This window comes from Lathamus discolor, chromosome 8 (genome assembly GCF_037157495.1).
Source record: "Lathamus discolor isolate bLatDis1 chromosome 8, bLatDis1.hap1, whole genome shotgun sequence".
NCBI lineage: Eukaryota > Metazoa > Chordata > Aves > Psittaciformes > Psittacidae > Lathamus > Lathamus discolor.
The window spans coordinates 16,289,858-16,754,308 of NC_088891.1; the positions used below are offsets into that span (position 1 = coordinate 16,289,858).

The 464,451-nt window shown below is 38.9% G+C and overlaps 7 protein-coding genes and 4 long non-coding RNA genes across 33 annotated transcripts in view; 5 read left to right on the top strand and 6 right to left on the bottom strand.

Annotated features, from left to right (window-relative positions):
* Positions 1–1,337, bottom strand: part of LOC136019168 (uncharacterized) — a 10,649-nt gene extending 9,312 nt beyond the window's left edge. For both annotated transcript variants that reach the window (XR_010614763.1, XR_010614764.1), the window contains exon 1: positions 648–1,337. This is a non-coding gene — a long non-coding RNA (uncharacterized LOC136019168). The remainder of the gene's footprint in view (positions 1–647) is intronic.
* Positions 955–12,925, top strand: LOC136019169 (uncharacterized). Its single transcript, XR_010614765.1, has 3 exons — positions 955–1,237; positions 2,006–2,067; positions 12,820–12,925. It is a non-coding gene; the product is annotated as an uncharacterized LOC136019169 (long non-coding RNA).
* Positions 12,926–88,057: 75,132 nt separating this feature from the next.
* On the bottom strand, positions 88,058–89,943 carry LOC136019167 (uncharacterized). Its single transcript, XR_010614762.1, has 2 exons — positions 89,479–89,943; positions 88,058–89,096 (listed from the first exon to the last, which is right to left on the bottom strand). It is a non-coding gene; the product is annotated as an uncharacterized LOC136019167 (long non-coding RNA).
* Positions 88,707–162,847, top strand: TJP1 (tight junction protein 1). 6 transcript variants are annotated; one of them, XM_065689090.1, is made up of 28 exons: positions 88,707–89,158; positions 119,068–119,124; positions 124,888–125,012; positions 125,234–125,336; positions 126,711–126,990; positions 127,548–127,651; positions 128,251–128,419; positions 128,771–128,915; positions 134,510–134,646; positions 136,926–137,031; positions 137,850–138,000; positions 138,540–138,648; positions 139,340–139,559; positions 139,972–140,156; positions 140,289–140,384; positions 140,815–140,897; positions 141,238–141,448; positions 141,892–141,992; positions 143,165–143,515; positions 143,919–144,167; positions 144,957–145,856; positions 146,232–146,326; positions 146,858–147,082; positions 154,679–154,854; positions 155,644–156,085; positions 156,354–156,571; positions 157,851–157,955; positions 161,272–162,847. In XM_065689090.1, exons 1-28 carry the CDS (start codon positions 89,126–89,128, stop codon positions 161,364–161,366), a joined length of 5,271 nt encoding a protein of 1,756 aa, XP_065545162.1. In that variant the 5' UTR covers positions 88,707–89,125; the 3' UTR covers positions 161,367–162,847. The 6 variants fall into 6 exon arrangements, with proteins under 6 accessions (XP_065545162.1, XP_065545164.1, XP_065545166.1 ...); XM_065689092.1 differs by having other exon boundaries at positions 157,851–157,934; XM_065689089.1 differs by having other exon boundaries at positions 88,708–89,158; positions 157,851–157,994.
* Positions 162,848–173,684: 10,837 nt separating this feature from the next.
* ENTREP2 (endosomal transmembrane epsin interactor 2) lies at positions 173,685–282,936 on the top strand. 3 transcript variants are annotated; one of them, XM_065688198.1, is made up of 12 exons: positions 173,685–174,009; positions 216,111–216,167; positions 238,799–238,909; positions 249,903–250,034; positions 258,711–258,818; positions 268,569–268,717; positions 269,367–269,502; positions 274,190–274,265; positions 275,315–275,884; positions 279,324–279,398; positions 280,082–280,410; positions 282,349–282,936. In XM_065688198.1, the coding sequence occupies exons 1-12, from the start codon at positions 173,767–173,769 to the stop codon at positions 282,532–282,534; spliced, it is 2,172 nt and encodes a 723-aa protein (XP_065544270.1). In that variant the 5' UTR covers positions 173,685–173,766; the 3' UTR covers positions 282,535–282,936. The 3 variants fall into 3 exon arrangements, with proteins under 3 accessions (XP_065544270.1, XP_065544269.1, XP_065544271.1); XM_065688197.1 differs by having other exon boundaries at positions 173,686–174,009; positions 268,557–268,717; XM_065688199.1 differs by lacking the exon at positions 173,685–174,009 and adding an exon at positions 174,483–174,501 and having other exon boundaries at positions 268,557–268,717.
* A 550-nt stretch (positions 282,937–283,486) lies between these two features.
* On the bottom strand, positions 283,487–373,441 carry APBA2 (amyloid beta precursor protein binding family A member 2). 6 transcript variants are annotated; one of them, XR_010614541.1, is made up of 13 exons: positions 373,344–373,441; positions 321,174–322,180; positions 311,334–311,414; positions 310,148–310,184; positions 305,607–305,752; positions 302,190–302,276; positions 296,187–296,372; positions 295,260–295,439; positions 292,941–293,153; positions 292,032–292,151; positions 286,071–286,211; positions 285,159–285,350; positions 283,487–283,744 (listed from the first exon to the last, which is right to left on the bottom strand). XR_010614541.1 is itself a non-coding variant. In XM_065688192.1 (13 exons), the coding sequence occupies exons 3-13, from the start codon at positions 322,140–322,142 to the stop codon at positions 285,279–285,281; spliced, it is 2,232 nt and encodes a 743-aa protein (XP_065544264.1). In that variant the 5' UTR covers positions 322,143–322,180; positions 325,071–325,144; positions 373,344–373,441; the 3' UTR covers positions 284,610–285,278. The 6 variants fall into 6 exon arrangements, 5 of the variants coding, with proteins under 5 accessions (XP_065544264.1, XP_065544263.1, XP_065544265.1 ...); XM_065688192.1 differs by lacking the exon at positions 283,487–283,744 and adding an exon at positions 325,071–325,144 and having other exon boundaries at positions 284,610–285,350; XM_065688191.1 differs by lacking the exon at positions 283,487–283,744 and having other exon boundaries at positions 284,610–285,350.
* A 6,400-nt stretch (positions 373,442–379,841) lies between these two features.
* Positions 379,842–388,781, bottom strand: MCEE (methylmalonyl-CoA epimerase). Of its 5 annotated transcripts, none has more exons than XM_065688900.1 (5): positions 388,701–388,781; positions 383,846–384,024; positions 383,684–383,754; positions 382,982–383,048; positions 379,842–380,423 (listed from the first exon to the last, which is right to left on the bottom strand). In XM_065688900.1, the coding sequence occupies exons 1-5, from the start codon at positions 388,729–388,731 to the stop codon at positions 380,271–380,273; spliced, it is 501 nt and encodes a 166-aa protein (XP_065544972.1). In that variant the 5' UTR covers positions 388,732–388,781; the 3' UTR covers positions 379,842–380,270. The 5 variants fall into 5 exon arrangements, 3 of the variants coding, with proteins under 3 accessions (XP_065544972.1, XP_065544971.1, XP_065544974.1); XR_010614737.1 differs by lacking the exon at positions 382,982–383,048 and adding exons at positions 382,659–382,764; positions 383,149–383,286 and having other exon boundaries at positions 380,337–380,423; positions 383,684–384,024; XR_010614738.1 differs by lacking the exon at positions 382,982–383,048 and adding an exon at positions 383,149–383,286 and having other exon boundaries at positions 380,337–380,423; positions 383,684–384,024.
* LOC136019090 (uncharacterized) lies at positions 387,476–388,694 on the bottom strand. The gene is made up of 2 exons (XR_010614740.1): positions 388,433–388,694; positions 387,476–388,203 (listed from the first exon to the last, which is right to left on the bottom strand). It is a non-coding gene; the product is annotated as an uncharacterized LOC136019090 (long non-coding RNA).
* Positions 388,782–390,294: 1,513 nt separating the features above from the next.
* MPHOSPH10 (M-phase phosphoprotein 10) lies at positions 390,295–397,448 on the top strand. Its single transcript, XM_065688898.1, has 11 exons — positions 390,295–390,447; positions 391,151–391,793; positions 392,604–392,746; positions 393,152–393,326; positions 393,582–393,723; positions 394,144–394,211; positions 394,898–395,035; positions 395,215–395,325; positions 395,559–395,666; positions 396,278–396,508; positions 397,245–397,448. Exons 1-11 carry the CDS (start codon positions 390,371–390,373, stop codon positions 397,392–397,394), a joined length of 1,986 nt encoding a protein of 661 aa, XP_065544970.1. The 5' UTR covers positions 390,295–390,370; the 3' UTR covers positions 397,395–397,448.
* A 265-nt stretch (positions 397,449–397,713) lies between these two features.
* On the top strand, positions 397,714–418,599 carry FAN1 (FANCD2 and FANCI associated nuclease 1). 6 transcript variants are annotated; one of them, XM_065688895.1, is made up of 14 exons: positions 397,714–397,814; positions 398,645–400,037; positions 404,617–404,757; positions 405,673–405,868; positions 407,514–407,747; positions 408,253–408,384; positions 409,532–409,640; positions 410,080–410,199; positions 411,122–411,286; positions 412,246–412,414; positions 415,925–416,028; positions 416,856–417,050; positions 417,401–417,529; positions 418,358–418,599. In XM_065688895.1, exons 2-14 carry the CDS (start codon positions 398,756–398,758, stop codon positions 418,493–418,495), a joined length of 3,114 nt encoding a protein of 1,037 aa, XP_065544967.1. In that variant the 5' UTR covers positions 397,714–397,814; positions 398,645–398,755; the 3' UTR covers positions 418,496–418,599. The 6 variants fall into 6 exon arrangements, 5 of the variants coding, with proteins under 5 accessions (XP_065544967.1, XP_065544964.1, XP_065544965.1 ...); XR_010614736.1 differs by lacking the exon at positions 397,714–397,814 and adding an exon at positions 398,143–398,380 and having other exon boundaries at positions 417,401–418,064; positions 418,358–418,445; XM_065688892.1 differs by lacking the exon at positions 397,714–397,814 and adding an exon at positions 398,143–398,380.
* A 970-nt stretch (positions 418,600–419,569) lies between these two features.
* Positions 419,570–459,471, bottom strand: MTMR10 (myotubularin related protein 10). Its single transcript, XM_065688897.1, has 16 exons — positions 459,033–459,471; positions 457,600–457,660; positions 443,484–443,620; positions 442,249–442,321; positions 440,208–440,350; positions 432,966–433,056; positions 430,398–430,557; positions 429,884–429,971; positions 429,627–429,715; positions 428,083–428,213; positions 427,888–427,957; positions 427,620–427,690; positions 426,701–426,870; positions 425,308–425,478; positions 424,274–424,456; positions 419,570–423,759 (listed from the first exon to the last, which is right to left on the bottom strand). The coding sequence occupies exons 1-16, from the start codon at positions 459,090–459,092 to the stop codon at positions 423,160–423,162; spliced, it is 2,298 nt and encodes a 765-aa protein (XP_065544969.1). The 5' UTR covers positions 459,093–459,471; the 3' UTR covers positions 419,570–423,159.
* Between the last annotated feature and the right edge of the window lie 4,980 nt (positions 459,472–464,451).

Genomic DNA, 464,451 nt, shown 5'->3' on the forward strand with positions numbered 1-464,451 from the left:
CTAATACAACTATTATGTTTCTAATTAAAATCTGTTGTGCTTATAAGCAATATATTTATCTTCTCTGCTTCCTGCATAATGAACAGGCCTAAGTAGACTGCAGCCTAGTACAGTCTTGAGGTATATATTACACACACACACAAAATAGACAATCACTGAAATGCTCGTCTCCGAGCCATAAAGCGTCAATGTCGTTCACAGCATTTTTCGTACCTGACAGTGCCACCTTAGGACCTTAACTCTGGGCAAATATTCGATATTATTTACATTACGGCATCTTGATGAAAAATTGTCACTTCAGCATAGCTTCATTCATATCAGACATCTCCAGCCAAAGTATTTCCCACCACTATCGACCAATGTGTCTGCTAAGTGCTACCCTTTACTTGAGAAATGTTTGCCCTGAGGATGTCTCTGATTATATTGTACCGTAGTATTCAATTAATTCCAAAAGCACTTGTCCAACACCATGGTGTTGAATGTGAAACTTCAGAAGGAAAGCATAAACCAGATTAAAGTTGTAATAGTAACTGAGTCACACCTAAGGCCACTGCAGTTACATGTCCAGCTATTTTTGCTCAAGCATCCAGACGGTGGGTACCTTTTTAAAAACATGTAATGCTTATTTAAATATATGTAATACTTACTTAGCTTGACTTAATCACCATCTGATTTTCAAACGAACTGTAGTTGCTTTCCTTACATTAAAATAATACGGGGAAAAGGTTGTTTCCTCTTCCCCGTGGCCTCGCTGGGCTTTTCGGAGGCTTTCCTCCGCATGCCCGCGGCTCGGGGAGGCGCAGGGCACCGCGCGGCGGGAGCCGCCTCATACTGCTCCTCACCTGAAGGGGGCTCGGCGGGAGTCGCGGGCCCGCCTGCCCCGCCCCGCCCTGCACGGAGCCTAACCTCACGCCCGCCTTTGTTCTGTTCTCACCTCTCCCTCAGCCTCCTGCCTCCGTGGCCCACACTGCCTCCACACGGCCGCCCCGGCAGGTGGTGAGGCGTTTGCCTCCAAAGCTCAGTTACCGCTAGCCCACAAAGGTCATTTTTAGCCGGGCAGGGGGAAGATAATTAAAATGGGGCTATTCTAGGCGCTAATGGGATTAGAGGCGAAGGCAGCGAAGCGGCGGGGAGAGGGCACTGCAGCGCGAGAGCAGTGCCCTCGGCATGGCGCCCCTCTGATGGCGGGAGGGCAGAGCAGCAGCTGCGCCACATGGGCGGGAGCGGGATACCCCAGGTAACTGGGGAGGGGAGCGGGACGGGAACACCCCTGGAACCGGGAGGGGGCAGAGCCGGCAGGAAAGGCCTGCTTGCCTATGGGGAAAGGGGGGGAACGGCCCCCCCGGCTGCCCGGCCTGTGGGGCGAGGGTGTAGAGGGGGAGGCCAAGGCCCCTCCGAAGGCCTAGTGAGGGGAGAAGGATGGTGCCGGGCGACAGCCCAGGTGAGGAGGAACGAAACGGGGTGTGGTGGGGCGGCGAGCGGCCTGTTCCGGGGCAGGTGCAGGGAGCATGAGAGCGTGCAGGGGAGGGGGAGCGCCGCAAGGCGGAGGCGCGGCAATAAATGGGGGGGAAGAGCGCGAGGTGAGGGGGGGGGGGGATTGAGAAAAGGAGTGCGACAGCGGGAGGAGGAGAGGAGCGCGGGCCCGGGGGAGGGCAAAGCACGGCGGGAGGCGGAGGAGAGCGTCAGCTGGAGCAGGGATAGCGGGAGCGCGGCGGGAGGCGGAGGAGGAGAGCGTCAGCTGGGGGCAGAGATAGAGGGAGTGCGGCAGGAGGAGGAGGAGAGCGTGAGCCAGGGAAGGGGGGGGGGGGAGGCAGAGAGAGAGGGAGCGAGGCAGGAGGAGGAGGGGAAGAAGCGCGACGCAGGGACGGCAGATGCCTGGAAATAAAAATTTGATGATTGCATGCAGCGGCTGGAGAGACTCTGTCGGTGGCGGCGGCGGGGACGAGGCAGGGACAGGGGGGGCGACGGCAAAATGAAGTATCAGAAATACCTGACTGTCTTACAGATGGCCATAGGGGTGACCGCCTCCAACAGGGGCAGTCTGATGCCCTTAAAGAGGAAGCTGTGGTGAGTAGGCACAAAAGGGGCTAGCGGCACTGCGGGCAGGGCCGGGCCGGGCGGGGAGCGCGGCGGGACGGCCGGGCCGGGCGTCGCGTCGCGTCGCGGGGGGTTCCCTCAGGCATGACGGCCGCGTGAGGGGTGCCGGGCGAGAGCGGGCCTGCGGCTCCGGGCGGGCATCTCCGGGGCAGAAAGTGCCCGGTGAATTCGCCGCCCGTCTTGTGGAAAACGCCGGGAGGCGGCGGTGGTGCCGGTGGAGCTGTCCGCGCCTCGCTTCGCTTCGCTCCCGGGCCCGTCGGAGCACACCCGCTGCTTTGCGCGGCTGGAAGCACGGTTCTCCTGCGGAATGACTCCTTCACGGGGGTCACCGTACCCGTCCAGGGAGCTTGCGGTCCGGCGACTGTCGGAGCAGAGCTAAGGCAGCCTCGGCTGCGGGGCGCGGGAGCGGGGTCTGCTGCCCGCCTGGCGTCCAGAGTGTCGGCTCCCGCCCCGGGCCGCGCTCGCAGCCCAGCCCCGGCTTTTGCTGGCCTTAAAAAACGGGAAGAGGGAGATCCAAGGCTAGTAGGGTAGCGAGTGACACAGAGGCAGTACCGTTCATACATGATAATTTTTATTAAAAAAATTCCACGACTTGTTTCTACTGCTTTCGTGCTCGCTGATTGTGTGCTGAACTGATTTTTCTGGATGAATCAACAATATACTATGGAAAATGTGTTAAAATATAATGGTGTGATGTGGGTGAGTAGGGCACCGACAAGCATATGGCACTGCAAAACCCAGTCACTCATGGACTTGTAAGAGCCCGCTGTTAGCTTGATGGAAGCAATGGGATGTGTGTGTCATCATCAGGACAATTGTAAGGAGGAAATATGTGAAATTGTGAAGTCAGATTTTCTGGGAGGAGAACACTAAGAACTAATTTGTGCACTGAGAATTTCGTATCTATGAGTGATGTTTAGGTGGCAATGGTCAAGCATGTTTTCTTTCAATATACTTTCATGTTCCTAGTGAAGGAAAGTAAAGTATCATAGAAGACATGATAGGTAATTTTATTTACAAATAGGTAGTTCATAACCAGAAATATTATGTCAGCAGTTGTAACAAGAAAAGGCCTTACATGAATTGTAGAATATAGAGTTTTTACACACCCCCATCATTGTCAGCTAGCATAAACAATGCCAAGGAAATACATCACTTGAAGAAACATAATGTAAAACTAATAAGCTTTTTGTCTTAATTTCCCAAACACACTATTCCTCGTAGATGAGAACAAAATTTGGCAAATTTGTGCCTACCTGTAATGTACAAGATCAAATGTCTAAGACAAAAATATGTTGCCATACAGATAAGTTATATTTAATCAGACATTGTTACAGTTTATTTGGTGGTTTGATATTGATTATGTAAGTTACATAGTGTGCCATACCTATTTTATTCTTCCCAAGTGCCACTCCTGTCTGTGTGCAGCAATGTATGTATTGCTGTGTTAGTACTTTTAAGAAGTTAGATTTTGGGTAATATAATGGTAACGATTGCTCTATTTCATATTTCTTGTGTCTACTTGGAAATGATTTCTTTGCTGGAGTGTTTAAGTGAAGCTATCTATATTTGCATATTTTAAAAGTAAGTCTGAAAGAACGCAATTTAACTCATACTTAATGTCTTCAATTGAAGTTAGATCAGCTCTGTTTTGCCTAGTTTCATGGTGAGAGACTGTACTTTTTTGAGGTACAGCAAAACAATATAGTGGATCGTCACTAATACTATAAGCATTGCATTTCATAACATTTGTAACTTGACATCATGTTGCTGCAGTGCAAAGTGTTAAGGAAAAATAAGGTTAAATACATTTTTTAATTTTAGGGAGACCTATGACTTGAGCATTTGAAAGCATGTCTGTAGGATCTTCTTATGATGATATGATGTTATGTATTCACATTTCCTTTGAGAATTTTAATACTGTTAGGCATAATCTGTAAGGATAGAATTTATGCTTATGGATGAAATACTATTTTCTAATGAATCTGGAGAAATGCTTAAGGGTACGTGTTAGTTTTTTCTTGTTTGTGCGTAGTCTGCATCAAATAATGCATTAAGAAATCCTGAGTATTGGAAGAGAATGTTGCTGTTATCAAAATCACTGTGATATTAGTGCATATTTCTGAAAAGTAAAACGAAAGAGTGTTCCAATACTCCATCCTTGGAATCTCAAAAAAACTTAATGTATAAATCAAGTCAGTCTATAATCAGAGGATGCTTTAAATCTCATTTTATTTGTGTTTAAAAATGTGCAACATTGTTTAACCTATCAGATTAATAAACTCTTTAATTCGTTAATACATATTGTAAGTGGAAGCAAAGACATAATTTAATGAAAAAGGGTTAAAATACTCATCATCTTGTTGGTGGAGATAATCCACCTGAATCCTACTGAAAGAAAATGAAAAAGGTAACAGCAATATTTTATTTCTTTATAGAGCATCTGTCACTCCTAATTTTCTCCATCTTCTCCCCAAAAATGTAAGTTTGTTCTGTGATGCATGAAAGCAGAGCTACAAATGAAAAAAAAAAAACCGAAACAGAGGACACAGATATACAATGATGGGTTAAGAGCAACTTGTTACAAACTAGCTGAGAATTAAGTAGACAGTTGAACAAACAGAAGGAAGCTATGCCACAGGCTTGCAGTGGGAAATGGTGGGGCCAGAAACTGATTTGTGTTTAATGTGGAGCTAGATCACTTTACGATGAGGTTTGCTTGGGGCAGTAGAGTTTTGGCCTTAGTGACAGAGGAAGTTGCTGGAGTCCCAGACTGCTGATTCAAACCCTTTCCCACGTTTGTGCAGCACTGTAATAGAATATGTAGGAACCTAAATGAGATGAGTAGGATGTTTTTAATTGTCTTGCTGGGGGACAGTATTTGAATAAAAACCCCACTATCATTATGCTGCTAGGTAGAGCGCAGCACAGACTAACATTTGCTAAGGTGCTCAAGAAAAACTAATTACTGACCTGGGAGCACCTTAAAACAGTAAATGGACATAAATATTTACTGAAATCCCAATATGTGCAACCTGAGTGCTTTTACAACAGGGGAATGCTATATCATTATTAAGGGGGACTACACAAGTAGACCATAATTTCTTGTCACACTGAATATTATACTTCTCTGCTGCAAGGAGAAAGAGCAGGCGGTCAAATCAAAAAAAGGAAGAGGATATCCTAGCAACCCTAGTAATTTCCTTCAGTAATATTTCTTCCCATTTCTTACAGCATTTGTCTCTACTCTGAAAGGCTTTCTCTGCTTTGGCTTACTCCCCCTATACTCCCCTTGGTGCAAGGTTGTGCGGAGTTACGAAATAAGACAAAAAGTTTGGTCAGTGCTAAGTTTTCATTGTAAAGAATATTATGGAAATAGCTGAGACTGTTCTATATTTAAATTTTCTGCATCTTTTAAAAATGGTTGTTATTTGTCTGAGGCAATCTAGGTTACGGAAAAGAATGCAAGGCATTGCACTACAGAATTCGACTTTTGACAGGATCCAATTCCCATGTTTGGTACTGTTGTTAAAAGACAGAAGTCTAAATGTTAAATGATAGCTGCTTCTTGTAAGATACCGTACAGGCACTTTTATTTCCAAGCATAAGAGTAAACTTATTTGAAATCAGTGAGGAGTAACCAGCATGGCTGGAATTAAGCACTCATCTAAAAGCTTTGTTGACTCAGTGGGTTTGTATTCAGGCTGAGGCTTGGATGTAAAGGTCCAAGCTTGTAGTGAAGGATTTCTCTTTAATCGTTAGAACATCCCTAGAGAAAAGAGTGCCATTGTTTATTTGTTTTATTTATTTATGTCCTAAGCAGAGTCATATATAGAATAATTAAATAATGGAAAATGTCACTTTAATATAGGAAAAAGAAATCATCAAAGATTGAACCTCTTGGGTGTCTCTACAGAGCTACATGGAAAAATACAGATCACCAGAATGGATGTTTTCAATTTTTGATTACTGGTTCTGGTTGATATTTCATTGAAGTTGGGTAACAGTTTAGTTTATTATAAGGATTTATTCATAGAATGATAGAATAGTTGGGGTTGGAAAGGATACCTCACACTAAACCATGCCACCCAAGGCTTTGTCGAACCTGGCCTTGAACACCAGGGATGGAGAATTCACAACCTCCCCGGGCAAACCATTCCAGTGCCTCACCACCCTTACAGTAAAGAATGTCTTCCTTATATCCAATCTAAACTTCCCCTGTTTTAAGTTTTAACTTGTTACCCTTCATGTTGTAAATTAATTCCTTTATTTATTTTCTTCTGATGGAGGTAGGATACTGTGCTTACAACTGAAGATAACTTGCAGAGGTGCACAAGAATTTATCATAGCAGCTGACTGCTCAGGGTTACTAGCCATTGTTTTAAATTTGCCCCCCCCCCCCCTTTTTTTTTTCCAAACGTTAATTTTAAGCAACTGTAGCTGTTAGGTTTTCAGTCTGATCAGTGGGATTAAGTTTCAGGTTTTCCACTCTTTTGTTTTAGCCAGGAGGTGTACTGATCACATTCAGCTGAGTCCAGCTGATGTGCTTTCTGTAGTGTTGAGGAAGTCTTGTCTTCTGATGGGAAGGCATAATTATGGAAGTTTTGTACATGTATTGACTGAGATCTGTCTGCCAGAGGTAGAAGTTTCTGAGAAGTTTGGATTATATGTTGTGAAACCATTCTAATAATGTGCTAGAGGTATCTGAATGCTTTTTTATGAGATAGGCAGGCAACTTGCAGTATATGAAAAGCATAATAGTTATGTCAGCACTGGAAGTCTTGTTGAGGCTAAACAGTTCCTTGTCAACACCTTGTCCTCTCTGCATTAACTCTGGCATTAATACTACACTTGGGAAATTAATACAGAAAATGTGTCATTTTAATAGTTGAGTTTTGACTATTCTGATGTCTTTTTATAAAAAAATTCAAAACTCTTAATTGCTAAAGAAGAGAATTTTTTAGGTTCTTTAAGGATGTTCAATCTAACTGGTCTGTCTAGAAAACAACATTACATTAGTTGTTTCAGACAAAGTGTAACTACAAAAACATGCTAGGTGACATTGAAAGTTGTTATAAATAGTAATTATGTGAAAGGTGAATATAAATGGTTTTTATTAATGAAAAGTTGTTACATACATTCTACCTAAATGTGTTATGATGTATATGAAGTTGTTAGCCCTTGATGTGATGCTGTACCTTGAAGACACTGTTGTGTAGGGTTTTGTTAGGCTAGCATATTCATCAGTGGAATACAGATACTGGAAATGTTAGGTTTTTTTCCTTATTTTACAAGCTAGAGAAATAATTTAGAGTCATGGTTATGTAATGTGATATATGATCAGGAACCAGTCAAGGTCAATGAAACTGTTTTAAGAATTGGGGATAATAAATAAGGGCTTCAGGCTCCAGGTAGGATTTACAAAATGGTTCAATTTTACTTGTGTAAAACTTCCAAAACCTAATGAGTTGGGGTGCCTTAATTTAGGATTCCTGTGATGAGCTCCATTAGAAAGGTGGTGTGTTTCCCGAATATTAAATGTATTCTTTGAATAGAAATGACACATTTCAAACAAGGCATCTAAAATTGTTCACTCCTTCAAAGACCTTGGTGCTATATTCCAGTTTTTAAAGCTCTAGATTGCCTTGAATATGTAATTCCTAGGCTTTTATTCAAGAGTACTTGTCTTGAAGTAGTTTATAAACTGCAGATATTTTTAAACGGCCTTTACAAATCTTTCTGCTTTAGTCTGTGATAATTCCTCTATACCTCTGGTGCATGTACTATAGCCAGTGACTTAGCAATTCATTTATTACTTTTCTATTATTAAGCTATACAAATAAAAGGTGGAAGGAGATGATCAGATATAGTAAACTTAATTAATAATTAATTTTTTAAACCTAAGGTTCAGATGCTAGTACCATAGAAAATTGCATTATAGTTTCAGTTTTCATTAAAGGATATTAAACTCTGTTTCTCAATTACAGTGAACGCTTTGAGAAGACAAAGCAAGATTCAAAAGTGAGAAGGATTTTCAAAAGCTATTCTTTAGATTTTTGCGTAATGTAGTTTCAAGTCAAACTCAGACACTTTGGGCCTTGTCTCATGTATTTGAACTCAGTAAGGCATACGATTGTGTTTATCTTGCAACTTTATAGTCTTAACTTTTGAGTTGTATTCCTTGTGGAAATTTCTGGTACTTGAAAGAATTCCTGCTGTAGTGCTGCACAATTGTTACTGGAAGTGTATTACTGAGAGTTTCATTGCTGCATCCAGCATTCTGAGAAGTCGGGTTGGAATAGATCCAAGCCTGTCTCAGGTTTGTTATTGCTTCTCTTTGCTAAAACTGTAGGAGCAGCAGATGCACTGGAGAAGCTGATGTTTAATTTCTTTACACTTGTCGCAAAGTTTCCTCATTAATCATAGAATCAAACCCCTATGATTCTCTAAATTTGAATGTATCGCCTCATATCCTTCCTTTGGTGCAAAATACGGTGCAGAGCTTCTCGATTCCCTGTAATGATACTGATTGGACTTTTCTTTGGTTGGTTGAATAATACTTTGTTTTCTTGTAAAGACATTAATATAGAAATTAATTATTTTTATAAAGAAATGAAGGGAATCTTTCAGTTGTGATATTACTTCCCATAAAATTATATTTTGGAAGTTAAATGTGATTTTAAAAGCATTTCTGAATCTCAGAAACTAGCAAGTAATAGCCATAATTTATTCTTCTGCAGAAATTAAATGATGGGTGGATTCTGAGGCAGAGAGCTCATCTTTTCAAGTAGCTTTAAAGAGTGGAGCTCCCAAGTGGAAGGGCCTTCAAAACATATCATTAGTTTAGGTCCTTGTTTAAACTACTCAACTTTGATTAGCCTGTTATTTTAATTTGATTTTCTTTCACATGGGGTTTTTCTTATTTGATGTTTTTGTAAAGGCTTCTCAGTATCAGAAAACATTGCACATACCAGAAGACTTGCCCTTAAATGCATGGTTATAGGTAAGGCACTGGAATAAGTGGTTTGAGATATAGTTCTAATTGAGAAAAGCACAATGTAGCTTACAGCTGTTTAATAAATTTCCTATTAAGTGTAAGGAAGAAGTCTAATATACCAAGTATTTAATTTGCAAGAGGTACATGTGAAGATTTATTGACCCAAGTGATAAGTAATGAAATAGGCAGCGATCAGAGATTTTCTGGAAAGAGAATAAGCATAGACCTCTAACTGTACGGAAACAGAGGATCTCTCTGTGGGCTCCAACAACTGCATTTGACATGGACTCAGAATATGTACAGTTACCTATATTTAGATTAACTTTATCAGAGATATTTGGAGAGCTCAGTCACAGAAGATACAGTCATACAACTGTAATGTACTGTCACTGTAAATGTCACACTCTGTGGGACAAGAGTTCAGACTGAGCAATTGTCTGTCTTTGGAAATTAGTCCTTAATGATTCTTTAAGATGTTTTAGCAGGGAATCCCTGGCATTTTTGTAGTTTCTGTTCTGTGAACAAGTGTGTTACTCTACTAGCCAGTCATGTTTCTCAGAATTTAACTCAGAATTTAATGGATCCAGAAGGAGCTGGCGAATGAAGTTGCTAAGCCACTGGCCATCGTATTTGAAAAATCATGGCAGTCAGGTGAAGTTCCCCACGACTGGAAAAAGGGAAATATAACCCCCATTTTCAAGAAGGGGAAAATGGAAGACCCGGGGAATTACAGACCAGTCAGTCTCACCTCTGTGCCTGGCAAAATCTTGGAGCACATTCTCCTGGAAGGCATGCTAAGGCACATGGAAAACAACAAGGTGCTTGGTGACAGCCAGCATGGCTTCACTAAGGGGAAATCCTGCCTGACCTATTTTGTGGCCTTCTATGATGGGGCTACGGAACTGATGGACAGGGGTAAAGCAGTTGATGTCATCTACCTGGACTTGTGCAAAGCGTTTGAAACTGTCCCACGCGACATCCTTGTCTCTAAATTGGAGAGATACCAGTTTGATGGATGGACCACTCGGTGGATAAAGAACTGGCTGGATGGCCGCACACACAGAGTTGTGGTCAATGGCTCAATGTCCAGCTGGAGACCAGTAACGAGTGGTGTCCGTCAGGGATTGGTGTTGGGACCGGTCTTGTTCAACATCCTTGTCGGTGACATGGACAGTGGGATTAAGTGCGCCCTCAGCAAGTTTGCCGATGACACCAAGCTGTGTGGTTTGGTTTATATGCTGGAGGGAAGGGATGTCATCCAGAGGGACCTTGACACGCTTGTAAGGTGGGCAGATGCCAACCTTATGAAGTTTAACTGTGCCAAGTGCAAGGTCCTACACCTGGGTCGGAGCAATCCCAGGCACAGCTACAGGTTGGGCAGAGAAGAGATTCAGAGCGGCCCTGCGGAGAAGGACTTGGGGTGGTGGTTGATGTGAGAATGAACATGAGCTGGCTTCAGTGTGCGCTTGCAGCCCAGAAAGCTGACTGTATCCTGGGCTGCATCAAAAGGACTGTGACCAGCAGGTCGAAGGAGGTGATCCTGCCCCTCTACTCTGCTCTCATGAGACCTTACTTGGAGTACTGTGTGCAGTTCTGGTGTCCTCAACATAAAAAGGACATGGAACTGTTGGAACAAGTCCAGAGGAGGGCCACAAGGATGATCAGGGGACTGGAGCACCTCCCGTATGAAGATAGGCTGAGAAAGTTGGGGCTGTTCAGCCTGGAGAAGAGAAGGCTGCGTGGAGACCTCATAGCAGCCTTCCAGTATATGAAGGGGGGGCTGTAGGGATGCTGGGGCTGGACTATTCATTAGGGACTGTAGTGACAGGATAAGGGGTAACGGGTTAAAACTTAAACAGGGGAAGATGAGATTGGATATAAGGAAGAAATTCTTTATTGTGAGGGTGATGAGGCACTGGAATGGGTTACCCAGAGAAGTTGTGAATGCTCCATCCCTGGTGGCATTGAAGGCCAGGTTGGGCAGAGCCTTGGGTGGCATGGTTTAGTGTGAGGTGTCCCTGCCCATGGCGGGGGTGTTGAAACTAAGTGATTTTAAGGTCCTTTCCAACCCTAACTATTCTATGATTCTATCAAAATACCTGATGCAGTTTTATCAGGATGTTTATAATGTAGCTAAAATGAATATTACAGTTAATCTTCAGTTAGAAATTTTTATTTGTCTTTGTGGTTAAAAGTTGGCAGTAAATTTACCCAAAGGAAAAAAAACCATCTAAAACAAATTACTGTATTATCAAGAGAGCTTGCATCAAGCTGCTGATGTGTGTGTCTGTGCGCATGTGAAAAAAAAAAAAAAAGAAAAAGAAAAAAGCCACCCCAAGACCTCAGGCATATGAAAACAAAGTATGGATTTGGTAATTACAGTAATTCAACAAAAAATGAAAGGCTTTATCTTTTTTAATCTCTTATTCTATTTATAAACATCTGTTTGTTAAGTGTGTTTATTGCAACTTCTCCCTAGCCTTCTGTGAAGATGGCATTTATGCCTTCTATCCTTACGATGAAGCTGTGTAGACCTAGGAGTCTCACTGATCAAACAAGTATCTTCAGCCTGTGGTTACTGTATTTTGCACCTTGAATTTTGTATTTTGAGTGCTAACGTGGTCTACTGGGCAATGTCCTTTTGGTGATGCGTATCTATAAGACATCATCATCTTTCTTCCTTTTTTGTAAAAACATTTATATGTGTACCAAAGCTGTTAATGCTAAGTAAAAGGACCTGGAATACTTTTTTTTTGGGGGGGGAGAGGAAACATAATGTTATAGAGAAAACCACTGAACTACTGTCCAAAGTCTTAGGAAATGCAAGTGATGTGTATTATTTCTCCTTTAAACTATTTTTTGAACTCTCTTACGGCTGTAGTTGAGAAATAAGCGTAAATCTGTACATTAAGAATTTTATGGTTTTGAGTGATTCTTGGTGAGCTTACTTGCTGTAATGCTGTTTTCCTTCTTCTAATGTGGTATCAGACTGACTAGAGACTATTTTGCATTTAAAATATTGATCTCAAAAACCTTAATATATTTGGTTAATTGTTAACCCCACTTACTCAGTAACTTCCACCAAACTCCTTGAAATAGTGATTGCTTGCTCGCAGTATTTTAGTTAATGGACTTGTCTGTATATGGACTGTGTGTAGACTACAGTATGATGAAAGGCCTTACAAAGTGTAGTTCCTTAATATATTGCCTCTATTACTTTAACAGGTCTTACTAATTTCGTTACTGTTCATCATTATTCATTGCTAGAATAGGTGAAGTACCGTTAGCACTCGAACTGGAAAAGGTCAAAAGCAGATACTGCCAGGCTCTTTCTGATTTAACTGACAGCCATCAACATGTATCACAGGACTCAGTTTTTCACTGAGTTAATAGAGAAAAATGCTCTCCTTATTTTTTCAGAAATTAAATACGTTTTCTCCAGTCGGTCTTTTTTTTCCCGATACTTTTCTCTTTTGTACAAAAATGATGAATATGATACGGTTTTGACTACATCTGCAAGCAGTGGTGGACTTGGTGGGAGCTTGATTTCTGCATAGTTTTGTGGTCTTATTTTGGCACTTGATTGAAAATGAAGCTTGGAATGGCATTCCTTCTTTGTATAGCATGGCAAAGTTTATTTACTTTGTAAATTTTCTACTTTAAGCAAATGCATTCAGTAAAAGCATATATTCTTTGTCTAATATGTGGCTGTTTTTGTTTGGCAGGGTAACTCCATCTTCTGAAAATCCCAATGGTGCTACCTGTAGTGTAAGTCAGGGAAAGCCCTCTTTAAGAAGAATAAAAGGGAGAATACACAGAAGCAAAAGTCTTGATAGCATTGATTTCTGTGAATTCACTGTAAGTACCATATCTTTTACATTTATCCTATATGAAGTTACGGGAATCTCACTAATAAAGCAGTTTTCCTTATTGCGTTGGGTTTATCTCTGTCAAAATTAGAAAAGGTACTTAATGATGTAATAGCAGTTTGACACTGCCAGATGTTAAGAACGGTGATGTCACTTGTATAACTGGTTATGCATGACTGGTTTTGTTCTTCAGGAGGTACAGAATCGTAGAATGGTTTGGGTTGGAAGCGACTTTAAAGATCATCTAGTTCCAACCCCCCTGCCATGGGCAGGGACACCTTCCAGTAGAGTAGGTTGCTCAAAGCCCCGTCTAACCTAGCCTTGAACACTGCCAGAGATGGGGCAGCCACAGCTTCCCCGGGCAACCTGTGCCAGCGCCTCAGCACCCTTCACAGGGAAGAATTTTTTCCTGATGTTTAATCTCAGTCTGCCCACTTTCAGTTTAAAGCCATTTCCTACATGTCCTTGTAAAAAGTCCCTACCCAGACTTATCGTAGCCCCCCATTAAGCAGTGGAAGCTGCTGTAAGATCTCCCTGGAGCCTTCTCTACTCCAGGTTGAACAGGCCCAACTCTCTCAGCCTGTATCCATAGAAGCGGTGCTTCAGTTCTCTGACCATGTTCATGGCCCACCTCTGGACTTGCTCTGGAAAGTCCGTCTTGTGTTGAAAGCCATTTACAAATTTCAATGTTAGATTTTAATATTGTCATCTGCATAAAATGAAGAAATTAACTGGAAATGGAGTAATTATGAAAAATGAATTATATATTTTCAAATTCAGTTTTTATATTTTGATTTTGGAAATTGCAATTAAAATAGATACTATTTTAGAAAACTTACAAAATTATTATAGTTTTATATGGCTATAATAGCGTACCAGAAAAAGAAATATTCCTAAAAAGATGGATGTGCTTGTAGCACTTTAAAGCTAGTATCACAGCTGGTATCTTACTACAGTTAAGAAGTAACTATACATAACTGGTATGTACATATTTTTTTCTCTTTGTTATGGTCCAGATATATTTGTCTTGAAGTTTCAGAAAATTCAATGTGATCGTGGTTTCAGAGAATTTGTGTATAGGTGATGTTTCAGAGATTTTGCTGAACTGAGAGAGAAAACTTGAACAGTTTTTTACACAATTTAATTCAGGAGCAGTTATTTACATTCAAATAATGGAAGGAAAGAAATTCTTACTTTGAAAGACTATGGGGTATGGGGGTGCATTTCCTTCTATTTATATTGTTCAAAAAATGCTAAAATTAGTCCAAAACATGTCCTAAATATGTTTTCAAACATTCGTTACTCAAAAAACATTGAAAGCTACACCTACCAACCTAACTGAGGGGAATTTGGCCCAAAACAAATGATATTCTGGTAAATTAATATAATGTAGTTCTGAAATACTAAAATAATGATGAAGAGTATGTTACATTATAAACCGGTTATTAAATAGAAGGATGAAAAAGGTAGACAGGAAATATGTGCTGTCTTTAAAATGTACAAATCAATAGTGATGTGGAGATACTGTCTGGCATTACATGGTAATATAAACAATATAACTAAAATTTTCAGATGTGATTTTGGGAAACATCTTTATCCAAAGTAAAACAATGATTTGGGCACGTTTCATCATTCAGTGTGATGTTTTTCACAGATGATAACAGTAGCAGAATTGGTACTTTTTTCTCAGGTCTCTTTCTTTTGTTTCCAATTATAAAATCTTATAGTGCTATCTTTGGGATAAAGAGCTTGTTGTTTGCTATTTAAGGATGTAATTAGTAGTAGGAATTAGTGATTTAGTGTATTGTATGGTGTTCAGGTACTTGTGGAATTGCGGATACTGCGAAGTCAGGTTGCATAGCTGGGGAAACGTGCGGTGAGCTCATAGTCAGTTCTTTGGTGTCAGTAGCTCGCACTGCATAACTTGAAGCTGGTTTTGATGTGTCTATGCAAACTGTTGTCACAGTAGTCATATCAATGTAATCATTACCTTACTAAATGTTAAGAATTTCCTTAGGGAACAAGATTACTGAAACAATAATTTTAGCTTGTGCTACATGAGTCTTCATCTGTGTGGTCCTATTAAGGAGTTTTATCTAAATTTATCTTTACTCTTGGGGCTTTCAAAGAAAAAGAGATTATAGCCAATGGTAAAAAGAATTTCTTGCATGCCATAGAACCTTTGCAAAGAGATTTGAGACAGATAATAACAGGTGATGCCTGTAGCATACAAATATGTAGCATATGTATAAATTCATGTATTCATGCTAAGCATTGATAATTAGGATCAGGAAAGGAAGCTTACTTTTTATTCCGAGGTCTTATGTTAAAGGATGATACAAATTTAAATAGCTAAGCACAGAAATCAGAGTTATAAATATGGATTTTCTTGCTACCACATAATTTAGAATCATACATTATATTTCTTGGTATTGTATAATGGTACTTTTATGGGTTTAAAATTGTGATTAAAAATAGATCTAAAAAAATAATTGAGGAAATTAGGGCATATGCCTAAATCTTTCCAGTGTGCTCAAAGAATGGAATGTTTTTCATGTTAACCATCTTTTCCCAGTAAGAAGGGTCACGAACTCGCAGATAGAATTAAATTGAAAAGAAAAGATTTATTAGAAGTGATAAATTCTTTTACACAATGAAGGGAAAGAGCTTTTTAGAACTTTTTATTTTTGATATGCTGTAGAATATCTGTTTTATGCACCGCAAAGATTAAAAGTTTCATATTTAAATATGTGGATAACTTAAACGCTGACAAACTTGAAGTAATTTGAGCATCCAGCCAACTGCTGGTTTTACTAATCATATAATGAGATTAAGATCCATTAATAATTTTGAATGTTACTGGATTTCACTTTAAAATAAGTAATACATGTGTGCTTCCCAAACTGATCTTTTCTGTAAACCTGTTGTTCCTTATCACAAAGCAAATTCTTACTGAGGACAAATCCGAACAGCAGGAAGACATAAAAATTAAGTTATATTTTCTTTTCTCCAAGTGTGAGGAAACGTGTCCCCAGTTAGAAGGTTCTGGATTTCCATGCAATATTCATGTAGAAAAAATCAAGATATGAAAATACTGCATTTATACTTCACTGTGACTTCAGCTGTGGGACTCACAAGATGGGAGGCTCATTAAAAAAGAAGAAAAAGGGGGCTACTCTTTGCAAGGGTGGGGATAACCAGCGTTATTGCTGTGTAAAATTCTAGTTGAGGCCAAAGAGTGACTGCTGTGTGTGCCTTCAGAGGGTTGTTTGAGACAAGGTGATGCTGCCAAGTTTCTTGTTTACCACAGTTAATAAAACCTGAAGTCTGTGATATTAATGGCTTTTAGTTATACCTGTGGCTCTTATTATGGATGATATACCTAAGAATGCTAGAGAGTTCTTTTCCTATAAAACTCGCTTATTGCAAGCCTCAGGTATTTGTGAGAGTGTCCAAGTGCATGACTCCTGGTTGGTGCTTTGCATACTTGTGTTGTCTTTCCATAGCTGGCTCACACTGTAGTATCCTTAACGTCCTTTTATGAGGTATAAATTCTCTGTGATAGCAAGTGGTGGGAGTCTGCTGCCGAAATGTGGGTTTATTTCTTAGTAATGCCTCTGCTTTCTGAAGTGTATGATACTGGTGTTTGTAATAGTGATGTCTCTTGTTGCCATTTTGCTAGGACAGCAGGTGAGAAGGTAAAGTGGTGAAACATGTTTAGCCACAGTGTGATGGTACCACAGCTCCCTTAAATCATGCATCTGTCTTCAACTTCTTGCATCTTTTTTCTTTTGTTTATCCTCTTCAGGTGTTAGTGCTACCACTTAGTCAGAATAGTTCTTTTTTCCACGAACTAAGTGAAAGCTGTTTTATGCCCTTCAGTTTTTCTTTAAGGAGTATCATCATGCTGTGTTTCCCCAGATATTACCCCTTGAAATACTCAGCTTTAGTGGTATCTGTTAAAAAACCATAGAACAAACAAAGAAAACCCCCAAAGCCGCCCTGTATTTTTTGTTGTGTTTTGGTAGAGGGTTGTCTGCAACCTAGAAACATTGCTGAACTCATACTTCACATTGCGGAAAGCTAGGGAGAAAAGAAAAAGAATAGGAGTGTCAGCTTTTGGAGGAAGATGTGGAATACATACTACCTTGTAGAATGAACTTGTCACACTACTGTTAATTACACCTATATTGTAATGTTTATTACACTGAAACTCTGGCTTTGCATATACTACTGTGTTTAGCAATGGCACTTCTGAGTCCAATTCATCGACAGGGATTTTGTTGTAGTAGGCACTGTGCAAACACAAAGTGTTTACTCTCAAGAACCTTAAAATCTATTTATAACAATAGGTAAGATGTGACTAACCTTTGATTCTTTAGCTGCATATGGCTTTCAAGCTGTTCAAGTGCTGCACTGGTGCTAGGGCTTCTGAAGGTCACATTGGGATGCAGGTGGATTTTGGAACTGCCCTGTGTGATAGGCTGCTGTGGAATTGTTATTCTCATTTGTGTGTGTGAATGGATCTTGTAGTTGCTGACTATATGACAGATTTTGTATGTGACTCATAGCATTACAAACATTGACCACCCCTACAGGGTGTAAATGCAGCGAAATTGTTCCCTTTTTTTCCAGTGAAACAGTGATGATGTTTTGTGGGGATGACAGAAAGATTTTGCAAGCATTTGTGTAAGGAGCTCATCTCATGAACTTTAATGGAGATGTAATGTCTACGATATCTTAATTTTTGTTACTGTAACTCTTTGATTGGACTTGAGAAATAACTAAAATCACCATCTTGAAAACTGTATATTTAAATGAATGTGGACATAACTCTTTCATGCTAAAAGCAGGAGTTGTGGACGAAGGACCTTTCCTTGGAAATCGGAGCACTGCAGTTATTTATATTATGAACAAGTCCACTTCTGCACATTTTCTGGAGGCAGCTGGTGCTAGCATGCTTTCAGTAAACATGCACACATCTTCCTCCCCCTCACTCACTGGCTTTTCCATTCTTTTCAGTCTTACCTTTTTCAGATGCATTGTTCTGTCTCTTCTTGCCATGTACTGACAATGACGTGAATTTGGGTTAAATTGCTATGTATTACTGCTTTAGAGCTCTGTGGATGTCAACATACAAAGTACAAAAGTAACATAGTAGGGTAGGAGATTACCCAAAAGTGGAGAAGATAGACAACTAAGTACAAAGGGCAGTCTGAACAAAGCACTGTGGAATGCGTGACAAAACTGAAGAGTCAACAAAGGAGGAGATACCTGGAAAGTGAGAATTAGGTAATGCGTGATTGCTTTTTTTAGATAGGGGATACACATGTTCACCTATAACATTAATTTTTAGTTCACTGTAGTATTATGCCATTCAGTGGGTGTGATGTTTTATATACTTACTTGCAGATGAGATGTAGAAACTCTATCTCTGTGCTAGCCTGCTCTCATTAGCAGGATTCAGTGATTGACCTCACATGCTCTCTGTGGGGGGATACGTGTGTGCCTACCGTGCTCTGTGTACAAGGAGGTGCACGGGCACCAGAGTGCTCTGAGAGCAGCTGTGAGTGAGTGTACATCATTTTGCTGTGGCTGTTGTTATTAGGAGTTTCACATGCTTTATAATTTCTAATGATATTTCAAGGCTGTTTAGAGGCTTTAGTGATTAACTTCATGGATGCTTGTGATGTCATCCTTATTTCACTTCTGCAGCCTCTTTGGTAGATATTTAAAGTATACGGCAAGCTAAAGAAACAGTTTGTTGTTTGAAATGTCCTTACGAGTATTTTGGGTAACTTGCAGTGATTAGCCCCACTCTCCCTAGTGAAAAAATTCTGGTGATGGAAACAGGATACTGTACTACACTGTCTCATTAGTTCGTAGAGTGTATTGCTGAGCAAGGCAATCTAGTTTGTACTGAAGAGCATGAGTTTATTGCAGTTTTTATAATTCAAACTCAAACTCATCTTCCCTTTGAATCATCTTATAAATGGCTTCTGAGGTCATAGATACGATCCTGTAGTTTGATTAATGTTTGTTTTTAATAAAATTGCACTGGTTTTATGCTTTCATCAGTCTTGATTTTTCCTGCTGAGTATTTTAATGTGAGTACGTGTCTGTAAAACCAGTACAATGAGAAGTTAATAATAACCCAAATGATATGTGCTGCAGTTTTTTTTAGGATGGAGACATAAGAACACTGACATTCTTTAAAAAGTCCTGCAGGTATTTTCATCGTCTGTAGATGTGGAAGGAAGAATTCATTAGCACATCTGGAGTCTTGTGGATGCCCTTAATTTATTACTGTTCAGAGAAGCGTGGTGGTTATGCAGCTGTTTCCTAAGAATTAAATCCTCCGTAGTAGCTTAGACTTGCTTCACAATATTGTTGTAGTACTGTGACTCATTTCTAATAATAATAATTTAATCTATTGATGGATATATGAACACAGCACTGACATTATACTGTAGATCCAGTTTTGGCCAGTTTGCTTTACCTAAGACAGTTAAATTGTTAAAAAAACCCCAACCAACAAATATTTGTTTTATTTAACCAGTTAACAAGTTTTAAAGTTAAAGAAATTAAAGCACTTTACATCATTTGTTGGTATTTTATTGGTCATGTACATAGAAACAATGCAGAAAAATAAATATTCCTGCCTTCAACATATGTAGTTAATAGTTTTAAATACACAGAAAAAGAAATACTTTTTTCTTGTTTTAATTGAAACAACCTTTGAATTTACTGGCAGAAATAGAAAAAACTGCAGGCTTTTGATCAAAATTACAACTCCTCTGAGAAAGAAGAGTATATTTTCAGCATTGTTTAGTCTATCATCTTGCTTTAGATCAAGCAACTTTTTAAATCTAAAGTTTTATGTAAGAGGCATTCTAAATGTCAAGGTAAATTACTAAGTCTCAAGTGTAATACTATGTGAAGCTTATGCAGTCTTGAGATTTATTTAACCTAAGGATGTTAAGATAAATGTAAGTAATTACTATTAACAAGTAATTTAATTTGTTATCCTCTGGATTGTGATTGACCTTGATTTCTGTTTCTGAATTGGTTTGGACTGATTGATCCATGTTCTTGAATAAATTCAGCACTCCAGTTTAAATCTACCAAGGATATTAACTCTGTAATAGTCATTATACTAGTGACTGAGTTTGCATTTAATTTTCATTAGAAATGTTTTTGAGTGAGTACATTTTTGGGATTATTTTTATTTCTTTTCAGAATGACATTATGAATTGAGGCAGGTAGGGCTGTACCAAAATACTTTTTGGCATTTGTTAGAGTAATGACCTGGTTGATTAGTTCAACACCATCATACCTGGCTTATGATTGTGACTTGTGAGGTCTCTCATTTCTTAAAATGTTGGAAGATATGTAGGCCATAATGTAGTTTGCCTTTAAATTATATAATATCAGATCCCATTTGTGTGGGTGTATAGGCTGCCAGCATAACGTATTCAGTTTCAATATTACAGTGCACATGCAGTTACCTTCCAGTGGACTGAAGCCTGAAGCAGGATGAAGGTTCAATTGTTTGTCCTTCAAATAGCCTAGGGATCAAGGGAAGCAGAGAGGTGACTGGAAATGACCGCTACCTCTGTTTTTGTGATGCCTTTGTGAGCTCCCTTGAATATCTTAATTTCTGAGCTGGATTCTGTATGCATCCACATGATGGATCAGCGTTGTATTAAAAAAAAATTGATGGGATGACTCAGGGAAAAGAATAACATTTATATAAGCTTCTTTAGGTAAATGCTAAACTGTATTTTTTTTCTTCTGAAAATCAAGGTTTCTTGCAATAGATTAAATACTTAAACGTTTTGTTATGTTACATATTTATGTAGTAAATAATTGTTTCTGTCTAGAAAAATTTTATGTGAGTGAATTGAAAGTGGGTTTGAGTCTTAAGTGCATTTATCTTTCATGCCAGAAATTCTTCACTGTTTTATTTCTAAAGTAGAAGTTAAGATCATATTGCTCAATCTATTTTCCTGTTATTGATATATTTCATTTGTTTGACCTTTCTCCACTGCTGTGCTCAAAGAAAGGCAGACTGGTTATATATGAGGAAACAAAGAGTGCAAAAATTTCTGTTGCAGGCTCTCAGCCTTGTGCTTAAAAATAGCAAATAACTGGAGTGTCAGTATGAATGGCTTTTCAAATACATCACTAGACTGTATATGCTGAGAATTCTAGTAGCATGTCTGTTTTAATATTTTTATTAGGTTGTTGGGGTTTTTTTGAGGGGAGTCTTGTTTGTTGTATTTCTTTTTTTGTTGGTCAGGTTTTTTTTGCTTTTGCTACTTTTCTTGCCTCACCAGTACTGTTCCCCTTTGGAAACTAGGATTTGTGAATGATTAATTCTAAAGGTCTTTAAAATGTGACTTTTATTATAAAAAAAAATAGTTTTTTGTTCACTGCTTTGAATTTTCTGTCATGAAATACATGGCTAAATATCGGCACCATTGGCAACTCTGCAAAGCTATAATAATTTCATGGAAATAGTAATGATCCTATAATGCAAGTTAAGTCAGCCTCAGCCTGCAATCTTTGTGGAGGCAGGGATTATCCTTGCTACTTCTTCCATTGGAAAAGTTGAAATGTCTCCTGTGACCTTCAGGCACCTACCTTCAGTTACTGTCTCAGAAACAGGATCCCTTGGTCTGTGCCTGGCAATATTGCAGGAATCCTTCTGGCTAAGAACAAGAATACTGGTATTCCCCACACACTTAAAAAACTTGTTCATGCACTGAAATGAAGAGAAGAATGTGTTCTTCCTGAAATAAGGGAACTGATCTACATGGAAAATCAGTGCATCTTCATAACGTATGCACAAAAATAATAGCTCTTCAAGAGTTTTTAGGCAATGAGCCTTTTGGTAAGTGGGATTCTCTTAAAGTGCCCATCTGTTGGTATTCTCGCCAAGCAGCATTTTAGTCTGACAGACCAGCTTGGTGTGGAGGTACTTCTGGAGTTTTCCAGGAGGAATAGGTACAGATTTGTTTGTAAATGATGCAGACAGAATGTCTGCAAATGTTGCAGTCATAGTCAGTTTTGTTTTAATAAGCCCAATGATGCACTTAGGCAAATATGAAAGGAGAAACCGAAAGGCAAGTGAGGCAAGATCCTGAAATGTGTTTGGCCTCATTGGAAGGTCTTTTGAATTTTTATTTTTTTATTTTTTTATTTTTTTTAAGTTACTATAGAAGAAACTGTGACTTAGTCGAGTTGCTACGAAAACACTCACAAAGTGGTATTTCACAGCACTGGGTTATATTTCTTTCTTTATACTTTAAGGAAAGTATAGATTAGAAGATAGTGTGAATTTTGAAACAGCTGCAGAATATCTCTTTCAGCTCAGCCATGTTCAAGGTTATTCACCACTGTGCAGATGCTGTCGTGCCTATTTATATAAATTATATAAAAATATACATGTATTTTACATATATACACACATGCATGCACTTTGCATTTAGTATATAAAGTTTTACTGGTTCACGTCACTTTTTGTCAGTATGTTCTCTACATACATCTTAGTTTTGTTGACTAGACTCTGCCTCTCAAATTGTCTCTGTCAGTAGCAAGCATCTCCAGGAGCAAGGCCTGACCCTAAACAGGCAGACCTTCAACAAGAGTTGTAAAATGGCATCATCACAGGTCTGCATTTAGCAACTTTTTTTCTTTGATCTCTTGAAGCTCCAGCAGGTGTGCCGGAACATGTAATTTATCACTGAAGTAAAATACTGCTTTTCTTGAAAGATAATTCACCATTCCAAATAATGCTTCATCTAGTCCTTTCGCCATCTTTGTCATCTGACTGGCTGAGGAGTGTGCCCAGGCAGGGGACAAACGAATTTGCCTATAGCAGATGGCTTATTATAAGAGGATGCGCCAGTACTAATGTAGAAGAATTGACAGGATACTCTCAGCAGTCTAAGTTTTTTTGAAATATGGGCTGTAGCACAGGGTTTTGCTGCAGCCACTGGAAAAATATTAAAAGAAAGAAAATGTTGTTAAAATAATGGAAATATAATTCTACACACTGAAAATTCAAAATGAAGTACATTCCACCCAACATTTAGTCTTCAACCTCAATGTAGAATAAAATAAAAAAGATTGATTGTAAGTACCTTGGAATTCAGACCGCATGAATTTGCAAAAATGCTGTAACAAACATCTAGGAGAATGTTGGTGGTTTGGGGTTTCTTTTTTTTCCTTTTTGGTTTTTTTTTTCTTTTTTAGTAAATTTTCTTTTTGTTTGTTTGTTTTGATGTCTGGGGCTGTGAATGGAACACAAATTTTTTATAGTGGTGCTTAGACTGAAAAAAAGAGTTAGACTGCGTTAGTGGAATAGGGCAGCTAGCATGGGCTGGCTCATCGTTCTTGCAGCAACAAGACACTTTTAGTTTGCAGAGATTCTGGTTTCTTTTGGCACAGATGTCCTTTTTGTCCTCTGGCACAGTTTTCCTTGAGTTTTCAAAGAAATATTGGATGTTTGTTGCCTGTCTATATCTAAGAAGAGCAGCTTGCTTCTCCCACTGGTATAATATGCCTTTGCTTATTGCTCTGCAGTGTTCTGTGAGGGAGCATTCAGGACTGAATAACCTCTAAAGAGCAGCTGCCTTTGGATATTTGGCACTGTTATTAGCAATATACTATTGGGATCACAGGCTCCTGTAATAAATTTAGCAATCTTGGCTGCACTATGGTTATACTTATCTTGCACCCCTCAGAGCTAAAGAATTTGAAAAGTACATATTCTGTTCTCACTGTGGTGAATGCCACTGCATGAATATAAAGCAAATAAGTGTATTTTTATGAAGATTTGACATTTAACTTTTGATATCTACTGACTTCCTCCAGCTGTATACTGTATTGCCTTTTGCTGCTCTTGAGGACACCCCAAGGGAAGGGGGCTGAAAGGTTGTTAAAGAAGGGGAAAAATCAGCAGATCTGTTGCTGTGCATTCTGTGAGGGGAAACCTGGGGCTTTAAGATGAGTGCATGAATTAAAATACAATTTTGGAAGGAAAACAGACCATTTTTTAGAACAAGTTCAAAACCAGGAAGATAATGGATGAGTCAGGAGGATTTGTTGGGCTTTATCCCAAACACCTAAAATTTCCTGACAGGAGCTTCATTTTTTCTTCTACCACAGCAAACTTTTCCATTTAAGATAGTACTTAGAATGGTGCCTGCATTCTGTGGAGTGCTCACAAAAGTGGTAACGCACAATTTGCAGTGTAATACATCTTCTGCTGATACATACTGTCTTGTGAAGATATACTGGTATGGACAGCAATTGCAACTCTGAAGTTATCATCAAAGCATTATATGTAACTCATTGCCAGCAGAATTCTTTCTTATAAACTTTCTGATTCTGCAGATAATCCGGGATTTTCAATGTGCAGGTTGTGTTCTTTTCAGACCATGCCTTAAAAAGATTCTTTGATAAACTGATGGGACTAACACACTGCTCAGGTTTGGGATGAGCCATTAGGTGTCCTTGAGTAGATCATGCTTCAAGACTTCCAAGAAGACCACCTGAAGATTTGCAGTTATATTTTGTACCTTGGTAATTTTCCTTACTCAGGTATTGCAGTGGCTTTAAGTTAACATTTACATACCCTGTCTTCTGTTTCTTTTTGCATCTTCAGCTTTTGTGGCTTGTAATATTTATGTTACAATAGTACTCAGAACATGCTGTTAGCTTTGGAGTCCCACTGTTTCAGATGTTCTACAAACACAGAGGATTCAGTTCTCTAAGCACCAAATATAGTAAACTGTGTTAAAAAACCACTATTGCAGTTATATAAATTAAAATTAATAATGTACAGATGGCTTATCATCATAGTGATAGTTTGGGTTTCCCTAATTTTATCTGAAGCAGGGCACTTCATACAGCTCTTTCTTTGCTCTTCAGTCTCTTCACTTTCATGCAAACATCCTAAAATATTAAGTCTTCAGCAATATTAAATATTCATAACTTTTTGTCAGGGCCACTGACGTGGACACTTTTCTGTGGTTGCTGTAATTACAAGTGGAAGTGGGTGCTCAGCACCCCATCAATGGGGAAAGCTGCATAAGGATGTTAGAATGGAGCTTATTGAAATGAGGGATTGCTGGCAGAGCAGGATGAGCAGGGTAAATGTGGGACTGAACGAAACAACCGTGTTGCTGGGGAGAGCATGGGAGGAAACTCAACCAGTGTGTTTTTACCCAAAGGACATAGTCTGGAGTGTTTCTTCAAAAGCCATATATTCTTAGTGGAAGTATCGTCAAGGAAACACCTAGAGTGAAATAAAGTACATTTGAGAGGAAGAGGAATAAGACTAACAGCTCCTTTAAAAAAATATTTGCTTTTTGACAAACGAGGAGAATTCTGAGAATGTTAGTTGCCATTGTTTTGTTTATGGCTTATAACATGTTAGAGGAGAGAGCATTCTGTTTTAAAATTATTGAGAATTTCATAAGCCTCAGACATTTTGTTCACTTATAATAGTGTAGAGAAAGCAAACTAATTTCAGAACATCTGAGAACAGAAGTGACTGCTCTTTAATGCAACTGTTCCTGTTTTCTGCAGTGACAAGAAATGTTTTCAGACAGTTTCTTGCTAGTCAGGAACAAGATGACAAAGAGAAGAATGAGACCTATTAATTCATAATTTTATGCTTCCTGACTAACTCATGAGCCTGATCTTGGTATTGTATATAACTAAAGATGGTAAATGCATCTAAACATTACCTGTGGCAATGCTCAAGAGTTGTCATCTTAGCATATACTTACCTAATATTTGGTGTACTTACCTAATATGTGGATGTAGTAGAATGTATTAGAGCTGGAGGACTGGGAATCATTCTTGTACCAAGAAAGTTTATGGGGCCTTTCTTTTTAAAGAGATGATAAAAAGCATAGAGAATATTACCAACATGTGTGTTGGAATTCTACCGAAGTTTAGCTGGCTTTGAGAGATATGTGCTGTGTAAACTGTCTTGTAGGCACAAGTCAGAAGTGGACAGTAATTGTCTCAGCGGTTTGAGTAGAAGCCTGAAGTGCAAAAATTCCATAGCGTTCAGTCTAGTCAAGATTTTTGTGTGCCACCTTTCCTGCAGATGGATTAGACTAATTGTACTGAGAAGGAAGAAGAATCTTTGCCTATAGAATATAAAAATTGATAAAATGAGTGCAGGTATGTACACCTAATTGAAGGGGCTTTTAACCAAATGGACTGGAATCTAAAATCTAGCAAAATCTTCCTCTTTGTTACACAATGCATTTTCATAGTAATTTTGGAAAAACACCAGTAGGGTGCATACTTGGGCTGTGCAGTGGTATGGAGTTGCCGTTTACTGTAGTTTTAGCTCAACCTTCTTGATGTGTGTAATGTGGGGTTTTTTAAGTTGTTCTTCCTGGGGAAGATTTTCATTGTTCCCCTCCCTCATAAGTATGGGAACAGCTTTGGAACTTACGGTATATACCAAAAACTCAAATAAGAATGGACAAAAAAAAGGATTGTCAGACATGAAAAAATGTGTGGGAAACCCAGACTCTGTGCCTTTGAAGTCACTCATGACTCACAGTTTCGACTGACTGAATGTGGCATTTTGGGTATATTTGTGGAAGCCCACAATAGTGGGTTTTGTTATCCTTTGTATTCAATAATTCAACATGTTTCAGTCTTTTTGAATCATGGAAGTCCTTTTGAGGTCTTTTTGGGAGTGAGAGTTAGCTTTCAGTTACTTGAAAAGCATGATTAAATAGATTATGTAAAGGAAGTGTGATCTGCTGTACAGATTTTCTATACTTTAATCAGGGGCCGAAAACCTGGGAGCAGGGCCAGAGTAAGGAATTGGCAGGGATTGTGCCTCCTATAGAAGAGGGAAGGGAATTTGGAGTCTAAACCTGAGCAGACAAGGGGATGGAGGAGAATGAGCCAAAAACGGGGTGTGCAGCTTTGAAGAGAACGAGCAGAAGCAGTAGGAAGTAAGGCTTACTGACAGCAGCTGTTTGACCAAACCAGATTGTACCATCTCTTTCACAGCTGGAGTCAACCTGCATGTGGTCTCAAAGTTGCAGTCAGCTGCCCTTGTCCTGTCCTTAGGGACAGAATTCTGCAGAGCTGTGTCCCCATGTCATTATCTTGCTTCTGCCCCCTCAATAGCAGGCCCCTTGGGACAGGGTTGTGGGCACGCAGCCCTATAGCTGTCACCCTTGGTGCTGGAAAGAGCATGTCAGAAGCCTCTGACAGACCCTCTGCACTACCCTGAGCCCTTCATGTAACAGAGAAAGCTGGAAGAAATTGAGGATTTCAGCCTTGTTTTGAGGGAAGAAGAATCATCTAATCTAGCTCCTAGGGCGAGTCACCAGAATAACTAAGTATGTGCAAGATTCTAGGTGTTTGGTATGCAAGTGAATCAACAGCCAAGCTTGGGAGATTCCGAGTACCTGAGCCACAGTAAACTGTGTTTTTATTAAATTTGAGTGTCAGAAATTATTCTGACACTCAATGGACAACCATCTAAGCCTCCTTTCTACTCTTTGATTAAACAAATTTGAATGCACTAGAATGTAAGGTAAATTAATCTCTACAGAAGACACTAAAGTATTATACAGTAATATTGTTGTATGTCAAAGGTGCTTTCTGAAATTAGATTATGTCAAATAAAAAACTCCACAAACAGTCATTTTACAGAGTATCAGAACCCAGATGGTTCTGGAAATTTCATATTTAAAGAGCAGTTTTGAAAGGATATCAAAGATACTGTAGTATTAAACTCTTGTAGACTGGTTCTCAGAGTTATGTAGGTTTTTTTCTGAAAACTAGTCACAGAAATTTAGTTAAAGGTAAAGCTGTTTGAATATTGGCACAACAGTACAAGAAGTGATACAGCTGCAGTCATTTCAAGTGCAGAACTTATCTCTCCTTGGCCAGTCTCTTGATATGACAGCGAAGACTTGAAATACAATGCACAATTTTCTCCTTTTGATTAATTTTTTTCTCTATTTAGTCTGTAAATATGCTAGATGAATTTTCAGTAAACATGACCCCTAGGGACAGTTTCTGTGACTTGCGTACTCGTACTTTGCTTGGCTATGATTTTCAGTTTATACAGTTAGTCAAACTAATGAAATGACAAAGCAAATAAAGAATGTTATGTTGTAATTAAGTCCCTTTTGGGGGTTTGAGTATTTTTTTCTTCTAAAGGCATGTAAGAAAATCCCGTAGCTACTTTTGGAGAGCCATCCCAAGCTTATTGGTGGCTGAGAACCACCAATATCACTGTCTGTGATCATGTCAAGTAGGTTATAGGACATATCACACCCACTGAAGGTAGTTGAGACATGGCCTGTGATACTACGGTAGCAGTGCGTAGTGGTTTATACACTAGACTACAGTTTCTTGTTCCTTTTTTCCCTCCTTTTTTTTTTTTTTTTTTAACCATTCTGCATTTCCAGACTAATCTTGTTACACTTTTAGTGACAAGAGAAACTTTAAAACTTTTGACAACTCCTTTGCTATGTGGCTTTAACAACTGGAATTAATTGTCTGATTTAGGATAGCTATCTTTCCACAGTTCTACATAGGCTAAATTTAAATGTGATGTGAATGAGGCTACTATGTCAGTTTGAATGCAAGGAAGAAATGAAGTTTTAGGCAGGAAAAGCAGTTAGAAGAATCGATGAGGCAAACTATTTTAACATACCACCTGTAACTTTGCAGACTTTTGTGCCTGATTAGGACATTAAATAAGGTATGCAGACCTCGTAAATACAGCTTCATGCTGAGCCCTAAAAATAAGCTCTTTAAGGGAATGATTTTACCACAAATTAATGCCTATAAACATGATAGGAAATTTCTTATATCACAAATAATCTACTCACGGAAAAGTAGGATCTGGTAAATTAGTAGAGTTACTTAGTATATGGTCAAAATTTTTATTTAAAAAATCAGAAATGTTTCCATGGGGAAGCCTATTGGAGTTTTCTTAGTAATGGCCACATGCTTTTCTTCTTTCATATTGCTGCATTTTCTTCCATTTTCCAAATCTTGTGCTAATTAGCCTCCTACCTGCTTTTTCCCAATGCCAATTCTCACTGTCTCACACCATGATGAGTGCTTGAATCCCCTTCCTTCTGTCTTGTGCTGGCTGAAATCCATCTCTCTGCATGCTAAATATGTTAATTAATTTTCTCCTACACTGGACTGATATATAAACTTGTTTTACCTAATCACACATATTGGTCATATTGTTTCATACAGAATACGTGTACTTCCATGTATGTTCTGGAATAAAATGGGAAAATTAACTTAAGAGGCCATATTTCCAAATATATACTTCTCCATCATCCCTGGAAACTGAAAGCATTGGTCAACCAGAAATCCATCATGAAGCAGTTCATTTCTGGTAGCATTTCTGCTTTCCCTGTCCATTTTCAATGCACTCATGATTTTCTCTGTGAAAAGGTGCAGGAAAGGGAAAGCTATAATGGTAGTGAGCAATAAGATAATATTCTAAGTTAGAACTGTTCTACTATGAGGTACGTTGCAGTGCAGAACAGTAGAAAGAATTTGGACAGAATACTACACTGCGTTTGGGATTACAGTTGTCTGTGTAAGGGATCGTTAGTAAATGACCATTTTGTCCTGATGGATAGGTACAACCTCTGCTATTATTAAATACACCATTTACATAGTCTTACTATAAAAAGGTAACAAATGCTAATAAATGTACTGATTACACTAGTACAGCTTCCCATCTATGAGAACAGCTGGAGCCAGATGCTGGAGATGTTTCAGATACAGGTATAAAGTCTTTCCCTAGGTGACTCCATGTTGCTTTTATTTCAAAAGAAATCAGCTTAGGCCTTAAGCCAAAGTTTTAATATCCTTTTCAAAACTGTTGATGCTGTTTGTTCATTCTGGAGATACAAATATCTAATCTTTGGTGTATAAACAGATGAGACAAAGTTTCTGTCCTGAAAACATCCTCTGACAATGAGTTCCAGTGTTTAACAAGAATTTTAAAATGTTGTTAAATGTGCTTTGTAGTTGTTTTTGTTAACATGTGATTTTTGGGAAGTTCAGATTTTAATTTATTAATTTATTAGATTTTCTTTCTGGTAATCTGAGAGGAAAATCTAGTCTCACCCATTGTGAGAACATACCAGTTTATCCAGTTACAGTCTTTTTCTTTGTCAAAGAGATTCTTCTATGCAATCTTGTATCTTTTCTCTGGGTCTGCAGCCCTCTTTTTAGAGGGAATGAGATGTAAACATGGAATTTTGGTGAGGATTTAGTATTGATTCCTTCAGGAAATTATACTGTTTTTCAGTGCAATTCTCCATCCTGTTCCCTGTGTGCCTCAGCATTCTGTTACTTTTCTTTCCCACAATGATCAAATATTTCTGCTGAGCTTTCTACAGTTAAATTAATGGTCACAAAATGTGTTTGGTTTGATACAGCTAATTTAGAATGCTTTTAAATTTATTTTATTTTATTTTTAGTTTCCATTACTTGGTATTTTTGAGCATGAAGTTTTACTTGTCTACACGTTATCTGTTCATTTTGATTGTTTTGAAATTCTGAAACTTACCATGGCATTGTTAGTTTTGATGTGTCAGGTTTTTTTTATGTCATCTCTATATTTTATTTACTACTCATTACTGTTTCTAGGAGATTTAGTCAGAAGTATGGAGCAATTCATTGCCATAGTGACTGTGAGAATGTGCTGTAGTGACACTGTCAATGTGCTTTACAAACGTGGGTGCATCCAGAACCAATGTCAGGCATCTTGCTCAATAAGGACTTTTTGCTGTCTCATGGTTTTATTTCAGCTACTCTACCACATACCTCCTTGCTTCAACAGTGAGGAAACTCCGTAAAAGCAGAGTGAAATGAATAAAAAAAGCCCACAACCACATTAATTGAATGGAAATCCTGGGTGAATTTTGTTAATGCCTACTTCTAATCTTTGCTGGTTTTGTCTTTTCATTGCCATGTAGCGTTACACCTTGTTAGTGCTATCTTACTTTGTTTTTAATAGCTTTTATTTAAATCTGCTAATATTCTAAATGGGGTTAGTTTTTCTGATGTCCAAGACTCAGAAGGGAATCCTCAGAAGTGGATTGCTACAATTTAAAAATCAGTTTATTGCTCCCACTAACCCAAAATCTGAATTACTGGTAATCATACCTCCTTCACAGATGTGAACAGAGTTGTGTCTGTTGAAAAAATCTGGCATTGAAGTTAGAGAGCAGAGAATTAGTTTTTACACGTCCTCCCTTTTTCATCCTTGTCCTTTGGAATGTGGTTTTATGGAGTTGTGTTCTCAGACATTTGCAAAACAGAATGCAGTAGGGTAACTTTTTATGGGTTACTAGATTTTCACAGATTTTGGGGTATACCACATGTGCAGGTACCACCCAGAACTTAAGGGGCGGAGCGCTACTATTTGGTCTGGTGGGAGGAATGTGGTATAGCCACAGTGAAGGTTCTGTTATCCTGAGTAGGTTTAGAAGTTTGCTGGTGCTTTCAAGTAGATCTAGCTTGAAGCCTCTATTTATTCGGAACATATCTTTGATAGAATCATAAAAGTAATAACAAGATCATTGTCAGTTACTGTTTTAAACAGTCATGTTACAGGAAATCCTTGAAAGCACCCTTCATTCTTAAAGATGTGTGTTTTAATTGGGCCTGTTGGCTTTATTTTACCAACTTTTTACAAGCAGCAGATAGAAGGACTGAGAAAGACCAGCGAATTTAGAAACACTAAGATGCTGACTTGCAGTATCTGTTAACTATCAGGAAGGGGTTTATCTCATCACTTTTCCCTTGAGGTCTAAGTATAGCCCACACACGTAACAGGGATATCTAAGTATGTGTAGAAACTACTTTCAAACCTTTTCGAATCAAGTTTTCTCTCACCTCATCTGGCTTAATTTCTGTTTTGGCCTCTGTTGGGTTCCCGTGTTGAACCTGCTATTCTTTCATTAGTGCTTCTTTAAGGAAAACTAGAAAAACTGCTGACACAAAGAATTTTGCCAGTTGCATGAGTAAATCTTTAAATGTCAGATTAAGTTCGAGGTGCATCATTCTTAGTATCACTTAAAGGCTTAAGTTCACATTCTGTGGAGGAAAACATGTATAGCATGAATCATGAAGAAACCTGCGGACTGTCTTTGAAAAAAATATTTATAGCATGTCTCTTATTCTGAACTGTAGAAGGGTGAAATGTCTAGAACAGTTAAGGAAAGAAAACCAGGGATGTAGAACTAGAATATAAGAGTAATTCCTGTGACAAATAAGTCGGAGGAACTTTTGAATATTCTCTGGAAGCTTTTGTAACCTTTCTGTTTTATCTCCATAAAATCTAAGAATCCTGAAAACACCAGTGATGTCAGCAAATATATGTACTCATCTCAGCTTTTGAGCCAAATCCTCTGTCTCTAGATGAAAGTTGCAAAGCTGACTGATGAAATTAATTTTAGTAATTATTTCTTGTAAAGAATGGAAGGTGTGATAACAATTTGGTTTGGAAGGGAAGTATGCTCAGATTAAGCACGTAGGTCACTCATTGAAGGTACCATTGCAGATAAATACCATCTTCTTTGGAATCTTCTGTTTCAGAAAACAAAGTGTTTTCTTTCCTCACATTGAATTCTGTTTGATGTGTAGGAGTGTCAAAATCTCTTTTGTAGGGAAGAAAGAAGGTGTAACATCATCTAGTGGTGGACAGAATGTGTAACATCATCTAGTGGTGGGAATATAATACTTACATAATGAATCTTTCTACAGTGATACATATTACTGAATTTGTAAACATTAAGGTACAGATATGTGGGCTTGTTATTCCTGTTTATACAACACTCTTGACACTGCAGGGATACCTTCTTGGTAAATTTAGAGAACAGATAGGAAGGGCAGCTTTAAAAATAGTGTGTGGGAGCACAGCTGGCTTGGATGGTGATCAAGCATCTCAGAAGCCTTTTAGTGACCACTGTCACAGCTGTCTCGGTACTCCAGTTTCCGAGCAGCTGCTCTCCAGGGCAGCCACACTGTTGACCCTGTGATGTATCAGAGCTGACTTGAGCTGCTTCAGAACTATGTGTAGCTCAAGAGCCACATGTTGGTCCCCTGGCACAGATTGTTCAATTTTGTTACATCTTGCGGTTGTTGGGTATGCTGTATGGTTTGTTATCCCACTACGTTACGTAGGTATTACAAGGTAAGAAGCATGTCCCTTGTGATAGTCCTTGTGACAGAATACATGCAAGTATGGAATACAGATACTTAACATCTTTCTGAAAGGCTCTTCCTTTGTAACTTCAGTTCTACAATAAAACTTATTTTCTGAAGCTCAACTTCAGTCCTTTACAGGCATTGAGCTTTTAGTAATGAATACTGATTAAGATGACTGACTTTCTGTGCAATTAGTTTCTGACCAATTTTTTATATTGTAGTTTATCTTTCGTGCCTCCACTATGTGTAAGGTATTAGACCTTTACTGTTTTTGTATCATATTACACCTTTCTTCTTTCACTGTAACAAAAAACCAGTGTGAAAGTATGAATCTCATATTCCCTGTTTCTCCATTTAGTGCTTTGATTACATCATAGATTTTGGCTTGTACAGAAGACACAAGCACTGAATACTTTTCTGCCTCTGAAATGTCTCTTTGCCTACTGCCATCAGAACTGCCTCGTGTACTTTTTGAGCTGATGCTGATTCTTACTGACCTTAATCCTTCTTCTGAAGAGAAATGCCTGTCGAACCTTGTAATACTGTCAAAAATCATGAAGTTCAGAGAATAAACTACTGATGGAAAAGTCCTGTTAGGTCATCCAGTCCATCTCTTGCCAGCACAAGTTTCTCCACAGAGGTACTCTAATGCTCTGCCTACTTGAGAACAGTCTGTAGTTCTTCAGCTGGAAACCTACGGAGAGATCCACTGTATGTATAGAGGTCCCATTGCAACATTTATGCTATGTATTTGCTTAAACCTTGACCCGGAGACCATTCAGGTAATAACTGATTGTCAGTCCGGGGCGTCTGTGTGTAGCTGTGGTGTATCACGTTCAAAAAACATGAATGAATACTGGCAAAATAACAGAATGTCTAAAGGGACTCATGACTGAGCAGACTTAGTATCCTTTTTCTGCTCTTTCCAGCAGCTCTTGCCAAGAAGGTGAGTACCAGTGGCTATGTTTTTTAGTTAAATAGAATGGCAGCTGTCTTCTCAAGCACCTCAGTATTATATTGGAAGAAATTTTGAGCTAAGCAAAGCTGCATATTTCTTTCAGGTTACCTTACTTATAGAGTAGTATGTAAAGCTGTACATATTACAATCAAAAGTAATTTGTGATACTAGAGAGGATCTTAAGTAAGTTTTTATAGCCTGATATTACTGAAAATCTTCTTGTCACTAGTCTCAGGTGAATTCCCACCTGGAGTACTGCATCCAGCTCTGGAGTACAGGAAAGATACGGACCTGCTGGAGAGGGTCCAGAGGAGGGCCACAAAAATGATGAGAGGGATGGAGCGCCTTTCCTATGAGGAACGGCTGAGAGTTGAGGTTGTTGAGCCTGGAGAAGACTCTGGGGAACATTATTGCAGCCTTTCAGTCCTTAAAAGGCGCCTATGAGAAGGTTGGGGAGAAACTTTTTAGCAGGGCCTGTTGTGATAGGATGAGGGGTGATGCTTTCTAACTAAAAGAGACTCAGGCTGGATGTAAGGAAAAAAATTTTTACAGTGAGGGTGGTAAAACATTGGAATAGGCTGTCCAGAGAGGTGGTGGATGCGCCATCCCTGCAGATACTCAAGTCCAGGCTGGATGTGATTCTGGGCAACCTGATGTAGTTGAAGATGTCCCTACTCATTGCAGGGGGATTGGACTAGATGACCTTTGAAAGTCCCTTCCAACTCAAACTGTTCTATGATTCTGTGCATCTCAGAGTGTGTTTATTTAAAGTGTATTATATGCCTATTAAAAGTTGAGATATTCTTAAGGAGGAATCCTGCTTCTTTCACATGATCCTACGGCATGAGGCTTCTTATCTGCTGCAGAGCATGTTGAGCAAAGGCTGGGGTTTGTAGCTTTTAATTTTGGAGGCTTTTATATGTGTATTTGTAATGGTCTTACTCGGACTCAGAAAATGTCTCTCAACGAATAGCCTGTAACTCTGAATCAGGATTTGGAGTTCAGTATATTCTTTGGGTCTGTATGGAACAACTACCAGATCTCTCTGGCAGGTTTCTAAGCTGCACAGCCACTAGTTGTAAATCTAGTTTGTAATATGTTGTAGTATATACTAGTCACTCACATTGCAAACTTTTGATGAGAATTACCTTACTGGCTCCTTCAGGACTGAATTCTTTGAGTTACTGAGCACTGATCAACATAGGTCATTAACAGATTGTAAAAAGGTGATTCATACTGAAGTTAAATTTTAAACTCTTTGTAAGGAAATGCTGGAGTAGAGACAACAATTTAAATATCTCTTTTCTTAGATACATGGTAAAATATATATATGTGGCCTTCTTGTGCATTTCTGGGTGCAGTGCTCTATATGAAGTATCAATTCTATGAATATATGATGGAATCAAAATCTCTAACAAAATGGGTATTTTAAATTGAAATATAAAATTCTGCATGGGGAAAAGTACTGTGACATGCGGGGACGGGAGCAGAATCAAGGCTAAGAGGTGGTCTTGCAAATGTGAACTGGTGTATATCATAAGAAGTATGGAAATCTATGTGTATGCAGAAAACTAGGTCTTCTTAAAGTATTAGCTTTATCTGTAGCATTCTCAGCAGAAGAAGAAAAAGAAAGATTAACTGGAAAATTGTGTTTGAGTTTGAGCAGTCATTGTTGTTACAGAAAATTTTCTTCTTTCTCCCAGCTAGGATTTGAATTTACTGTCCATGTGAAAACTGGTAAAAATGGGTAGGGTTTTGAAAACTGAAGTCCTTAATTGTTTATGTACTTGTAAAACTTGGAGAGCAATGTAGTTATTTGAAACAAAAATATAATTTATGAAGTTAATGGAAGATAAAACTTTAGACATTCCTTAAATTTTAATCTCTCTAGTGCATGTGATTTCATGTGATCTCTCACTCTCTGAGAAACTGCTTCATTATCTTGCATAACAGTTTGGCAGATCTCCATCTTTGCTCTGCTGAATAAAGGAATAGTGTTTCTGCAGAAACAAGTTTGAGAATTTGCAAGATGGAGAAGGATCTCTAGGTTTAAAATCCAGTTCTTAAATAACTGCTTCTTGGAAGCCAAGCTTTTTCACTGTAAGTCATGTTGCTCTTGTTCTTATAATAGAGTTACTTTTGTAGGAGCTGAATTTTACAAAAATTTTTTGCAAAATATTTAGAAGCTGTTTTAATTCCTGAAATAACACGCTGGTACTATTTTCTTCTGTCTTTAGAATCAACAGTTTAAATGTTGATTTAATTATCTTTTGTAGTTCTCAATTGTTAATTTCATTCTGGTCTCTTTTCTAAGCTTGTGCAAGTATAAACAGGACCAAAAGCAGCTAGCTGTTATCATGACTATTTTGTTATATTGTAGAGTTAAAGGTTTTTGGTTTTTTTACCTAAAGAAGATACTATTAATATTTTATTATCTAACCTATGTAAAAAAAAAAAAAAAATCTGTATTTTTTTTTTCCCTCAATACACACAGAAAATCTGGACCTGTAAATTTCAGTTCAAAATTTCTTTCACATACAAAGAATTCCCAGAGTGTGGCTGAGCATTTGTAGGGGAGAAAAGGCTGCATGAACTGATTCTGTGTGTCTCTTTACTACATGAGTGATGTGAACTCAGTGTCCAGGGTGAAAAGAAGCTACACAGATCAATTGCGTGCAGATCACGTGTATAAGGTCGCACTGGGCTGTTGTTGGAGTGAGAGGTCTGGCAGCATGTGTTGTAACAATTCTGCACAAGGGCCTGAAGCTTCCCATAGCACTGGGGATTTAAGAAGACCCTGTGAAAAAACTCACAAGAAAAGCAACAATTTCTATTCAGTTACTACTGGGATATGCAGATAGTGCTCTATGCTTAGCTTATTGTTAATGTATTTTTTTTTTCCATGGGGACAGATTAGCCAAATACAGTTCTGAAGTTCAGATAATGTCCCGCTATTGGTAATTGTAGTTCTTAAATGCCAGTTTTTAAAGGAAGCGTGGCTAGCCTATGCAGCAACTCCAGACCTGTGCTGTGACTTCTGTTACTGGTAATCCAATCATAACACTGGTAAAAAGGAGCTGCATGTTCTTTAGGTCTGAAAAAACATGGCACTTGACTAAAGATTGTTGTGTGTGTGCATGCATCTGTTTGTGTGTGTGCATGTGTGCGTGGACACTAAAGGTCATGCTGGCTCAAAATGCCAATTTGACAATATTTATTTGACTAGTAAACACATCAGTAGCAATCTCTAGAGGTTTCATTAGATTAATAATTTACAGTCGTATAATGTGATTGATTTAGCTATTGTGGATGCACTTGAAATCTGTTGAGATGCACTTACATAATTTTAATTTAATGAATTAATGGATGAAGCTAATTCCTCAGAGTGTTGTTGAAATTGATTTAAGTGTGTCTACACTAAGTTGGATACTAAAGTAGTTTAATTAATTTAGAGCACTACAGCAAAATAATTCACATGCACTGCTATAGCTGATACTTCTTTGTACACTGCCTTTGAAGTGGTATAGCGTCTTCTCCAGTTACAGAACTTTTTCAGACTTAGTGCGTGACCAAAGGAGCAGTCAGCTTATTTCGTTCCACAGGCATTCTACACAAAACATTATCAAAGAGTTTAAAAAAATAATCAGACATTCCTACCCTGATTCGCTGTGTTCTGCTATAGAGTTCTGCCCAAGATGTGAGTGCTGCACTGATGACAGCAGTCATTCACTAAGGAGTCAATCTGTTAATCTGAAATAACTCTGTATACTAATGATTAAGTAAGTTTAGCCACCTTCATAGGCCTTTTGTGATCTATGAAGTAATCAACACAAAAAATGTTCTTCTGTTACTGCCGCATTAGCTGCTGAGCTGGAAACTTCATCTGTGTCTTGGGCATGGAAATTTAAATCTTGAGAGAAATGAGGGAATTTGTACTCCTAATTGAACACTTGATTCCTTTGTTCTGCTAGATTACTACAGTAAGTGAGTAGTTCCTACTATGAAATGGAGTAGAAAGAAAAGCTATTGAACTTTAACACAAGAAGGTAGGGAGAAGGTTTGTCTCTGTCATAGCAAATAGAGGAACAATCTCTGTTAATATTCTCATGAATGGTGTATGTCTTTGCTACAGAAAAAGGGTGAGCATCCTTACAGTCCGTTGTTGAACTGCCAGTGTCCTTAGGGATAGCAAGGAAGTTTCTGTTAAGTAACAGTATCTAAACTTGCCAACATACAAGTGAAGTACGGGTAGTAAGACTGGTCCTTTAAACCAAAATAACTTGCCATTGGCTAAAAATAAAGTTCATAGATATGACAGAAAGAGCCCTGGTGGAAAAACATGCCATTGGGACCCATGGAGACTGTAAACTTCTTATGATATATGCCAGCTCCATTTAGATTTTCCTTTTTGAAAAAAGAGGGGATGAATGGATGCAGTAGACATAATATTTGATTTACACTTTAGGTAAAGTAAGAGATTTTCTGATGGACATGTTTAAGGATTTATACTGCTCACTTTAAACAAATAGTTCTGACTACAGTCATATTTAAGAGGAAAGCCAGATTTGTCCTTGGAGGAAAGGTACATGGCTCTGAACAGTGAAACTGAACTTCAGCTTATGCATGCGTTGCATAAGCTATACTACAGCTTACACTACAACTACAGAACCAATGAATTAAAATTTTAAAAAGTTTCAAAATTTTTGTGTTTCTTTTATTTTGTGTCTGCTGAGTCCAAATATACCCCATGGAAAGAATTTCTTTACATTTGTGGAGGCAGTTGGACTAGTGCTTAGTGAGCTTTTCTACTTCTATTTCTACTTTTGATCTACTTTTAATTGGCCCACTTAGATTTATCACTAATGTACACAGACTGAAAAATTAATGTTCTTGCCAAAAGGCAACAAGCGATCCCTAAAACTTTCTTCTGTTGGATCTGTCAGTTGATAACTGAGTAATTCATGATTTATTTCTAGGTCATTTGAGCATATGAGGCAAAGATCTTGCTGATGGTGCAGCTGGTATCCTTTATCCTATGACATTTTATCAGCTAAAATATTTTCTTCTTAATTTGACTGAGGTTGAGTAAAATGTTCAGGAAGTACCAGACATGAGATGTGTATATGGCATGTTGAGGAAAAAGATTTTTCTAAAAGCAAGAAGATAATCAAGGGCTAAGAATTTTTTTTTTCTTTAAATGAGACAGTATGGACAAACAAACTCTAAAATTAATAAAATAATAAAATATTATTAAAGGTAATACAATAATGCATACAACAATAATACTGAAACATTGAGAAGTGATTAAATGGACTGAAAACCTGAAAGACCCACTTTTCAAAAAGCAGCCCTGATCATAAATAATTGCATGGAGAAAAGACATGGACTAACTTAAATGAAAGCTCAGGAGAAAAAAAGGTGATCTTTCTCTACTGTGCATTTGACTTTAGGTGAGCAGTGCAGAGTGTCCCATGAAAACATGCTAGCAAGTACTTCTTTGCAGCAAAACTTTATCTACTTTAAATACGCAAAAATGATGGAAATGCAGTTTGAAAACAACTATATAGAAAGCTGTCCTTAAGTAGAACCGCTGTGCAAACCAAGAAATACCACAGATTCCTGGCATTCTCATTCTGTTAGTACTACACTTGCTCACTCCAAGCTTTGTTAAGGAGCAGAGGATCTGGGCAGGGCTGTGTTTCAGTCTGTGATGTACCCTCAAGACTCCCCATATCAAGAAAGCCTCAAGCTGCATCCGAAAATGTTTCTTGACCAGGAAATGCTCTTAGGACGGTGAAATTGTTGTTACCAGCCTGCCAAAACCAATCTTGGTAAGGAAAAGTAAACAAATCCAGTGAAAGTAGAAAGGTGACTTTTTTGCTTTCCTTTTAGTATTCCCATGGGGAAGGGTGGAGTCACAGGGAATAATAATACATGTTTCCTTTAACATTTAGACTCAAATTGATTCCACTAGCAGAATAAATATCCTGTGTTCCATTAATGTCTTGGACTTTGTATTTTGGAGTGATTTCAGAAGTGGAAACTGTGCACTGAATCTTAAGTCATAGCACGTCTCTTTATGGTCTTAGATTCTGATTAAGTTTTAAATATTTTTTTTGAGTTTCAAGCAAATTCTGAAAGTGATGTTGTGGCTTTTTTCAATGACAGTTATCATCTCTGGACACCTCTGTAGATAAATAAGGCTTTGTAAATAAATACGGCTAACCTTTGAAATATAAAGGACCTGTTGTCTTAATTATCCAGCTGATGCCTAAGACCAGCTTCCAGGATTAGCAGTTTCACACAGTGCTGCCCGTTTTGTATTTTGGGTTTCAGTGTAGTTAGCTGTAGGTAGTTTAATACCACCATGCCAAATTCCTGCCTGTCAGTGAGATTCTGTGGGTATCATGGATCCAGATACATGAATCTTTCATGTAAAAATCAGTTTTAAAGATCTGAAAATGCAAAGGGCCGAACTAAATTTACCTAAATTTTGGCAGAATTCGAGGTGTCTTACAAAGGAGTTCAGTATCTGTAAGAATGACCTGGTGATAGTCACAGTTCCTCTCGCAAGTGGGAAAAATGTGCTAATAATGGTAATTTTCTTTCAGTCTGCTTGAAATACTTCTGTAAGTTAAAGGAGGTCAAGCAAAATGTTTTACTGGTGTCTGCTTTTATCCCTCTCCTCTTCATTATTTTCATCTCTTGAGTTGAAGCCCTGTTCAGTTTGCAGACAACTTCCCACTGGTCTGTATTCACACAAAAGAACAGAGGTTTTTAGAGATGTATTTGCTACTCTCACAAAGATGGTCTAGTGTGAAGAGTTACACTTTCTGATGTTGTATAGAAAATATAATGTACGTTTGTGTCTTACAAAACGTGGCTGGTTAGATATGTTAGGTAAACATTTTGAACATTTTCTAAAATTATATGCCTCTTTTTCAGCGTGCTTACTTTTAAATGTAAAATGTATGAGACAGGGCTTCTGTGCTCCTTGTTTGATTTTTGCGTTGTATGAATATTTCAGAGGAGAATTCAAAGCACCATGTCAGAACATTCCTACCTTTCACTGCAGTTAGCTGAAAGAAGAATTAGCTAGTACCTGCAGCATTCTTTCAGAGCATTTTTCCTATGATTTATCTTGTCATTGATGGCGCCTCTTGTGGAATTATTCTGTTGTTTTTGTTGAGAAAGAATAAGAAATAATATCACTTTGTTCAAATAGTAGCTCATTTGCTTAACAGTCATAACATGTGGAGCCTTGACAGTTGGTTTGCCACTAGAAGAAGTTGTGATCTAGACTGTAGCATACTTTCTGAAAGTGACTATCTGCCAATCAGTTATCTTTATCTTGGAAATAAGATATCTACAGATGGTGAGTGTATTATCTTCTTCAGCCCAGGTGTTAATAGCTGAAGTAAAACTACATAAAATCTATGTTAGATGTAGAAATTGAGAAAGCAAGCTCTCTCACGATTTGTACGAAACTGATTTGTTGTGACAATAGTAAAGTCTTTCTTCAGAGACTGAAAATTATGGTAAGGAAGACACTGCTGAAACCAAGAGGCACAGTGTCATCCAGCAATTTCCTGTCTGGTGGTGTTTACTGTTACTTGCAGTGGTAGCACTGAGAGACCTTAGCTGGTGACAGCATCTTATTGTGCTGAGTTCTAACTCTATATATGTATATAGCAAGAGACAATTCTTGTACTTAAGAGTTAAATATAAAAGATGGACAAAGCAAAGGAAGAAAACACAAATTTGTCCACCAGGGCAGTGAGAGAAGTAGCAATGGCGTCTATCCAGGATGCCACTGGACATCCAGGCCAGTAAACTTGGTTTTTTTGTTCTGAGAGGATCAATACACAGAAATAGATTTTGTGGGGTTTTTTGGTTTTTTTTTTTTTTTTTTTTGTTTTCCTAGCTATTTCTTTTAGACACCTTGAAATAGAATGTCTCTGGCCTTCCAAATGCACCCCTTAGGTCTAATTCCTGATGATTCATGTGTATCCTGTGGAATATATAGTAATATATATTAAAAAAAAGCATTGTCCAGAGTGAATATTGTTTGAATTGAGCTTTTCTGAAACATTGGAAGAATCCTCCAGATGGCAGAATAACTGTTTCAGTGTATATACAGCAGATGGAGATGTAGTTTTATACCTCACTACAAAACATCGCTGTTTTCAAATAGCTCTTTCAAATATGGTATCTGATAAAGTAACTGACTTTTTGAAAGCATTGTTTATCAGAGCCTGTGGGCTTGTTATGTTCAGGGTGCTATCTTACTTTTGTTATATTCTTACGTAACTAAAAGTTAGAATCAAACTTAGGCAACTGTGGAGTGGCTTAACAGATTTTATTAGCTGTGCAAAGAAGGTGGGTATACTAGGAGCATGTTGGATGTTTCAAGTCATGTTGTGCATTCCATTTATTACTGCCCAGCACAGCAGTGGTGATAAGAAAGCTTTGAAATTCAACAGAAAGTGAAGCAAATTCTGGTTTGACACTTAAGTTTTAGTGTACTGTAATTGCAAAAGAAAATAAACTTTCCCTTCAGAAATCTCTCTTGCTTAATGCGTCTTTGATGAAGTTGTATAGAATAATAATTTTTATACAGAATTTGTCACATATGCTATCTTCATATTTTTTGGCTCTTCTTCTTGTGCCTAGCGTCTGTATTGGCTTCTTTGACATCTCTCGAGAATGCACAGTCTCTTTACGTTTTCAGAATTTCTCATTCATTATACAGTAATACAGACAATTTCAATAAGAAAATCATACCATGAAACTATTAAGTATATTTCAGATTTCTTCTAATGCAATTTTTCTGCTGGAAGCATCAGGAGAAAAAAAAAAAAAAGATAATTCTGAACTATCCAAGTCCTTACAGATTGAGATATATACTGTAGGTAGGTGATAGTTCATCTGCCACAGAGTGAGGGACGCTATGCCGTCTTGGCATCTTCATTTTGGCTGCTTTATTTGAGGAGAGGCATCAGACAGATGCATGCATCCCTTCACTATTGCTTTGGAGTCCTTGCATGATGGTGAATGATTTCTAAACCAGCACTTTGGTAAATAAAACATGAAACACTCTTGAAAGATGCTTGTCCAGATCTCTCCCTTGCTGAAGTACTGGGTTTGCTTTGAGAGACATTTTGACACATGTGGATGCGCAGCCTGTTAGCTGAAGGCAAACAGACATTGCAGTGGTAAGGGACAGCTGGGTCCTGCTGGCTCAGCACACTGGAGGCTTGCAGTATAAATGCTGACACTGCATCATGACCGCGGTTCCTAGGTGATCACTTCATTGCCTGTGACATTAGAAATCAGCAGAAAGTTGGCTGAGAAGTGATTCATGCAAACTCAAAGAATGAGAAAGCAGAAGAGAAACCACAGCTGACTCTGAAGGAGAGGCAAATGGGCAAGTTTCTCCATTACAGAAGTTTTTGCTGGTTCATTCCATTCCTCAAATTTAGAGCTATGTTCAGAGTCAGGTGAATATGTTTTGTCAGTGGTTACACCCTGACATCAATAAATACAGAAAAAATACACAGTAAATTTTATTTAAATTAACATAACCTGTATAAATGCATAGGACCTTTGTCATATTAGCTCTCATTCTCTCTATGTTTATGTATTTGCTGATTCCAGGGGGATCAGCAGAAGGAGAGGAAAGAACAAATAAACACACGTGGCTTATTTATCATTCAGTTTGTAAAACCACCTTTTGTTGGTTTTTTTTTTTCTTCATTGATAGGAAACTTGGAACACCTGAGTGACTCAAGTCTTTTTTTTTTTTTTTTCCCACTTACTATGGGCCTTATTGTTTGGCAAGTGAAAATTGAAATAAGTGCAGAAAGGAAGAAATGTTCTTAAATATTTTTTAGGTTAATGGTGTATTACATTTTAGTTAGAGCACTTAAAACAATTCCAGGGGCTTTTTATTTGTTCAGAATTTTAAGCATAGAGGTAGGCCCTGGGACTTTGTGCTTGTAAATAGTTTGCAAGCCAACAGTAAATAGGATTGAAAAGCATTAATTCCTGCATTACTTTCAAAAAGCCATGTATGGTTGCTGGAAATACCAAAAAAAAAGTTGTTAAGATGAGAAATCTTGTTCTGAGACAAACACTTTTCCTCTGTTATATATCTTGTTCAAAGTAGGCAATGTGTGTACAAATTGAAGTTTGCCCTTAGCATTTTTTATGTTTAATCTAAATTAGACGCCTTGACTGCCAAAGAACTTCTTTAACAATTCAAAAAGAAAAGCTGTAAAGTGCAGTTCTCTCTTGAAAAAACAACAGTTTGCCAAAGGAAGGCTGTTAATCTGTGCTGCTTGCTAGAGAGGTGCTGTAATGGGGGCAGGGGGAATTACTATATCCACTGATTTGGCAAAACAGGGGGGTTTTGTGATTAGTTTGTAGAAATGGCATTGAATGGTGGGCATGCTGTATTATTATTAAGTATATGATATTTCAGTATGTAAATGAGATAATTTAATCATGGACGTCTCCATACCTGTCATTATTTAGAAGTTATAAAAAGACATAATTGTGAAGAAAAACCTTTTGAACTATTTTGAAATGTATTTGCTTAGAAAAATTGTTGTAGATGCGGAACAGGAGAGTTAATTACTCTGCTTGGAATTGTTGAGTATTTATTTTAGGCTGAAATATAAAATGTAAAAAGCAGGCATTTCAGTTGTATGGATTTTAACTTGGCTTTAGTCATCATCACAAGCACAAGCAGAGAGAGCTGGAATGTTTTAGCAAAGGATAAAAGGCAGTTCAAAACAGGAGGGGAATGAGTTAAACTGTGTTTAGATAAGTTGGATGTATTCACATTGGCAGTTTGTGATGGAATTCATCCTAGATTATTTTTTAAGTAGCTGAAGCAGTCTCTGAAGCATTAGCAATTATCTTAGGTAACCCGTGGTTAGCAATTATCTTTGATTATCATGGTTATCAGTTATCTTTAGTAACCCATGAGGAGAGGTCCCAGTGGTCTGGAGATGCACATAATATGTACAGTATCTCTCTTTAAACAGGAGGAAAAAAGAGCTAAGGAGTTATAGACAAAGAAGCTTCACTAGTATGAGCAAGATGCTAGACCAAATTGATTAACAACCATTTTATAGCATCTTGAGGTTTGTAAGGCAGTAAAAACATTCAATGTACCTTTGTGATGTACAGATTATATCAAGTCAAGTTCCTTACTTTTTTCAGTAGTTAAGTAGCCTGGTGGGTAAGAAAAACTCAGAGTGGTGTTACACATCTGACTTTAGCAGTGCTTTGAACACAACTCCATATAACATTCTGATTATGAATCTAATGAGGTAAAAATAGAAATCCACTGTAAGCCTTTTCAAAATAACATGCTCAGTGTATTACTATTGGTGGTTTGCTATCAGAAAGGGTAGCTGGTTCAGATGGTGTTCATCCTTCCATTGCTATAAGGACAGTTTTCATGCATAGTTTGTGTGAGGGAGCAGAGTAGGCTTACAAACCTTCTGAATGTTAACAACCTGAAACTGCTTCTAAGTCCTTTGAGGGAGAGGTTGCAATTTGGAATGATCTTGGTTAATCGAAGAAATGGTTTGAGATCAATAAGACATAATTCAGTAAACTCAAAAGCAGGCGAAGAAGAAATCAGATGCAGAGCAAAATGAAGAATTAACTGGTTGGCAGCAATAATGCAAAGGATGAATGGGGAATTGTGGAAGGCTGCAAACTGAGTATGTCACCACTCTGATGCTGGTTAAAAAAAAAAAGCAAACAAATGTTAGTCTGAAATGCATTCACAGGATTGTCAATATCAGATGCCAGTGAGACCTGTGAGTTACTTACTTGCTTTTTGGTTTTGCTCTTAGGAAGAAAACAGATAATTTAATGTACAGAAGACAGCAGCAAATACATATGTTTAGAAAAATTTGCCTAGTGGGGTTTGCTAAGCCTAGGAAAGGGAAGGAAAGAATGACCATCAGTTTCCAAACTGGTAAAAAGTTGTTGAAACACAAACAGCAACCATTGTTCCCCAGGACCACTACCTGTAGGATGAGAGATACAAAGTGCTTTGTCTGCAGCAAAAGTGATAAATGCAGGTGAATGCAAAATCCATCGATACATAATTTTGCCTTCAGTCCTCTTCCTATTGCATTTAAGCAGAGTCATGAACTGTGGTTTGTGCTGAGGTACACATGTACAGACTGTGTTTTGGAGATTTAGTTTTTGACTCAGTGGGAAGGAGTGGGCTAAATAATACATGACATTTTAATAAAGGCTAGATCTTGCTCCTACAGCTTTACCTGATTTTAAATGTACAGTCTTGACAGATCATTTGCTGTAATCTGTTAAGGGATGTGTTGCCCCAGCAAAGATGATGATGGGGAGGGCAGCACCACCAGAACAATTCTTGTGACTCATAGCTTGCTCCTACTTACTCCTTGGGAAAAAGGAATGGACTTTGGCCTGGATGAATTGTCCTTCAGGCTGTCAGTCAAGCCCTACTGGGCTAGATGATCTCTTGACATCTCTTGCAGCCTCTAATTCTGTGATTCTGTAATTATTTAAATGTCATTTTCTGTGGTCAGGCTAAAGCAGCAAGTTCTGTTTAGATGTTTCACTTTATGGTTCATTGACTTAAAAAACTGTTCTGGTCTGTTGATTTACTGTGGGTGATAAATGTGCAGGCAGTCAGTACTTGGTAAGGAAAAAGAATATTTCTCCAGCAGTCAGGTTAAAATAATTGTCCATTTGTGTGTTCATACGTTTCCTTAAAACAGAAAATATATTTTTAAACTTGGAGAAGTTTAGAATATTAATAAAATTATGTTAAAATATTGATACAGTTGGTGAGATAAATGTATGTGAAATATGAATCTACATGGTGAGCTAATTAAATCTCTTATATACAAATGTTTTCCACATTACTAAAACAGCGCAAGTGTTACATCTTAAGGCATATTGTGATCATATCCAATAACTTTGTTGATTGACTTAAAATAATATCTAAAATCGGTGTTTTGCTAAAAACATTTAACAGGCTGTTACATACAGAAAGGTGTCACTTAGGAGCTAGACTCTGTATAAATGTTCAGTTTCTCTGTTCTGTTACTTTTGGTAACAACTAAACACATTTTAATTCCTCAGGACCAATCTGCATGGTCCTGCTGCTTTCCTGTATGTTCATAGTCCAAGCAGATGTATAGATAAGATATATACGACTAGCTTATCTGTTGCTGCTGTTTTTCTGAGTATATTGGACTGGAATATGTGAGGAGAAGTCCCTCATGTGAATGATGCTTGTATTGTGAATTCCCTGTCTAGTTACATTATAGAAATATTCCTTGTTACTGTAGCAGCAAGCAGGCATTTTAAAGAGTAGAAATCTTTTTCTAAAAGTGACATTAAAGCATTTTTTTTATCACCTACTATTCTGCGCTAATCAAGATGATAGGAGGTTTATATTCAAACTTCCAGCCTAGAGTTTTTTGAGGAGAGGGAGAGCATCATTAGAGGTCACAGGTTGAGAAGCTGTGTGATGCTCTTAGTGAATGACTGCATTAGAGTACATGGAAATACTGTGTCTCTGTGGGATAGTGTGCTTTCCTTAGTCATGTACTATTTAAAGTAAAAGGGCTTTTAGTTTAGTGTAGGCAGAGCAATTAGGATTACCTTAGGGAGAAGCGTATCATTATTTTGGAAAATAAGAAGCACCATCAAGAAGTATCTTAACATTCCCAGCTAATTGTCGCAGTACTGAGGGAATTTTCCAGGTTTTGTTTGTATTCTTTAATACCAGTTATTTCTGGTTCCTATCTCAAGTCATCTTCTAAGGGGCCAAAAATCCCACAGAAAGGGAGATGTCTTACAAGATAATATTAAAAGTATTGATAGTAGTAGCAAAGAAGCTATGTAGCTAATAGAATGTAATAATAGAAATATATTAATTTATGCATATGGGGATGTGGGAAAGCTCTTTCCCTTTCACTGATTATCTTAATGTTTGGTTCAAAGTTGAATTCCAGAAGTGGAAGAATTTTTGGTTTAGGAAATTGTTAAGGTGTTTATTTTATTATTGGCGAAAACAAGATTGTGATAAGCAAAAACACTTCCTAGAAAAAGGTGGAATATACACCAAAAAAAAAAAAATCAGTGGACTTTCTCTCTCTAATAATGTACTTGAAGTGCTGGTGTACAAGCTAGTTGCCTGATGCTTGGATCTTTCTGGAGCATTACATAATTCTCTATTTAAATAGTTATATGCAGTGTGCAATACACGAGATCCCAAAGCTGAAATTAAGTCTCATTCTCAGGCCAGCATGAGGGTTGATGTATACTTTCATGATGATCCAGCCCATTGGCAAGGAGAGTACCTAGGAGTTCCTCCTCGTGTCTGACTCCTGCTTGATGACCTGGCTGTCTCTGCAGGGTGTTCCACTGCCTTCTCTGCTGTGGGTTAGTAAGAAGCAGGCTGGATCCATAGTATGGCAGGTTGGTGGTCTGTCCATTTGTCCTGACATGGTTTTGGCAGCTACGTGAGCGAGCCCTACTGTGACTTCTGGCAGCACTTTGAAATACAGGCTTTATGGTGTGTTTCTGTGCCAGAGAACAGAGCAATTTTGTGCAAATTCTTGAGCAAATCCTATGGAGCTAGTAAACCGTAACCACAGTCTGCATTGCTCTAGAAACCAGATCAGTAGTTTGTGTTATTGTCTGTGGTTACAAATGGAGCTGCCACATCAGCTGAGGAAGCGACTGCTTCTGGTCTAGAGCCTGTTGATCCTCATATGCATGTAATACTGTGCCACTGCTGATGAATGTATTAGTACTTCTGAACTATAAACAAACATGAACATGAATGTCCTAGAGGAAGGAAAGAAGATGTGTTTGTGATTTCCTACTGCATTTGCAGAGCCAGAAAGTGGTTTGCAGTAATAAGGCACAAGCTGTGAAAGAGACTAAAATGATACATGTGTGTTGTTAATAAAATGTCCACGGCTACTTGTGTTGATTCCACTGAGAAGTCTCGGAGATAGCTCATCTCAGCAGCACGATATTGCTGTGGTAAGGACTATAAATCTACCTAATTCTGTTTCATTTCACCTGGGCACATGTGTCCGATTACTCTGTCACATGCTATGCATTCCTTTATGTCTTTGTACTTGCTTTCTGTTGAGACAGCAGATGGGCTCATCTTTGCCTATGTTAGCAGCAGATTTGGAATCCATCCTTTTACAAAAATCAATTAAGTCAGCTCCTGTTCTGTACAGTGGTTGTGTAACTGGAGCTACTGCGTTACCTACTAGACAGGAATAGCTGGGAGGGGGCTCGTTTTGCATAGGTGAGTCCCAGTAACTTAAAGGAGGGCACTAATGGCCGAGCTGGGAAATAATATGACCCGCTAGAAATGAGGAGGAAGGTTATTTTCTGTAGCAGGCATTTGGAAGATGACAGAGCCAAATGTCTGGAATGCTGAAGTGGAGAGAAAATCAAGTAGACACCTTTCTGGTGACCACAAGCCCACAGCTGTCAGAAGCATACTGCATACTCCTCCATTGCTTCCCCGTGGTGACAGATGTCCTACTTTTGCAATTCAAAACTCTGGTCATGCTAGCTTATGAATTATACAAGGGAAAAAACCCACAGAAATCACTTCACCCACCACTGAAAAGAAGCTACCTCTAGGCTGCAACATTGTCCCTGTTTAACAGTGCAGGACAACTGGAGAGAGCACTTAAGATTTTAGGAAATGTTAAGCATAAGATGGCTATTCATTTTTCGAAAATGGCCAGGTTGCTAACACTTTAAGGTTGCATGTGTGGAAACACAGACACGTATGCACTTTTTCATGGCAGTGCATTTTCAACACACTTTTATCTGACTGAAAACAGTACCTTAGCGCCCTATTCTTTGTTGACCTGGGGGAAAAACTGACTTATTAGATCACTGCTATGAGCATTTCTAATAATTTCTAATCTGCACCTTCTCCCTGCTGACCTTTTATGCAAATAGATAGCCAAACTAATCTTGGTTAAAGGAAGCAGTGAACTAGTTTTCCAACAGCTCTGACCAAAATTTATGAAAGTTTAAAATCTTCTGGGCATGGGGGATCAAACTTCATGCATTCTTAGTAGCATTTTTTTTTTGCATTATTTATGTTTTCAACTGCAAACAATAGCAACAGTATTTATACTCAGGAAATGACCCGAGTTAATTGTCTGCAGAATAAACTTTCCCTACTCTAAACGAGGTAAAAATACAGTAACAGAAGAAGTTTTGAGAAAATATTTGAACAGAGAAAAGTACATAGGAGTGGCAGACCAATCCTGGAAAATAGTGCAGTATTATTCTCTGGCGATACACCAAAAAAACTGGCAAACATTCAGGTATTGTGGATTGAACTTGGGTGGGAATGGTATTTTAATATAACTTGCCTTTTCCATTTACAGAGAAAGTAGGAAATACTCAATGTTATGAAATGAAGAGATGGCTCTAACCCTCCCAGTTCATTAAACAGAGGGAAAAACATTTACTCATTTTCATTCGGGATAGCAAGGATCAATTCACATGTTTGGATATAATCTTTTTTTTTTTTTTTTTCTGTCATGTGCAAACATTTTTATTGTTAATTTAAGCATCCCAGTACAGAAGTAGTAGAAAGTTTAGATGGGCTCCTCTCCTCCTCCTCTCCTTCTCTTTCTGGCATAATCCCGCATTTACATCCTCACATCCCACACAGTTCAGCAGACATATGTGGCTTTCCGGACTATAAATATGTGAAGGCTGTGGTGCCTTTGCTGTTGGCCAACATTTTTTTAAATGCTCCATTCCTATACTCACTTTCTATTTTCTTGTAAGTACTATAAGATTACTGCTTTGCCCTATCCTCCAAATTCTCTTGAGGTTAAATGCCATATGGGTTTTCCTGCAATTCTAGTAGTTATTTCTTTGCAGAGTGTCTGGTGGGAGAAAAAACAGTTTGCAGATGACATTTACAGGAGGAGATGACCGCACATGCTTAGGACTAAATGGAATTGTCAGACACTAATCGAGTCTCATGTCAGCCTTACATGCTACACATGTAAGGTGGATATGGAGAACTAGAGCTTGCAGCTTGTCTAGCACAAAGTGTGTTTCCAGTGTCAGAATAGTCTCTGTAATTGTCTCTGCATTGCACATACTGTAATAGACTAAGAGATCAGCAAAATACTTTTTTCTAAGAGGTTTAAGTTTTGCTATGTGTTTGAAGATGGATAGTCTTAGTTGTTGCTTCTGTCAAAATAAAAGTCTGTATATGATAAGTGCTGTCATTGCAAACTGTCTTTTGGAATTTCTGGTAAAGGTTTGATTGATTAGGGCAGCCAGAGTTGAGATTCCTTTCTGTGTAGATACTGTGCTTGAATGACCTTAGAGGAGGATAGAAAAAAGTGTTTTGAAATGTTCTAAATGTATGAACAGGAAATCCATACTTTTCACTCTAATTCCTTCAATGAAGTTAATATAAAAATAACCTGCAATTACTGTAAGGTTAATGGTGCAGATAATTTTTGGTGGAGTTGCGCTGTCTTTGACAGTTAGCTTTCATCCTCTGTCTTCTAGGCCACGTGGTGTTTCTCATAGCAGAGTGAGCTCAGGCTGTGTTTAGAAATGCAAAGCTTCGTGGATGCACATCTGCATGTGAAAGCAAGAATGTTTACTTTCTGAGTAATTGAAATTCATGAGAGAATAAATGTGTGGCTTTTAGTATACATTTTATCTGCTATACCAAGTTGATCCTGAGTACCCAAATAACAAACATGCTGTTTGGGAAAACAAGCAGTATAACTATCCTACACATCTTGAGCCACTGAGTTTGTTCAAAACCATATTTGACTGTCCCTCAAAGCTTTCTTCATAGTGCTCCCAACTGCTTTGGTATTGCTGCAGTGCCACACAATAACTGAGAAATCACCCAGAAGCTGTGCAAAACACCTTCAGAAAGGCTTCAAATCCAGCTGCTTGTCTATACTGCAGTCAGTAAACTAAAAAGAAAATTAAAAGATCAGATTTATGTATCTACAAAATGCTCTGACAGTGCTTTGGCATGTATGTCGTGAAGAAAGATGAGCTGTTGCACTTTTTCTTTCCTGAACATTTCTTTATGTATACTTCTACTATAGGATTACAAGCTGGCAGAATAATGCCTGACAGGAATTGATAAAGAATTGCAACATGAATCCCTGCAGGGCACATTGGGGCAAGTTTGTTATAGGAACAGTCTTCCTCTGTTTACATGAACAAAAGCTGGGTTTGACAGTTTCACTGATCAGCAGCTTTGGGAGTGTGTGAACTCACTGTTATTCTGTGTGGCTTTTTCTACAGTTTTCTCTATGGTAGCAACAATCTCTCTTTTTAAACTGTTCTCTTTCGAAGTTTTCTCACCCTGAGTCTCACTGCTACGCAGTAATTTCCGATGCAAAGCTTATAGAGAGAGTGTCATTGATCACATTAAATGCAATTTACCTTGAATGTAGATTTATAAATGAGAGCAAATGAGGAACATGAATATTGGGGGGGGGGGGGGTAGTGACTGGTTTGTAGTTTGGTTTTCATGTTCTTTACACTGAGATCTATTTCTATAATTATTAGGTAACAATCCGTTCAAAATGAAGATGTGCTCTGACTGAAAGCAAGGTTGCACTGATGTCAGTGCAGATATAGAATCATAGAATGATTTGGCTTGGAAAGGACCTTAAGATCATCTAGTTCCAACCCACCTGCCATGGGCAGGGATGCCTCACACTAGACCATGTCGCCCAAGGTTCTCTCCAGCCCGGCTTTAAACACTGTCAGGGATGGAGCATTTTCCACTTCTTTGGGCAACCCATTCCAGTGCCTCACCACCATCACAGTAAAGAACTTTTTGTTTATATCCAATCTAAACTTCCTCTGTTTAAATTTAAACCTATTACCCTTTGTCCTATCACTATAGTCCCTGATGGAGAGTCCTTCTCTGGTACCCTTATAAGCCCCCTTCAGATACTGGAAGGCTGCTCTGATGTCTCCACACAGCCTTCTCTTCTCCAGGCTGAACAGCCCCAACTTCCTCAGCCTATCTTCATACGGGAGGTGCTCCAGTCCCCTGATCATCCTGATGGCCCTCCTCTGGACTTGTTCCAACAGTTCCATGTCCTTTTACGTTGAGGACACCAGAACTGCACACAGTACTCCAAGTAGGGTCTCATGAGAGCAGAGCAGAGGGGCAGCATCACCTCCTTCGACCTGCTGGTCATGCTCCTTTTGATGCAGCCCAGGATACGGTTGGCTTTCTGGGCTGCGAGTGCACGCTGCCAGCTCATGTTCATTTTCTCATCAAGCAACACCCTCAAGCTGTTCTCCATAGAGCTGCTCTGAATCTCTTCTCTGCCCAACCTGTAGCTGTGCCTGGGATTGCTCTGACCCAGGTGTAGGACCTTGAACTTGGCATGGTTGTATTTGGTGAGGATGGCATTGGCCCACCTTACAAGCATGCCAAGGGCCCTCTGGATGACATCCATTCCCTCCAGTGTGTCAACTGAACCAAGTTTGTCATCAGCAGACTTCCTGAGGGTGCATCAGTCACACTGTCCATGTTGCCGACAAAAGATTTTGAGCAGGATCAGTCCCAGCACCAGCTCCTGAGGGGGTACCACTTGTTACTGGTCTCCAGTTGAACATTGAGCCGTTGACAGCAACTCTGTGTGTGTGGCCATTCAGCCAATTCTTCATCTACCCGGTGATCCATCCATCAAATTTATGTCTCTTCAGTTTAGAGACAAGGATGTTATGTAGGAAATGTATTACTGGACTTAAAGAAATATAATGGTAATTGTAGGTAATTTTTCTTCACTTTCTTTTTTTCCCCTTTTCCTTTCTGTTCGTTTGTATTCTTTTCCTCTCAGTTTAGGGTGTGACTGCATAGAAAATTATCCTCTCTGGCAGATGGAAAATAGAATTCCATCGCAACAAAAAATTGCAAGGCTGCTGTAGCTATCCCTGATTTGTATTCTAAAAATAGTAATTTTCCTAACCATATGCTGGGAAAATTTGCATCAAAATTAATGGGAAGTGCAACAGCATTTTCCACTTTAGTATGGTCAAACTTTTAAGTTCAAATTAAAAAGGACTTTAATCTATCATTCAGCTTCTTGTTATTTGCTTTTCCTGCTACACCCACTTCCGCCACTTGGAATTATGATTAAACAAAGAAGTAGCAGAATCAGTTGTGGCCAGAGATTCTGTGTGCCCCTTCTTTTGCCTTGACTTCCTCTAATTTTTTGCTGCAGTCTCTGTGAGAACAGTTGTAATAAGTAATAAGGTAGCTTCAGGTTACCGTTTCTTTGAAAAATTTCTGCTGTAAAACTCTTTTATCACAAGAGCAAGATACGTAAAGTAAGTCCAGATTCTGTTCTGCAAGGGCTGTGAATTTTAACAGATTGATTGTCCTGAGGGGGAGAAAGAGGTGCAGCCAGGGAACTGCCAGTTCAGTTCACAGGATTCAGTTCACAAGCTTCATCTCCAAAGGTAGATGACAAGTGGGTCCAAGTGGATGTTTAGATTCCATTGCTGTACAACATTTCTTTTCATGTCCATAATAGTCATTTATAACATGCACATCATCTTTCATAATAAAGCTATAAATTCACGTCCCAAACAGGTCTTCGTGGAAGAAGAGCTTCATTCTTTTCCTAGTACCTATTGTAAAGGTAGTTTGAATAGGTAGTACAGTCACAAATGGTATTGTAATATCCAGGTAACTTCACAGGGCTGTGAAATACGTGTGATATAGCCCTTCCATCTATGTAGTCCAGTCTCATTTCGCATCTCAGACTGCAGAACTGGCGAGAGAGATAAAAGAGACAACAAAGGACTGTTAACATTCACTGACTGTTGTCTTGCCTCTGGATCTGCAGGCACATTACAACCCAAAGTATTTTTCATACTCACAAGCAGTTTCTTACACAGGACAGGAAACAGCACACATCAGGAAGGCTCTGTGCTTAAAAGAAAGAAATGCACTTTGTAAAATGGTAGAGGGTGCAAACAGTATTTATTAAGAAACAGTAGTCTCTAGACGAACTTTTCATTAACAAGCATGAGTTAATGTCTTCTGAAGGTTCACGTAACTTCAGTGGGCAAAAAATAACTTTGGTCTTTATTGAAAAGCTATTTAAATATAGGATGATAGCATCATCACTCCAAGGACAAAATGGCAAGAAGGGTAAAAACCAGAACCTTAATTCATGGTGGTTCTGAGGCTGATACGCATTCATTACATCATCAGGTGAACGATTACTTCAGTGTGGAATTAGAATTTTGTATACAGAAACAGATGTATTTGCAAATACTTATTTAGGAGGCCATCCTGAAAATGAGATTTAAAGGCGAAGAGGAAATCGTAGCCCTTTATGAAAAGTCTGCTTCGACAGTTTCATATCTCTAAAGCCTTTCTTCTTTTCTGCTGAGCTAATTAGAATTTCATATAACCTAGTGTCATCATTTAACTTATAGGATATTCATTCTCTTTAGAGAATTATGCTACCGAAGCATCTTCTAATCAGCCAGTATTAGTCCTATTGTGTTGAGTATTAGCAGTAGAATGTGTGTGGGGTTTGGGGTCTGTGAAAAGGAGTTGACTCTAAATGCCAGACCAGACCAAGAGTTATTCTTCTGGTACACAGAACCAGGGATTTGTCAATGCTGCTGGGTTGCTTTTTGTTTTGTTTTTTTTTCAGATTCTGTGTATGACTCTTAACTAGAAACAGAAAATACATTCAAAGACCGGTGTAACCTTACTGTGTTTTCAATACATACTTAAATTATCTGGCACTTGCTTAGGAACGTCAAATACCTCATTATATCTGAAAAGAAAATGAGTGAATAGTTCTGGAAGTTGCACGAATTATACAATTTAGTTCAAAATCAGGTTTTAAGATACTTATAAATCACAACTTCTGACAAGTCTCATGAAAAAATACTGCAGGGACATAGTTTTTAAAAAGCTCTGACAATATTCATTATATCTTAAAAAAATTGCTAATATATACCTCATTTAGCATTGCGTAGGTGCAGATAAAAGTGTTATGTGTGTAGGTTTCTGTGGACCTCATTAAAGCTCAAGTTTATATTCCTTTCAAGTTTACATTACTTTCAAAGCCTATTCATTTGGGCTGAAATACTCCATTCATTTTGTTACCTAAAATGTATGTTTTGGAAAGGCTAAGCAAGAGTTTGGGGATGTGTTTATTTTTTTGGCTTGAGGAGCATTCTTTTGTTTGAACAATACTTAAACTAAATCGTAAACTGAAAATATCACCTGTAAATAATCATTTCCAGATGAGAGTGCATATGATTTTGGCTTTGACCTGCCTGATCTGTGTGCACTTGGACTCTTGATTGCCGAGTGTTTCCATCAGAGGTATTTTCTTTATTTTGCTGAGCTCATTATTGTGCACCTAGGAAAGGATCTCTTTTATATGCATATATCCTAATTACATTTGTAGCGAGCTGGCTGGCCAGCCAAGGTCACAATTAAGATGGGTGGCTCTTACAGTTGTGTACGGTCATTCATCCAGACTCCTGAGCAAAGAGAAGAGAGAATCCTTTCCTGCAGCCTGGCTGTATTCCTAACACATAAAGTTAGTTAACACATGCAGTTAATAATGGTATTTTTACAGCAAGATACTGCAGTGAAATCCCTGATAATACAGCAGAATTGGAAGAGAGATTATACTTTAAATACCTGCAAGAGGAAGTAGGTTTTAGATCATGCTGTTATTTAGACAGGTGTTATTACTGTGCAGATTACTCCACAGATGATTTCTGCTCAGAGATCCTACAACTTCAGTGAAAAACAAGAGGCAAGTGATGATACAAAAGTGGCAGCATGGGGAAAAAAAGGTCACAGCAATGGTCAGTATGAGAAGAATGTGCTCAGCACACCTCTGTCTGTCTGATGTCTGCCAAGTTCCTGTAGACAAATGAGAAATTAAGAAGAGTTCTGTTGCAGAGAGCTCTTTTCAAGAGTGAAGGGGGTACAAAAATGAAAACTTAACGAGCCTTAATAAAGACTGACATTTTTGCCAAATTGGAGAGGAGAGCTGCTGTTTCAGTATTTAAGCAGATGTGACTGATAAGTAGATTGAGGAGGTCTTCATGTAAGGGAAGGACATGAAGACTGAGGCTATAAAGGCAAACTTTTTACCATTCCTTTACTTAGAGTGTATCCCATATTTTTCATAAAATTCTATAACAGTCTCTATATGTCAGTTATCTATAAAGTTTTTCTTGTCTGACATATATGCTTAAATACATAGGAAAAATAAAAATACTATTTTGTCTTTTATGAAAATACTTCATAGTACTTTTAATTGAACAGTAAAAAAGCTCCGTAACTAGAAACAAAAATGCTGTCAGTTCAGGATTCATTTAAACCTGGTATTTATAAAGTACCCTTACTTACAAAGACTACTTTGAGTAGCTTGTAATAGCAGAGCCACTTGGATCATAGCATAGATGAAAGAGGTTATTCCACTGGGAGTATTAAATTTAAACTAGTCACCTCTGGTTTTGCTTTTGAATTATGACAGGAGAATCAATGACTGCTGCTGTTAGAAGTCTGAGGAAGCCTTTGGCTTGCTAGCAGTCTAGATATTAACAATTTTGAAGTCTCTTCATACCAAGGGCCTGTTAAGATGAAACAGTAGCTTTAAATTAAGTACCATCATTCCCTCCATTTATTTTAAAGGAGAGAGTTAATTAGGCTTATTTATCTGAGAGGAATGAAAGATTAAATTACAGGGAATGCCCCTAAACTGACCCTGTGACTAAGCTGAGTTTGCCAGAGACTTCATCTTTTTCAGCATTTTAGCTCCCATTCTTTTCAACCATGTTCCCTCTTGATGTTTAAACTATAAAAATGACAAACCATGAATTAAATTTGTGTATTTTCCTGTTAGCAAAGTCAATGATCCCATGCTTCAGAAATCATACATCCTCTTTTTCTTCTACAAAGGTTGGAACAGTACTGTAGCAAAAATTTTGAACTGTAAGTTCAAATACAGAATAAAGGCAGAAGCCTTTTTTTATTTTTGTTAGTAGTGTAATACTCCTCTGACTCTTTAGTTTCAGCTCCATCCTTTCTCTTTTTCTGCTTACTCCAGGTGGAAGTACAACACTTTCCATGAAACTGCAAAAATGAGGATTTCAGGGCTGTAATGAACTAAATTCCCAAATAGTACTGTTGTCAGTATAGCTGTCTTTTTAGTGCATTGCAGCCTTTTACCATGCCATAGGTGATGGACTGAAATGAAGAATTTTGATTGCATTGTAGGTAGGCCTTGCTAGCACCTTTGGACAAACTTTAGGATCTGTATCAGCTCCTAGCAGAATGATTCAGGGGCAGCTTTACTGCAGTTAGTGCTAATGAGCAATCACCAATGAAGAGGAAAGCAGAAGAAATTTTAAGGCCTTGGAAGTCATTAATATTGAAAAAATCTTGTAAAATGATTTTTTTTAAAAAGAGTGTGTCTGATTTCTCTACTGGCCTGTTAAGTTTACTAAGTAACTAATTTCATTGATCTTAAGAGTAAAATTCACAAAGCAATTTAAAGAAACTGCTATGATAGCTTTTCCACTTTTCCCTGCTGAGTATTTCACAGTTTAATTAGATTTCTTCTGCTTCTATTTTTAGTTAGGGCATGCAACTCATTCCATGTTTAAAGACCATTCAGAAGCATAGCTTCAAGCTAAAGAGTGGCCCTGTTTGAGATGAAATAGCTTTGTTGAAAGCCAGCTCTGTCTTTACTGTGTGATACCAGGCTTTAAAGGAAGATCATCTATATGTGAGGAAATGTGACCTAGGTGAAGGTGTTAAGAGTAAAAAACCCAAATTTTTTATTCCTGATTTTGTCACCCTCTCTGCAACTTGTCCAAGTGGTTAGATCTCTCTTTAATTTTTTTGTTTTCCATTGTATTGAGATGGTAAGATGTTTGAGCCAAGCTTGATTCTTACTACACCATTAGATGTTTCAATAGTATAAATGCAAATAGCTTTAGATGGTAACTGTAAAATGTCTTGTGCTTTACATGCTATAGGCAGTAATTTACACGTGTGCATGGGGACAAAATGGACTTGCCTTCTCATTTATATGAGGAAAAGCAAGAGGGAGGAGGATCTGGATATCGGTCTGTAGAAGGGAAAATGCTGTTTCACTTAGATGTTAGTCTTGCATGTCCAGCTTCCTCTGCAGAGCATCTCTCTCACCCGTTACCCAGACAGCCCCTGAAGACTGGCACTCCCCTTTTCTGACTGAAAGGGTTTTATGTTTCCCTCTTTATTTATGCTTCCCAGCTGGCAAAATAAGACAGATTGCAGGATCCTCCAAGGTAATACAGCCTTTTGGATATGTACAAAATATTCCTATCTGAGGGCACTGGTATGGATTCTGGCTTATTCTTCCAGCAATTCACCTTAAATGGTCTTCATATAGAATTAATGCCTGGCTATCCTGGTTAAGTTAAGCAAACTTCACTTTGATTATTTTTCCATATTCTGACATTATTATATAGTCACATCTTGCCCATCCCAGTTGTCTTACATTACTGATGGGTTAATTAGTCTCATATACTGAACAGGTTTCTTTGTAGCACTGCAGAGACTTTAAGGAATTGTGGCTTTATGCAACTTCTTTGTAAATTCTTGTATTCTTTCAAATGGAACTGTGGGGCTGCTGGAAGTCAAGAATAACATTGAATGCTGTACCTGGGCCAGTGTAACCTTCTGAAGCCTGCTGAAGTCACATCTGCAGTGACTCCTCAGGCATCTGTATATAGATACATATGTAGCTATTTCAGTATTTTCATGGAAAATGCTAATAGTCAGTGAGAATTCAGTCCAACCCCATGGGATTAAGCAAGTGTTTGATTACTACAGAGAAAGTTCCAACTTATGTAAATTTACATTATGCAGCGTGACTGCAAGTCTCACACATTTATTTTTTGTTAAATTCTGACATTTGGAATTAAACTGTCCAAGAGAGAGAGAATATTTCCAGCATATAAGGAACTGTTGTCTTAGTGTGTTTCAGACTCTTCCATTTAATGTGCTTTTCAGTTTCTTCAGAGGATTTTGTCATTGACTTTTATTGATATATTTTCACAAACATTGTAATTTGACATCATAATTAGTATTTCAAGTACTTGGAAAATCTCACCTGTTGTATCAGTTTAAAATTATTACTAAGGGCAATAAAATAATCATTATATGATGATTAGTATTTATTGTAGAATTGTCCTCTTGCTTGAAAACAATTGATTGAATGTAGAGGGAAAATAACATGGAACTGAAAAGAGCTGAAGAGCTCCAGTCCTAACCAGAAGAAAGGCTTTGCAGGCAGTGCTGAAGGTAATTTTTGAAGTTTATGTAATCATACCCAAAACTGTCACTCACCTGCAGTCCCTGGAGACCTTCTCTGAGGCCAACCTTTGTAACCATATTAGCAGCCTGCGTGTCTCACAGAAGTTTCTGAGATTCACAGTAAAAAGTAATGCTGACTTCCATGACTACTGATACTAAAAATATGTTTAGCCTAGAGACATGAAGTGGAAATTGGGGATGCTAAAAACTAGGTACAGCTTCACATCAGACATAGTTTGAGCTAAAACTGTAACATAGCATCTGTACAGGAAGATACTGTAGTAGACTATTTGGAACTGGCTTATAGAGTCTTCGATTGAGATCCTTCAAACATTTCTCATATTTAGTACTCAGTAACAGAAGTCACAGATTTAGTTTTAGCATAAGTACATGTAAAAAGGACTGTCTGTCCTTAGAATGAGATGCTTACTATGCATAGAAAACCTTGGAAAGAGCAGGCTTTTGGGGAAAGGGAGGTGAAACCAGGTGTTAAGAAGTGCTGAGGAAGTGTTTGATGTATGTTTGATATCAGCAGACCACAGTTCCCCTTAGCAGGTATTCTCATGAAAAATGCATACCCCTTTTCTGTTCCTGCGGCATAGCAGATAAACATAGAACGGTTTGAAAAGTAGTCGTCTTTGGAAAGCTTTCTAGTTTGTTGAAGGAAGTGACTGTGCAGAAGAGTTAACTGTTTCTTAACCACCTCTTTATTCTGGTGACATTGCCTGTTATTTTTTAGCAGGAAAAGCAGCTAAACCACAGTCCTAGAAAGTAGAGAGCTTTGTTTATATATTTGAAAGTCATTTTGTGTTGTCTTGAGACTTTGTTATCAATAAGACAGAGTTATATTATGACCACAGAACAATTTTTATTCACAAATAGTGTGAAAAACACTGAACTCCAGAGAAAGAGTGAAAATTACAGACTAGATCTTACTTGTGCATCAGTAGCGAAGGAGAGTCATATATGGTGCCAGAACATGTATTGCATCCTGTGGCTGCTGCTTTCTATATTTGCTAAGCCATGGTGTGGTGGCATGAAGCCAAATATGTCAGGTTTTCACCACCTTAGTGTTTCTCAGTCAGTAGGGAATCCCCACTTCACTTACTAAGAAAGATCTCACCTTCTTTTTAATTAATGCCAAAGGGGTGGAGTTGGAGCTGAACAGACTGTGACGTTCTCTAACATTGCATGTCCTCAAGGCTATCAGTGTATACATACATGTTAACTGATTTAATGGTTCTGTAATTTTTACCTAAATGAATGTTTCATTTTTTTGCAGTAATTACATAATGATATAAAAATCCATCATTTAAACCCTAAACTGTCAACTCCATAATTCTCATACAAATTCAGAAGTTAGTTTATGTGTCATACAGAGTTTTGTTTTAGACACAGTATGTCCTCTTAGCTGGAGAGGGTGGTCTGCCAAGAAATGGAGAAGGTACATGTGGTGCTGAGGAGGTGAGTAGGAGTCCTATCAAAAGTGTAACTTTATTACGCTTTAACATTTTTTAACACAATCAAAATAACTTTTCACTTTCTGTGTAAGGCAAGAACCTACAAGAGTGCATAAAAATGAAATATTCTCCAAAATCTGTCAGCTGAAAAAAAGCTTCTCCTTGAGCATCAGAAATACTGATCTGTGATTTCCTATGAGCTAATGCTGGAATGCTCTGCACTTTTTACTGCCACATCTTTCCCCATAAAGATAGCTCCTAAATTGTTCAATATTCACAGCTGTCTTCTCTTTACTCTTCAGAGATAGCAGGTAGACAAGATGATAATCCAAGTGTTTTTCCTAGGAAACCTAGAAACAGGATGAGCAGACACTTTCTTACTTTGAACAAGACAACTCATTAATATAATCAGGATTGTCAATCCCAATTGGCACTAGCTATTGTTTAAATATTGTCAGCAAAGCATATTGCAAGCGAGCTTGTAAGAGGAAGCAATATAGTCATGTTGTCATCATTTCACTGCAGGCTCTTAGTAGTCAGGGGATACATTTACCAGATCTTTTACTTCATCTGGAAAGATCAGTTTGGCATGATAATCAATTAACATTGCATATTTCCAGTGCCCTTCCAGGTTGCAGTTCTGTTCTTTTTGCCATTAAAACGTGTGAATGACTTTCTTGTTTAAATTATAAACATTTGCGTGCAGACTTCCCTTAGAAACAGAGTTGGCAGTGGCAGTCAAAAATTGAGTCTTAATTTTCAGATTAAATAGTAAAAAGATTTACTTTGACAAAAGAAGCAACCCTTTTTAGTAGTTCACCTTTCTGGATTTCCATTAATTTTTCTTCCTACAACTTGCTGCTACAAAGCACAAAATCATTTTAAGATTAAAAATAGATTTTTTAGATGAATGTAAAGGACATGATGTGAACTGTTAATGGATTTGAGGAGTTATGAAAGCAAAATTCTCTTTCAGCTGTTTATCACCATGTTTAGATATGTTTGTGGTACTGTTGATATTGGGAATTTATTTTGTTCAAGCTAAAAACCCCTCAAAAACAGTGTAAGCTTTTTGCTACGGGTTATTTCTTAAGTATTACTGTTACGACAGATAATGCAAGTTGACAGGATCTATAGTTGAGGGGTAATTCATATGGAGTCTGCATTCAAGGGTTGTATTTTGGCAGGCAGAGGACATTGCATATTTGGAAACTCTTTAGCAGAATGATAGTTACACTGCTTTTTAGATACAGGTTCATGCCAGGCATGTGAACAAACCATCGATCTAGCCCAACTAAGTGTCTTTGAAATACAGTGTCATCACAAAGGCAAACAGTATTTGAAATGGCATCAGATATTAGACAAATGCTTCTCCAGCATGTGTCTGTGCATGAATGGAGGAAAATTCTACATTGCAAAGGTGACTGATGGCAGTGTTTATTTTCAAGACCATACACAAATGTTATTTCTAGGCTCTGTGAACTGTTCTTGAAGTCTGGTAGAGAAGAATAATGTTCATACATGGTTTAACTACATTTCCAGTCTGGCAAATCTGTGTTAGAATTTGTTTGTTGGTCTGCATCAGAACGTTGTCTGCAGCTGGTTTTGAACTGTTGCATGGGTGGGACACTGTACTGTAGCCAAAGACACCTGGTTTTCCCTTTTTAATCATGGAGTCAACTTTAGTGTAAGGAATTGAAAACTGTAGCCTCCAGTGAAGTTGGGAGCCTGTCGGGGAAGGTTTGTTGGGAAGATTTGTTGGAAAGGTTTGTGCATTACGTTGCCAACTTAGGCTAGAAGCTCTTTGTGGCTTTGCTCTGTTGAAAGCAGGGATTTGGTCTGCAGTTACTGCATAATTGCTGTTCAGAGCAGCGTGAGCAAGATGCCACCATCTATCAAATGCCCTTGTCCAGGCTAAGTTATTTAGATGCATATGAACTGAACTTTCTGTTCGTGCCTTTCCTAAACTAGCTCAGGCCTTCTCCACCCTGAACTCTTCGGAGTCCAGTTCATTGCTTAGATTTACCCTTTATTTTGCTTAAGAGATCTTAGAGACAACTGCAATGCAATGAGGCAAGCTGAGTCCTGAGATTAGTTGAAGGTAGCCAGGTAGAGAACTTCAGAATGGGAGGGCATAACACAAGAAGGTGACTATCAAGTATGATAAGGACTATCAAGTATAATAAGGAATGGAAAAGAAACGGGAAAACAATTAAGAATATGTTGATGTAAGGGCAAAAGTGGGAAGAAGAAAGCTAAAACTCATGGTGGAGCATCCTGCCAAATTTTTCCTGCTCAGGAAGCTAGCTCCCAGTCAACATGGAGCCAGGAATTATTCAACTGCTAAATGGAGGGCAAAGTCCCTTTTTAGAAAGTTGAAGGAGAGAGTGCTCTACCTCAAAAAATGATTTGGAAGCAATGCTTCAAGCAGTGTACTTGTGATTACAAAATGCGTCATGGAGCGCAATACCAACACACCTAGAAACGAGATTTCAGTTAGGATGGAACACAAGTGGATTTCTTCGCTAATTTACACAAGTGAAAAATACCCCAATGTGTAACACTGGCATCAGCAGTTTTCAAGTAGTATTATGGTTTCCTACTCTTCATATATGTGACAGACCCATTAGGAGAGGTTGTAAATGCAAGCGCAGATTTGTGAACTGGAATTTCTTGGAGTACACTGTAGTGGTGGTACTGACAGTACAGGTTTTTAAAACTGGTATTTTCTTGAGTGAGGAAATCCTATATTTGTAGAGTTTCTTGCGTCTGACTAATTTTAAGAACTGCAGTAGACAGTGCCTTATGCCTGTGCTTAATTAAAACATCAGCTAAAACTTTGCACACTCATATTAAGGGAGAGGTTGAAGAAAGATTGCTGATTATTCTTTAATATCCTAATAAAACCTTTTGGCATAACTGTGGCTTCTAGTTTCACTCAATTAAGTGAACAAGTCCTGAGCATGCAGAAAGACTTGCAGGTAGACCTGAGGAGAGATTAAAAGTAATGAAATGAGACTTAGTTACTGCCAACAAGGAATTAAAACTGAAATATAATAAACCCCACAACCTGTCAGACTTTTTCTTAAATCAGGCAATTTAAATGGAGTAGTATCTGGTCCTTTCATTTTAATTTTCCTCCTGCATCTTCTTGCAGTATTTTGGCACAGTATTTGCTATGAATCATGTGCCAGGCACTTAGGTGCCTTCTGCACTTGCTCAGATTCTCCATCTCCCAGGGAACAGGGAACAATGTCGGTCCTGAATGACTACAGGTGGTGGTGGTGGTGAGGAGCAGGCAGGGCTGGCAGCATTTCTTGGGGAGGAAGAAACCCTTCCTTCACGTACCTGTCTGCTGGTAGAGGGCCTGGCTTGGTGGATGCTCACACAGGGGACAGCAGATTGCCCCTAAGAATTACAGGTTTCTGTGCAGCTGCTGACCCATCGTCACAGGTGCCTGCTGGGACTTGTCAGTACTATCACTGTTAATGCTTATCTGTAGAAATTCCATTCAGTTTTCCATTGTTTCAAGAGCATAAAGTCTCACAGCTCCTGTCTTCCCACACCTGTAGTAGCTCTTGGAATCCGGTGCCCTACTTTTGCATTTCTTCAGTTAATGTTACAGATCGCTCACTTCTGTTTTTCTCTGCAGCAAAGGGGTTATGCTTACACCTGGGCACAGTGGGTGTTGAAGTGCCTGCGGAGAAAAGAGTTATCCATTAATGAGATCTGGAGAAAATGGAGACAGTGAATTTCTGTCATGTCAGTTCTGTACCTCGGTCTTTGCAAGGTTTCTAGTTTCTGATGTGCAGTCTCTCCCATCAGTGAATTTATCTGTGTTAAGAGTAGCAGGTGGCAAACAGAAAGTTTAAAGCTGAGAACACCTGGGCAAGTTTTCTTTATTATTAAAATTTAATAATTGTATATGGTTGTGGAGTTTTACATAGCCCTGGCCTAGTGAGGTTCCTAGCAGAGCAAGGTGGTTCCTAACAGACTGTATGTTACCATCTTGGGTTTCATGATTGTTTCTAGGTTAAAGAGCACGTAGGAGGCTATTTTACTGCTCCTGATAAATGAGATGCTATTCTGTGTTCAGAAGGCAGTTTCTTTAGCCTTTCCAAAGGAAATGTTTAGTACTGCGATGGCAGTAAAGTAAACAGCAGAAACAGTGATGTTCAGGAACAGTGTTTCCATTACCATTTTAGCTAATCAGCTGTCTAAAATTCCAGTTGTATAACTGAATTCCAAGCATTAAGTTTACAGAGAGACTTGGGAAAGTATGGGGAGGCCCAGAGAAATACCGATAAAAGAATGAGTGCTTGTTTGACTGCTAACTGCAAAGTGACTCTTCAATAGCAAGGAGTTCAGTCCTCCAAGAAGAACAAAAATGGTTTGGTAGGAATTTTGTCATTGCAGTTGCCTGGATGAATTTTATGTGCTGAAGGGGAGCTTAGCACAGCAGCCTACAGATCCTTAAGACATTCCCAGGGAAAAGGATTAACAAGGGTAACACTGACATCTGATAGCTTTTGACTGTTGTATGTTGATATATGTTAATCACTAAAGAAGCTTCCCTGAAAAATCAAAGTTTTACTTTTATATAAAACTTACAAGATGCAAATATATAAATATAGTAATTTTATAGGTTGTGTAATTATTATTAAGATAGAATATAGCATAATAATATATAATTCATAAAGCATGTAACACAATGAATCCTAAAGGGTCTGTTATACTGTGCATTTTCGATTGTCTCGTGCAGATATTTTCCCTCTTAGGAAAACTGAAAAGCATAACATTGGAAGCAGAGGAGGTGCGGAGAGTACTCTGTAAAAGGGAGAAGGCTGCTGAACAAATCCTTTTCTTACAGACAATACCGCGTTGCCACTATTTCTTAAATGCCAAGGTGCAGGGGAACCAGGATTCTTTCTAGCTGTGAACTCAGCCATCTAACAGGACATTGCTGTCTCTTTCAGCTAAAACTTGCATCAGCAATTACAAATGTAACAGAAAGTGCTCATTAGTTTCTAGCACTATGTCCTGTTTTTATTTGATTTTTGTAGTGAGGAGAGGGAGCACAGGGCATCCCATCCATCTGGTGCTGAACAAGTCTTCAGAATATTTTCCCTGAATGTTCAGACAAATAATTTGTTGCTCAGGGTTTGCTTGGGACAGAAACAACACTGTCACAGTCACATCAAAGGAACTTACCCAAGAATCTTTTGCTTCTGTAAAAAAGGCTTCTGGTGAAGAGCATCACTGGCGAAACTGGCTTCAGTGCTCAGAGCAAACAACTCATCATGCAAAGGCATGGAGCCTTGTGGTAGCGTTGCTTCATCTCTGATACACTCCTCTGCTACAACTCAGTGAAGTATAGATACAGTAAACAAGCTCACCTTAGTTGGTGCTGTAATAATTCCCCTGCTGCCATGGTCAGAATTATAGTGTCTGAAAAATTCTTTCCAGATACTCATCAAAATGTTAGTTTGTTCTTGCCACCAGCAGCAAATCTGAGTCACACCCCCAGTGTGGCTGAGAAAGAGTTAGTCAGCAGTCTGAAGCCAGAAAGCACATGCTAAGGTCTTGAGCAGTGTGAGAAAAAGGTTGAACAATAGGCAGGAGGATATGAAGTGCCATTCAGTCTCTTGGTGGAACTGGGTAGGACGTGGCTTATAAGACAGAGGAATAGGAAGCTGTGGGATTGCCCCTGGATTGTCTGAGCCTGATGCTCTTCATTCACAGCTATGTGGCAGCCACAATGGCGTATCAGTGTGGAGAGCTGAGCGGCAGCTGCAGTGAATACAGACTAAGACCTGGTGAACTGACGCTGTATTTGCTTTGTGAGATGATGTATGGATAGCAAAGAAAAAGGGGAAGAAGTGAGGAAGCCTGTGGAAGCCTGGCATAGTCAACATGTCTTCATACTGAAAGCACTACAGGGTGGGAACTTATTCATAAATCCATTAAGACTAACTTACATGTAAGTGCCACAGACCCTTGGTACTGTGATTTGATAGAAGAAAAACCTTTCCAGGATTTCTTTTTCTTTTCTAGGCAAAATGTTTTGCAAGTCCTTCTTCAGCGCACCTACTATACTGCCATCCTTGTGTGTCCAGTCTAGTGTGACTCAGTCTCTTCCCCACTTCTCTTACCTATTTTTGCAGTTATTGAGATTTCAGTTGATTAATAAGGCCCATTTGTGGAGAAAATGTGAACAATGTCTTGATCTTGAACTGCTCACATATCTATACTAGTAAGTCATGGAAATAGATGTTGAGTGCTTCAATTAGGCATTCTTCCCTTTCCTACCACCTTCTGCTTCTCTTAAGGTTTTAATCTCTGTGTGTCAGAAAATGCCAGCAGACTGTGGGGATTGCCAGAAACTAATAATAATTAAAATTCCGTGCTATAAAAAGCAGTGCGCAGTGTTTGAGCTGAAAGCATTAGAATACTTTCCAAGAATTCCAGTATATTAAATTCTGCTGTGACATTTGACTTACAGCTTGGTTATTTTTTTTTGCTTCAGCACAGTGTAATGACAGCAAGTCTCAGTCTTGTAAATACGCTCCCACACAAATTCTTCATGACATCACATGTGGGAGTTCACATAATAAGAAAGGAATGTTCCTCTCTCCATGTTTCTTTACAAACCTGTCTTCATCATTTAAACCAATGTCAAATTTTCTTTAAAGACAGAATATCTACCTGTCTGAGCTACTAGATCTGGGCTTGGTTATTTATATTAATGTTCAGAAGTGCTGTATTCTTAATTGACTTTATTGATAAGCAGATTAAAAAGAAGAGAAAACCTTTTGTAATAGTCAACACCACTTACTGTACTTGATTGGGCTGGCTGATTTGGGGTGGTTTAGTGGCAACTGCAGCCTCAGAACTGGCTTAACTAGTTACATAGGGATTCCCCAGCTGGCATGTTGACATAGAAGCAACACAGCTACCTTCACCATCAGGCTCTGGCTGAGGTTCAGATTACAGAGGTGGAAAGCAGAAAGCAAGACATGAGCTCAGGTCTGTGTCTGTACTTTGTCAGATCCTGTGAAACTCTGTTGAGGTCTTTACCAATTTAGTTAGTTTAAGTTGTACTGATCTGTTTCTGAATGATGCTGGAGACTAAATTTCAGGGGCAAAATGGATAAATTAAATCCACTTTCCACACGATCACAGATGTGTTGACACTAAACCTATACTGTAGCTACAAATTTATATGCCCACGGGTCTACAAGCAAAATCTACATCACTGGACCAAAGTAAGAACAGCTCCTTTTATGTTATCATTCATGTACAGGACAAGTAATTACTCCTTTTTAGTGATCCGTGTTTGGTTAATGAACACTTATATTCATAAAAAAGTGTTGATACTTTGATATTAGCTTCACAAAAGGAGAGCTGTGTTGAAATGAAAACATTCCAGGTGGTTAGTGGTTCCCTTGCGATGCTGTAGCTTCATCAGAGATTGCATTCCCCTCTGAAACTGCCCGCCTTGTTCACAGAACCCAAGCTCCGGCCAAACTGGAACTGTTTGGAACTAACACACGAGCATGTTTCTAGAACAAGATCAAATATTCTGATGTCTGACTGTTCCTCTTGCGCTAAGGCATAATGGAGCTGTGTCAGATTTATTAAAGAGAAAATATTACCAATTTGTATTTTAATTATAATTTGGTTATTATTTAGCGTCTTAGTGGTGTAAGACACATTCAGTTTCTGTGTTGCAGTTGTTCTGTCTGTTCCACCTGCACTCTGAAGCAGTTTTGTTATGGTTGCTCAGAAAAATGTTTTAATAAGTTTCTTCTGATAGAAGTACAGTTGCTGCTTCCGAGACTGATCTGGGATACTCACTCAGCTGTAGCTGGGAGGAGTGGGGGCCACTGCTGTTGCCTTTGTGTGCCTAGGATACCTACACCTGAAACATTAGCACCTGAATTTCCTTGTTAAAAATAAAACGAAACTTTGCATTGAAATTAAGGATGTTTGTAAGCAAGCAGAGAATGTATAAAGAAAATAGATATTCATGTTTGCAGAATGCTTAGTTGTGGTTGGAATGAGATTTTTTTTTTTTTCCTTTTTTGTAATTTTTTTTGTGGAGAATTCTGTACAACATATTGAATACTTTGAGGTTAAAAGCTGGTGGGATCTAATTCTTTGCCCTATATTCTTTTAGCATCAAAAGTCATACAGTTTTGTTTTCCTTTATATTTTTCAGCCCACGTCTCCTAATACTGCTGTCTTTAAAAAAAGTTACTTTAGTCTTCTCATAAAACAAAAATAAATTGTATATCTGATCAGCCCAATGGAAGGAGAATGAGAATGGAAAGCAAAGACAGAAGGGTCATTCTCAGCAATTAGACACCTCTTTCTCCAGTAACAAAGTAATCACCAATTATACAAGTGAATTCAGATCAATGATAACAATATTTTCAGAGCCGTGACCACGCAACAAAACAACCTTTTATTTTCTGTGGACATGTCCTTTGTAAATCTGTTGTATTTAAATAATCATATTAAATGGAAGCTCTGACATTTTTGTGTGCTGGCTAGCATCAGTATTTGTTCTGCTTTTCTGCTTTTTCTGGATGCATATATGCTCTCTATAAAATTAAGAAGATACACTAATGTTTTCTTTTTTTGTATTGTCTGTTCAGCTTTGAATACTTCACACCACGCTATAAGGTGCTGTGACATATCAGTTACTTATAAATGACTTATGTGGTTCTGGTATTACAGTAGGAGTCACGTGGAAAATGCCATGAGCATCTGCAGAGTGGAAATCTGGAAACACTGTATTACTATATACAGCATCCATTCATTCTGCATGGCACGGAAATAATTCTGAAGAATAACACTGTTTGGCTATAAAATGATAGAGGCTGATGATACAAACAGGTTTTAAGAGTGCCTGAAAGTATCTGTACAGTACCATATTAATATTTTATATAAGCTATTTGAGATGTAGAATACTAAAAATATTAGTCGTATTCTAAGGAAAATAACAGGGTAGTCACAGACAAAGCAGAAGTTACAATGGACTGGGCAGTAGCTGAATTTTTTCTAAGACCACAGCATCACCACAAGTAGCAGATGTGCAGGAGGATGTGGAAGCCTGGCATTTACAGTACAGTGCCCTGTTGCCACCCTGGTCCTCCAGCGCTTTTCCAGTGTCTTGGCTTCAGTGCAGGTTTAGCTTAAGAATTTTGTTTTTCAGGTTAGGAGTGTTATTTTCATAGCTTTTTTGCTTCTGACAGTCAAAGAAATATACTGTCATACTGAGGGATAAGGGTTGATTCTATTTTTCACTTAACTGGGTGTCTAGTTTCCTCTCATCTTTCTTTGTGCTGCAGTGACATGGAGAATTTCGGAGTACTTGCGAGACTCCAAGAGAGAATTCCCATGATACGCTTGGTGCCGTGTTTTTCCCACTCCAGCTCCCATGGTAGGAGGTCCACTGAGGACATGATGAAGTATGCTTGTAGCATTGTGCTAATTTACACAAGGAACTGTTGTAACCCTAGGCATGGACAGTGTTCAGGCAATATAGATATGACTTACAGTAATTTTTGCCTTCCTCTGGGCTGCACCTTCCAGAAGAAATGAAGTACAGTATCTGCCCAAGGAAATAAGGACAGATAAAAACTTAATTTTAGTTACTCAGGGTCACCTGGTGAGCAGGGGTCTGAAATGAAAGGTCAGCTTTGAGATTCTTTGATTGTACTCCTGCATTTGGTGACTACACTTGATCGATTCTTCCACAGAGCTACTGTAATGCTCTTCCTTGTTATTACACTGCATAAATACTCAGCTGCTAACTTCTTTAAAAGACAACTGAAAATGACGTACATAGCATCCTGATAATTTTTTCCTTTGAGATAATTGCTGTGGTTGCTGTACTTCTACAAGCCAGGAAGAGAGACACTGGCACAGACAGAAGGCCTCACACAGATCAATGTGAGGGAAGATATACCGATACAGGGCAGTGTTGTAACTCCATGACTCTTAACTTGGTTTGATGAGGATCTTACTGTGTGTAAGGTGCTAGTAGCAGTGTGTAAGGAATAACAGAAACCATTCCTCTGGAAAAGCACAGGGCCCCCTGATTTAGAATAGAATTTATTTTTAAATGGGGGCTTTTCCAAAATATCTTTGTTTTGCTCTGGGATTATTGCCAAAAATATGTTTTTGTAACATTCTGTAATTGTTATATGCATCCTTAGATAACATTATTTTTGTTGTTGCTCAAAACTGTTAGAATAAGAAGCAGAAAGAAGGAGGTATAAACTTTTATCAAAAGTGCAGGCAGTTACCCAGCAAGACAAAAGGAAAATGAGAGAGAGAGTGAAAGAAAAGCTGGATTTGAAATGCAGCAAAAATTACTATCTTGCAAAATTATTCCAGTGTGTGAGTTTGCTACAGTGAAGAAATGTGACTGAAATGCTTATCATCATGTTCAGGTGAAGGGAAGTTTACAGGCACCACATAAAGTTAGGAAGTGATTCAGTAGGTTAAAGTCAGTCAAGAGTTTGAGATTGCTGAAGCAGCACAAATGAGACAGCAACTCCTGTCTGGAGATCAGGATAAACGTCAGAGAGAACACAGCTGAAAATAGACAAGTTTTTTAAAGTTGGAAAGTAAAGGATGTCAATGAAGTATTGTCAAAACATTCCAAATTCTGTTTGAAGATAAATAAGAAGATTGTGAATGTAGCAAGGAAATGTTTACTATAATAAATACCATTTATATATTCATCATAAGATCTTGAACTGGTTTACAAAGGCACGTATTTTATATTTACTTTGTAGGTGATTGAGCTGAGCAAATTAAGTGACACAGAATGTCAGTAGCACAGCCAAGCTCTACTGATCAAGAGCCACTACATCCAGCAGTCTAAATGTAAAGATGCTACAATATGCTGTTTCATGTAGGTAGCTGTCATTTCTGTATAATGAGACCACAAAAAGGCTAGACTGCTGTATTATGATTCCCGTGTTAGCTGAGTTCAGAGCATCGCAAAACTATTGCTAAGCATCAGAAACCGATGACAAATGTTTTATCAAGATAGCTTGAAATTTCTCTTTGCATTTTGTCTGCATTTCACAGCATATTTTAAGTGGCATGTCAGAAAAAAAGTAGATTCAGTCTTGCCAGCAACAGAAAGCAAAGAAGGAAGCAGCGGTACTTGGCTCCCAGCAATGTTCTCTTGGGAACAAGTCTGAACTGAGGCAGCTTTAGGGCTGTTTAGTTAAATTAGAGTTTTCCTTCAGTGCTCTGCATGATGGGGTTGTTCTTTTAAGGGCACCACCATTTTGCAAACATCTGAAAAAATGATGGAAATAGGCATCTTACTGCATTGCCTAGGTTATAATAGGTACCTGTCCACAATGCACGAAGAAAATATCTATTGGTACCATATGAAAAGAGAGCAGAAACATTCCATAAAACACTAGAGGAAAACTGTCTTTGGCTGATAAGGGTTTTTTGGTTTTTTTTTTTTTAAGGCACAAAAGTCTTGGGGATGTAACAAAGAGCCACAGATGACTTACAAGGAACAAAAGACAGTTGTGGCTGTCCCCATTACTGGGGTTCCGAGGCAGAGCTGGAATGTAGCTCTGCGTGTCAGTCCTCTCTGTTGCTCGCTATTTCTAGCAATACAGGGGTCTGAGTAATTTGGAGATTGTTTACATGATTATTTCAGTTGTTTCAGGCTTTGTCCAGAAAACTCATCTTGTTCCTCTTATTTTGTTGTTACTTGCCAATTTTAATACTGTACGGTGTTCAGTTTGATCTGTGGATTAAGTTTACCTAGATGAAAGAAAGACATGGGTACATTCCAGGCCCCAAAACAACTGTTTCCTTCCTTCATTTTATCATTGCCTTAATCACTAGGGAATACAGGCTCTCCTATATTCCCTAGTAATTATGTGTCTGAGATGTGCAGCGGCTTCTCTGTAGTCATTATCATGACACTGAAACGGTTTAATAGCACTTCCTCCACGTGACTTGTCACAACTGGAAATGGTGGTGATAGTCCTGGATGAACTGGATAAGAGGATGAAGGATGAACAGATAATCATAGAAATTTTTAAGTTTGGCACTGTTTGTTGCCTTCCAGTAGCACTCAGTTCCACAGTCCTTGGTACTACAATCTTAACCATGGTGTACAGATCTCAGAGCAAGAGGATGTGGACTGACTTGAAAGGCTCCAGTATGGAGTGGCCACAGCAAAAGGAAGAAAAGTGGTTTAATCATAGGATAACCATGCTATGGTGACTCACTGATCATATGTGGATTGCTGCTTTTGCATATCCAGAATCCACCAGGAGCTTTAAGTGTGGACAGGCGTTGGCAAGAAACTGAAAAGCCTGCAAATGTTTCTGCAAACAGAGAGTCCTTTTTTCTGCAACTTATCAAAAGCGTTGTCTCCTTGGCTGCCTGATCATGAGGATGGCAGTACTCTGACTGTTTTGCTCAAAGCTGTAAGCAACCTTCAATAATGTGGATAGTTGGAAAATATGCCAGAATTATGTAGTGGCCCTTAAGGAAGATTACTCACTGGAGCAATTTATACCAGCTTATATTTGCAAAGGGATGAGGGGTAGGGGGAAGGTATTTTGGTCTAGCATTATGGATCTTAAATCCATAAAAGTAAAAATACTGAAGCTGTTTATTTTTGCATATTGAACGGTGCTTAAAGGAGATAAAATACCAACAATTTGCGGAAAAACCTAAGTATAGATAAGGTGGAAGCTTAGTTGGTAATTTTCTCTTTCGGTTCCTGACTCCAGCAGTCAGTAAGTTTTGTATGCAAATTATTTTACTTTCATATTTAGCTTTTAAAGACAGGAGAAATTCTCTTACAGGTGCATGCCAAGCTGACCTACATTTTATAACTCCTACACTATATCTATGAGAAAGGAATAAGGGGGGGGGGGGGGAATAAAAGCACACTTTTTGCCAAATGGCAGTAATGTTTCCTGTCAGACAGTAGAAATGGGGAAAAAGGTATAATAAAGCTTACTGCTATTACTTAAGAAGCTTGTAAAAGTGACTTCCACTGGTGGTGGAAAACACTTAAAAAAGCTGGTTAGGGAGGCTGAAAATGTAAAATTAATATTCTGTTGTAAAAACAAACCAATACAGAGGTGAAAACCCTGAGAAATTCTAATTTGCACTGAGAAGAAGCAGTAATCAGAGGACTGTGGAATAATTCACATTAGAGGGGACCTAAAGAGGCCTTCAGTCTCCTCTCAAAGTAGGGTTAGCTATGATGCTAGACCAGGTTGCCCAGGGCTGTAGCCAGTTTGATCTTGAAAACCTTCCAGGGTAGAGATTACCCAACTGTAATGCTGAAGGAGAAATTGAGCTCGTAATATTCAAATAGTATTTCATAATGTGGAAAATTAAAACTCAGTTTATACTTTGCAGTGTAATGTAGCTTTCAAAAAAGCCCAGACTGTGCATCTGCAGAAACTTCATACTGTGAAAGAAAGTTGCAACAGGTGGCCTTTTTGTTAAGAACAATCTGTCAAATTCCCATACTTTGCCAGTACTTAATAAGCTATAATAAGCTACCTTGCTGAAGTGACAAACACCTTAAGACTCTAAGTCAGGAGAGAAAAAATGAAATTAAAGTATTAGCAAGTAAGTGAATGTGCAATTTGCATGAGGTTTTAATTTTGACTTTAAAATTTTAAATGTTGAATTTTAACTTTAAAAATTAAGAGGCTTAATTTTGTCTTTCTCAATTACCGTTTTACAGCAGTACCATGTATTTACCAACAGTTAATTTCTAAAGCACTTAATAAAAATCTTTGGATTATTTGGCCACATAGACCCCAGTGATGTTTGTCTGTTGTAGAGAGACATGATTAACCCAAGATCGCTGAGCTGGGTAGTAAAACCTGGGTGTCAGTGCTGTTTGCGTCTCAAGGGTTCTCCTCCACAAGCAAGAGGTGACAACAGTAAGGTCATACAAGAGAATTCTCTGTGAACAATCAATACTGTCTTCTAAAGGTCCCACAAAATTCTTGAAAAAAGGATGTTGAGAAGCAGTATGCTTCATGCTGTGTATTTATACTTTTCTTTTTCTTCAGATACATAGTACAGAAAAAATTAAGAGCCTAGTAAATTATCTTCATATGAAGAAACCCAAAAAGTAGAAAGGAAAATGAAAAAGACTGGATTTGAGGGCATTTAGAGCTGGAGGGATGTGAGTCTGGTGCAGTCCAGAATTTAACATCTGTGTCCTGCTGCTGCTAAAATACAGGTGTAGTCACAGTTGTTTGCCCTTTCGTTGAGAAGTGGAGGTTAATAAACATCCCTGATAATAGAAGCAGGTATGATTTAATCACAGCTGCTATCACAGACAGGACTATGCCAGTTATGTTTGTATTGCATTTATATTTACAGGAACAAGTTTGTTCAGAAGAAAATTATCTGTCTGTGAATCTGTGCTTACATCAAAGTATGTTCTTCCACACAGCAGAGAATGGGAATGGAAAGATAACATCACAAATTACATATTCATTTAAATATTGAAATAAATGTTAAAAATAGAAAAACAAATGGTCAGTTTCTGGAGCATCTTATTGTTAAATACATTTCATAATCAGTACTGACTTCCTCAGAGAGGATAAAGGGCAGAGGACTGTTTCCATGATAACTCTCAGATTGCTTATGAAGGTTACTACAATATTTGTCTTGCCCATTCCATGCTTTGCTGTGCAGTCAGAAGCAGATTTCTGTTTTTTCAAGAGCTCTTCAAGCATAATTAGGGGCTCAAAACCATATGAAGTCTCAGCTGGTGGCCTAGCAATTTGTTTTCATGCTGCAAGTCATTTCAGATTTTTATATGCATAACTTTTTGATGGAGTAAAGGGATATTCTCAATCCAAATACTCTGTTATACCTCAATTTTTATGCAAGATATAATGCACTCGGTATCCAGCTATGTGCCATCTTCTGCCCCTTAACGTGGCAGAAACCTAGTAGCTGCTGTGCTGTCTGAGGCAAAGACTGCAATATAATTGTAATAATGTTATATAATGGTGCATTTGTTTAATTTGTAATATATTGCAGCAACAGGGTCATTTCTAAAAATATTAGCATTGCAGGGAGTCAGGCTCCTCTAGAGTCTGAAGGAGGTTTCCATGACAGAGGCTCTGCCCGAGGGGAGAGGGCTGTGGCATGCAGATGGAGCATTGAGAAGTGAGCAGAGCAGGTCAGAGCGGGTGCGTGGGGAAGGTGCCTCCAGAGGAAGTGCACTGACTCATTGCGTCCTTTCACCAGCTCTTTCAGGAGGGTTTTGGTGGAGTCCTCTAGGAGAGGTGGAAGCTGCCTTTTCCCTCATCAATGCTGGCTGTGGGTGAGCACCAGAACTGCCACCTTCCTGTCTTTCAGATGACTCCCCCACCGATGCAGGGGGACTGTTTGTCTAATGGGTTGCAGCCCACAGCTGATTGCACACACTGAATAAGTGAAGAAGTTACTTCCAAACAACTTCAGATGCATGACTTCTTGAAACTTCCCTGCTTCTTATTTTTAAAGAGACTTTTAATAAAGGAGTGCATATGTTGGCTGAACCAATTTCAGTTTCAAATACAAGAACTGTCTCTTCAAAAACAGAGAATGTGCTGGTGCTGTAGAATACTGGTTTTCGTGCTGTCTATTATACTATATTATTATGAATACGGGTAAAATAGATTGTACCCAAGTGTATTCCTCATTGAGATGGTTCCTTTCTCTGTCCCTGACTGCCACTCATTAGTGTACAGGTGAATCACTGGCCATCTTCACTGTTGACAGATACCACATTTTTTGGAAGGGGAGTTGGAGTGTCATGTAAACTCTGTACTTGCCTTTTCAGTGCAGGCAGGAAGACAGAAAATCATGGTTTTAGTTAAAAATCAAGAAGCTTATCTGCGTATATAACACATACATTTGGGAGACTGCAATCAACTTGTCCTTGAGACCCCTGGAATTATTTTTGCAGTGGCATGAAAGAGGATATGATGTAGATATCCTTTAGTTACACAAGGTAATCTGTTCACTTAGAAACAAAATACTAATTTCTAAATGAAATACAATACATAATGAAATTTTAATTTAAAAAGTTTTAATTCAAATAATATTCATCTGCTCACCATCCAGCTCCAGTCATGACATTAAATCACGTTTTGATAAGATCTCATTACTTGTACTGTAACATTGCAAAGTACTAACACAATGACATGTTCTGAACACATATTCACCTTATTGCTCTTCTGGCTTTTGCTAGCAGGTTGTACAGGATGAGGCTTGCACTGCTGGAGGGAAGCATCACTGTTCACACCCTTGTCTCTGGGCCTTTCATGACCATGCAAGGGTAAAGCTGACCCAGCATACATATGAGCAAAGATTTTGCAAAGCTCAGAATTCATTTGTTGTTTTTAATATGATGGCAGCAACAACTACTATATTATCCCTGTCTTTGCAGATATAATAAACATCATACGTGATTTGTAATGCTTGTTGAATACGCTTATGTAGGTAGAGATTATTTCACTGGTTTTCCCAAATGATCTAAGCATTCAGTGATTACGCCTCTAATTTATTTCTGTGCCAAGAATAATGAGTGGGTTAACTGCTCATGATGCAGCTCTAGCTGTGGAACAGAGGAAGGAGGTTTTGTGTTACAGCAAATAGTCCAGTGTTCATGGGGGCAAAAGGCCTCCACCTCCCCTTCTCCCCTCCTCTGTCAAGCCCCGTTGCTGCCTCCAGATTACAGGCTTTTAAAGAGAAACAATTAATTATCTTAATAATTTGCCAGGGCCATTAAGACCTGTTAGTGCCGCCAGCACCCTGACACGGTTATAGAAAGAGAAAGAAGTAGACTGGGAAGAAAAGTGTACTGGAAGACAAGTGTATAAACAAGGTTTTCCTTCTAGTAAAATGTTTTTGTATGCTTTCTGTGGTGATTCAGGCTTACTTTGTTTTTTGCATGGTCTTGGCAGACATGTATTTGATATTCTGAGAAATGTCAGTGTGACACATAGCCAGGAAATAGTCATAGGGCTTATTTCAACCTCCATGTTTATTATTGGGTCTTCAGGAGACAAAGAAAGGGAAAAAAGTCTCTTTTGAGGGCCGTGCCTTCTAACGAGAAGCTTTCGGAAGGTATGGGAAAATAAGTATAAATAAAGTATTGTGGAAGGCTTTCTTCAAAACACTTGATACATTTATCATAAGAAGCTGTGTAAATCACTTCAGCATCAAGCATTTTGTTGTCAATTACAGTATTTACTCATCCTAAAACAATACAAGAAGTAAGAGAATTATGTGTCTCATGGAAGTTTTCACACTTGGCAAAATTGGCTTCTCCAGTTTTGAAAATGCCTTCAGAAGGGCTTGCTAGTTAAGGAGCACGATTTATGGGGATGTATCTTTTATTAGAGCGAAGCGTAGCATTGGAAAGAATGGACAGGGTTTCAGGCAAATGGATTGAGGAACTGGAAACAGACACACTGACTGGGCTTTGCAGGGAAGCTTGCTTTAATGCTTGCTTTTGCTTTACCTGCTCTGAAAACAAGAAGCATTTCAGTCCCTAGGCTCTTGCTTTAGCACTTTTCACAAGTATTAAAATCTCACACATTTAAAAAAAGATATGGCAGTTACAGTTTTTTGGCTTTCATGCTGGATTGAACTGACAGATGTGTAAAGAAAGGATTTAGCTAATGAAACTGATTTAATGTGCACTTTCCTGTGAAGGCCGTGCTACCTAAAAATGTAGAAATGTAAGACATGACACCACATCCAAGTGTGGTGAATATAGCGTCTGCCCTGTTAGCTTTACACTGTAAATACTTTTGCTTTGAATTTTTCTGTACTGTCTGTATATGTTTAGTTAGATTAAAGCACCGTTCTGATTAGAGCCTGTTGGCATCACTATAATGTAAGTTGTGGCACGTGGTTCTGTACAACAGGGAAGGTACTCTGGTAATGCAGCAGTCAGGAAAATTTCTGACTGTGTATTTCTCAGATTGAGAGTTGGAGTTTAAGTACAGAACCCCCTTAGTCATGTACATTTATCTTCTCAAATGCTAACATTTTCTGAATGAGCAAATGTACAATCAGTTTTAACCAGCAGCACTCAGCTGAAGTCAGAATTGAGCCCCCCCTTCCTGGAGACATATGCCACCCTTGAGTTTCTCTGAAGAGCTTCTGGGTTGGCAAATGTAAATCCGTTTACAGATCTGTTTGCAGTATAAAAGTTTAGGAAGCTGGACGGAATTTAGACAACTGAGAGAAATTAAATAAGTGAAATTTAGATTCTATAAGAAGTATGATGACTCGTGAAAAACATAGCCCGTATTACCCTGTGATTGAATTTGATTTTGTGACTCGAGCTAAAATTGTGTTTAGTTATTTCTAAGAAGTATCTTATTGAAAATGTATTACAGGTTGCCGTTAATGGAACCAAGTGTAAAAAATATGCTTTTGAGTGATTCAGTGACAGCTGGCTTCACTCAGTCTGTATACAGCCAATACTATATAAATCTCCAAATCAAGGAAATGTGCCTCAAAGGATTGCTTGCATATTCATGATGGCATACCTTACCGGATCACTTGAAAAATATAATGCAGTTATCCAGGGAGTGAAGCAAGCAGTCTTAGCTTAGATGAGGTATGAGTGCCTTGCCCCTGTAAGGCAGGGGCTGCCTTTTGTCCACAAGTTTGGAAATCTGCAACTGAGGATATATATGTGCTTGAAATGTAGTAAATGCTATGTGAATGTAGATGCATAATCATTTTACCTTTGCCAGTAAACCCAACTTAAAAAGAACCCATTGGCCACTTATTCCTGCCTCTGTGCTACAAGGATATTTTTTTAACCAGTATCACTTTAGTTATCCGCATACAGAGTTAGCTTGATGCTGCTGTGGTGGTGGCAAGAAACAAGTTACCAAGTAACATAACTAGAATGCAGAGCTTCCACCACATTAGTATATACTACTCAACTGATTTAATGTGCTGTGACATACTAGAGTCCAAAAGCCAACCTGTGACATGGTTTTTCTTTCCTGGCCACAACAGGTCAGGAAATAATGCAATATCCTCCCACACTGAGCACTTTGTATTCTGTTATTCTCTCTTGCCTGTTACCACTTGAAACTGTTACATAAAATGAAAACTTTCTAACTTATTTTACAAACTTGTCATGAGTTTTATTTGTGTAATTAAAGAGATTAATATTAAGCACTCTATAACATCTACATACTAAATATTTTACCAGGGCACACTGCAAAACCACATGTTGTCTGTGGGAGCTCAGTTTTGCTAATGACTGCAGACACAGCTGAAATACAATATGTAATATAGAATCATAGAATAGGTAGGGTTGGAAAGGACCTTAAGATCATCTAGTTCTAACCCCCCTGCCATCACAGATAACCAGTTGCTCCAGACAAAGTGGCTGAAAAGCACTTTTACTTTAAGATGGAAAATATGTGACACTCAATAAATTTGTCTTAAGAAAAACCTGTTGAGGGTGGAGGCTGAATTATTGAAACAGAGAGTTAAAACTCATAAAAGGATGTTCTGCTGTAGCATTTGACACATTCATGTCTCAGGCTTAATTAATTTTGAAAGATGGTTTTGAAAGGGAGCCCCAACAAAACCATTGCAGACCAGTGGTGACAGCACTGTGCAATATAATATATGGTTAAGAAAGCTGCAGGGGATACAAATAAGATAGCCTGAGTTTTTTCCACTGACACAAACAGTGATATTTTTAAAGTGATTTTCTTTTAACTGTTTGTAATATCTAGAGGTAGAAACAAAAGCAAATGCTAAGGTGGAAAGGTTTATAACCCTGTGGGTGTGACCATCAGGAGCTTAATTCCTTTACATATCTCCTAAACCTTACTGAAATCACTTAGGAGGTGCTACTAGGGCAGAGCTACCAACTAAGGTAAAGATTACACTGGAATTACTGGTGTAATCTGGTGTTCCTACTTTTAAGTACACTTTGAGTCCCTTGACTTACTGGACTTGTGCATGTGAATTTTAAAAGAACAGAGTCATGAACCAGCTGTAAAAAGAAAAGCTAGAGTATAAAAATAAATGTTGAGGTTCTAAAACAAGCTGAGTGGCAGGAAAAAATTAAGTATAATTTATAAGCTTCAGTAATTTCAGTTTCTGCATTTTTGCAATTGCACAATAAAGTCTTTCTTACCTGAAGAATTAAGCAAATGAGCTCACACTTCTGTGGTGTTACCTATAAACTTCGTTAGTAGTTTAACAATTTTCAGTATCTGTTTTTGTGTTGAATATAACAATTTTCAGTATATATGTTCATGTTCTATATGCATGTCATTAACAGAAATGAGATAATTTCCTGTGGTACTGGTTGCAACCATGATATTTGTGCTCAAGAAACTGGAGAAGTAGTCTCATGTTTCAAAACTATCTGGGTTGGAAAACTACACCTGCCAACCCCTTTCTTCCCCAGCTTCATTCTTCCTTATACATGGGGATTTCTTTTTGAGTTTCAAGCAGTTTTGTCACTTTTTATCTTGTGCAAGCATTCCTGGAAAATTTCTGGGTTTGGATAGAGTTGTTCCCTATCAAGGTAATTAAATCAATCAATTTTATTAAGCTGTCCCTGGGCTGCATTTGCAAAATATGTACAGTTTGTAAGTAACACAGATGTTCATCCTCATATACATTTGTTCTTTGCTTTTATTTATCAAAATTATCTGTGGTACCTTTCCTTGGTACCTGTTGCTTGTTGTCTGGGCAAGCATTTTAAAGAGTGAACTGCTAGTCCAGCTCTCTGAAAACAAAATACGAAAAACAAGAATTCTAGATTGGTGGAGGGTGTGTGGTTCTTGTCTGCGGTGTGACTGTTCATTGGGCTGGAACCATAGCAGCAGTGAATGTATGCCTGCTTAAGTTTCACAGCTGTCCTTGATAATTTTTACTGTCCCCTCTCTACCGAATAAAATGTGGAGAAAGTAGAACAATTAGGCATATCTGACATTTGACATCCAGTGGCTACTTATAAGTGAAGTATTTCATAAAACCTGCCTTGATCAGTTGCAGTGCATTTAAATATACAGTTCCAGTCACAAAACATCTGAGCTGGAAAGTAGGATAGTTTTATGTAACATTTCTGTAATATGTTAGCCCTGCTGTCATGAACTAAGATTAACCTCACGGGTAGCGTTTTCTTCCATGGTGATCCCAGAGTTTTGTCAGTACACATAATTATACAAAGATTTTCTAAGACGTGGTCCAAAACCAAGGAGACAGGAGCTTCTTTTTGTAAAGATATCCCAAAATAATAACTGAAGAGACTACTGTTAAGCTTTACAGTGAACAATTCTTCAAGTATTTTAAGGCTGAAAATAATCTTGCTTTGCCACTGCAACCTACTTTTAATTCTATTTGTACACTTGCCATTTGCTTAAAAAATGATGTGATATTCTGACTGAACAGAAAAACCTTGCACTGTGTTAAACATAATACTTTTTTTTTAAGGTGTTAAGAAATAACAATCAGTTTAGGACAGCAGGAATTTAAGACAGGCTGACTAGCAAAGCAGGTTGAGTTTATTCCCATTCAGGGCATATCCAGCCTCTGGTGTCTACTTGAGGTGTATGCTTTAACCTACTCATGGGAAGTAAAGTACAGATGTTTGTGATTTTGTCTTTGTCTAACCGTTCCAATATGTGAGAGGAAATGAGTTACTGGAAGACTTCACTGTATATTGAGCAGTTATCTTCAGTGTTTTTAGAAGAGGGATCTGGAAGGGTACACAGCCTTTTAAAGAAGAAGTAGGAAGCAGCCTTTAACTGTGTGGAAGTGGGAAGAAGATAAGAATCATTACTAGACATCATTACTACATTAATTTTTTCCATAGGGATTTCATTTAGCAGGACTCTGAAATTCTGTGTAATTTTAAGGGCATGAATGTCCCACACCTTTCTTTAAACCTGCTTTCTTATTTCTTGAGGTAGAAATAGATACTTCTTTTGCGATGTGCATGGTGAAGTCTAATTTTCTCTTCCTCTTTTTCTTCACTCCTGAAATGCTGAAATCAAGTGGCAGTTACAAATACAGAACATGCAATATCAACTGAACTGCTTGACATCATTGACAATATACAGGCATATTTATAGCTAAGTATCCCAAGATTGCTTCATAGTGCAGCAAAACCATCTGATATCTCTGAAAGATCTTACACGAATTGTTCTCTTTTTGAGCCACACACACACCACAAAACCCACAGGAAGTTGTCTCTGTAGTGGCTGCGGTTCCACAGTTTCCTTCTTCTCAGTCTTTAAGTGGTCGAAACATCTCATAAAAAGTGCAGTCAACACAAAGCAGAGGATAGACTTCCTGTTCTTGCAGTGTAACAGATACACATGCCTTCAGTTAGAAAGAAGGATTCACACATCTGACTGTCCTCTTGTGTCCTTCGAATCAATTTAGGGTTATGGTTTATACTATACGGATTAAACAGTAGTTTTATTTTTAGTTTTCCTACCAAGAAAATATAAAAGTACTTTTTTTAGACACCTCCCAGTAGCAGTTATTTAAAGGATGACTAAAGCACTTGCTTTTCTTCAGCTGTTGACTTTTAAGACAATTTTCTCTCTAAAGATGAGGAAGCCATCCTGTTTTCAGGACTAAAAAGGGCAGTATCAGGAACTTAATATTTTGATCCTTCAGCTAACAGATGGACTTGGTATGTATCTGTACCTGATTACCTGGTAGGGCATATATATGCATAAACACTCTCACTATATATCTCTCACTGTACATTGATGTGTGTGTGTGTGTATATATATATATGTAGGCATTTGCTGTTTCCTTAAAGCCTTTTTAAAGGGAATAAATGAATATACTGGAATTCCAACAGTCTTAAAAAGAAAAAAAAAAAAAAACCAACCAACCAACCAAAACCAACTTACTCCAGAGATTAATTTTGTAATACTTTATTAAGAATTGAACCCCCCCCCAAAAAAAAAAAAAAAACCAACAGAAGTATAATTCAAGGTTTCTTTCACTTAATGTAGTCATTTTATGTTGATTTGACCAACATTTGACAGGCTAAGAAAATTTGGGCTGTTCAGCCTGGAGAACAGAAGCTGCATAGAGACCTCATAGCAGCCTTCCAGTATGTGAAGGGGGCCTATAAGGATACCGGAGAGGGACTCTTTATCAGGGACTGTAGTGACAGGACAAGGGGTGATGGGTTCAAGCTTAAACAGGGGAAATTTAGATCAGATATAAGAAAGAAATTCTTTACTGTGAGGGTGCTGAGGCCCTGGAATAGGCTGCCCAAGGAAGTTGTGAATGTTCCATCCCTGGCAGTGTTGAAGGCCAGGTTGGGCTGGGCCTGCCTGTGGCAGGGGGTTGGAACTGGATGAGCTTTAAGGTCCCTTCCACCCCAAACCATTCTATGATTCTAACATGTGATTTCACATTTTCAATATTGATGATGTAGCTTTGCTTGTGAGCAGTCAATTAATGAAGACATGAAGAAGTTTTCTTGAAGGAAGTTTTCCTGAAGTCTTCCTGAAGGAAGAATTTCAAAGAACAAGGACATGGTTGTGCTATTGCTTTGTTTAAAAACAAGTAAAAACATTTGTATCTACAAACAAATTATGCATTTACCAGCGCTAACAGAAAAAAATGGCATTTCTAGCTCTTCTGATTCATATCAAGAGTAGAGATGGAGTTTTAAACAACTGTTGGAAGGAAGGAGAAAGGAAATGGGGAAGGAAGGATGGAAAAAGGAAGGAAGGAAAGGAAGGAAGGACAGAGGGAAGAAAAGGAAAGGGAAATGAAAGGAAAAAAAGGGAAAAGGAGGGAAAGGAAGGGAAGCGAAAGGGAAGACATTAGTCTCTGTGTCCAATAGAGTTATGTATGTCCTCTCCCAGACTGGCAGCAGATCATCTGTAATCATTTTCTATCCACTGCCAGATGTTTCAAACCATTAGATAAAAGTCCTTCCTTGTTAAAACAGTTTCCTTCCTTGTCAAATTCAGTGTATGGATTGCTGGCATTTTCTCATCCACTGTAAGATGATACAAAAATGGCATCACCATCTTTGCTGGAACTTTCTTTGCTTAAAAATTTTCTTTCACCTGTTTCCAATACCTGAATAACTACTTGCCTTTCTATAGTTCTTTCCCCTTATTTTAGGGATCCATCTCCACATCTCTGTGTTTTCATGCCTGAAGTCCTCTTTCATTCCCCTGCCATATGCCTCATCTTGGTTTATGGTCTTTAATCTTTGTTTTCAGCCTATCTCCCTCAACCTGCAGGCTTTGCCCACCCTCCCCAGAACTAGTCTTACTTAAGGTGGGGCAGATGAAAGGGATGGGTTATTTTACCCTGCTCTTTACCAGGTCACCCTCCCCTGAGTTTCATTTCATGCACCTCCATACCTTGAAATCTTCCCCCTCCTTCCTGTTGTGATCTTAGCCTTTTCCTTCCTGTTTCCTCTGGTGAATACTCAATAGACTCTGGCAGTGAAGCACGTGGGCATAAAAAAATGTCACATTCTGCCCTCTGCATGTATAAATTAAAAAAAATAATCTGAGCCTTAGTTACATGTAGGAATTAACAATTAAAAAATCTGCAGTAGTGTTTTTGTGGCAAGGGCCAGCAGAGAAGCTTTCGCAGAAGGCTCTGCTGTAACATAGGAGAATGCCTGTGGGAACGTGGCCCTCCTGAGCTCAGCACAGCTGCTGTGCCTCGGGGGGAAAAGGGGAGTGCATCCTTTGTATGCAGGTACTCCGGGAGCAGTCGTGTGCCAGAAAGTTGGGGATGGTGATGATGAAAACTAGAGGTTACTGGCAGTTTGAGGCTGTCCTTGTGTGTGCCAGGGAGAAGGCTGGCACTGTTTGCTCTGAGGGAGAAGGTCCCAGTGGGCTTACTCTGCCCTGCAGTGCCGCACTTTCCACGCCATGGCAAGCAGTTGGCCCTTCCCCCTGGTTTCGGACTGCTGCCTTGGGAATTTGCTTCAGCTATTTCCTGGAATACGAATTTGTTTATTTTCAAAGGAGAACAAACGTAAAACTCATACAGTAGCTTTGGATAGGGCATTTCTTTGTAGAGAAGTGATTTCGATCACTGAATTATGGCCCCTTTTTAAGAATTTAAGTATTTCCAAAGATTGCACGGAGCATGAAATCATCTGGTAGCATATAAAAAGTACAACTACAAGAAAGTTGTGTGCCTGATATCATGCCTTTTAGTCATCTGTGCTTCATGAAATGTTTGCAAAGCGAGTGCAAAACGTAATCATAGGATCATGGAATGGTTTGCATTGGAAGGAAGCTGAAAGATCATCTAGTTCCAACCCATCTGCCATGGGCAGGGATTATACACTCCAATTTTAGTTTGGGATTTTTTCTCACGTACTCTATTCACTGGAAGCTGATATATCTGATTAGTCATTGAACTTCTGCTCACCTCTAAAGACTAAATTATTCAACATAATAAACTAATGATGATAGTGCTGTGGCTAATACACTGAGGTTGGAAGCACTTTAGTGGGTGATTCATTTGGAAGTGTTTTGATTAACTTACAACTTGTTCCTTCAAAACTTGGGAGTATGCATTCAGCTTTCTGTGACACGAGCTGTCCCTCTGCAGTGAAGTGAGAGTGTGCTTGAGTCCCAGCTCCAGTGGTTTTCAGATAGAGCTTCATCCCACATGGTTTAGTCACCCACCTCCGAGAAGTAAGACCACATCTTTAAAAAGTGTTTTCCTAAATGAAAAAACCCCACAAATATCGAAAGTTTGCAGTGCTTCTCTTAGTGTTTTAATACTTACTTTGTAAAAGACACCAATAACCTTTCACCTAAAATACTTGAAAAAGTTTATTTTTTAAAGCCTCAGGCGGCAGTTCACGGTGCTATAGGAAATGCTGAGGCTATGTAGTCATCACCTTAAACCAAATCAAATCTCCCAAGCTGTTTTCTTCTTGTGTCTTTATTGCTTTTATCTCAAGAACAGAACGTACAATTAGGAACTTGAAAACTAATGTCCCGCCCCTTCAAACAATAGACAAACACAAAAGCAGGTTTGAGCCCTCGCTGATTGACATCCCAGTTCTGCAGCAGGTTCTCTGTGTAACTGATTCGCTTCAAGAGTTGGCAGGACCGAGCGCAGAGGAGAGCGCAAATATTAGCTCAGCCCTTCGTGCTGAGCTGCCCCGGCGCCTACAGAGGAACGGCGGCCCGGCCGTACACGCGTTCCCCGCGCCAGCCGCCTCCGGTGCGGGCCCCCCCTGCGCGCTCCTCGGCCTGCTGCGCTCCTTGCGTTTCAAACCGGCCCCCGCTTGCCCACGGGCTGCGGGGGGCCGGCAGTCGCTCGGACCCCGACCGGTGCCCTCCGCCCCAACCATCGCGCGGGGGAGCCCGGCGGCGGGAGAGGCCTGCGGGCCCCTCCGCGCCGTGCGGCGGCCGGCTGGGGTGGCAAGGCCCGTGACTGCCGCTCCACCGCCGTTCGGAGAACCCGGGCCCGGCGGAGGGACGGAGGGCTGGGGGGGCGGCGGCGGGGCGGGGAGCTTCCTGCTACCCACACCCCCCCCCCGCCGCGGGCGCGATGGGCCGTGCCGGCAGTCAGACATGTCAGTGGCTGTGCCGGGGAGCAGGCACGCGGCGGCCGGCCCGAGGGGAGGCGCGTCGCGGGATCTCTGAAGGGACGGGAGAGCCGGAGAGCAGCGGGGCCGCTCCCGGCCCCTGTACCCCGGGCGGGCGCGGCGGGACCCGGGGTGCCAGGCGCCGGTGGCCGCCGGAGAGAGACCGCACTTTTACTGAACTTGAGCCTCCGCTCCCCTCTCTTCTTTCTTTCTCACTCCTCCCCCGTGCCCGCCCCTTCCCCGCCGACCTCCTCTTCCTCCTCCCTCCGCGCCCTGGGATGTTTATTCGGGCAGCTGCGTGAGGCGCGGGTGGTGGTGGGGAGATTCTTTCCCCCTCCGTCTGAGCAGTTGTAGGCGCTCACATATTCACTGTGCTCCAGGGGAGAAAAGGAAACAAAATGTCTGCCAGGGCCGCGGCAGCCTCTGCCAAGGTAAGTCTCGGCTCCGGGATGGCGACGCTCCTGCCCCGCTCCGATCCCCGGCGCGGTTTTGGCGGTGCCGCCCTTCGGTCGCTTGTGGCGCCGGGAAGCTCGCGCCCCGCCGAGCCCGCGCCCGGCGGCAGCGGCTTCCCCAGCCCACCCCGGCTGCGCGGGCAGCCGCGGAGCGGCTCGGCCTGAAGGGGGTGGGTGAGGCGGGCGGGGGCCTCCCGGCCACCTTCCCTGGGCGTCCGGCGGGGCTCCGCGTGTTGGCGGTGCCGAGGGAGCGCGCCGGTGGCCGGCAGCCCCCAGGCGCGGGGCTCCTGCCTGCCTACCTGTTGGACGTGCGGCGGCGCCCGGCTGGCTGGCTGGGGAGCGCCGCGGTCGCAGGGCCTCGGCGGGGGGACGGGTCCGCGCCGACCCTGGGCGCGTTTCTTACGAGCCGGGCCTTGCTTGGGCGGGGGCTCCCCGGCCCCCGGGAGAAGCGCCGGGTGGCGGCCGGAGCGTGCCCTCGCCGGCTGAGGGGCAGAGGCGTTCGGGCGGGCGCCGCCCGCGCGCTGGGGCAGGCCGTGCCCTTTTGTTCCAGGCTGGAGTCGGATAGTAATTAGGAAAGGTTCAACCGGGAGAGGCCAGTACTGCAGGATTTTTCTGTAGCCGCTGAATCAGTTGGGGATGGTTGTTGCTGACACACGGCAAACAGACTTCAGGCGGCAGTAATCCTTCAGAAACTTGCACTGGTCCTCCACCTGATCTGTAGGTGTTTATGGTGCAGGTGCACGTTGCGGGGTGTGTACTCTGACCTCCCCTAGCACTGCCACGGCGGTGAGTAATGCCGAACGTCCCCGAGGGAAAGAGGTGGAGCTAGGAATGCTCAACAGGTTATTTCTCCTTCGTGTAAAATTAAAGGTTTGCTTTGAAACTAGTTTGACTTCAGATTTCCAACTAGTTTCCAGCAGTGACTCCTAAATAGGTGTCCTGGTTTCAGTGTGACAAGTTCCCATCGTGTGTTAGTTGGTGCGTTGCTGGAGCTCAGGCTTTGTGGTGTTTGCTCTCGAGTGAAACTATGTGGTTTCGATCTGATGTCACTTTCTGGTATGCACTTACTGAGAAATGATGTTCTGCAGGCTGAAGCAAAATACACACCTTACTGCATTACTACTCAAAAGTTTACTGAACAGCTTAGCACTTCCTGAAATGCTAAGTTACTGGTAAACTTATTGGTTGTAAGATGCTGTTGTTGGCTGTGGTTATTTTATCAACTCCGAAGTCTTAATTTTACTTTCAGGGTGTATTCAGGGCAACTTTGTCTTCCAGAGTGAGACTTAAAAACTTAAATGCCACTGTTGCCGTACTGAGTTGCATGTCCTTTTCAAAGTGTGCTTTCAGAGATTATTTTAACATATGTGCACACATTCAACAATGAACATGCCCAGTTGGAGAAGTAACTTATTTTGGGTAATATTTCAAACTGGCAGTATTACCTAGCTCTAGAGGCAGATAAAGCATATGTTCCTCCCCTGCTCAAATGCCTTTATATTTATAGGACTTAAAGATAAATGTTCTTTTTTGCTTCTGAATAGTGCTGTGTTAGAATTCTGCTACATGAGGAATTGTGATAAATTGCATCAGCTTAAGCTTTGCCAATTTTTATATTGTATAAAATTGGGGTGCAAGGTTCTCCCTTCCAGTTTAGCATGCTTTAAAAATACAGCTATTCTGTGAGGCTGTGGAAAAATACTGCCTTCCACATGTGCATGCACTGTCTTAAAAGTGTTTTTTTTTTTTAATACAGAATAATTATCTATTTTGACTGTGAACTGGTGTACAGACTGGCGTAAAATTGAAAGTTGAATCTTACCACAGCAGTTATTTGAAACTACTTCCTGACAGTGTTCATGTTGCATTGGCCCTTTGAGCATGTATACCGTATCAGCCAAGCTAATTATACTGAAAGGTATGTTAATTTAAGGATGTTGCAGAATAGTCTCCCTTGTATTTAACTCTTCACTGGTATAATTTCAGATTTTATAAAAATCAGGTATCTGAGTAGCATCTCTTAAAGGAGGAAAAATAATGTGTAAGTTCTGTTTGAATTCTTACAGTCTCTAATAGCTTTTTACCTAAGTTGTTTCTTAGATTTTTGATCTTGATCACAGGAATGTCTTCAGAAACTAGGATCTCATGCATACAGTTCACATGAATTTCCTTGTCAAAACAGAAATGCTTTCAGTTGCTGGGTAGCATTATTTCCTGGGCTTCTGTTCATGTAGTTTTAATAGTTGTAGAGGGGGGGATTGTAAGTATTTTAGAAATACTAGAATATTTGAACACGTCTGTGTTCATATTTCAGATCTTGTTTCATTCGGTCACCCTTTCTGAACATGGTATCTGGTTTCTCATTTTTGGGATTATAAAGCATTACAAAAACCTCTGTGAATGTTTTTCTCTTAATATCTACTTAACATACTTTTTAGCCTTGTGGGCCTTATGTCCATGGCCACATTTATCTTGGCACGCTTGACCAGAAGAGAATTAAAAGTTAAATTCTTGATTAGCTGAGTAATTTGTATTTGTACATGTGGGATTCCTGGGGGGTATGATTGATTGTATTATGCTGTATTATCAACAATCTTTATGCTGACTTCCACTGCCCTTCAGTTTTGGTTACTTTTTCCCTGTTATGCTGTAAAAGAATATGTTTTTGGGTTTTGGGTTTTTTTTAAAGCTTTTAAATGGCTGCTGTTGGTAGTATGCAGTTGATAATGGGATGAGAAATCTTGCTTGCAGTTGAACCTAGTGGTGGCAGAGGTTGCAAAATGTAAGGGGCCTAATTTCTTCTGATGTGTTTTTGAACACTACTAATGAATACTGTGGGAATGATTATGTCAGGATATTAGTAATGAGATGTAAAGGTTTCCACCTTTAAGCTGAGGGTTCAAACGCAGTCTACATTCGTTAAAGAAAACAAAAAAACCCAAACCCAAACAACCCCGAAATCCAAATAGATGCTTTAAGTGCTAAATGTGGGGACAAGACTTAATAAATCCTTTAGCCTTTTTGAATGCTCAATCTGAATCCTTCAGACTTCCTTCTAGTTTTCAGTAAGTGTGTAAAGAATGCTTCCGGGTCTTTCACCTCAGTCCTGTAATTAATTGGATATTGGGTTTTTGTAACCATCTTCGTAGCTTCAGGCAGTATCTATTGTCTACCACTTTAATCTGGAGTTGAGAATTTGATCATGTTAACAATTCGAGACTTCCTGACTCCAAGTACTTCTTGGTTTCCTCTACTAGAGGGATTGACATGTAGTTTTCATAATAAGGGTTACAGTTCTACCCCAAATCCTGCTTAGTGTATTTGTTTCTTGCAGAGGACATGCACAAGCTTTTAAAGTGTTTTTAAATGTGTTGTAATCTCAGCTAAATTTGAAACAGTATTTTGGCTTTCCCATTTAAATCTATATGAATTTAATAGACCACAGGCTGTTGGTGAGATTATTCAACTATAACAACAAGGAAGAAGTGCATACATAGAAAGTGCATTTGGGGAGGTAACGCCAAGTATGGAAATAAGCTGAGGATTTGTTTTAACATCAGAACCTTCATTCTACTTAAAAAAAAAAAATCCTGTGAAATGACTGCATTTAATTTTGATAATGTTCCAGTAAGCTGTATTTGGACCTTAGGAAATACTTCTTGTAATGTTTTGTTTTCAAAGAAGAAATTATCTGTGTGACTTAAATTTGGGGTTTGGATTTTCTTAAATTCTTCAACTGTTGCAGTTATGACTATAGATAACTTCAGCTATCAAATGGTAGCTTAAGTGCGTTTTTCAGTACAAATTATGTTGTAATGTGAGAAGAGCCATGAGCCCTGCACACTCTGTAGTCATTATGAAATGCATTCTGGAGCTTGCTTCTGGTTCAGCATCCAGCACAAAGATTACTGTAATGTAAACAGAGCTTGAAATCTGACTGTGCCTGGGAGCTGGTTCCACCTATGGAGTGGAAAATCAGTAAGGCCTTATCAGTGACCAGGTAGCTGATCTTTGTTTCAGGGAAGAAGTCTAGAAATGGGTTATTGTATGTCAGGTATTTTAATGTGCACATTTTACTACTACTTATGTAATAATAAGAGTAGAAGTTCACCTTCTGCTTATGGAAAAAAAAGTCTCAAAGCGTTGTACTTTGAATTGGTGCTTGAAGTCAAGAGTGGTCATTAAGCTTGAGTATATGTCCATGTTTACGTTACAGTGTACCGTTGCAGTCAAAACTTCGGGGTATGAAGACTTGTGAAAATACTTGTGATGAGGTCCTCAGCATAAGATGTTAAGTAGAAAATAGAACCATAACTAGTGAACTATTCAAGCCATAGATTATGCTCAATACTTGGGGTTTATTATTTGAAATGTTCTGCAAAATTATTGTTTATCTCTGGTCAAAGCACGCATCCAAAAACTTTGTATCAATGTTGAAGTTCTGTGCAAGGAGCCAACTGTTCACCTGTTCTGTCACTGGCTGTGCCAATAAGCTTGTAGTATGGCGTAGGACCCTTTTTCCTCTTTGTTCTCCCATACTCTGTAACTAGAGGAAAGGGAATGCCTTGTGTGTCTCAGGGAGGTGGTGGTGGGGGTGGAAGGTGGAGTACAGTCACAGCATACAGTGGAGAGCATAGAGCCATATGTGTGTATGTCAAAATTAATAGTCCCAATGTTTGGTTTACTAGCACACTGTCAAATTTTAAGTCTTTGATTTAAGAGGGGGTAGTATTTGAAGCAAATGCTTATTGTTAAATTTATAGGATGTCTGAAGTGATGAAGTCTGTATAGCAAACAACCTTCTAGTCAAGAAAGGCATCAGTCATTTATACTGCCCAAATTTTTCTGGTTACCATAGTAAAATGCAACAAAAATCATTATCAAACTGTGCTTGGTGTTTTCTCAGGCAAATATATTGCTAATGACTTCTTCACTGAATGTACTGATTAAGCAAACAGCCACAGGCAAGTCTTAAAATGAATTCTGTGATTCTGTGCAGTGTATTTATGCTGAGTGCAAGAAGTCCTGAAATGAAAACATTGTCTTGTCTTATAATTATGCTATTTTAGGGACAGATTATTCAAATATGCACTCTACACTCATAAATAGTAGGGGTGCCCTTGTTTCAGAGGGCTGTGACTTACTGCAGTGAAGGATCTAAGAAAATGGAGGATGAAATTCATCTTAATGCTCTAAGTTCTAGGATGTGTCCTTTGGATCCTGCAGAGTAGCAACCCTTGCTGAGGCCACAGGTGTGGTGACTTATCCAGGGGCAGTGGTGTCTGCTTGGTTACTCATGGGTTTTCCTACTGCCGTAGATCCGCAGATAAGCCGCAAGCCCTGTGGGCTGTTTGAATTAGATGAGCTAGTGCAGGGTTGGAGAAACTGCCTCAGTGTGAGCAGGATTAGGCACTTTTTTGCGCTTGCTATTCTGAACTTCATAGGATTTTCAGGAGCTCTTAAGAGTTGTTTCTTGCCTTTGCATATCAGGATATCTTTAGACACTTGGAAAAATCAAGTATTGTAGGTGGTAAAAAATGAAATATTGGCTTTATGTTAAGATAGTATTTATTTTCTCAGGTGAGAATTGGTAGTATCTACTGGGATTCTTGTTTTCTAATTCGTTACAGGCAGATGTTCTACCCTCTTGGGTAGAGTGGTGGGGGAGGGCAGCATAAATTCAGTAAGGAATACCGTGTTGGAGAAGTTCATGTTCTTATGAGAAGTGGGCAAGCATACAGTGACTGGTTTTGGACTGCATAACTCTTCATAAGGTGTTTCGTTAGCTCTCTGTAGCAGAGGAAGCAATAACAGAACTTGGTACTGCTCTGGTAGTCTTTTTGTCTCCCTCTCCAATTGTGTACAAAGTACTGATATGCTAAAAATAGAAATTGAGCAGAAGTAGGCAGTTTCCTTGACCTGTATTTCCATGCCTTGACCTGTATTTCCATGCCTTTTTCTGTTAAATACTACCCTGAAGAGCAGTCTTCTGAATTCCTCACCACTGCTTTTTACATCCCGTTTTTTTCCTGGGAACTTGATTATAAAATGTGCCCCTCCTAACCAGACAGTAATTAGATTCCAGCTCATCCTTTGGGATTGTATAGGCTGTTCCTTGCCCAATAACAGCATGTTTACCTCTGCTCCACTGGTTAAGCAATCATTTTAACAGTTGGCCCCCATTTTTGTCTACAGCTTTAAGTTTTTCTTTTAAGTGTTAGATGGCTCTACTTCAGCTATTTGCATTCTAGGCTGGTGTCTTGTTTCTTATGATGGGTGTAGAATAAACAAGATGCATAGGGAAAGAGGTAGTGTCTTTGAAACTTAATATGCTTTAGAGCATATGGCCAAGCTTTTGGACATAGCTCTTTTGGAAGAATTGGTGTGGCTGAAAGAATGTCCATTGCTCTTTCCTAAGAACCTTTTCTCTCTGCACCACAGCTGCTATAACAGTGTTGTTGTTGCTACAGTATTAATGACTTGGTTATATTCATTATGAGGTCGGATGATACAAAAATTATGAAGCGGTAACTTTTGGCTGATGAGACACTGCTCAATTTTCCAAGTAGAGTTTAATAAAAGGAATTAGTAATCTTCAATTACAACTAGGGGCAGTAACATAATGAAACAGGACAGATTGTTGAATTCGAACAATGATGTTGGGTTTTGTATGACTTAAATTACCAGCAGTGGTGACATGTGTAAAAGGACTGACCTGGCGTGTGTTGCTGTTAAATGATTAAAAGAATCCCTAAATTTTAAAGTCTTAATAAATAAATAAAAGCAAAGAGGGGGATATTTACACAGTTGCTTTCAGCTTTATTTACAATTAAATAGGCTTAAACTATGTCACCTAAAGATTGGGTATTTCTAATAGAAAGTAACAATTTGAATTACTGTAACTGTAAAACTCTGGAAGTAACTTTAAAAGGTGCTACTTGACAATGTGGTATCATAATTAGTCATTTGTAACTAATATGGGATCAGGATAGTACCTGAGGCTAAGTATGCCAAGTATTGTTTATCTGAACAAATTCCAAGACTTATAATGAATTTGTTATTCATGTTCATTTTAGATGCCTGGCTTCACCAGAATTAAACCTGGGAGAAGGCCAGATCATGTTAACCCTCTCAGCACAGGGTAGTTGTTTAAAAACAGGCTTTTCCTGTCACTCCCCGAAATCATATTTCCAGTGGGTATTAAGATGTTGAAGCCAAGCTTGAAGGCATGGCTTGTGGACAAAAGAGCTTGTGTTTCTTTCAGAATTGAAATTAAGGCCATCGCATACAGGATAAACCCCTCTGTTAATATCCCAGCTGTGCAGGAATGGAAATTCCTGAAGGGTAATTCCGTATGAGAGAACTAAACTGACTTGCATTTTGTTTGGGATTTGCCCCCCTATGGATTATGTAGACTGGATTAATCTTCTGAAACAGGGAGCCTTTTGCTAGGGAATACAATAAAGGTCTGCAGGTTTATAAAAAGTATATTAATGACTTGAAATAAGAATGTGTTTCTTCTGAATTAGATGCGGTGCTGTAGAAGCCTCTGTAGTATGCCAACTTACTTTTTCCAATTTTGCTCATGCAGTTTATTGTAGTTTGCTTATTGTTGGTAATTAGATGGTAAATGCCCCCTAGAGCTACTCAGGAAACTACTGAGGTTTGAATCAGGTGATCTGTGAGTAAAATTGTTTGAATACCCTGTCATTATGCAGCTCTAAATATTTAGTCTGTTCATCTTGCAGCTGCTGACTCCTGTATTTTGCATTTCTTATAGGCAGTAGTGCTGTTTAGACTGAAGAGTAAGTACCACAGGTAAGGTGATAAGCGGGCTGTGAAATGTCATCGTCTTGGGGGAAGTTAGGAAGCTTCTTGACCATATACCACCAGGTTTATTAGAATTTTTTCTTTATGTTGCAGTCAGGAGCAGATCTTCGAGCCTTATGTGAAGATAGTATAAACCTATGCACTGTTATTTTCTGAAGTAAATGGCAGAGGCACTATATCACTGCAAAGTTGTCATTGTCTGTCCCATCCTCCCCAGTTCTTCTGATATTGCGTGTCTTGGCAAAATACGGTCTTTGCCACTCAGTATTTCTTAAACATCTTTGAAACTGAAAATGTTTACATCAGTGTATTCGCCCTCATGGATGTACCAAGAGTGTATCAGGTGAAGTTAGTCTTCACAAGCAGTGAAGATTCAGAAATAAATAAGCAGCCATGTTTTAAATTGCTGCAATAGAGTAATGTCTCTTAAGAATTAAGAAGGGGAAGCTGGAATAGCTAGGTCTGTGCAGTGCTTAAGTTTTTTTGAGTACCAGAATCTTGGGAATGAAAGGTTGTCATCTGCTTCTCAAATAGCCTTATTTCGTTACCTGAAGAGGCCCCATTCCTGGAAACGTTCAAGGCCAGATCAGAGGGGGCTTTGTAGAACCTGGTCTAGTAGGTGTCCCTGCCTGTAGCAGGGGTTGGAACTAGACGATATTAAAGGTCCCTTCCAACCCAAAACATTCTATGATTCATTGGGAGGGAAGATGTGTGTTTGGTTTGTTTTAGTTGTATTTGCCTACTTTTCCTGGGGTTTTGTACAGACTTCTGCCAGCTAAGCCAAAAGTGAGGACTATGATGGGAAAAGAAACAGGGATGAAAATGCAAGATGGTACTTGAAGGAGAACAGAAAAAAAGGAAAGAGAGTGCCAGAGGCAGCCAGATAGTTTTAAATTCCGGATCAGCTACTCATTGCCTCTCTTCTTTCTTCCCTCTGCCATCCTGAGGAAAGAAACAAGAGCTGAGGTGTCTGGACTCTCCAAATAATTTTTGTGAAACCTTGTGTTGTATGACTAAGCCTTACTTACAGAATTGGCTCCTGAAGACTAACTGCATAGTTGTATTTAAAAACTGCTATTAAGAATAGTGAAGATTATGGTATTGAACCTGACCTCTGAAGGAACCATAATAAAAAGTACAGATGTTTTACTCAAGTTGCAGAAGTATTTTTTTCTTGTAGCTGTCATGCCACCACATTTGCTTATTTTTGTTTTCTGTAAGAGAGCTGAGGGCAGTGGGGAGAGGAGAAGAAAATCATAGGAAACCTCTTTTAAGTGCTAAAGCAAATGAAGGACAGTGTGAAGGACACTGGGTTTTTATATAGAAATTCTAGATAGTAAGAACTTCCATAGCAAGATAGAAGTATTTCAAAACCTATAGGAGTGGAAACTTCAGATGAGAAATAATCAGAAGTTGTAAACAAACATGCTGAAACGCACCTGCTGCTTATCCTCTTTTGTGCTGCATTTGGGAATAATGGAAATCATCACATGCACTAATTTGGGGTTTCTGCTTCATTTATAGGGTTTATCTGAACATATTCCCAGATAACTGGGAAAGGGCAGAATCTTGACTATTAGGATAATTTGGCAAGCTCTATCCTTTTAAATGCATATCTGTACTTTCTCGAAGTCTTGTGTAGATAGCCAACAAAACAAGCATCATCAGAAAGGCTTTGTTCTTACTGGCTTAACTGTTCATATAGGTAGGACCTGAAATACAGGTTAAGTAAAACGAAGAGCTCACCTTTCTGAGAATTTTCAGGGAGAGGAGGCACTGACCTAAATGTTCTCAGTTGTATGAGGAGTGGTAATTTGAATTAGTTCAAAAGACGGTAACAATTCCTGTGAAACGAAAACATTTCTTATAAATGACATGTTATGGCTTAGGGTGAGTCCTCCTCTTTTCCAGCTAAACAGACTACTTAAGAAAGGGAGGTAGTTCAGAATTACTTGCTTTCACAGTATGCCTTTCTCTTTCTGGGGAGAGGGAACACCACTCAGTGGTCTAATGGTGCAACCCTTCCCACCCCCTGAATGCTCTGTGAATGCTGGCAGGCAGTATTTTTAATGTTAATAATAGGATTTTTCTGTGTGTCCATATTTGTCAGCTTCCTCAAATGTCCTGAGGTTCCCGCTTTCTGATACTGGGGAGGAGCTGGGGTGGGCGCTGTTGCATGCTGAGAAGAGCTGCAAGTAGGATTGATAACTAGTGTCAGTGACCCTTACTCCAAGAAGAATAAAAAAGAAAATGGCTGTCTAGCCGATAGAAACTGCAGCCCCCTTTGGGAGAAGGGAGTCAGTGTTCCAAAAAACATCTCCACTAATGCAGTAGTCCCAGTTTCTCTGCTGATGCACTAGTAGCTATTACCAGGAACCCATCTTGATCAAGTGGGTTTCTGTCTGAAGTATGAGGTTATGTAATTTTTTTTCCCTTTTCTTCCAACATTACAAGGATACTTTTAAGGCAGTTGGATATTGATAATGCTAGGACTGTCTTTTTGGCTGTAAACTTAGTTTGGCTGACAGCAACGTGAAATTCTTATCTTGTACTTTGAATTGAGCTGGTATAGTAATTTAAGATGCAAACAGGCATGAGATGGCTTTTAAACTTGATTGTGGTAGATTTAGATAACGCATTTTGGTAGCCTGAACTTCAGATTACGTTGACTGTCTCCCTAAAAAAAAAAAAAAAAAATAAATAATCAAACATGCCTTAAGTTGTTCCTGATAATAAAAATACTTCAAACAAAAGCAAGTTGGAGAAATGTTGTATGGGAGTTTTCACTTCTTCTCTGAGTGAAGTAAAATTGAGAATTTTCATGATGTACTTCATGTTTGTCTTCAGTTTTATTCCCTTATGTGTGAATGACAAATGCTTGAAGTCACCTAGGGTGAAGTAGTAGAAACAGATTTACTAGTGTATAGTGGTAGAGTAAGCAGACTGTGGTCTTCTGTGCAGCAGAAGGGCTACGTGGGACAGGGAGAAGTAAACTATGCTGTAAGGTGCAAATGCAGGTAGCCTTTTCTATGAGCCTTGTGATCAGGTTGGTGTGCTATGTGCTGTAGTGCATGACAGGAGAGAGGCACTTGAAATCAAATAGCAGTGTATGCTGGTAGCCCAGAAAGCAGCTGTGTGCTGTGCATCAAAAGAAATATGTTCAGCAGGTCGAGGGAAGGGATTCTTGTCTCTCGTGAGACCCCACCTGGAGTACTGTGTTAAGCTCCAATATTAATCAACACAAGAAGGACTTGGACCTGCTTAAGTTATTCCAGAGGAGGCCTCAGGGATGGTCAGAGGCTGGAGCACTTCTATCATCAAGACAAGCTGAGAGAGTTGGAGCTACTCAGCCTGGAGAAGGCTACGAGTGTAAACCTTGGAGCAGCCTTCTAATACCTAAAGGGACCTACCAAGAAATCTGGAGAGGGACTTTTTACAAGGGTGCATGTAGTGACAGGACAGAGGGCAATGGCTTTGAAGTGAAAGAGAAGAGTTTCAGAGTAGTTATTAGGAAAAAAATCTCTGAGGGTGGTGAGACACTGGCACAGGTTTCCCAAAGAAGCTGTAGCTGCCCCATCCCTGGCAGTGTTCAAGGCTGGGTTGTAGGATCTTGAGCAAAAGTGAAAGGTGTCCCTGACTATGGCAGGGGGTTGGAACTGGATGAGCTTTAAGGTCCTTTCCAACCCAAGCCATTGATGTTTCTATGAAATAGTGGGTTTAAAATAGTTCGAATATTACTACAATCCTGAATAGTCTGTTGGCAAACGTATAATATGTAGTTAAGTAATATATGTATAATACTGAGTTTTTAATCTTGTTAGGTAGGTAAACTGAGGTATCCAATTTTTCTTTTCTAATTCCAGAAAAAATTGAGTAAAGTCAATGACTGGCCTTGCTTTGCTATGAGTCAATTGCTTGGGATGTTTATAGCTGGCACTAATAAATTCTCTTTCCTGTTATAGAAAATACCATTTTTCAAATGCAGCTGAATGCTTCAGTATGAAACTGGATTTTGCTTTCTCTAGCTTTTAACTTCCAGTACAGGACCTTTTGATCTACTCAGTGGTTTCAGTCTTTCTGTGTTTAAAAATTAGTTTTATAGAAACTTAACTTTAAACACTTTAGAACGTTTGCTAGAGAAAAAAAAGTCCTCAAAGGTATTTAGACCTGATAAAATACTATAGACAGAGTTACAAAACTTAAGAATTTTTTTTCTTATCAGAAAAAAGCATGTTTTAATGTTGCATTATTTTTTTATTTGTATTGTTAGTCAGTATTTCCTGGATATACTTGCAGTGTAGAGGTTAGTATGTAGCTGACCAAAACATAATACCTAAAATCTGTCTTTACTGCCCTAGCCTTTCAAGCAGTGTAATTATGTTGCTTCCAAGTGATAAGCCAAGGCAATTTACAGATTACTGGAATGCTTGAAAACACTGACCTTTCAGGTCACTGTGAGCACTCCTATTATGCAGAGATTGCTGTGGCACTGTTGTAATGCGCTGGCCTGTCACATGCTGACTAACTTGCAGAAAGCTTTGATGCAGCTGTTTTAAAAATGCTTTTGCTGACTGATAGGCACTTAGACTACTGACTGTGAACAAAGCTGGCTCTCATTCCATGCTTTTAGCCCCCATTTTCTATAACAACACTTCTCCCCTGCTGACTACACACACAGTTCTTATCTGGGCCCAATTGTCGACTTGTCTCCATTTAAATTGTATTTCTGTTAATTTTCACTTCAAAAAATAGTTGTGCATGTGAGAGGTTTGGTTTATGCAGAGCTGCTGCAAACAATCAGCCTTGAAAAGTTGATGTGGCTTTAAAGAGTGGGTGGATTAGGGGGAGAAAAGAGTGTGTGTGACTGGGCAAAGCAGGGGAGGGAAGGGATTAAAAAACAGTGGTCCTTTATTGATGTTGACCAGTACAGTCGAAGAGTAATTTTCTGAAATGCAGCATATATGAAGTAGGAGTTTGAAGTCTAAAGCATTTTCTTGAATTGGTGCAAAGATTAGGAAGAAGCCAGTATTTCTTTTATGTGATGCTTTATGGGCATCATACTTGGTAACAATAATGCCAGTACCTTCTTCAGTGTTAAAAGCAGGACTAGAATGTGAACAAAAATGAAACTGACTTGATTTTCCTTTTTTTTCTTTTTCTATTTAGTCTCTTTAATTTTGTTGTGATCTCTTTGATTTTATCAGTAGCTGCTAGATCAGGTAGTGCCTGAGTTGCAGGGATCATGGGAAGAGGCAAAAATCAGTCCAAAAGTATAAAATGTTTAATTCCAGTAGTCTGACTAGAAGGTTACAAGGCTAAACTGGTTTTTCCTTGCCAGGGATGCTTAAAGAAAATCTGTATTCTCACTGCAAATGAGGTACTGGATGTTTGTGGGAAGTGGGCGTCTAATTCAGCTATGTCTGTACAGTAAGTGGCATAATAGACCATTACTCACGAAGGGCAAAGCTTACCAATTCACAACTTAACCTTTGACTCCAGGGAATGTATTTATATTTAATATAATCTATTGGTTACTTGTATCTTGGATTCGAAGCCGGTGTGAGTTGAGTGTGTTAGGATAAAAATACTTCATGTTTCTGTTCTGTTCTGCTGAGGCATGGGAAATGATTGAAATTGTATGTATTTATCATGTATGATATTTTCTACAATTCCAAGACTGAGCTGCTCTTGTGCAGCATGGCATCGTTATGCCTTTGTGTGGGGGGAGTGTAACTACAGGTACTCGTGTTTACTGCATTTCTGGTAACTGCAAAATATATACACCCTGTGCTTAAACTCTCTTGAAGCAATCTCTTGAATTGCTTTTGTTATTTGGCTAAATAGTATCTAGTAACAGCGGAGTGAAACACTTGAAGTTTTCTAGAAGAATGTAGAGTATTTTTCCTGCTATAGCAATGCAGTGAAGACCTCACAATGAGTGAGGAATTTATAGCAGGAAACTAACTGAACAGTGTGATTCTATAGTGAATATTTTCTTACTATTTTGGATAAAAATGTCTGTACTCTTTGCAGTGATTGGTAGGGCAAGAAAGTTTGTTGTGTACAGTCAATATTTTTGTAGTTGCGCCTTAGCTTCCATAGAGGAAAAAAGTTTTTCTGTGGCTCAGCTCAACATTGGTTAACCTACACCAATTTACATGGCACAGTGAGGCACTTGTTGATAACATTGGAGTGTCTTTTAGAGGGTTAAATGTCAAAATGAATGACTTTGGAAGACGAACCTACAAAAATTAGTTGAGAAGATGCAACTCAATCAATACATGGATACAAGAAGTATAAATGTAGATGTTGTCACTGCACTTAATTTTCTCTTAGAATTTGTGAGAACATAGCATGACTATGAAGGCACGAATATTAAATCAGTCAAGCTTTGAAAGCACTCTTACAGTAAGTTTTCTCTTGCTGCTCCAGTCTGGTTTTAATGTAAAAAGGCTGTACTACAACTGTCTTTGCTGGAAATACTGTTTTATGTCTCATTTCTTCTTTCTGACTAACTTTTACACTCTGTTTTTTATCCTCACCTATTTAGTCTTCAGGATTTTTTTCCAAAGAATACTTTGGATTGAATGGTTTCTCTGCAAACCATGGCCTTCTGATAATATTTTCCACTGAACTAACTCATCGATCGTATTTGTTGCATGTACTGAAGCTAAACTCTTTATGTTTCCTACTCTTGTAGGAAAATGTTCCAAAAAAAAAAAAAAAAGAAAAGGAAACAACCCCCCCCCCCCCAAAAAACCAAACAAACAACAAAACCAACACCCCCCCAAAAAAAAAAAACCAAAAACCCAAAACCCAAACCAACCCAAAAAGATCCCCAGAAAACTATCTAATTTTGCATTTTGCACATCTGTAGGTGATTCAGTTGCTTCTTTCTTTCCCCATTATCTGGTTCTTGTTGACATTTAACTTGATATTTTTTGGGGGCAACAGTTGAATGAACTGTAGCTGTAACCTAGAATAAACAGGTCATTGGCCAAAATTATACAGGCATTTCAGCTGTTAACCAAGAGCTTATCCAGTTACTTCTTCAGCTGGTTGGATAAAGAGCTAGAATTTCATTCATGCTTTTTCACTGCAAAAAATGTGCTGAGTAAATGAAAAAGACATCTGCCCATTAAGCACAGATGGGAAATACTTGCTAAGAGGTGGGTTTGATGGGTAGCATGTCTAGTAGTTATGTATAGAATTCTATTTTTAGTCTTTTTGTTTTCAGAGCTTTCTGAAATATTCAGTGTGCTTGTTATTTTCACCATAGCTTGGCTAGCAATAATAAAAATGATGGTTATCAAGGGAGAAAGCAACTTCTCATAAGTCTAAGCCTGTAGCCTCCCTGTTTGTTTTAGTTGTTGCATAGTTGATTATTATTTCAGAGTTGCACTGAAGCCGTGACATCCACTGCTAATTTATAGACATGTCTTCATGTAGTGATTAGTTTTGGATTCTTCACTGTATCAGTCTTACCTGTGCAAATCAGAACAACATACTGGAACATAAGTCATTCTTTGTGTGTTTCTAAAAGGTATCAAATTGACTGCTACAGAAGATAATTTTCGTGATGTGTGTTTGTATGAGCTACTTAAATTGATAGCTTCATAGGCTGAAAATGAAGGTAGCTCCTTAGGCCTGTGCAGATAGGGAGACCATCAGTAGTTTATCTGTAATGGCAGTTTTCCTGAAAATGTAGCAATGTTCTGCTGTTCAGTGTGCCAAAAGAAAGCTTCTAGTACTGGTTACAGTGCTGCTATATCTAGATTTTCCTTGTCAGATGTTCTCAGTGGGTGTCAAACTGCTGCCTGTATTCACTGGGTTTTATTGTAGCTTTAATACCTCAGTAATTTCTCTTACACATCCTTGCCTGCTCCCCAGCCTTCTGAGTTCTTTTGAGGTGTGCAAACCTACTTCCTCAGTTTTGAGGACAGGTCCATGAAGGTAACTAAAGCTTATTTAATTATGAGCATTACTTTTGGCCATGTTGGATACTTTTTCTTGGACTGATACAAAAGCCTTATGCTAAGTATTATTTTAACTTGTGCTGGAGTAGGCAAATTTTTTTGGTGCAGGAAGAGTCCCTTAAATGTGTTATGGAAAAACAGCAAAGTGCGACCACTGAAGAGCAAAAATGCTTTGCATTTCAGTCAGCTGTAACTTTTTATCAGGCTTGTTTAGGCTGACTTCCAAGTGCAAACTTCAGATACTACAATTGTGAGTGTTTCAGTGCTTATCACTTGCTTACATGAGAAGCTCAGATTTCATCTTGGAAAAAGTGTGTACCCAGTCCTTGTAACAGCAGAAAAAAATCTGTCTTGAAAATGTGGTTGTATTGTATTATAAACATAAAGAAAATGTAAGTAAATCTAAAATACTGCTTTTGAAAACTATTTCAAAGTAAGACTAATGTTTGCATATAATTATACTCATGCGATGTTGTGTACTATGTGGGTATGTGGGACTGTAGATTATTTGAAATAATGATACTAAGATGTCATGCATATAATGTTCTTCAACAGCCTTCCTTCCAGTTTGGAGGAAGAAGTTAAACCTGGCAGAAACTTTGCACCTGCCTGAAGTGTTGCGGTGCTGTTGGTCTCAGTATTGAAGTAAATTAAATATGCTCATCAATGATCTGCATTATTGATATGGCATTGTATGTGTTGTCTTTAGTCTTTTGAGAGTAAATATGGCTTGGGAGCACTGACTCTTAAGAGAAGGCTGTGGGGAGACCGTATAGCAGCCTTCCAGTATCTGAAGGGGGCCTACAGGGGTACCAGAGAAGGACTCTTCATCAGGGACTGTAGCAATAGGACAAGGGGTAATGGGTTCAAGCTTAAACAGGGGAGATTTAGATTGGTTATAAGGAAGGTCTTTACTGTGAGAGTGGTGAGGGACTGGAGCAGGTTGCCCAAAGAAGTGGTAAATGCTTCATCCCTGGCAGTGTTGAAGGCCAGGTTGGACAGAGCTTTGGGCAATGTGGTCTAGTATGAGGCATCCCTGCCCATGTCAGGGGGGTTGAAGCTAGATGATCTTCTAACCCTAACTGCTGTATGGTTCTGTGACAGTGTACTGTCAAGGAAAAATTACACTGGTATGATCATGTGTATACACAAGCTGATAGGTGGCACATGCTAATGGAATCGTAGAACTGTAGAGTGTGGTACAGAACCCAAGGAAGATAAGAAGTTTTGCTTTTGAAAGAACTCAAGTTTAGCTGTGAAATTCAATTGCAACATTTTAATGTGCACCTTCCCCTTCAGGAGTTGTCTCAGGTAGGGTGAGGGTGTGGGGTGTGGGAGCACTTCTGTTGATCGCTGCTTTTTTTTTTTTTTTTTTTTTTTTTCATTTTTTTTAATATTGGAATTATATGCAGAGGGGAAGAACACAGCTAAGTGGGATTTCTGTTGTCTTTCTTCTTGCTTCTTTTTGAACTTTCGTCACTCTTCAAGTCAGTGTCCTCTCTTCTGTCAGTTAAAGCCTTAACTTGCTTTGGAATGTGAAGCTTGAAGAGGCAAGATAAACAGATAAAGGTGTCAAAATTTACACTAAATACTGCCACTGGTTTATAACCTTTTCTTATTTTCTTAGACTACATTATGTTAAGAATGTAGAAGTTCAATGGAGCTGCTTTCTGTACCAAAAAGAGTGCTGGAGTAATAAAGGGATGAGGTTAAAGTTTTGTTAACAACTGGATATTCAGTTTGCAAACTTAAATGTCAGGTTGACTCTTGCAGATTTTTAAGTCTAAGTTCAATGGGAACAGCTTTCAAAAAGGGAAAGTTTGCACTTGTGAGCTTTGGGTTTGCAAAGAATCTGTTTTTAAATATAGTTTCAGGTAGTTAGAAGATGCAGTTCTGGTAGAAGCATCGTGCATATTTTAAAATAGACCAGATAATTTCTGCCTACATAGTTTTCTCACCTATTTGAGAATGTGGATTCTAGAATGGTGATGAATGGACATGATGCAGTTTTGGTTAAGAATATAATCCTGTGTTCTTGATATGCTTGAAACTGTGGGAAGAGAAATTAGTGTCATGTGGCTAAAGCTGCTGGTGAGGCAGTTTGTTCCACTTAAAAGGGTTTATTTTTAATTGCTGATGTAAATACAGACGTAGCTTTGTGACCCTTTTTAAGGTTAACCTTCGGCTTTTTGGGTGTGGTGCTTTTTTCCTTTGGAACTGTGCTTTTAGTTTTACTTTGTCTTTATCACCCTGAATGTTCTACTGGGGAAGCAGGTAAAGTTTAAACTGCAGAAGAAAGGCCTTCAAGCTATTAGATCTGGAAGATGTTCATTTTTGGCAATTCTTTACAAAGGTTTCTAAATTTGATAATTTTTACGTAAAAATTCAGTTCTGTTTCACCTATAGTGGTCAGATAATTTTAAGTCTGCTAAATGGCTCTTCATGAGAGGAGCGTGTTTTACCGGTTTTAAAGTGCCCTGTTGTGCTTTGTATGCATAAATGTAACATGCTGCTAAGGGAGTTCTGATGTGGTTAACAGTTCATGCGCTTCTGCATCTCTGTTAATTCCCTTTCCCTTCCACTTCCCCTGCTTTGATGTTGCAAACAGGAAAGGAAAAATCCTAACTGTATCTCTGTTGCACGGGAAAAGGCATGATGGTTATGTACATCTGGATACCTACAGAGTTTAATTTGAAGTCTGTCTAAAACTTCTTATCCAGTAATTACTCTGTCATTTTGTTCTAGTGACCGGAGCCAGTGTCTCTTCTACCCTGGCTTCAGAAGGGGAGGGAAGGAGAGTGTTGTCTCCTAGCTCAGTGAGAAATGGCCAGAGTACTTCTTCAGCCTAGGATTCATAGGAGTTCATAGTTACTTGTTGTGGGGGAAGGGATGCAGTTTACAAAAGAGAAACCCCCCAAACCCCAGGATGCACTGTTTTTAAAAAAGGCCTGCTTTTTTTTTTTTTTTTTTTTTTTTTTTTTGGCTTAAATTTAATATATGGTGATTTGCATTCAAGTTCTTTTAAGATGTCTGCAAATTGACAAAAGTTGTGAACCCCTGGTATAGAGAAAGGCAGTGGTGGGATTGTTGCCAATAGGACATCAGAGGATTGTAATCAGGGCAGCTTTTGGTGCTTGTGGTATCTCAGGCGTGCTTTACAATGGTAGTAAAAAGATGTTTCTGGCTTATTTTGGGTGGCAGGGGCATTCCTGTTGATGCTGTGCGTCCTTTTAAGGGAAGAGAAAGAAGTGTGGAAATGTCTTACTGGTTCTTCCTTGCTTGCCGATTCTTCTGGAGCTGATGTTGTTGGCCATGGGTCCTGAAGAGAAGGAAACAGATTACTTAAAGGGAAAGGTTAATAAATTAGACGGTAGAGAAACATGCATATCTTCCATAAAACATGTTTGTCAAGTTTTGCTTGGATAGCAGTGAATCTTCTTTTGCTTTCTGAAAAGAAACGTCCGTATCCTTCAGGTATCTTATAGCCAGGATTAAGCTTAAATAAAAGAAGTCCTACTCTATAACTGGATGCGGATACGCAATTGTTTGTTACACACTATAAAGCAGCTAGGGCTATGAGAGTAATTGCATGTGTGGTGTTATATGTGCTTCTACATTCATAGTCAGTGCAACCCACCAGAAATGACTTACATTTGTTAGCTGCTTTTCTTGCCTGTTCCTTTTCTACCTCAAAAAAGCCAGCACCAATGCCAGGCTGAATTTTTGATTCAGTTCAGGGCAGCTTTGCAAGTAAGAGACACTCTGCCCTGAGGATAAGAGTAGCCTCAAGCTTAGGCTTTGGGTGCTGCTTAACCCTTTGTATATTTAAGCAGCAGCCTGAAGGCTGCTGTTTCTTGAAAAAAAGCTGTTTTATGGCTTACACTCATTCTGTCAGAGTTTGCTTAGAGTTCTCTTGCTGCTATGTCTTGACTGTGCGTCACTGTTGGTCACCTGCCTAGTTGGTTCACACAACTTAGTGAAACAGCCCATCTTTTTTTCTTGGATGCCATTCACCCCTTTCCAGCACTCCTTTGAAACGGAACTTTAACAATCACTTCACTTTTTCTTATTTTAGTGGATAATTTTAATCAATTTATATTATGTAGATGCAAAACAAAAGGGTGCAGAGGACTGATGAAAATGAAACAGTTAAATGAGCTGTAGGAATATGCTCCTTGGGATTTGGGAGTTCATCTGTAGGTCTGTGAACTACTGAACGCTGTGTAATGGCTTGGTATAAAACAGGAAAGGATTCATCTCCTCTCCTCTCCTGTACTGTGTTGTTCAGAATTTAAATACTGGTAGTATTGACTAATATTTTTCTATATGTAGGTTTTGGTTTTCTTTTATTCTGCAGCTTAAAGTTAAAATATTGAGTGGTTTGAGTTAGTGCTGTATTATTCAGTTTTGTAACTGGATTCAAGGGCGGTTGTAGCATGCTAGTTGTTTTTTCTTCATCACTTAGTTAATGTGTTAGCATTAGAAAGGAAGTTTTTCAGGAAGAAAATCCTGGAGCAGTCTCATGTTGTGCATATAAATAGGGAGACTAATTATTTTGAAGTGAAATGTCAAAGCATGCTAAATTGTGCCTTCTTAAACAGATGCCTTTTTCCTTTCTTCAAGGTGTTTTGGAAAGTGTGGTAAAGTACTTCATTTCATGGTCAAGTAATAGAAAGCTAGGCATTCTTAATAGGATGGGGATTGTCTTTTTTTTGCTGAGGAAAAATGTTTTCTCCACTTCCCAGGGTAAAAAAGGTCAGAAATGTTTTCCTTGCTGGTAGCTGAATAATCCTTTCAGACACACTAACATTAATCACTTACTGTAGTGTTTGTTACCTTGTCCTCCTGTCCAAATCTGACCTCGCCTCTGACCGGGAGGGTATTGCAATGCTGCTATAATTCTCATTTCCTCAATTGTTTGCATTACTTTTTTTCCTCCTCTCAACTTACTAACACTACATTTAAAAAAAAAAAAACAACAAAGACCTTGTGTTCTGTTATACACTTTTTACACCAAACTCTCTGTTGCTATTGACTCCTTACTCCAAAGTTATTAATACCTAACCAAAGTCACTCTTCGAAAAGAGCTGTGACATCTAACATCTCCTCCTCTTTAAACACCCTCATTTTTGTATCCTTTTAACTTATTTCCTTTGAATGTGTCCAGTTGATGTGAGCTTAAGAGTTGTGAGGCGCTCTGCAGGTGTGCTAGCGGCTGTGTGACTGCTAAAATTGAATCTTCTTAACTGATAGTTACACAAATTGAGAGTGGGGAGAAATGCCACCTCTGTATGGGTGGTTGTTCAGGATAGGGAAATAAATACAAAAATTCTTACTAAAAGTGGTTGGTTGAGATCCAGAGGAAGAAATTTTGTACCTGTAAAAAGAAAAAAATAAATCTTACTACACCAAGGGACGTATTTATTCATACTGAGATTCGGGGGGGGGGGGGGGGGGGGGTTTGTAGGTATTGGGGGAAAAAGCCCTGTGGAATTGTGCAACTGCACAAGTACTTGTCATCTGCCCTGACCAGGCAAAAGGCACCATTTACTGAGTTGGAGTACCTGCATTTAAAATCTTAATGTTGGGATTTGGTAAATTAACCATAAAATGTATTGTTGTGGCTGTATAGGCTTTAAAAAACAGCAACAAAAAAAAGACAACACTTCCCCACCCCTGAACAAAGCCCACTTTCCAGTGCTCCCCCCCCCAAAAAAAAATAATTCTGAAATGAAACAACTTGCAAAATCAACCAAACAAAAAAAACCCGAAACCCTAACACACCGAACATTTTAAGGAGTCATTAACCTATGTGTGTTGTTTTCTTGTCAAGCTGGAAGATGGCAAGGCCATAACTCTGCATCTGTACTTCGCTGTCATACAAGGCTCTTAAAAGCTTATTTGGTCTGATTGATACTTAAAAGCTTTGAGTATCATCTTGGGGAAAATCAATCCTGCTCTGTCCTAGTGGGATGGTATTTGCATATCCTGGGGCTCTTGTTTGACAGAGCTTTAGCATATAATGATCTAAAAGTGATACGGTGCAGTGCTTGGTAACTAGGTTATGATTTTCTCAATTAGAAACGACGTAAGAGACATTCTGACTTAGTGAGGTGCTTGGAAGCTTTGGTTGCTGCTCTTCATGTTGGTTATTTTTTTGGTGGCCTTTTCTTACACTTGTGGGCGTTTTGGCTTTAAAAAGCAATGGTCACGTACATTAGGTTTCTTATATAAAATTAATACAGTATGATTATGCTTCATGTGGGTACTGATGCTGTGCTGCTCTTATCCACCAAGGGGAAAAAAAAAACATACTTGCAGAATTCAACTAATGTTCTTAACTAAGCAATAAACACCAAGCTGCATCTACGAGCAGGGATGGAGACTGTGGCTGCAGTTGGATGATTGGGTTTGGCTTCAGGAATGTGCTGGAAATGACCTGCATAGAATCACAGATTTAAAGTTGGGACTCCAGAGATCAGCTAGCCCAGCCCTCTGGTCAAAGCAGTTCTCATTACAGCTGTTTTATAGAATAGGTGCAGAACAGCAAGGTCAGGAGGGAGCTCTGGAGATCATCTACTCCAGCCCCATGCTCAAAGTAGGTTCAGCAACAGCAGGTTGCTTGGATTATTGTCTGGTTGAGGCTTGGACACCTCCAAGGATGGAAATTCCACAGCTTCCCTGGCCAGCCTGCCCCTGTGGTTTTAAAACAAAGCAACCAGGCAGGTAATGCATAATTGGAATTTGGCATTCCGAGTTGTCAGTTGCTGTGAAACTGATCACAGCTGTGTATGCTTAATGAACTCCACTTGTATGCTTCACTATAGCCTATTTTACTCTGGTACAAGGCTGGAGTTTGAGCTTTTACATTAACAGGGCTGGGTTACAAGCTGTGCCACTAGCAGCAGCTGTCAGTGGGGTTAAGATGAACTGATGGGGAACATATACCTGTAGAAAGGACCACATACACAAGTGTAACATTGCACAAGCATAATACGGGGGAGAAGGGTATTTTTGGGGGTGGAAACTAGTAAGAAGGCAACATGTGCTGCTTAAGCCGTTAAGCTAAAATAAGTGCTTTTCAAGTTGCACCCTGACATACAAAGAATTAAAATATTACATTTAGTTTCTTAAAGTTTTTTTTTTGTTTGTTTGTTTTTTTGGTTTTTTTTGAATCATGAAAAAAATCTGAGCTAAAGTTTATTTTTAAATAAAGAGAAGGTAAATACTTTCAATTACATATTAAAACCTAAACTCTTAAGTTTGGAATCTCTAAATCCTAATAATACTGACCTGGGACAGCGTGGTAAAGGCTTAAACCGAAGTAAAACAAAAAGCAAACTGCAAGCTACCTGTGCTTCCTTTTGGCAACTTCACTGGGAGGTGGGGTGGGCGGATGGGATGATGATGAACATGGGCACACGGAGTTTACCACTTTGCTTTTTAGCCTTTCTGTTCTGTTGTGACTTACGTTCTGTTTTGCTAGCATACTGGCCTGGAGTCGTGATCTGTGAAGTGCTGCTTGCCAGCACTTGGTTTGTGATCCTGCATGATTTCATTGCCAGCTGGAAAGCAAAATGGAAAGAAGCAAAACAGACGAGGATCCCAAATTCTAAAACACAGTTTTCCCACGCCATAGAGATCGTGACACTCCTAAGCTTTGCTTAGCTGCTGGCTGATACTGTTACCATAGTGTGAATGGTACTCTTCATCTGAAGTAACTTGACCTAAGATCATTTGAGATGTATATGTGTTTTGGTCTTAAATTCTGGTTTGTTTTGCCATCTTACTCTCAAGCATCAGCCTTCTGCTGTTCAGGGATATGATATTCACTACTGTATCATAAACACTTCTAAAAATACTCAGATTTAACTGGATCTATAATTCAACATTAAATTATTTCACTAAAATGTAATATCCCCCCAAATTTCCGCATTCTGTTCTTGATCAGGGCTTTTTTGGAAGGAAGGTCTACTGGTTTTTGTATTGAGCAGTAGCAAAACCAACAAAGAGGTCTCATGATGCCAGGAGATCAGAGAGCTGTCTGTGATATGTGAGGCTTGGACTTGAGAGAGCATTATGGAAAAGTAAGTCTTCCTAAAAAAAGAAGTTGGCTGTTCCTTTTTTTAGTTTAGAGAGAATATTGCCCAAAATCAGAGTGAGAGTGTCTGAGCAAAAATGTCTTGCACAAAAATTCTTCAGGAAAACTAGCAGAAGGGACATATATATACATGTGTGTGTGTGCGGTATTTTTTCTTGAAAATATAGTAAGTAATCTTGGGAATCTTGGAGCAGGAAGCAGTGGGAATTGTATTTAGTAAGCTAGTATTTCATAGTTTTTCATGTGGTTCTGGAAGCATAGGGAGAATTGAGGAGAATGGTGAAAGAACCTAACCATTACTGAAAATATGCATATATATAAACTTAGTCCTAGTTTTTCTTCTCAAGGTTGTTATTCATGATGTAAAGATGACTTCTGTTGTCCAAGCAGTAGGTATGTGCTATTCCAGTAGAGACTTTCTGCCTTTACATTGATCTAAGTAAGTGTTGAGAAGTCTGTATGTATTTTGTTGGTTTTCATTGGTTTTGGTGGTGGTGGCAGCTTGTTGGTTTTTTTTTTTTTTTTTTTTTGTTTTTTTTTTTTTTTAAACTTGCGTTGCATGTTGTCATCTGAAGACTTGCTTTAATAATGGTGTCGTTCTTAACACCAGCTTTTCATGAGGTAACCTGTTGAATGTAGACAAGTGTTGGAGAGGACTGGAATTCTCGACTAGAGCTTGGGGCCTGTGCAGTATGAGAAACAGAAAAAAAGGAGTGATGCACACTGCATAACTTCAAGGTGTTTAGTACATCTGTTCGAGAGAATAAGGTTAGCATTTTTGTATCCAAAATAGATGGTTGATGTTGCTTCCATGGATCTGCATTTAGACAGAAGGTGAAATTGATGACTGGTTTCTCAGTTTCAGTAATGAACGAGTTTTGGGGGGGGGGGGGTTGTTGGTATGCGGTTTTTTGTTGTTCTTGTTGTTTATTTGTTTGGTGGGGTTTTTGTTTGTTTGGTTTTTTTTTGGTTGGTTTTGTTTTGCTTTGCTTATATAATAAAGGTCTCCCAAGAAGATGCTTTAGTGGATGTTTCTGCTTCATTTAGCATTGGTGTGTAAAAGAGATAATCAAATAGCATCTAGTGCATGTTGTTTGTCTCTGCAGCAGTCCCTGAGCTGTTCTGTCCGATCTCTTAGTCTGTCTTTCCTCAAAAATACATTTAGGGTAACAGTCTTTCCTGCTTGCACAGAGGGATGATTATGTAAAAGTCAAGGATATAGGCTGCTTGCAGGGTCTAGTACAGAGATACCCTAGTTCTGAATTCAAACACCCAGTTTTTGCAGTGTGCTTATTGCTGTGTTTTTCCTGCCTTGGAGTACCCTCCTTTTTGGCTACACTTACTGTAGTAGTTGGCTTCCAGTATTTGAAATAGCTCAAATATCTCTAAGGTGCTCTGTAGAGTAAATGTGATGCATTGCATATGTTGTATAAAAACTGTGTAAGATAAAGCTCTCAGTTGCTAAAATCAATCTTACAGTAGGATTCTGTCTTCATTGTACTAATTGCAGGGGAACAGCTGTTAAAAAATTGGGGTTTTTTTTCTTGGGGGGGGTGTAAAAATTTTTTTCTGTGAGCTTGAAGGCTTTTGTTACAAGAGAGTTGGAGGGAAGCCGCTGGAATTTTAAGGTGTCTGTAGTTTAATTAGGCAATGAAAAAGGGGAGTATCTGTAGGAAGTCGTCTTGGTTGGCGTTGCAAGCAACACAGTGCTCCAGCTGAGTGCTAAAAGATGCTGTGTATGGGGGAATTGCCTCTTCATTCCCTGCTCTGGGCTGGCTGAGGAAGATTGTTTTCTTTTCTGAACTTCCTCAGGAAGCTGTTTGGTTTGGGTATTGACTTTGATTTTTTTTTTTTTTTTTTTTTAATGAATGTTAGGTACCATCCTCAAGATACCCAACAAACCTGCAGAAATTCTTGTGACTGTTGCAAATGCTAGTTTTTGCATTAAGCGCTTTTAATTCTTGTTCCCGAAAGTGCTATCAAAGTGTAATGATTTTGCATTTAAAACTTTGAGGTTCAGTAGCATCCCACTGCTGGTGTGGGCTTCCAGAGAATAATTGAGAATTAATTGTAGAAGCCAAATAGAAATACAGCAAGATAGATAAGGCATATGAATGTCTGCTGTGTCTTTCTGAAGAGACCAACACTAAATCTAAACTTAGTTTCTTCTTTTGATACAGCCTCTTACCAGTTCTGTTTTCTTTTTTTCATAACTTGAATAAGAAAGCTGTTTCTCAAAGTTGTTGTGATTTTTATCCAGACAAATGGGAATGTTTTTAGACATTGGTATTTTATTGGAAATAAGGAGAGCGCAAAAGCTGCAACATGAGGCTTCACACTTGGGAGCAAAGGAAGTGTTCTTTATGTAGTTAAGTTTGTAATCTGGTGGTTCAGGTTTTTGTAGTTTGCTTGTTGTGATTGAAAGGTTAGAGCAGGGACTTGGATCTGTCACAGATAGATAGCTTTCCTCTCTATTGTGTTTTGTGGAGAATAGAAACAATATGCTCCCTGAGGTAGCAGAAGTAGTTGCTTCATTTTATTGTCTGCAGTACAGCTGTCAATGCTGATCTGCAAAATCAGGTTTGTAAAGATTACGAAAAGTACTTTATCACTTTCTATGGTACATTACTCTTGCATTGGCCAGAGGAAGACCTGAAAATCTGCGTGTTCTAAGTTAGATACCTAAATATGATTTTCTCTGAGAATGTATTAATGTCACTGTCCTTAGTGAGAAAACAGAACCAAGAAACAGTCTGCAAACACATCCATTTGCCATATACAGAGCTGGGAATGCTACAAAGTATATGTATAATGGTGTTTAACATGAGCTTAAGAAAACTCTTGAAGCAGAAGCATAAAATATTTTTTTTCCAACACTGAAGTCACGATGCCATTATTCTCTTTCTGTTATCTTTATATGTGCAAGAACCATACATAATAGTATCTGGAGTTTGTAAAATTCCAAATGCTGTCAGTTCTTCACTTCCATTTCAAAGGTACTTAATGGTCTCTGTTCAGTTACTCTAACCCTGAACTCTAGCATCTTAGTATTCTCACACATTCCTAGTTTCTGAGGTATTAGGCTGTATGTATTTCTCAGTTCCTGCTGAGTCATCTTGATTTCCCCTAAATCAGTGGTGAGTGACCTTATTTGGGATCGCAATCTTGGCACCAGCAATCAGCGGGGCTCTGGCACTAACACTGCAGACGTACTCTGTCCATACCCCTTAATTACAAGCAGTGTCTGCACTTCCAGAGACTTTGGAATTAAGTCCTCACAAGATTCCTGAAATTCAAAGGTTGCATGAAAAGCAGAGCACTTCGTGAGCATGGTCTAAGAGCAGCACCACAGCAGGGACCTCGGCTGATGGTAGTGCAAACTAGCTCCTCTGCCTCAGTTGTTAATACTTAGTAGGGTCAATACCTTCACATGTCTTCATCAAACTTTCAGTCTTGTGAGTGATGCAGTTCTTTACAGATGAGAATCTAATGTAAGCAGTTTGTGTCAAAGCCAACAACTTACCTCAGGCTGCCTTTGAACTGTTTTCACTGTTTTTGATTGGTGTTTGGGCATGCGGAAAGAATGAAAATAACATACCACTTGGTTGTCTGTTTAGCTAATGGATATTTGAAATGTCCAAGTCTTGTGAATTTGGAATGAATGTATTAGTAAAAATCTAGGGGAGGTAATAGCAATAGATGAGTGGAGGAGATAGTATGAACAAGAAAATGGAGAAGAACAAGCAAAGAAAATGGAAAGACTTGAGTTTCTGCAGAAAGGGAAAAGCCATTAAAAGTGGCAGGCAGGGTCAGTCAATTGAGGAGTGAACACCCTGGTCAGTTTTAGGGAGAGATTATGTGAGTGGTTTTGGGGCATTTGTCTTGGTGTTTTGTGAGGTAGTAAGTCTTCTCACAGTTCTTAAAGGCATGTTATGTAGATAACTTCCTTTTTCTTAGTCATTGGTTAGCTGTTTTTGTTATCTTATCCTACTCCAACTCTGAGATCACAAGCTCTCTCAGATCGAGTGGGAGGAGTGCTTACCTGGTTAAACTGTGTTTTATCAGGCTTTGCCATACCCAGGACCAGTTGGTGTGTTTGCACCATGCCTTGTGTACCGAGTCAACAGTGAGGCACAAGAACTTGGAACCACTGAAATCTGGTACTTGGTTAGCCAAGTAGCTCAAAACTGTGCTGTGCAAAAGCGCCTTTGACTGCTGATGGAGTATTGTACCTGGGTGGCATTGCCAGGACAAATGCAGTAAGTGAGCCAGTTGGGTTAACTTGTTTATAATATCAAATAGAAATGAGACAACGTATTTCAATAAAAATGTGAACTGCAATTTTTGCAGTCTTTTAGATTGGTGTTTTTTTTTTTTTTTTAATAGGAGCTACTTAGAGTTCTTTCTTTCAGAAGTTCACTTGCAGAGATAATTCTTTACTTGTTGACGAGATGTTCAGCCTGAGAAGTTCTTGCCAAAAATAAGACAGAATGAGAGCATCAGAAATAGGGAAGAAAATCAGTATTCATTAACTGTTTTTAGCAAGCTAAACATTTGTTTGTTTCAGAGATGGCTCTGTGTAAATCATTACTGTTTTAATATATATCTGGTCTACTTCTAAAAAGCTGGAGAGAAATAATCTAATTCTGGGGTGGAGTTGAATCAATTTGTAATAAAAAGGAGTCACATTTGGTATTGAATGGGGGGGAATAAAAGCTGCTTGAATGAAGTATAACCCAATTAAGTTGCATCAACACTTCCAGCAGAAGCGAATCCTGAAAAAGAAATTAGCAGTAATGTAGCACATTGGGGTCACAAGAAGAACTCGCTGTTTAAACCTGGTTGCAAATTCTGATGTTACAAAATTGGATCAAGATTTCGGAGCTATTGATTGTGAGAGTAACACTCCAGCTGCTGTTCCCTATTACAGTACAGGACTGGATTAAAAGTTAGGAGTACTTTTTGTTGTAGTGGCTGAGTTACAGTAACTGAAACAAGGGTAGACTTAAAAGAAACAAAACACTCTCACATTGTTTCTGTTGAGATCGGGATGTTTGTGTTCTGATTCTGTTCATTAGTGGATTGCTTGCTTATGAGAGGGGAGAGTAAGCAAAACACTGGGAACTCCCTCTGGAAAGGTAGAAAATGTACAGTACTAGAGTGGGAGACTTCGTGCTGTTTGCTTTGTATTTTCTGCTGCCTTTCTGACCGTTTTCAAGCCTTTGGCTCTGCTAGTTTTCCTTCCTCAAGCCATCTTGTCCTTTCCAATGTTTGCTTGTGGTGGCACATTAAGTAGTGCAAATGTCTGCTCTTTGAAGCAGAAATGTAGGTATGTAAATATTGTCATAATGTTACTGTTTAGTTTAGTTCCCTTCAAGAGGACCATGTTTATTTCTGCAGTGCTATTGTGCACCAAAGAAATTAGCCTGTTCTAAAGTGTGGAGTCTGTTAAATGTGACCTGTGTGCATAATACAGTGGCACAGGTACTGCAAACTATAGCTGGGTGTCCATGAATTAGTGGTATTCTTTGTACAGCTAGAACACGCAAAACGAGTATGTTCACAAAAGTATGAAGTATGTAAGTTAGAATATAAATACAGCTGATCACAGTGGAAAACAGAAAGTGGGCTTTGGACCAACTTAATTCACTTACTGAGCAAGCAAGAGAGCCTACATCACAAATTGTTCTTGTAGTCCTTCCCTTTAAGCTTCTTTATAACTTCAAGTTCTGAAATACATAATGGTTAGAAATCTATTTTGCTTATTATTACCCTTGCCCCACTTCCCTGGGAGCACGGGAAGTTCAGATGTGACATACAAAGACAGGAAATGTGTAACGAGTGAGCTAGCCCTACTTCTCTGTAGCTATTCAACATGAATATTAATGCTACTTTTGAGTGTAAATTTCTGTGGTATTATACAGTCTTCTAGTATAGCGATTAACAGTGAGTCTAATCTTTGGGCTCTTTTCTCTCCTTAGAGCACAACAATGGAAGAAACAGCTATATGGGAACAACACACAGTGACTCTTCACAGGGTAAGTTCATACAATTGGTTGTGTTTGCCTAACGCAGGATACTGGTAGCTTTTGAAAACAATAGGAAAAAGCCAGGTGTCAGGAAGTAAAAGAAAAGGAAACTGTCATATTTGTTTAAATTTAGAAGTGTTGTAAAAGCTCCACGTGATAGTACTCTATTTCTTTGTTGGATTTCAGAGCTAAGTCTGCCAGCAAATAACTATGCCAGAAACAAAGCTTTAGATTACTTCTGTATGTAAGTGAAAGTAGTTAGAAATCTAAGTGTTCATTAATGATTGTGCTGTAATTTATACTTAAATGTTGTAAAACTTCATTTGCAGGGACATAAAACAATGTAGCTAAGTATAAATAAATGTGTTAAAAATTGCCTTATTTTCTTGCCCCTTTCTTAAAGTGACTGAAAATAGCGTGTTTGGGTGGCCAGAATGTGCACCTTTGACAAAGGAATGTGTACGGGGAGTCAGTGGGTAGGAAGACAGCTTTTACATTTCGGTTGACTCTTCCCTTACTTGAGTTACTCTTATCAAATTGATTTCTGATGTAGCTATTGTGAGGCTGTACAGGAGACACAGTAAGGAGTGAGTTGCTTAAGGAAAGTCTTTCTGTTGATTCTTTTGAGTTTAGTGTTGTTGATTAAAAATAATCATTGAGAGCTTGCCCTCTTAAGAGAGTGGTTACACTCAGCTTGACCAAAAGGCTTTCTGACAAAGTACCGTGTCTTTAACTGCAACCACATGTAGAAGGAAAAGTATGGGTAAAACCAAAAATGTGTAGTCATAGTTATCTAGGCTACTTTTCAAGCTTCCAGTGATTTTTAGGTCAACAAGTTCTTGCACAAGAAGTATTATTTCTGTATGTAATTGCCTTTCACGTTTTCTTCTTGAAGCTGTCCAGTCATCCCTGGAGCCTGTGTAAACTTAAAACTTTTTTGATCGTATTACTTACTAAATCAGTACTGCCTTACACTCAAAAAAGGTTACTTCAGTTAAACTTGAAAATGACGTGTTCAGTCAGTCAAAAAAAAGGAATAATGAGATGCTGCAGTATGGTGTTACCACAAGCAAATTGTGAAATAATAGATAGGAACTAGAAATCACGTCTTTATATATAGTCAGATGTCCTTATATAGTAAATCAGTGAGAAGTGTGGTTTGATTATGGTTTCAGTTTTGATACTTCATGTGCCAAACTTCTGCCAAGTGTACTGGTTTAACTGTTTCGTTATTTCAGTAGGTATCTTTCATTTGGATGTTGAAAGCTGATGGCATGTACTGTTAATAATTTGGTAGCATTAATTTAGCCAATTAAAACCAAACAATGAATGTTTTTCATCTGCCAGATAACAAAACCAAAACTCTTATACTACTGTGAAGCAAACTGGTCCTTAGAATTTATCCTTAGTACTGGGAAGAGGATTTAAGAGAGCAACTGTAGATTTATTTGTGGGTTTTTTGATTTTCTTTATTATTTGTGACATTCTTGTAGTGTTAGGTTATCGAGTAAATGAGATGACTCCATTTTAGTTGGAAGGAGCAGAATGCATCCAGATCTTAGTTATCATCAAAGATATCTAGAAGCTACAGAATTGGAATAGACTTGAAATGCCACTCTGAGTGATTGTGGAATATTTTTTGTGTGAGCTTATCTGTTTGACTTGGCTGAGCTACAGAACTGCTGTAGAACTTTCACTGTCAGCCACACAAAGAACATTCTGAAGAATGGAACTCACTTTCTAGTGAGGCACACTAAAATGTCCCTCTGATTTTGGCTTAGCTGAGGGCAGTAAGAGGGCTGTGTATGATGGAATAAAGATACTTAACATGTGCAGAATTTCTGTGGGATAGATGCAAGTCAGGCTTCCCATTATGGGCTTCCTGTTTTATTGATATGCCTGCAAAGCTCTTTCACCAAACCTTTTTGTGCCTTTTTGTCAGTATTTGCGTTCAGAAATGAAGTTAGGCAAGTAATTGGAAAATTGAGGTCCAGTATAAATTTGTATAAACCTGCAGTAAGTCCCCCTGGGAAAGGCAGACAAGTCCAGAGCTGGTGTCAGTCTTGATCAGTTCATGTCTCTTCATAATGGCAAGCAGATCTGTTGTCCCTACAAGTGTTCCAAAGAAACTATGTAGGAACCAGGGTATCTTCCATGGTATTTGATCAAAACTACTTAATGAGTAAGGACCACTAACAGCTATTGGAATGAACAGCCTTAAAAATAGAGGGGGAATGCAAGTAGTTTGTTGGGTGCTCTGTGTGTGTTAGCAAAGTTTCATAGAATATTCTGAACTATATTTATTCCTGTTTTGAGACTTATCTCTATCCTGTAGTAATTCCAGCACTGACATTTTTACTTTGTTTTAGGCCTGTACTGTTCCCTGCTATATAACTCCATTGCTTCTGTCTGTGGCAGAGTAGGATTCCTTTAACTCTTCGTGGGCTCCATAAAGGTAGCCAAAACTGTAAAAACAGAAAGCAGTTTAGGTAGTACTCATCAGATTTTAGAAAACCAGTTATCATTTGTATGCAATTTCTTCCTGAAAGAAAAACAAAAAAGCCACAGGAGCAGATACTGTTAAGGTATTCTGTATGTATAATCTACTGATAAGCTTTTTTTTTTTTTTTTTTCATCCAAATATAAGATACCTTGAAGATACATGTGTTGGGGTTTTTTGAACATGTTTGGATCCTGTAATGACCCTTTAAAAAGGGGTTAGTATGTTATATAAACTTCGGAAGATGAGCCTCGCAGAAGGGAAGGGAGTGCTTTACATAGGGACTTCTTGTTGAAAAACACAGCCTTACTCACTTCTTCTGAAGGGTTTCTGTCTATGACCTTTTGTTACCAGAGATGTCATGCAAATTTGGGACATAGCATATTTAATCCCAGTAGTTGCAGTATATATATACGTTAGCCAAGGCACTTTGATAGTTCAAACATCAGGGGTTTTTTAATCCATCTGTTTCGTGTTTCTGAGAGAGTCTGGAACAGGGCACAGAAGCAGTCTGTGTTGTGATTTAATGCAGTAGTTGGTGAGTTCCAGCATGATTATGCAAAAGTCTTAATAGAAACTTTTTTTAGAGGAGAAGAGGCTTGAACTTCTAACCAAGAGTTTTGTTGCCTTTCTTTACTATCTTTCCAACTTCTTACACTGCTGCTTAGCTTGTAAGAGATTGAGCCAGTGTCAAGTTCAGCTAAAGCTTATCAGGCAGCTACAGTTCATGTTTTATTGAGAGAGCTTCTGCTTTTGTATGCTTAACTGTAAAAGACTTAAGGAGGATCCATGCACTTCATAGATTATATGGATTTCTTCATACTTGGAACTAAAGCTCTGTGTGTTTGTGTTAGATGTGTCTCCTTCTCCTGAAGAACCTTTCTGCTCCTCCCATGCTGCTGTACTGTGGGAGAGCAGAATAGTACATTTTAGGGTTGTTTTTTTTTTTTGTGTGGTGAGTGTTCGTTGGGTTTTGGGGGGGGGGGGGGGCGGGGGGGTGTTTTGCTTTGTGTTGTCACTACAATATCTAACAGGTGAATTTGTGATGTGGCGATTTAAACAAAAAAATAAATACATGATTTTAGTTAAGATACATGTTTATATCTTGTATAATCTGTAGTGATCATCTTGCTATTTCCAGACATGGCTAGGAGCTAAGTTCCATTTTGAGAGTAGTTCATTTTATTGTTTTATCTCTTAAGCTGAAGATAAGGCAGCATGATAAAAGGAAAAGTAGTAGGCTGAGGTTCACTGGCAGATTATTTTAAGTCTTAAATTTTTAAAAAGATTCAGGATTTCGTTTATACTTTATAATGTCGAGTATTTCTTCAGACTTCGATTTATGTTATTAGAAAGCATTTGACTAATCATGGGACTGATGTATGCATATGAGATTAGTGTTTCAGGCCTTCTTGAAAAGGAATAGCATGGAAAATGTGGAACTAGTTGTCTTAATAGCGGTGATCTGGTTTGCAAATCTGCTCAAAAAATAGAATGGCAAGCACCAAGACAGGATTCGTAGTGAGTTTCTGCATCTCTGCTGGCCTAATGATTTTATTTCTTGTCATGAGTGAAGAGCTACAAGAATTTTTTTTGTTTATGGTGTAAGGAAAGGTAGTGAACATTTAATGAAGTTTGACACAGATGTGTTTGTCTTCTCCTTTTCCTTCCCCACCCAAGTATATGGGTGTAATGGAATATTCAAAGAAGCAGCAGTGCTATGAAAAAGGGGAAATATTACTGTTTTGAAAGAGGTTTTTGTTACATATTTTCATAGCCTATTATATATTCTCTTGGTTTACTATTTAGAAAATAAAACTGAACCAAAACCTCAGCTCTCGTTATAAGTAGGCAGTTATGATCCTTTAGACTGTCCTGCATGGCACAGGGTTTCACTTAGTAATTAATTTCATTCATTTCATTTCATTTAGTAATTCATTTCTTGAATCCCAGCCGTGATTTCGGTTGATCAGGATGGGCTGCATCTTGAAAAGATGTCCAGTTTTCCTTTAATGACTTAAAATAAATGTAGAAGCAGTAAGGTGTATTCCACCCCACTCCCCTCCTACTTGTTAGACCAACTTAATGTTCTTCATACGTGGCAACAGTATTTGCTAACTATTGAAATTGATTTCTGAACAGTGAATCTCCAGACTTTTGTTTTAATATTGTATAGTCCTATTTATTTATTGCTTACAGGCTAAATCTGGACCAACTTTTTATGACCTTTATTCTGGGGGAAATGGGAATGAATATCATGTGTCTTGCAGTCAGGTGCAGACTGCCATGTAACTTCTGCCATCACTTTATGAAACTTGTTCCTAAAGCTGAGTCACGGTTTTCAAAGTCTCAAGAAGAAAGGAATAAGTCTGCCAGCATGGAGTGTATGCTGTGTGAAACAGGAGGAATTGACTGAAACCTCATCTTTCCCATTCACTGACTGTCATGCATAGTTGAAAACTTCAAAGTAAATTCTTGAGCAAAATACAGCATTTAAGTGGTAATATCCTTCTGACTGTTCTCTGGGCAATGACAGAGAAACTAGATAGTTTGTAAGTCAGTTAACATTTATAAAGTTTATTTCCCACCCCCACTGCTTCCAGGCAGAAATGTAAGCATCGTTCTTGATCCTGAAGTAACTAACAAGAATAACTTTTCAGAGGCATTGACCTTGCTGTAGTGGCAGGTCACCCTAGAGGGAAAAGATTGAAGCAAATTACTTTTGTTAAGATGTAGATGATTTGCAAGTGCTGACAAGGTTTTGATGTATTTAATGGTACAAGTGATCTTGGTATTCCTGAGAACTGAGCCTGCAGTCGTACTACTGTGTGCTGTGATCCTGTTGGTTCCTGAGCTAAGTGAGGTCAAGCTGGGTAAACGCCATATTGTGAAACCTCAAAGAAAGTGTTGCAGTATGTGATAACGGGTTTGAATCAGTATCTTGATACTGTGGTGCATGGTATGCTGTGCTTTCTGAAGACTGAGGTCTTGCTAATGACCACCCGAGGACCAGGCCATAAAAAAACTAAATCTAATCTCTTTCTCTTGAGAGAAATTGGATAGTTAGGCTAAGACTCTATGACTTCTAAAAGTGTTTATATTTATTTTTAATCACTCTCCTGTTCTTGAATCTCACGGCATGGTTCATTGATACTTCTTTCTTACAAAAAGTTTTGTACTTCCCATAGGACCTTTCTGTGTTTGATAGAGGAATGTGAATTTTGACCATGTAAATATAAGGAAGTAAAAATATTCCTTCTATTATGTTATAGGCCCCAGGATTTGGTTTTGGTATTGCAATATCTGGAGGAAGAGATAATCCTCACTTTCAAAGTGGTGAGACATCAATAGTTATTTCTGATGTGCTGAAAGGAGGCCCAGCAGAAGGACTGCTGCAGTAAGTGCCAAACTCTACCTGTATTCGAATCTGGGGGGGGGGCATTTATATTTGTCAGTGGTAGGTAAGCCTCACAATTGTTTTGCTCTCAAGATGCTTATCTGTAATTGTTTCTATAGTAGGTTTATAATACAGTTAGTCTGGTCAATGACACACATTCCCCCTTATTTTCCCCTTATCATAAAGTATTTATGTTGTGCATTGTGATGTTTTTCATTTAGAGAAAATGACCGTGTTGCAATGGTTAATGGAGTTTCAATGGATAATGTCGAGCATGCATTTGCTGTTCAGCAGCTGAGGAAAAGTGGGAAGAATGCCAAAATCGTAAGTGAATGTCTTAAAGATTTAAGCTTACTTAAGTTTTGTAGTTACAGAGCAAGAGTGAAATGGTGTACTGTCTTCTATGAAATGCAAGCATGATGCAAGGTACTAGAATAATACCTGTGTGGTGCTGCATGTAGTGAGTGACGATCAATATGCATTTATCATGTGGGTCACTCAAAGTTTTTTTTTTTAATGGAAATGGTGATATTTAGGTAGTGTAGCACTGGATATTTTGGACTCCTTTTCTTCACTGTGTAAAGTTCTCAGTTTGCCAAAAGCACTCTTACCAAGATTTTCAAAGGCTTGTGTATGCTGAAGGACTTTACCCACAGTTCAGGCACTAACACAATTCTTTTTATGTTCAGTAAACAGTTTGCCAAAATAAAGTATAATTACCTTAATTCCTATAATTCTGTAGGCTTATTCAAAGCAGTTTGCTTTTGAACTTTGGAAAATGTACAGGTCATCACTTAAGGGTAGTAATCTGGTGTTCTGTAGAAGTTTGAGATTTTTACAAAAACTTAAACAGAAATGTACAATGTCTAACAACTAGTTCAGGAAAACAGCCTCTAGGGCTTGTAGAAAAGCTTTCATGCTGACAGGTTTCTAGTGCTCTTCTGCTTTTAATATACTTACAAAAAGTGTGTCATATTTTGTATTTGTAGATTTAGCAATTTCTTAAAGCTGCACAAACCAAAATGTGAGCTGTGCAGGGCTTTCAGCATCTTGCATATTTGGTGTATAGATTAATGTAATGAAAAGCAGTTAATGAAAACTTGATGCTATAACTTGGTTCAGTTCTGGAATATGTAGCAAATAAACCTCTAAACAGGCTTGAAGCTTTTTCTGGAAACAGCTGACTACGCTAGTGTAAACCAACTTTGAACTTACAGTGAAAATGTTCCTCTTCCTCTGTGGCTTGCCTAAATATTGCTTTGGGAGGCTTCAAAGTTGAAGAGAATTTCTGTCAGTAACACACTGAGTGTATAGTAGGTTATGGTAGGAAAAGGAAGTTTTTTAGCAGTGCCGGTAACTGATCTGTAGGTTTAAGCAAGAGAGAGAACATTCAAATGTGCAGCTCTGAAGACAGAATATTGTGTTATGTATTATTGTAATATGTTATCATTTTGCCACTTTTGGGGAACCAAAAAGGACTAAAACAACTGTCAAAACAAACATACCACTCAAAAAAAAAATGTTTCTAGTAATCTGTATTGATTGCATAGAATTTTTATAGTGAGGATGCGAGAAGTCAGGGCATTCATAAATACATACGTGTTTTCTTGTGAGTTTTGGGCTTGTCTTGTTTTCTGACCTTCAGTAACACCATTAGCATTACACAGCTAGAGGCTGATATCTAGTATTTGGTTGTAGACTATCCGAAGGATGAAAAAAATTCAGATTCCAGTGGCTCGACCAGAACCTGAACCAGTGTCTGAAAATGAGGATGATAGCTATGATGAAGAGATACGTGATCCAAGAAGCAGCCGTAGTGGTCTAAGTGCTAACAGAAGGCATGAAAAGAGCTGGGTAAGAGATCGGAGTGCTAGCAGAGAGAGGAGCTTATCACCAAGATCAGACAGAAGGTCAGTTACATCAAGTCAGCCTGCAAAACCCACCAAAGTAACACTGGTGAAATCAAGGAAGAATGAAGGTAACTTGTATGTAATTCTCTTGCTAAGACTTTTGCTGTTTTTTAAAGGCCAACTGCTTCATTCAGTGTTAAGTGCTTCATTGTATGAGCAGTGCTTTTAACAGTTTTTTGGCCCATTTTACCAGTAGCTAGCTGAAAATTTAAAAATCGCTACTGTGTTTCTGGTGGTATTTTTCATATTCCAAAATACGTGGGCTTAATTAAAGTATCATATAATGTAAACAAACCCCAACTGTGCACCTGACATTTGGTGTTCAGTGGCTACGTACTTTACATATGCTTTAGCTGAGTCTTCAGTGCCTGTCTTGTTTGGAAAAGGACAAAATGTATGTAGTGTCTAAATTAAGCTATTGAATAACAGCAATGATAACAGGCAGAGTTAGAAAAGAGATTGATATAATGGTAAATCCATAGTGTAATTCCACTACAGCCCTTCATGTGCCAAGTTCACTGTCCTCTTTCTGTTTCCAGTGTAAATGTAAATCTTCACATACCTCCTTACTTTTTTTACTGCTGTTTCATCAGTTCTCTTCTTCTTTTATTGCTGATGTATAAAGAGTATGGTCTACGGTTGGCAAGTCACATATTTGTGAAGGAAATATCACAGGATAGCCTGGCAGCACGAGATGGCAATATTCAGGAAGGAGATGTTGTACTGAAGGTACAGTAAACAGTGGGGATGTTGGCTCAAAAGGAAGTGTTGTGCAAATGTTCTTAGAATTAGCTGTCTCTTACTAGCATAATTATTGTTGGTAGAAGATGTATAATTTACTAAATAATTTCAGACATCAGTTAATTTAAGTATAAATCAGTATTTCTCAGATGTTGTGCCATTGAGCAGTACTGGAACATGTCTTCAGTTTAAATGTTGATTTTATTTTTTTTAATTATTTTTTTGTACAAATCAATGTATCCAGGGATTTTTAATTCATACTAGCACTTTTTATTTGAAGATACTGATGTGAATGTGTTGGTGCAGAAAAATATGCCATTCCTAACTCTGCTGAATATAGCAGTGCTATTTCAAAAAGCGCAACTAATACTTTAAAAGTTTTGTATTGGTGTTAGAGGCTTTGTCTTTGAAAGGTGAAAATAATTTTCTCTATTATGTTATATAAGGATTAGCCTAATAGTCTTCCATTGTATGTTGGTAATTGGGTAAATATCTTGGATGTTTCTAAATATAATCTGTGGATATGTATATCTGGAGAGTCACTGTTTTTTTTACAGTAACTTCATATATGCTTTTTTCTCTTCTAGATAAATGGCACAGTGACAGAAAATATGTCCTTAGCAGATGCAAAAACACTAATAGAAAGGTCAAAAGGCAAGTTGAAGATGGTCGTTCAGCGAGATGAAAGAGCTACACTGTTGAATGTCCCTGATCTTTCTGACAGTATTCATTCTGCTAATGCGTCAGAAAGAGATGGTGAGTATGAATAAACTTAATTTCCAAAGGGAGAGAGGAATTCCCTGTGTTGTAAAGACGTGAAGTAAATAAGTGGGATGGGTGGAGGGGGGAGAAGAGTTAGGAGTGAGGTTGTCATGTGGGTAAATTCTTGTTTGATGTGATTGAAATCTACACCTTCAAAAACGGGAGAAAACTATAGAGTTCTAATTCTCATAATTGTTCTGTCAGGAATATTAGATGTTTCCAAATAATAAATAGAGATTCAACATCTTCATGAAAGTTCTCTGCAAAAGCTTATTTCCATTTGAGCAGGTCATGCCACCATTTTAATTACAGTCATTTCATGAAAAAACAACTTTTATTTAACAGACATTTCAGAAATTCAGTCGCTGGCATCAGATCATTCCAACCGATCCCATGACAGGCCCCGCCGCAGTCGTTCACGATCTCCTGACCAGAGGTCAGAGCCTTCAGACCATTCCAGACATTCTCCACAACAGCCCAGCAACGGCAGGTGATGGCAGCATTATATTATTCTATTTTTTTTTTTTAAATCAACTATTTAATGTGTTGTAATAGTACTTTGATTTAAAATGTGAGTAATGTGGTGCAGAGCTATGATAGCAGTAATATGGCATTCTTTGTCTTGAGAGATGCAGCTGATAATGATCCAAATTTTGTTAGACTTCAGGAGAAATTGAATGTTTAACTTCAATGCTATCCCTTTTTTAAACATAACCTTAGAGCATGGTTGTATTAATGCAGTGTAAGTTTGATAGCGATATGTTACTGAAGCATATGCAGTTACATTTTGCTTTTTAGAAAGTAGTTAACTGCAAGGATATTCGAGCAGACTAGCAGCACAGTTCCTGTGGAATGTCCAACCTGGGTAAACATATTGAAATTTTGCTTTATTTAGGCACAGGCTTTTATTTTTCTCACTAGCTGCCTTTAAAGTTATCTTCTGTTTCTGCACATTTTGTTTCTGAATACATTTAACGTCTATCAGATAACGTGTATTGCATAGCAGATTTAGCTTTTGGAATGTAGTTTTTAATATTTGAACTTGATAGTAGGACTTCCATGATAATTCTGAAGTAGACAAGTTTTATATGAATTTAGAGAGAAGTCATCTTTTGTATGGTTTGATACGTCTTCTTCTGTCATGTGAGACTTCAGTCTTGAATAATATAAGTATGTCCTGTTTTGTATTTCCAGTCTGTTGGAAATTGACATTTTAATTTATTGATATAGAATGTCAGTGTTGGATTTTAGGTTCTATTAAATATTTGTAAGAGAAAAGTTTACCTTCTGGATGATCACAGATGATGGAGTAGAAGTTAAACTTATCTATTGCAAATTCCAAATTCAGAGCCTGTATTTGAAGTTTTACAGATACAGTCAAAAATACAGATACTGCCAAAACCCAATTGCAGCTGGCTGTTCCATAAAACAAAGATAAGCCTGACTAGTTACTAATAATGTTTTGTTTGCCTAAGGGGAAAATAACGCTTGCACCTTTTAAGGTTTGTAGTGTCTTCTAATGGCTTATAAAACTGCAAGGCAGATCTTACGTGCACGCACACCTGGTTGGGTCATGGTTTACAAACATCCCTGTTTCTCTTCCATCTATGTTGTTTGGAGGGACCACAAAGCATGAAAGTTTGTTCTCAAATAGGAGCCCTGTATTAATGGGAAAATCTTAAAAGCAGCATCCGAGATGCTGGGATTTGATTCTGAAGGTTGAGGTACCTCTGTTGGTTTTTAAAGCCTTTCTTTCTGGGCCCTGCATTTCTAATGTAATGCAAAAAGGGCTTGTGGAGGGAGGAACAAAAAAACCCACAAAGCCGTCAAAACTGAAACTGTGACTGACTTACCCTAGTGTTAGTGCTTTCCTGTCCTGTTACAGTGGTTTAGGTACATGGTCACTTCCTCCCTGTGGACTACACTGTCAGAAGAATTAAGTCCTTCCTGAGAAGGATCTTTGAAGTTATCTCAACTCTGAATGCATCCGCTCTATCTACTTTATGAACAAGAACTACCTTGGCATGGATTGACTTCCTGTTGGACATGTTCTTTTCAAGATCAGAAAATCTGGGCCCTGAGCCATGTAAAGAAAAATATGTTAAAAGCAACTTCTCTTCGTAGTGATTATTTGTACAAGTTCAGATCTGTTGTAAGATAAAATTAGCTGCAGCTGCTTTATAATTTAAAATTTGGTAGACACACTAGAAGAAAAAAAGGTTTGCGAATCACAATTGAGACATCTGTCCACTTTCAAAACAAGTTGAGAAACTGGAATACAGGACAAGCATCAGCTCTGTTTTGAAAGATCTTAGGAAGATGCTTCTTGGCTGTCTTTTCATGCTAAACTTTTTGATATGTGCTAAAAACACTTTTTGAAGGAGCCTGCATGTTCAAAACTTGGTGTGCAAACAAACATTCCAACTGTGTATTGCAGAGAGTCTCATTCAGTTCTGAAGTAATAGTCGCAGCTAATGGCAGTTATGTATAGCTGATGTCATTTTGTGACTGAAAGTCACGTGCTTGTTACATACACTTTTAAAAAGAAAGGGGTGGAAAGTGAGGTAAAGGGGGCCCTGACGCAGCACAGATGTTAAACAATAGTGTCACAGTGCACACAGTGAACAATACATAGTGTCTTGGGAAGTGCAGCTGTCAGGTTTTTAACAAGTTTCTGTCACCCAGAACCCAGTGACAGCATCAGTCAAGAGTTTCCTTGTATCATCTTGTAATGTGAAATACTCGGTGATTACCAGGCAATTCGAGTGAATCAAGAAAAATATACTACTCTCCTGCTGTTCTGATTTTCTTCCTTTTTATCACCATTTGTACTTCCGTCAGCTTTTTCCCATTCAAGCTTTGTTGTCTTAGATGGAGTAAAACTGACGTTTGCAGGCATTGAAGTTGTCAGAGTTTGTCTACATGCATAGCAGTAGCCCAAGTCTAGAAGGTTATTGCTTCAGATACTTACCCACCACTATTTTGTGCTGTGCTCTCAATATCTCTATTTTAGTTACTGTTCTTGGGATCTGTTTTCTTCCATAATTATGCTCCTTTTTCTATATGCAAGTATAAAATCAGCACAAAATTCCACTAGTTTTGGACTATGTGGAGAAGAAACATAAAATGAACTTTCTCGTTTAGTAACTGCAGTATTTTTAAAGCAAAACAGGGATACTACTACTTTGGAATAGTGCTTCTCTGCAGTGTTAAGAGATGTGTGGAAACAGGGAGGGCTCATGGGGAAATCTACTGTAGTATCTTGTTAACAGGTGCTCATTACCCAAAAATCTGTGGACAGGGAGGGGAATTAGTTATAGCTTACACTGCTACAGGACTTTTTTCCAAGACACTTAATCTGCATTTAAACTGCTAAATGTATGTGTGTCTGTTTTTAATGAGCCAGGAAGTATTTTCAGGGGAATGACGAGTCCAGTTATACTTTAGTCTGGTGTTGGAGGTGAAAAATAGAAGCTTTTAGCTTATGTACGTAATTTTACATGCAAATTTAAAATATGCTGGAAATCAGAAAGAGAAGTAGTAAGATTTTCACAGGTGAACTTGGGGAGCAAAGTAGAAAGATCGAGGCTAACTTCTAATTATTTTGGATGTAGTAGTTTCAGCATAATTTTAATCAACTCTGGAAGCTCCCCCAAAGGGGTTTATCTGAATAAATAAGACACAAATAAGTATTTTAAAAATTAGGCTGCTGTACTTGTTTTTACCAGTGACTTGCAACAAGATGGTTGTTATAATGTAAGGGTGCCAGTGTCTTCCCAGATGGTTGTGATGGCAGTATTTCCGGTGCTTTTCTGTATTCTTAGTGTGTGTGTGTATGTTTCTGTTTGGTGGTGGCTTTTTTTTTTCTTTTCAGTTGTCTTCAGGCACGCAGTATTAGAACTGGCAGAAGAAAGTGCTGAAAAGTCTTTAGTGTGTCTTGGCTGAATAGCGAAGCTTTGTTTCTGGGGTTTAAGATCTCACATTGCTTCAGGAAAGCACGTTCTTGTATTTAGATGTTTACTATTTATTCTTTTTTGCACATCTTGGATGAATAGATTTGTTGGGATCTGTTGCCTGAGTGATACTTCTAACTCTTGGAAGTATTGGTTTTGTTTGAAAATAGTATTTACTCTGTAAAATGAATTATTTTATTTTATTTTTGATGCGTTTGAACTTTAAGGGACTTGATACTCATTATTGCCTCATAGCACCATCTAGCCGTTGGTAGTGGAAGACTTGACAGATACCTGCTCTAAGAGAGGAGATGGGCTTGCACCTACTGACCAGCCCATTGTTCTCTTTGAGGAAGTATTTTTCCCCTCCTGGGCAACTGAGTCTCTTAATACATAAAAAGCTGTGATTTGCTTGTGTCTCTTGTCTCTGATACTTTTTATATCCTTGTTCATTTGACAACTTTCAGCAATTGAGTAGGTGCTTTGAGCATCTCTTCACATTTTTCTTTCTTTTTTTCCTTTTTTTTAATGTACATGGTTTTGAATTAAGACTCCCTCTTTAGTATATTGACCTACTTTTGTTTTTACAGGTGATTATTAATGCTCTGAGCCTATTAAATGATTAAAGTTTCAAAAGATAGCAGTGTAACAGCATTTTGACATACAATGTGTACTGTTCATTTCTACTATGGTACAGCTGGTAGCTATACCTTTATATAACAATATAAGAATCATAGAATAGTTAGGGTTGGAAAGGACCTCAAGATCATCTAGTTCCAACCCCCCTGCCATGGGCAGGGATATCTCACACTAAACCATATGACCCAGGGCTTTATCCAACCTGGCCTTGAACACCGCCAGGGATGGAGCATTCGCAACCTCCCTGGGCAACCCATTCCAGTGTCTCACCACCCTAACAGTAAAGAATTTCTTCCTTATATCCAATCTAATCTTCCCCTGTTTAAGTTTTAACCCATTACCCCTTGTCCTGTCACTACAGTTCCTAATGAACAGTCCCTCCCCAGCATCCCTACAGGCCCCCTTCAGATACTGGAAGGCTGCTATGAGGTGTCCACGCAGCCTTCTCTTCTCCAGGCTGAACAGCCCCAACTTCCTCAGCCTGTCTTCATACGGGAGATGCTCCAGTCCCCTGATCATCCTCGTGGCCCTCCTCTGGACTTGTTCCAGCAGTTCCATGTCCTTTTTATGTTGAGGACACCAGAACTGCACACAATACTCCAGGTGAGGTCTCAGGAGAGCAGAGTAGAGGGGCAGGATCACCTCCTTCGACCTGCTGGTCACGCTCCTTTTGATGCAGCCCACGATACGGTTGGCTTTCTGGGCTGCGAGCGCACACTGCCGGCTCATGTTCATTTTCTCATAGACCAGCACCCCCATGTCCTTCTTTATTCTTTCCTTTCTAAAGTTTTCCTAAAAGTCTTTGTTTTACACATTTGTAAGAAATGCATAAGAAGCAGTGAGTTGTTGTATTACTGAAGTACATGGATGACTGAGTGTATGGGAAGCACTCCTCTCCTGTAATAGCTTGGATTGAAGGCCTTACAGTCTTCTGAAGACTAAGATATCAGGGGCATGTTTGTGTTCTGCCTTCTATCTCTGCAAATCCCTACCAAGAGCTGCATTGGCAACACTTTTGTTCCAGAGCACATGGCATACAAAGGGCCAGATATATTAGCCTGATCACAGCAAAGCTGAAGAATTAAGTCTAAAAATCCATGATTTCTGTAGGGAGGTGTGTGAAGACAGCCGTCATAACTGCTCTTCTTGGTTTCTTCCCTTTACTTCTCAATTTCTTTGAAAGCTTTCAGTATGCAAGCATGACTTCTGTGCTTGAAGTGGAGAGCAGTGTGTTTCACAGTGTCCCTCCTCTTTCTAAATAGCCATATCTAGAGAATAATATAAAGTTAGGGAAAAAATGCCTGGATTAAGAAATGGTAAAAATTATTAATAAGGTGATAGTCTAAGAACAAAGCCTTGTTAAATAATGATTGGTAATTCCTTACCCACTAGACATGAACTTCATGAATGAAAGGATTTATTCTTTAGTCTTCATAGACGAAAGTCATAGAAACAATTCCATATGTAGAATGAAATCTTTTTTCTGATACAGTCTTCGAAGCAAAGAAGATGAAAGAGTAACTAAACCAGGAGCGGTCTCTACACCTGTAAAGAATGCAGATGATGTTTCTAAAACTATGGAAGAGGTAGCAGTTGAAAGAGCTGAAAAACAAACTCCACCACTTCCAGGTAAAAACATAAAAATATAGTAATTGTGTATGATGCTGAGAATGGATGACCAGTGAAGACTTCATGCCATTGTGTATTTGTGGAATGATTACTAAGGTCTTAAAACAGACCAAGTCCTAAGTATTATTCTGAATATTAACAGTCTTTGTAATCCTACCCCTGTTTATATCTTGGAGTTTTGGTCCTGGAAACCTAAGCTGTGGGGTCTGCCCGTTTATACAGGGGTCAGGCTTCAGGGTTTAGAGCTGTATTTGTAGGTGATGGTCATAAAGAGTTTTGTCCTGATTCTCAAGCAAGGCTAAGATCTGCTGTTTCTCTTCTGAGAGGCAATTAGTAGACTGTTTTTTAGGGATTACTGTAGCAGACTATATTTAAACAAGGATGTAGGCAAGCATGTTTAGAACTACTGCTCCCGAGACAATTCAGAACACTCTGAAATGCTCTGTTAGTGTAGCACTTGCTAATTACAGTCATGGACCAAGAAGGCATTTTAACAAGTGCAGTACATCTAACAAAACCTCATTCATGTTTTTCCAAAAGGGAAGGATAAGCTAAATGGCAGTAGATAAATACCAGTTGGTGTAAAAGAGACAAAAAGTGTTATCAGTGACAAGACATTGTTCTGGGCAGGCTGATTTGTAATGTTTTTGTTCACAGAATTGAGGTACTTTCGGTGAAATTTTGAGGAAGAGGAGCTGTGCAGGTGGTTTAGAGGTGGCTCTTGAAAGGCTGGGCCGAATGAGGAAAAAGCACATTCAAACTTGAAAATATGTGCAGTCTTAGGGAATGAGCGGTTACACTCCCGTATATAGTATTTAGTAGCTCAGTGAAGAATTGGAGGAGTTATGGTGTTGATAGTAAGTTTGTATTTGCCAAAATAGAAAAAAGATATGGTAGTGAGATTGCATGAATTCTGTCTTTTTATAAAATTTTAAAGATTAATAACTGGCAAAATTCAAAGCCGGACAGGATAGGAGATGCTTGAGATGGTTCGTAATCCAAAATCATGTACTAATGATTAGTTTGAAGGACTGGCAAGCAAGTAATAAGTACTGTGAGGATTTTGTTGGTTAGTGGGGAAGAAGGAATTATTCGTTACTGAGTGAATGAGAAGATGCATGTGGAAATACTTAGTTTAGATGGGAGGAGATGTAGGCTAATATTTGAAGATAATATTTAAATTTGTGTCTGCAGATAAAATGAACTTGCTATAATATATAGTCTGAGAGAAAAAAGTGCAATAAAGGATATAATCCTTTAACAGCTTCACAGAAAGTGCTAGGGAAATTAGGATATTTCAAAGACTGTAATGAAAATGTGGCTAGAAAAGTAGTTGGTAGATTCTGTGGCAGCTTGCTGCTTAGACTGAGGGCAAGAAAACTCATGGTTGTTTGTGTCAAAGGAGGGTGGAAGGAAAGTATTTGTTCAGAGGGATTCATCAGAGGTTGAAATTACCAATTTCAAACTAGTCCATTCAGTAATTTGAAAAGAATACAGAGTTCTTGTTTGAAGCCAGCCTCGTTTGAAATCAACTTTTTTCAACTGTGCAGAGATATGCCTTAAATAGAACTTCTTTTAAAATAACCAACCAAGTAGCAGAGAAGAGCCCCTGTTAATGTTCGTTACCCTGCTCTTGCAGGGGGGTTGGACTAGATGATCTTTTTAGGTCCCTTCCAACCCTTGGGATTCTGTGATTCTGTGATTCTGTGATTACCAAGGGAAGACAGCAGTGGCAGTTTCCTCTTAGTGACTTGAGAGAATCTATGCAGCAAAGCCATAGTATGGGCTTACCTTTAAGAACCGCCAACTGGACCAAAGTAAGCATCAAAATCTGCCAGCCTCAAGGCATGCAGCAGTAGTTCGAGTGTAGTGTTTTCATTTCAGGAATTGAATTCCTGATGGAAGAGAGCCCATGGAAAATGTAAAAGTTATATCAGTTAAATCAAGGTGAGAGACGGCGGGGTTGAAAGTGGTCTTGGGATCACACAGCCTTCTAGTTCTCGTAGTTCTACAGTGTTCGGAGTACTTAATGAAGTACAAAGGAAGTTTGGGATTTTTACTGAGGTAATACTTAAGCCAGTAATCATGCTGATTGATTTGAATAGCACAGTGAGAGTGTCTTCTGTTGTTCTAAGTTTCTAATATTTCGCTGCCAAATGTGTTGAAGTAGGCTAGAGGTGGGTTACTGAATAAGTCATTAATTTTTAATAAAGCTAAGCTTTACTTTATCATCTTTAAATCACCAAATGGATATTTGAAGTCTTTTGCTATTTTAATAGAACCAAAGCCCGTGTATGCACAAGGAGGTCAGCCAGATGTCGATTTACCAGTCAGTCCGTCTGATGGCCCTTTACCCAATTCAACCCATGAAGATGGAATGCTTCGGTAATGTAACTCTGAATTCTATTCAAATATGCCTGGTTCTTGAGCAAACCAAGCTTTTATCTGAAGTGATGGATAACCGGTGTAAATGATCTAATATCAAGTCCAATATGCTGTGCTGATACTTCTGTTCAGAAATATCAGGATATAGACTTAAAGTTTATTCCTGAGGCCTGCTGGCGTTTGTATTGTTTAATATACCATTTTAAAGTCTAGTACATGGAAATGAGCAGTTAGAATGATCAACTAGTGAAAAGAATCTGCAGTGTTTCTTTCTTTCTGGGCACCCTGCCCCTCCTGACCTGTCCCCATCTCCAGAGAGAGGAGAGATACTGTAGCATATTCTTTTGCTTTTATGAAATAATCGGAGGGCAGTGACTAAAGGTCACTACAGCAATGTGCGAAGTTGCAACATGGAAGTGAGTCTGCTTCAACTGGGATCTCCTCTATTGACATTAGTGTACATAAGAGTAGATTCTAGTTTGGTTTTGTCTTCAGAGCCAAAATAAGTGTATATGCCAGGACAATTGTTTACAAGGAGGAACATTTCTGGAAGAGTGTCCAAGTGTCTCACTTAAATCACTGTATGAGTGTAAGACAAACCAACCCCAGTAAACAAGTGAATACTGGTGGGTTTTTTGAAGTGCTGCTAATGAGTGTGTTGTAATGCTGCAGTTGATAAGCAGTTAATGATATGGATAGCAAAACATTCTCTGATTTAAATGTTAAGGAGGTTAGTTCTTTGCATATGCTCAGTCTCAAATTTACCAGCATGTTTTATGCTATTACATCTCTAAGTGAAATATTTTCTAAATCTCTAGGCCAAGCATGAAACTGGTAAAATTCAGAAAAGGAGATAGTGTTGGCTTGCGACTAGCAGGTGGCAATGATGTTGGCATATTTGTAGCTGGTGTTCTGGAAGACAGCCCTGCAGCAAAAGAAGGATTAGAGGAAGGGGACCAGATTCTCAGGGTATGTCAAAACCAATAACAGTACAAATGTTTTCCTGTACCAAAGTAGGTTTCCTTTCTGTAGCATTGAATATATTACCTTTGTAGTTCTTAGAGGGGTTTTCTTTTGTATGTGCTTACTCCATGAATTAATAGCAGCAAAAACTCCTGTTTACTATATTGTTGTTAGGAAAACGATTAAGTTTTACATCCGATTTCTGAGATTGATTCAGTTGATAAAGTTGTTTGAGTTTGATAACAGTTGTGTCACTAAGTTGTGAGGACTCTTACTGGTGGTTTTAAATGTTCTGTAATATTGATCTAAGGAACAGCTAATGAATAGCTACCTATAATTCTGGAAGCTATGGTTTGTCGAGAGATAGTGTGGCACTACTCAGAGATACAAGAGAGACCTTGAGACAGATGCACTTGGTGCATGTATGAAACTGAATTCAGAAAAAAAATCATAGTAATAAGCCGATACGGGTTTCCCATTGTATAGTTAAATCTGTTACAATAATGCCATATGCTAAATCAAACCAATTACTTCATTGATACCAGGTAAATAACGTAGACTTCACAAATATCATCAGAGAAGAAGCTGTCCTTTTTTTGCTTGATCTTCCTAAAGGTGAAGAAGTGACCATTTTAGCACAGAAGAAAAAAGACGGTAAATATTTGTATATTGGGAGCAATGTAGTAGACTGCTTGGAACAACATAAGAAGTATAGTGAATGATGACTAACTTCTGGCTTTCAAGAAGTTGTTGCCTTATGAAGACTGTCAAGTTTTGGGTTTTATTTGGCTTTGGGATAGGTTATTACTACAAATGGACTAGAGATTGAAATTGTAACAGTACCCCACGAAACCCAAAGGAACAAACAAAACCCCCTAACAAAACAACCCCACAAAAACCCTACTGAAAGTAACTCCTGGCATCTGATAGAAGTATGGGGTGAAACCTGGGGGCAGCAGGAAAGTCTGTTGCAGTCATACCATTGTATCCTGGGTTCAGCTGTAACTGTTACAGCTGAACCCAGGACACATTGAAAGTGAGTGATTATACTGTGTTGCACACACAAACTTCTTTCCCAGTAAGATTAATTCCTTCCAAGTGAACTGAATTGAACTTGCATTGGCAGAGAATTTCTTGCCTTGAAAGCTGAGTTTATATTGGTAGATTAAGTTGGTATTAATAGTTATGCTGTTTGAAATGGAGCAGCTTTGAGACATTACAGCTTCTTGAAGTATTAATATATATTGAAAACAAACAGAAGGTTGTTTTGCTCTTGTGAGCATTAGGACATCACTTGAATTAACATAACGCATTCTACTTCTGGTTTTCTTTTTCCTTTTTTCAGTCTACCGTCGCATTGTTGAGTCTGATGTAGGGGATTCTTTCTATATTAGAACTCATTTTGAATATGAAAAGGAATCTCCTTATGGACTAAGTTTCAACAAAGGTGAAGTGTTCCGTGTGGTGGACACTCTGTACAATGGCAAACTGGGTTCATGGCTGGCAATTCGAATTGGCAAGAATCATAAGGAAGTCGAAAGAGGTATCATACCTAACAAAAACAGGTACGATATTAAATTCATAAATTGCTGGTTTAAAGTTATGATTATAATTATGCATCTGTAGAATGAATGGCTGCACTTGGCTGCAGGACACAGGTTTATAGAACTGGTTTAGTCAGAAAAAGTAACAGTGTTAAGTTGAAGTTAAATATCTAACCTATGTATTTGCTTTTAACTCTTGTACAGTCCACAAAAACACTAAAAGCTTTCTCTTCTATACAAGAGACAAGGCTATGTAATGCTTTAGAAATGTGATATCAGCCTCAGTAGTTCAATCTTGTTCTTTCGAATACAGAAACAACAAAAGTTTGATTCAGCAGGTAGTAGTGGGTTTTGGAAGTATAAGCTTGCTAGTCAAGCATTACTTCAGAAGCTGACTTCTGTGATAACTGGTTGGGATTTGTTGTCTTCTTAGAGCTGAGCAACTAGCTAGTGTACAGTACACACTTCCAAAGACAGCAGGAGGAGATCGAGCGGACTTTTGGAGATTCCGAGGTTTGCGTAGTTCAAAAAGAAATCTACGAAAAAGCAGAGAAGATCTTTCTGCACAACCTGTTCAGACAAAGTTTCCTGCCTATGAAAGAGTTGTTCTTCGGGAAGGTATGGCTGTATCCTTACTGTTGCAGAATAACAGATCTATGTAATTTGCTTTGTTGTAGCCTACATATAGAAGAGTGTCTTGCATTTGTTTTAAGCAGTCAATGCATTTTGACTTTTTGCTTTCAATTCTAGCTGGGTTTCTCAGACCTGTAACCATTTTCGGTCCAATAGCTGATGTGGCACGTGAGAAACTTGCTAGAGAAGAACCGGATATCTTTCAAATTGCAAGTAAGTGTGGAATAATATTTTGTGCAGTTATAAAATAGTCAACTTCCTTTTAGCTAGACAGTTTCTACATTACTTCAGCTGTTACCTTATTTAACAAGATGTTGATAGTGTAAAGGAACAGACAAAATGTAAGCTCTTTCACTGGTTGCTTAGAATTCTCTGAGGGTAAAAGTAATATTGGTTCTATTTATAGCCTTCTCAAATTTAATTTTAATTTGGTACTTTACCCTGTTTCTAAGTGCTTTTGTAAAGATACAGTGATTTTTCGTGGTCAAATCAGTGGGCTGATTTAAATGTATTATTTTGAGGCAGGGGAAGTGTCTTCAATCAGAATTAACAGTTTGACTCATTAAGATAAAACCACTCCATAGCTCAATGTAGAATATTTTGTAAACTTGCAACAGATTTTTTACTGTGTCCTTTTCACCAGAAAGTGAACCAAGAGATGCTGGTACTGACCAGCGTAGTTCGGGCATTATTCGTCTTCACACTATAAAACAGATAATCGATAGGGTAAGTCTTTTACTGTCACTGTACTTTTTAACATGAAAAGAGTAAAACTGATATCATGAAGTAAAGTGTTAGGTGTTCCAAATTTAAAAGACTTAAGTAATGAGTGTGTTTAAAAATAATTTGCTCATGTTCAAAATGTATATGCCTGTGTAGCCTGCTATTGGAATTTGTTTGGTTTCCAGTATTCAAATAGGAAAAGAATTTGAATCAATACTTTGAGACAATGAACCCTATAAAAGTCGCAGCAAGTAAATTTCTGGAGGATGTTAAAGGGAAAAAGAAATAATAAAAAAATCTTAAGTGAATCACTTCTGTGCTTCTGTCCTTTTTACCACAACAGGACAAACATGCTTTATTAGATGTCACTCCTAATGCAGTGGACCGTCTGAATTATGCCCAGTGGTATCCTATTGTAGTGTTCCTAAATCCTGATTCTAAGCAAGGTGTAAAAACTATGCGAATGAGGTTGTGCCCAGAATCACGAAAAAGTGCCAGAAAGCTGTATGAAAGAGCTCACAAGCTACGCAAAAATAATCACCATCTCTTCACAAGTAAGTAATTACATATACTAATTTTAGTATATCTGAGAGGGAGGGGGAAGTGTTCAGTAACCAACAGCTCATTGATGCATGCATTGTTTGCACGTAACTGCATAAATGTAAAGTAATATGAAATGTCAAAATGACGTTTCTAATAATAGATCTGGTGGCTTTGCAGGTTTGTCAGCCAAAATCAAACATGTGCGTAAATAGGAAGATGATGGCTAAACTCAAGTGTTTCTTTATTCCAAATTACTGCTAACTCAGTATTTCCCATGGGAAAAAATGTCCCAAACTATATCAGGTTTTAACTTTGCTTTGAATGCTAATGTTTGTAGTGCTATTTAAATATCATAGCTTTAACTTACCAGTTTATATTGCTTTTATTACTGGAGGTACACATCCTTCTTGTAGTTGCAGAAATCATAAGTCAGACTAACCTCCTGTACTTCTAGCTACCATTAACTTGAATTCAATGAATGAAGGATGGTATGGAGCTCTGAAAGAAGCAATTCAGCAACAACAGAACCAACTAGTGTGGGTTTCAGAAGGAAAGGTAAGAAATAATATTTGGGGAGGAATGACAAAACTACCTATGAGAAGTTACTTGTTCTTTTGTTGTAACTATTACAGATGTGGGCAGATAACTTGTGGAATTAAGTTTGCTTTCCTTTTTAATTACTCATTTTAACCATCCTTTGAAGATCTAAAGCAGTAATGCCTCATGGCTGTGTGAACTGCTCATTACTGATTTGTCACTACGTGAGGTCAGTTGTTCTGTTCATGAGGGCTGTACGGTTGTCCTTGTGAGGGAGAGTGTAGTCAGTGAGAGCTTTTGCCCAATGCCACTGTTAACTGGAGGATATGCTCTTGCTTTGAAGGCTTTGTCAGGATTGGGTGCTTTTTCATAAAAGCTTTTGGGTGTTTTGCTGCATTGGTACTATGGGCTGGGATTGCCTGATGACGATTTTTTCACTAATATAAAAGCAAGTGGCATATTCATGTTCTTTCTGACCTTTCTGTGACCAGTGTTCTCTTAGTTGTGAGAACACAGTTAAAAAAATCAGAAGTTGGTATTCTGTGTTCACCACTAAAACACCACTTGCCTTCTCAAGCTGTATGTTAACACTATGCACATTAGATCCATCCTCTTGAACTAATATCAAGCAAAGTGCCAACTGTAAGTAAGCAAATGATTAATCAGCTATTGCTACGTAATTCTTAATTAGATATATCCTTATTAGATTTTATTTCCGTTATATATATATATTAACCTTAAGTTAATGATTCCAGTATCATATCACTTTGAAGTGTAGCTTTGTATCTTTTGAAACACTGATTTTATGTGAACACTATACACTATCCCGTTTCTTACACTGACAGTCATCTGACCCCTTAGTAAAATGATTAAAAGAGCTAGACTGCAGAAAAGGCTTTTAGGTGTAAGCTTAACATCTTCAATAATTAAAACCTGGTTTCACCTCCTTTGTGATACTCTTCGAGTTGTTGAAATCTCATATTCTTGCTGTGCTGCTTGATTTGGAATATAACTAACTTCTTTAACTATGAGACCTTCTGTTGTGGTTCAGAACAAAATGGATGCCTTCCATTTGTTCAGGTTTAATTATTCGCACACACTCAAAAAAATCCTAGCTTTACAATGCAAGAAAAAGGGCATTCTTGAAAAGGTATTTCAAAAAGCATGTACTCTAATTTTGTTTGACACAGGCAGATGGTGCTACAAGTGAGGACCTTGATTTACACGATGACCGTCTTTCTTACCTCTCGGCTCCTGGTAGTGAATATTCTATGTATAGCACAGACAGTAGACACACATCTGATTATGAAGACACAGATACAGAAGGGGGTGCTTATACTGATCAAGAACTGGATGAAACTCTGAATGACGAGGTTGGGACACCTCCTGAATCTGCTATTACGCGTTCTTCTGAACCTGTTAGAGAGGATTCTTCTGGAATGCATCATGATACTCAAACTTACTCTACTTATGCATCTCAGGCTCAGCCACAGCCAAATCTCAGAGTTGATTCTTCAGGATTTAAAACCACTACTCAGCCGGTAAGAAAGTAATTCTATACACTGACAACTGTACATTTACTTCAGGTTCTGAGTTGTCTTGAACAAGAAATCTGTGTTTATGGTCTGCTTACCAGTATTGTGAGTGCATACAGGAATCTGTCAATGGCAACAGCAGTATGTTACAGTGAGTCAGAGAATCAGCTTGACCTATCTGTTTCAGTGGCTCATTCTGACAGCAGGGGGATTGAAGTACCATTCTACTTTTAAATGTTTTGCTTTAATGTTCAGCATAATTTCTGGAAGTGCTAGTGCATGATACATTCAGTACATTTCATTCTACATCTAGCTACATTGATCAAAGCATCATTTATATTAATATAAATCAAAAAGTCATACAGTGATTCAATAGCAGTATATTTAAAATATTTTAAACACTTCACAGAAAGCAGAAGCCTCACCTGCAGTCCCTTACCTTTCCCCGTCGCCTGAATCAAACCCTGCAACCTCATCAGCCTCTGCAGTAAATGCTAATGTAAACCTAACTAATGTCAGACTGGAGGAGCCTACTGCTGCTCCTTACAACTCTTACCAACCACAGACGGGCCCCTTAAGAACATCAAGTACTGAGGGAGCTCATATAGTCCTAAGAGAACAAGAGTCATCCTTATCGCCGCATATAGATCCAGCAAAGGTACCTGTGCCACATTGTTGCGCTGATTTCCTGCTATACATCAAGCTAGCACATGATCTTTTTGTTTTGCCCTAATTTGGAAAATTCCTTCTAATTTTTTTTGCTGTAAGAGATCATGCAGGTTACAAAAAACAGTGCATCTGAATTGCTAAGCATCAGCTAATGTTTTGTGTGCATGGCTTCAAACTATATGCCTTTCACTTCTCAAAAAGATGATACATTATTAAAAAAGGCTGCATTCTATATTTTGATTTTACTTTGTGTGACTTTTTAGCTTGTCAGTGTTCTGTTGCTTATTAATGAGGCCTTGGGGAAAATCTGTTAGATCCCTAAAATGACACTAGATCTTGTGTACTTTAAATCTTGCCAAATCCTTGATCATGAAGGTGAATCCAATTTGTTGAGTGACTGTATACTTCCTTAGCAGTGCTAGAGCTAACTTAAATACGTAAGTCAATTTGCTTCTGCTCTTCTCATGCCCTGCAAAAAAGTATGTGTGGTCTCTGTCACCCCTGCGCTCCCTCCCCTCCGACACCAGACCCGAAAGGTGAGAGACTGTTAACTTTGTCTTTCCCTTTTAATATACTTAATTGTTTTTGCTTAAAAATAGGGTTGGAATGCATCTCTTGAATCACCTGTGATTGCAAAGAAAACCCTCCATCAAATTATTCTGCTTTTAAACAAAATCAGAGCCAATATTTAGAAATTAGACTTGCTTAAAATACTACATTTCGAATGCACCTGCAGTTACTCTGCGTTTTCACTGAGAACTGTGCCTCTCTTTAACAGATATACCGAAAGGATCCATATGTTAATGAAGAAGCATCCAGACAAAGCTATGTCTTGAAACAGCCAGCAATTAATCACCCAGTACAGAGACAGGAAAGAGACCCAAATCTGATCTATGAATCCCAGGCTCAGTATGCAGAAAAACAACCGAGTAGGGACTATGAACAGTCAACATACAGATATGATTCTGCAAACTATGTAGATCAATTTCCTCGTGGTTATGACCCTCGCCTACATTATGATGAGCGTGTGCCTCCCTATGAGGAGCACTGGGCATATTACGATGAAAAACCGCCCTACAACCAAACAAGAACAGGTTATGAAAACCAGCCTCCTAGGGATCTTGATTCCAGACAAAATATAGATGAGAGCACAGAACGCAGCTATTATCCAGCACAACCTCGTTTTGAGGAACCCCCTACAATGAGCTATGATGGCAGACCTCGCTATGAGCATGCACCCAAAAACTTTAGCTTACCACAAGTGAGATATGAAGATCAACATACTGTTGGATATGACACACATGGTAGATACAAACAAGAAGCTCAGCCATACCAGTCAGCCATTTCTCGATCTCCCGAACCGAAGCAGTACTTTGATCCACATGTAAGGGCCTATGAACAAGGTCCTCCTCAAGCCTACAGTGCTAAAGCTGGACAGTATGAGCCTTCTCATAGCACTTCAGGTGTTTCTCTTCCTCCTCCCCCTTCATCACAAACAAAACCAGAAGTTTTGCCTTCTAACAGTAAACCACTGCCTACACCACCATCTCTAGCAGAGGAAGATGATGATCCAGCCATGAAACCACAGTCTGTGCGAAGTCGGGTTAAGATATTTGAAAGAAGAAGATCGCCATCTTTGGAAAAAATGAAGGACCCAAGTGATACATCAGCTGTCAAGGTAAATCATTTGATATTTCTGAGGGGTTTTTATTGGTTGGCTGGTTGGCTTTTTTTTCCTCAATTGCCTGCTGCTTGTTAATGAGACTAGATTGCAAGAGGTAAAATACTGTCTTGGAAAGAAAGCTTTACTGCGTGTGGAATAGCCTCTTAGCAACCTAATTGCAGTATGTTTTAAAAGCAGAAGCTGAAAACATTGTGAAAACAGTGAAAGGGATCTTGCCATGCCAAAACGACTCCAGTTCATCTTTCACTAGTATTTCCTTCTGGTTTTTGTTTCGGGTGAGAGGAGGCAGTCTTAGTTTTCTTATTCTTAAACTGCTATATCTTTCTAAATGTTAGAATCTGAGAGAATATGCTGTGCTTTTCTTTACAGCTTCCTGAGCTAGCACCTAAGCCTACACTCACAACTGCAAGTGGTCCAAAATCAACTTCTCAAAGCCATTATGAACACGACAAAACAACTTACAGGTAGATGCCCAGTTGATCAATTAAATTTAGTTCTTGACATGAGATTAGAATATTCAGAAAACTTACTTTAGGGAGGGTTCAAATGGGAAACTCGAGTGGGGAGTTGGAGTGTGTCATTACGACTTCTGTGTATAGTAAGGCAGGGCATAAAGTCAGTTCTCATGCATATGATTTCTGGGAAGTAGGGGAGGGATGCAGTGTGTATTTCCAGCATTTTTGAGGAGGGTCTATCTCAAAAAAATTTAATTTTTTTTATTATTTTTTTATTTTTTTATTAAATTTTGAGATAATTGGAAAGTAAAAGTAAATGGAATAGGTAAGGTAAAAGGGAAATAAGGATTTTCTTTCTTCATGCTTTTTCACAACTATCTTAATTTCCATGTGGTTTAGGTTAAAAAGTCAAGCTGTGTAATTGTAAGAATTAAATGTTGGTTGCCTTATTACTAACTAGGTTATAAAAGTTGAATTCCAATTCAGGTATTTATGCTTGTTGACTGTGTAAGGCAACTGTGTATTATTATTCTTGGTTAGGGCTCCAGAACCACAGAGACCTCAAGTGAAGCCACCTGAAGATATTGTGCGTTCAAATCATTATGATCCTGAAGAAGATGAAGAATATTACCGAAAGCAGCTCTCGTACTTTGATCGCAGGAGTTTTGAAAATAAGCCATCTGCGCAGGTCCCTGCCAGCCATCATTCTGAGCCCACTAAACCAATACATTCACAAAATCAGCTGAATTTCACCAATTATTCTAAGTAAGTTTGGGAGATTTTTTTTCTTTTCCTTTTGAAAAAGGAATGAGGCATATAGTACTAAACCACAAGTTCTGCCTCTGTCAATGGAATTCCAGGGGTTCAGGTATCTGATTTCTTATTCACTATATCTATTTCTCTGCATAGATGTAGCTTTAGATTGAAAACACATAACTTTATAACTTTTCATTTTGGTAAATGAGTAACTTTTGTAGGTTTCAGGACCTTCAACATGTTACGTTTTTTTCTTACCACTTACTAACCTAAAATTCTAGAATTGTTTAGGCTGGAAAAGAGCTTTAACGTTGAGTCTGACCATTAACCCAGCACTGCCAAGTCCACCACTAAACCATGTCCTAAGTACCACATCTACATGTCTTTCAAATATCTCCAGGGATGGTGTCTCCAACCCTTCCCTAGGCAAGCCTGTTCCAGAGAAGTGCTTGCTAACCCTTTCAGTGGAGTATTTCCTAATGCCTGATCTAAACCTCCCCTGATGCAACTTGAGGCCTTTTACTGTTGTCTTATCATTTGTTTCCTGGGACAAGAGGCTGACACCCACATCACTGCAAGCTCTTTTAAGGTAGCTGTGGAGAGCAGTAACATCTCCCCTGAGTGTCCTTTTCTCCAGACTAAACAGCCCCAGTTTTGTCAGGCGCTTCTCATGGGACTTGTGCTTCAGACAGTTCACCAGCTTTGTTGCCCTTCTCTGAACACACTCCAGCACCTTGTAGTGAGTGGCCCAAAACTGAGTACAGTATTTGAACTGCAGCCTCACCAGTGCATAGTACAGGGGGATGATAATTTTCCTGGTCCTGCTGGCCCCACTTTTCTTATACAACCAGGATGCTGTTGGCAGCCTTGGTCAACCAGGCAAGAGCTGGCTTCTATTCAGCTGTCTTGTCAACCAACACCCAGAAGTCCTTTTCCACCAACCAGCTTTCTAGCCACTCTTCCCCAAGCTTGTAGCATTATGTAGGGTTGTTGTGGCCCAGGTGCAGGACCCAGCTGTTTGCCTTTTTGAGAAGCGCAGTTTGCTATAGCCCATTGAACAGACCTTTCCGAATTCCTCTGTAGAGCCTTCCTGTCCTCCAGCAGATCAACACTTCTGCTTAACTTGGTGTCATTTGCAAACTTAGTGAGGATGCACTTGATCCCCTCATCCAGATCAATTATTATGTTCTGTTTATAGTGATAGATGGAACATCACAAAGTATTCAGTCTAGCTATAATAGTGAGTGCTTAAATATCTTCAAAGCCAAGGTTTTGGTTTATTCCTATTCTGCATGCACTTACTCTGCAGACAGGTTTGTACACATTAGCAGTATTTGACATTAGGAAACTGAGCCTTCAGGGAATATTGCTGAGGCAAGAATTTAATCTTTTGATGGAAACATCTGTTTCCTGTGTTGCTCTGCTTCCTTTATTTGGAACATTTTGATAAAGAAATTGTGTAAGAGTTCATACACAGATTTAGCTCAGGTAAAGAAATGGCCATCTTGAAAGGTAGTTATACAAACTTTGTGAATACTCTCCACAGTTACCTAATTTGTTTTGCTTCAAACTATAACAATTTGTTTGTAACTGTTACTGTGAAAATCTGTCATGGCTTGCTGCATGTGGGCTGAAAATGGAGCATTTTTGAAGGCTTTGCTTGTATTCCTGCTTGAAATCTAGACCACCCAGCTGAAAATCTGGAAACCTGTCCTGGGTTCACTTGTGAGAGTTATTTTTCTACTTCTTGGTGCAATGCTCGGTTTTTGACTTTAGTCTGAGAGCAACGCTGATAACACACCAGTGTTTTTAGTTCTTGTTAAGCAGTGCTTACCTCAATCAAGGACTTTTCAGTCTTATGCTCTGCCAGTGAGGAGGGGTAAGGGAAGCCAGGAGGAAGCAGAGATGGGACACCTGACCCAAACTAGCTGGAGGGGTATTCCGTACCACAGCACATCATGCCTAGTATATAAACTGGGGGGAGTCAGCTGGAAGGCCCAGATCACTGCTCTGGTTGGGCTGGGTATTGGTCAGTGGGTGGTGAGCAATTGTACTGTGCATCACTTGTGTTTGTTATTTTCTTTTCCTTTTCCCATTTTAGTTTTATATTCTCTCCCCTTGTTATTTCCCTTATTATTAGTGGTAGTATTGTACTGTACCTTAGTTACTGAACTGTTCTTATCTCAACCTATGGGATTTATGTTCTTTTGATTCTTCACACCATCCCTCCAGGAGCTGCAGCAGGGAGGAAAAAAGGGATGGAGTGAGCCAGCAGCTGCGTGGCTCTGAATTGCCAGCTGAGCGTAAACCATGACACAACCTTAATGTAAATGACAACTTTAGAGGAAAATAATAAACTAGCTCGCTAAAGTTTCACAGCGTTACGTGTATGTACATGTCTTTCATGTACTTGATTAGCTGTGTTCCTGTCTTAAATGATTTGACCTAGGTCTCTGAAATCTTGTTCTTTATTTGTATTGTATCATCTGTCATCTCCAGTGTCTTCCTTTGTGGACTGAGACTATTGCAATCTATCTGAAAGCTTGATCAGTTTTAAGGGATTCACTTTTCTGATCAAAAAGTCTACATATGTTAATTATTTCTTATTTTAGTTTTTTAGATGTCAAGGGAGAAATGTGTATAGTGTTGTATAACCAGTTCTGATTCTGATTCAAGGATTTTTTTTTTTATCTTTCCTCTTCACTTGCCCAGTGTCTTCTGATGGAAAGATGGGAGCATGTTTTTCCTACTCTCTGGGCATTATAGAAGGACACCTAAAAAAGGTCTTAGCAGGCCTCAGTGCCTTACAGTAGCTTTCAGAATTATGTTTCCATGCACAAAAAACAATGTTACCCATAGATTGTCTATTTTGTTCTGTAGGCATGGGTTGTGTTGTCATTGTAAATGCAAGTAATGCTTTGGGAGCTATGTTGTAAGCTTTTATCAAGTAATTGTGAAGATTGTAAAATTCTTCAGATGTAGTGTTGTAAGCTTTTGATGTACTTCTGTTATCCTCTGTAGTGTTGTAACACAGCAAAAAACGTGAGAGACGCACACAACTACTGATTTTTGCTGCAGAACAGCTAGTAGCTGAGGGACATTGTTCTGTAGTTCTACCTGCTATTTCTGTCTGCCGTGACACTTCCATTCTTTGGCTGCTCAGTTCTTCTCTTGTTTTCTTTGTGACTTAGGGTATAACTTCAGGGCTTGTATTTTTGGGAAGGTGACGTCTTACTGCCGCAGACGAATGAGGTTAATCCTGGTTTTAAGGCTGATAGTTTCAAATGTCAGGGGACAAAAATGTGTTGTTTTTTCTTTATGAAAGAATGTAACCCTTAGCAGGAAGGGACAGATGTGGGAAAGAAAATTTACCCCGTACAAATAGACATAGAATAAAATATTAATGGAAGAAAGTGGAAAGAGATGAACAAGAAGACAAGTCAATTGGACAGTACTGTCTCTAGAAGCATACTGCAGTGTCCATGTGTGGAAACAGAACAATTGCTGTATCGAGAAAGCATTCATATTTAGTACTCTCCTTCTGACAGCTTCCAGTTTATACCCTGCTACTTGTTTGTTACTCATTTATTTTTCCAGTCAATTTATATGGTAATGGCTGTTCTGGGAATAAACTCTTCTAAAAATAAACAGGACTAAATTTGGGTGATACAGGAACTGTCGATGATGCAATTGCTAGTTCCTGCATAATCTGTGTAATGTGTGCTGGGTACAGAGGACCAATTTTATTTATTCATGAGGAAATAGCTACAGCTTTTTCAGTTTTATGAATTAATGTTAAACATTAAATTATGCAAAGTTCTTTGTCACTAAGTAGTGTGAAAGTATGTATTTTTCCCATTACATATGTACAATTTTTTTTACTCTTAATTTGTTTTAGTGTGAGGTGTCCCTGCCCATGGCAGAGGAGTTGGAACTAGATGATCTTGAGGTCCCTTCCAACCCTAACTATTCTGATTCTATGATTCTATGTTAAGGTTTTATTAGCATCATTTAGGAAATTATGCATTAGTAAAGCTGCTTTGTATGGGCAATTCCATATGTGCATGCTAGAGTTGTCAGAACTGTGGAATAAGGGATAGTTTGTCTTGATGTGAGAAAATAGTAGAACTTGTAAATGGATGTTTCAGTGGATGTAGCTGGAGCAATTTATGAAGCTACCCCAGTGGTTGAAAGTAGTGGATTTGTTCGTGCTTGGTTCAGTGTAGATAGATGCAGTAGCTTGACGTGCTGCAAAATGAGGTAGTTTATCTAAGTTGTGTATTGAGTAGGGTTAAGAGTACTCACATAATCAGTTACGGCCCCATCTGAGGAGCCAGGAAGGAACAGCGTCCTATATTAAACTTTTAAACTGCTCTAGCTGAACTCTTTAAATGCCTGTCACAGAGCTAGAGTTTTTGAATGGGAACTGAAGGTCAGCAGTGCAGTTTGGTAAGTGTTCTACTGTGCACTGAAGCTTATAACCTGCTGCTCACTGGTTCCTTTCAGCTTCCTTTCAAAGTAAAGTAATGTTTTTTTTAAATAAGAAAGTGAAGTGGGAAACAGCTTAGAAAACAGCACATCAAGAATTATAGGAACTTCTCTTACACACTTAGAAGTTGTAAGCAGTCATTTTGTTGTGGGCTACTTGCACTGCATACAGATTCTGGATTATGTGGTTGAGATTGTGGCTGACCCTTAGGAGTTTACAACAGAAGAATGTGCTGTAAGGTGGGCTGATGCCAACCTTATGAAGTTTAACCATGCCACGTGCAAGGTCCTACACCTGCGTCAGAGCAATCCCAGGCACAGCTACAGGTTGGGCAGGAAAGAGATTCAGAGCAGCCCTGCAGAGAAGGACCTTGGGGGTGTTGGCTGATGAGAAAATGAACATGGGCCGGCTTCAGTGTGCGCTCACAGCCCAGAAAGCCAACCGTACCCTGGGCTGCATCAAAAGGAGCGTGACCAGCAGGTCGAAGGAGGTGATCCTGCCCCTCTACTCTGCTCTTGTGAGACCTCACCTGGAGTATTGTGTGCAGTTCTGGTGTCCTCAACATAAAAAGGACATGGAACTGCTGGAACAAGTCCAGAGGAGGGCCACGAGGATGATCAGGGGACTGGAGCATCTCCCGTATGAAGACAGGCTGAGGAAGTTGGGGCTGTTCAGCCTGGAGAAGAGAAGGCTGCGTGGAGACCTCATAGCAGCCTTCCAGTACCTGAAGGGGGCCTATAGGGATGCTGGGGAGGGACTCTTCGTCAAGGACTGTAGTGACAGGACAAGGGGTAATGGGTTAAAACTTAAACAGGGGAAGTTTAAATTGGATATAAGGAAGAAATTCTTTCCTGTAAGGGTGATGAGGCACTGGAATGGGTTGCCCAGGGAGGTTGTGAATGCTCCATCCCTCGTGGTGTTCGAGGGCAGGCTGGACAGAGCCTTGGGTGAGATGGTTTAGTATGAGGTGTCCCTGCCCATGGCAGGGGGTTGGAACTAGATGATCTTAAGGTCCTTTCCAACCATGTGATTCTGTGATTCTATATTAAGCACAACTTGGTGCTGGTGTGTTGTCACAGCTGTCTTCTGCTCCCTCCATTAAAATGAACAACCTTCCGTATTTCTCAGCTCGCAGAGAATTCTGATGAGGTGTGGAGTGTGTTGGTTTGGGTTTTTTTCTGTGGTCTTCTGCAGTGCTGTGCTCCCCTGTTTAATATTCCCCTCTGGGGGGTAGTGAATTCAGGTGGGCTGTTTCCTGAGAAGGCAGCAACTACCTGCCTGGAATAAAGGCACTAGTGAGTAAGCATACAATAATATCTTCTGTTGTTGGGTGAATGGCTTTATATAAATCAGTGGGAACAGAAGCTTATACAGCAGATCTGAAATGATCTTTTTTTTGAAACACTGATTGTAGAGCTGTTCGTAAGGATGCTGTTTAGCTCACTGAGCATGACATTCATATGGTCATCAAGCAGACTTTCAAAAGTTGATCATCCCTTTTCTTCATTGTGTAACATACTTAACTGTAAGCCTGATGGTGTCTAAAATTGCCTGTTACATTTTTTAAGAGTGTACAGAAAGTGAAGCAATGAGGGAAAGCAGTCCTAATGTAAAACGTATTTTCTTGCAACATGTAAGCAAGATAACTGTTAAAAATCAGGGGAAAGTGATCAATATACTTGCAGTTTTGTGTCTCTTCTTGTATTCATAAACAGTTGTTCTAAGATATCCTTCTAGGAATTGCTGAACACAGAAATATTTTTATGTTGTAGGCTTTGCTATTGGATGAACTCAGAATGCTTCAGAAACATTTGCTATAAATGTACCCACAGTACATGATCTGCAGTACAAAGCTATAATCATTCTGTGTATGTTAAGACTGATAAAATCAAAGCAGATTGGACCATGAGAGGTTGTTAGAACATGGGACTTAGATTTTGCTCACTTTTCTCAATAGATTGAATAACTTTGGTACAGATTGTAACACATGGCTTAGTGTAATCTTGTTTGTTCTTTCTCAATATCTGTTCATTTGAGATCTTGACCATTTCTTAATTCACTGACAAAATCTCATTAAATTCAGTAGGTGTTCCTTGTATATATGTATATGGTAAAGATATCAGAAACATCACCGTTAAAAGTAGTGTGACTTTGTTTCAACAACCTTGTCATATGAAAGCTGCTAGGACTAGCATAAGAAGTATGGAGAAATAATATGCTCAAAATAGAATGACTATTTTCTTTCATTCTTCTATTGCTGTTTGCTTTGCCATCACCTAGATTTCTTGGCTCTTACACTAGCTATGACTACTTGAAAAGGAACATCAAGTGGTAAGACTGTTGTTGATGTGAGGATGTTTTCAGGTGTCCTCTTCACTGTTACTTTTCATCACAGGCATTATGTGCACTTAAAACTTTCAACATGCAAATTTTGAAAGTGCAATCTGTGTCCAAAATTCAAGGCCTTTCAGCATTTATAATTTCCTGACCTAAAAAAATTTCTGAACAAATATTTCGAGTATAAGAAGAATTGTTTTGAAAATAACTTTTAATCATTATCTACGCTATGCACATAAAGCTAGTGAAGCTTAAGCTGATTACATCTCTAATTAAGATGGCATTGTTCAAATACTAGGTGTATTTAGGAAAGTTGAACTAGAATCCATTTTCTTATTGGCTAATTACGCTTTTCATTAAAGTCCACCCCCCCTCAACCCTCCAAAAAACCCAAAAAGTGGGTTTACATTTTCGTTTTGAAGATCTGCTAAATTAGAGAACACGTTTTCATTTAAATTACCCCAAATGAAATTGAAAAATTAAGATCTTTTAAGAAATTATGCAAATACACCTGAAATGTCATCTGCCTTTTGTTTGCCATGGTTTGTGTTACTAATCTTCTTCTAAAGATTGAATGTTGTCTTAATCTCTTGTGCTTATCAGTAAATGTTTTTATACTTGGACAGGATATAAAGAAAATCCTATTTTAGTATTTATAGGAAGAAATGGAAATCGGGTGATCATAGAAGAAAAAAGAAATTACAGTGGATGCAGGAGCTGAGAGACTCCTGATGAAACTAAACAGTCAATTGTGGGTTGTTTTTTTCTTATTTCAACAGGGGGAAAACAACCGATAGTGAATCAACAGAAAGGTCTGTTGGTGAAAAACGCTATGAGCCAATCCCTCAAGTTACAACTCCTCCTCCTGCTTCTGCAGTCCAGTATACGCAGCCTCAGTCAATTAATAGTCCTGTCCTGTCTCTCCCAGCACATCATAAGCCTGCACTTTCTGAAGGTGAGCACTTGGAAAGCTAACTTGTCTCATGTGGTAACACTTGTCAGATGCTTATGTGGTTGCTTCAGCATGTCTGAATGGGTAATTGTGGTGTTCTTTAACTGAAATGTGGAATAATTATTGGTGAAAATAGCTTTTATTATAGTGAGATTGAGTGAAATAATTGTGAAATAATTGGTGATCCTATCCGAAACTAACTTCCAGGTGTTAAACAGTTTCTGTAACTGTCTTTTCCATATGTAGATGTCTCAGCAAAGATAAAGTAAAATTTCTAATACTTGGAGAATCTACATCTCTCTAGTGCACTGGACCAGAATTCTTTAGGCATGAGTAATAACTGTAGGTGTCTGAAAATAGGAGAAAAAATTGGGTTTGTTTTCACATTGTGAGAACTGTCCGGTCCAGCTGAGTTTTCCCATTTGTGTGAGTGTATGATAGCATTGCAGTACTGGTTTTTGGCTTTCTGTTTGTTTTCAGTTATGTTTTTGTTTTGTTTCAGGGGTTTTGGGTGGTGGGTTTTTTTTTTTTTGTCATGGTAAATCAGTCTAACCTTTTTATTGAAAGGTCATACCATTGTATGCAATTTACCTATTTAATGAAACTTCAGATAACTTGCCTGAACATGCAAAATGTAATAAGAGGATAAATGATCTAAGAGAGCTAAACTGAACCTATATGTATTATATAAAATAGATTAACAATCGACTAAAATGTATTCATAGTGTATGTGACTATACATACATTCCTGATGGGCACTGACAAGTTTCGGTATTTTTATTTGCATTGCAGTTAACTCTGTGTCTGACCCTCCTCCACCTCAGAATAAGCCAGCAGTTTTCAGATCCTCTAGAGAGGACACTGTGCAGTCCACGTTTTACCCTCAGAAAAGCTTCCCTGACAAAGGCCCCATTAATGGAACTGAACAGATACAGAAAACAGTCACTCCTTCTTACAATCGCTTTACAACAAAACCTTACACTAGTGCTGCAAGACCCTTTGAGCGCAAGTTTGAAAGTCCTAAATTCAACCATAATCTCTTGCCAAATGAAGCTCAGCATAAACCAGAGTTGCCATCAAAATCTCCAAATTCTCCTCAACCAATTTTGAAAGCACACAGCTCATCACAGCCTCCTGAGTTTGATAGTGGATTGGATACCTATGCTGTACAGGTCGACAAGCCTAAATATCAACCAAATAATGTTAATGCTGTGCCTAAAGCCATTCCTGTAAGGTAAGCTGCTGCTTTTTTCTTTCCACTAGCACATCTATAGCAGTTTATCTGTGAAACTTGTGAGAAATGCAGATTTGCTTCTGTACTTTCTGTGCTTCCAATTTCTGTTGATACTATAGTTGAAAGATTATTACTATAATTCTAATTCTAAAAATCAGCGCTAGTCTCCTCTAGGCTGTGCTCTTCTAAAATGCTAGAGGCAAGTATGCCATTGACTTTCAGGAGGAAAATACTGATAAAACTGCTAGGCTTTCTGTCTTGCATTCAGCCCTTCAGCACTTGAGGATGAGGAGGAAGAAGATGGACACACTGTTGTAGCCACGGCAAGAGGTGTATTTAACAGCAATGGTGGTGTATTGAGCTCTATAGAGACTGGAGTTAGTATTATTATACCACAAGGAGCCATTCCAGAGGGAATAGAGCAAGAAATATATTTCAAAGTCTGCAGAGACAACAGTATACTTCCACCTTTGGACAAAGAGAAAGGTAAGAGCTGGCTCTTGATTATTTAACTATTATTATGTTATTTAATACAATTAAAGAGTAAACAGTAAAATAGTAAACAGTATTATGTTATTTATTACAGTTCTTCTCTAACGGCAAAATTAAATAATAAAAATACTGTAATACACTTCAATATATAACATTTCTGTATGAAGATATAGTGTACATTTTGCAAGAAGTGTAAGGGAAGCAATAATTGCTCAATATTGAAAGTTGCAAGATGGAGGCCCTGAATTATAACTTGTGAATATTGAATTTGTAGACTTAAGTACTGATTTAAAACTTAGCTAGTGCACTAAAGAAGGTTCTAAATTAATTTTAAGTATCTTTGAAAATGTAGCTTCCCTCACAGTGCAGGGATTTATTCTGGGCTTTCTTATTAGAAATACTTCATCTCCCAGTTAGAACCAAAAGCACTAAGCAGGAACTAATTTGAGTTTAATATCTAGAATTTACTTCAATACTTGAAAATACTTCGCATTTTAATTTTTTTTCATGGTTTTGAAAAGTGTTCTTTTATATAAATATTTTCCTGACAGTCTTATTCATAAAGGTTGAACAGTGTCTTTAGTTAAGCAACTTTTTCATAGTAAGTCTGTCTTTCATACCACTAGTCCAGTGTACATGTATTTTTCTCACCTGTCAGATTCTGAATTTTCAAGAAGCTAAATGGGTTTATTTAATAAATCCGCAGTTAAAGCATTGGTTGCAATCTGCAGTTACTTTGAATCTTTATGAACTAAACATAGGGGTATTCATTAACTGAATAATCTTACATTAATGTTTGGATTTTTAAACTGAGAATAGACCTATATATTTGTATGCTTATATTTTGACTGTTAGAACAAGGGTCATAGGCTCTATTCAGCCCAGTGTGCCATAAATCAATACAGGCAGAACATTGCAGCTATACTGCAGAGAGAAATATGAACAAACTCCTTACAGATTTGGGGATTTGTTTGTTTTGATGCACATGCTCAGAAATGAGTGGCCAAAAAAAGCCCAGACCCAACATGATTTAATTATCACACTTGTTTATCTTTTTTAATTCAGAAATTATGATACATTCCATTGAAAAGCCAATTGAATACTCTCAAAGAGACAATGAGCAAGTCTTGCTAGGTGCTGTTCTTTCCTGACAGGTCAAAAGGCTCATATTTTTCTCTATAAATTGCTGAGTAGCTGTGCAATGTAATTATGTAATACTTTGAATCTGTTTCATGAAGAATCATTAACAGGTTCTTCTTTCTCTTAAATACAGGTGAAACACTTCTTAGCCCCTTGGTAATGTGTGGGCCTCATGGACTAAAATTCCTGAAGCCAGTGGAGCTGCGCCTGCCACACTGTGCGTCTATGACCCCTGATGGTTGGTCTTTTGCTCTAAAATCCTCTGACTCCTCGTCGGGTATGCTGTCCTCCCTCTGTCCTTTTGGGGCTTTTGGGTGCTATCGTATAATTTAAGTTAATTTGGCTAAAGGTGATGCTGTGTAATACAAAGAACTCAATCATTGTATTTGTGTCAAGATTCTCCCATTTCACTTCCATTACAAATGTCTTTCTTACATTTACTCATGGTGCCAGTTCATAGCTAAAACCATGATAGCAGAAAAAGAATAATATCTCTAGTCTATTAAATATAATTGTATTTTTCTATTCTGTCTTCTTTCTTGAGGACTGCTACAGCTGAACACACTTGAAATGATAGTCGCACTAAAACTGAGAGGAAATTATATGTACCTCTGATTGGCCTTTGTAACATAACTGTTGTTTGTCTGTTGCTTAATTAACCATATAGGACTCTGCAAATCTTAACAACCTGCATGCTCATAAATCATGATTTAACGCTTGTTAACTGTTTCCACGTGTGCAAGTTGATGCTAACAATTGGGTCATTTAAGAAAACTACAGTGTTCAGTAAAAGCATTTGCAATTCATTCTAATGTAGCTGGATTTTCCACAAGACTTTTCTTGGTTGCTTCTGCCTATTTCTCCTCTACTGCCTTTTACCCAGAATTTTCTGGTTGATAGTAAAAGTTGCAACTAGGTTGTAATTTAATTTACCTGTTCCTTTTTACCTCACTCTGGCTTTCTGGGATGAGGGGAGAATGTATTGGCTGAAATTTTCAGTGAGGAGCCTAATTGAGAATTCTGGGCACGTTTCAAGCAATTTCATGAAATGGCTGTGAGGTTACAGAGATTTTAAAAAGGAATATTTGCACATCTGGGGAAAAAGTCTTAAGGTTTTATTCAGCTACTTTCAAAATTTATGGTGGAAGTTTCAAACCATTACTGTGTATGTATGATCTAAGTAATGACTGAATGATGTAATTCTGTATAGAGCATTTAAGCCACCATGTATGCATATCTTCTGTCACTAATGTATCTATCACTGTCAACACCAAAGCACTGATGCTTTGAAAGATTAAAGCATCAATCCCCTTGATGGGATTCAGTAACCTAGAAGTTTAATGGCAATAATTTTCAGTTGTTTTTTACAAGCTATTATATGCACGTGTTGCATGCATCTATTTAACAATGTGAGTATACAATGGCAGTGTTAAAACCCAAACTTATAAATTATAGGGTCCCAAAAGATATGACAACTGTGTACAAAAATGACACGACCTTCCTTTGTAACTAATAGCACCTGTTCATGAACTTACTTGAAGTGAAGGGAGAGAACTAAAATGATCTGAACAATAACCGAAGCTACTGAGACATTTTTCTCCCTTTGCAAAGTGGGATGTGTGTGTGCACGCGCGCATGTGTGGGTGAGAGCAAGAGCGTGTATATTTAAGCCCTAACACTTTCTGTACTGTAAATTTAACACCACATTCTGTTAATCTGAAATGGGATGTATATCATAACATTGCTTTTTTTGAGACAAACGTCAAAATTAGGCAATTCTGTCTTATGATATGTAAGTAGACCATACTGTGTCTTAAATAAATAATTGTTTTCTCTCTTTCTAAATTAGTTGCTTATGGGACTCTGATTTTTGAGGTGGCTTTATAAAAACAGCTTATAGAATTCTGGGTTTTTTCTCTCTTCAGTTGTCTGCTCTACCTCATCTTTTCTCAATGTATCCATGTTCTGTCCTAAAAGTGACATTCATTTGCACTTACTAACATCTTCCTGCTGCATTTAAGCCTCGTATATTGATACGTTAAACCCCTTCAAAAGCTTGAATGATGCTGGTATTAAAACTGACTTGGGAAAAAGAGTTGCCTTTTATGGCCACATTTATTAGAATGTATCGGTAAAAAAATCTGGAGGATTGTATTTTTTATTTTTTATTTTTCCAAAGCAGTTCTATGTAAGTATGGTAAGAACTTCCTCAACAGGTAGAGGATGCACTGGCTACAGTCTAATCCTTACTGTGTATTTAGGAGGAAGGATTGGAAGATTGGCTGCTATTTGTTTCATGGGCAAGACTAGGACCTTGTTGTCCTATAGTCCTGTTTTACCCTTCTCCCAAATATATTTGTTCATGTGAAGTTCTGAATGGCTTTCCCTACATCTGTAAAATGAAAACTTCTCCAGCATTATTGAGCTTCTTGACTGAAACAAGTAGTCTTAGCTGTTCGCACTCTCTGTTTGCACTCTCTTAACTGTACAAAGGCCACTTCTATTCTTCGTCCCCGCATCAGATGTTGACATCACTCCACACCAGTGCATTGTGTACTTCATTATGTTTTCATGAGTTCTTCAAGAAAATTGTGGAATTTACATCAGTCTTAATTAATAGAGAGGTCTCATGTGTTTGCAGTCTGTGTGACTGGGTTCTGTAGCTCGTTGCACGTTTCTCAAGGCAGATCTGTTTCGGCCAAGCTATTTCTTGTCAGTTATCTGGAAGGCTTAAGAGAACTGAGTGCATATTTCACTGTTCTACCACAGTGCAATGATAATACCTTGTATGCAGTGGCAGCATTTAGTAGTGGTTTTAAGTTTAGATACTCGAAAAACAATTGGCTGTGCAGATGGAGTATAACCTTTGTTTGGTGAGATGGCAACTGATGACTTTGCCTTGTAACAGAATGTTACGCAGAACCTTTGACCATGAGTGGGTAAGATCTGTTGTAAAGATGAAGTACATACCAGTTAACTAGAATTCTTTTTAGAATGTCAGTATTTCAAACTTCTAAATGAGTATACTGGATGTAGCTGTAAAATAACTACAGTCTTGTCTACTATAGTTTTCATAATAGAAAACTACCAGTGTGTCATAACTTGTGATTTGACTTACCTGTGTTCAGAACTGTTTGAAGAAATTTCAAATGCATCCTGCCCAGATTAGCTTTGAAAATGTCTTACTTTTCTTGGCAGTTTTGGAAAGAGCCAGTGAATACCCGATACACTGTTAACACTTCTCAAATGGAAAGCACTACCTTGGTGCTGTAGAATGACTTGTATTTAACAATTCCCAAGTGCCACAGCATCTGTTTTGAATAACTGATCTTTCCAATGTTACATGGAAGTAAAGGGTTATTGTTTCATTAATAACATAAACTGCAGGGTTTAAAAAAACCAAACCAAAACAACAGCCCCCAAGCAAACAAACATAAAACCCAGACCAGTGTTGATTCAAAACTTAGACACTCCTGTCCAAAAGCTCGGTTGTTCAAGATGTACACTGTTTGACAGCAGATACTAAACACCAGCATTGTGTTTTCCTCCCACAGGTGAGCCCAAAACCTGGCAGAACAAGTCTCTTCCCGGGGATCCAAACTATCTTGTTGGAGCAAACTGTGTCTCAGTCCTAATTGACCACTTCTAAATACTAAGTTAGCTGATTGAGTAAATAATGTGAAACTGAGATGGACCTTATATATAAACTGAACCACTCTATCAAGTATTAACTGTTCTCTAAGTGATAATGGATCTTAGTGTTTAAGCATCTTGCTTTAACTAACAATGGTTTAGCAAGTACACTCTTTGAGCCATGGTCACAATACATGCCACAAGCAGGGAGGAGGGTACAGTGGGAACAAGGTGGGGGTTTTGCAGGATCTGTATGCTTTGTTTGGTTGTTCTTTCGTGGGTATTTTATTTTTATTTTTATTTTTTTAAAGGGCACTACTAGTGTTTTATTGTTTAAAATCTGAAAGAACCAATGGAACTATATGAATTTGATTCATACTCACTGGTTAAAACACAGAATTTGGCCTGCATTTTTATGGCTGTGTGTTTGTAACTCACAAGACTACATTTTGGTCTCTGGTTTTTAAACGATTTCTGGTGTACGTGTCCAGTGGAATGGCAATCAACTTGGGGTAGCACAGTTCAGATCCTTTCCTCTGCTGAGAGGCTACTGTAAACATATCTACTTACTGTATATGGAAACATTGTCATGAGAACAGGGGGGAGGGGGAAAAGCATGAGGGATGACTATGGTTCAGTTGCCTCTGTGGATTTGTAAATTTAACCACGTTATTTCAGACCTATTAACCAGCAGGGATGCCTTACCCTCATGTTTTTAATAGTCTTAGCTCTCTTAGTTCTCTGTATTGAGTTCGTACGGCTTTTGTGCTTACCTAGCATGAGGTCTCTCATTAGAGACTGGGGAAAGAGGGGGGGGAAACCACAGAACAACAACTTGTGAGTTTGGTTTAGAGAATGAGTATTGTTTGTGTTTATCAGCCAGAAGAGAACCAGAAGAAAATGATGGTATGTTTTCTGCTATGCATTTGAAAATTTATAGATGTGTTAGACTGCTTGTATATAATGCGTGCATACTACTTTTGTTCCTGGTTTGTAAATTAACTTTTATAAGCTTTACCTTTTTATATATATATAAATATATATAAAAACAAAGTTTCTTAAGGATATCTTTGTATTCTCATACCTTTTGAGCCTTGAACTTTGACATCTGCAGCAATAAAGCAGCATTTCTACAATATATGAACAAGGACATTTTTAAAAAAATGCACAAAGTTGTTACCTTTTAAAGTGCTGCATTTAAAGAATATAACTCGGAATTCTCTACTTTGATTAAATTCTTGAAAAGTATCCCTACTGTAATTTGTCATAAGGATGCTGTACTATGTGCCCTGAAATGTATTTTTTTACTAATAGACGATTTATTACGGCACAATGGCACTACTACTGTTTAGATAATATACCACTGCATTCTGTTAATGAGTTATTAGCTATTCAGGTGTGGCTGATTTTTTTTTTTCTCTGCAGTTATTAAAATTACACGTTTCTAAATATACAGAATAAAACCGTTTTTAAAATAATAAAGGAGATTGTAGTACATTATTGTTTCTGAACTGCATTTATGTGAACATGACAACTTTCATTTGTGCCTGTGTAAGGAGACAGCTGGAGTCTGCCTAATGTTTGTACACAAAGCAGAGCTCTTTTGTGGATTGAGTTGGAGTTGTCTACAGCAGGGCTTCTGAAATGAGTGTGGATCCATGGGAAATACACAGTACAAGTAGGAGTGGTAGACTTGTCCCTTGAATCACTCATCACTCTGGTGCTAGTGTATTTGTTATACCTACTCTTTCAAATAACTTTGGTAGTGTTGTAGCATGTAGATTTACACATAGTCTAGTGCAGTTTTAAAGATATTCCTACAGAATCCTATTATCAGGCCTGTTTGGAGTACTGAGTGGCTAGTTAGAATGTATTTTAAAATAAGACCATGGAAACGGTATATAACCTCATGTGTCCATTCTGTACTTCTACTGACCAGTTCGTTTCTGAGGCATACCTCACCCTAGAAGATGCTTTCACTGCTATGGCTACTAGGGCAGGTGGGAAATCTGACTAGCAAAAAACCTGTTTGTATCAGGATGCTGTTTTTCATTTGTCTTAGCGCTGAGATGTTGGTGGTATTTTTTGAATCAGCAGAAAGAAAGGGTTCAAAATGGCATGCAAAGCATCTTGGGGAAAATTCTAATCTTAAAATTTCTGGACTGTTTACAGTGGTGTCATTTGTGTCCCGGACATCCTGGGTCTAGTGTGCTGTAAGGTGTCACTGTCCTGAGTTGCTTTTACTCTACTGATCCAGATAATCTTTCTGCTCCTCTTTTGAAGAGTTCAGGGTCATGTCTTCGTATCAAAATGAAGAAGAAAAGGACAGCTTTTGCTGGTGCTGTCATTTCATAAATGAAATGACAAAGTTGATAGTGTTCAAAACTGTGGCAATCCTCTCCTGCTATGCAGCTTGTCAATGGAGTTGTCTTTTGCTGTCTACATTTTGCTGTGGGAGCATTTATCTAAGTGGCTAATTGAAACCACACGTATATTTTACTTGTTAAATCCCAGTGCTTTTGAATTAAGCCATGGCCGTGGAGAATAACTGCGCTAAAGTAACACGTGTTCTTATTTTAAAATAGCAGTGGTTTTGAAGTCTTTTTCTCTGCAAACGGTTACCTTCCTTACCTTTATGCAGGTTAGGCTCTACAGGAGGTAAGTTCACGTGTAATACTTCAATTTACTCTAGTTCTCTATTCACTATTTATTGTGAATTTAAAAACCAGCCTCTCCCGATTATTGCTGTCTGTCTCAGTGAAGTGTGCAGCATTAGCACGGCAAATTTGATAATGCAAAATAATGTAAACTAATGCATATTTAATAATGTAAATCTTACGTCTTACACTTTATAATGACTTCAGGGGTGGAAACACTCAGTGGGTACAGGATTGCTGTTCATCATCTCTGACCTCAGTTCTTGGTTAAAATGGTTTTGTGGGGTTTTTTTGTCTTTTGGGTTGTTCTTTTTTTATGATTATTTTTATTTGTGGGGTTTTTGTGTGTGTGGTTTCGGTTGGGGGGGTGTTTTGGGGGGGTTCCTTTGTGCGGGGGGGTTTGGTGTTGTGGGTTTTTATTTTTTTGTTGTTGTGGGGTTTTTTTCTGAAGCAGTAACTGGCGTATTTAACTACAGGACACAAATGTTACAGCTGTAAAAAAGTGGGGCTCCTCCAGTGCTTGCCAAGAGCAGGTGAGGCCCAGCATGAACTGTGGCAGGTTTGGTTGGTGAGAGCAGTGTCTGGATGTATTCACTTTTGGGCCTGGGCTCTTCCGAGCTTGAAGAGAGCATCACAGGTCTAGAGAGCAGTATGTGCCAAAACAAGCAGGCTGCAGCTGGTGGTGGGGCCGCTCTGCTGCTTGCTGTGGGAGGATTAGGGCCACACCAGCTTTTCTGTCCTGGCACCTCTGGTGTGTGTTCAGCAGCTGGATGTTTTCACTTCTGGAGCTGGGCTCTGCAGAGCCTGAGGTAGCTAGCCTCAGACGGCAGTGTAGGTGGAGAGCGTTACGTACCTAGGCAAGTGCAGATCCGTGTTGGTGGGGCTGTTAGCTTTGCTAAGGGAAGGTGAGGCCCAGCAGCAGGCACCTTTGGTGTTGGAGCAGTGGCTGGTGTTTTCACTTTGTGGGCTGGGCTTTCAGGACCTCAAGAGTGCTATGCAGAGAGGCATTAACACAGTGCGTGGTGCTTGGAACCCAGCAGGCGTGTAAGTATGATGTGACGGGAAGGAGAATAAAAGAATGTAAAACCCAGGGCTTGAGACCAGTGTCGTAACTGAAGTACAACACAGCGCTAGCACCACTGCTGCCACCGCTAATACAGTGATAAGGGAAATAACCAAGAGGAGGGAATATATAACTGCGGGGGGGCGGCGGGGACAGGAGGTGGGCAAGCAACCTCCGGTTGCCGAGAGCAGGAGCCTGCCCCCGCAGGGCGCCGTGGTCCTCCCGCGCACTGCACATGCCCCTGACACGTACGGCGCGCCGGGGGGCCCGCAGCGGCCATGGGGACCCGTTCCCGCGAACGGGCCGCGGTGGTGGCGTTTCCTCGGACGAGGGGCAGCAGCGACGCCGAACAGTGGCCCTCGGACACCGCATGGCGGCGTCGCTGCTGCCGTGGAGCATGGATGGAGTGCGGGCTGCCTGCAGTACTGAATTCTGGCCACGCGATGGCGGCAGGCAGCGGCGCCCAGCGACAAACCGCCCCCCTCTGCAGTACCGACTTCTGGCCATGCGATGGCAGCAGAGAGCGGAGCGCCGCGACATACAGCCCCGATTCTGCAGTACCGAATTCTGGCCACGCGGCGGCAGCAGAGCAGACCGCACCGACAAACCGTCCCCTCTGCAGTACCGAATCCTGGCCACGCGATGGCAGCAGAGAGCGGCGCCCAGCGACGAACCGTCCCCTCTGCAGTACCATTTTCTGGCCATGCGATGGCATCACAGAGCGGCGCGCAGTGACACACCGCCGCCCTCTGCAGTACCGAATCCTGGCCACGCGATGGCAGCAGAGAGCGGCGCTCAGCGACTCCCCCCTCACCTGCAGTACCGACTTCTGGCCACGCGATGGCAGCACAGAGCGGCGCTCAGTGACACCCCGCGAGCTGCAGTACCGAACACTGGCCACCCTACGGCAGCAGAGATCGGCTCTCAGCGGCTGACCCCCGCTCCCCCGCCGCCTTGCAGTACCGAATTCTGGCCACATGGCGGCAGCACTCAGTTATTCCGTAGCTGAAGAGGCTGCGGGGTGAGCAACGGGCACTCGTCAGCCCAGTTGGCATTTTCAGGGGCATCAGCTACTTTACTGGGCGGACGGTACCTCTAAAATGGAACAAAACGAAACAAACATTTCACTTCTCTGCAGAAAAAACCTGGGTCCGAACCCTCCACGGCAGCAATGGGAACATGTGCAGCACAACTGTATTTACTATTTTTGTCCTTCTGGAGACATTTAGTTGCTTTGATTCGTGAGAATTAACGCCATTAATGCCTTAAAATCCTCTGCTCAGTTCAGCTGGTGCTGTGACTGTCCCTTACACCTTCCTTCCAGCTTCAAGGAAGAAAGTTAAGGTCATGCATGTGACTGGTTAATTTGCATAAATTGCTAATTATTCTTTTCTTTTGCTAACCTGTTAATTATCCCCTGTATTGTCTGTGTTGGTTGAATAGATTGCTGTAACTGGAAAGACAAATCACATTAACGAACGTTATAAGACTAGCGGTATGTCAGAAGGTTAGAGAAAGGCAGAGAATCATGCGGGCTAGGCAAGCAAAAAGGAAAGGAAGGTGAAAATGTAAATGTCAGCGGCGATACATCTGTGCTGCTGGAAAATGCCAGACTGGAGAAGAGGGAATGAATTAAAATATTATACAAGTATCTGCAGGCTTCTGCTTCCAATGTAGTCCTGCTGACTCTGGAGCCAGAGGACAAAGTGGCAGGGACTTGGGTGTCATGAGAAGATTGCTTTTACTCTAAGTCTTTTAATCTCCAAAGGTGGAGGAGTTTAAGACAGATACATTTCAAAACTGCGAGTACATGGCAGCTGCGTTAGATTTGGGTAGGTGGATAATTCTGTAAAGCAAGTTGGTCTGTCTTAGAAATCACAGTTGAAGCCCTGTGTTAAGGAGGAAGGCTTGTGGCAAACAGATTTGTGATAGTATTTAAGAAAGTCTGCATTACAGTCTAACTCTTAGATTATTGCCAAGGTGAATGAGTGATTTGCCAGTAATTATCAGCTGGAGAAGTTCAAGGTTGTCTGAGGGCTGTTTCTTCTTCAGGCATTGGTCTGGGGGTTTGGTTTTCTGTTTGGTTTTGGTTTTGCGTGTTAGCAAAGGGTTTAACCTTTTTACACCTGGCAAAACTGCTGTAGTGTTTGTGTCTAATCATGTGTGGTCAGTTATTACATAAAGTACTAAACTGACTTCTGATGAATGTGAATGTTTCAGATATATACAGGTGGATGTAAACCAGGTGTCCCATATGAATTATCATTTCATCTAAGAACCACAGTTATTTTAATAATCCGTAACTCCAGCTCACCTGTGTTTCTGTGCTGAACACTCTCTGATTACTTCAACTATCCAAATTAGAGAAAGCTGTGTTCATTGAGTGTGGGCTTTAACTAAACTGGCATGAGGAGCTTGCCTGGCCTTTAACTTAATTAGGTTATCCACCCTGTGCCGCTGAATAAAACTGGAATGTCTCAGGCACCAGACATTAATTCCTGCTTCTCCAAGAATGATCCTTTTGCCCTGCATTTAAAGCTTCTACTTATCTACAGATAACAAGTGGAAAGACTGTGGTGTATTTAATAAGCTACTTTGTAGGAAGTGTATCTACCCAGGTAAATAAGGGCGTATTTCTTGTCTTTAAATTTTTGTACTATACCTCTGGGTTAATTTGGAAATTAAGCACCAGAGTTATCACTGCTTTATTTTTTGCCAGGTCCCCTTACCAAATAGTTCTGATGACTCTTAACAGAAAAGCTTTTATAAAAGGGGAAAACAATAAAGACCAGCCCTGGAAAGTGTTCCCTAATGTTTTTATGGTTTTTACCTTGTAGCAATTGGAAATGTGTTATTTCCCTTTCTCCCCTTTATCTTTTCAGTAATGTGTACATGTACAAGAATAGGTAAATACCCACCAGAGGATAAATTTCTGCTTCTGTGTCCTTTACAAGAAAATCCACAATCTCAGCAAGATACTTCGGGGATTCTACAATTTAAATCACTTACCAGTTAATAAAAAAAAGTGTCTTGACAGTTTTATTTTTTAAATCATAATAAGAATTTCTGAGCTGTTTTTCTTGGCCAACTAAGTCTTTGACTTCTGTTACATAAAAAGAATTAATTTTTTCGGTGAAGGATAAAAGCCTATTTGCAGACGCTTAAAATAATTCTTTAGCTAAGCCACTAAAATGGAGATGTAATTTTTAATGAAATACTGACATTGTGCCCTTTTGAAAGTGGTCACTTTATTTGGGACTTAATTTCTTACCGTAGAAAATAATCCAATAGACTCCAGCACTGTGAAATCCAATCATTTCAAAAGACGGTATGAAGCAGAGACTTCTGCCATGTGTTTTACTCTTGGCAACGGGATGAGGTAAGCAACCTGATCACTACTACCAGTTCTATATATACCGAGGTGCTGCACATTTTGAGATTTTATAGAAGAAAAGTGGTATGGTTTAATGCACCAAACTTCTGTCCAAAGTTTCATGTATGATATTGGATATATATTTTTCCATGGTTAATTTCGTAGACCAAATTCCCAATTGAAAAATAGTTTTGCCAGCTTCTACTAATGCTTGAAAAGAAAATACCAGGTGGTACTTAATGTTATGTGATTTCTTTTTATTTTTGCAAAACAATTACATTTTTCTGCCAGGCCAGGGATGGGGACCTGGAAATTAAATCTCTCTCACTTAAGAAGGTAAATAGATCTAACTTCTTGGTTGCCTTTTGTGAAAGCATCAGGGCAATCTGCTTTTCAGATTCAGGACACGTACGCAATTTCAACTTTTAAGCAGTAGTAAAATGCAGGGCAATTATCTTGATTTCAGTGCTGTCTTTAGCACTCCAGGACATTCATCAGGGCAGCCAATCACACAGAGGAAGTAATTCCAAGGTACGTATTTCTGAAGAAGAGACCCAGACTATTTTCAGCTTAAGGCTTGGAAATAGCGGTTTCTTTCATTTTTATCTGCAAAGCTGTCCAGTTTAAAACCCCTTTGTCTTACATATGGAAATAAATCCTATGGTTTTATATATGCTCAAATTATGTTGCTAAAGGATGCTATTTTTGTAAAACCAACTTTGATAATCCTCTGTATAAAGCCATGAGAAAACAGACCAATAACAATGGGTATAAAGTAGTGGCAGTTACTTCCCTTTATTGTCTCCTTACGGTCTTCTACTGCCTGGTTAGGGTAACAGACCAATACATCGGTAGAAGATAGTGCGTTCAGGAATCCACATGTAATGCCAAGTCCCTAAACAGACAAGTGAGAAAACTGTTCCTCTGCTGCACGATCTCCCCAACAAAGGCAGCGTTCTGCAGCCTACAAATGCAGATGTGAAAGTTCTCTTTATTTCTGTTACCTCTTGGAAACACTTTGGGCATTGGTTTATTACAGGGCTCTTGATGACTGTGAGGTAGATGCTCTTGATTTTAATACATCCTTAGAAAAACTTTTGGAAATAGGCACTTGTGTTTCAAGCACAGACAGGGCTTAGTCAACTTCTTGTATTTTTTTTATATTTTATATTATTTTACTATTTTTATTCATAACATTTTTGTACACAGAATCAGGGTGGTTTGTGAATTCCTCAATCATTCACTTCCACAAAAAATACTGCAAAAGATGGAAATGGCACTAACACTGTACATGTGATTTGCAAAGTGAAAATTTGTCTGTAAAAATGCAGTGGATGCTTTTATTAGTACAAGGGGTGGGGGGGATTATTTACTTTGTAAAATATTCTTAGCTACAGGTCTATCAGAGATAGTTGTCCTGTTTTGAAGAGAAATGTTGAGTCATTAGAAAGCAACACTGACAACAGTAGTGCCACTATAAGGGTTAAACAAGTTTACAGGCTTAACCCTACAATCCTTGCTTATTCTGGTGGGCAGTGGCATGTGTTGTTTTGTCTTTGACACATTTTAGTACCTGCTAGCAGGATTATTTTTTTTTTTCCTTATTTTTAAATTATAAAGCTGGTAAAGCAGGGTACTTCCTGCAAGATGTGATTACAACTGAATGTTGAAGGTAGGTAAAGCAGTGATTATTTGCTGTCTTGCACTCTTTTCTCTGCCTGCACAACTTTTCAGAAGATTAATTTAAGGAAGATTGACTGCTGAGGAGAAAGAAATGCAAACTTAATTGTTAATTCACTGGAATGCCAGCTTCTGTTGCATATGAAATAGATTGTTGTTATATGGTGAATGTTATATGAATTTTTATATACTGCATGTTGTTGAATATTGTTCTAAGTCTGATGAGGAACAGCTGTGGAAACTAGGGTTGTTTAGTCTGGAGAAGAGAAGGCTGGGGCGGGGAGGGTACTTTACCATTCTCTACAAATATCTGACAGGAGGATGGAGCCAGGAGGTGGCTGGTCTCTTCTCCGAAAGAACAAGTGATAGCACAAGAGAGAACCGCCTCAAGCTGCCACCACCAGAGGTTTAGACTGGGTATTAGGAAAAATTTCTTCCCTGAAAGGGTGATCAGGCATTGGAACAGGCTGCCCAGGGCAGTGGTGGAATCACCATCGCTGCAGGTGTTCAAAAACCATGTGAGGCCCCTAGTAACATGGTTTAGTGGTAGACCTGGCAGTTCCGAGGCAACAGTTGGACTTTTGATGATCATAAAGGACTTTTCCAGCCAAGTTGGTTCTATGATTCTATGCTTAAAAGTTAGTGAGAATTTGTTGCTCTTCTGTTCTGCCAGTGATACAGACTTCTTATTTAGATGTTTGTACCCATAAACCACTTTCATTACTTCTGTAAAAATGGTGTAGGTTGTGTAAATTGTAGTGCCTAACAAGCTATTTTCAGTATGTGGACAAAGATGTATGAAATTCACTAAGTTTGAAAGTGCGGTAGAATAATCTACCAGTCCAGTTTCTAGTATGAAGCATGAAGCAGCTTTCTGAACTGGTTGGGAGCTAGTGAAGACTGACAGTAATGAGGCAATTACCATAGAAGTGGGATCATTATCATGTTGGCTTCTGAGTTTAGATGTTTTTTAATAGGCTAATAGTAAGGTCCTATATTTAGTGCTCTTCTGGCTGTCCTTAGGAAATGATCAAATTATTTGTTAAAAATTAGTATATTATAGTGCTCAAATATAAACATGGGCACTACAAAGCTTTCATTAGTACAGTTCCAGCAGAAATTTCAGTACTGCGTCCCACTTTAAAGTACACTCAATGATACAGCATTGAGAAATACCAATGAAAGTATTTCTAAAAATCTATTCAGCAAAATAATTTCATTTAAAGTTAGGGACAGTAATACTCCCCAAACTGCTCTCGGTTCATTCTCAACCAAATCCAGCAACCCAGAGACTACAGAGCGAGCTAAGTGTATCCAGAACTAATTCAGATCCTAAGCAACATCAATTTACATCTGGATGATCTGGACAATTGGAGTAAAAGAGATGTGATCTCAACTCTTGCGGATTCCTACTGGAAGCCAAAATATTTTTTTAATTTTTTTTTCTGTTAGCCTTATTTTGTTGTATTGGGAGCAGTGTACGCGTTGATTACCTGGCAGCTTACCCATGTCAGGTTGACAGCCACCTAATGAGCGTGTGGATCTGCAGTGCCAGATTCTCCTCTGGACTGCCTGCAAATATGGGTTTTATGTGCCAGTTAGAAAGTCCTTGGGAATGAAAGTAAATTGCTGTATACTTAATGCATATAATAGTATCAGCAAAGGGAGTTAGTGGGGTGTAAATTCACACCCTAGCATAATATGTCCTAACTTCTCCAAGCCTTAGGATCATTTTACTCCTGAATGAGAACACCTAGCTAGAAACTTTATGAAGAATAAACACATTTAAACCTCTAATTGTCCTGCTGTTGAATAACCTTAAGCATTTCTGTCTGGCTGGGGAATAAGATGCTTAATCATGAGGACTGTAGAGGTTCAGTTTGGTTCTGGGTTTTGTTTCCTTTTGCTATCTCCCTTCACTCTGTTTGGCAGAGTATTGCAACACAGACTCTTCCTTGACTCCAAAAGGTATCTTTTGACTTAGTGTTTCTAAAGTTGGATAGCAAACAGCAATTATTTAAAAAACAGAAAAACCCCACAAAACATGGAAGTTGTGTGAACTGGTACAAACAAAAATTCAGTGTGATCTATTGCCATACATCCCCACCTGCCTTCCTCTAGGTGTTCCACCTGGGCTTTCAGATGGGATGCACCAGCAATGGATTCAGGAGTATCAGCTGAGGCGGAGTAGTGGGCCAGGGGTGTGTGTGGTGGTGGTTTTTGACTGACTCCCATTCTGTTCATGCCTAGTCTAAGGAACTAAGACATTGTAAACTGACTCTCCTTTTGACTACATGTAGTATTAATTTAGTACTATTCTGAATTAAGACTAAAGACTTACAGTAAAACAGCTGTCTCCTCAGTGTAGAGTTTTGTCACATGCTTTTTGAATCTATTACTTGCACATGTGCTGGAGCAGTATTTTAGCCATGCTGGGGTGACAGCACTATTGTCTGCTATTCTAACCTCTTTTGCAGAACAGCCAGCTATCCAAGTTAAAAATGGCAAGCTGCCTTTGTTTGTTTGGGGGCTTTTTGACACTTTCCTGTCAAGGCACAGTTCCTCACTACCACCTCCCTAGGAAACAAACTATTTTAGGCAAAAAAGGAGTTCTTGAAAGAAAGAAGACAGGGCCTCATGAATGAAGATTTAAGCCTGGTTTACAAGTGGTGCTGGGATTTATCTTTTGTGAGAATACTGCACTATTACAAGTATGTAGACTACACCTAGCAATTCCTGTATAAAAAAAAAATGCATTGCTATAGCCAAGCATGGTACTACACACACATTAACCCCCTGAATGGTTTCACTGATGAAACTATACTGTGAGACAATGTTCTTGGTTTAGGATTCTCCCTATTATATGTAGGCCCAGGTGTCTGCAGGCCATAGGTTACCCCTGTGATTTCCGCTCTGCAGAGAACTGGCTTTGAAACGTGCTTCACAGGTGTTGAGGGTTACCTTGCTGTGCTGGACACTGTTACCATGAGCAGCAGCAGCGGGGCAGCGGCTTATTCAGGTAGCTTTGAGCCTTCTGCTAAGGCTTGGCTGTGGGGAAGGAGGGAGGGAAGGAAGTTACGGCGCCGCTCAGAACTGTGCCGTTTGCGCAGCCCCACAGCACGCACCGGCCGTGCCCGCCGCACGAAGCCCCGGGGCGGGCAGACGCGGCCCGCCGCTTTCTCCCGCCCAGCACGCGTGGCCCCGGGCGCTGCCGGGCCGCTCCCCTCACAGGGCCGGCGGCCGCTGCTCCTCCCGCCGCCGCTCCCGCCCGCCATTGGCCGTAAACGACCCTTCCCCTTCCCGCCTCTCTGCCAGCCCCGCTCGGCAGAGCCCGGAGCCGCGGCGGCGCGGAGCGCGGGGCTCCGGCTCCCCCCTGCGTGCGCCCAGCGGCCGGCGCCGGCTGAGGGGGAACCGCGCCCGCGCGCTGCAGCCCTGCAGCCTCACCCCCCCCCCCCCCTCCCTTGCCCGCAGCGGTGAGAGGCGACGTTGGCGGCTGCCCTTCTCCCGCCCCGGGCGGCAGGGCAGGGCAGGGCGTCCTCCATGCGCCGCGGCTGCCCGCCGCCCTGCAGCGCCCTCCCCGCCGGGCGCGGGGGGCAGGAGGAGGCGGTGCCGCCCGGCCGCGCCGTGAGGGGCCCGGCGGAGGATGCCGGTGGGCGGCGGCGGGGCGGTGCGGCCCCCCGGCGGGGCGCGCTCCCTCAGCCCCACCGCGCTGTCCCGCGGCTTGTCTCGCTTGCGCGAGCACCGCGCCCGCTCGCGGGCCATGCTGGCCTTGGGGGTCACGCAGATGGTGCTGGGCTGCCTCATCGTGGCTGTCAGCTTCGCCGCCCTGGCGCTCACCACCTCGGCCCGCGTCCGCCACTCCTGCCCGTTCTGGGCCGGCTTCTCGGTGAGTCGGGGGGGGGCGGGGGACGGAGGGCAGCCGCGACGCGGAGCTGCCGGCAGCGCCTCAGGGCTGCGGTCCGCGCCCGCGGGGGGCACGCGGGCAGCAGCGCTTTCGGGCCTCGTCACCTGCGCGGTCTCGAGGCGCGGGGCCGGAGAGCGAGGCGGCTCCCCCGCTCCTCGGCGTGCGGGCGCGGGGCCAGCCGGCTGCAAGGCCGTCAGGTGAGAGGTGCGCGTTGAGATGTGCGTGTGCGCTACGAGTCCTCCGCGCCCGGCCGGTCTGTGAGCCCGGCGGCCGTGTGACCGCGCTGCGTTGCCTCTGGAAGCATTAGCCAGAGCGATCTGGTATTTTATCGACAGCGTCGGATCAAAGTTGGGATAACAAATAACGTTTGGCGTTGACTCGGTGGTTGCTACCAGTCTCACTGGTTGCTGCTGTTGTCCCTGGCATTCTGTGTATCGGTTCAGGTTTGGATGCTGCCTGAGACTTCACCCTAAGGTACGGCAGTTTGTCAGGATCTTAGTGTGAGAGCGTACTTGGATGGGAATTCAGATATGAGGTATGTCGTGCTGAGGGGGTAATAAAGTAACATGAGCACGGCAGGAACAGGTTTTAAGGTGCACAACATGGAAGACTTCTCTGCTGAGGAGGGAAGTGTGAGTGCACCAGGAGGGCTGAAAAGGCCTGTGGCTTTGGGGTACCTAAAAGGCCTGCCATGAGAGAGGCTGGGATGGGCCCCTTGGGAGAGGCTGTTGGTCGCATAGGACTGGGTATCTGAGGGAAGAGCTTGTTTGTTCTGAACGAAAATGCCCAAATCTGGGTGCTCCTCACTCCTTTGTGTTTTTCTTGTTGACTTTCCATTGTTTCCTGTTAGCATAATTAAAAAAAAAAAGAAGTTACTCTTTACTCAGGTGGCCTCACTCGATGCTGGTTATTGGTTTTTGCATGTGTGTATGGGTACGCATATGGATGCGTTAGTGCAAGGCTGGCTCATCAACGTTTTTCTGATAAGCAGTGAACTGGGACTTCACAGTGACAAACAATTAGACATTTCTGAAGGCAGTAGTAGCAAACTGCATTATTGGTGAAGATTTGCTCCATTTAATTTAATGTATTATTGGTTTCAAGTATGTCTTTTCAGGTCCTTTAGTGGAATGGAGAATTTTCAGTTTTAAAAGTGCTTGTTAGAAACCGGAACTATCAGATAAATTAATTGGGCTATTCAGTCCTGGTCATGTGGCAAAAATGGTATCATTTGAAAAAATAACTTTAATATGGTCTTACTTTTTTTTTTCTTTTACTTTTTTTTTTTTTTAGTTATTTGCAGTGCAAGAGTAATTCGGGCCAGTTATTTAGGCATTTTTCTTGATTTCATGAAGATTTTTTTTTTGTAATCTAAGAGACTTCAGTTTCTGCTATCAGCCTTGGTATTGTAATAGCTATTCTTTTGGGTTTGAACTTCTGCAAGCTAATATGTAACTATTCATTGGGATGAGGTGTGAATTTTAAATTAAGAATCTGGCTGATTACATATTAATGTGCTACTAAACACAGATTCAGCACACTCGGTTTCTTATCTTGACAGACCAAGCAGGAATGTACACAACTGAGTGTGTATTCCAGTGAGTGCAATTTTTTCAATAATTCTTTTTTTCCCCAGCTCCTGTAATCTTCGTAAAATGTGATTTTTGGGAGCATGTTGCCAGCATGCTCTAAGATACACTGTTTTCATCAGTGTGGATGCCTTCTCTGCAATATACCCTATAAAAGAGTATGTTTTCCAATTAGATTTCATGAATGTTACTTGCTCATTTTAAAGAAGAAAGCCATGATTCCAGCCTGTGGTGTGACTTGGTAGAAGGCACAGGGAGAGTATTACAAGACTGTTGGCTAGAAGGCCTTCTTATCCCATGTTAACAGCATGAAGCAGGTATATGTTGCTTCCTAATTAAGAGTTTACTTTTTGAAAAAAAATCTACCCTGTACATGACCTATTGGACATAACAATAACCATTCTTTCCTCCTAATCTCCTTAGGTCTGAGTCTCAAGAAATAAGGTGAAAATAAAGCAGTGTTCAAGTATGGTGAGCCCTAAAGAACTATTTGAGGCCAAGTTAGTTGCTTGCACGGCCTTTTCTAAAAGCCTTTTGAGGTATTTGGTGAATTAAAGAAAAAAACCTAGCTATATCCATTGCTGACAGCTGAAGAATGTTTCTGTGGAAGAGTGAACACTTTTAACTTGCTTCTGAAAGGTACAATTAAATAAATAACTAAAGGCAAGTTAAGTGACATGAGAGAAAAATAATGGAAGTATCATTTCTCTCTTAGTGTCAAAATCAGGCATCAATATTGACTTCAGACTACTTTTAACTGAGTTGATTTATGGTCAGGTAGCAATTCTGAACCTTTTTGTTTGTGCGTGTGTGAGTGATACACTGTAATTTTACTCATTAGAAATGCACTTCCTAAAAAAGAGTGATCTTGCCATTGGCATTTTTTAGCTTTTTTTTTTTTTTTTTTTTTACACCAACCGCCCTGTCAACGTACATGAAGGCTGCAAAAATTTGCTAAGTGTCATTTAAATGTTTCTGAAAATAATTTCCCAACACTTGTAACATTCTAGCTGATTAAAAAAAAACCCCAAGAAACAAGCCAGGCTGCATATTGCACTCCTCACAGAAAATTCTCTAATCAAATGCAAGGAAAGGCTCTGATTTCTTGTTTTCTTTTTGGAGTCAAATCAATTGGCTGTACCAGTGAGAGCTTATTTAGAGAACAAAGCAGCATAATTTCCATAAAACTTTAAAGAATTCAAAGCTTATTTAAGTATTATCCCATAAATGAAAGCATTTTGCTTTATCTTTTTATAGCATTGTATTAGGAAGAGAAAAAAATACTTTCACATATTCATGGAGCATTCTCAGAGCCCACAAACTTGATTCATGGGGGATAAAATGAAATTAAAAGATGTGCTTTAAGAGCATGGTAAATTAAATCTGACTGCTAGCAGGTATTAAGGGACCAGATCAGAACCCATCTCAAGTAGTCACCCGTCGAATATGTATATAGTGTGAATGCCCTCTAAAGAATCAGTTCTTTTGCCCACAGATTTGCTCCTGTTCCATTTACTCTTTGCTAATTCAGAAACTGTAAGGCCAGTCTGAAAGCTCCTGTAATGTGCAGAGAATGTGAACTCCTTAGAGATTAGGGGGAGAACAGCCCAATGTATGGGTGACTGACTTGCTTTAGAATTATATATATATAAGCTTTATAGCACTGTCTATTTTAGGAGGTGAGGAGAAAATCTCCTGCTATGAGACGCTCTTTGCTCATCACCCTCTAAAAGATTTTTTGGTTTGTATTTTAGGACTGTTGGGCAGCTCCACTGCAGACAGACTAACATTTTGCAAGTAGTCCTTTTCACTAGGCAGAATTTTACCCCATACTGGTTACTGCATTGACGTAAGTAATTTGATGCAGGTCAGGAGAGTGAAATAGCCAATTCTGAGTACCAAATGTCAGTGCTCTGTGTGTGTTACTTTTGAGTAGCTGAAGTATTTTGAGTACTTTCAAGCTGAGTTGCAGTAAATGAGAAATACTCTGAATTACTGCTGCATCACTTGAGACTTTTTTTTTTTAGATAGATTGTGATAAAAAGGGAATCATTTACAGTATTCTAATAAGCATAGGCTTGCTTTTTACTGCTATGGTATCCAGATAAAAATGAGAAAATGTAAGCACTATGAAAAATAAGTATTTTTTGCTTGGAGGAGATAAACTGAATGTAACTTTTGTATTTCTGATGTTTGCAACAGCTTGATTTAAACATGGATTGTTGAAATAGCATTATAAGTTGAAATCTTTGTATCTAATTTATGAAGTAGGAGCTGCTAACTTTGCAAGCTTGCTTTTCATTTTGAATATGAACTTTCTTCTTTGCTAGATGCCATCATCATAATTTATGTTCTGCGGAACAAGCAAATAATGTCCTCATTGGTAACTATACAGTTTTGTTACTCTTGTCACATACAAAGGGTCCATCTCAGCAGAACTATTTTCATGTGATGGGTATAATATACTTAGGAGATTGTTTTTGCTGCTGCTTGTAGCAGAAAAGAGCATGGCTTAATATGAAGATTTTAGATAAGCCTTCAGTGCCAGGAGAGATAAAAAGAGATGTTTTTAAACTGAACACATTCAGTCCAGAGGCACTGAGAAATAATAAACATGTAGCTTTAACGCCACTTACATTCAATTTTCAGAGAGGAAACTTGTTTTCATCTAGGTGGAACTTGTGAATGCAGCTATTAAGATTCGTGGAAGATTTTTGGCATGCTACAGAAAGTAAGACTACTCTTTTTAGCAAAAAAAAACAACAACAAAAACACAAAAGCTAATGGAAAGTTTCAGAGTAAGGAGCCAGTGGACAATTTAATTTGTTAATCATAAGCACAAGTAATTATCTCACTACTATGTATTCTAGTGATTGTAGTTCTAGTAGAAAAGTTAAACCAAATAGCATTCTTTTGTTATAGCATTTGTTGATCAATGGTGCCAAAAAGGGAGGGTTTCAATTTCTGACTCTGTAAAGAATCATCAAGAACTTTCTAAGGCACACTCCTTAAAATAGCGCTGTGAACATGTGGCTAGCATGCTGACTGGAATGCTACTTTGAAAATAATATTGGTAGAAGGTGGGTTTGTGTTGTATATTGAAAGTAGCTGTGGTTCAAACAAATTTTATCTTTCCAGAGACTAAATCCAAAACCTTTTGAAGTGTGGTGAAAAATCAGACTAAAAAAAAGAAATGCTGCAGCATTTTTGTACAGCTAGAAGTGTAGTGTTCATGGGTCATGAGGGGTAAAGGAGGCAAAGGCTTGAGTCCTGTGTTTGTTTTGGTGTGAAAGGAGCTCAGTCTGTTTTACATGTCCCAGGTGATCCAGACTATTAAGCTACTGTCTTGACTCTTTACATTTTACCCCGTAAATGGAAATTTTCCTGGGTGGGAAGAGACCACTTACGCATTCAGTTTTGTTGTTCACAATCTTAAAGTAAAAAATATATTTGGAAAACTCCTAATAAAAGCATGGGATCTCCAGATGAAGAGTAGTTCTCTTGCCAAAGCAGACTTCGGCCACTTCAGGAGCCTGCTTAGTAAGGTTCCATGGGATATAGCCCTGCAGGGCAGGGGGGCCCAAGACTCTTGGTTGATATTCAAGTATCACCTGCTACAAGCTCAGGAGTGCTGCATCCCACCTAGAAGGAAGTGCGGCAGGAGGGCCAGGAGACCTCCTTGGATGGGTAAGGAGCTGCCGAGGAAAATTCAGATGAAAAAGGAGGCTTATAAAAAGTGGAAGCAAGGACAGGCAGCCTGGGAAGGGTACAGGGATGTTGTCTGGGAAGCTAGGGACCAGGTTAGGAAGGCTAAGGCCCGGTTAGAATTAAACCTAGTCAGGGATGTTAAGGATAACAGGAAGGGATTCTACAGGTACGTAGCAAACAAAAAACAGACTAGGGACAACATAGGCCCCCTGAGGAAGCTTTCGGGAGAGCTGGCTACACAGGATTTGGAGAAGGCTGAGGTTCTGAATGACTTCTTTGCCTCGGTCTTGGCTGGCAAAGGCTCTGACCACACCACCCAAGTCCTGGAAGGGAGAGGCAGGGACTGAGAATGAAGACCTTGGGCCCACTGTAGGAGAGGATCTGGTTCAAGACCATCTTAAAAATCCGAACGTGCACAAGTCCCTGGGACCCGATGAAATCCATCCGTGGGTCCTGAAGGAGCTGGCGAATGAAGTTGCTAAGCCACTGGCCATCATATTTGAAAAATCATGGCAGTCAGGTGAAGTTCCCAATGACTGGAAAAAGGGAAATATAACCCCCATTTTCAAGAAGGGGAAAATGGAAGACCTGGGGAATTACAGACCAGTCAGTGTCACCTCTGTGCCTGGCAAAATCTTGGAGCACATTCTCCTAGAAGGCATGCTAAGGCACATGGAAAACAACAAGGTGCTTGGTGACAGCCAGCATGGCTTCACTAAGGGGAAATCCTGCCTGACCAGTTTGGTGGCCTTCTATGATGGGGCTGCAGAACTGATGGACAAGGGTAGAGCAGTTATCATCTACTTGGACTTGTGCAAAGTGGCACTGTCCCACACAACATCCTTCTCTCTAAATAGGAGAGACATCAGTTTGATAGGTGGACCACTCGGTGGATGAAGAACTGGCTGGGTGGCTGCATGCAAAGAGTTGTGGTCAATGGCTCAATGTCCAGCTGGAGACCAGTAAGGAATGGTGTCCCTCAGGGATCAGTGTTGGGACCGATCTTGTTTAACATCTTCATTGCTGACATGGACAGTGGGATTGAGTGCGCCCTCAGCAAGTTTGCCGATGACACCAAGCTGTGTGGTCCGGTTGATACGCTGGAGGGAAGGGATGCCATCCAGAGGGACCTTGACACGCTTGTGAGGTGGGCTAATGCCAACCTTATGAAGTTCAACCATGACAAGTGCAAGGTCCTACACCTGGGTCGGAGCAATCCCAGGCACAGCTACAGGTTGGGCAGAGAAGAGATTCAGAGCAGCCCTGAGGAGAAGGACTTGGAGGTGCTGGTCAATGAGAAAATGAACATGAGCCGGCTTCAGTGTGCGCTCGCAGCCTAGAAAGCCAACCATATCCTGGGCTGCATCAAAAGGAGCGTGACCAGCAGGTCGAAGGAGGTGATCCTGCCCCTCTACTCTGCTCTTGTGAGACCTCACCTGGAGTATTGTGTGCAGTTCTGGTGTCCTCAACATAAAAAGGACATGGAACTGTTGGAACAAGTCCAGAGGAGGGCCACGAGGATGATCAGGGGACTGGAGCACCTCCCCTATGAAGATAGGCTGAGGATGTTGGGGCTGTTCAGCCTGGAGAAGAGAAGGCTGCGTGGAGACCTCATAGCAGCCTTCTAGTATCTGAAGGATGCTGGGGAGGTTCTCTTCATCAGGGACTGTAGTGACAGGACAAGGGTAATGGGTTAAAACTTAAACAGGGGAAGATTAGATTGGATATAAGGAAGAAATTCTTTACTGTTAGGGTGATGAGGCACTGGAATGGGTTGCCCAGGGAGGTTGTGAGTGCTCCATCCCTGGCAGTGTTCAAGGCCAGGTTGGACAAAGCCTTGTGTGGGATGGTTTAGTGTGAGGTGTCCCTACCCATGGTAGGGGGGTTGGAACTAGATGATCTTGAGGTCCTTTCCAACCCTAACTATTCTATGATGGCTTAACATACTCATGTTTGCAGCTGAAAAGTGCATGTTTTTGTGTTGAAAATTTATTGTATCTATTGCAAATAGTAATGATCAAGAAGTGTATTGATTGACCTCTCTCTTGTGCCAAATGGATGCCTTTGCACTACTTTCTGCCGTTACAGTTGCTTTCTGAAATGTTAATATAAGTTGTATAAGATTTGAATATTTGTTTTTGCGGTAGTTTTAAACAGAATAAAATGTCATGTGAAATACATTTTCATTACAACTGAAGAGCAAAAGGGGCCATCAGAAGAGTTTTTTTCAGAGTCTGGGTTATAAGAGATACTTGAAAAAAGTCAACTAAAGGAATGGAGGTTTATTTAAACCTGAGTTATACCTGAGTGGTATAAATTATTTTCATGCTTAAGGTAACATACTAAAGCCAGAACAAAGCAAGGCACAAATAAAAGGGGTGGGAGGGGGGAAGGAAGAAAGTAAAAAAACAAACCATGTAAAATAACAAGCTCATGCCCTTGAGTCTGTATTATCACCTGTAGGAATCTCTTACAGCTGAATCACATGATACTTCTGATGCATTTACCACAAAACTGGTTGCAGGGTGCAGAGAGAGAATAGTGAGGTCAAGACTGGAAGACAGGAGAGATGGGGTGGCAGGTGTGCTTTTTTCCTGGGAAATATTGTACAGAATAGGCAAAATGGTAACAATTCTTCCATGTTGTGTTTTATGCATGAAAGTAGGAATTATATCAGCAACGGCTGTCCTTTCAGAAGGACATTAGTAATGTTGCAATGGTAGGTAGGAGTCAGATTCCTCACTCATGAAATCAGATCATAGATTTGAAATAAAGCTTCAGCATCAGACTGTACTTTTTCCTGAGCCTGTGAAATATCATTTCACAGTAAAACAGTTAAAACATTTTACAGTAAAACATTAGTATCTGCTTCTGAAGTTCATGTTTATTCAGTAAATGTCTTCTTACCTAGCAAAGTACTAAAAGTAGTCAATGCAGCTTTTCCTTTGAGCTTTTAAAAAACTTGCAGTTTGATTTGACAGACTAATGTCTGTTGGTACATAACATTTGCCCTTTGAGTGGAAGTGAACCATTATTGTAAAAGCAATAATGATAGTACAGACAATAAAAGGTTCTTACACATAAAAAGTATAACAAACATCAGAATGGCATTTTGCTGTCCGCCAGAGACCATGTAGTCATCTTCTTTAATACAGACCATGTGCTTATCTTCCTTAACCTAACTTACTGTGAATCAAATGTCAGAAAGCCTGAATATCAAACCAGCTATTAGGAAAAGTTACCACAGTAACAATACTTGTCAGTTCTGGATGAGGAATGTCTGAAATGTTCAATTGTATCCTTCATTGGTTTGTGAATATGAAGTGATTAGAAGAAAGGTAGAAGGAGGCAAAACCATTTTCTGTTTCTGACTTTGAACCTTTCTCTGAAGCTGTACACTTTTTTTGTAGAACTATAATTCATCACTAGTCAAACTGTAGATGTCCTTCTGCTTGTCAGTTCCTTCTTGTGTCCTGACAGTTTAAAACTTGTGTTACAGGACAGACTATTTGGGGTTAACTTGAGGTTTTGTCTGGGTCAGCTGTTTTGGTTCCAAAACTATACAAGTAATTTTCTTGCATTGTCTGGTTAATATTTTGAAAAAACAGAGAAGACAAGAATGGGCAGAAAAGGAGTCAGTTTGAGTCACAGTTACTTTTCAATCTTGAATGTTGCTGGAACGATTTTTAAATTTTTTGGTATTCTGAAAATTCTTCCCTTCATCCATGACAAATAGAATGCTGTTGTAAAATGTAGTAACGAGCTGTAGCCAAAATGCGTGGAAACAAGCTCATTTATAAATTAGAGCAAGATTTTAAGCAAGATTTCCTTGATACAGAAAGGTCTAAGAATACTTCCGGCGTTTTTCAGTACGTTAAATGTATGGCATCAAAGATGTTAAACCAGTAAATTTTTACTTCCTTTGCATGCAGTATAAGTGCTTCAAGATCAAGTATTTCAGGCAGATAATTTAGGCAGTTATTGATGTAATTCTTATGTAGAGTTTAAGACAGTAAACTGGGACAACAGTAAGAGTATATTTTTGCAAAAATAGTTTGGGTAAAACATCATAGGGTACAGCACTGAAACCGCGTCCTGTTTCAATCATTTGGCCAGTAAGTTAAATCTTTATGCAAGCAGTCATCTGATGAAAGCAGGCAAAAATACAAGTAACATTTAGCAAGTCACCTGTTGCTGCAGAAGCGAGTCTTGCAGTCTTACCCGTTAGACAGTAGATGTTCAACCATGCATCTGTTTCCCTCATTATTATTTAGGAGCAAACAGAGATAGGTTCTGTGTTTGAGTTATATTAAGGCCTACTTTATAGGCAGGAGGAAACAAAGCAGATGGATGTGAAGTTCTGACTAAAAGCATAGAGCATTGGAAATGCTAAAGGTAAATAGGATGTAAAAAGCTTATACTTAAAAATAATATAATGCTTTGTGAAGTGTTCTGTTTTGTGAAAGCAGAAAATTCAACAGTCTCTGTAATTACGTTTGTTATTTGCCCACAAGGAGCCTGCAGGTTAACAATAATGCATAGTGATTTTATTAATCAGTAGGCTCTTGTGGAAGTGAGAGGCTTGATGGTATAAACACATACAATGATACTTTGGATGAAGTAAAAATTCGTTTTTGAAGAGATCAGTCTGAAGAAGATACATGATTTTATAATTTTACAAACACAGATTTGCAAAAAAGGATTCCATTCTTTACCAATTAAATTACCAAGGAATGGGCTGAAAGGGTAGGCTTATATATTAGAAAAGGTGGGGGCTCTAACATGAAAAATACACCTCATGTAGGTATTTTAGAAGGTAAAGTTATAGTTGGATGAAGTGTGGTTTACCGGATTTCTCAGAAGCAGGCACTAACTTTTTGTCAGCTTCAGCGTAAGGCAATAAAATGTATTTTTAGTATAAAATTAGTGGGTTTGTATGTTAAAGAATGCTTTTATCCTTATCTTGGAGAAATGCTCCCATTTGAAATGCCTGTGGAGTGGGAAGATGAGGATAAGCAAATAATGTGTTCTCAGACAGGATTCACACCTCTTCAATCCCAAAAGTACTTTCTTAAGAAATGTGCTATCTGTTCCTGCTGTATTTCAACATCTGACAAGTGATATGTTATTTTAGTAAGCTATAAATAACGCTGTACCATTGGATAACAAGGTTGTATAAACATGCTGAGAGAATTGTGATAATCATAGTAGTGATGAGTTCTTGCCCTTCTTTGCCTGAGGAATTAAAACCTGCCCGTATCTTTAAAAAAAACCCTGTAACATATTGCAGAGACAGTGAGCATAGCTGTTTCACTAACCCTGAGATATGTAGCAAGGCTTTAGGGAATGTATTAATAGATAATGGAAGGAATATTATTATTGAAATTTAGGATTATAATAATAGCATTAGTAGATGTATAGCTTCAGGGTTTATAATACCATGCAATTGCAAACATATAGAATTAATCCTCCTAAATTAAAAAAGGAATTTATGCACAATTCTTCACTGTGGGTTTTTTGTTTGTCGGTTTGCTTGTGGTTGTATTGGGTCAGTTTTGGCTTGGTTTTGTTTTGGGTTTTTTGTTATGCTGGATTGTTTTTTTCTGTGGGTTTTTTTTTTTTTGCTTGTTTGTTTTTTTTCATTGGGTTGTTTTTGGTTGATTGATTTTTTTATAGTGGGGGTTTCTAGAACGTGATGTTGAAACAAACCAGAACAAGGTAAGCTGACAGCTAATCTTTCAAGAGTGGACTGCTCATGGTAATTTTAATTATTTTTTTTTCCTTACAAATTGAAGGTTAGTTGTTCAGAAAAAAAACGAAGTGATAGCCAGAAAATGCTTACTCTTGACAAGATAAGAGTATCAGAGTTTTGACAATAACTTTTCTGTCTATGCAAGTAATGGTCTCCAATTCCTGTGTTGAGAAGCTACAAGCTGTACATGGATGCTTTTGTCAGGTTGCCCAGGCTCCCAGCTCACAGTAACCTCCTGTATGCTTTAAGGCAGCCACCAAGTGTCCCTTCTATCAATAAATTAAATACTTGCAGCCTTTCTGTCACATCCTGTAGGCCTATGATATTTTCCATCACTCTTTTTCATCATTTAGCTCCTTAATTGAAAATGCTGTTCAGAGAGAAGTCTGGAGAGTCCTGTGTGATAATTCTTGACTGTTTGGTAGTAAAAAATGATTAAATATATTTCGCATATAGTTTTTTCAACTGGTGGTGCATTCACCATACGTAGAAAAAACAAAACAAACCAAGAAAGCATTTAACTTGTAATTGATCTTAATTGTATCCTAATTTAATTATATGAGGAAGGCAACAAACATCACAGTCTTAAAGTTTATGCTTACAGTGTATGATGAAAAGGATGCAAGGGTTATTCAGAGGTCAAAATTGTCTTCTGCCAATAGAATTACCTCCTTCTGCACCAAGAGAGATAAAAGGTTGACTTTCAAATGACACAGACTTGCTAAGGGCATAAAAATAATGTCATAAATAAAACTGAAATCAAGGCAGAGAAAAAGCACTGGTCAGATTGATTGTGGTTAGCAAGATATTTGGCAGTCTTCAAGTTTTTAAGTACACTTACTTTATTAAATAGTGTGATGGTGGTACCCAGGCTAGCAGCGTTGCTATTTATAAAGAGAAAATTCAGGTCTGGATTTGGAAGCTGCAAATCGCAAGTGTGATCAGTGGTGAAAGAATCAGGAAAAGGCTGTTAGTATAATCTCATAGAAACTGCCAAAAACACAAAAGATTTTTTTTTTTTAACAATGACGTACTAAATAACATTATTTACATAGGCTCTAATCTAACTTGCTGATAGATACCCCTGCTGATGGCGGGGGGGTTGCTACTAGATGATCTTAAAGGTCCCTTCCAGCCCAAACCATTCTATGATTCTATGATTGGATAGCCCCCTATGATTTGATAGCCTCTGTTCGGTCAAAGAAGCAGAACCTCTTATTTTTTTTTATCAAGACATTTATATGGCAAAACCAAAAATTCCCACAAAAGTGGAAAGAAAAAAGGCAGATAATATTAAAAATCCTGTCTACATGATAGTTACATTATGGCAAAGCCAAACCAAAGTAAATTAACAGGGCAAGTAAAGATAATGTGGACTTTAAAGTAACACCAAAAGCTAACTGTTTTTCTCTGATCGTGGACACAAGCTTCATGGACATGGCACTTCACAGAGTCATATGGTAAGATTTTTGAGATTTACTGAAACAAAAATGCATTTTGAGTGTTTGTTTGTTTCTTCTTCCTTTTTCCTTCAGACTACTGGCCTGCTTGAATTAAATACCTAATGGTATATAACTGTCTGGGCAGCCACGGTAGCTTAGCAACACCAGCTAGTGCTGATGCCAAAATACAGTGTTGGCTTTCATCATTTTAAAATGCCAGCTGGCCCTTTAATAGTCTTTCTATATTTAGAGATTAATTGATAATTGTGTTTTAAATTGTAGGCCTGGTTTGGATTTCACTATGGAATTATTTGATAAAGAATCTTGGAAGCTCAGAAGTCTTTGACTGTAGGCATTGATATAAAATTCAGGAAGGACATGGTAATAACTATAAATCCCAAAGTGAATACTGGTGATACTTCAAGATTAAGAGTACAGAGAAAGCTTCCTTGCTTCTTACTTGCTATGAGTGCACAAGCAAAGCTGCTTAAATGTACTAAAGGAGTGTTAAAACTGCATTCTCTGGGGATGATGTTTCCTTGATAAATAATGCCTGATAAATACATGCTCTTGAAATACATAATTTGGGAAATAAATGCATTACAAATATAGACAAACATATTTCTCTGTGTAGAATACATCAAAAATGTATTTTTGTGACAAAGCATAAAATTACAGAATTGTGTACCCGGAATGTGTCTCAACAGCTCATCAACTCTGTTTTCACTGTGAGATCCATCCATAAACAACAGTATCTCTAGTTGAGTGTTTGTTCTGATATTCCTAAATTTGTGTAATAAAGGAAACTTTAATAGAATCATAGAATAGTTAGGGTTGGAAAGGACCTCAAGATCATCTAGTTCCAACCCCCCTGCCATGGGCAGGGATATCTCACACTAAACCATATGACCCAGGGCTTTATCCAACCTGGCCTTGAACACTGCCAGGGATGGAGCATTCGCAACCTCCCTGGGCAACCCATTCCAGTGTCTCACCACCCTAACAGTAAAGAATTTCTTCCTTATATCCAATCTAATCTTCCCCTGTTTAAGTTTTAACCCATTACCCTTGTCCTGTCACTACAGTCCCTGATGAAGAGAACCTCCCCAGCATCCTTCAGATACTAGAAGGCTGCTATGAGGTCTCCACGCAGCCTTCTCTTCTCCAGGCTGAACAGCCCCAACTTTCTCAGCCTATCTTCATACAGGAGGTGCTCCAGTCCCCTGATCATCCTCGTGGCCTCCTCTGGACTTGTTCTGACAGTTCCATGTCCTTTTTATGTTGAGGACACCAGAACTGCACACAATACTCCAGGTGAGGTCTCACAAGAGCAGAGTAGAGGGGCAGGATCACCTCCTTTGACCTGCTGGTCACGCTCCTTTTGATACAGCCCAGGATACGGTTGGCTTTCTAGGCTGCGAGCGCACACTGCCAGCTCACGTTCATTTTCTCGTTGACCAACACCCCCAAGTCCTTCTCCTCAGGGCTGCTCTGAATCTCTTCTTTGCCCAACCTGTAGCTGTGCCTGGCATTGCTCCGACCCAGGTGTAGGACCTTGCACTTGTTGTGGTTGAACTTCATAAGGCTGGCATCAGCCCACCTCACAAGCGTGTCAAGGTCCCTCTGGATGGCATCCCTTCCCTCCAACATACCAACCGAACCACACAGCTTGGTGTCATCAGCAAACTTGCTGAGGGGGCACTCAATCCCACTGTCCATGTCAGCAATGAAGATATTAAACAAGACCAGTACCTACACCGATCCCTGAGGGACAGCACTCGTTACTGGTCTCCAGCCGGACATTGAGCCATTGACCACAACTCTTTGTGTGCAGCCACCCAGCCAGTTCTTTATCCACCGAGTGGTCCACCTGTCAAACTGATGTCTCTCCAATTTAGAGACAAGAATGTTGTGTGGGACAGTGTCACTTTGCACAAGTCCAAGTAGATGATAACTGCTCTACCCCTGTCCATCAGTTCTGTAGCCCCATCATAGAAGGCCACCAAATTGGTCAGGCAGGATTTCCCCTTAGTGAAGCCTTGCTGGCTGTCATCAAGCACCTGTTCGTTATCTCTTTCAGCATTTAACTATTTCTGTACTAGTATGAATCTCTTATATTAACTGTAGATATCATAATATGTAGTGTACATATGCAAACTATGTGTCTTTTGGGGTTTTTTCTTCTATTCAGTGGGCACAAAGGCAATTTTTTGTTGTTGCTGTTGTTTACTTGTTGAGGGTTTTTAAACTCACAAGAAAACTTCCACTGGTAAACAAAACCAGGTCTTCCTAACTTCACTTACAAGGAATTTTCTATATCTGGCAACTTTACTTCTGACCTTTGTTCTCTGCCGTAGCTGGGCATATTTAATGAGATGTGCTCAAGATTGGCAAAGTATTCTTGCTGAGAATCTTTACCAGTGCTTACCTCAGCGCAGTGCACACTGTTCACTTTGTAAGCACAATACTCCTGCTAACTGGTTCCCATGTGCAGTCTGTCTTTTTATGTTTCACTGTCACTTTTTGTGTTTCGATTCCGGGTTAAACTAATCCTCAGGTCCTTCTCTGCAGTTTTCCCATTATTCTGCCAGTTAGGGCCCCTTACATACTGAGGCATTCATTTCTTTTTCTTGATTCTGTTACTTTTCAAAAGTGTTAGAACTTAACTCATTTGCAGACGTCTTTTTATTTCCTTTTTGAAATACTTGCTTTTAATTTCTCAAGGTTCTTGGACTATTCTACAAGTGTGTCTTCCAACTTCAGGTCATGCCTGAATGGTTATTTCCGTGCCCCCACAAGCAATGTGTTGGTTTGGATGTGCACTTCTGAAATTAATTATGCAATTGTTTCCACACTGTGCTTTGGATCCTCTTGTAGAACTCTGAACATGCAAACTGGACTCCATTTGGAAAACGCTGAACTGGAAAGTGTGCTCCAGCACCATGTATAATGCTGTCTAGCTGCCCCAGCAAACAACCAAAAGCCCTCACAATACGAATGAACCCCTCCAACAGCAACAAACCCCACACCCCACCACGAAAAAACCCAGGACACCACCAAACCTCACCAAACAAACAGTGCTTCCCTGAAATGTGGATGGTGTGAATGTTAGCTTCTCAACAGCAGCTGTTCATTCTACAGCTCTGTTCCTGTTGGCCTAGGATACTTTCTAGTGTTGACACTGTTATGAATGTGGTGTTTGGTAAGCTGTTCATACTCCCTACACCAATCTTGCATAACAGTTTTTTTTGATTGGAATAGACTCTCAGGTGGTAGCTAGTGATTCAGATGTCATTTTGCCACTTTCTGTGAGCTGTGCTTAGTTGAAGAACTCAAATTCATCCCGGTATTTTTTCTGTATGTTGGTTTGCATTCCTACTCTGGAATTATTAATAGTGTTAATTATCTGGTCATAACTGTAATTTTTCAAAGAAGCAAAAAAATGTATTTTTATATAAAAGGTCAGAGAGCTTTTCATGAACGACACTTTTCTACTAGCTAATGGACTCGTATTTTAACTATGTGTTGCTAGAACAAGCTTTATATGTCCCTTTTTAGTTTTAGCCACTTTTGTCTGGCTTGTAGTTTGGTCCCTACATGATTCTGTAGCTACCCTTTAATAATTTGACTGTCTCTAGTTCATTAGAGCTGCCTTTGGTAGTAGGTGTAACAGCTGTCATTGAATTGACTTCTGTAACAAGCATGTGGGATGTTTCATGCTTGTAAATGTGCCAGTTACTAATACTTGCATGTATTTTCTGGTTCTCTCTTCTCTCTTATTGTTCCTCTGAGGAATTACTGTACAGATACATGGAGAAAAATACTCCTGTATTTATATAACACTATTAAACATCTTTATAAATTGGAACCTGTCACTGTGGAACTCAAGAACTCTACAACAAAAAATTATTTTTAATATTTAATAATTTTTCAGTCAAAACACTTGATTTTCATGAAGTTATTTGATGTGCAGTAGAGAACAAATTACAGCCATTTGCTGAAGGGTAAGCAGTATTACTTATTCATATATGTATATAGTTTGTCATTTTCAAGAGACAGTAAAATTAAGTTTGGGATTTTCAGAGTAGTTTAGAAGTATTAATTATATGATTTCCTTTCAATGTTGAATCTTACTTTCTTCACCTGCTTTGAAAATCACAGGCCAGGAGTATATTCTAACTAATAACGTGACATGATAAGTCAGTGATTCCCCCGCCACCGTAAAATGTGAAGATGGATTTTATGGCTTAAAAATGACAGGCCATAACAGCATACAGAAAGACAGTTTACTTGTCTCCCTGAAGGATGACTAAATGCATGGTAAAAAAAATATGGTTTTAGTTTCCAAATATTGACAATGAGTTTCAGGAAAGCACTAAGTGTGGTGTCTTGTGCAGACTGACACATTAAAATGCTCAGTATGAAGGCTTAGCTAGAGCTCAGGCTTTCTTTACTATTAAAAGTACTTCTGGCAGACTGCATAGATGTAAGGAAGGGTGAGCATTCAGGGGGTAAACAAAAATCATTGAGGTGGTGTATATTTTGATTTGGAGAAATCTTCAGGAATTCTCCAACAAAGTTGACAATCAGGTATTATTTATTGCGGTGCTGGGAGACACGGGGGGATAGCTCCTGCTAGTGTGTCCCTCTCAAAGTGCTGCATAAGCCATGCTTATATAGTCACTAAGCATACATATTGATTACATATATACATGTTCATGATGTTACTTATGTATTACATTATTTTTCTAGACAGTTTCTCCTTCATGTGCACAAAAATGTGGTAGTGGTCTTTGGGGGGTTGTTTGCTTCTTCAGCAGTCTTCATCACTTGGCTGTTCCTTGAATTTTTGTCCTGGCCATCTGAAGCATGTACAGTAGATAAATGCTTACTCCAGCTTAATTAGTTTGGTAACACTGCTGACATAAGTGAATGATTTCTTCCCATCCTTCTACTTATTTACAGGACATCCTGAAGATCTGCTAGTTTCAAATACTCTTTATCTATACATCCTGTTTTGCTTACAGTAAATATTGCACAATCATAACGTTCTAACTGGTTTTCTTAAACGTTAACTGAAAAGCATTCTTCGTTATCATTGTTACAGTGTCCACCTGGGATCCAGGCTTCTTAGTTACAAGCAAAATGTTTATTCAATCTGTAATGAGCTGTCCTTCATTTTAGAGAAGAGATTCAAAGCAGCCCTGGGGTGAAGGACTTGGGGGTGTTGGTCAATGAGAAAATGAATATGAGCGAGCAGTGTGCACTTGCAGCCTAGAAAGCCAACCGTATCCTGGGCTGCATCAAAAGGAGCGTGACCAGCAGGTCGAAGGAGGTAATCCTGCCCCTCTACTCTGCTCTTGTGAGGCCTCACTTAGAGTATTGTGTGCAGTTCTGGTGTCCTCAACATAAAAAGGACATGGAACAAGTCCAGAGGAGGGCCACGAGGGTGATCAGGGGACTGGAGCACCTCCCGCATGAAGACAGGCTGAGAAATTTGTGGCTGTTCAGCCTGGAGAAGAGAAGGCTGCGTGGAGACCTCATAGCAGCCTTCCAGTATCTGAAGGGGGCCTGTAGGGATGCTGTGGAGGGACTGTTCATTAGGAACTGTAGTGCTAGGACAAGGGGTAATGGGTCAAAACTTAAACAGGGGAAGTTTAGATTGGATATAAGGAAGAAATTCTTTACTGTTAGGGTGGTGAGACACTGGAATGGGTTGCCCAGGGAGGTTGTGACCCAGGGAGGTTGTGAATGCTCCGTCGCTGGCAGTGTTCAAGGCCAGGTTGGACAGAGCCTTGGGTGAGATCATTTAGTGTGAAGTGTCCCTACGCATGGCAGGGGGGTTGAAACTAGATGATCTTGAGGTCCTTTCCAACCCTAACTATTCTATGTTTCTATGATTTTGTCAAGAGTTCTTACTAGATCTTAATTTGGGGAACGTAAAATCATGCAAGTGACTTTGTTGCTGTGTAGGGAAAAGCTGCAAGTATCAGGGTGACAGTGATACAGAAAGATCCAAATTCTGAAATGTTTTTCGTTATTATTTGTACTATTAATGGTTTCCATTTAGGTCTTAAGAGATCTGTATGAAAACTGATTTTGCTAATTAAATGCACAAAAAAACACAATGCTGTTAACTTTGTAAGCCATCTGTAAGAGATGTTTGGTAAAAGAGAGTTCTTCCTGTAGAGTTGTAGCAGTGTGGTTCTACAATTTTTTTAAATATGTGCTTTTTAAATGTATGATTTGAGAACACTTCTTTTGCTGACCACCTCTCTTAATAGAAAAAGACTGTGTTTCTTTGGCTTACTGAAGTTGTAAACCAATTTAAGTGAACTATTCAGACCAGATTCAAGTAATTTAATTCTAAATTGTTACTCTAACATAATTGGTTGATAGATCACAGTACATAATAATATGGAAGCTTGCTTTTCCTTTGAGTATTTCTAAACCAGGATGGTTAAATTTTGTCTCCCTGGCTAATAATTGCTAAATAGGAAGTTTACTATCAATTCAAAAATCTTACATCTATCAAAACAGTGCAGCAGGTTGTAGGGTTTAGAAGCTGCAGAATGGGTGTGATTTTTATTTATTTATTTTTAAGTATTCATAGCCCTTCTGTCAGCAAGGGAGGCAGTAGCTTCAGTGAAGATGAGAATAGCTTTGATATGTGGACATGAGATTAAGTGGGGGTGGATTTCTGTTGCTGGCTTTCAACTCTTTAATTTCAGAAAGGCATTTTTAACAAATTAAAGACTTTTTGTGTGAGTTTGCTGTCAGTGGGATAGCAAGAAATCGTGGATTTTGGAACCAATGTGTAACTCATACTGAAACATGTGGGCCTGATTTGGCACCATGAACATTCAGAATAATCTTTTTGGCAGAAGGTGTCACTTTTAAAAACACATCTCTGTTCGGTGCCTATGCCCTAATGAAACTCGTACAGCACCTTGTGAGTGGGCTTAGTGTTTTTTTAACAGATGGAGCTGAATGTTGTCATGCCAGTGAATAGCTTGCAACTCCATCCTAGGGGTAGCAGATCACAGAAATGAAAGATTTGGAAGTTTCAGTTCCTTTCTTCAGCTATAGTATTTTGTTACCTTCACTCTGGGATCTTTTTTTGTACTATCATTATTGTTACATTCTGAGTTTTATGAAATGCTTTACAAACTCTCTGTTTCATCTTGTGTCAGTGTAATGACTTTTGGACAGAATTTAGCAGCCATTTATGATCTCTTTGAAATACTGCATAAAGCAATTGAAATCAGGAGGTAAAATACCATATTTATTTAAAAAGAACAGACTGCATTGATGACAGGTCTCAAAATAATTACCTGTTAAGAGGTAAGTTAAAAGACATCAGAAGATGTTCTCCTTAGCTGTTGTCAACATTGTTGTATTTGGCACCATGTCTTTGGAAGTTTAGATGTAGCAAAATGCCCAGGAAGGCTGGCAGGAGTGAGAATGTTTGCTGTGTCTAACTTCAGGGATTTAATTTAGATACACATTTTCTAATCCATGGTCTCTGCAGTTAGTGGAACTCAAAAACATCCTGAAGAAAAAAATTAAGGCTTGTTACATTTGAATACACAGTGGTACAGCATTTTGACATGTGAATTAAAGTTTTGGAATGCTCTTTATTACATTTAGTAATGTGATTAGTAATAACCTGACTAACAAATGGCTGTAAATTTTATTGTAGCTTGAGATGTAGTGAGAGTTTATTTCTGTGTTTTAAGATCTATGTAGTGATCTGCGTAAGTGTAGAACAGTGACGAGAAAGTTTTGCTGTCTGCATCGCTTGCTTGATATGAACAAATTGCTCTTCTGTGAATTGTGCATTCTGTCATGCAGTGTCTCTGCTGCTTCTCCTTAGGTTCACTGATCATTCAGACATTCTTTCTGAAGTTTTCAGAATATGTCTGCAGAAGACATAGCTTAGCTTTCATGTCAGGTTTCCAGCTTTAAAGGAGATAAATTTTCAGTTACACAACAGAATATTTTAAATTATTATTTTTTTATATCTGAAGAATTTTTTTTTTTGATCACTAGAGAACTTTGATGCATTTGGCTGCACTTATATTAATAGTTACAACATTGCTTTTCATTTTAATGATGGTTTTAAATTGGATCATAGTGTTTCTGAACATTTTTCTGACAGAAGTTTTATGACTTCACTGCACTCACCCTCGGCTTTTTGTATCCCATTTCTCCAGTTTCTGTCTACTGCAGATCTCCCTGTTTAAGCACTTATCTGCTTTTCCTTTATTTGTGTTTAAGAAACAAACAAAAAGCTACCAAAACCAAACTCCGTTGTTGATTGACGGTGCTCCCGTCTTGGTAGTTCCCCTGGTTTTGCTCTAGTGGGTCAGAGGAAAGAAACAAGTTACTGTCTTTTTTAATTCTTGTTATGAACAGAAGTAGCAATTTTTCTGCCTCTCCTGAAGTTCTGCTGTGCTCTGGACACAGCTCATCTGCAAAATGATCAGTGACATTCAGCAGTACTGTTTCCTATAAAGCCATCTTGGAATTTCTAGAACAAGTTGGTTTTGAGGTCCTGCTGTAAAACAAAGACTGAAAAATGACATGTTTCCCTGTGCTTCTCGTATGTTTAGCTTTGTTTATTAGTGTATGGCTAAAGAAGTTTTCTGTTCTCCACAGGAATTATTAGGATTGTAGTGGGTGAGGGTACATCTATCACCACCAGTTTTTTGTGGCACTCCATAGGAGGGATGTCAGGAGAGATTAGGAATGGTTTTAGATAACTACAGCTGGGATGAGTTATTAACCTATAAAAGTGTCTTTCCTGAAATGATTTTAAAATAAGTCCAGTAGAACTTTTGCCCAGGGAGGTTGTGAGTGCTCCATCCCTGGCGGTGTTCAAGGCCAGGTTGGATGAAGCCTTGTGTGGGATGGTTTAGTGTGAGGTGTCCCTGCCCATGGCAGGGGGGTTGGAACTGGATGATCTTGAGGTCCTTTCCAGCCCTAACTGTTCTATGATTCTATGGTTCTAACTTATTTATTCCGACATATTAAAAGTGGAATCTGACATATAAGGTGCTCAAGAACATAAAAAATCTCTTCAAGTTCATTAAATTTTGCAGCAATAGAGTGAATTAGCAAAGAGCTGTCTTAATTTGCGGAGGGCCAGAAGCATGGGAAGGTGAGATGTCCTACTTAAGTGACAGAGCTTTTTTCAGAATTGGGAAATGTACTATTTGCAAAATACCCCCCAGGCTTTTTCCTTTGTATTTTCTCATTTCCTCTTTTTGATTCTGTCGCTTCCCCTCCTCCCCCCCCCCCCCATCATTACACCTTCCACTAGCTTAAGTGATGCTTTTAATGGTTAATCGTGTGACTGCTCATAACCCTATAAAGAAAAGTACATGGTAGCATGGTATAGAATCACAGAATAGTTAGGGTTGGAAAGGACCTTAAGATCATCTAGTTCCAATCCCCCTGCCATGGGCAGGGACACCTCACACTAAACCATGCCACCCAAGGCTCCATCCAGCCTGCCCTTGAACACTGCCAGGGATGGAGCACTCACAGCTTCCCTGGGCAGCCCGTTCCAGTGCCTCAGCACCCTCACAATAAAGAATTTCTTCCTTATATCCAATTTAAACTTCCCCTGTTTAAGTTTTAACCCGTTATCCCTTGTCCTGTCACTACAGTCCCTGGTGAATAGTCCATCCCCAGCATCCCTATAGCTTCCTTCAGATACTGAGGTCTCCATGCAGCCTTCTCTTCTCCAGGCTGAACAGCCCCAACTTTCTCAGCCTATCTTCATATGGGAGGTGCTCCAGCCCCCTGATCATCCTTGTGGCCCTCCGCTGGACTTGGACTTGCGATACTATTTTTGCCAGTGCAAGGTTAAACCAAGGTTTTATGGTATCTGTTATTATGGAGAATCTGCACTGTCTGGGAACGCTTTCACAGTGAGTAGGAAGAAAATTCTGATGTGGAATGAGAGGATGTAAAGTTCCCTTATACAATGAAATGCAAAATTGGCTGAGAATATATTGTTTTGGGGTTCTTTCTACCTCAGGAAATGAAAGTAGTGTTATTTTAAGAGTAATTGAATTTTTTCACTAGAATCATTTATTGAGAGAATTGCTCAAATGAAAAAGATTCCTGATCCACATTAATACTGACTTGAATGCTGGATGTCATTGTCTTTTGTTCCTGATAGCCCTAATCATTCTTTAATACAGTTTCTTTCTTCCTCCTTCTATAAGCAGTATTTCATGAAGTGGAGGCTGAGATTAACTTATTATGTCCATGCCATTTTAGAGATCAAATTGAATTTCTGTTATAATTCCCTGTTTCTGTGTATCCCAGATATGTCTTCTAGATCCCTCTGACTTCAGAATCAGCAAAAGTATATTTTGTTTGATCTTTGATATTCTAATCTTGCTGTCTGGGCTAATCTTGCGTCTAGTCCTGCCACTGAGAAATGCTGAGGTTGCTAGACTGGCTTAGGATAACAAAGCACCAAAGCCATGTCTATACTGTCAGTCCCTGATTTTTGCTTCTCAACAGGGACTCAAGTGGCTGCAACTAATTTGGGTTGCTGTGGAATGTACTGGGTCTTTTAAAGTCACTGTGCACTGTTGAGACATTTTAAATTTCTTAATGTTCCATGAGTGCTCTGTCAGGGTGTTTCATCAAGACTGATATATTCCTGGTCTAGAGCTTTGGTGCAGTCTCACTCACTCACGTTTTGGTTATTTGTTCCTGTAAGGTGAGTGACTTGATATTCAGGACTGTCTTATATTCAGGTAAATTAAGCTCTTGTCAGCTCTGCAAAATGTATTTAGCAAAAAACTCAATACAAATGCCAAATTATGCATGCGCTCCCGTGTACTCTATTGAGACCAATTTACTGGAGTTGTCTGTAGGTCTCATTTTCTACTCTTTCTGGAGGAATTTTTTTACAAGTTGATTTACAGATTGCATTACGGTTGTTATGTTTCATTCTGTCTTCACCAAGATAATTTTCCTGTGAGCTGGTCACTGTGCTATAAATACAGATGAGTTTTAGAGGTAAAATCTCTCAGAGTAATATACTGGACAAATTACTTGTTTTCTGGCTCTTGGATGTTGCTGAGTTCCTGTTTGTTAGGGTCTTCACTCTCCTTTCTATAGATTCTGCAGTTTTCTTTTGAAGCAGAAAGGAATATAGAAGTAGTTGTATATAGCTTGGCATAAATGCAGCCGAAAATTTTGGTAAGATGACAGACTTCATTTTACTGACCTGAGCTCACAAATTCCTCTCTTCTAAATTTTTTCTAGTTTTTTAGATTTGGTAAGGTTTTTTTTCTTTTGGTGTAGAAATACTTCCCTAGAAGTATTAGTTAGGTTAGATGGACTACTAAATTACCCTAAAATCAGTCAAACAAAGGATTGTTTTTTCCTTTGTTAAAGCTTACATAAAATAAATAAAAACATTATTTTCTTGGTGTCAAAACTGGAATGATTTTTTTTGCAGGCATTCATAAGATGATTTTCAGCAGCTGTGATTTACAAATAGTGATCTTTCTTGGCTGCATTGATGGTTTGCGAATTTTTGTTTTATTTCCTTGTAAAATTAAATAGGAATGACAAACAGCTGGAGGACTGTCTGTAGCTGGGTAGTCTATTAGAATTAATGAATTTCTAAATAAAATTATATTGCTACTTCTTACTGAAAATCAGAAAGAAATATTGAGGCTTGGGGATTTGGATAGTCTTGTGATAGTCGATACAGATTTGAGGATTTCTAGGGAAAAAAAATTAATTAGTTAATTTGTCTGCTAAAAGGATCCCCTTTTTAAAAAGAAGTCTCCTCTAAATCTCAAACAAATATTGATGAATACACATTATAGACTCAAAAGAGAATTATGTTAAAATATTCTATGATTTAATGTTACTTGAATTGTATTTTGAGGCTGAAACAAGAAAAGGGGATCTTCTTCTCTAGTTAGAATAATATTTTTATGACCGTATCTGTTATCTCCTTTGTTTTTCCTGCGTTAGGGTTCATTCAGGTTTAAGTATTCTACTTTTCCTTTTGAAATGTGATTCAAAGGAAATAATCTAAAAGAAATAATTCTTTAATGAATCATTATTCCTCATCTCTTTATGAGAGAACATTCTGATAGTTATATTAATATTGAAGATGTCACTGAAATTGCCATTCTCTGTGCTTGAAGAGATAAAGGCACTGACAGGAGAAGCCTCACTTGGTTTCATATTTGTGTAGAGGTTTTTTTGCAACTTCAAATCAAATCATTTGCTTGGTTTAAGGGAGAAATATTTCTGCTTTTGTTCCTCAACAGCATGAGAAAGAAGAAAGTTGAGAAATGATTGCAAAGAAAAATGGAGGTGCATGTTCTGTACACCCTGTGCAGTCTTTGTTTTATTCTATCCTTAATGGAATTGCAGAAAAGTCTCTTCAAATTGAAAGCCATACTAAAGGCGAATAGAGCAAAGCAGTTCATACTAGAAGCTGTCACTGAAGTAAATCAGATGAACAGAATACAATTTTTTGTTTTGGTCTTGGGAAAATTTGAGAGGAGTTTCCATAAAGAGAAGAAAATACAGCAAAAAACAACACAACAACCCCCAGAAAAATCCCAAAACAAAGTGGAAAACAAGTCATGTCCCCCCAAAAAAACCCCAACAAAACCCACAGCCACAAAAAAAAAAAAACCAAAACACAGCCACAACAGCAACAAACAAACAAACAAAAAACCCCCAACCAAAACAACACACACACACACAAAAAAGAGAGGGGTGGGGGGAAAAAGGGAAGAAAAAAAAAACAAGCATAAAAAACCATCCCAAACCAACCAACAACCCAACAAACCACCAAATCATAAACAGCAGTTCTTAGTTCTGAGGCGTCCCTTTCCCTCAGCAGGGATGCGATATGACTTATTAGAGAACTGTTGATAATCAAGGTTCCTGGTAAGTAATCTCAAAGAAAACCAGACTTTCTTCTTTTGTAATTGCAGCAGAAAGACTAAACCAGGCAAATCTGATGGTCTAGGGTTTTTCTATAGTTCTCTTGCAGCTGATGCTTCGTATCTGGTTGTCTTGTATTCTTCTGTCTTGTAGAAAGATTTTTATATTGCTGTTCTATCAGTTTAGTAGTTCTGTATGGTAATATTGAATGTTACTTGTGATTATTTCCCAAATGCCTTTTTTGGTTTGCCTGCTTGCCTACTTAAAATATGGCTGCCACATTCAGAACTGTTGGGCCGACTATTGAAGTGAGGACCTGTAGTATAAACCTGACACCATGATAAGCAGGGAGACAAAGAAGACAGATGCTTTAAACCAGTCTTCTAAATCCTGCTTTACTACTGCAAGCACCAGACAATTTGAGTAACAAGTGACTTCTAACAAGTGTGGAGTGAAAAAACAATACCTCTGCAGTTACTTGTGGAATGATCAAAGAATCATCTTCATTTCTGTAGCATGAAGGGTGGAGAAAAGTTGCTGTTTTAGAACGTGCTATAGAGGAAAAAATATAAGAAATGTTTTTGTCTCCTAGTAATGGTTGAAAATCTCTCATATGAACTAGTGAAAACATTTGAATTTTGATGTATTATTCTGGCAAACTCTCTCAATTAATTTTCTGTGAATTTGCATAGAATGTTAAAACCTTTCACAGCAATTTCACCACTGTCTCTTATACCCCCAAATGCAGTATTATATATTATTACTATATAATTATATAATATTATATAATAACTGCAGACAAGTAAGTGAGATAGTGCTGTCCCTTATTTCACTGTCCTCTGCATAAAGATAACGCTTCAACTGCAGTCTCACCTTTAAGCCTCTGTTGTAGCTCAAACTATTAGACAATCTAAACCAGGGTTTTAGGTAGCTGTTTTCAAAAGGAAAACAGATAAATTTTCTTTCTTGAGAACAGCAGAAAAGATGGTAAAGGCTTAATCTTAAGTTTTACTGAAGTTCCTTTGTACTCAGGTTAGTGGTTTTAAAGTCTAACCCTTTTTACCGTGCTGTGAGAAAATACTGTGAATTCAAAGGTGTCAGAAGTGTGTATCTAAGTCAGAAAAGCATTCTTAGCAGTTCTGTGTTATGTGATTCGTGGGCAAAGAAAGGGACACAGAAAAGCTGAAGTAAGAAATCTCTTTCAGTTTTGTAAAAGCAAGTTCCTTTGAGGATCTGTTATTCCGCTATTTATAATAAAATGTTTTAATATAATTATGAAATTGAAGAAACTGATATACAGAGTGAAATGTTGCAATTATTTCTAACCCAAGTAAATAATCTTTCTTTTGCATTTGCAAGCTGAGCAAGGCTTTTCTTAATACTATATTATTGCCATTCCTGGCTAAATATAAATTGCCAATATTCAAATGTAATTATAAATATGATTCCAAGAAAATGTAGTGAAAATTATAAATAGTAAAGAAGATACGTCGAATTGCAGAATGTATTAGATGTTAGAAGTAACAGTTACTGTGATATTAATAATGTCCTCTGCTTTTTTTATATGTATAGTGATAAAAAAGTCCATTTTCAGCTGTTTTCCTAATTACAGCTTTGCCATATGTGTTTTGTAATAGCGCATGCAGCTTTGAAGTAACAAATAAGCAAAACTAAGGTTTGTGACTAGTTTTCTGCTGTTCTATGATCCTGTTTCACAACTGTAACAAACTGTTCAGATGGATAGATTGAATTAAATAGTTTATTACACACACTTTTAAGTTTCAGTGGTTCTGTAGGCTCAGAAAAGTATCTCTGTTTTGAAAATTTACAGGTTCATTGCTAACAGCTATACAAGTATTAAGAATAAACTGTAAACTTAACGGATTTCTTAAGAGTACTTGGATCACGTTTAGTAAAAGGAACTTTATTATCTTACTGGATGCTAAATTATTTTGTTGTTTGTACTCTGAAAAAACTTGGAAGGTTCCAGAAATTCTTCGATTGTATACCTGTATTTGATTAAAAACGGGGAGTACAAGTGTATATTGTATCTGCCACAGTTCCCTATAGGAGTTGTCTCTAGGGGTTGAGACGGTAGTGTGGCCTTTGCTAACAGCTGAATTGCCAAGTTTGGTAGTTATCTTTACTTTTAGGTTTGGATGTTTATTATTCTTTAAAAGTGCATCAAAGTCTCACAAAAGCCAGCTCATAAAATACAATTGATAAAGTAATTTTAAAAGCTCCTCAATGTTATGGTGGGCATCATCTGCGTTACCTAGAATTTTTAGTGTACCTGCAGTTCCTGTACTCTTCCTGAGAAATAATTTTGTTATTTGTTTTGTTCTTCTCATAGGTTTACATTTCCCTTGCAGACCCTTATGATGACTCTAAATGCTGAGCTTTTCCTGCTCTTTTTTTATTGTTGTTGTTGTTTTCCTGTACATGCTGTTGAAATACCCATAGCTAGGATACAAATGAGGAACTTTGTGTAATTTCCTCCTGAAGTGTTGTGGCCGTGTCTCTCAAAAATGTTTTCTGCTAGGTCATGGGATAACAATACCCTTGTTATTTGATGTACTGTGCAAAGAGAAGCTGGTGAAAAGGTATTTACACTTGTGGCAGGTACCCCTGCCCTGGCAAAAGCTTCTGGACATGGACCAAAGCCTGGGAGAGCTCCCACTTGTGCAGCTCTTGTCCCACCCCGTGGTGGCACTCTGCAGGTGCATGGGCAGTAAATTGGGTCCTGAGCCAGTGGGAGGCTGCATGACCCCATATTTGGTCACAGCTCAGATTCAACCAGGGTATAAAAAGAGCCCCTTGGGCAGGCATTTTGAGATGCTGCTGCTCAGGGCAGCAGGTCTGCAGTCAGGGACTCTCCCCTTGGGTTGGGATGCTGTCTAAGGGAATTCCACAAGGTTGAGAGAACTCCTTTTTTAGGTGAGTGATTCCGCACTTTGGATCATTTGCCATAAAGTTTAAGAATCAACAGTGTAGTGATGCTTCCTGCAACATCCCAAATCTGTAGTTAGTGTTGGCAGAGCTTTAATTGAGTTTGAACAATAAATTTCATTTTGTCTCAATTTATTGGTGCTGTGACAACACTGCCCAGCTTAGCGAAGTTAAGAGGCTAATTTACTTAGGCTTCAGGTGCAGTCAGTGGCTAGCAGTAGGTGCCTTCTATGCTCCTAGGTCACTTCCTAATACAGCTGCATCCTTTAGAGGAACCTATCACTTGTGACAGTGTGGGAGATGGAGAAATTTAGTGATGTGCTTTGGGTAGACTTCCCACATTGTTCTACTTTTTTGCTGTTTTCAATGACAGCTGAATGCTATTCTGTGGCAGGACTGTGCTGCTTTGTATCTGCAGCCATGCAGTGTGACAGAAAGTATATGCTTCTTCGGGTTATACCAAGAAAATGGCAAACCCCAGGGAAATCCAAACTTGATCACTGCCCTGAATCTGGTGGCTATGTATAGCTACATAGAAATAATATTAGAACTGCTTTGGTTGGGTTTAGAAAACTGATTGCTGTAAAACCAGTTCTTAAATTTGGAGAACCAGGATTTTACTACCGATAAAAAACCCAAACCACGATCTGCCAGTTTTGTAGTTGATTGCCACAGTTTTGTTGTCTTTGATTTTTGCCATGTTGCATTTTCTGTGATAAAAGATAGGGTATAAATTTGTGTTAGAAATGATCCTGTAGAGAATCTTTTATAAGTAAAGACACCAGTATCTAATACACCCCCTAACCAAAGACTCTTTGAAATGCCACACACAGGTTGTCATGTTCCTACAAATCAACAGCAATAACTTGAGAGAATCTTCCTTGATGGCATTGGAGTGCTGAGGCTGATTTTCTTCACATCAGCTGCCAGCTAGGAGTTTGAGATTAGCTCAACTCATGAATTTCACTTATTAGTTAATCAGCAATCTTCAGTGTGGTCCTGTCTGTTTGATATTGCTAGAAAGCCAATTTTCTCTGTTTAGTGCTTTTGATATTTGAAGGCTTTTTGTCAGGACAACCATCACTGTCATTGCTTTCCTGTTAACTTCGTCAGTGTGTACAAAGAAAAGCTGCGGGCCAGAGCAGCATTTGAAGAGGTCCATCTCTCTCAGCATTCTGCAGCTTAAAATGAAATTTTTTGCTTCTTGGATGGTAACTCTTGCCAGTTAACATGGGAAGATAATTCCAGAAACAGATATTACATGCAAAGTTACCAGTCCATTCTTTTACAAAATTAAACTTAGTAAAATGAAGCACAGTTTTTGAAAAGAAAGATGACACTTATCTCATGGAATACCATCTATTCTGTTTTGGGTTTTGAGAGCTAATTTTCAAAAACATCTGTTTTAGATGGAGATTAAATGCTGAGGTCACTTTGAGGTATGACTTGAACTTCTCAGAGTTGCACTGAAAATCCAGGAATATTACAGTCCTGTATTGATTGATTCTTTTTTTAGGTTGTGTATCAGTGTGTGTGAAATAGTCCAAATCACTTGTGAGTGTTAGTCTGCCTGTCTTATTTTCAGTTTATCCTGTCTTAATGAATAAAGTATGTCTAAACAACTAAAGTAGGAACATAGCTTTTTTTGTGAAAGTCATTATGTTACTCTTGTTGAGTCTGTGGTCAGCCAGGCTGCAGTAATGCAAACATTGAGAGTTTGGGAATCTTACTGGGATGCTAATTTCAGTGCTCTTGTGAATTTTTTGCAGGCAGAGACAAGTAGAACAAACCAAGGAAGCCCTGACACTGTTTGAAATGTAATTGAGTTTGATGTACTGTGTAGTCAGTTTTCTTGCCACTGACCCTACAAAATTTCTTAAAATGAAGGCATATGACTGTGCGATAAGTTTGGAAAATGGTCACATTTCAGCTTAATCCATTTAATATTTCATGAAGGTATTGTAATTTTTTAGGTGATGCTTAAGAAGATGATTTAAGGTTTCTTCCACTGACTTCTCAAGAAAATTCAGTAAGTCACATTATTAGGACAGGGAATTGGGTGAGCAGGGGGAGAGGTGAGAAGGAAGTGAAGATATTTTAATCGACCGCTAAGCTAAATCAATTCTGTTCCCAGTTTCTCTGCAGATAGTATTATGGTGATACAAATATTGTTTCATCAAGGCAGAAAGAACAAAGTATTTATATAAGGGGTGGGGAAGTGACAAAATTGTTGATGCCCTTTAGATTTCATGGTGATTATGTCATGTACTCTTAAGAAATGTTTTTTGCCTGGAAGAATACATTTCCCTTGTAAAGACGATGATTTGTCAGTAAGATGCACAAGACTTCATTTGTACAGCTTAACAAAAGTGTGGGTTTATTACAGTGAGAATGCAATGCTGGTCAGCCTAATGCCCATATGCGAGTGGCTGTACTGTGTAAAACTCATTTAAACTGTAATTTTTGGTCACACTGGTGGATCTACCACTAAATGTCATACATAATGCTAGCTAATCTGGAATCCTTGTTAAGCAAGCATGTTTAATGTTGCCATGTGGATTACTTTTACTGGATTTTTGGTTCCTCCATGTGTGTCAATGCAGATATATCTTGTATAATGTAGCTTTTATTTGCCCATCAATGATGCAGTAAAGAACTGCAGTTTCTGCAGGTCTGAGTTTCTTCTGATGTAGAACAGTTTTTAGAATAAAGTGTTTGAATATAGAGGTAACATAAAAATGCTCTTAAGGCTACAAGATATTTTCACTCTTAATTTTGACACATAATGCCCATTATGCCTAACAGGGTCCTGCCCTTAGACTCAGATTGGACTCCTAGGACCTAATTTTTCACTGGCGAAGGGGTTTCTGTAGATTAAGTGGCTGAATGGCCAGTAGCAGCATTAAACTGAGTGGCTGCAAGTATGCTAGGGCGTCAGAAACAGCTTGGGAGCAGTGCAAACCTGAGAAAATTTAAGGAAAGGCTAAGCAGTCTTGGCGTTTGCATCTATATTTGAGTCAGTTTATACTTTTTTTTTTTTCCTTGTCTTTTTGGTTTGCCCCAGCAGTGCACTTGAGATCCTTCTCATTCAGACTTTGGGAAGTATAAAGTAACAGACCTTATAGAAGATTAAATAATACTAAAAGGCAGACCACAAGATTTAGCAAACGAGTCTCTGTGAGGTGAGGTCTCATGGAGATTGGTGTTTTATTCTTGCTTTATTTACAAAATCAAGATGTGAAAAGTTTGAATTTGATGAACTAGCTTGGCTTCATAACCTGTGTTGCACCAGTGGCTGCATTGTAGAACGCGATGAGTGGTTTGTGTTGTTGGAGTGATACACAGTTTTCTACTTATCCAAGTCCTTTGCTGTTCTTTTCCAAACCAATTGGAAACAGACTTTTTTAAGTGTCAGGCTTAATGGTTGTCACACAGCAGACATCTTATGCCTTGTATGCAGCATGTCTAAAACGTATTTTAAATCTTCAGTAATCATTAATGAGAATTATTATAATTAAGACTACAGCTAATGCTCTAAGTTATTTTAAATGCATTACATTCTTTATTCAGTCTATTTTGTCTGTGTATCAACATTATTTTATTCATACAATTTGAAGCTGACAGCCTTTGTGTCAGGAGTTCAAGCATCTGACTGTTACGAGCAGGGACCTGGCTGGAATTTAATACAGTTGATACTGGCTGCTGATGGCACCTGGATTTCCATTCTGTGGCATCCAGACTGGAAAGGACTAGGTGCAGGTATTTCCTGATCTTGTCTCAGCAGAAAACTGGTTGAAATATAAATTGCTTTTTCAAGTAAGTGTTGAGAAACATTTTCTAGTCATAGTATAGACATACCCAATCAAACCCAGTCCATGATCACTTAGAACCATAGAATAGTTTGGGTTGGAAGAGACCTAGTCAGCTAGTACAACCCACCCCCCCAACCCCCCACAATGAGCAGGGACATCTTGAACTAGATCAGATTGCCCAGAAGTTTGCTGTGTACTAGTGGTATGCAGAAGCACTGCATTTTATCTGCATTTGGGATCTCCTCTGAGTTTGAGGCAAATACTGTTATTCTTAATGTTTAGATCACTTTACAGTACACCTCAGCTTTCATCTGTTGAGAAATTGTGTCAGTAATTGAAAGAGCCATCCTCTCATTTCACTTATCAAAAACAATCTCAGTCTTCATTCTTATAATTGTTGGAAGAGCCCAGCAGCAAAAATCTGATTAGTGATTTCCTAATGCTACTGGAAAACAACATTTCTAGAATAATATTCCGTACTGAGTCAATGATACAGATCAAGATTGCTGTGAAAACTGATTAGGAAGTGTCTAAAAAAATTACCACAATGTTTTTCTTTGTCACAGCAACATGATGGATGTCTTTTTTTTTTTTTTTTTCTTTTTTTTTAACAACTGAAACATAAAATGAAAATTCTGGAAGTGAAGTCATCAAAGCTGAGTAGTATCTCTGCCTTCGTTATGGAAAAAACATGGCATCTTTTGTTACTGGAGTTAAGGTAAAGTTAAGTTGTAGCTATAATGAAATTACGAAGAATATAAAATGTACGCGTATTTTTGGAAAGAAATTAAGTTCTTGGAGTTTCTTCCCCATGTAGAAATCACTGTTGTAGCATATATGAACTGCAAATAAAGGCAAAGAAAATAAATACTCAGATGAGACAACATAAACACTTAAGTGTATATACTACTGTATATAGTTCTGTCATACTGGCCAAACTGCTTCTACTGCCACTGACTTCTTTGGTTCACCACTGCTTCAGTAAAACCTTCCTGCTCCAAAGGATTGATAAACTATGCAGAGCTGATCTGAGCTGTTGCAGGGATGTTGAATAACATGTAAAGGTGGAAAATTTCTTTAGTCAGTTATTTTAAAAGAATTACTTTTTTAGCTTTCAGTTTGCACTTTAGGGAACATTTAGCGAGTGGGTATGCAATAGTGTTGCTGGTGGAGTTACTGAAAACTAATAGTGGTCTTTCGGTTCATTCGTAGGTCATTATAGAGGAAGGAATTTGCTCAAATTCTGTGGGGAGCATCATTTTAATTTTAGAGAATTGCCCCGAAAGCTTTTTATGTGATCTCTTGCAGTATCTCAATAGATCTTGTATTTAGCTACAGCTCTTCCCCTGTGAAACAGCATGTATTAAGCTGTCCTAAGTAATTTGTTTATTTCAAGTTTATTCATAAAATGATCTAATGAATTTGTAAGCATGGAGGATTGGTTGGCAACTGCTTGGTTTCCTTTCTATTATTATTAGCCTTATTCTAATGGCTTGGTGCCTTATTTGTGCTTATGGATTACATTATGGGACTTATAAAATAATGTAATAGTGTGTTCTGCGAATGTGTTTAATAAAAAACAGATTAGAATTAAGACTGTATTGAGAGTCACTGACGTATCAGCTCTGTACCTAATATCTTACCTAAATCCCTGTCCATTGTTTTTACTACAGTTTGCCTGTTTTAGTGAAGTTAAGCGTAACAGACCTGAACCACTTGGAAGAATAACAAATACAGAACATAATGGTTTCTGTTCATAATTGGAAAGTATGTTGTTCCGATGTATGTGTGCTCCATGTGCTTGTTTTTCTCTGTATGCTGAAGGAAAAAGTAACTTTTTTGATTATTACTTTTTCTACAACATTTTTTAGAGTGTGTACTGTGATTTTTACAATAATGGCTGGTTACTTCCAGGAAAAACTGCAAATGTGAAACAAGGAGATTTCTGATGGGCATGGAGCATATTTCATAGGAAAACAATAAAAGCTCATCCTAAAGCTTAAGATGAGATCAAAACTGCATACTGGTAGTACATTCTGGTAGCTGTGTCAGTGTATTTGGTAATTTTACTGTCCTCATCTTGTGGAGCACCAAGGGATTTTGTTTCTCTGCTCCTGTTTCCATGGCAATTAGAATTAGATTAGGTTTAGGTTCACAGTGGTTAATGAGAGAGACTAAGTGATGATGCAGTGTTTCTGTGTCTGGAATATAATGAGTCTTTTTAGAAAATATCTCAAAACTATGCTTAACTTGTTGCTTTTTTGATTGCTCTTGGATCGCTTATATTTATCTTGTGGTGTACAGATCTTGCAGTTAGCCAGTCTGTTGGTACTTGTGCTGTTTGTGTTCATAGTGATGTACTCTTTAAATAAGAGAGCAGCCACTGGATTCTAGTAATAGCTACACATTGAAGAGTCAGTTTGCCTATCAGGCAAACAAATAGCTCTGTTAACTGTTTTAAAAGTTCGTTAGCCTATGACTGTTTTTTGCGGTATTTTAAATGTGATGGGATGGTATGATTTCTGTCAGCACCCAACCATTTAGGGTGACTTCTTGGAAGACCATGGCAAAATCATGCCACTGTTACATATTTGTCTATGCAGTTTTCGCACATGTGTGTATGTATATAGAAATATATATACCTCCCCCCCCTTTTTTTTCTTCTGATACTTGTTAATATATTCTCACCACCCTCACCCCGAAAGATTTTCATCCTCACTGTTTTTCCAGGAATTGGTATGGAGACTAATATTACTGTTAGATTTATTCTAGTCCCCTTTTAGCTAATCCTCATGTGTTATAGTTCTTTTTCCCATAGCTTGTATTTCCCTTACCATCATTTTGCACTAATGGATTGCAGATGCTGCAGGCACTATCATTATAAGGAGATTATGAGCTCTAGTACTCATAGGTCACACTTTTGTAGTCTCTGAGTATCTGATATTTGTGACATTACTTCCACAATATTTAATACTTGAATTTTGTTAAATAATTACCTGTTAAAAGGGCTACTGTAGATTTCACAGAAACATCATCCTTGAAGATATTTCGGCTGTTGATTTAGTCTGACTGTGTAAGGTACACCTATATCCAAAGATAGTTGGGGATAAAAGTACTTTTTAGTTGTTCAGGTACAGTTGAACTTCACCTGTCCAGGAACATTTGAATTGGCAAAATTAAACCTTGCAGCAGGCTGTACTCCTGTAGAGGGAGAGGGCAACCTTGGGAGAAGTCAGTGGTTTTAGGCGCTTCTGAAGAGAAACAGTTGCTGTAGCACTTTGCTGACAGAAAGCACTAGATGATACTGGTATTTAGATACATAGGCATAGTAAATAAGGCAGCCTGCTTACTGTTCTGCCTTCTCCATTCAGTTGCCTTGCAGATCTTCCTTTCTGTGTTGTACCTGGGTCTTCCTGGTCCACCCCAACAGATGTTTTTCCAGTGTGATGTTAACAAATTCTGGCAATGGGAATTCCATAACGTACCCATTCCACATACGTGAATGTCTTGAGTGTTAGAAAGTTTTTCTTGGTGTCCAACCCAAATCTCCATTAGTGCGTATGTAAATCAGTTGTTTCTTGTTCAGCCCTTAGTGTACTTCAAAATACAATTGGTCAACCTTTTCTGTGTAACATTCTTGTGGTTTTTTGAACCTGCTGTTTATTTATTCTTGTTTATTTTTGAAACGGCAGTCTTCTTTCCTATAAAATCACATTGCTTCAACCTCTCCTCATAGGCAAATTCTTTAAGAAGACATATTCAAATAGGAAGTGTGTGGAGAATGACAACAAAATAAGTATTTGAAGTGGAGATCTTTCTTTTGCATGAGACATCCCTGTCAAAACTTTATTTTAACCTTAAGACCTCCTAAGCAAGGCTTCTCATTTTCCAGAGCAAATAAACAGGAAAAGTGTTATAAAATTATACAGAAACACCAACATACAAGGTTTTTGTTTATTCCACTTTGAGTACAGCAGATAAAATACAATATCAAAATGTAAACATACCCTTGGACTTGACGAAGAATTATGGTACTGGCAGTTGAGCTCCTTAATGTCTTAGGAGAAAAGGAGAAAATGAAATCTGAGTTCCAGGAAGCTCCTGGAATTGTGAAGGGGAGTGATTTATGATTTCTTAACTGCATCTCAGCTCCTGTTATCGAGAATAATTAAAGGTGACTGACAGCTCTATACATTTTTCCTAGTTTGCCAAAGTATTCCTTTCTCTGACGCTGGTTTTGTTACTGTCTTACTATTCTGCATACCAGCTTGACAAATCTGCTGTTACAAAATAGCAAGGTCTTTCTTAAGAAAGCATGACAATATTTTTGCAGCCTACTTGAAAATCTAGATTAAGATGAAAATTGAAGGTGGGGTTTTTTTTTGTAATTGTGCCAATATAATGTTCTTAATACCAGGCTCTTTACGGCAGCACATTGAGAGGCAGGAGGCAATGGGTGTAAATTGAAACCTTGTTTCAGACTAAGTCTAAGGGAGGAAAAACACATTCCCCATGGGGACAGTGACGATGTCGGTAGGTCCTGGAATACATGTGCTGATAGGCTGTTTGATTTCTAGGGTATCTAGATACATTAATAATGTACATGTTTGAAAGCATATACGTACACAGCTGTGAATGCCTAAATTTACCTCTTATGGCCATACAAATTTTGCTGATACTTCTGTGATCATATGTCTATTAGCAATTGTAGTCATACAGTCACCAAAGTTCTTTTATATAATCATGGTAAATTTTCATATCACATTTCTTAGAATAGTTTTCTGACCTTTCATTTTGAGATTCACTAAATCTGCTTACAAAATTATGTATGATTATTTATACTGTTAGAAACATAATTAGATAGTGCCATAATGTATTAATTCCCAATGCAATACCACACACAATTTTGGCTTAATGTTAAAAAAAAAAAAAAATTTGATAAAGGGTTTTTTTGGGATTTTTTGGTTTGTTTGTGGGTTGGTTTTGGGGTTTTTTGTGTGTTTTTGTTTTTTGGGGTTGTTGTTAGTTTTGGTTTTTTTTTTTTTTAGTGAGCACTTTGAACTGAAATCACACCGAAAATACAGTGTTGCTGGATAGTGTGGGAAATAGAGTCCAGGGGAAACCTTTAGTCTGTAACTCTGGAAGATTTAATCAAAGTGCTCATGTCTATTAGATTTAGTTGGGATGAAGTCAAATAGAGAGTTGTAATACTTCTCTTGGATGCACTTTGCTGTTATAAGTTGATTTGTTATGATTGTTTGCCATCCTTCTCTTTTCAGAAAACAGGTGTCCAACGCAAGGGAGTTTGTGGCTGTCTTCTAGGCACTAACTTTCACTTATGTGGGGTGTAGATAGTTTGAAATACCACCGGTATATGACACATAGATTCAAAAATAATGAAGTATCATCATGAAATAACATATTGGAAGTCTTCAGAAATTGTAATTCAAGGGCATAAAAAGAAACAAACGAAACCCCAACAAAACACACCAAAACCCCAGCCCTGCCCACCCAGGAAAACAAACCAAAAAACCGAAACAAACTACAAACTGCACTCTAATTTAAGATAAAATCAGGTGTCAGAATCATAATGCTTTCCAAAACCTGGAATTTCAAAAGAAACGTGGTATATCTTTTAGCTGAGCCACACAGGTGGCATCTGGAACCCTCACACATCTTTGGTCATCCTTAGACCTTCTGTTATAGTTCTGTTTGTTTAACAATTAAATAAAACTGGTAAGACCTGAGTAACGAGAAGGATGCATCTTCTCTGACTTGTTTCTGATTTTGTACACAGCAAGTGGTGCCATGTAACTTAACCTACAGGTAGAGGTAAAGCGCTTGAAATTTACTTTTACTGAAACTGATCACACTCCATGAAGCTCTTACAACTCATTTAAGCCCTGCTTATGTAGTTGTGCCTTTATTTACTTCAGTGTATTTCTACCTTGTTTTTTCTAAGGTACTTAGAATAACTTGCATTTGCTAGTGGTACGAGGTCAACTGTTACACTGCAAGGTAAAAGGATTGATGTGGCTTTGTCAGTTTATACCTGACCTGCTAACGTATTACAGGTGATTTAAAGAGACAAGAGTCCATTTTATTTTTAATTGCAGTTATTACTAGAGCGCATTTATATACCACCACCTTCCCAGAATACTCTGTTCATTTAGTGCGACAGTTAAGGTCTCTAAATTATATATTGTAGTATTTCTCCTTTTTTCTAAAGTTAATTTGAATGTGTTTGAATTGGCATGTCATATGCATATCGCCATATGTTTTGATTGGAAGGAAATGCAGATAGATTGGATGTGCTATGCTATGAATTCTGTTTATTCGGATAACATAGGAACTAAGGATAACCTTTGTTTGCATTATTTTCTACGTTACAAGAAGGCTAAGATGGAATTTCAGCAATTAATATGAACAACTTGTATGCTTAATTTAATATTAACTGAATCCATTGACTAGAGAATGTGTCTCGTGTTTACAAGCTGAAAAAAAGAACCCAAAAATTTGCAGAAAAGTAGCAGGTGGCTTGATACATGGTGAATCAGCCTGAACACGAAAGCTGGAATAAGAACAGACAATAAAACGTGGAGTTTCCTGCAACTCATATATTCTATATTAGATAGAAAAGCATTGCAAGATCCCAAGTTGTACTGAGAAAAAAGATAATTTATTATATTAAACAAATTAATACTTAAAACATCAGTGATTTTATGTTTCTATAGATGCCTTTTCCTGCTGTTTCACTGTGTTCAATGTGGTTTTGGTTAAATTAATATTTATATAAATGTTTTGTGTAGTTCAGAAAAGAAGTTGAAAGAAGTATACTAGAGAGTGTATTATGTACAATAACCGTTTTGGAGTTGAAGACTTGGAAAGGTTAAGATACGCGAGAGACTGCATCATCTGATTTGTCCCCAGAATCTGAGCCCTCTAAATTTATAGAAAGTTACCTGAGTGTGAAGGGTTTAAAATGCTGGAAAAGACACCATCCAGGGCTTTAAAAAAAAAAACCACCCAAAAAAACCCAACTTTGTTTGCAGTCCATGTACTGGAAATTAATTTTTACCTTCTGTTTTTGTCCTGCCTCAGTATGTGACTATTGAGGTTAATGCCTCTTTTTCATGCATGAGCACAGCTTGCATTAATGATAATGGAGTTTTCATATGCATGTTGAAAGGTGTTCATAGCTAATGTTCCTGCGTTTCTAATGCTGCAGAAGTCAACACTAATGTATTCTATTTATTCTTTTCTCTGTGAATTAGCTCTGTTATAGTCAGCAAGTACATATATCTGTAGCTATTCTGTGTAAGGAAGCTGGCAAATCTACATTTTTGAACATGTTTTTAGTAGCTTTGATTTATTTTGATTATTATATGGGGCGGGGTGTCACTGCAATTCAGCAGATAGAAGTTAGGCCCGATATGTTAGATAAATGTGCTATGCAGGGTCTGAAATCAAACTATGCTGCCAACAAAAAACGCATGTAACTCTGATCTCGCAAGGCCTCTGTAAATGTCAAACACTGTTGTATGTCAGCTGAACAAAAAGGGTCACCACTCTCCTTGCATCTTCAGGGGTGCACAATGCTGCGGATATATCAGGCAGGAGGAAGAGGGGTTTAACTCATGGGAATAGCCACAGTAAATGAAAGTAAGGATTTGCTACTCTTAGGTGTTAGAGTAGCTTGCCTCTGCACGTATGACTTGGTGACTGAGAAGTACTGGCTTATGTATGAGTATTTTATGTATCAATACAGGCTCTGTTTTGGGAGGCAATTGCTTATTTTTCCTGAAGGGTTTTCTTTAATAACCTCACAATTTCAGCCATCCCATTTATTTAATTGAGAAGATGTTGCTATATAGCCTGCAGATAAACTAGCTAACCCTGTCGTTTTTATCTTCTTGAGTGCAGTTTTCACATTACAGGATTATCAGCCCAGAGACAAGTTCTCAAACAGCAATAATAAGCTAACAGAGCCATGTGAGCAAATTTAATTAACTGCAAAAATGGATTTCTCAGCTTTTCGCTGGCTTGGCCAACATGCAGAAGTATGTAGCTTTTATGCTGTAGGAAATGCTGTAGAATACAAACTATGCACATTTATATGTAGAGATTATCTGTGTAGTCTTTGGTGTCCATATCCTGATTTTGATTCACTTTTTACTGTGTGTTTATGCCTTCTCATCTTTTGCATTTATACTTGGCTTAAAAACTAAAATTAAGATTTTACTATAAAAAATCTGCTGAGTTTTGGTTGGGTTTTTTTTTTTTTTTAATGGTATAGCTGATAAAATATCAGAATGTGCATTTTCTGACATGCTGTCTTCCTGAATAATGTTTTCAACAACTGCAGCAGCTGTCAATATTACGAAGTTGAAACATGCTCACAGTATGAATGTCCACAGACTAGACATACTAAAAACTTAAACTGGATACTCCACAATCCAACTTCTCCATATAACCAACAGCTCTTTCTCCCCGGTTCACACCAGCCGTTAGCAGACACACAGTTTCCATCCTGGTTCCCAGTACAGTGTACGCTGCATCTGTAGTGGCTAAGTACACATGTGGTTTTAATTATTATGCTCTATTGTACCTGAAAGATTGTTAGTAAAGCATGACATGGTGCGAATGGTGACTAGCAAAGTACATGAGTTAGACAAATTCCTTTACACATTTGAGGTGAAAAAATGACACTCAGACCCCTGAAATAAATATATCATGCATTCTTTTCTCTGCTTTTTATTTCCATTCTAGTTTCATAGAATCATAGAATGGTTAGGGTTGGAAAGGACCATCTAGTTCCAACCCCCCTGCCGTAGGCAGGGAGACCTCACACTAGACAGTGTTGCCCAAGGCCTTGTCCAACCTGATCTTGAACACTGCCAGGGATGGAGCATTTACCACTTCTTTGGGCAACCTGTTCCAGTGCCTCACCACCCTCACAGTAAAGAACTTCTTCCTTATATCTGGCCTGAACTTACTTCTGTTTAAACCCTTTATCCCTTGTCCTGTCACTACTGTTCCTGATGAAGAGGCCCTCTGGCATCTTTGAAGGCCCCTTTCATATATTGGAAGACTGCTTTGAGGTTTAGAACATTTAATTAAAAATAATCAGTAATGAAGAGTTTCCTTTCCACCTTTCTTGTCCACCCCAGGGTCAATATCCCTCAGTCCTTTGCTCCAATTTCTCTATTTACCCCTCTCTTTAACAGTTTGTGATGCTTATGGTGTCTCAACTGTAACTTGCATGTTATTTTCAAAGTACCTAAGATCAGCTTTAGGTGTATCAGTGTTTGAATCCTGCTTGCTTTTGGCTTGAAGTGGAGGGGGTAATGTATCTGTATGTTAAATACAGGTTTTAAATGTTTGTATGTGTGCTTTTTCAAACATAAGATCAAGTAGTGTGATTGGGTAGGTGGAACAAAATACAGAAGCCCTTCTGCTCATTTAGCTGGATACCCTGGCTGATTCTGTGATTGTCCTATTTTTACTCCCCTTTTCATGAGCTAATTTTTGGTGATGCTAAGAGACCTCAAGATTTACCCCAAGCATTTATTCTCCTTCAGTGTTGCTAATATTTGGGACTGGGAGAGAAGGTGTTTGAAGACTTATTGTGATCTGATCATAACTAATGGGATCTGGCAGCTGAATTGAGATTTTGTTTTAAAAACAGCTTAGTAGTACTTGTGCTTATTTCTTACTGAGAATAAAATTAAAACAGTGTCTTTTTAGCAGTTGGTTTCCAGCACTCTGGAGATACGCATCAGGGCTGGGTATTCATTCAGCTTCATCTTAGTACTTCCTTTTTTTTTTTAATGACACTGGTATAAACCTCTTGTCTTTGGTGACCCTGCTCTCCTTATTACAGGTGCTGTTGTCAGGATTGATTGGTGTTGTTTCATGGAAGAGGCCCCTTTCACTTGTGGTGAGTGGCAATGTGGCTTTAATAGTGTTATGCAGACTCTAGGTAAGTTATCTCCCAGTGATTTCGTGTTTATGTACAAGCCTAATAGTTTCTGGGGATATTTTCTAGTGCTGTTACGTATCCTAACATTTATAAACACTTAGGACAAAAATTCTGGAACTTTGAGGTTGTATTATATAAGTTCTATATTACATAAACTATTTATGTAATAAACTAGATTATATATCATAAGTATTATGATAATATTTTTCTTCTATCTGTACTTGTCTTTGGAGAGCTGTAATATTAATTATGTGTTGAAGAGTGCAGATACCTACTGCCACTTCCTTGGTATTGTTACAGTTCTAGCTCTCTTTTAAAATATAACATATGGTTTGATAATTGAGATGTAAGAACTGGTATTATAAACATTTTGGTAAATCTGTATGTTTAAAGAAAGGCAACAGTTGTAGCTGATGGTCTGGAATTAAAATGACTGAAAATAGTGAGAATTGTTGCTTTGTAGATATGCAGTGTGGCTTGTATTAACACGTTATAAATTTCAATAATTTGTTAATGTATTTTTTAAATTAATACTGAACTCAAAAAAGTGCTTAGTCTGTCACTGTTGTCCTAGGCAAACAGACTGTTTGTCTGCATTTATCTTTGCATTTAATTTAATTTAACTTGCCCAAGATTGCACCTCAAAGAAATGTTTTTTAACAAAATATCTGGATGGCAAGAAAGATATTCCAAGTCAGTAGCTGTTCTTTGTCTGCAGAACATTTTTCAGCTACATTCTTTATATTCTGTTGTGAGATTAGTGTAGTAACATAGTAATGAAAAGTAATTTATGCTTTGTATATGCATGTTAATAGTTTCAATTAACCTATTAAGCAATATTAGATTCGAATCAGTCTCATTAAAGAGGTGAGATGACTGTATCAGTGAGGATGTATTAGCAGGTACATACTGCATTTGAAAAAGTGTGCATGTGGTAATATAGTAACACCTGTAACATTTGTACCATAGTTAATACTAAAGATAGTCCCAAGAGAAAAGAATGTAGCAGAAAGTATTAAATGGAAAGACTCATATTAGTAAGAGTAAGCCTAACTAGAAGTTCAGGTATATCTTTTAATATTATTAACTAAAGCAGTAGTGTTAGAGCTTCTGATGTATATTTTTCTTTTTTTCCCTTTCCATAATTCACTTTTCATAAAGGAAGGCCAGAGATGGAGTTTGTATTGATTTACTGGTTAATGTGTTTACCAACAGATGAACTCTGTATAAAAACTAAAATAATTCCTGTGAATTGAGTGCTTGTACAGCTGTGAAATCTAGCTAAAACTAATACTTTTCAGAATAGTTGCTTGTAAGCAACTCTAATTGCTGTTTATTACATCATTAGAATAAACAGTATTCATGCTTCAGAAATATTATTCATGTCTATTAAGACCTGGCTTTGATTCCTGAACACTCACATATTGTAGCTTCAGCCAGTCTTTCAGATATCAATTCATCCAGTGAAATGTGAATAGGCAGTTGTGGTCAGTATCATTCAAGGAAATGTGCTAATGAGTCATATTTCTTGTGATCTGCTTATACAATATATATGCAAAACACATGGTCAAGAACTAACTTTTAACCAAGTTTATAGTATTATAAATATATAATCAATTACAATATATATGTCTTTTTGTTGCAGTGTTACAAAACCTGGCATTGCAGGCAATGATAACAAAAAGAAAGATATCTTTATAATTTGAAGCCATGAATAATGTTTTCAAAAATTAAACTGTACACCATCTGAGACATTCTGAAAACCGGTAAAACTCTAGTAATATTCATAAGGTGCTAGCTTCCTGCATATTTTGGATTTGTGACTAAAACAGGGTTGATAACACCAGTGTTTTCACTATTGCTGAGCAGTATGTACACAGTGTCAGTGCTTTCTCTTTTTCCCACTATGCATCACTTGCTTTGTTCTTTGGGATTTTTCATTCCTCTTTGCTTGTTATAAACTACATCCCACAAGTCGTTTCACTTTTGCTCTTCTAATTCCCTTCCTGTCCTGCTGGAGGCAGGAGTGAGGAAGCGGCTGTGTGGTTCTTAGCTGGCACCAGGATCAGACCCCTCCTACTGCTGATTCTGGTTTCCTCAATGCTGTGTTCATGCAGCTTTTTTTCACAGGTGCAGTGTCTTTTCTTTGTGAATGTATTATTTTCTGCAGGCATAAAGAGGCAGTTGAAGAAATAAATAATAGTTCATCAACTATTAACTTCTGACTGTATCTTACCAGAAATGTATTATGTAGTATTGCTATAGCAATGAGTGGGTGGTTACATGCATCTTGGGACCAAAGTCAAAATGGAATAGTCATGTATTTAAAAGACAATAGCATGAGTGGTGTTTCGTAATACACATTCAATAAAAGATTTACAAATGTGTATGTACTAAGAAAATTCTAATGTGCAGGAAAAAAAATGTGCAGAAAATTCTAATACGCAGAAATTTAATTACACATAGAAGCCCCCATGCTAAAGTGTCTTTGCATAGCTTAATTGTCGGAAGGCTTCACCAGATTTTGTTAATTTATCTGATTTTTATTGGTCACCACTTAGTCATCAGTTGCTTATGTTGCCAAAATCCTTTATATATACAAGGAATTCAGTGTCATCAAACCTGTTTCTAAATTTATCAGAGACACGGGCAAAGGAGATCTTTAAATTGCTTATGCATTAATTTTGAACAGTATTTTCCTTATATTTGGGATATTTCCTCATTAAGCTTTCTCTATTTTTAATTACAAGCTCTCAGAGAATTTGTAGCGTTTTAGGGAAATCTTTCAAGGGTCGCTTGCTGGAAACTGGCTGTGTCAGTACCACTGCTTAAAGCTAAAATAGGAATTTCTTCCTTGTAGTTTATGGAAGTGTCTGAAAACTGAGGTTGAACTGCCTTGTGCAAACTTTAAACCGCAGTGAGATTATTTTTCTGTTATGGTCTATAGGAATTGCTAACCTGTTTGTACTAAGGAGATTAATTCAGCCTCTGAACTGAGTAGAAAGCGTCTCTGTTGCCATCTGGCATTTGAGTGACAAATATTTTAACAATTCTAACTGAAGCTTTTACAAAAGCCTGATAGATTTTTTATTTTTTTTTTTTTTCAAGGAATAGAAGTCTGTGAATACCAGTGAACACAACACAGTTTTTCTTATAGATAAGTGATCTTGATTAGTCTGCTACTTAAAAGCATTTCCTATGTAAATCTGAATTCCAGGTACAGTTCCATGCATCAATGAACATGCAAACCTGTGCTTACACCTTTAGTTACTAACCTGGTTATAAAGGCTCAAAAATCTGGTCTGTACATTTGGCTTTCGGGATGCATTCTATTTTCTTTCTTTTGGCTTAAATGGAAGTGGACACTGTTTCAATCCTTCATCCCTTCAGCGAACCATTTCTTCATTACTTCATGCCTTTAGTTTTTGGTGTTGTTTTTTTTGGGGGGGAGGGGTGTTTGGGTTTTGTTGTTTTTTTTTTTTTTATAGGCAGATAGGATTAGGAAAAATAAAATTGGACTGATCCTTAATAGCAGCACTTCAACCTGCACGTCTGGCACAAGGTTGAACTTGAACTGCTGTGCAAGGTTTCAGACTGCACCTGTGGTAAGAATCAGTCAAATACTGAACTGACTTAGTAGAAAACACTCGTCTTGGATCAGCTTGGTAGTTTGTTGCAAAATGAGATATTTTCTTTGTAGAAGTCCTGTGAAAAACTTAAGCTATTTGAATACCAGACTTCAATCAGTTTCTTCAGTAAAAGTCTGTCCATCTCCTTCGTTGTCTGTCCCTGTCCTTGCAGAGAATTGGTTTTGGTAGCTAGAATAAATAGAATCAATGCAGTGGAGAGATAATCTTAGCATATATTGGTAAAGACTGTAAGAGAAAAGTTTAAAAATGCACACCTTGGGAGAATGGCAGAGACTAAAGGCATCCATCACCTTGTACATATTGGAGTTTTGCAAAGTTTCTGATAAACTGGGATATGATTAAATACTGAGAATTTCTTGCTTTCAAAAAGATTCTTGGAAAGTTGTAATCACTTGTGCTTTTGAAACAAATCCCAAACTGGTTCATAAAGTAGCTCTTCTAATAAAAAGCTTCAAATTTTGCTCAGAGCTGGTTTGTACTGGAGTGTGAACCCAGGCTTTGAAATTGAGAGCAGAATGTTTTTCTTTAACCTCTTTTCTAGGAGCATGGAAGGAAAACACTCAAATTCAGAGGAGCTGAATGATAAATTAAGGGGAAGAGAAAGACATAGGACTAGGACATGAAGGAAGAATTAAAATGTGAGCTGGGCAACATGAGGGAGTCTGAGATCTAATGCTCTTGAGAAGAACAGGACCTAGATGAGCAGAGAGAAGTGAACCAAAAGTATGTCAGTAAGAAATCACACAATTGAATCTCAGATGTTTTTCATTGTGATTTTTAAATATAGTGCCATAAGCACTATAACTAATTAATCCTGACTTAAAATTGGCTTTTAGGTTTGTGTGACTTCAGCGAAGAAAGTGAGAGATGTAAAAAAATTTTTTCCCTATAACCGAGACATAGTTAAGTTTCCTTTGTCTCTTCATTTCCTCTTCTCCCCTTCACTGAGGCATAGTTGTAAAAAGCACTGACATGGCTATATTGCTCTGATAACCAAACTAGATCAACTCTGTCTGCATACCGCTGCAGTGTAACTATAATTGTACCAAAGTCTGTGAAACAGTACTAAAAATGAGGCTAATGTACTTATTGCTAACTGTATTCCAGGTTACATCAATTTGAAAGCAGATTTGAAATACATTTCTGTGTCTCTCTGTAGCGGTGTGCTCCTCCTCCCCCCGCAGCATGACCTTTATTTCCCATAACTCTGCTCAAGAGATAACCACCAGTGGTGATGGTAATGGATGCATTTGCTTGTGATGGCTGCATCCATCTCAAAGGGGATTTGGGGGAGACAGATAACAACACAACAGCTAAGGACTAATCTGAGCAGTATGTGCCCCTGTAATCATAGTGCTGGTGAAGGTCCAACTCAATCTGAGTTTGGAAAAAACCCTAACTTCTGTAGTCAATATGCAGATGTGACTGACTCAGTTATCCTGCTCCATAGTTGAGCTCTCCTGCGCAGCAGTGGGCTGCATGCCAGGATCTCCGCTTGAGTAGGGACATGTCTCAGGGTTACTTCTTGAGGTTGGCAGATTCCTTGTCACAACATATTATTGGTAAGCAATTAATAGCATGCTGTAAACTTTGAACTCTTAGCAAAGTGATATAAAGGAATGATTGTGTTTTGACATAAACCCTTGACCAAGTCTGAGACTAAGTCTGGATCTGGCCACACCAAGACCCCTCTCTGAGAAGGAGTTTAGAATGTAGGAGGTCCTATCTGAACCTCATGATTCAACAGGAGGGTCCTCTGGCAGTTTTGTCTGACCCTGCCCCTGTGCAGTAAATACTCAAGTGTACTTTACCATTTAATCTGATTAAACCACTGTTGTTTACTATCAAACTTTGCTAAATCACTTTTTGTATATCAATAGACATACAGCTATTTCTCTCTTAAAAGTGAAATGTGTCACTCCATTTGCAACACTGTCAAAGCTGCTTTGGTTTGTTGTTTATTCCAAGCAGACTCTCAGAGTAGTCAAACCTGAATGATTTTTTTTTTTTTTTTTTTTTTTTTGTCTGTTTTGGTAGTAAATTCTCTTTAAATTTCCTCCTTTAAAAAAACAACAAGAAAAATTTTTGACCAAACCAAACTAGTGAATATCAGATCTGGGGCCCTTTTCAGTCAGCCAGTAACTGTCATTTATTCATTCCTTCCATGTGTGCTTCCAAGGATGTATGTACCTTTCCTGTCCTGGTTCTAGTAACTGTGCCAGTGGTTTGTGGGAGACTTCTTGATAGAAATATGAGTACTTGCCATTTATTTGTCTATATTCCAGCACCCATGGCAAAAGCTGTGGATCTCTTTATGTCTTCTAATGTGCAGTTTGTGTCAGTAGGTGTTTACATGCTCCAAGGAGGGAAATTTACTGAATGCTGTTCTTGGACTGGAGACTTTAGTGAAAAGAACAGCTGAAGAGGAATAGGAGAGAACGAACAGAACTGAACAGGCCTGCTTTAGTCTTCCTTAGCTGCATCCTGATTGATCCATTCCCACAAAAGTTGGTTGTAGGTCATTCATGTTTTTTGCTTCAGCTTCTGGAAACAGTTAAAGTTTTAGTAGTAACAGGACAACCACAATGTTTATTTTTTCCTTTTCACTGGGGTATTCTTATGTTCTATGTGCATAAATTTTAACATTTCCAGATATTTGAAGATATAACCAACCGTATAAGAAACAAATAGGAATTTCTTAGTGTTTTGTTACCTCAGTTACCTTGATGAATAACATAACCAGGTAAAAATATTTTATATAGATATGCTATATGTAGTGACTAGTTTTGGCTGGAGTTGTGCTGGAGTTTGTGTTTTGTTTTTCTGTGGATTCAAGTGATCAGATTTTCCTGGAGCATTTCTCAGAAAGTACATTTCAAAGGTATTTGTAAAAGATGCTTGTAATTTTTGATGTGCATATACAGAAATATGCCCTATTAATCTTTTGTGCTGTTATCAGAAAACAGATATTATCATCCACACTTGAGCAGTCCAGCTTGAATTTCGATATTTATGATCAGTCTAGAAGTTAATTGCGTACAGTATTTTATTTACTATGCATTAACACTATGATAAATGATGTTTTCTCTGAAACTGTAGTAGTGTAGTTAAGCTTAATTTTTATTCTTAGGCTAAAGCACTACAATGTCTGGATGTCATCTCAGGCTTTTTTCTGATGTCCTTCTGAAGCCTTTTCTGATGTTATGCATGCATCACAAATAGAGTTTTTCCTAGAGAGGGAGTAACTTTGGGAGGCTAGAAAGTAGTCTGTCAAATGTGATGAGCTTTTCTATTGGAATCCTCTTGATAAATGTTTGTGCCTTAAATCTGAGGGGTTTGTTTTATTTTTCTTTCTGTAATGGGCCTTTTCTGAATCTTTATTAGTTTGGGACACTGTTACTGACTTGTTTTCTCCTATTTAAGCTTTTGGTCTTGCGTTTCTCCAGTCTTCCCCCAGAAGTGTGTTAAGTGTTGCACTTCAGTGAAACTGCTGGTTGCCGGAAAATTGGGCATGCCGTTTTATTGCAGTACACCTGACAGAAGAGGAAGAAGGAAAAAAAAAATGGAGAATGACCCAGTAGAGCTGTGAATTGGGAGAGAAAGAACCAACACTTGAGATGAAAACAGCAAGTGAACCAAAGAAATCTGTATAAAGGGGGAGAAAAGGTGTCACAGAGTGAAGCATCCATTTAGAATGAACATTCTGTGACCCCTTGTACAGCTTAACACTTCGTACAGCTTTTTCTTGTCTTGGTTTGTCTGTCTGCATCTCTCTGTTGCCTTGTCTACAAAGGCTGCCTGTTCCTGAGCCCAGCTGCCACCAGCTGTCACCCAAGTCAGAATCTAGACTCCTTTGTTGAGCATCAATCTGCTAATTATTATCCCCAGTGGCAAAAGTTTAAAAGACCACAAGCAGCTTTTTCTGAAGAGCAGACAAAACCTGCTGGGGCATAACACTTTGCCTCTTCCTAAACAAGCACATCTTAATTACCCTTAAACAGACCTTTCTACTTCCCATCTGCTCCCATTGCATTGTGTTGCCATGGCAGCAGCTATTGCTAGCACAGTACCATGCAGTAGGAAACTCTCACAGTTCCAGTATTGTTGCTGCTGCTTATAATTAAGAGTATGGCATGGGTGCTACATTTGTCTCTCTTCAGTCCACCAGTAATTCTCCTGTTCTCACATGCTTTCTAAATATATCTGCTAATGGTTCTTCCATCTCATTTGCTCCTTCCCTTAGAAATGCAGGCTGCATCCCATCTGGTCCTGGAGTTTTTGGCAGCCTTTGCATGGTCTAATTTCTTCAAATCTTCCTTGGTGTGAGTGGTTTCCTTCAGTATTTCTTCTCCTTGGTAAATTAATCTTGGTTTCTGACATCTGCCTCCCTTCCTTTGTAAGCACTGGGGAAAAGAAATTATTTCTAATAAGGGTGTCTCTGTCTTTCAGTAAAATAATTCATTCTTTAGAAGTGTGCAGTCATCTTTATTGTTAGCTTTTTGTTTATATGTTGGAAGTGTCATGTTATTTACCTTTGTTTCCATAAGTAACTCTCCTTTCAGTCTTGATTAATTTTTTAACGTTCTGGATATTTAAGTCCCTTTCCTGTTCTTCATCTTACCACATGTAGCTTCTGACCATAAAGCCATTACGAATGAAAAGATTAGCTACCCTTAAGCCATAAGAGTTGGTTATAAATTTACATTTTAGGCACAGCTATGGCTAAATGCATTTTACAAGATAAATAGGGGGAGTTTCTTAACCATATCAGCTCAAGAAAATTTGGGGCATTTTGAAGACTGCGTAGAGTTTGAAGGCTAAAAAATAAATCACTCATTTTACAAAGTTATGCCTTCATAAAAAAGGACAGATGTAATTGTTAATTTGTATTTGTAAAGTGTTTGAGATGTGAAACAAGAATACACTGTTTACTTTCTTGAGTGATATTTTGTGAGCATGTAGGCAGACACGTCAAGTGGAGAAAACTGCTGAGGTAAAGTAAGCCCCTAATTCTTAAAGTACAGTGAACATTAAACGTAAGATACCTTAAAATTATTATTGCTTTTGGTATTATGGAAGTAAACCCCTGTACTTAGGGTTTTTTTCCATATGAATGATAATGATATAAAAGATTTTACCAGAACAAACCTGTTTACACCAAGGAGAAAAGGAGTTGGTGGCAGTAGAAAATGTAAAATGTTTGAGGGACTCTGAAGGAGAATTAATGGAGATTAATGTTGGGGTTTTTTTTGTGGTTTTGTGGTGTTTTTTTGTTTGAGGTTTGTTTTATCAATTGTTGTTTGTTTTATTTTTAACAAATAAGATTAATAATTTGATGCTGAACATGCAAAAATGAAATTGTTTCTATTTCAGCAGTTTCATTAACAGCTGTAGAGATTTCTAAAAATAGTAAAAAGGTAGTAAGACAGTTCATTGCATTTGATCAGAAATTCTGTGGAGATGATAGATAAATGATGATAGCTTTAGTTTTCAGATTACAATAATTAAATATCAGTTCTTTGGTCCCTGATATTTGGTGTAGTCTTGAGAATTTTGGAAGCATTGAAGGGTTTCCAAAGTGAAAAGAAGCCACGTATGAGCTTTGAGAGTAAAATCAATGTGTTCTAAAATGGTAAGTACATATATTGAACAAAACATAAGCAAAACATGCAGCAAACATATGTAGCAAATAAAAAACAAACTAGGGACAATGTAGGCCCCCTGAGGAAGCTTTCGGGAGAACTGGCTGCACAGGATTTGAAGAAGGCTGAGGCTCTGAATGACTTCTTTGCCTCGGTCTTCACTGGCAAAGGCTCTGACTGCACCACCCAAGTATTGGAAAGCAGACACAGGGACTGAGAATGAAGACCTTGGGCCCACTGTAGTAGAGGATCTGGTTCGAGACCATCTTAAAAATCTGAACGTGCACAAGTCCATGGGACCCGATGAAATCCATCCGCGGGTCCTGAAGGAGCTGGCGAATGAAGTTGCTAAGCCACTGGCCATCGTATTTGAAAAATCATGGCAGCCAGGTGAAGTTCCCGATGACTGGAAAAAGGGAAATATAACCCCCATTTTCAAGAAGGGGAAAATGGAAGACCCGGGGAATTACAGACCAGTCAGTCTCACCTCTGTGCCTGGCAAAATCTTGGAGCACATTCTCCTGGAAGGCATGCTAAGGCACATGAAAAACAACAAGGTGCTTGGTGACAGCCAGCATGGCTTCACTAAGGGGAAATCCTGCCTGACCAATTTGGTGGCCTTCTATGATGGGGCTACAGAACTGATGGACAAGGGTAGAGCAGTTATCATCTACTTGGACTTGTGCAAAGTGACACTGTCCCACACAACATCCTTGTCTCTAAATTGGAGAGACATCGGTCTGATAGGTGGACCACTCGGTGGATGAAGAACTGGCTGGATGGCTGCACTCAAAGTTGTGGTCAATGGCTGGATGTCCGGCTGGAGACCAGTAACGAGTGGTGTCCCTCAGGGATCAGTGTTGGGACCAGTCTTGTTTAACATCTTTGTCGCTGACATGGACAGTGGGATTGAGTGCTCCCTCAGCAAGTTTGCTGATGACACCAGGCTGTGTGGTTTGATTGATACGCTGGAGAGAAGGGATGCCATCCAGAGGGACCTGGATACTCTTGTGAGGTGGGCTGATGCCAACCTTACAAAGTTCAACCATGACAAGTGCAAGGTCCTACACCTGGGTCGAAGCAATCCCAGGCACAGCTACAGGTTGGGCAAAGAAGAGATTCAGAGCGGCCCTGAGGAGAAGGACTTGGGGGTGCTGGTTGATGAGAAAATGAACGTGAGCCGGCTTCAGTGTGCACTCGCAGCCCAGAAAGCCGACTGTATCCTGGGCTGCATCAAAAGGAGCGTGACCAGCAGGTCGAAGGAGGTGATCCTGCCCCTCTACTCTGCTCTCCTGAGACCTCACCTGGAGTATTGTGTGCAGTTCTGGTGTCCTCAACATAAAAAGGACATGGAACTGCTGGAACAAGTCCAGAGGAGGGCCACGAGGATGATCAGGGGACTGGAGCACCTCCTGTGTGAAGACAGGCTGAGGAAGTTGGGGCTGTTCAGCCTGGAGAAGAGAAGGCTGCGTGGAGACCTCATAGCAGCCTTCCAGTATCTGAAGGGGGCCTATAGGGATGCTGGGGAGGGACTCTTCATCAGGGACTGTAGTGACAGGACAAGGAGTAATGGGTTAAAACTTAAACAGGGGAAGTTTAGATTGGATATAAGGAGGAAATTCTTTCCTGTTAGGGTGGTGAGGCACTGGAATTGGTTGCCCAGGGAGGTTGTGAGTGCTCCATCCCTGGCAGTGTTCAAGGCCAGGTTGGACAGAGCCTTGAGTGTCTTGGTTTAGTGTGAGGTGTCCCTGCCTATGGCAGGGGGGTTGGAACTAGATGATCTTAAGGTCCTTTCCAGCACCAGCTATTCTATGGTTCTGATTTTTTTTTTTTTTTTTTTTTTTTTTTCACATTTCTACTGGTTTGGGCATCTCTGCCTTGTGGAGTACCAATGCAAAAGTGATTACTCACAGTGTAATATAGAAGCAAATTGATAACAGAAACAAAATCTATTTTTGATTTGCAATTCATTTCCTACTGAATCCCTGCAGCTACTAGTTTCAGACTTCCACTGAACTCTGTTGTTCCGTATTTATGTACAGTTGGTAAGGAATAATCTGAAAAATATCCACTGCAGAACATTTTTAACTGATGACTTAAAATGACTTTGTGGACTTACCTAGATCCCAGGTTGTTCATGGTTCAACTTTTATTTGCTTATATATTGCAATATGTAGTTGCTTAGTGTTGCATAGGAAAGCTGTACAAATCTGTATTAATGCCAACAGAAACAGAACTCACTGAGTTGGATGCTATGCTTTCTATTTCTATACCATAAAATAATATGGTTTTGGAGGTGTAACTATAGTTTGCTAGTCTCTACATACGTAGTTAAACGGTGTTCAGAACAGTATGAAGTTTTTCTGCGTTTTGTCATATTTCATATTAGGATTTAAATTCAAAAGGATCTGTTCAGTCTCATTGTCATAATACTTTCATATTAAGAAAAAGACTGATATTTATAACTAATACAGGTGTCTCTAAAAGTAGAAGCACAAAAGCATTTTAACACTTTTAAAAATATGTGATCTAATGTAGTGTTAGAATGAGGCAGTGGCTGTTTTTCTGCTAGACACTAGATTTTATATAGCCATGAGCAGCAGTAATAATTTATGTATGTCTTTGTTGTAAGGTGCTTAATTCTAAAATGTATGTATTTTGTGCTGAGGAAAAGAGACATCTTAACATCCAAAGAAATATAGTAAACAACAATTTTTTCAATTTGGCTTTTCCTAAATGTGTTTCTCGTAAAACATTTTATGGTTGCACAGAAATTTTTTACTCAGTGTGAGACCTTTACTTGCCAGAAGTAAAAAATCCTATCTCTTTTAAGGGTGAGGAGGGATAAACTAAACAGACTCTCCAAAGTCCTCTCTCCCAAAAAATTACCATATTCTGAACTGGCTAGGTTTTAAGCTTGATACAGTCATAGTCCTCAAGGCAGTGCTGTAAGTGATCAGAGCCACCTTCAAAAGGGGAGGAGGGAGGGAGAAAGGATGTCTTTCCTGTTCAAAGACAGTAAGCAATGAAAAATGCCTTCTGTGAATGTTCCAGAGCCTTGAGCTCCCTGCACACTGCATGTGCAGTTTTTCTTTAACCAGCCAAACTATAATGAGGTTACATTAAAATTGAACTGGAGAAAATGACTGTCTGCATTGAAGCCTTACCTCACAAACTGATACTGAAAGTCCTCATGTACTGTTGGCATAATTTAGCAGTCATGGCTTGCTAACCTTGCTTAGCTGACAGAAGCCTTCTTCCCTAATGATGAAAGTATTCTGGTGTTACAGCTTTCAGAGAAACCACATAATTGATCATTAATAAGAGTAATTGCACGTAAGTAGTTAACTGCTATTACTATTTTGAGAGAGATGCAAAATACCTGTGTATCTTTACAGCCTTTACAGCCTGCTTCTCTAATTGTGCTACTGCCAGGAGGGGCTGCTTGCATAGCCTTCTGATGCCCGTCCTTGTCAGCAGGAAAACATGAGCTTTTATTTCCTCAGGGTGTTCTGCTGCAGATGTTGTGGAAGGTTAATTTATATGGAATAACTTTCCACCAACACTTCCATGGAGGTGAACCCTTCCAGCAATGTGACACTTGTAAAAAGTAAATATTGCATATATGGATGACACTATTAATGCAGTTGCTATGGAAGTCTAAATTCAGTCTTTATGTAGATTTGTTTTAAAGTTATGAAGTTACTTGTCCTTTTTTTTTTTTTAATCAGTATGTTTCTGTTTTACTTATTTAGCTGGCTGTTTTGTTTAAATATGTATTTTTTATATACAAAACTGGTATAGAAAAATGTCTTCTTTCCTAATCTAACCATGTTCTGCTATTGTCGTGGAACATTTTTGAGAAATAGTATTTTATTAGGTAATTTTTATGTCCTCACAGAATATGTTGGAAGGAAAATTAAACTGATACGGCCGAGGTAGTTACAAGTTTTAAATCTGGCTCATGTGTTCAAAGAGAATGGAATACTGTTAGGGCATGAAAAGGTTTGAAACAGGATGAAAAGTTTATTTTAGGTATGAAAATTAATTACTGCAGATCTAGATCTAGAAGTTTAGAATGGCAGGGAGACAATATAACCAGCAAAGCAAATAATAAAAGTATCTGTTTGGACTCAGCTTTTCATTTTCAAGTAGGACTGAAAGCTACCCAGCGCTTCATTCTCAAATTACAGCTCAAGGACTTTTCAGGGGAAAAATCCTTTGGTTACCAAGCTTCTTAAAATTACTTTGTTAAAATTCCTTTTAACACACTTCAGCAAGGTGTGTCTGACTGTTAACTAGCATCAAGATAGCAGAATTGATGCTGAAGTATCTAGTTTTGAGAATTTCTACTTAATATTTCTGAGCTGGGAGCATGAGGGCTTTCTTACTAAATCAGGCTCCCTGTTATAGTTCCCTAAAAATATTAAAATAAATGGTAAGCTGACACTGCTGTAATATAGCATTACAGAAATAACAAAAACATATGACAGTGCTAAACTCGCTGTTGTGTTGCAGTTCTTTACTGTGATCACACGAGGGTATAATCTGTATGGCCGTCAGTTCCACCTTTTTGGCAAGTGTTGAGAAGTAATTTTGAAAGAGATATAACTGTATCATGAAGCAAAAGAATCGCCGTTGTGAGGCAAATAATGGGAAGTTGAATTTTGTTGTTTCTCATGCACTTGCAAACCATTAACAGTATTGGTTTGATTGCCATTTCTGTGTAGTAAGTTTTTTAAATGGTTTCATTTTAAAATTATGTGAGTTAGGTATTCTATAATCTGTTATTAAATGAAGTTTGAGTTCTATCTTCCAATATTTTTACACTGTATACTTTATAGCTGAGTAAAATAGAAGAGCAGAAAGGATCAATAAAATCATGTACTGTGTCCTCTTAAAACAACAGCCCAAGCAACCTTGATTGTGAACCTGCAAAATTTCCTTTGGGGTTGCGACATATAGTCGAAAACATGCTTACAAATATTGAAGAAGTGTTCCCTGTTGTTGTCTTTGTGGTGAGCACTCCTTCATGCTCATAGATACATTATTCCAATCATTAATAAATCTTAATGAAATTCCATATCTTAGTCTAAATTTGTCTAGTTTATGCTTATTTTTAACTTAGTTGAAGAGCTGGTTTTTGTTCATGGTAGGACCTACCATTGGCCAAGGATTTGCGATAGAGCTGTCCAGGCATTCTACTATAGTGAACGGGTATGCTTTTAAAGCCAGTTTTTCTTGCAACATAAACTGTAACAGTTACCTTTGTAATGGAACTAAGGAAGAAAAGATGCTAATTTTTAAAAGGTTGGGTTTTTTTTTATTTTATATTAATCATATTTTTCTTGGGTGACACGGTTTAGTGTGAGGTGTCACTTTGAAAGTGCACACTAACTGTTTTATATCTACCTGAAAGAATTAGAGGTGATCCTCACTTTGTCGGCATCAGTTAATTTTGTAGTATGTCAAGTCCTGCTACGAGCCCACTGTGTGTGCAGTGTGCAGTGTTAACTGTGCTGGGTCGTAGTGTGTAGCAGGATTTTTACTGGCTTCATCCTTAATACCAAAAGAAAATTGTCATTTGAAATGCCGTTCAGGTTTTTATCTAGCACAGTCTCTACAGAGAGTTGTGGGGGTTAGGCTTCTGTTGGTGGAATTGTTCTGTGATTGATTTCACTTGGAGGGCTCTGTTGATCATCTCATGGTAATTTCTGGTAAAAGGAGGATAGTATTTAGAACTATCCAGATAGAGAATATTAATAACATGGAGAAGAAACCAGAGTTACTTAACAGTAGTTCAGACTTCAGGAAGAGTTCTATGTATGTATTCACCTTCTGCCTCCATTCTTTTGTAGTCTGGACTTTCTTGATTTCTTGCTTGAAAGAATGAACATAGTATAGTCTTTGTGCAAATATGGAATAAAAAGAAAGGCCAGTTAATGCACAATTATTCACATATATTCATAGTATTCATTAAATACACATGCATTCTTGGACTTGTATCCTCTTAAGAAGGTTGGGGATGTTGCAGAAAGTGGTGACTAGAAAGTGATGATTTCAAAAGCTCTTTCCTTATTTTTAGTATAGTTCAGTGAATATGTTTTCCAAATTACACTTTAAATATTTTTAATCAGTTGTCAAAAATAACATTGTGTCAGAAATGTGAAAAAGGAGTAGCAGTGGTCAGAATTGGAGAAATAAGCGATAACTGTACTGTATTTTCAAATGTTTTCAGTATATGCAGGCCTCTTTCCTGGTACTGTTTATTTTTAGAGGCACGTTTACAAATTTTACTAAAGATAGGGTTATAAATAACCTTCTTTATAGGAGAAAGATACTGTAACCTTAGGTTAGGGCTTAAATAATATTTTTTTTCTTTTGATATGGAAGGACCTTTCTTACAGCTGTCCCTTGTGAAGGCATGGTGAGAGCTGACTTCATTCTGTGCATCTGTCTGTGGTGAGGTCTCTTCTTAAATGTGCATGTTGGGGTTCAATGATAAAAACTCAGTCTTGATATGCTCTGCATGTTTGTTATTAAACTGTTTTCAGAAGTATGTAATTCAGTTAAAACCAATCTCTGAAATATTTAAGTGGGATAATTCATAGTATCATAGAATCCCTTGCCAAATTTCAGTTTGCTTTCTTTTGTTAACACCCATCCTGCAGTTATACTTTGCATCAGGTTGATATGGTAGAAATAACTGGCATTTATCAGAGCATTCATTATAATTAACCATTTTTCTTTTGATTGGGATAGTCCTTTCTAGTAATCATTATTTGCCGGAGAGGTCATGACAAAAGAGAATTTACAGAGGAGTGCATAATGTTCGCTACAGTTGTATTGAGAGCATTAGGCCAGAGTCTGATAATTGCCTCCTTGTTAGAGTCCCAGAATGTAGTATTTCTGTAGTATCTCATGGGAGGTGCTCTTTTTTGGTATCATTCAAATAATGCAGAAGCAGAGGTTATCCTGAATACCCCGTGTGTGGTTCCCTTTTCCTAAGGGCACAGAAATGACTTAAAGACAAGTATCCCCTAGTTTTTGTTTCAAAACTAATTCAACTTTAAGACACGTTCATTCTGCTGAAGAACACATAAAAAAGTCTTCCACAATCCTGCATGTCTTTTGTTTATGCTTTGTTAGATGGCTTGATCAGTCAGAATGAAGACCTGTACAGATACTTGACCTAGCAAAGAAGTCTCTAGACATCACCCATGTATGAAATAACCCAATATGCTTAATTTCTTTATCTCAAAAGGCAACATACCTACCTCAGACATGAAACTTTCTTTAGAGAGTAAGCTTTAATTTTGCCTATGAACAAACCACAATGGAATCACTTCAAAGCATTTGCAATACTTCAGAAAAATATAAGCATAAGAGCATAAATCTGTGGAATATGTATATAGGTATATTATTCAAAGAAATGTGAGTAGGTTGATGATATTTTTTTTTTTCTTTCACTGAAGTAATCTTAATGATTTATGATCCTTTTTATACTTACAAGTTAACACAAAAGGGGAGGATATCAAGCAGCTGTTAAGTATGGACATATTGTGGGCAGAGTGAAGAGCAGGACTGTGTATGATCTGGCATCTTTTCTGTCTTCTTTACTGTTGCTGCTGGGGGAATGAAATAAGCCAGTGCATTTGTTTTACTTGGTGGAAAGATAGTCTTCATAAATATTGGTGACTGGCAATCTGATTAGATTTTGAAGGCATATTATTCAACTTTTGCTTGATCGATACGAAAATTCTTGTTTTGCTATTCAACACCAGCATAAGCTGCATTATGGTGGATAATTTCCTGTGTTCTGTGCCTCAAAACAGTTGTTTCTCCACTTTGTAAAAGGAGGAAATTTTCAAAAGATATTTGGCTCTCTTATTTTTGTTTTGGACTGTATTATTTCAGTAAAAGCTCTTACTACTAAAATTCGTATCTGAAGAAAAAAACCAGCAACAGAAGAATCTTGCAGTTGGTTATTATTCTTTTGAAGGATGATGTTCAGTGCTGTTGCTCCGAGCATCATTTCTGCTTTAAGCTAGCACCATTCTATTTGAAAATTTCAGTAATGCAAATTAAACTAGATTTTTCTTGCCTGTGAGGGAGTGTAAAGGGGACCTTCATGTGGCTCTGCCCCAGATCTTCTGCCATAGCACAGAGCTAGTGCAGCCTTTTTTTACACTGCTGCATTCTGCCAGCTTTTTGAAGGAATAAAAGCTAATAGGGTGAGAAATTTGCTGAATTGTATATTTGACTCTTCTCCAAAGTTTTGGGAAGTATGACTCTTCCTGCGCAGCAGGGAAAGATACCTGCATCAAATGTGTAAGTATAATCATAAGACTGAACAAAATCGTAGTGAATTTCCCAGGGTATTGTTGAAACTAAGTAACATCGTAGTTTAGCTAAAGACAAAATCACAACTAATTCTTGGTCAGTAAGTTTACTTTTAATTATTCAGTCTCATATATGCATGATTTTTGCTTATTACTTATAAGGACAAATAGGAACTCTAAATGTTTGGTAAGAAAACAATAGCATAAATCTGGTTTCCTCTTACTGAGCAAAATACAAATGGTAAACATAACATATACCTTTTTGAAGAGGATTTTTCATCAAATTTCAAACCACTGAAAAAAAGAGGGTTTGTGTTCACATTCTCATTTTTTACTGATAGTCCAGATGTATGTGTAAAGCCATAATTAAATAAATCCAGAAACTGTAACTGGGAAAGAGTCTGACAGAACCTGGAGAATCTGTTAGTGTGACCTGGTCCTTAAACTTTCACCGAGGCTTTGGTTCCTGAATAGGCAGAGTAAAAGGAAAGATAGGGTTGTTCCTTATCTTTTCCACTACAGGTGGTTATGGTGCTGTGGTAGGTGTCTTAAAGTCCAGCTCTAGCTGTATTAAACTCAACTATAGAAATTCAAATTCCATTATGTAGATTTAAAATTCGCCAATTTTCTTTTAATAAATTGGGTAGAGGATGCTGGTTTTGAAATTTGTAGTCTTAGCTCAAACTTTTTAACTTTTTACGGTGATGATCAAGTAGCATAGTGTTTTATTTCAGGTGAAATCTGAGAGATTCACAGAATCATATGATCATAGAAGTTGAGGCTTCTGCAAAGAAACAATATAATAGTTTATTAAATAGAAACTGGTAGGGTTGCGTGCTGTTGCAATCTATCCCTACAATCAAATGTTCTTCTTCCCTGTCTTTCAGGAGTACTCAAAAGATTATCTGCTAGGCTCTGGTCTCAGCCTCCCCTTGCATTGGAGAACTTTTTCTGGTGGAGACCTGCTGTGAAGGCTTGCTCTTTAAATGGTTTTATTCTTAAAAGACAGAAGTTAGGAGAAGGTCAGGAGAAACTTCTTAATGTAACCTGAACCTCAAAATTGCTTAAAAAATGAAATGAAAGAAGCAGACTAAGGTCATGAAGAGGATTAAGTGATTATGAATTTATTATTTCAGATGCAAGATGACATCTCCAACTGTGAGTTATATCATTTTAAATCATTGCCTCAGAGCAGAGCTAATTAATTTTGTAGAATTATTTTAGGAGTATGGTAACAATTAAAGTAGGAAGTCTCACTATTTTTTTGTGCAGAAGATCAGCTTTGACTTCTCCAATTAATTAATGCTAACTCCATGTAGTAATAAATCGATTGGCTTCACATTTGTTTATATACTCATTCTTGGTGGATCTAAAGCTTTTGGAGCTTAGTGATATTAATGCATAGTCCTTAATTCTGGGAATATTTTATCTTGTTTGTGTGTCATAGCTAGAGAGGTAAAGAATGTAAGACTGTAGCTTTAAAGCGGGATTAAGGTGTCATAGCCCTTCAGTGTCTGACACTTATTTTGTGCATTCTTCAGTGTAAGCTCCTGCCCTTAACATTTGCTTAACCGCATTTTACACTTTTTACTAATAGTTTCATGCTGCTCCTGCAGGTGTATCTCACTGAGCTCTTGGAGCAAATATCAGTAGCTCACTTTTAGAAGAAAAGTTTAATGTGGAAATTAGATAGACTTCATTTCATGGATAATGTGTATCTAACTTCATCTACAGTGTTTCATAATGTGGTGTTGGATCTCCATTATAATCCACAATGACAGAGGGCTGCAGATGTTTATTTTTACTACTGTACCTGTGCCAATCTTAGAAAAGACCAACTGTGATAAAAACATTAAGTCACTGAACCAATTTTTTTTATGCCTGTGTTTGGTAATTGATATTTTTATGCCTCCTTTTCTCTATTGTGGCTTCCGGTATGGTCATGAACTCAAAAACTGCGAGAACACTGTAACTGGTATGTCCTATTCAATCAGTGAAAAGTGGTTTTGGTATTTAGCTGAGAAGCATTAAGGAAAGATACTGAAGTTATTAAATTACTTTTATGAGGCTTTTTGTGCTCTGCAAGAGCCAATGTAGTTGCAAAAGGCTTGCATAGGACCTGAGTTTTCCCTTCTAACTGCATGTCTGGTTGAGGTAATGTCTTGCCTGGAACACTGAGGAGTGAGGCCTAAAATAGCAAAACAAGGAATACAAGTGTGAAAGAGAGCTTCAGTGTTTGATACTTGACCATGTCACTGGTGGCTGTCACTTTTAAATGCAGTTTCTATACAGAATGTGAGACTTAGACTCAAAGAGAAGAGCAGAAATTGTAAGAGCATGTTAGATGATTTTGACAGAGTGCTGGATTCTTCTCTCTTGTGTTTGCATGTGACAAGAGGAAGATGTTATTTTGGAAATACCAATAAAGGTTTCATCATTAATGAGTGCTGATATGGTGAAAGTACTGTAAAGACAGATAAACCTAGCATAGGTTGTAAATCATGTCAGCTGTGATGCTTGGAAGAATCTGAAGCTGGCAACTAATATTTGTAACACAACTTCTGTCCTTTGGTGAATAATGTAGAGATTACAGCGGGTGTGCAGTAGGGTGGTGTTTGTTCAGTTTTCCAAAAAAGTGCTTGTCATGGCTTCCAAATCTGTTTGGGATCTGTCTTTTCCTTAAGGTGTGTCACTAAAGAAAGGCATTTGGAGTAAACTCGATACAGTAGGTGTTCCTTCAGCATAGGGGACTGTATTTTCTATGAGCTTTCAGAACTTTGTAGAACTTCATGAGCTGAGGAAGGATCTTTGAGCAACAAGTGCTGCATTGGTTCTACCAGGATTAATGAGGGGACAACTTAACAAATGTTTTAACCATGAAGAATTAACTACTATTCAGTGTTGTAGCAGAACTATAAAGGGGATTTGTTGTTGAGATTATACACAATTCTGATTAGTTCTGATTACATGTCAGCAAAGGACTGGATTTCATCAGCCTTAGCATTGCAGCATGTATTTTTCGTTTCCTGTGAGCCTACCCAAGTCAGTAAACATCAAGTTAGAGGATGTTTGCCTTTTGTTACTTCGGTGGGTTTTGAAATGCTGAAGTTTCATATGAAAACTGTACTTGTCAAAGAAATGGTGTCTGATGTTTGCCTTTTTTTGAATCAAACAGATTTTCACGTCTGTTTGCACACCTGGCTACTCCTTTCTGTAAGGCAATCAGGACTTCTTTAAAAATGTGAATTTTTATGTCTATGGTTCATATAAGGAATATGATACAACCAATAACATGAATTTATTTCAGGAAAATTTGCAAGAGAAGGTGACCAATTGAAATTCTGGCAATATAAAAAATAAGTAGCAAAACAAGTAAATAAAAAGAACTCAATTTCCTCTTTTGGTGAAAGTTCCATTAACTGTTTAAATGAATTTGCAGTTAAAGGGCTGGAACAAGTATGTAAAAAACATGTTTCATATGTTAGAAATCTGTGTTTTAACAACTGTCACTCTACCAAGTATATTAATTTTTGCCTGTATTGGCAAAAATAAGTGCATAAAGCTCATGGGTTACAATGTTTAAAAATACAAAAGAAATAATAATGAGGGGTTATATAAATATTGGTTCTGCAAGGTATCAATTAGTGCAGATTTTATACTACTTAGATTATCCCTGTTTCTCTGCATATGTGACAGGATACAGACAGAGATATTATCTAGTTGTCCATTATTATATGGTAGCAGTATGCCTTTTTTTTTTCCCGGAAGCTTTGACTTAGACACAGATTTGTCATGAGTTCTTTTTCATACGAACAATATAGGGGTGTTATATTGTAAAAATAGTTGAAATATTGTTTTCTTTCAAAGTATGCACTGGAGATAAAATTTAACCCTTACATGTATCAGTCATGAATTATTCAGTCAAGTTGGTGAAGAGGGAACTATTCAAGTTCTCGGTTTTCATTTGAAAAACACTAAAAAAAATACAACCATTGCCAAAATTAGTCATGACACAAGCATTGACAAAAGATAACAAGAGAAGAGTGAAAGATTATAAACTTTGGGCATTCATATAGAAAAAAAGATGCAAAAGGATTTCTTATGAATTTCAGATCACTCAATAGGAGTTGTTATGACTGTTATGGGAACATGAACAATAAATATTTAAGGTGGCCGGATATTAAGCACATGTTTATTCTTGGTCTCTGAACTGCTATTGCCTTTCTATTTCCCTATATACTGAGTTCCCTACATACTGAGCTTTCTGTCTGCCCCCACTGGGTTGGGTTTTTTACAGTTAAAGCAGTAAAATGGTATTTAAGCTGATGCAGTCAAGTTAATGACTGTTTTAACATAATTTGAAAAGAGGCCAAACGAGTAATTAACACAATAGGTAGTTGATATAGAGGATGCTGTTAAAATTGTAATTGTTGTTCAAAAACTAGGTAGTTATATATATCCAGAATTTTCTTCACCCTTTTTCCCAACTTGTACAAATTCACAGTATGTGATACTCACAAATACTTTTCTGGTTAAGATACTGAAATCCTCATCAGAAGGGTTTTAAATTTTTAAGATTACTTTTGATTATAAAAATACTTTTTTCAAGTCTTACTACTTAATAATCCTCATTCATAAAAACCATTAAATTTTAAGAGTGTGCCACAGAAGCGTGAGATAAATGGATGATTTTAAAATGGCTGGAGGGAAATAGATGATAGTAAAGTCTAGTTTTGATTTAGCTTTCTCTTACAGTGTGAGATTGTGGGTGTTGTCAGATTAAATACTCCTTCTTCTTTAAAAAGTGTAAAATTTCACCATCCATGTACGTCCAGCCTGTCATTATATGACAGGTTGAAAGTTCTTATATGTCTAAATTACAGCTTTTCTTGTTTGCCTCTTGCAGTGAATAATAATAGGCTGTTTGGTTTTTTGTTGGGTTTTTCTTTTTCCAGATAACCTTTTTCATGCTGCTGTCTGCAGTGTGTGTAATGCTGAACTTGGCTGGTTCCATTCTCTCTTGTCAAAATGCTCAGCTGGTGAAGTCCCTGGAAGGATGTCAGTTGGTGAGTAATGGAAAACTAGTCTCTTATAAAGGTCACTGGATTTTTATTTTTCATTTGTTTAGGTTTTTCACACATATTCCTTTAATTTTCAAAACAGTATGTGTTTAGTACAGCCATCTATAGACATTACAGCATGAAAAATCATGTTGGGAAAAGTTTGAGATTTAAAGTGCTAATGTATTCACAGTGTTTTGTCACTTTAAAAAGTAAGTTTTAATATTAGAATACCTTGCTGCTTAGTGTCGTGGTACAAATGACACTTCAACCAAATAGGCAGAATACAGGCTACATCAAAGCAATGCAGTGATTACCACTTGATGTCAGCAGTATCAGGATTTCATCAAATAGCGCCTTAGCCAATATGTTTCAAAGATGTACTGAAAATAATATTTTGGTATGTGGATGTTAATATTTTATTTGCCAACCTAAATTAGTTCTTTTTTTATTTTAACTTCCAAAGCAAATGTATGTTACTTATGTTAAATAAAATACAAAATGCTAAAAATTATCATTCAGCATGCTCTAAATTATTAAGAGGTACAGTATACTTCAAGTCTTTGTTAGTATATCAGGAAAAAAGAACATGTTCTTAACACTTGAGAACATGTTTCCTTAAGAATATGTTTCAGACACTGAAACCTGTGGAGATGTCTACAAAACTAAATTCTGTGTCTGAAATTTCTCCTACAAAGTATATAACAAAACAGTTGTCTCTCCCCACCCAATAAAATCCTTCAGGCTTCTGCTTGTACACCATATATTTAATAAAACCAAGTTAAAATGTTTTGGTAAATATTTTGAAGGGCACATGAAAAACACAGAACAGGAAACCATTTGGGCCTGACTTGTCGTATGGCTTCATATGTTTAGTCAGCTTTTAAGCCTGTGTTTAGTTTTCCTATAACTCATCCGGTTTCAGAAGGGTGTATCTGCAGCTCCATCAGTTAGGTAGTGTGGAAAAGCTTAGGTAGTCTGCTAAGCTTTCTACAGTGCTTGTGATTTTGAGGTGTGATTGGGTAATGGCTTTATAGAATCAGATAGATGGAGTCAGATAGTGGAATACCAGCAGTGACTCAGAGAGAGGAAGGGAGGGTTTTCCCTATAAAGTATTTCATCTGGGAAAGTTTTTGGCTCTCATTTTGATGGGGAGTAGGCATTGTGTTGCAGAGCTGGAAAAATCAACTCGTGTATCCTGGAGCTGTTATAAGATGCATCATGCTATACTTTGGAGTGCTATGGGAAAGTAGTTATTTTTTATTGGGGGGTTTGTTGGGGGTTTTTTGGTGGTGGTTTGGGTTTTTTTCCACACAAAGAAGTATCATAGGTATTTTTTGTGGAAGATCTTTGAAGTGAGTCTTACTAATTTGAGATCCTTGCTTTGACTGTAGTGACAGGACAAGGGGTAACGGGTTAAAACTTAAACAGGGGAAGATTAGATTGGATATAAGGAGGAAATTCTTTCATGTTAGGGTGGTGAGACACTGGAATCGGTTGCCCAGGAAGGTTGTGAGTGCTCCGTCCCTGGCGGTGTTCAAGGCCAGGTTGGATGAAGCCTTGTGTGGAATGGTTTAGTGTGAGTTGTCCCTGCCCATGGCAGGGGGGTTGGAACTAGATGATCTTGAGGTCCTTTCCAACCCTAACTGTTCTATGATTCTATGATTCTATGTTAGGGCTACTTAGAAGTTACTTTGAGGGGCTGTGTTTATATCAGAACTTCCATGAAGATGTACAAAAATGTCTTTGCAAACAGCAGTTTAGTTTAAATGTGATTGGAGGTTGGACTTAATGACCTTTAAAGGTCCCTTCCAAGCCAAACTATTCTGTGAATCTGTGAATCTGTCTGCATGAAAGAAAGAATAGTCTTTCAGAATGAATTTCCTAACTTTACAGTGCAACTGTGTAACTTACATGCAACAAACTTTCCTAACTATACAATGAAACTACATAACTATATTCTGTGACCTATCTGCTATAATTTTCAAACACTGCATAGTATTTTGACCTGCAGTGTCATTTTAATGAATATCTTAGGCTTATATCTAGACATCAGGCTTCGCTGGTTGATGCATCATGTTCCGTATTGTCAAGTAATACCAACTTGCCACATCTCTCATGTAGGATAGTATCAAAACCCTATAGAAAAGTAAAGGAAGGAACACTGGAGTTTCGGAAATGTGAATTTACCTCTTCCTTGCTCAATGGCTCGTTGGTTGATTAGTTGACAAAATTCCCTAGAATTTCTATATTGTATGACACAATTTTTTTCAGAACCAGCATGTTCTTAACTATTTATTGGTTTTGACATTTAATTAACTATAGTAAGAAATGGGAAAAAAAAAATTGTGTATATGTGTATATATGTCTGAGGGGATCCATTTGTACTTCTGTGTTCAGTCTTTCACCCCTCACTCAGTAGTAACCATTGTCAGTACTGACACAGTTTTGACAGATGTCCAGTAGGCCAGGTGAATAGAATTTAAACAGCAAATTCTGTCCCAGATGGAGAAGAATGCTTGTAGTAAGAACAGTGCCATTGGTGCTGTTGCAGCTTAGTGCATGCATGGGTGTTGCTCTGTGTGTTCGTCTGCTTTTCTGGTTGCTTTTAGACAGCCATTAGAAAACAGGACTACTCAACAAAGCCTACTGAAAAATCCCTAAGCCTAAAAATCTGAGTTGCTTACTCAGACTACTGATAACTGTAATTATGTATGTGCTTTTCGGAGTCTATGTTTAAACATGTTGACAGCATTTATCATTTAATAACACCACCTACCTGTATGTGATCCCTGTTCTGGGATGTATTGTGATAATGTATCTGTTGGGATTCCGCATGCGCCTTTGCACCAAGCAGAAAGACTCAGACTAATCAAAGGGAGCATTTTCTCCTAATACAAGCTATAATAGAGCTGTAGGACAAAAGGAAGAAAATCAAGTTAATGAGAATCAGTGAAGTGGCATTGTGGGTGTCATGGTTTAAGCCCAGCCGGTAACTCAGAACTACACAGCCGCTCGCTCGCTCCTCCCTCTTCTTCTCCCACACCACACCACACCCCCACCCAGAGGCATGGGAAGGAGAATGGAAAGAATGTAAATCCCATGTGTTGAGATAAGAACAGTCCAGTAACTAAGGTATAACACAGACCCACTACTGCTACCACCAATAGTAATAATAAGCATTACTTAGCAACAACTAAAAACATCAGTGTTATCAGCACTGTTCTCAGGCTGAAGTTGAAAACACAGAACTGCACCAACTACTAAGAAGGAGAAAAATCTGTTACAGCTGAACCCGGGGACAAAAAGTTGATATAAGCAAAATTCTGCTTAATTAGCACATTCATAGACAAAAGACAGCACTGGCTATAGCCAGTGGTTAGGTGTTCACTACCAAGAAAAAGACCCAAGTCAACCAGAAGTCTTTTTGGTCTTTTAAATGTTATCTTCAGTGATCTCTCTTTTGGTTATGTACCCCATGTCTCTTAAATTTTAGTTGGACTCACCACCTCTAATAAGAAAAGTACTGCTGCAGAAGTAGGCAGTGACAGAGCTGTGAAGTTAAATTCTCAGACCACTGATGAAAAGTAAAAGGAATAAATTCATTTTGGATAAGGTGACATTTAGAAAACGAAAAAAAAAAGCGCTGATTCAGGAAGGATTGCTCTCCCCCCCCGCCCCCATTAGCTTCTTGAAGAAGTTGTGTTTCAGTTTTTTGGGGTGTTTTCTGCTTGGAAGTTTATGTTGTTCCAGAATCTCCTAACTTCAGTGATTTTGACGGGACCTCATTTGATCTGAACTTCAAAATAGCCTTGGGTTCTTTAACTGTGTATTTGCCCCCCTTCTTCCTTCCATGATTTTGCTTTCTCTAGTCTTGTTCTAGTCAGCAGTGAAGGAAGGGAATTGTATCACGGGAATGCTTTCAGTGGCCAGGCAGAGGATTCACAGGTAGAAGTAGGCTTTGCAATTGGGGTAGGCATTTCGGGATTAAGAGGTTTGGTGGGTGGGCACATAGGAACTTCCTGAGGAGGTACTTTCCCCATTTGTTTTCTTGTGGCAGAATTCAAAGGATACCTTTGCTTTTTTCTCCAGTACCTTCCCTTCAGGTACTGGAAGGCTGCTCTGAGGTCTCCATGCAGCCTTCTCTTCTCCAGGCTGAACAGCCCCAACTTCCTCAGCCTATCTTCATACGGGAGGTGCTCCAGTCCCCTGATCATCCTCGTGGCCCTCCTCTGGAATTGTTCCAACAGTTCCATGTCCTTTTTATGTTGAGGACACCAGAACTGCACACAGTACTCCAGGTGAGGTCTCACAAGAGCAGAGTGGAGGGGCAGGATCACCTCCTTTAACCTGCTGGTCATGCTCCTTTTGATGCACCCCAGGATATGGTTGGCTTTCTGGGCTGCGAGCACACACTGCCAGTACAAGGACAGGCCGCCTGTCCTTGCTTCCACCTTTTATAAGCCTCTTTTTTCCTTTGAATTTTCCTCAGCAGCTCCTTACCCATCCAAGGAGGTCTCCTGGCCCTTCTGCCGCACTTCCTTCTAGATGGGATGCAGCACTCCTGAGCTTGTAGCAGGTGATCCTTGAATATCAACCAACAGTCTTGGGCCCCCCTGCCCTCCAGGGCTATATCCCATGGAACCTTACTAAGCAGGCTCCTGAAGAGGCCAAAGTCTGCTCTTTTGAAGTGCAGGGCAGTGAGCTTGCTGCACGCTCTCCTCACTGTCCTGGGGATCTCAAATTCGACCATCTCGTGATTGCTGCATCCAAGGCTGCCCTGGAGCACCACATTCTCAACAAACCCTTCCCTGTTGGTGAGCACAGCGTCAAGCATGGCACCTCTCCTTGTCGGCTCCTCTATTACTTGCAGAAGGAAGGTTAATGAAGATTGTCACTTAAGCAAGAATCTTGCAAATGGTGTTTTCCATTTTTCCTTCAAAGCCAGTGTACTTGGATAGTAAATTAAAAGGCAACAGTTATATTTCATTTGTACTTCCCTGGGCTTTTTTTTTGTTTCTGCTGCAGATGGAATGTGCAAATTTTCCTCTGGACTAATGAAATGCTGAACTGGCAAAAGAAGATAAAATACGTTTTCAAACTGCTAGTTTTAATTTTCAGACCATGATGTAGTTTCATGAAGGAACTAAGTAGCCTTGCCACAGTGTGATTTTTCTAGCTGAGGGCAGTTCAATTCCATTGTGGCTCTCTGCCAGACCATAATTAAAAAACCCTCAAACAAAAACCAAACAACCAAACAAAGAAAAAAACCCAACAAAACAACAGTTTCTTTTGCCCAGACCTTAAGTTTTAGATTTTGCTTATTCAAAATCACACTTCAGTCAGGCCTAGGGGCTTGCACTTGAATGTGTTACATTGCCATGTTGAAGTGCTCATGTATATGAAATTCTAGAGTTCTGTTCCTGTAGAAGAACAGGGAGAGATGTACTGTAGTGAACAACACTATGTTTAAGCACAGGATTTGACAGAATTTCATATCATGTTGAATGTATTTTGTTATTTTATTACTGTTTTTCACTCAGGGAAAATGCCAGTTTCTAAACTTACATTTCATTTTAATGCCTTAGATGGCTCTCTTCAGTGTTGTAGATCTGTGCACTATGGGACTGGGTGTACAGAGAGCTCTAAATCCTTTGGTTGTCTTTCTGGGTTACAGATTTACTTTACAACCATGTAGGTCTAGGAGTCAAAATCCAGCTTTTGTTGACAGGCAGTTTGAGATGTAGTTAACTTCCTACATAAGAGTACCAGACAAAAATATACTAGTAAATTTCCAAGCACAGTACAGTACAAAAGTCAAATTCAGAATAAATTGTTTTACTTGTAGTATTTCTGCCAAACTCATTCATGCTGTATGTACGGCTTTAAAGTGATAACAGTATCTACTGTATTGTGGAGTTTAAATTCAGAAGCTCTCCACATGTAGAGTGGTTCTTTGAAGAAAGAGACACAAAGGTCTTATTTTCCTTTAAACACTGGGGATTTATTGTAGCTTCTATAATATATATTTGTGTTAATATGTGCTCACGATATGTTAGCATTTTGAATGTGTAATTTGTGAATTTAATATTTGTGCTCTTTCTCCTGCAGTTTAGCGATATACAACACTGAGGAACAAAAAAACATCACTAATGTTAATGGCTGGTTATGAAAATCTAGTTGGACTTTTTTTCCCCGTGGTTAGCTGTAGATCAGCTGCCAAAACTGCCAGGCACTGCTTTCAGTCCATGAGAGTAGGATGTGTACAGAGCAGTTACACACTCAAGCTGTTCATGAATGTGGTATGAAGAACAATGCTCCAACCTTACAAATGTCTGTCTGAAAAAGTTAAAAAATTAATCTCTAAAGCTTTTGCTTAACGTGTGGATAGAGCAATTTGTATAGTTTATATTCTGTACACAAGACAGGATTTTGTTAGTGATGTCTTATTTCTTAGTCTTTATTTGTCTCTACTAGGTGTACCGTGTCTTATTGTATGGCACTTATTAATTTAAAAATAAATGTTCTAGTTTTAGTCAATTTTACAGCTGCTTATTCAGAAAAGTAGTCTATTACATAGAGATGAATGGCATAGCCCTGTTCCAGAACTGAGGTTTCTTTTGTATTCCATTTTATGCTGCAGCTGCGTTCAGTTCTGTGCATATTGAAAAACAATTTTTAAAATTCCAGGAAAATATGTATCCTTTTTTAAATTCTTATTCACCTGACAGTTTTTTCTCTTGCTATTTCCCTACCACTCAACTTTATTCCTTACCGGATCCTCCTGCTCTTTCTCTTTGTGTAAGCTGCTATAATTGACTGAAGTTCCTTCCCATAAATGTATCAGTGTGATTTTCTTGTACTTCAGTGCCTTGTTTTGAATTGCTCAGTAGTAATTTCTTCTTTGCTAAGATACCTTTAATACTTAGACAATCTGGTGAATTGAAACAAGTGAAAAAAGTCTGGTCTGTGCACATTTTTGTTACTTTATTGTAACAGGGGCCTCTCTGTGTGTGTGCATGTATGTATTTTTACTAAGTTTGAAAGTCTCTTTTTGCTTTGTTGGAGGATCCTTTTTTGATCCTTTGCTACATAAAGGCAGATGTTAATGGTTTTTATCACTTTTGAAGTAACAGTACTGATTTTTGGCAAGCCAAAATAAACTCTAAAGACAGTTTATGTATATAGGCAATTCAGACGGTTGTTTGAAATCAGGATGATGGAAGTACTGTGCAACTGTGATAAATACAAAAGTTCACAAACTATACTGTGATTACTGACTGTTCTTACTAGTATAAGTAAGAATCACAAAGTGGAAAGCAAATACATACATATAGGATGATGGGGAGTATGTGCAGGGGATGAAATGAGTGATGCTTTACTCTTGAGCTCTGCCAACCAAAAAGATGTAAACACAGGAGAAAGAGGAGAAAGAACAGTTTTGGAGGCACTGCTAAATGAATTGTATCTGAGGCTGATAAATATTAGCTCTGCAGCTAAAAGGAGGAATCCCAGCTCCTTTCCTGGTGCTAGTGTAGCTCTATTGTTTCTTCTCCTCTCTGCATTTATGAAGCCACACAGTGAATGACATTTGAGGTCTGATGTAGACTAAAAATAAACTACTCACAAAAAAAAAAAAAAAAAACAAAAAAAGAAGAAAAGGTAGTTTTGTCACTGTTTAGGTCACAGGGTAGCTGTATGAGTTCTTTACCCTATCTGCATGAGTGTGAGGCAGCAGTAAGGCAGGAATGAGCATTCTAGAGCATGAGGGCTCAAAACTGCTTTCCTGCTCTGTTGTTGAATATGCTGTGGCTGTTAAGATGTACTTATGTTCTGCAGGAACTTTCATGTAAACAATTCTCTCTTAGCTATTTTTAAGAATTGAATGAAAGAGAGAGTCATTGAGCAGAACAAAGTTATGGATCATCTTTCAGAATTACTCGAGGATCTCTCATAGATGGGGAATCTTGACCAGGCCTTTTCAGCCTTATTTCTGTGACACCTGTTCATTACATGAGATAAAAGTAGACTCAGGATCTGTATTTCATATTAGAAATGCCATCATGAGTCAGTGTCTATCTTTCACTGAACTGGGGCAGCATAAATCAGAGGAATAAATGATCTTGCAGTAGAAATCTGAAGTCTGTCAGTATAAAAACATTTTAGCAGCTGAAGACTACATTGATTTACTGTATGCCTGGTGCTAGTATAGCAGGTGTGCTGTAGCATTTGGCCACTGAATTTAACACAGCTCTAAATTCAAAGTGTAAGTTTTGAACTTTGTCTGTAGCATTTATTGAACAGCTGAAACCATTTCCAGAGAGGGTCAGGAGCAAGACTTCCCCAGTGGCATTTAGTGGCTTGTATTTTCCATTGATTTGACAAACTGAGGCTATCTGATCATAAAACGTGTAGTTGGGTTTAGTCTGATCTTTCACTTTTTAAAAGAGAGTATTAAAAGATTACAGGAATTTAAAAAAAAACCCATTGTCTGAAATTGTTACACCAGCCTTGTGAACTAAGTTGTATGCTAATTAAAAATAAATAATGCAACTATTATAAAGGTGTTGGAACTGTTACTTTTTTAATGTCTTTTACAGTGTCTATGGCTTAGGGTATGACCAGTCTCTGTGGGTTGCTGTAGACAATTATCTCCAGTGCTGCCTTTGACTATATGGGAAATGGTGTAATTGACAGACCCAGATTTTTTTTTAAGTCTTCTACAAATTGTGCTGGCTACAGGGCAGTCTGAAGTCTCAAGAATTGAAGCCTACTGAGACAGCATCCTGCCCTGAGCATGCCTTCATTATGGCAAGCATTCATTCCTCTGTATCTCATCTGGTGAAGTTTATTATGTTTTTTTAATGGAGTCTTATTTCTGCTCTTCCAGGCACTGTTCTGGACACCAGCATGTAAGCAGAGAGTACTAGATAAGCCCAATATGGATGACACTAAAAATTATGTGTATTGAGATACGTAGGTGTTAAGATTATCTGAACAATTTAAACATTCTTCAAGGTCTTAAGCAGTAAGAAAATAATCTGTTGAAATTATTCTACATAAAAGGCTATACAAGGTAATTCTACAGGGAGTGCTGCAATCTATTTTTGTTCAGGAAATTGGCAAGATCCGAGGAAAGAAGTAGCATTTTTGTGGATTTGTGCCTGGAATTTTTTTTAATGTAAAAGAGTGAGTAACATGGAGATTCAGAGCTCTTGCGATCAAGCCGCTCTGTTTCTGTCTTTACTTTGAGTATACCTGAATGGTACATTGAACCTCTTATAATTCACGTGGAAAGCCAGGGAAGTTTCTCATGAATGTCATTCCTAATACTGATTATTGGCATGCAGAAACCTGCCATTCAGCAAGACCTGGATAGGCTGGAGAGTTGGGAGGGGAGAAATATGATGAAATTCAACAAGGGCAAGTGTAGAGTCTTGCATCTGGGGAAGAACAACCCCATGTACCAGTACAGGTTGGGGGCTGACCTGCTGGAAAGTAGTGAAGGGGAAAGGGACCTGGGGGTCCTGGTGGATAGGAGGATGACCATGAGCCAGCAATGTGCCCTTGTGGCCAAAAAGGCCAATGGCATCCTAGGGTGTCTTCTACAAATTGTAAAAATGTAAAGGGTGAGTGTCAGGATGATGGAGCTAGGCTTTTTTCAGTGATATCCAGTGATAGGGCAAGGGGCAATGGGTGTAAACTGGAGCATAGGAGGCTCCATGTGAACATCAGGAAAAACTTTTTTACTGTGAGAGTGACAGAGCACTGGAACAGGTTGCCCAGGGGGGTTGTGGAGTCTCCTACACTGGAGATATTCAAGGCCCGCCTGGACAAGTTCCTGTGTGATGTACTGTAGGTTACCCTGCCCTTGCAGGGGGGTTGGACTAGATGATCTTTTGAGGTCCCTTCCAACCCTTGGGATTCTGTGATTCTGTGATCTGGTACTTTTAAACTTGTAGTTCAAGGAACTCGCATTTGTCTGTGATACCAATTACTTTTCTAATGCTAACCAAGATTGGATTGTTGTATCCCATTGTTAGCCCTTTAAATAACCTGCAAAAATGGGAATGGAAAACACACAGAAATGCCTTACTGAGAAAATTTAAAGCAATGACAGTTCACATTAACAAGCTAGGTAAAAACATGTATAGGGTTAATATTTTGCTTAAAAAAGAAGTCTTTATTGTAAGTAAGTGGAAAAAAACCATTTCTGTGGGTATAGAAGGGTTGGTTTGTTGGGGGTTTTAAATGAGGAAGTCAGAATCAGTTTAATGAGTGTTTTGAGCTGAATGGGATTATTTTAGAATCACACATAGATACTTTTAATTTACTTTTTGAGAATGATCAGAGTTCGGTATTCTTAGCAAGACGTGCTTTAATGCAAGTCTTTGAAGTAGGCAATATATAATGCTTTTTGCAGTGTAAAAACATTGAATGCTTACTGTATTCAAGACAAACTGAACATAGGAAAAGAGAGCAAAACTTTACCAAAGTAAAAAAATATATGAGATGAAATGTACCTCTTACTTCCTGCACTTTTTATTCATGCTGTGTTTTCTTTTCTCAGATACTTGCCGTGTTTTTTTCATATTTATTTTTCCATGTATTTGTAAGCATAAATTACATTTGGGATCATGACTGCTTCATGTATTTTCTGCCTTTTTTCTATTATTTTTTGTCTTTCCCCATTGGGTATGATTTGATGTTTATTCAGTTGAGTTACCCTGGTTTCATCTGCCTCTGGAAAATAATTTTTTTTCAGAAAGATGTATAAAAGGTAACACTCTTCGGTATTATATCATCTTTCTGCATTTTACCTGGTTTTGTAGCTTGTATTAGTCAATGGCAGACATTCTGCTTCAGGGGATTCTGCATGGAGATTTTAATTTTACATTTAGTAGTCACTATTGTCTCAACTGTAAATATAATTTTTGGGAAGAGTCTTAAGTGTATTTCTGGTGATTTATACTTTCTCTGGCTTTTTTTTCTTCCACAGATTAAATTTGACAGTGATGGCGTCTGTGTTTGTTGTGAAATGCAGCATCAAACATCAGGCTGCAGTAACCTGGGAGAAACGCTGAAACTGAACCCTCTGCAGGAGTGTAATGTTGTGAGGCTGACCCTAAAGGTGCGTTACGAGAATTAATAGTTTATTTTGGTTCTAAGTAGTGACCTCTTAGCCAGACAGAAGTGTGTGATGAGAGGAGGAGTAGCTAGTGTTCTTGGTGTTCGTGCACTCTTACGTGAAAAAAACTCTTCATTCAACAGAATTTAGTGCTTTTGTGCTTGAAAATGGTTGTATCTTACACACGCAACATATTTATTTATATAGGTAACTATTTTGTTAGCAGTTATTTAAGTAACAGAGTTACATTTGGTTATGAGTATACATTTGGGCTGTATCAAAAGAAGTGTGACCAGCAGGTCGAAGGACGTGATCCTGCCCTTCTGCTCTGCTCTCGTGAGACCCCACTTGAAGTACTGTGCACAGTTCTGGTGTCCTCAGGATAAGAAAGACATGGAACTGTTGGAGGAAGCCCAGAGGGGGTCCATGAAGATGATCGTGGGTGGAGCACCTCCCGTATAGGTAGGCTGAGAAAACTGGGGCCTGGAAAAGACAAGCTGCATGACCTCATAGCAGCCTTCCAGTATCTGAAGGGACCTACAAGGATGCTGGAGAGGCACTCCTCATCAGGGACTGTAGTGGTAGGACAAGGGGGAATGGGTTCAAAGGGAGATTCAGGTTAGATATAAGGAAGAAATCTTTTACTGTGAGAGTGGTGAGGCACTGGAACAGGCTGTCCAAGGAAGTTGTGGATGTTCTGTCCCTGGCAGTGTTGAAGGCCAGGCTGGGCAGAACCTTGAGCAACCTGGTCTAGTAGGATGTGTCCCTGCCCATGGCAGGGCGGTTGGAACTATATGATCTTAAATTCCAGCCCTAACCATTCTATGATTCAATGGCTGGTGCTGGAGGATATAAGAACAGATGTCTTTGATGTTGCTGTTCAAGAAAGCTAGAATCAAAGGTGTGGTGGCTGACATTGTTTAGTGATGTTATGGTAGACTGCATAGAAACATGAAGTATTAGCAGAATCATGAAGTGTTTTATGATGTACTGTTAACATGAAGTATTAGCAGTATTTCAGAGGGAACTTACTTTGGAAGAGAATAGTAAGTGTTCTTTTGGCATAATTTTGGGGACATTCTTACAGAATGCCGTGCAATATTGTAAGATATTTCAATCTTGTAGCATTTTGTTAGAAGTACCTAGATAAAAAATTGAGAGCAAATACTAAGAATATTGTATGAGCGAATTATATCGAAGTTAAAATTGTCCACATCATTGTTTCACTTCATTGTTACCAAACTAGCAAGACATGGTGTTAGATTGGTTTGGAAAATGGTAAGGAATCCATGAAAGAAAAGAACCTTAGGTTGAGAGAGAGATAAGTGATTCATTTTAGGTTTAATTTAATGATCAACAGAACTAACTCTGTATCTGTGGCTTTCAGTTTCAAAGAATGTATTTTAATAAGGTTAACAGAATATAATAGTGAAATTTAATGTGAGAAGGATGTTAGGGATTTAGACTGTAGTTTGAGGCCTGAAAATGCTGTTATATTGATATTTGAAACTGCATTTTAAAGTTCAGAACAGTTAGAAATCCTGGAAAAAATACGTAATACGTAAAAGTTCTTCAGCTTTGTTAAGGAAAAAAAAAAAAAGGAAGAACAACAAGGTAATAAGGATCAGGTAGAAATTAAGAACAATTTAATATGGCCCTCAAATTAAGTAAGACCTCTGTCTCAGGTTTTAATGAGTATGATAAAGAGGACTGGGAGCAAAAGCTTACTGGGTAGCAGGAATTTAATAAGTGAAAAGGAAGCATAGCTTGACATTGCTCATCAAAAATAGTAATAAACTGCTACTTGGAATGCTAAAGTCAGGACTTTAAAGTGGTGCAGTTTGTGAAATGTGTTACAAGAAGGTAGCGAATGAAAATAATTTCTCAGACATTCTTAAATTTACGACAGATGCAAAAATATGAACCTGTTTTATAGAAAAATATGAGTTGAGGATCCTGTGAAAGTAAAGATGGAGGGAGCATATGGTTACTTGCTGTTAAAATGTTAGTAATGTAAACTTTAATGTGAGAGAAAAGAACTGTTCATCTTTGATGACAGTGTCAGCATATGAAGCAAGTAGAAGTAACATATGCTGGTAATTAGGGTAAGGGTTCATCAATTGGAGCAGAAGGCAAACTATTTCCTTTAAAACGAAACTCAGTTGTTTATAAAAGAAATTGATGACATATCTGCTTGTACTGGCAGAGGACTGATATAAGTCCTGGAGTTCCTATGAATAGGAGTGCAGCTTTAATTAAGCTTGTTTAGAGTTTTTTTATTCAAGAGAAGGTAGTTAAGAAAATAGCTTTTTCAGAAAGTTTCTTAAATCTTTTTCAGTTTTAATTCTACACTTGCTTTCTCTTTGTCTTTGAGAGCTCTGTATTCCTGGCTGTAAATTTAAGAACAGCATTCTACTAAGCCCATAAGAAAAAAAGATCACAGCTCATTAGGTAAAAAACTGACAGTGATAAGACTCACCTTTTTTAATTGTAATTAACAACTACAGTGTGATTTTAAGAGATCAGATGTTGTAATACCAAAAGCTCAATTGTGCTTATTGTTTTGGGAGCCAAAGGGAGAGAAAGCGTAGGGTATCAGAGTTAAGATTATACACCTTTATGTATAACATTTTGTAGGTTACACAAGGAAATCTGCCTCAGGATATTCCTTTTAATATGTAATGATTTTAGAAAAAAATATTTTTATGGGATGATTATATTAGAAGATATTTGTCCTCTGCTACTTAAGTCTTATACAGACTTTGGTCTTACAAAATTAATTGAAGAGGAAGAGAGAACATTATTCTCACAGTAAAAAGATAACTTTTATGTACAATAAAATTCCTAGAAGACAAATATGAACTGAAGCTGTGAAGCTATGGCAAAAAAAAAGGTAAACTTTATTTGATATCTAGAATGCCTTACCTTAAACTTAATAGAATCTTACAGAACCTGACATTTTAAAATCTTAAAAGGTCAAACATATGAAATCTCTTGGGTAAAATATAAAAGGCTTCTTATTTAATTATCTGAGAAACAGTTACTTAAGATAAATTGTTTGCCAGAACCATTAGATCTTGTGCAAATAACACTTTGTAACATTATGTTACCTTGTGCTTGGAAGCAATTGAGTATTTTTTCACTTTCTGAGAGTCTTCAGTTGAACTCATTTTGCTCTTCTTACCTTCTGTCCAAACAAGAGAGGAGTGATTCTAATGCATAAAGGAGAAGTTTATGGCCAAAGATGTCAGGGTTTGTAGACTACTAACTGGACCGTGAAACAGGACAGGAGCACAAACTTGTTATGAGTAGGTTTGAATTAACTAAAGAGCTGAAGCACCACTGGAGAAGTTTAAAAGCAGTATATTGCGTAAAGCAGCCAGTCAGTTTAGTTAACTACTTCGACTGAATCTCACTCGTCTCCTATTGCTGTGCAAGCTGGCTTTTATTCAGGTAAAACCAGAAAAAATGCAAGAGGGTAAGTCCTTTTCACACATACACACAAGTATGTGAACAAACAGAAAATCAAATAATCTCTGGGTTATGCTGCTGGTTATACTTCAGGCAACGTAAGAGGTCTTTTCCAATATGAGAACAGTACAAATGAAATGCCTTTTTTTAACAGTGTTACCTCTGAATGAGCAAAAATGCTGGCATAGTGTGTGACCTGAATGTGCTGGTTTGTAGATGAAATTTTAAGGAACTGAGTTCTTGGAAACGTTAATTAAAGTACAAGGACTGAATTTTCCTCACAGTTTTCATCTGCAAAAAATTATTACTTCTTTCTAAACTCAGAATATCCTGAATTTATGAAAGAGATACATGCAACAAAGCTTGTTGCTTGAGATTGTATTTTGAGAAGATGAAGCTAGGTATTTAGTTTGAATTAATTTGTAATGTTTTATTACTGTCTAATATTTGCATGTAAGAGGAGAACGTTATGCTGCTTTGGTTTAGTAATGATCCAGTAGGGTATTTTTAATAACTTCAACAGCTAACACAGCCCAGAATACCTGTGGTCATGTATGCTAATTTATGAATTTCCTATTTAAATAATTGTTTCCTACTTTACCTGAAGTGCTTCTGTAGAATGTTTTTGTGACTGTACTGGCTGGGAAAAAAATTATTTCCCCCTCTATTTTCAGCATAAATATTTGTTTTGGAGCTGCTAGAATACAGAGTAAATAGTAGATGTCTTTTTCAGGTTACTGATTCCATTCATTAGTTTGTAAGCTAGGCATCATTATTAGAGATTTATGTAACTTGGGGTTCTTGCAGTCTTCTTCTGTGAATCTTTCCGCTCCTTTGAATCCAAATTTATTGCTGCTGAGTTTCCTGATGACCAAATCTACGCATGTTTTAATTTATACTTTTTCCATTCAGAAGAACATGCTTTGACTTGCAAAACAGAGGAGGATGACTCCTAACATGTTCTTTAGAGTTATGAGAACAGGCTTTCCTCAGATTTTATATATGATCAAATACAAACTACTTAATTTTGCTGAATGGCTTACCTGAAAGACTTTATAATCTGCTTGGATATTGGATAAAGCTCAGTATAGAATAAATTATTTCCTATGAGAATTTTTAGATGTTGAAGTCATTTGAGGTAACTGAAAATATCCTCTTTGCTCAGGAAGTATTCACCATACTAGATACCATGAAAAATAGAGCTTTTTTTGTGTGGGCTTTGTAGTCTGAATAATTGAGCTACAGGTGTTCAAAAGTTCTAGATAACAGTGGTATAACAGGCATGTTATACCATATATGCTCATGCTTTTCCTTCTTCATGAATGTTTTCTGTTCCTAGCTTATGCAATGAATGAACATGGTTGTGAACTCCTCACATGGCTGAAAATCTGCCTGTTTGAATGACTGGAATCTGTTCATTACGTACTTGGCCAGTTATTTTATGGAACCTGAGTCTTTCAGAAGTCTCTAACTAATATTATCTCCAGTACTAAATTTAATATAGACACCTGAGTTGATGAGAAGTACACAAACTCACTTCCAAGCAGGGAAGACCTTTTTGAATTTGTTTTTTATAAGTAGCAGCTGTGCACTGCTTCCTTAAAATTACAGTAAATATTTAGATACATGTAAAATAGTGTACTGTATTGTACTTCCATAACTTACATCTATTTTATGAAGCACTGACCATTTCTCCATTAACAGCTCAATGTGCACTTGAGACCTGTACATTTCAGGATTGGCTCTTTGTAAGCAAAGAAAAAGCAGAAAGTATTGGAGCAGCTATTTTTTCTAGTGTTTTTCAGACATATCCAGTTAGAACAACTGAAATTATAATTAGAGTTAAAAGGGTTGTCCTTGAATTCACGAATAAAAGAGGTACACAGACAGTAATTTCATGGGTGAAAAAGCAGTAAAGCTCACTATCTCTTTTCAGGTTGCAGTAGTATAGGAAAATAAGCATCATAATTGGAGTCAATCAAGGAGAAAAAAGTCGTCTTCACAGAATTGCAGAACTGAAGCTAGTTTTAGCCCTTGATCAGCGTAGACGTTTAGATCCATGGCCTCAAAGTTACAGATTAGAGTGTTCTTTTCACACATCAGCAAGCTTATTTTACTCCTTTTATTGTATATTGACTAAGCTTTCAAAAGTGCAAAGGACTTAAGAGCCTCAAAGACTATGAACCTCTTACTTCCACAGGAAAACAAGTTATTGAGCCAGCCAAATGTGAATGTGTTGTAAAGAGAGTTACCAGTTCAATCATGTTGCACAAGTTAGAACTCTTTAGTACTGGGTTTGTGCTGTGTAGCTTACTTATTTGGTAATATGGACATAAGTTACACATTTCACAAAAAAAAAAATGAATTTCTGTTTTGTAAATAGATGTGGAGACAGAAGTGGGGACAAGAAGCATTGATCTGTACTTCATTTCTTTTTAGAGCAAAATAGGTTTAAATACAGTTTCTCAATTATGTGTAAGCAGCACAGCTGGATAATTTTCTACATAATATTTGACGCAAAGAATGAATATTGTGCACACTGAAGCCGGCTCACGTTCATTTTCTCATCGACCAGCACCCCCAAGTCCTTCTCCTCAGGGCTGCTCTGAATCTCTTCTCTGCCCAACCTGTAGCTGTGCCTGGGATTGCTCCGACCCAGGTGTAGGACCTTGCACTTGTCATGGTTGAACTTTGTAAGGTTGGCATCAGCCCACCTCACAAGCGTGTCAAGGTCCCTCTGGATGGCATCCCTTCCCTCCAGCGTATCAACCGGACCACACAGCTTGGTGTCATCGGCAAACTTGCTGAGGGCACACTCAATCCCACTGTCCATGTCAGCGATGAAGATGTTAAACAAGATCGGTCCCAACACTGATCCCTGAGGGACACCACTCGTTACCGGTCTCCAGCCGGACATTGAGCCATTGACCACAACTCTTTATGTGTGGCCACCCAGCCAGTTCTTTATCCACCGAGTGGTCCATCCATCAAACTGATGTCTCTCCAATTTAGAGACAAGGATGTCGTGTGGGACAGTGTTGAACACTTTGCACAAGTCCAGGTAGATGTAGTTGGCTGCTCTACCCCAGTCCTTCAGTTCCTTAGCCCCACCAAATTGGTCAGGCAGGATTTCCCCTTAGTGAAGCCATGCTGGCTGTCACCAAGCACCTTGTTGTTTTTCATGTGCCTTAGCATGCCTTCCAGGAGAATGTGCTCCAAGATTTTGCCAGGCACAGAGGTGAGACTGACTGGTCTGTAATTCCCCGGGTCTTCCATTTTCCCCTTCTTGAAAATGGGGGTTATATTTCCCTTTTTCCAGTCATCGGGGACTTCACCTGGCTGCCATGATTTTTCAAATACGATGGCCAGTGGCTTAGCAACTTCATTTGCCAGCTCCTTCAGGCCTCGTGGATGGATTTCATCAGGTCCCATTGACTCGTGTATATTCAGCTTCTTAAGATGGTCTCGAACCAGATCCTCTTCTACAGTGGGCCAAGGTCTTCATTCTCACAGTCCCTGCGTCTGTCTTCCAAGACTTGGGTGTTGTAGATTTTATAATTTATTATAAATGGTATGAAGTTGTGCATTAAGATTAGCTAAATCTTTTTATTGTAAAGGGCTGTAGTTAGCAATAAATGGAGTTTCCTATTCCTAGGAAATAATTGTATTTCTACCCGAGGTCTTGTCTCTGCCTTGGTATTCTTTACCTACGTTTCCTATGGAAACCAGAACATGCAGGATTTAATCTCTTTATGTGCCACTGTAACTAATTGCATCTCTAGGGATTTACTTGCCTGTTTACCTCTGTTTGAATGATTTAAGTGGGTCTGTATGACTTTGTATTTGAGCGAGTTCTCTGTATTACCTTCTGTATGTGAGTTAGAGATTGGCCCTTCTGGTATTTTGCTGTTGATGCTGTGGATTCATTATTTCCCTGGCTGATGGGCTGGCCAAGAAGACAGAAAACCACTGACAAGATCAGCAAGAGCAGATCTGACTCAGTGTAAGCTACTAAATGACTAGAATTTGTTGACCTGTTTAATGTCTGCCATGTTCCCATGTCTGCAAATGAAGGTCACTTGAGGTGCATGCAATTACAGTGGCAGGAATAAATCTGCACCTTTCTATAATTTTTGTGAATACTGTTGGCAAGAGGAAAGCAAGCAATGTACTGGCAGTGACTGAGATACTCTTTTAAACTTTGATCCTACAGAATATTCTTTATCCACTGAGTGCTTCTATTCATGGTATATTAACAGATTTTACTTTGGTTTTCATCTGTTCTCTGTGATGCTTTTTCTCAAATACTTCTGCTGCTGTTCAGAACACTGACTGAGCCACGTAATTGTCAAACGTACATCAGCTGTGTAATTGCTATACAAGGACTGTAGTAGTTTTGAAATGTAGCCTGCATGCTAAATCAGTGTTCCTTTGCAGTGGCTGTTGGGAAAGAAAATAAAAAACCTGTGAAGAGATGGATGTTTTTTTTCTAATTATACCTTTGCTATAAAAATGTTTCAGTTTAAATTCAAGTATTTATTTTATTCTACTTAGTAAACATAAATTTACATTCTATCTTAAAAGTTTTGGTTTCTTGAAAAGAACAACGTAGCCATATTCACTTATTTCACGAACACAAGGTGAAATGCGTGATGTAGTCACTGCTTTTCTCATGTATCTAAACATATTTCGGATGCATAGAGTATGTAAGAGAGGATAAAGTTATCTATTTAATACTAGAATCTCCATTGAGTTTTTTAATGCACAACCCTAAGTTGTAGAGTTCGACTACCAAAACAACAAAATTTCAGTATGTTTTGGGGGAGATGTTGGCTTTTGGTTTGTTTTTCATCAGAAATCAGTTTTGTAGTATCTTTCTTGTGAAAACTGTAGCTTGGAGTCAGTTGTGAAAGCAGTAATTTATCTTTTCTTTCAGAGAACTGGAAAACTTGAGGTATCAGTACTTCTGAGGAAATACCTAATAACCAATGAACTGTAAGGAGTGGGGAGGGGAAGATGTTTGTTTCTGCAATTACTTTCTTTGCAGAGTGGTTTAAAAAAATTAGTATGATCTGAGCAAGTTCCAAACAGTTAATTGAGACCATATCAATTGAGAGCAGTTGATAGTGTTTATTATGAAATTGCTATAAATATATCCCGTCCTTTGTGTCCCTAAGAGATGATATTCTGATGCATGTGTTTCCACAGGACCTGTTGTTCAGTGTGTGCGCTCTCAATATCATCTCCACCATTGTCTGTGCTTTGGCAACAGCAATGTGTTGCATGCAGATGGTTTCTTCTGATCTTCTGCAAATGGTGAGTATGTTTCAGTGACAACACAGGCTATTGTCCAACATGACATATTGTCCGTATCTGTTTATACTCATTTATACCTGCTGTTTGCTTATAAACGTTAGCCTATTTGTGTGTCTTTGTGTAGTGTTAGAACACGTGTGTACATGGGTGTATTTTTTATTTGCATGCATTTGTGTAAATGTAGCACACAGATGTATGCAGTGTGAATAGCTGCTGTGTTTAAAATGTTTACATATAATATTAGGGATTTGTAATCAGGATTTTGCAATTGGGAGTATGTTATTTTTGTTAACAAAGTTACCAACAAGGTGGATCTATATTCATGTTAAGTTTTCCATCCTTACATGTTTATTATCCTCAGTTTCCACACTATCCAGAGCAATTACTTAGCTTTGAGATACTATTTTTTGCTTCTTTTCTGGTATGAGAACTATGAGTTCAGAATTGAGATTTCCACAGCCCTGTGCCAATAGCAGTGTTGCATAAGGAAAACATGTTCAGGCTTCAGAGTAGCAATTATGTTTAAAACCAAAGAGAAAAGGATCATTAGTCTTCTGCATAGCCAGCTGCATTACAGGGTGCTGTCTTGTTTTGGTTGGACAAGGATAGGTTTTCTATCCCCAAAAAAACGCTGTGATTCTTCAGATTTCAATGTAATGTTGAAACAAAAAAGAAAAAAAATCCTTGTATTTTGCAGGCCAGGTATATTGTTTCTGACCCAGCTCTATTATTGCCTAATGTAGGAAATTATTCTTTGCTTTATAAGAGAGGGTAAGCACACAGACCTAGTGCCAGTCATTTGTAAGTTGCCTGTATTTTAAAAGTTTGCATAGATAGAATATTGGCCCAAGAAGTTAGCTGCAAATTGTTTACACAACAAAGTGTGTCATTTCTAGATGAGTGTTCCAGGCACTGTGTTACAAACTGTAAGAATATCTTCATCTGTGATATTTTGTTTCCTTCACATAGTAGAGGATATAATAAATTAGGTACGTATGTCTGCATAATGCCTACAAATGGTACATAAATGCATTTTGTTGCATAGCACTCCGTGTATTCACATTGTGCGTGCTTGTAGAGACTTGTAAAGAGTGCTCCTTAAATAACTTTGGTTTGGATGTCAAGCAGAATTGACAAAAATAATCTCGGCTGATGACAAATTGTACTTTAAACATTAAAGGATTTTTATCACATTAAGGATATTCTTTCCATACGCTCTCGCCCCATGATGTTTACTGCTAGAATGCTTATTGAAGACATTTTTCACCTTGCAGTGACCGTAGGGAGATGAAGTGAGCATCACACCTGGAAAGATTTGTCTAGTGTAACAGTGGTCCAGAAATGTAACCATATATACTCCAGGAATCTTAACCTGCACCTAATTTTATGGTATTTATCAGTGTAAGAGGAATAAATGTGTAGATGACAGTGAACCAAGAATGATACTAAAGTGCTTCTGATGGGTATGTGCAAGACGCAGTCATTTCAATAGGAATTCAAATACCCTAAAAGCATGTAGTTTTTCTCTTCCTACTTCATTTTTCTCTTTTCCCCTAAATTCTTTCCTTACCCCCTGGTGATGCTGCCATTATGTCAGTTTGGTTTTGCTTCCTATGCTTTGTGCTTCTAGCTTTATGTCTTCTTGCTTAGTTGCCCGTTCTCCTACCCCTTCAGCTCCATTGACAAGAATTTTCTTCCCTCTCCCCAGAAGAAGGGAATTGCATCTTTCTGCTCAATTCCAGTCTTTACTTTTTATTCCTAAGTTTTTCTCTTTCTTTTTTCAGGTTGCCAGATTCCTCCTACCAGGCCTAAGTGAGCGTAACTTCCCTGGGGCTACGCTGACTTAGACCAGCTGAAGATTTCTTTTTCTTCCAACTATTTTCAGTCTATTGTCCTTTAATCTCTATTGTCCCATGATCTGCAGTTCCTTTCTGCTTTGCTGCACCCAGAAATCTGTTTTGCTTTCTTTATTCTTGCTTGTTAATGCTTGATTTGTGCTTTTTCCTTCTGTTTTTCACTGAAGTATGTATGCATCTTCTCTTAGCAGGGTTGTACCATGCTGAAAGTTTAAAACTGCAAATGAAAATTATTGTGCTGATTCTTTTCCTCTGCTGTTGCGGTATTCAAAAGCTGCATAGGCTCTCCTATAGGAAGAGGAGACATAAAAATGTAATTCCTAGCCAGCAAAAGTATAGTGCAATAGGGAGATCCTCCTGGGACATCATTTGTCATCAGTTTTGTGATTCATGTGCTGTATTATATGTTCTTGTCTCAGAGATTAATCAGTTAGTGATTTTTTTTTTTATGTTTTATTTTCAAATTTCAAATAGGTTCAAGTTTTCTTCTGCCATGAAGCTGTTCTTTGTGATTCAGCTTTTATTGCCTAGCAACACAGAGCTGGCGTATAATACGGTCTCAAGAAAATGTGCAACAATGGTTTATTAGTATCTGCTTTCTTGCTAACTCTTGCATACAGTGGGTATCTGATTCCTACAAGCAAATTGACAGTATTTTATTGGAAACTGCTACCTTCTGATGTACCAGTCTTTTAATAAGAATGTGCTGGAAAATATAAACACAAGCTGTTCACTAGTAAGCACAGATTAAGTTTTCCATTGAATTTGAAGGGATCTTTTTGGTTAAAAATCATCTCACCAGCCAAACATTTGGTTTCAAGGATTAAGGAAAAAATGCTGCAAAATAATAAAAATTATTTTTGTGTTCTGTTTTAGTTTCCTTCAGTTTTTACTTTTGTACTGTCACATGGAACGCAAAAACATTTTCCTAGGTTGGTCCTCCTTTGACTGCTTTAGAAAGTACCCCAGTTTTTCACCTCATTTTAACCTTTCTCATGCTGTTAAGTGTTCACTGATGCTCAGGGAAAAAAAAGGTGGGAGAGGAAAGAAAAAGGAAAAAAAAAACCCTACCAATTGTACCAAAGCTGCAAGAGAGGTAAAGACTGAAAGAGCAGTTGTTATATGTTTTACTAGTTTAGACAGTTTAAGGCTGCAGTCCATTACAGGGCTTCCAAGGATTGTTCTTTCTGTGTACACACCCCTCCAGCAGATGTATGTGAATCAAATCAGATCGTATCAAGGTTCTGTAATGTGAAGAAACATCTCTTAATAACCAAGCTGTCATTTCCATGATCTTTTATTTGTTGCCTAAGGCAGTTTCAGTTTGCATTTTGTCTGGTGAATGGCTACTGCAAAAATTCACCATTTTCTTCAAAAGGTAGAAATTATGCCCGCTGTGGCCAAGCTTAAGCATTAAGTATACCTATTCCAGTCCTTCTTCCACTCCATATGTTTATACAGTTCTTATCCTAGAAGTACTGGCACTGATACCATTCAGTGTATTCTGTTTTTGTCACCATTGCTGTTAGAAAGTGTTCTTAATCTGATTTGATATCTAAACCAATCTGTTATTTTGTAAAGGAAATAAGGTAATAATGATGCATACAAGCTGTAACATTTAATTATTGTTTTCATCACCCGTAATGATAATTCAGCATGTCATTAACTTAATATGCTGTAGTTAATATTTCTACTCAAATATTTTAAATAAAAAACAAAGATAGTATCCTCTGCATGAGGATAGTATCTTGCTGGCATTGTTTAACCTCTTATCTAGGTGAAATAGTAATAAAAACCCCCTGTAGGATGCAACTTCACATTAACTGAGAATTCATCTTAAGTTATTACATATTTTTTTCATTCTTTAACATATTTATATAAAAACCTAAATGTTAAATTTTTTGGCACGAAGCTCACTTAAAGGTACTGTAAAGCCCAGGTGATAATTCTTTTAGAGAAATGCATTGCGAATGATGTACATCCATAGAAACATCCTAAAGTTGCCTTTATGATTGTTACTTTATATGATTGGATACTTTAGTTTGTTTACCTTAGATTGTTACCTTATATGGTTGGATGAATATTCCCCTCACAACTGTTCCACCATAAAAATAAGGTAAAATAGAAACCCTTGCCGAAGGAAAGCTTTTGCTATTTTTTTAGAAAATGTACCATTTTCCATTTTATTGGTAGAATAAGAGTATTTGATAATTAATACTATTTAAAATACAGTCAGTACTTCAAGAAAGATATGTTGTGTCACAGACCAGTCCTTCTGAAACTACAGAGCTAATGGCTTGTGATGGTCATAGAAACAACAGCTGGAAACAGTGAAGGAGAAAAACTGAGACTGTTTGCCTTACCAAAATATCTTCTGTGTTGCAAGCTAAAATAACTGGGGCTGTTCAGCCTGGAGGAGAGAAGGCTGCATGGAGACCTCTGAGCAGCCTTCCAGTATCTGAAGGGGGCCTACAAGGATGCTGGAGAGGCACTCCTCATTAGGGACAAGGGGTAATGGGTTCAAACTTGAACAGTGGAGATTTAGGTTGGTTATAAGGAAGTTCTTTACTGTGAGAGTGGTGAGGCACTGGAACAGGCTGTCCAAAGAAGCTGTGAATGCTCCATCCCTGGCAGCGTTGAAGGCCAGGCTGGGCAGGGCCTTGAGAAACCTAGTTTAGTAGGAGGTGTCCCTGCCCATGGCAGGGGGGTTGGAACTAGATGATCTTAAGGCCCTCTCCAACACAGACTGTTCTATGCTTCTAATTTCCACTTAAGATCAGGGACAAATTAGAAGAGTCAGCCATGATCCTTCTGTTCATGTAGACAATTAGTATTTACATTTCCCTCCAGGAGATACTGATAGAAGTGTTTCAGAAAAGGGAAAAAGCAACCAGTCCAGGAGGAGGACAGTTAATTGAAGACAGAATTATAGACCAAAGTATATTGAAGAGATTTTACTATAAGGTGACATGCCAGTTATTTAACTGTATGCAATTGAAAGTTTTTATTTCCCATTCCCAAGAATTAGCAGCGCTTTATAAATGACTTATAGATACTAGGAAGAAGGACTTACCACTTTGTATTATATTGGGTAGCTGTTTCATTAGGGAGTTATAATTCTTATTTGCTGTTTCTTCAGTTCCTTGAGACTTCTCTGTCAGCTTTTATTTGAATATACTTAAAATACTCAGAACATAAATAGTAAACTGTAATCATTCCGGTCACTTCAGTGAACGACTTTTAGATGGCCTCTCAGTGAAGACCTGGAAATTTAGCCTGAGCGATTTTTTATTTTCTTTTTTTAGTGAGTTTTACTGTCTCATTCGTATCTATCTAATGGTGTTTATTTCACCTTGAAGAGCTAAAAACTGAGAGCTCTGTTATTCTACAAAGCACTGCCTTCTTCACTGGGACGTGAGAGCCTATGTGTCTTGCTGCAGGTTCTAAGCTTGCTGAGCAGGTCACTGGCATCCAGTCCTACACCACTGACTGTGTGGAGTTCTCGGTCTACGGCACACAGACCCTTGAGCATAATAACTGCATGTTCAGAAAAGTTTCACCTCTTCTGCTCCTGCTGGAAGGGGTGTGCTTCTCACATTTGGGTTTGTAACTTTCTGCTTGCTAACAATTTGTTTGTGATGCCATGGCTAACTTCTGTATTAATTTCAGGTCCAAGAAGTAGGTGCAAAACTGCAGCATTTTACAGCTTTCTTGTTCACCATGCTGCAACCAGATAGCATGTTTTATTCTTCCCCCATAACTGCAAACCAAGTAACAAATTAAGTAGTCCTCAGTATGAAATAAAGATGAGGGCTGTTTCAATGAGGCTGTTAAATGCTGTCAAGTTAGGCGTGCCTAATTAAGACATACAACATTTTGTGTGCAATGTGTGCTCTATCTAGCAGCCCATTTATCACATGCAGTCATCTATGTGTAATGCCTATGAGGTACAGGACACATTCCACAGATGACAATAAGGCCATCTTTAGTCCAAGGATGAGAAAAAACCTTCATGTTTGAATGCCAAGCTTCAACATAAAGTTGACTATTTCCTAGAAGAAGAGCATGAATTCTAGATCTGTCTTTCATAGCCTGTTAGATTCGTGACAGCTCCAATCATCCAACAGCTCCAAGTGGTCAACTGAAACATTTGAGTATTTGGGATTTCCAGAGCCAGGGGATATCTATTTATGTTTTGTAAATATGTTCAAAATATCTGTTGATAGCTATAAAGGTATGCAGACTTTCAACGCTGTTGGCTATTTACAGTGTTTACCAGTGGTGCTTTTTGCTGTTTATCCTCATCTGCAGCCATTTTCTATCAAAGCAGGAGACCTGCTTTGTGAGTTGCTTCATAATGACATTGAATACAACTTGATCTTGTTTATACTTGAAACCAAACAGGCCACCTCCATTTTCAGTTCAGCAGTTATTGTTGTTACCTATCCTATTTGCCATCAGCTTTTTGAAATTGATTATTTAGTAACAACTGCCTTCAAGTACCAAAAATGTATGTTTCCTTGTGAAAGTGTATGTCAGTGTTCCTCCACCTAGTCCAGGTTTGTGAGCCGTTTGCTTTTTCCTACCTATGGCCTTTGTATTAAGTCTTTGCTGAGCCCATGCCAGCTTTCACCATTTGGGACTACCCCTTAAAGATTATTAAAATATGTTTTACTGCAGGAAGAATTAACTTTTGCAGCCTAGTAGAGATTAGTAGATAGGGTAGTGTGGAATAAGCTGTGGTTTAATTCCCACTTAGTAGCATTCCGACTGTTTTATCAAGGATGTCTGTTCTTTGTGATAATCCCTTATATTTGCTATTGTTTCATTTCCTGCTAGTCTTCCTCTTACAGCCTTTTCACTTTAATTTCTGTGCCTTCCAGCAGGATGATATCACACAGGTAAACATGTTGTTTATAAACATGTACATGTCTCATGTCTGTTTTGCCACTCATTTTCAGCATTGGTCACACAGAGTTCGTTGCCATTATTTGTATTCATAGTTAAGGCTCTTAGAAGGGATATAAGTAATACTGCTGTTAAACTGAAATGCATCTAAATATCAGGTCTTTTCCCTCTTGACCCTCAGTGTATTCTACCCTGTGTAAAACCTTTTCCTTCTGTTACACCCCACAAAATGTACACTGATAGTTCACTCACTGTAAAAGTGTTATGGGTTTAATTGCTGCCTTCTGAGGAGTGTTGAGTGTTGCTTCCTGTATATGGCTGAATGAAACAAGCTCCAGAAAACTCAAGAACTGGAGAGATGGAGGCGCATGTTCTCTGGGGCAAACCAAAGCTTGCCTTGTGTGTCAGTACATGGTTATAGTCTGGGAGAAGGTAAAGAAAGTTGTAGAAGAAAATGGTTTCATTTCCAGACAGTAAAAATGACCAAAATTATCAATTCTACTAGGAAATGAGTGTAATCTTGAGTTTGCTGGAATCAAGTAGGGTACAAAACGTGAGCTAGAGCATACAGCTATTTGTCTTCATTATGATAATTTTTTAGACGGTTTCTAGGTCACTATAAAGTTGAAGTTTGTCTTTCTTCCTTTTTTCCTAAAAGATTCTTCAATGTATTTGCGATGGTAGCAGGCTGATGGTTGTATTGCTTAGAGTAGAAGTTTGGTGTTCGCCAGTTAATGTAATGTTACAGTTTGGGAAATGGTTGTTGAAAGATGAGCTGAGTTTAGAAAAAATGACTGCAAAAACGTAGTTTTATTCTATAAGACAAACCTATAGAAATGTCTGATAGTACTCAGGTTAACAGCATCATATCTCACATGAAAGAGTGTCCTTAACAGCATCAGACATTTTATGTAACAAAATGTAAATCGTGTATGTATCATGTCTTTTATACCTGTGCCATCAGTAAATTACAGTGGCTCATTGATTGTCTGTAAGATACAACGATATCGCATATTATCATAGAATGGTTTGGATTGGAAGGGACCTTAAAGCTCCTTCAGTTCCAATCCCCTGCCATGAACAAGGGACCCTTTCTACTAGACCAGGCTGCTCACAGCCCTGTCCAACCTGGCCTTGAACACTGCCAGGGATGGGGCAGCCACAGCTTCTCTGGGCAACCTGTGCCAGCGCCTCAGCACCCTCATAATAAAGATTTTTTTTCCTGATGTGTAATCTAAATCTACCCTCGTTCAGTTTAAAACCATTCCCCCTTGTCCTAGCACTACATGCCCTTGTAAAAAGTCCCTCTCCAGATTCCTTGTAGGCCCCTTTAGGTATTGGAAGACTGTTACAAGATCTTCCCTGAGCCTTCTCCAGGCTGAACAAGCCCAACTCTGCAGATTTATGCAGAAGGGGTTCTTTATTTAATAGTTACTTGTGAAAGTATCTCTAGAGAGCCATTTTCACAAACAATTGAGATTGGTCCTCCTTACCTTCTGTTGTGTTGCATTATTACGGTTTTGATCTTTGAAACAACATACATAGAATGAGTTTTGTAGAATTAAGATGTAACTCAACGTTTTAAATACCTAAGACCAGTATAATTTCTGTGGCAATGTAAATTCAGCATAACTGCACCAAATTAAATTTGAAAAAGTGAAAAATATTAAAGTGTCATAATGAAAATAAAGGTCATTTACTTTATAGCTGCTGGATCTGCTAAGCATGAGCATTTTCCCTTTCACTGCTTCTTGAATCTTTATCATGGATTTGACCAAACAATAATGTAATGAGACAACAGTACAAAGACATATATTCTCTTTTTCAAGTTTAAAAGAACAAATGTGCCTTCAGCAGGTTTTCTTAGCACATTTGTTTTAAAAGGCAGAAGCTAAACCCAAGTCATCTCCCGATCCAAGAAAAGCGATATGACACCAGAAGCTTGCCTAGAGAAGAAATAGTTCTTCTGTGGTTTTAGGTTTTTTATCCTTTTTTATCCATGGGAACTATGTAAAGCCAGGTCAAAGTGGTGGGGTTCCGTGTGTTCTGCAGAATGGTCCATCTTGAAGTAGTTTAAGCCTTTGCTAGAAAACTTGTTAATTTGCAGTGTTTCTGATATTGAAGTGTAAGAATGACTTTTTGATATCACTGCTATGCTAGAAGCTGTGATAGGTTAGGTTCCTGTCACAAGTGTTGACAGCAGTTCTCAGTATTGCTTTTGTTATTCAGCGTAATTATTTTCTTTTTTTATTTGGGACGTTTGTATGGAGTAAATTGCTTTCTTAGTTTCACACCTGTATTTAAAACCTTTATATCTCATTTAAGTGTGCAATGTCCATATCACCAAACCACAAATGGCTCTTTTATGTTACCATAATAATAAAGAATAGTTATAAATGGCCTCTTGTTTGGAAGTGAAAAATAGGTGGGATATCTGTAGTTGTCTTATTCAAACTTTAGTGACTATGCAGTAGCTTGTTTCTACTTTTGTTTATTTGGGGGTTTTTGAGGGGGCTTTTTTCTTTTTTTTCTCTATAAGCACAAGACATCTCAGGTTGGAAACAAAGGCATGTGAATAGTTGCTTTAGTTGTATCTTTTGTTTACCAGTTATTCGGTTATTAAAATGTAGCTGATTAGTGCTATAATAAAATTACATTATAAGGTAGAAGAAGTATTTCTTGAAAAGCTATTTAATTTTAAACGGCTACGCTCTGCATCCTGAGAGTGACTGACTTTGAGGCACAAGCCTCTCTGTATCTTTAGTAAAACCTTGTTATATTTTGGCAATTTGACTCACGCTTATCACTTATCTCAAGTATTCTTACGCTTCCAGAAGTGCTTGTTTCATTTCAGTATGGATATTAATGATCCTGGATATTGGTCAGGGTTGCTAATACTGACCTTTTATTAACGTTTTTATTATTGGTGTTGATGTTTCTACTATCTGAAGGAACTCGACCTGTTCATTTTCAGTTTCTGCCACAGAGGCCACATTCTACCAATCCTGACTGTATGACTCCACATGGAACTATCTTACATCAAACCTTGGATTTTGATGAGTTCATACCACCAATTCCACCTCCACCCTACTACCCACCAGAATATACCTGCACACCAGTGATAGAGGCACAGAGGTGATTGTTTTTCCCTGTAGTTACAGTCATTGCATAGTTCCAAGATGCAGAATATGAAGCTCTTTCAAAGAACATGAAGCCAAGTAATATCCTTCATTTAGACTAAGTGCTTCTTTTCCAGAGAGATTACATACATTTTTTACGTACATGTTTTTGAAACTTACTATGATGTACCTGGAAATATTTGTGTTAAGGCACCACTGTAATAGAGAAGGGAGTGAACTTAGCAAAGACAAAGATAACGATATCTGAACTTAAAGCAGAGATCAGCTTTGATCAGAGATCCTGTCACAGCTGTTAATGTTACACACCTGAAGTTGAATATGTGATTCAATTTTCTAAGGAAATCATTGGTGTTAATGTGTTTTAATGTGGAGTAGTGAAGGACTTGAATGACTGCAAAATGGGCTGGTAGAAACAGCTGGTATCCAAAATGAAATAGAATTTTTAAGACTACAGATTTTTGAATGAAGCCCTGTGAATGAGGGCTTCATTTTGATTATCTGTTAAATTTCTTCAGTATTATTATTTGTGGTATATTGGCTTTGAATTCAGAGATCACTACATCACTGCTGTAGGTAGTAGTTCACCAAATAAATCCAGTGCCATTTCTTAATTACTAAGTTTGCTTGTTTCTGTTTTTAAACAGAGGTCTCCATTTGGATTTCCCTCATTCCCCATTCAGTGCTTTATATGCAGTAACCATTAACAGCCCAGGAATGATGTATCCAACTGAACTGCCCCCCCCTTATGAGGCAGTGATTGGAGAGACACCTGCCAGTCAGGTAAGGAGAGCCAAAGGAAATTCTTTACATAGTCTTCAAATTTTCATGATCTGAAACAATTTTAGATAAATTTGATGGTCTGAGATAATGCAGGAGTTAATTGTACTTTGGGAGAACAAGCATTAGAAAATAGTTATGTTCTTTAAGCACATTTTTCACACTATTCTTTTTAAAAGGGTTTAATTAACAAATTTTACTTTATGTGTATTCTCCTTATGGTCTTGTGCATGTTTGGGCAAATCTTAATCGATAGTAATATTTCAGCTGAATCTGTTTAAGAAGTTGTGTGATACTGAACAGTCAGTAACAGAAACTTAGAAGAATGGATTGGCACCACTGAAACACAGTGGTTTTCCTTACTTGGAAAGGAAAATTGTATTTTAAAATGAGATTACACTTCTAAAGTTCTACAGGGAATAAGAAATCTTGATTAGGAAGCAGGTTTATTTTCTTAAAAAAACCTCCAATTGTAAAATATTTTTTATTTCAACTGCTGATGGCAGTGGATTTGCCTAAATTTAATATACTACGTACTTCTGGGTGGAGCCCAGTACAGCAGTATAGGTTTGATACAGGAAAAAAACAACTGTGTGTCTTGTGACATGCAGTGCTAACAATTTCTGTATGTTTGGGTATGCGTGTATATAGCATAGAGCTCACGGGACATTTGGTTTTGCTCTGCATGTGATCTGAGCCAAGACAATGACAAATTCCTGTTTTAAATGCTGTGTATAGATAGGACATGTGCTTGAAAGTTCTGAACAAAAGTCTCTAAATAATCTCAGATTAACAAAGTTAAAAATACGCATTTGCAGTGTCCCATTTATGTCAGCTTTCAGATCCTGTTCTGGAAGAGTACTGGGAGCATCTGATAATAGTTTCGGTTCTTATTAATGATATGCTCAAGTCTTGACAGGATGCTGTGAACTCGGTACCAAATGTATGCTTTAGTATTTGTAAGATACAGCCTCCGTAAGGAAGCTCCTGTTCAGGCACCAAAGTGCTGGAAACCGATTCCTGCTTCAGCATTAAATTCCCTGATAAGAAAACATACACGGTGAAGGTTTGAATGATAAAAGCACAGAGACATGTTCTTCTTATGAAATAGCAACTAGTAATTCTGTATCTATTGCTTATACTTTTGCCTCTTACAATTCTTAATAGCTTCTGCTGTTCTGTGGCTGAAACAGTTACTCCTGAGAGCTTGTAACACCTTGATTCTGAACTTTGAGAAAGGACTCAGGATACTTCAAGTATTTATATTACACTTTTTTGTCTTATTTTTTACTATGGTGTCAACTGAACTGAAACTAGAATTACAACTCAGCCACATGTTCAGCTAAAGCTAATTTGAGCAAAGTTTTGCGTGACTTGGGATAATTGAATCAGCTGTCACTAATAGCAAAATACTTAAAATCGCTTTTAGAAACTGTAATTTCTCACAGGCATCAATAAAACCTCAAGGAGTCAAAAGTTCTAGATAATGCTTATCAGTTGGTAATAGAGCACTGTGGAAGTGTGTGTTCAGGTTGCCGAATTGCACCCAAATTACAGACAAGAGTACTTTGTATTTCTCCAAAATATAAAATTGAGATGCCTGCTAGTGATTTTGTTCGCACCGGGGGAAACCGAAACAGAAAAAAGAAATTCTATGGTTTTTACTATTATACTCAATGATGTTATTCAGATAATTAAGACAAGTGTCTGAGAAAAAAAAAGAATGTTGAGGTGCACAGTCCCTGACAAAAATGCAATTAAAGACCTCCAAGATATGCCCAACTTTGTGGCTTCTGTGACTGACAAGTCCTTGCCTTGTATCATACCCTCCACTGACCACCACAATAAACAGGCCAAACATCGCAATACCTTTGATTTACTTGGCTGTAATACAGTTAATTGATATAAACTCCTTGTGAGTGAAATTCTTTTCTGAACAGCAAAATTGGAGTTGTCAAGGCCGTCTCTTTCCTAAAAACTTTTTTATACAAGTTTCATCCTTCTTCCTTTGCAGTAGCTCAGAGGAACCTGCAAGCCCTGAAGGAGCCAAGTTCTTTCAGTGATTAAAAGAAAAAAATTGGCAAAAGTGATACGGATTATACCTTGTTTGGGGGGAACTGAAGGATCATATCTGTGATAAGAATTTATTTGTGGTACGAAGTCAGGTTTAGAAAAGTGTCTATGTTTAAGCAGAAAAATCACTTTGAGCGCTCTTGTATTTGGGAGGAACCTCTGATTGAGGTAGAGCTTGTGAAGGGATGTGATGGGTGGTGGCTGAGCTTGTGCATCCCTCTAAATTCCACAGGATGTGAAAGACTGATACAGATCTCATTGCATGGAGGAGAGTGCTGAGAACAGTTCCTCTCTGTAATTTCCCTAAGACATGTGTCTTTACCCTAGGGGAGCTGAAGGACTATCAGTATTAACACCTAACTGCAAGGTAAAATAGTTTGTCTCCCACCCATGCTGGAATACACCTTAGGTCCAGTGTGCTCTGTGCTAGCTCTGTTCCAAAAAGATGTACTGATAGTTGCTCAGTGCTTGTGTCACATGAGCTTAGTTGTCTTATTCCCAGGTCAAAAAGAAATCCGTCCGTGCTGTAACTGTTCCCTTTTGTCAAACTGTGCAGCGTGGGGCGGGGGGGAGGAAGCCATGAAGATTGAACTGTTGTAATCTAGAAGTGTTTGTGTAATAGGGAGCTAAGGCATGTAAGTACAATGTGTGTATTTCTTCTGCCTGTAAAATAGAGTGGGGGTTTTGAGAGAGATAAAATATTTTGATTTCAGGAGTTGCTAAGCCAGCTTTTTTCACAAGCCTTAAGTTTCCTTTATATGCTGTGCAATAATGTTGTTTTAAATTTCCTAGATCAAAGCTACAGATGGTTCTTTTTTACTAGTACAGTTTTGCCAAACTCAGCCTTGCATGTAACGCATTTCATAGGTAGTAGGCCTTTTTACAGTTACCAGACAATGTCACTACAGCTGCCAGATGACTGGGAGAATGTAGGTAGTCAATAAATGTTTCAGCACAAATATTCAGCAAATACTTTCCTGTCAATGATTAAGAATTTCTGAAACCACATAGATTTAAAAAGAAATCCTTGATTCTTAAAACGAAACAAGCACCCTCAAAACATGTAATTTCTTCCACAGTCTGATAAGATTTTTTCCAGCAATAAAGAACATTTGAGAACATTTCTTACTTTTCCAGTTAGCTCGCAGCAGTTCCACGGTTAGTTCCCAGGAATGGTCTGCAACTTGAATGACACCGCTTTTTTTCTTTAACCACGGATGTGATATTCTGCTTCCATAAAGAAAGATCCTGTAAGAAATTTCCAATTTCCAAGCAAATTGTTTAAAAAACTGAGTGATTTTGCTTTTGCTTCCCAGGCCTCTTATCAAACTTTTGCTGCGTTAAAGTGTGCCTGGTACTCTTCTTTGTTTAGAGTTGTATTCATTGACCCTTACACTGCACTTCTAAAAAATAAATTTGTAGCAGAAGTTCCCTGATCACAGTAAGCTATGGGTAGGTAGATGTAGAAAAACATTGATTAGCACAATAAGCTCTGAATATATGTATGTGTACATATGTGCATTAATCTACACTGCCGTGTGCACTGGAAGCTCTTCCTTAATAGCTTCAGAGTAATAGTGTCACGTTCAGTTTTTTAGACAGCCAGTTACAGATTAAGCTCTTAGTTTTTCACAGAGGTGACTGGTGGTTATTTCTAGGTCGTTGTCACCAGCCATAATAAGCTTTCAGTAGGTAATTGTGGCCCTAGAGACGGAAGCAGATAAGATGTTTTCTGCTAAAGATGGTATCAGTCTCATTCCTTTTGACTTATATTTTTCTCATGTATTGTTACCAGCTATTTATTGGAACCATTTTTTAAACAATCATGATCCCAAAGAATTGCTGAAAATCTAATGAGATTGGCAATAAGGTGAAATCTAAAGTCTGCTAAAATCAATGGAAAGATTTCCTAAATTTCAGGTGTTTATGGATCAAGTCTTTCCAGTAGGACTGATTCTCTGCTGTGTTCACATGATTCTCAAAAGTGAAGGGAAGTTACCCACTTAAATCCAACCTTTCTGAAAAAAAAGGTGAGTCCTAGTATTATCTCCCTTCAGCAATCCGATGGGCTGGAGAGTATCCTGCATTGGCCACCTTTGGTGGCAGTGGTGATGTGTGGCCTAAAAATACATTAGGTGTTAACATCTCAGCAAATAACTGAGGAAAATACTGCTCTTGTGCTTGGTTTTATAATTTCTGCTTTTCTCTATCCTATTTGAGGATGATAAAGTGCGGTGGGAAAACTGTGTAATATGGAAAATGCAGACTGTGAAAAAGAGATTGTTTGTAATAAAACCATTAGTTTTAAACATTGCAGCTGTTAAGCTTTGTAATGTGGGCCTGCAGCCCCAGCTGCCTATGAACTCACAATGAATTTAGCTTGTGGATTCTGGAAAGATTAAGAATTGCTTTAAGCATGTTTCTTTGCCCTGCATTTGTTCCTGACACAAAGACATTGTAAAATACTGTATTTTTAAATAGCATTCAGTCTGAATAGCAGCTTTAGGTAGTAGTTATTTCACATTATCAGATGTGTTCTTAAGATTGTCAGCACTATATACTTGGTTGTGGTAAATTGCAGATTAATGTGCTGTTTCAATGACCAATTTTCATTTAGGTCACTGGTACTGATCAGCAAATATCAGAGTCAAGCTTGGGTGAGAGGAATATGACCGTGGACTTCAGTGCACAAGGTGATCATAGCATTGTCTTTGTCTACTTGAGAAAGATGTAGTAGGGGTTTTGATTGGACTTTTCCTTCTTTTCTGCCATTCCCCATGGGTAAAGAAGGATTTGCTTTCAGATTGTTCACAGTCATCAACTGATGTGGCTGGAAATGCAGGGGAGAGTTCTGCTCAACAGAGCATACTTTTGTGAAGCCCTTTGAGGCAGATGTGGCAACTGTTGCTTCTCTTTGAAGAGTAACACACATAACTGGCAGTTTGCTTCTCATGGTTAGCAATCATGTGTGCCTTCCTGATAGTCCATGTGCCTTTTCCGTGTAGTAATCTCCTGCACAGTTTCCAGCAAACTGAATAAGAAGCTTGCTGACTAAAGTGTAGATGTTGTGAATGCAAGTAGATGAGTAGCAGCACAGAACCTGTTTGTTTAAAGTTTAAGTTACTAGAATGGGCCTCCTTACCATGTCTGCTGCTATGGAGGGCTTTTGAAACATGACAGCCTCACATCATGAGATGTTAAGCAGTTTGTATGAAATAAGTATTTTAGTAAAACTTCCATTAAATACTTTTCCCATATCACATTCATGTTGTATTGATGAATAGTCTGGGAGATGTTCTCAGTTAGTGCGCTTATGGGCAGAGAGGTGGTGACAGAGTGGTCCAAGAAACAGAAACGGTCCTCTCTCACCTATAGCATCCAGAATGAGACTGATAGCCTAACGGATTAGTGAGGAGCTTTTCTTCCTACACACACAGGGAATCTGTTCTGTGAAGTAGGATTTTAGTTTCCAGAGCCACCAGTGGCCACCTTTAACTCCTGCTAAACAGTAATTTATATTTTTAAAAAGCCTTGCTTGGAGTGTGACACTGAAGGTGACTAGTTTTTAAGTGCTGCTGTTAACAATTGCTGCTGTGTCTCTACAGAAGCTAGTTCCTTAAAATCATACATAGATGTGGATCTCACATCCACATATGTAAGTCTAAATTTTAAGTGGGGGAAGAGAAGGGGGGAGGAGAGAGGAGAGGCAAGAAGTCTTTATTTTTCTCTGCTTGTTTTGCAGTTTCTGTCGAGAGCACCTCTTGTATGGTCTCTGAGACTGTTGATGTCCCAGACCGTAGCTACTCCTCTGAAGATCTTTGTTCACTGGAAGTTCAGGGCTCTCTCTGTTCTGCAGATCTTTCTCCCTGCTCTACAGCCCCCAAAGGGCTTATGGACCAGAGCTGCAGCACGCACTGCAGGTTCCACAGAACTCACTCAGAGGGTTTTCCTGACGAGGATGACAGTTCCCACAGCCAAGCCTCTACTGACAGGTCTCAAGGACTGGAAAAGAACTGTGCCTATGTTAGGTCCTTGGACTGTTCCTCAGAGAATTTCAGCCTGTCAGAACTGCAGAACTCTGCTCAAGGGAGCAGTGCCACACCACCTTTGAAGCAAAAGCAAATCTGCTGTGCAGACATTAGCCAGCCTCCTGTCCCTTCCCAGACTTCTCCCTGTTTTGGGCCCACAAATACTTCATCATACGCGAGTGGCAATGAGAGTACGGTCCAGCAGCATCATGTTACAAATTGCCGAAGTTCAAACATAGTCCGATCAACTAGTGACCCTGTATCATGTTCATCTTGTACAGAAGGTAGGTGTAGTACCTCAAGGCTGGTGGAGCATGAAACAAATGAATGGTGTGTGATTTATGTAGCAATTGGTGCTCCTGGAAATTACACAAAGTGTTCCAGTGAGGGTTGGCTTATGTGTGATGGCTTTAGTTCCATGCGTCTTCTGAAAATCTTCTGTTAGTGTTATGTTGAGAAAGTAAAATAAGAAGTTGCATAGTAACTGGGATCTGTTTAGGAACTGATTGCCTGAGCTATCATGCTAATAGTACAGCAGGTTGTGCTTCCTGAAGGTGACAGTACCACTGATGGTATTGGCACAAGTCAGAGGCAGGCAGAGTGTGACTGCGTAGTGGCGAGTTGGAGTGTACCACAAAACTTTTCATTACAAAGAAATGAAAGATGAAGCCCATGACAAAATGATAAATGAGAATGAAAGCTTTTGGCTGTTGTGGACAGGCATCTTTTGCTATGAATCTCCTTTTAGGCAAGTAGAGAAGACAAGAGGGAACACTATTAGCTGAACAATGTTACCTTTGTAAAGATCTGCTTGTTAGTGGAGAAGACAAGTTTGATGTAGTAGAGGATGGCTCAATCAGAGAGACATAGAACTGTCTAAACCATTTGAAAGGTGCAGGTGTTACAAAAGGATGTAAGCTGTTATGAGAGATTCACATTGGTAACCTGGAAAAGTGGCTTTAAAAAAACAGATTACAGACTTTGTAAGATGTCATAGACTCTGTCATTCCAGGTGCATTCACTAGGCTTTCTAAGGGTGTTAGAGGAAGAATCACATGACTAGCTCTAAAGTAGACAAAATGCTGATTTCATTTAGGAGGAGGATGTGTTGGTTCTAGTACACTTTTTGCACCATTATTCTGTTTCTGTAAATTTCAGAGATCTCATACTTAGCTTAATAATTGCATGACTTTTATCCTTAGAAATCTGGCACATCCTGTCCAGGAAAAGCGAGTCTTTAATCTAGAAGTCTGCATTTATTTTAGGAAATTTACTCTGCTGGGGTAGACGTGCTATGAAGCTGTCATGCAGACACTAAGTAGGAATTTCTGAATCCTTTCTGTTGTGCCAGAGATAAGAACAGCCCTCTCTCGTCTGGATCCCAATCTGCAGGTTTTTGGTGTTGTATTCCGTATGCTCTGAGTAGTGTTTGAGAGATTGCTGTAGGCAGCCATATCTATGTGTTAAGCTGACTGCTGGGACACCTGGCAGAACAGATGCTCTGCCTTCATTTTTAACCTGTCCTAAATACATCCATCATCTTTTCTTCAGAAGTGGCATTGTGGGAATTATTTTGGTTACTTTCCAAGTTCTTAGCCCTACATAGAATCACAGACTAGTTAGGGTTGGAAAGGACCTTAAGATCATCTAGTTCCAACCCCCCTGCCATGGGCAGGGACACCTCAAGAGGGATGCAGTTTGAACATTACCAAGATGCAACTGGTCTTAGCAAAGATTTTAATAAAGGAGTAGGGATGGTTCTAGAGTTACTGATCTACACAAAGCAGAAGGGGAGCAGAGGAGTAACTTGGGGGGAATGTGTTTGTGCTTACCTAGTTTGCCATTCTTTTGTTCCCCACAGAAGACTGTAAAATGAAATCCTTAGCAGAAGCAGTTGAGTCTAGAGGTGTGTGTTGTTTTCATTTGCATGTTTGTTAACTACAGCTTGTAAAATTTTACTTGGTGAAGGTTTTCACAACTTCACCTCACTTCCTCTACTTTTTGTTGCGCTTTATTTGGGTGTCGTGCATTGGTGAGAAGCAGCACAATTCTGATAACATGTAGCAGCCCTGAAGCTGTGATGCACAGCTGAAGTTTTTTGCAGCCCTTGTAATTTTAAAAAAGGCATTTGATCTGGATTTCTCAAAACTGGCTATTGGTGTTCACTGCAGAATTTTAAAATACATCCACAGGGTTGAGCAGTAGGCAAAGATTAAGGGAACTGACTGAGCTCCATCAACACAGAAGAAAAAGCCTTTGGAGTATGTTGGCGTTCTTTCGTTTGGTTGGTGTTTTGGGGGGGTTGGGGTTTTTGGGTTGTTTTGGGTTTGGTTTGGTTTCTTTTTAGTAACGTGTAACATACACTTTACTTTTTAAAGTCAGCTTGGAGTAGAACAACTGGTCAAATAGACTGACCATATGAAAGATAGAGCTGTAACTATGTGTCATTAACACTGATAACTCAGGTAAGAGACGTACTGTAGATTTGCATGTTTTCCTGTCTTTTCCCTGTAACGTTTACCTTGGCAAAGGAGGACAAAATGCACTTCTAGCACTGATGCTTGTGACAATAAACTTAATTTGCAATCAAATATGATAGGCTGTTTGGCTATATCAGTTAAGTGCCTGAGCAATTACTGTAGTGTCATGTGTTCCAGATAATTTGAGATAATGTCTGGTAGTACAGTGGTATAGTTTTGACTGTGCCAGCAGTACATTAAGCAGTATAATAAATGGGTGGGAAGACAGACTCTCTGAAGTGTCTCCTCATAGTAAGCATGCCACAATTCATGTGTTGCAATACTTCAGCATAATAAAGCAAATTAAAGACAGAATAGAAGCTGTCTCCCTTAATTTCTTGCAGATTTTCTATGTTTGTGGCACCTTACATTTCTTTACCTTCATTTAATTATCCACTCTACCAGAGAGGATTATACCAGCTTTTCATTATGAACTTTCCCTGAAGATACAGAAGAAAATCTCATCTAATCTACCTAGACTTTCAAAACAGTTTGAAAACAGTTCGGGAAACAGATGTCAACAGCCTTTGCATAAATGTGAAGGTTTATTCCATCTTGACTGTCACAAGCTTGAAATCCAAGAGACTGCAGCGGTAATTATAGTGATCTCATCATCAGTGAGCCTTGTGCTGGCATTGCAGAAGGCAACTGTGTCCAGAGCTATTTGTAGGTGCTCTGTAACCACTTGCTATTGATTGGATCATTGGTAACCACAGTGGTCACCTGACCATTAATTTAGTCTGTGTTGTGTATAGCATTTGTCCTGCTAGGAATGAGTATCTATGAAAGAAAGGAGGTAGAACTACTGAATAAAATGCTGGTTGTGTAGAGAGATTCATTCTTCTTGTTTTTCTGATTTTCTGATATAAACTGCCAAGGAAATACAGGAAAGTCCGAAGTCTGCCTCTTGCACAAAGCCTTCCACAGCTTCAGACTTTAGCTGTGTGAGAGAGGGGAAATCATCAAGCAGAAATGATATCTTTGTATTCATTTAACAGCTTACAGGACTTTTCTGTGTAGACAAACATCTCCTTATGAATGGACATCTTGGAAGTAGTATTTCTTCAGAGTAGTTTCATTCTGTAAAGGAGATACTGAAAGATTCCAATGTTGGGGTTGGGTTTTTTGTCTTGGGCAGAGGATAGCAGGGCCTGACTGTGCGCTCTCTCTTTTGCTCTCTCTCTCTTTCTTTCTCTGCTTAAAGGTGATAATTGTGCCTGGACTCCTATATGTAGCCAGTGTCAAGATGCAGGATTATCTCCAGCTACATTAGAAACAGGTGAGGATCAGTTTTGTACAGCAGGATTATACGGTTTCCTTCTTTTATTTTGAAAATAATGAAAAGCTTCTGATAAAGAAGCTCTGGAAAATCTGGAGCAGAAAAATGACTTACTAACAGCATGTCTATTATTTACAGTGCCAATGGAACCAGCCTTTGAGTGAAAATAAATGCTGCAAGTGAAGCCCTCCGGTTTAGTTTAGAATTTTTACGCTGTCTGTATTTTCTACTAATCTCTCTTGTATTATTCGCTGCTTACAATTTTTGAGGCCTAGAAATAAGGAGAACGTTGGGGTGATGAGGGGGTGGGGTTTGTGTGCTAAAACATTAGAAGTTACAGATGTTAACACTGGGTAGCTGGCATTTCCCTTACCATTAATGTCAGCCGATGTCCCTGAAAGCAGAGGTAACAAAAAATGGCTGTGGTTCATGAAGTACTTTAATTACCCAGCCACTGCATTTAGATGCAGTCCTTCTTGCCCATGGGAAAGCATTACTCTTGACCGCTGGCTAAAATGACACATTTTGCAATGTTTCCTTAATTGCATAGATTGTTATTCTCCAGACAAAAAGACATTTTATGACAAAGCAAAAACTTCTGTGACAGTGTGTGTTTTGCCTTTTTTTTCTTTTTTCTTTTTTTTAACTATTATTTTAAAGATATTCTTCCCCCCCTTTTTTAGTTCCTGTTTCTGGTTCTCATATGGCTGCCTCTGCTTGTCAGCATTCTTTGAGCAGTTTCCTACCAACTGGAAAACAAAGGGATGCAAGGAAGCTTGATCTACACCTGAAGCCAAAGGCTTTGCACAAAGTTTCAAAAGAGCGACCATACTCTTTAGTGGACCTTAAGACTTACAAAGACACAAAAATTTTAGTGGCAAAATTTTTGGAACATTCAAACTGTAATCTGCCTCCAGAAGTACGTCATGTAGTGAATAGCATACGATCAGTGATAAAATCTGATGAAAGACACATGGAAGAAGCCATCTTCAGTGCCAATATCATAGACCAGGTAGGCCATGTATGTTTAAGGATTTGTTCAACTGTACTAGCCAAATACTGTATTTAAATGTTTTTACAGTTTTAAATAGTTCAGACAATTCCTTCTTTTAAGGAATTGTTTACATTTCTTGGGCGGCAGTGCATTTTACGCTGAAGTGCTCATAAATGCATTTTAAATCCTTCAGCTGGACCCAGCAATATCCTAGGAGATCTGTAGGGAATGATTTACACATTGATAATCATTCCCTCTTATTGCCAACATCTTTCTACACCTGTGATTGTTCCATACATGAACTGGTACACAGAAAGATACACAGAACTGACTTGGCTCTGTTATTTTTTCAGGCAAATGTATTTGCACAGCATAAGCTATTAGCTGAAAAGAATGGGTAGAGATACAGAACAGTGCAGTTACCTTTACTCCTGGATAGAAGAATGCAAATGACTCTTGCTAGTCTTAAGAAAAAATTGAGAAATTTTGCTGTTCCAAATGGAGGAATAATGCATCTTCTCACCTTGAATGAGAATAAAACAGACACAAGGCCTGGAAGAAATCCTATAAAACAAGGGAATTAGTAGTTGTGCAGGAACTTGTATTGTCTAATGCATGTTTAGTAATACATCTTTTTTGCAGGTTTTGATGAATCACCTCGTGCTAGTCTCATTACCAGAATGATAGCTATAGAAAGGGTATTCCTTTTTTCTGTTGGCAGATATGAAAAGCAGAATGCTCTTAGCACTAACCACGTTCAGTGTACCTGTAGAGTTTTCAGAGCTGTACAGACAATTAAGGATAAGTGCCTGGGGGCAGTTCCCCCTCTTCTGAGATAGCGTCGTATCTATGGTATTAGGCTGCTGATCCCCAAATGAGCAAAACTGGCCAAGTATTAAAATGGGATGTAATAACAATTAAACAGCATGTGAGATAGTTTGATCTGTAGCAGGAACCATATAGCATTCAGTAAAGCTTGCTGAAAGATGGGGTTTTGCTACCTGTGACATAGAACAAAGAAGTACCACCGTATCTGTAACCTCTGTAGTCACATGGGTAGAAGAGCAGCACTATCATGACATACTTAATAGTGTTAGTATGGAATTAAATTTTAAGTTTTATTGCTTAACAAAATGTGTAGGTCATTAAATCAGCAAGGTTAGAAAGCTGAAAACTGTTTTCTTCAAATGAAAAAAACACTTTCTCACAAAACAAAACAATGTAAAAAATGTGTTTATATAGATCATAAAACCAGAAACCAATGGCCCAGGTTTTATCTTGTGTGGATTTCTTAGGTCCAGGGAGACATACCGTTCTGTCGCATTAAAGAAATTATTTTAGTAGGTTGTGGGGGTTTTTTGATACAATACCCATTATTAACTAGTGAAAGTCCAGGGCATCCCAGCAATCTACTTAAGAAGCCACAGAATTTTTGGTAAAATACTTGTATAATCCAGATTTGTGAAGTAGGTTGACAGTACTATGAGCACCAGAATGTTTGTTTACCAAGCTTGCATGTTTTAGTCACCTTCCACCCTTGGCAAAGCTAGCATCTCTTCAAAGAAAGAGATGAATTTAATTTGCACCAAACTTGTATTTGTCAGTTAGAAGGCAGAGCTGCCACCTTTTCCACAGGTTTCCTTTATGTGCAGAGAGAAGAAAGTACTTGTTTGTACCATTGTTGATTCAATACTCAGACATAGCTATGGTGACTGGTGCCTTTCAAGCCTGACTGTGCTTCTGGTAGCCAGTACTCAGCCCTAACTGACTGTGAGGGAGTTCTATCTCATACTGAGAGTGAGAGGCTCTCCAGATGGCTGCGTGAACTCCTCTGCGGATGTTCTATTATTAGATAACTCAAGTGAACTAATACTTAGGGACTGAACCTTTTAAATGAAAACATTTCTTACCCTGTTTCCCCATTTTTAACTTCTCCATTCCTCTCCTTTTAAACAGGTAATCGCAAGTTCCCAGCAGAATGTGAATACCTCTAGAAACAGACTTCAAGAAGAGATTTATCTTCAGAGCTGTGGTGCTCTGAGCTCCCCAGTTGCATTCTCACGTAGGTCCCATATCACTCGCCATTTGCAGCGGGACAGGCCTCACAGTTTAATTGGAGTTTGCCGGGAGACCATTCTTTGATAATATTCACAGGTATGTGATTCCAGCAAAGAGAATTATGGAAGAAACCAGGACTGGGAGAAATACAAGTAGTGGATGACTTAAAAAGGAAAAAGTGTCTTCTTTTGGAATTCCACTTTTTTTCACGCAGCAGGAGGAGAACGCCTGTTTTTCTGAATGTAAATTTCGGTTCTCATTTTTGCAAATTTTAACTGATTTGGTAGTCAGATCTCAACAAACGTTCCCAGCCAGAAACGTTTATTTCACTGTACTTACAGAAATGCTACTAATGCTGCCTAGCATTTCTTGAAAATCATTGCGAAAGTGCCAGAGACGGGCTGTACAACTTAAAAGTTGTATTTATTTAATGTACCTCAAAGTGTTTTACCTATGATCAGTGTTTTAATAAAAAGTGTTTCCGGACTTTGTTTTCTCAACAACTGATTTGGATAGAAACATGAAGGTGATGCACGCACACATACAGTGCTGCTTCTAACCCATTTTCCCAGTGTCTTTCATGCCAGGCTAACTGGTCTGTCCTATTAAACTCCCCCTCCTGACACTCCCTCCCCTGCCCCCCCCCCCCCCCCCATTGCCTTTTTAAATTGCAGTGGTGGCTGCAGTGTGATTTATTTTACTCTGTTTTGATTGCTCATGAGTTCATTAAAGGAGTAGTGTATGCTATTGAAAACTGACACTGAAGTCAGCTCTGCAAATTGTGACCAAACGATGCATTAGGGAAGAAGTCTCTGAACTTCTGCATTTCCAAAAAGCCTATTTCACAGACTTCTTACGAATGCTGATCGGAAGTGAGATGATTTTTTATCTAGCAGAGCCTTGAACACTAGTTCAAAAAGAACTGACTCCAGTCTCCAAGTAGCAGTCTTGACAATTGTGTTACTAAAACATGTCCTTGTGGTTCTGCTGCCTTTATGATTTATTTAACATTTATCTTAAAAAATAACCCATAAGTAATTATCATTGATGCTAATTTGATTACCAGCACAAACACAGGTCTGCCAAAAATGTCTTCCAGTGCAAGCTTCATCCTGGCTCTCTCAGAGGAAATTGGAAAGGCCTTAAATAAAGGTTCTTTAAAGAACCTACCACAGGTTGACGTTTCAAGGGTTTATTTTTTTTTTGCAGCAGTGCTTGTCAGTAGCGTTAGTTTCCATTTGAGGTTAAATCATACACTGGTTTCATTTGTGTCACTCTGAGCTGGGCAGACATCCTGTGAAAAGGTCACAAAGGAATGTAGCTGAGGATGGGTAGTTTAAGTTTTACAGAATCATCCATTTTAATGTATTTTAATTATAGCATGCTTCTGTATTGATGTGAAGTTACAGTGACATCCAGTGGCAACAAGGTATGCTAATTGAAAGCATCTACTCAAGATACTAATGACACACAAATTCCTAATCGGAGAGATTAATTCCTTAAAAAAAAAAAAAAAAAAAATTCCTTTTTTTAAAAAATGACCTTTGCAACTGCACTTAGATGAAGAATTAAATGGTCTTTTACTTGGATTTTTTTCATTACGTAAACTTACACAACAAACAAAATAAGCAAGCTTCCTTTATTATTTCAGATTTATTAGTGATAGTAGGTTAATTCTTTCCTAAGGTCAGTTGCATGCAACACACTACTCCTTGAAGTACAGTCATCTAAAGTTCTTTAGTTACTGCATGGTAAGGCTTCTTAAGTCACAGTGTATTTTCTTCAAGGCCTTGGCCAAGAAAAAAAACCTAGATGAAAAGTTACACCAATTAACATTTATGTGAGAAGGAATACAACTTTACTACTAGTTTTTTTTTATCTATACACATTCTAATACTGCTGATGGTGCTAGGTTATTTGTCAAAACAATTTACATTCAGAACACATTGCCTTAGGAATACGAATGCTGTATAAAAGACAGGAACAGGTAAGCATGGCTTTCCCATTTTGAGCTAATAGAGTCAAGAAGGTAATATGCAAAACTTAAAGAAAAGAAAGCCCAGCCCAGCACATACATTACACAACCTGTGCAATAAGTTATCCATGAAATAACTCTGTTAAACCATAAAAATCACAAGCATTAAAAATAAATATGTATCTAAATAAATATTTTGATTTTAATCTTGTGGCAATTATTCTTTATTTAGCATATGAAACACTTGTTACATGTTTATGTTCACACCTTGCCAAACAGGTTACACTTGTCATAACAATACCAAGTACTACAGTGGTTTTCTTTACATTAGAGTCTAAAAGTTTCAACTGCAGACATTCCTCCCCACTGAAATACCATCTATTCAGCACCAGCTTTAAAATTCTGCAAAGCTATCACTTTCTGGGACTGGGATTTTTAGTTACTTGAGGCAGCCATCACTCTCTCTAATTGCTTCTCTTTACCGTTTCCTGCGGTCTCATTCATCAAGTAGTCACATTCACCGTGTTATCAAACAAGACAGACATACATACGTACATCACTCCACATAAAGGTTACAAATAAATATGTTTTTTATGAGAAAAATGTTTAGAAGATGTTGCAAAATACTTAAATGCTTTACAAAGGTTTCTGTCAGTGATTACTGTCCTGGACCATCCTTCTCATCACTTTTTGGCAAAGAAATAAAAAGGAAGGAGAGAAAAGGCAGAGACACCTGTCTGGTCCTTGTTCCGGAGTCCTCAGGTCAGCTTCAAAGCCTTTCGTTCATACAAAATACAAAATTCTCTTCAGCTTTGATGGAATCATTTAGTTACTTTGCTGCAAGAGTCCCATGCTAGATGTACAGGGGTGTCTCTTGCCCAGTTAGAAGCCTGAACATGGCAGCTGGCATAGTCTTCATGTGAATCTGTCAATTGAGTTACACAGACATTAACAGAATTGTTACTAGTTCAAAATAATCCATAAAGGCAAGTCTTACTGTCCCTGGGTATAAGTACATTTATTGTCCTGGTTCCTATAGCTGTGAATGTTACCAACATTTCTAGTTCAAAGTTTTCTGGTTCTAACAAGTTGATTTGCTGTCTTTGCTTTCTATTGTTATACCTTACTCTGGTTACAGCCCTTCAGTAGGGATTTATATAAACTGCAGGATCTTGTTCACTCACTGCTGATTTCTCTAAAAACACTGGAGAGCGATGTCTTATTCCCAAGGTAAGTTGGAGATATTCAATGGAAATTAAATGACTAAGTGATATACAAATTTGAATCTTGAATCTCTCAGCCCTTTGAATATTGATTTATTTCTATGGCATGTTATAATGATAAGCCAAGAGACATTTTCATAGCTAACATGAAATAGCTAACATTGTTGAATGATTTCTTCCCTTGATTGGTTTAATTCAAAGAGCTGATTGAAGGGTCAGAATCATGCCAGGAACTCTTGAAAATGAGTGGAAAAATTGTAGTGAGTATGCATCTAATTGTTCAAAAAATGTTAACTGTTTGTTGTTAGTGCTCAACTCCAATTTACTGAGGTGGTGGTTTTAATACTATGTTAGACACTTTTCAAATTAAATATATATTCTTTCAACAGTTAATTCCTTGATGTATTTGATTGTTTTCTTACCTCTCCCACTGAATTAGACAGTGCTTGTACTATCTTCTCATGAGCTGTAGCAACAACACTTTGTCCATTGATCTCAATAATACGATGTCCTACTCTGACCCCTCCCCTCTCAGCTATTCCACCTCGCATCAAGCTGCAAATCTGCCAAAAGAAAGCAAAGTTTATTAAACTTTAAATAACAGAGCAGTTATTAGCATTTAATATATCATAATGAGTGCTGACACTCAAAGGACTCCAGAGGATACTTGTGAAAAGTACTAAGCAATACTTACATGTTTTTAAATGTTGGTTTGGTTGAGTTTTGGTTTGGGTTTGTTTGGGTTTTTGGGTGGTGAGGCCGTGGCACACAGTGCTGAGGGAAGCTGTGGCTGCCCCATCCCTGGTCGTGTTCAAGGCCAGGTTGGACAGGGTTTGGAGCAACATGCTGTAGTGGAAGGTGTCCTGCCCATGGCGGGGGTTGGAACTGGATGAGCTTTAAGGTCCCTTCCAACCCAAAGCACTCTATGATTCTATGAAATGCGCATATTCTGATTCTTTTTATAGGCTGTGTTCAGCACAGTTGCCTTTGCCCCTGCAGGTTCAGAAAAGGCATTCTGCTTTCCAGAGCCATTGATTTGCTCGGTGTTTTACAGTGCTGCTGGCCATAAGGAGCTCAAGAGGAAGAAGGCAAGTCAAGCCACTGTTTCAACTGATGGCTGCAGGTACCAGTAAGGAGCTAGGCACAAGTTCACCCGGCACAGTCCCTGCAGACACTGCTACTGAAAATTATTCTGCTGTTGCAACACACATAATGCACAGGCAGAAAGAAAAATCTCAATCCAGAACGGAGAATTTTGAATAATGGTTCCTTCTCCGTGACAGCATCTGTGCTGCAACAAGGCCCTCCCTGACAGATTAGACAGCTGTATGGTAGATAGAAATTGTTGGTAAATTACTTCAGATGACTAAGCTCGTGCAGCTCATGAAGGAGATAATGTCTGGTTTAAATCTCTGGAACTGAGCAGAGCTTAGTAGTGATGAGATTCACCTTTTGTTTACTGAGGAAAATCTGGTCTTGGAGGAAAAGAAAGCATCCAGTGATGGCTGTTTCTGCAGTTACTGTCAATAGTTAGAATTTTATGCCAAGAATTCTTGCATGCTGAGATCTGGTAGTTTGCTTAGAGCTAAATACAGATATGATAAGCTGTGGCTTGTGTCCCTAGTGAATTTGTAATTTAATTCAAAAACACAGTACATGGGGAGATGGCTGAGGTGGAATATATTGAAGCTGAAACTTTTGTCTGTGGTTGACCAGAATCTTTCTGTATGGCGCTAGCAGTTTCCTTTAAATTCCTCTTCACAAATAACAATGCTATAAAGAAAAAATGAAGTCCCTTCTTACTCAAGTTATCTGATACAAAAATATATACTTTTATATATATCTTAATAATTTAAATCTATTTTAATAAATCAAATATTTATTAAATATATAGGAGCAAAAATACATAGTTTTTTTTTTATAAGACCCATCTCAACCTTCAAAGGAAAAAAAAACCCAAAAAAACAAAAAACCCCAAAACAAACCCGAAAAAAATCTTTCTCCTGCGGTGAGATTTATCTTCTACCATGCTATCATTAGTGGCTGAGTTTTACCCATTGCGGTTCATGAAGTATTTCTGATGGACTTTTATGGATAGAGGCACCATGAGGACCCTTCACAAAACTGACTTTTACTTGAACTTCAGTCACGTATAATATATTGGTTTGCAGCTTGTCAGCTTTAATCATATACCTGGCAAGATACGCTGTACTACACACATCTTCTCTTTACAGAAAGCTTTTCAGTTCTACTCGCTGTTAGAATAAGAGTTTGTTCCTTGCTGTTGAAGATTGTTATGCAGCAATTGGAAACCAGAATGTGCCAAAAGAAACCCTGTGTATATATTTTTCAGGGTATAAAAGAAAATAGACAGTACAGCCAGCTGAAATAAAAGCTTTCAGAGCAAATAGAAATGTGACCTCTTGCTCCCATGGTGTAAAGGAAAAGATAATGGCTTGCCTATCTATCTAGAGCACCTTTCATTGTGTGCTCTCAAAGCACTTTTAATACCATCAGTGAAATTCTTTTTTCTAACAGCCTCAGACATAAGAAGTGGTCTCTTCCTTCAAGAATCTGATCCCCTTGCAGGGAAGGGAGTAGGCTTTCTTTTTGTGAGCATTAAAACTCCTTTAATGAGATAGACACAGAGCGCAAGTTGCCCTCTAGCCTCACTGGTCCTGTTAAGCTGGAGACAGTGCAGGTGTAATACACTGTACTTAAAGCATACATTTACATGGCTCCTGTCTCACTCAAAGGAGCATTAAGGCTTTTGTCTCCAGCCAGCAGGCTGGCAAGTTTAAGCTGAGCAGTACCACTAAGCAGGCTTCTATTCAGCCAGGATTGTTTAGCCTGCTGTACTCATGAACACAATGACAGCTGCATTATTATTAAATAAAGCATGACGGATCTCAATCTTGCAGGCAAAAGCCTGCACTCTATTTACTGCGTAAACTTGAGAAAGAAATGAAAAAAAAAAAAAAGGAAAAAAGGTATCAACTGTACTGGTTCAATCCATTCAGCTGTTACAGATTCTGCAATGTCTTAACACAAGCTGCAACGCCTCAGATGTGAAACTTAAGAAGCTTCACCATCAGTTTAACTGCAACTGTCCATTGTGTAGGAAAGTACTGATAGAGCAGTGCAAGGCAAACTAACTACTCATTCTGTGTAAATGCCATAAATATAACCTATTAAACCAGGTTTAAAACATTTAAAATGTTTAAAATCCTTATCTCACACCCTTTTAATACTCTGTTCAAACCTTGTATCTTATTTCCCTGGACAGTTTAAATAAATAGAAGCAAAGGCAAGGAGGAAAGAATAAATGGTCCATTCTCTTAAGTTTTACCGTGTTTTCAGATAGAGTTGTCCAAAGTGAGGAATGGGGTAAGTATCTGAGATATCTAGACAGAATGGGATAGATGACTGAGAAATGCTGCATTAATTAGCAGTAAAAATACAACTGGTAATCCATACATTTTGCATAATCTAAGGAACAAGATGATGACGTGATATGAGAGGACCACTTCTATTTAAATACCCTAATTTTAAAAGAAGTGTAACATAATAATTTTCAGAAAGTGGCTGACAGATCACCTTATGTTTACCTTCCCATCACAAGACATTCATATTTTTTTCGTATGTATGCACAGTATTTCTTTTGCTCTTACTGTTTTACAGTTCAAATTTTAGATACATTTTATAAACATGCAATAAAGATGTGTCAGTAGCTTTCAAGACCCAGGAAGAATATTTGGATCATAACTGCAAGAGGAATTTTGACAGATTAACACTCTGATTTATGCTATTGTGCTGTTCCCTAACTAAAACTTCCAAAGCTGGCACTCCTAGTGCTCTGTGAAGCACACTGCAGGCTTTACATTAATTAAACTGTACAGAATACACATAGGAAACAGTCACCTGCAGCAGTCCAGGCTTTGCATCTTCCTCATACCCTATGCAAGCAAGACCCAGTTCAGGCAGTATTTCTGTATGTCCAGGTTGTTTATGGGCTATTCACTAATGTACAGCTGTACACACGAGAGGAGGTGGGGAAAGGGACCACTGCAAAACTGCTGTCAGGAGAGCACAGAAACAAGTACCAGCTGCATGCATATTGAGGTGAGGGCATAGTTGTAACAGAGGTGATTACACCTCTTCTGGCAAGCCATTTATTTCTTCACTGTGCTAATGCTGAGCTGACAAGTAAGGATATTATTTCTAAATCCTGCCATAATTTGGAACAATTGCTGGCAATTACAAAACTGCTCTTGAAAAGTTTGCTGTCAAAATACCAGGGAGATGTACTTGTAGAGTCATATTTTCAAATGTTTACTGAGGTGAGAGTTAGTCTGAGGAAGTACTTAGAGGCCCAGAAGCTTGTCTGTAGCAGTTTAACAAAAGACGTTACTCTCTCCTTATTCATTGGCTTTTGTTTTCAAACAGAGACTCTTCATAAATTAAATGTCTGAAAAGGCTTTATTTTTGGTTACCTGAGAACGATTTTTATGCTGAATTTGGTAAAGTTTATATTGGATGTTATCTAAATGTTACTCATTTACTGGAATGGATTATGACCATCCAGTGTTGTGATTCTGACAAGTGACCAGTAGATGGAGTGAGCATGCTATGCCAAGAAAACAGCCACAGTGCAGATTCCACTAAGCCAAGGCTCCAACTGTGTACGAGATCATAGCTGGGACAATGCTGTCACTACCTCTGTCCGAGGACACGATATGCTTCTGATCTTCCTCAGCGTGATTCTTTTCCCCTGCCCTAACCCAACACCACCAATGCTGAGGCAGGCCTCCTAAAAGACTTGATAAACACACTGTAGTATTGCTCATTGTTCCTTATTTTTGTCTTTCTATGATAGCACCATCTGAGCATACTAGATGGAAGAAGGATAGCCATTAGGACATAATGCCTCATAAGTGTTACATGCTGTTCTTGGCACCCTCTGTGAGATCTCATAAAACCAGATCCCATCCCTTTCATTCTTTTTGAGCCAAGACTTGGATTTCCTAACACAGAGTGAGCTACCAGCAATAACCATACCCATTTGACATGCACATACCCATAGGTGAAAGGGGATTAAGCACAGAGGAGGACAGAAATATGCCACACACCTAATGTTTCTCTATTTTTTTATGGAACTCTCTCAAGTGTCAGAGCATTAATCCCAAACATGACAAATACTTTAAACCTCTGCTTCTAAAGGATGTCATCCTGGGGTAGGTATCATTCAGAGTGCTTCCAGCTGGATTTGTAGCAGTGTTCTTTATACCAATCTCTGCTGTGACCACATCATGATATGTGATCTTAGGTAGGAACACTTCAAATGTAGGTACAGTAATAACTTAAAGATGTCTAGCAGAGATAAAAATCTACTCATGAGCCTTCTGTTTGCTAAAGCACAGGAAGACCCATAAACTATATCCTATAGAGTTACCTGCTACTCTTCCAAGGGTGGCAACAGAAATCTGGCAACTTCTGTCGATGAGTTTCACAGAACAGGGGACCAGAGCCCACAGTCCTTTGTGATGTGGTTTTCTGTGTGCCCTGATTATTTTTTTTCCTAGACTGAAGGAAGAGGAGATGGTGATGGTCCTGCACTACAGACACTTCCTAATGCTAGTTTCAGCCCCAGAAAGGCCAGGCGGCTACCTGAGCTAGTTGTGTTGGGAGTTTGCTTTGGAAAAGTACGGGAGAATGGTTTGGGAAGGAAGAACCAGAAGAGGAGGACCCTGAGCTGCACTGGGTAAGTGTTACCTACCACATTGATTCTCTGTTGCTGCTGTTACCGTAGGGAAACTGCAGCATCCAAAGGAGAGATATCTGGGCCACAACCTATACCATTACTTGTAATGAGAGGTGTTTAGTTTTAAGAGGAGGAGGTCACAATTACATTCCCATGCTCACTGCCACATGATACAAATAAATTATGCACACCAGAAGAAAAATTAAAAATTTTGGTATTTGCTGAAAGTTAAAAAAAGAGAACCAGGATCAGAGCTAAGATTAGAATGCTGTAATTGTGAAAACCTGTTTCAGCATAACTCTTCTCCTTGCAACTCTGGCACTGTAATGATAGTTATACATGTATTAGGTGATCCAGATACTACATCAAACAATCAGAACTATAAATATTGTGGCTGTATTATGTGGGAAAGTCTCTCAAGAATGGCAGTAACTGTTCTCCTGGTGTTGTCCATTTGCATTGTATTACCCAGAGATGTGATTATAAAGTTTTGATAAACTAAGGGATCACAGTACAAAAAGGGTCATGTGCAAAGATTTTTCAGTATTTCAGTGTGTTTCTTTAAAGAAAAAAACAAAAACCAAACCCAAAACCAAACCAGTTACCAAACACAGAAACTTACAATTCCATTCTGTACACTGAAGCCCAGCTGGTATTTTAGGTCTGGCCGTTTTATAAGGACAGTTGTAACAGGAGGGCAGCTGACAATGTTCAGTTTGACTTGTGTCTGATTCTTGAGACCCTGTAAGATATTCCAAAGTTAATAATTCTAAAATGGATCTTAATTTGGTCTTTCATTAGTGGTTTCCTAATTGCAAGAGTGTAAAGCACCTGATCTAAGAAAGAACATCTGGTGTTAATAGAAATCTGTTGTTAACTTACTTATCTTGCAAGCTGTTTGGCCCAACAAAACATATCAAAACTTTGCTTTCAGTTACTATAGAAGCTTCAAGCAGGTTTTCAAGAGAAACCAAAACTGACTGCATCTTGCCTTTTTCCACTGGCTGGCTAATTAATCTCCTGCTGCTGCTCTTGGTAAATCTGCAAACATTAGATGTAGTCTCAGAGATTCCATTGTGTCTGGGGAATCTTCATATATTCACTTGATCTGTCTTGTAGTCTACCAGTCTCATCCGTTTCCTCTACATGGCGCTCAGAGAAGAAAAGTAGATTTTCATCCTGATTTGAATTTGGAAGCTGCGGGGAATCCTGAAACTTTGAAGATAGCTAAGTAACTTCATTTAGGCAACTTTTTCAGGCCTGGACCCATTTGTTAATAGTCCAGCAACAAAGCTGCAGTCCAGTTCTCCAGTCCTAGATTTCTGTACGTTATCACCCCTGAATCTCTGTTTCCAAATCTACTTTTTGCTAATGACAAGACTACTTTTTGTGGTGGGTTTTTTTCAGTGATACGAAAAATCATATCTGCTGGAGATCTTCAGGATCACCAGACTCAAATTCCAGGATCTGACAGAGTATTACATCTATGGTGGCTTAAAATTTAGAGCATATAGTTGTAAGTTTGGGGTACCTTTATGATCCCTTGGCATGTTGCAAGAGGTAGACCAACTAAACTGGTCCCATTAATGGACATAATTTGGTCTCCAATGCTTAGTTTTCCTGAACGGGCTGCAGGGCCTCCATTCATCATGTTAGCCAGGATAACGGTGGGTAGAATGGATCCCCATCCAGATTCCACAATCACTACCCCAAGAATTTCTCCCTTCTGTTTTTCTAGCTGGAGCTGCAATTAAAAAGAAACAAACAGCACACATTTTTTGCTTGGCTTCATCTAAATTTGAGCACTAGCATCTCAGTTGTTCCTGAATAACACCTACAAATTACAGTAATTCTATTCTTTGCCATCAGGTAGTAGCATGACTGCAAAAATACTGTTAAAACTGTGTAATACGTACCTATTTCTTTCCAGGGATATCGTCCACTTGTTTGTTGAAGGTCATGTAAATCTTATAGTAAGCAAGAAACTAACAGCGGTGAACTCTGTAGAAGTGGTGGAACCGAATAATGAATGAGTAAATGAATGCCAAGGAAGTTTTATCCATCCTGCAACCTGTCAACCTGTAACATTTTGTGCCTACGGCATTGCCTGGAAGTTCAGCTCCACTTCTGCCATCAGCTCAGGTCGTCTCTTGATTTCAGAGTTTATCTGTCCTTATTTTCAGGCAAGGATCTCTTGTTGTTGTTACTACTATTATTATTATTGAATATACTTGTGCCTAACTTGTTACTCTAAGACCCCTGATGTGCTGATGTAATGTAAATTATGACCTCTCCTCAAATATGGTGATGTTAACTGTGCAGTGATCATAGCATATCTAACTTTTACATGAGTAAAAGTCTAAGGAGAGAACATACTCTTTAAGAAAATACTGTGAATTACTGGCTTTCAAATGTGGAAGGATAGGGACATCTGTACTTACAGAAATCGTAAAGGCCAGCTGACTTTTGCTGAAGCTGTCTATCAAGACTTTAAACCAATCAGTATGCTGTAACTGTTTCATTGTTCAGATATACATAAACCAATAGGAAGCAAAGGGGCCTCAAAAATAATAACCTTCTCAATACCTTTGAAATGTGATACATTTGTATTTTTCTGTTCCAATGCTAAGTTAAACCAAGACTTGTTGTACTGAATTTTCACTTGTTTGCTACAAGAGAAGTATTTTGTCATGCCTATATGCACATAGAATCATAGAATGGTTTGGGCTGGAAAGGACCGTAAGACCATCTAGTTCCAACCCCCCTGCCATGGGCAGGGACACCTCCCAGTAGAGCAGGAGAAAAAGTGTGGCCATTTATGGCCAAAATTAATTTATGTCACATAAAATTGATCATTCACCCTGGATTAGATTCTTTAGTCCAGTGGGCTGGCACATAATGACCACATAAACACACTATTGATATCTAGTGACTGCAGACATACAAAACCACACATCAAATCATAACCTTTCTATCTGCAGGTATAGGTGGAAAATGCTCTTTTCGCAAGAACATGTGTGCTGTACAAAAGAACTTGTAATGCCAGAAGAAGGGAGTGTAAGTAGGAAAGTTGTGACTGAAGGCTTAAATAATCTGCAGTTCATCTCCAAGCAAGATAGACTTGGAACTCGGCACAGAAATCTGGCCTTTGGAACATGGGCCCAATCCCTATCACACTGCAGCAATACAAACCAAAGCAGAATCTGGGTGCAACCGCACTTACCACATTCTGGTTTGGAAAGCGCAGACAGTGACTTTTGTATGAAATGCAAATTGTTAAATATATTGCTGTTGTAAGGAAAGAATCCATTACTTCCAAAATCAAATGTATATAGTTACAACTGTGTAATATGGGCTACTTAAAGGAAATCCTTGCCCTGCCATGCATTATGAATTTGAAACTCTATTTCATGTGGCAGTTTTTCTGGTATTCTAGTAGGGGAGGGGAAATTGGTCTGCCCAGTGCCACAGCATCCTGGACTTTTGGTCATTTTATCTATTAAGTATGAAATTGCTTACAATGTGCATCAAAATGTATTGTTATCTCTCTATCACTATATTGGTGAAATGTAAAAATACTTTACACTGTGTACTATGAGTAGCACAGAGCTTATCTATGTGAGATGTAAATGTACTTTATTACTGGTTTGATGAATGGAAGCAGAAAGACCCTGCAAATGGAAAGAAGAAATTATAAAACTTATAAAGATTATTTTAGTGGCATAGAATCGAAGAAGCAATGCATCTTGAGATGCAGACATCCTTAAAATGCAAACAGTATTTCCGTGAGAACTACATTCCTCTGAAAAAAAAACGATCAATCTGAAATGAAACTGCAAAACTAGTTTACCTCTTTGCAGTTTTCTGAATTGGAAAAGTGTATGAGGTCATCATTGTACATCTCTTGGGTATTGATGATGTCACTGTACTCTTTCTGACTGAGATCCTCTGGGTTAATTCCGTTGGCTCTTAAAAACTCTTGATAAGCGACACTGAAAGCCTGACCAATTGACTGAGCTATCAGCTGTGCCTGGAATGTAGAACAAAACACATCTTGGAGAAAGGACTGATATAGAGTTTACCACTGAAACCATAAGAAATAACAGATATATTGGATTTTAAGACAAAGTCAAAATAAAGGATCCTGCAAAGTTGCTATGTTAGTATGGATATAAAGTCACTTTAAGGTCAGTTGTATAGAAAAAATCCATTGCATCCAAAATAAAATTGCAAACTTCATTTACAAACCCTGCTGATCTGCCTTCACTATGATGTTGCAGCAGCAAGCAGCCATATGCTGTTTATGTACCCATTCCAATGAACACTGGAGAGCACTGGCTTTGTACCAACAGGGAATATAGTTTACAGAAAAGACTGACACAAATGCTGAATTCTGAAAGAATGATGAGAGAATGGATGCTCTGCCTGCACATGCTTCCACTGACATGTATGCACTGATGATTTTGGTTGTCATGTCACCTGCTGCTTCTGCCTGTAACAAAAAAACTCAATTTTTATTTTTAATTGTTATGGCAGTAATGATACTAAAAGCTGTTCATATGTAATGGTGGTCAGAAATGTTTAGTACTGCAGCTGTATCTCAACTGAGAGAGGTATGAATATGGACAAACAACTGGCAAAGGTTTCCACAGATTACGTGCAGCTTCAATTAGAAAAGATTACCGACAACAAAAATTAATTTAAGAAATTTGGTGTAATTTCAGAGATTCTCTAAATGATGTATGTTGTTTAAATAAGTTTAATTCCATTTACTTACATCCTCTGATTCAAAGACATGGCATATCATTTTGTACTGCTTCTTTCCTTCTTGAGCACCAGGTGTTGTTTCAATACAGTCTTGAGAAGCTGATCTTGGCATGCGACGTCGTGCCATTAAAACCACAATGTTACCAATATCTGCAATATATGAGATAGTGCGCAGCGCGTGGTCCATCATTGTTTCCTACATAAAGCAAACAGAAATGAAATCATTCTTCATACATGCCTGCTGTTATTCTACAGATGCTGTATATTCCCTCTCCTTGATGGCCCGTTGGTTGAGAATAACAAAAGCTCTTCAAGAAACCGGCTTTGACAGAAGTGTTGTCTGAGCAGACACAACATGGTTCCTACTGTAAAGCAATAATGAAGATCTATAGCATTTTATACCCACTTTCATGCTGTTGGAAAATTATGTTTCCCTTTTGTATTGGTTTTGCTGAATGAAACAGATGCATTTCATAATGACAGAACAAGTTTTAGAGAAGTCATAAATATATGAGATGTTATAATTTCCCCATGTTCTTTAATTACATCCTATAATAGCTATAATATCTAAGGTAACATTTTCTCAATTCTTACTTTCCTTGCAAACAGCTATGAAGGACAGTATTTCACCTTCTCTGTAGGTGAAATTATTAATACTTTTTTCTGGCTACTGACATACCTAGATCAGTTTGATTCAAATAGGATTTTGACTGTGAGCCCATATGCTAGACCAATTCCCTCCAACGTCATTAGGTTGCATTGGGTTGTGCTGGGAGAACCCAACTCAGAAGAGCCATTGCCTATGAGAATGAATTCAAGTGGAAACATGTCCAAGCTTCATCCTGGTGAGCATTTCTTATTAAGAACACATTAAGAGTACTAAATATAAAAAGCTCGTCACAAATCCCTGAGCTCTGCATCCTTGTAATTACTTTAGCCTTTTAAACTCTTACTTTACTTTCTGCTATTAGCAGGGAAATCCCAACCTACTGCTTTCCAAATGCATTTCTCACAGAAAAGTACAGTTACTCAGTGGCTTTGATTAAGTATCGAGTTACCTTGGACACATGAAAACTGCAAAATGAAACTGACAAATTAAATTTGTAGCCAGAGAAGGAAATGTTGTCGCTAAACTGGTTTTATTTCAGGTATTACTATTTTATCTCTTGTTTCCAATCTCCAATTCATATATTCAATATTAATTATTTCTTACATGAAAGAGCAAAGAAGTCCCAGTAGGAAGAACTTTCAAGAACACTAAGGACGAACCTGCAGTAAGTTTTATTATTTCTGTACTCAGCATTAATTATGAATAAGTAAACAGCAGCCACCATTCTCATTTTCATTAAAGGCTGCTATATGTAAAATAATGGTATTTTAATAAACTATATATGTGACATCACTACAGTGATAATTTAAAGGATTCTGATACAGTTAAGACCGCAAAGATAAACATAATTATATACCTGTTTACACCAATGTTTTAGACAATTATTTATACCTTCATACAGGCTTTACTCAAGATCCTGTATAAGCAACCTGATTTCTCCTTTAAAAATAAATAAAAGCCACAACTTCTCTTAAGTTTTATTGATCAAACTGGCTGAGGATGTCCCCTATTTCTCACCCTCTTCTCCACCTAAAAACAGCCACCAAGTTCTGAATCAATTTGTTCCACTTTACTTTGTGATCTGTTTTACTTTTAACTCAGTAATATGCTTTCTAGTGTCTAAAATATCTTTGGTTTTGGCCAAGACTGAGGTTGTGTCTGCTGCTTATGGCATCTGTTTTGATATGTATGTGGATATTTCTAATGTGAAGAAAGAATTGACTGCAGGTTTGTTGTTTGTTTTGTTTTTCCTTTTAACTAAGAAGGCTTTTTTTTTTTTCTTTTGCTTGTGGCTCTTGATGTGCACCAGAATATCCCATCGGGCAGCATGAGATCAGTTTTCATCTAAATCATAACAGACGACTGAGATACCCTCCTTGCTGTGTCTGTAGTGGCAGGGTTTCCCTTGATACCCAGTCTTCCAAAAAAAGATATAATGCAGTATGAGGCAATACACAATTTTCATAATTTATAGAAGCAGCAGCATCCTTTATATAAGCAGCTAGGTATTAGTTTGCCATTAGTTGAACAAATCTCTAAGGCCTAGGAGAGAAAGATTTTCTCAAGTCAACAAAAGTAATTATTTTAACAATTTCAGTACAATTTAACTTGATAGAGAAAAATACACTTATTGTTTCTTAGAACCACCTGCCTTACTGAAGAGAACCCATAAAATTGTTGTAATGATTCTTAGCATTTAAGTGAAATGTTCTAAGTCTATCCCTAATCTGTGAAAAGTGATGTTGATTAAGAGATGGTTTGAGGTGTGTCTCTGAGGGCTGCAGGGGCTCAGGATTAGAGCACTTCTCCCAGAATGGAAAAATGTTTTATAACGGACATCTCAGCAGGATCTTAGTGGCTCTGCAGTGATAACAGCTTTTCAGCAGCCTGCACTAAGTGTTCTGTTAGGGTGTAATCGAACAGGCACCGTACACAAGAGTGAATGGACTGGGAAAAGGAATGCATTTTGTCTCACCTGCCAGGAAAGTTTTTCTGTCCTTATCATCTCACAGAAGTTACACAAAGTTTGTTGGGATATTTTGGTGGGGTTTTTGGTAGTTGGTTTTGTGTTGGGGTTTTTTTATTATTATTGCTTTGTTTGGGTTTTTTTATTGGTTGGTTTTGTTTGTTGTTGTGGTTTGGTTTTCTTAATTACAATTAGGATTAAGAATAAGACACATAATATATAGTGACTGTAAACATATCTTTACCTTTGATTTACTTGTGACTTTTTCCTTTCTTGCTCCATATTCCGTTCCACTCTATTTTCCATTACCATTATCTCATTTTCACTCTCTCTACTCCTTTGTTACTTTCCCATGAATCCCTCCGTCTTTGCTTCTCTATCGCTTACCACATCCCTTCTCTAGTCCCATCCATTCTATCCTTGTTATCTTTATATTTGTCCTTAGAAATTCCGCCTCTTTTAGCCTTTCTCAAAACCTCTGTCCTGTCCAAACTGTCTTCTCCTGTCCAAATTTCCCTTTCTCAGTATCTACCTTCATTTCTAAGGGACTCTTTCAGAACCCTATTTGTTGTCCCTCCTGAAGCCCAAAGAGCACCTGACGGAGGAAAACCTAAGCACTTTTCCAGGCTTTCAAGTGATGTAGTCCTGTGGGAATGTGAATTACATAACCTAAAGAGTCAGCCGATTTTATGGAACCTGAGGCTCTGCACATGCACTTCTGCGACCTCTGTGTCTGTCTTTTTCTCTGCTAGTTTCAGTAACTAAATGCATAAGGAATTTAAAAGTGGCAGGGGTGCCATTTCCTACTGTTGCTGAGGGCAACAGAATCACCAGAGCTGGCCATGTTCCGATGTAGCAATACACCTTACTGGTGCTACTCAGCTTTTCGAACCCTGCTGCATGCTATTTTATAATATTGAATTGTACATTTTGAATCAGCTGCTATCTTATGTGAGCTATACAACACTACAGATGGATTCAGACATGGATGGCACACTGCAGAAATACGTTTTATGTAATTGATAAAGTCATGAAAGAACAGATTGTCAGCTGCTAGAGCAGCTGAAGTAGACCTGTGGTAATTACACCAGTAAGGAAACTTCACTAGCACTGAAAAATATTAGCAAGCCAAACATGCAAAAGGATGCCAGCAGCAATACTAAAAGACATGGGAATAAGTCTTACAGCTCTCTGAAACACATTGTAAAAATAAAGCAAGCAGAAAAAAAAACCAAACCAGGGCAAACACCAGAGAGCTTGTTATTATAATAGTTTCCAATATTGCTATTGTCATCTAGTGGAACAGCTCATACTAGACACCATTCCTTATGGTGCACTGTTATTTTATAGTTCTAGAAATCTTAGGGGAATCGGGAGAATAAGGTAACAGTTACTTTGGCAGTGTTTATGGTCTGCCTCAAAGTCCTTATTTATGTTTAAAAGGGTTGGTGTCTAATTGAAGTGCTGAACTATCTAAAGAAGGTAAAGAGTGACTTCCACTAAGACTAAGCCTTACTCAGCAAAGAGAACTTAGCTATTTACTGCCATACATTCCAACTATAAGCTGTTCATTTATCAATAACTGTAGTCATCGTTACACTGATAATTATTAGTATTTTATTTTCTATTAATGCAAAAAGTAGTCATAAGCTTTGATATGTACTCTTTGGATGATCCCATCTATCAAGAGGTCAAAAAAAGGCTGAGCCATAAAAATAGTACTATTGGTTATCATGGATGATTTGTGGATAGCAGATTTTAAACACTGAGGCCATTTTAAATGGAATATTCTACTCCTCATCTGGCTCCATCTCTTGGGAGTTCTAGTGGCATGTTAAGGACATCTGCTTATGTTAAAAGAAAAATCATCCATTTCCTGAAGATGCTGTTGTTGCCCTCATATTGAAAGACACTAATGCTCTCCCAAATTTCAAGAAGAAGTAGCTCCCTCACGCTTTGCATTGTTAGAAAAACAAATTATATGCTAATTGAAAAAAATAATCCTAAATGTAGAGTGCTACATTTATCTTTATTGAAGTATATCCTATAGTTACAGCTCATTTCTTCAGTTAGTCATGATATTTCTGAACTCTGGTCTTATACACCAAGATATTAGTTCAATAACCATTTTCTCTTTCCATCTTCCAAGTTGTATGTTAAAGTATTGAAGAGTACTACATCAAGAAACATGCTTGTGAGTCCTCATCTGTTATCTCTTTATATTGCCATCTATATGGCAATATATCAGAAATAAGTATACCTCATGGGAATTTTTTAGCCTGTTTGTAGCTCTTGTATCTATATCATACAATCTAGAAAATATGCAATAAAAGCCTTACGTAAGCCATCAGGTGATGTGTGCTACATCTGTGCCATGAACATTCCCCATCAGAAGAAAACACTTGATTTGACATGATTTACTTTGGACAAATCTGTACTGACTCTTGCTCATCTCCACTCACAAACTGCCTACAAAGGGTCTGTTTGTTTTGGTAGCTGACAGTTGAACTTACCTATAATCCTTGGTATGTCCTGCTACTAAATAACAAAGACTAAATATTACCTTCATCAGTTTTAGAAGAGTATCATTGAAAGAAAAGCATAAGGTCACTCCGTTTTCCCAAATACTACAAGGTAAGATAAATTTTCTGATCTTAACTAAGCACTTTCTAAATGGTTTTTTCTTCAATGTGACTTCAGGTCTTACCGTTTCTCAGCCTCTGTTAGCTGCATACAGCAGAGTTTTTCAGTGAAAACTAAAGCAAAAATATCACTGAAATTGCCCTTGTCAAAGGGAATTCTCATAAGAATGAACATTTAAGGACTTTCTGTAAGGATAATAAATGTCTAAGAGATCTTGTGAGATTATTATACTAATGAGATCCATGTGTAAATTATATGTATTTTATTGTAAATTCCTTTAAAAAACATAATATGAAGAGTGCCTCTTCTTGAAAATATATATATGTATTCCTAGATGATGAGGGTGATTGTTACTGTGGTTTCCAGACTCTTCTGCAATATGAATAATTAATAATTTACCTTAGGCAAAGAGAATGCTAGCTCAGATGTGATTTATGGAAAAAATGGAGGTTAAATGTTAAAAATAGCTTATTCAAGGCAGCAAATTACTTCCCTGTTAGATTGTAAATTTGAGTATTGAAACTGCAGCACACGTGCACTCCTAAAAGACTTGAATCTTTTCCTAAATTGAATTATAGACTTCAGCAACATGCAGACATTTCCCAGTACATTAAGTGAGCAAAACTAGTGTCAGTATTACTACCTTGGCAAATGGCAAGTGTTACAATAATAGCAGATCTAACATGGCTATATTCTTGCAAGTGAATTTATCCAAATTTAGTAAATTTCCACATTAATAGTATAAGAGAACAGTGTAACCCAACGTTATTCTTGAAGAGTTAATCATAACTTACCTGTGTGTCTGCATTTAAAACTTTGATTCTCTGTGTGGAGATGAACAGATCCACTTCAGTCAAGGCCTGAGAATCTCCCTCTGAAGTCTAAAAGACAGATGCTTTATTACAAGGGAAATTTTAATTTCCCCTTTAGAATGATGAATTCACTGGTCACTTCAAGCATAACATGATGTGGGACAAGCACACTGTTAAACTGTTACAGACAGCTATTCAAAGGTGTTTGTAAATACATGCAAAGAATGCATGTAAAAAGTGAAGCATACTAATTTTGTGGAGCCTGTGGCACTGACAGCTCAAGTACTAATATTTCTATTTATAGACAGAACAGGAGGAAGAGCATGGCTGTTTCTTCCCCACTGTCTCACTGATGTACGTCAGTACTTGAAGTGCTGGAATTTAGATAGTAGAACTGAGAAAGCGACTTAGTCCCCGTCAGCTGCTTAGCCCTGGACATCTTCCGTGAGCTCACCAAAAGCAGTGCAGGCTGGTGCTCGGTACTGTGGTGGGGTTTAGGGCTTTATAGATGTTAGGGTTTTTTTCCTAGAAAGTAAAGAGCTGAGCGCTGAACTAGTATTTCTCTCAAATCACAGAAAGCCATCAGCTGACTTTTAGACCTCAGCTTCTGAGCACTGCTTACTAGAGAAACAGTTCCATATCCCATAAGAAAACATGATCCCAGAGTAAGCAGGGTTACAGTGTATTGCCACACCCTTTCCTAATTGTGAGTCCTGGCTCTGCTTATGTGAGAAAACAGAAGAAAATGGCAAAGCAGCTGCTACCTCACACTGAAGAATCATCCAAGCGCTTACCTAATATTCTTGAGCTCCAGCAAGAAACTATTTATTCCTCTAGGCTATTCGTCCCCAGTGTGCTACTGCAACTGGTATTTGGCAGCAGCTGTGCTAACACTCTCAGAATGAAATGACCACAGACTGTATCACCTGTGCTAAAGGCAGGCACCAGTCTCCAGGTCAGAGAAACTGTGCAAGAAAGAATGATGCATTTGCTGCTCTTTTCTGTAGTTATAAAGGCTTAGCTGTGCCTGTAATTAATTCAGATTAATTTAATCTGAATTAAGTTTCATCCAGCAAAATACAAAACAAGCACATACTTCAGCAGAGATTACTTGGATTGATTTCGTCCAAGACCATCACAAAGAGCAAAATTCATTTTAGTGATTATTTTATCACCTGTATTTAGTTAAGTGAAGTATAGCTTTTAGAGGAGTAAAATGTCTTCTGTGTGAATTCCTTCAGCTACTACCTGGTAAATTTATTTTATTTGTTTTAAAATATCAATAATAATTTAATAAATATACAGTAAGTCACAGGCACAAGAAATGCATCTTACTGCTTTGGTTAGTAAAATAAAAATAAGCAATATATTAAGAAAAATCTCCCATATAACACTGGCTATCTATTTGGACTAAACAAATCACAGGTGTTCAACAGAAGAAGAGCAGCAGAAAGGCACTCCAGCAAATGAACAATGAAGAAAATGAGTTCATTTTATTCAATCCACTGTTTTACTACTTAACGAAGAAGAAATCAAAATGAGGATCCTTTATGAGGACCCATAGTGACACAGCACTCACGTGAGAATGCACAGGAGAACAAGTACAACAAAAATGTAAGCAAATATTAGCATTCAAGAAAAACAGTTTACACACCGCTTTTTTCTTGATTTTAGCCGCCTTTTGCATCCTCTGAGGAGTAGCATAAGAAAAAAAAAAAGAATGCAGACAGATGTACACACAGAGAAAGAGAAAAGACTGCGGGAAGTTGGGGAGACTTTTTGACTATGAATCCAGACTCTTAAAAATTGGGGGTAGTGGGAGAAGAATGTGCAAGAGAGAAAGCTTTGTTTATACCTTATGCAGTTGTCAAGCATAACTGGGTTTAATGACATTACGCATGTTGTCAATTGATTACAAAAGATTTGGTACCAAAGAGTGTTACCTGTTAACAGCTGCCTGTAACATTTATCCTGCTAAATGTACAGCAGTCTAAAATGACAGTACATGCACTATTTTAAACTTAAGGTGTTCTATTAATATCAATCACATGTCTACATGTAATTGATGAACAAAACAAAATAGTCAAGTGTCTCTGATAGAATAGGATTGCTATTAATTAATACATGAAACAGTTTTTAGGGAGTTAATTGCAATCAACAATTACTGCTTTGGATACTGCAGTAGGCTAAATAGAAATACTAAGGTGTGTAAAGTTGAATGAGCTGGACCTTTCTTGCCTTTCATTTGTTTCTAAATGCCAAATCAAACATCAGTTTCTTGCTAAGTAAATGATTTTCCCACTCTGGTTTCCTTCAAAAACATGTACTGACAAAGCATGTAATTTTTCTATTAGCATTTAAATCTACCTCTTTCTAACCATGTGTGTACTCAGTCCTCAACATAAGAACATGGAGCTGCTGGAGCAAGTCTAGAGGAGGGCCATGAGGATGATAAGGGGCTGGAGCACCTCCTGTATGAAGACAGGCTAAGAAAGTTCTGTCTGGAGAAGAGAAGACCTCTTACCAGCTTCCAGTATCTGAAGGGGGCCCATAAGGATGCTGGGGAGTGACTCTTTGTTAGGGACTGTAGTGACAGGACAAGGGGTAATGGGTTCAAACTAAACCAGGAGAAGTTCAAGTTGGATATAAGGAAGAAGTTCTTTACTGTAAGGGTGGCGAGGCACTGGAACAGGTTGCCTAAAGAAGTGGTGAATGCTCCATCCCTGGCAGTGTTCAAGGTCAGATTGGACAGAGCCTTGGGCAACACGGTCTAGTGCAAGGCATCCATGGCAGGGGGATTGGAACTAGATTATCTAAAGGTCCTTTCTAACCCAAACCATTCTATGAGTATGATTCTATGAGGAATCCCCCCAAAATTCTGAAAGAAAAAGCTCTTTACTTGAATTATTAACCAGAAAAGGCATTTTTTTAAACAGCTGTATGATACAGTCTATGCTACATTATTTACACAGAAATTATTCACTATAAATAACACCAAATCCAAACACAATATTAATGAATCTTCTTGTCCTAAAAAAGTAATAATTCAATATACTGAGAGTAATCTTCACAATCTGTATTAAAACCACAGTCAAACAAATATCCTGTGCTTTGCCACTGGAGTATTTCCTAACTGTAATCTGCAATTTGTCTTGAATTCTTCATACAGCTTCCAAACAATTTTGAATGGACTATGGAATAATTTATATTTTGTTCCCCAGAAATGCTGTATGTATTTTCATAAGCACTGGGCACTGGAAACTAATGGTATTTACAGTACTATATCCATACCCATGTAAGTGCATTCCAGAATAAGCTTGAAGCTGCAGATCCCGTACTGGTCAGAGATAAACTGCCAAAAGACCGGAGAGTATTCTACAAACCACAGAAATACCCTACCTTAACACGGCTCACTGCCTCTTGAGCCTGCATCATTCTTATGTTTTTGGAAGGGTTGCGCTCAGAGAGCAGCTGTGTAGAGCCCAGGTAATTGGCTGCAAAGATGATTCCATCAATGAGGTCTTCAGGTTCACAAGGTCCTGGAACTGACAGGAGACACTTACAGTTACTGCCTTGCAAAAGACAGTAGAGAGATAAGAAATTGAATAAAGGACACTGAGGCTTGAACAACCTTCTTAATACCTTTTCTAATATGAAACAGGTGAAGAAATCCAGTGTAAAATAAACAATATTTTTCCCTGTAATTATTTAAAAAAAAACAAAACTTACTATCTGAACACACAGTATTTAAAACCTTGCACAATGGTTTGACTGGGGAATTCTAGAGGGAAATCACTGGAAATTTTTTTCTCTGCTGCACCAATAAACACATTGAAATAATTTGCAAGCTTCAGAAATGCTTTTATGGCAACTTTTACTATTTCTAGGTATGACTTAGCATGAGCCAAACACATTTGTGTTTCCATATTTTTGAGATATTTGTGGAAGTACACAGTCTCCAAATATTGTCTCTGGTAAAAATACTGATGACCAATGGGCACAAAGGTGTACTTTGCTTCAGCAAATGTCTGCCATGAAACTTCAGTTAAGATAGTTCAGGAAACAAGAACAGTAGGCATCTTGATACTGTTTAGGCATGTGTAAGGCCTGAATTGAGAGACTGATAGAAAAATATAGGTCCTGGGCTGATGCAGACTGTATAAAGTGACAGCTGGAGAAACGGCTTCAGTTCAGAAGTTCAATAAAATGTTCACAGTCTAAGCAATGGCACCTGCACAACAGATCATAGAGCCTTTTCCTCTGAAAGCAGGGGAGTCACAGAATGCACTTACAGAAAAGGAGGATATGGAAAGAGTATGAAAAATTTCACATTTTTCACTTAAAAACAACTTGATATTTTTCAGATTTTAGCCTTTGTTCAGCAAAATGCCTTTGCACACACTTAGTATTAACTACATAGTGACTTTGGTGAGACAGGCAAAACTGCAACTGTTGGTACAAATTCCAGTAGAGTCACTACTACATCAAGCAAAGACCAAAATTTCAAGAGTCTGCAGGATCTAGTAACAAGAAAAGTTCTGCTAGTTCTTTAAAATACACCAGTCCCTTAACATACTACTTTTCCATCCAAAAAGCTCTGGCTGAACTCAGGAAAGCTTGTTTTCTATTCAATTATTTTCAGAACTGCCAAATTTGACCCACTTCTGGTTATATCAGTGCTTTGTGCATCTTTGAGCAAGCCTTTTGTTTTTGATTTCTAAGTCATTGATAGGCTACGTCAAAGGCACTTTCAGAGACATGTTCAGATCTATGAAATGGTAATCACCACCGTATCTTAGGAGTCTGTGAAATTAATGAGTGTTAGAAAGGAAGCAGCAAATCCTTCTCATGTCTTGGCTGTTTGGCGACAGCAATGGTGTTTTTAACTAATTTGTGTGGAAAACCTCTTGAACATGGAAGTAACCTGTGTTTTAAGCAATTTTATAATCCTAATTTTATTTATTTAGATTCTTTAAAGATTGGGTTTTTTTTATTTGGTATAGTTTCATCTCTTCATAGCGTTAGAAAGTGATTTTTTGCAGAATCATTATGCTAGCAACAAAAGCTGCAGCATCATGTATGAAAAAAACTGCATGTATAAAATGCTTATAGCAACAGCTATACAGAAAAAAAAAAAAGGCATTTCTAACATACATTTTCCCATCATGAAGGCAATGTAAGCAATTGTCAGTAAAATAAGACATCTATTGGCAGGATGGAAAGGTATTGAAAATTGCCAGGGTCAAATTGGGTTACCTGAGTGTTTTCTTCTCTTACCTCTGACTGCTTTAAATAATATAAAAATGCAGACTTGGCTGAGGTCCCAGCTCATCAGAGCACTTAAGGATGCCCTTGACTGTAAGCATGTGTAAGGCTTAGTAATGAGGAAGGGAAGAAGAAAGAAATAGATTTGAAACTTGAAGATTAGTCTGATGTGAACAAAGACTGGATTTTCATGTTGAATATTGGTACTTAAACATTAGATACCTATTTCTGAAAAATATATAACTGCAAATTTCTGCACTGTCTTATCAATGCTATAGAGATTGCTTGATTTTCTGCTGATCTGTAATGCAACAAGTATAAACATATTTCTAGACTAAGTAGACCAGGTCTAAACATTTTTAGATTAACTTGGCTTTTGCATTCATCAAATAAGAAAGAGAATATTAATTGAATAATTCAGAAAAACTGAATTTAATAATCTGTTAGGAACATATTTTTATATTTTTCTAAAGTCATGCTTAAACCAAGGATTCAGACAATATTTAGAGACTGCGCTCAGAGCACAGAAGCCATTTCAACTTTCTGCTGAGAACCATCATACTCCATGAAGTGATGAAACCTTAGGATGTGTGGCACTGCAGCAGATTTTGCGTAAGGAGTAAATGGACACAGGGCATATCTCACCTTGCAGAACGGCTATCTACAAGTTCCATATTTTGGCCCATTTCTTTACTTCATCATGGTTGTTACTGTACAAGGGAATCAGATTTATGGTGATAGGACAAATACAGAAAGCAAAAAAGTCAGAACCCCTGAACATGGAACTGATAACCACTACAAGCACGTAATGCTGCTACTACTGAAACAATTCTAATGGCAAAAGGACACATTTCCAGTATTTTTTGGGCCTCTTATTTAAGTAGTTCTTACATTCACATGGCATATAAAAAATATTATGTATCAATAGAGATATAGATACAGGTACTGTAGATAAGGAGTCATGCTAAAAATAAAGTGCCTGAACAGCTGAATATGACTATATCCAGAATATGGTTGTGGTATCACTGTCAAACCTCAGGGAAGAGCAGGGACTGTTAGCTGGCAGAATCTTTTCTTATGTGCAATAGAGTCCTGTTCCTTTTGGGACTCTACATACAAATTAATACTAGAACTCTTACTTTTGCTTTGAATTCAGAGAGCAGTCATGTTAGCTATCATAAGCTCCTAGTCAGCTACATATTTATTTGTATTAGACAGTGCCATATGATACCTGCAATAGAAAAAGCTTAATAGTTCACTTATCCACACATACTGTGCAACTAATATAAAAAAATCAGAGAAAACAAAACAATAGAACTAATAAAGAAAAAGTTTTACACTATCTAAAAGAGTATACTGACCCCTTCCGAACAGAGCAGTGAGATGACTGGTAAAGAAAGAAAAAGACATAACCTTTTTATCCCAATAAAATTAAAATGTGCAGTTGTATCTGCAAGCCCTGTGAGGGGTGAATTTTCTAGTCTGTTTTAGAGCTCTACTCCGGTTGGCCTCCCTTTATAGTTGCACACTATAGAATCAGTAGTTGAGTATTACGAAGTATCACTTGCTTTCTTGTCTCCACCACCTTTGGGGAATGCCTTTAATTTACCTCTATTTAGGGCCTGTTATCCAGTACCATGCCACGTGTCACATGTGACTTCCTTCAGATGCCAATTTGTGTAGAAAAGCAACCTCTGAACTTCCCGTTTGCTCTAGCTCTTCAAGGAAATAACTAAAAATAGAAGTTGCTACTCAAGCTGGGAAGTTGACTAGTTGAGAAGTTGCTACTCAAGCTGGGAAGTTGACTAGTTGAGAAGTTGCTAGTCAAGCTGATGAGATCAGGGAATAGAAGAAAAATGTGTTGGACATTGCAATGTTAATCTAAATTGCAGTACGTTGAGTTAAGAATGGCATTAGAAATTAAGTTTTTAACTTTCATTTACAGTTTCCATTGTGAGGAAGAGTGTTCATGGCAGATATAAGGGATCGTATCCTTGGAAGTTTCCTACTTTTCTCATGTTACAGTGTTAGACATTTCTTTTGCAGGAAGATTTTTGGAATGATAATGTTTTCAGTATAATCCCATTTTATCTCTGTCCACCTTTTTGTGTTAATAACAACTTATTTTTCTCCAAACAGAAAATACCTAACAGCAATGCAAAGGAGACTGAAGAACACCATGGAAGCATGGCTTTCCTAAGCAGATGATTAGATTACCCTATTTTTCATCAGATCAGCAGAATCTTTCATTTGTACCACCGAGATTCCAAGAGTGCCATAACAGGCATCACATCAAAGTGATACAGAAGCTGCTCTGAACAGTGAAATGACTCCTTCCTCTGCACAAAACCATAAAGAACAGGGTGCTCTTAATACGTCCATAAATCTCCACTTTGCTGGGGCCCACTGTTACCACCTTTTTAATCCCCCTTCCAGATTTGTACTTGTCTCCATCTTCACCTTAACTATTTGAAAGCTCTACTTGCTCTTCCTTTTCATCACCACCAGGATCCCATTGCCAGAGGGAGGATGAAAATGTTAAAGACTTCAATACTTTAACTTTTCAGCTGTATTCTCTTGGGTTTGACTGGTTTTTAGAACTGTGGTCTTTGAAATATATTAAAACATTTGCTTCCATTTTATCCTACTTGAACTATGGATGATATAAAACTTACCATCAACAAAACTTGGAAATGAAGACACTTTCTTTGTCTGTTGAGAAATAAAAATGGTATAGCTGTAACAAAATTTTCACAGACTGAAGTGGATTCATCTTACATTTGAAGAGCTGACCTTTGTTTAAAAAAAATAAAATTTCTGTGTGTAACTTCTGCATAGCAACTATTTCGGAAAGTGAAACACATTTCATCATAGTAGTTACATAGTTACATAGTGCCATTTACCTGGAATCTCAAAGCATTTTAAGCAGATCACAGCACACAAAAAAATAAGGGAGGGTGGGGAAAAGAACATGAAAATTACCTAGGAAGTCAGCTGTGAAATGAGCAATACAAACCAGCAATTTCCAGTCCAATGGTCTGTCCACTACATCACATTGCCTATTAATGATATCCCCAATTTCCAATGAAGAACATTTAACAGTATTTTGCAAAGCAAGATTCTGGGTAAGTGAATGAAAAGAACCTGATTGCACAGTACACTGCATTACACTTAAATCTCAGCAGATGCCACAAAACGGCTTGTTTTATGTTGCTGTCTCTGTTACCAATAAACAGATGTCATCCTTACATTTGCTCATGTTTTGCCAGCCTCCTCAGGCATTCCTATTTCCAGGAAGGAGTCTGATTTCTCCATTATGGAAAAAGGCTTTAGAAATGTGCCTCTTTGTTACTGTAACAGGCTATATGTTAAATATGTTACATATTTTTGAGATAACAGACTTCTGCTTTTAAGTCTGAATTTAATTTCATTGTGTCTAGCCTCAAGCATAACCTCATTCTGCATTCTTAGATGTCGTCTCTGCTCCAGTCTTCAGTGACAAGAGCAGGTCTGCATGTCACTGTTTTTTTCACAGCAGAAGCCAGTTTCTTTTTGATGCTACTTTTGCTCTCCAATAATCCACAAGGATAATTTCTGAAGTGTTCTCCCTATTCTGTATATCATCAGAAAATTTTAGGCTTGAGCATATGCTATGAACACTCATAAAATTTATGTGGCAACATCAAATCCATGGGTATAGTTCAGAGACTTTCTGGAATATACAGACATAATATCTATTGTCAGTTCAGGAAAAGAAACAGAGCCTAAGTATGCCTGTGGCTGTGTGTGAGGGAGAAAGCTGACAATGCAGTGCCTGCTGTCAGCAGGAAGACAGGCAGCAGAACAGCCCAAGGTACCTACCTCAGGTGTGTTATTATTGTCAACTGGTCCATTGAGGTCTGAACGCTGCTGCTTCCTTGGCTGCTCTAAACCATTGCACATCTGTAAGAAAAAAGAGAAAGCATTTCAAATCCTTTTGTCCTCTAAAAAGCTTCAAAACAAAGTAGAGATTTCCGTGGAAGTCAGTGGTACAAAGATAGTCAGAAATTCTTCACCAGATTACATTACATTCATAAAATTTTAATAAAAATTTGTAAAACATTACCATATGAAGCTGTATTTAGCACGTTCTCCTTATTTTACAAGTTATTTGTCATGAAGCTTCATATTAAAATGTTGAGCTGTTTAATTATGAGAAAAGATTTACTTTGATGTAAATAATAAGACATTTCAGTTATCACTAAGCAGCAGTTAACGCTACTGATTTAAACTAATTTTATTTCAATGCAAATTATTCACATGAAATTAAGCCAAATGCTGACATGTTCAAATTGTTCAGAAACCAAAGTCAGAATTTTTAATTGTATTAATTCTCAGTACTGGACAAAATCAGAATAGTGCTAATGGCTATCTCTGAGCTAAACAGAATGCCAGCACTGAGTGTAGGATCCTGTGTTCATGGGAGATCACAGAATCATAGAATCATTTAGGTTGGAAAAGACCTTTGAGATCATCAAGTCCAACCTTTACCCTAGGACTGTCAAGTCCAGCACTAAAGTATATCATTAAGGGCCTCGTCTACATGGTTTTTGGGTAGTTCCAGGGATGGTGACTCCACCACTGCCCTGGGCAGCCTGTTCCAAAGCCTGACCACCCTTTTGGTGGAGGAATGTTTTCTAGTATCCAATCTAAACCTCCCCTGGCACAGCCTGAGGCCCTTACTTCTTGTGCTATCACTTGTTACTTGGGAGAAGAGACCAACCCCCACCTCACTTATAGCCTCATGGCATCTCCTTCCTTTTTTGCCAAGCAAATCTACAGGATGCTGGCAGCACAGCTTCAGGCTTATGAAGAAATATAAGAGGGAAAATACCTTACACAAGGAAAATACTAAGTCTTTAAACTACAGAACACTTTTTCTATTAAGTTCAATATTCTCAGCGGTGGAATTTCTTCTCCAGACCTGACACAAGTCACAGAACAGCAGGACTCAACACAGGGAGCACGCATGTCCCATACACACCAAAAAACAAGAAGTTTTCTTGAGTTTTTAGTGTTAGAAATCTGGAAAACTAAGGTGATTTCTGGAACAAGTTCTTATGGTTTAGGATATTTCACTTTCCTTTTGCCTCAGCTTCTCCATTATGTATAAAAAAGAGTGCCTAAATGCCAGTGTCATTGTAAGACTTCACAAGTAAGAACTTGCATCAACAGTTTTGCAGATGGAAAACACTAAGCTAGTGCTGTGTCAAAGGGTCAGCCTGAAAGCGACATGTGAACATAGCTCCTTGTCTTTTGTCTTTCAAATGCAGTATGTAGCTGCAATCAAAGTCTTCATGTTCATCACTAGACAAATTATTCCCTATGAGTAATATTTAGTCAGCTGAACAAAATGCGCTAATGAAGCAGGCGTGTTAGAGCTATTAGCTCAGTCAGCCATTATGTTACTTTCAGGTACGACAACATACACAAAGCAAAGATTTTAGGAAATAAAAGACTACATGAAAGATACATAGAGGACCAAGACTTGGGAACCCACTGACTAGTGCCCTGTCTACATGGCTGTACTAGACAAGCAGCTTACCATATTCTGCTTATAAATGCTATTCTGTTTGAGACAAGACAAATCTCATTCTATTCCACAGCTAAACTAATTTGGAGCAGTATTTTGTTTTAAAATGTTATGATAGCTAGAAAAAGCACATTTAAGGTATTATAAATACTTTATCTGTTGACTTGCAGTCTAGAATAGGATCTAAAGTCTGGAACTGACTGCACACTAAAACAGAGGTACAGCTATGTTAAAAGTCTCTTATTCTAGGATAAGAATCTGAGAAGAGTACAGGTTCTGCAAAGGAAAGATGTAAAAATATTAAAGTTGTAGCATTATTAATACTTTTGCCACTGAGCAAATATGGAGGCCGTGTGCAGCATCACACGAAGGAATGTGAAGCACCAGAAAATACCACCCTTAGGCTGAGAGGAAATTCAGACTCTACTTCTTTAAGGTCACTAAAGCATCTATGTACACCTTTCAGAAGTCAGCCTGCAACTCCAGCCCCAGCCGGCCTGGTCCTGATGGCCAATTGCTGCCCTGGGGCAACCTGTGCCTCATTGGGCGACTCCCAGCCATAGCCTTTATAACCACTCCTTCCTACAATACAAAGCTCTTCTTAGCTAGAGGTAAAGGCTGAGTGCTGTTGGTCTTTAGCTCTGCTAGCTGTTTACTCCAGGGTAAGCTGTTTAGCTTTTCAGTCAGAAGCTCATCTCAGCAAGGTAGCTCTCCTCAAAGATGCTACCTGTGACCCCAAATGCTGCGCTGGTGCTCAGCTCTGAAAAAGCACTTTCCTGCTGGAGAACAATCTGCTGGAAAACAGCAGGTTAGTCACTTTTTTCAATTGTCTGGAGGTATAATTTGTCTGAGAGAGACACGGAAGATGAGCTTTTTTCAGAATTGTTAATCCTTTTGGTAAAGAATTGGTAAGCAAGCACTGAGTGCAGTTCAGAGGTGTGGTAAGGGTTTATTACTATGCTTAAACATTTGAATAATGAGGCTTATGACCCATACTTGCCAATCTCTCAACTAGTAATGTTATTCAAATATTATCAAATAATGTGTTGAGAAATAAATATACTGGCTTAGTAATTTGAAAGTCATCTTGAAGCCTACTAAGCTTCTTGGAAAAGAGGTATTTTGTGCTAAGCAGACTAGATTATTAAGTTACCTGTTGCACAAGTAAACCAAAAGACCTGTTTGACCTTTCACTCAGGTTTGCTGTCTCTCTCAAGAACACAGATAAAACAGATGACTACTGTTGTATTCATCAATGTGGGTTAAGGACAAAACTCCAGTTTCTAGTTTCAACTTCTGTTATCCTCTGTTGGTTTCTGAAGACAGTTTATTGTTTGGTCATGTGTCCTCCTGATAGTTAAACACTACTAGGTTTATAGAAACACATCAAGGTGCATCCAAAACATCTTTTTGAATCAAGAGATGATAACAAGTCTATTATGGTGGTACTATTCCTATTAAACTATGTGACTGAAATAACTTCTGTAGATGCTGGTGATGTGTAGTGGGAATAGCATTATGTACTCTTACTGAGCTGCTGCATTAGTTATTGTAACATCAATAACTTGTTGTTGTCAGTAGGAGCAATTTGACTCAGCAAGATGCGCTTACAAAGACAGAATCTGAATGAGGCAGTTCTGGACTAGCTGAAGGATTTCTGATTTTGATCACAGAAAAAAAAGGCCAGACTTCACACTCTATTTTCTCCAAAGATTCCATTACTCATGTGCTAATTTAGAGGCGCTGCTCGAATGTGTCAAAAAATTAAGAGGAAAATATTTGTACAAAGAAGTAGCTCCAACTAAGCAAGTCAAACTAGAGCACAGAACTGGTGTTATGAAGTATTAAAAGTTTAGGGATCTAAGCATTCCACAAAAGATTTTCAATACAGTATCCAATTTCAATAAACATTAAAACAATTGCCAATTTATCTTTATAATATTATAGAACTAAGGGTTTGGGTTTTCTTGGGTGTTTTGTGTTTTGTTTTGTTTTTTTTGTCCTTGCATATATTTCAAATTGGGAACCAGCCATAATAAGATTTTTGGAGAAATGGCTGTGCTGAATGGTGTGGTTTATGTGGCTGTAATTCGAAGTGCATGCTGCCTTCTGCTTTAAACTTCCCAGAAAAGATTCTCTCTATTGCACTGACAGCTAAGAGGCATTGATTTTGCTGTCTCCTAGTGTCATGCACTTATTTGATAAAAAGCCATGACTCTGCCAATTAGCACAGAGAAACTGGTTTTGTTTGAGAATGTGAAGGCTTGGGCTATTCAGCACTTCAGTAAGCACTTACACTTGCAAGTTTGGGAACTGTCACTCAGTAATAGCCTTTTAGTACTTCTGCCCCACAGCTGCCTAGAACACATGGGAGAATGCAGAGAGCTTTCATAATACTCTTTCTTTACACTCTTGTGTTTTCCACAAATTCCATCAAATGCATCCCATAATACTCAGACTGAATTCCAGTAAGACATTCCTAAGATACACTTTTTTTAAATGGCTGTCACCTTGGCTGCTTCAGATTGTCCTAAGGCTGAGATCTTTTGGGGATAAAAGACTCCTGGATTTGGGCTGTTTACAGCAGAAGAGCACTGTGCCTGTGCCAAGAGAAGGGTGTAAACCTCAAATATTTTTGCGAATACTGAGCTCTACAAATACAGGTAAAGAAAACAGAGTGGCTGCACTGATGTTTGCAAAGTTGTAGGTGAACAGAGAAGAAAAAGACTTTGTAATGTTTTCTTTCACAAATTTGTTAGTGGCATTTTACCTGTCTCTGAATGTCCATGTCAAAAAGTGTAAGGGAAAAAGTGCCTATATGAAAGCTGTGAAATGAGACTAATACCACACAAACTCAAGGGGTACCTACCAGGGAAGTTTGCATGAGCGTATTTGGTAAGGTTCTCAAACGTATAAACTAAGAACTGAATTGAAAAATGAGAGCAATAGGATTCATGTGTCACAGGCAGCAGCATTTAAAAGCAAGACTTCTCTCTAAGGTCCTTATTAATGGTGATAATGGCAAATCCCCCTTTCTTCTAAAGGGTGTAAGTGAAGGTAGGGTTTTGGTGCTGTTAAGCTTTATCTTTTATTGCTGGTAAATAGATCTGTTTCAATAGGACAGAAGACAACATGCATACTCAGGAGTCTGCAGTCTGAAATCTAAGTAAATGAGACATGAAGAACAAAGGACTGATTAGATGGTCAGTGCTCAGCTGCTGAGTCCTATAGTCATCTTCAGTCCCTCCTTATCAAAAGTAGCACCCAGGCCATACCAGTATTTCACAAAAGCATGACTCCAGCTGCGATGAAAAGAGTAAACTACCACATATGAGGTTCCAGAGAGGAGTAGCTAGCTACTTAATTATCTGTTCCAGTAGTGAAAAGCCATCTTCCACTGGTATTATTTCAGCTGCTGTCCAACATTTTGCTTTTTTTTTTTTTTTACTGCTTCTACCATTCTTTTAATTATGCTACCTGACTCTAAGAGTTAGCATGAATTTAATAAAATAATAGGCAATGCCATCATCCTCTGCAGGTATTTTATGGGTGCAGTAGGAGAAACTAGAGTTCCAAATGCTGTCAGGGAGCAATGAGATAGGCCTGGGACTGCCTGACACCATGCTACTTTGTGTGGAAAGGAAGCAGGACAGGATATTGCAGTGAACAGATCTGAAGATGAGGTTTTTGTGGTTCAAGCTTGGTTTAGACCAAGCCCTTGTTCCCATTTTGAGTAGTACACTCATCTGCAACAGGAAAATACTCGCATTTTTCACTCGGTAAACTTGTTCCCAGGTTGATTGTTAGTTAAACCAATAATGTTCTCGATAAACTTGAAGCTGTGAAAATGTAGCAGAATTCCAAAAAGAGAAAAGACTCCAAGTCAACAGTAACTACTTTTGCAGAAGAACACCACATCAGTTTTAAATTTCTGGTCATACTGTATGCTATCATTGGCTGAATGAGCCATCCAGTTCCTCTTCTTCCTTACCCTACCCAAAGATACACCTAAGTAACTTAATTCATGTTTATTTTGCAATAAAAACTGTGATAATTCAGTGGAATTGCATTAATCGGTTGTTTGACTTCTCTGCATGAAGCTGAAACATAAAATGAAGACATCTTTTGCATATAATTTCATGTGTCAGATAAATTAACAATTGACTCAGTCTGAGATGGCTAAGATGTCAAATGGGGGTGGGGGAAACTCCTGGCTTGAGGAAGTTGTTAATTTTGAGTTTATAGAATCATAGAACAGTTAGGGTTGGAAAGGACCTCAAGATAATCTAGTTCAAATCCCCCTACCATGGGCAGGGACACCTCACACTAAACCATCCCACCCAAGGCTCTGTCCAACCTGGCCTTGAACACCACGAGGGATGGAGCATTCACAACCTCCCTGGGCAACCCATTCCAGTGCCTCACCACACTCACAGTAAAGAATTTCTTCCTTATATCCAATCTAAACTTCCCGTTTAAGTTTTAACCCATTACACCTTGTCCTATCACTACAGTCCCTGATGAAGAGTCCATCCCCAGCATCCCTATAGCCCCCCTTCAGATACTGGAAGCCTGCTATGAGGTCTCCATGCAGCCTTCTCTTCTCCAGGCTAAACAGCCCCAACTTTCTCAGCCTATCTTCATAGGGGAGGTGCTCCAGTCCCCTGATCATCCTCATGGCCTCCTCTGGACTTTTTCCAACAGTTCCATGTCCTTTTTATGTTGAGGACACCAGAACTGCACAAGAGCAGAGCAGAGGGGCGGAATCACCTCCTTTGACCTGCTGGCCACGCTCCTTTTGATGCGGCCCAGGATACGGTTGGCTTTCTTGGCTGTGAGTGCACACTGAAGCCGGCTCATGTTCATTTTCTCATCAACCAACACCCCCAAGTCCTTCTCCACAGGGCTGCTCTGAATCTCTTCTTTGCCCAACCTGTAGCTGTGCCTGGGATTGCTCCGACCCAGGTGTAGGACCTTGCAGTTGGTATGGTTGTCATAAAACACCCAAAATATTCAATTTCAACTTCCTAGATGTAAAACCTTTCTTAAATAACACCAGCCTGGAAAACCTTCAAGTTATGCTAAGCAGTGAGTTAGAGTAAATATACACTTTAAACATATTCCAGGTCTCCCTCAGGCTTAACTAGTGCAGATCTTCTGCACTTCCCTAGAGGTATTTACAAGTAAAGGGTCATACAGCATGTTCAAATATCCCTGAAGTTTTCAAGGGCGAGCATGTATATTTAAGAGTAAGGACTGACCCACACTGAAAGCAAGGTTTGCTTTGTTTTCCAGTCTCTGTAGATTGTTAGGTCTTTCTTAGAAGTAACGACTGTTCTCTGGTAATTAATTGCTGAAAGCAAACCTAGCAATCAGAACCTTTTAAATAGTCTTTGTCTACTGGTTATTTAACATTCAACGTGCAAGATGATTGCTAGCATGTATCATGGGCTAATAATTAATAACTGCATTTTTACAGGTATGTAAAAATGTATTGTGCATCAATTACTGTTAACTAACCTGAAATCTTATGCATCAGTATTACCACCTATGACAGGCAGGAAAGGAGAAGAGGAGCAGGAGTGAGAAAATAATCTAACGACAGCACAGTATGTGCACAAACCCACTAACCGCACATTCCTGTTTGCTTATTGTTTCCAAAAACTAACATAGATAGTATCTTGGTTTAACTTCAAAGCATTTCAATCTACGTTTTCTAGAGAACTGGGGCAAAAATTGTTCCATATTCAAGATGTATGATTCTGTGCCATCACTGTCACCATGGTGGTTTGTACTGTGTGATACACGCTTACAATAACTGCAGTCTTCTACCAAGATGAAAAAACAAGGATCTCCTAAGTAAATGATCTGCGAATTATGCTTGGCAAGTCTACTGACAATGGCCTTGGGTTTTTCCTCCTTTCACTATGCAAGAACTTTATTGTATTTAAAATACTGACTCTCAGTTTCACACATGAGATACAGGTTCATTTAGACAGTACCCGAAATGCATCCATCCCTTAGGTATCTTATAGTACATATTAAAAGAACTGAATGTCCCAGAAGAAAATCCTCTGTGCTTTACGTAAATTCTTCAAGGTCCAATCTCTATGCTAAAGAAGGTCCAGCCACACCTTGTGTTAAGGATGCGTAAGAACCTGTACAAAATTCACTTTGGCAGAAGTGCGTACTGTGTTCCTGTTCTAATCCCCTCACAATGAGCCTGATTTTTATATAAAGTGGAGGATGTTACTTAACTTGCTTTTTAACATTTCTTTTATATCCCTGGAGGTTTCTGGGGCAGGGATGGGAGGAGACAGAGGAAAAATCTCTTCATATCTCCATTTGAGAGCCTCCATATTTCCAGAAGAAATGCTACTTCACACCTTTCTGTCTTGGAGGCCAATGTGCTCTTCACAGAAGATGGCCACGGCAGCTTTGCCCTGTCTCCTTTCTTTCAAATTACATGCGTATCTTGTCATCCAGTTTCTTTATACCTTTTTGCTGAACTGAAATGGGTACCTATATTGCTGTATCTCTGGATGCATCTCTACTTTCTCTCATCAAATATGGAAGGAATGAAATATTGTGTATTGTTTAATGCTCCATCCATCAGACAATATTTTTGTGGGTTTTATGAAGAGTGGTTATAGAAACTCAATGGCTACATGCCAGCCAGTGGCTGCCTTTCACAGCAACATCTTCTCTGTTATTAAAGACATGGCCCAAGACTGCCTGGAAATAACAATTAAAGCTCAGATAGGCAACTCACAAATAACCCTTTGTTATTTTCATACCAGTGGCAGTTATATCAATATCTTGGGGTTACAAAACCCCCCGTTGTTAGCAGTCTGGCAATAATTATAAAGTTACAATGCAGTTCAGCTCAACCTCTGCTAAATAAAGAGTACAAAAAGATGTTCAAATGAAATTGTTTTGAATTAGCAATCATCCAGGAGGGAAAAAAACCCAACAAAAACACAAAACCAGACACAGCAATTTCTTAATGAAGCACATAGAAGAGTTCACTTTCTCATTCAAGAGCTCCTCCACTCTTTTGTTCTACAAATACTTTCAAAACTTAAAAGCAGCAACATTCCCAATGGCAGCTGCTGGTGTACTGTGCCAGCAAGACCATCATTAATCTAAACCATGCTAACTAGATTTCTCTGTTCCTAGCCAATACATACCAACTATTCAAGCCATTCAAGATCATCAAGCTTACCCACACAAACTAGACCTTCCATGCCTGCAGTAAGGCACTGAATATTTTAAGCTACACAACTTGGTTCTAACTGTACTTCTGAAAATACAATATAGAAATTAATATTAAAAACTTGCTGTAGATATGAGAAATCTGAACATACCCCCTTAAGATAATTTTTCTGTTGTTCACAGTTATAATAAAGGTCTGGCTGTTTCAACAGCGTATACTTCAACATTTGATTACCTTTTACTGTTTTTTCAGAGGAACTGACATATTTTAATGTCTCTTCTTAATGGAATCATTTAGATTAAACTGTTTAACAGTGGTGCACTTAACTATAGAAAATAACAATATTTATAGATTTGATAAAGCTGAGACAGGAAACTTACACCTCTCAAATTTAATAAGTATTTCTTCCTTCTTGCTAAAGTCAAGATATGACCAGCCGGCACAAAACCACAGCAATATGCAGGCACTTGTTGCAGTTGCTTTTACCTTACGCAGTATCTAGCCTTGACATATATTCTACTGAAAACAAAAAGAAATTAAAACCCACTAAGGCAATGGAACAGGAACCCTTAATGAGAAAAAAACCTACTCTTGACTACTTCATTGCTGACCCCAGTTTTAAGTTTATGTAGTGTGTCACTACAGAATAAGAGCATAAGTAAACTAGTTCTGTCCCTTGCATCTGGAATACCTTGTTGTACTTGGAATTGTCTGTTCTCTGTGCAAAACCTTTTTTCCAGTTTCCACCTAAACTGACTACATTCAGCGCCTTTTTCTGAACATGTGATTATGTAGCTGTGACTGCAATACAGAGTAAAAAAAAGTAAAAATATTGCTTCTTAATTCTGTTTAGAATAACTAACAACATTTGCATAATGCCTCTGACAGTCTGCTTAAACAGGGAACCTCATACCTGCTCTTGTGGCCACTTCTGCCTGTCCTCCGGAGTTCTTGACTTTGCTTTAAAACCTCGAGGCATATCTCCACTGTGCTTAGAAGCAGATGGGATATTCAGTGATTTTGGCCTCCCCTCATGCCTGTTAGCACTGTGAACAGCTTCTCCCTTTGAACAAGTCTCTTTATAGTCATGTGCCATGTTTTCAGTCCCAGTGTGCTCTGGACTCATTTCTGTTGTACTGTTAATACTGCTCATGCTCATACTCATTTTGATTTCTGCTACAATCTGGTCAATGTCCTCTTCCTGCTCTTCCAGCTCTGCATCCTCTTTTCTAGAATGGTATGGTGATATTCCCTGTGAGTTTCCATTAGTCTCTGTTGGGTAATAGTCCTGATAGCCACCTTCACTTTGACAGTACTGTATGTTTTCTTCTTGATCTTGAATCTCCAGAGATGATGTCTCATCTTCCAAAGTCTGAATGCCATTATCTTGACCCTCCTGCCACTCTTGCCTGTCCATCACCTCATTTTCATCTTGGTGCTGAATTTTACCTTCAGCCCATTCTTCCACAGCTTCCTGACATCCATCTGTTTCAACGTGGTGTTCCTCATGGGGAACATACTCTTCCCCATTGCAATCCATTCCTTCTAGGTAGCTGTCATCCTCTGGACAGTATCTAATATAGTATGTGATCCCCTCCTCTTCTTCTGGCAAGCCTTCATCATAGTCCTCTTCCTCAGAAGTGTTATTCACATAATCAGAGCTGGAATCACCATCTGCACTATGATCATTGCACTCATGTTCTAAAGGTGGAGGACTACTTGCTCTGACAGTTGCTAGTTCTGCCTCTTTTGCCGCATAATCTTCAATAGGAAGGTCACTTTCTTCATTTTCAGGTTCCCTGTTGTGAGATGAAGTAGGGCAAGCTCTTGTTCTGTGATCCAGCATGCTGGCAGTAGTGCTCTGATGTTTCCTGTTTGCCATAGCCAAGTCCTTATATGACAATCATTTCTAAGCAATTACTGTAGGGGAAGATGGAAAAACACAGTCAGGTTTATTTGGTAAAAAGATGTGTTTGTAGAAATTTAAACCAGATCCAGACAGAGACTTTTATAATGCTCACGTTAAGGAACCATGAATTCAAAGTAACAGCTAGCACTCTGAAAGGAACAGATAAAGAGACAGTTCTATATTTAGCATAAATGTATTCTATTGCAGGCTCCCTTCTGTCAATTTGATGGAGAATTAATGCTGAATTTTGAAATTAGTTTTCGATTTCTTCTTCTTGCCATTATGGGGTCATGCTTTGATCGCTATGCAGTATAAAGGAGCTCTTCAATTTTCAGCTTAGGCATTTCTTTAATGTGTATTGAAAATCTGACCTGTTCCTAATTAAACTAAAGGAAAATAATTCTGTTAACTTGGCAGTCATACAGGACACTAAAGGATAATGCACTACTGTTAATGTGTTGTTTTGGTTTTTTTTTTGGGGGGGGGGGCAGCGGTGTTATTTTGGTTTGTTTGTTTTAAATCACTTTCTAGTTTTTTAGTTCTTACCAGCAGTATGCCATTAAGTACCTCCCATTGTAAATCCAAATACTGGGTTTAGAATAAAACAGACTATATTTCAGTTGGAAAGGACCTACAATGATCATCTAGTCTAACAGCCCGACCAGCTCATGGCTGACCAAGTTAAAACATGTTAGGGACCTTGTCCAAATGCCTCTTAAACACTGACAGTCGTGGGGCATCAACCACATTCTAGGAAGCCTGTTTCAGCATTTGACAACCTTCTTAGTAAATAAATGCTGCCTATTGTCCAGTCCTAACCTCCGCTGGTAGAGCTTTGAACCATTCCCACATGTCTTATCACTGAATACAAAGGAGAAGAGCTCAGTACTTCTCCTCTGCAGGAAGCTGTAGAGAGCAATGAGGTTGCCCCTCAGCCCAAAGTCCTTAGCTGCTCATCACTGGACATTCCTTCCAGTCTCTTCACCAGCTTGACTACCCTCCTCTGGACACACACAAGGACATCACCAACCTCTTAAGTTGTGAGGCCCACAGCTTAAGTGCTCCAGGTGGGCTGCACCAAGGCTGAATACAGCAGTGTAACTGCCCTGTTTGGCCGGTCATGCTGTGTTTGATGTACTCCAGGATGTGGTTTGTTCTCAGAGCTGCCCAGATACCCCACTTAACTCACATTGAGACTGAGGTTTAGCAGCACTCCCAGATTCCTTTTTGCAGGGCTGCTCCCCAGCCACTCCTCTCCCAGTTTACACTTTTGTCCAGTGTTATTCCATCCCAGGTGCAGAATCTGGCATTTTGACCTGTTATATTCATCCCATTATTCATAGACCAACACTCCAATCTATCCAGATCCCTCTGCAAGACTGTTCTCCAAACAATCTATTCTATATGCCAGGACAAAAAGACACTATAAAAGCTCAATAATTGTTCCCACTAAATACTGTGCCACATAAAATTGTGTATTTTTGTTTAAGTACTGGATTCTAAATAAGTAAGCAGAGATTATATGAACTGTATCAAAAATAGAAAATGTCTAATTCTAGAGAAGCTTGACAACTGTGATCTGCTGTGATTTGGATAGGAGGAACAATGTACTTTCAGTATGCATGTTTCTCTGTATTTCATTGTTGTATTCTTATGGTAAGCTTGACCTATGCAGTCATTTAATTGGGGTAAACTGAGCTCAGACATAGGCTTCTGATATCCTTGCAGAATTTCTGATATCACAAGGAAAACCCCAAACCTTTAGCTTGTGATAAAGCCAGGAATCTGTTTTTACTATGGATTATAGCAATGGCACCATGTGGCAAATCTAAGCTCTCTCTGAAACGCTGATTCTAGATTGAGATACAAAGCAGAGATGCATGTTAGTCACAGAAGATGTAGAAGGAATGCGGTATGTGAAGCTCTTTTTAGTTATTGATACCTTGCAGAATTAGTCTTGACAGAAAGCTTTGAAGTGAATAGTATACTCAAAGTGAAGTTTTAACTGGAAAATTGGAAAAGGCAAAGCCTTCCCAGTGATTACTTGCACCTTCTCATTATTAGAGAAACTAGCAGACTTACACAACTTTCTCAATATGATCTGTATACCCACTGCGATCCCTTTAACATACTAGGTATCAGCTCCTGCTTTGGAGCCAATTCTAAGAATCTCAGAGCACCAAGTCAACTAGTGTTGGTCTGATTTAGTTAGGTTTACTTACTTCATACTGTAGATGTTTCTATACTGAGATTGCAGTAAAAACAAAACTTATTTTAAACTGGATTAAAGTAGCAATCTAGTCACAAGACTGCGGTGTTCTGCACAGTCTGCAAAAAAACTGCCCAAGAGCAGCTAAATTGCTCATATGACCAGATGAGGAACAGGTGAGCACACTATACAAACAACCCTAAAACTGAAACAAGTCAAAGTGCTACGAAAAGTGTATTTTTGAATGGCGATGCAAGAAAGAATTAGACACCTGATTTGTCTTAAAGTTATCTCTTGTTGAGAACAAAACAAATTAGCGTCACAAGGAAAGAACTGTTCTCATCTGCAGTGGCCTCTGTCCACTACTCTTTGGAAATATTCTCCATATTAAGTAATACTTGCAGTCTATTTACAGTGCAGTAAACCCTACACACAAGTCACTACAGTGTAGCTGAAGATAAAGAAGCGCAAAGCATGTAACAAGCACGATTTGAAACTCATGACTCACCTTTTCCTAAAGCATATGGAGATGAGAGAACCCTTTTTTTAACCAGACAGTGTGATGGAGTTTTTCCACCCACATCTACGAATCTTCATTTAGTATCCAGGCCCTGAAACTGCCTTATGTGGTATCACTGCAGTGATCCCCTTTTATAAATTCTAGTAGTTGAATATTCATAGATGTTACTTACCTGCAAAAAAAATTCCACTCCATGCCAGATATTGCATAGCAGCACTGTATGTCACAGGAAGCCACTTGTGTGTCCTGTGAGAGCCAAAGGGCACTGGTGAGACAGGACATGAGCCTAGAAAGGGAGGGATGGATAGCTGATGTATGGCAGCTACAGCAGCTGTGGGGAAACTGCCAGATCGGGGGCTCTGGGGGAATGGTTCTCAGTGGGGCAGCACTAATAGCAGCAGCTGTGGTTCTCCCCAACCAGTGCCATGTGCAAGTGTAGCATTTGTACTGCAGGAGGGGAGTGTAAAGGAAGAACTTCAATTAATAGTGGCAGACTGGAAACTTTTTAGGGGATAGGTGGTATGAAATAGGGAAAGAAATTCCTCTCAAGCATGTCTAGCACTGACATATTTAGGACTAAGAAACTGGTTTTCAGTTAATTCAGTCTGAGGCCATGACTGAAACCAGCACTTTACCCCTGCATGCTGAAATGAGGCACATGTTCCCAGTGGAGGTAAAATAAGTCTGACTTTTCAGTGAGAAGCAAGGCTGACCTTAATGCTATGGAAACTGAAGTTGCAAAGCAATCTCTGCACAACAATTACAATTCTAGCTGGCCTCCTTACCTTTGCCATCTTAGTCTGGCACTACTTCTTAGGAAATGAATTAAAATAAATCCCATTAAAATAAAAAGGCAGAATTTATTATTCTCAGCCTGAATTGCAGACAATGTGCACTGATTATATTGCTTCAGCTGTGAAATGGAACTTCTACAACTGTACTGACACATCTGAATTACTAAACAGTTTTCAAACAGAAGTCTGAGAACTGCTTTTTATGGAGCTGCAAACAGCTGCATTTTAATTCAGACATTAGAACATCCAAGGGAGCCTAGCTTGTTTTCTCTGTTTCAAAATATTTCTCTGTCTAGGTTTTTTCGAAGTTGTCTCCTGTCACACAGCAAAGTGCAAGTACCTTATGGCCAGAGGTCCAAACTCTTCTCTTTTCACCTACAGAGATGTTGGTTTATCTATGTGGATGACAACTGGATCCAATGTATGCAGGCTTTAGAAGAACAAAAACAGAACCTGGATGTTTTTTGACAAATGCAATAGATACAAATGTTTACCACACATTCTGCTACTCAGTCTACTGTGCAGAAGCCTTCTGAGACACCTACTGCAAGGATTTCCTAATTTTCTCAGGGTATCCATGGTATTAGAAGGTTTCATAGCTAATATTCACATATCAGTTACTGAGTCAGCTCTTGAAATTGGAGAATATACTTCTAACTAACACTACTCCAATGTCCTCTGAAGTGAAGAGTAATGACTTGCTGGATCCAGGAGCACTTTATGAGTAAGGGCTTCAACTAAGTCAACAGGTCATTTCCTGTGTTTGGTCTAAGGCTCCCTCCTATTTCTGATACCTCAGCTCCCTCCTTGATAGTGGACAGTTGAGTCAAAATGCTGTATCGCTCCAAGTGCATTTTTCAACTTCTGGCTGGAGGTAGCATAAATGCTCCTGAGAACATGGGGTCAGTGCTGTATCCTTCTTTCCTTTCCTCAGGATTCACTAACTTTATCTTGCTGAGGCAAGCAAATGCTCATTGTGTTGTACGGTGCACCACTGAAGCTCCACTGCTGTTGTCAAGAATAGTGATTAAGAGCCTGAGTAATGCAGGTTTCTCAAATTATTTTCCTTTCAATAATGGTTTTGCTTTATTTTTCTTAAACTTCCCTGCCTCAGCTTGATTTTAAGAGGAAATCAGTCTCCAGAAAACACATGCTGCATTTCTGTGGCAGTAAAAAGGAATATGCATAGGGGAACCAATCTCTTCTGCTCCTAGTAACAGGACTACTGGCTTACAGCTGGAATTTATTCTAATCAGTGCTTGTTATAGTCATTAGCTTTCTCCTGAGCTCCTTGCATCTAATCCCAGACAGCTGCAGTGAGGGTTTATGGAACTTAACACTTCTCCAACTTTTCACCTGTGTAGAAAGGTATCTTCACTACTTTCTTCCCATGGAGAGAGACCAATTAAACTAGCATTAACAAGGGGAAATGGTACACAATTGTAAACCTGGTGAGAAAGTGAAATAACCAGAATAATTTTCCTGACTGTGTTTAAAGAACTGCTTTACATACGTACTTGATTCACAAGCTCAACAGCAGTCTAGTGGGAGCAAAACAAGCTCTCTGACAGTTTTCATTTAACATGCCTAGTGATCTGAAGGGGAGTTTGTTTTGACAGAATTCCCGTGCAATTTTCACTTCCCTGAAATTGTCCAATAATTCCTATTTTCCCAAATATCCAGTAAAAAAAATAAATATTAAATTGGTTCTAAAGAGATATAACTTTCTACCCTTTGTCAGTCATCTTCAGATGGAAGAGGAACATCAGCATTGTAACGCTATTTACCATCAGGCTAGATCATAGCCCGTATAGCATGTATAGCCCTCAGGCTTGCTTTAAATGTTTCATTACCTTACGTGAAATCTTTAGAATTACTTTCCTACACATCAGACAACCTTCCTTTCATACTCTTCACCAGATGATATCAAGAGGTTTCTGAGATATCATAAACTATGTTTCATATTTTTAAAAGACAGTACATTCTGAACTGTGTTCTTGCATTTCTTTTCATAGTTTGTAATATTTGCTTTGTTTGGTTTAATCTAAGAAGCCTTTAAAATGCAATACTTACCTTGTAAATGGCATTGTAAAAATGCTTTCTAATTATAACCCACCATCAGAAACTAGAACAGAGACAAAGATATGCTAAAAACAAGTAAAATCCTATGCCACTGCAGAAATGGTATAACTGAATGTATATCCCAACTGAATGTAGCTTTTGTATTTACAGATGAAGTAATAAAAATGTGTATTCAAATATTTAATTATCATTTATTGTTGATGTGGCTTAAGCATTCTTTAGGGTTTAATTCCACAGCTCAAAGAGGAATACTAAACCTTTAGTGCCATATCCATATAATTGCTCCAGTAAATATTTTAGGACTAGTATCAAATTTGCAGTCTTGTGCCTACTATACAGAAAAAAACAGGAGAAGTAGATTATATATTATAGGTATCTTAAACAGAGGGAGGGATGGAAGCAGAATATTTTTATTTAACAGAGTAAGATGAGCCTCCAAAATTAAGGCAGTGAGATTTTATGGCCTGTTAATTGTGGCTGCCCAGCTCCAAGTTCTGTTTTAAATATCACAAAAGTATCCCTTGTGTTTGACCTGCACACAAATACTCCATTGATAGCTCTGCAGAGGCTTCAACTTCAAAATTTGTTTCATATTTAATATAAGCTTTATTATCTTATGATTATCATAAGTACTTTCCAATTCATTGGGAATAAGGGGGAAAAGTATAGGATGTATAGGAATAAAGGAAGGAAATACAGGAAAAAGGGAACGGTAAAGTATATATAGTCTTTATATACATAAAGAATGTAAGCTAATTCAATTAAGACACATTCTGGCTACTCTGAGACAACCTGCAATCCACCCAGAGCTCTGGTAGAATTTTTTCGGCTATCCTAGAATGGATTATGCAAAGCTGTAAAATGCTTTGCAGGGTACCTTTCTGCTGACTATGGAGGCTATTCAGAAGTCTGGCAATCTTCTTATCTCCTGCTAATTTGTATTTTTTGTATGTTCAGCTTGCAATTTCCTGTGTAATATTGCTATTCAGAAGGAAAAGAAATTCTTAAACTTATTTAAAAATACATGGTGTACAAGCAATTAATGTTTCAGAACTTACTTGATTAGCATTTTAAGCTTCAGTTTACAGTCTACCAAGTAAAAATTCTTTGATATTTTTTTACGTGATGCATCTGTTCAAATTTTTAACACAATAAAATTGGAAATACTTACCACAGGCAATTAATTAATCATTGCAACATGATTTCCCCAGCCTCATGCAAAACTGCTGCTTTCTTTTCATGAATACTAATTTCGGGTTATAGGAAGAATTAAATAAAATATACTATTTGAATAATACTGTAGAAGGGAATAGAAGGACAGAATAGGTCACTTTAAATGAAACCGGAGATTCAGCACATTTCAAACTGTACTATTTAAGAACAACAAGCCAAACATTCTCAACCTTATTCCAAGAGCATCCATTCAATGAATGGTTAGATGGATGGGGGGAATATCCAGACTGCCAGTTTACAATAGCTGTGGAGGTAGGTCATTGGAAAGGCCTCATTTGTAAAAAAGAAAGGAGATGCTTAACTTTCTAATAACTCAGGGCTTTAGCTATCAGGTTACCGGTTCTCACCCAGCCATTTACACTCAAATTTTGCAGATTCTTGATTCTCAGTGTATAACAACACTTCAAAAAGACTTTGTTTTATTATTACTAACCTTCAAGTCCTGCAAACAGTTTCATGGGTGCTCACTTAATATTATCATAGGAAAAAATGAAAATTTTCTTTAAAAGGTTACAGGAAAGGACTGATAACATCAATTTAATGAGTCAAACCTCAACAGAAATTAGATGTGAAGGCATTAACAATTGACGGATTTCCCACAAGCAGCATGTACTAAGGCATACCAACAGGTCGAAGGAGGTGATCCTGCCCCTCTACTCTGCTCTTGTGAGGCCTCACCTGGAGTATTGTGTGCAGTTCTGGTGTCCTCAACATAAAAAGGACATGGAACTGCTGGAACAAGTCCAAAGGAGGGCCACGAGGATGATCAGGGGACTGGAGCACCTCCCGTATGAAGACAGGCTGAGGAAGTTGGGGCTGTTCAGCCTGGAGAAGAGAAGGCTGCGTGGGGACCTAATAGCAGCCTTCCAGTACCTGAAGGGGTCCTATAGGGATGCTGGGGAGGGACATTTGTCAGGGACTGTAGTGACAGGACACGGGGTAATGGGTTAAAACTTAAACAGGGGAAGTTTAAATTGGATATAAGGAGGAAATTCTTTCCTGTTAGGGTGGTGAGGCACTGGAATGGGTTGCTCAGGGAGGTTGTGAGTGCTCCATCCTTGGCAGTGTTCAAGGCCATGTTGGATGAAGCCTTGTGTGGGATGGTTTAGTGTGAGGTGTCCCTGTCCATGGCAGGGGGGTTGGAACTAGATGATCTTGAGGTCCTTTCCAACCCTAACTATTCTATGATTCTATAACAATTAGGTATAGCTAGTAGTCTACAGGCTTTTGATATTAGTTATTCTTCCAGCTGAAATCAGGTAGGTCTAACGGGTCAAAATTTAATCATTAACCATGGTCGAAAAAGTATAAAATGATTTATTGCATGGATGTTTATTCACCACATCTGGGTGTTTGTCTCCCCACTCTCCTCTGTGCCCCCCCCCCCCAAAAAAAAAACCAACCCCCCAAAAAAAACAAAGCACAAACAAACAAAAGTAAGAGATTTTGCTGGTGGAAAGGCAAGAATAGGTATCGCTGAGGAGCAGTATTTGCAGTGAAACTATAGAGGAGTACTCTGGAAATTGCATTAAATTCTTCCCAGTAACAAACATCTAAAATCTTGCTGAAAGCCATCAACACCTTCCCCACTCAATTAGCACAAAGGATTAGGTTGCATTTTCCTCCTATTAGCAGAACCTTGTCTTTTTCAAACTCATACAAATACTTGTGCTGCTACCTGATTTTTAGTAAACAAAAATCCTTTTGAAATAATAAAATAAGGGTAAAGACTATTATGTTAATTCTACATAAGTCTGCTTTTGTTAAGCAGAATAAGCATATTGCAGGGTTAAATTGTGAGACATTTTACAGAATAAAAATTTAGTAAGAGTAGTAGATAATTTTGATCAGAGGTTTTCTTAGCAGTGAATCCCATAACTATGTTACAGGATTTTGCATTTTCAACCTTTGAAAAAATAATCTGTCACTTGCAGATCGTTGTGTTTCAGGCACACTGCTCCATAGTGGATGATCACCTCGTTTGCGAAGTAAGATTAGGAAGATTTCTCTGTCTCTAAGGCATAAATCGCACATCAGTAAAATCCTCTCCAATCTGTAACAACTAGTTAGAAGATAAATATTCTATCAATCACTTCAGCAGATAGTGAAGATGGCTTGAAAGCTTTATAGCCACCAGCTTTTCCATAAGAAGTCAGCAGAAAATTTGTATGCATACATCTTATCAAAATAAGGCCATTTCTTCTAAAATAGTATTTTGAATGTAAAATTTAAATGTGCTCTGAACAATACTGTTACAGCTCAGTAGATTTACACATAAATTGTTATTGAAAACAAAGCACTCGCCACAATGATTTAAATAATTTTATAGTATTAGAATTAGAGACACACAGTGACCTGACATACATACTGCTGTTGTGTGTGAGCCCATGAAGGATATGTATTCTAAACTAAGAAGTCTGCATCTTAAATGGGTATTGAAAAATGAATTAGTGTGACCTTCTGTTGTCAGCTCTCCATTCCCTATGGCTATGGGGACTAGGACATGCTGCATAAAGGGAAAACTAATGATAGTCTGACATCTTTACTTGAACTGATTTACACTGTTACTATAGGTCCAGCAGGGCCCACCTCTAAGGCCAACTTATTAAATACCACACCCACTGCTTTCAAGCTGGTTCAAGCAGCAGACTGGACTTCAGTTGGTATATCCAGCAGAACTAAGGCTCGTATCTGTGTATTGCAGTTTACCTGAAATAATATTTCAGCCCTTGTGCAGCAAAGCATATACAGAAGCATTCCATTCTGAGAACAGGAGCAGTTCATCAGGGTGTAAGACCCATATCCTTATCATATGGAGCTGTCTGATTTCAAAAAATAATAATTGCGCATTTACCATCCATTGAGGACCCAGGCTAAAGTACCCAAATTGTGAGCTGCTCCTGTATTTCCCTGTTCCCAAATTAGTACCATTGTCACACACATCTTATTTCTGTTAAGTTACAAGCATTAAGTTGGAAAATACATAATGAAATATAGCATCTAAAAATGCAGACCACACTTAACCTTAGAGGAGACAGTACTCGGTGAACAAGACCTACCTTGAAATGTCTCTTAGCTAAAATAGAATAAAACTGCATCTTTCTTCTGTACAAGAGGTCTCACTTATTTGAGATTCATTTAAAGTCTTTTTTAAAAATTAAGAATTTGACAAAAATCCTGTCTCTTCCCTCCAAAAGAGCTGTTCTAAGCAAAAAGAAATTGAAAAAATATAGTCCCAAACTCATTGAAACCAGGAGGCAGCTCCGGGGAAGTCTCACTAGCTATTACTCTGTTCCTGTCATCCCAAAGCATCTGGGAGATGGGTACTGGGCCTGATGATTTTTCCTCATAAGCCAGCACAGCGTGTTACATAAGAAAAACTGCCATTGAACAGCTGCAAGATAGTCCTACTCTTTAGATAAGGTGATTTATGTGAAGGTATGTATCAATTCTAAATACTGATTCATATTCACACAAATTTAGGTATCATTACTAGGAGCATTTAAAAAAACATTATTTACATAAATTTAATTTTGGATTGATAGGAAATTAAAGTTCATATGCATCAATTTTCCAAACATTTAGGCCAAAATTCTTTCTTTTAATCACTACTACAGAGAATCTGATCTCTTCTCTGCAATTTAGATCAAAGAGGATTTTGTCCACGGAGGATAGTTAATTATCACTGGAAATACTCATTAAAATTAAAAAATGCCAAATAAAAAAAACTTTACTCTGTCATTAGGACATACCAGACAAAGTCACTGCAAAAATCACCTCATATTAATTTGGTGAAAATTGGTAATCAAAGATGGAATTATTAACCGGAGGCACTTTTGGACAAGGAAGCATTCCACAAAATTCTGCTGTCTCTAAGGAGAGATGTAATAGGTGTTTACAGAGTGAAGCTGCTCAAAGCAATCATTCTGAAATTCATTTAAAAAAAAAAAAGAACAAAAAATGTTAAGAATAACGTGCTTTCTACAACATTAATACCTTATGAGAAATACATTCAACAGTGTTACACTTCAAATGCAGAGCACTGTGGCATCTCATTAGCAACTATTAAAGCCCAACAGAAGTTAGTATCAGTTACAACAATTCTTTATGGTCGCTCTGTAAAAAACAGCATAGAAGAGATTTTTATACTGATTTGGGATTTCCTGTCCTTTTTCATGACGAGTATCTCTCTAACAAGCCTCCTCTCACAGAAATATTCAACCAAGGAAGAATAAAATCCTGCTCAGGGAGAAGTCCTACAGCTACTACCATAGTTGCAGGCAAACCGTCTTTTATTTAGTACGATTGACTACCTAACCAGAAAAATAAGGAGGCTTCATTTTATCTTAAAAACATACTTTTCAAAAGTTTCATAGCAGTACCCTTTGCTAGCTTACAGATACCCAAGTTCATGTCTGCATTACTCTCACCAGTATGTATGAGTACTTAGAAACCTATGAAGACAGTTTCGAGAGAAACTCTAAAAACTGTTAGCTTGCCATACACAGACCATGCAGTCCATCTCACACCTTAAAACAATTATCTCCATATATGAAGACTGCTGTCTAAAAAAAAAAAATAAATTAATATTTATTTCAAGTGCCTGTACTAAATCTACATTGTGGATGCCTCGGGTACTTCAGTCTCCAGGCTACTGCATCATGAGCCTTTCAAAAGCACTGTAATTTCATTCCATCAACATATGACACACGAATCTAAATCTCAGTGTAAATCCTTTCTCATGTTCACATTTTCTTCTCTGAATTAATGACTTTGAAAAGGGGAGTACGTTTCTTCCACATTGTAAAGATAAAATACAATTTTAGCAGTCTCACATTTATTCTATTTTTTACCAGCATATTTTGAAACTTCCCACATCTTCATTCCATTCCTGTTATTGTCAACTTCATTACCAAGCTATATAAGTGGGTCTCACAGCAAAATAACTGAACTCTGTTAAGTGTTGGGATTATGAAAACTATACCGTATCTTTCTTGCTTAAGAACAGTGCATTGGCAATCTGTGTGATAGAGTAGCTGTTTTTAAATTTTAGATTTCCACATCTCATTCTATCACACATCTTCCTTTTTTGTGCTTTGGTTTCTTGTAATTTCAACCGCTGTCCAAAATGCTAAAGTTATGTCTCTGTCGCAAAATATAATTCTTCAAAATAAGGACCACCAGCTTTTTCCTTTTCTCATGATTAAGCTGTGAATGCGATTCGAAACAGGCCTCAAGCCAATGATTTAACATTTGGTAACACAAAGATAATGAGATTTGTTGGCTCAGAGTAAATCACAGCTGTTGCACATCTTAACTATCTTTTGCCTGGATGCTTAGCTTAGGGATCAAAGGCATTCATCTATAATGCATCTATGAATTTATAGAGTGTTGTTCCAATGGATAAAATTTGCTCCTGACTCACTTAGAAAATGTGTTTACTAATTCATTTATCTTAAATGGCAAAGCAGCAAATGTGTTCAGGGTATGCTGTCTGTTCCTGAAAGATAGAAGTGCCTGAAAGATATGTTACAACTCAGATTTCAACAAAAAAACTGTCTTTATTTCAATGTTTTTTTCATATTATTTAGAAGGATTTTAACTTATAAAAAAGAATTATATATATGGCTATTACAACTATCACGCTGCAAGAATATTGTGAACAAAGAGTAACAAAACTAATTTCTCCGGTGTGTTTAGTTTTTCTTTGCAGCTTTGGATCTATCTAATTTCAGTATTTCCAAAGATTGTACGTATGCAATTTCTGCTTGGCCTTTCATACAGTTGCTAAGAAGAGAGTATCACTGTCAGGGGGGAAACACTTGCATATACCAAACAGCAAAGTTGGCAGAGGGAAATAAGAATCAACTCAATTACTTTAAGCTTTTTTTTTTTTTTTTAATTATCTATCAAGCTTTCCTGTTAATGTTTTCCAAATCCCTATCCAAATATCCTAATTTTTACTCTATCTACTTTCAGTGGTAATCTTAGAATCATAGAATAGTTAGGGTTGGAAAGGACCTTAAGATCATACAGTTCCAACCCCTCTGCCATGGGCAGGGACATTGCACACTAACCCATACCTCCCAGGGCTTTATCCAACCTGGCCTTGAACACTACCAGGGACGGAGCATTCACAACCTCCCTGGGCAACCCATTCCAGTGCCTCACCACCCTTACAGTAAAGAATTTCTTCCTTATATCCAATCTAAAATCTTGCTCAGAATGTCAGTCCTGCTTAGTCATAAACACTCCCCTAGATTCTGCTGAAGAGAAATTAGAATTTCACTGGCTAAATAAAACACATAGAAGTATTCTCAGAACATGAACGGCTGAATAAAATTCATACATCCATCAAAAAAAATAAAAAAGAAACCAAATAAATTAGAAATATTTAAGATTCAACTGAAATTCCAGTTTAAAATTTTAGCCACAGAAGCAAATTTCCATGTGCTTGATTTAGAAGATATCCATAAACAAATACCACTACTGTGACCCTGGTGAGTCACTGGTGAGAAAAAATGCACTTCCAGTTTAATTTTTGTTTCTCAGTGTGATTATGGGAATTCTACTTGTTCCATTTTAATAGTAGTGGTCTCTGTGCATGAGTGCATGCCTATGTTGCCATAAGCTTGGGACACCGAGGGTAAGGGAATAGTTGACGGAAGAGCTAAAGCATTAGCATTTTGCTCTAACAGCTCCCACCCACAACACAGGGCTTGCGAGCTGTGCTAAGCCACTTTTGTAACTCCTTGCTTGGTTATCTGCAGTACAGAGTTGGAAAACTGTCAGAAATTAATGTGGATGTATATTGAATATACTGTTGTTCACACACAGTGTTTTAATTTGTGCACTATTAGTTTGAATTGAAAGAACACCACAGAATACTATGGGGGAATCAGATGTCTTGCACAATTCACCTATGAAGCCAACCACCCAACATAATACAAATAAAAAATTAAATAAGATGCATCACATTCCAGTAGACTTCCTAAGCCATTTTGCTATCTTTTTTTCTGAACAAAAGGACAGAATTTCTCACCTGGTTTGTAAAGTACAGTAAGATATAACACTAAAATGCTCAATACTAAAAAAAAACAAAAACAAAAAAAAAACCAAATCTAGAAATCACTATTTCGCTTTCATGTGATCAGTTTTTATATAAGATGATTTTTCAAGTCAATAAAAGAGAACAATTATTTGTAAAAAATGAACAGTGAGAATCCATACCCAGATTGTATGTATTTTGGGGAGCAAGTAAGAGTTGGAGGAGCAAATTACATCAAAGCTTAGCTATCCAATTGCCCATCTTATCTCATAGGTGTAATTATTCCAATACCAAGTGGAAGGAAATTAATACTAATTCTTTTTCCCCATTTGCTAAGCAATGTGGAAACCAAAGGGGTTCGGGGCATTTTTTTATTGGTGAGGACTTTGAGGATGGGGCAGAGTTAAAAGAGCTTATCACCAGGTAAAAAAGACCTTAGCAGCAGGTAAAAAATTCTGATCCTAACTGATATGTGTTAGTCTTCAATAAACAATAATCTTAACATAATATAAAACTACCTGCATAAGAAGTAACCAGTAATTTGAAACAATGTATATCTAAAATATGTTAACTAAATATATATTAATATTTTTATATAAAAATGCACTAATATTTAATATAGTAAATAAAAAATATTAAAAGGCTCTATACTTTGTCTGCATGCTATGCAAGCTATTTAAAACAGCCCTGATTATTTTGCTTCCAAACCCTTCCTGAATCTTGACGTGCATACTCAAAAGCATTTCCAGCTTCTGAAATGTTAAGGATATTGTACTATGCTTCTGCATTAACTCAGTTTTAATATTTAGTTAGGATGTCCTTAATTTGTTTTACTGATGTAAATATAAATGCTTTTAATTTGAATGCTATCTACAAATAAGTTAATGGAAAGAGAATTTTCCTTCAGTGCTAATTTAAAAAAAAACCCCAAAAAACAGGAACCAACCTGCTTTTATATCTTAATTCCTTTAACTTGTATCTGTAAAAGCCTTTTTTTTTTAAGTTCATGTGGAACATGTGCATAATATATTTAAAAGTCCTGTACTATACTGTTATACCGTACTATAGATAAAAGTGGTTTAATTGAGTCTAATTTCTGTAATGCCAGCCAGGAGACAGTGACATCTAGGAAAGGAGGCACTTCACCACTTGGTGTATGTGCTAATAGCATTTGGTTCTGAGATTCTTCCTGGCCAATTTTAACCAACTGTAGTCATGGCACTCGGTCTTGCACAGGTTGGGTGGCAGCCACAAGCATTTCTGAGAGTAGCACTTTGTTTTTGATTTTTTAAATTTTCATTATTTGCAATGGTTACTTGAAAACGTGCAAGAACAGAAGAACTGGAACTGGAAAAGTACCTATTTTAGGAGACAGGAGAAAGGGCTTGTTTTCACCTAGCTCATGAACTTGCAGCTATGAGGCTAGTTAATTCAAATTACAGAAAAACATATGCTAGCAGTCAAGAATTTGTTAAATGGGGGGGATGGGGGCAGGGGGAGAGAGATGGGGAGGACACAACAACCAATAAACCAACCCCAACTAAATCGAAGCTGCTCCTTTATTCATTGCAGTCATCTTTAAGTGTGGTATTAGTCCTATTGAGGGAACACTCTTTGGAGGAGAAAAGGGGAAAGGATTTTCTGCATTTACAGGCTGCCATGGTATCACTTTAAATGTTACAGTCACAAATGGTGCCAAGCACACACTGAATGCCTTCTACTATTATTTCCACATCAAAAGAATTTCTTCACGCTGACACTGCAAAGCTGACAAGAGGCTACAGTAGCAATGCTGTAGGTGTCTCAGCCCAACACCAGCAATGTGGGCTCAAAATGACTCCAGGCATGCTGTTAATAACAGGCTATCCTGAATAACCTGAATCTCCAGATCACTTTCTGACTGAAAATTTCAGCCATGTCTTTAGGTAGTATGACAGAATGTAGAATCATTGACTTCAGAAAATCAGTATAAAAACACAGCAGAGAAAAATTTGTCCTTAGTAATTATTTTAAGGCAGTATCTCCTTCTCCTAGTAACATTTAATTTTTACCATTGCTAACAATCTGCATCAGATACATCCAACATTATGAACTGAGGGAACAAAAGCACACAAGGTAAATTAGGTTATGTTTGAACAACAGTCAGTTTAAAATTATGTGACTAGCAAATCGACCTGCTCATGTAGCATATTGACAACAGACAGTGTTTTTCCTACTGACTGTTGTAATTGGAAACTGTGTCTCCAAGAGAATTAAGGAGCTCCAGATCATTGAGGACAATGAAAAGTGGGAAATGAAAGATGATCCAAATATTGTTCTATCTATCTTAGAAGGGATTTTGCTTCATAGTTGTACTGGATCTGGATCTACGTTAACATGTGTTTTCCCAAGCTTTCATATTACAGGTCTCATTTAAGCAGTTTTATAATTGCCAGCATAAATACACAAGATACTTCAGAAAACAATTCCTCTTCTCAAGTGTCCTGGGTTGAGCAGCAGCAGTCATTTTTCTCCTTCTTAGGAGCTAGTACAGTGCTGTGTTTTGATCTTTTGGCCTGGGAACAAGGCTGATAACGCCGATGTTTTTAGTTGCTGCTCGAATGTTTGGTCTTGCCAAGGACTTTCTGAGCCTCGTGTTCCGCCAGGGAGGAGGGGAGGCTGGGAGGAAACAGAGACAGGACACCTGACCCAAAGTGACCAAAGAGGTATTCCATACCACAGCACATCATGCCCGGGATGTAACGGGGAGTTACCTGGAAGGGCTGGGAGAGACTGCAGGGTTGGAGGAGGTATCGGTCGGTGCTCGGCTGGGGGGAGTTGGGCGAGTTATTAGTCAACTGGTGTTGAGGTGTTGTATTCTTTCCTCTTGTTATTTCCTTTATCATTATTATCATTGGTGGTAGCAGCAGTGATTTGTGTTATACCTTAGTTACTAAACTGTTCTTATCTCAGCCTGGGGGATTTGCATTCTTTTCGATTCTCCTCTCCGTCCCTCCAGGAGCAGGGGGAGGGCAAGAAGGGGGGAGTGAGTGAACGAGGTTTGTGGTTGGGTTTAAACCACGACATCAATGTTCATATTTTATACAAATAACCCAAGAACTTATTTCTACATGTACTCATGTATATAAAGACATACATACCGTGTCTTCATCAAAACTGAGACTGCACAAAATTCAACCTTTAAATTTCTTATTCAACTTTTTGTCTATCAATCTCCTTTTTCCTTTTCAAAATAATGTGCATAGAATTTAATGTAATTAATACTTAGTCACTCTAAGGAAAAAAAATAACTGCATTGTGAAACCAGGAAATTTTAAATGGTGCTATAAGAAAATGGATTTTTTCAGCTAGGGAGAGTTAGAAGAGACAAATAATTTCTACTGCTTCTAAACTACTTACTTTTATCTCATCATTAAAACCTCTCTCCTCCATTAAAATTAAAACATCCAACCGGAATACAAAGAAAACTGATGGCAAGCAAACTACAGTCTCTGACCAGCTGTTTCTGCCCACATCTATATGAGAAAGGACTCACGAGGGCCTGTAGTGACAGGATAAGTGGGAATGGCTTTAAACTGACAGCAGGGAGATTCAGATTAGACATTAGGAAGAAGTTCTTCCCTGTGAGGTTGGCGAGATACTGACACAGGTTGCCCGGAGAAGCAAGCTGTGGCTGCCTTATCCCTGGCAGTGTTCAAGGCCAGGTAGGATGGGGCTTTCAGCAAGCCAGTCAAGTGGAAGGTGCCCCTGCCCATGGCATGGGGCTGCAACTGGATAAACTTTAAGGTCCCTTCTTACCTAAACCATTCTGTGAGTCTATAAAAAAAATACATAGCTTTCACACTTATGGGGTTACATGTACGGGTTGGGTGTTCATATTACTGAGGACGCAAGGAAAAGAAAGTTTCATACAACTGAGGAGCATACAGAACAGGTTTTGCACAACCCCCAAAATTCTATATCAAGGTAGGGTCCTATACTGTGCCAAAACTTAGAGTAACCTAGACTTCTGCATCCAATGTACTCATTGGGCAGGAGTTTTCTCCACTGAAAATATTAGTATTTTTGTGTGTAAAATTATGAGGAGGAAAGGAAAAGGTATATGTGCATTTGTTCAGCTAAGATTTACTTGAGGCCTAATTCAGCCCCTGTTGGTACTGGGGAATGTTATCTCATGGCCTTCAATTGACACTGGATTCCTTTTCCAATATACTTTTTAATGTCAGATGTACTCGCATACATAGGAGTCTTTTTGGATAGTTTCCTGTATGCCCACAGAGACATATTCTCACACGCATATATCCAAGCATACATGAAAGTGAAAAATGAATGCATTATCCTTTCTTTCTTTTTAGATAGTGGGCATTGTCAACAGCTACAGAATAAAGTTTCAGCTTCAGAATAGTTCAGGTTTCAGCAAAAGGAGGGGAAAAAATACATTCAACAAGCTTAAAGTCTAGTTTCCTACAATCAAAAAAAGTCTGCAGAAGTCTAGAAGTCCTTCTGAACTTAAGCAGGCTAGGATGTCATGTCAGATTGTTTGCAGAAACAAATAGGTTACATTTCTTTCAAAATCGACATTATTTTTAAGGACATTTCCTGCCACTTCCTGTCAAGCTGATGTCTTTACAGGGTATATATTAAGCACTAAATTGCTAGACCAAAACAAGGCATGATTTATGAAGGCTGAAACGGACAATTTATCTTATTTTCCTCAAATACATGATAAAGGATGGCAAAACCTGCAATATCAGATGTCATATGGCATTTAATATCATACTAGTTTACATAATGCTAACACTATATTGTGTGTTGAACACAGTGCCAGCTAGCAAAGTCTTGCAGCTGACCAAGATGCAGAGCTGTCTCACGCAGGAAGAACAGTTCAGGGTTCTCTCTTGTATCATACAGTCAATACATCTAGGGGATGAAATTCTAAGTATACACACACACCGAACATACACACCATCTAGACAGACAAGGGGAACAAAATGCAGGAAAGTAGAGAAAAATATACTTTCCAAAGTCTGTTCAGCAAGTCATTATATGACCTGGTTTCTCTATTTCTTCTGCCTTTCTCTAAAGTCATATGTATATACAAAGAACCAGTTCAAAGGTCTAGATCCTAATCCATTACCAACTTTATTCCTCCACTGCAAGTTAGAGACACCCTGTTAGATCACATGAATTCAGCAAAGTATGAGTACTTCACATACATTTATTTTTAATGCTTTTTAATTTTATTATATCTATTTTTAATTTTTCCCTGAAGTAATGAAATTTTATATAAATACAGAACACATTCAATACAGGATTAGAGATAAAAGAAAAATAGCTGGCAGATATTTCTGTGAATTAACTGGTAATTTCATAGCTTCTTCAAATTTATTTTGTAAAAAATTTGTTCACCTTGTGACAAAAAAAAGATGCTTAAAAGCACCGTATTTGTTAAACACTGAGCACCTGAGTAATTGTGCTTAGTTTTAATTTTGATAACCACATGAAAAATTTGGGATTAATATCAAATACAAATATATGCCTTCAAGAAGCTATTACCAATACAACAGGCTTTCATTCTCCCAGTTACTTTTCTTTAAAAATACCTTTTACATTAAATACTCTCCCACTGAAACAGTTATTGAAAAATACTTTTTACCAAGTTCAATTTCAGATGTAAGCAGCTTGCTCTGAATTGCGTAGGCAGTATGAGAACATTGCAGAAGTGTTAGTGTAGAAGTAACATATAAGTGCATGAATAATGTCTTTTTACTCATTTAACTGTGAAACATGTTCTTTTGGCATTCATAATTAGGGGCAGAACAGATGGTGAAAGCTTAATATGTCCATTAAAATAAATTATACTGCCAGTGTTTCTTCAGTCTATAAAACTTTGATTGGGCTGGCTATTTCAAATTGGTATTTTTTGTTCTCCTTGGAGTAGTTCCTGTGCATATGCTGGAGAATATTTGGATTGCAACTGCAGCAGAAAAAAAAAGGACAGGGAATTCTGTCCAAGACTAACAACACTTTTAAACGGGAGAACTCTGATTTAATTTTCTCCTCCCTCCCTAACAATCATCATCTTCGCTAAAAGAAGACCTAGTTGTATTCTTACTCTTTCACTTTCAGTGTGTCAAAGCCTCAGAAACAATGCATTTTTCTCTGTTTCCTTTTTTAAATGATCAGCAGAAACAAAGGTCTATTATATGTAATGTGGAATTGTATCCCTGCAGTTCAGCATGTAAATTTTGTGATTCACACAGAATCACAGAATCCCAAGGGTTGGAAGGGACCTAAAAAGATCATCTAGTCCAACCCCCCTGCAAGAGCAGGGTAACCTACAGTACATCACACAGGAACTTGTCCAGGCGGGCCTTGAATATCTCCAGTGTAGGAGACTCCACAACCCCCCTGGGCAACCTGTTCCAGTGCTCTGTCACTCTTACAGTAAAGAAGTTCTTCCTGATGTTAACGTGGAACTTCCTATGCTCCAGTTTACACCCATTGCCCCTTGTCCTATCACTGGATATCACTGAAAAAAGCCTAGCTCCATCATCCTGACACCTACCCTTCACATATTTGTAAACATTGATGAGGTCACCCCTCAGTCTCCTCTTTTGCAAGCTAAAGAGACCCAGCTCCCTCAGCCTCTCCTCATAAGGGAGATGTTCCACTCCCTTAATCATCTTTGTGGCTCTGCGCTGGACTCCTTCAAGCAATTCCCTGTCCTTCTTGAACAGAGGGGCCCAGAACTGGACGCAATATTCCAGATGCGGCCTCACCAAGGCTGAGTAGAGGGGGAGGAGAACCTCTCTTGACCTACTAACCACTCCCTTTCTAATGCACCCTAAGATGCCATTTGCCTTCTTGGCCACAAGAGCACATTGCTGGCTCATGGTCATCCTCCTATCCACCAGGACCCCGAGGTCCCTTTCCCCTTCACTACTTTCCAGCAGGTCAACCCCCAACACAAGCATTAACTGTTTGGAGGAAGAACTACTGCTGTTGCTGGCCACAGCTTTTTGTCACCAAACAGAGGACAAGAAAGGCATTTTACTTTTAGTGTGCTCCCACAAGCAGCTCAGAGTCCCAGCGAATAAAAGGGCTTAATAGTAGAGAGTGACAAACTATCTCAAGTTGAGTACTGAGGCTTACCATTCACCTCAGAACATGTTCATAGAAGTATTTCCCTTGTGAAGAGAGACACGCTATTACCTGCATTTCTCTTCAGAGTAATCATTACCAACAGAATATGTAACACTCATGGTTATCTGTGAGCAAACTTCATAGCTTCTTTTAGGCAGAAACAGAGTTACCACAATTCAAGATCACTGGGTAAACACTGCAGTAAAGCCAGAGCAGAGATGATGAAGTAAGCAGCACAAAACTATTATTCTAGTATACACTGACTGGAGTGTAGTTAGAACATTGTTTGGTCATGGGATTTGAAATGTTCCACTGCCATCATTACTGTTCAGTTGAAACATATTCATCATATAGAAAGACTTGATGTTCAGGTAAGTTTGTCAAAGACCATTTAGCAAGATAGGGGCTTGGGACAGCATTCAAAGCCTCCTGGAGGATAGTTGCTGCTGCTCTTCTCCCCACAATGGACTTCTCTTATCAAAAGTGCTCCTTATATTAAACTAATAGATGTAATTGAATCCTATTGTAGAGAATGTAATAATTTCCGTTCCTGCTGCCCAACAACATCAGAGGCTTCAGATGCCTCCAGCTGCCCAGAAAAACTGTATTACAACTCTTAATTCCAGAGTAAAAATTAAAGCATAACTAAATTAAAAAGCTACTGTTTAAAATCTAAGAGAATTTTCTGTTTCATTATGCGGTTTTCTTAAAGCATGCTTATTGGAGAAAAATTTAGTTTGATTTCAGTCAAGTGTTATCTAGGCAAGTATTTGCCAGATCTGAAGTACACATGTACTTATTTGTTAAAAAACAATGGATTAAATAAAAATGTATTATTTACAGTATTTTAATGTATAATATTTTGAAATAAAATCATATAAGCAATATCAGAATAGGATATTGAAACTGATTCCTCTGTATCCAGAGACAGCTTATAAGAATTCAGAGCACTTCTAGGAAATTATTCCGCAAAGAAATCAACAGAGACAGGGACTGAAAATGGCTTTGAAACCTGAGCCTGTTGGTAGCCTGGTTTGTGGCAGCTGGAAAGCTAGCTTAATGGCCAAGCTCAGTGTTCCTGGAGCAAGTGGATCCAGAGACAGCTAAGTTGCAGTGTCTCTTGTTCTGCTGCACCTGAACCAAACAGGGGAAGGAGAGGTGGCTAGAGGAAAGAGATATTGCTGCTATGCTTGATTTATTCTTGATATGCAGAAGAACTGTTTAGTGAACAAATATGGACAGTTACAGATTGGGACAAAATTTTTAAAATAGAGTAAAACTGTGAAAGTCCGTAAGTAAAAATATTTCTGTACTAAGAACAGCTATTCCAATTATGTTTTGACAATTCCTAGCATAAGGTGACTCAGTGGGCTTTTGGACCTCATATAACATGTCCGTATCAAAGAAAATTAGTGTTTGCCCATTTTTAAGGAAGGTAAGGTTTATAGATGGTCACCCCCACCCAAAAAAAAAACCCAACAAAACCAACATATTGTTCTCTAATTTAACCCAATAGCCAAAAGAACATGAGTCCATCACACAACCGTACAACATCCACAGAAAGGTCAGACCAAATCTGTTGCAACAGACTCCGACTAGTAACAACCAACCAGCTCAGACTAAGGATCAGTCTGCACACAAGCAGTGAGGACCTCACAGCTCAGGATGTGACCTGGCTGGACACACCTCTCTGGAGCTCAACTGATGTACAGGAGGATCAAACGAATCAAAGTGAAGGGTAGACAAGGGATTCCCTATAGAAGAAAATGCATGTATTAGGATAAACTGGTGTAGACAAGGGATAGGGGCTAGGAGGGTATCAACATGCTTCTTTTTTCACAGGGTTTATACAATTAGTAGACTCTGATTTTTCATGGGTCTGTGTATTGGCCTCAGGGCACCTCCATTTCTGTATGCTTATAAATCCTGTACCTGTAAGTTTGAAAGGCATTAGTATTACTCTACGGTCATCCTTCAACAGCATTTTCTCATTCTTTGACTGTGTTTTCACACCTCAGCTGAAATTTGTCCAAACAGCTGTGCACAAAGTGTACCCAAGAACAGGAAAAACCAAAGTACACAGTAATTTTCTTCAAATGTATCCTCAGCTTTATAGGAACTTTAAAAAAATCAGAAAATTAAACTAGCAGTAAGCTACCTGAAATTACAACATATATATAGGAAGTGGCCTTAAGCAATTTCTATTGTACTGTTTTTCCACAAGTGTAGCTTCATTTTAATTTATGTTGGTAATACGTATTGAATCATGGTTGAGTTTTTATAGCAAGATGATCCTCCATAGTGTTATTTCACAGATGAAAGAAATGAGTACTCATCAGTTGATTCAGAGGCCTAAAGTCCTCCCAGAAGTGTCACAAAATGAACATAATGTTCCAAGAGCTGAGTTTTGCTTTCATATCACTGTTTGAGCTGATGGATGTGAAATCTCATGTAGCTAGATAGTAAGCTATTGGCTACAGTCCTAAGGAATGAATAAATTATTTTAAGCTTAGTAGTAATTTATGCTCACAAAATTAATAAGGGCACCGTCTGTTCAAGTACAGACAATACAAAAATCTTTTAATTTGTGGTTGAATTGCTTGCTTTTGACATAGATGTGTCACCTGGTTCCTGGGTTCAGCAGTAGCAGTCATTTTTCTCCTTCTTAGTAGCTAGTGCTGTGCTGTGTTTTCATTTTTTGGCCTGGGAACAGAGCTGATATCGCTGATGTTTTCAGTTGCTGCTCAAATGTTTGGTCTGGCCAAGGACTTTCTGAGCCTCATGCTCTGCTAGGGAGGAGGGGAAGCCGGGATGAAGCAGAGACAGGACACCTGACCCAAACTAGCCAAAGAGGTATTCCATACCACAGCACGTCATGCCCAGGATGTAACCGGGAGTTACCCAGAAGGGCTGGGAGGACTGCAGGGTTGGGCGAGGTATCGGTCGGTGCTTGGCTGGGGGAATGGGGCGAGTTATCAGACAGCTGGTGCTGAGGTGTTGTATTCTTTCCTCTTGTTATTTCCTTTAGCATTATTATTATTGGTGGTAGCAGCAGTGATTTGTGTTATACCTTAGTTACTAACTCTTCTTATCTCAACCCGTGGGAGTTGCATTCTTTTCGATTTTCCTCTCCGTCTCTCTGGGAGTAGAGAGAGGGAAAGAAAGGGGGGGTGGTGAGTGGACGAGCTGTGTGGCTTGGTTTAAACCACGACACCTGTGAATACTCCTTACATTGAAATCATACAGAAATCAACCTTTTCTGAACAATGGCAGGAAATCTCATAGGCCTATCAGCAAGGTAGATGTCATGACCTTAGAAAAGTAATAAATAAAGTTGGAGTAATATCTGGGAGGAAATTTGAGAAAAAGGAAAAATTTTAATAAAAAAATTTGGAAGTTTCAGACAATCTGAAACTATCTCACTTGTTAAGACTTAGAATAAGCAAGGTATCTCACACCAGGAAACACAGGCACTCTTCCATGCACAACTTCTTTCTATGTTTCTAATAAAAGCCTTGACTAACTTCTGAAGACCGAAGTTCTCATTCATCTCCCTAGAGATCATACCTGCAAATTTTAAACAGGTTAAGGCAATGGACATGACATGCATACAGAAGCTGAAAATTTGCAGTAGAATCCAATTATTTACTCTGTTTATATTATAGCTTATCTGTGTATTATCTAAAAGGAATTAATTTGTGCCGCCTTCTAGAGGAAGTGGGATCATTTCCTATACTCTATAAACATTTTTACTAATTCTTACTGGGGAAAGATACAAGTTAAATTTAAATTGCCTGTTATCATATTGGACAAAAGAAATCATTAGTATAATAGAAACTAAGAAGAATGACCTGAAATGGATTTGGTAAAGAACTATATCATACTTTCTTCTCTCCTGAGAAAGATGGGAAGTCAACACATTCCTCCTTCCTGTGCTGGCATGTATGCTAAGTCACAGAAAATTAACTGAGTCTAGTATGGTTTACTATTCATATTATAAACTAGTAGACATAGTAGCTGCAGTGGAGAGTCAAATACAAAAGAGTAAGATTTTTCCACATCCTAAGAAGTTCATAGTTCAGTTACAAAGTAGGAACCAATAGACTCCTGCAAAGGAGAACATAAAAGACAGTAATATTTGGTCAATCACTGTGAGTACCACTATCAGCACTCCAGTTGCCTCTGGCTTTTTTTTTTTTTTTTTTTCTTTGGGTGGGGGTGGGGGAGGGCTAGGTAGTACACTAAAATAAAATTTAATTTCCAGGAAAATAATTTCAATTGTTTCATAATACCTCCTATATGCAAAAGCCAGCATGGCTTAACATGCTGACGACAAAATGAGTAATAAAGTTCTACCTCTCTGGTTGGTTGTTGAGTCGTAAATAAAAGAGGGGAGGAAGAACTTTAGAGGTTTTCATTTGAACAACCAGATTGGTTTTTTTTAATCATTATTATTATTATTGTAATGGAAAAGGATGCGGTGCTGACAAAAGAATAGGTGATGTGGTCACACCAGAGATGTGAGAAAATAATCTTTGTAGCGGTAGCTTGAGTGGATATAAGGAGAGAGAAATTGCATTCACTGATGTCAGAGAAAGCACTACAGAAATCAGACATGACTTAATTAGAATTTGTAAAAGAAGTTTACTTATGTGGATATGATACAGGAGAATATGCTACATTTACGAAGGCACATAAAAAGGGATATGCTGTTTGCAGGCATGAATTATAGGTAAAAACATGATGTTGTCTACAACGACCAAGGAAGGAACAGGAGTACAGATTTTAAAGACTTCTGTTTTAGAGATGTGTTGCTGGGATGTTTCTGTTTCAGGAATATTGAGAAAGGATCTAAAATCTTGACCAGAACACAACATCTGAAACAGAGGTGCAAGTGTAAATTCTTAGTCTGGAGGGGGCAACTGAATTTGTGTTTAACTTTATTGAGACAAAGGGTGTCCTCGGTTTACCAGGAGCCGTTTTGCTCCTTCTTAGTAACTGGTGCAAGCTCTGTGTTTTGACTTCCAGCCTGGGCAGGGAGCTGATAACACTGATTGTTTTTAATTGTTGTTAAGTAATGTTTATTCTGGCCAAGGGCTCTGTGAGTCTCATGCTCTGCTGGGACGAGGGGAGGCCAGGAGGAAGCAGAGACAGGACACCTGACCCAAACTAGCCAAAGAGGTATTCCATACCACAGCACGTCATGCCCAGGGAGGTAACTGGGAGTTACCCGGAAGGGCACACTCTCTCTTTGGGGGGGTCGAACTCGTTCGGCAGTGGTATCGTATTCTCTTGTTATTTTCTCTTATCAATATTATCATTGGCAGTAGCAGCAGTGATTTGTGTTATACCTTAGTTACTGCGTTGTTCTTATCTCAACCCATGGGAGTTACATTCTCCTGATTCTCCTCCCCATCCCTCCGGGAGTGGGGAGGGTCAGGGGGGGTTGAGTGGACAACCTGTGTGGATTGGTTTAAACCACGACAAAGGGTAAGAAGACAGAACAATGGACAGAACCATACAGACTCCTACAGGAAAAGAAAGAGTCCTTGGGAAGGTATCTTGAAAAAATTTAGGGCCACAGGAAACAATACAGCCATGAAAGACTGACAGGAAAGGGCACAATTTCAAGAACAAAATCATACTGGCAATGTCAAGGACTGTTGAGAACAGAGTGATGGTTTTGACCTTTGACCACCAGAATAAAAAGTCTCAAAACGAAACAGCTCTATGTATGTCATAAGATGACTTAATTTCAGCCTACCAGCACAAAGAACAGAGAGGAATAGAGTTTGAAGGGAGGGTAGGTTTCTATATCTTTAAATTTTTATATATATATCTTCTTTAGTACTTACAATGTGCCACTGCAAATGCTGTAACATCTAATTTCCTCCACAAAATGTGTAATAGTGTTTTTCCTACACATAGAAGTATCAAAAGGAATAAAAACAATCCACTTGATTAAAGAAAAAGGTGTGTGTTCATTCTAAGACGTTGCTGAGACGCATTTCTCTTCACATTGCATTTCTCGGAACAGCATCCATTTCTCAGATCAGTGTCTTACAAGGTTGTATTTGGAATTGAAATAAGAAGCAAAATGACCTGTAAAGGGTTTTCACCCACTACATTAATGACAACAAAACTTCTATGTTACTGATTCTTTATTTTTGGCGCAAAACTCACAAATCAGTTCACTCTGTTAATAGTAAAACCACACGTAAGCTTATATACATCTCTACTGAATCAAAACCCCATGTGCTCATTCCAATACATGCCTATTTAAATGTATTAATATTAGGCAAAAGCATACAGTAAAATATAGCAATATGGTTAAAGCGTAAGTATATACATTTGAGGCATAGAGAATGTACATGTTATATATACATTAGTGAGCAAGTGGCTGCTTGGTTACTGACTGGGTTTAAACCATGAGAACTACCACGTATCCTCATCAAACAAATCAGAATCTAATTATGATACAAAAAAATTAACTGATGTGATAAAGTGGTTTGATAGATGAAATTAGGTTGCTTTTATTTGCAATGCTACTTTTAATCTAAGTTTTCCATACATAGTTCCCTTTTTGATTAGCAGTTGAATACTTTATAGTAAGAATTATGTCTTAATTTGGAATATTTCTTTTTTCCCTCTTTCTTAGGATTTAGACCAGACTCTACAAAGATTATCTCTGAAGAAAGGCAATGGAAACACTCCAGTTCAGAAAAACACAGCACAAACTGGATGAGATCATAAAGAAACTTCACCTAGAGTAAGTGATATCATTAATATTCCAAGTGCTTTGTGAATAATCATGCAATTACTACCACGTATATTGTTTGATAATGGCATTGTTTAGGGCTACTCCAGCAGGACATAACTGGGTTCTCAGAATCCTAGTCTGGCAACTTCTGTGCCTGCTTAAGTACTGGAGGCACTGTAGGACACAGAGCTACAGGATCAGGGAGCTTCCAGAGCTTACTGTTCTGCTTAGCTGAGTAAGGGTAGGATTTCTCCCAGCCCTGACTGAGCATGGGCAAAGACTAACGGTCTAATAAGTCTTTTTTAGTGCACAGGCGTCGCCTTAACTGACTAGAGGAAGTGACTAAGCAATGACAGGATCTAGTTATAGCCACCATTTCAGTATTTTCAGATGCGTTTGACTATGTCTGGGGTGACCTGCAGCAAGACTATGTGGCTGAGACAGAAATTCTCACTAATGACCAGAAAACTTTCCCAACTTGTCTCGTAGTTTTGTCGAACCCTTTTAAGCTTTTTCCACCATCTTCCTACTTCACTCCCTTGCTAGTCTTGCAATAGGATAGAACAATCCTCAAAAAACTGGTTAAACTGGACTACAAAGGTGTTATATAGGGCAACTACATGTACATCAAAATGTTGTTACTTCTGTCTCTTATCACACATTACAGGCAACTTGAGAAGTTAATTCTGAGCTTTCTATAATAAGAATAGCTGAGATTATTGCAACAGGAAGTACCAAAAGGAAAGTTCTCTATATTTCAGTGTGTCTTTTTTTTCCTGCAAATTTTATAGTATTGGTCTCCCTCATGTTCTACAACTGCAGTCATGCAAATAAGAGTTATTAAACAACAGAAATGAGAAATTAAAGCATTTGAAAAATTTTAGAGGAAGGGGTTTGGTTTTAGACTCAAAACAACTTCTGGTGCTGTTTCTAAAACTGAAATTTATTTAAAGTTAATATTCTATTTCATTATTTTGCTTTAAGATATGCAGTCTTTTATAACATACTCAGCAAATTATCTGTTCTGTTATTGAAAGTCTGTGAAAGTTACAGCTAATATAGCACATATCCTAGAGGCTGTACCCAAGATACTAATGCTTCCTACTGAAGTAATTTAAATAGGCCTCTGAGGTCAATCACTTCTAATTGATCTTGTTGTAATAACTCGGTTCCATAGCATTCTAAACACATTCTCTCTGCTTGCTGAGATGCATTTTTTGTACAGTAGGATTATACAATCTGCCATTTATACCTCACTGTACATGATTAGATTTCTACATTATTTTATTATGATGTCCTTAAGATCTACAGTAAGAGATCAGTTCATTTTCTCAAGTCCTTTACACAGTAGGACTTACAAGTACTGCAAAACTTGGCTGCAATAAGATTCAGCTCTTGGGATTAATGCCAAAAGGTGGCAGTGAGCTGATGTACCACTGCATCATACTGCAGCAATTTCCTAAATCAAACCCACAGAACCATGTGTGCACTCTGAATTAATAAGCAGCATAACAATGGAAACATTTACAGAAACACTGCCAGGTTTCCTTGCAAATCTGACCTGCAGAATAACCCTATAGATTTCAGTCAAATCTTTAGCAAGTATGTTTTCATAGAATAGAATAGTTAGGGTTGGAAAGGACCTTAAGATCATCCAGTTCCAACCCCCCTGCCATGGGCAGGGACATCTCACACTAAGCCATACCACCCAGGGCTTTATCCAACCTGGCCTTGAGCACTGCCAGGGATGGAGCATTCAAAATGTATTTTACATTTACAAAAAATATATTTTAAAGGTCAAGGAGGGAATAACTTATTTTTTTGAATGGGAAGGGCCTATGCCGTACTCTATAATGCTGGCAGAAAAGAACGGTTTATCCTCAAGTTGAGGCATGAAATTGTAAAGGAACCACCAAAACAGAGGACTAACACTCCTACAAATAGGAGGCTAACAGAGGGTAAACAGAGACTACCATGTTGCACAAAGGACATTCTCCTCAAAGGCTTAAAAAAAACTTTGCCTAGTGGATAGTAAGGATAATAACTATGTGGGATTTTTTCCTTGACAGTGGGAGAATAATCTTCAGAGCTTTTACAGTGGTTCTGAGTGACCTAGAACTCCTACAACAAATATATAACTCAAGTTGACAATTATTAATAAATTATGAGTTTATTACTGTGAGTAATTTGGGAAGCAGAGGGCTTCAGGGAAAGATAACTTCTTGCTTAGTTCTATAGAAAGAGCAGACATTTTATTTCTGATCAGTTAGTCCACTGGAGTTTATAGATTGATCACCATTTAAAAAGTATACTTTGAAGACCTTATAAACTACAGGAGTCCTGGAATATTCTCATACCCCTTCTAAATAAACAAATAAAAAAAAAATCTGTTTTCCTATTCCAATTCATTTTGAAGTATTTATATGTTTTCATGAGATCTGTCTTAGGGCAGTATGTGGGCTTTTCTCAAATGAATTATCAAGAGAACTAAAATTTCTCTTGATGGAATTCTGTTTGGTACTACATAAATTACATTGATCATGTAAAGAGCTAAATGCCTTAAGTACTGTCATGTTATCTTCAAGAAAGTATTTAATGATGTCTCCAATAAGCAGAGATATGTACTCTTCGTTATAAACTAGACAGGCTCTACCTTAATTATATGTAGGCTGGGGATAATGCACATAATGCAATGTGAAGACATCTTTTCACCCTCTGTCCAGTTACAGAATTTTAAATGATGCTTCCTCTGTAGTCCAAAGCTACATTATAAATTGCACATTAATTATTCTTCCTTACAATGCTCTGTTTTTGGCAGTAACTAAAACCTCCCTCAGAGTAATTCTCTACGAACCACTAAAATCACATGCTAGTAAATTACTTGTCTGTGTACATATAAAATCTAAATTATAAAAACATATGTTTGACAGTGCTTATTTATTTTTACTTGACATGAACTATTTTATGCCAGCTTAAATTCAAAAGATTTTTTTCTTCAAGAAAGAGCTGAAGTCTTGTAATTATTACTTTAAAACTTTGTTCAGCTCCTTTATGTAAAACCAGACAGATTTCATTCAGTTACTCAGATCTGGGACATGAACAGACTTCTTGCTTGTGCCAGCAATTTAACATCAACTTGTTTCTCTGATTTCTGAAGAAACTGTTTGGAGAAACTCAGAATACCAGACTGGCTTAATTTATATGCTATATTCAAATACATGATGATTTCAATGAAGTACTGCACTCCGAGGTCCCAGATGCCAAATAAAACAGAATATCAACATTTTGCTTGTGCAAAATGGAAGTATTCTCTGATAGGTTTTGGGTTTTGGTGGTGCTGTGTTTGGTTTTTTTAGTTGATTGTTGGTGTTTGGGGGTTTGTTGTTGTTTTTTGGTTGGGGGGGGTTTATTAGGGAAAAAAAGGATAAAATGTTCAGATAAGAGAAAGTGAAGATAATTTTGCAACAGTGCTGGGGTGATTAATTAACCAGTATGTGTACAGTGCTGTGAAGATGAAGAACCCTTAGTCTAATCATCACCATATGCTTTCATCCATTTCGTTAGCTGTAGCATGGAGAACAAAATCAACAGACTGTACAGTACCAGAGCACTCAGGACTTCAGCAAATAAAACATTTAAAATCTGAAAAGTGAAATAAGACCCCTACAAAAAAAGCTACAGATACATAACACAGTTCCTAGAAAGGGTTTATCTTTATGCCACCATTAGTGTATCTTCCTGGGTGATGAGGAATAATTTTCTCCAAATTATTATTGAAATTCCTGGACTTAATTTGAATTTACAGTGAATGAGTATATAGCTCATTCATTAAGTCTCATAGTAGTTTCTAACCCTAACACTTCCCATACGTCATATAAATGTCAGTAAGTAAATGATCCCTTTGTACATTATGTGGAAAACAGATATTAAACTGTAAAATCTCAGATACATGTAATTCTCTGCTATCCATTCTAAGTAGCTCTGAATACATCATCACTTGTTTTGTAGCCTATTAGGATTATGATGAGATGTCTCTCAAAATCCCTTCCAAAATGTTCCTATTTGCCTCTAATCCATATTACTGTAGTCACTGCAGATTTTAAACAGCTAGGCAAAGATAATTCTATTTCATCAGTTCGATTTCAAACCATAATGACAAGAGCTATCTATTCTTACTTATTTCCATTCTCCTCTTCTACTCCTACTGCAAACCAAAAAATATCACTGTAAACTGTGAAGCAGCAGCCTGCGGAACAAATAATGTCTGCAAAAAAAGGACTTAAGCACCTTCTTAAAAGTAAACATTAGTGCTTCAGTAATGAAAAATCCCAATCCTGTAAAACCTTAATTGTGTGAATAGTTTTACTGTTACTATACAAGCAGTAAAACTGAAGGCTCTGAAATGGCTTTGAGGGCTGAGAATTAGCAACTGAACTAGGGCCTAGTCTATCAAACCCAGTGATTTCTATTCTGGAATTGTCAGTTGCCATCCTGAGAAATCCTTTCTTTGCATCCAGAAACACAATTATCTTCTATGCTGTCCATAGGAAATCACTGCATGTCACTTGTTACAAACAGTAAATGAAACACTGGCAAAAATCCTCTATGTTATACCCCAGACTACTCCAGTTTACACTTCATGCAGCATAAAAATGTTGATGCCTTATCACTGTTGTGCAGGTCTGCAGATCTGCATCAGCTTTGATTATGCTGCCTGACAAATGAGAATGCTCTTTCCAATTCTCAACCAGCCTAATAGACTACAACTATACTCTTGCAAAACTGCAGCCTCTAGGCAGCTTATCTTTGTTTCTTCAGGACAAACCTTGTCTAATCAAGATTTTCTTTTTTCCCCTGTACTTTTTCACCTTTCATTTAAGCTCAAGTGAATTTAAGTCTTTTTCTCAAAATTCTTTAGCAGTGAAATCCTGACATGATGCAGAAGAATTAGCTGAATAACCCAGTGAAGACACTTGTTAGCATGACAGCTATTTTGTTTACGTGGAGCACTAAGGTCTCGGTAAATTTAAGGAAGCAGTCTGAGAGAATCTGGTTGAAGAGAGACAAAAATGGAGCATATGTATAAAGCAGCATATTGGGAAAAACCAAGTCAGATAACTATGTAACTATAAAACATATTTGCAACAGCTCAATTAAGAAATTAATGGGTTTTGTGGCATTAGGAAGCAAGGATGACTAAAGAGAAAATGATAGGACACAAAAAGATAAATACGCTATTAAAAACCAGTAGGGCAAAGTACCAATGTGGAAACCAAATAGGAAAAATATATTCCAAAATACAAGCACACACTGCAGACACCTAACTCCTATCTTACTGTAAGATCAAAGTGTACGTTACCAGTGTTTTTAAAATAAAAATACAGTAAACAAAAGGTAGTCAGAATACTGGGAAGAAAAAGATGGTAGCTGTTGTCCACTTTCAAACATTAATGATAATCAAAATGTTCCCATTTCAAAGCAATATGAACAGTTTAAGGTAAAGGGAGAAGCAAAGTCATGTGAAAGATTCCACAGCACTCATCTCTCAGAAAACAACTAAAGGACTCTTCCCATGTAAATGTAAAGTTGCTTCCTTAATAAACATACTAAATGCTGTAGCATTACAGGTGGTCTGAATCCACTGATCAGCACAGTAAACCTAACTGGTGGAACAACAACAAAAGAAAAGCTCAGTGTGCACACTGCTTTGTAAATCAACACCCGCTATGATGTTTCACCCCTCCTGAGATTACATGGGGAATGCCCAGAGCCTCTTCCTTTTCCAATCACTGTTCACCTGGATAAGGTTTCAGTTTAATCCTAAATCACTGAAATCCTAAATAATTTGATACACCGCTTTTTATAACGTTCTTGATATCACTTCTCGCACAGGTAGAAAATTTAAAGAACAGTGCTGACTAAAGATGGTGTCAGTGAAACTGAATTACAGAACTGGGTGTAAAACTCGGGTTTTTTCTGACATGATCACTGTTAGATCTATAGTGTCTGACAGAGGTTTTTAGAATTAACTAACATCCCTGTCCATGCCTCATTCTGAAGCTAACAGCCAACCCTAACTAGTGCTGTCCTTAACGCAACTGTACGTCTTTGCCACAGACGTCAATTAAGGATGACATACTTCACATCAGGCTATATATGGCCCTGTGACACTGCACAAGAATTCATTAGGAACACTGAAAAGTCTGATATTTTTCATTTTAAATTGTTTGAAATAAAACCTAAAACAAGTTTTAATGTGGAGCGGCCATGTTTTCACAAATATGACTGGAGATATACCTGGGGCAGAGATGTTTGAAGGTGAAGAGGCTCAAGAGCATTTCTTTTCCTTGCACACACAGAAATAGAAGAGATTTGTCTGTTCATTTTTTTGTCTGCATGTGCTTAAGAGGCTATATTCTTCTGTTTATCTAGAATTTGTTTTATAGCTATATATCAGGAGATTATAGTAGCTCATTAATATTTCCCTGATGGTATTTTTCTGTAGCATCTTCCCAGGTGGCAAGACCTAATTATTCTTAGATGATCGTTGGATGCAATTGCTCCAAATAGTCACTGACAGCAATCATAGTATTATTTCACATGTGCTTGGGTGCAGTTTCTGGGCTATTTTCTAGTGAAGAATAAATTACAAGTTTGTTTTGTTTTAAATCAGAGAGTTGGAAACAGCATAACAAGTTATGAGCGGTTACAGCAAAAGTCAACTCAAGAATTCTATTTCTCCATGCCAAACCCGAAGATTCCATAAACTCAAATCCTCTATGCCAGTCATAAAAATGTAATTAGCTAAACTAAAAATATGGATACTACTTACCACCGTTCTTAGTTGTTTCTTAAACTGCTAAATTTAACACTACTAAAATAGGTTGTAAAGAGCAATCACTAGTATGTTAATCTTTTGCTTCAGCATACACATGAGTGTTCTGTTCAGCATAATCTCTTGTTTCTCACTGCCAAATGATAAACTACTAGCTACATTCATGGATGGAATATTAATTTATGCAATGCCCTACGGGTACTTCTGTATGTAGTTCAAGATGCCTCATGAACAGATCTCATTTACAGTTTCAGTAGAACTATGAAACAAAACAGAGTAAATCTAGCCAGGAACAGCTGCAACTACATAAAAACTGGAAATACTTGTGTCAGCAGTTTTAGTACGCATGACTGAGAAATACAACAAATTAGACATTGCATGGAAGAATGAATGTCTCTTCTAAATGCACAAAATCAAGTACCTTACCATGCATAGGGTTAGTATTGTGACAAACACTTTGACTTCTTCAAGGTCAAATTTTATTCTCAGAGTACAGCACTCTATGTGTGTTGTGTAATGGGAAAATTTGCTGGTTCTAGAACGTAAGAGGGCTTTTTTCAGTTGCTCTGTCATACCTACTGAAGCTTCCCACTACATGCATGAGGATAGCAGATGGATCCAGAAGTTCTGCCTCTGGCTTTGCCTGTTTCATCATTCCTTACATGCTACAGGCTTCATCTCACAGCATCTTACGGCTTTCTAGTGCATGAAAATTACCTTTGCACAGGTGCAGAAATGATACACAACCGTTTGCCTCTTCCAGAGTCTTCTTTCTGATTTCTCTGCATTTTTCTAGCCTTTGAATGTCAGACAAGACAATATTATTTTTTAATACAGGGGGAAGGAAATTCCATGAAATATTAATAATCTTGTGGCACTTGGCAGTACCAAAATATGGTACTATATTACAAAATTACTGTATAACAGAACATGCATTTCTGATTTAGTAGTACTGAAAACATAGTGAAACTTCAAAGGGGAAATTCTGTCCTCTCTGTTTTTCATAGTCCAAAGAAAACTGAATACAGCATGAGCCCTTGGTAAGACCATGGCAGGGGGGACTGCAGCCACTCGATAAAATGCTAGACTGCATTTTGGTAACTTACAGCATCCCAGACCAGACTGATCAAATCAAGGCACCTAGGTATTTGACTACAAACTGCTTGAGTTTCAAGACTTTCAGCAATTCAGAGTGGCTGTCATAGTACAGGAAATTCAGCATAGGAAAATGCTTGCCAAGAATAGGATGAAAACCACTGAGAAAGAAAAAGGGTTATTTTCTAATTTCTAACATAATATGGTTAATTATTATGAAGCTTTGTCTCATAGGAATGTTAAGAATTTCCTCTCATTCTGAAATCAATCAATGCAACATACATAAAATAATTTCAAGCTTTAATTAAACAGGCAGTGTACTTTGAAAGTAGAATAAAGATTTAGCTAACTCAGACATTTCAAGCAAGACTCACATTTTCATTTCACTGTCTGTTCTTGCATTTCAATGTTTTAAGCATCCTGCTTTATGAGAAGGTTATCACTTATTGCATGGCAAGTCTCAGCTCCTGTTCTCTCTGGACCTGACAGTTCTGTCCCTGGTACAATCTGATAGGAAATACCTAAGCCAACGTGAAGCTTAGCAACAAATAGGGGCAGGGGAAAACAGCTACAAGCACTGACTGCTAGACCTATGCAACTGAAGAATATTGCTTAGAAGGGAAATGGCAGAATCTCATCAGTTGACAGCTTACATCTACGCTACTACAGGGAATAAACTACTTATATAACAAAGCATAGTGCATGGAGCTGCCCTTATAGGAATATGAATAGCTTGCTTGCACAGAGCGTAAGACCTCATAAGCTACTGCAACCAATATACGGTAACTTATCTTGGGCATCATAAGGCTTTGAAGTAAGATTCAATCACATCTTTGTTTACAACCTTTGCCAAGGCTTGGGGTCTCATTAGTTACACAGAGCACAAGTCTGACTTCTTCATTCCAGATGCAGTGTTTATGGAAAGAAAGAGTTTATGTGCTTGTGAGCTTCAGCTGCTGTGCTTTTGGAAGGCTGATAACCAGTTGTATCAGTAGAGGGCACAAGAAAACAGCATTCCTCATCTAACAGGCATAAAACTAAAGGAGAGCTTCCAAGGTGACTCCTCAAAAAAGCCACTAGGTTAGCATTATCTGATATCTAAACTGGACCTATCATATATAAAGCTTATATAATAATAGTTGAATAAAAACTATTAGTTCATTTGAGAGAAAATTCACTATATTAATAACTGCAGAATGTTTCCAACATTCAGCTATCTGAAAACATGAATGTCTGAAGATATGGAATTATAAATTGCAAATGAAAGAACTAGTCCCTAGTGAGATCAGGCAAATGAACAGCATGTTGTTAGATAATAAATCCTAAAGCACAAATAATCTCCTTAAATCTTCATCTGTGAACCCTAACAGTGAATTTACAAAAATATCCATCCCTTACACTCAATAGAAAATAATTTAAGCAAACAAAGGATGAAAACCAGGGTGGCCAATATGCTCTTCACTACTGGCCTATTTGTATACAGCGGACCTTGGTGGAATTTACTTGATCTAGTTGTAAAGAAAAACAGCCCACCGTCCTACAATTTGCAATGCAAATTTAGCACATTATTTAATGACTTTTTAAAAAACCCAATCAGTTATGGATGGATCATCCACAGTAACCAGTATCTTGTAAGTGAGGATATCATCTTTTATCCTAAATTAGGGTAGGTGGAGTTTTACATTTAGGATGTTGTAGTTCCTTTGAACTCTGGTTCTCTGCATGAATGACAGATCTTCCAGTTCCCCAAAAAAATATCAAGCACTTACACAAATGTTTAAATCTTCCACCACAGCTGTAGATGCTCTGTACATCAAAGGACCAGGATCTTAGAATTCTATCAGAAAGAGTTAATTAATAAGGTGCATATTTAGAGAAAGCCTATTCCCAATTCCATTTAAGGATTTATTTCCAAATGTTACTACAATATCATGTTAGGAAAGATACAAATTGGGCTGATGTAGACTGAATTTTCTGAGATGTAAGCTGTCTCTACTACTGTATATCAATGTAAAGAATGATATTTGGACAAAGTCTTCAAGTCAGTCAAAAACACTTGACACAAAATTTGGTACTTAATTTGCCTAATTCATTCTTGCTTGTAACAACCTCTATTTGGTTTTATGTGATTTATCTGTATTTGTGTATTCACATCTTTTTCCCAAATCAATCTCCTTCTATCTTTCCATTTTAAAGGAATCAAATAGTTTCCTGTTATCTGTGGATTCTGGTATAAATATGAAGCAGATGTATGACATTAAGGGCCTTTTTTTCCAGATATCTAGTTGAAAAAACATGGATATATTTATGTATGCACTTACATTTGCATAGATCCAAGTATGTAGCTACATATATATGCAAAGCAGTTAACCTTCTTCACGGTTACTCAGGTATTTCACCAATGACTGCCTATAATTTAGACAGAATATGACAAAGTGCCAATTATGTAAAAGCTTTGAGCAGATAAATTACTACCCTATGTAGATGTCTACCCATGAAACTGCGGTACCAAAGACAGTGATCTTTTATTTTGGAGAATGGAGCTATGTTTTACTTTTCTTTTGTCTCATTCAATATCTTTACTGCCCAAACAGAAGGTATCAAAGCTTTTTTTCTTTTCTGATCCTGACATAAAGAGCAAACAACGTTCATATTTTGGTGAACACACACTTTGAAGTCCCTGCTAATTTCTAAGACATACCACTGTTTCTCTTTGGGGAGCAGTGAACTTGAGTGGAGGGGCAGAGGGACAACAGGTGGGACTTTATGGATTCTGACAGTAATCTTTGGTAAGGAGACAGATCCAAATACCAGTTTTAGGAAAGTCCTGAGGTTTTAGAGAGACAACTCATTACTCAAGTGCTCTGCAAATATTAGTGACTGTTGTAAAAGACCACTCTGTTGTTTGTTAAATAATGAAATCCCTTCATGAATGGTTCAAAATGAAGGGTATAAAATAAAATACAGGGTGAAGCACAATTTTTTTAAAGGATTTCTTATCCTTCAGGATATAAGGGAACATTGCCTTTAAACTCAACAAACAATGCATGTGGATGAAATAAAATATGCGATTAGACTGAAGTTAAAGGATTCTTTGAAAAAATGTGACTTTGGCTATCTTAACTGGCTACTCTAGTTTGAAATCGGTTCTCAGTAAAAGTCAAAAGATGGTTTCAAGAAATCCATACACAAAGTTGAAGTAAAATCCTTAACTGAACAAACTTTTCTGTACTGAAACTGTAGGTATTAATTCTGTTATTTCGAAGGCTCCGCTTAAAGCCTGGAAGTTAGACACCATTAGCTGCATAGGCTCTGATGCACAAGTCTCATCCCATCAGATCCTAATGGCTTATAAAGAACACGGGAGGTATGCGTATGTTGTCTAGTTGAAGAAGTTGTTGAAAATCGAAGAGGAAGGGACTGAATATTTATTAAAGTCTCTGACCATCTTTGGAAAAAGGCATCTCTATATTTTGTGATTTCTGTAGCAGCACAATGGAATCTTCATGATTCAAGTTAAAAAAATGAAATCAAACAAGTCTATTGCTGGGAGATGAAACCTCAGTAGATGCATCATTTCTGAGCATAGTTCCCCATGTAATATCAGCCTACTCAAAGTCTGAGGAAGCATTCATTTTCCCTTAGACCTTCATGATGGTAACTGAAAGTTCAGGGTTACTTAGATCTACAGTTGGCCTGAACAAGAGATCTGCTCCGGACTGCAGTTGGCCTAACTACAGTGTGTAAAACAATAATATCACATGGAAACACATATGTAAAAGAACTATCATATAAAAGGCATTAATCCTGCACTGCAAGGTTGCTGTACCCCAGTATGGGGCAGTATAGAAGACACCTACACTTAGGAAGCTTCATGCTTCATATCTGTCTATTACCTTACTTGTGTCATCTTGGCTATCAAAGGACTAGGGGAATATTAATGAAGTTTTAAAGCTAGATGGATGGATAGATAGATAGGTAGAGAGATATAAAAGCTAGTATGAAAACAAGAATTTCTCCTGAACTTATTTCATAATTCTGTTTTGTTTAATGCATTTAAATAAACAATACATTTCCTAGGTTCTCAACAAATATAGCTCTGTGTTTGGATAATAGTTTCAAGAATTAATGTTTTTCCTATCAAAATGGAATAGTTGTCAGATAACTAAGACATCACATTGGTACGTTATGGGTCAGTCTATTTTGTATTTATCAGTGAATTTTCCAATAGCGTACTCTGCACCTCTTATCATTAAAAGGGCAGGAAGTCGTTACTAAGGCAAGAATGCAAATGGCAATGTGAGTCTTGTTGATACTTATTCTTCAGTGTTTTCATTAATTGTTCATAAATAGATTGGTTCATCTCCAACTGATGCTCAAGACAGTATGTACACAGATTTTGGTATCATGTTTTGAATAAGCAATGTCTTGTCTACAGTTACACATATTTACAGCATGAAGTTTTACAGTTGGCAGAATACGATCCTTAAAGAATACTACATATTATTTAATCATCATGGTCATTGGGAAATTCAAATGTAGACTAATTCCTCCCAAAATTGGAAAAAAAAAAAAAAAAAGCTATTTTTCTATCATTACGTCAATTAGGTTTCATCTTCCAATGGTTAATTGCTATGGTATGAACAACTACACCATGGTAGCCTCCTAGTGTTACAGACTTACAGCTGTATCCTGCTGGGGCTGGTAGGACATTCTGGGAGACTAGAGTACTGCAGGGAAGTTTGTAGCCTGTAGCAAAACTGAAGTCTTGAAATACTACTGAGCTGCACTCAGTTCAAATCAAAGGTTAGCTTCCACTTATATTGCAAAGATATGCCACCATCCCTTAATAATAAAACTTGCTCACAACTATAAAACAGCAACTACCTAACACTGTGCAGACCTTTCCTGGGCTTTCCCAATAGATTTTGGCTGGCACTTAGAAGGCTCCCCTGCAGGATACAACTTTGTACCATCATCTGTAGCACTGAAAGGCTATAATCAGCTTCTGTGCCCTTTGATATCTATCAGGTACATAATATTTTCCTTTCAGTTTTTCATCTTGTATTTGCTGTAGTAACAACTGTCAGCTGCAGAAAATAAATCCTAAATTACAGGTGTTATGGAAAAGTCCATTAACCAATTTTTCATTATGTTAAGTATTCTGCAGGCATTCCTACCACAAAGAGCTTAAAAATCTGTTATTAAGTCTACAGGTGAGAGATGAATGAAGCAGACTTCAGGGAGTTCGCTTAAAAGCCAAACACACTCACACCTTGACACAGTACTGATCAAGAACAACAATGGAAATAGTGTAATAACTGCAAAGTCATCCTTTTATGGTGTCCATGGCAGAGGACACATGCTATTCATATTTCAATAGGCAGATGATTTGATACATTCATTTATAAAGGTAACTATTTTTATTGTCATAGTTTAATCCAGCAAGGTTAAGAGCGAAATTCAACTAAATAGCAAAATCAAATTAAGATTTTTCTAGTGAAGTACGTACAAGCTATTTTAACTGATAACTACAGACATACCTATTATCCCAAGTTTTCAGTAAATGTTTGGTCTGTGTGTTATTAGTTAAATCCAGTAGTTTACACCCTATCTCTACCATAATACAAGGTTATATTGGCTTTGTACTATGTTATTACACTCTTGCAGTATTCTTTTCCTCTATCATACAAATGTAATCAGAAGATACCAAACTGTGGAGTCTATTTACATAGATGAGTGTTTTGAGCAATGGCTGTATACAACTGTCTATGTAAATGCCTATCATAAAGGGGTTCTATATACTTCATTGGCTCATAGGCTATTATAAACTAAAGACTTAATTTTCTTTTTAGCACTTTCATTTCATTCAGGATGCTACTATGTTGTATAGTTAAGTTCCACATCTAAGGTAAACTTCAAACTTTACTATTTAAAAAATCCTGCTTGAATTTCTCCGTTTCTTGTCTTTATGATATGCAAGAGTCTCTACAGTCCTCAGTAGGCACTCAAGGATAGGAAGTCTGGCATGCAGCTCAGCAGGAGAAACCACTCCTGGTATGCCTCACAGGCCTCACAGGATGGTCTAAAGAAGAGATGAAGAGGAAGGACTACTACCCCCAAGTCCAGCAAGTTGCAAGTTGTCAACCAATTAGTTAGGGTCAAGCTCAGTTGTCAGCCCATCAAAGTCACAAGCTCATTTGATCATCTTAAAGTCAATGTGGATTTCCTCCTGTCAAAAGACAAGATTCATTGCTCCAGAGAATGGGGTGGGTAGGAAAATCTGAGTAGCAATATATAGATTTCATGTTTCCCAACCTTGCAATGGTATTTGCAAGTGCTATAGTAGGTTATAACATTACCTTAATCACTACATTAATTTAATTAGGATTATCATTACATAGATGAAAATGTGTACCACCATCAACTATTTAATGATAAAACAGCTGTTTCTGAAACTCCGGATGGCATTTGGCTTGTTTATATTTATTATGAATGGTTGTTAATGCTACGTATTATCTAGAAAGAAAACCAGTAACTCAAGCATGTATCATTCAAAAAGATACTGGTTAATATTAAGGAATTATTTTCCCTGCAACTGCTATGCCACTGCCAGTCAGAAGAATGCCAAAATTATTTAAAGATATCATATTGTCTGCAGATGTTTAAAGTACACATTCACAGTTCCTTTCTTCCTGGAGCCTCTGTTTTTAGTAGAAACTTGAAGCTGCGATTCTCACATGCTAACAGCTGGAGCCTTAACTAAGCCATTAAATATCTTAAGACTCCCAACACTAAAAAGCATTAACAAATCTAAGATAAATCAATGTTGGCTCAAGAATAAGCCAGAGGTTTTACTAATTTGTGATTTAAAACCTCCAAAACAAATATAGAGATAGGAAAAAAAAAAAAAAAAAAAAAGCTGTCACAAAGGGCTAGCAGAGCTGTAATAAAAATGCCTCCCCTGCTCCACTAGTCACTTTTCCCTCAGGCTTTAGGAAGCAAAGCAGAGATTACTAAGGTTCTTTATTATGGTTTTTATAAAGTACTTTTTCATTAAGTAAATCATTTTTGTACCAAACAGTAAGATGTTTGTATGACAGCAAGCAGATCAGCTAACTGTATTCTACTAAATACTGTACAAAGCAAGAACCAGGTTAAGACAGTACTGTGGACAGACCTTTGGGCAGCTATTCCAGAGATCTTAGTATTACTCCTGGTTCAGTCACTCAGCAGGGTGAGTGATTCTAGAAAAGTAATTTCAGTGAGTCCTTACCTGTAAAACAGGGCCATCAAATTTATTTCCAATTAAGAAGTTCAAAAGCTAAATCTTACCTGGCATGATAGTACAAAAGAATTACAGTGCCAATGTATAAATCTCATGCTGTAATAAAACTGACACAAGATTATTGTAGAGTAATATAAATGACACCTTCTGTGCCTTTTACTTTAGACGAAAAACAGAGGGAAATTTCCCCCTACCACTGAAAACACAAAGTAAAATCCTTTATCATTACAAAAAAGAAGAAAAAAAAAAAAGGCAAGTCTTTCATCAAGAAAGCAGGCAGTCATTTACCAGGAATGATGAATTCTGCCACTAACAACCTTCATAATACTGGAATCAGAAATGCAATGCAAATCCATGTTTACTAGGAAGAGTTTCCCTCCAGTGCTCATTTTTATGCCTCTGATGCAGCACTGAGGATGGAATTTCTAGTCACCAGCAGAATTCCTTTCGTTTCTATCATCCAGCATGCAACAGCTCTTATCTCCTGGGCCGTAAAACATCAAATACTTCTACATAATTAAAGCCACACTGATTGACTGGCTAAGAATATCACAGAGATGTTTCTTTTTAAAGCTGCCTTATCTCTAATCAAGAGTTGTCTGCCAGTAACACAAGGTTTTGTGCCTAAAGGATGTTACACACACACACATATGTATATACACACACACATACATATAAAATATAGCATTCCTTTCTCCTCCACAACCCAGCAACAAAAAGAACATGTAATAACTTTGTAGTGTTAAATCAGTCTATGGAGGATGGCAAGAGGCACTTATTCAAGTAGACAAGATGCACATTTTCATTAAGTATTTAAACTTAATTTATATTCCTCACCTGATACAAACCTTTATTGCACTACCAAACAGAACCTTTCCATATTTCATTGGTTTGTTCCTCTCTGAGATTTGTTATTATGGTTTATTTAGGAAAGAAAATCAGTAGAAGCCAAAAATACATAAAATTTGTCACCAATTTTTTATGTCTTGTCAGGTTATTTTATACTTTAATGTAGTATTAACAATTCATGCTTTTTAAATACAAATCTATTAAGGGTTAATTTAAATATCAAGGCAAGTAATTCTGGTAGCATGGCAACATGCTATGCTGCATAGTAAGAGCATAGAACCAAGGCAAGTCTGCTCCTTTCCCAAATGGATCAGTTTAGAAGAGTAAAATCAGAGAATGGTTTGGGTTGGAAGGGACCTTTGTGTTCTTTTGTAATTGCCTTTATGACTATTCCTACATTAGTAGTTGTAGTGGTCTTTGAAACTCAAGACACCACAGCAACCCTGTGAAAACTGATGGCAGGCAGGATGGCCATCCTTAATAGACAGAAAAGCTACAGGTTAGAACAAATAAATGAAAAAAACATATATGCTTAATTACAATGTTTAATGCAAAACTTCATTCCCAGGAGAGATTCAATACAGATATGAGGAGTATAGCTGCTCTGAAGCAATCTTGCTTCTGAACAAGAAACAAGCAATCTGATCTCCATGCACCCTCCCCCATGCATTGAAAAGGCATCTCTCTTGGCTTTTAGAGTACAAGCTTTGAGGCCTACTTTAAGATTTAACTAAACCAAAAGTGTGCACTTGGCCTTGCACTGGAATGATATTTTTGTGGTATCAATGATTCTAGAAAGTAACCTCAGTTTTTTGATGTGATTTCACTCCTGGTGATAGGGGAAAATAGAATAAAATTCTATGTCATTCCAGAACAGAGTCTGGTCTGTGCAACACTTTTTCACTTCAGTTGCTTCCATAATCAGGCACTCAGGAATATATTACCATATAGAACACAGAAAAGCCAAACTTACTTAGCAGTTCTGAGACTCCCTAGAAACACAAACTAGCCACTGAAGTACAGCAGATGATCTTCTGATTTTGAAGGGCACAGTGGGTGACAGGAAGTTCACCCAAGTACCATTGTTTCTGTCAGGTGCATGAAGGCAGTAAGTATGCAGAGGGCTGTGTGGCAATCTTATTTCCTTTATGATTCTTTCTGTCACATAAAAATCAGCTATTTCACTGGACCTGCAGTCTGAATGCCAAACAGAGCTACTCCTCTGGGAGGTTCTTAAAATACTGCTTGGATAGGTGCTGTCCTTGTGGAACTTGAGCTTCTTGCTCTGTTACAGCTTGTGGGGGGGGGGGGGGGGGGAATGCTATTTAGAAATGCTTGTCTAAATGTTTTTGGAATAACGGAACACAAAGAGACAGATATACAGCCTGAATTTTTTGTTTCTTGGTAGTTGTTTATCTTGCTTTGTTGCAGATAAGACACTGATGACTTCATAGTCTTGTGTTTCATGTAATTTGAGGCAGGTATCACCTTGATTTTGAAATCGTAACTAATGTTTTATACAGGCTCCCTATTTCTACCTAAATATTCACTCTTTCGGAGCCTACACTTCCAAATTTCCTGTCACTTCCTCTTCCTCCTCAGGGAATTTTCACATATAGACATACTACAGTCACCACCACCAATACAGATTATCTTGTTTCTTCTCCTCTTTTCCGTCCTTCCTCCCATGTTCTCTTCCTTTCCTATATGCTAGTTTTATTTGTGTAATCAGTTCAGAACTTCTAAAGCAAGTCAGTACCTTAGATCCCTTCCTGAGCTTTCTCCAAGTTTTATTACCAAGTAATAAAACAGCGTCTGCACTGTCACAAATGCTTTGTGACAGCAAGAGCGGGTTCCACCTGTTTTTTGGTGCACTTTGTTTCTTCCTTAGTATGAAATGCTGTAACGACTTAATCTTCCCTGTGATTAAGGATTCTTGGGTGCTACAGGATCACTTCACATGAGACCAGTAGTCTTTTGCATGCAGGAGGTTTATGGAGTACCATCCAGTGGCCCTTAAGAGGTCTGTCCATGTGATTCTCCCACAGATGGGCACAGTATGTATGTGGACAATTGGGGTGACATTGTCACCGCTGTTTCTTGCTAGTCTGTAGAGCAACTAAGGTTTACATCAACTGTTAGAACCTGAAGATATGCAAAGTCTTCTGTATTTATTCCCATACTTCCTTCTTTGGCAGCTGATCCAGAGCAACAGACCACAGAGTAATCCCAGGGGATCATTCTGCTGTCATTCCTAAAAACTCAGCAGAATGAATCTCATTCTATGGACTCAGGCCCTTAACACTTTGAGATGGAATGATAAAAGTCTATACATAAGAATGTGAATTCTCCACCTCTGATTATCTGCCGAAATATGAATTTTCTGTTCAATTTTTACTGGAATTAACTATCTCACTAAATCCCCTAGAGAATACTGCAGTGTCATGCTAAGATAATCACTTGGCTGTCACTCACAACAAATTCAAAGTGGAAAAATGGAAAAGCAGAGATGTCTCTTATACAGTCACTGCAAGAAAAATACCTTACTGGGGAAAATGGAAATGAAACCAGAAGCCTATGCTCCTGTATTAGACAACATCACTTGGCATTCTGGATGACAGTGGTCAACCACTTAGGGTCTGCAAACCCACCAGAACAATGTTACCACTCATGGTTAGTGTTACAAAGCTATTATATTGGGTTGTCAGCTGTTTTGTTTGTTTTAAGAAGATGTTGCTACACTCCTGGCAGTAAAAAGTAACTTGCCTGCTATGACCACATTACAGAATCTTACCAAATCTAACCACTGTCCTCAGGCGAAAGGACATTCTTCAAGGATTGGATCCTTAACACACAAAGATAGATGACACAAAAAAGAAAAACTGGCCTTTCTCTTGTAGAAGCAATTTATGAATGAAACCAGCAGATTTCACTCTTTGAAATGACCAGAGTTACTGTAAAGTTGACTTGGGAAGAGGAGCTTCTGCAAAGGTTGTAGTTGACAAGTGTGCTGGGGTCAGGAGGAAGAAGGAAAGAGGTGGTGTCTCATCAAGTAAAAGGAAAGACAGAAGTCTGGAAATAATGCTAGCTGATGGCATGCCCACAAATATTCCTAACGTCAGTGTACAAAATGAAGTTCTAAAACTACTTCATTCAATTAACAGAATGTAGATATTCAACCTGCCTTTTAAGTAATAAAACAATAGCAAGTTATTCCTGTGTGGCTGAATCTTCATTCCTAAGTCTGTAATTAGAAGAGCTATTTTCTGAAGGAAACATCATCTTAATAGTGAAAACCATCCCAAGACATCTTCTGTGCAGCTTCCACTGGTAGTCCAGGAGGGTATCAGCAGATGTCTGAATTGCAGAAGTACTGCTATTTCAAAATCCTCATTTAGACTCCAAACCTCACACTGATAAAAGCTGACATATTTCTCTATTGCAAGACTTTCCATACACCTTTTTCCCAACTTTCCATTCCTCTTCATTTACTTCTATTTTGAAACAAAATAATCCCTTCCTGCATACTTCAGAATATGCATCTTCAGCAGTATTTCATGCAACCTTATCTGAGAACAATAACACCTTTTCCTTCTTGTCCCTACCTACAGGGCTTCTAGTTCTCCATCTTTTGTGTAGGTGGAAGTACCTATTAATCCCAGAGTTTTCTGTACCAGTCTGCTCAGCTCTAACCTACTCTTCTTTAAGTGCAAGTCACCTTCCTCTGCTGCAGCAGGTGAATGAAGACAGTAAGTACTGCAATGAAAAAGGAAACGAATGTCATGTATTCAAATAAGTGTCTTTACCTACCAGCAGAAACAACTCATTCTGTATGTATTTTTACTAGTTGTGCAAGACCTTTCTTCTAGAAAAAGAGTATCATTAGCCGAGATGAGACTTAAGTTCAGACAAAGCTGAGAACTGGAATGACAGCCTTCTTTTCATGGATGCCATGACTAACCCTAAGAGCTGCATGTTCAGCTCCTGAAGGCAGCATACGCCTAAAACACTGAACGCTGCAAGAAGCACATGGTGGTTTTCATACAGCCCTCATGGGAAAATGGGTCCCCAGAGAGAAAAAAAAAAAAATTAAAAAATCTTGCATTTCAATGTTTTCCCCAGTAGACTGAAAGCATTTGCAAGCATGCAAAGCACTTAGAACGAACCCGGTGATTGCATGTTTTGAGGAGTGACTAAAAACTCATGAATTCTGATTCGGCTTTCAGCTCTTCCTCTTAACTTGTGAAGTGCATGTGACTGCATCAGTGCTTTACTTTCTCCAGCCATAAGAACTGCCATTATGTCTCCTGCAATAATGTTGAAAGGCAACATTATGGAGTGCCAAAAGATATTATGTAGAAAGGTTCTTGATGTCAAACTGTTCTTCCTTTTATCTACATTAAAATAAAAATATTTCAAGCAAATCTCTCTTCCTTGGGAGGCTTATAAAAAGGTATTGACTTGTACCAATAGTAATGTAGTATTACACACGTAACAGAGGCCAGTGTATCATACTGATATTATATTCCATCTTTGCTGTGATGCATGGATTATCCCTAGAATGGAAGCTCTAGTTCATTCTTAAAAAAACACACCTGACTTCTTGAAACACATCTGCTTCTTGCATCACATATGGGTAGGCACAAACATACAACTGTTCATAGGACTGCAGAATAATTCAGGTTGGAAAGAATGTCAGACGTCTCTTACCCAATATCCTGCTCAAACCAGGGTCATCAGTGGGGCCTGATCAAGTTACTCAGAGCATTATCTTGTCTGGCCTAAAACATTCAAATTTTCTTTGTACCAGGGGAGCCAAAACTGGGCACAGTACTATATTTGGGGTCTACTGAATGATGACTTGAGGAGGATAATTACTGCCCTTGATCTACTGGCTGCATTCTTGTTCATACAGACTAAGATTCTCCTGCCTATCTTTGTTGCCAGGGTACATGGCCGGTTTACATGCAGCTTACTTTCTGCCAGGATCTCTGGGCTTTCTTGGCAGGCTGCTCCCCTGCCTCTATGGTTGCAGTGACTTAAAGCATGAAAGCATCACCTTGTTTGTTTAAACAGATTACAAGGGGAATGGGTATAAAAAGTCTGCAAAAGCACTTAAAACCTGATGTGTTGAAAGGCTACAACCAAGGTAAACTGGATGAGGTTTAAATCATGGCATTTTCACAAATTCCTTCTGAGCAAATGTTCTTATCACAACAGCTAGAGAGATGGTAAAATTATGCTTCTTGAAGTGATTTCTCATGTTCATAGCCTTAAGCAAAGGTCACTTTTCAAAGACCTAGTTCTTGTTTAAATTCATGTCCTGTCTCCAACCTGAACTGGCATTGACCAAATAACTGCATAAAAAAGTGCTTTTCGGGATTCCTCCTTAGAATCATAAGACTGACCAAAAGAGCTGAATACCTATGGCCTTTTCAATAACAGTTTTCCTTTAAGATCAGAGAATCAAGGGGAAGCAATAATGCAGCTGCTGATTAGAGGCAACACTGCAATTTTAAAAATAGCTTTAGATATTTACAATTGCATATAAGGGCTAAACTATCAGAGAATTTAGGTTCAGGACGCCTGACAATCAAGGTTTATAAGGACAAGTCTGCAGCCCGAAATCCTGTGAGCCTGAAGTGGAGTATGGACACGGGCTTCACCTTTAGTACTTTAGTGTTCATAGAATGACATATAGAAAGAAAGTTTTTCATCCTTGTCTGTCCCATATGGAAGGGAACATGGGACTATAGAGCTATAAATTGACCTAGGCCGAACCTTATGCTGCAACATAAACTTCAGCCTTATGCTTTCCAACATAGCATAACCAGCATAAACACTGTATTTTTACTTACATAGCAATAAAGGATTACATTGAAATTCCTCTCCTTTAAAATTACCTTTACGTGTAAATACCATTGCTCACACACAGTCAGATAAAACTAAAGTAGCAGTTGTTTCTGTTTTCAGGTCTGCTGGTTAAGCAATGAGCGATTCTTGGGCAACGGGCATAATACATGAAATACCCTTTCTGCAAACAGATTTCCCAGCCCCTTCATGGTGGCCTTGATCAGGTAATACAACTGAAAAACTACTTGCATTTTTGTACCCAAACTGGTCACAGTAATTTAAGACTTCTCTTAAACATGTCTGCAGTGGATGTTATCTCTGCACTATGGATGTTGTATGACCTCTTGCTTTTACTTCTTGTATGCCCTCACTATCATGCAACAGCCATCATCAAAATGACATTGAGGATGCAAAGTACGTAAATCTGAAAGCACAGGCTGCTAGTTGAGGCAGAATAAGCCAGCATTTGCAGCTCCAAACGCAGTATTCCCTTCCCCTTCCCCACCCCCATGCCTTTTGTTATGGCAATACAAACCCCCCCACATATTCAAAAGCTGTTCAAAGAGGGTAAAACAGACCAAGCTATTGTGTCTCATGCTACCTTATCCCAACAAAAATCAAGTATTCTTAACTGAGCAGCTTTTTCCCTCTGGATCTCATGATGAAGGGAATGGGAAAAAGAGTGGATCAAAAGCTCTGATTCATTTGCTACACTGGAGGCATGAAATCAGAAACATATGCAAACTCTTGGCGGTGCTGCATTAGGCGAGGGCTCCTCTCGCATTTATTTTGAATCTATTAACGCAAACAGACTCTTAAGCCTCCCGCCCTCCCACAGAACACCGGCATTGTGCACGCGTTGCATGGTCGGTCCCTGCATTACCGAGGACAGGCGCTGAGGCAGGGCCGAGGTGAGGCGGTCGGGATGGCGGGCAGGGCCGATGGCGAGCCGGCGGCGGAGGCGCCCGCCGCCCTCAGCGGCAGCCCGGCTCCGGTGGTCGCTGCCAGCTCCCCAGCGGCTGACAGGAGGCGGTGCCGCCCCGCCGGAGCAGACAGAGCAGCAGCTCCGCGACAGCGGGGACGTGTGGGCGTGCGGTACCCTGTGCGCCTGAGCCCCACCACCACCGACCGCGACCACCCCGGCGGCGCCGCCATGCCGGAGGGGCTCTCGTTCACCCCGACCCCCGTACCCTTGCGGGCCGCTCGGTTGCCAAGGGACGTGGATGGGGATGGAGGTGCGGCAGCGGCGAGTACAGCCTCTCGTGGCGGGCAGCCCCCAGACCCGATTTCGAGGGGAGCAACGCCAGCTCCCGTGACGCCCCCTCAGCGCCGGCCCGGCCACAAGGGCTCCCCGCGCCCCTGAGGGGACCTGCAGCGATGCTGCCGCCCCACCCCCGGCAGAGCCGCCGGTCCCCCGACGGCACTGGCCGCCGGTGCCCTGGCCTGCGTCCCCGCTCCTTACCCCTGCTGGTGGCGGTGGAGCCGGTGCCCAGCCCTGAGGCGCCGCGGCGGGGATGAGGGGGCAGCTGCAATCGGTCTTTTGTGTGCCTGCCTCAGCACCACACGCCAAGGAGACTGCTGGGCCCGGGAAGCTGCGTGTGAGAATACCGCCGGCAGCCCGGGAACCTGCATGGCGCATAGCCCCACCGCCGCGGCTCCTCGAGGGGCCGTGCTGGCGGGACGCGGCGGGGAGCCCGTCCCTCCCGGCCCGCTGCCCGCACCGCCCGGTTGCTCCTGGCCTGCCTGGCAGGCCCCGTGCTCCGGAGCGCGGGCGTCGCTCCCCGCCCACAGGGTCCTGCTCGGCCTGCGCCCACCGAGGGTGGAAGAGGCAGCGGCAGAACGTGGGGTGCTTGGCAGAGGTGAGGTGATGCCGGGTCCGCCCCGGAGTTTCTCAGGAAACGGCACAAATGTGGGTGGCTCGGTGATGTGGGCTAACCTGTCAGCTATGTTTGCCACGGATACTGCAGGCTGGAGCGCCAGCTTCGTACCTGCCCCGTGAGGAGCTTGCCCAGATACGGGTGCTGAGGAGGCCACCCTGGACGAAGCCTGTACCCCACAGGGGCTCAGCTTCGGTGGTGGGCCACAGTGTGGCTCCTGTGGCTCTTCCACGCCGTTTTCCTGGGGAGTACATTCCTGAATGCCAGCTGTGTGACCGTGCTGGTTAATGACCTCAGGGGCTCCTTGTTGCTTGAGGTGCTTCAGTCCACAAAAAGCAAACTAAACACCAACGTTTTGAACATTACAGCAGAGGACGACGCTGGATTTAGTCGCATTCCATTATATGGCCAGATTTATGAAATCACATAATGATTTTTCTGCACTTGTACAGATAATACATAGATCCCCGCCCAAGATTAAAAGTGGAAGATGGAGTATTTAAAAGTCCACTGAAAAGGGTTTCTCCAAGAACATTTCTTACAGTGAATGATAAGCATAGTTGGTTCCTCAGGCCCTTTATTTATAGAAACTACTAGATCTTTCTATGCAGGTAGTTGATGGTGATTATGTTGTATCTGAAGGAACATATGTGCGAGCAAGTGCTCATAGGCAAATTATGGCAGGACTTGTATGTAAAGATGCAAATTTGAGACTTGTAGCGATACTTGAATGTAAATAGTAATCTTTCTTATGACAGCAAAAATGAAAAGCTGTCCTAATGTAATTATGTTGCATTCCAATCAGCTAGATATCAATGTTCACTATCATAGCTGCGTGTCCAGCTTGGTGTGCTTTTGTTTGCCTTGGGGTACCTATACCAGTTGCTTAGCACTGAGTCAAATTCCATGCACATGCAAAGGCCCTTCATGGCAACACCATTTTGTGGTGGTTTTTCATTTTATTATTATTCATGGGTTTTATTCCGTTGTTAAAATTTCTATTAAGATTCATTAAGTACAGAGTAGCCATTTGCTACTAAGAGGTTACTTCTGTCATGGTTTTCTATGGTGACTTTTCTCATCTGTCCCCTTCTATATCATAATTACTTGGGTGATTTTGGTTCTCTTTTGAAGATAAAGAGAACTCAAACATTACGTAAATAGTTATGCATGCATGTTTTACACAGAACTAAAGGAAATTATATGTAATCTGTAGGTGGGTTGTTTAAACATTTGGCAAATCATGGTTTAATTCATACTATTAATTCTCAGAATTAACTTAGAATCATAGAATTGTTAGGATTGGAAAGGACACCTCACACTAAAACATGCCAACCAAGGCTTTGTCCAACCTGGCCTTGAACACCACGAGGGATGGAGCATTCACAACCTCCCTGGGCAACCCATTCCAGTGCCTCACCACCCTTACAGTAAAGAATTTTTTCCTAATATCCAATCTAAACTTCCCTGTTTAAGTTTTAACCCGTTACCCCTTGTCCTAGCACTACAGTCCCTAATGAATAGTCCATTCCCAGCATCCCTATAGCCCCCCTTCAGATACTGGAAGGCTACTATGAGGTCCCCACGCAGCCTTCTCTTCTCCAGGCTGAACAGCCCCAACTTTCTCAGCCTATCTTCATACAGGAGGTGCTCCAGTCCCCTGATCATCCTCATGGCCTCCTCTGGACTTGTTCCAACAGTTCCATGTCCTTTTTAAGCTGAGGACACCAGAAACGCACACAGTACTCCAGGTGAGGTCTCACAAGAGCAGAGTAGAGGGGCAGGATCACCTCCTTTGACCTGCTGGTCATGCTTCTTTTGATGCACCACAGGATACAGTTGGCTTTCTGGGCTGCAAGCACATGCTGCCAGCTCATGTTCATTCTCTCATCAACCAACACCCCCAAGTCCTTCTCCACAGGGCTGCTCTGAATCAGTTCTCTGCCCAACCTGTAGCTGTGCCTGAGATTGCTCTGACACAGGTGCAGAACCTTGCACTTGGCATGGTTAAACTCCATAAAGTTGGCAGCAGCCCACCTCACAAGCGTGTCGAGGTCCCTCTGGATGGCACCCCTTCCTTCCAACGTATCAACCGAACTACACAGGCTGGTGTCATCAGCAAACTTGCTGAGGGCGCACTCAATCCCACTGTCCATGTCACTGACAAACATGTTGAACAAGACCGGTCCCAACACCGATCCCTGAGGGGCACCACTCCTGCCCTGTCTCCAGCCGGACATTGAGCCATTGACTACAACTCTTTGCATGCGGCCATCCACTTGATGAAATAGCCTCATATGCATAAGAAAGTTTTTGCTTTCTCAATCAACATACCAAAGGCAGTCTGATAGGGCATATACAGGTTTTCTTTTTGGGTTTTCTTTTTGAAGTTACTGCAGCTGCAAGCATTGTACTACAACTGACTTCTCAAAGTCTGCAGGGGTCCCAAAGGGAGTAGGATATATTTTTTAAGTTCTGAAATTAGAGTTCCTAACAAACGTTCTCCCTCCACCTCATTTTGGAGACAGATATAGAAGATTACATACAAAAATGGAAGGTAAAAATACAGTGCAATGGTCCAAACTATTAGTTACCTCTCTGTCTCTAGTGCCACCCAGCACTCTTATGAGAAGCACTAGGGATACCATTTTAGGGATTTTTTCTGTTTTACAGTCTAATAATTTGGCCAACAGGAGAACTCCTTTGGTAAAAGAATATTTATTGACATAATTAACTGTGTTTCTCTTAATTAAGGGTTCTTGAATCAAAAAAAAAAACAACATGTCAGATCACTACAGGAAGAATTTCTTGTAAGGAAGGAATCAAATGAAATGCCAAGGAAATCGTTCAGAGCACCTCCTGTAAGTACCTCAACTAGACACTGAAAACATCTCCATGTTTCCTAATTTTTCTATGAGACTTACTTGGTCACACTAACTTCCATTCGTTTATCTTAGCAAAAAAGTCTGCATCAAAGGACTGCCGTTAACAGTCAGCAATGTTTCTGCATGTGCATTAAGAAAGTAAACTCTTATCTCAGCATTAAGCACAGAAGTGTTATACACCCAGGAAATGGTCTGCAGAAGCAAGTGCCATATTCAGTTCCTCTTGTAATTCATTCACAGCTTTCTGAATTTATAGGCTGTGCTAACCACATTAAGACACTGTAGCTGTGGCACCATGATAAAGTACATTCTTCCAAAACTTGTGATAAATTGGGTAAATGTGGTTATAATGAAAGCAATTGAATTCAGAATGAAATACCCAGTGGTTTTGGTTTGGTTCTGGTTTTGGTTTGCTTTTACTTGAGGTGAATTAATTGCAGTATAAGTGCAACGGAACCAGGGGCTTTGCAAAACTGTGAGGTTAGCTTTTAAAAGGCACGTAATTAGCTTTTTGAGTTTGCTTCTAGGTTTGTCTCATCATACAGAATGGGATTCATTCTGCAGCCAGTTGTCCTCCTCCCACCTAGGAGAATCTTGAGGGTTGCATAAAGTAAAAAAAGATATTTTGCATGATTTAATTATGAGCCCTTTAGCTGCTGCATAATGTTGATGGAGTCCAGAAAAATGTGTCTTGTCTGCCTTAGGCAGCCTAAAATGGGAACATGCTTGTGCTCAGAAGGTAAAAAAGACACATGGAAAGACTGGAATAGGGAACGTGCATTTGACAAATGACTCAAGTGTGAGAAAATTAACTGGCAAAATATTGACAGTTCATCCTCTGAAAACTTGACATTGTCAGAATAAAAGGTTTCATTATACCTGTTGGGAAGAAGCAAAAAAAACCTCAAACGAAACCAAAACACCAACAAAAAAACCAACCAATCAAACAAACCAACAAAGAACCAAGTACCCATTGTCAAAGTCTAACTACCTTCCAAGCTAATCAGGCTCCAGTTATCTGAATCACTTTTCCTTGACAGAAGCTGTATACTGATGCAACAGGGGTATATCACTATGTGTCCTTCCACTGGAACAAATCACATTCCTCTATTCCTCCAGTTTCCATCCCTGAATTTAACTGATGTTACTCCCCTCTTGTAATCATGGCAGCGACAAAGGGTAAGGCCCATATATCTAACGCCCCCAATCCTTTAGAAAGTCAGAGAAGGAATGACTTGTGAAGGCTGTTGTGTTTAAGGTGAAGGACTGTAAGTTTGTTAGGGGCTGATCCTGTTCTCACTGAAGTCTATGGGAGTAAGGTTTATGAACAGGAAGCTTCTCTCAATGCATCATAGCTATCTTCAGATTCTTCAGCTGTCCAGTTCTCTTGGCTGTTCCCTCCAAGTCTATAGCTCCAGAGGTGAAAATTCTCATGTATTATAGTACATACCCAGACAAATAATGGGATCTGATCCCACCAAATGGTATGAATTTGTAGTAACCATGCCCCAGTTTTGGGTATTGATTAATTTTGCAGACCTAAACCCTCTTTTTTGTGGGGGCTGTTTTTTTGTTAGTATCTTGACTTCCACCTTAGGAGGAGTCAAATGAAATTTATAAACTATGAGTGAGATAGAAGCCTGACTTAGTTATGATGAACAAAATACATCAGCTGAGTCAGTGCTAAGTAACCCACTGCAGTCAGGAAAAAGCATTACAAGTCTCTTTCTGTTAATAAAATGGGGAGCACAAGGAAGCGAGTGAAGTATTGTTTACACAAAATGTCCATTCCCTCATAGTATATCAATCCACTACTGTGATGATACATGTTATACACAAATTTCCACCTCCTTCAGACAGGGCAAAGAAATGGAGTATGACCTAGGGAGAACTGCCCTGTTTTCTGTTGCATGAAATTAAAGGTATTAGCTTCAAAGACTTGTGTTCAATTATCTTCACAAGTAACTAGTGAGGCTTCTAATCTTGGCATTCCTGTGTATTTTTTGCAAAGATGCCTCCCCATCTCTGAAAGAATAGAAAGAGAAAAGCAGGTTTGCTGGTAGAGTGTCTCCTAGAATGGCAGAACCGTATTTCAGGAATATCAAATCACCCTGCTTTTCCATCATGAGCCTTAGGATTTCTAAATTCAAACAATCTAGACTTTAGATCACAAACTACCCTCTAAACAGTTATTTAATGAAACACATGAACCTTGTGAAAGACTTTGTAATTTTCTTAAAATATGGCAGAATGTTTGTTTTGAGTACAAAACTATCTTCTTTAAAAAATGGATGGCTTTGTCGAGATTTTTTCAGAAGTAAAATTCATGAGGGAGCATCAATGTCTTTTAAGCCCTGTTTAAATTTCAGGTCAACATTATACTTGTGTTTTATTGTAGCAGACGTAATACAGAATGCAAATAATTTCATTCCCATTAAGTAAAAATTCTCTTAGACTAAAACGAACTTCGTATAAACCTGAAGCTATTCACTGTATATACAGAAATGTAGGAAAATATAAAATACAGATGGTGGTTTAGCTAGGAAAAAATATGACTTGTATGGATTAAGAAAACTAGAGAGAGAGACAGCAAGTCTTCAATTTCTACAGCTGACATGTCAAAGCAAACCTATGAAAGAAAGTATCAGGACAAACACTGCTTGCATAGTACACCAATAAAGTGAAGACTGCCCATGAATAAGTCAACAAACTGTGACTGCAGTCTGTCAGAAACATGAGCATACTGGCACACTCTCTGATGTTAAAGACAGCGTTCGTAACCAAGACTTATGCGGCTTGTGTTTGCCTCTGATTTTGCAAGTGCTTTTGCATAGAAAACCGTATCTATAAAGTAAGTTAAAAGATTAATCACTATTTGTTCAGGTCTGTCCCAGATACCTTCATATGGCTAAAGCTTAAAAAACAAATATTCAATACCCGAAAAAGAAATAAAATGAAAAGTACACTACAGTCTGAAATACATTTCAGGCAAATAATTTTTCAGGTACTTTTCTTGAACTGTCTGGATAACCACAGTGTTCATAAAACAACTAAATGATGATGTATGCATGGTAACTTCCTTGGCAGTAGTTATGCCAAAGACTGCAGATAACCATACAATAATGTAAGGATTTTTTTTTATTGCATGAACCAATAAATCAGTGTGAAGCACAGACGGTGAATGGTGAAAACAGAAAATACAATGTTCATTTTTCCTTTATTTCTAAGGTGAATAGCTAAGATTTAGTGTTGTCACTGAGAAGTGGGTCTCTGTTCTGAAATGTAGAACAAAATAATGTGGGTTGACCTAGAAATTGTACAGTTTCTGTGGTTACAGAGGTAAAATCATGCTGCAAACATGAGGCAACAGAACATAAATTGCTACTTGGCTTATGTGTTTGTCTTTAGAATCACAGAGAATTTAAAAAATATAAACACTAATTCTGAAAATCAGATCAACAACAAAAAAGAACCCTAAACCTGTAGCACAATTTCAGTACACAAAAGCTGTACTTAACCCATGGCAACTACAGCGAACTTGTAAAGAGTGAATATCACATCAATATTCCCAGCACCACCTCAGTAACTTCACAACTAATCTATTGTTTTATTTATGAGTATTACAGCTCAAGCTTGCTCAAGTTCCACAAGGACTCCATGGCAATCTTTAGGGTGAAGAAAAATCACAGGTTTGCCATGTGCACCTATTTTTGGCTCTTCACTCAATATTCGTATCTTTTTTTTCTTCAGTTCTGTCATAGCTGCTTTTATGTCATCAACCTTATAAAAGAAAAATACAGTTCACACAAATTAACATGGTACACTGTATTATGCAGATTCTACAATTAGGAGCAACAATGTAATTCCTTACTAAAATGTTATTTCTAAATTCTAATATAATTCTGAAAATAAATTAAATTATAAAAGTTTTAAAACATCTAGCCTTAAAAATCCTACAGAAGTTTGCATTTGTTGTTTGAAGATTTTATAAAATACTGTTTAAATAGTGTTATATTTAAGAAATTATTAAAGAATCACTCATGCACAAAGCCCATAGATTATTATATATTGTTACTTTAAAAGGATTCCATAAATAACCTGAAGTCTGCACTACTATTACCAAGATCATACTGCTTTCAAACTATCCATAACTAAAGAAGAATGCCTCCCTGTCTAATTGATGACAGAACTCATTAGATGCTGGTAAAAGAGAGGGCAATAGGCAGAAGGTAAAAGGAAAACCTCTTTCAGATTTATGCATCTTCCTTCTGAGTAGGTTAAGCTTCATAAAGTTTACTAAGAAAACCTCAGAATTATCAGAAACATACCCAGAATATGACCTGTTTTCCTACTGAGCTTGATTATAATCATAGCTTTTAACATATTTCAGTACAGTTTCCTGCAGAAATATGTAATTAACAAAACCATGTCTACACTGCATAATGTGATCTTAAGTCTGATGTCATGTCATCAGATGAAATTTGAATTTTCTGAAACCATAAATGCATTAGTTCTTTGCAATAATTAAATTAGCACTCAGCTTGGCAGATCCAAGAGTCAATAATCAATAACAACCTGGAATTAAAATAATACCATTGCCATTTTTCAAGACAGATGTCTGGACATAACTTGGTGAATAAACTTGCATGAAGCCATTGTAGGGAAGAAGGAAATACCTAGCTTTAATTCAGAGGAACAGACATCAGTTAATTCCTACTCATTTGCACCAATTCTGTTCATGAAAATTCCAAACTCGCTACAGCTCTTCCTACACAGAACTACCAGTCCGCTAAAAAAAAAAAAGTGACTGTCAAGTTTTATCTAAAATAAACCAGCACATGTCATGTGTGCCACAGCCCCCTCCAGGTTGTTTCCCCAAGCAGAAAAGCTACTGCAGCTGCTGCTCCTGTCTTGCAGAGATGACCAGAAGAACTATGTCTGGGCTCAGCTGGAATGAATTACTGCATCCTGAGGAAGCAGAGAGAGTAAACAGTGGAAAGCCTCTTGGTGCATCCATGTTAGGAGAGTACCAGGATCGGATTGCTCTCTTATTCTACAAGTGTCCAGCATGCTTTCTTTGCAGGTACTAAATTCAATTATAGCTGGTCAGGAATAATCTAATTTCTTCTTAGAATGCTATCGAAACTTCTGTCTGAAATTTTCCTTTGAATAGTAAGACAGAAGGAAGAAAGTAAAAGCACATTTTGATAAACTTGTCAGGCTTCCTTTCCAGTATGGAAAGAATTTTTACAATTCAGCTTTTTGCAATAAAATTGTTCATAGAGAGATATTTCTACAAAATAGTTGAACAGTCAATTAAGACGGAAGTTCTTTTACAGTTTTTCTGAAAACTGTTTTTGCTCAGCTTCAGAAGACAACATATCTTTGAAATTGTAAGGTTTTCCGTTGTGAGAAGAATGGAAAATTGGAGGAGGGAGGTTAGTATCTTTTTGACTGACTATGGTAGTGGTTTTCAGTCCCACTTAAACAGCAGGTCAACAATGGATAGCTTTTTTCTCTATGTAAATTAGTCTATAATCTTCCATTTGTTTTCACATGGAGACAAACATGAGGGACTTAGGACAATCTTTCCCCCTCCACCCCGATTATCAATTAGTGATTTACAGGACTTCATTTAGGAAAATCTGGCTGCAAGTAGCACTAGCTCACCGATTAACAGGAATGAACTGCTAGATTATGACCCCTGGCTTGCTTGACCTATTGTATACAGTTATAAATTTTCTTTTTTAATACAACACTTTTGCATTGTCCAATGTGGTATAATTAGCATATTCCATTCTTCTCAAGATTCATAACTAGCTGTATGACTTCTCTCAACAGCCATCTTTGGTTTATATGCAAGAAGATCATCTCTCATACAAGATATCAATCTACATAGAACTATTTCTGCTGGTAAAAAGTATTTCTTTAAACATCTTAAAATGGATTGCATATACTTGAAAGCCTAGGGGGTTTTGACGTGGTTTTGCTGAGAAATGCCTACAACTTCCTTACCTGTACCTGTAAGTCACTCCACTGCTCTTAAAGAGGACTGGAGGGTGGGTTTTTTTCTTACTGCCACTTGCTTCTTTCTTCTACAGTCCCCATTTCCTAAGTTCAGCTGAGGTCAAAACATTTTTAAAGCAGAACTGCCTAGCAATACAATTTATGGCCAATTTAAACAGCATTCATTTTCTTATTCTTGAATATGTGCAAATAGTCAAACAATGTAAGAAAAACTGCAATGCCTGTGTGTATGCAAAATTTATCAGTTCTCGAAGAAAGCATGCAACTGCAAACACTGGTCATAATAGATGTATTCTGAAAACAATTTTTACCTCAGTAATCCCATTACTTTTTATTATTACACTTTGCATGAAATAATAAAGCTTGCAAGACTCAGATCTGTAAAATATTAAAAACATACATCATAGGCAGCAGCATGACACTTTGCATCAAACATCTACACTAAAACTTGAGTATAAGATAAGTACTTTACCAGCACCTTTACATCTTGTGTACTTCCAGACCAATCTCTCTTTGATGGACAAGGAAGAACAGGACAGAAGGAACTCTGGCGACTTTACTGCTGTTTGGTAAGTACAACTGCCAATCTTTTTTGACTTCTCTTTACAATTATCAGCTAAATATCAAACAGAAAGAAACTTCTGAAAATCTAAATCTATGCCTTAGCTTAAACCTAAAACTATGTCTTTTTCCAGTGTGTCCTTTCTATGTCAGGAAGTTCACATCTGCCAAACACTCTCCACAAGCCGTTGGGCTTGTCCACCTTCCACACTGGATACTTATCCCTCCCCATTTAATCTTTATAGCCTAAAAGAGGAAAAAAATATCACATAGCTCATGTGATTTCCAGAATGGAAAAAGTAATGTTTAAGACTTCTTCTTATGCAATATAAATTCTCACAAATATGATAGTTTTATATATTTGTTCTTGACAGATCTTGACAGGTCAAACCTATGAAAAAATTATGCATATATGTCTCTATCTTATTGCATGTTATATTGTGTTAAAATACCTCAATGCAGATATGGTGCATTCCTCCGGTCTTGTTTTTTTGCAGAAAGCTTGCAATGGGACTCTCCTCTCCTAAAGGATGTAGAAGTTCCAGCTTGGTATTTCCCAGCTCCACAAAAACAGTGTAGACACCATGTTCGGGAAGAGCAACAGTCTCGCTCACCTGTGCTCCTAACACATCTTTATACAAGGACTGAGCTTTTTCCAAATCAGGTACTGCAATCGCTACATGATTAAGTCGGCCCAGTTTCCACAAACAGCTTGGAATGTTTTGAGAACAGGAACTGGATGGTAATAGAGTTCGTGTTGTGGTAGCTGAAGTCTGTAATCTGCTAAGAAGCCCTGAAAAAAAGTGAATAGCACAGATATAGTGTTTTTGAGAAAGTATTGGTATCTGCTCTATCCCCTTTCAATGAGGCCTATGCAACTCCTATGTCATAAGCACGCCAGTGTGCAAAGCTGAGACCAAGGACAGAGTTATACTGTAGTGCCAACAGTTCAATTAATTTTTTTTCAGAGACTGAAATTATTCAGAAGTATAAGAAACAAAACTAAAACCAAACACAAATTTGATGTAAATGCTTACTTACACATGCCTGTTAAAAAGAGGAATACATGGCCAAATGTAATGTTCAACTATATAATGTACTTAAAAGTTACTTCTGATTTCTTCAGAGCTTCTTACAAAATAGAGAAAGAAATGATGTATGCCTATTCATCTAGAGATCATAACAAATAAGTAAGAAAACCTAGACAAAACCTTGGATAGAAGTGATACTGCAAGATCCAGAAGGTAAAGAAAGGACTTCAGCTCCCAGCTGTCAGAACTAACTTTAGCAAGGAAAGAAATGTCTTGTCACAGCTGAAGCTTAAGGAATCAAAAAATCTCACAATTTCTTATTTTCTCTTTCTCAGATGATTAAGTCATTTGCCCTTCTTACCTTTCACATGCCATACAGGTCTTGTTTCACTGATCTGTTTCAAGATGCTTAGCATTGTTTCAGTTCTAAGTACTGTGAACAATATTATGGCCAACTGACCAATAATAATTTTGAAGATCATCCTTAAAGGTTAAAATCATAATAGCTTTTTAAATGTAACAAGTGTCACTGACTACAGTATGACTTACAAAAGGAAAAGAATATGATTTGGCCTCATGATAAATGAAAACCTAATTATAAATAATATTGGATGACCATAAGACACAAACGTAAGGGCTAACATGTAGTCAAAAGATGGAGAAGTTATGGAGAAACTCAGTGTCATGAAAAACTGCTTAGATATGTCCAGAACTCTTCACTGACTGCTCTGACAAGGCAATACTGAACTTTGCACTATCTGTGTCAAATTGCTGTGTCGCTTATAAATAGTTCCTTGTTAAAAAAAAAAAAAAAAACAAACAACAAAGCCCACACTGAGAAAAGGATATAAAATGAGGATACTTACAAATTAATTACATTTAAAATTAATCTGAGTCTAGAATGTGGAGAGGTTAGGGGAGAAATTGTCATCTATCAGCTGTTTCTAGCACCAGAATTAGAATCAGATGAAGGGATATATTCATAAAAACTGCATTTTTATTTCACGCCAGTTTGCTTTAGGCCATGTCAGAGTTCACAGTGCCTCAGGCATCTCAGCATTTTTGGAAGTCTTTGAGTCATTCTTAGCTTTAAAGTCACGAATGTGCTATTTTGCTAAGTGATTGTGCCAAACATGCAATGAGATTCTGATGCTTTGCAATATAGTGAGGATAACCTGGCTTGCATTTTCCCAGACTCTTTGTACTCTGTAAGGTTAGTAGCAACTGTAAGATTATTAGTAGCTGTAATTAAGCTGGTAGCTTCACTGAGTGAAAATGAGAACTACCATTTCACAGGAATTCAAGACTCCACAACTATCAGTTAATTTTTCTTCACAAAGACAATTAATGCAGTCCTTGAATTTAAGCCTTTCTGAGCATTGTGCTGTGATGAAGAAGTGTTTGTGTGTGTTTGAGACTTAAAACTGCAATGTACATACTTCCATGATGAAGAAGTGTTTGTGTGTGTTTGAGACTTAAAACTGCAATGTACATACTTCCAAAGACTTAGTACCACAAAACTAAGTCTCTTCAGAATCTTTTGAGAATACTAAATCAACATCCTACTTTAAGTATTTCCAGAAACTTGCCCAGTTCTGCAAGTGACTGCCCTGGAGTATTTTTTGTCAGCCTTCACACAGTACATCCTTTCATCTCCTTCATTACAGACAGAAGTTCTACAAAATAATTTTTCGCTGGTTACCTTTAGGCTATCATAATGGCATAGTAAAGCAGTATTTCCAAGTACATGTCAACTTTTTATTTTTCTAAAAAAAACTTTTCCAAGTACTTTTCAATGATAAAAAATAATACCCTATCAACTTCTACACAGAAATATCCTGATTCGGTTCTTGCTGAAGCAAGAGATTCTCTTCCACCTACAGGTCAGTATTCTCCAAAACACAAATATCCTTTGAAAGATAAGGATCACTATAAAATTTGTTGTGTTCCCTAGAGCCTTTTATTGTTTCATTCCTTCCAAATATTAACAGACCACAGTTCAGTGGAAATGACTACTAATACAGATTTTTCAAACAATCTGTATGGACGGGAAAAGCTAGGATTTTTACCTTCTTTTTTTACATCTCTCATCTGTAATTCTTGCTGTACTTCACATAGGGTGTATGACTACATACCTATTATATTTTAATTTGCATTTTGTAAATCAACAGAAATTAGAGACACAGACTGTTAAAAAGTTATTACTGAGACAATAGCTAAAAGAATAGAAAATGCTACTTCTGTTGTGTTCTGCCTAAGAAATGTTTGATTCTTGTGGTGTGGTATCTGGAAAGATAATAGATTGAAAAGTGAAGTATATTTCTAGAATTCTTATAAAGTCAAAGATACTTAAATGCCCACCCATATGACAATATTATTTATGCATCTATTTCCTCCTCTCACTTAATTATGGATTGGGTGGTAGAACTTCTATATATTCTTCATCTGAGTATGTAGGGGCAGTGGACTTTTCTGCAGGTTTGTTGGGGTTTTTTTTACTTTATTCTAGAAGTCTTGTGAATTTACTCTACCTCTAGTCATATGTATACAGAGCTTTAATTTTAAACCCATAATTACCAATATGAATTGTCTGAGATTAAACAAAAAAACATTTGTGGTTTTCTTGTATTATATAATTAGTAGCAATTATAGGTTAGTTACTTAAAATTCTCATCTTCTTCTTCTAATCCAATAATCAAAAGATGATCTTGCAGTGAAAAAGAAAGCTTTCCAGAAAATTTCAGATTGAAACCCTATCACTTCCATGTTTCAGGAAAGAAACACTTATATTTATGCATATTATCAAAAACTACTCCTATTAACTGTTGTGGCTAAATTCTTCAATGGCAAAAGTATTTCTCAACTGACTTACAGAATTATTCAAGTAATTCTTAACTTTCTCCAATGTTAAAAACTTTCTCTGCTTCTTTTGAAGCAAGTGGATATTCTGACAAACACATCTATCCAAGTGTCTGCCCTGCTTCAAAAACTTGCATATGCTGACTAAATTCACACACCCAGTGGCTTCTCCAGGTATATACACCATTTGCCCTACTTGAAGGGTTTTTTTAAGAACTTATTTTTCAAACACTGACAGCCAAATCTGAATTTGTCCTTTAGAGAAGATTCATCTGACCCTACTCTCTTACGCGATTGCTGGGTTCCTAGTCTCAGTGATACTGCAGAATATATGTCACATTCTTCAGCTTCATCTGAAGTATAGTTTTAAATTTATTTATTTGTGCTTTATTCTATTAATGGTTCACTGATCGACTAGTATTATGCACATCAGGGTTTAAACATGCACAGTTCTACCAGTGGAGGCTTACATTCTATAACAGAGCAGATTATGAATGTGAAGTAACAAATCTCAAGTACCCCATAAAATAAGATCCTCTTCCTTCAAATTTTTATTCATAGGCTTGTTGCTCCTTATGCGGGGCAGTGTTCATTGACTTACTTGGCTAAGTCATCAAACACAAGACAAATCCAATTGAATTCAGTCATGTTCTCTATGGGGAGGTTATACAACTGTGGGTCACAGTAAGAAGAACATTGTCACTAGGCACTGTTCTGTTGTCGACCACCCTGAGGTTGAGAGAAACTGCCAGGCATGGAGAGGTTGTTACGGTCACAAGGAATCTGGTATATGGAGGCTATCTGCCCATTCTTAAATCCCAACAATTTCAAGGTGATGTTAGCATTTTGGAAACTTGGCCAGCCAACAAGGCTTAGGCCATCCAAAGTGATGCTTTGCTCTGTGCAGAAGATGTTTTTTGGGAATTAGATGGGCTCCATAGTTCCTAGAAATTGAGTGTCACTTTACTGCAGCTCTGGTTTCTTCCATCAAAATGCAATTGCACGAAGGTGTTTTTATTCCTGGTATTCCACAGATTGATCACTGAAGCACTGACTCTCTTTATTCCCTTTTCTCTAGAAGTCTGCAAGTGAAACGGTGTGGTTTAGATACAGTAAGTTTAACCTGCCCTTACTACTAAGAGAGCTAACAGTCCAGGTAATTATAATGAACAGGTAATGATTCTGCATTTGACCTCCAGGTTGTACTTTAAAAAAGACAAGCTGTTCCTTGTGACGAAAGTATTAAGCTTGGAGTTTGCCGCATAAGCCTATTCTAAGCCTGAGAATGCCCGTTGTTAACGTGTCTGTCACCTGGATCATGAGGGCTTGTTTTCACTTATAAAAGCAGTTCTGGTTTGTCGCGGCCTGTAAGGCTGTCACCGGGAGCCTCGAACCCGCTCCGCACCGCACGGCAGGCAAGGGCGGCGCGGTCCCGCCCTGACTGCCCGCCGGGCCACCGCGAGAAGCGGCGCTGCCCGCCGCCGCGGACCAGGCCTCCAGGCCGGAACGGGCACCGAGATCCGCGGCCGCCCATCACTGGCCCCGCTGCCCGCCCCGGCCCGCCCGGCGCCCACGTTACCGGCCACCGCGCGCCCCAGGGAGGCCGCCATCTCGCCGCTCTCACTGGGCCCGGCCGCGGCAGGCGGGGCCTTGTTCGGGGGAGCGGCCTCCTTCCGCCGTCACCATAGCAGCGGCCACCGCCTCCCGGCCGCGCTGCGCTGAAAGCACGGCCGAGCCGTGACCGCTTCGGCGCTGTGTTTATAGGACGGGCGCGACCGGAGCGTCGTGGTCCGGGGCACCGGCAGCAGCAATGGCAGTGTCAGGGCGAGGGGCTCGTTAGCCCTCGCTGGGCTGGCGGGCGTAGCTGCCCGGTTCTTTCGCGGGAGGAGAGGCCTCGCTCGGGCGCCCATTGCCAGGCAGCGTGCGGCCTGTATGCGAGCAGGCGGCTGTGCAGGGATCCGCAGCCGTTTGCTGCTCTGAAGTACAAGAGAGGCCAGCGATAGCAAGGGACACCTGTAGAGAGAGGAAGTTCTCTGACTAAAGCACTTGTGCAAAGAGATTCGGGACAACGAGCAGGCTGTCTTCTGATGCTGCATCCCTATCGTGTCAGGGGTACAGGGCATGGCAGGTGCTGTGGTACATACAGAATGCATAACCAGCTTGTGCCATTTCAAATCGGATATAATTAAATTGCAGATCCAAGTCAGTAGTCAAAATGGGTATTTAAAAGTCCCAAGATATGACGCTTTTTGCTTCCAACACAGGCTGTTAAGTGTCAGATAAGTTTATGCTGATCAGAGAAGCTCTGGTGCAGGTCACACTCAGGCCTCTGCTGGCTGGGCACTGCTCCACACAAAGGCTTTTTGAGGGTGCAAAGTGCCAGTGAGAAGGCACACAGAAGTTGCATAGCAGTGCTTTGTTCTCCTTATGCTGAAAAGACTTCTGCTGTTGGTAGGAAGGAAACATGAAAGCAGCAGAGGAATGGCAGAGGCAGTCACAAGAACAAAGTTAGGAGGCCAGCCACAGTTTTGGATCGAGGTACTGAACGGCTGTGGACGGCTGGGGCCGGGAGCAGCAGGGTGAATGCAGACGCTGGCAGCCCCTGTCGGTGTGTTTTGCAGCATGGAAGAGGAATGGAACGGGTTGTCTCCAGCAGCTGCAGCTTCCTCACAAGAGTCTGTGGGTGCAGTGCTTAATTTGACTTCACAAAATAAAACTTTGAGGAAGCTATGCGATGTAAAGTAACAAAGCCGTTGAACAGTGGGCAGTGCTTGCTAATGGCATAGGCCTGTGAATGGGTGCCCAGCTAGCTGGGAGCTTGCACACGCAGGTAATGTTGGGTATTTTGCTCATAGAATCAGCTGGAAACGTATGGTTCCAAAATAGCCCTTGTATCTAGGTCAGAGAGACAACTGCAAAGATGACTGTAGCGGTACTATATTTAGAGGAGGGTTTCCAGTGCTGATGAACATCCCAATCCAGAGCAGTACCGCGCTCTTCCAAGGTGAGGAAGCAGCAGCCATCACTCTTGCTGCCGGTTCACCGCGAAGACGAGCAGGCGCACCGGACGCAGCGGGTGTGGCATGAGCAAGCGAGGCGGCTCTGTGGCAGCAGCACGGGCGGGGCGCCGAGCCGGAACTCCGGTGCGCGGAACCTTGGTGCCGGCCGCGGGACGCGCGCGGAGCGCACACCCCGCTGCCCAGGGGGCGGTGCCGCCGGGTTGTTCCATGCGCCTCGGCGGGCGGGGAGATGGCGGCAGTGAAGGGGCTGGAGACGTGTCTCAGGGTGGCGGGCGCCGCCGCGGCGCGCCCCGAACGCTTCCTCAGGTACTGCGGGACGCAGCCTCGCAGCGGCCGAGAGCCGCCAGTGCCGACCCGTGCGTGCGCGGGGGCTGCTCCGCCATGTGCGGACTCGGCCGTCTGCGGGAGGCCGCGTGACAGCCGGCGGCCGGGGGAGCTCTTAACAGCGGCGAGACCTGGGGGGCCCGTCCTGCAGCGTTCGGGAGCTGGGGACGGAGGTTTGGGTTTTACCGGCTGTGCTGAAGCATGGGTGGCTTTAGAGAAGAAAATGCCTTACTTCCTAGCTTCTTTGGTAGGGAATTGCCGTTTTGAAGTCAAGGGACCGTATCGTGGGTGTCTGAGGTGTCTAATGCTATCCGATTTACTTCCCCAAGTTCAAGATACGCTAAGATAAAACTACGTAGAAGAGTGGAATATTCTTTTCAGTTGCTACTTCATACACTAATGGTAATGAAGCTGTAATGAAATTATAATGGCTTTATTTCAAGGAATGTTTACTAGTAGTACTCCCAAGAAATGTGTAGAAAGTAAGCATCAGCAGTAATTGCTGAAAGGTATTATTGTGTAGCACCAAAATACCTAAGCATATAAGAGCTGCAGCATGATGATGTGATTAGCTTAATGGAAGGTGCAAAATGAATGAAAGCTAGTAAATTCTGCAAAATAGAAAATAAAAAATTAAGACTAACTTGCCCTTTTAAAAGCTTTATTTTTTTTTTTCCTACTCTAGTGTGCAAGATGGATTGTCTTCTGACTTCAGAGCATTAACAAAGACTCTCTATGACTTGAATAAAGCTCTGGGAAGTAATATAGTTCGTGGGAGTCCTCTAAAAGAGCTGGTGATAGAAAACTTTGATGAAGAACAGATTTGGCAGCAGCTAGAGCTCCAGAATAATGAAGTTCTCGATTTCTTCAAGAAGTCCATTGCAAGGGATGCCAAGGATGAAAGTCTTTGCCTTCTCTCAGATAAGGAGGAGAATGACTCTGATGTGGAGACCAGCAGCGACAGGGAACTGGAAGACACCATAATGGATGCAGAAACTGAACAGAAGAATACAAAAGATAAAACTAAAACTAAAGAAAGGCAGAGTAAACTCAAAGAAAGCATAATGCAGAAATGCAGTGATGAGGATTCTGATCTTGACTTTGATATCGAGGCACTGGAGCAAGAAACTAAAACGGCCAAGGAAACCACATTGAAAAAAATGGGAAGAAAATCTGTAGTGGATGACAAGTTTTTCAAGCTGGCTGAGATGGAAGCTTTTTTAGAACACGCAGAGAAGGAAAACAGGGAGGAAGAAGATGATATTAATTATTTTGAAGACATCATCTCAGATAATGAGGAAGAAGAATCTGAAGAAGCTACAGTCAAAGTAAGAATATCAGCAAATTAATTTTCTGATATGTTTTCCTTTAAATCAAGACCTGATATTTGTTAGGATGACTATAAATTGTTGAGCTTTGAGTAGAAAATTCCAAGTTAATATTGATTAGATGACTAATGGTTACTTCTGAAGCTTCATTTTATTTAACATGAATATCTGGTGACAAAATATCCTAGTATAGAAGAACATACTCTCTAGAGCAGTCTTGTGTTTTTAGATGAATAAAGGAAGAGATAGTATAGTACGTCACAAGAAATAAGCGACCTTGCAGAATTGCAGAATAGGTAACCCAGCAAATTGAAAAGATGTATCACTCAGCATTGACATCTGGTAGCTGGAGAACTCTAAGGTGACTGGCTTTGTAACTGATTTAAAGTTTCTTAGCACTTGTTCTGAATAGAAATCTTTTATTATTTAATGTTACCAGAGGTTAAGGTCCTTTCCAACCCTAACTATTCTATTCCCACTAGCAAGTAAGAACTATGCTCAAGGTACAAGGGAACATGTACACATTCTCACAAGTAGCTGGCAAAATCTACTGCTCTTTGACTTCTATATATGTTGAAATTAGAAATGAATTTCAGTGGTAGAATATTTTAAATACTTATACAAGAGATCAGCTTTACTCAGATGCACTAACACAGGTTAATGTTTCACTAAAATGTATTACTCTTACACAGGTAGTGCTGTTCCCCAGGTGATAAAGACTTTAATCCTTTAAGACAGGATACCCTTAGACTTCTGTCAGTCTTAACAGTTTTTGTTTGTTTTGGTTTGTTTTCCCTTTGCCCTTCTTAGCCAATTAAATGTTCTAGAGACTTGACATATGAAGATTTCTTTGATCCGGTCAATGACGATTTAGTAGGTAATGATGTTGAAGATGATCAGGAAGAGGAAGCGGACAGTGCTATTGAAGAGCAGAATGAAGAAAGTATGTCTGAGTAAGTATATGCATTATTTGCAGTTAAGAACGTCCCTGTAATTGTACAGTGAAATAAAGCATAAAAGGAAGTGTGATTGCAGGCTTACTTTCGTCATGGTTTGCCATTCTCTGTTACTTGTTACATGGTCATGATTTGCATTGTCGTCTGATTTAAAAAGTAGTTCATTCGCTTAACTTTTGAGTATTGTTTCTTGACATTTATTTGAATAAGTCATCTAATAGCTGTAACTTCAGTTCTTGAAAATTATTTTTAATGTATAGAAATTTCCCTAATGTCTCCTGCTTTTGTATTTCGTATGTGTGCATTAGTTTAACAGGTAAACTTCTAATGGCTGAAATACCTTAATGTAAAAATTATAGAGGCTTTTTGACCTTTATTTTATATTAAATTCTGATATTACAGGGTTGAGGATATGAATGAAATGATGGTGGAGAATATGAGAAGTAAAGACGCTTCCAAAAAAGTTACTTTTAGTTTGCCAGATGACAGTGAAACAGAAGATATTACTGATATGCAGTTAGAGAAGGGCAGCAATCCCAGTGAAATAAAGTCTTCTTTTGAGAAGAGACAGGAAAAGGTAATTGTTTCCTTTATTTCGCTAATACTTCAAAACAGTGGCCAGTTTGTTCAGTGTCTGGCAAATATGAAGAGGCTATTCACAAATTAAGGAAAAAGAGAAAGTGGCTTCTCTATACCAGATATAGATGCAACCATATGTTCCCTATTCTCATGTGAAGAGGAGTTAAAGTACCTGAAATAACTATTAATTTCCTGCCTTAAGTTTACTTGAGAGCTTTGTGTTTTAAACTTCTTAGGAAATTATGTTTTTCAGATGAGCAAAAAAATAAAAAGTTTAGAAGACGAGTTGTTAGAGGAGAAACCTTGGCAGCTTAAAGGAGAAGTGACTGGACAAAAGCGACCTGAAAACAGCCTTTTGGAGGAAACGGTACTTTTTGACCATGCAGTCCGAATGGGTAAGTAGTGAGTAAGGGCTTTCCTGAAAGCGTGTTGCATGCTGTGTTGGGTTTTCTTGAAACCCTCTGACTTTGCTGAAAACATTTGCGACTCAGGGACTCAAGCACAGGATAACAAAACACTAAGTTAAACCTCTTTGTGTGTTTTTGAGGTTGTGCATTTTTGTGGTGAAATTGTAATATTTTTTGTTTTTAGCTGAACAGAACATTTATTAATTTGGTGGCAGATTTAGTAATTTAGAAGCCTTGCATAATACAATTAGTCTCTTCAAGATAGACGAAAACATTATTTACTTACTTTGCCTTCAGTTGCCACATTTTTGTGAAGGCTTTACTTTCTGTTGCTTATGCTTTGTAGAACAAAAAGTATTTCTTGCTGGAGAAACATTAATCTTAAAATTCTTCTCTTTCTCCTCTCAGCACCTGTGATCACAGAAGAAACTACTTTTCAGCTTGAAGATCTCATTAAACAGAGAATATTGGATGAGGTTAGTATTTTCCTACTTGTTTCTCCCTATTTTGTTCACAGATAGATTGATTCACGGGGCACATTTGAAGGATAAGTTTGAAGCTCTTAAACTGTTAGGTGTTACCTTAATTTCTGCAACTGGTTGTTATTTTTTTTTTTGCCGTATTTCTAAGGAGCTCTATTGTTACTTGCCTGTTACATGCTAGATTTGGTGTGCTTCAAAAAAAATTAGTGTTTGCAGATAAAACTGTAAGGAGTTTATTTGGAATATAAAGTCAGTCTGTAAATTTTGTCTGTTACCTTAACTGTCATGCTCCAAGCATTCCGAATACTAACCCAAACTCCATTGTTTACTTAATTTTTCTTAAAAGCTATTGATAGAAGATTTGTATCCCACAGCTTGTTGAGGTTTGTTAGTTAAACAGGAAAAAAAAAAAAAGAGGTACATATGGGTGAAAGTATTTAAGAACATGACACATTCATTATTTCTTAAGCAATTTTTACCCCAGTCCACTAAAGAAAAGTACACAAGCTAGAGCTGTCTCAGCTGTTTGGTGTTTTATTTTCCTTCAAATGAAAGTGTGATACAGTGTGTTCCTGGGAAGCTACGTGCATAAACTAGTTAATGTCACATAAGTAATATGAAAAATGTTCTAAATAAGCCGCAGTACCTGTTATTTGACTGCAGTTGCATAACTTTCTCAGGCATGGGATGATGTAGTACCAAAAGAAAAACCAAAAGAGGATGCTTTTGAATACAAGAAACGTATTACTTTGGATGCTGAAAAGAGTAAACTGAGTCTCGCTGAGATCTATGAGCAAGAATACATGAAACTTCACCAGGTAACGTAAGCAATGTCTTTCCTTTTGATTTGAAGTTCAGCTTTGTGGAAGCAGTTCTATCTTTCTCTGAGTGTTCACCAGTAAAATTGTTCTGAATTGTATATTGTGCCGTTAGCAGTCTTACTCAAGTAAAATAGCTTTATGAATGACATTGCAGTAATATTGTGTTATTAATGCAGCAAAAGACTGAAGAGGAAGAAAATCCTGAACACAAAGAAATTCAGGAAATGATGGATTCACTCTTCCAGAAGCTGGATGCGCTTTGTAACTTCCACTTCACACCCAAACCGGTAAGTACATAAGTTTCATGAAGTTGGGTTCCCCCCACTTGAAACCAGATACTTTAAATAAATCTGGGAAATGGAAAGTAAAGTAAACATTGAGTGTTACTGTGGTTGTTTTTATTTTGTACTAAATGTGCTGTAATTGCCTCTAAATAAATGCAGATATTTAGTATCTTCAGTTAGCTGTAAGCTGCTGTGAGATGGTGTTCTGAGTCCTGAACATGTTTCCTTATTTCTAGCCTGTGCCAGAAGTTAAAATAGTTTCAAACCTTCCAGCTGTAAGTATGGAAGAAGTAGCACCTGTTGCTGTTAGTGATGCTGCTCTCTTAGCACCAGAGGAGATCAAGGTAAATATCAATAAAAATCACCTAAGGATTGGGAGGGGATCTCTGTTGTTGATAGAAAGGTGTACTGGCTGCCAGATCAGTGGGGAGGATTCTGCCCCCTTTCAGCCTGGGTTCCTCACCTTGTGGAATGTCCAGCTTTGCATTTTAGTCGTGATTGGGGTTTTAGTTGGTGGTGGGGGGTTTTCTTTGGGGGTATGTATTTTGTTGCAGGGTTTTTTGGTTTGATTTGGTTTTTGATAACTGGAAGGAGAGGAAAGAGTTAATTTTGTCTGCCCTAGGCCATAATATACCATCAGCTAGGTTGGAAAAGACCTTGAAGATCATAATGGTTTTGTTCTTGACTATTACATGATGGTAATTATGTTCCCACACGTATATAGGTATTTAGAAGGGAAAGCTAAATAACAATAGGGAGGAGCAGTTGCCATGTCTTTGATCAATTGTGTAACTCACTTTCCAACTTTTGCTAGTTTTTGGCCTTTACCTCAATGTAGCATTGCCCTGAGCTGGCTGAATGCTTGAAATAATGGAAAACTAAGACAGATTTGAGTATTGTGAAGTGAGTCTTTTATTTTGCACGCTTATGGATCTGGGGATCTTGCTCTCTGTAGGAAAAGAACAAAGCTGGTGATGTAAAAACAGATGCAGAAAAGACTCCCACAGACAAAAAACGAGAACGAAGAAAGAAGAAGCTTCGTAAACGCATGAAGCAAAGAGAAAAGGAGAAACGTCAAAAGCTTCTTGAAAAGATGAAACCCGAACAAGGCGCAAAACTTAGCAAGAAGGCTGCTGCAGCAACATTAAAAAGGCTGACAAAAGAAGGCAAAGTCTCTCTGCTCAAGGTAGGGCTCTCTTAAGCAGTCCTGTATAACTTGGGGCTTTCCCAGCTAAACAATATTAAAATCTCAAGGATCGATAACAATTTAGTTAGAGGGAAAAGGGAACTTTGTGCTAAAGAATTATGAAGTTCAGGGTTTCTTTCCCTCCCATCCCTTTTAGCACAACTACATCTCCTAATGTCTCTCTCCATTCCCTCAAAAATCCTTGTAGACAGGTGGTATTTGCTTACTACCCAAACCTTGGTGGTAATCTCATAAGATTTTGGTTTGCATATACAGTATCCATAGTGTATATGCAAACTATACTATAAAACAGTAAAACTGTACCACCTATGATGCCTTTATAAATTATTCTTTTTTTAATTCTGAAATTTTAAGGTATTAGAAACTAATAGGAAAAATAACTTGATTACTTCTAAAATATTCTTGAATACTTGTAGAAAGCACTTACTTTTCAAAAGGAGAGCGGAACACAAAATGCAGATATGTTGTAGCTCATGTTGTGCAAGGATCCATTCCTGCTGCCTGTCCTTAACCTACCGTGCTAATTGTTGATTAGAAAGGGAACTCTTTATTTCTTTAGATGGCAGGAGTGGTATAAGAATGCAGTGAAAAGCATCCTTTGAAAAACAATTATCAGATTACTTTTTTTAAGTTGAATACCATTATATGTGAGTAAGTAGTATAACAATACTGTTTGTAAATGTGGTGTTACAATGAGTGTATTGTCTGTTGGTAGGATGAAGGTAAAGACAAGGTCTTGAAATCATCCCAGGCCTTCTTCTCTCAACTGCAAGATCAAGTGAAAATGCAAATCAAAGATGCAAGCAACTTAAAGAAGAAACAGAAGAAGCAGACAGCAACCTCTGTTCATAAACTGAAATTGTAATTTACCTTTTTACATATGTTGCATTTTGTATATATTAAAAGGTTTCTACATTGATTATTTTTGAGTGGGTTTTATTCTGTCAATCCTCTAATGTTCTGTGAACTTCTACAGTGTGGTAGAGACTTCTCTTTAGGTTTTACTTTTATTTTCTAATGAAGAAGTTTGATTGTCTTTTTATTCCAAAAGCAAAGCCTCTTGCTGCAGCCAAACATAACCCTGTGTAACACTTGGCTGTAGCGTTTGTTTTGGGCCATAGCTTTTCTATCTGCCGCTGTAATAGCTCTGTATCTATTGCAGGAATAACTACATTTATTGAAGAACTTAAGATGTATCCAGGTGCTATAAATTGGAAATGATCTTTCGAAATCATGATTACCAAGAGGGAGGACATGGAAGCTTTTTAACTCTGCAGTAACTCGAGTAAGCAAACGGTGTCACAAGATGTTTCTCAGGGTGGATGTATGTCAGTATTTGCGCTTCCAGCTCGTGCCCCTCCTTTCTAAAGGCAGGTGTTCACCCTTCGTTGGCTGAAGGAAATGTTGGATTTGAAGAGGGTAAGATGTCGGTCGGTGGGGCTTTCCCGACGGGCGCTACCCGGGATCCGCGCTCTGCTGCACAGGCCTCCGGGCCGCCATCGGCGATGGATTGGCTGGCCTGGCGGCGGGGCGAGGCGTTGAGGCCTCTCGCGGCGCAGGGACGCAGTTGCGGTGCGTGAGGGCGCGCGTGTGCCGGCGCGGCAGGAGGGGCGGCAGGAGGGGCGGCCGGGCGGCAGCGGCAGCCGCGCTCGGAGGCGCTTGCGGCGCCTGAGGCGCAGCGCTGTGCTGCGCGGAACGCGCCCGGGCCGCGCCACTCCGCGCAGGAGCGTGCTTGTGAGAGCGGCCGGGCGGCGCCGGTAAGCGGTGTGGCTGTGAGCGAGCGGCGCGGCACCGTTTGGAGGCGGTGAGTGTCCTCGCGCTGAATGCCACCTCCGGCCTGCGTGCACATCAGTAGGTGAACGCGGTGCTTGGGCGGCGCGAGTGCGCGGGGTACTCCCGGCTGTCCGGCTGTTCCCCTGAGGCCCGGCGGTGCTCCTGCGGCAGCCGTGGTGCTCTTGCGTGTGTGGTGGGGGGGGAAAGGGACGGTTGCGCTGTAAGAGTTCAGGATCGCTGGACTTGTCCGCCTCCAGGGTTTGGCTTCTTCAGTGTTCATCTGCGTTGCATTTGGTACCTCAAAAAATCCTGCATTCCATATATTTTTTCTTGTTGTTGAAGGCACATCAGAGGATTACAGGTGGCGAATGCAAAGCCAAGTAAAGTCTTAGAAGAAGGAAATATGGCCTGAATGAAGCTGCCTCTGCCTTGTAAAGGCTTTGAAGTTTTGTCATGGCAGAAGCTGGGTCTTCAGGAGTTAAAAGGCCTGGAATAAGTTTGTCACTTGGTAAAAATAAAAGGAAAAGAGGAACAACAAAACGAGTGGAAGGTAAAGGAACACTGTCTGTACCTCCAGCATCCTCCTCTATTATTTCCCTTTTTAACAATGCTTCCCCTGCCAAAATCACGTGTCCCATGTGTGGGCAAATGGTGCCAATGTACAGAATCAATGAGCACATGGATGAAACATGTCAGAGAAATGATGGCAAGACTGGTGTCAGTGATTCAGTACTCAGCTCTGTTAAGAAGGGGAGCCCCCCAGCTGCAAATGTGAACCATAATTCCAGCTTGTACTTTTCTGAAAACCGCTTAAATCTAGAAATAAGTCCTTCCAAAAGCAGTTCATTGAAAACAGAAGTGAGTACAGCACAACAAGTAAGTCCTTATTTTAGCAATAGTAGTTCACTTTGTAGTGTCAACAGTGAACCACAGGCTGAAACAGTTAGAATAGTCTCTTTGGGAAGCTTGTCGTCTAAACTGTCCAGAAGACGTATCCAGGGAGGAAAACAGATCACGTATAAAGAGATCAACTCTTCACCTCCAGCGGTTCACAGTGTGTGCAAAAGTGCTGCAGCACAGAACGGTGATGATGAGATTTATGCTGGGAATAGTTCTCAGAAAGAAAATCAGCTTGCTCAGACAGAGCACCGGGAACAAAATGTATCAAAGGAACCCAAATTACAAGAAATAAACAAATACAATGGAGACGACCTTGTGGATATTGTTGAGGTATCATTACCAGCTGCTAACTTTAATGGTCAGAGGTTACCTGTTGGCACAGGGAGCACCAAAACAGAAAGGTCTGAAGGTGTGATACATAGTCCTGACAAATTCGAAACACATCTAGCTATTTCTACTTCAGCAGAGCTGCTCAGTAGTTTGAAAGTCAAGACTCAGCCTCATAATCAGCATATTCCTTCTTCCAAGAAGGAAGTGAACTCTGGCACACAAAATTGCTTTAGCAAAGGTGATACACACATACTTCCTGTGGAAGTTCATGAAGACTTTAAGGATGAGATTAATAATACTTTGTCAGAAACTGTGGAAGAGGTGGGATTTCAGAATTCCACTGGGGACCTTTTAGACCAGATAAATGACATTTGCTCTTCTGGCCACCCATATTACCTCCAGAATTTTTTAGTGGTGCTGCGAGCAGTCTTGGAGAATGAAGATGATGTGAGACTGTTCGATAAGCAAGATATGAACATTATAACCAAGTTCTGCAAGTTATCAGGTATGGTTTTTTACTGTTGTAATACTGTTTTTTAGAATCTTAAGTCAGCTTCCTGCTTCATTTAAACATGTTTCCAAGGAAGGAAACCCATAGCACTGAAAAAGAATATCAGTCAACACCAAGCTTTTAATGATTAATACATGACGAGAATTCTACAAAATGGGGTTATGTAGAGGCCTGTGCTGGATACATAGACCTGGGGAAAAAAAAAAAAGTGAAGTGTCATTTGTGAGCTTTGCTTCAGTGCATTTACAGATATTTTTTTGTGCTTGGTGTGGATCTGTGGTTACCTGTATGATTATTATCCAGTGTTTAGAATGCTAGTTATTAATTAACAGTAATTTTCTTGTATGTAGCTTAGTACATAACTCTCCTCAATTTCAGCAGGAGCCAGAATGTTGGAGTTTTAAGCCATGCATATTTACATAAGAAAGCAAATGTATCAATCCTATATTAATAAGTTAACAGTAAAAGCATGGAAAAAGTTATGCAAGGTAAAACTAACCCTCCAAGTTCTGTCTTTTTATAACTTGTCTTAAACTGTAATTAAGAGTAGTTTCACCAGCACTTGTGCTGCAAACTTGGAGCATCAAAATAAGTTCATAACAACTTCCACAGGAAAATTTGTATCTGGAATTATTGCAGACATAGCCATTTATATATTGTTTTAAGCCACTATAGCAGTATACAGCTGCCTGACAAAGAATTTTTAGATACATGCTCATACAAGCTCAGTTTATGCATCTGAGCTGAATATGTGAAAGCGACAGTTGCATACATACCTGCTGTTAAAAATATTCAGCAGCAGGCTGCACTTATTAATGTGCTTATTGAATTTGGCATGACTAGCAGGCTGTAAAGTTCAGCACACTAAAGAACAGTATTTCCCTGTATGAGACTTATTTTGGTGGTAATTGTTAGTTTTTTATTTGGTGTAAATTGTTAGTTTTTTCTGTATTAGAGTACAACAGTCTTTAGACTTTCCCCATTGCAAAGTGGAAAAAACCTGTTCTAGCCATTCAGAGCTCTTAGTCCCTTAATGTTTGTTTCTATGATTGTTTAAGTTCCAACTGGTATTGTGGACTTATACCACAATGCATTACAAAAGAGACTAGCAAGGTCATGACTTGTGATTAGCAATTGTGTGAAACTTTTCCAAGGCCAATAGAAGGCTTTCAATAAATGTTTTCCTAATAACTCACATAGATATGGAGAATAATAGAATTAAGCTAGGTATATGACATCACAAGGTTTTTTAATACAGGATACAGAATGACAAAAATGGAGAAGCATTGGCTTGAGCTTTTTGGGAAGAAACGTAACTGTGATAAGCAATTCCTTAAAAAGAATTGAGTCAGGACGTATCTGTTTCTTTAGGAGGTACCTAAAATGGGATGAGGAACAACTTCAGAATCTAAAACTTCTTCCACAGTTAAACAGCTGGAAAGGACCAGGTGAACATTAATTTGCCCTGGTTGAAAAGTTAGCTGGCTCAAACCACCATAAGATATGGTTGCTAAAAACGTTAAGAAGCTCCAGAGGAGGAAGCAAGGGCTCTGAATTCACACAGCTATTTCTGCAGTGGTTACCGATCACAATTAAGCTCTTGCAGATTAAATTATAATAATTACAATTACCCAGTAACACCAAATATTTGAAAAATTAAAGAATAGTACTAGTGTGAGATACTAATAAATAGTGATTTCATCTTGGTTACAATATTCTCATAACACAGGACTGTGTTTGTCAGGGGGCAGCAAGAATAGACTATTCTGCACAGGAAGACAAGCCAGGAGCCAAAGGGGACAGCAGGACAGGCAGGGGCCACATCCTCATCTCACTTGCAGGGGTACAAGCCCACACTGCCCAAAGAAGAAGGGCAAAGGGAATCCAGTACTGCATTTAGCTGTGCTCCAGCGGTGGCAGGTCTTCAGGCAAGGCCATAGAGACAAGGCAGATGTCTACTGACCACTGACACACAGTAGCAGAGCTTAGAAAACAGTCCAAGCCACTAGCCTGAGCTTAAGTACAGTTCCCCTGTGAATAGGGGAGGTCCTGACAAAGCCTCACCCAGGTCTTCCCAGCTGCACCTTGTCAGAGCTGACATTGAACACAAGCAGCCAAACCTGTGAGTGTTTGGATGGCATTGCAGAACCTATTGGTGCACTCAAGACCATAAGGATATTACAGCAGTTAACTTTCTCCACCTAAATGTGTATACAGGGACATCTTGATAATGACTTGTTTATGCTGTGATAGTTAAAATAGGAATATATAAAGAAAGAATGGAATATAAACAACAAAACTGTTAGTGGCTCTCTGAGGCAAGCAGTAGATGTGTATCGTTTACATCCAGAGAAGATCTGAGAATAAGGTGACAGGTCATTAGTGGTTGTAGGCTTTGGCTACTTTGACAAATACTTTGACAAGAGATGCTCAGGATACAGCTTCCTTGTTTCCTCACTCCCTTCTCTGGGTTAGTACAGCACACCTGTAATAGTAGCTTGTTCTGTGAAAAAAAGGAAGTGCTTGGTTTCTCTTTCGGAAGTGTGATGTCAGTATACCCCTCTCACAGGAGTTCAGAATACAGAAAGAATTACTGTAGGGTGGTGCTGATTGATAAATCCATGTCTGCACTGACTGCTGGAGTCGCAAATAAAACAATCTCTCTTTGCAGGGTAGGAGAAACACAGTGATCAGATTGTATTAGATCAATAGATAATGAATTCTAGAAAAGTGACGGATGATTTTACCTTCAGGAAATCTTGGAATCTTACTTCAAAAGCTCAGGTGTTGTCTTTCAGTTATCATAATACAAAAATCCTACGTGTTTTATACTATAAAGTTGCTTCAACATAGGTATTCTCCAATATTTATTTTCTGCTAAAATGTCTACCATTCTCCAGTGAGTTTTCTCTAAAGCTTATTATGAAAGGAATGATGTTTTTAAAAGGATTAAATTTGAAGCAGTCCTTTCTTCCTGCCCAGTTTGCTCAGAAGTGGATGCCCTTTATGTTGGATGTAGGGCACTGCCAATTTTTTGATTACTGGAAACAGTAAATCAAAATAGGGAAAAGCAGAGGTGTCTCCGTCGGGAGTGATCTGCAGTGCAGTGTCAGGCTTTGTATGCAAGCTGAGATCTGTCTGAACTCAGGTGTAATGGTCCATGTTTAATGTTACTGCATGCTGCAGTTGGGAGAATTACCAGTGGGACTGAGGTAAAAAACTGAACAAGAAAAAACAATGTGATGTTTTTCTGTTTCGCTGTTAATGTTTCAGCTTAGAGCAGTTTTGTAATTTCAGCGATACACCTGAAACTTCTTAAGAACTTTAAAATAAAATAAAAAAAAGCTAAATGCTCCAAATTCTCAAAGGTAATGTGCTGCAGAACAGTATGCTTAAGAAGCATTTAATTACTTGTGCCATGCTGTCTTATTCTATTTGTCATTACAATCCTTTTGCCCGAAAGCCATACTCATATGCCTTTACTGGATTGCAGCTCTAGTTTGGTGAGTTTATATGGGCTGAAGAAAGGATGTCCAAGTGTTCAGCCTTTTTCCTGAGTTGTAAAAGCTGGAGACAGACTTTAAAGAAGTCATAACCCCACACAGAAAACGACAAGCTTATGTGTCTGAATGTAATTCTGTCAGTGAACTGATCCTGGAAAAATTCTGTTAAAAAAAAAGGCTGAAGAAGTCTCTTCAAGGACAGGAGAATAATTAAATAAGCATGTAAAAATGTTAACTGCCATTTCTTAGATATATTTAGATCTGGGAATGTCTCAGTGTCTGTTTTTATTAATTTATTAATTTATTAATTTATTAATTCAGTTTCAGTTAAGGAGCAGCAGACAAGGATTAAAAAACCAGAAGTTAATGAGGGATGAATAAAGTATTCAAAAGGATGCTGGATGTAGTAACAATAGCTGGGCTATTTTCAGCTAGAGATTTAATAAGCTGTTTTGTTGAATTTCAGCATTGTTAGTATTTTAAAAGTATTTTTAAAAGGCAGTTTAAGAGATCACTTCCCTAATAAAAATCAAATTGATAGGAGGATTTTTTTCCTTGTTTTCAGGAGATACATTAATAAAATTAAACAGGTTCTTCAAAAAATCAGAACCTGAATACTAAACAGAGAGGTATTCTGTGAGATAAGGAGCTTCTTTTGTTCCTCAACATCAAATTGTTGGTTGTTGAATGAGTGGTAAAGAAAAAAATACCTAATTAACATCACAGTATGCAAAGTTTGAAGAATGAAGTTGTCTTTTCCTAGAAGACAAATTATTTCTAAAAGGGTATGTATGTCCAAAGTACATTTTAGTAATGTTTGTTGCCTACAAATATATTGTAATAATTTTCTACCTACAAAACTTAAAGCTTCTAATGAGCAATAATTACTTGGAAAGGAAAGTTCTGTTGTTCACCAAGTCTGCTCATAGAACATGAGCAGATTTAAAATGTGGTTTAGAGGATATCTGCACTGAAGTAATTTTTCTACTTAAAGTAGTGAATGTGCATAGTACTATATTTCAGAATTTAATTTACTTTTTATCCTTCCCCATTTTAAATGAAATCTGCAGTTGGAGGGCAGAAGTTATATGTGAGACTTTTTCAACGCAAGCTGAACTGGTTAAAGGTGAACAAAATAGAGTATGGAGAGATAAGTATGGATCTGTCACCAATAATTGAGGAACTGGCTGAAGCCAGATTTCTGCAAACAGGTATGGCCAGCATTAATAAATTTTAAAGATAGTACAAATAAAATCTGCTGTTGTGTTATTTTAGAGTTTGATGCATTACTGTGCCTTGAGTATTAAGAGAAGCAGAATAAAGGTTTCAGGTAGATGTGTTGCCCTAATGATAAAAGCAGTTAGTGCAAATGGGGTAACAGGGAGAGGTAAATAAATCTCAAGGCTATAAGTACAGCAATAGGCCTGACTTGCCCTCACCAGCGTCATCTCAGACCCTGACGTGCATGTTGGTCCAGGAGCTCTACTCGACATCCTTCGTAACTTCCCTGAGGTATCCTGCAGGAATCCTGTCCCAGGCCTTGTACACCCCTGGCTGGCTAGACCTCTAACCAGTGCTGCAGCTGTTTGTTTCCAGTCTTGTCTCTTGTCTTATGTCTGGCTTGTCCCTCAGATTCATTCAGGCTTTTCAGTGGCTGCCAGTGGAATCTGCTGTCAGGACCTTTTCTCTGACCATTTATGATGGAACTGCACCAGGGTTGGTGAGGACACTGCCAGTGCTGTGGTCACTCTTGACTCCTGGCTCATTCCCCCTTGTCCAGCAGCTCTGCTTTTGCTGCTCCCTGGCGGCACTTTTTTGGTTTTTTTTTTTGCTTTGGGCGAAGTTTAATCACGAGGAAGACAAGTTTTTCTGAACAGCATTTTATTGTACCTTGGCAGAATTCCTTCATGTTTGATTTTGTTTTGAAGTTGCAAAGGGAAATTTTTTCTGATTATTCTTTCACATTGGACCTATGAAGAGAATTAATTTCAAGCCGAACCAGCTAGCATCTGTAATACATGTTTGAATAATCTTTAGTCATGAGATTACTACTAGGTTATGTGAGTTGTTGCTTTAGTGTGTATGTATAGCACGTAATGACTATATGTGGGTCATTTTACTTTCAGAATCTGAACTGGAAGACCTGTGTGAAGGGTTGGATTTGCTTTCAGCCCCTGAGCTAAAAACACTGGCAAAGATCTTTCATTTGCCAAACACAAATAGTCAGAAACAGCAACTTGTGGATGATTTTCTGAGTTTGGCTAAACAACGTTCAGTCTTCAGCAGGAGTCAAGCTGGTATTGGGACAGTGATTTTAAAAAGGTAACTCTTTGTAGGTAGATTTTGCGGGTGAATGTAAGTTGTGCTTCAAAAGGCTCAATCCAGATGCCTTTGGAAGAGACGAATGCATTTAGTAAATTCATGAATAAAAAAGGACAGCAATAAATTTTGGTTCACAGTGGATCAAACAGAAGGGTAAGTGTTAGACTTTTTTTAACTATGTCATGTTTTTCAGCTATGGGCATGATTATCTCCAAAGTGATTCAGCCATACAGAGAAACATCTAGGATGAAATAGGGAAAGTTGCTGACTGTTAAAGCAGCTGTCTGATGTTCATTTGCTAGGTGAGCTCTTTTAGTAGAATTAGAGGGGAGCAATAATGATTACTGTGATTGACCTTGTACATCAGCATAGAGCCTCTTTTTCAGCAGTATTTTTAAAGCAAAAAGCTTGTTTGCTTGACAAAATGTTCTTTCTGTCATGTGAGTTTTTTCGCTGTGGCCGTCACAGCTGTGTTTATCAGATGCCCTTGACTTCCAGGTCTTTTGGGGTGCAGATTTCAGGTTCAAGGTGTCATTCTGCCCTAATAGGAGTGATTACTTCATTACCATTCTTGGTATTTGGTGTTGGGTATGTAGCTAGAACATCCACAGAAAGTCCAGGAATCTGAAGTGAAGTAGTAGCCAGCGTACCAGTGCTAGAGTACAAGTCTGTTCTGGACTTACGCAGTTGCCTCTCTTAGTACCTACCAAAAAGTAGCTGAATAATAGTGCATATAGACAAAGTTTGCTTCTCTAGCAGTTAGCTTGTCTGGTAGGCTGGAGAACTAGGGTCTGAACTGAGGAACTGTGAAATGGTTTCTTTACAAAATGCAGGTTGGGTAGAAAGCTGACAGATACCAGTATGCGCTGCATTTGCTTCAGTAACATCATTTATCTTTCCTGTGGTATTCTTTTTCAAATGAGAGAGATGTAAAGCTTTGTCAGGTTTTGCATAGGTATGTTTATTGGACAGATATTCCCACCCTGAAGTCTATCATGCGATTCCCCACAAAATTTCTTGTATTCAGAGGGGCCTAGTATTGAAAGAAGAACTTTAAAATCATCCATCCATGAAGAATTACTGTTATGTGAGCCAGCAAGGTCTTGTGCCAAAAGAGAGGGCTAATGCTTTAGCAAAGTTATGTTCTTTGCTGTAGCAGACAGCTGAAATACTACATCTGAGATCAGCGAAGGTCCTCTTTTAAATCCATACTGTCCTGAAGACAAGTAACAGAAATGTTCTCTTGTATGAAAAGGCTAGATGAAGATGTGCTGATGGAGATACCCTAAAATAAGGGATCTCAAATTGTGGGTTGTAAACATCGCCCTAACAGCAAACTACATGTTGTTGGTACTACCTGGCATAGCAGTAAGAGTGGCTGCACCCAAAGAACAGTTAGTTCCGATTTTATTGAGCCTGAATTTTGGTCCTTAAACCTTTTGTTACTTAAGATGTGTTTCTTCGGCTTTTCACTAGAGGTTACATATACTAAATACTTTCTCAAGCTGCTGCTGTCAAGGAAAATCAAGTTTACACATTAACTGGCTCAAAACCAATATTGCTCTTATACTTCATTCAGTATATTTGAATTTTTATAAGTGATGGTAAAAACAACTTGCTGTAATGATTTTAATTGTCCTTCCAGGGTGAAGGACCTGGCTGGAAAATCTGTCAGGGTCTGTAAGGGCCCTCGAGATGTCTTTTCCCGAATTCTGCTGCTATTTTCACTGGCTGAGTCAATGGAGGATGAAGAAGCTGGTAGCGCTGGTCAAGGACAGCTCTTCACAGTCCTTATGGTAAACATGGGGCGTATGGTATTCCCCAGTTACACTGTAAATAGGAAAACACAGGTCTTCCAGGACAGAGAAGATCTTATCAGGTAGGGGGGAGCTTTGGAAATTTGGAAAACTGTTTATTTCTAGAAAAGCTTTACCGCAGTACTGCTGTAGGCAAATAAGGATTTGTCATGCAGAACTCCAGATGTAAATAGGTAGAAGTGCACTTCTGCAATTATTTTAAATGCAATTTTGTACCCAGGTAGGACTCATAATTCGCAGAGGCTTACCTTTTGAGCCAATAGCATATGTATTTGCTTTGTGATCATCTGCTGATGAAAGTTGTTTCTTCATTTGTTGTGATGATTATTAGAATGGACCAAACAAAAATAATACATTCTCTAGTTTATAAGTAATTTGAAACATGATGTACATGGCTGGTGTAAACCCTGCTGATCCTATGAGACTAAGAATACTGGCTGCATGATTCAGTGTCTTTGGAGACTGAAAGGGTGTTTTTAAAAGATACTGTATGGAGGAACTGATTTCTTCTTTTAGCTATAAATGTTTTTTTGAGCCTGTTACAGTTATTATGTTTTTTTCCTTTAGGTATGCGACTGCTGCTCATCTGTCAAATGATATAGCCACTGCAATGGTAAATGGGAATTGGGAAGAAGCTAATCATCTGTATATGTGTGCAAAAGAAACCTGGAACGAGCTGAAAAATCACCCTTCTTTGAGGTACTAAATTGGAAACTAGTGTTCATGTGAAACTGTTAAGTGTATTTTCTTACTTCTGGTACTTTTGAGAGAGGCTTATAGACTTGTATAGGCTTATAGATATTATTTAAGCCTAATAAATTTAGAAGCTTTAATGTTGTTGAAAGCTTTGAACTTCCTGGTTGGTTGTTTAGCTTTTAAGTGATGGTATGAAAAGGCTTTCTTCATAAAGCCTTGGGAATGAATTGGTAAGCATGGATAAAGCACTAAAGCATTTCTGGTCTATGTGCCAGTGCAGGAGAACAAGAGCCTTATTTTTCCCTTGTGATAGTTTCTTTTTTGGCTTGTAGACAAATAGACTAGAATAGAATAGCAATAATCAGAATTTAAAATTCACTGTGAATAGAAGGATGTTGCAAATGATACGGAAAAACATCCTGGGTTATTCATCTCTACAGACTTCCAAGTGGGTGTCATTCAGGAAATGTTACTGAAGATCTGAGAACTGAAATAATGTGTATTGTTTTTAAATGTTCTTCATCAGTTTTTCTGTCAATTATTTTGTTTTCTGGTTTAATGATACACTAAAAGTATGTTTCAGTATTATACACGTTGGCTTTATATCCATTTTCATGGCAACTGATTTAAAATAATATTCATAGAAGGTCATTTGGAGGCCTGTGCCATTTCACACTAAAGACATTGGAAAACCCTATTTTGATTTCAGTAAGACATTCAAAAGACTGTCTTGAAATGTAGAGGTGCCTACCCAAAAGATGTTAGTCTTCGTTTTTTAGCAGAAAATTCCTGTTCTAGCCTTTTTCTTCAGCTGTGTTTCCTTGGTTAGCCATCTGACTTATGAGAAAAGTTGGCACTAACAGAACATGGTGTAGTAAGTTATTGTTTGATGTAGAACTTACTGATAATTCCACTGCTGTTGAAACCAAAATAAGCTGAGCAAATGCAGCTTGCACCTGCTACTGTAGCTAAACTATTTCCTTACCTTTGGGTTCTTGACATGGCAGCTGTGATACTCATTGCAATTCAGTTGTAGTATATAAGGCATATAATTCTTGTAAATCCTTCAGGTATAAGCATTCTTAGTAAGAGAATTTTAAGAGTTTAAATTGACATCATTAAATTGATCTGAGCTGCTCTTATATTTCAGCTATCACAGAGTTTTACCTGAGTACTTGAGACATTTCACAGTTGGGTGGGTGTATACAAGAATCCTTTCTCAAGGTGTTGAAATATTGCAGAGACTTCACATGTATAAGGTAAAGTGGTGAAATGAATAGGAGTATGTGTTTAATGTAGCATTGTTCAGCTGTTTATACTGATGATGTACCAGCATTGTACCAGCTACTAGGAATTAAAAATAACTATTACACGTGAAACCAGGACTTGTTGCCCCTGCAAAGGCAACAATTAATATTCAGGTCTTTTTCATATACAGTAAGAAATAGGGAAAGGACAAAAAGATTGTCTTTTTGGCAGTTAACCTTTAAGTTTACATAAAAATATTCTAGAGTTTTTAAGATATATCCATGCACCTGAATACAGTGGGTGCTGAAGTAAAAATGGGGTTTGAATTGTGCAGAGATAAAGTTTTATAGTATCCAGTAATTAGAAGGGAGAGTGGCAAGCTAATTATGTAATGAAACTGCAGCTTGGTTTTCTAACTCCGTTAATAAAGATGCAATCTTGTCGCTGCAGGAAGCAGTGGAGGAGCTGCAGACTCTTCTGTCTCAGGATGTGTATTGCACTGACAGCAGAGGGCGATGGTGGGATCGCCTAGCTCTGAATTTACATCAGCACTTGAAAAACACTAAGAAGGTACCTTCACAACTGCATGCTGTAAAGCTGGAGACACTGCAGTCGTTGCCTGAAACAGTTTTAAAATTACTTTGTATGAGAAGAAGAGAAGGGTAGGCTCTCCTAAAAATGCAGGTACTGGTAGGAATTCCAAGGTCAGGCAACCAGTTTCTCCTAAGAAGTTGAATATTGAGTTTACCCTCATCCTTGATTGGCCTGCATAGAAGTATGCTGGGGAGCTGGGATTAAAATGCTTGTATTTTGTTTTGCATTTTAATTCTCTATGTCTGTTAAGAGGAAATAATATCATAAGCTGTCAGGTGTCTGCAGTTGTCTCTTCTACCCCCATGTCAAGCTTTTTTCCAATTTTGGAATTAGAAGTTGTACAAAGGAAGGGTTAGTTCCTTAGTTACAAACTGGGACAAAGTGCTTTCCTCAAATCACAGAGAGTACGTCAGAACCATGATTTGAATTAATTTTTGGAGTCCATATTTAACCCCAGATTTTCTTAGTGCAGTAGTGTAGTGGTCTAAAATTTGTTCTGTATGTACATACCCAACTGATCTGGTCCTTCTAATTCCATATTATGTGCTGTTAAGGAACTGGCTTAAAAATATTAAACTGATTTACCTTAGAACCAACTCTCTTTTTCTGGTCACTTATGTAGAATTTACATTTCCTTAATCTTACATTGATCAGTACAAGCAGATAGTAATTCCTTTTTTACTGTACCAGTGCAAATGTGAATCCAGAAGCCTGCTATTGCAAAATGTTAGTTACTAGTTAGAAATTCCTACATAAAAAAGGGGGCACTGTCTTATGCTGTTTTTTACTTTCACATTTTTGTGCTTCTTAAATCAGTTTTGTCTTTCGGGCTTAGGAAGGACAGATAGATGTGCATAGGTCTGTCTAAATTATTGCTTGTTACGTTGCTCTTTGCTAGGCTATTGACTGCATCAGAAATGGGCTGGCAGACCCATTTGTACGTACTGGGCATCGGCTGTCTCTCTACCAGCGGGGCCTAAGAATCAGAGACTCACCCAGCTGCAAGCAGTTCAGATGCCTGCTCCATGATCTGCCAGCCATACCTGTGCAGGATGTGACACATGTAAGTGCAGTTGCAGTGGTTTCTAAGAAACAACAATTCATGAGGTCTTTTTTTCTCCCGACGGTAAAAAATAATCTGAGAGACTGTTGTTACTTGCTGTGTACCAGTCTCTGACTTATTTGTGCCACAGGAAAATGAATACAAATGTGTTTCTAAAACAAAAGCCTCTTGTAAACAAATAGTTGTACTTCATTAATAAATGGTCAGCTTCTTAGCTGGAGTTAGTCAGCTGTACAGTGATGTAATTTGCTTTACTTTACTGAGTATGTGTTATGAATCTGATCAGCTCTAACCTCTACTAATTTACCAGCAACACTCAAGAACCTTTCTGTTTGAAGAGTCTGATCAAATCAGTGCACTGCCTATGGTGTCTTCAGGCTAAGGGTTCTGTGTGTTTTAGAAAAAGTAATAGTAACCTGAACATGTTGTCACCATGAGTTTAATGGCTCAAAAAATGCAAGGTTTTTTAGTAACCTTTGGGAGTTGTGCACTCTATACCATGCAAATACGCACAATTATGCACTTGCATCATATTGGAATGGGGGGGTTTGAACTCATTCTTTACCCTGCTGTTGCAAAGATAATTGTTTCTGGGCAAAGTCGGAGCAGAGCCTCACTGTCTGTCTTGGCCTTGTCATCACATATCTCCCTATAGCCCTTCTTTTTCTCAGTCCAGCATGAGTCTCCGTCGTCTGTGTTGTTCTTTCCTGGTCCTACATATCAAAATACTGTATTTCCATCTGCTCAGCATTTTTCTACACTTTTTTTCCTGAAATATTTGCCAGTTTCTAACAGCTAAACAATGATTTCAAAGGATTGGCAGGTTGATTTTTGTTCAGTTGATATTTGGAAACAAAAAACTGAAAAGGAGGAGAGTGTTTTAGGAGGGATTCAACTACCTAGGCCACAGGTTTTTAAATGTGATGCTGGAAAGTAACTAGCTCTTTTAACATGTTCAGGTTACAATCAAAGGAAAGATGTGCCCTCAGACGGGAATGGGAAAATCTGTATTTCTAATGGAGGATATCAATGATGAAGAAGGAGGCAAAGACATCAGTGTATCCACAGTCATGTGTTCAGTTGAGGAGTTGGCGTTAACTCATTACAGGCAGAATGGTTTTGATCAGGGTAAGAGTAACTTTTTTGTTTGTTTTTACAGAGAAGTAAGTGTGGCGGTACAATGCAATTTACGAAGCAATTCAGTTAATAGATCAGTTTTAGCTGATGCCATTAGACTAGTTTTTAACCTGATTCTGTTCTAAATGGCTCTAAAACTTAATTTCCTTACCAAAATGTTCTAATACGTGTTTTCAGTCTAACCCGCTTTCTGGTCTCTCCTTGCTGCCTTTATGTACCTAAGGTGGTTTTGAAATGTTTCAAAAAAAAAAAAAAAAGCCCCAATGTTTCTTCTTTATCTCCATAGAAAAGCACTCACTTTGCCTTTCTTACCAGTGAACAGCTATTTTATTTGTTAGGGTAGCAATGTCATTTAAGGAGTGTCATTAAGGAAAGGTACACTTCCACTGATTTTTGGTACAGATGAACATGGAATCAGCATATACCATAGCAAGATACTTACTTAGCAACTCCGTTTGAAAAGGCTTGGTTTTCAGCTTTGTAAGTAGTTGTTCATACATTTTCATATCTGTATATGAAAATATATAATTTTTCATCCAATATATATTTATATATATTTTAATATATATAAAATATATATTTTTACACATATATATTGTTTCTATATAGAATCATAGAATAGTTAGGGTTGGAAAGGATCTCAAGATCATCTAGTTCCAACTCCCCTGCCATAGGCAGGGACACCTCACTCTAAACAAATGTAGTTGTTCATATATTTTATATATATATAGCTCCTATATATGTTCATATATAGGAGCTGTGAAAAGCCATGGACAAACAAGAATATATAGGTCTGCTGTTGTATAGGAAAAAAGCAAAATACGAAAAGGTAGGCAGGTTTTTTTTTTTTATTTTTTTTTTTTTTAGATAAAACTTGTATTTTTAGATGAAATATTTTAGCATGATTTTGTATTACTGATAGGTTCCCAAATACTGTTGCAGGAAAGGTGTCCATATCAGAAAAGTGTAATTGGGAAGGTGACAGTATTTAGACTTGGGGAGAATTGTCCTGAAGTCCCCACTCGATGCTTCTCTCCCACCCACTCACCATCAGTCATCCAGGATCAGTGGCTCAGTACACATTTGGAGCACACAGTGGCCACATGGGATTTAGTGGTAGGCCTACAGGAACAGCATGCCTGTTCCAGCACTGTGCACGTGCACATTAACCACACGCATGTGCCCTCTCCCCCCTATACTATATATACTATATAATAACAAACATGTAGCATATATTCTATTATCTGTATGTAACATTGCATATAAATCATACACTAAATACACATCACAGAGTGGTTGAGGTTAGCAGGGAGCTCTGGACGTCACCCTGTCCCACTCCCTGCTTGAGCAAGGGCGCCCAGAGCAGGTTGCTCAAGGCTGTGTCCAGCTTTTGAGGATCGCCACAACCTCCCTGGAGTGTGTCTGTGTGTATATAAGCACACACGCGCACACACACACACACACACACAGAGACTCTGTGTGTGTGTGTGTGTGTATATGTACACACGTGTGTGTGTGTGTATGTACAGACATATGTCTATATATGTCTATAGGTGTGTATACATATACATACATATATGTTTATACCAACATACTTATATATGTACATTCACATATACGTTTACACATATATGACATAATATATACAATACATATGTATGGCTATACATGTTAAATGTTTTAAATAATATTACAATTACTAGAATATATAATTACAGCTATATATACAATAAATGTAACACAGTAATATATATAATAATATATATAGTGTAATATGCAGAATGTATTTATATGTTATAAATGTGTTATGTTTTTTGCTATGTATCATTACTAATACATAATTGTAGTATATAGTAATATAAAACTAATATAATGTAATCTAATCCATAACACACAATACATGATGTGAGATATAATGTGTATTATATCTAATTATATCTAATTATATCTAATGTAATCTAATCCATAACACACAATACATGATGTGAGATATAATGTGTATTAACTAATTTATATATGTATATAAAAATGTATATATGCATATATAAATATTTATACCTATTCATATATATACATATATATGCATTTATATACATATGCATTATAATGTATACATACACATATATATTATTATATAATGAATATTCCATATACATATGTATATATGCAAATGAATTTATATGTGTGTATACACACACGTATATATACATGTGCACATATACATATATAAATGCATTAACTATTTTATATATGTGTGTATGTGTATATATATATATACACACACACCTATATATAAGCCACATAGAATCACAGAATAGTTAGGGTTGGAAAGGACCTTAAGATCATCTAGTTCCACACCGCTGCCATGGGGACACCACACACTAAACTATATACATATATATACACACATAAGTATATAAAAGAATTAGTTAATACACATTATATCTATATACATACACATATATACACATATGTATATATACATATATAATTATATATGTGTGTGTATGTATACATATACATGTATATGTGTATATATACCTCTGTATACATTATGTCTATATAAATGTATGTTTACATGTATATGTGGCTATATACACATATATACATATGAGCAGATACATATATACGTTCATGTACATATACATGTATGTACGTTTACATATAAAAATTACACATATATGTATGTATATGCATGTGTGTGTATATATATAGGTGTGTGTATCTATACACATATATAAATTAATTGTATGCACCTAAAAAATGGGCTGATATAAAGACAATTTATTAAGTAACAGGGATAAAAATAGAGCTGGTGCAGAAGCTGTCACTCACTACCAGCAGAGCAATGCTTAGCCAGTTACTGAAGTGCTTATAAACAAATATTTGTATTACATGTACAATACACACACATAAGCATACATATGTGTATGTATAAGTACACATACAGGAATACATGTACATGTATGTATATGTGTAGGTTTATTAGAAAATGTTTTTATGTATATAACCATTTTGTTATTAATGTATTACATTTTTAGTACACTGGCTGGGCATTGGTCTCCCGGCACTTAGTGATAGCTTTTTGCAGCACATACATGTATAGATACATGTACAGCTCCACCATGTACATATGCATGTATTTGTTTATGTATAAAACAGATTCATATAAACATTTTGTTATTAATATATTACTTTTTAGTGTAAATGTTTTAAATTGTGTATTAAAAATCGTTAAACATGAAACTGTATTTGTGACAGGGCACAGTAATTTTATCTTGTCAGGGAAGGCCACTAGCCTGGAAATAGAAAGCATTTTCAAATTGTGGAGTAATAAAGTGCATTTGGAACTTGATGCTGTAACACCAGGATATATTGACTTCAGGTGTGTGTACGCCTCAGCCTGGCATGTTTCTGTTTGGATCATGATGATTTAGTACCTCTTTCTGTGAGACTGCTGTAGAAATTAATGTTCCCATTGTTATTAAATTTTGTCCTTAGGTATTCATGGAGAAGGCTCAACATTTATCACACTCTATGGTATTCTAATGTGGGATATCATTTTCATGGATGGCATACCCGACGTTTTCAGAAATTCCTATCAGGTTTGTAAAGCTTTCTTTAGAGAATTTCTTCACCCATTGCTAACGACTGAAACCATGTGAAAATCATATTTGGGCCTAGGTGAACATTTTATTCTGGAGGTGTTTTCAGGCAGATCTTGGTGTTTGCTTGTTTTATTATTTGTTATATTGGGCTTGTTGCTAAAGGGCTCCTTGGGAATTAATTGCTCTGTGGGTCTGGATTGACTGTCAGATAGGGTGGGATTCATCTGGGTAAATGCCTGTGTCCTATATCTGAAGTCCCTAGGCAAAGTTTCCAGTGGAAGCATACTGCTGTACCTGAGCATTGCTCAGCTCATTTGAAGATGATGCATTCCATTAAAAAAAAAAACAAACAAAAAAACCCCATATATATCTTCTCAGGAGCCTTTAAAGGGAATTCACATTTCTGAGCTCAGGTTTGTTTGCATCCCACCTGTGCCACCCCAACACCTTCATGCTTTTGGGGTCTTCCCTCCTGTTTTGTCAATGACACAACCAAGCAAACGGCACTGCACTCACCCCAGCAGCTCCCTGTCATACCCTCAGGTTCATGATTCCAGGTGGACTTGTGGCTTTTAACTAAAAACCAGCAGTGCACAGGGCTAGGATGCGGCCAGCATTTGTTGTACTGGAACTGGATGGTAAAAAAAATGCAAATCTTTTCCTGTTTAATAAAGGTTTATGTGGTGGCCATGTTGACGTTAAATTGAGTCAGTCTTTGTTAGAGTGAAGTTGTAGTTAAGGAAAATACGAAGTAGGGCATTGTCATTCTTAAAGTCACTGCTTTGCTGGCAGCTCCTCAGAGATGTATTCACCTTTTTATACAGACGTTCCCCCTGGATTTATACACTGACAGCTTCTATGAGAACAGGAGGGATATCATTGAGGCCAGCCTTCATGAGCTGCAGACAGCTTCCTCAGAGACACTGGCAAAGTTGGTTGCTGACGTCTGGACCGCACAGGAGGGAAAAGCAGCAGCACTAGTTAGCTGGGGGCGTTTTAGTTCCCTCCAGCAAGTTCAGGTGAGAAACTGTTGTGCAGAATGGGCACTCATTTGATTAGGCTTGCTGTTAACTCACAGTTTATAGCGAGGCACTGAGCCATGACTGTTGGGGAAGGGGAGGAATTGCTTGGGGATGTAAGCACAGTGCTCCCTCAGCCCAAGTACTGTGACTTTTCTGATATGTCGGTCACTTTTCCTGCAACAGTAGCTGGGAACAGAGGAGGGAAGTTGCTGTAGATAAGATCTACTTAAGCCTCCTGTTACACAAGACTAAACAAAAAACTGAGATGGGCCCTAGAATGTTCTTGTGAGTGTCGGAAGTGGCTGTACAGGAAATAAGTAAGGCAGCTTTCAGCACTTCTCTTACAGAGCCTCGTCTCCTGCCTCGGGGGAAGGTTTCTGAGTGGTGTTTTCCGGCGACTGTCCAGGGATCTGCGGCACTGCCGCGCGGGGCTGCCCGACCTGGTTGTGTGGAGCACTCACTCCCAGCACTTCAAGGTATAGCAGATGAGCTGAGCACTGTGTCCATGATCTTACCTCAGGTGTAAAACCTGGACCCGTACAAACTGTATTAGCCTGCTGTGGTGGAGTTGAACCTGCTGCTCATCTGCCCAGTAGCTATGGCATGCAGTGGGTGGTTATCTGCCATGTCATCACATTCTACTGTAACTTTAATGGGCATAATGAGAAACAACAAGAGGTGGCAAGGTATTGTTGCAGAATAAGTCTAATTAAAATTGCTGAAAGCAGCTGTACCCATCAGTTGTAGACTTTCTGTCTGCTGTTAACAAGGGGTGCTCGTGCCTCCACTTACATAGAATCTTGAATATATGAGACTACAGCTGTGTCTCTGCCACAGAAATTGAGCAAACAGTCATGGATTGTGTCTGGCCTGGTAGTGGAACAGGTACCAGAAGACTACTGCACATCTCAGCTGCTGGAGCAACTTGTCATGGATTTGTAAGCCAGAGCTGAGTAGCTGGAATTAGTTCTCTGGAACATCTACGTTGCTTGTCAGTATCAGCTGGAACAGGTGAGGTTGCAGAGGATCAGGTTTTGAACATGGTGGTATCTATCTTCATTCACCAGTGCCTTTGCCTGTGTTTTGGCAGATATTTACTATATAAATTTCATTCTTAAACTTTGGAACATGGGTTAATAGTTTAGCCCTCACTGGGATTTCTGTTGTGCCAAATCTGTATTATTTTTGTTGCAAATAACAGCCATAAAAGAATACTTACTTACATAAGCCTGCAGGAGCTAATGGTCTTTCAGTTCCTCCACAGGCACACTACTAATCAATCAATCATCTACATTCCTTTGTAGCTAGTGGAAGTGAAGGGGCCAAATGATCGCCTGTCCCACAAGCAGATAATGTGGCTGAGTGAACTGAAGAAGCTGGGTGCGACAGTAGAAGTGTGTCATGTGCAAGCCACTGGAGGCAAGAGTAAACGCCTTGGGTAGTAACAGAGCTCTGGAGCACTTGGGTAACTTGGGTGATTTTAAAGGAACTGGCATCACACATGCCTCACTGGCTGCTGCTTATTAAAAGTAGTTTCTTCTGAAAATCTGGTTTCTTGCAACATTACTGTAGTTGGGTTTAGTACAATACATTCTAGAACTAGCAAAGACTGTCAGCGTGATTTACTGTACGCAAGTACTGTATGTCACTGTGTTCAGAGGAACAAAGCCTTTCTCTTCTATTCACTATTAAGAACTTTGTGACAGGTAACCTGGGGGTTTGCCCAGGAAGGAGAAAAACAGCTGCAGTCACACACCAAGAACATCCTCCACAACAAAACCTGGGCTGCATCTGGTCCCGATCACCTGTGGAGCCCGAGGTCATCATGTTGTCCAAGTTCCATTGCAAGGTGCAAGTTGCCTTTCCAGGATTGTCAGGACCAGCATTGTTCTCCAGCTGTCCCTGCGTTGTAGTCTGCATTTCAATTTGTCAGTGTAATGTAAAAAATAGAGCTGGTCAATGATGGCATAGAGTAAGGCATAACACTGGTTTTTTTCCTTAAACGCTGTTTTAATGTGCTGCTCTATATGAAAGGATAGTGCATTTAACAGCCCCTTCTGCCATGAACATCTGTATTTCCTGTGTAAAGGGGAAATATTTCTGGTACTAGACAGGAGTTGTTCGGTGCAAGACCACCGCACCACTGTACACCATGGCACTGGTTACAGTCAGTTTTGCCCCACATGAATTGATGTGTTTCCTCATTCAGAAATAAGTCAGTCAGCTGAAACGGAACCAAAAGGATCAGTTCTCTTATAAGACACCAAAATCCTGTGGGTTTGTCTCAGTTTAAACACACGGCCAACTCTCTGCAGTCTTCATTCTCATACTGAGTAAGTTTTCCTGGTAGCAGAAATTCTGCTTACCACACAAACAGCAGACACTGTAATAGAACACAGTGCAACAGCTGTTCTATGAATCCTCTTCCTAGAGCGCGGTGTTCCTGCTCTTCTTGGAAAAAGTAAACACCCCCCAACTGGTTTTTTTGTTAAAGGAAGTAAAAAAATGGCCTGAAGTTCACTGTGGAAAGGTATGAACTTTTATTTAGTCTAATTTAATTCACATTCACAAGTCAGCATCAGGATTTTATAATCTTCCTGCCACTGCTACTTTACTCAATAAATCATTATCAGGCACAAAGGTTTTAGTTTTCAGTTGAAATAGTGAGCTCTAAACCATCACAGCAACAGCATTAGGAACCGACTGCCTACAGCGAGTTGAGGTACAGATCTCTGTCTCGTTAGAGGCAAATTTAAGATTTTGTCCTTTGCTTAAATACGAGTTAGAAATTTTTTGGTCTTAAACGTCTTCCCATCTGAGAGTTTGCCAAAACCTTTGCCCCCCTTGCTACATTTTCATTAAAGATACAAGGCATTTGATCTCAGAGTGGTATTGCAGGTAGTGCACAGTGAACACACGTGCAGGCCTGGGCATACATACACACACCAACACACACTTCTCAATGCATTTCTGGAATGAAAGCAGTGTCTCTGATGCATGGCAGAACATGGTGAAAATAGCTGCACTACCATGAGGATGCAGTCTACAATTAGCTCTATCTTGCAGTAATTAATGACGCTGGAGGGACACCTTGATCAGTGTTCCGTGTCCCTCCAGTGGTTTACAGTGTAGTACAAAAGTCATGATAGAACAGGCAGTAACAGCCAAAATAGTGCACGTGTTCTAGACACAGACAAAAGAAAGAAGCTTCTTGGTAGTTGTACTCTTGCAACACCGGGATGGCATTAACAGGATGTTGCTTTAAATGGCGAATAGAAATTAAAGTCTGAACATGTGTACATATATACACACACACACACATAGACACACACATTTGTGTGTCAGTACTCTGTACAGAAAAGTTAAAGATATGTACTCACACCCCAAAATTGCTTTTTAAAGTTACCGAGGACCGGTTCAGAGCAGTCCCTGCTGACTGTTGATAAGGCAACTGTGCAGACTGGAGAATTAGTTTCTAGTACCTGTCTTTCAAAAAGTAAATTCAAACAAGTCAGTAACTTCAGAGGAGAGCCACACACACAGGCGCGGGCAGTGCCTCAGACTCTGGCAAGCAGGATGGCAAGGCAGACAGCTCCCCATCCTCCTGTCCCCCCCCAGTTTGTGGCCATCATGGCCTCTGCTCCTCAAACTCCTCTTTTTGAACTGTGTAAAACTTCTTTATAAGTCTGGTAAATTGATATTTAGACAGGTTTTCTTTATTATAAAGGCGTATTATTTTTATCCCCCTCCCCTACTCTCTATATAAAATACACAGACCATCTGCAGCATCTGTACACATCTTAGAACTGAAACGTAAAAATGTCTGAAATCTCTTACAAAAGACAGTCCTGTTTCAATACAGTACCCATTTCCCCCCGGAGGGTACTAGCCTATAAACATTCATTCTACTTTTGTATTCCACCAGCTGCTTGTGAGGAGCAGTTTATTTACACAGTTCCGGTACCTTTAAACCAAAGTTTTACTTTAAGGAGGAGGGAAAAAAATAAAAGACTCCATATTTTTAACTCTAATTTTAAAAAGGAAAAATTTGGTACCAGAAGCCACTGAGCACACACGTTGAGGTCTTTTAGTCAAGTATCAGGCCAGGGAATGCAGGAAGCTACTGGGGGGGGGAAAGAAATCACAAAAGCAAACTAATACCAACAGCTGAATAATGACCTGAACAAGCGGATGTCTGCTCCAGCAAGCTTGTAAATGAACAACTGGTCTGTGGACCATTTCACATGCTCAAACCATCTTGCAGCATAATCGGGCAATTGAGGCGAATACATGTTTTTTCCTCGCAAGCAGTTGATCAGAACCAACCTGGCATTATGTTGCAACATACACGTGTGTGTTCACACACAGACGTGCACACACGGCTGCTATGCATAGAGAACAAGTCTGGGGGGTTGGTTAAAAAGTAAGTTGCCCCCTCTCCTTCCCCATGAACCTGCTGTTCACTCCCTGCCAAACCTGGTGCCCTTGCAGCTCTGCAGGGCAGGCGTGAAGCCTGGGCGAGGCAGGGTCTTGCAGGCACTGGGCTCCTCTAGCACACTGCACCCCTGCAGCCACTCTGGATGCACATCCTCTAAAATAAATGCTTGAGCAATCTTAGATGTCCAAACCCCACACTGCAATTTAGGCTGTGCTGCAGACCAGTCTGGTTGTACAAAGGAATAGCTCCACATCCTCCCCCTCCCTGCCTTTTTTTTAACTCTTAACATACTGTGCATTATCATCATACAGCCTCTTTGCTTCCCCCGATAGCTGAGAATAGCTTCTAGTTGATCACGTAAGGTCCTCAGCACTGCTGTCCCACCACCCCCAGTATACTTTACACTCTTGCTTTTCTCCCTGTGAAACTCGAGGGGTCTTCTGGCATCGCATCCAGGGGAGAGGTATCATGTAAAAGGTTTTAGAGCAAAGATGAGGCTGCTGCATTAAGCAGAGGGAGGCTGTTGGACTTAATTCCCTCAAACAATGCTTGCCCATTGCTTTGTCCATATGGACATGCATGTATGCAAAAAGAAGGCACCACTAACCACTCTTCCTCCAGCACCTGCTTACAAGTGACAACAGCTCCACTTGGAGCCTGCCTGGAACAGCATGGCTTCAGTATGAATTCTGCTGAAAGCATATTTGTCCTACCACAGAATGAGGAGAGGGTGGGCAGGGATTTAATGCTGAGTATTGGAGGTGCTTATATAAAAAAGAGCTTAACCTTTAAGAGGAAACCCTTGCTGGAGAATCTGCCCTTCTGTTATTTCCAGAAAAGGGCAGGGGGAGGTGGGGGATGGAACAAAAACTTACCTTATCAACCTACTGTAAAAAGTTGGGGGGGGGGGGGGTGTCAGCTCCATTAGAGTAACCTCGCTGCTGTCTCCTCCCAATTAAAGGCACTTCTAAAGCTACTACAATACCAGCTCTACGGTAAATGTTTTAAGGTTAACAGTGCATTGCCCTGAAGTTGATTCCTATAATCTAAAGTCAAGCTCATGAAAAAGACCACAAATGTGAGTAATTGTTAATGAATACGTTTTGGGGAGAGAAAGGAAAGAGAATGCACAATCCCTGGATACACACTGCATTAACACCTATGTCGCGTGACCAAGTCACAGCACATTAGTGGGTAGGTATGTATGTCCACATGGAAGTGTTCTTCCTGAAGAGGCAGTCTGATAAAACAGTCTACTCCCAGGTTTCAGCTGTCAGTCTGTGTCCCCTGCACTGAACTCTCTGACCTGCCAAGCTGTTGACACTACAGTCACATCAGTCACTATCTGGAAAAATAGATCTGTTGAGCAGAACCCTCATGCATGACCATACCAAGCCCTTCAGTTAGCTAATGAAGTGCTCCACCGCTTCGAATGAGCCAAACCACAGAGGAATTCAGGACCAGCAGCCCAGCAGGTGACAACTACTGAAGATGAATGTGTGCGATCTGAAGCATGACTGCTTTGCTTTTAAATATCTGTGCAAAACTTACGTAATGTTTGTATAGAAAAATTATTACAGCTTTCAATGCCGCATTTAGCAGTGTTAACTTAGAAAACACAAAGTAATAGGCCCTATTTTCCCTACAGCTTTAAACCATCACGACATCTCAGTCTTCATTTGCAAGCGTCTCAGTGGATAGCCAGATTTTGGCACCACTTAAAAACTTGCTTAAAGGTGTTCCCAGAATGCTCCGTCTGCAGAGGTTCCCTATAGGAGAAAATGGGAATGAGGAGGAGAGAAAGTCTGGGGCCCCAGAAGTGTCATTTAAACCATTTGCTCTGAAGTACATCCTGCTTTGATCCAGTTCCAAGCAGCTGCTGTGCAAAGAAGAGTTGCTTTTGTACTGCCGAAGACTCCGGTTTAACATGTCTACCTCATCTGCCAACAAAGACACTTTGTGGAAAGCAGTGATGGAGCCACCACGATTAATCTGGGCCTCAGGAACCCAGCGGAAGTAGCAGAGTTTCCACAGTTTTATTTGTGTTCCGGAGACACGGGGTAGGATCACACCGTGCAAATCAACAGGCTTTGCAAACCAGTCTCTGAAGTACTGTTCCATACTGCCAGTCGGACTCTCTGTGTGCTGCAGAAAGTCCGGTTTCAGTTTTAGTATCAGAGAGTTTCTTCTTGGAAGGAACTCTTGCTCACTGATGATTCCGTTCTTTAGGGCTGGGGGCACACCTCGCAATGTGGAGCTGTAGTTTTTCTGCAGAAAATAAACACTGGTAATTCTCCAGGTTTATGCTCCCTGGGACAGCAGATTCCCTGAGCTGCTAGGATGCACCATCCAGGGAAATGATGTGACCTTTCCACAGTTCTGATCCTGAGACACTACTGCACAGCTCATGGGGCAAACACTGGGGCCACCAGTGGCCTCTGCATAGAAATACATCTGTTTTCGAGACTTTCTAAAACACTGGATCACTGAATTGACCAGTGTTCACTGAAAAAACTGACAACCCTGGGGGAAAAAAGTGGCACATCGGCACTTTTCCATAGGTGAAAGAATGCAGCTGTATCAGAACATGTCCTGGAACACATGGCTCAACAATTTACATCTTTACTTCCACAGAAAATCATTTCTTTAGGCTGGGAAGCTAAGAGAATTAGTGTTCCTAGTGCTAAACTAAGGGTGTGCCACACTATGGAACTGTAAATGCTAGAGCATTATGGTTAAGCACAGAAACACTCCCGTCAAAGGCAGACATCACCATAGTTACCTTTGAGCGTTTGAAAGTCTTCACGGCTCCATTCTGTACACAGGGTGCGCTCTTTCCAATGTACAGAGGGTTGTGGAAGAGCAGGCGATCCCTGTGTGTAAACTGAAGAGACCAGTCCCAAACACAAGGAAATCTGAGGCCTTTCTCATCCCCCAGTTGAATATTTTTGCTTATGGCAAACTCCTGCAAGAAGTTAACATTCAGGCATGTTAAAGAAAACAGGCTTATTCACAGATCTTCGTTACACAGCAGTGCATAATTACTGGGCGAAGAAGAGCAGGGATGTAATGTAGAGGTGGCTGCTGGAGAAAACGGCTGTACCCTGCATTTCATTTGAGCAATGCAGAGGCAGGACTAATGCCCACTGCGCGCAATTTACTTTTCAATGATACTTAATTGTTTGTTTACTCTGAGCCTCACAAACTCTTGTTTTGAGACAAACGCTAGCAGCCCCCAGTGCTCTATTTCTTTGTAAGGCAGCTACTTACAACTCTCAAGGGAAAACAGTGAATAAAATAACTAAGTTTTCATTTTATCAGCCATCAAATGTTTTCTACATGCAGCTCTGATAAACTCCAGTTTTCAAAACAGTGTTCAGTTTTGCACACACCTTCAATGTGCATTATTATTCAAGCTTCACACAGTCTGTTTCAATCATTGAAACAATTATGTCAAGAGGTTTCAAAGTCTGCCTGAAGCATGAAATGCTATTTATTGTGTATTATTCTACTTCATCAGTCCCAGACACAGATGTGTTTCCTAGGGGAGTACAAATAATGATGTACTGCAACCATGCTTTTCTGTAAAAAACTTCTGCAGGCTTTCTTCTTCAATAGTTAGTCTATGCATTAGTCTATACAAAGATCACCTGAAAGTTCACTCTGAGCATATTCACCTGCGGAGCTGAGTATTCTGCCCCAGACAGTCTGATATTTTGGAAAAGGCACAGGAATAGCAGTTAGAGGGGACGTTATTTCCAGAGGGGCATGCTGAAGTCCCCTGGTTCAAAAGGAGGTGTAATGCTTCCTACTCACAGTGCTCTCCTTTACTCGCTGATGAGGGCAGTTGAAGAGGAAAGTGCCAAACAGTGATACACGTGCGCTGTCGTACAGTACAGTCAAGTAAACTTCGGAGAACTCGAAGGCTGCTGGGTATTGTTCTAGCAGCTGCCAAACACAGTCAAGAAACATCAAGAACAAAGGAGACTGGGAAAAGAGAAGAGAGAACTGTTTGATTTGGCTGAAGCTTTTCCCAAGTCACACTGATTTCTTTGCAGTTAGTGCTCCGTTAGGGTATTTAGCTATTCCTCTGGTACATTCCTCAACACAGTAAACTAGCTGGAGTCTTGCATGTTTTAGGATTTTATGCACCTGTAATACCCTGTATTTCTGTTTAGCCACTTTCACAAGCAACTATGTCATCTGGCTTCCTCAGGGTTACCTTCCAACAAGAAGCCTGTCAGTTCTTTCCTGGGCTCTCTTCCTACTCAAATAGCTGCAAAAATGTCTTCTGCCGTTTGCTTTAATCCCTCAGTTTCCACATTAATGCTGTATGGCCCTTCCTTACTCAATGTATATACTTCCTTCTTGTTTGACATGACTGGAGAGCTTACGATTCAACCACGTTAATTTCTTACTACACTTTCTAGCTGTTTCCACTGTGGCCCGTGAATGGCAGAAGCCTGAGCTATCATTTATATAAAGCTTTAGAAATATTCTCCTCTTCCCCATTTCACTCTCCTGTATATCTTTTCCTAGGGTCAAAACACCTGCTTCCTCATTAGCGTCGTCGTGTCCACACACACCACACCCCCCCCCCCCAGTATTTCAGTTTCTTCATCCCTTCATTTCTTTCTCCTCTTAGTGCTGTGACCTCAGCCCATCTGTTGGCTCCACTCTTTGGGGATACCGCTTATCTTTTTTACTGTCTTTGGTTTTTTCCTCTTGGGCACTGTCCCTGAAAAAGGCTGCTGACCTGGGTTCCTCTAGTCTTCCATTGCAATTACAAGCCTCTCCTTTGCAATGAAGAGGCCAAATAAGATTAGCTGGAAATACTGAAAATCAAGCATGGCTCTACCCTCTATTCCTTTGCTTGGTAAAACAAAGCAAACCACCACCTCCAATCCCACTCCTTACCCCCTTCTATTTCAATTTGAAATGCTGTCCTAGCATTTGTAACAGTGGGACCTCTTCACAACTAACACTGAAAACGTAACAACCCAGCAACAATGGATGCTATGTTGATTCTCACTTGGCTACAGAGGATAAAGAAAATAGATCTCTGTCCTGAACAAAGACTCATTTTCTCTGACATCAGTTTCATGAGATTTGAAATCGTTAAAAAATACTTTAGCTTTTTGCATGAATAAATGTCCAGGCCAGTATTAACCAGGTACTGTTATCACATACAAACACAATTCCTTTTTACCTCTTTGTCAGATCTCTTTAAGTGGTTACACCTGTCTAAAAACTGATACCCTGCCATGACCCATTCCTTTTGGATTAGGCTTTGAAATCCAACAATTGTTCGAAAATAGGGATCCAGCATGACTTGAATGAGTGAAGCAGCAAGACAGCTCAGGTCCCGGCCCTCTTCCTCTGTGAATAACATACACAGTGCATGAAATACATAAGATATAGATGCATGTACACACAATTAGATCTCAAAGAGCAAAAAGTGGCAACTAGTTCCAGCATTTTCTTTGTATTTCTTTCAAAACATGCTTTGTGCTGCTGTAATTGGTTCCTGCAGCATCCAGCACAGCAGTGCTTTCATCAGGAACAAAAAGCCCACCAAATGCCCAGTACTTAAACCTAGATGCACTGATGCACTGACAAGGAGGGTGTTCATGTTGCTGGAAACTGTCAACAGATTTTCCCCCCTGAAGCAGGTTTTGGAAGGCCGTTCTATGGGCAGAGTAAGTGACACCAGCTGAGTGGCTCTTGTGAAAATGGCAGAAATCACAGTTTTCTGATCGCCACAGGAGGCAGTCTCTTCTGGAACATGTTTGCACTTACCCAACAGCAGCCACTCTCAGAGAAATACTCCTGTATATAGGTCCTCTGAGTGAAACTGGTACTGCTTACGCAGGGAGCATAAGCCCAATTAACAGAGAACAAAAGTTCATCCTGAAGTTTTGATTCTATCATACCAATATCAGACTAAAAAACATGAAATGACACATTCCTTTGATGCTATGAACTATACTATAGTTCAGATGCATAACAAAATTCTTTTCCTTTCTAGTTTCTCAAATGCCTAAACTACTTGGAAGTGATGCTTTTAGTGTGTTTACCTACATCATTGTACTAATGCAAACAGTTACAGCATGCCATGGTTGTGTTACCTTGTAGAACTACAGAAACATGCTTGCACTCCATCATATATACAAGCTCAGCAGAATGTTTAAGAAAGGATCTAGACAGAAAAAGAAAGTGATACAACAGTTAGTACAACAGAGTCACACTCTAAAGGAAAAAATATCTGGGATATATCCAGATTTACCACACTCATATGTTAACTCGGAGAATCCTTCAACTGATTCACTACTTATGTACACTGGTGAAAGTTTTTCACATCTTGTTAACCAGCATCAATCTATTAATGGTACAAACCTAATATACTCTAACCAGTGAGTATTTTCCAGTGAGGACAGCCACTTGTCTTCAGTTTCTTCAAAGGGCTCTGCAACAAGGAAAATAATTACATTGCAGAATAACTTCAAACATCCATTCCTGTGAGCCAGACCTATTAGAATTTGTTGTATTTCAGGAAAACAACCATCAAGAAAGGAGGACAGTTGTGCGTACCATTAACACAAAGCTGCTTGAGTTTGACATGTGCAGCCTGGATTTCCTGGATGTTGGGGAGACTCTTGTCCAGGTCAGATTTATAAACGTCACTTCTAAGGGGATGGCTTCGAGTTATCGCATTACAAATCCTAAGTAAGAAGAAAGAATCAGCCATTTTGTTATTGGAGAGGAAATAAATCATCTTTCAAGAAATATGCCACAGTCTTTAGCTGCAAACAACTGAAACCACATAAAACATGTACCTGATTTATCTTCTAGTTTATATTCAGGAGGTACATTGCTCCTGCCACAAAGCTTTTGACTCACATATTTTTGGTATCTGCTAGTTATAGAACAAAAAGGTGGAAATGCTGGATCATTAAAACAACCTGTTTGGGCAATGAAAATCTGATGCTGACTCACAGTTAAATAGCTCTATTTAAGTTTTAATTTTCCACAATTTTTAGTAAGACTTAGATATGCTATAGAAACAGAACAGTATAAAGTTTATAAAGCCACGAAATCTGACACGGCTTCAAATAAACTCATTGCTCCAGCCTAACACACACAATGCAAGCATTTGTACTACTACAGAAAGTCATCCTACAAATTAAAATAATAATGATACTAAAGGACAAAGAATACCCAGTTAGTAAACTACTTATAAAAGGTTCTGGATGAATTCACCTTTCATCAAGGACAGCAAATGACAAATATCTCCAGAAATACTCTGTGCTTTGTGGCACTAAATCTATAAAACTTTATTTCCCAATGCCTAAAATGAACTGAATAGTTTCTACTGTATCTTAGAATCACAGAATGGTTTGGGTTGGAAAGGACCTTAACATCATCCAGTTCCAACCCCCTGCCATGGGCAGGGACACCTCACACTAGACCATGTCACCCAAGGCTCTGTCTAACTTGACCTTGAACACTGCCAGGGATGGAGCATTCACAACCTCCCTGGGCAACCCATTCCAGTGCCTCAGCACACTCACAGTAAAGAATATCTTCCTTATATCCAACCTGAACTTCCCCTGTTGTAGTTTTAACCCATTCCCCCTTGTCCTGTCACTACAGCCCTTGATGAAGAGTCCCTCTCCATCATCCCTGTAGGCCCCCTTCAGATACTGGAAGGCTGCTCTGAGGTCTCCACACAGCTCCTCTTCTCCAGGCTGAACAGCTCTAAATTTATCAGCCTGTGTTTATATGGGAGGTGCTCCAGCCCCTTATCAGCAGAAAGTCTGCACCAACCTAAGTCATATTACAGTAACATCAATAGAAAACACTGTCTGATCCTTTTATCAGTAAATTCTGTCACTTAAATGACCAGCTGCCTAAAAAATAAACATCCCTTACAGTTTCAAAAATTACACAGGATTTGACACTGAAGTGGACCTTAAACAGGAATTGTGCCAGAACTATATTCAGAGAAGTTTCTCAAAAGCTAATGCGCTACAACATCACGAAGCAAGTATCCCCTCAATTACTAATTGCTGTTGTGTGTTACAGTGACCACTTATGTTATTCTTTAATCAGACATGTAACAACACAACTATTACCTTTGATCAATTCTTCTTTGTTGCAAGACATCTTTAATGTTGGCCATCCTAACGAGGGCACTCCCATTAGGGTGATTCCAGGACCATAACTAATATGGGGAAAAAACCAGAAAAGAAATAACAAAACAATGCAGGGTAGTGTTATTCCATAGACACTGTTTTCTTAACACTACACATAAAGCTATGTTAACTGTAAGACATGTAAGATAATATTGTACATCAACCAAGGGCAGTAACAGAATAAAGACTACACTTACAGGCATTCGTCTCCCGATAAAAGAGTAGGAGTATAGCTTAAGGTCTTGATCTGCTAAGGAAGATGGAACCACAAAATATTCTGGAAGGCTTGAGGAAAAAAACAGGATACAAAAGGTTATTTTTCCCTATGTAGTTTATCAGTTTTTCTCTTGTGGCAATGCTGTCTTACCAACTCTGTTAAACTGTAACACACCAGCCCCTAATGCCACAGTGCTAACTGGCTGTCCCACGTGTCTGCATGATCTTACATAGCATTGGTACAGCTCAGATCTACCTGTTCAGACATGTATATGCTTCAGAGGGAAGTACAAAAGCATGAAAGCAACAGATGCCAAAATAGGCCATTTCCTTCAATGACAACACTGCAAGTAAGAAGTAAGGGCCTCTCCAGAAAGCAGCACATTCAAGGGGTGAAGTGCACAGTTAGGTAGAATGGAAGGTTTGGTAGAGGAGACAGGAAAAGACAGTGTAATTGCCTTCTCTTCTTCTACTCGTGTTATAAGAGAAACTTACCAAGTAGATATCATATAACCTTCATTGACTGAACAAACTCTCCACTCTGATGCACCTGTCCTTTTGATTTCTCTATCCCAGTCAGAGTAAGTTTCAAACAAAGGTGTCTGCTGACCACTGGCACCACCACCTCCTGGATCTATTCCATTCACCTTCTTTGCTAGGAAAAGAAAATTCATCAATGCGTATTTTAAAAAACGAGAAAAAGAAATTATCAAACTCTTCACCTTCCTAGTGACAGTAAGCCACCAGCATCAGGACTACTGTTACGTACTTGTGCACAACAGATCAGTGATTGAATGACACTTGGTGATACATGAAGACATAAGGCTTTTTCCTGCACTTTCGACAGAGAAGCAACATAAAACTGGTATGTTGTGCTGCTTGATAGAGGGCAAGACATACACTCGGGAACAACTGGTATCTTCAGCCATAGGACTTCTCTCTTCAATATGCCAAAATTAGCAAGGTTTTAAAAACATGAACCCTTTATAGGCTAACTGTAATGAGGGACCTTGTGAGGAAAGCAAAACAAAAATTGTACCATTTCAACAGCTTTAAAGGAATGCTGTATTAACACCAAGTAAAATCACTGGAAGGCCAGGTTAAAATATATGTGTGGTTTAGAAACATATATACATATATATATATGTATTTATCCACACGGAAAGATGGGCTACCATTTTGTGGCTAAGGCCCAAGAAAATTCTACAGTCTGTTGCTAATACCGAAGGGTCTCCTTTGCTGGTCATTCTTTATGTGCCAAGGAGGCAGCCTGTAACTTGACACTTGGAAGTGAGTTTTAGATAAAAGTGAAATAAGCTGAGACTCAACCCTACTACCTCCCATGAAAGCTCCAAGCTTCAGCAAGAGCCCGTACAGATGTAAGTGCCTGACCAAACAAAGCAGAATATGGCTTTATGGCTTTACTGTCACCTCAGTGATGGTGTAGTTTCTACTTTCTGTATCTATCAACCTAATTCTTGCACCAGTACTTAGACTATTGTGTTTTTCAGAAGAAAACTGAAGTCAGACTGAAGTAGTTGTTCAAAGACAGCATACAGAGAAATTTGATAATTGCCCCAAAATGTTGTAATTTCACTGCTCAGTGGCAGCATATACAATTATAAAATACAGCCTGGAAAAAAATGATGTACATACACACCAGAGCAATACAGGCTCTTTCTGCTCCTCGAGAAGTACAAAGAGAGTATTTCAACTTTTACTGTACTGGGACTAGCAGGGATAGAGTCAAAAAAGCAGTGCTGGAACTGTGAGAGCAGAGCCAGAGATCTATGCTACAAACACCAGGGTTAACAACAACAAAAACAACCAAGCCAAACCAAAAGTATTTCAAACTCTTTTCTCCAGCAACCGCAGCACAGCAGAACAACTATCTTTTGCCGTTCCAGTCTGCTGCTCCAGAGGAACAGTGTTTTTTACCCACCTTATGTCATTCTTCCACTAGGTATTTTTCCAAACAGAAAATGGTATTTTAAGGATGGGGTAAAGGCAGCTTCGTGACAGACTAATGTTTTGTTCACACTCCACTTTCACATTTTATTATAATTTCATCTGTAGATGGGCTTCCTCCCTAGTACTTTATAACGCTAAAGTATATGGACCTCGATAACCACCCAAATTCTATCAGGTAAGAAATAGTATAAGTAATTATGTGTGCAACATAGCCACATGCACACTTAGTCTTGTGCATGCACAGGGCAGTCATGTAGGCACCTGCATGAAAAACATGCATTTCTGTGCAAATTTGAAGGCCTGAGCTCATAATTCCACAACACTCCAATTTTTAACAGGCAGATGAGCTATGTCTAATGCCAGTTGCTGAGGAAGTATTTCAGCACCACAGAACGCCATCAGTGGCACTTACACTATTTGGAGGCTTGTTACACTAGAATTGATGGTTTTCAGCTGTGTATTGGCTGGGGAACACTAAGCAGTGACCGCACAGCATTACACTAGAAATCAAGTTCCAAAGGCATCTTTTTCACGCTTACCTAACTGACAAGGTTCAGTTGGAGATTGGCCTTGAGCAGAGAGGGTGTGCTCCAACTCAGCAGGGGTGGTGGTGGAGGTTTTGAGTGGTAAGAACTGCCTAGTAAGCCTCTAGGAAAGAAGGTATGGAGTCCCAAGTTGCACAAATCCTCCTGCAATACCACCAGAAGAGAAACTTATTCCCAAAAGAAAGGCAGGTGAACAAGCCTGCCTGATGGGAGATTAGCTAGGTACCTAGAGTACCAATATAGACATACAATAGGAGGATCGAAGTGTGAATTGAGAAATATGAGTATTCATGCCGATATAAGTGCTGACATAGGTAGTTTTGTTTTGTTTCAGACAGGAAAGACATTTCTTTTGAATTTGGTCATTAATGTCTATCACAGTGAGTGACTTATAACCAGAAGTAAGAGGTTGGGTGCAGGACAAGCCAATTTTATTATCCCTGGAGAAAGCCTCAAATGGTTTTTGCCACTGCTTCTAGATGAATGTCTCACTTAAGTTACATATCATGATACAGGAAAAATATTATCAAAATACTTTCATACTTACCTGGATTATGATATATTTCCCCAACATACTCAAATGCAAAGAGAAGCTGAAGATCTGTTGGCTGAGAATAATGGGCTATTGCAAGGCACACCTAGGAAAGAAGCATTTATTACTGTTACTTACAGACATAAAATATATTGTCCTTAATTATGATAGCATGAAATATGCAAAAGAAACGTTAAAAATCAGTCTTCTGATGCTTTATTTCTGTATTTTATTTGAGGACTGAATTCTATAGTTAAGCATACTCATATTTGTCAAGAGACCATTACTGTAGTCATAGTAGGCAAGTTCATGACCATCTCTCAAGAGTGATTAACTGATGAGGGTGGACTAAGTTTTTGCAAGAAAGGTCAGACTGTTAACAGGCATCCCTAAACATGATTCTGTATCAGCTGAGACAAGCAAGGACATGGAGCTACTGTGCTATGCCTGCCCACCTGCATAAAGAAATAAGTAGGAGAACAGAAGAAGAAAGGAGCACAACACACAGGTGGTGAGCACAGTGCAGCAAAATCTCATTTGTAATTGATCCTTTGATAATTTTTCTTTGTATTTAATTAAAAGTATTTAAGAGTGGCCATACTGAATCAGTTCAGAAGGCCCAACTTAGCACTCTTCCTGACAGCGGCCAGCAATTGATGCTTAGTCCCTGAGCAATTTTTTACCCTCAGAGGGTGAAAACAAAGCAAGCATATAATGACATTTTACCAGAATGTTTTTCTATGGTCCATCAGAGTTCAAGCACTTCCTGAACTAACATCTGGTATCAGTATTCAACAACATTAGACAGACAGTTCTACAAAGTTGTCAGCTGAACCAAGAGGTTTTTGAAGTGCAACTTCCCTTTACAAAAGCCTTGTCAGTTCTTCCCTAAAGTATCATATTTAACCAAAATGCGTATCTAATTATTGGTTTTGAATCTTTTGCACCCATTGCTCCATATAGGCATCAGGGTTACCAGCCTGTGCTACCAAAACTCAACCTTCAAAAATTCCTGTCCTTGGAAGGAACAACAAGAGGTTGGTTGTTCTCAGGAAGACTTCGAGGACCTATGTCAATCCTGCATCTCATTAAGTTCTATTCCAAAATTACGATGGGCATTGATGAATATAAATGAAAAGAAACTTGTCTGGTAATAACAAACAGCATTTCCCCAAAGTTACTTGGAAATAAGTTATTCACAGTGGAAATGTTTTCTTGATATTATACAGTTGTAGTCTGTTTGTCAGCTGAATGACAAGCTAAAGGTTCTCCATCAATGTTCAATTTCAATAGAAGGCGAGTTTCTGGGTTCCTTTTGTCAAGTGTGGAGGATCTACAGTTAATTAAACATGCCCGTAACCACCCCCTTCCAAGTCCCCAGCTGATCTGGAGAACTGAAACATCCGCCAAACTTTCCAAGTGTAGGAAGACATCAGCTTGGTCACATTTTGGCCTAGCTCTTGTAGATTCCGTCCCACATGACTGAATTTCATCCACAAAAGAAACCCATCCCTAACTTCTAGGTGCCTACAGGCTTATAGCAAGCTCCAACACTGTCTCTGGCAATCTGATGCATTAATCAGGTTTAACCAGGCTGAGTCACAAGCCCTGCTCTGGGAAGAGAAATTAAGCAGAGATGTAAAATGAGAGAGAGAGAGATGCAGCCTCAGAACAGCAGAGATTAACTTGGGACACAAGGAAGAGTCTTGCCTAAGTCTTTGTATTCTTTGCAGTGGTCTCAGGACCAGCATCACACAAGCATCTGGCTTTCTACCCATATAAATTGCTCATTTTGGTAAGAATCATAAGATTATTAAGACTGCAGCACATGGTTTAGGATTAGATACTATACTTCAAATACAGTCAATTTTGCTAACCTTTCTCTCTTTAATTGTGGATATTGACTAAGGAAATAACAAAAGATTTGACAAAAAATCCTATAGTATCTAAAAGACTCAAATTCAGGGAGAAAAAAAATCCCAAATTTTCAAGTAGAGACAGGCACTTGTTCTCAAACTGTCAGGACTTTCCATTTTTACTACAATACACCTGCCCTATCTCTAAAGGAAGTGTTTAATAAAAAGGAGGTTATAAAAAGCAAAATCCTATTCTACTTGTTCAGATGCAGAAATTCCATGTGACAAAGTTTTTAATTAGGGACAAAAACACAGCACAAGATCGCATTAGCACCTCCTGAATTTTTTCCTTTCCATTTTTTTTCTTCCCTTCAACTCTGACTTTTTATACTTGGCAACAGGTTGACACCATTTATTCACTGCTGAGCACTTTGGGGTATTTATTTTTTTAGAAGAAATTGTTGTCTGTCAGTGAAGGAGTTTTCTTGTTGCCACGGACATAAAAGGAAGACTTGCATGACACAGCTGAAGGAACACTACCACTGGCAGCACTGTGCCACAGCGAAAGAAAGCTGAGAGCTCATTTATGCCAAGTTCTGCACGGATAAAGTTATTGCACTTTTACTAGCTTGTATACAACATATATGGCATTACAGAACTTTGCCATATTTTTAATTACTTTGGCTTTTGATGTGGACATTCCTCACTATTTATAAGCCCAGTGATGACTGTGGACTCATTTGAGTTGAAAGGGGTTTTTCACAAGCACTCCCCAACAAAAAAAATCCTGCCGAGTCTTAGAAGAACAGTTGCTTTAACTTTTCTCCCACTTTCAGTTCTACAATGAAAGTACAAAGGAAAAGAGAGGACAGGACATTTCCAGGGGTGGGACAACACCCCCCAGAAAACTCGAACAGTAAATCTGTCACTGGGAAATAGTCTAGAATGGCTTCTCAAATGAACAGTTATAAACTCAGCTCCAAGATGTGGTAAAACTTTTCATAAGTACCATGGAGTAATTGGAAGCTATGCACATTTTACTACATCTTGTGATTTCAGTGCACTGTGCACTGAAAGCCAGCTATTCCAGAACACTTGCTGCTTCTAACAGACTAGTTTTGCTTATCATTCACAAGGAAACAAAATGGAAATCTGTGTACATACACATTTTGACTTCAATTTTTCTACATAACTTTTCACTAGAGTAACTCCTCACCTTCATTTGTGGGAGTAAAGGATGAAAGCCTTTTACTATACTGATCTACTCTCAAGGCTTGAAGATGAACCACAAGGTGTTAAAAAATTCTGTTGTGCTGCCAAATAGCACAATAGAAATACAGTATAACCTATTTCTAAAAGCAACAGCTGAAATCTATGTCATTTGCTTGCCGCATTTGAAAGAGAGTATGTGTGCTGTGTTGAGGAGTAAAATTGGGTTGAGAATGGTAAGCAGTCAGTTCCCAAAAGGCATGAGACCAGCTCTGTGCTTTTGAGCCCAACAGCTGGAAAACACTCCTAGGTGTTCAACAGTGCAGACATTACCCAACACCAGGTACTGCATGGCTGGAACAATCCACCTGTAGATTACAATACAGGTACAGCACCTCTATTTCTGCTACCAAAAAAAAAAAAAATCAATTATATAGTTACCCTGCTACTGTCCTCGTTCCTCCATTTTAGACAAATTCCCCTCATATATATACTACACAAGTATTAAAGACATATTGATTTTCAGTTTATTACTCACTAAATCCGTATAGTAGTTTTATTGTCTGAAACTTTCAAAAGACAAGCACATTCCACAGATCGCAGCAGATTATCAACGTAAGTAGAAAGCTCTTAAACTGGAAGACAAACACGTTTTACAGGAAATGTTCTCATATCAAACTGAAAAATGTTTGGTATTCTTGCCAATTTGCAATTGTGTAAAGCTGAAGATATTTAGGCTCAGTCAAATAACAAGAGAATAGGCTGCTTGTTGGAAAGTTCATTTATTAGAAGCAGAAAACACAATGGCTGTAATTATTTCATAGTACAGAGGCCATTTCCCTGTGTCAGTGTCCCCTGTACAACCCCTGTTGAGAAAAATAAATCATACTTTCAGGGCAAGCCCTCCTCTTCTCCAATAGGAATTTTCACATAGGCCAAGAGCTTCAAAATATTGCTAATGCCCTTGTAAAAGAGTTCTGAACAGTCACATTTAAGATGCGCTAAGTTAGCACAGCCCTGCACTTCATCTCCTTCCTTAAGCCAGGCTACCTGGCCTATGAACTCACTGGAAGAACACCATTTTCCACTTCCTCCCACACCCATCTGGCTTTCCTTCCTTTGGAGACTCTATAGCTTTATTTCAGAGACAAAACAGAATTCAACTGCTAAGTAGTGAGGAGTGCAAGTTTCCATTCCCTCTGTTACTCCTTAACTCTTGCCTCCCAAATATCCATTAATAAAAACAAGGAAAAAAGTATATACCTGACTGATAAACTTTGAGACATTATTTTATCAGCATGTATTGGCTGCAACTAATGTCAAAGGTATTTTTCCAACAGGGCTGATTTTTAAGCCTCTCCATAATAATTTACCTCAAAACAAACTAATTCACCTCAAATTTCAATGTGCTCTTCCAATTTGTTTCTGCTTAAAGATAGTGAAAAACACCTGTGAAAGTTCTACCAATATCACCTATGCATCATGCCTATATGCCATTGCATCAGGCTGTCCACAGCTGAAGCCTGACTGCTTTAAAATCTGGATCCTTCTTTTTGCACTCACTACCAAAAAGAGACTCAGAATACTCTCTGTTCTGGTAAGAAAGCTTAATTAATAGGGCTTATTCCCCCTTATGACCTCTTAAGCAAATACAGACGCTTCCTTAGGAACAAGTTATGTTTTCTCTGCCAACACCAATTTATGTAACTGCTGCTGAGTATCTCCATTACATTCAAGGAACTCTAAATAAAACAAAAAACTGTATAAAGTTAGCATTTGTCAAAACTATTCCATACATTTTAAAACTAGTTTTAAAATAGTAATTAAAGTGTACAGTTTTTATTTCTTTAATCTTGGCTCTAAAAAGAACATTTGCAAGCAACTGGCAACATGTCAGAGACATTTATACACCCATAGTTTGAAGTGCCTATTTTAGTAGGTAGCTATTTCATTTTGACCTATCAGTGCTACATTCATAGGATGATACTCCTGTGCATTACTAGGACAACATTTGATTAGAAATCTCCCTGCTCCAATTTGTATAGCTGCGTGCATTTATGTAAAGTTGAAGGAAGCCATTTATGATTTATAAAGAACTAAAATGCAGGTATCTTCATTACAGAACAGACTGTAGTGTTCTCTATAACATCACCTTCCCTTCTGCTTATTATAAAAACAAGTGAAAAACTACAATATACTCTTGGTCAGGCGACTATGCTAGCACACTCGGCCCAAGAGAAGAGCAGGGATTCTCTCCCATCAGAACTCAGGAGGCCTGACCACCTTCCTTTGTTTTTAGACATCAGGACAACCTTGCTAATATGTACTGCTCTGAAGGGCAGAAACCGAAACTAGATAAAATCTTTCAAGAGTGTGGTGCTGGCATTCCACTCAAATGCCAGAAAGAACAAATTAACTCCAGTCAATATACTGTGTAAGACCATTCTAGTTGTGTTCACCAGCATCCCAAAATAATTTAAGCATAATCCAGACAGAAGAAACCTGAACTAAGGACCTCATGGTTTGAGACACTCATACTTTAGCGCTAGCAGAACAATGTTATTATGGAAACATCAGGTTAACGTAACATTATTTCCCTTCAGTATAAGAGTGCTCTGTGATACATCCCCACAAAGCTGCAGCAACCTACTTGACACATCGAAACTGCAACAGCAGCCACACAGCTGGTAGGACAATTTGTACAAGTTCAGTTTTTCTCCACTCCTTCGGTGAGTGCATTCTGCTATGGGATAATGGCAACTCTGGGCCACCACAACCACTATCTTTATAACCACACAGATTCAGACCCTCTGGATCTCTAGATATAGCTGTTCTTCCTTTCAAAAGAAATCATGTTTGACCATGTAATTATAAATGTATGAAGCAAGCACCTTCAGAAAAAGGTTTCACTTTTTGCTCTTGCCTGAGTAAATGCAGCACAAAGTGTTAATAAGACGCTGAGTTTATGCTTTCCTCCTCCAGGCTAATCACTCTTCTTAGCTGTGACAGCCAATTAGAAACAGTTGCTATAAAGATATTGCAGTAGACAGGCTGCTCCAGGGAGATTTCAGAGGAGCTGTGAAAGGGGAACTGACTGCTGAAAGATTGCCAAATGTGAAAGGTTACAAACAGTAAAGGCAGCAGGCAGGAGGGAACCTAGAAAAGCAGCAAGGAAAGAACCGTCTGCTTCATTACCTGGCTTCAGCCCATGGACCTCTACCAGAGGGTAAAAGGTGAAGTAGTGATGAACTGCTTCATTTCCAGTTACTCAGATGATAACTGCAAACAGGTTCATGTCTGGGCAGATGGTTCTTAGGACTTACAGCGTTAAGCTCAAACTTTATCCTACTGAGAAGGGGGAATTCTTAAGCTCTGTAAGCAGACTGGGTCATTCCTTACAAAATGACTGCTGTGCCGTGCCTGGCCCCCTCCTGGTGCCATGAGGATCAGAGGAGCTGTAACTCAAATAACCAATGGCACTGACCCAGAACAACCAGGAAGCTGGTGAGCTAATGTTATACAGACTAACCATCTCTGATTAGCACAAACTTACCTAGACCTTACTAGGTTAAATAACATTGTACGATTTTGTTGAGATTTACGACAGCAAGTGTTAGAACTGGGGAAGGAATGACATTTCTAGGAATGTACAGACAGAAGTAATTCCTCTTGTCCAGAGGTATGCAAGTCTTTTCTGAGAAAGTGTTGAGAAAGAGCACATAGTTTTACATAGATTAAACAAACTGGTCATTGGAGAGCTTCTGGAGAACTTGCCTTGTGAATCAAAAAAAGGGCATATATAAGATAGTACACTTCACCTGTGGGTACATTAAGCTTATGACTTTCAGAAAAATGTATAATGCTTCAAACATTTTCCACAAACATGTACCCATCTGCTGCACAGCTGCAATGCAGTCTTCAAAAAGATTTGTTTCAGAAATTATTAGTTTTTAAAAGCACAACAGGCATGACAAGAAACGTTGATCTTGCATGCACAGACACCGTTAACACATCACACTACACTTTATACCTAATCATTTTGACCCAAGATCTAGATATTCTCCTAGCAGAATGTGATTAATTTGCAATTCTTCCCTCCTACTTCTCTATCAAAACATAAACCAAAATGTTCTTATTAGCACAGCTGTTGCCTTTAGTCATTGCATGTAGCAAGATTTCATAAGATCAATACCTTTTTTGCGCTTTCGGGACCTGCTTCATCAAAACGAAATCTGACAATTCGGAAGTCTTTGCAATAAATTATTAATTCAGTTGGATTAAATTTAAGTTTCTGGTTGGGACCAAGGACCTTCTGCTTCCTCTTGGTGTCATTCACTGAAAAAACCCCCCCAAAAAAAAACAAAGTTATTGGGCTGTGTTTTGTAAGCATACAACACGAGACTGGCTCAAAAAGATACAGTAATGCTGTTACCAGCAGTTTTACATTTAATAGTACATTTATATTGAAGTAGAAAAAAATCTGTAGATCCTCTTGTTGATCAACCTCCTTTCAAACACGTGGCTGAATTACTGTTTCCTGTATGCCCAGATTACTTCTGTCTATCAACAACTTCACAAACAGGGAATATGCAGTATTCCCAAGAGCTCTTAGCCAGTTAACTGGGTATGCTGGGTATCCCTTCTGAGGCACAGTAATTGACACATTTGCTGCTTTTTTTGTTTTACTTGCATGTATAAACAAAGTGGAGTTAAGACTGAGATTAAGTCCCTATTTCTTACACAAAACTCAAGAATGTAAGTATAACAAATTGCCAGCTGGTCTAGACCTGCATAGACAGGCTGTGTCTCTTGGCCTCTGTATCTCCTTTTCAAACAGAGAGAGTTAAGTTAGAAAAAGTAAGCATCACAGAAGCCACACAGATTTTATATGTGGTAACTGGAAAAACTGAGGCACACAGTCCCATTTGAGTGACTAAGTAACATAGCTGCTTGGTTGCAGGTATCTTGGGTTAAACTGAACTACTTCCACTGAACTCAAGACAAGTGTTTTAGGTCACCTCCAAGAATTCACCTTCAATATAACAACCACTGCGCAACCTCTTCTCCAGTGTGGGTAAAAATCTCTCCTTAATTCCTGTTAGTACAAGTTTATGCTCCACTAAATTTAGGGTAAACCTGCGTAACAGAGGAACAAAGAAAAATCTCAAGTGTGTGGCAGGGAATACTGCACTCTCCCTGGAAAAGCTAAACAGAAAGGGTTCCTAGAGAACTTCACCAGTCTTCTATGAAACTGCAGGTACTCATGCTATTTTGAGAGTCTGGGAAAACATGCACAAAAAGAATAATCTACAATCTGGCAGCCCATGAGTTTCAAAGTAAAAGCTATCTGTAATCCTTTCCCATTTAGGAACAACACACATCATGTGAGAGGGCATAATTAATATCTCTTCATTTACAAAAAGGCGTTTCTTCAGAATGTGCTTCCTCAGATACAATAAATCTTCCCAGTGATTAAAACCAGCTACCAGGGTGGGAATAGATTATTGGATAACTTTGGCCACTGAAAACTAATCAATAAAGGATTAAATTACCTACAGTCAGAAAACCAAGTAGTTAACAGCCCATGCCCTAATCAAGACTTGAAAAATTATCAGTTACATGAAACTCTTCAATTATGATATTAACATATTCTAACGAACAGGTGAGCCTAAAGTATCCACCAAAAACTGGTTCTTCAAAGTAAGTATTTTATAAGTTATTTCTTCAGATTAAGATGTCTATTGTGATGTGCAGATCTGTATATTTTTTGAGGACCACTAACTACTAGCTTGCTAAGAACTAGGCAAGATTAAAAACTTAAGCACTTATATTGCCAGATATCCCAGCTATGTGTGAACTGCGTAAGTGTTAAGTGATGTGCTTCTTGCAATCTAGTGTACTTAAGTGGAAGAGATTCAGATTCTTGAATATTAAAAAGTTGCTAACAAAACTTTGTACAGCTATAACAAGTATCTACCCTACAACACTTGTTAACTCAGTACTGTAGTTAAATTTAAAAACAATATAAAGACCCAAATAAACGTCTCCTGCACGGCACCTCAAGTTTTATTCATCTAAGGCTTCTATCCTAATTTTAGATAAACCAAATTCTTCAAATCATGGAAAATTAATGACATAAAGCCTTAAGCATCAACAATTCTGCACAACCTAACAAGCAGTTAACAGCTTTGAACTAAGTTTGGAGCCTGCATTATACTTTATTTTTGACATACCTGTGACAATCTGCTCGATGCATGTTAGTGGGACATCATGTTCACCAAGGAGGAGGTTTTTATAATGGAATTTCTGAAATATATGAACTCAAAGCCATTAAGTGCAGTTCTTCAGTTGACAACCAGATATACAGCACAACTTTGAAGAAACTATGATAAAAATCAGGCATGCCTAGACTTTGCTGACATGTACCACCCTTGCCCATTTGCAGACAGTTACAGGTTGTGTAAATAGCATTCTTGTGCTGGTGAATTGCACACCAAACTGGTCAGGAAACCCAGTGGGGTATGCAAAATAATCCCATGACCTGCACTGAACTGAGGCTAGTAAAGCCTCAAAAATTGCTGGTAGAAATTCAATACAAACTGAAGTGTAAAATATATATATATATATAAAAAATATAAAAAAACCTCCAACTATTATTTTAACCAAAGTAATTTAAATAAATCAATCAATAAATAAATAAACAGTATTTCAGCTTTCAGTCATGTTTATCAACTACTTCATGTTAAAAGTTAATTTTTTAAGTAGCTTTGGTCATAGTTACTAAGCATTACTTAGGAAGTACCAATCTACGTTCAGAGCTTTTACACATGCCTAGTTAATGGAGTTGTTCTTTTAAAAGTCCTAAATGAAAGTGAAAACTCTACTGAAAATACCATACAGCTCACAACTTGGAAATCCAAATAGCACTGTATGCTGTGCTGTTCCATAGCTGATTGAGGCTTTGAATGGCACATGTTCTCCTTTGACAAAGGCTTGGTTTGTTTCTCTCCTGTTCTCATTGCTTCATCTAAAATGAAAACTCATTTCATGGTTATTTTGTCCTCTGTCAGTAATGCCAATGGAACTTGGACTCATTAAACGCTTTGCCGATATGATGCTTGTCTAGTCATAGGAACATCTGCCATATAAAAACATGTTCCTCCTTGAAGAAGGCAATTTCTGCTTTGCCTTTTGTAAAACCACTTCCCAATGAAGCCTCCATATAAATGAAGGCAAAAACAGCTGGCTGTACTTCCGTACCAAACTTGCACTGTTCTGATACTCTCAATGAAGGAATGGAATAGCAATACCTTCAGAACAAGACAGTGGAACCACATCCTTTACCCTGCTTTCTTTTAGAAGACATCATATTTATATCAGACATGAGACAGATTCACTGTGTTCTAATTCAATCCATTTTACCCACTGCATTTGCTGTTATGATGTAGCAATATGAGTAATAACAAACCTGTAGTGGCATTGGGTCATCCGTAATGAAGGAAATCTTGAAGTTAGTGCAAACCAGTTTGCCCCACAGGTCATACTGACTTGTATCAGTTGCAATGCATTTTCTCACAAAATTTACTTCATTTACCACAATTTCACCTAAAACAGAAAGAGAGAAGCCTATATAAATATTGTAGGTACAGCAATTCTAAACCCGTAGTACCAAAAAAACCTCCTTAACCCTTTAACTGTTTCACGCTACACACCTCTTCTGGGTAAACCTGGAGTTTAACCAACACCACCTGGGGGGGGGGGGGGGGAAGAAAACTATCATTCTCAAAACAGACAATATGGTGCAGCAGTTAACAACAAAAATAATAATAAATTAAAAAAACCCACAACAAACCACCCACCATTGCAGCCCCCACACGCCATTTTCCTTAGAGCCAGAGAACAAACTCTGCAGTTCTTCACTATTGAAAATTCATGCATTTGGAAACCACTGTCCTTTAAACAAAAGCATATCCTCATGCACTTCAGCTAGTATTCACTTGAAAAACTGAAATCAACAGCTATTGCTAAGTACTTTTGGGAGTTTTATGAACTTCAGGAATTCAGAATAATCAGTCCACATCTGATTTCACATTTATAAGCAGATTTTGAAGGGGAGTTCATAAAAGAAAAACCAGAACACAAACATACTAAACAGTCCTCACCATTGCAAAGTTTCTACTGTGACCACCTAAAGGAAGAGACAAACCATTTCCTTTCATAAAGCAGAAGATCCAAATGAAGGAACAAAATTATGCTCATTCATCTGGGCTAAACTATGCTATAAAAAGCGTACAGGCAAATGAGACTGAGGACCATTTAAAAAGAGAAAGAAAATCACTACATACTACTTTTTAGTTCCACAACAGAGGTTTCTGAAATCTAAGCAGTAATTTTGCTGGTACTTCAGGAAATGAACTTGGTTATTTATGCCACTCTTGTGTAGAGCTTTTGCTTCTGTCACCACATCAGCCACCTCCCTCTGCTGCTATCCACCATAAATAGTTTGGGAGTGGATGTGTGTTCAAGAAAAGTGTAATTTTACACTAGCTGGAGGTTTTTGCTTTCAAAAAGACTAAGGACTAAAGATTGCTAATGCCTTCTTTGCTTCTCATTGCTCGGGCATATTCAGACTCAGCTGCCCAAAATGTTATCTTAGAGTCCCCTCTGCAAGAGCACAGTTCTCTGGGTGACTCTAATAGCAGTAAGCAGTTGCCTGTATGCCCAGTGAGTATGGACACAGCTTTGAAAAAGTCTCCCATCTGTCTCCTCATTGTAAGACAGCATTTTCCTCATTGTGAGACAGCATTTTCCTCAGGTAGTGATCACTGCACCTACGTAACCACACATTCAAAGAACTGTTTTGAGCATTCCAAATACTGGAGCAGAAATGCACCCTTTGCTATCCTCAAGACCCAGTCTCTGCACATGCCCAATCTAAATTACTTAGGTAAGCTGCTCTACTAGCTCTCTTGCCCCAGCATGATCAAGCATCAGGTTGGAAGTCACTAAAGCAGCCGCACAGACCTTGCTTTTAGTTCAGTTGTCATAAACAGCTACACAAGTGTCTTGGACTCATCTTTATCCTTGAGCTGGCAGAACTGAGTATTCTAGGACCGTATGAAGAGGTAAGAAGTTTCATTGACCCATGGTTATCATATACATACATGATCTATGCCAGAAGTGTGAAAATGCTCTATGGACAGACGTGCTGGAGCTTTAAAGTTTTTTTCCCAAACACTACCAAACTGTGGTTAAATAAGCTTCTAAATTAAAAAAAAAAAAAAAAAAAAAAATTCTGATTCTGACAGCTTCAAGTTGTTAAAATTCAGCCAAGTCCACAGCAACTGAAAACAATGTCTTGTGATGGGGTACATGAGAATGACAAGCCCTACTTCTGTAAACACTGTAATGAAAACGTTTCAATGCTTTTAGGAGAGCATGAAACTTCTTAATGCCCAGCACTTTATTAACTAAGCTGTTGACTTCAGCAACTGCAAAAGTCCAAACTGTATATTAAAGTAATTCCTTCTCACAGTTGGTGTTAATCTTCAACTATTCAATGTCAAGTTCTCAGTCACATTCTGCCTGTGAAGCTTCCCCTCTCCAAAAAGTCAGTTGTTCTAAACTTAGATGGTTTTATTCTTCCCTTTCTCAGGACCTGTATTTCTAATACAAAGATATGGAGAGCCAAAGACACCATTAAATGAGGTGAAACTTGCATATTTTTTCCCCATATACCATTCTCTGATGTGACAGCAAGTGTAATATTTTTTAATAACACACTGGAGACAATCTTGCTATAAGCATGAACTACTATCACCAAACTATTTCAGTATTTCATGTCTTCGATATTACAGAATGATAGAGAAATAAGAGATTCATGCAAACTTCTTCAGTTTGAACCTACTACAGCTTAAGACACGCTGCCACATCACTGTCTTTAAACAAGGCAGTCATTTTACTTCTCTCCTACATTCCTCATACTTGTGTGGCTGCACTACAACATGTCAGTACTAACCCTACTTTAGTGTAGCTTCATGTATTCTCATTTCATCCAGCACATACATTCTGTGTTTTTTGGCCTTGCTTCTCCTTTGCACTCAAGTTTACAGGCCTAACACAGAACCGTCAGATTTGAATCTGAGTGCTACAATATGTCAAGGCAGGGTGCATGCATGCCTATTTCAGCTGCAAGGTTCAAACATTTACAGTGAGGCATGATAAAGTTTGCAATGCAAATGTAATAGAGGCAGTTTTCAAAAGCTTGCATAAACTGAACTTTTTTTTTCTTTTTAATGCAGGTTTTGAATTTCCTATTGACCTGGCTTTTATTCCTCATTTGGATGTCTATGAGTAATATGAAAAGGTTCAAACCTTCCACATTTAGGAAAGTAGATAAACAACCTAACTAGTATGGTTGGTCTTGCACAACGAACCTTCTTGCATTTGTAGTTGAGTAGGTGATTTTTCTATACAAGTGTCAACAACAGAGCTATTCAGAGATATTACACTGCACATTTTTACAGCGTAGCTGCTGCTTTTTTCCAGTAAACAGTCACAAGCTGTTCCAGACATGGAACAGCAGTCAGCACTTCCATGTGACGTGAGCAGTCAAAGAATGATCTCAGGAGACAACAGCAGCTTGTTTAAACTCCGACAGGAAACCAGAAGAAAAATTGAAGGTTGCCACCCTTAAATACAAAGCTGAACATTTAATAAAAATATTTCTACATAAAAAAACATGAATCACAAAAATAACATGAGAGACTGAAGGATCTATCTAGCTAATACACCTTCCACTTCACACACAGCCTCAGAAACTGGTAAACCTCAGAAAAATTCTGCTATATTTCCCCCAGACACATGCAATTTGACTGTCTTGTATTTTGGGCATTAAGAGAATTCATGGCATGTATCTAGTGCACCATGATATGTAGCATAACCTGCTACAATCCAAATGAAGTTCAGAAGGCAAAGCAGGCACATGGGGGAACTGGAGACAACAGTGGCAAAGCTGAAAATGCTGAATTCAGTGATGGGCAGAGCAAGGGATCAACAGGGAGCACAGCTGCTGAGCAACAGCACCAGCTTTGTCTCCCTGGCATGCAGTCACACTGAGTGAGTCTGGTCTAGGCAACAGGGCAATTGATTTCTGCAAAATCTGAAAAGGCAATCCCAAATCAGTGACATCCTAAAATAAAGGATGCTCTGCACCATTTTGCTTGCTACTGAACAATTCTTTTGCAAGTTTTGGTGCCATGCCCTACAGGATCAAGTTTAATTTGTTTCTCTTATGAAGGCAGTAATTTGTAAGTTACAAATGCTGGATCTGATAACCTGCACACATGCAGATCACAAAAAATATCTTGAAAGTTTTCTTAGCTCTTGTGTGTATTGTGTGTCCATTATATAATAACAGGGCAATCAGAAAATAAGTACATTTGACAGATCTGAAAAACTAAGCAAGAATTGCTAGAATTAGCACTGCATTAGAACTTGTAACTGGAAATTTCTGCATTTTCTCTGGAGACAAGGGTCTGGATTCTCTGCAGCAGTAGGAGATGCATAAACAATCTTTTTTCACCTGTACAGACAGTTCACGTTTGCTATTTTAAGATTCTGTATTATCTTTGCTTAAACTTCAAGAAACATGCCACAGAAAACTCAAGTAATTTCCAGGTTTTCAGCTGCTCCTTGACACATTTGCCAAACGCTTCCAGCCAGAAGAGTTTCTTGCACAGTTTTGCTGCCTATGAGCACAGGAGGGAGACAGCACAAGGGTCTATCTTAAAGCCTTAGTTTTCAGGGAAGAAGGTTGATTCCGTTTCCAGCCTGAACCGAACCATTTCCAACAATGCCAACTGAATACAACAATGCTGCACAAATGCAATAAAGTAACTGGGCAGTTTACAAGGAGACATATTTATGCTGTGCTGGGTATATACACATGCATATTGGTACATACTGGGAGAGAACACATGCACACATACTAAATGTGTGTTAAAATGCTAACATACAGCACATTAAGAACCTGATATGTGCTAGAGGCAATTTTTTTGACTGAAATCAGACTCCATAAATGAATAATGCAAACCCTACAGGCTCAAGAAGTTTGAGGGTACCCTACATATTGCTAAGGGAACTTTTTCAATACTGTACTAAAGCAAAGGAATAGATTTATTAGTATAAAGTTTCTTTAATCAGCATTGAAGTTCTAAATTAAAATCTGAATATGTTCAAGTGTTTATTGAAGGTCTAACAGACATACGGACAACAAAGAGTATCAAATATTTTATGCAGTCACATAATTGCTACCCAAATTCATAAAATCCTAGCACTACACTCTAGGAAACTAAACCCCTGCTCCTCATTTATAATGCTGATAGGGATTACTACCCAATGAAAAACATTGGGTAATCACTTATAATGCTGATAGTGATTACCCCACAGTAAAACAGCTTGTGTGAAAGTCTAAAAAGTTCACAAGAGAAAAGCTAAATTAATTCAAGTAGCCATTTAACCATCTAAAAATGTACATTAGTGAGTTCACCTGCATTTAGAAAGATCCAAGTCTAAAACTGCTCCAAAATGACTGGCAAATAATTAACTTCTGTAAATTTCTGAGTGAGAATTTAAAAAAAACCAAAACTTTGTTAATAAGTAACTGAAATCCAGAACATCCTCACCCATTTAGCTGCCTTTTCTTAGCTGTTCTCTCCGAGAGAGAATACCAAAATTGTATAACTTTATTAGTATGCACCAAGCATTTAGGTGTAGATGTCTCTAACCCACTTCTAAATGAATCTTCTGTTGAAGTGTGCTCAGCCACTTCCAAACTTAAAAGTATTTGTAAGCTCATAAATTAACTTTCTTATCTCTTTTCTGATCTCCTTGTGCCGCACAAGGTATTCAGGTATGTGAAGACAAAAAAAGCTGCACCCATCGGTTTTTCCCCTCAACTATTTTGCAAAACTTCCAAAATTAGTTAAAGGAAGGACTACATTTAATCTTCTGTACATCTGCAGAAAGGACAAAACTAAAAACAAAGTAAAAATATTGTTCCAAAAGGACAACTTAATACCTTGAAATTGAATAGGGAATGAAAACCAATTTGGGTATGTTCCATTTGCATTAATTTTTAATAGGAGAACCTGGCATATCTGTCAAAAAAACCCCAACTCTAACCACCGCTCAGAAAGTGGGATGTTTAAAATGCACAGTGCCGAAAGAGCTTGCTTTGCCAATCCGATTGGAAAAAATGGTCATTAAAATATCAGATACCAATACTGTACAGTTTTCTAGTGTGCCAACAAACGGAAAAAGAGAAAGAACATGACAAGAGCTTGGCTAAATTTTAGAGGTAGTCAGTAAGGAAAAAAAGTAGCAAAGAAGTAAACAACAGTAGAACTATTATTTTCCCATGCACAATAACAAGATTAGAATCAGTGTTTGTCCAGTAATGGCTAATCATTGTGAACCCTGCAAAAGAAATTGACCCCAAGAGGGATGTGGAAAGATGACTGCTTTTCTGAACTAGGAAGGGATGCTCCGCAAAAGCTTCTCTGGCACCTCAGAAACACAGTTGAAGGACTCAAGAGCGTGGAACAAGCAACTGGTAGTTCTCGCGGCAAGAAGAGAACATCCATCATGAGCAAGGCTCTCATTGCCCACTGCATCCAAAACAAAGTACTGCAGTAGATTAAAAAACTGACCATGCTTACAGAGTTGCTTTAATCCAACAGCTGGTATTACCCCCGAAAATGGAAACCATAGCCATCATTCATACCCACATCAACCCTTGTGCTGGCACTGCCATTTGTGTAAGACTTTGTTAGTCACGTCAGAGAATTGATCTAGCTGAAAATAATTCTAACCACGTATTTTTCTTCCTTTTTCATCATCATAGACTTAATCTGAATTAGCAATCTGATCTGGCTTGTTCCTTGGCTGCACGAAAGAGCACCAAGTAGTTAATAGGAATGCTCACCTGTGATGAGAAAAATAGAATAATAAACTGTTCCTCTTGGCATAAGTATGTATTTTTAGACCAAATTAAAATAACCCCATCAACCACCAACACACTCCCCCCCCCAAAAAAAAGGGGGACCAATGATTTGGTCAGAGCTCTGTAACATGAACAATAGACATGCTGGCAAGGAGGGAGAGTGCTTTGTGTTTTGCATATTTTTAGTCTGGCTACATAAACTACAGACTCAGAAAGCCTGACTTTGCCTGAACAATATAATCAGTAGCATTTTGAGAGGACTGTGGTTTCCATCCTGTTATTCTGCACCTGCGTCACCAATACCAGTTACAGATGCTGTTCTGACCTTGTAACATAGTACTGGGTATTGCTTAAATTACTCTGGTTTGGCTTAATAAATAAATCGCTACATAAACGTGTTCCCTCCAAATTAGTTTGCTGAAGACTTACTTCATTGAAAGCAAGTATCTTTGGCAGGAGACAAAACCCTCAGTAGTTCATTCAGCTGACAAACAAGAATCTACAGCAGCATTTTATCCCCTTTCTGACCTTTAATGACTTGTAGCATTAAACGTATGTGGGACGGCGTGGGCAGAAGCCAAGTATGTTGGAACTGTTTTGCAGAAGGCACATGCAGAAGCATCAAAATACTTAATTTTAAAGCATGTTCATACTTCTACCTTTAAAGAAAAATTTCCAGGTTGCCCTACAGCTAATCTGTTGCAAAAAGAAAAGTACTTCTGTAGATAGTTACAAATACTTAAAATAATTACTAGTCAGAAATTTTAAGAAATGCCCTCTCTCTATTGATAACAAACAAAGCAGAACAAACTGACTCCATCCAGCAAAATCCACCTGTAAGACTGTATCTGGAATTCAGATTCTACATGCACACTGCCTTGGTAGTACTCACATCATGCCAACCCTTAAACCCCAAAACAAACAACAAAACAAGCAGCTAACTGAACCTAAAGCAGGCCTGAAAATTTACTGAGTCAAACAAAAGGAGCTATAATAGACAAAAGCATTTACTGTATACTTTGTGTGGTGCCTCATTTGTTCTAAATGTAAGTCAAATGCTTGGTGCATTTTTAAAGTTCTTGCAGTATGAAAGATTAGTTTGCAGAAAACTGCTGGTTTGGATTTCAGATCTGGAGTTCGAAACTCTGATAATTAATTTAAGTAAAGCTTTCAGTAATCTTGGTTTAGACACAAAAAAGGAGTTTACTTTAGGAGAGCTTTATGGGATTGTATTGCTTTCCAATGGCCATTCTGATTAACTAATCTGGCCATTCTAAAACGCTGAAAATAATTTCATGCTCTTGTATGACACTGACTCCTGAAAAGCTGAAATTACAAAGCTATTTCACTTACTTGTCTAGTCTCACAAACTAACTTTAAAAACAAACTTTTACAGTAACATTTCAATTTCAAGAAAGAAACTTGACACAGGGAAGAAACCCATACCCTGCAACACGATGTCTCAATCCACTGTGCAATTGGTAAGAATGCCTTGGCTGGCACACAACAACATGGGGAATGAGAACCAGCAATTGAACAGGCTTTGTAAACAATCCAAAACCAACTTCTATCCAAGTTCTACTCTACTATTACAACTGACAGGCTATCCCTACTCGCTATCAACAAATGAGCATTCTTAACAGATCAAGCAATACCTACTTGGGTATCAACAGTTCCTCCCTGAAACACAGATGGAAAAAGGCACTGACAGTGACAGCATTAATTACTACTTGTACCAAGCAATGGAACAATCCCAGTTTCGCCTTTGAGGTGTTAAACCAAAATGATTCCTAATACACAAGAAAGGCAGACCTGACAAGCCTCTGGGGTTACACATTAACTCCTGGACTTGGTCCCTGTTTCTTAGAGACACCCACCCCAGTGCCAGTGCTGCCATCATGCACTCACAGCACCATGACCTCTGTTCTGCTCTGGGATACCACAAACCAAACCAAAATACCAAAAGGTACAGGGGTTCAAATCAGGCAGGAGTGAACACACCTGAGGTACTAACACAAAAGGGTGCCTCGTCAAAAAGTGTGCTTTCCTCCCCTTATCACGTGTTGCGGCTGCTCTGGAACACATGACTTAATGGACAAAGGATTTGCAGAAAGTGGAGAAAAAAAATATATAGACAAAGAGCTGGGAGCTAATTCAAGAGAGAATCAGACACTGCTATAGGACAGTTTTAAATGACTGCTCTAAGACCGCATACAGTCTTAAAACCTCCCACAGGTCGATTTCTACAGTCATTTGCCTATCTAAGGGCATATATATACAAAAGAAAAAAAATTAACCAACCCCCAAAAGCAGGTCGTAAATTCAATCAAGCTGTTATTAATAGATAAAACCCCAATATATCCAATGGCAGAAGTCTCAAACACAATATTCCACCTCAACAAGAATACGGCACAACTGGAAAATGTCTAGAGGCAATCAAAAGGATGATCAAAGCAATAGAAAGCTTCCCTCTTAGGACCAAGACAACTAAGCTAGAGAGAAGCAAAACGGAGTGGACATATGACACAAGTCTGAAAAATCACAAATCACATGGAATGGGCAAATATGGTGTGACGTTTGCTGTGTCATACAAGAACTAGGATTTATCCACAGAAACTAGATGGCAGTTCAGAACAAAAAAAAAGGCAGTCAGTAACAGCATACAATTAGATTGCTGAACTTATGACTAGACGAAGCTGCGGGTGATTGAAGTTTACATGGTTATAGAAAGCCAAAGTCATGCAAGAAAAATCCAGCACTTCAGGCCATCAGGGCAGAGATGCAACATAGAGATGGACTCATGATCGAGGGGTGGACTTAGCAATGGACACTATTGCCCAAGTTATTCATGAGTGTGAACACCACACACAGCCTCTCCTGCTCTGAGAGACTGTTACAAGAGATGGAGCCTGACATCATGGACCAGATGGACTGAGCAGCTTTACAGGGACTGGTCCATGCACTAAGAGTGTACTGAGATAAGAGTGATGGTATACTGAAAATGTGGGATCTGAGCATGACATGAATGGTATCGAATAAGGGGTGGATAATGTCCTGGGTTCAGCAGTAGCAGTCATTTTTCTCCTTCTTAGTAGCTAGTGCAGTGCTGTTTTCATTTTTTGGCCTGGGAAGAGAGGTGATAATGCCGATGTTTTCAGTTGCTGCTCAAATGTTTGGTCTGGCCAAGGACTTTCTGAGTCTCATGCTCTGCTAGGGAGGAGGGGAAGCTGGGAGGAAGCAGAGACAGGACACCTGACCCAAACTAGCCAAAGAGGTATTCCATACCACAGCACATCATGCCCAGGATGTAACGGGGAGTTACCCGAAAGGGCTGGGAGGACTGCAGGGTTGGATGAGGTATCGGTCGGTGCCTGGCTGGGGGGAGTGGGGCGAGTTATTGGTCGGCTGGTGTTGAGGTGTTGTATTCTCTTCCCTTGTTATTTCCTTTAGCATTATTATTATTGGTGGTAGCAGTAGTGATTTGTGTTATACCTTAGTTACTAAACTGTTCTTATCTCAACCCGTGGGAGGTGCGTTCTTTTCGATTCTCCTCTCCGTCCCTCCAGGAGCAGGGGGAGGGCAAGAAGGGGGGGAGTGAGTGAACGAGGTTTGTGGTTGGGTTTAAACCACGGCAAGGAATTAAGTATGACAGCACTGTCTCTATGATGCTCTGTAACTCGTCACCTGGATCTCCCCCCATTACAGTACTCTCAGAGGGAAGTCCCCATACCACATGCTGAAGAAGCCAGGGGGCCAGAACAAGCAGCTGGGAGGACTCCTTGTCCTGTTCTTTCCTCTTCCGACATGCTAGCAAGAGGTGACATCTGACCCAGTCCAACCATACTTATGACCATCATAAACTCACCATGGGCGTGACTGCACACCAATGGTGGCACTGAAGTTGACTTCTATGAACTGCCCATGTAACACGATGCAGACACAAAAGGCTATGGCTAACAGCTTTGCAACAGCAGCACACATTTTTAACTTGCCTTAATGTGAGCCAGTCTGAAAGATAAAAAAATGCTATTCTTATTCAGTTTACTTGTATAATTTTATAATAATACTTCTAGAATTATAACTGGTTTGTGGTGACTTACAGGTAACAACTACTAACTCAGTCTACTAGCAAATTAGTACACTGAGCAACACTTCAAAGTAATTACCAGTGGGTATTATGATCCAGGAGGAACAACTGTTTTCTCACACTTCATCAGATGTTCCATTAGTTATGTATCTCCTGCAGAATATCCTGGTGAGCAACAGGGAGGAAGGACCTTTTGGTCTGACCCTTCCTAAACTATGGCACGGCACTGCTTACAGCACAGGCACTGCACTGGCTCCTTATCTATGTATTACACCTCCCTGCACACTGCATTGCCAATCACATCATGTAAGCATACACTGCATTACATCCTAGTTCTGTTGTACAATTTTTTTCGAATGCTTAAGCTGAGGTCTCAGAAATGCCACAGACATTGTTGTGGACACAGGCTACAATTGATTACCAGAACAAAGCACAACTTCAAGTTTAACAACTTCATTCTCCCTCAAGTACCACTAGCCAGGCAAGGCACTTTAACAGACTGACGGGTAGCCTACCTGCTATTTTGCTATATTTCCTCTTTGACAAGCTTATAGAACAAGCTATGCATGGAAACAAAGCTAAAATAAGTGAAAGTGTTCCTCAGGCCAGCTCTTCAACTAACTGCAAAAACTCTTCATCAAAGAGCTACTCTAGGAGAACAGAACTGCAGAAAGAAAAAGAAAACATTTTTGTAAGTCCATCTTGAAACCATACCATGTGCTTTGGAATGAAATTAAACCAAGTTCTAGAAAATTATTTGGTTTTCCCCACTGCATTATCAGTGTTGCTACTTACAACCAAGATTTTTACTTCCTTAAAATGATGTTTGTTGTTTTTCCTAATATACCACTGTCCTCAGAGCACACAGCTCCATGAAAATACAGGCTTCTGTTCCAAAATATGAAGATATGCATCTCCATTCCTCTGGGCACCAGAGGAAACTTTAAAAATAAACTCTACAAGTTAAAAGTCAATTCCAATGTAAATTCCCCCATGCTCCCCTGCCTGCGTATTGCTCCCCAAAATAAACCCCTACCATTTTGTAACCTGGAATTATTTCTAGGTCTGGAACTCCCTCTCCTAACCTGCACTGCACAGAAATACAAGTTATGTAGGATGGTATTAGGGTCAAAAATTAGTCACTCCCTCAAAGTGACTATGTTTTAGGAATCAAAAGCTTAATACAGCTATTTGCAGTTTTTAAAGGTTACTAAAGGCGCAGTAACTGCTTCTACTAACATAATTCAATTCCAAAAGAACTCCTTAAAAACTCTACCAATTAGACCAGCACAACAAACATTCAGCCACTCAGGATTAACTCTGTTCCTGAGAGCAAAGGCAATTTTATACAACTGTTAAGGACAGAATGTTAGAAATACCACAGTCACACTGTACTTGCAAGGGAGTACAAGTCAGCCTTAATATAATTGAGTTGGAATTTGGCCAGAAAGTTGGGTTATGACAAATCCAAAGCCAGTCTATCCAACAGTACAATGTGTACTTGTTTATACACTTTGCTGCTGCACCATTTGATGGCAGAAAAAAACCCCAAGTTTTTAGACCAGTGCTTAACTTAAAACAGGAAGAGCTGCATTTAAGTAATTTAAAATAAGTCACTTCTAAACTCCACCCCACGCTCATACTGACTGATGCTCACAAAAATGAAAAGATTGTCAGACCTACTCTGTGGCTGTACAGAGCAGTGAGTTTTATTATGAAACAGTTCAACATAACACCTTAGAATGATATGGAGGTTGAAATTTGAATTCTGTGCTGAGTCATACTCTCTCAGCTGGTTTCTATGCAACCTGAGGCAACTCACTGCAAACATCCCAAAAGCAACCAAATAGTAATTTCAAAGATAGCACAGAAAAGGGAAATGGTGCAAACACAGGATAAATACAAGCCAGTTGAGGAAAAAAAAGACACAGTCAGCACCATTTTAAGTGTACTTCGGAGCTGCACAAATAAAGCATGAATCACATTGCGAAAAGTTACTGCACAGAAGTTGTTTTCTGTAACTGCTCATGCACACATCTCACAGGAAAGGCAAGATGTGTTACACTCCGAGAAAAACAATCTCGTTCTGCCCTGCATTTTCTGTGGAATGTCTCAGAGAAGAACATGCAGTCACTTCCTTGTGAGTCAAAGACCTTGGACGAATATCAACTGCAACATAACCAATGAAATGCCAAGTGGCAAGCAGAAGTTTTGCAAGCTTAAAGATGTATCTGTGTTTCAAATACCAAGCAATCTCAGCAATGCATTTTAAGGTATTTTTGCCTCAAGCAAAACCTGTATTATTTTGTCTCACACAGAGCGTCCGTCAGTTGTTATTTACTCTTCCTGTTGAACCTCTTCCACAGTATTTCAGCCTCTTTAAGCTTAAGGTACCTCACTCAACCATATCATGTATCAATTAGTACTGCTTAATTAACAAAAGCCCCACGTGAAACAGTGACAGAAATTATTTTTAAGAGTAACTTATTCTGCTGATCACTTTGAAAGTTAACATGCTTTAATCAACTTAGTCCACACGATAGCAATAGATGCCTGCATTAGTACGTGTGTAAATTCTTCTTTGTTGACATACAATCTTAATGCTGACAAAAAAAAATGCAGCGTACCACTGTTTAAAACTCAAAGTTACCCCTAGAAAGGTCAAAACAAATTTATTACTGTGATGCAGAGTTTGCCACAAAAGTAATCTTGAGCACAGTAGATTATTCCTGTTGTATCTGAAAAAGGCTTTTAGAAATTCTCATTGATCAAAGTGCCATTTACCAAAGATTATTTCTTATTTAAAATATGGAAGACATGAGTATCTTACATTTTAATAAATATGTAATTATGATCAATAATAAAAACATTGTTTTTCTCATCCACACACTGAAAAGGTTATTCTGCATAGGTTTAAAGCCACCTAAAAATTCCAAAATAACTTAACAGATGCACCTTTAATAAGAGTAAGTGACTAAAGGTGGCATTTTCCAGTGCCACCAAAAGTTTTCCAATACACAAGTCAATCATACCTACCTACTTGAAATTCTATGACTATTTGCCTTTAAAATAAAGGAAGATTACCACATACAGCAGTGGGTTCTGCATACAGGTAAAGGTCTAACTATCTGATTAGTAGTCTTCCAAAAGACATCAATAAATGCTACAAAACTTACAGTGGCTTCATTGCAAATACTGACAACAAAATCAAGACATTATCCTGCACATACTAAAGCACTGCAAAACTGACGATGTATTTATTTAGTGTTTCAGGCAGGTTCAAACAATCTTCTACAGACACAAATATCATTGGATTTTCCTACTTGGACATTATATTCCCTGAAGGATTGCACTAAGTTTAAAATACACCAAAGTCAATAATCACAGTAAAATAGGAAAAACTAATTATGTTTTACCAATTCTATTATAATAAACAAATGGCTTAAATATACCTTTGTTGAGGTATCTGTCAAATTCCTGATTTATGCCTACCTGGCAAAAGTACTGGTTCCAGTTTTTTAATCCTTGGTTCTGATGCTATATGGTCTTCAGCCTGAAGGGAAAAGAAAAAGACGATTCACTCCAAAATCAGAACTTTACATCCAGACACAAGTCTGATCTACTTGGGCAGCAAAGAAAGTTCTTTTAACTTAGAAAGCTGATCTTAAAAAACCTAGGATCCAATCACAGCAACATTTTTCTGTGAAGGTATTGACATTTTTTTTTTGTGCACATTCAGCTTTTCACCAGAAGAATAATGTATGTAACTGCTAATGTTTAACAGTGTAACCTAGGCTATAAACCGCCCCCCCACACACAGGTCAAATGAAAACCAATTTGGACTAACATTCCATAGAGACCCAGGTCCTACAACAAGATCTACACTGACGCCGATGCTCCAGTTTGCACAAAACTCTCAACTTTTCATATGCATGACTTTCCGGCACAGGAAAAATCTCCAAAAACCCAAGGCCTAGAACACATACATGCCTTCTTATATTTAACATCAAACCTTAAAAATAAAAACACTTCTGTAGAAAGACTGGAATCTGCAGTGAATAACCTTAATGCCTATGGTTCCTGCATAGAGAGTGATACTGCTATTTCCCATGACTAGGAACATCCAGAAGTATGTTGCATCAACATTTCGCTTTTACCAAGAAACTGAAAAAGTAAACGTGAGTCAACATGTCAAACACGCTGCTAGAAAAGGCTCTGCCTGGTCTCAAATACATCAGTTAAAATCACGTTCTGTCAAGTGCACACTCGGGCACCACCAAGAAATCCTGGTAGCTCTACCAGATACTCTTGATGGGATACACACTACATAGAGCATTCTGCTACAGACACTTGATATTCTTATTCGTGCGATCAGCAGTGTTTTAAACGTGACACCATGGCCATGGTCAGAATTCAGCTCTGTGCAACAGGCACGCTCCTGCTCTCTTCCAAAACTACCGCGCAGCGCGACCGCGGGTAACGCCGGTCCCACCCAGAGGGACGCGAGCACCTGAGGCGTCATCCGTAACTTTCCGACACAACCTCCCGCTGGCCGGTTTCAGCCAGCACAGGAGTTCATTTTGATCTAGTTCTGCTCCTCGGGCGAAGCCTGGCCCTGTCACCAGCATTTGCTCACCCAATGTTCGTGTGCGGCTTCACCCGCTGCCCGGCTTTTGTCTCCCCGAGCGGCGGAGGGCTCCCGGGGCTGCAGGGGCGGCCGAGCCGCCACCAGCCAGGGACCCCGACCCGAGCGCGGAGAAGGTCCGGGCCCAGCGCTGGGCGCACTCTCCGGGCCGGGCCGGGCCGGGCCGGGCCAGCCGCCGCGCTGGAGGGCAAGAGCCAGCGGCGGCACGGAGCGCAGGGTCAAGGCCAGGGCCGGGAGCGGGAAAGCCGAGCAGCGAGCAATGGAAGGAAAAAGCTGTTACCTGAGGCAGCGGCAAAAGGTAGGACTTGAAGGTGGGCTTGGGCTGCTTGAGGGAAAACATCGTCGCTGCCGGCGGGGACCCCGGCGGGCGGGGAGGGAGCGGCAGGCCGGGCCGGGCCCAGCAGGCCCCGTCCCGCGGGGGCAGGGTGCCGACGCCCCGCGGCAGCTCGGGGCTGCGCGCTTCCAGTCACACGGCGGCGGCCCCGGCGGGCGGCGGCGGAGGCGGCCCCAGCGCATCCTCCTGCCCCCAGGGAGGAGTCAGCCGCCTGGGCAGGCCCAGCCTGCGGCCGCCGCAGCCCCTCATGGGCCCCCCGCGGCTCCCTCCGCCTCCCCGCGGCCCAGCACCTCCCTACCGCCGGTGGCGGCCGGGCGACGGCAGCGGCGGGCGGCCGCGAAGGGAGGCGGGTTCTGCCGGGGCGGCCATGTTGGAGGGGGGAGCGGCCTCGTGCGGCGGCGCGGACAGCACGGGCGGCCCCGGCCCCGTGGGGGAGCTTTGTCCGCTCCTGAGGGCTGCTGCCGCCCGCGCAGCTGTGGCCGAGCGGACCCTCCGCGGGGCGCGCTACCACAGACCTCGCTCGGCCCCATCGCCCCAGGGCGGGCCGGGCCCGGCCCCCAGCCTCGGCCCCGACAGCGGCGGCCTCGGGGGTACCGGGCCGGGCACTGCAGCGCGGGGGGTGCCTGCAGCCCTGGGCCGCGGGCGGACTGTGAAAGCCCGGTCGGGGTCCGCAGCGGCAGGTCTTCACTGCACCCGGGGCTGCCGTGGGCGCTCCGGCATGAACCTGCTTCTGCTGCCGCGTTGTGCTGTCACCTGTTCCATACGGCCTGTCACCTTACAGCTGTGCGTGGCCACCCTTGCGGCTGTCTAACGACCATCTGCTGGAGGTGGATGCAGATCCCGCGCTGTAGTCTGTTTAAAACAAGTGAACCTCCTCGCACAAGGGTCCAATCTTACTTGGTGTTGACTGACAGTTCCTGTCCCTTTATCCTGTATTTCCACACACAAGGGTTTTATTTTATGCTGCAGACAACATTATCTGAGTGGCATTATTCAGCCTGGCATTGTCTCAGGCTCAGCACATGCCCATTTTAGAGCGCACTGTGCTGCAGCAGCTACAGGTGGTGTAATGCTGAGTGCCCAGCAGTGCTGTGAGAGCAAGCCACAGCACCTCTCCTGCTGGTGACTTAGCCCTTTCACAAGCTAAATCCCGTGAATGTTTGAGAAGTGAGAAACACTGCAAGACTTGCCCTCATCATTAGTTTTTTGTTCGTATTCAGGACATTGCTGAAAGGAAATTAAAATCAGAGAAGGGGAAAGAGACAGCGAGGGGGCAAGGAAGGCAGAAGCTGCCCAGATCAGCTAGGTTTGAAATTGCATGTAACAGATTTGCCCGTGATATTAAAACTGACAATTATTTGTACTAGATCAGAACACAGGAGTATTTCTGCTCAGCACAGAGCCTTCTGAGGAGAGGCTGCAAATACAATCTCGCTCTTCAGGGAATGAGCACAGGATAGCACAAATTGCCAGTAAGGACTGCACTGACATATAAATTGCAGTGCTCTTCTGAAAGGGAATGAACACTATCAAAACTAAGCGCTCATTGAATATAAGATCACAAGGAACTGGCCATAGGTTGCCACTGGAAGAGTTTTATGCCAGTGGGAGGAGAAAGCAGAATTGATGTAAGTATTCTGGAGGAGCAAATGAATTCTGTCACAACTTGCAGTGGGATACAAGCAAGCAGCACAGACAGGCAGAGCAGGGCAGGCAAGTGGGGCAGGGCGGGCAGGCAGGGCAGGGCAGACAAGGGAAGAGGGCAGGCAGGAGAGAAGGCCAGGGGTGGGGAGTGGTAGGGCCGGCAGGATAAGCAGGTTAATCCTCTGGATCCACTGACTCCTTTTTGGCAATGCTCCCAACCTCCTGTCCGTCTCCAGCCACCCCAGCTTGCCTCACTTGTGCACTGTTTTCAAACAGTTCTGCTAAAGCAGAGGTTTCTGAGAATGCCTTTGTTCTATGAAAACAGTCTTGAAAGAACAGTGGGAAGCTAGCTGTGCAACAAAGGCAGCTGAACTGGAAAGACTACAGATGTCTATTTTGATTCTCATTAATTTTAAAAATATAACTTTTTATTCAATGCAGTTTTTTCCTTGCCTTGACATTTGTTAGTTGACAAGTTATTGACAAGTTATTCAGTGATACCTCCCGTGTGCTAGACTGACCAGGATCCTTACACTGTCCACTGCCTGGCCCTCCAGAACCTGCTTGGCCTGCTCTCCTGGTGCTGTCACCTCCCCACACATGCTGGGGCCTCTTTTTACACACAATGCAGATTGTAACAGTGGAGATAATGATCTGCTGAGCTATGGTGCATAACCTGCCATATTGACTGCCAGTCAGATCAGGTGTCTTACTAAGAGTTCTCGTATAACCTCAGAAGACAGCTCTGTGGCTGGGGAAGGACTCTGACTTGTGCAATGCATGAGGGCTGGAGTTAAATCAGAACACATTTTCATAATGACCCCTTTTGATCTCAGCAAATAAGAGAATAGCTTTCATTAGGCATGTTCAAGAACAGGTTAGACCACCATCTGTCACCGATGCTATCGACATAGCTAAAAGTGCCTCAGTGTAGATGATCTCTTCTAGCCCTGTGTTTCTATGGTAACTACATGTTTTCATAGCTTTCTGAAAAATAGTTCAATTAATGGTTTGAACTCCAAGACACAAAGTTACTCATGTCCGGTTTCACAGCTATGTGCCCAGAGCGCAGCAAGTATGTGGCAAGTCTGCAAATCAGGGATTCACCCATGAAAGTCTGTTGTGTTTCTCACTGAAATCTTTACAGTTCATTTAGCTTTACCTGGACACCTCCCTGCTTGTGCACTCAATAGTCTGCGCACCCAAGTTGCCTCAGACTGCACTCAGAAATGTGGGACTTCTGCTAGGGACTTTTGAGGAAGCCAGGTTACCTCTTATTGAAGAGAAACATTGTGCCTTTTATATATTAAGCAGTTGGAAAGAAAAATGTCTTTCCTGAGTGTCCTTGATGAAAATACAGCAGAAATATTTAAAATGTGATTATTTACATAAAACAGCAACTTCAATAGTCTTGGCCAAAGATATGAAAAAGTTACAAAAGCTATGCAAAGGTTTTAGTTTTTTGATGTATGTCAGAAAAAGCCTCCTTTTCAAGGAGTGGGGGTCATATTCGCTGTGTGGGAATTTAATGATGTTGCCTAAGGGTACTTTGTTAATCAATATGTAGATATTACTTCCTTAGAGTTATTTGGAGCTATTCATTGGTACAGTGTTCCACCTCAGCTTGGGCTATTTTACATAGGTATTGTGACAATGACTTTTAGACTACCAGTGCTCCTAAACCAGAACCCAATACTTTCCCATGGCCATTCTGAGGGCCGTTGGCCTGCTCAGATAATAGCTTGCTGAGCACAGCAGTCCACTTAGTACAAGGAAAGGGATATGCTTGCATCTACAATCAAGCAGGATGAAACACTGTGGCTTCACAGGGATTTGAATGTTGAAGAGACAAAAGAAGAGCAGGCAGATGAAATTAGACAACTCCTTTTCCAATAACACCAAGTGGAAAGTGGATACAGGCACTTAATATTTTGGCTGAAAAACTGCGAAGAATAATTTGAAGCCTATTGTCAAGACATACCTTACATCCATTGTAAAGATACAGGGCATGAACCATAAAGCACCACTTTACCATATCACATTTTGTTTCTGCAGATAAGGCTAAAAGTTGAAAAAAGCAAAATAAGACTGTGGTTTTAAGGAAAACTGTAGTTCTTGTCTCACTTTTCCCAAGGCTTATACTTTGTCAGCCTGCTGTGTACTGGTTTTTAACTACATAAGCCCCCTGGACCCTGGCACCAGCTGAAATGGGCATTAAATGGCCATTATAAGCCAGGTCCTTACATCTGTTTTGACTTTCTGTCTGATGCTGGATCCTAATGGGAGATCAAAATCCACAATTAGGCTAAAATACTCAGCTCAGGTGACACAGCAGAGCATGTGGCCCTAGTGAGAGGAAAACACCTGTAGGGGTAATATAGTCAGGTAGCCTAGAATAGAGCAGTAACAGGCTGCAGGCTTTATGCTGATTTTGTGAGGCCTCAAGGCTGAGGCTTGTCAGGATTGCTTTGCTTGAACTTGCCTTAACCTGCCTTGAGCTGTCCCTTTGTTTAGCTGTGAAAGCAATTTTTATGACTAGGAAATTCAGGTGTAATTGTAGGGTTTGAAGGCCCATAAAGGAAAACAAGATAGAGAGTTGGTAGCAAACATAAAAATGTCCCCAAGAAAAGAAAAGGAAAAAGAAACCAACAACATCACACTCATCCTAGTGAGGGATTTGGGATGCTGATGGCTGGCAGAATTTCCTCACCACCCCCATTGTAGCCATTGACCATTAGACCCAGAGCATCAGTACAAATGTGAGCATAACATTAAGAAAAAGGGGGTAAATAGTAGGAAGTATGCATAGATTGATTTTACCTTGTTGGGATTTGGTTTTTTTTTCCTGTAGTAGTGTAGCTGTAGTGTCCTCTCGTCTCCCCTCTATTGTAATTAGATCTAGACTAATAATAATTCATATATTAGACTGTTAAAATCTCTTACACTAACAATAAATTCCTGAATTTTACATACAAGGTGTGTCTCCTTTTTGCTTGTAACAAGCTTTTAAGTGTAATACTAGTTCAACTACAAGTGACTAGAAAGGACAGCGGTACAGAAGTGCTGTGCTGGCAATGGCACTACTAGAAGGGACCCCAGCAATGTGTCCATGTGCTGCTGACACCGTGAAAACTCGCCTCCTCCATAGCAAGTGCTCAGCTGCAAACTGGCTTTGTGTCAGTGGGTTCATGACCCACGACTCCCCTAATGGCACAGTCTCGTGGATATTGCAGGTTTAATGAAATAATCCTTGGTCATGCACCCTGCCCATGTTCCTGTTTTCTGCAGGCCTTTCAGATATTTGTGTTATTTTAATTTTTTAGTTAGAAGGACAGATACACATTTTGCCAAAGATGATAGTCAAGCCCAGAACCTCAGAAAGCATCCAAAGAAGCAGTACGGAGAAACCATACTTGGAAGGTTTCAATGGCTACTTTAAGTCATTAATAATATGGAAAATGGACTTTCTTGGTTCTCGAGTATCAAAAGCCAATGTCTAAAATGGAAAGAGTGACTATGCAATAGCAAAGGCTTGTAAGAGCAATGTCAGGCTAGTCCCAGAATAATGCAACATAAAAAAAGTGTAACTCATGCATTCAGCTGGTATAGTTAAAAACCCGCCTACTGAATATTACAATTAGGCGCCATGTTTAAAACATTTCCCTTGAGGGAGAGGGAAATATCTGTATTGCAAAAGACACTGTAAGGTGAACAAACTTGA

What these genes read in the sequence shown, in the direction of transcription:
- TJP1 (XM_065689089.1), top strand. Translation starts at nt 89,126, where the DNA reads ATGTCTGCCAGGGCCGCGGCAGCCTCTGCCAAG. An exon ending in GTGGGAAGAATGCCAAAATC is followed by an intron (nt 125,337 to 126,710) that starts GTAAGTGAATGT and finishes ATTTGGTTGTAG; the next exon opens with ACTATCCGAAGGATGAAAAA. An exon ending in CGCATATAGATCCAGCAAAG is followed by an intron (nt 144,168 to 144,956) that starts GTACCTGTGCCA and finishes TCTCTTTAACAG; the next exon opens with ATATACCGAAAGGATCCATA.
- ENTREP2 (XM_065688197.1), top strand. Translation starts at nt 173,767, where the DNA reads ATGCCGGTGGGCGGCGGCGGGGCGGTGCGGCCCCCCGGCGGGGCGCGC. An exon ending in CGTTCTGGGCCGGCTTCTCG is followed by an intron (nt 174,010 to 216,110) that starts GTGAGTCGGGGG and finishes TCCTTATTACAG; the next exon opens with GTGCTGTTGTCAGGATTGAT. An exon ending in CTTCTGATCTTCTGCAAATG is followed by an intron (nt 258,819 to 268,556) that starts GTGAGTATGTTT and finishes GTTCATTTTCAG; the next exon opens with TTTCTGCCACAGAGGCCACA.
- APBA2 (XM_065688191.1), bottom strand. Translation starts at nt 322,142, where the DNA reads ATGGCAAACAGGAAACATCAGAGCACTACTGCCAGCATGCTGGATCAC. An exon ending in ATTTCCAAGTTTTGTTGATG is followed by an intron (nt 305,753 to 310,147) that starts GTAAGTTTTATA and finishes GTCTCCTGTCAG; the next exon opens with TTCCAGGACCTTGTGAACCT. An exon ending in ATGTCTTTGAATCAGAGGAT is followed by an intron (nt 295,440 to 296,186) that starts GTAAGTAAATGG and finishes TCTACATTCCAG; the next exon opens with GCACAGCTGATAGCTCAGTC.
- MCEE (XM_065688899.1), bottom strand. Translation starts at nt 388,731, where the DNA reads ATGGCGGCCTCCCTGGGGCGCGCGGTGGCCG. An exon ending in CCTGGGGCGCGCGGTGGCCG is followed by an intron (nt 384,025 to 388,700) that starts GTAACGTGGGCG and finishes ACTTTTTTTCAG; the next exon opens with GGCTTCTTAGCAGATTACAG. An exon ending in TGCACCATATCTGCATTGAG is followed by an intron (nt 380,424 to 383,683) that starts GTATTTTAACAC and finishes TTCTTTTATAAG; the next exon opens with GTTGATGACATAAAAGCAGC.
- MPHOSPH10 (XM_065688898.1), top strand. Translation starts at nt 390,371, where the DNA reads ATGGCGGCAGTGAAGGGGCTGGAGACGTGTCTCAGGGTGGCGGGCGCC. An exon ending in CGCCCCGAACGCTTCCTCAG is followed by an intron (nt 390,448 to 391,150) that starts GTACTGCGGGAC and finishes TTCCTACTCTAG; the next exon opens with TGTGCAAGATGGATTGTCTT. An exon ending in AATGAAGAAAGTATGTCTGA is followed by an intron (nt 392,747 to 393,151) that starts GTAAGTATATGC and finishes CTGATATTACAG; the next exon opens with GGTTGAGGATATGAATGAAA.
- FAN1 (XM_065688895.1), top strand. Translation starts at nt 398,756, where the DNA reads ATGGCAGAAGCTGGGTCTTCAGGAGTTAAAAGGCCTGGAATAAGTTTG. An exon ending in GCAGAATGGTTTTGATCAGG is followed by an intron (nt 412,415 to 415,924) that starts GTAAGAGTAACT and finishes TTTTGTCCTTAG; the next exon opens with GTATTCATGGAGAAGGCTCA. An exon ending in CTCACTCCCAGCACTTCAAG is followed by an intron (nt 417,530 to 418,357) that starts GTATAGCAGATG and finishes ATTCCTTTGTAG; the next exon opens with CTAGTGGAAGTGAAGGGGCC.
- MTMR10 (XM_065688897.1), bottom strand. Translation starts at nt 459,092, where the DNA reads ATGTTTTCCCTCAAGCAGCCCAAGCCCACCTTCAAGTCCTACCTTTTG. An exon ending in GGAAATATATCATAATCCAG is followed by an intron (nt 430,558 to 432,965) that starts GTAAGTATGAAA and finishes TTCTTTTCCTAG; the next exon opens with CAAAGAAGGTGAATGGAATA. An exon ending in CACTGGTTAGAGTATATTAG is followed by an intron (nt 427,691 to 427,887) that starts GTTTGTACCATT and finishes TTTTCTGTCTAG; the next exon opens with ATCCTTTCTTAAACATTCTG.